The 487,587-nt window shown below is 44.7% G+C and overlaps 5 protein-coding genes, 2 long non-coding RNA genes and 1 pseudogene across 41 annotated transcripts; 4 read left to right on the forward strand and 4 right to left on the reverse strand.

Moving 5' to 3' along the window:
• The first annotated feature begins 39,728 nt into the window (after positions 1-39,728).
• On the forward strand, positions 39,729-40,630 carry LOC101084768 (annotated as a pseudogene).
• An 80,461-nt stretch (positions 40,631-121,091) lies between these two features.
• On the reverse strand, positions 121,092-192,346 carry HSD17B7 (hydroxysteroid 17-beta dehydrogenase 7). 22 transcript variants are annotated; one of them, XR_006591412.1, is made up of 13 exons: positions 192,200-192,345; positions 190,290-190,493; positions 186,021-186,113; positions 184,143-184,257; positions 180,439-180,633; positions 176,807-176,911; positions 176,038-176,094; positions 146,054-146,282; positions 145,192-145,312; positions 142,587-142,662; positions 137,565-137,608; positions 125,087-125,215; positions 121,092-122,176 (listed from the first exon to the last, which is right to left on the reverse strand). XR_006591412.1 is itself a non-coding variant. In XM_019822263.3 (10 exons), exons 1-10 carry the CDS (start codon positions 192,232-192,234, stop codon positions 169,827-169,829), a joined length of 1,038 nt encoding a protein of 345 aa, XP_019677822.3. In that variant the 5' UTR covers positions 192,235-192,345; the 3' UTR covers positions 168,530-169,826. The 22 variants fall into 22 exon arrangements, 10 of the variants coding, with proteins under 10 accessions (XP_023103206.2, XP_019677822.3, XP_044904348.1 ...); XR_006591408.1 differs by having other exon boundaries at positions 137,483-137,608; XR_006591417.1 differs by having other exon boundaries at positions 137,483-137,608; positions 176,754-176,911.
• On the forward strand, positions 134,531-143,135 carry CCDC190 (coiled-coil domain containing 190). Of its 2 annotated transcripts, none has more exons than XM_019822257.3 (5): positions 134,531-134,871; positions 135,646-136,111; positions 141,061-141,184; positions 141,455-142,022; positions 142,215-143,135. In XM_019822257.3, the coding sequence occupies exons 2-5, from the start codon at positions 135,925-135,927 to the stop codon at positions 142,329-142,331; spliced, it is 996 nt and encodes a 331-aa protein (XP_019677816.2). In that variant the 5' UTR covers positions 134,531-134,871; positions 135,646-135,924; the 3' UTR covers positions 142,332-143,135. The 2 variants fall into 2 exon arrangements, with proteins under 2 accessions (XP_019677816.2, XP_019677815.2); XM_019822256.3 differs by having other exon boundaries at positions 135,913-136,111.
• On the forward strand, positions 153,117-155,019 carry LOC123382694. The gene is made up of 2 exons (XR_006591419.1): positions 153,117-153,267; positions 154,483-155,019. It is a non-coding gene; the product is annotated as an uncharacterized LOC123382694 (long non-coding RNA).
• Positions 192,347-196,946: 4,600 nt separating the features above from the next.
• DDR2 (discoidin domain receptor tyrosine kinase 2) lies at positions 196,947-352,707 on the reverse strand. 6 transcript variants are annotated; one of them, XM_019822258.3, is made up of 18 exons: positions 352,685-352,705; positions 327,215-327,362; positions 259,952-260,060; positions 231,992-232,094; positions 230,356-230,587; positions 229,900-230,047; positions 229,414-229,519; positions 225,366-225,549; positions 220,631-220,874; positions 218,892-218,954; positions 217,911-218,041; positions 215,157-215,367; positions 213,320-213,543; positions 211,790-211,917; positions 209,319-209,510; positions 208,790-209,024; positions 205,895-206,044; positions 196,947-203,810 (listed from the first exon to the last, which is right to left on the reverse strand). In XM_019822258.3, the coding sequence occupies exons 2-18, from the start codon at positions 327,218-327,220 to the stop codon at positions 203,676-203,678; spliced, it is 2,601 nt and encodes an 866-aa protein (XP_019677817.1). In that variant the 5' UTR covers positions 327,221-327,362; positions 352,685-352,705; the 3' UTR covers positions 196,947-203,675. The 6 variants fall into 6 exon arrangements, with proteins under 6 accessions (XP_019677817.1, XP_006943056.1, XP_044904373.1 ...); XM_006942994.5 differs by lacking the exon at positions 352,685-352,705 and adding an exon at positions 352,158-352,445; XM_045048438.1 differs by lacking the exon at positions 327,215-327,362 and having other exon boundaries at positions 352,685-352,707.
• Positions 309,771-312,885, forward strand: LOC109495785. The gene is made up of 2 exons (XR_002151478.3): positions 309,771-310,193; positions 312,667-312,885. It is a non-coding gene; the product is annotated as an uncharacterized LOC109495785 (long non-coding RNA).
• A 25,151-nt stretch (positions 352,708-377,858) lies between the features above and the next one.
• On the reverse strand, positions 377,859-431,378 carry UAP1 (UDP-N-acetylglucosamine pyrophosphorylase 1). Of its 6 annotated transcripts, XR_006591445.1 has the most exons (13): positions 431,246-431,378; positions 422,902-423,231; positions 412,273-412,477; positions 409,790-409,965; positions 407,790-407,962; positions 403,106-403,299; positions 402,049-402,189; positions 400,803-400,991; positions 399,647-399,697; positions 395,084-395,150; positions 393,712-393,827; positions 391,536-391,617; positions 383,145-383,352 (listed from the first exon to the last, which is right to left on the reverse strand). XR_006591445.1 is itself a non-coding variant. In XM_045048441.1 (12 exons), exons 2-11 carry the CDS (start codon positions 423,179-423,181, stop codon positions 393,735-393,737), a joined length of 1,569 nt encoding a protein of 522 aa, XP_044904376.1. In that variant the 5' UTR covers positions 423,182-423,231; positions 431,246-431,378; the 3' UTR covers positions 389,657-391,617; positions 393,712-393,734. The 6 variants fall into 6 exon arrangements, 5 of the variants coding, with proteins under 5 accessions (XP_044904379.1, XP_044904376.1, XP_044904375.1 ...); XM_045048441.1 differs by lacking the exon at positions 383,145-383,352 and having other exon boundaries at positions 389,657-391,617; XM_045048440.1 differs by lacking the exons at positions 383,145-383,352; positions 391,536-391,617 and adding an exon at positions 393,249-393,502.
• A 1,170-nt stretch (positions 431,379-432,548) lies between these two features.
• On the reverse strand, positions 432,549-480,553 carry UHMK1 (U2AF homology motif kinase 1). 3 transcript variants are annotated; one of them, XR_006591446.1, is made up of 9 exons: positions 479,921-480,553; positions 478,219-478,511; positions 477,016-477,207; positions 474,897-474,991; positions 470,628-470,704; positions 470,379-470,477; positions 468,004-468,092; positions 438,286-438,408; positions 432,549-432,694 (listed from the first exon to the last, which is right to left on the reverse strand). XR_006591446.1 is itself a non-coding variant. In XM_023247657.2 (8 exons), the coding sequence occupies exons 1-8, from the start codon at positions 480,186-480,188 to the stop codon at positions 463,849-463,851; spliced, it is 1,260 nt and encodes a 419-aa protein (XP_023103425.1). In that variant the 5' UTR covers positions 480,189-480,385; the 3' UTR covers positions 457,077-463,848. The 3 variants fall into 3 exon arrangements, 2 of the variants coding, with proteins under 2 accessions (XP_023103425.1, XP_023103426.1); XM_023247657.2 differs by lacking the exons at positions 432,549-432,694; positions 438,286-438,408 and adding an exon at positions 457,077-463,995 and having other exon boundaries at positions 479,921-480,385; XM_023247658.2 differs by lacking the exons at positions 432,549-432,694; positions 438,286-438,408; positions 468,004-468,092 and adding an exon at positions 457,077-463,995 and having other exon boundaries at positions 479,921-480,551.
• Between the last annotated feature and the right edge of the window lie 7,034 nt (positions 480,554-487,587).

The raw sequence follows: 487,587 nt of genomic DNA on the forward strand, positions 1-487,587 counted from the left end.
TCTTTTTGCCAGAAGGTTAATCGGCGGTCTCTGCCCGCAGGAAATCAGGGCACTTCCCCCGGGAGCAGGATGGGAGCAGTGTGCTGGGATCCTTTCTGGGGCAAAACTAGGTCTGGTGCAGGGGTGAAGGGTAGGGCTCCAGGGTGTTCATGGAAAACAAACACTGGGACCCTGAAGGCTCAGGGACCAGCCTATCACTTTGTCCTTCAGCACAGGGCCAAATCAAGGCCGGCTGTGCCGCGACAGGTGGCTTTAGTGTCACTATTGATACAACCACCGCCTGTCACAAAGCTTCCACCCTGGCTCACCAGGGGCTTGCCCCTCAGGAGGCAACAGGAGTGAGGACCAAATTCTTACTGAGTCAGGACCAAAGAGAACGGTCACATGATCGCATTGAAAATCGAGGAATATTAAAGCGAGACCAAGAGATCAGAGACCTATGACATTGCTTTACTTATAAGGAAATGAAACCCAAGGAAGTCTTTCCACTCCCAGTCAACCTAGAAGTCATTCCTTCCGAAGCATAGGGAACAAGAGAAAAAAGGCAGCTGGACAAAATAGACAGATAGCAGTCCAATTATACTTAAAGGAAAATGGCAAGTTTCAGACGCACGGAAACAGCACGAGAAGCCATCCCAAGATAATGGCTAATCAATAACACTAATCCCACTGTGAAGGCACCACCCTGATGACATCATCTGAGCCTAATTACTCCACAGAAGCCCCACTTAATAGCATCACGTTGAAGGTTAGGATTTCAACATGTAATTTAGGGAGGCGGGGGAGGGGCACAAACATTCAGTCCATAACAAAAACTGAGTTGATTCAGGGCCATTTTATTCAAAATTGGAACTTCAGCTAAATTTGAGGTACAGGAATAAATAGTTATCTGCAGTGGATAGTATATAGATTTATTAAAAGAAACAGGTACCCCAGGGCCTCTGAGCAGTGGAAAATATGGTACAGGAATTTCTTCACACCAGCAACGTGACAAGGCAGGAACGCTTTCCACGTCCCCAATGGGCTGAGAGTTCTCAATAGATTTTAAAGCACTTCCCACTGTGTATTATTTATTTTTTTTAATTTTTTTTTCAACGTTTTTTATTTATTTTTGGGACAGAGAGAGACAGAGCATGAATGGGGGAGGGGCAGAGAGAGAGGGAGACACAGAATCGGAAGCAGGCTCCAGGCTCCGAGCCATCAGCCCAGAGCCTGATGCGGGGCTTGAACTCACGGACCGTGATGATCGTGACCTGGCTGAAGTCGGACGCTTAACTGACTGCGCCACCCAGGCACCCCTCCACTGTGTATTATTTAAACTTTGTCAGATATGGTTATACTTTACCAGAATGTCTTTTGTTGTCATACCACGGGGTGGGTTGGTCGTTTTCCATCATTTGCCATTTTTTTACCCATCGCCATCGCAAAACCAAGTCTACAAGCATCCCAGGCATTGTCATTACTGCATACGGCAACCAACCGGACCCTGCCTGAAAATTTCAAGTGACATTCTGGTGTGTTGACTGAGCAAACCAGGCGTGCCATAACCCCAACAGTCCATATCTCGGGCCGAGCTTATCATGACCAGAACATCCAATACATCGAACTTATAGCTGAAGTAAATCTAAGGTTTCAAGGTGAACAGCATATTCATCCAAAGGAATTCAAGAATTCCAGATGCCTTGAAGATTTTGGAATTTAGGACAATGCGAAATACTAAATGCAAAAAAAAAAAAGGGGGATCTAAATACCCAATGTGATGGTTTGAAAGACAAACCGAGGAGAGAACAGATTTTGAATAAGCTTACAAATAAGAAACTACAACAAAACATTTCACTAAATCCTCCTTAAAAACGTGGTTTGGGAGACTCGTCCTCTAGGCTCAGTACCTATAGTTAACTTAAGAATAATCAATACGTTTTTGGGGCGCCTGGGTGTCTCAGTTGGTTAAGCGTCCAACTTCGGCTCAGGTCACGATCTCGCGGTCCATGGGTTCGAGCCCCGCGTCGGGCTCTGGGCTGATGACCCGGAGCCTGGAGCCTGCTTCCGATTCTGTGTCTCCCTCTCTCTCTGCCCCTCCCCTGTTCATGCTCTGTCTCTCTCTGTCTCAAAAATAAATAAAACATTTAAAAAAAATTAAAAAAAAAAAAGAATAATCAATACGCTTTAAATGTCAAGCATCATTGTGGAGATGTATGAGTGTGGGTCTGTGTGTACTGTGTGACTGTGTGTGTCTGTGTATGCGTGTGTGAATTTATTTTTCAGAACGGAAAAAACAAGGGTGACCAGTGGGGGAGAAAAAATTGAGGGGCAGAACATTTTTAAGAGTTAACACATCTTTAAATTTTTTAATGTTTTATTTATTTTTTGAGAGAGAGAGAGAGAGAGAGAGAGAGAGAGAGAGAGAGAGAGAAAGTATGAGCAGGGGAGGGGCAGAGAGAGAGAGGGAGACACAGAATCCAAAGCAATCTCCAGGCTCCGAGCTGTCAGCACAGAGCCCAACACGAGGCTCGAATTCATGAACTGTGAGATCATGACCTGAGCTGAAGTCGGACTCAGTTGAAGTCTCAACCGACTGAGCCACCCAGGCACCCCAAGAGTTAACACATCTTTAAATAGGTAAACCGAACCTAGTGATCACATCTCCTCATTTTGCACATTTGATGATAAAATCAGTGTCATTTGATCCTAAACAAGATACAGTCACACTTCATTGGCCTCTCAGAAGAGACGATTGACATAGATCTATAGCAGGGTGGCAATGTTTTTTTCAGGGGGCACCAATATATTTCTTAGGAAGGCAACAGTCTTGGCTTAAAAAAATACTCTAACAAATATTTAAGGAAGAATGCTACAAATCTTTGGGCGTGGCTTTTAAAAGACAGAGATTCAAAGTATATCATTAAACTGTTCTTAAGATTAAATGAATAGGCTGTAGAGCAAAAAGTTCAGGGACAAGAGAAGTGACAAAAAGTCTGCAATCAAGTTGGTAGAAATGGCCAGTGGATTATTTTTCTTAATAATCAATAGATTTTATTGTTTGTAGCACATTTTTAGATTTACGGGATGATTGAACCGATGGCACACACAGTTCTATGTACCTACCTCCTTCCCCCCTCACCAACCCCAGCACACAGTTTCCCCTATTATATCTTATAGTAGAATAATTCCTGGAATGTGTAACACCTATCATTAATAAACCAGTATTGACCTGCTATTACTAACTATAGTTAATAACAGTTGTATAGAGAAAAATTTCACTGCCTCCAAATCCCTTGCTCTCCTGCTAGCCATTCCTTTATTCGTATGCTCTCTCCTGCCCCCTCCCAAATTCCTGGAGGGCTGGGAGTCGACATGGTGTCTTACTCGTCTTGGTATATCTAGCAGGCCTAGTGCTGTGCCTGGGATTTATAGTTTTCATTCATATGTCTTTAAAATGAATCGAACTCAACTAAATACAGACTTAAGGCAGGTCTGGAACAGTGACAGTGAACAACAAAAGAGGGAATTCGGACACCAAAGGGATCCGGGATGGCTCCAGATCAAGTCCTCTGGAAAGCAGATGTCAGAAAGAAGGTAAGAGAACACTGTATTGGAAGGCAATGCCATTGAATGCTAGGGGAGAGGGAGACTTAGACGAGGAAATCTTCACATCACGGTGCAGGTTCAATACCTGTGAAAATAAAGAGGGAAGGGCACCAGATCGGGCAGGAAGAACGCCAGACGGAAATACAGCTCTGAGATGTCAGCCAGCCCAACGTGGAGCTCCAGAGCAGATAGATACCCAGCAGAGGATTTCCCAGCTCCTCCGCCACGCTTAGGCTTTGGTTAGCGCAGCTGAGAGATAGTGTGTCAGTGCTGCAAAGGATCCAGGAGATAATGCAGCTGGAGGCCGTCAGCTGACTGCCCACTGGGCAGGTGAGATCTGAGAGGTGTCCCGCGTTGACTGTCAAGAGACAGATCAAGAGGGAACTCTATCCAAAGGCAATTCGTATTATAGTTCCAGTATGCTGTTGGAAAGACTGTGGATTTCCAATTTCTCAAAATTACATACTTTGAAAGTTGCATACAGAACTATGCTCCTAAGCTAAATATGGACGTACCTGTTGTTCTGAAATGATTTCCAACACATTTAAAAGAGAACATTAAGAGCTGGTCGCTTGCCACTCAATCGCCGGGCCAGGTTTCCCCCACCCACACGTACTTCAATCTACCCATTTTTCTGTTCCTCCTTTAGTTTTTATGTGTGGGAACTTTTCTTGGGTGTTCACTTCCTAAAAATGGAAATGCATAAATTTACTTGAAGGTTTTCAGCATTGAATATTTATGAAAATGTATCAGGGCACAACACGGATTATTAACAGGGTTAAAACGAAAATGATTCCACTTCTGTTGAATAGGTAACATCTCTTAAAGTTCCTAAACAAGGAGAAAAGAAATCATGGGGCCGGGGGGTTATTTTCCAAGGTAAGCACGTGGGTAGCGTATGCAATCAGGCAATCAGAGATAATCAGAAAGCATAATGCAACTCTTTTTCTTCTCTTTTAGCACCTTTTACATTTCTGTTTTCCTACCAGCCTTTTTAATGATGGATATACTCTATGACACATGCCTACCTTAAAGCATTTTCCTGCAGATGTTCTAACAGCTGTCATGGAAACAGCTGAGAACAATTCACTTTAAATTTTTTTATTTGTTTGTTTGTTTTATTTTTGAGATAGAGAGAGAGGGAGAGAGCACAAGCAGGGGAGAGGCAGAGAGGGAGACACAGAATCCGAAGCAGGCTCCAGGCTCTGAGCTGTCAGCACAGAGCCTGATGCAGGGCTTGCATCCACGAACCGTGAAATCATGACCTGAGCCAAAGTCAGACACTTAACCGATTGAGCCACCCAGACCCCACCGAGAACGATTCACTTTAAGGTTCTGGCGTTAATGATCATATGGAAGTCTGCTGCCCTAGAATCTCACAAGGTATTTTCCAATCATGCTACCAACATTTATGGCCTTTTAATAGAGTCATTTGGTTGAAACATTTATATAACACAGGACTCTAGCTCGTCATACATACTCAACAAATTATTAAATTACTATGAGCTCATTCCCACCAACTGATCTCAAAATACATATTAAAAAGTAATTTTCCAGAATGAGTTTTATAAAGGAGAAAAATAAGCTTGAGCTTTTATTCAAGCTAGTAGAATGTTTGTACCGTCTCTTGTTCAACACTTGTAAATAAAAGGCATTCTTAAAATTTAATTTTTTTTTACATTTTTAATGTTTATTTTTGCGAGAGAGAGACAGAGACAGAGTATGAGTCGGGGAGGGTCAGAGAGAGAGAGAGAGAGAGAGAGAGAGAGAGAGAGAGAGAGACAGAATCCAAAGCAGGCCCCAGGCTCTGAGCTGTCAGCACAGAGCCCGACACGGGGCTCAAACCCACGGGCCGCGAGATCGTGATTTGAGCCAAAGTTGGACGCTTAACCGACTGAGCCACCTAGTTGCCTCTAAAAGACATTCTTGATTAAAATGGCATTTTTATTATCCCTCGAGTAATTATTAATTAGATGAAAGTTGTATTTATTAATCTCTCCAAAACTTGGTTCTCTTCTAATGTTTTCTCTATCAGCCAATGACATCTCCATCAAGGGGTACCAAGTCCTATTAATTTTACCCACCGCATATATATTTTCTCTATACTCTCTCCCTCACTGCCACCACATCAGTCTAAAAATTTCTACCTCTTGCCTGGAATAGCGCAATTGCTTCCTGATTACTATCATGATCTCCTGCTATATGATTTCCATATAACAGTAAACGTTTTTAAAACACAAATTTATCATATCGTTAATGTGCTTACAACACTTCCATGGCGTTTGTCTATAGTTAGGATAAAATCTGAACTCTTGCTCTGATATGATGCCCTGCGGGGCCTCCTACATCACTTCCCACCTCTCATCGTGACCGCTAGTCTCCAGATGCGTACCCCACTCTTCCTCTCCTCGAGCCTTTGCCTACCCTACGTTCACTGCCTGAAATGCCCTTTCTTTTCTGTAACGACCGCTACTTGTTGCTGCGGTCTCCATTTAAGCGTTGCTTCTTCAAAAAGAAATTCTTCCCTGGCCTGGGAGATGGCCTTAGTGGACGCAATTCTCTTCCCTCCCTGCATCCATGTCCTTGTGTGTCCTCACTATGGGCAAAGAGCATTCCCCTGCCTTTGACCTTGGGCTTGGCTAGGTGACTTGTTTTGTGTAAAAGTGACAATGTGTCAGTTCTGAACCTTGGTCTTAAGAGGGCTCATTTACGTGTGTGTGTGTGTGTGTGTGTGTGTGTGTGTGTGTGTGTGTGTGTGTGATGTCTCAAGAACCCTGGCTGAAATCCCATTGAGATCTCTCTCTATATATATGGAGAGATAGAAAGGGAAGGAGAGAGAGGGAAATTTATTTTAAGGAATTGGCTACCGTCACTGGGGAGCCTGTCAAGTCCAAACTCTGCAGGGCAGGCCAACAGGCTAGAAACTCAGGCAGGATTTCTCTACTACAGTCTTGAAGCAGAACTCTTCAGAAAACCTCATTTTTTGCTTTTGTTTACACAGAATCGCACAATATGCGTTTTGTGTGTCTTTCTTTCACTCCGCTTTGTGTTTGTGGGAGTCGTCTACATCCCTGTGTATCCCCTGTTCACGCACCCTGCTTTTTAGTATTATAGCAACAGGTACTGGGTTAGTTTTCAGTTTTGACCTATTATGGTAACGCTGCTATGACCACTCCCATACACGTCTCTTTTGGCAAACACGTGTGCATTTCTGTCGGGCGCATACCCAGGGATAGAAATGCTGGATCGTAGAAGATACCTATTCACTGGTTCAGTAGGCACTTCCAGGAGTTTTTCAAAAGTGGCTGTACCCAATTTACACTTGTTCCTCCAGTGTACCGTTGGGCATAGGACTTCATGAGAACTTCCCGGATGTCTCATGTTCAGTCAAGTTTGAGAACCACATTTTTCAGAAAAGTCCCAGAAGCCATGATGCTTTATCCAGATTCTTTATTCTGTACTGTTTCTCAAGAAATTCCTTGAAAGCCTTCTCAACTCATGGAATTTCCAAGCAAGTCTGGTTGCTATACAGCCACTCGTTGACGATTGTCTCACACACACACACACACACGCACACACACACACACACCACTACCATCATCACTAGTAACAAGTAATGATATATTTTTTATAGCAGGAAATCATGTATATCCTGATATTAACATCTCTAAGGATCTACACCCCCATTCATATTTGATTATACCCACGCTCGTCTCATGGGCTTCCTGTCAAATCTGTACAGACTTAGGTCCACACACAGTGGAAAAACTCCAGTAGGTTCCAACTACCCCTCAGTGTGCCATCTAACGTTCCTCTTGGCTGCTCTGGGGTATGTCAACAGAGACCGATGGGCCCTCATTCAGATCTGCTGGAGAAAGATTTGTTTGTATTACATTTTAAAAGGGCACAGATACAAGAGTAGATAAACAATAATTGATCTTTTTGAAAACCGTATTAGGTCATGCTCTCCCTGTGGCTTAGCAACCAGACCACGCACACGTGGAAGGAATGGCACGTGGAGACCGTGGCTCCCGAGGGTTGGAGACTCAACTCATAGAAATGAGGAGAAAGGTCAGACACTGCTCAAACTCCATATAATGAAATCTTGTTATAATGGTTTCACTTCTAGGAATCACGTTCCTGTTTTGCCGCAGCCGGGGACCAATTTGTTTCTCCGAAGCAAATTAGCAAGCCAAACGCAGTGCTCTTCCCATAGCAAGAGGGAAGGGAAAATGATAAACAGAAGCCCCCACCCCCAAACTTTTTCCCTTCTAAGCTCTTTGAGGGAGAGAACAGATAACTTTTATTCCAGAGATACCTGGAATGCTGGGGCTAGCGTGGGGAGCATAAATTAATGGAATTGTGTAGAACCAAAGAGTACTGTTCTGAAGCCCATGCTCTTGATGGCAGTGCAAAAACATACAAAATGTATCCATATCCTCGTGATCCAGTTGTGAGATTTTAGTACAAACACTTCCGGCTTACAAACCCATCGCATTCAAGATCTTCCCCAGTCTGAATCCAGCCACCCATTCACACCCCATTCCCTCTATTCCTTCCATCCATGTGATCCCAACGTTTTCCCTGAACATGCAATAGCTTGTCATGACTTTGTGACTTTTCATGCTATTCCCTTCCATTGGGTGCCTTTCTCCTCTCTTCTCATACTCCGTTCTTCTTTCCCCAATCTCAACATTTCAGACCGGCTCAAATGCCACCTCTTCCGGGAAGTCCTCCTTAAATTTTCCCAGTGTTACAAGGCATCTGTTTCTCTCTGCACCAATAGTATTCCTTTCCACTTCTGTTTAGTGCTTACTACACTGGGCCTCCGTTTATGGTTAGCATATTTATAACTCCCTTCATGTATTGCATGGTAATCTTTTAGGGGGCAACATCCTGTCTTCTTTACTTAAACTTTATATTACCTCTAGCACCTGGACAATGTCTTGAATTAGATTTGTCCAAGAAAAAAGAGAAGGATTTATGGTATGAGGTTAATGATTGTAGAGAACTCCTTGCATTAAAAACAAAATAAAAAATGACTCCCTTTTATAATTACTCTCCTGCCCCCCTACAGTGGCCAGGGGATCCCCCAGGCAGTCTTCTCCCTCTCCAGCCTCAACTCCAGCCCTCACCAAGAACACCTCGCGGCTACGTGGCAGTTCCTGACTTTAAGAGAATAAGCTCTCCCTATGGCTGAACACAAAGAGTCGGGATGAACTGGCCTGGCCTCAGGAAGGGGGGATAGATGGGACAGTTCATGGGGAGAATCGATCAAATGTGTTTTAATGGGATTTAGATTGCGTTTGTCTTGATTAATCCCTGTAGGAAATAGGTTTCCATTTCTATAAAATAATGATTTTCTCTGCAGCAGCAGCTGCTAACCAGCAAACCCCACGTGCAAGGACTCTCACATGGACAATGGCCCAAACCTCCTTCGCCAGCCCTCCCCCAGCCCCGGGCGAGAGACCGGCACCCGAAGATTCCATGGCCTAAATCCATTCTATTTTATTCCAAAGAAGGATTAGGGTAATAGCCAGAAATTTTCCACTGCATCTGGGTAAGAATAACAGGAGAGAATTACAGGAGTCTGAGCCACTGTTCACTGGTTTATTTCCTTGAAGGCATATTTTAACGTCGCTTCTCATGTACCGAGGAGAGGGGCATTGTTCATTACAGGGGCGCCATCAAGTTTTGTTAAAAATGTTGGCTTATTTATTGGTGGGACGCTTCTTTATCTATTGGCCTGTGGCTTTATTTACTAAATGCTCCCCTTCTTCTGTGTCTGAATTGCACCCATGACACAAATTACTTTTCCTTCATGAAACCCTCTTGCCTGATTCTTAAAGGACTTAAAGGCAGATTTCTAGAATCTAGTCTTTCACTGAGCAAGTGAAACAGGTCTGTGTTCTATCTGACCTCTCTACTTGCCTCATTGATCTGCCTGTCCCTTAGAAACTTTAATAGGGACCGGCTGACTTAGACCAGTGGTTCTCAAAATCAAGGGCATCTGGGAACCACAGAGGGTGCCTACCCCCAGAGTTTCGGATTTGGCCAGTCTGGGGTGGGCTCTGAAAATCTGCCTTTTTCAAAAGTTCTCGTACGATGCTAACATTGCTGGCCCAGGGATTATCCCTGGAGAATCACTGATTCAGAGGAAACTTGTCACAGCACTGAAGTGTGTCAGTACAACTTCTCTTTCTAAATTACTCTCACAACTGCTACCCAGACCATAATATTCTGGGCAGATGTAAATCTTAACACAGCATACACAGTCCTTCCTCGTCTGGTCACTGCCTACCTTTGCCTTTCGGGGCACGTGGTTTGCCACCCTACCACATCCCACACCAAACATACCCTCTAGCGATGTTGTGCTTTTTTGTGGGTTTTGTGTGTGTGTGTGTGTGTGTGTGTGTGTGTGTGTGTGTGTGGTATCCACAAGGCTATTTCAACTCCTTTGCACACGGTGTTCCTCCTTCCTTGCCTGACAGCTTCTTTTTCAACCTTCAAGATTCAACTCCCACCCCATATCTCTCTGACCAACAGCCCCACTCTGTCTCCCTCTACCATGCTCCTTCTGACGGTCTCCACATTTGCGCGCGCGCGCACACACACACACACACACACACACAGTCAACTGATCTGTCCCCTAGCCGCCACGTGATGGAGGACCTGCTTCCATTTGTACTCACCACATTGTCCCTTCTTTATGTTGGCCTCCACGAACTGAGAACCGGATCTCTGGGGACTGAAATGACGTCTTCTCATTGTGGGGTCCACGGCCAATAAGTACGAACATGGACGCACATCTGAGGTGTGATACGTGTTTCACGTGGCTGTCGTGACGTAAGATGGGGTGGGAGGGAAGGCATCATGACGTGAATGGCTAAGAATATACTTGAAGGCGTGGGAATGAGGATGAGGGGAATGTGGATGCACACTTGAATGACGCCAGCGCTCATGGCTATCAAGGGTGCTAAAGACTGTGACAACAGTTAAGGGAAGTGCAAAATGCCTTGGGTGTACTGACAAGAGCAAGGTGTTAGCTCTGACTGCTCCATCGTGAGCAAGAGGCCCTGTGAACTGCATTTGACTTTCTCTGAAAGTCACCTTTCTTACTTCACGGATAGACTTTCCGTTGATGCAACGCAGTTGAAGGGAGGCTTGTGAAGTGCTTGAAAGAGTAGCCTCGTCTTGGCTCCAGTGGTCCACCGAGAGATGACCCAAAGATGGTAAAGGCGGGCAGTGTGCACAGCCTTACCAGACAAGAGATAGGACAAGGGAGATTTGTCTCTTTAGAGACATGAATTCCTAGGGCTCATTTGATGAGATTTGTTTCGAATTTTCGAAAAATTTTTATTCTTATTTTTGAGAGAAAGAGAGAGACAGAATGCGAGTGGGGCAGGGGCAGAGAGAGAGGGAGACACAGAATCCGAAGCAGGCTCCAGGCTCTGAGCTGTCAACAGAGAACCCAACACGGGGCTCGAACTCACAAACCATGAGATCATGACCTGGGCCGAGGTCGGATGCTTAATCGACTGAGCCACCCGGGTGTCCCAAAGAGATTTTTTTAAATGTTTATTTATTTATTTTGAGAGAGATAGTGCAAGTGGTGGGGGGGCAGAGAGAGAGAGAATCCCAAGCAGGCTCCACACTGTCAGCAGAGAGCCCAATGTGGGTTTGATCTCACAAACGGTGAGATCATGACCTGAGCTGAAATCGACAGTTGGACACTTAACCAATGGAGACACCCAGGTGCCCCCATTCAATGAGAATTTGAAAAGGATATTTCCAGCCTTTGGAAGATGTAGACCCTCCAAGTTGGCAATTTTCCTTTGGTGTGGAAGGTGCCAAGGAACTCACAATGTTTACCAGAGGTCCAAGAATGGTCCATCAGCATAAGACAACTGGTCAAAAAAGTCAACACAGTTCTTTGTGTCTTCTCACTAGTATTCTTGAAGAAAGAGTCCCCACAGCAGACTCTTGGTTTGGCTGTACTGCGCACGGGAAGCCTGGAAAGGGAAGGATTTGGGTGGGGTGGGGAGGATTTCCACGGAGGTACCCATGCCCAAATATGGATCTGCTGGGGCAGCAAGCTCCCCAGGACTGAAACAAGGTTGCATTCCAAAGCCCTCTGGGGGGGGGGGGGGGGAGTGGCCTTTCACAGCACGTGCTTTAATCTGAAGGAAATAATCCATGCAGGGAGGACCTGAGAGCAGATTTTAGACAAAACAGGGCAGAGAATGAGAGAATACAGGTTGGAGAGGAGGAAATACTATTTAGGAGAAAAATTGAACAAGAGATTGGGGGGGGGGTGGCTGGGGAAAATGTTATAACTGGTCCCAGGACTACAAAGGGGCCTTATCTTTTTTCTAACATTCTGACTCCCTATCTGAAAATTGACAACGATGACACCCTCTTGCCTTTTCGAGTCAGGGACGCCCATTTTCTTTCCACAGGGAGGGAGGCATACCCTCCGTTGTTGCTACCCTTTTCCTTCCAGCAACCCATTTCAACCCTTAAATTCTATAAATTCATGATTCTTCAAGAGAAAAGAAGAGGGGAGAAAGAAATATTAAGTATGTGCCAATTCCTTCTGACCAGTTGAATTTGGGGGGATGGTGAGAGTTTGTAGTTGGCTGCGTGAGGCACATGGGAGGGATATTTAGGTTCGTAGGATAGAACACGTGGGAAGGGTTTTAGCTCTGCTCCAATTCTCCACTTTCTATTTCATACTTGGTTGCAGAAAAGCCTGTGGCTGCACTTCCACTGGCCAAGAAATCTCTTGAACTCAGTCTCCTGGGAGATTTCCACTAGAACTTTTATTTCGTTCTGGTTTAGAGCATTCCAGAGCAGGATGGCTTTGGAGAATGGGGTGTGGGGCCTGTCTGTCCCACTTGGTGCGTTATGTCCAAACCCAGACTTGGTGTTACCTTCGTCACTCCCTGCCGTCTACTCCTAGAATGGATTGCCCTCGTGGTAGTTAACGGGAAGGTGACGTGACAGGTTTACCACTTCCTTTATTTTGGGAAAAGACCCTCTGGAACCCTCTCAGGCACCTAGAAGGTATTGGATCAGGAACGCGGCTGCCCCCAAATGCCTCGTGTGATAGCAGCAGAAGTGATTAATCTCTCTCCCCTCCCACCTTTGGGGCGTCGCATTGAGGCTGTCTAAAGATCGTGTGGTTCCCAAGTAGCTTGGAATTCTTGCTCGTCTCTCTCCCTTCCAACCTCTGGGCATCCCTGGAATCAAAGCTAGCTGTCCCAGGTGACTCTTCAGTCATGATACACCTCTTCCCTACCTGATTCGCCAAAACCCAGTGTCATGGAGGCGTGCTCTGCTGAGTCTGCTACATCCTTCTCCCTGCCGCGAATGGCAACCTGGCCTTGCAGGTAATGTAGCTCTGGGTGCTCACACACAGACTCAGACACATGCATCCCACCACTACGCGTGGCTCCCCCACTGCCCTGACCTTCCAGGGTCCCTTTACGAGCTCAGGAATAAATGGGTGTTGAGAGCTAATCACACTCACTGGAAGCTATGGCCAGGGGCCAGGAGCGAGCTCTCTAGAAGGTCTCAGGCTCTCTGCTCAGCAGCCAGGGTCGGCACTGTGGCCCAGGAGTAGAGACTGCCTGTTTCCTTCTTTATCCTCATGTCTCCACACAGGAACCTTTTCTCAAACCAGGGTTCTGCGGAGGGGGCCGGGGAACTGCGATACACGAAAATCTCAAGGGGTAGCAGGTGCTGCATTTGCCACATCAGAGGGAGGGCTCCTTGAAGCTCATTATCCTGGGGTGGTGCTGGTGCCTTCGAGAATCCACGGGAGGAAGAGGAGCAGAAGTCCCTCTGCACTCCACAGCTACTGAAGAGTTCTCTTTTCCTTGCCAGAGACAGGCCATGAGCACCTGGCTTACTCCTGAGGCTGCCAGCTTATTCGCCTCTGACTCACAGGATGACAGTGATTAAATTTCATTATCAGTCAGGTTCCATCTCTGGAAGCTTTTGGCTTCAGGTAGGCCACACGCTTCAGCTCTGCTAAAGGGTTTTTGACTAATGTGCAGCGGCGTTGAATCACAGTAGATTTTCGCATGTTCGTAATTACTCTTCTGAAGTAACACATATGCACCGTTCTCTCCGGATGAGGGGAACAGAGAGAACAACAATGTCATTTGACTCTTTTCTTCTAAGAGATGGAAGCAATTTGTGACCTAGTTTTTTTCTTGAGTACCCTGAACTCTCTTGAGCCCAAAGAAAAGAACACAGCCTTGAAGGGCCACTGGGAGGATGGAATGAGGAAATGAAATCACAGCCCCCACACTTGTGAGCAGAACAGCAGATACTCCCCAGAAGCACCCTTCTCATGTGTACACTTTTCTGGGGGTAGGATCCCAAGTTTTCCTCGGATGCTTAAAGGGATCCATGACCCAGAGAAAGCAGCCCTGGACAGTGGTTTATTCACTGTGTGAGGCCAGGCAATGTACATCCAAACACAAAGAATGATACCCAGGGGAGATTCGACTGAACCCTGTTGTTCTAGTGTTTTAGTTCGTTGTGAAACACGTCATTTGGTTTTTGATCTGCCCTGGGTCCCTGTTTAGGAGGATGTTTAACTTACATGTTAGTTTCAAATTATGCCTGCGCCCCCCCCCCCCCCCCACCAAATACAGGGTAACAGTGAAATTCATTTCCAGAGCATGCACAAACCCATTTAAGATTTTGGGCGAGGCGGGAGGGAGTTAAACAGCTCCTCCTAGATCCATGCTAAGCCAGGAATAAAAGAGACAGGAAAACGGCTGTCTCGATGAGTGATCAAAGAAGGCCAAATAAAGCTCTCTACACCCCATACCCAAACCATTCAATGTTCCCAACCACATTTGCATTTGAGTAATTGATTTGCCAAACATCTAAACGTAGCAGGGCATCCTAATCTGGGGCCCATATGCTCTTGCTTCCCTCCCTCACCCGCCCACCCACACTTCCTCCTTAGTGGTCTGCTTCTGTTGGTAGACCTGAGAGTTGTTGCTGTGTAGCTGGAAGTAGGGGGAGGAGTTTTGGGTAGGGAAAGAGGGTCAAGGTAAAGATGGAGACAAAGAGGGGGGTATGGCACCTTTTCCTGCATTTCTGCATCCAAAAGAATGAATACTCTGACCCCATCATCTCAATTACTAATATTTGCTGTTTTACGGTCAGGGATGTTACTACCTCTCAGGAGGTATTCTAGCAAGATGTATTCTTAGCTTTCCGCTCTGCAGAGCAAAAAAGAGGGAGTGACTCCATAAAGGTCACCAGCTCTTCAGCTGTGAAGCTGAAGTGGGAACAGTCGTCAGACTTCTGCTTCTGAGTCGTCCCCGGTCCAGCATCTTCCCTCCTAGGTATAGTTGCACCAGGAACAGGGATTCTCAGTGACCAGGAAGCCCTTCATGCTCCCCCCCAAAAAAATGAAATAAAAAATAAGCGAGTTCAATAAAGTGACAGAATAAGGGAGAGAGGTTTGTGTTCTGTCTATACCAGTACATCTAATGCGGTGCCTGTGAAGCCACAGCAAAGCACCCTGGAGCAGTTGGTTTGTCTCTGCCCCTCTCTTCACTCTGCCCCACCTCCACACGAGTAGCCTTGGTGTGGGTGGATGGCACATGCAGGTCGCTGTGGGTGTGGATGGGCCACAAAGCACTGGTGGCTGTGGTTGTGGATGGGCCACGTAGCGCTGGTGGCCATCTCTATGGGTGGCATGCTCACCACCCATTCTCTATTAAGCCTGATGAGCACCTCCCTTCTTTTACAGCCTGTACTCCGACAGGGGCATTAAGGAAGCGGGACCCAAGCCTGTGAATCAGGACCCTTCATACTCATGTTTAGGTAATAAAAGACGTCTATGAAACCAGAATCTCTGTGGCCTGGACTAGAAAACAGTGTCGTGATCCCCACAGATTCTATTAAATTGCATACAAAGTGAGCAGGGTGAAGGTTGGGGTAAAATGGCAAATGTTGCAGCCAACCGGGTTCTTCCTACTTGAGGATGGTCTCGCTGCTGCCTCTCCAAACCAAACCCGCTCAGTGCCAGTAAAGCTAATTTGGTCTGAGTTGCTATGGGAACAGAGAAAGGAGTTCCTGGAAATGTAATAATAATTGCTGTCATCTGAAAGGGCAGCTTTCTACTTCAATATCCTCCCATATGTCTGCGTGAAGCTGGTGTTAGCAAATGGGTGTCAAAAGTCATTCCCATGCACATCGGTAAGAGGGTAACTTGTGGTGTGAGGTGTTGCTCTACTGAGTTGATTCGCTGAAGGACACTTTTTCCATTGTGGTTTCTGGATTTGAATTATTTTTGCAGTCCTATGTGACTTGGCTGCCTAGGAGAGGATCCACACATTATGCCTCTCACCGAACACCAGACTCATGGTCCCGGTCAGGCTAGGAGCCACACATTTGCACGTGGTCAGAGTGTAGAGCTTGGCTTCAGATATTTGACAAACACTTGACCAATACTGGGAAACCCGTGGGCATCTTTATGCAATGAAATACTTGTATTTTAGAGGAGGTAGTGAGGAAAGAGGATGCTCATGCATACAGGGTTCAGAGAACCAATGGAATCAGAAGCACACATCTGAAAGATGGCCTTTGAGGGGGATCCAATGGTCCTTTGCTATTCAAAGTTCAGCCCAAGCACGGAAGCACTGCTGTGAGCTGGGAGGTGGTTAGAAATGCAGAATCTCAGTCCCCACCCCAGACTTGTTGAATCGGAATCTACATTTTAACAAGATCTCCAGGTGATTTGTTTGCACATCAAAATTTGAGAAACGCTAGTCTGGTCCCACTGGCTCATTTTACCAATAAGACGACTAAAGCCCTGAGGGAAGCAGTGACTTGCCCGAGGCCTCACTGAGGATCAGTAGTGGAACCAGAACAAAATGCCAGGATCTCTGAGGGTGACACTTCTGCCACTACTCCATGAAGCTTCTCAGAAGCTGTGGTTAGGGCTGGGTGTTGGGAGTGGCATCCGAGGATCTCTGGCTTTGTCCTTCGTCTTATGCCATCCCAGGCACTGTCCCTTGCAACCTTGAACTGGCAATATTGCTGGCCCCGGTGTGCCCAGATCGACCGGTCTGAATGCCAGTTTCGGGAGTGTCCCATGGGCCTCTGAAAGTAGCTGACAGAAATTCCGTTCAAGGTGAAAGCAGAGGTGACCAGTAGCCTCTGCCCTTCTTTCCCATCTCTTCAAAGGCCCCAACGGGGGGGCAACTGATGTCTTTGTAAATGACTCCAAAGGGTAATTCTCTCATTTTCTAAAAGCTGGAAGCAAGACCTTTCCCTGATAATTATGTGAACGAACAAGCGAAAATGACAGAGACATAAACAGACGTCAGATGCTTTCTGCCTTCTCAAGGATCACAAAGAAAAGCGCTCTCTAGACTAGAGCGAGTTTTGGTGGGTGTCCCATGTTTCATACATGAATCAGTTGGGTGTGGGTGAATGCATACTGTCACTGTTCTTGCCCCTCTCTTGGACACCCTCTACTTCACCTCACCCCAAAGATGAGCCTACTAGAATGTGACACACATCCTGTTTCCAGACACAAGAAATGCCTGGGAACATAATAATTTTCTGTAACTCTCAAAGCCTGGCATAAATTGCCCCACTTCCCACACAGATTTCTGTGTTGGCTGTTCTGGGCCAGTGGATCATCACATTATTTCCTGCACACAATTTTATAAGTTCCTTGTTCCTGCTTTGGTTGTAGTCATTTGTTTCTGATAACTATTGCCGCATAACAAATCACCCCCAAATTTAGTGGCTTGTTAACACAAGAAGAGTTTTGTTATCTCTCTTGATTTTATGGGTTCCCTGGATCTGCACCTGGGCATTTCTGCTGCACATCAACCCTGCTGAGACTGTAATCATCTGGCATTTTGACTGGTGGGAACATCCAAGATGGGTCATTCATATGCCTTGGCAAGGATGGATGGAGAGCTGGGATGTTGGTGGAGCTGGCCATCTCTCCCTTCTCTCTCCCTATTTGGTCCCTCCAAGTTTCCTTGCTGACAAGGGAGACTTTTTACATGGCATCTCAGGGCTCCCGCAACCACAAAAGTCAATGTTATCATGCCTTTTTAAGGCTTAGGTCTTGAACTGGCACAGCCTTATTTCTACCATATTGTGTTGGTTAAAGTGAATCATAGGGAAAGTGCAGACTCTATCAACCACAGGATTCTCACAAAGCCCTCTAGGGATTCCCTTTTTTTTTTTGTAAATGACTGTCTGTTACCTTCTTCAAACCACAAGTTTTTAACCTGGAAGTCTATAGTTGGATTTCAAGAGAGTCCATCAATAACCAGAAATGGTATTTTTACACAAATTTTGAGTCTTGATACATATGTACCCTTCTCACATGTTTGTTTTCTGGAGATAAGACCCAAGCTTTCACCAGATTCTCAGAGGGATTCATGATCCAAAGAAGGTGGCATCACAGGAGATGCGTACCCTGGACACCCTTCCAGGTGAGTCACACCTGATTCTACGTATCTGCTCAGTATTTATGTGTTGATGTGGGTCTCTGGAGGATATGTTGTATGTGTTCATAGTGTATCTCACTAACTAATTTTGAAATTCTACTAGGCAAGAGCCGTATCTCTTATTTATTTCCAGACTCCCTAGTTGTTAGCAGTCTTTTAAAATAATGGATGTGCCATAAGGGATGTAGGCTGATTTCCTAGGAAGGATTTATTGGATCTTGATTTAAGAAAGAACATACATATAACACTAACCACCACTAGCATTATAGCATTATATTTATCATATATTTGTGTCATTCTTTCCAGTATGAAAAGCTTCATTTGATTTGATACTTATCTGAATAGATTCTAGAAGTTCAGCAGAGCAGTTATTATAATACTATTTTGCACTAAGGAAACTGAGGCTTTCAGAATCTCTCTCAAGGAATTAGAGAAAAAAACAGAGCTAAAATCTGATTCTCCTACTGATTTCTACTCTCCCATTGTGTGGCATGAGCCTCGGTGATGAGGAAGAGGGGACCGGGTGGCACAATGTGAAAAGCGAGAAAAATAAGAATTCGGCGTATGGAGCCCAGACTTTGGAAGTTTGCAGGTAGAACATAGCTTAGTCTTACCAAGAAACCAGAGATGACATAACATGGGAAGAGAGCTGACTTCCCATCCCCTTTCCTCTGTTTCCTGCCAAGAGACCTTGGATATTACCTCTTTGTGCTCTGATTTTCTTAGCAGTCAAACCAGTGAGAAGAAATAGAACAGTGGTTCCCAAACTGACTGAGCTCCAGAATTACCCAAGTAACTTCTCAAAATTACACACCTCCATCTCCCATCTCAGAGATATGGAGTGTGATTCAGCAGCTGGTATTTCCAAAAGCCTCCGTAGATGATTCTGATGATCACCCAGGCTTGGGAGCCCTGAACTAGATAACTTATAAGATTCCCTCCATTCCACTGTCCCGACAGGTAGAAATCCTGATGCGGTGGAAAGTGACTAGCTGTAAACCAAGCCCATCTTTCTTTCTTTCTTTCTGGACACAAAGCTAGATTTTATTTCTGAGCCTCCCAGCCTCATCGGCCCTTAGATGTGGCCACATGACTGATTTCTGGCCAGGGAAATTTGGCCTAGCCCATAAAAGTCTCTTGGCCCACCCTCCACTCTCTCTTTCCCCAGTTGTCAGTGCCAGGTTAGTCCTGGAAGCCATGTGTTCAAGATGGCAGAGGTTGTGTCTTCATGGGTCCCTGATTGACTTCTAGAGTAGAGTTCCTCTGCAATCAGTTGAGACTTCAGGAGAATAATAAAAAAAAAAATCTTGATAAAATCAAATTTTCCTTAATAAATGGTGTTTCTAAGTCCTTCAATAAAGAAGGATTTAAAAATAGAAAGGTATAGGGGCACCAGGGTGGCTCCGTTGGTTAAGCGTCTGACTTTGGCTCAGGTCATGATCTCACTTATAGTGCACACCCTGCTTGGGATTCTCTCTCTCTCTCCCTTTCTCTCTCTTTCTCTCTCTGCCCCTCTCCTACTTGCTCACACATTCTCTCCCTCTCTCTCTCTCAAAATAATAAATAAATGAACTTAAAAATACTTTTAAAAATAAAAATAAAATAATAAAAATAGAAAGGAGTATAATGGGGGCTATGTCACCTTTGCTAGAGCCTGCGTGTTCACTGGGTTAGGTATGCCCCCAGCGCATCTGCCATTTCATGTTTTCCCACAATGCTTTGTGAACCTATTGTTTAACTTCTGCATGATCATCTGCATATGTGTCTATTTCTCCCACTACCTTAGTAGATGATAAATTCCTTTCCCCTGGTTTTATTAAGACATAATTAAAATTGACATATAATATTGTATAATTTAAAAAAAATTAAAAAGGGGGTGCCTGAGTGGCTCAGCCAGTTGAGCATCCAACTCTTGAGTTCAGCTCAGGTCATGGCCTCAGTCATGAGATGGAGCCCATGTCAGGCTCTGTGCTGAGCCTGGAGTCTGCTTACGATCCTCTCTCTCTCTCCCTCTGCCCCTCTTCCCTGCTAGTGCACACACTCTCTCTCTCTCTAAACAAACAAAATAAAAAAATATATTGTATAAGCTTAAAGTACACGGCATAATTATTTGATATATGTGTATATTGTGAAATGATCATCATAATGAGTTTAGCTACCACCCGCCACTTTTTCTTTTTTTCCTTGTGATAAACATTTTTTTCCTTGTGATAAAAACTGTCAAGGTCTACTCTCTTAACAACTTTTTTTTTTTAATTTTTTTTTCAACGTTTATTATTTTTGGGACAGAGAGAGACAGAGCATGAACGGGGGAGGGGCAGAGAGAGAGGGAGACACAGAATCTGAAACGGTCTCCAGGCTCTGGGCCATCAGCCCAGAGCCTGACGCGGGGCTCGAACTCCCGGACCGCGAAATCGTGACCTGGCTGAAGTTGGACGCTTAACTGACTGCGCCACCCAGGTGCCCCTCTCTTAATAACTTTTAATTAACAACATAGTATTGTTCATTATAGTCATCATGCTGTACATTATATACCATGTTTATCTGTATATCACACATATGCCATATATACACATAGTATGATATATATATAGTGTGATATATATATAGTGTGATATATATATAGTGTGATATATATATATAGATAGATAGATATAACTATCTATAACTATCCATCTCTCTATATAGATATATCTATATATCTATATATTTATCTATATCTATCTATCTAGCTAGCTATCTATCTATCTATACCACATTTTCTTAATCCATTCATCCACTGATGGACACTTAAGCTATTTCCGTGTCTTGACTGGCTTTGGAAATAATGCTGTAGTAAACATGGAGATGCAGATCTCTCTGATATTCTGTTTTCATTTCCTTCAGATATATACCCAGAAGTAGAATTGCTGGATGATATGGTAATCTTATTTTTAATTTTGGGGGGGACCTCCACACTGTTTTTTTTTTTAATGTTTTTATTTTTTATTTGTCAGACAGAGAGAGACAGAGCATGAGCAGGGGAGGGGCAGAGAGAGAAGGAGACCAGAATCCAAAGCAGGCTCCAGGCTCTGAGCCGTCAGCACAGATCCTGACACGGGGCTCGAACTCATGGACTGTGAGATCATGACCTGAGCTGAAGTCGGACGCCCAACCGACTGAGCCACCCAGGCGCCCCTCCACACTGTTTTCTATAATGGCTGCACCAATTTCCACTCCCACCAACAGTGGGAAAAGGGCTCCTTTTCTCCACATCCTCACCAGCATTTACCTTTTGTTTTTTCTTAATAGCCATTCTAACGAGTACAAGGTCACATCTCATCATGGTTTTGATTTGCATTTCCCCAATGATAAGTGATGTTGAGCACCTTTTCATGTACCTGTTGGTCATTTATACGTCTTCTTTGGAAAAAATCTTTATTTAAGTTCTTTGCCCACCTTTTAATTGGATCCTTTGTTTCTTTCCGGTTGAGTTGTTGGAGTTCCTTATGCACGTTGGCTATTACCCCCTTATTAGATATGGATTTGCAAATATTTTTTCCTGCTCCATAAGTTACCTCTTCGTTTTGTTGATCATTTCTTTTTCTGTGCATAAGCTTTCGAGTTTGATGTTGTCCCACTTGTTTATTTTTTGCTTTTGTTGCTTTAGGTATCATATCCCAAAACATCATTGCTAAGATGAATGTCACGGAGCTTTTTTCTAGGAGTTTTATAGTTTCACGTCCTATACTTAAGTCTTTAATCCATTTTGAATTAATTCTTGTGGGTAGTGTAAGAGGTGGCTGGAAACCTGTTCTCTAGGCCCTAACCCAATGTCTAAGTCTTGAAGTCTTTGCCCCTGCAGGATTCCCCTGCTCTCAAACCTTTAGCCACCAACTGGTTTTCTGAATTAACCCACATGGACCCTCAGTCAAAACCAAATGCCATTACCCACTAGAAGCTAGATGCTGAAATCTAGTATCTCACATGTCTTCTCAGATCAATCTGATTAGGAATCTGCATACTCCTGAATTTGGCCAAAGGTCACTAATGTTACTCCTTTGGACATTATAATTTGGAATGCTGGCCTCTCTTTAGGGATCACAACTTTCCACCATATAATGAGTCTTCTCTCTTGGGGTAGGATCTTTCTAGTGGGGATGTGGTCTAAGTCAGTGGTTCTCAAGCTTCCACATGCATGAGATTACTTGGCAGGCTTGTTAAAGATTCTAGGTCCCACCTTAAGACTTTCTGATTCGGCAGGTGGGGACTGCAAATTAGCATTTTTCATAAGTTCCTGGGTAGTTCCAGTGCTGCTGGTCTGGCCTAGGGACCATATTTTGAGAGACTCTCATCTAATCTATGGTCACATAGGATAATAAAAATTTCTCTGAGCCCGACAGTTTCTATTTATATTCTGTTCAGTGATGTCCAAGATATGATGGCCATCCGTTTCCATTTTGTACTTTTTACACCCAGAAGAGAGTGGGAACACTTCCCCAGCCTGAGCCAAACACATAAACACCCTTACATATGCCTGTCCCTCTTGAATGAAGAAAAGACTGCTGGCAATCAGATGCCACAATATCCTCCACTTTCCACTACTATTAGGAACTCACGACGGAAGAGTTAAGAAGGAGGGTCAATAAAGGAAAAGTCAATAGAATGGACCTTCTGGAATGTGTGAATGAGTGTAGGTGCTGCCCGCTCTGACAGGAAATGGTTGGCTGCATCAGAATTTGGGAATTATGCTCATATCAGATTATTTGGATCTTAGTAATAATTTGGAAGAATACATCAAGAACTAATTTCCTTCAATACTCAATTCAACTATACTTATTTGCCTGGAAGCTATTTTATTACCAATTTTGCAGAAGAGGTGGGTCCTCTTTTATTTCTTTTTTGTTTGTTTGTTTATTTACTTATTTTTAAGAGAGAGAGAGAGAGAGAGAGCAGGGGAGGGACAGAGAGAGAAGGAGAGACAGAATCTCAAACAGGCTCCGTACCACCAGCACAGAACCCAATGCGGGCTCAAACCCACAAACCATGAGATCATGACCTGAGCCAAGATCAAGAGTCGGATGCCTAATCAACTGAGCCACCCAGGCGCCCCCTCTTTTATTTCTTAATAAGTATATTTAGTGGCTCTCATCATCTTCCCAGAACTAGGACTTGCACAATCCTTGTCTTTGAATTCAAAAAATTTCCCAAGAATTTTGTTTGAGGATCATGGACTGACAGATTCGTCATGAATGAAAATGAGGAAGTGAAATGGGTCCAGTGACATGGCATTATGGAGCTTTTCTTCTTTAGCCTTAAGGTCACCTTGGAGTGCACAGAGTATACGTTGGGGCCAGTTTTTGTCCTTTGCCCCTTTAAGGGCTCAGACTATCATGACATTGTTGAAAGTATCTATCATTTGCATTGGGAAAGGTTAATGTATTCCTTCCAAATATAAGCTCCTGTTTATGCAAAAGCATGTCTCTTCTATTAGCCCTGCCAGAGCTCTAGTCCAAGCTTGTATCTGAAAGCTGATGGTTTCAGGTAGATATTAAAGGATTTCTAGGGCAGAACATGCTCTTGTTAATGACTAGAGAGGAGTTTTATGTAGTCAAAATCATCTGGAAATAAACTGGTCTTCATCAAATAGAACACTTAGAGGCCTATTAAATATTCCTGTGTGGTAGGGGAATAGCATTTCTGCCCGGTAGTGATGCAGGCAGTGACTCTTCCCCCTTTTACGAAGGGCATCTAAGATGGGGGGCATGGCCAGACATGCATGGTTGCTTGTTAAACAGAGCCGTCAGGCAGCTCAGGGTGATTTGTGGGTCTGCACTCCACAGGTCCAGCAATAGAAGAAAGAGGGGCAGGGGAGCCTGACATGTACATTTTCCAGAGGAGGAAACTGAGGCATGGTGGAAAAGAGATGGTTCCAAAGTTAAGAAAGAGCCAGTTCCCACAATTTCCATCCGTTGTCTCGGACAGTAAGAATTGGAGAATGTGGAACGTGTTCATGTTAAAGACATGTAGTGAAATGCGCCGACTTGGCAAAGTAGGAAACTAAGGGTCATGGAAATTAACTCATAGTACTTCAGATAAAAGCTAGTTAGAAGTAGAGGCTGGACTAGAGCGGGCTGCCTCGACTCCTAAGTCAGTGCTTTGTGCATGACTTCCTTTCCCTTGGACTGAAAAATCACCACGCGAAAGATCACCCTCAGTCATGAGAAAGATGTTGTAATTAAGCAAACACTTTGATGGTTTGACCTAAAGTAGTTCTGGTAAGACTTCTGCCACAAATATCTACCCTAATGCTCATCAGTTCACCACTAGAGTCTTACCCTCTGAGTCTTAAGGCCTTTTGTTCTGTTTCTGTGTGTCAAACCTCTGGGAAAGCTAACCTCTTATCACTTCTTTCCTTATATCTTTGTTAATCATCAGTTTAAGAACAAGACCCTGAAGGGGCACCTGGGTGGCTCAGTTGACTGAGCATCCGGCATCAGCTCAGGTCATGATCTCATGATTTGTGGGTTTGAGCCGCGCATCTGGTTCTGTACTGACAGCTCAGACCCTGGAGGCTGCTTTGGATTGTGTCTCCCTTTCTCTCTGCCCCTTCCCCGCTTATGCTCTCCCTCTCTCTCTCTCTGTAAAAAAAAAAAAAAAAAAAAAAAAAAAAAAAAAAAAAAAAAAAAAAAAAAAAAAAAAAAAAAAAAAAAAATTAAAAAAAATAAGTAAATAAGAAAAAGAACAAGACCCTGAAGAAACCAAACTGGGACCAGTGACGGGGCCCAATGAGACCCAAAGAAAAAGATCAGTTGGGTCAAAAGAGACACTCCCCCACCCCTGCCAAGGTCTGTAAGAACCGAATCAAGCCCAGGAACTTCATAGAATATGAGAACCCCTGAATAGAGCTTACTGTAGATACCTCTCTGTCCTCATATATTCTCACCTACCCTACTGGTTAAATCATTTTCAGGGAGATCAAAGGAAAACGTTTGATGCCCTTGACACTGAAGGCCAGCATGAGGTGTGTGTGAGAAAGAAGAAGGACTTTGCTTGGGGAGGTGGACAAGGTTTTATACTCTGAGAGTTTGTGTCGATTTTGTCCTATTTTACTGCCAATTAACTAAATCATCTTCTCCCCAGCTGGATGCCTCTCTGAATCCAGTTACAAAAGAATCCCATCAAGTCATGGATCAGAGCATCACCTCAACTGTCCGCGACCTGGATTTGCTTGGCTCATGCGTGCGCACATATTTCTGTGGGGTGGCTCAGGGTTTGCGGGGACACCTGCCCCTTTCTGATTAAGTCCCCATCCACTCTGAGCATGAAGATGATGGAGTCAGAGACACTGGCAAGTAATAATATCAGCCAGGAAGATGGACGTGGAGCCAAGTTCAGAATCTTCCACTTAGGAGCTGGGTGATCTCACTCATGGACCTTCCTTCGGACAACACTTACAAACACTCTATCAGAGTCCTTGTTCTCAGATATCGCCCCAAACTACAAATCTCTGTGTCCTATTGTATAAAATGGGAATCACTTATCCTTTGACTGCTACTTTGGCATACTACTTAGGAATTAAATGAAGTAACATGTGAGGTCTTGATCTCTAGCTGGCGTACAAGTGACACCTATTAGTTTGGTTGTGCACATAATTTCATCCCTAAAAGTCGGGGGGTGGGGGGGAGGCAGGGAAGGATGATGATAGTAGAGGGGATACTGTGGAATCTTCATCAAATTCTCTCCCATCCTCAGGTCGAAACATTTAATTTACCATGTTTGGTAAATCATTCAATAATTCTTTCTAGACCATTGCAGACCATTTTCTGTTCCATTTTTCCACATGTGATTAACCAGTCTGAAAGCCCAAGTTGAAGATCTCAATGGAATTTAACTCGCTGCCAGATCCCTTGGGTTCTTGAGAACTTTGTTTCTCAAAGTGGGAACCCAGCCTCCTCGCTTCCCATCAACTGCCTCTCCGGTTCTTACTTTAAGGAATGAAACTCTGTGGGGGAAACACCGGGCGATTCTGGTCCACGCAAATGCATCTGGCTGCTTCTTGCTTGGATCACTTTCTCAGCATCCGGTTTATTTCCGGAAGTACATCAACTCCAGGATGTTCAAGACTCTGGGACAGAGCATTCTCTCTCCTCGCCTGCTAAGGAGATTAAGCCCAACAAGTTCAGGCAGCCTCAGAACAACAAACACTCCAGCAGCCCTTCCTCTCACCACCCTGTTTATGTGCTTGCCAGCCTGAGAGGGATTTCTGCGATGAAGCAAGGCCACGCTCCTTTCCCTCGCCTCCCCCAATTCTGGCTTTCTAAGGAATATCTGTAACATTTCCTCCCCTACTGGTACGTTTTGCCACGAAGTAAGGCAGTTTTAGTGACAGTATTGTGGGCTAGCCTGGGCATCTGGATCCGATCCGCTGCTCTTCCAGCATTGGCACGGGGGGAAGGGGGGGGCGGGGAGCGGTGGGGGGGGCGGGCAGAGTTTATCACTGACTTTCATCTCTGGCACTTTTTATCTCAGGAAGAAGGTCAGAGATAGAGGGGGGATTAACTACCACTAATGGGCAGTGGAAACAATCCTTCTGGTATTTTCACAAGTAATCAGTGACTACTAAGTTTTTGCAACAGATCTAATGTCACGTAGATCCTAAGGGTGATATGCAAGCAACATGCAGCATGGAAATTGGCAAAAAGAGAAAGAAAATGAAGAAGCACAAAGCCTCAGAGAACAGGAGGATCCATGTGGATCACTTCTATGCCCTTTATTGGGCACCTTGTAGGAGATCTGGTAACAAGAGTGGCCAGGTGCTGTGATAGATCCCCCTAAGCCTGTACAGCGCCAATGTCAACCTCTGGCTGCCCCTAAGTGCTCCAGCTTGCTGAAGTCTCGTCTTCTAAAGCTGTAGTAAAACTTGGCTTGAATGTCTGTCTTAAGTGTATCAGGAAACTCAGAGCCCTTCTCAGCATCACCAAGGATTGTCGAGGTGCTCAGATTCTTTCCAAGCCTTCCTGGTTGTCAGTTCCTTTTTCTAAGTGATGTATGTGATGCTTTCTTGCGTTTTATTAGGAAAACCAGCAAAACATGTGCAAAAGAAAAGCGTGTAGCAAACCCTCACATTTCAATTACCCAGCTTCAACAATTCATGGTTGAATGTATTTCATCAATTTCCCCCCGCTTCCTACTATCACTGGGTCATTTTAGAGCACAGTCCAAACATAGTATTGTGACCAGAAATAATACTGTTTTCATATATATGTTATATTTTATTCAGTATGTGTGGCAAATAGACTCTAAGGTGGTCCCTATGATTCTCATCCTTTGGTGCTCATACCTTTGTGTAACCCCCTTCCCGTGAGTGTGGGCAGGACATGGGACTTACTTCTAACCAATAGAACATGGCAAAAGTGACAGAATGTACATGACTAAGTACCATAAAACTGGAATATCCATCTTTCTAGAAGACTGTCTCCTCTGCTGGCTCTGCAGAAGCAAGTTACCATGTCATGAGTTTTCCTATAGAAAGGTCCATATGGCAAGGAACTGAAGGTGGCCTCCAGCCGACAGCCCGCGAGAGACTGACTCTCAGTCAGGCAGCTTGTGAGGAACGAAATTCTTCCAATAATCACATAACCTTAGCAATGGACCCTTCCCCAGCAGAGCCTCAAATGAGCCCCCAGAACTGGTGGGCACCCTGACATTGCCTTGTAGAGAACCCAACTAAGCTGTGTTCAGATTTGACCTACAGAAACTGTGAGATCATAAGTGTGTGTTGTTTTAGGCCCTGAATGCATGGTAATTTGTTACATAGCACTAGTTAACTACATAGCACTAGTTAACTAATACTACGGAGCACTAGTTAACCAATACACTTTGTATCTCTAAAAGATAAAGACTTCTTTTTTTATATTGCCACATTGCTGCGTTGAAAGATAATTCTTACTGTCATCAAATATCTCATTTTTATCCAAGTTTCCCGAATTATGATTTTCTTTTACAGTTTGCTTATGCAGATCAGTATCTAAAATGTCCACACGTTCCTTTTGGTTGCAATGCTTCTTAAATCTCTTTTAGTTTTGAGATTACCTCTTTGTTTCTTTATTTTCTTTGCCTTTACTTTTTGAATCACTGGGCGTTTTGTCCTACAGAATCTCCCACTTTCTAAACCTCTAAGCCTATTTTATTTTATTGTAATGCATTTCAAATTCCAGTAGAGTTAACACACAGTGCAATGCTAGTTTCATGTGTACAATATAGTGATTCAACGCTCCCATGCATCACCCAGTGCTCATCACATCAAGTGCACACCTTAATCCCCATCACCTCTTTCCCCCATTCCCCCCCACCTGCCATCTAATAACCATCAATTTGTTCTCCATAGTTAAGAGTGTGTTCCTTGGGGCACCTGGTGGCTCGATCAGTTAAGCGTCGGACTCTTGATTTCGGCTCAGGTCACGATCTCATGGTTTGTGAGTTGGAGCCCCACGTCATGCTCTGCACTGACAGGGTGGAGCCTGCTTAGAATTTTCTCCTCCTCTCCCTGCCCCTCCCCGACTTGTGCTTGCTCGCTCGCTCTCTCTCACACACACACACTCTCTAAATAAATAAATAAATAAATAAATAAATAAATAAATAAATAAATAAATTTTTGAAAAGAGGCCCAGGGTTTTGATCTTCTCCTCACTCAAGATTCATCCCCTGTCACCTTTGCTGTAAAGGGGCAGGGGCCTAGAAAGACAAATGATTGTTAGTGGTAAAGGAACCTACACACCAGTAATTCCAGCCTCCGTTGTACTGAGCCTCATAGAGGAACCGCGACTTGTCCTTGGTTATGTACAGGGAATGCGGCAGAGCTGGGGACCAGACTCTGGCTTCCCGAAGCCCAGTGCGGCATTCTTGCTACAAATGCATTCCGGACCGCACTCTCCCTGTCTAATGCTTGGGAAAGAGAGGCTTCAGGCGGGCTGCTCTAAACGTGATTGGCCTCCAAGTTCCCAAAAGAGCCTCAGCATCTCCTCTTTCCGTGTTCCTCCAACGCCCCGTGAGATACACATACACACCATGGAGACTGCCAGCCGGCTACGTTCTGTCTTGCAAAGATTCTTATAGGGAGAGCTTCCTGATTAGGGAAACCAGTTCACACACGGAACACAAATTACAGGGCTCCACGTTATTATTATACTCTATCACACAGCAAGAGGAAGCCAGGAGCTGAGCTGAAGGCCAGGCACCGGGCGTCTTCCTTCCCTGCAGGCAGTACGGTAGTACGTGGTTAAGCACACGGGCTCTGGTCAGTAGAAACAAAATGCCCAGTTTCAAACCCCAGCACCGCCAGTTACTAGATGCGACCTTGGCACATAACTTAAGATCTCCATACTTCAGTTTCCCTGTAACGTAAAAACAATTTTTTTCTAAACAACTACTCACTTTCTGGAGCTGTTACGAGGATTAGATGACATAATCCACGAAAGGTACTATGTGCGGATTCTGGCATACAGCAAGCACTCAAATCAATAGAGTTTATTTCTCTCCGAATGAAAAAAAAATATGCACGGACAGCTTCTCTCCAATAAGGGCAAGAATCAAGACCGCATGTCTATGAAGTACCCTGTATCGCTTAGAGAAGGATGTCATGGCAATAGATTGAATAAATTTTATTTTACGGGAGGAAGTTATGTAGGAAAAAGAGATTTATCTTCCAGAGCTTAGTCCCAAAGCCCACATTTTCTTTGAGTAACCTCCAAAACATACTTATCGTACGAAGCAGCAATTGCCTGCTTCTGGATTCAGTGAGGTCATCCACCATTACCATGGTAACAACAAGGCCAATAACTTGAACTTAGGTCACAGCGGCTAAAAGGAAGAGCGATCAGTTTGGGAATAATTAAACGGAAATCTATAGCTACTTAAGACTCAACCAAGATATGTGGAGATAGTTTGTAACCAGCTTAAATCAGAATAAAGCCTCCAAAAGAATAGAGAATAAGAAACTTCAAACAAGAAAAAAATTAAATCACCTTATCTTGATGGTGCATTTACCATTCTGATGAGTCACAGAAAAATATTACCCAGAGTCTAGAAACAAAGACATGGGCAAGATTACTTTCTTTCAATGGATGAAATTAACTGGTAATGATTCTCAAACCTCTTTTTTCATTAAAACAAGGCAAATGCACCCAATTTTATGTTGAAAACATTGACCCTTTATATTTTCCCTTCTCTCATATGAAAGATTTCAGAAGTATAGCATTTTGAAATGAGAAGAAATCTTCCCACGTGATTTTATAGATTTTTAAAAAGCCAATATTCAGAGGGCTGATGTGATGTGACTGAGTCCCAGTACTCCTGAGGGATCCAGGGGAGATTAGAACTCCAAGATGCCAAGTCACATTTTTCTGCCTTTTCTCTTACCCTGGGCTACCTTTATTGAGAAGCTGACATTTCATCATGTTCTGCTTCAACAGAACTTTTCGATCTAGTGAGGGGGTGGAAGGTATTGAATCTCTTCCCAGCTGCCCCACATCCCGGGAAAAACAAATAGTGATGTGTGGGGGTTGACAGCAACTCAAAAGTTTCCAAAAATGCCTCTCATCTGAGGGAGGCTACAATCCTTATTTCCATTTTGCAATTATTCTCCTCTACCGTCTAACTCCCGCTGAAAAAGAGCCCTTTAGGATATCCCAGTTGCCTTCCAAACTTTCTCTTCTCTCCCAAGCATGTTTGCCGGCTCTGCCTGTTCTAGAGGTGGAGGGGCTCGTGCTCCACTCAGGGCTCCCCGGCCACGGTAATGAGTGCCCCCTGGGAACAAGAAGGTCCCCTGAAGCCTGCATTCTTCATGATGTTTCCAAACTACTTCTGCAACCTCCATGTGGTTAGCAGATCCCAAAGAGAACTTATTGGTGGCCTCTGTTCTGCACGAGAGTTACTAAATGGAATAAGCATGGGTAGGCAAAGAAGAGATCCAAATCTAACTTCCAGAGGCCTGCCCTGCCCCAACTCTGGCCTGGGTTCTGAATGCTTTGTTTGTCATCGTCACATCTATAACTGATGGCAGTATCTTCCCCGAACTCCCTACCTGCTGTCCCTTGTCGGTTCATCATCCCTTCATCCCTAATCAATCCATCTCACAGTCACTGAAATAGTCTTCTTCAAGCTTGACTCTTCATGGTCTCTGCCTTTGCTCAATAGCTACAATGTTCCACTACTCAGTGGGATAAAATCCAAACTCCTCCACCTCGGGATATACCACTCCACTCTGACCAAGCCTACTGGTTCATGTTCCTTCTTGCTTGGCTCACTACCAGACGCTCCTTTGCTCTTGTCATTCCACGGCTACAATGTCTTCCTATCACTCTACTTCCTGACCCCGGCCTCTCTCTCTGCGGTTGGGCTCCCTTTCCTTCTCATCAGAAAGGAGGCACCATGATGCTCAGAGTGAGGCAGACGGCAGTGCCCCACTTCTCCATCCTCCACTAAATCCTAGCAGCAGACTCTCAGACCCGGGCTGGCAGGGCTACCCATAGCTCACATCTTCCCACCTGCCATACTAGCCCTGTTCCTAAAAGTAGTCTTTTGTCTTGGTCCTTTCTGTTAGGTCCTGGTTGAGTTATCCTACTCACAAGATTAAGTCTGCCTTCATTTTTCCCTGTTCCTCAACTTCAGCCAATAGCTGGGGCTCCATTCTCTATAGACTGATGGCGAAGGCACCGAGTGCCTGCTCAGCCTGCAGACTCTCACCCACACAGTGCGCTTCACTAAAGGGGTTTGTTGCCAATAATAACAGCTTCCATCAGTTGTGTTTATTTACTAATTTCACATTTATTTTTAATTGTATTTATATTAGCTCTTTAACTTGAAGATGTTGTTCATGTTTTATTACATGCTTTTTATCAAGTATTTTATCAACATTATCAACACTGCATCTCACGATAGCCCTGATCAGAATGTATTAATGCTTGAATTTTTCATGCATTTCTTCTTCATGAAGAAATCAATGCTCAGAAAGGTTGGGTAACCTGCCCAAGGTCACATAGCGTATGAGTTATAATGACGTCTTTTTTCAAACTTGACCTAAAATCTGCCTCTTTCACGAAGGCTTTCCAGTTAATGCTTGCCCCTTGACTCACATTCTGTTTGCGCTGCAGCTCTGTGGCCCCGTTTCGTGGCTGCAACCATGTCTCGTCTCCTTACTGATCCTCAAGGACAAGGATCTCTTCACAAACAAAATAATGTTGATTCCTCCAAAGACAGAGAACACCATAGGATGTTGGCGTTGATGGACTCATTCCACCTTCAAGCACCCATGAGTGAACTGGGAGGCAGAATGATTGGTGTTTAGAAATACAGATTACCCCACCACCCCCGAGTGGCCTCTCCACTCAGTGACTCAAACTTCTTCATTGGATGGGCACAGTAAAGCCCGAGCCTGTGCCACCTCCTGTGGACAGGGGCTACCCCTCCAGGAAAGGACCTGCAATCTTACTCACCATGCATCCTGAGAGCAGCAGAGCACAGCCCTCAACCAGGGAAAGCACTAAGTTTTGCAGTGGACAGGCATAGCTGTCAACACTTCCAGAAGAGAAGATGGAAGTTCATAGCGTTTAAGTAATTTGTTCAAAATCATTCATTAAGAAAGAGGCAGGGGGCGCCTGGTCTCGATTTCAGCTCAGGTCATGATCTCATGGGCATGAGAACGAGCCTCATGTCGGGCTTTGTGCTGACAGCATGGAGGCTGCTTGGGATTCTCTTTCTCCCTCTCTCTCTCTCTGCCCCTCCTCCACATGTACATGCTTCCTCTCTGTCTCTCACTCTCTCTCTCAAAATAAATAAACTTGAAAGATAGATAGATAGATAGATAGATAGATAGATAGATAGATAGATAGAAAGAAAGAAAGAAAGAAAGAAAGAAAGAAAGAAAGAAAGAAGAGGCAGAATTGGTTCTCAAACCCCCAACCCCTTGCCTTACATCCAGTGCTCTCTGTTACCATAAACGTTTGGCTTTCCTTGCGTGAGAGAATTCAGTGATGCAGACTCCAGATAGAAGAGACAACGCAGCATAAGAAATTTCCATTTCTAAAGGTAAATAGATGCTAACAACTTACAAATTCCCTAGCTAAAAATACTCTGAAACGACTGTGACTGGACCACAGCCTAACGCAGCCTTGATGGAAAGATCACATTATTCTTCAGCCTCCCAAACTCTTTTGTTCCGTCTGGTGCACCTCTCTCTTTGCCTTATTTCCCCTGGGTCACAGGAATTACACAGGCGATGGCTGAATGACTGAGGGCACCAGGGATCTATGATAATTCCAATAAATGAACATAAAGCCTAATTTTAGACTTTCCAAGGAGAGTGGACATTCTGGGGATCTGAAGTGCTTCCGTTTTGGTTGCTTGGTCTATGGCCTCTTGTTAATCAGCAGAGTTGGCTTAAAGGTCACCCAGCACCGTCAGCCCCATCATCTGAAATGGAAGAAGGGCTGAGCAGTGAAAAGTCGCTGAAATTATGAATTGCATTTGGAAATTGCACCTTCACTAACAGGCAGAGGCTCTGTGTGTCTGCTATCTGAGCTCTGAAGCTCATTTGCGGACCATGTCAAGGACAAAGAAAACCTGTTCCTTAATTGCAGGAAGGCTGAGTCTCTGCTCACCTGTGGAGGGGCAGGCAGGCTACCCCCACCAAAAATATCTTTCTTGCCTTTACATTAGTCACTGGCATTCTACCTCTGGTCTTTATGACCTTTGAAAAAGGTCTCTCCGTGGACCCAAGGACAGCAGTGACCTTCATGTATTTTCACAGCGCTGTTACAACACAAGAAGACAGAATGGTAATAGTGGGCATGTCTCTATTAGCAGAGAAGGACCCCATCTATCCAATCCTTCCAAGGAAGGAGCCTACAGTGAACAGAAAAGAAGTCTCCACAACAGCCACCAGCCCAGTGACGTAGGTACGCTGTCCAGTGCCAAGGCAGGCTATGAGAAGCATCCATGTGACACATTGTGTTAAATCTCTATTGTGCCAGAAAGTGTACTGGCTGGTATGAAAGCAAAAAAGCATCAGTCGTGGTCTCCACCTTCATAGATGGCATCATCTAAGGGAAAACCAGACATATGCTTGAAAAACATATATTAAAATATAATTTATAAAATCTTTTGGAGGTCCAGAGGCAAGAGCAATCGATTCTACCTGGGGTTGGGGGGAGGAGTCAGAGAAGTCTTCATGGATAAGGGGGTTACTTGAATTTGGCATTGAAGGATGAAGACAAACTTGTTCCAGGCATGGAAGAACAAGGATGAGGCAGTCCAAACAGAGAAAAAGTATGAACAAAGAGATGCAAAAGTCCATATTTGGAGGATAATGGGCACTTTGGAAGAGCTTCGGTCAACAAAAGATTTTAAGCAGGAGAAGGCCTGGGTCAGCTTTGCATCTTGCAAAGGGGATTCTGACGGTAGCACGGGAATGGGGTAGAAGGAGGCGTCTGAGCCAAGGGCAGCAGTTTAGAAACTCGCTGATGTGGACTAGATAAGAGCAGAGGAAGGCCTGACTAAGCGCAGAGTCCATGGAGGTGGGAGGAGGGAGCTCCTGTCTGGCGTAGACACTAGATGCTTTGGATGGATTGTTTAAAGCCATATTTGAAAGATGAACTGAATGGGTGTGTGGTTTCAGAGTGTGCAAAAACCCCCGTCACCTTCATGATGCCAGTCATTCCCTAAACGCTTTGAAGGAGGCAGAGAAATCATCCAACGACCCTTATTTTATTTTATTTTTCATTTCATCCACAGTTTCAAGTTTATTTTCATAAACTTGAACAAAAGAGAGGTTTTGTCCTCTGTTCCTGGGTGCCCTTTGTCCTTGTTATGTCTTTTTTCCCCTTCTATTTCATTTTCAATTTAAGTACAGTCGACACGTAATGTCGTGTTACTTTGAGGTGTACGACAGAGTAACTCGGCGATTCTTCGCGTTATGCTACGTTCACCACAAGTACAGCCACCATCTGTCACCACACAGAGCTATTAAGTACCACTGGCTATATTCCCTATGCCGTGCCGCGCATCCCCATGCCTTAATTTACTGCATAACTGGAAGTTTGCACCTCTTCATGTCCTTCCCCTCTTTCTTCTACTCCCCTCCCTCCCGCCCCTCCAGCAACTGCCAGTTTCTTCTCTGTATTTACGGGTCTGTTTCTCTTTTTGTTGTTGTTTATTTGTTCATTTGTTTTTTAGATTCCACATGTAAGTAAAACCATATGTTGTTCTTCTCTGCCTGACTTATTTCACTTAGCATAACGCCCTCCAGGTCCGTTCGTGTTGTCACAAATGGCAAGATTTCGTTCTTTCTATGGCTCAACAGTATTCTGTTGTAGCTCTATACCACATCTTCTTTATCCATCAATCCACCAATGGACACTTAGGTTGCTCCCATATAATGATGCTATTTTAGAGACGGGTGCTCAGAAGAAACTGAAACAGGAGTGACTGGGTGGTTCAGTCAGTTAAGCATCCAATTCTTGATTTTTGGCTCAGGTTATGATCCTATGGTTCATGAGATTGAGCCCCGCATTGGGCTCTGTGCTGACCGCATGGAGCCTGCTTGGGATTCTCTCTCCCTCTCTCCCTGCCCCTCCTCAGCTTGCTCTCTCTCTCTCTCTCTCTCTCTCTCAAAATAAATAAATGAATAAACATGAAAAAAATATTTTTTAAAAAAGAAACTGAAACAAAAAAGTGGGGGGGGGGTGTTGTCCAAACCATGGGACATTACTCCAGGACACCCAGCCTAAGAAATACCAATGGGAGCAAGGATGCCTGAGGGTGAGGGGATGTGGCGGCATCAGGAGAGCAGAGAACAATCAGAAAGGAGGAGAGAGAAACTTCTCCTGGTCATTGCCATCAACACCCAAATGCGTGTCTGTGTTTCCAATCTGTAAACAAGGAGAAGAAAACCTGCCTTGACCCCACTGTCCTTATGTCTTACCAACTGGGTCCTCCAAAATATTGTCTACAGTTGCTGTCTCCAAAGCTTCTCTTTCCATTCTCCCTTGAACCCATTCTAAAAAGGCTTTCCTCAATTAACCCAATTCTGGTTAAAGGCGTGAAAAAATTCTCTCTTTCCAGACCTACGATCAATTCTCCATCTTCATTTCACCAGAACTACCTGCAGCTTTGAACACATCTGATCACTCCCATCCTTGGCTGCCCCCCTTCACAGGGCTCAGCGGGATGCCCACTGTCCTGGCTTCCTCTTGCCTCCTGGCTCCTTCTCCTCCATTTCTCATGGGTTCTTCCTCTTCTACCCACATCTCCATGTGGAGGTGGCCCAGGGCTCTGACCTAGTAATGCTCACTTGTTGGGTGATCTCAATCACACACTGGGCTTTAAATTTCCTCTACTTGCTGAAGACTGGCAAATTTAAACCTTTCTTCCTTCATCCTAGACCTCCTGCCTGAAGTTTAGCCCCATATATCAGCTTCCCACTCAACATCTCTTCATTTTTTTCTAATAAATATCCCAAACTCAACGTGTCAAAAAATTAAATTCTAATATTCACGTTCTTCAAAAACCTGTTTCACGCTCAACTGTCTCTCTTCTTCCAGCTGCTCAGCAAGATTTTTTGGAGTCATCTTTGGTTTTTCTTGTATACTTCCCATCTGATCTAGCAGCGGTTTCTGCTGGCTCTATCTTCAAAATGCATCCAGAATCTAACCGCTGCCCACCAGTTCTCCTGACACCACCCTATTCTGTCTACCATTTCTCACCTAGGTTACTGCATGTGAATGGTTGAATTTCGCCCCCTTAAAGGCCTAACCCCCGGTACCTCCAAATGTGACTATTTTGGAAATAGGGCCATGGCAGGTATAATCAAGGTAAGAAAAAGTCATTTGGGAGGGAGCTTACTTTAATTCAATAGGACTGGACAGACACACCCAGAGGGAAGATGAAGACACAGAAAGGACAGCCATGTGAAGACAGAGGCAGAGACCTGTGTTATGTTGCCATGAACCAAGGACCTGGAGCTACCAGGAGCTGGAAGACAAAGGAAGGATCCTACCCTAAGGCTGCAAAGAGAACATGGTCTGGCCGACACCTTGATTTTAGACCTCTAGCCTCCAGAACTGTGAGAGAATAAAATATCTGTTGTGTTAAGCCAGCCAGTTTGTGGTGCTTTGTTTCAGCAGCCACAGGAAACAAATACACAGCAAAAGCATTCTAACTGGTTTCCCTGCTTCCGCTCTTTCCCTAAATGTATTCCCAATAGAGAAGCCCAAATAATCCTCTAAATGTAAATCAGACCCCGTCATATCTCTACTCAAAACCCTCATCTGGCTCTCCAGCTTACTCAGAAGAATATCAAAGCCCTCATAACATAATGATCTATGTGACACCTCATGTCCCTTATACCTATGACCTTACCTTTTACTGTCTTCACTCTGATCCGGCCACTTTGCTGCTTTTCAAACACATCAGTCATTTTCACACATTAGCACCCATGCTCTAGCAGTTTCCTGTTCCTGGAAGATCATTTCCCTAGATAGTCACATCCTTCTAACCTTGGCATTCACATCAAGGAGACATTTAGTGTCTCCTTGAAGTGTCCCACCCTGGCCATCCTCTTTAATCCGAACGCCTTTCATTCTGATCTTCCTCTTTTTTCCCATAGCAGGTACTGTCTCCCATCTTACTTCATCATTCTCTTACCAACTGCATTTATCTTTATTGTCTACCTCTATGCCCTTGAGTGTAAGTTTCAAGAGGTACATATTTTTGTTTCTTTTGGTCGCTGTTTTATTCTAAGCATCTGGGACAGTACATAACACATATTAGAATTTAATAAATATTGGTTGAAGTATCAAATAAATGTTTTACCTCATTATTTTTCCTAGAGATAGTCCTAGATCAAACAGTGACAGAAACACGGTGCGTGTGTGTGTGTGTGTGTGTGTGTGTGTGTGTGTGTGTGTGTTGAGGAAAGGGTGCAATTTGGAATTGGGTTCAAATCCCAATCCTGCCAATTTCTAACTGTGTAACCTAAAGTGAGTCACATCAAATGCTTCAATTCCATCATCGTAGATTGGACACAATATATATGTATATACATATATATATTCCAATATGATTAATGATTCCTACATCAAACAGTTGGGAAGAATAATTTTAAAATACGTGAAAGTGTTCTGGTACATTAGAAAACACTAAGACTACTGTAACTGGTAGCATTTTCTGTGTACTGATTTTTTTTCTTTATAGTTCTATTTGTTGTCAACACTCTCTGGTTAACCTGGGAATTTAGTTCACCGGGAAGCCATGGTGTGGAAGAAATGGAATCTGGTTTGGCATTGGGTCTATGGTACGGCTTGTAGAGAGCAACATACAAAGCCCCTTGTCATAAGGGAGGGCTGGGAGGTGCCTGCGGAACAAGGTAACTAACTAGACAATGTCATATTGGTTTTGCTTCCTCTTGTTTTACCTCTGACGTGCACAGCGTGCTTATCTTTATCCTTCTATTTTTTTATAGCACTTTTGATTCACTGGGAATGAACCTAAGCCAACTATCCTCCTTGTGCTTTTTACTTAGCTCCAAATTCAGATGTTCAGTCTAAAGAAATCTTGGCTGAGGTGAAAAATTCCTTTAAACTCATGTGTTCTGAACATTCACTTGCTCAACGAGATTCTTGCCAGCCAAAGGAGAAAGTCATACCGATAAGGAGGAGAAGTGCCAAAGAGCTCCAGACCCAGAGGTAGGATTCTGGTACCAGTTCTCTTCCCATAAAGTTATGAAAACTTCAAATAGTTTGCCCTCTTAAATTAGGAATCTTTGATCTTATTTGTAAGGGGGGGGAAGCTATTTTCACTTTCTCTAAATCTTGAGATTGCCATGCTGACAGTAAAATCCATCTTTGGGTTTAGCGTCTTGGCAGATTCCGTACGTGTGTAGCTCAGGCATAGGGGTTGGGGAGAAGGAAATAGAGGAGTATGGTAGAGGCAACCAGTGTTGAGTGAGCATCCAGATTTGGTCCAGGGATCTCTGGGCTGGATGGTATCTTGCTCTAAAATATAGTTCTTTCTTCCGTAAAACAGAAAAATAACAACCACCCCATTATATGAGGATTAAGCCATGCCATATACATGACATATTCACTACAGGGCTTAGCACATAACAGAAGACCCCAGAATGGCAGTAATTATTGTCATTGAAATGTCACAAATATAATCCCCATTCACCAAAAGAGTCATATTAACCAAAAGAGATGGAGTAGTTAGGAAATTTTTTTATTTTTTTTTTAATGTTTACTTTTGAGAGGGAAACGGAATGTGAGCGGGGGAAAGGCAGAGAGAGAGGGAGACACAGAATCCGAAGCAGGCTCCAGTCTCTGAGCTGGCAGCACAGGGCCTGACACAGGTCTCGAACTCACAAACCATGAGATCACGACCTGAGCTGAAGTCGGATACTTAACCTACTGAGCCACCCAGGCGCCCCAGGAATTATTTTTTTTAAGAAGTGAGTCTTGTATTAGGCCTGAAGGCTGTATAGACTTTTCACAAGTAGAGATGGACACAACTGCATGAGGGGATTGTGCCTTCTGCCATGCTATGGAGCAAAGCTTGTTCCTTTCCCACTCAGCCATGCAGGTTGAATTGACTAAAGCAATGGTTAGGGAGAAGCCTAGACCCCTGTTGGGGGGCGGGAATTTGTGAGACCGTATTACACGCTGCTGAACCAGGCCCCAGACATGCTGCACAGATTTTATGGAAAGAACTCTTCTCATGTCCCTGGGGGATTGGATTCAAATGGAAAGTCAGCAGATGCCATCTATGGACAGAAGGAAATCCATAGGAAAGTGATGTCATAAAATTTTCAACTGCCACACTAAGATGTGCCATGTTGGTGCTCAAACCACTCTGAACGATGGTGTAGTGGTCCAGGTGATGGGGTTGCTTTCTAATAACAACCAGGCTCTGAGGAGATTCATGCAGACATTTGTCCTCGCTCCTGAGGGCTCTGATGCAGATAAGTTCTGCACTCAAAGTGCTATCTTCAGATACCAAGAGGTCTTCTGTGGCTTTGTCACTGGGCCTCAGGAGAAATCTGAGGAAGAGGTAGAGGACCTGAAGAAAGACAGCAGATACCTGAGGTGGCACCTGATGATTCTGGAACTTTTTATGATCGGACTTTCAGCAATGACTTGGAAGAACATTCAGAGGAACCTGTTGCTGAACCAGAGCCTGATCCTGTATCAGAAGCAGAGCAAGAACCTATGTCTAAAATCCAGGAGGAGAAGTACGAGCCAGTATTGGAAGAAATTGCTCCTAAGGATGTTCAGAAGAGTTCTTCCCCAGCACCTACGGACATAGCTCAGACCCTAGAGGAGGACCTGAGGACATTCTCTTGGGCATTTGTGACCAGAAAGATCCTTCCACCCAGTGGAGCTCTTGCAGCGACTGAGATCCCACCTTATGTTGTTAAAGTACCAGCTTCACATCCTCATCTTTGGCCTAAGCCTGAATCTCAGATTCCACCACAGAAGACTCAAAGGGATCAAAGAATGTGAGAACAATGAATAAATAGTCCTCCCCAAAGGGGACAGAGACCAGTCTGTGAGGCTGGTAAGGTGACACCGAACCCCAAAGAACTGCAAGACTCCCTGATGGTCACCAACTTTTCATTGGACATGAAGTGGACAAATCAGGGCTTAAAGATTTTTTTCCCAAGTTATGGGAATGTGCTGGGGCTATGCATTAACAGTGGCAGGAAGTTACCCAATTTTGGTTTTTTGTGTGTGATGATTCTGATCCTGTTCAGAAGACCCTCAGGGTGCCTGGGTGGCTCAGTGCGTAACACGTCGTACTCTTGCTTTCAGCTCAGGTCATGATCCCAGGCCCCTTGGGAGGGGGGCCCCTTGCCAGGCTCCCTGCTGAGCGTGGAGCCTGCTTGGGATTCATTCTCTCTCTCTCTCTCTCTCTCTCTCTCTCCCTCTCTCCCTCTACCCTTATCCCCCACTCACACACTCTCCCTCTCTCTCTCTAAAATAAATTAATTTTTTTTAATTTAAAAATTGTTTTAATGGTTATTTATTTTTGAGAGAGACAGACAGACAGACAGAGCATGACTGGGGGATGGGCAGAGAGAGAGGGAGACATAGAATCTGAAGCAGGCTCCAGGCTCTGAGCTGTCAGCACAGAGCCCGACATGGGGCTCAAACTCATGAACCGCAAGATCATGACCTGAGCCAAAGTCGGACACTTAACTGACCGAACCACCAAGGCGCCCCTAATTTTTTTTTCCATTAAAAAAAAAGAAAGCCCTTAGCAACAGGTCCATCGTGTTCAGAGGTGAGGTCCACCTGAATGGAAGAGAAGAAGACTTGAGTCCTCTTCTGGAAAGGGGACCACTGACATAACAGCCTGCAGGGACCTGGGGGCCCTTGAGGTGGGCCGGGTGGTGGACAAAGAGACCCTTCCTGTGGAAGCAGGAGTAAGAAAGAAATTATTCCAAGGCAGTGAATTGCTCCTCACTGATCTTCACACAGAAATACCAATCTAGCTCCTGCAGAGAGGTGAATTCCTTCCACCAGGGCTCAGTATCCCAAAGTATGACCCTAGTCTATTATAAATTGCTGACGTTTGTACAACTTTACTATTTCTGTTAATGCTGTGTGCTCCCTCTCCCTCCCCTCCCTCTCCTCACCATTCAGCCATTCACTTCCTTTTTATTTTATTTTTTTTTAATTTTTTTTTCAACGTTTATTTATTTTTGGGACAGAGAGAGCCAGAGCATGAACGGGGGAGGGGCAGAGAGAGAGGGAGACACAGAATCGGAAACAGGCTCCAGGCTCTGAGCCATCAGCCCAGAGCCTGACGCGGGGCTCGAACTCACAGACCGTGAGATCGTGACCTGGTTGAAGTCGGATGCTTAACCAACTGCGCCACCCAGGCGCCCCTCAGCCATTCACTTCCATTTTCATGGGATGGTATCTTAGGAAAAACAAATTTTCAAAGAAGAGAAAAAGACTAAATTTCCTTGCTTCACTTTTGCATATATACACTGGGCTTTTTGTAAATAGCCATTTCCCCAAAGGATTGTGCCTTGCTTATTGCTGACATTTGGTATGTTTCATTCATTAGAATATTTCTTGTTTTCTATGTGTTTAAATAGCCTGGGAGAAACACAAGATTTGATCAGTATTTTGAAGGCAGGGGGAAACAAAAAGAATTTTCACAAGTGGAAAGAAAGAAAAATGGCACGTTATGGGGGAGAACCATCACGAACAATACTGAGAAGGTAGAAAGGAGCATAGGGTCTTTGGGAACAAAAAGTAGAAAATCAAATGACTTGGGGGCAAATGATAGAATCGTGATTATCATCATAGAAGATAATCGGATAGTGAGGTAGATATTTGTTGCTACTGTCCTTCCAGCTGTCATCCCAACACCTTAGTCAAGTAGAAGAATCCTTCTTGGTTATGAATAACCCACCTCATACTGTTCAGGAAGGAATGACACCTCCCTCAAATCAAGCAGAAATTACAAAGTACAAAAATGAGCAATCAACTTGGACAAAACACGTGAAGAAACTAAAACCATTAAAAAAGTAAAAAGTTTCCCCAAATTAAGGAATTGAATACTCAAGGGGGCTGGATAAATAAAACAAGATGAAGCAATCATTAGAAAAAAATGCAAACATCTTCAGAACGATATGCAAGGATTTTATAGTCATAACAAATCAACTTCAAAGAAATTGGAGATTAGTTGTTTAAAAAGGAAGGAAAAAGGCTACATAGACGGACAGTTAAAGAGGGAATTTAGGAGGCTAGGTCATTAAGTGAGAAAAGTCTTTTGAAACACAGCACAAGACATATAACAGATGACTTAAAAGAGAGGATATCCACTAAATGAGGCAAATTTGAATGGAGCTTTTAAGAAAGAATTTCAGTGGGGTGCCTGGGTGGCTCAGTCCACTAAGCATCAACTTTGGCTCAGATCATGATCGCATGGTTCGTGGGTTAGAGCCCCACATCAGGCTCTGCTGACAGCTTGGAGCCTGGAGCCTGATTCAGATTCTGTGTCTCCCTGTCTCTGCCACTCTCCCTCTTGCACTCTGTCTCTCTCTCTCTCAAAAATAAATAAACACTTAAAAAATTTTAAAAAGATACTGGAGAACAGGCAAAGCAGACCTCGTATCTCTGCAAGACAGAACACAAACTAGAAGATTTTCCAGGTTGCCACACAGAAAGCAGAAACCCAAACAAAGAGCCAAAGGTGAGAGTTCATGAAGCCCAAGTCAATGAGATGTGATGGAATGAATATACAAAAGAGGAGAGATGCATGGAAAGAAAGTTTCGAGGATCTCTAGAAAAGTCCCCTTGCAACTCTGGCTGAGGACTGATCTACGCATGAGTGAAAGGAAACTTCCCAAGGTTAAGGAAAGAACAATGAATAAATAGTTGGCTGGACAATTTCCACACCTTACACAGGGCTGGGATCCGTTCAAATATCCAAAAGCAGAGTGAAATGACTTCATAATACAAGGAGGATCAGGCTAACACCTCAGAAGGTTGTGGCTTTAATAATGATGTTAAATTCTCCCTAGACCAAAGGGAACTCTGGGCATGCCTTAACAGAGATTCAAAGTAACTTCAGAAGGATTCAATGGATCCCAAGTAACTTCACCAAATGCCATAATGCCTTTCAATTCTGTATAATAAAGGAAACAAATGAAATTCAGCACGTTATGAAATAAAATTCCCCAGGTCCAGTAAAAACTTACCAGGCAGGAAAAGAGCAAGAAAATATCACCACAAGGAAATTAATCAATAGAAAAAAGAACTGAAATGACAGTCAATGGAATTAACAATCAAGGACATTAAAACAGCTGTTTTAAATATACTCTATATGCGAGTTGGCAAACTTTCTATAATGGGCTGGATAGTATATATTACTGGATTTGAAAACCAGATGGTCTCTGTCACAACCACTCAACTTGGCCACTGTACTGCAAAAGCAGCCATTGACAAGGCACAAATGTTCACACCAAAAACTGGAAAGAACCCAAAAAACCATCAGTTGGCGAATGGGTAACCAAACATGGTACATCCGCTTTGGGAACACTAGTCAACAAGAAAATGAATAAACCACTTCGATACACAATAAAAGGGATGAATCTGAAAAAGCATTATGCTAAGTGGAAAAAAAGACAGTCTCAAAATGTTTCATACTATATGATTGCCCTTATTAAAAATTCTACAAAAGGCAGACTGTAGTGACAAAAAAAAAAGCATTATCAGGGTTGCCAGGGATCAGGGATGGGAAGAGGAGACTGACTGCAAAGGGTGTGAGGGAACTTTCTGGAGTCATGACCACTTTCTGGAATCAGTCTAGATCATGATTGCAGGGATGGTAACACAACTCTTCACATTTTTCAAAACTCATTAACTGTACACTTTAAAGGGGTATATTTATAAAGTAGATTTAAAAAAAATCAACTATAGAGATGTTAGAAGTTGTCAATTTGAGAATAGAAGCATAAAGGTGGGCTTTGTAATTGACTGAAAAACACAACGGGTGCAACTGAAGAGTGAATCACCATGCTGGCAGGTAGCACCCTGGAATTTTCCCCCCAAAAGTGCATAACATTCAAAGAATGGAAAGTGTGGTATAGTTAGAAAATGTGCAGTATAGGGGCGCCTGGGTGGCTCAGTCGGTTAGGCGGCCGACTTGGGCTCAGGTCATGATCTCGCGGTCTGTGAGTTCGAGTCCCGCGTCGGGCTCTGTGCTGACAGCTCAGAGCCTGGAGCCTGTTTCGGATTCTGTGTCTCTCTCTCTGACCCTCCCCCGTTCATGCTCTGTCTCTCTCTGTCTCAAAAATAAATAAACGTTAAAAAAAAAAATTTAAAAAAAAAAGAAAATGTGCAGTATAGAGCTAAAAACTCCATTTTTTATTTTTTTTTTAATTTTTTTTTCAACGTTTATTTATTTTTGGGACAGAGAGAGACAGAGCATGAACGGGGGAGGGGCAGAGAGAGAGGGAGACACAGAATCGGAAACAGGCTCCAGGCTCCGAGCCATCAGCCCGGAGCCCGACGCGGGGCTCGAACCCACGGACCGCGAGATCGTGACCTGGCTGAAGTCGGACGCTTAACCGACTGCGCCACCCAGGCGCCCCAAAACTCCAATTTTTAAATGTGTGTGTAAATATATGCAAAGGAATGTTAGTGGAGGGGCAGCCTGGAGGGAGGTATGCTAAAACGTTCAAGGGGAGATGAGGAGCAGAGGGGAAAGGAGAGTTTTCACGTGTTGTTCTGTGTGCTAATTAGTCATTCTTGTCCCTATGCTATTCTAGAATTCACAGGAAACAACAGTGACAAAAATCAGAAACTCCAAATCATAGTTGTGATAACAGCCTGAAGCCCAAGGCCTAAAGACAGATTGAAAAGATCTCCTCCTCTTCCTGAGCCCATATCCAGATTTCCAGTTGGCCACAAGGATCGGAGGCCAAGAAATAGGAGTGCCTTGGAATATTGAAGGTATAAGAGAGAGGTCTCAATGCCAGGCTCTTGTCTTAGAGCTCTGGCTCTATGAAATAAATGTAAAGGGCATTTGGAAGGAGAAAATGAGAGAGAGAGAGAGAGAGAGACAGAGACACCTGGTCTTCAAGCTATGAGTGGCTGAGGTGGGGAAGGGTAGAAGCAGAGAAGACCTGACCCCATGGTGCCTCTTCCCAAGACTGAAGAGTGGTTCCCAGTCACCACCTTAGAATCAGACTAGTATGTTCTGCTTTGGGCGAGGCATAAGAAAGAAAACATGGCACTTTCCCTTGCATAAGAAGAATAGCTAAGAGCTTGTCCTTGCCCCCATTCTACATTCCCAGGCAGGCTACCTAGTCTGCAGAGCCCTATGCAAAGTGAAAATACAGGGCCTTTCATTCAAAACCTACTAAGAACTTCAAAATGGCAGCCGCAGAACATTGAACCCCACCCAGGGGCCTCTGAGTGCCAGGTTGCTTACCCACGAAGGTGGCCCTGCCCCTGTACAATAATCGTTCTCCTTGAAAACACTGTGCTTTCTAGGCAAGCCTTCGGCCAACAAGGAATGGCTAGAGGAGAGAGATTGAGACCATGGGGGAATCTTTCCCGACACTCACTTCTTCTATGTGTCTCTATCAGGCAAGATCTCCGCAGAAGCAGATGGCATCCTCGAAAAGGGGTGCTTTAAGAAAGTTTAATAAAGGGACTTCACATAAAAATGTGGCAGAATTCAGAAAGTGGAAAGCCATACCCTTCCTAGGGAAGAGAGCAAGGGGGAGGTGTGGCCCCTGGAACTCCGTGGGAGGAGCAAGGAAATGCCCTCGGCCTTCCGTGAAGGGATAAACAGGTCAAGCAAAGGCACTGGGGAGGTGGGTGAGGAGAAAAATACCCCAACCCTTCTCTCCTCCTGCCCCTGGATCTCCTACCGAGACTTCCCACTGTGGCAAGTAGAAGCCAGAGGGCAAGGGAACTGGACAATGCTGCCCGGAAGGTCTGCCTTCAGGGCACAGAGCAGAAGCTCTAGAAAAGGCTTCTGCAGGCACAGGTGGAAGGTTCACAGCCTGGAACCAAGGAGACAGGCGGCCGAAGACAGCCCACAGAGTCTCCTGAAAAGAGCTGGAAAAGAATATCAAGGTAACTTCCAGCCCACGCTAGTCACAAATATACAACGTATTCTCTTTCCTGTCTCCAGTTAGACCCAGTGTCCAACTCAGCTCACCATGAGGGTTACACAGTGAGCACCTAACAGCACCAGAGACCAAATAACATAACACCAGTGATGTAGAGGCCCCAGATTTAGACCCTGCAAACTCCCTTCCCGGAAATAAGAAAGTCAAAGCCTACATACAGTATAACGAGAGTATGACGAGGGGGAAAGGCGCCATAGGGACGATCGTCTGAGAAAGCGTGAGTATAGGGGATCTCCTGATGAGCATGGCCTCTTTAAGGAATATTTAAGATGTGATAACGGCAGAGATTCCCTGTAGGTGATTTCAGAGAAGAGCAGTCAATTAAGCAATTCCAGGGGCTTGAGATCATTCTGTATCCCATAAACACCGTCAGCGTTCCCCTATGCAGTAACAATCTGTGCCGAAAAATCTAAAGCAATTACTTCTGTCCTCTCAGCCTTCTGAGCACCTCCTTCAATCAAAGGAAAGGTTAAAGCAAGAGCTAAATATGCCCCTTTGTCACCATGAGGGCAGCGCCGAGCTTGATGGAAGCATTCGTGAGGCGATTCCTTCAAGCCTTTTGGGGGCCAGGTGAAAAAGGATGGCCAATCGGGACACTCAAAAACAGCAATTGCCCAAAGAACTGGGAACAGGAACATCTGAAATCAATATCCCTTGAAAACAAAAGTGCAGCTCATTGCGTTCCTATTATAATTTGGCTTTGCCTCTGCGTTAGCCCGGAAACAGGAATGACAGTCGAGCACCATTTATTTACTCATTCTTTCCCTCACGGCATTTTGTTTTGTTGCACGTATTTTGCTGCCTTTTCATCTCCAGCTCTATGTGGGACATTTTTATAATAAAAGTCAAGGAAAACATTTCACTGTAATGCCATCTTGTAGCTGTGCAACCTCAGGCCAGCCAATTCACAGAAAAATAGCCTTTAGAAGCTAAAAGTGAGTTTTGGCCCCATCTCCAAACACCCACTCTATGGCTGGGACGTATAGGGGCAGGGAATAGCGAGGTCTCCAAGAAAGTGAGCCTAAGAGCTTTATCCTCACTGTATCCTCTCTAGAATCACCCCTTCCTCAGCATCACACAAATATTTGTGGTTGCCTCTGGTTTTTCCCACTCGAAACTTCCGTGACCTCATCCTGAGCTCATCTGCCTCACACTACTGCTCAGTAAAGCCCATAAAGACACTCATGTCATTTCATGACCCCCGATGTGCGACAAATGGTAGGTATGAATTATTTTCATGAATTATTTAAACCTGCTCTTTGTGTCTCTAGATGTCAAGTGCAATATAAATAGGATAAAGTGGGTAAAGTGTTTGCAAAGTGCTTGGCCCATATGAGTATTTAATAAATGTTAGCTTAGGCTGTGGTGCTGTTATTGGTGATGGTGTGGGACGGTGGAGGCAGTCCACAGGGTCATATTTCTGATTCTTTTTTTAGGCTGCTGACCTCATCTATTGGAAAGAATGTTGGGGCAAGGGTCTTGAGATGGGAATTAGGATACTACCTGTAACACTCAATAATAATAACCAGTGTGAACCTCATATAGTCACTGAAAGTGCTCATGACTCCAGTAAGTCAGTGAGAGTATAGCACAGACACATGTACACACACACACACACACACACGCACACAATGGACACTCAAGAAATACTTGTCAAATGGACGAAGACCATGGAACTGAGTGTTGACAGGATTTTGACAAAGTAAGACGGTGCACCAGCTCAACAGAGAGGACAAGGCGTTCACTGTGACCAGGCCACTCTCTAATATAAATCACGAGTGTGGAAAATTCACAGGCAGAGATGGAAATAGATACCAAAACCTTGGAACAACACAGTGTCATGTTTATTTACCTCAGGAGTGCTGTTGGTAAACACGCATGAGGGGAATCAGAAACAATGTGGTTGAAGACAAGAGATTGTAGAAGAAATGATGCATTTTATGTACCCCATGGAAAACAATAACAGTTTGCTCTGTGATAGGTTCTTGCACGGGTAATATTTAGAAGGGGAAAATGACACAGGAAATACAATCATTCAGGGGGAAATTTTAAATGGTGATTACTATTTACAAAATTTAATGTAGTCGTATTCAGCCTCTTCTCTGCTATTTGAAATAAAATTCTCATAGGCGCACACACACACACACACACACACACACACACACACATGCGTGCATGCACAGCAGATGCCCCCCTAACTGAAAGGGTCCAGCAACACAATCCCAACTTCTTTCCTAGACTGAGAAATCAGACTTTTCCTCGAGAGACCAGACTACACCTGCTCCTCCGTTTCTCCCAAGTGTTCTTTCTCAGCCACTCACTACACCGCACATCCTGGTAGTCTCACCTCTTTCTAGAATGTCAACTATCATCCACCTGCTGATTGCTGGCAAATCGATCATTTCAGTCCAAACCTATCTCTTGAGCAGCACATCCAACTAATTGCCTCATGAACATTTTCGCTGATAACGCCCTGCAGTCATGCCAAACACACTGTTCCCGGTGCTGAGGAAGTCCGGTTTCTCCCCTCCTTTGTGCTCTGTAGCTGCTTGGGCAACACCATCTGCCTGGTTGCTCAAGTCTGAGTCATTTTTATCTAGTTCACCCCCTTTGCCAGGGTGGTTCCCTTACATGCCCACCAGGTCATTTCACTCCCAAGGGACATTTCTAGTAGATCACTTAATGCGTTGACCTATAATTATTCATTTGTATGGCTTTCTCCCGCACTAATGTATGAGCTTTTCAGAGATAGAAAGCTAAGCTTACAGCAAGCACTTAATGGGTGATTGCTAAATGCACCCCAGAATTTTACTGAGACTGAATTGACCCATGTAACCCCGACGTAGAGTGTTAGGATTGCCTGCAGGATATGTTCCTGCCACCACACTTTCATCTGTTTGGCTACAGATAGCAAAGTTATGGATCCTCCTTTCTAGGCTCAGTCGCTCACCAGAATCCAGGCACCTGTTAGACCAGCAGTGCCTAGCAAAAACATAAGAGCCGCGGGCAATTTGGCTGTATCCCAAATCCTAAGGAACATAAAACCTCAGGACCCCGAGACCTGAGGAGTGTTTTATCAATCCAGAGATGGTAGTGTTGGAAAGGGCACAGGTATACAGCTGATTTGTGAAATTCTGTTCTTCTTAAAAACAGATTTAGCTGAGTAATCGTAGAGACTGGCAGTTGATTTATATTCCTGTTACAATGCAAATATGTAATTTAGCCCAAGATATATAATCTCACTGTCTCCTCCCTCAGTATCACCGTCTAATAAAAGGAACGATCTGCATATTATGTAACCTAGTACTTCTCGTCGCTTAGTTGATTCATTTTCTTCTACAAGTTCAAGATCAAGATTAGCATCAACTCTGAAACAGATTCTGTGAGTGAGAAGCAGACACGGAAATGTTGAGAAAATGCTTATTTGCATCACAATATGTATATGCTAAGAATGTGTTCTCTAGCTTCACCGTGACAATCATTTCACAATCATGTGCATATATCAAAACATCACACTGCACATCTGAAATATATACAACTTTTATTTGTCAATTATACATCAATAAAGCCGGGGGGGGGGGGGGAGAAGCCAAAAATATGTATAACTTAGAAGCGCTTTCTTTTAAGGGAGAGGAATATATATTCTAATAAGAGAGATTTGATTAGGCCTAAGATCAACCTCCCAACTCAGATAATATGAAGCAAAGAAAAAACAGAATGCAAAATCGAATGTGTGTTATAATGCTATTTATGCAAAAAGTATCTATACCTTTAAGGAAACTTTGAAAGAAATCAGAGAGTAAAACAGGCTTTAAGAGTGTGGATAGTGGGATTATATATAGCTTAGTTTTCTTCCTAATGTCCTAAATGCTGACATTAGCATTTTTAGAGTGAAAGTATAATTTAAAATTTTTAATTCAAATGCCAGCATGCATCTCCTCAATGAAATTATTGTAGGTTTTCCAGGATATAAAACTACGTTGAATCCCAGCATCCAAACAATTCATAAAGTTGTTTTTCCCTTCACCCAGACTTTAGGGGTTCCCCGGGAGAATCTAAAGATCTTCAAGGGCCATCTGCTCTACAAACTCTGTAGGTATTGGAGATCAAGTATCATGAATGAAGTAAACACAATTCCGCATCCAATTCGTTGCAGCAGGGAGGGTGGCCAGGCATCTGGCTTGGATTATACGCATGCAAAACCAGGAAAGATGGAAAATCAGCCCAGGAGCCCTTACAGCAAAGATTGTTTCCTCTTGACCTCCCCCACCACCCCTTCCTCTTAGCCATCCCTGTGGAGAGGGAGCTCCCATAGAGCAGACACACTTCTTTCCGGAAGACTCCATAAGGACTGTCTGCCGATCTTTCTGCCATGCACTGAATATTCATGGAAATTTCCTGATGATTAATATTTATGACAATTCCCTGAAAATGTGTCTGCGGTGTGACTGTGAAAGAATTGTAGAAATTAATTATTTTCTTTGCGTTACCACCCATTGGATCACATCTGCATGCTGCAGGAAGCTGCTTGTAACCCCGCAGGTCTGATTCATCTTCCTTAAAGGCATACGTCTCTAAAATTTGGGTCAAGGAGAGCTCCCTTAGCCTCATTTGACCACTGCTTTATCAGCTAATTTCCCCTTGCGTCAAAGGGATAAGGAATCTGGCATGGTCACATCACTAGGACAAGGAGAAAAGAATCCAATGGGATGAGAGAGGATGGGGTTGGGGAGGGAAGTGTAGGACTGAGGCCTACCCAGTCAGCCTCAGAATTGCTGAACGTCCCTTCTATCATCTCCTGGTCTCTGCGTCTTTGCTCGCGCTACCCCTACCCCCCAAAAAGGTCAACCTCTTTATTCTTCTGCACCCACCCAAACCCCACCCTCTTCAGAGTCCGGGTCACATCCAGCATTCTCTCCGAGGTCCCTCTTGGGCGCTCTCATCTACACTGAATTCTTCATGCAGTCACAGCAAAGGGAGGAGCCCACCTACATGGAAAGACAAAGTTGTTTCTCGATTTCTACCTCTGGCCACTCAGACCTTAACAATTTGCCTTGTCTCTGAGGTCTTCTCCTGAATCTTGGTTCTTTTCCCCCAAACACTGTCTTGCTAAGTGTACCTAGCTGCAGTGTCTGTTCCCTACAGTATATGCTGATATTAGGTCTCAAGGAGTTTTCCTAAAATACTGCTTTGATCATGGAACTCCCTTCCTTAGGAAGCTTTCATGGCTCCTCAGGGCTGATAGAAAAACTTCCAGTTCCTTAACAGAGTAGCCTAGTCTCTCCACACTATGGCTCCAACCTTCCCTAATATCACTGACTTCCCTAAATATTGGAACCACTCTTCAACCCTGCACAGATCCCCACATGGTTCTTCCCCTGCTTGAACTGTCTTCTTTCCACGTCTCTTAACTGCATGCCCCTCGTAAGCCTTTTTTGGTCTACCCCAGCCCATGCAACAAATCTGTTCTACCTTAACACTTGTATTTAGTAACCAGAGCACTCATTCGGCAAGCACCTATTACCTACAGGGTTCTGGAATGAAAAACTCTTGTGATTCATGTCATCATAAGAAGTACAAAGTTGAACATATGATATTGACTTTTATCAGGTCAAAGATGGCCAAATACTGACAGTTTCACATGGTTCAACATGCAAAGGCAGTTATAAATGCAAATCTAATTCTATCCCCCCGCCCCCCATAGCCAGGGCTGCAGAATAGAATCCATGTTTCTTTCCAGAAATTTTTTGTTTTTTTAAGTCGGCTTCACATCCAGCATGGAGCCTAACAGTGGGGCTTGAATTCATAACCCTGAGAGCAAGACCTGAGATGAGATCAAGAGTCAGATGACCAAGGAGCAGCTGGGTGGCTCAGTTGGTTAAGCGTCTGACTGCGGCTCAGGTCATGATCTCGCAGTTCACGAGTTCGAGCCTTGCGTCGGGCTCTGTGCTGACAGCTCAGAGCCTGGAGCCTACTTTGGATTCTGTGTCTCCCTCTGTCTGCTCCTCCCCCGCTCATGCTCACTTGCTCCCTCTCTCTCAGAAATAAACTTTAAAACTAATAATAAAATTAAAAAAAAAGTCAGATGACCAAGCCACCCAGTGGCCCCTAGAATCTTTATTTTTTAAAAAATTCACCAAACAACTCTTGCAGTTTCTTTTTCTCACCAACCTGTGTTAATTCACTCAAAAAACATATGCCTATAGTATGCGTGAGTCCATCTAATCAACAATTATTCTTTGATTCTGAACTGGCCATAGATTTCTCTATTCCTGAGGGTCTCCAAAATAAACTTCTCAGAAAACTATAAAAAAAAAAAAAAGGCTACAGACTCGGTGACTTGTAAATTTATTTCTCACAGCTCTGAAAGCTAGGAAGTCCAAGATCAAGGTATCAGCATGGTCATATTCTGGTGTAGGCCCTCCTCCTGGTTCATAACTGGTGACTTCTCACAGTGCTCTCACAGGTGGAAGGGGTCCGAACTTTCTCTGGAGCTTCTTGGGTAAAGGCATTAATCTCATTCATAAGGGTTGCGTCCTCATGACCTGATCTCCTCTCAAAGGCCCCGCCTCCTATTACCTAAAAAGTGATTTTCCTTTTAAAAGACAATCATCATTTGCAATACTTTTAATTATCCATTTTTAAAATTTAAAATTTTCATTAAAAAATAAATCTGCTGATGGGGTGCCTGGGCGGCTCAGTCGGCTAAGCATCCAACTTTGGCTCAGGTCACAATCTCACAGTTGGTGAGTTCGAGCCCCGCGTCTGGCTCTGTGCTGACACTCGGAGCCTGGAGCCTGCTTCGGATTCTACATCTCCCTCTTTCTCTGCCCCTTCCCTGCTCATGCTCTCTCTCTCTCCCTCTGTCTCAAAAATAAACATTAACAATATAATAAAAAATAAATCTAGTGATCTGAAAATTATTAACCACAATTAAAGCTACTGTTTATTGAGCATTTACAATATGCCCAGCACTGTTCTAAATACTAGAATACATATTTATATGTTTAACCTTTCTGAGTCTGAGATTTAAGTGGCCAAATAATTAACTCAAGGTGCTACAACTATTATTACCAAAGCTGGGATTTGATTCCTTGCTTTAAGTGCAAAGACCCACCCTTAGCCACTAAACTACATTGGAATTCAGGCGTCCCAAGAACCCTGTTGGTCTGTTTGGTTGCAGAGCCAGTGTGTGAATTTGTGCAATTGTCCTGGCTTATGATACCGCTGGGGGTTATGATCTTCTGTTTCCCTTTGACAACAAAGAAAGCATAGGATTGGAAGGGACTGCTCTCGCAGCCACGCAGAGAACTAGTTGCAAATTGTCACGTCTGATGCCTTACATGTATTTTCTAGACTTCAGAATTAAGAGGGGGTGTGCTAGGGAATGCTGGGTATCATGGTGTCTCTCTCCAGTTTTAAATACATTTTAATTTTAAAACACAGATGTGTTTACTGGGAATGGAAACTTTACTGCAAATTTTTAGCAGAAGCCTGAAACTTCAAAGAGATGTCTTGTTCTTGACCTACTATCTTTCAATCCCCTGGGGTTTCCATTCCCTTCCCCTGCAGTTAAGAGACTGGAAAAGTTGGAGATATATCCTTTGATCTATTTTAAAGTCTCTGCCATTATGCAACACATTGGGCTCTAGTCATTTCTTTGAGGAAAAGAGTATTTATGAAAGAGGAGCCTCTGGGGGTCAATTGTGCACAATTAACACCTTTTCTGATGCTTTCACAAAGCTACAGCTGTGCCCTGTGCCGAAGAAAGTCACCATCCATTGTTTCCAGGATGGCCTGTTTAAATCCGGAAGCTCAGGCTGAAACATCTGATGCCCAGAACTTCTAAAGCCCAGGCAGGGAAATTAAAACGTCATCTCGTGTCTGCAGCACCTGAGACAAGAGTATGTCAGCAGTCACTTCTGGATCTTCTTTCCCGGTGCCCTGAACTGATGAGAATTCTCTGGACAGCTCTGCCCTCGTCACCAAGTGAGAGGGACAATGGTGAGAAGCAGCGTGGTATAGGGTAAAGTTCAGGGCTGAGGAGTCACACACACCTCGTGGGAATTCTGGCCGTGCCGCTTAACTGTTATTTGACCTTCAGGGAGTTACTTAAGCCTCTCTGAACCCCAGGCTCCTGCTCTGTAAAATGGGGATGATGATAATAATAGTTTGTAAAGTAATTGGGAATAGCCAAGAGATAAATATATGCAAAGCACCTAGATCGGCACTGGGCATATAGCCAATCTCCAAAACAATGCAACCATCGCCATCATCATGAATTAGGAGAGGTTAGCAATGCTGTCCCAGGCACTTCCCAGTTTCCAATCACTCTCCTTTCTTCTGCCTCATGCACAGAGTAAAACCATCTGTTAGCACCCCATCTTTTCACGTCACAACGCTGCCTGAGACCCGGCAGCATATTCTCAAAGCCAAGCATATCAAATCTAACACTTCAAACTGGACTTTAAACTTCCTCTCCCAATGCTTCAGCCTCTTTCCCTCCTTCTCTCTTTTGAAGCCTCTGTCTCATCTAATCAGTTTCTCTTTTTGTCTTTTGTATATGACATTTCTCCTCCCCTGGGCTAGTGCTCCCGAAAGTTCCCTCACCTGAAACTCCTGGCTGCCCCCTCTGCCACCTCTGTGGGAGCCCCGCACGTGGAGTGTAGACGGGGTTGCAGTCCGAGCTCCCATCCCTAACAGCTGTACCATGTTCCTGGTTTACTCCTCCTCTTTAAACTTCAGTTTCTTAGTTGCCAAAATGAGAGTTGAGATATTTAATTCCACAACATCAGGAGAACTCGAAGAGACAGCATGCGTGAAGTGAGCAGTAGGCACGTAACAGGCACTTGGGGAAAGTTATATGCACCTTCGTGACTATCAAAGCCCAGTGTAAAATCCTTCTCCTCCAGGACACATGTCCTCATTACTGCCCGTCACACCGGGGGTCTGCGGCCATCACGTACGTAACTCCAGGGTGCTGGAAGATCTCCGTGGATAACTGAAGTTTCCATTCAAGTTCCAGCACTAATTCACAGTGTGCAAACTTGGGTCAGTCCCTCAATGTCTCTGAACCTCGATTTCCATATCTATTTAAAAATTACAGTTCACCTACAGATGGTGTGAAAAACGAAAGAGCATGCATATATTGGGGTGCTCGGGTGGCTCAGTCTGTTGACCATCCAACTCTTGGTTTCAGCTCAGGTCATAATCTCACGGTTTTGTGGGTTCGACCCCATGTTGGGCTCTGTGCTGTCAGCAAGAAGCCTGATTCAGATTCCCTCTCCCTCTCTCTCTGCCCCTCCCCACTCACACTGTCTCTGTCACTCTCAAAATAAAGAAAAAACAAAAACAAAACTTTAAAGACCATGCATATAAGCACAACGTAGTATTTTATTTGAAGATAGTGCCTGCCAGATACGAGCTTGCACTTGGAATACTTTCGATGGCAGGTATATATTCCATCTCTACAGCTTGATCTTTTCAAGGGCATAGGTTTTTGTTTTATAATTTTTAGTATAACTTTAAGCTTTTTACAAGTTTTAAGGTCATTCTAAACGAATTAAGAGGATGCATTCCACTGGAAAGTCTTGTTGCAGATCTAGAACTAAGCAAGACATTAGAAGGATAGTAGAAGGGAGGGGTTATAGAACAGCCTAGACAATTGTTAGAAATAAGCCCATTGATCTACTCAAAGGCAGGACTCTGAGACTCGGAGCACAGTGAAGGGAGGCTTTAATCAATGTTCTTGAAAGAGGAGTATCTGATGGAACAGTTACAGCAGAGAGTTTATCTCCTAGCGTGCAAGTCCCTCCCCTGGTTCCTCATTGGCTGAGTACTACAGAGGTAAGCCCCTCCCCTGGTTCCTCATTGGCTGAGCACTACAGAGGTTACAGCCTGACCCGGAAGTCCCCTATGCCCACCTAAGGCAAGAAGTAGTCTGATTGGAACAAATGTACATTCCCTGTGGTGACCCAGAGACTTTCAGTCCCTCCTCCCTTGTTTTCTAGTGCATGCTCACTGCAAAGCCCACAAAAATAAGCCCACGAAAAGGAGAGGGAAAGAAGAACCAAGAAGTGAAGCGTTTTGGACTCCATTGTGGGGGGAGGTGGAGGAGGGTTCGTACATATTTTCAATAGGTTGTAAACCTATTGTTAATTAGACAGCACAGCTTTTATTTGGTATTTCTGAAAAGGAATCATCTCTCTTACTTCTCACAGCAATGGTCAGAGAAAAAGCAGAAGTAAAGAGAAAGTGGCCACCATCCATCTTGCTTTGCAGAAGGGATGGCTGAGGCTCTCTGTCCTCCGGTCCAGGGCTAGCTGCTCTCAGTGTCCTCCTATCAGAATCCATGACGAGACAGACTTTCCCCTCCAGTTCCATCCTTCTTCCAGCCCAGGCCTCCCAGCAGCCACAAAGGGGGCTCAGACAATTACAGACATTTCTGTGTGGGACTAATTGTGTTCACCAGAGACCTACACAAGCCTGCTCATGTCAGGAGGACTGAGAACGGGAGCTGGGCTGAGGAGCCCCCTGGGACAGAACCATCCAAGTCAGAATCCAAGAGCATAATTCAAGGCCTGGGCTGGAGGCGGGCAATGACCTCGCAGGACCATGAATGCAGCTGGTACATCACACAGCAAAGAGGGAGATTGTTTTTCTCTTTTTTCACCAGCATTTATTTCTTCAGGACCTCTGTTATCGAAAATGATAAATTGATCAATGAAAATATGAAGTCATAAGAAACTTCCATTCTAACAGCAGATCTAAATTCAGTCTAGCTGCTTCCCTTGAACTTGAGCATGTCCCTTAACTTTTCATGGATCTTAGCTTCCTCCTCTCCCAAGACCAGTCATCCAGCCATAGCTGGATAGCCTGCGGGTAACTACACAGTACAGACCCAGCTGATCCTGTTTGTGGAAACCATGGCCCCAGGGCTCTGTGAATTCATTATCTCCTTTGGTCTTCATCGTTTTCCTCCTCTCCTGCTCGGTGTCAGAGGCAGTGCCCTCTGCGGTTGCCACTACCGATGCCAAGAGTGACTACTAAATTGCCAGGACCCAGCGCTGTGCCTCTCTCCTGGGCTGCCAGTGACCCCTGCAATGACTCTGGCTAAACCACCTCCACTCGTGCTAAAGTCACGGGCAGCTCCTTGAGCTCCTGCTGCAACTCCAGGCACCAAGGCTCCTGATGCCTTGGGTTCCCAATGCACCACAGAGATTTCAGAAAACAGCCTTTTCCCATACTTTTTCTATGTCCTGTTCACTCTAAAGCTCAGACATGGTTCCTCACACATAACTTAGGCTGGATTACAGCCCGAGTCTGCCAGAATCACTCCTCTCCAAGCCTGTCCCTTCTGCCTTGAACCGGAACTGGGTCATACTACTCTCTGACCTTACAGTTCAGTTCTTTCTAACCTCTAGTTGTTGAAGCCTCCTGAGCCCCTTATAAGAATAGGACTGCTCCTCAGGCCTGCCCCACCATCACACTTGTCTAAATCGTAGGAAGATTACAAAGGAGATTCCAGCGGAGACCCCCTCTTGTGATTATAGGAGAGAATGGCCGGATGACCTCAGCATGGAAGCAAAAACTGTGCCGGGCTGGAGGCTTTTCAGTGTCCCGAAATGCTGACGGGCAGGAGAACTCCTCCGTGCACTGGACAGGCTGGGGTCACGGCCCATCTCTGTTAGGAGAGTTGCAAGGAGGAGAAGGAAGCAGGCAAGCTGGTCTTTTTCTTCTCTTCTGACATCCTATGGTATCCTTTCTCCACTTTTGTCCCTCCCCCGGGCTGGCTGGGGAATCACAGCCTACCTGTTAACAAATATCCCCTCCTGGAATTCTGGGATGTCATCATTTACTTTCTTAAGCATTCCTGAATATGAAAGCATACCAATTGGCATTTCATCACTGTTGCTACTACTGTGTAAGTCAAGGCCTCTATTTGTCCTGAGCTGCTAATCTCATTAGGATTCACCTCCTTGTGAGAAGCAAGTGTTGGTTGAGATCAAAGAGCCACTTGCCCGATTATTCTTCACTAATTAGCCCTCTCTTCCAGTATAAATTCCTGGCGCCCTCATCCCAGGAGTGATTCTCAGCCAAACTCTCACATTCTGGGCCTTTCTACTTCTCCACATTCACTTCTGCTTACTCCCAATAGCCCTCCAAAAGACCCCCCCCCCCACACACACACACGCACACGCACGCACATCATATGTGCATGTGCACATGCCCACAAATTACCAAGTGTGAAATTGCGGGGCACACCCTGTACTCAGTTTAGAGCTCAGAGAAGGGATGGGACACTGTGGTCTGGAATGATGGGAGAAGACGGGGAAAAATGTTCCAGGCCAGCGTATTCAAGACACATGTATTAGAGAGTATTATGCGAAGCGAAATCAGTCACAGAAAGACAAATACCATATAATTTCATTCATATGTGGAATTTAAGAAACAAAACAAACAAGCAAAGGGGGTAAAAAAAAAAAAGGGAGGGGGAGACAAACAAAGAATCAGACTGTGAACTCTAGGGAACAAAATGATGATCACCAGAAAGGGGGGTGAGGGGGATGGGGGAAATAGGTGATGGGAATGAAGGAAGGCGCTTGTCATGATGAGCATGGGGTGATGTACGGAAGTGTTGAGTCACTGCATTGTCACCTGAAACCAGTATGACACTCTATGCTAGTGAACTGGAACGGAAAGAAAGAAGGAAAGAGAGAGAGAGAGAGAGAGAGAGAAAGAAAGAAGAAAGAAATAAAAAAGAAATAGAAAAGAAAAGAAGAGAAAAGAAAAGAAAAGAAAAGAAAAGAAAAGAAAAGAAAAGAAAAGAAAAGAAAAGAAAAGACAAGACATGTGTTAGCAAAGAGAGTCCAGGCTGGAAAGCGGAAAGGAGGGGGCGAGGGGCCTTTATTGGTAGGATAATGGTTTGACCCAGGGAGCACACAGCACAATGGTTTTTGGGAGACTGACAGGAGCTGGCTGCATTCACATGGTCCTGGCATAAGGAGGGACTGAATTAGGGTTGCAGCAGGAGCAGGGGTGGGGGTGGGGGGGAACTGTTATACGTAAGCCACAAAACAGAAGGAACAGAAAGGGTACTATATATATATATATATATATATATATATATATATATATATATAGTGTATATATATATAGTATATGAGTATATATACTCGTGAATTTGAGCCCCACATTGGGCTCTGTACTGACTCTGCAGGGCCTGCTTGGGATTCTCTCTCCCTCCTTCTCTCTCTGCCACTCCCCTGCTCGTGCTCTCTCTGTCTCTCTCAAAATAAATAAATTAACTTCAAAACAAAACAAAACAATATAACGTTCCTTCAGAACAAAACCCAACCTACTTTTCTTGTTTTCATCAATGATGCTAATGGGAACTTGCCCTTATGTGGTGACCCAGATGGCTGCTGGCCTGGCCTGGCCTGGCCTGAGAGATCCAGATAATGTTGCTTTTATCCACAGTTCCCTTCCCAGAGTTCTATAAATACCTAGAAGATTATATTCATGCCATCTTTCTCTGTGCTTCCTGCCTTTTTCCCTACAGCTTCTGTCTGTTTCACTCTGCATCAGTCTAGACGTGACAGTCTCTGAACAAATTTATCTAAAAAAGGCCACTCACATCAGACATTCTTGGGTTTATCACCCTTTATTAAATATTTCTGAGGCATCCTAGGGAGAGCATCACATCATACGATGCAGTCTTTTCCTTTCTTTTATCTCTGTCATTTCTGTTCCCATCCTATCCTGGGTTTACCCTCTGAGCGCTCCAGATTCTCCTCTCTCTTCTGAAAAAAAAAAAAAAACCCAACTTTTTCCTTATTTGAACGTTGGCATTCACTGATTCCCTGAGGACCTGCTGTGGGGCTGAGGGTTTTGAGGGTTACCAACTACTAACACTTACCAAAATATTTTTCAAAATGAGATAGTGAGATCTCTAAGATAATTCCATACATAAAATCTCCTTGTTTTTAACACATTTGCTACTTCTTACCTTGATTTAAAACTTCATTGGTTTTGAAATGTTTTCTGTCTGTGAGACAGAACGTGTATTAACTAGGACGTAGATTCAGTAACACAAAGCAGAGACGTACAATCAGACTGGCTTAAAGGTTAGTTCCGTCACTCTAAAACGTCTGAGCAAGTATCCCCTCTGGGAGAAACAAGGGCTCAGGATTCCTCTTTCATGTATATGTGTACGTATATGTGTGTGTATATGTATGTATGGGGCCGGAGAATTCTTTGTCGCAGGGGCCAACCTGTGCCTTGTACCATATTTAGCAGCCTCACTGGCCTCTACCCACCGGCTATCAGTAGCCACTGCCCCCAGTTGGGACAATCAAAACTGTCCCCCAGGGGACAAAATTGCCCTCCACTGAAAACCACTGCTACTTAGATTTACAGTATCAACGTGGAGGTCATGGTCAAAAGTGGGAGTCAGTTCGGTTCTCTGGAGACGGGGGGGGGGGGGGGGGGGGAGGAAAGGACACCAGACTTCACCTTGGAGGGTTCCCAAGAGAAGAAACAGCTCGAAAAGATAGAATCTATATTACTTCGAGATATGTTTCCCAATAGTGTAAGATTATCCTATCTGGAGAAGAAAGAAAAGTTAGGGCAAGAGAGGCAAGAGGGCATCCATGATGAATAGAAGAGATAAAGGACAGGGGTATGTTCTGCCCGTATCTATCCCTCTCTCCTTCACATCTCGTGTGGCCTTTCCAGAACCCCCTCCGCCAAGCCCATGTGAGGTCTTCCTGCCATGTACTCAAATACTTTTCCCTCTAACGGGGAAACTATTCCACATTATGGCAACTGCTTATGGAATTGTCTCTGTCTAGATCCTTGAGAAGAGACAGTATGTCTGTATCACTTACCATTGTATACCTGACACCTAACACATGTCTGTATGTGGTGGGTTCTCACAAGATATTTGTGGAATGAATGAAGGCGCAAATCATTACACAGGCCGGTCTAATGAGATACATATCATCACCTCCATTTTATATGTAAGAAAACAAATTCCTACAGGTTAAGTGACTTTCTTACATAGGGTAAAGCCATACGACCAGTAAACAGCAAAGCCTGACTGAAATCCAGCCTTGTCCAATTCTAAATTCTATTTTCTTTCCATGATATGCCATATACGTCCTGTTTGTATATGGCTCTGTGAGCGTCTCCATGACCAACACGTCTCAGGAGATGCTGTAAATGGTGCCTCTGCAGACGCGCAGTGCAAGGACCTTGGGCCCCTCACTTCTAAAATCTCCCACACTCAGGGGGCACCTGGGTGGCTCAGTCGGTTAAGTATCTGACTGTTGGTTTCAGTGCAGGTCATGATCTCACAGTTCGTGAGTTTGAGCCCTGCCTCAGGTTCTGTGCTGACAGCGTGGAACCTGCTTAGGATTCTCTCGTTCCCTCTCTCTCTGCCCCTCCTCTGCTCTCTCTCTCTCTCTCACTCTCTCTCTCTTTCTCAGAGTAAACTTTGAAAAATAAAAATAAAAATAAAAATAAAATAAAATAAAATAAAATAAAATAAATCTCCAGCTCAGGTGTGATCTCTATTCCCAAGAACCTGGGTTATCGCAAGTTCTACTCTGATATCCAAATATGATTCACATTCCAGTTAAAAGTCTGTCTAGATACACAGCTGAGGTTTTTGGCAAATCCTCCTCTCTTAAACTACCTCCTGACTAAAAACTGGGTTGAGAGGTAACAAAAAGGAAGTACAAGCAGTCTCTGATTTACCTAGCAGGCTGTGTTCCCAAGGGTTATTTAAGTGGATTGTTTAGAATTTAGAATATACTTGTTCATTAAAACAAAAAAGTTCTGAAGAATGGCTAGGCTTCCAGGTTAGACCACTGGGGGACATTTAACACGTAGGGGAAATGAATTTCAATATAAGTAGCTTTTGTTCACACTCCTGGAAGTTGGAATAAAGTTTCCTAAGCCACAGGATAGAGTGACAAAAAGCCTTTAAAAAGATATTTGAAAACTTCCTAGTTTGTCCTATCCAGAGACTAGAATAAAGATTCTGTAATATGCCCTGTTATAAAGCTACTGTCAGAGAGATGCCTGGGTGGCTCAGTTGGTTAAGCGTCTTACTTCGGCTCAGGTCATGATCTCGTGGTTTTTGAGTTCAAGCCCCGCGTCAGGCTCTGTGCTGACAGCTCAGAGCCTGGAGCCTGCTTCAGATTCTGCGTCTCCCTCTCTCTCTCTCTCTCTCAGAAACAAATAAGCATTAAAAAAAAATTTTTTTAAGCTTACTGTCAGAAAGAATGGCTTACCAACAATTTCTTGAAGACCTAAATCGTAATTTTTTAAATATATTTTTTCAGTAAACTCCGCCCCCTACATGGGGTTTGAACTCAAAATCCTGAGATCAAGAGTCAAATTCTCTACCAACTGAGCCAGGCAGGTGCCCCTAAGAATGCACTTTTAAAAAAATTTTTCCCCAAATCCTAATTTTTGATAGAACTCTCTGAAATGTGCCTTATCCCCAAAGTTCTATGCTCATATCAATGTTTAATTATTTAGGATTATGGTTGGCAACAAATTTGACTTGAAGTGTCAAAATGATGGTACATTGATTCATGATTGTCTTTCTGCTGACTGCCATTTCACTTGTAGGCCTAAAGGACATAAAAAAACATAAGAAAGCCAAAACAAAACTCCACATTTCCTCCTTAAACCCCTACCCACCTTGGCCAACACATTCTTTTTTCTAAAATCCCCCCCCCCCCCACTTTTTTTTTGTCACAAAATGATGCATTATCCACTTTGGTTGCTCAGGCCAAAAATCTAGAATTCAGAATTAATTGCTCTTTTCTGTCACAACCCACTCTTCACATCCAAACCATAATAAGGTTTTATCTGCTCTGCCTTTAAAATCTGTCCTGAATCTGTCTGTCTTCACTTTCACTGTGTTACCAATACAGATACCACATCTCTCATCTACACCATTGCAAGGGGCTCTTAACTACCTTCCCTGGCCAATTCTTCCCCTACTGTCTGTCCTCCATAGATCAGATGTCTGGAAGAGGACAAGCTTTGAAGTAGAGATAACCAGCCTAGGATGCACTTCCCTTTACTCATAAAGGCTTTGCCAAGTCCTCTGAGCATTTCTCGTTGCCTCAGTCTGGCCCAGAGAGATGGATGGTCATTGGACCCTCCGCTTCATAAGGCAGTTAGATAGAGTGCTGGCCATTACTGAAAGGGACTGTCCCTCAGGTTCTAAGCTACCTGAGCACAAGCAATCTGTCGATCCTATTAAAATACGTGACTTAGGAGCTCCTGGTTGGCTCCGTTGGTAGAGCATGGGACTCTTGATCTCAGGGTTGTAAGTTCGAGGCCCATGTTGGGTATAGAGATCACTTCAAAATAAAATCTTTAAAAATAAAATGCATGACTTACGTTCAAGTGTACCATTACATTCCAAACACAGAATTATCTTCTAAATTCAAACTGCCCTATTATAGTCAAGTTTTATAAGTCTGGTTTTGAAGAGAAGCTCATGACCAAAAATGTTACCATGAAGTAGCATGGGATTAGATGGTCTCTGTCTCTACAGAGCAAACTGTCCTGGCAATCCTTCACCAAGGTAGCCTTCTAGTTCATTCTATAGTTCAAGAACTTGGCTCACATTGACCATTTTGCCTTTTTCACCCTGATCACTTCAGATAGGATGCTCAGACAGGGCTCTCCATGGCCCCAGGGACTGAACCCCTAGTTCTGGTTCACCTCTTTGCCCCACTTGCCCAACCCAACATGAGCAGTAAGAGAAAAACCATTTGATTAATTTTCACCAAATTAATTTCTCCAAGTTTGACCAAATGAATAAGCACTGCTGGCCCTTTAACTCCTTCCAGATACATTCACATTTGTTAAGATGATGATCTTTACAATTAGCTGGACCTTAGAAAACATGACAACCCTTCCGACCATGTATAGAAACCTGTCTGGCCAAAGAGACTAAGACCCAGACAGCTTAGCTCTGCTTAGAAGTCTGGCCCTGAAGTTAGATCTGCTGTGCTGTTTTCTGCTGTATCTTCTGAATCCAGAGTACATGATGCCTGTAATTCACTTCATCATAAGGTTTTGGGTGTGGATTAGTTTAAGCTGTAACTTTGGGCACAATCACTTGCCTTCCTTAGCTATTTACCTAATAGTGGTGAGGTAGTGTTTCATTTAAAAGGCTGAACTTCATAGAAAATTATTGCCGGTAGCTCGGCTATCATTATTGTCCATTAATGTCAGAAGTTCTGCTGATTAGTATAATAAATTCTAAAAAAATTTTAATGTTTACTTATTTTGAGAGAGAGAGACAGACAGAGAGAGAGAGCAAGGGAGGGGCAGAGAGAGAGGCAGACCCAGAATCCAAAGCAGGCTCCAGGCTCTGAGCTGTCAGTACAGAGCCTGACGTGGGGCTCGAACCCACGAACTGTGAGATCATGACCTGGCCTGAAGTCAGACGCTTAACTCACTGAGCCACCCAGGTGCCCCAGTGTAATAAATTCTAGAAACAGGTTTTAATTGGTGAAATATGAGATTTCAGTTAGCTTAACAGATGTTAGTAATAGGTTGCTATTGGTGAAAGTGGCGCTCCAAACATCTGGATTGTCTGTAATATTCTGAAGATACTCCCCCCTCACTTGTATGAAGTAAAATATAAGGATCTAGTGAGACCTGTAGCCTGTGTGCCCTAGACAGTCCTGTGTTGAGCTATTTGTTTGGAAAATTCTGGCTGCCTGATGCCAACTATAATCCTGCCTCCAGAATATTGTTGTTGTGGTCAAATCATCTGAAAGAACAGAGGCTGGATCTTGAATGGGATTACAGAGTAGGTTTTATGAACCACTGCACCTGCTTGCTAGTAGATGTTTACTTAATACAATAAACGTGTACATTCACAGTAGAATTTGGTCTACTTTTTCGCTTTCCTTATGATCTAGCAGCAAGATTATTGGGACAGAGGTAACCTCAACTCTCTCTAATGATGAATGCCCACTATTCATGACCCAATCGGCTTAGATGAGTAAGCAACATAGAAAGCTTGTGAATATTTGATGTGAGTCCTCACACCCCAGCCTCACGACAGCAAAGCACATCCGGGCAGCAGCAAGAGTTCAGGAAACACAGCCCACTCGTGGTAGTGGGCTGGAGGGTCATACGATAATTTGTTAGTCAGGGATTGTCATAAGGGGAGAAGTTAGTGAAGGGCGGGGAGAGGATGGGCTGGCTAAAGCTGATGGCAGAGCAGAGGCAGAAAGGAGGAAAATGTGGGGAATAAAGCTCGAGGTCGCCCTTTTTCTATACGTTCTGGGAACAGGGGCTGCTGCTCAGCTGGGGGGTTAAGTATATCAGAAGGATCTCGTTAAAAGGGTACATCCCAGTCACACACAGCACTTGTTCAATCAGCCATCCCTGAGGCAGGGGTCTCAATGACACCCATGCAGGCAGTGGCTGTTCCATTCAGAAAAGGAATAATATGGGATGTGTTGTGTTTTCCAAAGTGTAAAGAGCAGGTACAGATGTGCACATGCACGCACACACACACACACACTACTGATGCTGACATTGTCAGAGCATGTGCATGGGTCTGTGCAAGTAAAGTTTTTTGGAAGCCTGGAGACCCCTTCCCGCTGAAGACTTAAAACACAACAAAGAGCTTCACCAAGACCTTAAACTGATGAATCAATTCCATCTGCGTTCCCTGCCCCCGCCCCCGTCATAGCAAGATTCTCATATCCTGAGATATTCGAGAGGATAGAGCAGGGTTTTTGGTTAGCAGGTGCAATTATCCCTGTATTTCACCCTCCGCTACACAATCAGTCTCCACGGCAGCCTCGAATCAGAATCTCGTAGGGGTAAGGTGGGAAACGGGAATTCATAAAAACTCCCCCAAATGATTCAACACGATAAAGTTTAAGAGCTGGGGTTTCTGTGTATGCCTGGGGCCTGGTCTTGGGTTCTCTTCTGAAAGTCTTGGGGGTAGAGTCAATCAACCTTCTCTCTCTTAGGCCCTTCCCTCCACAGAGAGAAAACAGAGCTGTGCATGGGTTGCCGTGCTCATAGGAGCCCCGAGGGGTGTTTGCAGCCAGGTCCGTTCACTTGCTCTGGCAGAATCAGAGCAGCCACCGAGGAGCTCCTGCTGCCAGACAGATGAAAAGATGTGCCTTAGGGAAGAAGTACGAGAAAGGGTGTGAATGGAGTTTGGCAGGAGAGAGAAAAGAGAATCTGTGAAAAGCTGAAAACATTTCTGCTTCCATAAAGTGAGGAACCGAATCCACCTCTTATCGGCACTCTGTTCCTTTGTAGAGGAGAATAACCCAAAGGGGCCCTTTAGGTGTATGAGTTGAACTGGAAATGTGACTATATAGTAAGGATGATATCTGGAAAATACTGCTGACTATTAATGGCTGGGTTTTTTAGTGGATTCCAACATACATATTGGACATCAAGTATTTAGACAATGTTTTAAGCATGCAAAACTTAACTTCATATTTTATAAAATCAACCTCAAACATGCCCCAAGATTTCATCCCTGCTCAAGTGGAGGGTATTTTTTTATTTAAGTGGAAGGGAGAAGCATACAGATTTTGCATTAAGACCCATCGCTACTATAAGCTCCTCACAGTGTATTCCCCAGGCTTTCACAGATCAAGGTGGAATACACGGGAGAGAAACTCCTTAGTAATCGATCAGAGCTTCAGATGTGGTTAGAGATAATCTGTGTATTTCAAAATGGTCCCTACTGAAATCGGAAGATGAACGAGGCAGAACTTTAATGGGGAAGGGGGGGCGGCGTGAAGGGAAGAATAGGGAGGAGAAGGGGAGGGAGGAGAAAGAGGTCTCTTGGTGTCTTGATTACTAAAGTACAAAATTATAAATTGTAGACTAAATTAGAAAGTAACAGGACCAATCTGGAGAGTGTTGCACATCATACTCAGAAATCTGAATATTGCTGGGTGGAGGGGGGCGGTTATCAAAATGGTTTCAAATAGGGATATATGACAGATCAGATTTATGGTTTGGGTTGATCACGTGGCTTGCCATGTAGAGGACATCTCAATTCATGAGAAAAACATTTGGGTCATAAGAACTATTATAGTCTATTTACTGTTTAATTAATGACACAATTATGTGTGTATGCACACCCACGTGTGTGTGTTTGTAAAATTTACTGTGTCGTATAAGTACTTTGCGGTTTGTTAACATCGATTAGCACAAGGAGTCTGTGATGTAGGCAGGCCTTATTATCTCCATTTGACAGATAAGAAAACTAAACCTGAAGAGATTAACAACTTGCCAGAGATCACATAAACAACGAGGGCTGAAGTCAGGTCTCTAGACCAGATCTCTTCACTCCCCGTCTTGTATTTTTCTATGACTCTATATTTTCAAGAGTGCAGTCTTCCAATATGTTCTACTAAATCCTTTAAAATTTCACAGGATCAGAAGCATGATAGGGAATTGCTTTGTTTTATCACAGGGAAAAATATTTGGGAAACATATCAAGTTTTCCTGGCTACCTGGGCAGAATGAGCAGGGACCTCCAAACCTCCATGCTTTGAATGCGCTGTTCCTCTGCCTGGAACACCTTCCTTCCTCAATTCTTTTCCTGTCCTCCCTCCATTTCCACACCACACGGTCGTCCCTTCCTCTGGAAAGCCTTCCCAGATTCCCAATGCTGGGAACATGCTCTTCCTCTGCGTTCTAATACGATTCAAGGGTCACTATCACAGCGTGTACACCATATTGTAGTCTTATTCACTGCTTTGTCTTTCCCACTAGGACCGTGAGCTCCCAAACATAAGAAATGTTCCTCTTTCACTCCTGTATCTCCAATTCCTGGCACAAGGCCTTGACAGGCACACTCTTGGTACTCAAAAACCGGTTGTTGGTTTCAATTGGCTGAATAACATTTGCTGAAAGAGCCACATGCAACCCACCAAGGTTAGAAATAGAATCTATCCCCCCCCCCCACACACACACAATTCCCTGTGCCTTGCACCAATCCTATCTCTCCCAAGCTCTAATCTCCCCTGCACGATTTATCACCAGAGCAACTGTCTGAAAATGCTTTTTCCTTATCTCACAGGGCCATAATAAAAGCTCATTTACTTTAAGCAAATGACATTTTTTTTAACTCCTGTTTTTTTTTTTCTTGCTCTTTGATCCCCTTCTATTTACTTATCTCCTGGCGGCAAGAAAAGAAAAATGACTCTGATCTCTATTTAGATATTTGATATACAAGGTGTTTAGATAGGGATAGCTAAAAAATGCTAGCTAGGCACAGTGTGAATATCTCGAACCTGTTTGTTCTATTTTGGATTCCATGATGCCAGAGAAAAGAAGGGAAAACACACACACACACACACACACACACACACACACACACACACCACATAGGAGTAGACTTAAGGGTCCAAATGTTTATTATTTCCAAAGCAATGGGTGAGTTCCTGGTCAGCATCAACCACTGAAAGAAATGCGTCTTCCCCCCAAGAAAACTGGAAATCAGCAGCCATCTTCAGAATTCAACCTAATTAGCTTTGGTTGAGCACTCGTTCATCTCAGCCACTAAGTGGCTTTGCGAGCCTAGGCCAGCTGCTCTCTGTGCCTCAGTTTTGACACTTGTAGGAGGAGTTGGGTCTAAATAAGACCTTGAAAGATCTAATTCCATCGATTTCTCGCAGAATTCATCCCAGCATGTCTATACAGTCTGCTGTGTCATGACGTGATTTGCTGGAACCACACGTTGAGTGACCGGGCGCGTCCGATCTCTCTCTGCCAGAGACACATGTCCTCCTTACCTGGAAAGACTCTGTCACTGTTCCCAACATGAATGTGCCTGCTTCCATCTTTGCCTTTTTTTTTTTTCTTAATAAAGCTGGATATTGGCGTCTTATAAATAACCTAATCTATTCTGCCTCAACTACTTCCTAATCACAGAAGAGCACATCTTAAGAAATGCCTTTCCAGGGGCACCTGGGTGACTCGGTTGAGTGTCCAACGTCAGTCATGATTTAGTGGTTTGTGGGTTCAAGCCCCACGTCAGGCTCTGTGCTGATAGCTCAGAGCCTGGAGCCTGCTTCCGATTCTGTGTCTCCCTCTCTCTCTGCCCCTCCCCCGCTCATACTCTGCCTCTGTCTCTCAGAAGTGGATAAATGCTAAAAAACATTTTTTTAAAGAAATTCCTTTCCAAAGTTGTAAATCAAATTGGTTATTGCTTTAAAAAAATTCTTTGAAATAAGTCTCTCTCAGTGCATTTAAAACATTTGATTTTAAAAAGCTGTTTGACTTGAGACGTTTGGTTTTCACACTTCCGCAGAAACACAGGCGATGCAGTCTAACACTGAGTCCTCCAAGATTTCCGTTCCCAAAAGATAAATAGGTTCTGGAGAGCTGAACAGATATTAAGCAGTTCCAAAGCTTTTCTCCACGCCCTCACTTAGTCATTCAAAAACGTTCCTTGACCTTCCATTATCAGTAGAACGAAGGCCAACTCCTTAGCTCTCCTCTACCATCTGGCCTTAACTCACTTTCCAGATACATCTTCCTCCAATGCCTTCTCCTTCTAATTAACCCGTGTGCCTCAGTTTCTGTGCGTACTTGTTCCTTCCCATCTCCCATTTTGCTTACATACCGTTCCTGCCAGTCCCTGTCCCCAGTTCCGCAGACATAGAAATGACATAATGCGTATGCCCCATGTCATCCCAGTGATTCGGCTAACGTAAGAGGCTCTCAGCACGTGATGGGCCTGAATTCACATGTTCATTCATCCTTGATGCATTGATGCTTGGTTTGCCTACATTGTAGACCAAGCTGGGCCCCGGTTACACTAGGATAGATAAGAACAGAACTGACGGCATCAATTGTTACGCTGTTAAGAGTGAGGCCTTTGCTTTAAAATTATGAAGAATCTCAAGACAGGGACCGCAGTGTATTAGAAGCATAGGGTCCTTCCGAGTCTGGAGCCCTGTATGGCCAAACAGGTTGCAAACCCATAGGCTGGCCCTGAATAAGACACAGCCTCTTGGGGCACCTGGGTGGCTCAGTTGGTTAAGCGTCCAGCTCTTGGTTTCGGCTCGGATCATGGTCTCACAATCTGTGACTTGGAGCCCCATGTGGGGCTCTGTGTTGACAGCCTGCTAGGGATTCTCTCTCTCTCTCTCTCTCTCCCCCCTCTGTCTGCCCCTCCCCTGCACCCTCAGGCTCTCTCACTAATAAATAAATGGGCCTCTGGCCCCAAGAAGCTCATTAGGATAGAAAGTGACAGGTGACTAAAAACAATTCTATCTGATGGTAAGTGCTGTGAAATGCGGAAGCACTGAGGGCCGTGGTAGGGGGTGGAGCTCTCAACCCACACTAGCTAGGAGACGGAGAGTAAGTAGGAGGGGGTCAGGAAAGTCTTATGGAAAGAGGCAGTGCCTAGATGGAGTTTTGCAGCTCAAATCAGTGTTGGGAAGGCGAGAAAGAGAGGATAGTAACAGAAGAGTGGCTCAAGACATGAAAATAGCTCAGTGCAAAGGACAAAAAAACCATATTCAAATCCTACTCATCTCTTAAGGCAAGGACTTTCAGACTTCTTTTGACCATGAACCACAATAAGAAATGCATGTTTTGACCTAGTGCACGCATTGAAACAAAAATTCCAGAAAAGAATACTTAATTCTTTCTTACTAGGTACAGTTTCTTGTTTCTTTCCCATTCTTAATAAATTGACAACCCACAATCCGAAGGACTTGCGTTAAGGACTACCTCCAATGTTCCCTTCTTGGCAAAGCTCCCTAAGCCATCCAGCCCTGTGCCACCCGAACTCCTACACTGCTTCCCTTTGGCATTTTGCTTTCTCGTGCCTGTGATGTGCCCACATCTCCTGTTAGCCCATAACTTGAAGGCAACTTCAAATGCCTTGTGCCTAATGCATATTTGTTAAGGTCCAATAAATGCTTATTGAGTGACAATGCAAACAACCCATTCTCTTCCTCAGTCCTGACCTGACATCCTCCTTGGGACCGTCCGTGCTTTGTCTTGACCTCATTTCCCACCAGTTTAACTAACTTTTTCTTGCGCAAGAATGAAAGACGAGTCCCTGGGCTCAAGTCCTTGCTTGGTCCACTTGGTGATTGACATCAAACCTGTCTCATCTGTGCCTTCCATTGCTTTTTGGTTAATCTAATACCGAATCCCATCTATGGAATCCTGACTTCATGGTGCCCACACAGTCTCTGTGACAGGCCCTCTTTACTTCAAGAGTAATGGCTCTTGACTTGAGAGGTTTGTAACTATTCCAATGATGGTACAGAATTTAACCCTGATTTTTGGTAACCACCAAGTTCCATAAACTTTCACGTATATTTTATTATGAAATCCTTAAATCAACCTCTGAAAACAGTATCATTAGGAGTAGTTTCTATTTTACAAATTCACAGAGACGTAAGGGTTGATACCTTGTGTGGTCCAAAGACCACATTCTCTGCACGATGCTAATCAAATTAAAACAGTGACAAAGTTATCAACGGATTCACCTTTGGCCAACAAAACCAACTGGACACAGCAGCCAGAAGTGCGATTCCGGGCAGAACATAAATTTTCCAGAAGTCTGTGGCAAAACCACAGCTTCCTACTGTCTGTGTTCCGTGTGCGACACAACTTCCTGCCTTCCCCCCAGAGCTTCGCACTGGTGGCCTGGCCCTCCTGTGGGTCGTGAGCACCGGGCTCTTTCCAAGTCTACAGTGGTTCTGTCATGTCAGATTCTAAAGGTTAGCATTCTATTTCTGTCACCCCGGTCTGTTGCTTTGTGGAGTTGGTTTTCTTGTTGTTTTATTTCCCCTTTGGTGACAGGAGCAAAAAAGTACTGTACTTCCTTATTTTCCTACAAGGTATGCAGAGGATTTAACGTGAGTTACAGCTGAATCCGGGGTGCCTGGGGGGCTCAGTCGGTTGAGCCTCCAATTTCAGCTTAGGTCATGATCTCACAGTTCGTGGGTTCGAGCCCCGAGTCGGGTTCTGTGCTGACAGCTCGGAGCCTGGAGCCTGCTTCAGATTCTGTGTGTGTCTCTCTCTCAAAAATAAATAATAAAACATTAAAAATAAATAAATAAATAAGCATTTAAAAATTTAAAAAAATAATAAAGCAAGGGGGTGGTGCCTGGGTGGCTTAGTTGGTTGGGCATCTGGCCAGCTCAGGTCACGATCTCACACTCTGTGAGTTCGAACCCCGTGTCGGCTCTGTGCTGACAGCTCAGAGCCTGGGGCCTGCTTCAGATTCTGTGTCTCCCTCTCTCTCTGCCCCTCCCCTGCTCCTGCTCTCTGTCTCAAAAATAAATTTAAAAAAAATTAAAAAGAAGAAGAACAACAACAACAACAAAAACAACAGAGTCCAAATAACAACAACAACTGAGTCCAAATGTGCTCAGGGATGTCCCCTGGCGCACTGACTTACACCTGCTTCTAGGGAAAGGAGGATCACTTCCCATCCCAGAGGTCAAGTCACTCGCTGCCTGGGCCTGCAGAAGCAGGGACACCTCTTGGATGTCTCCGCCCCACCTAGACACTCGCAAAAGATGTATCCCAGAGAGTAAACCCAGCTCGAGAAACAATCCCAAGCTGGTTTGTGATTGGTAGTGAACCTCACTTCCCATCTGTAAATAAGGAAATCTGTGCCAGACGCAGCGTGGGGAAGTGGAAGGAGCCTGAACCGGAAGCAGAAGCCTGGTTTCAACAGCTACAGAATGAAGCATCATGTGTGAAGGTAACACCACCAGAATCATGGCTTCTTTTTGACTCTTGATACTGAAAGGTAACTGGGGGAATCATCTGGTTTGACTGTCTCTTTGGGAAGCTGGGACTAGGAGAAGGGTGCCCAGAGGGTCATAGGTGCCCAAGGCCAAGGCAGAATTGCAGCACAGACCTTCTGGGTAGGCTTCCCACGATGCCCATTGTCCGTTGCGCATTACTCACGCACAGCTCACATCTCCCAGGTCACATCCGTTGCTATTCAACTAAGGAACTCATGTTAAATTGAAAACTGCACTGAATTCAAGCCGCGGTACAGATATTTGGGACTCTAATCCTAAGAGAACTTGATGTTAGGGGCACCTGGGTGACTCAGCTGGTGAAGCGTCTCTTGATTCTGGTTCAGGTCATGGACTCACAGTTTGTGAGATTGAGCCCCACTTCGGGCTCTGTGCTGGGCATGGGGCCTGCTTAAGACTCTCTCCCTCTCCCTCTGCCCCTCTCCTCCACTCGTGTTCTCTCTCTCTCTCTCATTAGAGAGCTTGATGTTGGCAAGGTCATTCCCAAGCTCTCAGGTGAGAGTCATGTCTACCTCCTCTGTAGACAAAGGACCACAAAGACCCATGTGTTTTCTAGGCACCACAGAGTCCTCGGGTCCTCCCTGCCGATGCCCCATGATGCCAACAGCTCCATATCTCTTCCCAGTGCCCTGCCTCAGCAAATACCAGCTCCGGTGGGAAAAACCCCGGGATTATTCTCCGTGTTACAACCTACAGGATGACCAAAAGCAGCTTTTTTTCTTCCACAGTTAGTGCTTCCTCCACAGAATAACTGAAACTAAGCCAGGAGGATCCCAGTGGCAAACCTCACATGGAACCCAGGCGGGCTTCATGGACGCAACACCCGCACCCGCCCTCAGAGGACTCTGTGCCTGGCTTCATGCTCTGCTGATGCCATCGTGAAATCCTTGATACTTTTTCAACAAGGGGCCCTGCCTTTTCTTTTTGTGCCGGACTCCTCAAATTACATAGGTGGTCTTCGTGGAGCTGAGACTATAAAGTATTCTTTTTTTAAGGATTTAAGGATTTGAGAGAGAGAGAGAGGGAGAACAAGTGGGGGAGGGGGGAGAAAGAGGAAGAGAGAGAATCCCAGCCAGTCTCCACGCCATCAGCACAGAGCCTGAGGCGGGGCTCAAGTTCCAGAACCATGAGATCATGAGCTGAATGGAGATGAAGAGTCAGATGCTTAATCTACTGAGCCACCCAGGCGCCCCAGAAACAATCCTGTATTCCGAAAATGCCACACACACAACCTCTGGCTTCCCTCTGTTCCCCCATTGCCTGCATTTGCCTCCTGAAAACAACTTCATGCGTGTGGATTGAGGTGGGGGTGGAGATAACCACACGAAGCTCTCACATTCTTTCTTCCGTGTCTTGGGAACTTTCAGACAAATGAGCATCATTAATGGAAAATACGCAGAGAGGACACCAAGTATTCATCCTGGATTAAATATGAATTATTAATGTTGCATTTTCTAAATAATTCATTACATTCACTAACTCATGGATTGTAATTCAGACAGAGTGCACGAGTGTCCACTATCTGTCTGGTCTTTTGCATGAATTTCTTCTTCTCCAGAATTACTAAAGTTCCAGTTATAAACACCATTGCTTTAGTCATTCAACAATTACCAGTGCCGGGGATTTTTCTGGGTTTCTGCAGATATAGCAATGAACAAGAGGGACAAAATCATTAACAGATGTTATGTAAAGACCCTTATTAGGCATATAGGTACAAAATAAAAAAGATACAGCTTCTATCCTCAAGGAGGCACAGATTCTTACAGGTGAAACTGATGAAAATTATGTAAAATGTACAGATTCATAAGTACCCAAAGAGAGATGTAAATCAGAGATGACAAAGGGGGTGGGTTTCAGGGGAGAAAGATAGAAAGTCACTAACCTGTTTCTTATTGGATAGAAAAACAATCGATCCCTGCATAAATGTTTGATATTGAAAATCTCCACAACTGATACAGAAAGATGCCAATTAAAATGGGAGCCGGATCAAAGTTTCAGATATGGAATTTGCCATAAGCATTTGAATCATGAAAACACACCCTTACGGAAGTTTAGATTGGAAATGCTGCTCTCCAAAGACAATGTATGGGGTCCGTTAAACAGGTGGATAATTCAAGAGATGGCAATCCTGGGAACAGGCAAACAGAAAACACTGGATTATAAACAAGTTACCAGCCCTGTTTTGAGAAAACAACTCATCCGTACGAGTGAGATGTTGGAGATTTGACACTGGAAAGTGCGTGGAACTCAGATGTAAGTTTCATTTGTCTTGAGGCTGTACCACCTGGGTGTCCCACAATTCAACTCAATTTGGGCACTGCCTACCCACAGACAGCATCAGATTCCACAGGTTACGGGTTCAGATGCCACTTCAGATGCCAGTGACACCCCACGCTGTACGTTGTTCTTATAACTGACTGGCTGTAAATCAGAGGCTCCTACGACCTCTTCCAGTTCAGAAGTCCAGCTTGTACTCCTTACTTCTGACCAACTGGCTGGGCTCCAAAGACACCCCCACCCCACCTCGGGTTCAATTAATTTCTCAGGGTGGCTCACAGAACTCAGAGAAACATTTCCCTTACTCGATCGCTGGTTTATTACAAAAGCCTATACCTCAAGAATAGCCAGGTAGAAGAGACTCACGGGGCAAGGCATGGGGGAAGTGCGCCGAGCTTTCCTGCCCCCTCCAGGCAGGCCACCCTCCCTGCACCTCCACGTGTTCAACCTGGAAGCTTTTCTGACCTCGTCCTTTTGGGTTTTCTTGGAGCTTCCATCGCACAGTCATGATTGATTAAATCGTTGACCGTCATATCCTCAGCTGAAAAATGGGGAGGGAGATAATTAAGCCTTATTTCCAGGAGTTTGTGGGGAAATTTTAATTAGAGGATGTCTGTAAAGTGCTGAGCAGGAAGCAGGGAATTAGACAATCGGTCTTGGGAAGGCATGCTGCTCTGTCCTCGCTCTGGATGTGGCCAATTTGTTCTTCATTGGCACCTCGGTCTATACAAATGTGGTGTTCCCGAAGGAAAGAGAACACTTATTCTATGTGCAGTTGTTGGAAATTTATAAGTCACCATCGATTATTTATTCTCAGCTCCAACTGCTACCATTCTAAAGCTCAGGATCATGCAAATCAAGAACTTCTAGAAGATAATCTCCCAACAAAATATAATCTCAGAAATTGTCTACTGTAATTTTTTAGTTTTTGTGTCGGTTGGTTTCTGTTTTTATGACTTGGGCATGATTATAACAATCCATCTTTGAATGAGTGCTGAGTAAATTTCCCCTGAACAGAATTTTTTTTTTAAGTTTTTTTCTTTATTTATTTTGAGAGAGAGAGAGTGCGGGTGAGGGGCAATGAGAGGGAGAGAGAGAATCCCAAGCAGGCTCCACACTGTCAGCACGGAGTCCAACGCTCCCCTTATGTCAAGCAGTGATGTAGCTTCTCGAATTTATATCTGTAGACACAGACATGGGGTCTTTGATGGGATAAATCTGAGTGGCTTTCTTTAAAACATCATTAGAATGTTCTAGCAATAAGCAAACAAGAAGGGAAAGTAAGAACCCACGAACCCTGAGATCATGACCTGAGCCGAAATCAAGAGTCAGATGCTTAACCAACTGAGCCATCCAGGTGTCCCTCCCCTGAATAGGAATTTTAAACCTAACAACTCCTTGCTGTAGAGGAACCCAGAACTTTGGCTATTGAACACAGTTAAGTCCACTCAGGTAGTATTCAGAAATGCTCTGTAAACTCTAAAGTGTTTTATTACTATTAGTGTTATTAGTAGTAACCAAAATCTAGTCAAAAATGGTTTGGCAGGGTGCCTGGGTGGCTCAGTCGGTTGAGCAACTGACTTCGGCTCAGGTCATGATCTCACGGTTTGTGGGTTCAAGCCCCATGTCAGGCTCTGTACAGCTCAGAGCCTGGCACCTGCTTTGGATTCTGTGTATCCCTCTCTCTCCGCCCCTCCCCTTCTCATGCTCTCTCTCTCTCCAAAATAAATAAACGTTAAAAAAAATTTTTTTTAAATGGTTTGGCATGTCTTGAGGACATATGAGTAGATGAGAACACACACACACACACACACACACACAAACACACACACACACACACCCCAGAAAGAAATCACAGGGTAGAAGCATTTCTCAAAGAGAACAAGGAAAAAATGCAAGACTTCTTTCCAGAGGGTGAAGTTTGTGCAAGAGGGAATGACAGGAAATGTCAAAATAAAAGGGCAACACAGTGAGGAGGTCAGAGTGGGGTCGCAGGAAGATGGCTCATGGTCCACTTGGGGAACCTTCCGCTAGGATGGCACATGGACTCAGAAGCTATATCACATGGCGAGTGACAAAGACTTTACACAGGAGTTGATCCCTCATGAAAGAAAAGCTCCCTCTGGCAGCCAGAAGGCGCGACACTGGGACCGGTGTTGCTTGCAGACATGAGGGATGTCCTATGTGCCCTGGACTTGGAGGAGGAGGAAGGGCATCAAAGAGAGGAGGAGGTCACTAAAGGCCATGATTTGAATCAAAAGGAAGCATACAGTAAACCCAGAAGGAAGTCTTACTACTTTGAGGGGGTCTAAGTCGAAATGTCAGTGTCTTTCTGAACCAGGAACTGAAGCAAAAGTTTGTGGCATGGTCTTACTTTTTAACTGTTGTGTAGGTGCACACACACAATGCCAGCCTCGTGAAACAGTACTTGAAGCTGGTGCTATTGAATTACAAGGCCTTCTTTTCTTCATTCTCCCATTTACCTTCTGAGAGAGTCTGGCTTACCCACTGCGACCTACATGCCCATTACCCATGCCTTTTGCAGAAAAGAGGCTACATCCGTCCACTCTACTGGTGTCCATGGCATGAACTAAGCTAACCGCCACCTCCCTGCCTTCCATTAGGCCTTCAACAACCGCCACAAGTAAACAAACCCAAAATAATTCTACGGGCTTCGGCAGGCATTTTGTCACTGTCTTTTGTTGTACCTGGAACAGGGGCCCTTGTGCCGGGTCCTTCTGGGGCCTGTTCCTACTCAAGGTAGACACACAAAGAGGGCTGCTATAGAGAGCCAACCTGGAGAATTCTGTTTACAAATTCAATAGACGGTGTCCTGGGTTTATCCCATCAGTATATAGCCTAGAGCAAATAGCCTTTTCTTTAGACAGAATTTGAGTCATTGTATGTGCACCCAAGAGCCATAAAGGGGATTTGACCCAAGGAGACCAGAATTTAACTGCCTCTTGCTAAAAGACACATTTTCATTCTTTGTAAGCAGCTTCCTTCCTTCTTGTGAGTGAATCACAGTTATTTCAAAGAGAATTTGGCAGTTGGCCCAGTAACGATTTTGGATTGGCGCCCAGGACTTGGTTGCTCTCGCTTTCTGCCTAACCCACCTTGGGTAGGCACATCTTAAAAAAAAAAAAAAGTGATGTGGTCTATAGAAAAAATGGGGTCATCGTAACCAGATGGACTTAAGTCTGCCTTTCTCCACTGGCCAGTGGGTGCCTTTGGGCAAGTTACTTAATCTCTTGGCCTCAAGTTCTCATCTGTGAAATGGGGATGAAAGAAAAATGCAGCACTGTGATGGGTATTGCTTGCAGACACGAGGGAGGTCCTGTATGTCCTGACTTGGAGGGAAGTTAAGAACATCAAATAAGGGAAAAGGTTACTAAAGGATCTTTGGGAGGATTCTAAATAATCTAATTAAAGATACAGTGGCTAAGAATTTTAATCTGCCAGATGAAGAGTGTTTGAATGCAACTTTTTTCTATAATTCAATCTAAAATCTACAGATGCATCCCTAATCTGCAAAGAGGCAAAGACTTTAGCTCAATTTGGTGACCAGCATCCCCCCACCCCCACCAACCAATATCCTCAGGGTTTGATTTCCTGGGAGATAGTATATTGGGCTGAACAAGGGTCTAGGGGGGCAGATCAGTAGGTTCAAGGGGAAGTCAGAGGAGCATCTAGTCTGGGCTGCTACCCTTCTATACAGGCACCTGCCTCCTGGTTTTGTTCCTAACCAGTCTTTGGTTCCATGGGGGTCACTGCTGAATCACCCCTCATTCTCAACCCAAGATCCACTTTGTTGGTGTCCTCTCAGAGAGCTCCAATGTCCCACTCTGGGACTGATGTACTGCTGTTTCCATGTCACATGGGTTGCCCATCATCCTGCACCAAATACATGCTCCTCTCGGGCTTTTTGGCTCCCACATCACAATGAACAGTGCAGGCTGTTAGACCCTCCCAGGCCTAGCACACTAGACGTTCCATATACCTCCTTCTGTTCTGGAGTATCGCTGCCTCACTGGCACCCATCCAAGAAGAAAGGAACTGTGAGTCCTCTCTGCAGCTGGAGCTCCAAATTCATCTTATAAACCAGCATATCTACTTATTTCGAGCTTCTTCTGTGACGTTCACCTCCTTCATTCCAGCCCACTGCCCCATCTACTCCAGTAAACCTTAAATCTTTGGGGAAAATGAGAAACGGATCTGATTCATTTTGCATTTTCTGTTCTCTGTGTCTTCTCAGAGCCCAGGCTTCTGAAATTTCAAACCCCCTTTCTGCTTCTAGTGTGATGTGTGTTAAGGTACATGATCTAACTACCTAAATGAGGGAAGAATGCTAAGATGATTGGAAACACTGAGAGAAAAGAACACAGTATTTCAGAATACTATTCCATTGTATTACTTATTATAATAACAATATAACACTAATAATATTCATATTAATAATGCTCACCAGAATTCCTAAGAAGGAACAGTGTTTGGATGACTTCAGGCTCTGGCAAGAAGAGAATAAGAAATTGAGGGGGAGGGGGGGAATGTACAAACGTTAAATGGGAAAGATCTTAGAGATCATCGGTTGACACTTTGGTTCCAAACTTTTCATCACCAAGAATTCCTCAGAAGTCTTTTCTATGAAGTAGACACTTTGTTCTGAAAAGTCCTATCTGTCCAGTATTATGTGCTATCAGTTGCTTGATTTCCTCATTCTTGATTGATCAGAAAGTCTGTCTGGCCTATTGGTCTCTTGATTCATTGTGAGACAGCCTTTTAGGGCTAGACTCAGACCCCACATGAACGGGATACTAGTTGGGGTGCCTGGGTGGCTTAATCAGTTGAGTGTCTGACTTTTTTTTTTGTTTATTTATTTATTTTGAGAAAGAGAGAAAGAGCGTGAGTGGGAGAGGAGGAGGAGAGAGAGAGAGAGAATCCCAAGCATGCTCTACACTGTCTACAGATCCTGATGAGGGGCTCGATCTCACAAATCATGAGATGATGACCTGAGCCAAAACCAAGTCAGATGCTCAACCGAGTGAACCACTCAGGTGCCCCAAGGGTCCAACTCTTGATTTCAGTTCAGGTCATGATCCCAATGTCATGGGATTGAGCTGCATGCCGAATGTGGATTCTCTCTTTCTCTCTCTGTCCCTCCCTGAATCACGAGTGCTCTCTCTCAGGAAGGAAGGAAGGAAGGAAGGAAGGAAGGAAGGAAGGAAGGATAAAGAATACAAGTCAGAGCTGATGGTCTAAGAGAGACAGATGCTGTTCTCATCCCCACTCATGCCATACATGGCCCCATTTCCATATCAACTACTCTGTGCATCTTTGCAGATCCCTACCTGCCCAGCCCATCCAGCATTAGCATTGAGTTTTTCTGCTCTTTGGTGTATAGTTTGAGACCTTCCTCTGGCAGGTGCAGTAGATCTTCCTGTAAGCATCTTCGTGGCTGGGGCCCTATGCCCTCTCTTCCCTGACTAGCTGTCTTGGGCTGATTCACTCTTCTCTCTGGCCTGGGCCCCTGAGCCAAGGCACAGCTCCGTGTCTGTCTTCAACGAGAGTTGATACTTCAGTAGAACGTGGTAGGCGATTCTCAGCTTCAGAATAACTGGCTCACTTAATATCTCTCCAGTAATGCTGTACAGGTTCCCAGTTGTATAGCTTTGCTTCCTGCATCCAATTTTCTCAGAATCCTCTTACCTGTGCTCTCAACATCCTCCGTGAACTCTTGTACTTGAACTCGGTGTCTCTTGTACTCAGGAGATATTTTTGCCTTCCAATGAACTGTCACACCACCAAATGCCACTCACCTGGCACCTGTCGTTGAGTCTATCAGGAGGACTTATGGTGCAGGAGGGAGGGCGTGACTGTGGAGTCCAGCAAGTCTGCGTTCATGTGTCAAAGTCACCCCACCCTAGGACTGTGATTACCAGCAAGATACTGAACCACTCTGTATGGACATCTCTTTATCTGCAAAACGTTGATAATAACGCTTATTGCACAACGTCGTGGTGAGGAGAATTTGAGAATCTTGTCTGTCGTGGCCTCTCTGATGCTTGCTCTCTATAATGGAGACACTGTGACATTTTCAAAATTAGCTCTTTATTGGTGAGAACAGAACTGTATAGTGGCAAACCAAAGTCCTCTGCCCTCATCCGAGCTCTGCTTTAACTGGTTTTACTAACTTGGGTAAACCTTCCCTGTTAGAGGATTGGGTGGTAGTAAGACACTTCCCCCTCCACACACACATTCTTGATGTTTTTTTCTGGGTGCAGGGAGGGTAAGAGGCATAATCTTCTTGGCTTCCTTCCCACCCACTCGTTCATCCTTATCCATGGAGAGTGAAGGTTGGTCTGCCCATCCCTTTACTCTTCCATTCCTCCTTTTTAAAATTTTTTTTTTACTTTTTTTTTTTTACTTTCTTCATGTTTATTTATTTTTGAGAGAGAGAGAGAGAGAGACAAAGTGTGGGCGAGGGGCAGAGAGAGACTGCTGATAGCACAGAGCCCAACGTGGGGCTCGAACTCATGAACCACGAGATCTTGACCTGAGCCAAAGTTGGATGCTTAACCGACTGAGCCCCCCAGGCGCCCGTGCTCTTCCACTTGTTTTATGAGCTACTGTCCACAGGGAACATGTTCTGCTCTGCTCCTGTGCAGGGGGACTCTTCCCATGAGGACGGCTTCCTTCACTTCAGCGTAGCTGAGTGAATTGATCGACTTAAACACTGAGGTTCAGTATCGAGATTATTTGTTCACAGATAAAAACCACATGATCCAGGAACACGGCGTATCAGCAATATAGGTAATATTTAGGCTGTATCTAATTTATTGTCTTATTTTTTTTTTTTAATTGAGAGGGGTATAGAGTTCACTGGTGCCCCTGCATTCCAGCATCTTCACCTTTCTGGACCTCAGATTACTCATGCATAAATTGAGCCAGGTGCTTGCCATGGTCACTTCCAGTTCTGAAAATCTGCGATCTGGGGGAGATGACGGTATCTCCCACAATGTATGGCACATAGTAAGTTTGCAACAAATGGTAATGTTTTCAGCTTATGGGTAGCGATACAGAGATGAATTCAAGGCTAAAAGTCTTCTTTGCTTGTACAGAGGACGGATGCATGTGTGGTGCACGGCCTCTCAAACACCTCGGTCTGTGCAGAACTTCAAAAACCAGCGAAAGCGGTCTTTCTAGCCCACTCACATTGTCAGCATTTCCCAAGGTCCTAAAAGAGCAAGCCTCGGGAAAAAAAAGTAACCTAGTTACAGGATATTCCCCGTAAAGGCCATCGGGACTTTAATGAGATAGTTAACTAGGGAATAGTTATCTATATATATATATCCATATTTTATGAAGCTTTCAAAATAGCAACGTTTGGGGTGTGTATGTGGCAGGGAGAGGGGTGTCTTGTCCTGGCGAAGGTGACTACTAGCCTGGAAATCCCACAGATGCCTTTTGACTTCGGATGGGTGGCCACACTGGGGTTTTGATGGCTAAACAGCACTGCACTTAGCCCTCCCCTCCCCCACTTGCCACTGACGGCCAATGCATACAAGGGATTATAACAAGAGACAGAATAAAATACTGGCTTAGTTGACCTGGGAAGGGCTTAATATTCCAATGCAAACTTTTTTGGTCAAAGCTAGCGTAGAGCGTGTAGCTAGGAGACCTAAAGTGTCTTCCTTCGCCCCCACAAGACCTCTGCCTACTTTATTCCTGAGTCCCAGAGAGTGGTTCTAGACAGCATAGCTTAGAAATAGTAGAGCAAGGATTAGAACATGGGAACTCTGGCTGCAGAGTCCTTGAGTTTGACAACTTTTCAACAGAGGATGTTCTACGATATTCCAAATGATATAATATGAATTCCCACTTATTACTAAGGTCCAATATAGAAATTAGAATTCAAAATTGAAAAAAGTTAAAATTAAATTGACTTTCCTTCCCTGGGTAAAAAAAAAAAAATACTGATGGGGGCAGCTGTCTGGCTAAGCTGGTAGAGCATGGGACTCTTGGTCTCAGGGTTGTGAGTTCAAGCCCCACATTGGACACAGAGATATTTTAAAATGCTGATGGTATCTAAAAAAAAAAAATAAAGTCTAAAATTCTCCATTCAGGGGCACCTGGGTTGCTCAATCGGTTAAGCATCTGACTTCAACTCAGGTCACGATCTCATGGTTTCATGGGTTCAAGCCCATCGTCAGGCTCTGCACTGACAGCTCAGAGCCTGGAGCCTGCGTCAGATTCTGTGTCTCCCCCTCTCTCTGCCCCTCCCCTGCTCATCCTCTGTCTCTCTCCCAAAAATAAATAAAGATTTAAAAAAATTGTTTTAGATTCTCCATTCATTCATTTCTTATTCTGTTTGGTCTTAGCCACAACTGTATGAATTTCTCCTCTCTCCCCAGCCCTCCAAGTGTTTTTGCATTTCACTTTGACCTTCTTCCCTGTGGCCCTTTCTCCACTCTCCTCACTCCTCCAGCTCTGCTCTTCCTGGTGCGGACAATCCCATGTGCATTGCCCAAATCTTCAACGGAATGTATTTCAAATATGTAAAAATACAAATTGTGTGACACTACTAGCAAAAAGGAGTAGGAATGGAATGGAGCTATGTATAGTGTATACTGTCGTAATTAAATTGGTAAACTAGAATATGAGAAATTAAATTGTTCATGGAAATCCCAGGACAATCACTTAAGAAAACAACTCAAAATAAAAAATCAGTAAGACAAGTGACAAGGAAATTAAAATGGTACCTGAAAAAGCATCTATTTAACAGAAAAGAAGCCATAATGGAGGAATAGAGGAAGGAAAAAAAAGACATGTAGAAAACAATTGCATAATGGCAGAATGAGCCTTATTTTGCCAGGAATTACATTAAGCCATCATTCCGATGAAGAGACAGAGATTGGCATAACGGATTTTTTTTTTAAGCGTTTCAACTATATATTGTCTACAAAACACGCTTTAGACTCAAAGACACAAATGGATTGCAAGTTAAAGGCTGGAAAAAGATGTGCCATGCTAACAATAAGCGAGAGAGACTGGAGTGCAGCCACAAACACCAGACAAAACAGACTTTACGACAAAAATTGTTACTGGAGACAAAAGAGGACACCTGACTTGGGGGCAATTCAACAAGAGACAACAATTATAAACATATATGCAACATCAGAGGCCCAAAATACATGAAGCAAAAGCTGACTGAATTGAAGGGACAAACAGGAAATTCAACGATAATAATGAAGCTTTGACTACTCACTGTGAATAATGGAGAGAGCAAGTAGACATGAGATCAACAAGGAAAGAAAAGGCTCGAACAGCAATATAAACCAACGTCCAGCAACGGCAGAGTACATATCCTTCTCAAGTGTGCACGGAACATTATTCAGGGTGGCCCACGGACCATACGTATATTGGGCCATAAAACAAGTCTCAACAAACTTAAAAGTATTGAAATCATACGAAGCATCTTCTCTGGCCACACAGAATGAAATTATAAATCACGCGAGGCTTGGAAGTGTGTTTATTCCGAAAGACCATCCAGAGGTTACAGATTATGTTATCGCAGGGAATAAGGGGACAGATCTTGTGGGGACACGTCTCCATCTGTGCCAAATAGGGCTGTTGTGGGGAACACAGAGAACAATACAGGAGCAAGACTTTTGTCATTCATAAACCGTTACACAAAGTGAGTCATCGTTCTCGCTCCCTGGTCAGGTTGGTAGGGATGCCAGGCACCTCCAAGGCTGACTCAACCTGTCACTGAACAAACATTTAAAAAAAAAAATAGTTGTTTTATTGAATTCAGCATTTACTGGCCAAGACTGCAGACTCTCAGGGCAAGTACCGAGGAGTTTTTCTCCACAAAGTTGAATAGGGGATAGCTTCTTGCTGCCAATAAGCTACGCTGAAACCCAGGTCCTGTGGCCACTGGCTTCCTGGGAGCAGGGACTCAACCTATAACAGGTACCGTTGTGGGGACTGCCAAGCCCTTGGCAATGTGAATAGTCCCTAGATGCTTTTTCTCTCTGCTGACCTTATTCTTACTGAACACAGTCATGATTTCTGATTTCACTTTGTGTGAAAGAGAAGCAGGGACTACAGTGACGGAACTGAATGAACCCAAGTCCCCAGGCTCTTGAGTTGCAGAGATGGGAACATATCCTCAGGCTCTCATCTTAGACCCAGGCCATCAGACTTGAGTCAACTAGTGATAAAACACTCCTTTCTCCCCATGCTGGCATCCACCCATCTCTGTTCACAGAGGGGCTGAAACAACCTCATGGCAATATCACAGTCTAAAACACTTCCTGTATGTTGGAGAAGGGATACAAAATAAATATCGTGCTCCCTCCCAGAAGTATCCCATTCGGGCATTCTGTATCAAAATAAATCATAATACAGGGGTGCCTGGGTGGCTCAGTTGGTTGAACGTCCAACTTGAGCTCAGGTCATGATCTCACGGTTGAGTTCAGGCCCCTCATCAGACTTGCTGCTGTCAGCACAGAGCCTGCTTTGGATCCTCTCTCTCTCCCTCTCTCTGCCCCTCCCCGCGCATATTCTCTCTCTCTCTCACTCTCGCTCTCTCTCTGTATCAAAAATAAGTAAACATTTAGGGGAACTTGGGTGGCTCAGTTGGTTAAGCCTCTGACTTCAGCTCAGGTCATGATCTCACAGTTCATGGGTTCGAGCTCCGCCTCGGGCTCTGTGCTGACAGGTCACAGCCTGGAGCCTGCTTTGGATTCTGTGTCTCCTCTTCTCTCTGCCCCTTCCCTGCTCATGCCCTCCATCTCTCTCTCTCTCTCAAAAATTAATAAACAGGGGCGCCTGGGTGGCGCAGTCGGTTAAGCGTCCGACTTCAGCCAGGTCACGATCTCGCGGTCCGTGAGTTCGAGCCCCGCGTCAGGCTCTGGGCTGATGGCTCAGAGCCTGGAGCCTGCTTCCGATTCTGTGTCTCCCTCTCTCTCTGCCCCTCCCCCGTTCATGCTCTGTCTCTCTCTGTCTCAAAAATAAATAAATATTAAAAAAAAAAAAAAAAGAAAAAAAAAAGAAAAAAAATTAATAAACATTAAAAAAAATATTTTTTTAAAGATTCATGTTGAAATGCTTGAAAGTCTTGCCTAAAGACAGAATCATGGGGCACTCCCACCAGGGACTTGTGCTGATTATTTGGGAGAGAGCACATCTCATTCATCCATTTTGTTCACTAATGTGTCCCAAGTGCCTGGCACAGTGCTGAACACACGGTAGATACCACATGATTATTCTGGGGGTGATTAATATCTTTGAGGGATCTCATTTGTCAGATCTTTTTATTCCAGCCAATAATGTGTCTGATATCACAAAATAAAATATTTAATGAGAGCTCTCATTGATTACCTATCTTGTGCTGGGCATATAAATATATTTCAACTCTAAGAGATTGGGCGGCGGGGACATCTATCTTTTACAGAGAATGAAAATGGGTTCAGAGGATTAAGTAACTCACTCCAGGTTACATAATTAGGAGGAAGCCTGTCCAAAACAAATGCTTTCCACTAGACCTCACTGACTCCCACTCTGAGAAGGCACTGCTCTAGGGGCACCTGGGTGACTCCGTCGGTTCAGCATCCAACTCTTGATTTCAACTTACGTCATGATCTCACAGTTCATGAGATCGGACCTTGAGTCAGGCTCTATGCTGAAAGCACAGAGTCTGCTTGGGATTCTCTCTCTTCCTCTCATCTGCCCCTCCCCCATACACATGAGCTCGCTCGCTCTCACGCTCTCTCTCTCAAAATAAATAAACAGTAAAAAAGAAGAAGAAGAAGAAGGCTCCACTTTAAAGGCCAGTGACACAGAGATCCTTTGCCCATGTGAGATATATTGAGAATTATATACATGGCTTGATCCAAACTGGTTTTGGAATTTGGGTGGCTAATACCTGGTCTGGTCTCCCTGGGACTCATCCTTGGTTTCATTAATATCGTTCTACACTATCCAGTGCAGTAACCACTAACCCATGCATGGCTACAGAGTACCTAAAATGTGGCTAATCCCAATCGAGATATACTATAAATGTGAAACACCCATCAGATTTTTTGAAGACTTGGTATGAAACGCCAAATATCTCGATATATTTTATATCGATTACACGTGGAAATGACAATATATTATTAAAATCAGTTTTTTCACTGTTTCTTCTCCCTTGTTGTCATGTAGCTCCTAGAAAATTCAGAAAAGTTAGATGGGTGGCTTGCGTTATGTTTCCACTGGATAGCGCTGGTATGGCTTCCCAGATACAAACTGAACCACTTTGGGAGAGACTGAAGGAAAAGGCAGGTCACTGCCAACTCAAGGTGGCAGGTTTAATGAGCAAGGGAACCTCTGCAGGAGGCTTGTCTTGTGCGGAGGCAAACCCGAACGTGTCTGCACCCACCTGCCAAATCTCAAAAGTTTCTATAGAAGCCACAGCTGGGTCTCAGAATGTGTCAACACCAAGTCACTATCTCGAGGCTGTGTCCTTGGGGCAACTGCTGGGAGCAGGAAAGACAAGCAGAATGCACGTTCCAAGGACAGGGGAGGTGGGAGGAGCCTCACGGTTTCCACTGGCAGTCACGTTCCCTCGATGACGTCCCCCTGCAGACAGCTGGCTGTTCGGCTCAGTTCCCACCATGCTAGGCATGAGGAGTGCGTGAAAAATAGGTGAGCACAATCCCTGCTTCTCAGGAACCGGCTGTCAGGTCAGAGAAATGGGCACACACACACCCCCAGCAGTGACCAGGGAGGCCCCGGGAGCTGCCACCGCGAGATAGACCAGCGATGCCCTGAGAGCCCTGTCCCCTTCTCCGGTGAGCGCTCTCTCCCTTCGACACATGAAACAGCATCACTGGGACTCAGAGTGTGTGATTTAGAACCATAAAACCAGGATCCAAATCCTGGCCCCTACTCACTAGCTTGGTGGCTTTGGCTCAGTGGTTCTCAGATGTGATTTTAAAATACAAATAAAAATAACTGCTCTACCTACCTCACGGGGTTGTTACAAAGGTGGGATGGCCTAGGGGGACCAATCTCACAGGACCTGTTAAAGATTAAATGAGTTAACGCAGGTAAAGCCCTTAGCATGCGGCCTGGCACACAGGAGACACTGCTTCTAAACAAGTATTCCTGGGGGCACCTGGGGAGGCTCAGCACTTGAGCGTCTGACTTTCGCTCAAGTCATGATCTCACGGTTTATGAGTTCGAGCCCTGCTCAGGACCTGGAGCCTGCTTCCAATTCGGTGCCTCCTTCTCTCTCTATCCCTCCCCTACTTGTTCTCTCTCTCGCTCTCTCTCTCTCAAAAATAAACATTTTTTAAAAAAATTTTAATAAATAAGTATCCCAGTGTTTTTTTCCTAGGCGGAGTTTATCACAATCCCTTACTACCTCACATATTTACTTGCTACTTGTTTGTTGTTGATTTCCTCCCCACCCCCAGAAGGTAAGTTCCATAGAGATAAGGAACACCACGAAATTTTCTACACCTAGTCAAGAGTACACGCGGTAGCCTTTCAATAAATATTTGTTGAATGATTCATTGCCCTTAAAAGCTGTAAACACAGGATGGAGATTCTAACAAGGACAGAAAACGGCAAATTGAACACCAGAGTGAGTTTGAGATTTTAACAAAATCCTGTTTTTGCAGTAGTGGATTATCCACTGCCTGCCCCCAAGAAGAGAACTGTTTGGGGGATGATTATTTTGGCAAGTGGGGCTGGATTCTGCTTTGCTCTCTTTCTCTGAAGGCAGAGGTTCTAAACTGAATAGGTTAGAGGCAGTGGAGAAATTTCAAAAATGGAATGAGAGGGCGCCTGGGTGGCTCAGTCAGTTAGGTGTCTGCCTCTTGCTTTTTGGCTCAGGTCGAGTTCTCACGGTTCATGGGATCGACCCCCACATCAGGCCCCGCCCTGACATCAAGGAGCCTGCTTGGGATTCTTTCTCCCTCTCTCCCTCTCTCTCTGCCCCTCCCATGCTTGTGCTCAGTCTCTCGCTCTCTCTCTCTCTCAAAAGAAAGAAAGAAACTTTTAAAAAATGGGAGGAGACAGGTGTCATCCAGAAATGATTTGGGGCCCAAAGTAACATCTAAGCAGAATATTTAGAACAGTGCACAGGTAGATATTCTTTATAACATCCGACGTAGCTCCACTAAAGCCATGGTGAACTCATTCCTTGCTAATGCAGAATGGCTCGGGCTGTTTTAAAGAATATGATGAACCCCTGGGTCTATCCTCAAGATGGAAATGCAGTGGGGCAGGGTCCCACCGGACAACTGGGCGGGGGCTAAACTGGAATTTTCCCCTCATTGAGAGGACAAGGAGACGGCGTTCCTCAAATCAGACAAAAGGGAAAGAAACAGAGCCCCCGATGCCCATGAGGTAAAAGAGAGGGCACATAGGTGTCTCACTGGGGTGGAAGCAATATCCCAATAAGGGGGCAGAACAGTTACCGGGGATCCATCCGAGCAGCTGTGACCCTAATGAGCTGCCTGGTTGACAGTGAGGCTGCTGTCCCAACCAAAGACAGAGAACAAGATTGGATCCTGACCTAGGTCGTTAGGAAGATACACACAAGCCCAGGCCAGCTGGTTCAACAATGGAATTGGTGGGGGCTCAGGCAGAGATCACTGGGAGTTTCTTGCAAATACAGGTTAAAATTTGGCCAAAAGTGAGAATCTTGAACATCTCCCCAAAGTAACTCCTTTCCTCTAGGCTGAGGTTGGGCACGAGGTACAACATCAGACTACAGCAGGACCATAGGGTTTCAGGGCCTGCTTGCTGGGGTGGTCAGCTCACGCTGGAAAGAAAGGAGGTGACTATGGCCTCGCTGCTCTTGGCCACAAAGAAACAGTTGGTGTTTGCCCAACACACCAGGCTGTGGCTGCTTTATCCCTTCATGGCTTTGTACTTGCCTAAAATGTTCTTCTTGGGCTTGACCACCTGCCCTGACCTCCAGGGAGGCCTCACTCTCTGTCCTGCCATGCCCACGGTCTCCCTTAGCCTCTCTCCATTTTAGCCTCTGATACACCATTTGTCTCTTCTTTTTGAGTCTGTCTCTGCCAACATGGTGAGCCACTTGAGGACAGGGATGTGTCTCACCGTATTAAGAGCTCCTGGCCTAAGGCCTGACTCATATTTGTTAAACTTAACGAAATCATATTCAGAGTTGACGCAGCCTTTCCGGGAATATTCCGTGACTCCCATTTCTTCCCCTCATCGCTCCCTCCCCAAAAGCTCAGTTCCTGTACCTTCCCTTACACAGATATCAGGTATTTTGAGGAATCCCCAAGGCACAAGAACTTCTCTGAACTGAAAAGTTCCCAGTTGTAAGGTAATCAAGGGCCAGTAGAGAGAGCCCTGATGGAGGGTGACAGGAAAACTGGTTTCCAGTCCCCAGGCAGCCTTCATGGGCTGGGACACAGACAGTCACTTCACTCTCCTCTCAGAGTGAATACATTTCTGAATTTACTAAAGAATAAAAATCCACTTTCGATCACTGAGCCAAAAATTACCTCTACCATGCGCGTTAAGATGGTCTTGAGAAAAATATTCTTTGTGAGGGGCACCTGGGTGGCTCAGTCGGTTAAGCATCCAACTTCGGCTCAGGTCATGACCTCGTGGCTCATGACTTCAAGCCCCGTGTTGGGCTCTGTGCTGACAGTTTGGAGCCCAGAGCCCACTTCGGATTCTGGGTCTCCCTCTCTCTGCCCCTCCCCTGCTCACACTCTGTCTCTATATATCAAAATAAATTAATATTAAAAAAATTGTTAAAATACTTTTTGTGAATAAAATCTCAGTAAGCACAGAAATAACGAAACAACAAACGCCACGTCAGAGTAACTGTTTCCAGAGAAGAACAAAGAGGGAACTCATCTAAAAGGAAATATAAAAAGCAGGTGACAGCCCTTTGCATAGACCAGTGATGACAATTTCCGTAAATTAAGGTGTATCTACCCCTCTGCACATGAAGTCAAAAGGGGGGGGGGTGGTTATCGTGTATAAGAATTACTTGGGCCACATTGACTAAAGAAGGAACAGGCTGGGAGCAGGGATTGTGACGTGTGGGCAACAGGTGGGGTCAGGAAGGCACACAACTCATCTCCGGAAAATTACAGGATGAGGAACGTGAGGCACAAGGAAGGGAAAAGTCCCGCTCAGTCTATTCTATCGTCTCCAGACTATCGGTCCAGCCCCCTTTTCCCCAGTCCTTGCTAAAAGGCAAAAGGACCCTTCTAGAAAGCTTTCTCCGACTTTACATAATGAGACATTATGTAAAGGGTGAACTGAATTTAGACACTGGTTGACCACAACAAACAGCAATCGAGCAGAAATGATTAAAAACACGTCCATCACATTTATCCCGCAGAACTCACAGTGTGTACACAGCCTCTCGATCCGCTGTGTTACCCCAGCCACCAGACCCGCCAACGTGGCCTCTTGCTGTCGGAAAACAGCATAAGGCCTAAGGAGCCTCTGGATCTCTGAAGGAACTTCTGTCACCACACTACCACGTGCCCCCGAGATCTGTTCATTTTGCAGGTCATGAAAGAACGATAATGAACAATTACCCTGACATGCTTCTGCCGATGAGCCCTGCTCTGGACCGAAGTGTGTTCCCTGCCCCCCTCCCAAAATTCATAGATTGAGTCTCAGGCTCCAGTCCATCAGAATGTGACCAGATTTGGAAATGCCATTTGTGCAGATGGAATTCATTAAGATGAGGTCATACTGGAGTTGGGTGGGTTCCTAAGACAGTAAGACTAGTGTGCTTATGAAAAGGGGGGATTTGGACACACACACACACACACACACAGAAAGAACACCACATGAAGATAAAGGCTGAGGCTGGGGTGATGTTTCTACAGACCAGGGAACACCATAGATTATCAGAAGCTGGGGAAAGACGTGGAACGAATTCTCCCTCACAGCCTCTGAAGGAATCAACACAGACAGCACCTTGATCTCAGACCTCTAGCCTCCAGACTGTGACACTATACAATTCCGTGGTTTAAGCCACTTGCTTTGTGGTACTTTGTTGCAGAAGCCCTAGCAAACAAGCCCACGATTCAATGAATAAAAAATAACACGTGACACTGGCTGCAATGTATAATGACCAGAGCTTGGGCTCTCTGCTTAAGAACCAGGCTGTGTTTATTTCCCTTACCCCTGGAGACATGTCAAGTAAGAAGTTGCTGCGGCCAAGGTCATAGAGGTTTTTGCCTGCTTTCTCCTCCAGGATTTTGATGGCTTCCTGTCTTACATTGAGGTCTTTCATCCATTTTGAGTTTGTTTTTGTGTATTGTGTAAGAAAGTGGTCCAGGTTCATTCTTCTGCATGTCGCTGTCCAGTTTTCCCAGCACCACTTGCTGAAGAGACTGTCTTTATTCCACTGGATATTCTTTCCTGCTTTGTCAAAGATCAGTTGGCCATACGTTTGTGGGTCCATTTCTGGGTTCTCTATTCTGTTCTATTGATCTATGTGTTTTTGTGCCAGTACCATACTGTCTTGATGATTACAGCTTTGTAACAGCATAAAGTCTGGAATTGTGATGCCTCCAGCTTTGGTTTTCTTTCTCAACATGACTTCGGCTATTTGGGGTGTATCCTGGTTCCATACACATTTTAGGATTGTTTGTTCTAGCTCTGTGAAGAATGCTGGTGTTATTTTGATAGGGATTGCATTGAATGTGTAGATGGCTTTGGGCAGTATCGACATTTTAACAATATTTGTTCTTCCTATCCTTGAGCATGGAATGAGCACTGGGTGTCATACGTAAGAGATGAATCACTGTGTTCTACCCCTGAAGCCAAGACTACCCTGTATGTCAACTAACTTGAATTAAAAAAAAAAAAAAAAAAAAAAAAAGAACAAAGCTGGATCCATCACCTAGAAGCTATGAAGCCACAGGAATGCTGCTTGACCTTCAGACCAGTTTCCTCAATCATAAGATGGAAATAATAATAGTCCTACTTCATAGAATAAAATGAGCTAATACTCTTCTTAGCACAGTGTCTGGCATATAGTATGTCCTCAATGAATACTCACCACTATTATTAGTGTGCTGTAAATAACAAACACTTCCACATATTTCAATTCATCTTCCCTCAAATTCCATGAGGATAGCATTATGATTTACATTTTACTATTGGAGGTTCTTTTTTTTTTTTTTAACATTTATTTATTTTTGAGACAGAGAGAGACACAGCATGAACGGGGGAGGGGCAGAGTGAGAGGGAGACACAGAATCGGAAGCCGGCTCCAGGCTCTGAGCCATCAGCCCAGAGCCCGACGCGGGGCTCGAACTCGAGGACCGCAAGATCGTGACCTGAGCTGAAGTCGGACGCTTAACCGACTGAGCCACCCAGGCGCCCCTTACTATTGGAGGTTCTGATGCCCAGATGTTTTAATTAGACAATATGGGGCAGGTCTGGGGTACAGGTGGATCTGGGTTGGAATCCTAACTCTGCCAACCCCTTGCTATGTAACTTTGGGCACATTTTTTAATGTTAATTTTATTTATTTTTGAGAGAGAGAGAGAGAGAGAGAGAGGCAGGCAGAGAGAGAGAGAGGGAGGGAGAGAATCCCAAGTTAGTCTCCACACTGTCAGCACAGATCCCGACGCAGGGCTCAAACCCACGAAACGTGAGATCATGACCTGAGCTGAAATCAAGAGTCAGATGCTGAACCGACTGGGCAATTTTTTACCCCCCTTCAAATCTCAGTTTTTCAGATTTCAAAGGAAGAACTGTGTGAGAGAGAGATGCATGGCCAGTGCCTAGCTTATACTTGGCCTTAAAGAAGTTATTTTTGCTATTATTAAGTAACTCGTCCACCATCACAGAGATTATTGGTAGAGCCAGGACTTGAACAAACTTCAGATGTTTTCTGCTATACCTCACCACACCTCCCTGAGGGCAGAGTAAACATCAAAACTGGGGAAATGTGGCAAGATCTAAGGGAACAGGTTGTCTGCTGGGGAGAAGGGCAAGACGAGGTATAGGCAGTAAAGTGTAACATTGCAGAAGAGGAAGAGGAGGAAGAGGAGGAAGGGGAGGAAGGGGAGGAAGGGGAGGAGGGGGAGGAGGGGGAGGAAGGGGAGGAAGGGGGGAAGGGGGGGAAGGGGGGGAAGGGGGCAGGGGGGGAAGGGGGGGAAGGGGGCAGAGGGGGAAGGGGAGGAAGGGGGGAGGGGGGGAAGGGGAGGAAGGGAGAAGTCCACTGCAAATCAACTGGCCATCAAGGGATTCATTGGTTTCCTCAAGAAATGGTGCCACATCAGGGGCTCATCTTTGCTCTCAATTTTCTCCGGTCCTCTGCAACCCTTATAATTAAGTCCTGAACTTTATTCTCTGTTCTTTCTGTAACAAGGAAGATCCTCTGTCTTTCACAATTGACTTTAAATTGGTGATTGGTTGCCTTCAGCCTTTCAATCTTTCTCCCGTGCATTAAAGACACCCAAAGTAGTCAACTGATTCCATAGTGTTTATAATTACTATTTCTCCCCGAATCACTCAATAACCTGAAATCAGACCCCTCTCTGGGCATCATTCCCTGTCAAATGGTCTGATCAGGAACTCAGCTGCCCTTTCTAGACTGGCAGGTACCTTAGTGGAAAATGGGGCCTTATTCCTCCACAACTCCATATTCTCCCAAATCTTGCCTGAGAGATTCAATACTTGGTAAGTCTTCCTACTATATTTACATAGATGTTCTACCTAAAGCAAGATAGTGGGTCTAAGTACCTAGCCTGCTATTACCAAAAACATAAATCCCATTTTTCTAATGCATAGGTCATCTCTTATTTTCTTAATGATTTAGATGGTGTCCTTGTAAATTAAAGAATATTAGTTAGCTGTCATATGTGCTACAAATATTTTTCTCTTGGTCTGTGGTTTGACGTTTGACATTATTTGAAGCATTTCTTTTTGCCAGATAGATTTTTTTTAAATTTCTTTGGCAGTCAAATTTATCTCTCATTTTCTATGTGACTTCTGGATTTTCTCTCTTGATTAAAGGCATTCCAGGATTTCCAATTTATCAGCTGGCACTTTCATTTGCAAATTTTATGAGTTATTTTTATGTTTAAATCTTTAAACCATCCGTAATGCCAATTTTATTTTCCACAGGAAGAATAAGGGAGAATGTTGGAAAAGATTCTGAAAATATTTTGCATTTCATTACATCGGAAAGTACCAGATACACTTTCTACTTTTTCCATTTTTTACATAATATTTTCTTTTTTAAAGTTTACTTATTTATTTGTTTGTTTAGAGAGAGAGAAAGAGACAGCACATGTGTGTGCACGTGTTGGGGAGGGGCAGAGAGGGAGGGAGAGAGAGAACCCCAAGCAGGCCCTGCACTGTCAGCACAGAACCTGACATGGGACTTGAACCCACAAACCATAATAAGATCATGACCTGAGCCAAAATCAAAAGTTGGACACATCCAGGCTCCCTCATGATATTTTCTAATTAGAAAACAAACACATCTTTTGTGGTAGAAAACATGGAAAATGCAGAAAAGTAAAAGAAAGAAAATAAAAACATCAATAGTAAACCAGTAGTCACAGATCATCCTTGTCAGTATTTTGGTTTATTTATTTTAGGCATTTGAAGCACAGCCAACATTTTTATAAAACTGATCATACATTATAGACTTAGATCTATATAGATTTAGATTTGATTCCCGATTTTGAATTTAATATTGAACCATCAGATTTTAGCTCTGTATCATTAGATAGTCTTCAAAAACGTCATGAATGTGAAATTAACTAGTTGGAGACTTGTACATGCTAGAAATATTTTCCAGTGACTCTTCTGATAAGTAATACTGACTTCTACTTCTGCCCCCTGTGTTTAAGAGCACTCACCTTTGCACTGGATATTTTATTTGGAAGGTGACAGATGGTGTATTTGTTTATTTTTAAATGTTTATTTAATTTTGAGATAGAGACAGAACATGAATGGGGAGGGGCAGAGAGAGAGGGAGACACAGAATCCAAAGCAGGCTCCAGGCTCTGAACTGTCAGCACAGAGCCCGATGTAGGGCTGGAACCCATGAACTGTGAGATCATGACCTGAGCTGAAGTCAAACACTTAACCAACTGAGCCACCCAGGCTCCCCAGTGACAGATGGTTTATTGTTAGGGGCCTTTTATATACTATGTGACTTTCTGGAAATGCAGTCTGCACAGAAGGAATGTCCTAGGACAAATTAAAGGAGAGCCCTGAAAATCCTCAAGTCCTCACCTGTTCCAATTCTGAGGAATGTAAAACTTTCCTCCCAAATTCCCATGTGAACCCAGAACCCGAAGCAGGAAGTCACTGCCTCCCCTCTCGACAGGACTAAAGCCTCATCCAGCACAAAAGGCCCATCACTGGTTGGGCTGCTGGGACTCAGAGAAGTCAAATATTCCTTAGTCCTGTCTCCTGACTAGAGAACCTACCTTAGATCCAGACAAAGGTGGGATCTCCAGGGTAAATCAGGAGGAGAGGAAAGAATAAAAGGGAGGAAGAAAAGGAGAAGAAAATGTTTGCTGGGCCTCACCTCTGACTATCGTTTGTCCAGATACGTTTGTGGAAACCCAGTGGCAGAGGCTTGCCCTGGTCCCCACATGAAATCCTAAGGCATGGGGTCTCAGTAAGGGAGTGGCTGTTTGTCAAGGAGTCATATGGTGTCTCCACTGTGAATAGCAGCAAGGGAACAGCCATGAGGCTCAGTGGACGGGATAGAGGAGGGACACCAAGCCTGTTTCCAGGCCTTCCCAGTGAGTGCATTCTTGCTGTAAGCTGTTGGAGAAGCTACTGAGCATCGCCCGTCTCAGAGGCTTTCTTTGTAAGCAAACTGGAAGAGAGACAGGGGAAGGCAACAAAAACAGCATTTGACAATGACTTTGTTCAAAAAAAACAAGGGCTTTGTATACGTGAATCACTGTTCTCTTATTTGATCTTCACAACAACCCTATTGGATGTTTTTCATTCTCATTTTACGGTTGAAAAACCGAGGCACAGAGAAGTTCCAAACCCGAGGTGGTTACGCATCTGGGAAGTCAGTGGTAGAGCCAGGACTTCAATGCCAATGTCTGATTCCAGGGCACGTGCTCAGGCCACAGAATTCTGGCTCTATCCTGAGCAGAGCACTTGCCTTCTGAAAACCTGACCATCCTCTTTTTAATGTGGAAGAAGCAGAAGTAATCATGCAAAGTTATCAGAGGCAGGCACATCCTACCGTGACCTAAAACATACGAAGTTATCTGTAAATCTGATCACAGGGATGCTTATGTGTTTGCAGCCTCAACATGAGAGAGTCTGTGACTCAACATTTAATTTATTCCTACGATAACCTATTTATATCACAGGCAGTCAGCATGCTCTATAAATAGAGAGTAATGAAATCTTATTTTTAAAATTCATAAATTTAAATTTAATTATTGCCTACATATGCTCATGTCCCCATCAACGATCAACTATTTAGTTAAAAACTATGCAAGTCTGATCCAGCACCAGAGGTAGACCCACCGCAAAATTCTCACGAGGGCAAAGAAAGCTGACAGTGTCCCCCTTTGCTGTCTCTTTCCTCTTGCCATGTGTCCACTGAGCTCTTTATCTCTTTTCCTCTATTCCTCAAAACCCACTCTCAAGAGTCCTAGCATCAGGTACCTACAATTTAAGATAAACCTTAAGCATTGTGCTGCTGGGTATTTAAATTATTCATTGCTTAGCTTAGCTGCAGGAGGTACAGGAGCAGAGGAGAGGGGCAGGTGGGCAAGAGAGAGGACGTCAGGCTCAGTCCTTCATGCTGAGAGTGACACTGTCATCACATCAGCCCCCGGTACTGAGAAAGAGACGGAAAGAGGGGGGAAAGACAAGCATTTCTTCTCTCTCTACACAGTGATCACAGACATTGTGCAGTAATGTGGGCACAGGGTCACCTGGGTGGCTCAGTCGGTTAATCTTCCAACTCTTGATTTAGGCTCAGGTCATGATCTCACAGTTTCATGGGTTCGAGCCCCACATCGGGCTCTGTGCTGACAGCTCAGAGCCTGGAGCCTGCTTCGGATTCTGTGTTTCCCTCTTTCCTGCCCCTCCCCCCCACCCCCCCACGCTCTGTCTCTGTCTCTGAAAAGTGAATGAACCTTTAAAAAAAAGTTTTTTTAATTTATAAACAAGAAAAATGTGGATGGAAACAATGCATGAGATGGGAAAAACACTGGCCTTCAAGCCCTCAGGCCTGAGATTTAGCTTCCCTGCCACTCTCCAGCGTCAAACTTCAGGTGGATCGCTCTTCCTCTCTGGACCTCTATTTCTCCAACTACAAATTTAGAAGCTTGAAGTATCCACTTCTAAGGACCTTTTGACATTGAGTTTCTATGATGCTAATAGTTGAGCATTCTTGAAATCACAACATGCGGGTTAATGACCACCATGCTTAAAGTTTACAAATAAGCAGGTTTACACAAGAAGATTCTCATCCCCAAACTCCAAAAGCATACTTCCCCTCCCCTGGTACAGGGAATAAGTCCCCACATGCTGAGATCGAATCATCATTGGTTTTCACCCAAACTCCTATCAGCACGTGCCATTTCCACCACAACTTGGGACCACTCCTGCTGCCCACATGGCCCCCTTCCCCCCATCCCAGGACCACCCTCCCCTCTCCACTGAGCCCAGACCTCTTGGCCACCCTGTAGTGTGTGCTAATCCCCAGGCAAACCATGTAGGAAGAAATAAGCCTCCTTCAGGCTGAGAAACCCAAAGCATCACCCTCTTCGCAACACATGGTCACAAACAGTCCCTGCCAGCCCTCAAAGTGCCCTAACTCCTTCTGAGAAATCCCTCCTCTGAACCCCCTTCCTCCCCATACCCCCCCAGACCTCCCCTCTCTTTCTCCCCCACTCATTCTCCTCCCTGCCGTGTCCAGGATGCCCCCCACCACAGCTGGGAAAGTACAGGCTGCTGAGGACAGGGCACGACTTGGCTCCTCTCCCAAAGCAAACAATTAGGAAGCATTAACTTCCCTTAATGGGCAAAGCAACATTAAGCAGATGGAAGTCAGACCCGGGTCACTTTGCACGGAGCCCAGGCTGTGATGGGGCCGCCAGTGTTCGTCTGTGACCTCTAAATTGAAACTTAATCGGCCATTAATGGAATTCATCCAATTAAAAACACTTGTAATTAAGCATGAATAAGAAAAACAGCCTGAACTGGGGACTTGGAGAAAGCAGAACGACATTTGATATGGTCAATAAACCCATACTTAAGAGCATGTTCAATTGTTTCCTGTCTCCTCTCATGCAGTGCGTGATTATACCACGTAAGAAAGCCCACGATAGAGCCGTCCACTCCCTGGCTTCACCCCTCACAATCCAGAAACTTCAGGACAGTTGGCAATAGGAGGTGTGGTAGCTCTATGGTGTCCCCCAGCATGGAAGACAGGAACAACACGGAAAAACTTTAGAAACTGTAAGAAACTGCGGCAATACTTTGGAACAGATCAATGTGCCCCGTTTGGAACCCCAGAGTTTAAGAGGTCCTCCAAGATGAGAACAGAGTTTCACAAACTTATTTTTTGTGCATTTCAAAAATGCAAATAGAAATAGCACATTGACCTCCAAGGAGGAGGCAAACCGAAGAAAATAGATTCTCAGAGAGGTTAAGTCACTTGCCTGATGTCACAGAGCAGAACATGGCAGAGTGAAGGCTTTCTAGTCATCCTTCCTTCCCTCTCTCAGGGAAGGCTGGGTCATCAGAAGGCTGCAGTGAGGTTACATATGTGAAACCTATAACCTGTAAGTATCGGGTAGGGAGCTAGTAGGTCCAATTGGAAAGAAACAATGGCGGCCCAAGCCCATAACATCCCAATACAACCCCTGATGTGTACTCAGAACACTTAGCCCGGGGCATGTAGAACAAGGTCATCGGTAGCTCCTCTCCCAGCTCAAGCAGAGAGCCAAGATGCTCTCTGTGTAATCCCATGGGGGGGGGGGGGGGGGGAGAAGGCTCCAAAGCTGCCCCGGATGCCAGAACAAGCCATCTCTGCGCTGCTCTTCCTGCAACAGTGGCCACTCAAAGCCGGTTGCCTCGCGCTACCCCGGGCTGGCCTATCTGAACCACCCATTCCGTGCCTTGTGACATCGGGGGAGAGAAGACTGCTCCCTCCGGACCGCACCATCCCAAGCACAGCCCGAACTCACGGAACCGCATCCCCCCACTGGATGAGGGAAGCCATTCTGAGACCCCCAGTGAATGCCTGAAACTGTGGATGTACCAAACCCTGTATATACTAAGCTCTGTCCTACACACGCACACCTATGCTCGAGCTTAATTTATACTTTAGGCACCGTAAGAGATGAACAATGATAACTAACAACTAATAATAAAATAGAACGATTACAACAACACACTGGGATAGAAGTTATGTGAATGTGGTCTCTCTCTCTCTCTCTCTCTCAAAATACGTCACTATGCTGGACTCACCCTTCCTCTGGTGAGGACGGGAGATGATAAAATGCCCACGTCGTGAGACGAGAGCAGGGGAAGGACGAAGGCATCGTGACACAGCTTTAGGCTACTATTGATGCTACATCAGAAGGAGGAACCTCTGGGGCGCCTGGGTGGCTTAGTCGGTTAATCATCGGATTCTTGATTTCAGCTCAGATCCTGATCTCACAGTCATGGGATCGAGCCCTGCATCAGGCTCTGCTTCCAGATAGCGGTGGAGCACGAGTAACTGAAACCTTGGAAGGCAAACCCACAGATAAGAGGCACAACTATAACATAAGCTTAGACCTGTGTGAGAGTCCCTTAGTGGACTCAGCCTGTCTTTGTCAGCCTACCACGCGGTGGGAGCCAGTACAGGCTTCGTGATACCCTAGCATCCGGGTCTTGTCTACTTCTGGCCCAGATGGAGGCCTATTCCCATCTGAAGACTAAACCGTGCCAGGACCCAACTTCACCGGCATGTGACTGATGCAGAAGGGCTCCGTGCTTGGGGCTCTGTGGTGACCATCTTGAAATTCTTAATAATTTTATCTTTGAATTTATGTTATATATAGTGAAGTCCAACAGGACTATGGAGCATGTGCTGTGACCTCCCCAGCTCCATGGAACAGGCTCTTAGCCTCCCTCTCCTCACCCCTTGCCCCATGATTGCTATTGTCCTCTGCTCAGGATGACTGCTTCATCTGGATGGGGGTGGGGTGGTCCTGGGTATGATGTCATCTGAATGAGGGTGGGGTGGTCCGAATATGACATCATCTGGATGAGGGTGGGGTGGTCGTAGGTATGACATCATCTGGATGGGGGTGGGGTGGTCCTGGGTATGATGTCATCTGAATGAGGGTGGGGTGGTCCGAATATGACATCATCTGGATGAGGGTGGGGTGGTCGTAGGTATGACGTCATCTGGATGGGGGTGGGGTGGTCCTAGGTATGATGTCACCTGGATGGGGGTGGGGTGGTTGTAGGTATGACGTCATCTGGATGGGGGTGAGGGTGGTCCTGGGTACGACAGGAGAGTAGGGGCAGGTGTCCCAGCCAGGGCAATAGGCATCCCTCCACACCAGGCTGGCAGCACCAAAGAGCATTTGGCAGCAAAAAGGAGTGATAGGCAGGGCCTTGGTGGGGAGCTCTTGCCAAGTGTCTGCACCAATGTTGCGATCCCTTGACATCCTCCTGTCCGCCAGGGTTTGGGGCAGTGGGGGCCGTGGAAAGGGCAGACTGATTGCCCCATCCCTGCTCAGGGCCCACATTTTCATTCTGCACGGGTCAGCAAATTATGCCGTGAGCCCCAACACTTTGTAGGATGTTTGGCCATGTAATACCAATCACCTTTCTGGAAAACCCCATTTCTTCCAAAGAAATATGGTCAGACTCCATGACCCCAACAAGCCAGGGTTCTTAGATGTTATCTGTGATTACTTATAACAGATACCATGCCAATATGAAATCATGTTATACCACAGGATTTTGTGCATTATTAAATTCCAAAACATTGCCCTAAAGGTGTCCATCCTTTCAGGGCTCCTTTGGGATAATAATAATAACGGTAGGCAGACCTGAGACCCATGGACGGTCTTGATTCACTACACAATTGGAAGCAGTGAGAGGAAATATTTGTTCAGGAATGTTCTAATGAAAGCAAGGGCTGAGAATACCAAGGTAGGACTTGGTAATGTAACAAATCACACAGAGCCTTAGGAAAACAGGAGAATCATTTTCTAAACACAAAATTAACTTCATCAAAGCCAACTTAGGGAGTCATTTCTTTGGCCATAATGTGTCAGAAGCAGCCGGTAGAGCCACAGGGGCATCACCTGCATCACCTCCTATTCGGGAAAATAAACATGACTCAAGACCGTGTCTCATCGCACCTAACTCCCCAAAGCTCACCTGTAGATATTAAGGCTGCTGTTGCCACATAGGACACCTCCATCTAAAAATGTCCGTGGTGGGGGGCACCTGGGTGGCTCGGTCAGTTCAGCATCCCACTTTGGCTCAGGTCATGATCTCGTAGTTTGTGAGTTCAAGCCCCACATCAGGCTCTGTGCTGACAGAGCAGAACCTGCTTGGGATTCTCTCCCCGCCCCCCCCCCGCCCCTCCCCCACTTGTGCTCACTCTCTCTCTCTCTCTCTCAAAATAAGTAAATAAACTTAAAAAAAAAATGAAAATGTCTGTGAACAAAGGTAGCCGTCCCCAACAAGAGCGGACAATTGGAGAGGTTTCTAAGGAATCTTGTGCTTTCCTAAGAGAATTGTGACTCAAACCAGACCATCTCATCCCACTTGTTCCCACTCGCCCAAGAGGTAAATATTATTACTGGTTACGCAGAAGCAAATAACTCCCATGATGCTTGCAACGGTCTTTAATCTAGCTATCCCAGTGTTTATACGTTGTCCCTTTTACATAATTGTCAAGTCTTTGATGAGGTGAAGTGGCCAGCTGCATTATTTATCCACTTTTTCGGTAGCTTTTGGCCACCCCTGAATTTCCTACGGACCAACCATGTGACTCGGGCAGAAAGGCAATGGCTGAATGGTGAGAACGCTGTCAGGAGCTGGGACAAACAGCAAGGACATTGGTGAGTAGACCTAAATGGTGGCTCTTCCTGCTCTACCGTGGCCACCCCTCCAAAAAAAAGTTCCCAAATGCCACCTAGAAAGCAGCTGAGGTCCTAATCTTCCTCAAGAGATTGTGGTTCCGATCCACCTGTGGGCCCAACTATGTGCCCTTCAAGGGTAGGAAGTGCGTCTTGTCCACGTCTTCATCTCCAGGATGTGGCCCAGTGTTGACATACATTAGGTGCGGGGAACATGTGGAAGGAAGGAACGATCACACCAGCCATCACAAGATGGTAAAGAATGTGGGGTTTTTCCTCCACTAGTTGTGTGGAATCCTCTAGAAATGTATTGTGAGCACAGAGATAAGCATGGTAATAACTGGAAGCTGTGAACCTCTTCAGGTCCTGCATGTTTAGAATTTCACTGCTGAGTGTGGTGCCAGATATGTAGGGGGGTCAAGAATCACTTGTAAATTGAAAATGTGCCACTTTCTGTGACTGCACTGAGTCAGGTCAGGCCACCAGCCCCTCTTACTTTTTTACATATATAAACTTTTTTTAAGTTTATTAATATTTTTTGAGAGAGAGAGAGAGGGGAAGGGGCAGAGAGAGAGAATCCCAAGCAGGCTCCATACTGTCAGTGCAGAGTCTGACTTGGGGCTCGAACTTTGAACCATGAGATCATGACCTGAGCTGAAATCAAGAGTTGGATGCTTAACTGACTGAGCCACCTAGGCACCCCCCACCAGCCCCTCTTTTTTTTTTTTTTAATTTTTTTAACGTTTTATTTATTTTTGAGACAGAGAGAGACAGAGCATGAACGGGGGAGGGGCAGAGATAGAGGGAGACACAGAATCGGAAGCAGGCTCCAGGCTCTGAGCCATCAGCCCAGAGCCCGACGCGGGGCTCGAACTCACAGACCGAGAGATCGTGACCTGAGCTGAAGTCGGATGCCTAACCGACTGAGCCACCCAGGCGCCCCCCACCAGCCCCTCTTTATCACAACTGGACTTGTTTGTCCACAATTTTGGATGCAGGACAAAGACCAAATCACAGAGCTTTCATGAAGGTCAGAGACTGGGGGGCTCCGTCTGCCTACCCCATCGGGAACTCCACAGGGCTCCCCACGTTGGTGAACCTTGCAGACCCCTCCCCTTCTTGCCCGCTGAATGACAGCGAGAAGTGCTCACAAACCAGTCAGGACTCACCTGTGTGGAGCAGGGGCCAGAGAACCCAGCAATCTCCCTCAACCACTTACTTCCCACTCTCTCCTTGCCCTGGGGCCTGAATTACAAGGTCAGAGGAAGTTAAACAACATAATGATGTGCCGTGCACAGCATGAAGGACACCTGGCAACCGTTCATCTCTGCAAATCCCTAATCAGGAAAGGCTCTATTGATCAAGCTGGTTAGCTTGGCCCAGCGGATGCCTGTTTGCAGAAACTCTCCCGATCTGAACCCACGAAGGGCAGCTGCCTGGTAGAATTTCGTTCTGGCCTGTTGGAGAAAAACACAGAGCTGCCCCCCCCCCCCAACATTTGGGGCTGGATCATTCCTATCACCGGCAGGCCATGATTGGAAGATGGATACGATCAATCTGACCTGCTCTGCTTGCAAGAAATACCAAAATAGAAACAAGAAAAGAGCAGGGTCCAGGTGAACCCGAATCCCTCCCCCACACGATTCTGGCACCGGAACAGAACTGTTGTGGTTAAACTTCCATTAGACCCTGATGGATGGCTCCCTCCACCCACCACCACTGAGAGAGAAACACAGCTTCCACCCAGGAAAAATCCAGCCATAAAACATTTCAAGATTCCAGAAAACATAACAAGACATCTAGTTTTAGAAAATACGAACATTTTCCTCAGCACAGACGCATCATTGTTGTGTAAGGGGCAATAAACCAGGTGTTGGAAACACCAGCCTGGAACACCGACACTTGACAGATCTCTTGCCTCTAGGGGAAAATGCGCCCAAGATGGAAAAGCTCATTTCTAAGTTTTTCAACGTCATGTTTTTCCTTTAAGGGGCATGTGTACTTGTTACTGCCTCACGGATATAGAATAGGTAAGAGGTATGACTAATTGGTTTTGTTTTTGCAAAAATATTCACCAGGCAAAAGGCATAAGGATCAAAAGGCATCAATTCAAGGCAGGGCTCGTTCATCAACTTCTGATAACAACAATGTTAGAAACAACAAGGGCCATTGCTTTTGATGTACAGAGTAGCTCAGTGGTCCTCAAATTGTGGCCCCCAGATCACAATCAGTATCACCTGAGAGCTTGTTAGAAATGCAAATTGCTGGGGACACCCGGGTGGCTCAGCAGGTTAAGTGCCCCAGTCTTGATTTCAGCTCAGGTCACGGTCTCACAGTTTGAGTTCGAGCCCTGCATCGGACACTGCGCTGATGGCGTGCAGCCTGCTTGGGATATTCTCTCTCTCCTTCTCTCTCTGCCCCTCCTCTGCTCTCTCTCTCTCTCTCTCTCTCTCTCTCTCAAATATAAATAAACTTAAAAAAAAAGCAAATTTCTGGGCCTTGCCCCAAACCCACTGAATTAGAAATTCTGAGGGTGAGACTCAGCCATCCGTGTTTGAACAATCCCTCTAGGGGGATACCCCTAGGGATATTCAATTTAATTGGTATAGGCTGTGATGGGGAGTTTTAAAAACTCCCCAGGTGATCCCAATGTGTGGCAAAGTGTGGGAACCACCAAGCTAAAAGTCGAAAATCGATCCCTACCCAGTCTCTGAGAATTCCTCTGTGTCTGGCATTTACAGCCATTTCAGTTTTGAGAACTTTTCAAGGAGTTACTCGCCTTTCAAAACGTTGATGGAAAAACCTAGATAGGTAGGCTGCGACCAGGTGAGAGCACTTTCCCATGGTCCCACGTTCCTCGACAGCCTCACTTACTGAGTCTGGTGCGCCCCTGTGTTCAAATGCTGCAGTTAGGTTCCCGTGAACCTTTTTAAAAAATAAAAACACGTTTATCAAACCAGGTAAAATCAACAAAGATTAAGCACCCATCAGTTTTAAAAGCAATGGTTTAGAACAAAGTTTACAAGTGTTTGGTGTAACTTTCCCGCAGTATGCAACAGTAACTTTCCCGATGATATTTCACTCTTGTCAACTCATCCCATATCATTGTAGGATTGACAACTGTCTTAGTAATTTAACTTTAACTTCCAGGTAGCTCAGCCTGAAAGTGACCACCCTGTTGCTTGTTTCTAAGGATACTTGTATACCTGGCTTCGGTGAGAGGCAATCCAGTTCGTGGCTTATATGCCTTGAGTTCCAGAAGGGATGTCCTACTTGGGCATGGGTAGTGGCAAAATGGAAACCTCTAGGAGACACTGGACCCGGGAGTTAGATGGCCCCAGAGGAGTAGAGGGTCACGGGATGAGTGCAGAGGCAGAAGGCAACACAGAGCGAGTAAGTCTGGATCAGGATATGGGGAACCATGCAGGGCCAATCAGTGATATGAACCAGGGATCTAGATTATACACTAAATTGGAGAAAATGTAAACAGCAGATGGGAGCACAGGCATCCGCAGACAGAGTAACAGGAGTCAAGAACTTAGAAACAGGCCGAATCCAAACACCGAATGACAGCAAGACATAAATGTTTGTAGTATAAATGTCCCTGATCCTGATTCTGTTTGAAACCAGATGCGGCTTATACCAGGACAAGGAGATGGCAGGGAACCAAGTTCCAGAGCCCAGTCCACCAGGGTAGCAGAGGACCGCAAACAATAGATACTCAATCAGGTTTATCGAGTGAATAGAGTTGCAAACTCATTCCTGGTTGTATTTGCATAGTTTTCTCTACCAGTGACCGTGGTGTGCCTACCACAGCCTGCCCTCATTCTCTGTTAGAAACGAATCTATCAAGGGGCACCTGGGCAGCTCAGTAGGTTAAGTCCAACTCTTGATTTCAGCTCAGGTCATGATCTCACAGCAGTTCGTGATTTCGAGCCCCGGCATCGAGCTCTGCGTTGACAGCACAGAGCCTGCTTGGGATTCTGTCTCCTTCCCTCTCTACCCCTCCCCCTCTCGCTCTTGCTCTCTCTCTCTCTCTCTCTCAAAATAAACAAAAATAAACTTAAAAAAAAAAAAGAAATGAATCTATCATGGCAGAACATAAGTTTAGGTGTGCTTTGGGTAGAAAACACCAAGCTATGGGCTAGGAAATCTAGATTTGGATCCTAGCTCTGCTTCTAACTGTGTGGCTTCGGGCAAGTTCTTTTCTGCCTCTGCATCTCAGATCCCCTCGTAGACAATGAGGCAAGGAGGAAGGAAATATCTACTCCATGATCTCTAAAGCATGTCTCAATCCTCAAAACCTCTGGCCCCGCACAGCAGCGACATTCCTAAAAACCCATATCGAAGACTGATCTGCCAGGCCAGCTTACATAGGGCACCTGCCTCTTACTGGCTCCCCATGGCTGGCGATCTTCCGGACATTCTCAAGGCCTCCACAGTCAACGGGAAGTAAATCTGACCTTTCGGGGGTGTTCATGCGGCCAAAGGGCAACCCTGTGGATATACTGATGCCAGCCTTAGAGGGCTTTTCTTGGCTCCGTTTAACTGGAAGTTCTGCAGGGTTTCCCTGAGGAAAGCCCTTGTATTCAGGGCAGGGAAGCAGAAATCAGAGGCGCGGAACCAGACATCTGGTATTAGCTCTGGTCTTTGTGCGCTGGGGTCAGAGGTCGGGGTGGGAACCAGCAGGGCAGTGGAGAAAAGTATCCCAGACACATGGAGAGTGTTCTTCCCCCCTTCACGTCCTCCGGAGGGCCCGGCCCGCACCCGGGGCCGCTACGTGCTCCGCAGCACTCTTAGCCAGATGCGGGTTGGCCCGAAGGCCAGCCATCTGGACTGGAAAGCCAATTATAGCCATAACAGGCAGCTGATTCTAGTTATACACGACAGCCTCTCCCAGCCTGCATGTCTCAAGCTGGAAATCACACATTTAGGAAGCATCTGCTTGGGACACGAGACACCGCTCCCACAGGGACGGAGGGAGAAGAATGTGGGGCCATGGACACAGGCTCAAAGGCTGCTGGTAGAAGCAGGTTCTGAGCAAGGTCTACAGGCTCCTTCCTGCCATCCCAGCCCTGATCTGTTATCTTCTCTCACCTCCCTGGAAGGAGCACGTACGTCCAGGACTGTCCAGCAAAGAGCACTGGGAATAGTCACATCCACAGACCGTCCAAGCCTTAGACAAGAGGAGGCTCTGCTGTGGGGCTGCTGAGGCCCTCGGTGGGGGCCACCCAGAAAACCCGGTGCTTATCTCCACAATGCTTTCTCCACAAACCTCCGGAGGACCCCATGTGGTATCCAAAGGCTGATGGCCATTCAGAAGGTGGGACACACAACAGCAAATCCCACCTTCCTCTGCTCAGGTGCCCTGATGCCCTAATGTGCCTCCCTTCCCCAGGATGGGTCAGGGTCCCCCCTCAGCCCGTCAGCCTGATGTCCAAACTAAAAGACCAGAGCAGATGTCCTGAGAAGTCCTGAGAGCCCCAAGCCCCAGCCTCCCATGCCTGGCTGTGTCCCACCACAGCTAACTGGGCTTTTGTGAAGACCACCCCTCCCCCACCCTGTGTTCTCCTGCCTCCATGACCAGCACAGCCTGAGCTCTCTTTCTGGAATGTCGTCCTGCTCCACCCCACCTCTTCAACATACAGGAAGCAGAAGAGGGGGCAAGAACACCACCTCTGAGTGCCAGCTGTCCTGCGTTCAGAACCTAGCTGGGCCACCCTTAGTAGATGCCTCCCTGGCCTCTCTGTCCCTTACTTTCCTTTCCCGGAGCGTGAGGATGACGACTACCCAGTAGTTACTTCACATGGCTGCTTTGAGAATTAATCGAGCCAGGGCACCTGGCTGACTCAGTGGGTGGAGTGTGCGACTCGATCTCAGGGTTGTGAGTTCGAGTCCCACATTGGGTGTAGCGATTACTTAAAAAAATAAATCTTAAAAAAAAAACAGAATTAAATAAGCTAATACTTATAAAAGATTTTTTTAAGTTTATTTATTTTTGAGAGAGAGAGAGAGAGAGAGCACACGCTAGCAGAGGAGTGGCAGAGAGAGAGAGAGCAGGCTCCACATTGTCAGTGCAGAGTGCAATGCAGGGCTCAATCTCAGGAACTGTGAGATCATGACCTGAGCTGAAATCAAGAGCCGGACGTTTAGCCAACAGAACCACCCAGGCGCCCCCTGGGAAAGGTTTAAAACAACACCTGCTCCATAGGAAACACAGGATGGCTGCTGGTCTTTTTCCAGGAACACCCTCCTGACTCTCCCCATTCTCTCTCACCGCTTTCCCCAATGATTCCTAAGTAGAGCGCTCACACCGTTTCTCCATTATTAGTTCGGATGCCTATCTGCTGCTCTAGGAGTTTCTCAAGGAAAGTGATGGGGACTTATTTGTATTCCCATCTCCAGGACGAAGTGATGGGCATCAGGCAGGGATTTGAAAGGACGCGTCTTGAGTTAAATCGGATGGGAAACTACTAGTAATGCCTTTCATTCAATGGGCGGAACCCACACGCAGGACGTGTTGCTAAGAAGTTTATTTGTATTAATAAGTAGTTTCTTTCAATTCCATTTCTCAAGTTCTCAGAGCTCACAAGTTGGGCTTTAAGAAGCGTGACGACACATTGCTACTATAAACCAAAATTTGAGGACTTAAGGAAAAAGAACTGGAGAAGTAGAGATAAAGACATGGGGCACCCGGGTGGCTCAGTTGGTGAAGCAACTGACTTCAGCTCAGGTCATGATCTCCCAGTTTGTGAGTTCGAGTCCCGCGTTGGGCTCTGTGTTGACAGCTTGGAGACTGGAGCCTGCTTCGGATTCTGTGTCTCCCTCTCTCTGCCCCTCCCCCACTCACACTTTGTCTCAAAAATAAACATTAAAAAAATTAAAAAAAAAAAACAGACAGACACACAGTGACCTCTACGGAGAGAGATACAGCAGAACTGTCACCTTGGAGTCTTCAGCACAAAAAAGGAGATTCTCTGTGGCCAAATGAGCTCTCAGGAAAGCAGACTTAAGTCCAGAAAAAACAAATATATAATCAGACATATGTCTAAAAATATATAACAGAAAATTACATAGAAATAATTCAAAATAATAGAAAAATGGGGCACCTGGGTGGCTCAGTCGGTTAAGAGTCCGACTTCAGCTCAGGTCATGATCTCGTGGTCCATGAGTTTGAGCCTCACATCGGGCTCTGTGCTGACAGCTCAGAGCCTGGGAGCTGCTTCAGATTCTGTGTCTCCCTCTCTTTCTGCCCCTCCCCTGCTCATGTTGTCTCTCTCTGTCCCCAAAATAAATAAAAACAAAAACAAAACAAAACGATAGAAAAGTAAGTTCAGGGGATCCGCATAAAGCAAACCAAAGTAGATGAATGGGAGGTTCTCTATATTATACACACACACACACACACACACACACACATGTCCTTGTATATATTATATGCATGGCTATATATTATGTAATATACATTATATTAATTGTTGTAGTGCTACAGTAATATATATTATATAATCTTAATTATACCAATATGCTATGTACTAAATAGAAATAGAATGATATATTATACACACATAAAGTAATAATATAAAATAAGGAGCCACAAAATGGAAGTAGCTCAGTCTGCACCCACTGAGGGTGGCCTGGGGCTGTGAGGACAGGTGTCAGAGAGGCAAACTTCTGGAACGAACCGGGCAGGAGAAAAAGGCTTAGAGAACAAAGGAGATTCTTCTCTGAGGTGGAACAGGTGCTCGGCCAGTGTTCAGATGAACAGAAAAGAGGGAGCCGCCCCTTAGGAAGGGCGCTGTCTGGGTGGATGATGGGGACTGTGTGCATCCCTCTCCTGGGAGGACAAGCATCGGCCAGTTAGGAACTGGGGAAGAACTGATGACCAAAATAAGTGAAATGATAATAACAAAGTCCTCAGCGATGCAAAAGAACATAAACCTCTTGCCCGGGCAAAATTTTATAATGACAATCATCATTTTATGGTTTTTAAAAAGTCCTCTCTGCTATTTGATGAATTTAACTTCAAAATGGCTTAGGTGGTTCAGGATGAAGAGTTGATGTGGGTCTTTGGGCAGGGCCCTGCAGAAATAATTCTTGGACGCAGAAGAGTCGTCTTAATTTCACTCACACCAAAGACGGAATCAACTCACGTGGCATAGTTTTACCATTTAAAAAAAGGTATTTTGGGGGCGCCTGGGTGGCTCAGTCGGTTGAGCATCTGACTTCGGCTCAGGTCATGAGCATCCGACTTCGGCTCAGATCATGATCTCACCATTTTTGAGTTCGAGCCCCGCGTCAGGCTCTGTGCGGACAGCTCAGAGCCTGGAGCCTGCTTCAGATTCTGTGTCTCCCTCTCTCTCTGCCCCTTCCCTGCTCATACTCTGTCTCTCTCTGTCTCTCAAAAACGAGTAAATGTTAAAAAAATTTTTTTTAATAAATAAATAATTTAAAAAAGCATTTTTTAAATGTATCCCAAATTCTATCATGAAAAAAACATTGCCGCAGCACAAGTCCCATTAAAAGAATAATCCCCTCCCTGCCAAAAAAAAAAAATGAAAACCCCATTTCACAAAACGGGATCTGGAGGACTGGAAGACCAGCAAACGTTCAATGTGAGGAAGAGGCGGAGGGAGGGTCCCCTTGTTGGTGGAAACCCGGCTCAGCCCCGCTCTCACCTCCACCCCCCTCCCGCCTGCATTTCCCGCTCCCAGTGCAGCGCAGAGGCCTGGACGCCAAGCAAGTGGTTTAGCAGCGCCACCCCGTGCCAGAGTCACAAACCACAACAAGTTTTCACCTGAAAGGCTGTAACTGGAGGCCTCCTTCTGAAATTCGGCGCAGGCACAAACTTCTTGCCTGGGGTTATTTCTGGAGCCCAAGAAACCTAATTCCAGCACACTTTTAAGAGTTCTATACAGGAGAGGAGCCAAGATGGAGGAACATCATGGGAGTTTTTTGTGTGTCTCCCGTCCATGAAATGCAGCCAGACCGACACAAAACCATCCTACACACCTAGACAACTGATCGGAGGATGAAGACAACAATCTGCACAACCTGAACCACAGCATTCAGCAGGTACGCGGCGCAGAGAGGTGAATTTGGGGAGCGAGAAGCCGCTGGGGATAGGGAACCGCTTTTGCGGGTGGAGAGAGGACGGAGACTGGGGGGGGGGGAGAATTCGGGAAAAGCACCGCTCCCCAAAAGCAGGTGGAGAGAAAGTGGAAAATTGCAAACGGCCGCAGGGACTAAACTAAAAAGGGAGAAAGGAGAGGGTTTCAATTCCACTAAGACTGTAAACAAGGGGAGAGCAAAGGCTGCAACTCCGCAGCTCCCTACCTGGTGGTGCTCTGGTGGGAAGGGCGAATCCCCAGGAGCAGAGTGGAGGCCGGGAGGTTCTCGGGCCACAAGGGGAGAAGCGGTTCCACTGCCGGAGGGACATTTGGTGGAGACTGTTGAAGCCACCTGGTCCCGGCAGACCCCAGAAAACGGCCACATTCGCTGGTGCTGGAACAGGGTCGTTGGGGGTGGAGCCCGGTGCCAGATGTGTTGTGATTTCCCATCATCCCTGAAACGCTGCTGCTGCACTAGCTCGCGAAGTTTTTCTGGGCCGGGCTGGCACCTCGGCGCAGTCTCGGGCACCAGCAGCAGCAGGGTCCAGGGGCGTCCCTGGGTGCAGCCGACATTCGGCCATTGCTCATTTGGCCATTGCTCCGGGAGACCCTCCCGCAGAGGGGCGGAGCGGGTCAAGGCCGCAGTCCTTCAGAAGTAAGGGGCCGGGGAAAACAGCCGCGTCTGAGACAAAACTCGGGAGAGAGCTGCAGCCTGGGGCCTGGTCACGGAGAGTGAAGAAGCAGAGAGTGGACGAGAGCTGAAGACGGAGGACGGGTGCGCGACTGCTGATCTGGGAGAACAGACCGGGTGACGCCATTTTTACCGCTCCCACGCAGGCGCATACGCACCTATGAGCGCCGCAACACTCCACCCCAGTAGGCTAGCGGCGCCATCTAGTGGAGACGGGAGCCATTACACTGAGCCCCGCCCAACAGGGTCAACCTCGCTCTTCAAGGACACAAATCTTACCACCGGCTTAGTTTAGGGACTATAAAGAGCTTCATGATCTGACTTCTAGGGGAAAACGAAGTAATTTCAGTCGTATCTCAGTCTGTTAGCAGGTCCATCTATTCAATTTTCTTTCTTTTTTCTCTCTTTTACACTACTTTTTCTTGAATACAGAAAGAAAAAATTCATTTTTATTTTCAATTTTTATTAAAATATTTTTCGTTAATTTTTTACCATATTTTTACTTTTGTGTAAATTTTTTCAAACTCCATCCTACTTCCATCATTTTATTTTAGTCTACCTCACTGTACTCACCTTTTCAAATTTTCAAACGATTTCCTTTTTTTTCTTTTTTCTCTTTCTCATTTCTTTTCTTTTTCTTGAATGCAGAAAGAGAAAAACTTCATTTTTACTTTCAATTCCTATTAAAAATATTTTCTTTAATTTTTCTACTATATTTTTTGCTTTTGTATAAATTTTTTCAAATTCTATTTTACTTCCATCATTTTGTTAGTCTACTACAGTGTATTCACTTTTTCAAATTTTCAATTTCTTTTTTCTCTTTTTCCTCTTTTTTGTTTCTTTTCTTTTTCCTGAATACAGAAAGAGAAAAATTCATTTTTATTTTTAATTTTTATTAAAAATATTTTTCTTTAATTTTTCTACTATAGTCTTTACTTTTGTGTAAATTTTTTCAAATTCTATTTTACTCCCATCATCTCACTTTAGTCTACTTCAGTGTATTCATTTTTTCAAATCCTCAAACGATTTCCTTCCCCCCCTCCTTTTTTTGTCTAATCTGTCAAACCACTTTCAACACCCAGACCAAAACACACTTAGGATCTAGCATCATTTATTAGATTTTGTGTGTGTTGTGTGTAATTTTTAATTTTAATATTTTTTATTTTAATTTTTTTAAATTTTAATATTTCTACCTCATTAATTCCTTTTCTACCTTCAAAATGACAAAACAAATGAATTCAGCCCAAAAGAAAGACCACAAAGAAACGACAACCAGGGATTTAACCAACACAGATACAATCAAGATGTCTGAACCAGAAATTAGAATCACGATAATAAGAATACTAGCTGGATGGGGTGTCTGGGTGACTCAGTCGGTTGAGCGTCCGACTTCGGCTCAGGTCACGATCTCGCAGTCTGTGAGTTCGAGCCCCGCGTCAGGCTCTGGGCTGATGGCTCAGAGCCTGGAGCCTGCTTCCGATTCTGTGTCTCCCTCTCTCTCTGCCCCTCCCCCACTCATGCTCGCTCTCTCTCTCTCTCTCCCTCTCTTTCTCTGTCAAAAATAAATAAACATTAAAAAGAAGAATACTAGCTGGAGTCGAAAATAGATGAGAATCCCTTTCTGCAGAGATACAATAAGTAAAAAATAGAATGAAATTAAAAATGCTATGACTGAGCTGCAATCACGGATGGATGCAGCAGCGGCAAGGATGGATGGATGAGGCAGAACAGAGAATCAGCGATGTAGAGGACAAACTTATAGAGAATAATGGAGCAGAAAAAAAGAGGGAGATTAAGGCAAAAGAGCACAATTTAAGAATTAGAGAAATCAGTGACTTATTAAAAAGGAACATCAGAATCATAGGGGTCCCAGAGGAGGAAGAGAGAGAAATAGGGGTAGAAGGGTTATGTGAGCAAAGCATAGCGGAAAACTTTCCTAACCTGGGGAAAGACACAGACATCAAAATCCAGGAAGCACAGAGGACCCCCATTAGATTCAACAAAAACCGACCATCAACAAGGCATGTCATAGTCAAATTCACAAAATACTCAGGCAAGGAGAGAATCATGAAAGCAGCAAGGGGGAAAAAAATTCCCTAACCTACAAGGGAAGACAGATCAGGTCTGCAGCAGACCTATCCACAGAAACTTGGCAGCCCAGAAAGGAGTGGCAGGATATATTCAGTGTGCTGAATCAGAAAAATATGCAGCCAAGAATTATTTAGCCAGCAAGGCTGTCATTCAAAATAGAAGGAGAGATAAAAAGTTTCCCAGACCAACAAAAACTAAAGGAGTTTGTGACCACTAAACCAGCCCTGCAAGAAATTTTAAGGGGACTCTCTGAGGGGAGAAAAGATGAAATATATATATACCAAAAGCAACAACGATTAGAAAGGACCAGAAAACGCCACCAGAAACTCCAACTCTACAAGCATGATAATGGCAATAAATTCATATCTTTCAGTACTCACTCTAAATGTCAATGGACTCAGTGTTCCAATCAAAAGACATAGGGTAACAGAATGGATGAGAAAACAAGATCCATCTATATACTGTTTACAAGAGACCCACTTTAGACCTAAAGACACCTTCAGATTGAAAATAATGGGATGGAGAAACATCTATCATGCTAATGGTCAACAAAAGAAAGCCGGAGTAGCCATACTTATATCAGACAATCTAGACTTTAAAATAAAGACTGTATCAAGAGATGCAGAAGGGCATTATATCATAATCAAAGGGTCTATCCACCAAGAAGACCTAACAATTGTAAACATTTATGTGCCAAATGTGGAACAGCCAAGTATATAAATCAATTAATCACAAACATAAAGAAACTCATCGATAGTAATACCATAATAGTAGGAGACTTCAACACCCTGCTCATAGCAATGGACAGATCATCTAATCAAAAAATCAACGAGGAAACAATGGCTTTGAATGACACACTGGACCAGATGGACTTAACAGATATATTCAGAACATTTCATCCTAAAGCAGCAGAATATACATTCTTCTCCAGTGCACTTGGAACGTTCTCCAGAATAGACCATATACTGGGACACAAATCAGCCCTAAGTAAATACAAAAAGATCGAGATCATACCGTGCATATTTTCAGATCACAACACTATGAAACTCGAAATCAACCACAAGAAAAAAATTGGAAAAGTAACAAATACTTGGAGACTGAAGAACATCCTATTAAAGAATAAATGGGCTAACCAAGCAGTTAAAGAGGAAGTTAAAAAGTATATGGAAGTCAATGAAAATGATACCACAACCCAAAACCTCTGGGACACAGCAAAGGCGGTCATAAGAGGAAAGAATATAGCAATCCAGGCCTTCCTAAAGAAGGAAGAAACATCTCAGATACACAACCTAACCTTACACCTTAAGGAACTGGAAAAAGAACAGAAAATAAAACCCCAAACCAGCAGAAGACAGAAAATAATAAAGATTAGAGCAGAAAGTAATGCTATCAAAACAAAACAAACAAAACAAAACAGGAGAACAGATCAGTGAAACCAGAAGCTGGTTCTTTGAAAGTATTAACAAAATTGATAAACCACTAGCCAGTTTGATCAAAAAGAAAAAGCAAAGGACCCAAATAAATAAAATCAAAAATGGAAGAGAAGAGATCACAACCAACACAGCAGAAATAAAAACAATAATAGGAGAATATTATGAGCAATTATATGCCAATAAAATGGGCAATCTGGAAGAAATGGACAAACTCCTAGAAACATATACACTACCAAAACTGAAACAGGAAGAAATAGAAAATTTGAACAGACCCATAACCGGTAAGGAAATCGAATTAGTAATAAAAAATCTGCCAAAAAACAAGAGTCCAGGACCAGATGGCTTTCCAGGGGAATTCTACCAAATATTTAAGGGAAGAGTTAACACCTATTCTCTTGAAGCTGTTCCAAAAAATAGAAATGGAAGGAAAACTTCCAAACTCTTTCCATAGAGCCAACATTACCCTGATTCCAAAACAGACCCCACTAAAAAGGAGAACTATAGACCAATTTCCCTGATGAACATGGATGCAAAAATCCTCAACAAGATATTAGCCAACCGGATCCAATAATACATTAAAAAAAAGATTCACAACGACCAAGTGGGATTTATACCTGGGATGCAGGGCTGGTTGAATATCCGCAAAACAATCAATGTGATTCATCACATCAATAAAAGAAAGGACAAGAACCATATGATCCTCTCAATAGATGCAGAGAAAGCATTGGACAAAATACAGCATCCTTTCTTGATAAAAACCCTCCAGAAAGTAGGGATAGAAGGAGCATACCTCGAGATCATAAAAGCCATATATGAACAACCCAAAGCTAATATCATCCTCAATGGGGAAAAATTAAGAGCTTTCCCCCTAAGGTCAGGAACAAGACAGGGATGTCCACTCTCGCCACTGTTATTCAACACAGTATTGGAAGTCTTAGCCTCTGCAATCAGACAACACAAAGAAATAAAATGCATCCAAACCGGCCAGAAGGAGGTCACACTTTCACTCTTCGCAGATGACATGATACTCTATATGGAAAACCCAAAAGATTCCACCAAAAACCTGCTAGAATTGATTCATGAATTCAGCAAAGTTGCAGGATATAAAATCAATGCACAGAAATCAGTTGCATTCCTATACACCAACAATGAAGTGACAGAAAGAGAAATCAAGGAATCGATCCCATTTACAGTTGCACACACACACACACACACAAACTGTAAAATACCCAGGAATAAATCTAACCAAAGAGGTGAAAAATCTATACACTGAAAACTATAGAAAGCTTATGAAAGAAATTGAAGAAGACACACAAAAAACAAACAAAAAAAAAAAACGGAAAAAGATTCCATGCTTCTGGATAGGAAGAACAAATATTGTTAAAATGTCGATACTACCCAAAGCAATCTACATATTCAATGCAATCCCTATCAAAGTAACACCAGCATTCTTCACAGAGCTAAGACAAATCATCCTAAAATTTGTATGGAACCAGAAAAGACCCTGAATAGCCAAAGCGATCTTGAAAAAGAAAACCAAAGCAGGAGGCATCACAATCCCGGACTTCAAGCTGTATTACAAAGCTGTAATCATCAAGACAGTATGGTACTGGCACAAGAACAGACACTCAGATCAATGGAACAGAATAGAGAACCCAGAAATGGACCCACAAACGTATGGCCAACTAATCTTTGACAAAGCAGGAAAAGAATATCCAATGGAATAAAGACAGTCTCTTCAGCAAGTGGTGCTGGGAAAACTGGACAGCGACATGCAGAAGAATGAACCCGGACCACTTTCTTACACCAGACACAAAAATAAACTCAAAATGGATGAAAGACCTCAATGTAAGACAGGAAGCCATCAAAATCCTGGAGGAGAAAGCAGGCAAAAACCTCTTTGATCTTGGCCGCAGCAACTTCTTACTCAACACGTCTCCGGAGGCAAAAATGAATTACTGGGACCTCTTCAAAATAAAAAGCTTCTGCACAGCGAAGGAAACAATCAGCAAAACTAAAAGGCAACTGAAAGAATGGGAGAAGATATTTGTAAATGACATATCAGATAAAGGGTTAGTATTCAATATCTATAAAGAACTTATCAAACACAACACCCAAAAACAATACAGTGAAGAAATGGGAAAAAGACATGAATAGACACTTCTCCAAAGAAGACATCCAGATGGCCAACCAACACATGAAAAAATGCTCCACGTCACTCATCATCAGGGAAATACAAATCAAAACCACAAGGAGATACCGCCTCACACCTGTCAGAATGGCTAACATTAACAACTCAGGCAACAACAGATGTTGGCGAGGATTCGGAGAAAGAGGATCTCTTTTGCATTGTTGGTGGGAATGCAAGCTGGTGCAGCCACTCTGGAAAACAGTATGGAGGTTCTTCAGAAAACTAAAAATAGAACCGCCCTATGACTCAGCAATTGCACTACTAGGCTTTTATCCAAGGGATACAGGTGTGCTGTTTCGAAGGGGCACATGCACCCCAATGTTTATAGCAGCAGTATCAACAATAGCCAAAGTATGGAAAGAGCCCAAATGATGTCCATCGATGCATGAATGGATAAAGAAAATGTGGTACATATATATATATATATATATATATATATATATATATATGTATATATATACACACAATGGAGTATTACTGTGCAATCAAAAAGAATGAAATCTTGCCATTTGCAACTACGTGGATGGAACTGGAGGGTATTATGCTAAGTGAAATTAGAGAAAGACAAAAATCACATGACTTCACTCATATGAAGCCTTTAAGAGACAAAACAGATGAACATAAGGGAAGGGAAACAAAAATAATATAAAAACAGGAAGGGGGACAAAACAGAAGAGACTCATAAATCTGGAGAACAAACTGAGGGTTACGGGAGGGGTTGAGGAAGGGGAGTTGGGCTAAATGGGTAAGGGGCTCTAAGGAATCTACTCATGAAATCATTGTTGCACTATATGCTAACTAATTTGGATGTAAATTTAAAACAAGTTTAAAAAAAAAGAGTTCTATATAGGATGATTCACTCACTGTCTGAAGGCCAAATAGGGACCGGATATATATCATCACCATCATCATCAGTGATCACTAAGTACTCCCTTGACCATGAGGGCACGTGCCCTAAAGATTCAGGTGTTTCCAAGTGGAAGCCCTCTGCTTTGCTGAGTGTGTTAATGCCCTTGAGTCTCTTCTTCAAACCTCCCCACCTTTACACCCTACACCTGAGGGAATAACCAAGCCTCACCCCAAACCCTTCTTGTGTCTTGAAAATTCTGCCACCTGAGACATCAGTTCAATCTCCAAGATGTTCTTTTTGGTCCAAATTTTGCTGAATTGGAATCAGGAAAGGATGTGCCTTGGTTTTAGGGATGGAAAAAGGAAGTAGAAAATGGATTAGGGCATGTGGGTGGGCAGGTGGGCCAGCGCACGGGGCAGGTGGGACGGAGCCTGGAGAGAAAAACAGGTGCTTCAGCTTCAAGGCACCCCTCCATCGTATTTCCCCCCTAATTCACCTAAAATGTTAACACACTTGGTGCCTCAGAACTTAATTTTCTCCCAATGATCATATAGATCAACCTATACATTCCTTGTAAAAACAAAAAGTCCTTAGCTCTACTTGCAAGATAGTAACCCTGACCTCATTGTGTTAAAAGTAAATCTGACTTCTTCTTTTCTTGGTTTTAATTACAAATGGTCCCCACATTAACTCAGATGCTTCTGCTGATTCCAGAACAGATGGCCTTTTATTGAAGTCATTTCTCTCTGGTCATAATTTTCCCAAACATGTGACCTGTTTCTTTACAGACAATACCTTAAAAAGGGGAACAAACTCAATTTTGGAATCTCTTCATCTTTCTACCCACTAGTTCCCCTCAACCTGCTTTTCACTTCCTCGAAGCAAGAATTATTTTTACCTTCTCCACAGCTCTCCAACTACTGAGCACAGCGTAACTCTCAGTGCATGTGTGTGTTGAACTAACCCGCGAAGAATGACAGTTGGTGTGGAGGAAACTTCTTGATAGTGGCAGTGACAGAATTTCAGAATGGGCGGCCATGGGCAGGAACAGAATCCCTGGCTCTGGGGCTCCTTAAGAAGGGAGTGGATGTGAGGGCAAGAAGCTCCAAATCTCAAGAAAGGACTCTAGCTTCTCAAACAGTAACCTCTTTGGATAAATAACCCAGCCTGTGAACCGCCATCCAGTGCAAAGATGGAGGAAATGAGGAGTAGATGGAGTAGATGGGAGTAGAGGGAGAGACGTACAGGGAAGAGCCTGAAAGGAATGTCCGTCTTCTGCATGTGAGGAGACACTGATACTCTTCCGTGGTCGTTTCCACTCTCCTCCGGGAGCTTCCAGTTCAATTCTTTGCATCCGCGAAGCCATTCCCAGGTTTCTCTTCTTAATGAAGGGGAAGTCGGATGGATCTTGGAAGCCAAGGATGTCTTTAATTTGTCCATTTCAGGGACGAGGTCAGATGGGATCATACGAAGAGGGACATCAGCCTCTCTGCACAGGGTAGTTGAGTTCAAAGTGGAACTCGTCTTCCTAGAAGCAAGAAGGCAGGTCAGAATGCTCAGAGAGGCCTGTGGGTCTCCATGGAGAGTGGCCAGAACCTTCCTGTCTCGTGCTCTTGCCCCCCACTCTTGAAGATCTCCTCTGGGAAGGTTCCCCGGGTGCTGCTGGTTTGCAATCGCCTTACTTCCTTTCTCTCCAGCAGGTGGCGCAATGAGATTCAAGATGCTTTGGAAAATCCTCAAGACCCCAATTCCTCTGAAGCTTGGTTTGGGGAGAAGAAGCCTCAACTCAGCTCCTAGACATAAGAAAAGAACGTGTGGAAAACATTGAACATGGAATAAGCATGTATTGGCTAAGTTAAAATAGTCCGAGACTGAAGAGGTAGGGATAATAAGAGGGGTAAGGAGGTCTGTGGTGGCCTGGAGAGAGACTACACATTCATTAGACATTCATTAAACCACCCTCATTAGACACTCTTCCTCCTTAAAGACTAGACAGAAGCATTTCAAAATGTTAATAGGTTGATGAGCTCACAGAACGTTTTTCCACTATTTTACCGACAAAACTTTCCAAATTTTCTGCACAAAGTAGATCTTCATTTCATACCTACCAAGTATTAAATATTATTACAAAAATCTCTTTTATATCAATATTCAATATCTAAGTTATACTGGTTCTATTATCTCTGTTTGTAAGTAGTGAGTGACAAAATCTGACTTCTCTTGGATGATTGGGCATGTTGGAGATCATTGTGCTCGTTGCTGTGGATATTATGTGTCCTGATGCCATATTGGTAAGACATACAGAACATGAACCCTTCTATCACCCACGCTATAGAGTTGTTTCCATGTCAAGCTTCCAGTTCTCCCAAGTTAAAGCACTTCTCTCATTCATCAAAGACATATTCTAGAGAAGTTTTAAACAATGGGGTTACATGAGTACTAATCCAATGGTATGAGGAGAGACCAAGGTTGGGAAATCAGTTAGGAGTCCGTTATCATGGTTTAGGAGTCAAAAGCATGATGGCAGTGAGTATTAAGGAAGAAATGGAAGCAAGAGGTATTCTAACGGATGGGCACAGAGGGTTTAGTAATGGATAAGCAGTTCAAGGGGAAAAGAGGAATCAGTAATGGGGACAAGGCCAAGCAGCTGGAAACATAAGAGTACTGGTGACAGAAATAAGTAAGTCAAATGGCGAAGATGGTGCATTAAGACATGTCATGTTACTGGAAGTTTTGAAATAGACTGGGGTGCCTGGGTGGCTCAGTCGGTTAAGCGTCTGACTTCGGCTCAGGTTACGATCTCCTGGCTCAGGAGTTTGAGCCCCGCATCGGGCTCTGTGCTGACAGCTCAGAGCCTGGAGCCTGCTTAGGATTCTGTGTCTCCTCTCTCTGCCCCTCCCCTGCTTGTGCTCTGTCTCACTCTGTCTCTCAAAAATAAATAAATGTAAAAAAAATTTTTTTAATAGATTAATAGGATATGTTGGGTCATTAAAATAGCGTAACACCTATTAGTGAATATAGTAAATGTTAATATTACAGCAATTTTGGGGGGTGCCTTGGTGGCTCAGTCGGTTAAGCATCTGACTTTGGCTCAGGTCATGATCTCACGGCTCATGAGTTCAAGCCCTGCATCAGGCTCTGTGCTGACAGCTGGGAGGCTAGAGCCTGCTTTGGATTCTGTCGCCCTCTCTCTCTGCCCCTCCCTCGCTCACACTTTGTCTCTCTCTCCTTCAAAAATAAACATTAAACAAAAATTTTTTAATGACAGCAATGCCTTTATTTTAAAAACATACAGGGCACCTGGATGGCTCAGTTGGTTAAGCGTCTGACTCTTGATTTCAGCTCAGCTCATGATCTCACCATTCATGAGTTCGAGCCCCACATCAGGCTCTGCAGTGACAACACAGGTCCTGCTTGGGATTCTCTGTCTCTATCTCTCTCTCAAAAATAAATAAATAAACATTTTAAAACTATACATATACAAATTATCCATTTGCAAAAATTAGAACTAAAAAATTAAGGGAACCCAAAAGAAAGGGTTCCATAGGATTTCCCTGGTTCCTATGAATGTGATCTTACTTCAAAATAGGGTCTCTGCAGACATAATCAATTTAAAATGATGAGTTCAGGGGCGCCTGGGTAGCGCAGTCGGTTAGGCGTCCGACTTCAGCCAGGTCACGATCTCACGGTCCGGGAGTTCGAGCCCCGCGTCGGGCTCTGGGCTGATGGCTCGGAGCCTGGAGCCTGTTTCCGATTCTGTGTCTCCCTCTCTCTCTGCCCTTCCCCCGTTCATGCTCTGTCTCTCTCTGTCCCAAAAATAAATAAAAAACGTTGAAAAAAAAAATATTGAGTTCACACAGAATCAGGTGGGCCCTAATCCATTGTGGCCAGAGTCCTTTTAAGATAAGAAAAAACATCGGGGCACCGGGGTGGCTCAGTCAGTCAAGTGTCCGGCTTCGGCTCAGGTCGTGATCTCACACTCTGTGAGTTCGAGCCCCGGGTATAGGGCTCTGTGCTGACAGCTCGGAGCCTGGAGCCTGCTTCGGGTTCTGTGTCTCTCTCTCTCTCTCTGCCCCTGCCCTGCTCACGCTCTGTCTCTCTCTGTCTCAAAAATAAGTAGTCCTTTAAAAAAGAATACAAAAAGACAAGAACAGACATAAAAACAGACACAGAAGGGAGACAGCCAGGAGAGGATGGAGGCGGGGAGCAGCAGCATGATGCCACAAGTCAAGTCCAGAGCTACCGGAAGCTGGGAGACTCCTCCTCCAGAAGCATAGGAGACAACACGTCCTGTCTACACCTTGATTTCAGACTTGTAGCCTCCAGAGCTACGAGGGAATACATTTCTGTTGTTTTAAACTGCCCACTTTGCTATGGCAGGACTGGAGACTAATACAGTCCCTCTTGAACGCTCAGAGCACGCGAGGAAAGGTAGATGTTTAGTTTTGAAGGCGGGGTGGATATTACAGGATTATGTCACTATGGAGAGCCACACGCCATGTAAAGTTACCCATGAAACAGATGGGGAGATTAGGAGCGTGTTGGTCCCATAACTCTGTGTACTTTTTCCTTGATAAGGGTGACTGCTGCCCTTATCACTGTGTGATGAAGGCTGAAGCCTCGTCACCAGAAACAAAGAGGTGTTTGGCCAGCCCACTCTCCTAGCACACCCCATCCCCACCAAAGAAACATGGCCTAGGCACCTCAGTGTACCCCTTCCTCCCTGGTGAAGGCTGCTGGTGCTTGGAAGGCCAACAAGCTCACAGAATGTTCCAACATAACACGGGAAGACAAAAGACAAGAAGCTCATCTATAAATCGAGAATGAGCCAGCTGTGGAGACAAAAGGGGGAAAGGAGTCAAGTTTCAATAATATGGGATAACCATGGCAAGCACGGATGTGCCCCGTAGGCTACAGTCTTCCCCACTCGAAATGTTAGTAAGACATGTGGCATTCTCTTACAAAAAACTACTCTCCCCTTTTCAGTGTGGTAAGAGAAGCCCCAACATCCTCTTGGTTATTAATTAACAGGAAAATTTGAAGGTTGAGTTGTGTAAGTTTCCAGGGGAGATTATTTAACTTGCTGAGTATTTTTTTCCTAAGGAAGTTTTAATTCAGCAAACACGCATTGAACACTTACCTGCTGAAGAGACCAAGAACTTTTTTCAAGTCTCTGCTCTCAAGGAGTATGCACACCAGTGGGAGAGACAGACAAAGAAATAAATAGCTAGAGGATACTGACGTTTTAAAAAATTGCAGTGCAATAACGGTCCCTGTTGGGGGTTGTGATAATAATAACGATAGTGGTAATAATAACGTCGAATGTACTATATGTTTTACATACGTTAAGGGAGCAGAGAGAAAAGTGTGCCCAGCTCCCTCTGGGCTGATAAGGGTGCCCGTCTGTCCCATTGGCAAGCTCCTATTCCTCCAAAGAGCCAAGGGAGGGAGAAAAGGGCCAGCAAGAGACCTGGAGCCTTAGGAATTCATGCAGTCTTTGCAGAAATGCCAACAGCCCAGGAGAGATGTGGGAGAGCGGGACACGAGGCCGGGGCCGTATCTTGAAAATCTGTGTGTGAGCCTCATTCCCTGACCCAGGTGTTTCCAGACTGGTGTCCATAAACACATGGGGGGATTTTGAACTTCTCTGTAAGAACGCATGCATGCGTGTGATGGTGCCTTGTTTCAAATATCATCTAAAAAACATCATATTAACATATTCTGACCATCTGGATAAACCACCTTATAAGAGAGCACTGCCAGTGATTTTAGGCTTTGCATTTGCATTTAGAACAACGTTTGCCCCAAGCAGTGCTTATTTGATTGTAGCCTGTCACATACTAAGTGTGGTGAACATTCAGGAACTCTTAGCTGTCTGTGTCTGTGTACTAGTAAGATCTGGGGCAGAGACTACTGGTTGTCTCCTAATACAAGTTTCTCCTTTTTTCAAAGTCATGAAACCCCAAAGACTTAGGCAGGCACATAGCTGTCCAGAAAAAAACAAACAAACAAAAAAAACAAACAAAAAAAACCCCCAAAAAACCCAGACAAACAAAAGCCACATTGCCCAGTCTTTTTTGAAGCTAGCTCAAGTTCAAGTCAACAAGTCAGGTATAAGCAGAAGTACCTTGTGACAGCTTCCAGGAAATTTTCTTTAAAAAAAAAAAAAAAGATGTCTTTATGTGTTTATTTATTTTGAGACAGAGAGCGCGAGCCACTGGGGGAGGGGCAAAGAGAGAAGGAGAGAGAATCCCAGACAGGCTTTGCAGTGACAGCACAGAGCCTGACGTGGGGCTCAATCCCACGAACGAAGAGATCATGACCTGAGCCAAAATCAAGAGTCAGATGCTTTACTCACTGGGCCACCCAGGCACCCCAGGGAACCTTTCTTAACAGCAAGGTGACTTTCTCTATATGTTCATAAGGTGAAGTTTACCACTGTGTTGTTCAAATGCCCCACGTCCTTATTGATTCTTAACTGATTCTGTTAATTACTGATACAGGCGAATTAACCTTTTCCACTGTGATTCTGGGTGTCTGTTTTCTTCTTATACCTATTTCAATTTTCACCTTATAAGTATCAAGTTCATGTTCGGGTGAACAATATGAAAATATTTGGATCATGTCAGTAACCATCATTTAATAGAGAAATTTCACATGATTTCCTCATTTCCATTTGTAGATTTATAACCATTTCAGTGCCAGTAGTGTTCTTTAAAAAAAAACAAAAACAAAAACAAAACTCAGTCTTTTAATTAGAGCATTTAGTCATTTGTATACACAATTCCTGATATATGTTTGGACTTAAATTTCCACCTTATTTTATACATTCTTCTTTCCCCATCTTTCTCTCTCCCTTTTTAGACTGTTTTTTTCCACTGGCATTCTTACCCTGTACCGGTTTGTAAATCATACTCTCTTATTTAATCCTTTTAGTAGTTATCCCAGACATGGTAACATGAATCTTAGTTTACAGGTACGTAATGTTAATAAGTGTTTTTATTCTTCTCTTGGACGATGGAAGAAACTCAGGACATGTCACCACCCTCCTCCTTTGAAAGCCCCATACTTTACTACTGCGCATTACATATCTTATTTTCCAAATCTCCGGTTTATAGAGCCTGCATTCATTTAGAAGTACCCACATATTCATACTCTGCCCTTCATTCCTTCCTGAATCTTGGCCCTACATCTAGGAACATTTCCTTCTGCCTCAAGTACATCCTTTAGAATCTTATTTAGTGCAGAACAAATTCTCTGTTTTGTTCGTCTGAAAATATCTTTATTTTACTGTGTATAGAATTTTAGGCTGAGGGTGCCTGGGTGGCTCAGTTGTTAAGCATCTGACTTTGGCTCAGGTCATGTTCTCACAGTTGGTGAGTTTTGAGTCCCACATCGGGTGAGCACGATCCCCTCTTTGAGTAAAAACACGAGACCCAGGTGAGCCCCGCCTCTCTCTCTTTCTCTCTATCCCCAGCTCACTTGTGCCTCTCTCTTAAAAAAAAAAAAAAAAAAAAAAAAAAAAAAAAAAAAAAGAATTTCAGATTGATAATGTTCTCTTTCAGGATATTGAAGATATCCCACGGTTTTCTGATTTCCGTTATTGCTGTTTAAAACTCAGCTAAAAGTGTACCTATCACTCCTTTGAATATAGTAAGTCTTCCCCTCAATCTGGCTGCCTCAAAAAAAAAATTGTAGCTACTTGTTATGGAAATTTTAAAACATGTTCATAGTTAGAAAGACTCATCTAATAAACCCTTTCATGCCCACATCCCAGCTTCAATAATTATCAACATTTTTGCCACTTTTGTGTCAGCTCTTCCCACATATGCACACACTTAGGCACTAGTTTTAGGATTTTATTTTTACTGGTGTATTTTAGAACAGATACAAAATATTATCTCATGTCTTTTCATCTGTAAAGCCTTCAATATGCACCTCGAACTGATAAGGACTTTATTAACATAAGAGCCAAGCCATTATCACAACCAGTCAAATCAGCAAAACCCCTTAACTCTTGTAATACCCATTTTCTGTTCACATTTCCTGCTTGTCCCACAGGGGCTTTTCACAGCTGGTTGGTGGGAATCAGGATCTAAAGAAGTCCACACATCGCCTCGGTTGTATTTCCCTTAAGATGATTTTGTTAGAAGCGGCCCTTTCTTGATTTTTTTCTCCCCTTGCTATACGTTTGTCAGAAACACAAAACAAAACAGATAATTCTTTAGAAAGACCCACATTCTAGAGATTTGGTTTTCTCTAGTTGTTGGTTAATTTCTTCACATTGCTATGAATTGTCAGTCAGACCTAGAGGTTTGATTGGGTTTGAGTTCAGAATATTTGAGGCAAGTGAATTTTTTCAGCGTATTCATGATGAATAAAAGGTTTGCTTTTCCCTGTTTAGCGGCTCTAAGATTAAACAATGGTTTCAAAGTGTGTCAGCTGATGCCTCCATTATGAAGTCCCCCCTTGACCTTCCACCCAAGGTTTTAGAACCACTGAGGACTGTTGCCTAGATTTGTGACTTCAACAGAGACTTAAAAGCAATGGTTTTCTTACTGCTCCCATTCCTTCTGAGCAAGTAGCTGCAAACCTTCTAGAAAACCTCTCCTCCATCTACTCTTTCAGTGTCCTAAAAATACAGTTTGTACAGGAAAGACAGCATAGATGCTGGATCCTTTCCCTCTTAATTTTCAGGACAGAAAATTAAGGTGCCTAAGCCACCTCCAAACACAGTTGGTCCATAGAGCCTTTTCAGAAGGATTCTTGTGGCTTTCTTCTTCTTCTTCTTCTTCTTCTTCTTCTTCTTCTTCTTCTTCTTCTTCTTCTTCTTCTTCTTTTTGGAAAAATCAGCTTTACTTGAATGTTCATCCAATAAAATTCACCTATGTTGAGTATACAGTTTGAGGAGTTCTGATGAATGAAATATTTATGCAAACACATCACAGTCAGGATTAGAACATCTCGGGATGCTGGCGGTTAAGCATCTGACTCTTGATTTCGACTCAGGTCATGGTCTCACAGTTCGTGGGATCGAGCCCTGTGTCATGATCCATAGGGACAGCACAGAGGCTGCTTGGGATTCTCTTTCTCCCTCTCTCTCTGCCCCTCCCCCGCTCTCTCTCTTTTTCAATCAATCAATCAATCAATCAATCAATGTTTTTTTAAAGATTAGAACATCTCCAGGACCCCCCAAAAACTTTTCTCTTGTCCTTTCAAGTCAATCTGTGCTCCCCACCCTGGCTCCAAGCAGCCTCTGTCTGCTTTCTATCACATTGTCTACGTTTCCTAGAATGTTCTATAAGTGAAATCACCCAGATTTAGTCTTTTCTATGGGCATCTTTCTCTTAGCATAATGTTTTTGAGATTAATCTATGCTGTTTCATGTGTTGGTAGTTCTTTTTATATGAATATACCCCATTTTATTTATTAATCCACAGTTTTGTTGGACATTTTATCCTTGCATAAGTAGATCAATACTCTGCCAAAGACTCGAAGGGACCCCTCTGCAGATCTCTGGACCTCCTACCCCCTCCCGTGTATTTACGTCCTGTTTGGTACTCTGTTCTGTACCTTCACCCTCTGCAGCCTGCCCAACTCAACTCAACTCAAACTCAAAGGGACAGTTGGGCTCTGTCTTGGTTGCCCCTTCCTGCACCACAGCCTGAAAACTTCTTCTAGGCACTAATTTAGGGCAGTTACAGAGCTCACCTTGTTTGTATCTTATCTCAGGGGGATCACAAACATGCATTGTCTGTCCAATGTCTGAAAACAGTCACTTTATATATTTTGTTCAGTCTTCCAGGTTTTTAAGGGAGAAGGGCAATTCCCGTAGAATTCAATCCTTCATGGTGGAAGCAGAAGCCTCCTGAATCTTTTTGACAAGTTGAAATTCGTTATTTTTTCAATCAACTTTACTGAGGTATAATCTATATACTTTAAAATTCACAGTTGATGTCTCCAGGTTGTTGATTTTGACAAATGCATGCAACATATAATCACTTCTATCTCCCCCAGAAAGTTCCCTCATTCCTTTTTGCCATCAGTCTTCATCCACACCTCTCAACCTGGGCAACCACTTATCTACTCTCTGTCACTACAGAGTAATTGCATCTGTCCTGATATTTTAAATATATAGAATCATTTTGTCTTTTGTAACTGGCTTCCTTCACCAGTATCATGTCTGAAGATTTATTCACGTCATTGTATGTAACAATGTTTTGGCTTTTTTATTTCTGGGTACATGCTTTCATTCCTTTTGGTTAAATACCTAGGAGTAGAATTGCTGGGTCTTATGTAAGTATATGCTAAATTTTATGAGAAATTGCCAAACTCTTTTCCAAAATGGTTACACAATTTTACATTTCCAGCAGCAAGGCCTAAAAGTTTCAATTGCTCTGTATTATCACCAAGAATGGTTTTGCTGCTTTTTAAAACTTCAATTTAATCTAAATACTGAATATAAGTGGTGAAGGTAGACATCTTTGCTTGGTCTGTGATCTCATGAGAAAGAATTCAATCTTTCACAATTAAGCACGATTGCTAGCTATCAGCTTTTCATGGCTATCCTTTATGAGACTGAATAAGTTCCCTCTCAGTCTTGGTTTGCTAACAGATTTTACCAAGAAGGAATTTTGGATTTTGTCATCCTTTTTCTTTATCGAGGGAGCTAATTATATACTTTTCTTTATTCGTCTGTTAATATGATGATTCACATTGATTTATTTTCCAATGTTAATCACCCTTCCATTCTTGGGATAACCACATTTGGTCATAATGAATTATCCTTTTTATATATTTGATATATTTGATAAGATAGACCTTTACATTTAGCCACCTGGGTGGCTCAGTCAGTTAGGTGTCCAACTTCAGCTCAGGCCAGGATCTCACACTCCGTGAGTTCGAGCCCCACATCAGGCTCTGTGCTGACAGCTCGGAGCCTGGAGCCTGCTTCAGATTCTGTGTCTCCCTCTCTCTCTGCCCCTCCCCTGCTCATGCTCTGTGCCTCTCTCTCTCTCTCTCTCTCTCAAAAAAGGAATAAACAATTAAAAAAAATTTTTTTAAAGAATGTTGTTCTATACTGTTCATTTTTCTTGTAATGTCTTTTTCTGGTTGTGGTATCCAGGTTAGGCTAACCTCATAAAAATAATGCCTCCTTTTCAATTTTCTGGGAGAGTTTCTGTAAAATTGGTATTAGTTGCTCCTCAAATGTTTGGTAGAATTGCCCAGTTTACTGTGCGGGAAGGTTTAAACTACAAACTCTGTTTGTTTCATCTGTATGAGGGTATTTAGTTGATCAATGTCTTTGAATGATCTTTGGCATTTTATGTCTTTCAAGGAAGTTGTCTTTTTCATCTAGTTTGTCAGGTTGTTGGTGTAAACTTACTTATAATACTCTATTAGCTTTTTACTATCTATCGAGTCTGTAGTGATGTCCCCTCTGTTATTTCTGATATTGGTAAATGTTGTCTTCTCTCTTTCTTTATTACTTTTTTTTTTTTTTAGCAGTTAGATTTTGCATACTTTGGAGTCATTCTATTCGTGTTTCTTTTGCTTGGGATTCATTGAGCTTCTTGAATTTGGTACTCCTCCCTGCTGATCCTAGCTGCCTTGCTTTACTGGACTTCTAGCTCTGTCTCCTCAACTCAGGGAATCCACTGCCTGTCTGCCCATTCCTATGATGTGGCCTGTAAACTCTTTCCAGCAGTAAGCTTGGCAATAATAAAGATCCCTGGCTTGTTTCTGCTCTCTCAGGGACTGCCATCCTATCTGTCTGATGTCCAATGGAACAAAAAAATCATTTCATGAATTTTGTCTGATTTTTACATTGTTTCATATAGAAGAGTAAATCTAGTTCCTGCTACTCCATCTTTGCTGGAAACCAGGAACTAACTTCTACTGAATATCTACTATGCACAAACACTTTTCATTTCTTCTTTCATTCAATTCTATTAGAAGTCCTATGATGAACATAGACTATTAATCCTTTTCACAGATGAGGAAACCAGGGAATACGACAAATTAATGAACAAAGTCATACATCGTATTAAATGACAGAACTAGGGGCAACTGGATGCCTTGGTCAGTTAAGCATCTGACTCTTAATTTCAGTTCAGGTCATGATCTCACGATTCGTGTGACTGAGCCCCGTGTCAGACTCTGAGCTGACAGCACAGAGCCTGCTTGGAATTCTCTCTCTCCTTCTCTCTTGGCACCTCCCCTGCTTGTGCTTTCTCTCCCTCTCAAAATAAATAAACTTAAATAAGTAAATAAATAACAGAATCATTTGATCACAGATGTGTTTTACTACAAAAGGATGCTACCTCCACATAAAGCAGAGAGATAGAAAAGTGCACGAATGCAAATAAATAAAATCCACTCTGTAAAATTTATTTTAATCATAACTATTTAAATGATCAGTTGAAACTGCCCCCTTTTCTAGTGGTGACAGCAAGATGTGATCTGGGAACAACAATTTTACATTTCCAATGACTATCTTTGTTGATTTTCCTTTCTTGCCCTTTAATGGTATCATGGGCAGATTCTCCACATTTCTGGCCACTTTGGCTATAAAAGGTCCAGTCCACTTTGAAGTTCCCATCCCATATGCAATCTAAACCCTTCCCTCACTAGACTCCAAGGGACTTGGAGAGAATTTACCAGTCTTCCTTCTCCAACCCCTGGGGTGGCACGAGGAACATGGTCTTGTTTTGTATACTTCCCCTCCCTGTCTTCTCAATATCTGACCCCTCTGAGGTTGAGGAGTCAAAGGGGAACAGAAGAGGCAGAGCTCTTCCTGTATAACTGCTGCTTGGGTGGTGCTGGGGCACTACTAGTCTTTCCCTGACCTGTGACGTTCCTATTTTCCTGCTGTGCTCTGCTCTTAAGATGTATTTTCATGAGGAAGCTCACCTTCAGTCAGCTCTCTCTGTCCCTGCTCCTTTGGCCCTGCGTGTGGTTCTATACCCGCTCTGGTGAAGTATTACCTTATTTAACCTAGAGTCTTCCATGGTTTCTGCCTCCTTCTATAACCCCTCTGCCCCTTCACGTGGAGCCAGGAAGCTGCCGAGGCCCTCTTTGGCACTCTCAAAGGACCAAGGGGAGCTAGGATGGGTTTGGCCACCATTCCCTTCCACACTCACCACACTAAGGCTTAATTCTGTCCTCCACCCTTGGATTATCTCTCCAAGCCTCCCTTCTCAGCTCTCTCTCAAGATGACACGGGGTAACCAGCTTTTCTAAGAAATCCCTCACCATCATCAGCCCTGGCGGCAGCGAAGGGGAATATTTCTGAGGTTCTGTGGGTCATCGAGTCCCTCTGGGGAGCGAGCTGCCAGTCTCTTCCCCTGTTGGCACTCTAAGCTCTAGGTTGGTATTCTTGGAACCCCCCAGCGCCTTCATTTAAATTCTGGAGGGGAGAGAATTACCTCATGGGAAGGGATGGGAAGGGAATTACCTCCTGCTGAGAGAATAATGGCTTTCCCCTTTCCCTCCCCCGGTCCCCAGTAATCTCTTCATAATAGCTTGTTTGCTAGGTGATGACTGTGGGTAATAGGGCTGTTTTCCTTCTTCTCAGCAAGCTCTGGGGGGCGGGGTGGGGAGGGGGGGATGGACAGGTCCTAGGACTGGCAGTCCTCTTTAGACTGACACAGGAGTGCCTCTTGTTTTCAAGCGAAGCCCCCCCCCAACAGTAAAAATCCCACTTAGTATCCTGTTCTACAACCCGTAGTTCAACTGGCCTTCTGCCGCAGCTCTCCAAACTCTGATGACAAAAGTCAACTTCAAGTTCAGTTTGCCTAGTTCTGTGGTCACAGCTGAAAATCTCAAGAAGCTATGAAGTACACAAGATGGGTAGAAGCCCGAGAAAAGTCAGCAGGGTGTGCAACACAAGGCAGAATGAAACAATTCGCGACTCTCGCCACAAAATGTGCCCAATCTGACCAAGGCAAAAGCCAAAACCAAAACCAAAACCGGGTGCCTTCTCTGGGAGCGTGATTCCCAAGAGGCAGGAAGGAGTGTAGTGGGCGGGGGGGGGGGGGGGGGGGGGGGGGGAGAGGGTATGGCAAACCAGGAGGAAAAAGAGAGGGGGGGGCGGGGAAGGAGAAAGACTGTGAGTACAGCAAGACACTCTCTGCTTTCATTCTTGGTTCCCATGGACACAACCCAGAAGGAGCGCTGTGGGCCCCGCTCTGGGAGGGCTGGAAGCTGGCAGGCTTCCTTAACTCACAGAGCTATTTAGAGCACTGGGATTGGTGCCCGTGTCCAGGGAGTTAGCATGCCTGTGTAGGGGAGGTGGCATGGGAGAGAGCTTAAAGCGTATTCACACATTCTCCACCCCCCCCCCCACCCCGCCCGGCCTCTCCCTCCTCGCTCCTCAACACCAAACTCCTAAATTTTCTGAAGGAAAACAAGTCCATTAATCCAGTCTCAGCCTGACACCACAAAAGATACAAGCAGCATTCTCCCGGTGAGCAACCTGGCTTTGTAGGTAAGTGCCACTCACCTGTCCTTTGTTTAAAGTTCAGTCTACACTTAGACTATAAAGCGAGCTGTCTTAAAGCGTCTTTCCTGGGCCCTGGCCTTATCCTCCCTTTCAACGCCAAGCTTTCTCCTGCATTATTATCACCAAAGCTCCATCGATAGAGATGCATTTATATCCTGGGCACATATTGTGCTCTTAGCGCTGAATATGTATTGCAAAGGACTCCAAGGCCAGGAAGGTGTGTCCAGCCTGTGTGTGCGATAGAGTTCCCCAGAGGACGAAGCCAGCTTGGGCTTGGGGATCGGGGGACAAGAAGGGCAGAGACCACGGGGCTCTGAAAAGACGGGTGAGGGCGTCCCACCCAAGCTGTCTCACCAGTGCCGCCCAGACTGCTGGTCTGGGGTGCCTGCACCGTTTTGTGACCAGTAGGTCCCGACCCTTCCATATTCGAAATGTTGATTGTTCAGATTTGGTGTGGATCCTTGGATTCCACAGCCACAAGTCTGAAAGCCCCCTTGGGAGTAGACACTGTGACTCAGTCACCACCACCCTCAGCACTTAGCATAGCACCTAGCACCTGGTAGGCTAACAGGCTGCGTGGACCCATGCATGTGTGAATGCATGAACACAAGGGGCCCCAGAATGTCTCTGCCTAAGTCCCAGATCCTCTCTAGACCCCCGAGCAGGCTTTTTGGGGAGGCTTCAAGGAATAGAAGGATCTCTTTTATTAGGTGCATCATGCCTTAGAGATGTAAAGTGTTTTCTATTTTTTTCCCAAAGAGTTATTCGTATGCTTGATCTTCACGGCAGTGTGACTGGGGCCCTGGGGGACCCTATCATCTATCGCTATCTTATTGACAAGGACACTGAGCCTCAGAGCAATGATTTTGCCCTCCATCTGGGAATCCATTAGGATAGGGCAAAATTTCCCAATGGTGTGACTTCATCAAACGCTGAAACCTGATTGAAAGCCAGGGGTCTGGGTCCCCATCTTGCTCTATCGGGTGAATCGCGGGGCCTGGGAGAATCTTGTTTTACTGCCCCTAGATCGGGAGGAGGATGGAGAGGCACATGGTCGGGGGGCCTCTGTATAAGCACTTCGATTTGGAGAGGAAGAACGCCAGGCAGGCCGACGCCAGGCTCAGCCAAAGACTGCAGAGACTGGAGCGGGTCTGCCTCTACCACATGAAGTCCCTGACCCGCGAGCAGAGACAGCTCCAGAAAGAACTGCAGAGGCTGCAGGAAGGTGAGGCCTCCGGCTCTGGGGAAAGGCAGGGCGGCGAGCCATCGGGCTGAGGCCAGAGTGACACCGTCACCTCCTAGGAGGGCTCTCTCAGAGGCCTGAATCCCAAGGAAGCAAGACCCTGACCCGACCTGGATTTTGGGCTGCCCTCCCTTCCACAGCCCTCCTTCCTCATGTACACAGCTCGCTGGAGAGGCTCACACAACAAGCCTTTTTGAGCTAATACCTCTCAGGCTTCCAGTCACTTCTGTGTTTCAGATGAGCTCTGCCTCGCTTAAGTTCTTCGTTCCCTTCTTTCTTATGTCTCCTTCCGCTGTCCTTTCACTACATCTGGGTGGATTTGGTTTCACCTCATTTTTTTTTTTTTTTTTTTTTTTACACCTGGTCAACAACCATGGATTGAGCAACTGTTAATGCGCAAGCCGCCTTAGGAAAGGGAAGTGAAAACAGCCAAAAAAAGACCCCCGGGCTTAGCGACCACAGAGCAGTTATCCTCGAACTGATGGCCACCCTCCGAGAGGGCTGAGGACAGAGCATTCCGCCATTTTCAACACTCTCCAATGTTGGAGACACGGAGGGCCTCCTTGCCTTCTGGGCAAAAGAAACTTCTCAACCACCCTTCTTGGGCTTTAACGTGTGTTCCCACTAGAGCCTGCAGATCTGGCTTCGATTAGAAAATTTCAGATAAGCCATTGTGGTGTATTGGTACTGTGTTTTCTTTGACTCCATAAGCCAAAGGGCAAATATTTCTGTCATTTTCCCAAAGAGGCCTCTTTACCTATAAGCTGTGTGCTCCCATTCTTGATAACATTGCTCTTCCAAAACACCCCCAGTCTCCACAGAAAAACCCTTTCCAAATGTATACATCACTTAGAAGGCTATCTGGTTCCCAGAGACTATAGCGTTAAGTAGTGATAACAAAAATAATGTAACTAACTTCAAAAACTAGTTCCTAGTTCGTAGCTACTGGTCATCCCAGAACGAAGGACTACACAGTGGTGTCCAGAATCTCGGACTTTCCAAAGCTGTCTACACCATTCAGTAAAAATTGAGAAGGAGAACTCCCTTCTCAATGATCCCATTAAAACATGGTGGCTTGGGGCATCTGGGTGGCTCAGTCGGTTAAGCGTCTGACTCTTTATTTCAGCGTAGGTCACGATCTCACAGTTTGTGAGTTTGGGCCCCCCTTGGGCTCTGTGCTGACAGCACAGAGCCTGCTTGGGATTCTGTCTCCCTCTTTCTGCCCCTCCCCCTCTTGTTCTTTCTCTCTCTCTCAAAATCAATAAAAATAAACTTAAGAAAAAAACATGGTGGCTAAGAACATAGACTCTGGACCCAGACTGTCAGGGTTGAAACACTGACTCTGTCACTTACTAGCAGTGAGGCCTTGGGTGGCTTGCTGGACCTGTCTGTGCCTCAGTTTCCTCACATGTAAAATGGGAAAGACGTTCCTTACCTTGTGAAGTTATCTGAGGATTCAGCAAGCACTTGGAACAGCACCTAAACACACAATCAGTGTCATATAAGTGTTTTCTCCTAGGCCTTAATCAATCAGTCAATAAAAGATGATTACAGGATTAAACCTTGCTACTGCTTTGTTGAAAATTGCCACCGTTGTGTAGTTTATAGAAACCGCATCCATCCTTGAAATAATTAGGTTGTGATATTACTTCAAAATTCAGCATGCATGGGGGAGGGGAAGGAAAAAAAGAGTTAGAGAGGGAGGGAGCCAAACCATAAGAGACTCTTAAAAAAAACCTGAGAATAAACTGAAGGTTGATGGGGGGTGGGAGGGAGGGGAAAGGGGGTGATGGGCATTGAGGAGGGCACCTGTGGGGATGAGCCCTGGGGGTGGTATGGAAACCAATTTGACAATAAATTTCATTAAAAAAAAAAAAATTCAGCACGGAAAGGATCCACCCCAGCTCGGCAAAACTACGGCCCTTCTCACTGAAGGCAGGTGCCGGAACTCAGAAGCTCTGAAAATGCTGCAGCACGTTCCAGAGGAAAACCAGGCATCGTGAATCAATGTAAACGTGTTTAGGTCTACACAGCTAATATGTGGACACAGGAGTGAAGAGTCATGTCCAAACAGCTGGTCTGGGGATTATTTCTAACCCAGGTCGGGTCTGAAAGATGATTCAGAGCAAGTGGCTGAACTTCTCCGCTTTCCATTTCCCTGTCTTAAATGGTTACAACAAACTAGACTAAGAGCTCACACGCTGGCAAAGAATCTTCGAAGCCATCTGGCTGCATCCCACTTCCATTCTCAGAAAGGACACTGAAGGCCATATACCTGTTTTCAGGGAGGGGGCGCTGGTCATGCAAAAGGCCAGGCCCCGAGGTAGGTGGCTGTGCTGGGTGAGTAGAGAGTTTGCCCCAGCGGCAGGGGGTGTGGGGAAAATCTGGACCAGGAGGCAGAAAACTGATTCAGGGGCCTCCAACTCTACGTCCTTCAGAAAGTTATATCCTCTCTAACCCTCAGACTTTTAGACGGTAAAGTTAAGGGAAAGGGGAAGAAATAATATATATTAAGTCTCAGTATTTATCAGGCACTGTACTAGGCGGTGTTTTCCCATGATTCACTCACCAAAATTGTTACTGAGATTCAACTATATGCCAGTTGATGGACTGTCTAAAGTGTTTTCCCATGATTCACTCACCAAAATTGTTACTGAGATTCAACTATACGCCAGTTGATGGACTGTCTAAAGTGCATATTCCCAGCCCTCATCTGTAGAGATTTGGATCGGCAGGTTGGGAACCAGGCTCAAAAATCTACATTCGCAGCTGAGGTGGTAATAAGGCAGATTATTCTGGGACAGGTATTTCGTGGACCGGACTTTACAAAGCACTGTGACAGCTACTCCCATAGATGAAGGAATGTAAATGTGAAAAAAACAAAACAAAACAAAAAACCATGGTCTGTGCCCCCTTCGATGCTCACATTTGATTTGGAAGGTAGCAGAGCTTGTGAAAAAATTATGATACAAGATACTAATTACTAAATTAGAGTTATTTGCATAGTAGGGCACGAGTGTAAGAAGATTCCTGTGTCTATCAAAGGAACTGAAGTGAGATCTCCCCAAAGAGGCAGAGTGTAAGCAGAATCTTAGAGGAGGGGAAGAATGAAGGGGTGGGGGGGGTGGTTTGTCATGAGCACATGTGGAGTGAGGCCGCTCCTGCGAGAAGGAAGAGCACGTACAAACACATGTGCATGCGTGCACAAGGCTTGCTACAAACAGCCCGGTACCGAGGAGGCTAAGGGGCGAGGAGAAGATGAGGGAGGCGCTGTGTAGACGCAAAGCGGTGTAGACAGTGTCTCTGATCATGAAGAGGGTGATGGGTCTTCCAAAAGAGTTTAGATTTCACCCTATCGCGTCTGGGAGTGGGGAGATGACACATTCCCTCTGGCTGCAATGTTTAGGAGAATTCCAAAGCCCAGGCCTAAACTAGGGAATCGGCAAAGTGAGGAAAAGAAGTATTTTGCGATATCCAGAAAGTGGAATTGTCAGAGCTTTGTGATTAATTATGCGTCCAGGAGGAGCTAAAACCAGAGTCAAGAGTCTATTGCCTGGCACAGGGCAGGCATCCAAACAGCCTTGTGAGTTGGATAGCTGGATGCGTACAGGTGGCATGCCTCCACAGGAGAACCCTGGAGAAAGATCAAGTTTTGGAGAAAAGATACATTCATTTCTGAGCCTGTTGGCCCAAAAGGGCTAAACTGCAGACGAATGGCCTGGGAGGGAGAAGTAGCTTAAAATCTCCTGGCTTATAGGAAACAGATGAAGTTCTTACATGGTTCAGACCTATACACATACAGGCAGGCACGCACACACTCAAGCAGGTGACGGAGGAAGGAGGGCTCACAAAAGACTGTCTCTTGTCTCGACTACCTTCCAAGGCAATGATCAGATGAAACAGTGTTAGGAGATGAATGTGAATTCTAGTCCCCTCATCTGGACGTGTTCCCTCTGCCCGGTGCCTGCTAACCCCAGTGCAGGTTCAGGGAACCCACTCCCATTAAAGCAAACCGGTGCAAGACTTTCAACCCCAAGTGAGCGACTCATGAGGTGTCTTGAAAACTAACTGGGTCCTCCACAGCAACCATGACTACAAGGTGCCGAAACATTTACTCCAAGAGTGAAAAACCCACTTAATCATAGCCAGCAGTTGCCGCTCGTGGTTTGGGCAAGAAGGAGGTCACATAATTGAGGTGAATGAAACAATAGGGCGCCATCTCTGGGTATCGCTCACACCTATTTTGCCTTGAAAACACCAGGCTTGCCACATACAACATTCAAAAGCAAACCCTCCACGGGCCTCACAGCCGGTTTAAACCTCTGATCTCAGTGTTTCTAAATCCCTATTAACATGTTGTAGGTCACGCCACACTGGGGAATAGCTGTAAGGTTTTCTGTCTTCATCCATCATGGCAGATCAGCCTTATGTGTATGTGGTCAGAGGGTATTCACATGCTCCTTCTTTGCCCAGAGTCCAGCATCCTTTCCCTTCTTCTCTTACTAGATTAGTTTTTAGGGCTTCCATAAGAGAGAACCACTAACTGGGTGACTTATTTATTGTCACATGGTTCTGGAGGCTACAAGTCCAAGATCAAGGTGTCCGGAAGGTTGATTCCTTCTGAGGCTGTGTGGGAAGGACTTCTTCTAGGCCTCTCTCCTTACAGTGTCGATGGCTGTCTTTCCCCTACATCTCTTCACACTGTCTTCCCTCTGTCTGTGTCTGTGTCCAAATTTCCCCTTTTTATAAGGCTACCAGTCCTATGGATTAGGGCTCCCCCTAATGACCTCATCTTAACTTGACTATCTCTGCAAAGGCCCTATTTCCAAATAAGATCACATTCTGAGGTGCTGTGGGGATTAGGACTTCAACATGTGACATTTGGGGAAGACACAATCAACCCATAACACTTATTCATTAACTCAAAGCAGATATTGTCAAGAAAAAGCTCTCCTCTGATTTGCGGAATGGAATTCAGAAAAGACCAGAAGACGTCCTTGTGTCCTTACCACCAAGAGGGAAGAAGCATGGAGGTCCACACACTAATAACGTTAGGTAAGAAAATGCTTGCTAAACTCATGGAGATGTCATTGAATCCCTCTTCCCAACTGACCTCCCAAAGTCATCCTCTCCCTGAGAAAATGCTGCCTTTTCTCCTTAAGCAACAAGACACTTCCCCGTTCTGTGACCGCCCCCTTCTCAGCCACTTCATTACCTCAGCCGATACCAACTGAAGGGGACCATGGTCTGACAACTGGAAAACTCAAAATATGGGCCTTCTTGTTGTTTTTCACAGACCTTTCTTCTTTTTACCTCCTTCCCCAGAGTGCTGGCCACCAACATGACCCAAGAAATGTACAGAACTAAGTCTCAGATGCCTCTTTTCCATCACGCTGGCTTCAAAGACGCCACGAAAAGCAAAGAGCAGTCGCTATCTCAAAATTACAGAGCTTCTCACTTCGCAGCCGAGAAGCCACAAGCCCAAGAAAAAGATTTTATGAGCCCACCAAAAGGCAAAGACTCCAACAAGGGCATCTCTATTCTGTGTCAACATCAAGGCGTCTCCATCAACACCCTAGACCAAGGCCCTGGTTCCAGCCCAGTTTGTGAAAGTGGAACAGCACACGTGGATGAGACCAGACCAAAGGATGCCAGCCTAAAGCCAGACCCCAATGCTGGGAAACAAAGTCCCTTGAATCCCATGGAATGTGCAAGAAACTTGAAAGGCGAGTCCATAACACCTACCTTCTTAGAGCTGTTTGCTAAGGTCAGAAATGCCCACTACCTCCGGCACAGGGTCCCCCCGGAGTCTGAGAGATTGCTTAGCATTGGGGAGATATTCGGGCACAAGGAATCCTTACAGCCCAGAACAGGACAGGAGTGTAAGAACAGGGTGAGCATCTAATTTCCTTCCTCTCTAACCACCTAGTGTAACCTCACAATAACTTGCTAAAAAGATGTATTCCTCAAGTAATTGTGTATATACATACACATATATAGGTACACACACACACACACACACACATATACATATATGTCAATTTTATTTTAAACCCTCAGGTTTTTCTCTTTTTTCCTCTTACAGGGATATAATCTCTCACTGAATGAGCAATACAAGTATACAAAAAAGGAGGGGAGAGATGAATCTTCTGACAACACTTTAAGGGGTGTGCATATGTTGCGGATGTCATCAAAAATATGAATCTACATAGACGACTAGACTTTTTTCGAAAGGAAAAATATGAAGGGTCCTGCTTACGCTGGCCACCCTTTTCTTATAGGAAGTTCTTATGGTGCCACCTTCTGGCACAATGACATAGCTCTTCTCTTCCAGTTCACATCTAACATCCATGCGGGGAGAGGGACTCAGTTGGAAACAGTTACCATCACCCGGTCTATAATTAAAACCTGCTCTCTCCTGCCACAGCCCCGGGCTCATCGAAAGTCCTTGCCTCACCTCTTTCCTTTCCACGTGGCTCCATTTTAGCTTTCTCATTCTCGTGTCCACGTGCTCATATCACACTTTCTGGATCCTAATAACAGAATAATACACAATTTACAACATTTCCTCTAACATCTGATGTTTCTCTTGAGAAGCAAAGCAACAGAGGAAGGCGAGCCGGGGCGACAAAACCGATTCATGGATACTGAATGTATTCACACTGGCCCGTGACCACACTAGCAGCAACAGGGTCACATAGTTTACAGAACCCCTCTGCAAAGTGCCCCCAGCCCTTTCTTTTACGTCCTTCCTCCTTGTCTTCTGCTTAAACCCCATCTGTCTCCATTACAATCACCCTCCAAGGGTGAATTTCCAAAAATGATTTATCCTACTTCTACGTGAGCCTTTTCTCTGGCTCAGCCACCGGAGGACGGGCCATCACCAAGGCAGCCGGGAGGGTGGCCCCAGCCTGAGCCTCTGCCCCACACGCCATCAAATCCTCCACTCCAAGGACACCTCCGTCTTGTGAGCTCGACAAATAAACATTCTGCACACGCCTCCTCATAACTGTGCTTGTGTCTTCATAGACCTGACGGGCCCGGATCTGTCTGTGCTTCTAACGCCAGTATTTTGGACATGCTACTTTGAATGACATGTGATGCATTGCCACAAAATTGTGCATTTCCAGGGTGGCTCAGTCGGTTAAGCGTCCCACTTCGGCTCAGGTCATGATCTCACGATTTGTGAGTTCCAGCCCCACGTCGGGCTCTGTGCTGACAGCTCAGAGCCTGGAGCCCACTTCGGATTCTGTGTCTCCCTCTCTCTCTCTGACCCTCCCCTGCTTGTACTCTGTCTCTCTCTCTCTCTCTCTCTCTCAAAAGTAAATAAAAAACATTTTTAAAAAAGAAGGAGGAGGAGGAAGAGAAGGAGAAGAGCAGTTGAAATCCCTGGGCTTCACAAGGCATATCAAGCTCCAGGATGGCTTGTACCCAGTCATCCTGAAGTCACTCATTCATACCCTGGTCTCAGCTGGGGATACACGTGCTCCCCAAAAGACATTCGGCAGTGTCCAGAGACAATTCTAGTTGTCACAACCCAGGCAAGGGGTTTAAGAAACCCCAACCTATATACCGTTGCATTAAATCTTTGCAAAACCCTCTGAAGGGTAGGAAATCCGTGAGACGACTGCTTCTGTTTTACAGAAAAGAAAATCGAGCCTCATGATAAGCCAAGCGACTCTCTCCATTCCAGAGTGTGACTGAGGCACAAAGGTCAGGACGCTGCTTTCCTGTCCTAACTTCTCTCTCAAAAAGGGGGTGGCGGGGGGGGGGTCGTGGCACAGTTGTCCAATGGCTTGTGTCCTCGTTTTCACTTTGAAATACTTTCTCCCTATAAATAAAAATCTTAAACAATCAAATTAGAAAGAAATGGTGAAAAGGAAAACTGAGTACTTCAATTTTGAGGGAATATGACACTTTTTACTACATCCATTCATGTATTTAGAGATATATTGAGGAGAATGTCTTCTCCATTTAGCCCCCCCCCCGCCATGAGGAAAAGGGGGCTTTCACCTTGATACTTGAACCCATCCAATGGGCAGGGGAACCCATCCAATGGGCAGGGGATCCATGCAGAGGCACCTGGAAACCCTGAGGTGGTTGCTCAGCCTCTTACCCAGGGTCCCGAAGTTCTGGAGGCTGTTGAGAGGGACCCCAAAGGTTCCCACAACCTGCAGTGATTAGGTAAGTTGCTACCAGTAACTCTGGAGCAGCAGCCCCCCTGAGGGTGGAAGCCCCAAAGGCAAGGCGAAGGGAGGAGAACTTGGAGGGCGTCGCCCCCACACCGAGAACCCCAGGACAGCAGAGGCTCAGTCCAACCAAACAGAAGTCAACGGTCCCACATCACCAGCAACAGCCACCAGCATAGCAAGAACTGCTGAAAAACAAAGGAAAGCCAGGGCGCCTGGGTGGCTCAGTCGCTTGAGCATCTGACTCTTGATTTCGGTTCAGGTCATGATCCCGGGGTCGTTGGATCGAGCCCTGCCTCAGGCTCCACGCTGAGCATGGAGCTTGCTTGAGATTCTCCCTCTCCCCCACTCATGAGCTCTCTCTCTCTCTAAAATACATTTTTTAAAAAATTAAAAAACAAAGGGAAGCCAGGGATGTGTGAGCCAAGTCCTTCCCTCGCCCGACCCGACCTGACCCCAGCCCTGTGCAGGCGTTGGGACACTGAGGGCAGAAGGAGGGAGACAGAGGAGGTCCAACCTCACACTTGTGCTGAGCCCAAGCTGCACTGGGGTGGGGAAGAAAGACTTTAAACCGGACGAGGACCCAAAGTGATAATATCTAACGTGGCCGAAGAATGTCTACCAGAGATGAAACTTGTAAAACAGAAGTGACCGGAAGTTGTCAGATCAGACTGAGGTCGGATTAAGCCAAGCTGGTAGCAGTTACCGGGAGAAGAGCCCCCCACCCCACCCCATTCCATGGTTACACATCATCGAGCTGGGATTTCTCAGTCTACTCTACATGGAACAGCATCGTGCTGAGAAACATTCAGCAAGGAACACACGTGCTTATTACACAACCTCATCTCAGATGGGGCTGGGGATGTGGCTCACCTGAGACTTATAGGAGAAAATTTCCTTAATTAGATGTTGTATGAACTAGGCACCAGTCCTCCCATCGTCCTGCCCCTGCTGTGAACGTGCTCTGGGTCCCAACAGCTGCATCACTTAGAAACTGTGGATGAGATGTAATGTAATCAGTTCAATTACTTTGAATTGCTCAAGTTTAATTCCCTTCGAGTTGCACCACGAAGCTGGGCCAGGAACAACCCTTCCCAGGAAAAGGAAAACACGTGCAACTATACATATAAAGACTCCAAACACACTTAACACACGTTGTTTGGAATCAAACCCAATGTTAGCATGGGGCTTCTCAACTCAAAACTATTTGTAATAAAATATTATTCCAAAAGTGTGTGACAAAGAGAAAATGTAGGCAAGCTATCGATAAACATGTCTAATTCTGCAATTCACTGCTGGGAATCTTTTTTCATGTTTATTTAGTTTTGAGAGAGAGAGGAGGAGGAGGAGGGGCAGAGAGCAAGGAGGACAGAGGATCCGAAGAGAGACAACAGACAATATGTTCAAAAGCAAAGGATAAAAGCTAAGACTGCAGGAGGAGGTCTGACAGTGTGGGAGAAGCTACAGGAAGTGGGAAGTAGGCTCCTACATGGCCACCACTGGGGCCTCAGCCTATTCCCCACTTCGGGCCAAGCCCTAGCAAATAGGATGGTAGGAGCAGAACAATGAGCGATTCCAACAGTTGTCTTAACATCATTACATAAAACGTTAGGTAGAATGTTGTAGAATATGTGCAAGCATTCATATTTGAAAGATAATTTCCCTAAAGACTTTTCCTTCATTTTCTTAGGGGGTACGCACTCACACAAACACTCAGACACAACACTCTTCTAACCTGGCCGTGAAAGCCAGGTGCCCCATGGTCTCAGGGCACCTGGGCTGGTTCACTACAAATGCTCCCACTAACAACATGGCAGCTCTCGGCATGTGGGTGGGAGGTGGTGGTGTTTCAGGGAGCTTCATCCTCAGTTTCAGATATGAGATGTGAACAGTCGACCTAATACGCGTTTCACATTCTAGCAAATTTGGTAAAAATTTTCAGCAGTGTCTTCATCCAGGTCCATCTGGAAGTAAAAGCAAAAATAGATATAATTTGGTCTTAAATTAAAGGAAAATGAGATTAATAAAATTTGGATTAAAATGGGTGGTATTTAACATGTATAGGAAGGGTGGAAAGCTATAAATTGGAAAGAGACCAGCGAGTTGGGCTCCTCTAGGAATTACTGGCAAACTGAAGACATGTGATCTCATGGTCCCAACCCTGTCCCTTACCAGGTGAGCTGGGACCCTCAGGAGCAGAAAAGCTGACAGATCTGAGCTTTGCTGCCCGTAACGCCCTTGTTTTGGGGCAGAAGCTAACTACTGGTGCCATGACCCAAGAAGAGACAAGCCCCTATATTAAAAACACAACAGGGACCTCAATTCTGAACTCAAGACTCATTCATAATTATCTGAGCAACTATAAGTATAAACTTTTTTCCTATTACAACTGATTCTCAACAGACATTCCTTCAATATAGAAAATAAGCAATAATCGTTGGGGTACCTGGGTGGCTCAGTTGGTTCCGTGTCTGACTCTTGATTTTGGCTCAGGTCATGATCTCACTCTTGGATCTCATGGTTTGTGAGTTTGAGCCCCATGTCGGGCTCTGGGCTGACAGGGAGGGACTTGCTTGGGATTCTCTCTCTCCCCCTCTCTCTGCCCCTCCCCCACTCATCCCCCCCTCCTCAAAACAAATAAATAAACATTAAAAAACAGAGAACAAGCAATAATTGTTCAGCCATATCTACTATACTTTTGCCCCAGAGGCAGCCCAGCAGAGGCTGTAAATGATCCACACTCAGGAAATAATTTACACTCTCTGAAATCCGACTTAGAGTGATCAGAACCCCTAGGGTGAAGGGTTCTACAGCTCACCCCCACGTTACTGTTTAAACCTAAATATCACTAAAAAAAACAAAGAAAGAAAGAAAAGAAGCCTATGGTTGATAAAATAGAAATAACCATCTTATTTATACTCATCTTGGAGTTTTTCATAGGATATTGGGGTTGGGAAAGGCTTTGGGCATGAAGCAGTTCAAGCTCAGTCCCACGGCGTAAGATGACTTCTTCAAAACAAACAGAAAATGAAAATACTCGCCTTCAGTGACTCTCCCACCAATAACCTGGGTCTAGAGTTGTTCTAGAGTTTTGGCCTGGAGTCCGGTCTAGAGTCTAAAGAGTCTAGACTCCATGTACACCAATGACCTTCCCTCGTGAGGAAGATGGGAGGTCTGAGCACCTAACCTTGAGAACCAGGGGTTTAGTTATTAGACTGATATGATTCCCTAGAAGGCATTCCCCGAGATGTTGCCGAGTGCCAGGGGAAAAAAAAGGACCCTGGGCTAAAATAAGTCTGGGGGGACACGGGTTAAACAATAAAGACAAGAGTCTCTCTCCAAAGGGACCTAAGTCTCTAATGTGCTAACGTTATGATGAATGTCTGAGGGGAAATTATGTTCCCCTAAATGACACAATCATGAAATTTTTTGTGCATAAATCATCTTCGGGTGCTGTGGTAATTTGCTAGCCGCACTTTAGAAACATTGTCTTGGAATAAAAACTAGATTGGGAGAGGTTTTTTTTCCCCTCAGGTCAGTTTAAGAGTCAACCAAGAGCTTACAAATTCCAGATGACAGTAGCACGAATGACACTTTTTGTAGAGACTATTTTCCTTTCAGGTGTCCCTGCTTGTGCGCGCGTGCGCACACACACACGCGCACACACACACACACACACGCACACAAACGTGACAATGGCCTCACTCAAAAAATGTCTTCGGGCAAAATGACAAAAATGGTAAGAAGGCGAGGCAATGTTTGTGGTTGTTTCAGCCACTTTATATAGGTTACATGTGTTGGGCAGTAATCTTTGCTTCATTTCACAGGTGAGAAATCTGAATTCTGGATCCTGCATAGGCAGTAAATACAGAACCGGGATCAAGCCTCTTTCTGCCCACATTCCATAACCTTGCTTACTTCCACCCAAAAGCTCAACAATAATAATCGCTAACTCCAAGCACTGGGCTAAGGGCAACCAGCACAGGCGCTGGTCTCGTGGGGTTTGCCATTGAGGGGAATGAACAGACCCAAAGACAAATTCAGCTAAGATTGGCGTTGTAGTCGCTATTGGGCTCTGTTCTCTAACATCTATTCTACCCCAAAGGATCAAACAAAACCAATCGTGGTGACTCTATTCTGTCTGCCAGGAACTCTTTCAGGAAAGGGCATGTGACTCGATCCTTGCCAATCAGACATGAGGAGAAGTCAGCCAAGGGCTCTGGAACAGGTCTCCCCAGTCCCAAGAAAGCAACACGGAGACGCTGTCATACCTGCATGTGATTCCCTGAACGGCTGCAATCGTCCTGCTTGAGACTGAGGAGGAAGCCCAGGCAGTGAGGAGCAGAAGGCAGAGCTGGACAAGTGGGTGGGAGGCAGATCATAAAAGGCTTTATGTGTCGGGTGACTATATAATTCACCACCCCACCCAGAGCACTTCTGAGAGTGAGCTCGGGGACGCTACTAATAAATATGCTGAGCTAACAGGCACAAAAGGGACAGACCTTCTTGCATCCGATGCCAAGGAGTGTGGGCTTTGCCTGGGTCTGGGCACTTCACAGCTTTTAAGGAAAGGAAGGCAGCTTAGTTACACCTTGCTGGCCACAGTGGGGAGAAGAGGTTCATGGAACAGGCCAAGAATTGGGATAAGGTTGGAAGCATGGTCCATAGTAGAGAGGTGGAAGGACTGACCACGGGCATGTCGTCGAGATGAAAAGGATGAACAGTGTTTAGAAGGAAAATAACTAGGAGAACCTGGAGGCTGAGTAGCTCTGAAGGAAGAAGATGGGATTCTGAGGATGGAATCCAGTTCCTGGCATGGACGTCTACATGAAAGATGGTGTCACTTCCCAGGACTGGGGCCACATGAAGGCCACAGTCCTCACCTCACCCCGGGGAAGGCCTCGGTGACCAAACTCTGAAGACTGGGGTAGGCTGAGCTCCCCTGGACCCGCTGAAGAGGCTTGTGTGTGAGATGGCATCTTGAGGGGATTCGTAGAAAGTAAATTAGGGGTGGGGGGAGATTGTTTGTTCTCACAAAGATTAAGAATGAGAGAAAAATGTGAGGGACAAGAATCAGTTAGTGGCTCATCTATCAGACTGTCAACAAGAAAAGACTGAGGGCAACATATTGTGACATGTCTGAGGCCCAGGACACATCAAGGAGACAAACTCTCACTTCGTGCCTGGATTTTAGATCACATGCATGCTGTGACTCTGTCCAAATCATTCCCTTTCTCCCCTAAATCAATCTGTCTCTCCCTCATTTCCTCTCCTTGTTGTCTTATCAGTTTTACTACCACTAGGGGGCCCAACTTTTATTACGCATTCCAATGCCCGGCCGAGGCAATGTATGCAATGTGGTGTTACCGGCCGGGGGATAAAATGCCCACTGCCTTATTGCTTGGGAATTCATTAATTCATTCATTTAACAAATACCTCTACTGAACACCATTATGTGATAGGTCTGTCCTTTCATCACAGAGAACAGAAAACAAGGCATGATCAGTGCATGTCCGGCCAACTTCCAGGCTGTTTGTTCATGCCTGTAATCTAATCCAATAAGGACATCTGATAGGCTGGTGTTTGTCCAGAAAACACGCCGCTCTCTCTCCTCCCAATTTCCCTTCCAAATCGATGACCTTACGACGCACTCTACAAGAGCCACAGAGAAAAACATGAAGAGGCTAACTGAAGTTGGCCTTGAGTGTGACCACGATCAAATAATACACAGTTTCTGTAGGCCAACGATGAGTTTTCTCTTTTCCTATTATAGCTTATCTTGCAAAAAGACCCTTCGGAGCCTAAGAAGACCTTCCCTCTTTCTGTATTCTGTCGTCAGTGCCTTCAAAACCACAGCGTCTATCGCCAACTCTCATGGCCGGTGGTGCTCAAAGCGAGAGCGGCCTTAGGATGACTCAAAAATAGTTCACCTCTTAAGGGAAAACTCCTTTCAGTTAATGAGAGCTCTCCTATTTGGTCATTCATTCAACGTGTTTTCTATTGGCTACTCTCTATAAAGTCCCCGTCCCAGGTGCTGGGGACACAGAAAACACCCATAAATAACCCTCCCTCTTGGGGCTTTTACTCTGGCAGGGACATCAAACAGTAAGACAGTAATTATTCAATTAATGTTTTAATCACGATTATGATGAGTGCTAGGAAGGAGTACAGGGGCTAAGAAAGCCTGGAACAGGGGACCTGACCTCATCCGGAGAGATAAGGAAGACTTCCCGGAGGGAAAGGAGACGTCGCCAAGGGAAAAGGGGAGGTGAGTTTCTAGAAGGAAGATGAACCTGAGATAAGGGCCTTAGATGAGAAGAAGCATGGGGTTAGGGGGTCCCGAAGGAAGAGCAGTGTGGCTGGCGCTTAGAGAGAAGAAGCAGAGAAAGGTCTGGAAAAGTTGTAGAGGAGGCAGTTTTCAGTTAAACAGTGTTCACGTAACTTACAGTTGACCCTCGGACCACACAGGTTTGAACTGCGTAGGTCCGCCTGATAAGGGGATTTTCTGCGATAAATAAGGTACAGCACTGTACGTGGATTTTCTCTTCCTTATGATTTTCTTAACGTTTCCTTCTCTCTAGCTTGCTTTATTGTAGGAAGACAGCATGTAATACATATAACATACCAAATGTGTGTTAATCGACTGTTTATTTTATGGGTAGGGCTTCCGGCCAACAGTAGGCTATTAGTGGTTAAGTTTTGGGGGCAGTCTAAAGTTATATGTGGAATTTCAACTGCTTGAGGGGTCAATGCCCCAACCCCCGCGTCGTTGCTCAAGGGTCAACAGTACTTTGGGGGGATTCATACCACTGCTTCGAAGGCCTGCGATCATGGTGAGTGGACCAGGAGACTCAGACTTTTGCTGGAACGGGCACAACCAGAAAAGAAATAGGAATGTGTATGACTCATTCCTACCGAAGCCAAGGGAGGGAGTCTCTGGTGCTGCTCACCTAGTACCTGACAGTGAACAACCTCATAAGACCCTTATTCTTATATTTGTCATTTCTCTGGTGATTGCATGTACCTGGAAATTAAGCCAGAGGAAGGAAGTAGGACCAACTGATGAGCAGTGTCCTCGCAAGTTACTTCAGGGAAAAAAAGTCCCATCACGGCTGTCTCCTGCCCTCGGGCTTATGGGATATAACTTAGCACAGCCTGTGTCAACACAAGACACAAATCCCTAATCTCCTGGGACTTGAAAATGGGCTGGGAAGACATGGATCTAAACAGACCCCTCAACCATAACTAATTCAACATGTGTTATAGACACTGCTTGGCATAGAATTATTATTATGCTAGTTTTCCGAGTAAAAATGGAGACCAGTCACATCCAAAAGGCAGGTTAGACAGATAATAAAGGGCTAAGCCTTATGCCTACTGGAGCACCTCATCCTTTCCAAATTACCAGAGGACAGCAAACTACATCCCTAACACAAGCTCAAACGCCGATGTGAGTAGAGATATACATATGCACAAGCATGTACGTTTATACATATGGAAATAGACACATAAATATTCATTGCCATATTTCATCTGACCCAGGATACCATATTTTATGACATGAACCATTATTTTCTAGTAAGAAAGAAAAAAAATGCTGCCAATTAAACTGACATCCTGTTGACTGGAAGACCCATCACAATTTCCAAGAAGTTAAAACGTGAAAATGTAAGTGTTAGAATTGAAGAAATGAGGTCTCTCTGAGGGTGTATATTGGGTGCGTGGCACACACCTACTTTTTTTCATGTCTGTGAATCTGTCCACAACCAAACATCATGTTAGAACATAGTCTTGGGTGATTGTCTCCTGTTGCCCAAATCATAAGAGATCAGAAAAAGATCACATCGGCACATTTCGACTGTGCTGACATCCCTTTATTCCCGCTGAAGCCCCACCGGATGCATGAAGCCTTTCCCGACGGATCGCCCTTCCCATCACTGCTGGAAGACCTGCGTTCGTACTATGCGATCCCAAACTCGATATAGAAAGTCTGATTTTCACCTCTCACCATTTCTGTTTTCAGTGGTGTTCCGGCATCAGGAATAAAGGTTCTCGCAAGTGTGTGTGTGTGTGTGTGTGTGTGTGTGTGTGTGTGTGTGTGTGTTGTGTGTACGAGGGGGAGGGATTACTGGGGACCACACTTTCTATCTATCCCAGGGAGTTTTAGCAAGTACATCCGTAAATACCCATGTTCTTGACTTGTTCTCCCCCCAGCGCTCTAAAATGCAAAGTGTGAACACTCCCACTAGGTTGCTTATTAGTGTTACTGGCTCTTTTCAAAAAGAGAAAGCCTCATCAGAAAATCGATGCAAGATTTGTCACTCGGACGACAAATCTCCCTTTCGGTAAATCCTTTACTTGGTTTGAATCCAGCCACCAAGTATGTTTTTATTTATTTTTGAGACAGAGAGAGACAGAGCATGAGCAGGGGAGGGGCAGAGAGAGAGGGAGACAGAATCTGAAGCAGGCTCCGGGCTCCGAGCTGTCAGCCCAGAGCCCGACGTGGGGCTCGAACTCACGGACCGTGAGATGATGACCTGAGCCAAAGTCGGACGCTTAACCGACTGAGCCACCCGAGAGCCCCTCCAGCCACCAGCTATGAAGTATTAGTTAGGAGTAGGCACTACCGAGGTAGTGGCAGAGATGCAAAGAGAAGAGTGACACTGCTCTTGGACCCCCTCCCCGGGCCAGATGAGGGCTGGAGGCTGCTCACAGAGAGGCTGTTGGGGGGCAGACACCCCAACGTGCAAGCATAATGCCCTGTGATACAAGACACATATGTCACAATGCACGTGACCCAAGAAAGGTTTGGGCCATAATGGTAGCTGCTTCGGGGTGACGGTGCTGAAAAGGGTTCTGAGGCCCTAGAACTCACCCACCGATCAGTGCCACCGGAAGGCATGGCTGGGAAGGAATTCACAAACAGCACGGCTGAGCAAAGAGTGACAGGTCACTCATTAACAACTTGCAACATTTTGGTCGTTGGGCCAGGGTCACGGAGAGGCAACACGGTTACTACGCTAGCATGTTTCTTGCCAGTTTGTTTGTAAGCATCCTCAAAAAGCAGAAACATTACGACAACAATAAATATACAGGAAGGACAGCAGTCTCCAGAGTGTATTCACAGGGCATTCTCGCCACAAGATGCTCTCAAAAAGGGGATCTGCGATCAAATGCATTTGGGGTGCACCACATCGTGGGGTGGGGGGAGGGACCACCCTAACATGGGATTAGCATAACAAAGATCCTGGAGGTTTCGCGGTAAAGAATTCCCATGGAAATTGCCCTTTTTTTGTTACTGTCTACCTTCCCTCCTTCCTTCCTTCCTTCCTTCCTCCCTCCCTCCCTCCCTTCCTCCATCCCTTCCTTCCTTCCTTCTTTCCTTCCCTTCCTTCCTTCCTTCCTCCATCCCTTCCTTCCTTCCTTCTTTCCTTCCTCCATCCCTTCCTTCCTTCTTTCCTTCCTTCCTTCCTTCCTTCCTTCCTTCCTTCCTTCCTCCCTCCCTCCCTCCCTCCCTCCCTTCCTCCCTTCCTCCCTTCCTCCCTTCTTTCCTTCCTTCCTTCCTTCCTCCCTCCCTCCCTCCCTCCCTCCCTTCCTCCCTCCCTCCCTTCCTTCCTTCTTTCCTCCATCCCTTCCTCCCTCCCTCCCTCCCTTCCCTCCTTCCTTCCCTCCTTCCTTCTTCCCACCCTCTCCCTCTCCTCTCTCCTCTCCTTCCTTTCTTTCCGCCCTACTTGCTTTTATTACCAGCCAGCATTTTGCAGCAGAGTAACATTCCTACAGGACACGCTGGGGAAACAGTTTCTCCGTTGATGTTCCCCCATCCCCACATTTATATGTTCCCCCGAGCCAAGCAACCAACATGAGGGAAGCAGGCCGTTCTCCTAAGTGTTAAGTGCTCGCGATGGTAAATGCTAAGAGGCTCGCGCCGCGCCTGGAACGCTAGCTTGGAAAATCCTGCGTGGGCGGGACTAGACTGTCAGACAAAACCCTACTGGGCAGGACCCACTGGAATGGGTAGGAGAAAGGCAAAGTAAACTCTGAAAACTCTTAAAACTTTCAATTTACATAAATATCCGCTATCTTCATTTCCCAGACCTAAAATGCGTCTATGATCCACAGTGAATGCACTTTTATACGTAAAACATACTCCTTATTTGCCAACAGTATGATGGGCCCCAGCAGCAGCCGCATGAAAGGAAACAGGACTCCAAATGTGGACCCCTGCACCGCGGGAATAAAGGCCCTGAGGGCAGGGGGGCAGGCGCTGTGAGCATCTGGAGTCATCGGATACCCACTAAGTCATCAGTATCTGCAAGTTACCTCGGCCTCTCGGCTAAGATCAAGTGTAGGAAACGTTCTCTTAATTTTCTGTGAAACCGAACGTCGGGTTTGACCACCACGAACTGCGTGTCCACTCTGTGAAAGGAGGCTGCAATTTGAAAGAAAGGCTCTAATCCCCGGAATCTTCTAGTATGAAAACACTGGCAGCTATCCGGTGCCTTTACCTAGGAAATGGCTGGGGAATGGGCCGTGTCCCCAGAAGGGGGAACTTCTGGCCCCAGAGAAGCCTCAAAGTGAGACGCTTAGCCAAGGTCCCCTCACTCCAGAAAATTCTGTCCCTATAATGAACAGCATAGCATTTTGTGTGCATAGCCACTTACTGTATTTCATATAAAGGCTTGATCTTCAGTGATACCCACAGCCAAATTGCTCTACTGTTTTATCTAGTTTAATCGTGGGTGATTTATCTTCATTACTGATCATGTATCTTTGAAACTTATATACTATTTGTCACCTGGGTTTCCATTCATTTTAAACCTAAATTTTGATCTATTTTTCATAAGCACGATAATAATCCTGTTACATAATTACAGACCATATGATTATACATAATTATGTGATATGATTATAACTATCATATGTAACCTTACCGTAATTATTTTCAGTAACAAAGTATGCTAGTCCTCATCGTCTTAACCTTAATTCTTTTCCTTGAAGTGAGGAATAGAAAATGCTGACGTTTGTGAGCTAGCCCGTGTTTGGCCTCCGCCCCGAATAAAAGAAGTCCGAGGCCTTTCTTCTTCCCTAGTCAGCGGGACAGAAGTCTGTGATCCCTTAAAGCACAACCCCTATTGAGTTCCTTGGGTTGTTTTGTTTTTTTGTTTTTTGGGGTTTTTTTTTTTTTTGGCTTTCAGGCTATCACAATGTCCCCATCGGGGCAGAATTCATAAAGGAAATCTAGTTCCTTGTGTGGTTAAATGAGAAGCCCCTAATATCCTCTGGGGAAGGTCAGGTAAATAGCCTTAGACTCACCATCACGGCCCTTGGCAACTCATTATTTATTTTTTACTTATTTATTTTAATAAACACTAATATAGCAGTAGCTGCTGTATGCCAGATACTGTTCTAAGCATTTTATAAATACTGACCCAGAACTTCCCCCCAAAAGAGTAATGAGCCCCACCTCGAGGAGCGCTCAGAAGAGCTGAGAGAGCTATGTTGCCGTCTTATTTTTAGAACATGCACTAAGTCCCTCGGCAAGGAAATCTGGGAACAAAAACTCAGAGTCCCCAACACATAAATCAATATTAGAAAAAGAAGGAGAGCAGAAAGTCACAGCCTCGCGGGCCCCTCCCTCGTTACAAGTTCATTGCACCCGCTGTTCTGACCCCTTCCAGAACTTTCTGGGAGCAAAAGTTTACCTGATGAACCCAGGGGAAACACCAAGAAGCAGCAGTTGGTGCTGGAACAATGCTTCCTGAAGTGTGATCCAGGAAACTCGGGCAGAGGGCCCACGAGGTCAAAACTATTTCCACAGCAATACATTACTGCCTTTCCACTCTTTTCTCTCACAAGTATATATAGACCCAAAGTTTCCAAAAGCTCCATGACGTGTGGCTCCACGACATCGCCCAGAAGCTGCTGGACCTCCGGCCACCTCTGCCGGTCCGCCCTGTGGGATGACGGGTGACTCACACATGACAGGAAACAAAGGGAATGAGCAGACACGCTGAGCTCACCCAGAGCTGGCCTGCCCCCAGGCCGTGCAAATTCTCTTTCCTGCGCCCGTAAGGCAGGCTCTGCCACCAGAGCGGAGGCTGACGACATGCATCCGTGCAGGGTGATCTCAGTTCACAGAGAAAGGACTGGCAAAATCTACTTTGAGCCTCAGGCCCAGTTTGCCGGAAATAAAGCCTATCCGGTAATCCCTGTGTGCACGTGACTCAAATAGTGCACACGTGGGAAGGGAAAGGGTAGCAGTGGGTTATTTATTGACCTTAGGTAAGTAGAGTCTCCTCTGTACCTTAGTCACCCCCTCTGGAATATGGAGCTATCCCAGGTGCCTCGCAGGCTTGTGAGCTAATACAGATAGTCTGGTACAGTGCCAGAACAGATAGCCGTTGCTTTATTATCATTCGTTAGATACATGAGAGGCCCCAGCGAGCTTCAGAGTGTGCAAGAATGAGCTCCCTGTCAGTGGAAGGCCACGAACCCCCATTCACTGCTCTAGAATGTTCCCTCATGCCACCTAGCAACACTCGGGTTCTACCTCGTCCTCCCGGCGATCTTGCTCAAGTGGCTGCAACGTACTTTGTGAAACGATGGTGGTTATCTGGTGGTCAGTCTCATCATCAGGAATTAAATGGTAATAAAGAGACTCTTTTGCTGCGATTTCCACATCACCGAAACAGGCCTCCCCTGCGGGCTGAAGCCACACTCAGAAAGTCAGCGGAGTATATGGAGGAGCTGGAAGGTTCCTGGCCTATGCTGCACTGCCTGTCCTCAAGACTGAAATGAGATTTCGAGGCACCGCAGGATGACGACCAGATGAGCTGAGGTGGATGGTCAGAGTGACAAAGGGCACACAAGAAACACAACTTTTCTTTTAATGTTTATTTTTGAGAGAGAGAGACAGACAGACAGAGTGCAAGCAGGGGAAGGGCAGGGAGAGACGGGGACACAGATCTGAAGCAGGCTCCAGGCTGAGCTGTCAGCACAGAGCCCAATGCAGGACTCGAACTCACGAACCTGACCCGAAGGCAGATGCTTAACCTACTAAGCCATCCAGGTGCCCCCAGAACTGGACCTTGAAAACCAGCTCACTTTTGGACATGTTATGGTGATACTGTGATTAATAATAAGAAATCCACATTTGGTCTCCGTCCCCCATTCCTGGCACAGAGCTCCTAAAATCCTCGGAATTTCCTAAGTGAAAGGCAAGAAGAAACAACAGACACCAGAATCCAAAGACAGCTGTGGCTGTAGCTATAAGAGGGTGCCTGCTGAGGCTGTGGCCTTCAGTAAAACATAGCCTCTTCCCAACTTTGGCCCAGCAGGGAGGGACCCAAGGAAGTAAATACTCCAATCCTCCTTTTCTCCCATCTTGCCATCTCACCTCCTCCTTCCAATGGCTAAAACCAACTGGAAGCCAGATGGCGGGGGGCTCTGGTAGATCGTTTACAATGACAGCAACTCTAGCCACACAGCAGCGTGGACCAAGGGGCCGGGTGGGTCTGGAGGTGTATACAAAGAACAAGGACGAAGAACTGCACCCCAGAGAACCCCAACATTTAGACGTCAAAGGGAAAAGGAACTTGCGAAGGAATCACTGGCAAGGTAGAAGGACCATCAGGAAAGCACCGAGTCCTGGAAGCTAAGTGAGAAAGGGTTTCGCCAAAGTAGAAGTGATCCACGGAGTCAAACGCTGCGGAAGGCTCCAGAAGATAGACTCCATGCCAAGAAGCAGTGAAGGTCATTGTTGAGGTGGTTAAGAGCTGTTTGGGTAGAGGGGTGAAAGTGAAAGTCTGAAGTGGATTCAAGAGAGGAAGGGAGGAGAAGCATTGAAGACAGACATTCAAGACAGGTCTTCTGAATGTTGCTACAAGAAGAGCAAAACACTGGAGTAGTAAGTTGCCTGGGTGAATGGAGTAAAGAGGTTTTGGTTCGACTGATTTTTGTAAAGAAGGAAAACGCTGACACATTGATTCATTCATTCCAAGTATTACTAATTGCCTATTCCAGCCTGAAAAAAATCCAATTTTTGTAGTATCCCGAGACTTTGAATCCTATTAAAACATCCACGCCCAGCAGCATTTCTCATCATAGAAATGTTCCTTTCATAATATGCAATACCCATTCCTCCCCCATTCACCCTATTCCACCTCCCCTCGTGTTTTGCCACCACGATTTCGTACCTCAAGGACAAAACGAGGCAGAAAAGTGAAGACTTTCACTCCAAGGATACATCTAGACTATAGAAGTTACCTTGAAAAGAGGCCAGAGAAAAATGCTTTCCTGTCCAGCGGAGGATCAAGCGGGATTCCAGCATTTAGTTGCGCATAGTGTAATCTCCAAGTTGTAAACGGAGCACAAACGTGGTATTGTTAGCTGCAACTAGTAAGATTAGGCCCCTCCTCCCAAACAAGGGAAACGCACTATTCTTTTCCAAGGAAAAGAAGATAGAGGGTGTGGTGTCCAGTATCCCCAGGTTCAACTGTCTACCTTCTATGCAGATACATTTGCTCTATCTTGCGGAAGGGACCTCCCCTGAAGGGAAATTGCGTATAGCGTGCTGCCCTGAGAGATTTAATGTAGGAGTTAGAAGTACAGAATCTGGAAACTAGACTGGCCGGGGTGGAACCCTGACTCTATTGCTTACTAGCTCTATATCTTGGGCAAGTTACCCTCTGCCTCGTGTGTAATACGTGAATAATGAGGGTGCCTACCCCATAGCGTTAAAATCACCAGAAAAATACACATCGCATACTTAGAGCTGTACCCAGTACCTGGTTAATGTTATTTAATTGTTTAACATAGCTTTCTCCAAGACTGTCTCTGAGCTTATGGGCACCATTTAGGGGCCGCTGGGTGGAAGGCAGTGTTTCTTCCAGGAGGTTGGGGTGCCTGGAAGGCTGAGGATTCACTGGGTGTGGCCAAGGTGCTCTCAAGCACTAAAGAGCTGTTCTAGTTAATACAGAGTATAGGGAAATACTGTCAGTGCTGTGTAATTTTAATTAAACCCGTCAAATCTAGCACCAGCATAGACTGTAAGTGCCGGCTTCCAAAAATAACAAAATGTATCGGTTAATGTCTAAAGCCTTGCCTCTTAGTGGGCCTGCGCTGGAAAGGCAAATGAGCCAAACATCCAGAAACAGAGTCAACAGGATGAGGCACTGGAGTTCTGGTGGTCTTTGATCCCGTCCATATTCGAAAGGTAAATGATTCTTCCCTCCAATCGGTTAGTCGCCCAGCAAGAACTGACAGAAGCCAGCCAGTGCGCTCCACAAGCTCCCTCCCCCCAGTTCCTGTCCCACTTGATCATTAGATCTAAATAGAAGATAATCAGATCTTCTCTCCGCGGAGAGAAGGGTACACGGCACACAACTGGAAACCATCCCGGATCCCCGGATCCCCGGGGTGGTCCGAGGACCACCGGCTCCCGTTCTGAGCGGAGTCAGAGCTGGTCGTGCCCATCACGCCTGGATCACTGCTTGGATCTGCGTGGCGGCGGGACTCCGGTTGCTGCTGAATCTGGTTGATTCAACTGCACGTTCGCTGAGCCCTCTCCCCCCCACCCCCCGCGGGGCGCCATGGGGCTGGGGCGGGGGCGGGGACGGCGAGCTTAGGGGATCGGGTCGCCACCGCCCCGGGTGGAGCCGGCAGGTGCCTGCGGTGGGGTCCGCGGGAGGGCGCTCACCCGCTCGCCCCTTGACCAAGACCACCCTCCTCCTCCGCGCGGCGGGCAGAAGAGCGAGCACCCAGCGGGGGGACCACAGATTCCCAGAGTTGATTTCCACCCGCGACGACCCGTGCGACCCGGCCCACCGCGCAGCCCCGGGTCCTGGGCACGCTCGCTCTCCGTGCCCCGCGCCACTCCCGGCGGGAGGGCGACCCCTACTGGCCGAGACGCGCGGCGGGGCCCCTTGGGCCACCTGGCTCCCGGGCTGCACCTGTGTGTCCCGCCCCCCAACAGGCTCCAGCTGTTCCAGAGCTTCCCCACCTCCCCCCCGCGAGCTAACATTTTGAATCGTTGTTTCACTTGTTCTTTCGCTTCCTTTTGAATGTAAAAATCGAGCCAGTGTATCATTTTCGAGTTCACGTTCCAATCCCTCCATTGCCACGACACTCCTAATTTCAGTCGCCTTCCGGAAAACTCTCCATTTGTCTTTATTTCTTTGTTTCCAGGCGGAAGGGGCAAGTAATCTGGGTTTTGGTAAGGAATTATATGTCCTATGACAGGATATGTCATTTCATGATGTAGAAGAGGCGATCCCCTTCTACCGCCTGTGGTTAAAACTGAACGTCTATAAAATATTTCAATTTCTTCCCGTCACTTTTTCTCTGCTACTCAGGGCCGTCTTCCCAAATATCCACCCTCAGAGAGGTGGCAAGGGCCGTGTTGGATACCTGGGGACAGAGAAATCTGAGCCAACCATTTAATATCCTCGAGATTTTTTTTTTTCTTTTTGAGTAATACATGTTGGCAATTAAAGATAAAATATATAAACTACAAAGTCAGTGCAAGAGAAACGCAGAGAAAAGCCCGTCTAGTTCATCTTCCCAGAAAAACCAGTCACTGTCACAAAACCCTGGTTTCTTTCTGTCCTTCGAGATTCTGTGTGTGTGTGTGTGTGTGTGTGTATGTGTGTGTGTGTGTGTGCGCGCGCATGTAACACAAACGGAAGCAAAATATACACACTTCACAGCATCTTTTTATTCACTTCATAACATCAACCCATATATACCTCCTTACAGTCTTTTTACTTAAGGATTTTTAATAATTTTATTACTTTAAATATTTTCATTACATTTTTATGGCTATGACATCGTTCTTTACCCAGTACCCTCGTGGCTAGATAAAGATGTTTAAGTTGTTTCTCCTCTTTTGCTGTTACAGGACCAAAAAAAATATGCTGCAATGAATGTTCTTGTCTAAAATCCTTGTCTGCAATTCCGAAGCCCGAACAGCTTTAAAAAATGCAAGTCTCTTCAAATTTTTGGCACACTCATTTGGCAGCTAAACTATAGCTTGAACCAATGTAAGGCTATTTATACTCTTTATACTACTTAATGTGAATTCATATATCTTTTTGCTGACATGTTACTGGGTTTCATTACAGGTTGTTATCCCAACTCCCACTGGAGTTGTTGCAAAAAAAATACTGTGTTGTATGCACAGACTTATCTTTCTAAAATGCAGGCAATTTTAAGTTCTAACGCACATTCAGCACTAACAGTTTTAGAGCGGTGATGGTAGCCCTGTATAGATATCTTGGTACATACTTATGAGTTTGTATCTTCAGGATACATTTGCAAAAGTAGACTTGCTAATGATATGTGCATCTGAAATTTTGACAGACTGTCAAATTGCTCTTCAAAGGAGCAAACGATTTACATCACAAACAGGATTAAATAAAAATGCCTGTTCTTTCACCCCCATACAAAACCTTTCCGATATTTGCTAATGTGATCAGTGAAAAGATAGTAACTTGCATAGTTTTGAGTTCATTTTATTATGGGTGAGATTAAGCATCTTTAGAATTCACCCTGATTTTATGTACATTCTTTAAGTATTAGGTTAATTACACCATTGACTCTCAACCTGTGTGCCAAATATTTTTTTCCCAGTTTGTGTTTTCGTTTGGTTTTATGATAACTTATTGTACAGATGTAATTTATTTTGTAATTATATTTACTCATCACTGCTCCAACTGGAATTTAATTTGATGTAAGGAATTGTTTGCATGCCATAACAAATTGTCACAAAGTTAGCAGTTTAAAAAATGTATTGTCTCTCGATTGTGTAGACCAGAAGTCCAGCGTGGCTGATATTAGAATCAGCACAGCCTGGGGGCACCTGGGTGGCTCAGTCGGTTAGGCAACCAACTTCAGCTCAGGTTATGATCTTGCAGTTCGTGAGTTCGAGCCCTGCGTCGGGCTCTGTGCTGACAGCTCAAAGCCTGGAGCCTGCTTCAGATTCTGTGTCTCCCTCTCTCTCTCTCAAAAATAAATGAATATTTTTAAAAAATTTAAAAAAACCCAGCACAGCCTGATTCAGAGTCTCACTGGGCTAAAATCAAAGTATTGGCAGGCAGGATTCTAGCTCCTTGCACAGGAGGTCTGAAGTCCCTCTTTTCCTGGTGTTTGTCAGGTAGGGGACCAACCTCGGCTTCTACAGGACACCTATCCTCTCCGGTCACATGGCCCTTCCCACAAGATGATGGTTTGTTTCTTGAGCAGCCACAGACTCCCATCTACTCTAGCTTCGGTCTGACTTGAGCTCTATTTCTCTCCTGCTTATAAAGGCCCGTGTGTTTACATTGGGCCCACTTCAAAATTCTGGGATCATCTCCCTATCTGAAGGTCAACTGTGCCCAAAGACAACACAACCATGAGAGTCACTCTGGGCAAAGATCATGGGGCACGTTTTGAATTCTGCCTACCACAAGCAATGCAGAACTCCAAAACAACTCCAACTTCTTTCGATTGTTAGGCAGTTGTCCCCAGATTATCTTGAAGAAACCACCGACACCGATTTGTTTGGTTGTTCGAAATTCGGAGGCCTGGACAATTCAGGAATTCGATGATCTGAGTGGAACTCAGCCCATACCTTTCGGCCACCTCAACTCCTCTAGGAGCAAGAGATCAGTATTTGTCAATTCTAAAACTCCCGGAAGTCAGAATAGTCCCATTCTGGGGCCAGTCCCGCAGACTCCAGATGAAAGGTCCAGGGCTCAGTGGTGCCACGTGAGGGAAGAAAGAGTGGAAACTCAGGTGTGTGGCTGTTCCATGAAGAGCTCACCCCTGTAGAGATGAGGGAAGGGTCTGGATCTTGTAGGTTCAGTGCTCATTAGACTCTGGGAGTGACAGCCAGAGAAAATTGAGCCCCGGGGGCTTCAAGGCATTGTAGCACTGCTGGCAGTGCCCCCCCTCCACCCCCCGCCATCTACCCCCCACCCCGCACCCTGCGGGAAAGACCTAGTTGCTTGTATTTCCAGAGACTTGGCTTCAACCTCAACTTGGCCTCCACTGAAAAAGTGACCTTCAAGCGGCTGCAGACTTTGAACGGCTGAGCAGTTCAAAATGACAGAGAAGCCAGGACAGCATTTGGGAGGATCGCAATGCCATTTACTCAAGCTGTTAAATTGTTGCATTTTGTAAAGGATAGTTGTCATCACATCGTCCTTCTGTCCACATCTCCATGTGTGCTTCCAAGAACTCCAGTGCTCTAGGCTTGACTTTTGTTTTGTTGTTGTGGATAGTTTGGTTTCTGGACACTCGGCAGGACAGCCTGGTCGTGATAACCCTATTCCTGTACAGTCTTTGATCCAGTCCCTTACTAACAATCTGCCAGCTCGCTCCCTGGCTGGCTATTTGCTATTTTCCTCATCCATTTCTACTCTGAACTTTAAAATCCAGCTCTGATCCCCTCCTTGTGCCGGAATTGTCGTAGATGACCAAGAATGAAATGACTTGCCCTTAACTCGCTATAACAGATTTCTCTGTAAATCTCTCTGGAATGAGCCTGCCTCCAGTTGTAAGCAGGGAAAAAATAAGTACTGTCTTGAAATCAAATACTCCCTCCTTTCTTTTCCTTCCCTCCTATTCCTCGTAGCTATTCTTTTCAAATCCCCACGCATCCAGCCAGGCTCAGAACTAAAGCATGTGATGGGATTTTTTGTATTGTTTTTTATTTATTGGGTTTTTTAAAATGTCTTATAATCTTACTCATAGGCCACAAATAAAAAACCATTTTCCCTTTCTAAAAGTCTCAGAAATGAGAAAATACATGCTTGTGTATATGCTTCCTTTTCAATTACAGAATGTAAGTGTTACAAATGGAGATCCTTTTGTAATCAAAGACATAGAGAATATAGCATCAGTCCACTTGTTAAATAGAATGGGATAGAGTTACTTCCTAACCTAAGGAAGAAAGAAATCTGTGTATAGCCTATATCTAAAGTTGTACCTATGACACCTATCCACAGGTAAACTCATTTATGAATCACTAACAACAACAACAACAACAACAACAACAACAACAACAAATGTGGTTCTTAAACATCCAGTCTCTGGGACTTTTCTTTCCCACTACAAACCCTCTATAAAACTTCCCAGAATTTCCTGTCCTTGAAGCAGGAGTCAAACTGGATAGCAAGGAATAACCCCCAGGGAGACTGAGATGGGCCCTCTCTAATCCAGTATTCTACCGTCCATCATCAACAGACCCTTGTCTGTATTTCATAGCGATAAAAAACATGATTTATCAGATAATGGAAAGAACTCAGATTTTCAGGTGCCAGATAAGAAACATGCATTTTGGGGGGTAGGGGAGGTGGGGTGGAGTTTCATTACTAGGAATAGAGCTCGCTCTGCACTCAAGTTGTTCTTACTACTTTTTCTTTTCCACAAGAAGGAATCGTATCACACAAAGTGATTTTGAAGGTGGCAGTAACAGCAGAGAGAACCTCCGTAAATTCTGGCTTGGTACTCCCAACACCATTCCACAGTAAGAGAGTGAAACCAAGGAGCGCCTGGGTGGCTCAGGCAGTTAAACGTCTGATTCTTGATTTCGGCTCAGGTCATGATCTCGCGCCTGGTGGGATCGAGCCCCGTGTCAGGCTCCTTGCTGACAGCATGAAGCCCGCTTGGGATTCTCTCTCCCTCTCTCTGCCATTCCCCCACTCACGCTCTTTCACTCTCACTCAAAATAAATAAAAAAACATTTAAAAAATCTTTAAAGAAAAAAGAGTGTGAAATTGTCATATAGTTCGTTTCTTTTTTAATATGGCTACAATAAAACAGTTGATTAAGGCTATACCACAGAAATAGCAAGGAGCAGGATATTTTTATCCAAATAAATGTTTGTTTAATCCATTGTTTATATATTTACTTATGTGACAAATACTTATCAAGAGCCCACTATGTGCCAGGCACTATGTGCCAGGCACTATGTGCCAGGCACTGATTGGGGATACAACAAGGAACAAGAACAAAAAGTCCCCCAACCCTCCTGGAGCTTATACTTTGATAGGGTTAAAAGGCAACGAACAAGACAAATAAGTAAAATACATACGATAGGTAGTAATGAGTGGTAAAGAAGAAAAAAGGGGAAGGTGAGAAAACTTGGCAGGCGTGATGAGATTTCAGACGAGATCAGAAAGGAGTCCACTGAGAATCAGGGCAGAAAACAAAATGAGAAGCAAAACTCATGAACTAAGCACCCTAATTACCTCCCTCCCCCGCACAACCCCAAGGAAACAACTGCAGGAGAGGAGCACACACAATACACAACCTTGAACTATGTACATGTGCACACAATCTAGTTTAGGAAATATATAGACACCGATGCAAAACCCATGCTGTGCTCACTTTCAAAAGTAACCAGTATCCTTAACTTGATGTAACGTTCGCTTTCTACATATGAACGTGTTCTTAAACTATGAGTGGAACCAAACTGTATACATCCTTCCGAAGTTTGTCTTTATTCAATATTACATATTTGTAGATGTATCCCTATTGACACAAATATCTGCAGGTCATTAGCTTTAAAGTGCTCTGCAGAATAAAGTGCTCTGCAGAATTTTATCGTCTAACTACTCTCTTGCTCATAGTCATGTAACTTTCTGACGAGCAGGAATGCAAGTGGCTTTTTAAAAAAATTAATTCGTACCCCTCTTTTGTTGATCCTTTTCATTTCTACGTCGTCTGCAAAGATGTGGCTACTTTGCTTCTTGCCTTCTGATCCTTACACATTATTTCTTTGTCTTATTTTATACTCTGGCTCAAACTTCCAGTGCCGTGTTGAAAAGAAATGGGCAGAGTAGACATAGGTACTTTGTGCCTGTCTTTTAAAAAAATGCTCTCCATTATTTCATTGAACGTGGCATTATGGGTGCTTGCCATGTCCGGATGTGAAAGTTCCTTTCTTATTACTGATCTCTTCAGATGTTTTTATTATGCGTGAGTGTTGACATATTAAATCTATTTCTGCATCTACCAAGAGGAGCGTATTACTTTTCCTCCTTATTCTTTTAACGTCATAAATTATTAACTCCTCTGGTGCTCAGCTATCCTGTATTTTCGTGTAAAGACAACTTGGTCACATTGAGTTTTGTTTATTAATATATTGCCGTATTCAGTTACAACATCTTTGTAACCATGTTAAATGAATTCAGCCTACGATTTTCCTTCAAAGTATCGCCCTTGTCTGGGTTTAGTAAAGGTGTTCTGCTGGCTTCAGAAAATGGTCTTGGAAACAAAAGTTAAAGTGAACCACAATCTCTTCTTCTGAACGGTATCTTGAGTATCTGTAATCGACTCTTGCAGCTCGCCAATCTCTACCTAGACTTCTTTCCTCCTGAAACTAGCCAGTTTTATTATTGTTTGATAAAGTCGGTGTTTAAGGCTTTATCTACATGCTTGCAAATATCTTCACTCATGATTCCTTGGCGCATCTCACTTTTGCCTTGTGGGATTCAATTTTCTGCCTCAAATACACCTTTTAGGAATCTTTTCCAAAAACGGGATGTTAGAGGTAAAGGCTTTCGTGAAGGGTTAGAGATCAACTTGCAACTTTTGTCTTCAAATTTTATTTCAGCCTCACTCCTGAGTTACAGTTCAGATGGGTCTAATGCCACTCAGTGCTTACTATTTTCCTGTCTTCTTGAACATAACCCTGGAAGAAATCTGCTGTCAGTCTCATGAACTCTCATTGGTAATCTCTTTTCTCTGATGGGCAAGCCAGCTTCTCGGGGTCTCTCCGGTTTCCTGTGTCTAAGTTTGTTTGGGTTTGAGACTTGTCATTTCCCCCCAGTCTCCTGTGATCACGGCTGCCATGAATTCTGACGAATGCTCAGCTCTTCTCTCTTCAAGTATTGCCTTTTTCCCATTTCTCAATTCCTTCCGTTGGGAATACCTATTAAATGCATTTGGGAATCCCTATTCTATCGCCCACATGCTCACTTTACATCCTCAAAACCCAACAGGGCCTGGGGCAGAGCCAGCGCCCCAAACATACCTGCACCATGAATGAACTACTCATATTGAACCCGTCGTGGAAATCGGAATAAATGCACCAGTCCACAGAAATCTGATCAGCCATTTAGAAGAGGAAGCTCGGGCATCTCCTGGAGTCCAACTTCCCAGTAGTTGAATCTTCTCCAATCTAGTAGCCACGTTCAGATACAGACAGTGAAATCTGAGACGATTTAATGATAAGAACCAATTGTTGAGGTATGCCACTTGGGGTATGTACTTGGTGGGGGCCAGGGGAGCCGCGATTTGTTCTCTATTTCAAAGAAACCTGATAAAATGGCTCAGAAAATATGCAGAGCCCCAACCCACTGACGCATCATAAATGGCAGGATACCAGGATTTAGTTCATGTTTCAAGTCTCCTCTGGGGCACTTCCTGTAGAACAGAAATAAATAGTTTGTGCTGACTGTGCATCTACTAGGATATAGTCTCACAATCCTTCGAGGTTGCACTGGTAGCAATATTAAATATTTTGTAGTTAAATCCAGGTATAAATGGAAGAGATTTGCCCTAAGACGTTAAGTTAGTTAATGACTGAACCCAAATTTGATCCAGTGTCCGCCCAGCCCCAGAATCCACACTCTTCCCCTGGTACCATCCTGCTGGTCTGGATGCTGCCAACCAATTCTCAGTCAGATGGGACACGGACAGTCATCACGGCACGAGGCACCATTTGAACCAGGATGTTCCGGCCTGTTCATCTCTGATAAAAACTGTATGGTTGGGGGCGCCTGAGTGGCGCAGTCGATTAAGCGTCCGACTTCAGCCAGGTCACGATCTCGCGGTCCGTGAGTTCGAGCCCCGAGTCAGGCTCTAGGCTGATGGCTCAGAGCCTGGAGCCTGTTTCCGATTCTGTGTCTCCCTCTCTCTCTGCCCCTCCCCCGTTCATGCTCTGTCTCTCTCTGTCCCAAAAATAAATAAACGTTGAAAAAAAAAATTAAAAAAAAAAAAAAACAAAAAAAAAACTGTATGGTTGGGGCGCCCGGGTGGCTCGGTCGGTTGAGCATCCGACTCTTGATTCTGGCTCAGGTCATGACCTCACAGTTTGTGAGTTCGAGCCCCACGTGGAGGCTGCCTGGGATTCTCCCTCCCCTCTCCCCTTCTCCTCCACTCACATTCTTTCTCCGTCTCTCTCTCTCAAAATAAACATTAAAAAAAAAACATACTGTCACCATTCTCAAAAAATGCTCTTTATTCATTCCCATGTGTTATTGCATTTAATGTCCCTCCACACCCGTGACCACAGGAAGCAGAACGCTAACTACTCCACTTCCCTGATGTGGAACCCGAGATCCACAATAAAGTGCTTCCTGCAAACTTGCAGTGTGAGTGGCTGCGAGAGTTCAACCCAGCCTGCCCTCCACTCTCCAACCCCAAAGACACCGGGGGGCGGGCAGAACCATTCGGTCCTTCTCTTCACGCACAGAATGTTTAACGTCATCAATGGCATCTCTAGCAACAAAATTAGAGAAACCATAACCAAAATCCGTACTTAGAATGTATAGAAATGACATTTCTAGAACCTGTTTTGCTTTTATTAAGTCATTCAAACTTTTGCTCGCTTTATTACAATCCAGGTAGGGTGCTGGTTGTATTCGGGGCAAAACCATCTAGGCATCTCATAGCATTTTGTCTTCACATCACGCAAACTTGAGTCCTAACCACTTCCAGCTGCTGCTGACACCAGCAGATCACTCACCGGCAATTATTCAATTGGAAAATTTGAAACAACGTGAGTAAATCACGTTTTGCTGCAAGTGTGCCTATGTTAAAATATAATCACGAACACAGGTTGGTCAGTAATGAACCAATCTGCAAATGGTGCTAAGGGTCGGGCGCGGTATTAACACAGGCCACCTCAACATCAGTAAAAGACACTTTCAAAAGAAGACAGGATTCAAGTGGTGCAAACACAAAGACACTTCTGTTCCTGCGATGAACTACATGGGTATCTGTATTAGGACTGTTAGGATTCTAACGATGTCAGGATTTTTAGAAGCAGCATGTGGAGGAAGAAATCGGGTACAAGACCTAAGAAAACTGTTCACAAGAAAAGGGACAGAGCTCAGATTACCTCTCAGAGGGCGATCAGTACTTTCTCCTGCTCGAGCAGGCCAAGTGGAAGACCAGCGAGTGCCTGTGTCACGGCTACTCGGGTCCACACCTCATCCCACGCCGTGGGCCTTGGGCTCCAGTTGGCAGAACCAATGAGCACATACTTGGTTGGGTGACCCTCGCACAATTTTGCTGTGACACCATCCTGGAGACTATGTAACTGATATTTTACTTACCCATCTTTTTCTCATGGGTACACACACACGCACACACGCGCACACACACACGGTCTTAGAATCCTGAAAGGAAGGAAAAGAGACCCTTCTAGTTCATGGTCTCCCAAAAGTGCACATCATCCAACTCAACGGAAGTCCAGAATGCGCAGAAGGCACACAGTGTTTCAGAGGGGATAACGGTCAGCTCTGATGATTTCTTTTTTGAATGGTGGCCCTAACGTGCTTTTCCAGTTCCAGTAAGTTTTGGTAAAATTTTTCGGCGGTGTCTTCATCTAGGTCCATCTAGAAAAGAAGCGAAGACAGCGATGACCAGAGAGGAAAAATGAAACAAATGGGCTCTGTGTAAAAGGAAGGCCTTCAACATACATTAGAGAACCGGAAACAAGAGAACAGGGCCGGGAGGACAGGGCCGGGGTTTCCGACTCTGAGATCCCGAGGACGTGTTAAGACCAAACTCCAACACTCACCAAACCTACCGACGCTGCCCTTGCCCAGCAAGACTGAAAGGTCTGGTTTTTCTCTCCCCGCTAACCCCTGTGCATCCAGTAACAGAAGACATCGACCGACTGTCATATAAGGACAAAACAGAAAGATCAAAAGATTTTTTTTGAACTCAAACCGCCATCTACCTAATGTCCGCCTTCTTTCATACGGAGCCCGAGTTTCAGCTGGGTGCACTGCCCTCCAGATAAAAGCCCACATGTCCAGGCTCCATTGAAGACGCTGGGTGCCATGCATTCACGCTTTGGCCGGCGAGGTCTGAGTGGAAGCATGTCGTACTGCCCAGGAGTCTCCTTTACAGGCATGGGCATCCCTTCCTTTCTCCCTGCTTCTGTACTGCTCTCTTGAGCCATAAGAATGAGCGTCACACCTTATGGACGGTAGAGGGGTGACGGAAGGACCCTGGGGACCTGACAATTTGGGGGGGTGCCATACCGGCCCAACACTACCTCTCTCCAAAACTGCTTTTACGCACAAGAAATCTAAGCTTTCATCTTGTTTAACCTGCTGTTATTTCACACTCTTCTGTTTTAAGTGATACACTGTATGTAAAAGCAAGCTTTCACCCCCTATAAAATAAAGTGGTGTCTCTTTTCAAGTCAACACCGAGCCTAAACTTCGGAAAAAAACAGTCTCTTTCTTCCCAGAGCTGAGAGGCTGAAAATCAAAGAAAACTTAACATTCTGGAAATAACATTTACATTCATTTTAAACCCTGTCAAGCATTTTTCCATATTGGAACTGTTAGAGGTGTTTGAGATCTCCTTCAACCCCACCTCTGAACAGAGGAGAAAGCTGACTTCTCTGAATTAATCAACATTTAAAACACTTTCTTCAATGCATTTCAATGAAATGCCAGTAAAATATTTTGGTGTATGGAATTAAACATTTTCTCCCCGTTCATAAACAAGGCATTCCCTCTAAGGGCCTTTTTAAAAGGAAGCTTATTGGAGCGCCTGGGTGGCTCAGTCGGTTAAGCATCCAACTTCGGCTCAGGTCATGATCTCGTGGCTCGTGGGTTCGAGCCCCGTGTGGGGCACTGAAGCTGACAACTCAGAGCCTGGAGCCTGCTTTGGACTCTGTGTCTCCCTCTCTCTCTCTGCTCCTCCCCTGCTCACGTTCTGCCTCCCAAAACTGAACAAATGTTAAAGAAAACAAAAATTTGTAAACAAGAAAGCTTACTAACTTAAAATAGAATTCCCAAGGATTTCTTCTTCAGGATACTATGAAGTGTTACATAAAATTTGAAGGGAAAAACAAGTCATAGAGTCAGGAAACAGAAACAGCCGGATGAGACATCACACACACACACACACACACACACACACACACACACACACACACACACACACACGAACTGCAGCAACTTCTCAGAGCCTGTCCTGGGCCAGTGTGCATTGTGGAGGCCTCGGAAAAGGGGGAATAAAATACGAGGCATTTCTCAAACTTGGCTGACAAACTGCTTTTTGCAAATCTTCTCAAGGAACCAGAATCCCACAGGGCATATTTTGGAAAACGCTGGAGGTTCAGAGGTTCATTGTTAGTAAACAGACACCATGGGAAGCGAGAGCACAGTCCCCTCAGGCCTCACGTTCCTCACACAGACAAGACCACCGCCGATTATGCGACGTCGCTGGGGTAACTGGTCTGCCTCCATCTCATTTTATTTTATGCCAATGCCTCCCATGTAAATGAGGCAGTGGGAAATGGGAGGCTGAAATAAACCTTGCTAACAGGGACAAAAATACAACAAAAATAGTTCTGTAAGTTCAGAAGAAATTTCCCTATTTTCTTATATGTCACTCCATGTGTGACTTCTTTCTGGAAGACTATACGGAGTCTAAAAAAACAGCACTCTGGGTTTTTTCCCCACAGTTCATCCCCTGCCTCCTGAAAATACCAATGCACGGAAGCCAGTAACTGTCGCGAGCAGAACTGAACACCCAAAGGGAAGTTAACTTCACTCAGACGCTTCATGCTTCACCCAAGTTGCAGCACATCTATTGAGCACCTGTCACATGCGAGGCAACGTGCTCGAAAAGGGGGTATAATCCTCCTGCTCACAGAGCTTACAGTTGGCCAGAGAAGTCCGGCGTTGAATGAATCCTACACAGAAGAGGTATGAGATGTCAAGAGAGCCTAGGACGGAGGCACTGGACCTGGTCTACCGGGTCACACAGGGCTGAGGGACAAGCCGAGGTCTCAAGCGTAAGCAGAAATTGTCAGTCAGTTGAAAGAAAAGGTAGACATTCAGAGGACATGCAAAGGCCCGGAGGCAGGAGGCAGGAGGGAGCAGATGGAAAGGAAAACAGGCCAGTGTGATGCCAGTGACCAGAACGGGAAACGAGGGAAGGGAAGCCGAGACGCCATGAGGGCCAGTTCAGCAGCCGAGCCACAGTGTAAACACATTTACCTTCTGGGTCATTACGTAATTGCTTCCAAAGCCAGTGGTGGCGCTCAGGTATTTGGTCAGGGGATTGAGAGACTCGGGCTTTTGGTGGAAAAGCCATACCTAGGAAGGAAGAAGGTGTCCATGATTCTTTTCTTCTTCTGCCCGACATGAGTGAGGCTGGTGGGGATTGATAATCAGCACTTTACCAAGCTCCAAACAAACTCTAAACCTTCTCTTGAATATCATCAGCGAACTGTAACGTCTTCATGAACCACTACTGTACCCTGAAGGAAGCAGGGCAATCTGCTTAATGGTCCTCTTTGAAAATTTATTTAAAGCAAAGACCCCTTGTGTTTTAGCCATCTCTCCCCTTAATCCCAAACTGAAGTTCACAGCATAGAGACGGGCTTTTTCAGAGTTGATACTCAGCTCATGCCACGGTAAGTACACGATATATTGTTACGTTATTTCACGTTCTTAATAGGCCTGAACGTGAACACCATTCAGGAGGTGTACTGGTAAAAAGTAAGTCTCCCTACCTTCACAATTTTCCAGCCACCTAGCTCTCCCCTCTGGAAGCAAGCTAGTATCTTACATATTCCTCCAAAGAAAAGGTATTTGCTTAAAAGCTTGTATATTCTTTTCTCTTACTCAAATGGAAGCCAAATGTATACTATTCGATACTTTGCCATTTTCATTTGAACAACAGGCCCTTTGAGATATTTTCAACTCCGTAAATAGAGAGCTGTTTCATTCTTTTTTAAAGAAACAGTGTTCTAGCTCATGGATGGAAATTGACACAATTAATCCAGGATGTAATGTACACAATCAATTTCCAAAAGATGGACATACACGCGGTCTCCAGCCTCTGCTAGTACAAACCACGCTGTAGCGAATGATCTAAGTCTGAGAACATCTGTAAGATAAATACCAATGATGGAATTTCTGGGTCAAGGGGACGTGCGTGTGTTATTTTGAATGATCTTGCCCAACAGTCCTTGATCCAGGCTACGTCAGTCAACCCTCCCCCTGGCTAGATGGGAGAACGCTCTCTCTCTACGCCCCTGACAGGACAGTGCGGTACCAAACTTTCTAATCTTTGCTGATCAGAGTTGAGAAACCATCTCATTACAGCCTTAAGGGGGCTGCCTCCTAGTATGAGTAAGGTCGAGCACCTTTCCATGCGATTAAGACAGTTTAAGAACTCTCTGTTCACACCCTTTGCCCACTGTTCCAATAGGTTGTTGTTTCTCTGGACTGTTGAAGCTCCTTAACCAGGAAGAAACTTAACCTGTTACTGTGATATGAGTGCCAGGTACCTTTTCTTGGGCATCGTGGTTAGTCTTTGGAGTAGATTTACAGTGAGGATTTGGGTCACACAAAATTTAATTACTTTTATTTAATCAAAATGTTCAGTCTGTTCCTGGGAGTAAGGACGCCCCCACACTCTTAGACGATTTAGAAACGTCCCCCATATTTCCTTCTAGTCATTATATATTTTAACTCTGTCGTGTGTAAATCTTTGAATTTATCTAGAGTTTTATTTGGGTGTGAGGTATGAAGATCCTATTCTATTTTTTTGGCACAATTTGCAGAATAACCCCTCTCTCCCACTAATTTGGAAGGCCATCATTGTCATATACTAGATGCCTGTGTGCTGGGGGCCTGTCCTGAATTTCCTATTCTACTCCACTGACCTGTCCATGCACCTGCCAGAACTATACTGTTTTCATTAGGACAGTTTTCTTTGAAATCGTTAACGCTGAAACACACAAAACCCTTTATAGTAAAGCTTCCTCTCGTCCGTGCCTGGAATTCCTGTTTTGCAGATAATGATAAAAGCAAATGAAAACATGTGCCCCGGCGTTCGAAGCCAGAAACCAGAGACGTGGGATCTGAAGAGAATCCATAGAATTCCAGAGTCCACGCCCTCAACCACTGTGCTTTCGGCCACTCCGCCTTAGCCCACGTAAGGAGGTGAATCTCACCTGAGATCCTTCCTGCACGTGCGCTGTACCCAAGTCCCCATCCATCCACATCCACCAGCATCTACAACCATCACTAAATGGCAGTCAGGGGGATACTGACTCATCCATCGACATTTTAGGAAAAAACAGCAGGGTCACAACAGGTTTCTTTAAACTGTGACGTGGGTCACGCTGTCCTATCCAGAGCCAACTTATCCCTCAGAGCCCAGACCAAGGAAGCAAAGCCTGCTTCAACCAGCCCGGCTCCCACTGATCCCCCGGTGATTAGTCCGAGGACTTACCACCCGATGACAGAATGTCTTATTTTCTCGCCTATTTTTATTTTCGACATTCTCTTTTTTTCCAAATATGACTCTAAGCGCCTTAGTACCTGGACGTTTTGTCTTCTAAGTGTTCCTCGCACCGCCGACGCTCAGTATATACTTGACCGCCACACCTGATTTTCAGTATCTGGGATGTCAATGAGTAATCACATTGTCTCTAATGCTTTGGCAAATATATTAAGGACTCATTAGAAGTGGCTTAAAAGCACTTGCTTCTACAATCAATTTGTGTCCCTATAATAAATGCATTCATTTCTGCAACGTTTACCAAAACAGGAGTGGCAACCAATTTCTTTCATGTTTTCCTTGGTTAATTTCAACTCAGCCAAGATTTAAGAGGCTGCTAAGTACAAGCACTACAGTGACAGAGGACAGATAAGCTTCATCTCGTATGACAATTCGGATCCGTTAGCAGAGGGCATCCTTGGGCCCTGGGTTGACAAACCCTCAGGGACAGCACTTGCGTAATCATGTCTGCCACACGGGATCCACTTGTCACGTGTGATTTAAGGAAATGCACTGGTTTTCTAACAAAGCAACAAACCGATTCTCTAATATTTAAACAGAGGAAAGAGAATCTTCGTATAAGGAAACGGGAGTTGGACTGTGTCGCCTGTACTCTTGGCCTGCAAGATGACCTTCTCCGTGGAACCGAGGGCCCGGCGACTATCCTGCTCTGCCTGCCCCTATAGTATTCTGCTGCTCTGCTCTCTAGCTATTGGTGCACTTAGCTTCCACAGACGTGCTGTCCCTACAACCATGGTATCCAGGGCTATGGTGGATACTAAACTTAAACTTCACTCCTAATACTCTGCACTCGGCCTTATGGTCCCCCTTAGTCCAAAACAGGACGCTGATGATTTACACGGCCTATCGTTTCTGTTGAGATTGTTTCCACTATCAGTGAGCTGCAATTTATATCCGCTCTGGGGCACCCGAGTGGCTCAGTCGGTTGAACATCCGACTTTGGCTCAGGCCGCGATCTCACGGTGCGTGAGTTCGAGCCCCACATCGGGCTCTCTGCTGTCAGCACGGAACCCGCTTCGGATCCTCTGTCCCTCCTCTCTCTGCTCCTCCCCGGCTCGCACTCCTTCTCTCTTAAAAATAAGTAAACATTTAAAACACGTACGTAAATACATTTATATCTGCTTAGCGACCGTACAAGCTACTGCAACTCTAGCGACCTACCAGGGCTTCTGTTCCATTGTACGGTGTCAGAGTGAAAGCATTTGCAAAAAAGCGAAGCTGAGGAAAAGAAAACGACAGTCATTTTGTGGCGGTTTAGAAGAGTCACCAAAGCATTATTCATTCACATACTGAAAAAGGTTAACTTGCATTTCGTATCACTGAACACTTAAGTGTCACAAGTCTAGGAGAGAAATGTCACATAATCGCCATCACTCTGAGCCAGCCACTTTTAACACGGAGGCGTATTTCCTTCTCAGCTTTTCCCCTTGCCTGCCACAACAGAGGGACGTTTTCTGCCAGAGCTCCTCGCGAGAGAAACCTTTCCCGTAAGCAAGCATCTTCTAACGTGTGCTGTGGAAACTCTGGTCCCGCCACGTTGCCCAAAGCACAAAACAGAAACAAATGAGCAAAAACCTGGTTCCGTGGTCACACAATGCACAGCCACTCCCTTCTTGTGGGAACTTTCAATGCATCGACGGCTCAGAGAAATCCACTTTAACGTCACCTAACACAGATTTCCCCAAATTATGCCATCCTAGAACTCTTGGGAGCTACGATGCATGATCAAGGGCTCATTCCCTTAAAGAGAAGGGGCCATTCAGATGGCTGGTGCTGCGGGAGACGTAGAGGTTCCTTACTAAGGAACCTCCGACGAAGTGAAACCCTGCCACCTTCTGGTTCAACTGCTTAGATCATTTCCCAACCCTTAAACACACCTTTTGGGTCCCAAGTCGAAGAGAAAGTAGGAGCAGAAGCGTCTGTCACTCACCAGCCATATGATTGGCATCAGCAGTGTCCACACAAAGGGAGGGAGAATTCCACACGTCATATTGGTCACCATGGTACCCGGGCACACCACACTGGAATACAGACCCTGGGAGCAGAGACAGGAGCAGTCGTAAGACTCAAATTCCGTGCATACCAACGCAGCCCATCTACATGCTCCTGAATACAGGAGAGACGCCAATGAGCCAGGAAGCCAGGGCGAGGAGGGTTCGTGCTCTGAGCTGCCCTCGAAGGTGGGCAAGCCATTTCGGCGTAAGAATCACGTGCGGAGAGCTCGCCACGGAGAGGCACTTCTCTGCTCTCAAGAAACTCCCAGTACAAAGAACAGCCACACTAGAGGCTGGAAGAGAAAAGCGGGATCTGGTTACCCGAGTCTGCGACGTGTTATGTAATCGAAGGCCGGTTTATGGATCGTAGTAAGTCCTGAAGATGAAGAAGACATTTCCAGTACGGTGTCTGCCTTCAAGAAGTCTCTGATGTACACGTCACAGACAGCCAAACCTAAAAGCCTGGGTCTGCCCCCCGCAGGCACAGAAGAAGCACACCTCTAGCTCGAGGGGGGAGCTCGTGCCGTGAGAGGGGAGTGGAGGGTTGTGTGTGGCGCCACAAAGACACCCCTTGCGCAGCCAGCCCTCCATCGGCTCCCTAGCCCGGCACCTGTCATTTTAGAAAGATCTGCCCTAGGAAGAGAGCCCAGCTACCAGGAAGGGCCCTGTGCGGCCTTTACTAATCCCTGGAGCACTGGGATTCGTCTTGCTAGTTTATTCAGGTCAATTTTTACTACATTTTACCTCACGTAGCCGCTGACCATTTTAACTCCTACTTTTCTCGCTTGTAATTTTATGTTTTCTTTTAAAAGGAAATAGGACACATCAGTGTACCACCAACTGGTCAGTGGACAGAAAGCGCCCTGGGTAACAGAAGCTCGAGTTTTGCTTTCTTTATTCAGAGCTGCAGAGGTCTGATGGCGCCTGACACAGACAATCCAATGCCCGGGGATCCTGTGGTCCACCAAAGGTCCCCTGAAAACAGTTAAGAGCCTGGACTCCTCAGCGACCCCAAATTCTTCCCAGGAAAGTAACATAGCTCCCCCCCCCCCCCCCCTGCAGATAGCTGAGGAGGATTTCTTATTCTGGCAGCTAGCTAGGAAGTCAGGGCCTACTCAGTCCTAAGCGAAGAAACCTGTGAACTGAAACCCAAGGTCCCTGAGACACGTGATGTTCTAACGTTGAGCAACAAAAGAAACAAACAAGGAGGCAGCCTCGTCCAAGAACACGGTCCCCCCACACGTCACAGGGAATCAGCTGTGAGGACCTGAGTGGTTCGCAGACGCGTGTGACGGGTCATTAATGAACGATTAAACTCTACCAGGTAGCCTGCATGGACCTTCCAGCATTTCCAGTGCTACAAGCCTTTAAAAGGATGGAGTTCGCCCAGGGCGCCTGGGTGGCTCCGCCGGTCAAGCGTCCGACTTCGGCTCAGGTCATGATCCCGCAGTTCGTGGGTTCGAGCCCCGCGTCGGGCTCTGTGCTGATGGCTCGGAGCCTGGAGCCTGCTTCCGATTCTGTGTCTCCCCTCTCTCTGCCCCTCCCCCACTTATGCTCTCTCTCTGTCTCTCAACAATAAATAAATGTATATATAAAAAAAAAAAGGAAAACCAATCATACAGATGTTAGAAGGCAGCAGCATTAGCCAAAACTCCCTTTCTTGTAAAAGATGAAATCCCAAAGCTTACTGGACAATTAAAACATACGCAAAATCCCAGAGCTTTTTACGAAAAGAGCAGCTAATCCACTCTGACCTTGTCCCCAAAAGGGAGCTGCCAGAAACAAGCAGTTGTGACAACTTTTTAAACATCTCAAGGAACCTCAGAAGGAGGCCAACAACTAGACCAACACACGAACTCAAGAAATAACAATAACAATAATAATCCTGATGCTGATGGCCATACAAACACGTACCAGCACAGGTGCACACACATAGACCACACGCCTTCTGTACACCCGGGGCACCTCCACACATGCACACACCACCTACATGATCACATTCATATCTGCACACACCTGCAAACCCGACAGGTGCGTGTGGGCAGGCACACCCTCGTGTGCACACACGTACAGACGCGCGCACGCACAAGCGCATTCTGAGACCACGGCTGCGACTGCGTCACACCCGGCCCCTCTTCAACCCTCCTAACGAATCTGTGAAGCAGGCACTGTTTTTCAGATGAGGAAACTGAGGCACGGGGAGATGAGATAATTTGTCCAAGGATTCCAATCCAGTTCTAGGGGAATGTTCTCAGCTTCGACTCTTCACTGAGAGGCACGGTTCTAGGACCCAGACCACAGAAGAGAGAGCTCCACCTGACAAGGTGTCCATTCCAGAATAAACCAGGTCTAGACTATCACAGAAGGCCCAGACTATGGGGGCGCCTGGGTGGCTCAGTCGGTTAACTGGCTGACTCTTGATTTCGGCTCAGGTCACGATCTCAGAGTTCACGAGTTCGAGCCCTGCATCAGGCTCTGCGCTGACGGTGCGGGGCCTGCTTCGGATCCTGTCTCCCTCTCTCTGCCTCTCTCCTGCGTGTGCTCTCTCTCAGAAATAAATAAATTAAAACAAAAAAAAGTCTTAGACTATTTCTGACGTATCATCAGAGAAGGTCCGGCAAGGGCAGACAGCTCCTTGGTTATCTTTTTCTCTCTCCTTTCTCTGCAACCCTAAGCCTGGCCCAGTGCCCTACACGCGGTAGGTCTTTTGTAAATATTAGTGCAATTAAATTTCCCCACAGTCCCACACTCAAACAGCAGAGTCAAAGCAAACAAAGGAAAATGCCATGGGAAAGACTGGAGATTTTCAGTTAAGATTTTAGACCCGAACAAGAGAGACATTCAGAGCAGCAGTGAGTTCCAGACCACAGAGGCCACAAGGAGCCAGCGAGACTGACAAGGGCTGCCTTCTGCAAAGACACACCCCCTAAACCCAGCGTCTTCATAAAGACAGAGCTCTGGAGCGTCACCCAAGCCCACTGTGCAGAAGGCTTTGTCACCCCTGGCTGTCCTGTAGCACCTGATATGGCAGACACTGGGACACAGCATGGTTTAGTGGGAAAATTCCACCCTACAGTCACACGGCCCTGGGCTCAACTCTGAGCTCTACCATTAGTAACAAGTTGTGCGTGACGGCTGGGGGCAATCACCTAACCCTCATCTGAAGATGGGGATACTCAGACCTACTGTCCGCACTGTCCCTGGGACAGGAAAGGCATTGAATGACACACACAGGTAAAGATACAGCACCTGAAACGCAGCAGGTGCTTCATAGTAGGTACTCGCATCATTCGTGGGTCCCGTTCTGCTGCGGAAGCCAGAGCTGCTGAGTAGCTACGGGACGGCGAATGAATGCCCGTGTACCCAAGGCCAGGAGCTAATTATCTCTGCCCTAAAACTTTGACACGCACCACCTGTCACTCCTATTCATGTCTTCTCTTGTCTTCATGGTAATCCTGCTCAAGAAACAGTACCGCATCTTCTAACAGAAAGCCAAGGTAACCAGAAAATCAACTGTAGTTCAGAAATCGTCACCCTGCCATTTCTGCGTCACGGAGACAGGACTCACCCGCGAGTTGAAGTTCCTGTTCACAGCCACGCTGAGCAGGTCAACCGCGTACTTGGAGGAGCTGTAGGGCTCCTGGCCTCTGCTGTGTTGGATGTCCTCGAGGCAGAAATTCGATTTCCTCGCATTGCGAGACGATGTCCAGATAAGCTGGGAAGGACTGTCACTGTGACAGAGGAGAGGTGCCAGTTCCTGAATCTGAAGGAGATTTGAAAAAGAACAAAAAAGGAACAAAAAATGGATCAAAATCTACCGGAGGCATACAGGGTAACAACCGGGAAACTACTATAAACGTATGCTGCGACTGAACAGGTAGGTCGTTGCCGGGGGGCTCTTACAGACACGCGAGAGAGGAGGCCAGAATGATCCATGTGGAAATGAGTTTGAGACATCAGACGAACTGATGTTTAGCTTCATAAAGATACAGATGGTTACATATAAAAATATTTATAACATATACTATAACATCACTATAACATATACTAACATATACATGGGTTACTATGCACGGATTCTCTCCCTGCTCCGTCAGCCTAGAAGCTACTGATGCATCAATAGCAACGAGCCCTCGAATCTTGGTTTCTAATACCAGTGTCCAGCAAGAGGAACCAGATCTCCTTAGAGAAAAGGCGGATTCTAGGACCGGGGCAGGAAATGTACCGATGAGCCCACAGCATCGTGTAGTGCCAGAACGGGCATGCTCAAAACAAAAACGGGAAACCATGACAATGAGGCTACGTCAAAGACATGCAGGATCCAACAGAGAGCACCCCCAATGGCCCAAAGGGACACAACTTGAGCAAATCATTTTTTTTGCACAAAATACGGTATTTACAACTCAAAGTAGGAAATGAGTATCCGCAAGCCCACGTGAATATAATAAATGATTTTTTTTAGCTTTTTTGAGATCAAATCGACCAAGAAATGATTGAATAAAGAATTAAATGGGCGGGGGGGGGGGGTGCGCCTGGATGGCTCAGATGGTTAAGCATCCAACTTCAGCTCAGGTCATGATCTCATGATTCATGAGTTCAAGCCTCGCATCAGGCTCTGTGCTGACAGCTCAGAGCCTGGAGCCTGCTTCAAATTCTGTGTCTCCCTCTCTCTCTCTGCCCCGACCCTACTCACTCTCTCTCAAAACTAAATAAAAGTTAAAAAAAAAAATTAAAAAAAAAAAAGAATTAAATGGGGAACGGACAAATCTTTCTTGCAGAAAGCTTCCAGATAATTTAGGTAGCTAATCGACCCTTCAGGGGGTCAAACACAACCTCTTAAGTGTGAGCTACACACACTAACTTTCTTCCAAAGAGTACCATATGGAAAAGGAGAGAAAAACCAGAGAGGAACTTGACAATGAGAAACCTGACCGACACTACCTTGAGCCAGGGGATCGAAGAGAACATCAATGCTGATAAGCCACGTTGACAGTTCACACCCTTGATATTATGTGACGAGAATGGTACTTCACCTCTGTGGTCCTCCTCCCACACATGACTCAAGTCTAACCACGAGAAAAACTTCAGACAAATCCCAACTGAGGGCTGCCTACAAAATACCTCAGCAGTGATCCTCAAAACTGTCAAGGTCATCAAAACCAAGGGCAGTCTGAACAACTGTCACAACCAAGGAGAACCTAAGGGGACAGCTACTAAATGTACTGTGGTATCCAAGATGGGATTTTAGAAAATTGAAGAAATCTGAATGAAGTTTGGACTCCCGCTAATAACAAGGTTGGTTCTGAGATTGCAACAAATGTACTACATCAAGGAAAGGTGTTAAATGAGACAGAAAACTGGGGGTCCAGGAACTCTCTGTACTATATTTGCAGTAATTCTGTAAATCAAACTATTGGAAAACAAACAAAAAACTTACTAAAGAAAAACCTAGGAAAGTTTCCAGATGCACTCCATCCACATTTGTGATGAATAAATCAAATGCAAGCAAGAAAACTCAAAAACACGAGATTAAATCAAGTTAACTGGTACCACTCTGTGCTTGGAACTTCACGGAAATTACCTCTATACTTTGTAAACGATCCTAAAAGTTTGGTCATGTTGCATATGGATCAAACTTGGGATGGATCCATTTATAAAATGCACTGACACCTGGAACCTAGAATCCAAGTTTGTGTTCCATAGAAAGTGGTAAGATTCTTAAACCTATTTGAAGAGAGTGGGAAGCATCTAAGCCTCCTGATTATTTTATTAGACAAATCAATTCCCAAACTCCAGCTGCCTTGCCCACCTGTCAAAGGATCCACAGGCTGGGTGGTGTCACCAGGACACCTATGCTAACTCTGCCCGCAGCCACCACTCTCCTCTGCCATTCCCCTCACCCAGATGACCCCAATGCTTGATCTTCTGAACAACCTAATTTTTAAGCACTAGATTCAACAAAAAACTCACAGAGTCATAATAGCAATAATTATCTTCTATCATTATCGATTAATTTAATAATTCAAGAAGAGGGCAAAGAACGAGTATTATAAAAAGATACAGGAAATACTAGATAACTGATCTGTGGAAAGGTATAAAAACAAAGACCAGACAAGAATTCAATCCCGTTCTGACTTTACGTTTTAACGAACTTTTGCCATTGAAAAAGTAACACCACATCGCATTAAATAAATAGCACTAAAGGTTATAGACTAAAACATGAAACTCCCCCTCCTTGCTGACAGCCTGGTGACCAGTGCTCCCAGCTTCCTCTGTATCATTCTAGAAATATTATACACATTTATCTACACTCTGTGAGGATACATCTTCTCCTGTGTGTTTACATACACGAGACCACACTATACACATTATGCCTCGCTATTCCTTCTTTATGATAAAATGCTAGAAGCTGTCCCACAGAAGTGCAAAATATTTATCCTATGTCTTTGAACGGGTCCATACTGTTCCAGAGTTTGGCTACACCTTCATTTATTGCAAATACAGGCTGGTGCTGAAAGAGGTCCAATTTTAAGGGAAATTAGGCTTAAGGTGGAGACAGGTGGCGGCGAATAAAAAGGCGTCAGAAATACAGGTTCTGCGCTGGCCAACCCAGCATCAGAAGGAGTCCCTCCAACACCAAGGAATTACAGGCAACCAGCAAGGTGGTCTGGCATTACTTCACGCAGACAGTAAAGCTGTCCCATGGGGTCAAGCCTGAGGCAAGAGCCCTGAACAAGCCAGGCAAACTGCACATCTCCTGCTTAACTCCACGCGCGTGCCTGGAACTGTAACGCAGTATAGACACCCAAGAATCTGTAATCACACCCAAGAAACCAAATCAATAAAAGATCGGGTATGAATTCCCATTTAACAACGGCTTGCCCACCACCCCATCCTATCTGATGCCAAGCCCAGTGTCAAAGAACATTCAGAACAGGACTGGTATACTTTCTCACAGTTCTGCGCACACGTGCACGCACGCGCGCGCACACACACACACACACACACACACACACACACACACACACCGTGTGCCTCTTTCGCACTTTTCCCTCCACTCTCTAGAGCCAATGTCAAAAGAAAAAAATTAATGTATCAATACACTGCTTTAGGGAAGCAATGTTTTCAGAGAGTACAGCGATCATCCTATTTAAGTACTCAACGACTTAATGCCGGAATTTGTGAGCTGAACAAAGAGCCCTGGGCTGCAGCCATGTGAGCCTTCAAGGTTGCAACACTAATGTGAGCCGAATGAGCCTCAAGTCTTTTTACCAGGATGAAGTGGCCAAAGACGTTGGTCTCAAACACCTCCTGGAGCCCGTCGGCAGTGATTTGATCTTCCTGGGTCAGCAATCCTTCAGCTGTGGAGAACATATGAATCACTTTTCTGAAACAGGAGAAGACAATTGTATGACTTTTAAAAGCTTCTTTAACTGAAGATCCTGAAAAATGCTCCCTGCTGCCCCTCCCCTGCCCCAAAACTACATTTTCCTTGATCCTATAACATCAGGAATAAAAACGTGGGGTTCCTGGGTGGCTCCGCTGGTTAAGCAGCCGACTCGATCTCGGCCCCAGTCATGATCTCACGGTTCGTGAGTTCGAGCCCCGTGTCGGGCTCTGTGCTGACAGCGTGCGGGGCCTGCTTGGGATGCTCTCTCTCCTTCTCTCTCTGCCCCTCCCCCACTCTGTCTCTCACAAAATAAGTAAACATTTTTTTAAGTTTTTTTTTAATGTTTTATTTATTTTTGAGAGCAAGAGAGACAGAGCACAAGCTGGGGAGGGGCAGAGAGAGAGGGAGACACAGAATCCAAAGAGGCTCCAGGCTCTGAGCTGTCAGCACACAGAGCCCGACGCGGGGCTTGATCTCATGAACCGTGAGATGGTGACCTGAGCCAAAGTCGGAGGTTTAACCGACTGAGCCACCCAGGCGCCCTAAACGTTTTTTTAAAAAGAATAAAATGTCGATTTCTCAGACTGTGTCACTGTGAGTGCATAATAAGACACAAAAATGCTTCCTTTCTCCCAATTCAGAGACATATTTACATACCTCTAACTCCTACCACCAACGGGAACCTGACACAAAATACTTGCTGCTAAAATTCTCTTCACCATTTCCCACATTGGGGTGCAGGTGAACCTCTGTGGGGAAATAACAGCCATGCCAAGGGGAAAATGTCTCACCCCAGCACAAACTGATGTTTAACTGCGAAAGTTACACAGGTTAGTTTTCTACGGGAAATTCCTGAAGCACCCAACATATTAACACGGTGATTTGCCATGAGATCAACTTATTAGGTCAAGACCAGCGTGTGTGTGTGTGTGTGTGTGTGTGTGTGTGTGTGTGATGGAAGAGAAGTAAAATAAAAGTAGCAACGTAGTAAGGAGCGTGCAAAAAGAGTATGAATATCTATTTATAAGTACACGAGGTCACAAAATAAGGTATATTTCTTACTACAGGTCACGGTCAAACACTTCTGGAGCCACTGTGCTACTCCGTATGGAGAATCTCCCAGGGGCACTTTTAGCTGGGTGCGCTCCCCAGCTCACCGGGCAAAGCACCTGCCACAGAGCTGGGAGATACTTCCAAAGCAAGTCTCGTGGATACTGGAGTCTCGCAGACAATGCTGCCTGATTCTGAAATGTTCTTCCTGCTAATCACACCCAGGCAGACTAGAAATGCACCTTCTTTTTTTTTTTTTAATGTTTATTTATTTTTTGAGACAGAGAGAGACAGAGCATGAATGGGGGAGGGTCAGAGAGAAAGAGACACAGAATCTGAAACAGGCTCCAGGCTCTGAGCTGTCAGCACAGAGCCTGACGCGGGGCTCGAACTCACAGACCGTGAGATCATGACCTGAGCCGAAGTCGGCGGCTTAACTGACTGAGCCACCCAGGCGCCCCTAGAAATGTACCTTCTGAAACATCCAGCCGTTTGGAATGTCCTGGAGACCTAGAACACCCTGAGATCCAGGACTTCCAGCCTCTCCCACAAAAGATGGATGCTTTTCTTTCATGATGCAGCTGCAACACTTTCTGTCTCGACTCTTGGCCACCGCCCCTCAGCCCCCTAACTTAACCTGCCGAGGGCAAAACCAGGCAAAAAAAGGAATGGGTTCCTTCCACTTGGTTCATCTAGAAATTGAACATTACCTTGAAAAGAGGCCAGAGAAAAGCGCTTTGATATTCAGCTGTGGGTTGGGCATGATCCCAGCGTTCAGATAGACATAGTCTAATCTCTGAAACCTGCAAGGAAAACACCACAATAAGACGGTTCATTATCCTGAGCAACTGGAATAAAGAAAGCCTATGAGGGACAGAAAACACTTTCTGAACCAAAAAAAGCGGCCACAGCCAGTTGAAGGGAATGTACAACACATCATACATTACACCCACTTCTTTCTCAATGGTTTCTCTTTAGCCACAAGAAATATCTGAGTATTCTTTTTTTTTTTTTTTTGACGGTGGCTGCAAACAGAATTTGGGGAGCTAGGCTGGGTTTTGAAGTTACATCTCAGATCAACACTACTCCCACCTCCGTCATCCCAAGTAGGATCTGCACACGGCCACCCTCGGTCTACTAAACCAACTCTCCTTCTGGTCTTAGAAACATTTTGCCTTTTTTTTTTTTTTTTAAAGAGTCACGGGGGGGCCTGGGTGGCTCAGTCAGTTAAGCGTCCGACTTCGGCTCAGGTCATGATCTCACGGTCCATGAGTTCGAGCCCCGCGTCGGGCTCTGTGCTGACAGCTTGGAGCCTGGAGCCTGCTTCGGATTCTGTGTCTCTCTCTCTGCCCCTCCCCCGTTCATGCTCTGTCTCTCTCTGTCTCAAAAATAAATAAACATTAAAAAAAAAAAAGAAAAAAAAAGAGTCACATCTTCCCTGTTGATAGGTAAAATTTATATCATGTTGATAATCGCCCAATCTGATCCATTAATGCTGGAACCTGAATGCCAAGATATCTACTAAAGCAAAAGATGCATGTGGAAACCTGTCACTGTTCGTGGCCGGCTCCTCTGTATCACAAGATGAGGGGGGCTCATAAGAATACAAGGAGATTACGGAAGCTGAATGGGGGGAAGGCACATGTCGTGGAACCCGTCATGGAGAGAACAGTGAAATGTGGACTAGAGGGAGCACTTTCATATTGAAACCCCATGTAAGACTTAATGCAGTGTACTCCTCTTGAGCTAAGGGCAAGCCTGCCCTTGTGACACTCACAGACACCATGAATATCCCCTAGACTTCTGCGCATTACATGGTCTCCGTGCCCTCTTGTGTGCAGCCCAAGACAACACGGGCCGTAGCTACTAAAGCTGGGACCTTAAAATACATCCACACTCACCAATTCAGATCCCACACAAACATTTCTTGATCAGTCTACAAGTAATGAACAGCCAAATGACTCTAATTACTAAATTTACTGTTTAAAATACTGACGTGGAAGGGGTGCCTGGGTGGCTCAGTCGGTTGAGCATCCGACATCGGCTCAGGTCAGGACCTCACGGTTCGTGAGTTTGAGCCCCGTGTCGGGCTCTGTGCAGACAGCCCGGAGCCTGCTTCGGGTTCTGTGTCTCCCTCTCTCTCTCTGGCCCTTCCCTATTCACCCTCTGTCTGTCTCTCTCTCTCTCTCAAAAATAAAAAAGTTATAAAAAATTATTTTTTTTTAAATTTTTTTTTTCAACGTTTATTTATTTTTGGGACAGAGAGACAGAGCACGAACGGGGGAGGGGCAAAGAGAGAGGGAGACACAGAATCGGAAACAGGCTCCAGGCTCCGAGCCATCAGCCCAGAGCCTGACGCGGGGCTCGAACTCCCAGACCGCGAGATCGTGACCTGGCTGAAGTCGGACGCTTAACCGACTGCGCCACCCAGGCGCCCCTAAAAAATTATTTTTAAACATGCTGATGTGGATACTACTGGGCCATCCACATAAGCACCAGTCATCTGGGCCCATCTATTGTTGGATGTTCCGTTACCTAATTTGCAAACTTCCATCTAAGAACATGAACACATCTTGCTAGGAATGGAAAGGAAATGTTTAGCAAAGGGTGGAAATTGCACCAGAATGCCAGATTCAGGTCTGGCTTCAGTAAAATGGCATACTTACCACTCTCAAAGATTAAGTGACAGAACATTAAGTGCTCTAGTCTGGATAAAATGGAACTACAATTTCTTACTGGTTTTCCTCTGCACATAGCTTACAGAAGAGAGTCGTGCGGCCAGAAAACCCAGGTGTCAGGAATGGTGCTCAATTAGCCAACGGAAGGGACCTTCCCAAGCTCTCTTTGGCTCAAATTTACCTCGGGTCTACCATCGTGGACAACCATTTGGGGCCATTAAGTGCAGGAGATCCTTTTTTTTTTAAGGTTATTTATTTATTTTGAGAGAGAGACAGACAGATATGAGCAGGGTTGGGGCAGAGACAGGATCCCAAGTGGGCTCCACACTGTCAGCGCAGAGCCCAGTGTGGGGCTCGAACTCATGAACCGTGAGATCATGACCTGAGCTGAAGTCGGACACTCAACCGACTGAGCTCCCCAGGTGCCCCAGGAGATTCTTGACATAGTAATGGATATGTCTGGACACGAGCACACATCCCCAAATTTGTGACTCTTACTACAACTATCATTTCCTAACTTTGGGAGACCCACTCAGCTCAGCAAGAGCTGTTCTGCTGATGAAATAAATACATCAAAGCTGCACAAAATGCTGACGGCAGACACGTATTACCTTCCTGCTCCCTTCCACCTTACTGCCCTGAGGCCTCAAATCCCTGAGAAATCACTACAACTCACACTAAATGCTAAGTCACTAAGCTTGTGATAACTAAACATCTTGAAACTTTGAAGGCAACTGAGAAAAGTCAATACTATGAACGTTACAACTTAAAATCTCGAAAGTCAACTGTACTAGCACGGGCTACTCTTAACTGAGGACAAAGGCTCTTCTCTGCTAAGTGAGGAAACACCACGAAATCTCTACAAAACAGAAAAGACACGCTGGCTGAGAAGGTTTGGGGAAAACAATGCCTGAAACCTGATTTGAGCTCGAAACGTCTGTCCTGACGCTAGGGTTTTTAAATACCTTTATTGTGCGGTTTCGCAGACTTGGAAAGTCAAAGTTATGGAAGAGCAGGGGATAGGAAATGTAGATATTGTCAGTTTTTTAGAAGGATGATGTGGCAGAAAATTCCAGGAGCTCAGGACTAGTGAGAAGTGAGATTTCCCAACAGGGTGAGGCTGCACCCAGAAGAGCCGGGTGAAGAAGGCCGGCTTCCACCTTCACCCTGTCCCTTGTGTCTTTGGAACAGGGACAGGCAAATGGCCAGCAATTCCCACACGCAAAACACGAAGTTGCATTCTTCAGTAGATGCCTTTACCAAGAAGGCCTTCCTCGTTTTTACTGGACATCATTTTACTGTCCACAGAAACAAAGCGGCTTAAGGACCTCGAGGACAGGGGCGCCTGGGTGCCTCAGCCCATTGAGCGTCTGGCTTTGGCTCAGGTCATGATCTCACAGTTCGTGGGTTTGAGCCCCGCGTCGGGCTCTGTGCTGACAGCTCAGAGCCTGGATTCTGTGTGCCCCTCCCCCGCTACTGCTCTGTCTCTCTTTGTCCCTCAAAAATGAATAAATGTTTAAAAAAAAAACTTAAAAAAAAAAAAAGGACCTCAAGGACAAAAATGTTTGAAAATTAAGTATTCCACATATCTCCGGGGCTCAGTACGGACCAGTGCAGGGCTCCTGACCTTTGTGGATCATAAATTCTTCCTAGAATTTAAAATTTACAAAAAAAACAAACAACAAAAAAAAAGCATGCCTTCTTTCCCCAGAAAACAAATGCACTGTGCACCTGTATGCGATTTTGTGCACACTTTCTAGGGAGTTATACGTCCAAGGACCCTATTCCTTCATACACGAAATATTTCTCAGATACCTGTTATACACCAATTACTGTGTCGATGTGAACAAATCTTTATGAACCTGTGGGGGAAAAAATCTCCGAAGAAATAGGATGTAGACGTGGGCTCTAAGACCAACCCAACCGACAGGAAGTCCTACCACCTTCTCAGCCACATTCCTCTTATCTCTGCGTCTCAGGCTCTTCACCTGGTAAATGTCAACACCTGTCCAACCTACTTCATGCAGGTGTGACACAGAGGAGAGATACAAAAACTGCATTCAGAAAGGAATCACCTTGCTGTCCACGCAACTGACCACACATCAAGGCGTCCTCATAAATTCATCCCCGTGAGATAATCACGATTACGACTGAGCACGAAGGTGCGATGAGTCGCTCCATACGGATCTCCCCAGCACGACTACGGCTTGTGCCGCGCCTGTTTCTTTGTAGGTTTCCCTACCCTTTCATATTCTGTTCGCTGCTGTGTGGCGCAATCAGGTGAGATTGCAAGAGGCGTACCTTTGCCTGAGCTCCTGGGAAGCCCGGAACACCGACTGCAGGTCGCTGACATCCACCTGCACGATGCTGACCTCGGCGAGGGGGTGAGAGGCCAGCAGAGCCGCGCGGACCGCTTCCGCTTTGCTCCTGTTCCTGCAGGCCAGACACAGGTGCAGCTCGTGGTCCTCCTCCAGCAGTCGCTTGCAGAGGGCGAGGCCAACGCCGCTGGGGGTCAGTTCGGACACGGAACATGCGTTAATTCAGGCGGTGCCACAGAGGCCTTTCCCCCCCGTTCAGAGAGCCGACCTTGTCAACGTGAGCTCCGATGAGGGGCCCGGGCGGGGAGAAAAGACTCAAAAACTATGAAAAGAAAGGAACCCCCTCCCCCAACTGAACAGTCAGTCCCTCTCTCAGGCCGCTGTCCCGTTTGTTTCTCTCATTCTGCAAACGCTGTCACCCACAAATAACTGCACTGCAAATGAGAGCTGTCTTTCAATGCAGCGATTAACCTGCGGGCAGGGTTCCTTCTGTACTTGTTACGACACTCATGAACGTGATTCAGAGCATCGCCAGCAAGAGCTGAAAAGAGCATCATATGAGCTGTTTCCCGTGTGCATGTTTGACTTTGCTGTCTAGGTTGCTCAAGGGCAGGGGCTCCACGCCCCGTTGGTATGGTGGCCACTATCAGGGGCAAGAGCAGCTCCCGATAAGGACTGGATGGATCTTTCACTACCGTGGCAGGAGGCGGGTTCCTCTCAACTACTATGAGATCGAATAACCACTAGGAGAGAAAAAACTCAACGCGATAAAGTAGAAGGTAGGAAGAGGAAATACAAGATGGGCACCAGGAAAGAGGACGAGTCAAGGACAGATAAACTCCTTAGAAAAGGCATTTGAAACTGCACAGTGGGTGGGAACAGTACTCAAACCAGCCCGGCTGGGGGCGGCCGGAGCCTGGGCTTTGCCAACAGAGCATCAGGTGTATTTACACTTGTTCCTCCTCACTTGAGAATAGCAGCAGGTCTTTACGGTAATTATCCAATTGCATCCATCACAACGTATGCAAAAGAAGCAAACATACAAAATCAACTCTGGGTCACTTCAAGGACAGCTTGGGAAGCCCCGAATCCGTTGTTCATTCAGGGCACTGAGGAGAGGACACGCTAAACCAGGCCACTCACAGACACCTGCCACGCTGGCTTAGCTAATAGGGATGCGGCTAGGTAGCCCCGAGTGGACGGATTTTAGATGATATTGGACATATCCCCCGCCTTCATCCCTCCCCACTGCAACGGGCAGGAGAATGGCTGGGGCTGGGGGGGTGTCGCCTCCACACATTCTTCACATTAGTGAAAAGAGAAAGCAGAGGGGGCGGAGTCCACACGGGCAACCCTGGAATAACTAGAAACGGGCGGTGATGGTGCTGTGCGCGCCTCCCGGGACTTTGCAGAAGACGGTTAGTTTTGTAACAGTGTGTGCAGGCGTCCAGCTCTGTGCTGGATGGAATGACACACCCCACCCCCACCCCGTCCTCCTGCTCACGGGTGTCGACACATATCCGGGGTGCAGCGTCCTGCACAGACAGGACACCGGAACTACAAGACGGACCAGGTGCAGGAGGCGGGGGTCGGCGTGGAGAGCGCCCCTGTCCGGGACACCAACAGGACCCCCGCGACGCCCCAGGCTGCTTTTCCGCCGTCACGTTCAATTCCGGCACCGGCTACCGAGCCCCCTGCGCGGCCGGACGCCGGGACGTCGCGCGCCGGGGACCCGGGAACAGCGGGGCAGGTGCTCGCGCGAGGTTCCACCGCGCAAGGCCGGGGACGCGCGTTCCCGGGGGCGGTCGCCGGCGGTGGCCCGCCCCGTACTTCCTGCTCCCTGAGACCCCTGACCCGCCGCTGCCGCCGCCGCGACCGCCGAGGACGCCTCACCTGCTCGCCCCGGTGACCAACACCGCTTTCCGCATGGTCTCCCGCCCCGCCGCCCTGCCGCGGAGCCGGCACCCGCCACTGCCTCGCGAGCAGTGGAAACCAGAAGCCCTCCTCGGCCACGCCCACGCCGCTGCTGTCCAATCAGGACCCGACGGTGCTCCCCTCGCGTCATCGGCTCTTCTCCAATCGCGGCCGGCGGTGCGCTCTAGGCGCCGGGCCCCGGGTGGGGTGAGGTAGGCCGAGGGGCGGAGCCGCACCCGAGCCAATCCGGACGCTCGTCGTCCCTCCGTAGCTCAGGTGTCCCGCGGGACCCACCCGGCTCCTGCTGCACCTGCCCATTGCCGGGTCTGGCTTTCCCCCAGCAGAGCACTGGGGCGCGGGATGCGTGGCACGCACGGGATCTGTACCCTGGTGCCCCCGCCTGGCCTCTATTGCAGGAAAGCCTCAGGATGTTTGCACCAGAACTCCTTGTTTTAGAGAAAAGATTTGGGTCTAGGAGTTAAAGTTTGGGTATTGTCATCTACTTCGTTTTCTACTCCTTTTGGGATGTGTAGATCCAGGCACTGTGCCACTTTACAGACAAGCTTCTGGTCCCAGACCTGCTGTTCCTCTAAAAAAAAAAAAAATCCTCTTTGGAAAAATGAACATTGATTTCCTTAAAAATTTTTTATACAATCATGGATGAGTTGCCAGTTTTCAAAATTTGGAACATCTATGAACCTGAGAACCTAAGAACTTCATAGGACATTATCAGTGGTGTACTATAAACTCCTACTTCAGTGCTTCTCAAACTCTGTGATAAACAACCCCTTTTGTTTTTCTCAGCCATCCCAGATGGGTACTCCTGAAAAATACGAGAGCAATGAGTTATGAGAAAAATGAAATAAAAAGCAAAGGATGCAAAATTCAAGCCCAGATTTTTTTATTATTAGATTTAACACATAAAAGAGTCTTCTGCCCAAATGCTATAAAAGTTTCTAATGCTTAATCCAGGTTTCTATATTTATTGTGCATTGGTAACAAGGTGATCATCACTGGTCCAGGTTCACGCTAAGAAACTCCCCACATCATGTATCTAACTGTAGGGAACACGCTTTAATCTACTTCATGGCCTCTGTAACAGTTTCAATTATTTATACACAGCAATGATCCCCGAGCAATATGAGACTGATATAATCTATACTGTCTTTTGAAATCATAGAGGTCTTGATTAATTTGATATTGTAACAGCACTCCAACCGGTTGTAAGAGTTAAGTCGCTTCAAGTGTATGTGCCTCTGGCCTTAGGGAGTAAAGAACCAAACTTTCCCAGAAGATAAAACCGGACTACATTTGAAAACGGGTGCCACGGAGGCCAGCACGTCTGTGCAGGGTCATGTTGACACATAACTAACTGCCTGGGTGCCTGCTTCTCCTGCACACAGCCCCCCTCCCTTCTCCCATGCCTTCTCCTTTAAAACACTCCAGCTTCACCTGGATGGGGAGATGGTCTTTGAGAAGTTACTCTACTATCTTCCCAGGTCGCTGGCTTCCTTGAATAAAGCATCCTTTGTTTCCCACCATCACTTGTTTCTCGAGTGTTGATTTCGAGTGGGGAGCAGCTGAACCCGAGTTCAGAACTGGTTCTCTGTCCACTGATAATATCAGCTAGTTTAGAAATCCCTTATCTTATACCAATAAAATTATATTAAAAATAAATCCTATTATTTAAATATTGGATTCCTAAATAATCACAGTTTTTTCAATTTTTTAGAGGGGGGGGAAGAGGGGCAGAGAGAGAGAGAGAGAGAGAGAGAGAGAGAGAGAGAGAGAGAAAGTCATAGAATCCCAAGCAGGCTCCATGCTCAGTGCAGAGCCCAACTCGGTCCTTGACCCCATGACCCTATGATCCTGACCTGAGCCAAAATCAAGAGTTGGTTGCTTAACTGACTGAGCTGCCCAGGGCCCCAAAACTTCATTAGTGTTCTCTGGATGGAACTCAGCTCCTACCCTTACCCCATGTTTCAACCATTCTAAAGAAACCACCCTTTAACAATATTTTCTGGGAGTCCTAAGACTAAAGTTAACCCCAATCTTTACAGTCTAGACCCAAAGTCTCCTTTTAAAGTGTCCTAGGGCTCAGAAGTGACATGTAAAGGGAATACAACTCCATGTTTGTCCTGTGGCAAACTCATTCCTACGAGGGCAGGGGTGGGGGGGGGGCGCAGATTCTGGAGAGTCAGCATCACCACAATCTGGGGATGACAAGAGTACAGGACTATGAGTTAAGTGAAGGCAGGAAAAGTGGAGTGAGACGGGCAGTCTCCTACTGGCGTGATGTCCGTCCCATCCAAGGGGGGAAACCTTGGTCTCTGCTTCCTTCTTTCATTTGAAGTTGGGGCTTTCAAAGTTCTTTAACATTCACGGGATGGGCTGAACCACTAGAGGGGCCAGAGAGACTAAGAGAACAGAAATCTGTTGACAACACATGTCATTGAATTTTGTATTTTATTTATTTATTTATTTTTTTTAAATATATTTTTTTAACATTTTATTTATTTTTGGGACAGAGAGAGACAGAGCACAACGGGGGAGGGGCAGAGAGAGAGGGAGACACAGAATCGGAAGCAGGCTCCAGGCTCTGAGCCATCAGCCCAGAGCCCGACGCGGGGCTCGAACTCACGGACCGCGAGATGGTGACCTGAGCTGAAGTCGGATGCTTAACCGACTGAGCCACCCAGGCGCCCCTGAATTTTGCATTTTAAAAAATATTTTATCACGTGTAGGACACAGCTCAGTAAAAGTTATAATATATAGTTTACTGATAGGTGAGTTAGTATGACTTTCATCTTCCCAAACTAGTCATCTTGAGTTTGTATCGTTTGTGAGCTGTTTTCCCAGAAACCAGAAGACCCTGGTACACAACGACTGATCCCGTTTACCCCCGGCAAACCTTGGCCCCTTGATCAGAACAGTAAATTGACTACTGCCTTATAAAATAAATTTTGCTCCACCCTGAACCCTGAAACCGATCTTTGGTTTCTTTTATGGTACCTGAAACAGTCCTCAGGTAGACAAAGATCAGTAAAGTTACCTTTAGCACCCATGACAGAGCTCTATTCTGGGTCCTCAGAAACCTCTCCAGAACTAACTTGTCTCTGGTTTGCAAACAGGGTCAGAAAAAAACAAAACAAAACAAACAAACAAACAAACAAAACAGCTACCGTGGGGCCATGTAGCATTTCTTGTGGGTGTCTTTTATCTGTCTCCTCTTCCAATCACTGTACATCCAGCCTGGACCAAACCTGCTTTAAGAGTGGGATCTGACCCATTTCCTCAGGTAGCAAGAGGTAATATGTCTCTTATCCGTAAGGAGTTATTGTTCGGTGTGAGTCAAGGACCGGAAGATGAGTGTGTATACTTCTTTTTCAAATACGAAATGTATATAAAATTGTAAGTGGGGACAAATCAGTTTGTAGTGCTCAATACTAAGCAAAGTTGTTAGTACGTTAGTTAGTACTAAGCAAAGTCTCTAGTACATTTGGATGTGCCAGAGACCCAGACGCTTTCCTTCCCGTACACAGTCAAGGAATAGGAGACAGGCTTGCGCAAGAGACCCTCTACCGAAGTTGTTAGTTAAAACATAAAAGAGCTGGGCGCCTGGGTGGCTCAGTCGGTTGAGCGTCCGGCTTCGGCTCAGGTCATGATCTCATGGTCCGTGAGTTGGGGCCCCATGTCGGGCCCTGTGCTGACAGCTCGGAGCCTGGAGCCTGTTTCAGATTCTGTGTCTCCCTCTCTCTGCCCCTCCCCTGTTCATGCTCTGTCTCTCTCCATCTCAGAAATAAACATTAAAAAAATTTTTTTTAAATAAATGAAACATAAAAGAGCAGACTTAATATGTGTCCTCAGAACAAATTACATACTCAGACACATGCACAGCATATACCTATGCTGTATCACTCACACCCACCTTTAAAGCTTGGCGACAGGTGTTGACCATGGAATTGGACCTCTTTGAACATCTCTGCTCTGCCTGTTACTTTTTTTTCTCCTTTGCCTCCGACCCACTCCCACCACACAGATATTTGCATCCCCGGGCCTTTGGCACTGAAATCAAACTAGATACTTTGGGGGTCAGAGTGTGCGTTCCTGAATTATTATTGTCCTCTGAGAATTTTTATCCATTCTCTATCATGGCCATCGCTGAAAAAACATATAATTCTTCAGAAAATTCAAAGTATAAATTTATTCTTCAGAGACCAAGAAACATGTTGTGGGGGTGGCTGTGGGGGGAGGGGAGGTTCATCTTAATGTGTCGTATGAAGACTCGGTCTGTATTCTGTTTGTTCATAGTTTTTGTCGCTTTTTGTATGCGTGGTCTGTCTCGAGCCAGACGATCTTTGGATTTGGGAGGGATTTCTATGTATCAGGCAAGACAACTTTGTAATAACAATAAAGCATCCTCAATTAATTCCGGACTGGCCTCTCCGGAGCTGGACGAATGGGACGACACAAAACTCCAGGTCTCTAGTACGTTTGGATGTGCCAGAGACCCAGACGCTTTCCTTCCCGTACACGGTCAAGGAATAGGAGACAGGCTTGCGCAAGAGACCCTCTACCGACCCCGCGCACCCCGCGCACCCCTCCCCCCCCCCCCCCCGCACACCCTTGGCTCTGCCCCCTTGCCCCCTCACTACTCCAGAAAGACTGTAAGGAGTGAAGATCGCAAAGCCAGGAGCCGGCGCTATTTGCACAGAAGAAGGATCAGTCAGTAGCATATTTCTTTAATCATTGTTATTTACAATTTATCATCTGACAGACTTACAGAGAATAAATAAAGAAAATATACAATTGGTATCTTGTTTCCTTTTCTAATACAGAGAATTTTTACCTATTCTGTTTCGGAATGACTAGGATAGTTTTAAGCAGAAATCAATCAGTTTGCTCTTTGCCCCTTGACAAGACACATCATCCTCCAAAGCCCGCAAAATGAGGCTCAGATATTCCCTCCTCGTAGGAAGAGTGAGCCGTGTTGATTCAGAAACTCAACCCTTAGGAAGTTACCAGACAACAGGGTAGAAAAAATAGGATATCATGAGTAGCAAAGGGCATAAAATGAACAGGCTAGATTACAAACTCTTGGTGTGTTTGCAGGAATCCTCCCCAATTTCAACTATTTCCAAGCCTCTTTGCAAGAAAACAGGTTTTCACTCAAAGTAATTGCCTTATCACATTATGCTTTCCCAGTAAGTCTTTGTGCAAAGTCTCCCCTTATATGCAATTGTGAATGTGGGTAAGCACAGGCCTGCTTGGGACTTTGACCTTTCTCCTTTACAAGTTCTCGACCAGGTGTCTGCAGGAGAAACCAAAGAGCTTCAAATGGGCTGGGTTTGGGGCTCTTGCTGGGGTGCATTGCAGAGAACTGCCTTGAACTGCTGTCTAAACACCTCAAAGAATGAGGTATTTCCATAGATCAATGTCATCACTAGAAAATATACAAACGGAGAATGAACTCCACCAGGTACAAGTGTGGTCACTTTTTTCTCTCTCTTCGTTTGAAAATAAACCCTCTACGATATAGCAAAGCAATTCTCCCTAAATTCACCCCAGTTACGCTGAATGACAAGTTTCGGTTTCTATCTTTTATTCATTCAAAAAACAACACTCAGCAAATATTTGCTGAGTGCTCACTACATGCTTGGAACTTTACAGGACACAGGCTAAGCAGTGTGAACGCGGTTACCACCTTGTGACCCTTAAATAGGGCACGTTAAAGATGCCATCGCAAAACTCACAGCTGCGATCCGCAAACCCAGAGTTTCAACTGCCCCCAAAGTTGCTTCTGTGTTTACATTTGATTTGGTCCAATGTACCTGCCATTCCGTTTAAGAATTGGTATTTAGGCAAATTAAATGTCTGTACTACTCCGAAAATTGTGTTCATCACACGTTAGGGGACCCTATGCCACCGTACTCTGTTCCTTCCACAAGCCAGCCCTGGTGCCATCAACTGAGTGCCACCTAGCTCTTGACCAAAAGACCCGTTTACCCTAAGTCCCCTGCTTGCCACCATTACAAATCCTACCACTTGTAGGAACTGCAGGAACCATCTAGAACGTCCTACAAGTGATTCTCTAGCCAGCAAACTACGTGCGTGTCTCACTGTCTTTTGTGTTTCCAAATCCTTCTGAGTTGTTTTTTGGGTTGTTCCAGAGGCTAAGCAGCAAAACTAGTCAGAAAATGTGGAAGCGGTCTAGGCAGGATCTTTCTCATTGACAAAGGAACACATTAATTTGTTGTATTCTCTCTAGAATTTTGTAGGATTGTAGTGTGTTTCCTGCCGCATCCCACGTGGGGCCAGGTTACAAATCAGAAAGGGATAAAGTATGCAGAAACTAAATAAATACATGTAAAAAAAAAAACTGGTGACATCTGAGTGAGGTCTGCAGTTTAATGAATAGTATTTCAAATGTCAATTTTCTGGTTTTGAGAATAGACTACGGTCACATGTGATGTTATCAATGGGGAAAGCCTGGTGTTAGGGTAAGGCCGCTCTACTATTTTTATAACTTCTTGTGAGTCTTAAAGTATTTCAAAATAACACGTTTTTAAATAAAAGATACACCAAGTAAATAATTACCCACCACTTGTCTGCCATCAAGCAATGCAGCTAATCGTGCCAGAGAACTAAAAATGCCAGAAATCCAATCACCATTGACCATTCTGGTCTCTTTCCGTATTGATTCAGCATTCCAAGGCATTTACCAAGTGGAAAAGGCGTTCATCTGTTTCTATAAAAATGTTAACTTTCAACTCAAGAAGGACTTCCCAGCATAGATCAGAATCTGCAGTCAATATTCCAGAAATTTTTAGGGACCTACCGTATACACTGCCAAAGGTCAGAGATCTTACTGAAAAGGCCAAGACGGCAGGTACATAAATTCCAGTTAGGATCAAAGACTTATTAGCCATATGCTGGAAGTGATCTGGGCCCTGGCTGTAATTTTCTTCATTTTCTTTTCAGTTTTGGGCAAAACAAGATGCTGTTCTGCTTTGGAATATTTCCTTGGAATATCTTCATCTCTCCCTCTTGCAGACACTCCCCCTCTTCTGTTCCCCTTTACTCAAAACATATGGCTCAGCCCCACATCATGGCTTCCTCGTGGGAAGTCTGGATGGGACTAGAGAAACACTTGCTTCCAACGTGGCGTATACCTCTCTGCATAGATATCAAGTGAGATTTGGTCTTGCCTAACTTCGGCCTATTATTTCGGTGTTTCCCTGTGGCTTTTCTGGGCACAGCAGTGATGGGCATTATTTTAAATGGATTTGATCAACAGAAGCAAGGGCAGGGAAACAACGTCCCGTGAACTGCCATAAATCATTTCCAAAGCAGCACTTGGGAAACACAGTCCAGTTCAAGCAAAGGAACGATCTCTTCCCACCACCGTTATCCCCAGCGCCTGCGGGGTCCAGAATACACTTCGACGGGGCGCCCCCTCACCCGCCCCCGTCTGAAATTAGATCATTCCCTGATGGTTGCTTATGTGTTTTTATAAGGACCTTCCCTTTCCAAAAACTCTGAAAAGCCCCCTTCCTTTTCATACACCGCACCTGACTTTTCATTTTTTTAATAAATACTTTTATCATCTCTGTCATCCAGAATTTCTTTCCCTACACATATTTACCTTTTATCTCCAATAACACTTACATTTTCTGCCCTCTCTCGGATCTCTCTTCCGAGATTTGCTTTCATGCTTTGGCATGGATTCTCACCTGCCCCACCTGTTTCTGCCTTGCCGCCCTGACTCGCCCAGGGTCCTTCCCCTGCACTCTCCCTTACCTTTTTTTGTGTAGCCTTCTTTCTAGTCCCCACCCGCCTCCCCACTCAGGCACATGCACATTCATTTCTTCTTCTTCTTTGTTTGTTACTCCATTTCCATGTAATGCTCTTCCTCATACTGTCTCGTGTACTTGTACGTGATCTTTCCACAGCATCAAGACCACACTTTCCCCTCTGTGCCTCCTTCCGTTCCAGATCCCTTCTGATCACACAGGCGTCTGGACAGCGCATCCAGATTTGGACCTACTTAGCAGCACATTCACCAGCAAAAGTACAACGTGAAATCTGACGATCCCCAAACACAATCTGGATATGAAGTAGCTCATATCTATCACGAAGGGGATGACTCACTACGAAGGTTAACAAGGCCTCCGTGGTTCGCTGTCCCCTTTCCTATCTCCTCTTCTCAAAGCTCCCAGCTACGTTCTTCTCATCGAAGTTTGAGCTACTTTGAAATTCTACGTACTAAGCCTTCTTCACCATGTCCTGCTATTGGGTTTCTTTGGTCCGTGCAGCGAGGCTCTGCGGGCATGGCCGGGCTAGGAGCTAGAGCAGGGTCTCTAAGGTAGGAGTCTCAGTGCCAGAAAGCTTCCTCCTCCTTCTTCCTCCGTTCCTCCTGAACGGGCTTGGGAGCCACGTGAAACCAATTACTCTGTGGCTCAAGGCCAGGAAAATCCAGACACGTTCAGTTTATCTCCAATATGATTTTCTTTTTATACGGGGGATCATGGAATGCATGCGGTGGTTTGAGGCAGAAGTGTGAAAAGAAAGAAGTGGAGAGATTAGGCAAAGACGGGGAGATGATGTTATTCTCTCTGGCCACATAAGAAGCCGCGGGCGCGGGCTGCATGTGGGTCTACCAGAGGCAGGTGCAAAACGGAGGATAGGCCGTAGGCCTGGATTTCACCTACAGCGAGGTGATGAAATTTCCGTGTCAATGTGCCCAGACGAAACAGGGTTTCTGGGTGGCTCTGTGAGGGTGTTTCCAGAGGACTTCAGCATCTGAATTGGCGCACTGAGTGAAAAGGACTGCCCTCTCTGGTGTGAGCCACTCGGGAAAAGATGCAAAAGACAGAGGAAGGGAGTCTGCTCTCTCTGCCTGACTGCTGAACTTGAACGTCAGTCTTCTGTCCTCCGTTTTCCCGGAACTGGGCCCCCCACCCACTTCCCTGGGTTTGCAGCTGCAGGGGACAGCTTGTGAGACTTTTGAGCCTCCTAATCACATGGGCCAAATCCTTATAATAAATTTATGTGTGTGTGTGTGTGTGTGTGTGTGTGTGTGTGTGTGTATACATATATATCCTATTGGTTCTGTTTCTCTAGAGAGCTCTCGGATACATGAAGTTAACACTGGTCTTGAAAGCAGTGTGACAGGTCCTGGGACGTAGGAGAATGAGTCTGGCCCTGCACATGTCAGATGAGATAATGTCTATGGAAATGCCTGATGAACTTGAAAGTGCTGTACAAGTGGCCGCTGTTACTATGACTATGACAGTGTGTTCCCTGCATCATTGCTTTTGCTGACCGCGATCGGCAGAGCAGGACAACCACGTGACCAGATGACAGAATCTGCGTCAACTCTAGATGCAATTATCCAGCCAGCACGGAACCTATCAGAACTGGGCGAGGTTTCAAGGCCGTCTAACCCCATCCCCTCATTTGACGGCTAGGGAAAGTAAAGTCCAGAAAGGTGAAGTGATTCCAGAAAGTGTGAAGAATAACACACTTGGCTTGAGGCAGAAGTAGGATCAGAGCTCCAAGCCAACGCTCTCCTGACCCCCACGCCAATGATCTTGGCAGACTTAGCCCTGGCAGAGACTGGAGCCCAGAGTCGAAGGGCAGCTATGGGAGAAGGTGTCTGCTCGGGTCACAAGACCGTCGGGGGACTTGGGCACTTGGCTTCTGGGATAGCCTGGAGAGATGTTAAAGGCTGAACCAGGGAGGACAGTCAAGTCCCTGAGCGACTGTGCACAGGGGGCCGGGTGAGGGCTAGGGAAGCAGACCCAAGATCTCAAGACTATTTCTTACACTTGGGAAGCGTATTCTGTAACCTTTTCTTGTTGCTCCCTCGGAGGGAATGGAGGGGCCCCTTTTCCTGCCTCCCATTAAGTCTGAGGCCTCGTGGAGGAGAGAGCTCATCATCTGTTCCGAGGGGACTCTTACTAGATAGTGTATCAGTTTCCGTGGCTTCTGAACCCAGAACCCCAGGATTTCTTTCCTGCTGGCCGCACCATCCACCGGGGAAAGAGTCTCCACACGAAGCAGGAGCAGTGAGGGACTTCTCTCTCACGCTCACCCTGTGCCTCTCTGCAATCAAGGACTCGGAGGGTCAACCATCTCATACAACCATTTACCTTGGGTTTCAAAGCCTCTCCCTTTCCTGCCTGGCTCCTCAGCCTGCATCTGAAACTCTTTGGCAACAAAGGACTCCCCCTGACCTCTGGAGGTGACCTGTTCACCTTCGTGTGTTCTGCTGGTTATGCTCGCTCTAATAAGGAGTGGAAAGCTATCTCTTTGCGACTTTCCCTCGTTGGTCCTAGGTCAACATTTTGGAAACACTCAGAACAGACCTACTCCCTACTCCACAGGGCCTTCAGGTATTTGTGCCAGAGAAATTCACACACACACCCCAGCCCACGGGTCCCCTAGGGGATGCTCCTAATAAAAGAGCTGAAAGACTTGCAAAAGACAAACCAAAGGACCCATGGTCCGGATATCAAAACACCAGTCTCTACTGATTCAACACCAGGCTCTCACTGAAACACATGCCTGAAAATATCTGAGCAAGTGGGGGACCCTCAGCAGAAATCACAAGGGAATAGCCCACGTGTTACCTGCCCTCCATAGACTTCTTTTCCTATGTCCATTCTCTGTTTAGGAACCCTTCCACGCACAAGGTACTTTTTTGGCAAATGACGATTCCCCTTCCCACGGCCTTGCGGTACGCTCTCTCCTACACACACTCTCTGTATTTCCTATGCATCTAGACCTCCCCCTTGACCCCGCCCACAAAATGAACAAAACACCCATTCTGAGAACCTGGGGTTTTTCAAGCATGTATCATCCACTTTGACAGGAGAAGGAAAGGCAGAGGGTAGGACGTGTCCAGAGGCCACATTAGGAAACTCAGAAATCTCTGATCAGTTACCGAATACCAACCATCTCATCGGATTCTCCACGCTTACCGAGTGTCTTCCCTAAGCTTAATCCCACGTTTCCTAAGATATCAGTATTCTTCAAGTTTTTTCTTTCTGAAGATACATTTTGAAAGGTGACATGGAAAAAATATTGTAGCATCTGCACATTTATAAACATAGCATATTTAACCTTTATAAATTATCTAAATTGTCTAGCTTGCTATCCAACACTTTGGTATATTACGTAAGATTTCTTTACTAGATTTTATCTTTCCTAGGATTTTTTTTTTTCTTTTTGACTTCTTTAATGTAAAAAAAAAAAAAAGAGTATATATGGGTCAGGGGTAGAGAGTGGGGGAGCGGAGTGAAGGCAGGCCAGGGACAGAGACAGAGAAGTGAATAAGCCTCCGTCCCCCGGGGCCCATTCAACGTCCGGATGGAGTGGCTTAGGCGTGGGTGAGTGGTAGGTCTCGTGAGAAGGACCTGGGCCATCGGAATGTCGCCAGGCAGTGATAGCGTCACTCGTCCCCTTGCTGAAGGAGCAGAAGGTGGATCTCCTGGAACGAAGGACGATGCTTGGTGTCTCTTCTCCAGCAACTGAGCATCAGCTTGTACACAGAGTCAGGGCAGATGGCAGGCTGGGGGAGGTAGGTCTTTGAAAACAAAGGTGAACAGAAAACAAGGATGTTAAGAAGCGGGGGGGGGGGGGGGGGGGGGGGGTTGGGGAAGGAAGTGTGGTTGCATTATAGTTTTGTCTGCCTCCCTCCCTGCTTGAACTTGAAAACTAAAACAGGTGTGGTGTCTGTTCTTCCCGCTCACATCTCGGCCCCCGTCCCTTCGCTTGTCTTGCCTAGTTGTTTGCAGCAGCGTTTCCTGATGAACCATTCTGAGGTCCCCACTGTCATGCAAAAGGCGAAACTCTAGCCAAAAAGAGGTCTCAGACTGAAAAGCAACTTGTTAGAACACCAAGTCCTCTGGTTACGGCCCAAGTGTTGAGGTTTATCTTGGCAGAGCCCATCACGGCAGGGGCAGAAAGTGAATTAGGTGGTCTCAGCTCCTCTACCAGAATAGGACCCCAGCCGGATGCAGACACCGGAATGCTGGAAATATCCATGTTGCTCCTCCCATAATGTTCTCTGGGACCCCCTGCCCGGATTGGGCCACGCAGAGGAGTCTGCTGACCTCAGAGTCCACCTTGCAGCTGACAGTATTGAGAAACTGCTGTCCCTACACTCTAATGTCAAACTTAAAATTTGAATACGGACATTTTAGGAATAAAATTTAAAGTAATGAAATTTTGTAGACTACAATAAAGCTGAACTTTGACAAGTTATGTTTAGTGATTAAGGTGCTACATGTAATACATTTTTATCGAAAATTACAACTTTTGCTTATAGGGGAGAAGTTCACTGAGCATATAATGGTAATATCTGATTTTGACCTCAGCTTCATTCAATAACTTAACTTTGCTATTTGACCCCTTGGTAGTGGGTGAAAATACATTTGGCTCACTACTAGTAGTGAAGATGAACTGGGGGACCCTTTTAAGTTGAGTATTTAAAAATAAATAAGAAAAATAAAATCCTGGGCATTGTTAGAAATTAAAACTAGAATAGGTCAACCTCGTGTCATGATGTATTAGTCCAGTAGAAAAATCACTTTTTTCCTTGGTCCGCTCACTTGGCCTTGGTCCACTGCACACAGGGGTGAATTTGCCCTTTGTCATGGTGTGAACGCAATTATTTCACAACCAAGACAGGTCGTTTGGATCCCCTGCTCCCAAAAGATCTACAGAGCAGCAAGATAAAGTGAAATCCCAGGCCCTCTTCCTCTTGCTTTCAACCTGCACATTGTCTTATCTCTTCTTATCTTTTGCTTATCTTTCTTATCTTTTGCTTAATTCGATGTATTTAAGGATTTAAGTTCTTCTTTTCTTTTCTTTTCTTCCCCCACCCCCCCAATGTGGGGCTCGAACTCAGGAACCGAACCGTGAGACCGTGACCTGAGCTGAAGTCGGACCCTTAACCAACCAAGTCACCCAGGCGCCCCTACGTTTTCATTTTCTGCAGGCCTTCTCCCTCTCACTAGCTGGCTTCAACTGCCACCCTCCAGGGTGCTGTGGCCAGGCCACTTTGGGGAGGCTCAGTGCTCCAGCCACATCAGCAAGCTCCAAATCCGACAGGTCACGGGGTCTTTACAAACCGAGTCACTAAAGAAATGTTAGAGTATCCTGGCTGGGAACTGGGACCCTCGTCAGCGTGGGACCCCGCTGTTCCCCGAGTTCTGGACACATCTGCTCATCTCCCGGCACAACAGTCCAGAAACGTTGCTAAATATTTAGTCCAAACCAAGTTTTTAGGTACTGCCAATGAATCCCTTATTCATTTTTTAAACTTATATTTTTGTTCTTAGTGTTTCGACCAGGAAGATGAACCATAGGGTCCACAGCAAGAAATAGGGCAAACGTGAGAGAGCGGATTTGATTTCCTGCTGTCTTCGAGTCGCGGAGGCACCTGGCGGAACGGATCCCTGCCATGTGGATCAGGCAGAGTGTATGGCTGGCAGGGGTGGTGGGGGCGGACCTCAGTCTTTCACGTTCTCTGGATAATTAGTGACCAAAGACTGCCATCCACGTAGCCCATCTCCCGGCTCCGGCTATCCTGCTAAATCAGGACTTTCTTCTTCTCACCTTGTGGAGCACCCAGGTGCACACCCTCCCACCCCCAGCAGTTCTCACCTGCCTCCCTTGGTCCCGGAAGAACTCTCCAGTATTCTCAATGACCTGCTCATCAGACAGCTGGGAATAGGGCTGCTCCTGGCAAAAGGTGAACGTCTCCCACAGAGTCACCCCAAAGGCCCACACGTCACTCGCTGTCGTGAATTTGCCCTGTTCACGTAAGGAAGAGAAGAGGAAACCAGGATAGCCGGTGCGTGATATGCGCGGGTGAGATCTGCATGACCTGGTCACCCCCTTCCACTCCCCAGGGCAAGGAAGACTGGGACTGCCAAGATGTGCGTGGAGAATCTAAAATGACAAAATGGGGCGCCTGGGTAGCTCAGTCAGTTGAGCGGCCGACTCTTGGTTTCAGGTCAGGTCACGATCTCACAGTTCGCGACATGGAGCCCCGTGATGGGCTCTGCACTGATAGCGTGGAGCCTGCCTGGGATTCTCTCTCTCCCTCTCTCTCTGCCCCTCCCCCACTCGTGCACTTGCACACTCTCTCTCTCTCAAAATAAACAAATAAACTTAAAACAACAACAACAACAAAATGAAGTTGCTTGGGCCTCAAGTTGCAGATCATTATCTTGTCCCCTGTGGCCTCAGCGTAGACCTGCTTCTCTTGGGGATGGGATCCCAGGGCTGAAAGAGGTGCAGCTGTAAGCCACCTGACTCTCCCACCAAGTGTCAGAAGCTCAAACCTCAGGCGGTAGGGTAGCCTTGGGAAAATGCCCATGGGAATGGCAAAATTAGAATGGAAAGTCGCCTTAACGTTAGAGACAGAGAAATCTAGTTTAGGTGCCCGAAGTCCCTGGGAGAATGCAGGACCCTTGCTTCCCAGGTCAGTGAGAGTCCCAGTCTTGAAGGGTAGACTAACACGTGACAGCAATGGGATTCAGATGTAATCAGCATGCATTAAATACGTGCACATTTTCTATTCAATAAGTACAACCCTCAAGTAGATGAGGTTATTTACCCTTATTTATTTGGGTCAGAAAAGTGAGACAAGAGACGTTTACTAAAAATCTCCTAGATAGCAAGACCATTAGTCATGGAAAAACTGAGATTTGGAACAGGACCCTCTGAATCCCAGACTAATAATCTTTTACAACACTCTATAATACCTTCAAAGAGAGCACTGCTCAATAATCACATCAGAAATGGGAAAAATGTGTGTGTCACGTGTAGATGGTAAAGATCCTTGTAAGGACTTACGTAATCTGGTGTATACAGGCAGCATTCATAATAGTGGGAATCAGAAAAACACTGACATCTCAAATTACAGAGATATCATTAAATTATCGGCTATACACACACCATAGGGTATGATGCAGCCATTAAAATCACATTTTTGTAAATGTTTTATTTATTTTTGAGAGAGAGAGAGGCAGAGAGAGAAGGAGACAGAATGTGAAGGAGGCTCCGAGCTATCAGCACAGAGCCTGACCCAGGGCTCGAACTCGTGAACCGTGAGATCATGACCTGAGCCGAAGTTGGATGCTTAAGCGGCTGAGCCACCCAGGCGCCCCTAAAATCACATTTTTGAAGAACGTTTAATGACATAGGAAATGCTAACATTGTAGAGTTATATGTGCATCGGATCGTCCCAATTATGGAATGTAATTATCTGTACACAGGAGTTCCCCTTATCTGTAGTTGCACTTTCCACGATTTCAGCTGCCCACGGTCAACCGCGATCCAGAAGCCAAGAACGCTCTGCCCACGCTACGTGGTAGCTTAACGCCCCTTCACGACACCTACGCAATTCACCTACTTCATCTCCTCATGTAGGCATTGTATCATCCTACATCATCACAAGAGGAAGGGGGAGCACAGTACGATATTTTGGAGACAGAGAGAGAGAGAGAGACCATGTTTGCATAACTTTGATGACAGTATCTTGTTATAAACAGAATCTTGTTATACAATATAACAATATTATTATTGTTTTTACCCTGTTACTGTGCCAAATTTATACATTAGGCTTTATTATAGGTATGTACGTGTGGGGGGAAAACATAGTATATATAGTATATATAGTGGTTTCAGGCATCCACTGGAGGGTCTTGGAACATCTCCCCTGCAAATAAAGGGAGGCTACTGTGTATATATATACATATACGTACATATATACACGTATATATACACACACATACACACACACATCTATATATACACAGAAATGTGTGTACAGAAAACAACCCTCAAAGGAAATATGCCAAACTACTAATAATGGATATCTTGGTGAGAGAAAGGAAACAGCTATATATATTTTTTCATTTCAAATTTAATTAATGAATCCTTTAAGAATATGAAAAAGGAATAAACAGATTAACTATAAACAAGGAAAGCTAGATTGCTCCCAGGCTTTTCTCAGTGATATTAATTTAGCCAATTCAGACGAAATTACCTGTGTGCAGCATGGCAGGAAGTAAACGTTTAAAGTCTAAAAATTCCACAAATCAGCTAAGTGGTATAAAACCAACAATAAAATATCTCAAATATACACGGTCAGAAAATACACCTCCAAAAGAGACATTTGAAAAAACTATTCACTCACTCATGGTCCAGAATACCAAGCGTTGAATAAAAATTAGAAAGTGGAGGCACCTGGCTGGCTCGGTCGTTTGGGCATCCGACTCCTGGTCTGACTCAGGTCACGATCTTGCGGTTCGTGAGTTCAAGCCCTGACACGGGCTCTGTGCTCACAGTGTGGAGCCTGCTTGGGATTCTCTCTCTCTCTCTCTCTCTCTCTCTCTCTCTCTCTCTCTCTCTCTCCCCCTCTCCTGCTCATGTTCTCTCTCTTTCTCTTCCTCTCAAAATAAATAAACTTAAAAGTGGGTCCCTATGCGTCATATGCACCTGCCTCCATGTCAGTTGCTAAGGTAGGGCTTACAGACGTGAGGGACTCACCAGTAAGATGCTCTCCCAAGACATCCAGCGGATAGGGAGGACTGCCCGGCCCTGGATCCGGTAGTAGTCACCGCTGTATAGGTTTCTGCTCATCCCAAAGTCAGCTATCTTGATGGTATAGTTCTTACCCACCAAGCAGTTTCGTGTGGCCAGGTCTCGGTGGACAAAATTAAGAGAGGAAAGGTACTTCATACCAGAGGCTATCTGGGTAGCCATAAACTTCAGGTTGGCATAACTGAGGGAATAAAAAGGAAGAGAGAAAGTAGCCTGTGGAAAGAGGGAGCCGTGAAAGGCATGCGTTCCCTGGGTGCTTCCTACGAACTGGAGTTTCGACCTCAGCATCCCTTCTCTGCTCTCCGTGAATCTCCTTGCTTTCCCCCCGCAGGACAGTTGCTCCATTATTCCCTGCATACTAACCTCCCTGCCATCCCAGAACACCAAGGTACTTTCAGGTTCACCGCTCCGCTTCTTCAGAGCCCAGGTTCGTCTCAGGAACACACAGAAGGGACAGACGAGCTGGCTTGCTTACCTGACAGTGGGTGCGTTGCTGGAGGCAGAACTGGGGGGCTCGTGGCGGGAAAGAAACTGATTGAGATCTCCATTCTCCATGTACTCAGTGATCATGCACAGGGGGTCCTCGGTGATGCACACAGCTAAGAGGCGGATGATGTTTGGGTCCTTGAGCCGGGACATGATCTTTATCTCCTTAAGAAAATCGTTCCTTTGGAGGACACAGACACGGGTAAACCCAGAGGTTGCCAGGGTTAGAAACAGGAAGGGGAAGAAGACACGGCAAAGCCTGGTCCCGCCCATTATTCCAAGTCTTGTCTCCCTTTGGATAACCTTTGAGAGGACAGAGAAGTTGGCACCCGGAAACTGTCTCATTCTATTCACCCTGGAATCGGATGCACCCTCTTCAACTGAAATCTTTTGGAGAACATGAACCATGATCTGCTCACATTTGAATCCCTAGAACCTGACAGAAGGCCCACCACGTAGAAAATGATTACCATTTGCTGAATCGAATACACGCTGCTAACAACGAGTCTGCGAAATGAAACTTTTCACTGGTAATCGTATCTTAAGTGCCCTGGGGATTTACCTTTTTAAAAAGCCAGGGAGTCGCTCTATGAATAAACCAAAGAAATCTTTTATAAAGTGAATAATTATCCTCTGGTTTATCTGATCATTCTTTTATTTTTCCCCCCTCATACTGGCTTTTCCTGATACAGGGCACACCAGCAGTCAGTCACAACACACACTGAGTAGCCCGTTCAAAACAGAGCTGTTGAAAGCTCAGGGTGGTAATGTGGGGTCATTTCAAAAACAGCACTCACGTGGCCGAGACCGTTAACTGATTGAGTACTTAGTGACAACCACCCTTGAGTCACAAAATGGGCTATTACCTTCCCAGTAACAATAGCTGCGTTAGTGAGACCACTGGCCCACATTCTGGAAACTATCGGAGCAGAGGAGTCATCTCCAGTGAGTTTTCTAGGAACCTGGACTGGCAGTCATATCGTGTTAATATAACACCCTTGAAATCAATGTAGTCGTGATGTGAAACCTGCCCTCTTGGATTCCCCCTCCATTCCAAACCAGGGGTTTCCACGGCTTTGGGGGGCGGGGCAGAGTCTAGGTCACCCATCACTGCTAAAGTGCAGTGGGTACAGGAGGAGAAACACCAAACCTCGCCAACCAAAACAATGGGCAAAGGCTTTGTCACATCCTATGCTTCTTCCTCTTGCCACTCTCTCCAATCGTGTGCTAAGGCCAATATAAAGAATATTCCATCTCTCTAAGGGAGGCAGAGGATGTCATCAGTGCATACAGATGTCCTTAAGATTGAAATTCTCAGGGGCGCCTGGGTGGCTCAGTCAGTTGAGCATCTGACTTCGGCTCAGGTCATGATCTCACGGCTCGTGAATTCAAGCCGCGTGTGGGGTTCTGTGCTGACAGCTCAGAGCCTGGAGCCTGCTTTGGATTCTGTGTCTCCCTCTCTCTCTGTCCCTCCTCCGCTTGCTCTCTCTCTCTGTCTCTCTCAAGAATAAACATTAAAAAAAAAAAAAGATTGAAATTCTCACAGTTGAAATTCCAGTTCTGTTCCCTCACCTTTCTTCATTCCACATCCTGTCCATCGCAACACTTTTAGTGAAAGTCTACCACCACTCGTGGAATTGACAACAATTTGGGGAATAGGAATAGTAAGTTTTCTCTCACTGTGAGTATCAGTGAGACTAAGCGAGTCAACACAAATGGGAAAATACATACGTTACCCAGATGTGCAGACTTCTCTGAGACACAGACAAACAGCTTTCAACCAGCACGCCTCCCTGGGTGAGGATTAACTCACCATTACTGTAATGGAAAGGCTGTCAGACAACGGAGTATGGCTGGAAACTGCAATTTATGTGGCAAAGGATCCAAGAGACTATTAGCCAGTTTGGGAAACAGCTAAAAGGACTGTGGATCCTTTTGCTTTGAGGTCCATGGATACTTTTCCAAGTAGAGGTAGCTTCTCATTTGGGGGGTTGCTGGACACAGAAGAGAAGAAGCATAAAAGAGAAAAAAAAGGGATGAGAAAGTAAGTAGAGATGCGAAAAAAGGAGAACGGAAGAGACTCAGCAAGAGAGATGTGTGTGAACGTGGAAGTCTGCCAAGACGTGGTAATGACATTCAGGAGTATGTCTGTGCGTAACCATGGCAGGAGCAAATATTCAGGCTGTTGTGTGTGTTGGGAAGTACAGCTCTGTGCAGAAGGAGTTAGGAGGTAAATAGGTAGCTAATTCGATGGATGGTGGGCATTTGCGTCTGCCAGGGATGGAGGGGAGAGGAGACGAGGGCGACAGCCCATCAGAAAAATAAAGCATAACAGTGACAGGTGAGGCAGCTCACAGACCTTCCCATCTCAAAAGAAAAAATTGCTCAAAGGTTTCCAGGGGTGTTCCTGATCCCGAAGGTGAAATACATAAAGGAGAATTCAAAATGCAGACCACAGACCTGGCGTTCTTGTTGGCATCTGCTCGGAGCATTTTCACGGCCACCAGGACAGGCTGGTTGGCACTGACATCTAGGGCAAAATCTTTGTCTTTGAACTTTTCCATCCCCTCCACTTCACAGAGATGAACCTAGACAAAAGTCACCTACTTTCAGCATCATCGTTTCTCCTGAAGACGCCTCAGTGCTCTTGCTGGGCATTTCCTGGAGACAAGCTAACTCTTAACAACTCCAGTAAAAATCATCAAGAGACTGTTAAGATACGTGTGACACACCTTTAATTCAAATGGTTGACACACACAACGGTAAAGTACCCAGCTGATATGATACGTTACTGCTTTGTGAAAGAAACATACATTGATTGGAACATTAAATATGTCAACGAATCTACAACATGGTATTTTATTACAGCACAGTCCATTATAAAATGTCACTTGGCATCAATGCTCCAACTTTGACTCAAGGGAGTTTAGTTAGCGGATCATACAAAACACATGGCAATCTCCTCTCTAAGTCATCCTTTGGTATGGCGTCAGCAATGTAAGTAACCCCGATGTATTATCAACAGTGTAACGAGCCTGTGTTTTCAACCCAGGGGACAGAATGAGTACCTACAACATCACAAACAGATGCCATGGACCCTTCTACCCCCACCAACACCAAACCTACCCCAGGGTAGAGCGCCACCCATACTGAAAACCAATAACACATTCTTATATTTCATCTAGAGTTCAGATGGCACTGTTGAAGTGCCTATTGCCACTTAAATCATGGCTTGGAATTCTCAGAAGGTTCATGTGACCGATGGGAGAGTGCAAAGTCACTATTACGTGCATCACTCGGAGGGCAATTGGGAAGAGTGCTCCTCCTTATCTCAGTTGGCAGATCATTCCCTGGTGGCTGATTCTGGGACTAAAGTCAGGGGCGAGGTTGTTTTTGACCACTTTACACATAACTCCCATTGAAAGGAAGAAAACAAAGTGCCTATCAAGCAGCAAGATGTTCTTGGACAGTTTATAAAAGATGATCACATCTTATGGGTCCCCACCCTCTGTAACCTATCGTAAAAGTTGCTGAAAATATTGAATGTTTTTCAGGATATCTGAAGTCCAGTGACTTACTGGCTTAAAGAACAAACTGAGGGTTGATGGGGGGTGGGAGGGTGGGTGATGGGTACTGAGGAGGGCACCTATTGGGGTGAGCACTGGGTGTTGTATGGAAACCAATTTGAGAATAAATATCATATTTAAAAGATAATAAAATAAAATAAAATAAAATAAAATAAAATAAAATAAAATAAAATAAAAAACATTAAAAAAAAAAAACCTCCTACACAGAAATCAGAAGACCCAGGGTCTCTGTTATTTCGCAGAGATGAGGTTGACCCAACACCAGCCTTCTGGAAGACAAGGCGAGGAGAGATAAGTGAAGGAGACATTCTAGTATGAATCCACTTTGGAAAGGGGTCCTATGCTCTACTGGATAGTTTTGAGATACCAAGAACTGGAGACCCCAATGGAAGACTCAACTCACCTCCCCGAACTGGCCTTCTCCTAGCTTCTCCTTGAACGTTAGGAGTTTCCTGGGGAACTCTTCCACAGCCACGTCTTTTCCTGAAAGCAAGTCCATGGTAACAGCAGGCACTGAATAGGTGTTGCCTCCGGTTACCCCCTGCAGGTTCACAATGTCAGCCTCCGCGTAGTGGGGCGCCCCCTCGGGCCCGCTGGGCTGGGCCGGCTTTGCAACACCACTGCAGCCTGGGAAGACATGGGCGATCAGTCTTACTCCAAGGGGCATCTTGACAGGAAGACTGGGAGGCGCCCCCAAGATCACCCACCATACCCCATGCCATTGTCATTTGGAGAATGGCTCCTCTAGAGACTCTTTCTTAGGGCCTTTGGAATGTAGACCATCATTTTCTCTCTTATTCTTTTCAAACTGCATGATCACCAACAACCTCCTTGGCTAATCTTATGGGATTGTGGTGAAGCTATAGGCCACTTCATGCACTGTAAGGGCAGGAGTATTAAAGTTTGAAGATTTAATCACGTTTCTTTAATTTTAAGACACCATCATTGATTTAATAACCTATATTAGGGATTTAAAAAACTTTCTGATTATATGATCTAGTTTCGGATACATCCTTCCTTAAAAAATAAGCATTACAGGACACCTGGGTGGCTCAGTGGGTTGAGCGTCCGACTCTTGATTTTGGTTCAGACAGTGATCTCATGGTTCATGAGATCGAGCCTGTTAGGCTCCACACTGCTTGGAATGCTCTCTCTTTCCCTCTCTCTCCGCCTCTCCTTCTCACTCACTAGCTCATTCTCTCTCTCTCTCCCAAAATAAATAAACTTTAAAAAATTAAAAATAAACATTAAAACATGAGGGAGGAGATGTTTTAAGACTTTGGAAAATACATAAATTACTTTAGTTCAACCTAGGAAATAAATTCGTTTATATCCCTTATTCTTGCTATCTCTGTAAAATTGCCTGAGTTCGATGTGCTCCTTCAATGTTTGCTGTCTGCGGAATGATAAATACATGCTAGTTTCCTTCCTTCCTTTGAAAAGAGCCCTTGAAAAGCCTATGCACCCCAGTTAGTCCTGTCTACTTCTCTATCCAGCTCTTCCTGCCCCCCCCCCCAGTCCTTCTACTAACTTGGATCACTCTTCAGTTGCTGACCTTATGGAGAAGCTACTTTGAGCCCCAGCGATGACCCCAGAATCCCTTCTGATGTCACTCTGAAACACGTTAAAAAAAAAACCTGGATGTGAATCAATTGGCACAGTTTTACCAAAGCAATGCTTTTACTGAAGAAAGGCAAGAAATATTTGCTGTCATAAAAATTTTTTGTATTATTCTAATAAACTTTCACCAAAGATAAATCAACAAAAATTAGATAAACTCTATTATCTAGATGGCCAAAAAAATTGGGAATTCTAGGATGTCTTTAGCTTCATGTATTTGTTTTCTCCAGGGGAAGTGCTAGCCTTGAATTTACCACGAATGATGTTTAGTAGTGGGTGAGTACCCTATCTGGGCTTCCTCATCTTCTTCCTATGGAAAATGAGGAGATCAGACTAGTTGGACTGCTTTGAGTCTTCTGGTGTTAACACTTAGGGGACACCTTTCCTCTTCTGACCTGGGGGTCCCTTCAAACACCAGCTATGTGCAGTAGTGAAGGAGAGGCGCTCAGATTAGGGTAAGAGAAGCAGCAGATCAATCTAGAAAAAGGGTGTGAACTTCTCAGGAGAATGTGGACCTCTCTCGATCAAACCAAGATTTGGTTGAGTAGGAGCAAAGCATCACACCTTCATTATCCCTGTCAAGATGTCTCCCTCATTCTCTGCCACTGGGTCATCCTCACCTGACTCTTCCTCCCCCGGTGCAAATTCTGGGAGTTTTCGTATCAGCCTCGATGGCTCCTGGTAGTCAGGGCGAAGGGGAAAGATGCGATCATAAGTGGAATTGGACTCCTGCTCACTTGGCGATGAGGAGCGGTTGTTGTTGAACATGCTGGACTCACTGGGCAGGGACAGGCTGACTGTCATTTCATCATCCAGCATCCTTCTGGAAGCCTGAAGGAGAAGGATGGGGAAGGCAAGTTGGCAGAAGGGGGATCATCACTTCCTCCTCTCCTCAAACCCAGCTCTTTCACTCAGCTGAGATACCTCTCTGTTACTCTTAAACTCTGGAAGCACCACAGGTGACAGGATAAGGCACAGTCTGGTTCCACAAATGCCTGTGTCATAGAAATTTAGAATAATCCTTCATTGTGTCAAGGCAGAATCTGACATCCGAACTTCCATGCTGCCAACATTCATTAGCTTTCACTGAAGCACTTAGAAGCGTTATTTACGTGACACTAGAAGAACCCCTCAGTAGCCAATCAAAGATCTTCTCAATCTTGCAGAGTTTTTGATGTTCTATTAAATAATAGATTTTTGCAGACTTATCCTTCAACTGGTTTGATTTTGCGTAGACATACATTAAAATGCTCATTCAGTCAACAAACGTGCTGCAACATGATGGGTTTGCAGTCCACCTGATCACTCTGACCCTGTAGGTTAGGATAATATGTCCTCAGTCCTTCATTTTTACTAACCAAAAATAAAACGGCTACAGAATGGGAAAGAAAATCCCTGAGGATACTGAGGTGAATTACACCTGGTAAACAAAGAGGAAGATGAAAATAACAAATTGTTTAGGCATCCTATTCAATGTGACCTACCTGCTCCTTCCAAAGGAAAATGCCAGAATCTGAATTATGTGACTATTTGGATTTGACCATGTAAAATGTTCCACTCCACTCCAACAAACACACTTTGGTTGCTCAGGAGAAACTTAGATGTCTGCTTCATCCCCTAGACTGAAAAGTCCTTTGTTGCAGTAACGTCCTCGATACTGCATGGGATCTAGCACATAGTAGGTACTCAGTAAATATGGGTTAACTCTCTCAAAGAAAAAATGACACCATCAAAAGTATCCTACAAGTAATGCTTAGTCTAAAGCTATTTTGAGTAACGTTTCTTGGAATATATGTGCATGCTTAAGGGTTTTACACACACACACACACACACACACACACAAATTCTGTCCCCAGGAAGAAATCTTGGGTCATTCAAGAGCATCAAGAGTTATCTTACTAGGATATACAGGGTTAGAAAGGATTTCTTGAAGGACCAAGTTAAATATTCCAGGGCAAAATTTTTCCTCTCGCTTTTACTTAAAGACTCTCCAATCCGACAGTCATCTTCCAACCCATGAACATATTCCAATTAGACTCAGAAGAAAGACCCAGAGAAGTCCGGTAAATTCTGGTTCCAATAAAGAAAGAAATAGCTCATAGAGTATAGAACACAGACTCCCTCTTCCCAAAGAAAATGCAGTCATAACAAATTACTCAAGGACATACAGTAGCTTCCAGCTGTCCCATGAATCTCTAGTCCACCAGCTTCTACTACCACCAGTACTCTTTGCTGCCCCTCATCCTGAATCTAGACACCCAGTAGGTTCCAGCATTCTAGAAGAAAGAAGGTTTTAACATTGCCTTATCATGCCTCACAGCTCAGAACTTCTACAACATCTCACGGTCCACATCCCTTTGAACTCATTGATCAAGTGAAGACGTCCACGGCCAAATGTAGACATATGTAATCATCAGCAGACCCCAAGAGCATCAGATGCTTAGCAGGAGTGCCCAGAAAGCTGCTATATGGCCTTAGGAAACCAAAGAAAGTCATAGATATTCCATCTTTGGTGGAATGTACATATTTTGGAAGAAAAACGTCAACAAATTTCAAGATGGGAATGAGCACAGAAAATAGGATACCAGTTGTATGACCTTGAGCACGTCACATTTTCTCAACAGAAAAACAGTTCAATATAACTACTCTGCCCAGCTCACTGGAAGTATTCACTGAGGTTCAAGTAAAATAATACATGTGAAAAAAGTCCTTTCAGACTGTCAAGTATTAGACAAATGTATAAAAAATTACTCAGATAATTTAGACTGGACAAAACAAATCTGAGGAGGGACTCAGAAAGATGCGTCATCATAACCTCCAAGTACACAAAGAAGTAGAAATAAGATTACAAGAAACTTGGCTTGGATATTAATGAGGCTGAATGTTTTTCTGCACATACACACACACACATGCATGTGTGTGTGTGCATGCACACACACACGCACACACACACACACAAATGTAAACTGTAACGGAAGAGAAGGAATAGCATTATCAGAAGTTTCGGCTAGGTTTTTTTAATTCAAAAATTAAAAATATATATACAGATTCCTGCACTCCCCCCTGCCAAACCCAGTGAATCAAAACCTTCAAGGGAGATGCTTGAGTTGAGATTCAATGTATTAGGAAGAGTTTTCTGAGTTTTCTAGGGAGGTTCCAATCTCTCCATTCCAAATATGAGAAAATGGACTTAGCTTGTTCTTTTCTGACTCCTTTCAATAACAAGCTTCGCCACTCCCAGGCTTCTTAGTAGCCCCAGTTAATGCTCTAAGCATTTATAAGTTCTTATAGTTTGCCATTTTCTCCTAGGGAAACAGTGGCTTAGGCAAGGGTGGGGTAGGTTCCTATCCCATGACTGTTCTGCATTTCCTCACCTTCTCCAGCATCTTCTGCCAGAACTGCCTCCAGAGGATGATGACAATGATGGCCAGGAGGATGAAGATAATGGCCACCAAGCAGCCGATCAGGATCCGAGTGTTGCTGTCATCGACTTTAAGCATTGGATCTGGCATCAGGAAAAGAAAGATGGAGAACACCATCATCTTATGGGGCAAGGCAAGGCATGAAGGACTGGACCAGAGACAGGGAGGTAGAAACTCTTCCTTCAGGATAATTCTGCAAGATGCTACCTCAACACTTCTGCTTCGTTTGGGTTTTGCTACTCACGTAGTACTTCGCTTCTACACTGTACAGGCCTCCTCCTTGGGACAGTAGCCTTCTCCTCCTCACCTATCAGACTGGATAATGGAGAGGTTTTGCATTCATCCTCAAATTTTGTTCCTTTATTACCATTGCCTGGATCTACTGGCCCCCAATCATACCTTGTGAAAAACAGGTGAAGAGCCAGTTTCACCCTTCTCTTTCTGTGAAGCACGCCGAGGTAGCTGAGAGTTCCCTTTGGAGACTCTCAATCACCTGTATTTCCCAGATTGCTACTCATATGACCGGTGACCATCTGAGGCGCTGGACACGCTTTTGCATGTATCTCCAATTAGGGAGACTAGCATTTTGTTTAATGACTTCCATCCATTCACTGAGATCCCCACTATGGGTCTTACTCAGAAATGTCCCTTCCTGCGTTTCTGTTCCAAGCAACCTGAACTTTCATGAAGCAACTGGAGCAACTCCAGACTCTCCTTTAGCTGAAGAGTCACATGGAACGGCAGTGAGAAGAGTGAGTTGGGGGTCCTTTACTTTGGAGGTGGACTGGCCTACCTTCCCAGAGCTACTCTTCATCCAAAGCCACCTGGTATAAAGCCTCCTACGCAGACAGTTAGGCCCTTGCGAATCTCCGCCCATCTCTATCCTCTGAAGACACCCTCAGTTGACCTTTTGTAACTAGAGATCACACATACCATAGGTTGTGGGCGCCACAGGTGAGGTAGGCAGGGCTCCAGAGTTGTTGTACATGGCCGCATCTGTTACAAAAGAAGGGTGAGTCAGAGCAGGGGAGAAGACAGTGAAGTAGTGATTTTTCTGGAGGTAGATTGTGACCTAGCACATGGTGAAATCCATTTAGTGGGTTGCCACCGGGCTTTCTCAAAAATGAAATCATATAATATTCTAAATTTAAAAATCACCACTCATCTATATAGTAAGGACAACTCTTGTTTTGTGAAATGTTTGTTGCAGTGACACTGGCTGCCATGGTACAAAAAAGTTTAAGGAACAGTGGTTCAGAGGGCTGTAACCACACATTATCATAAAGCGCGCACAGGAATTGAGACCCAAATTCAGCAAAATGTGGAGAGAATACGGTGGGTGAGTGGGCATGGGGTAGACAGTGCTAAGAGGCTCTTTCCTTCAAGGAAACTGTTTGCAATTTATTAAACATATTGAACTTATAAAAATGCAACGAGTGCATAATGATACTAAAAAAAACAACTATGAAAAACAAAACAAAACTCATTAGACATTATTAGAAGTTGCTAGGGCATCAACTCTGAAAAGAGAAAAAATTAATCGTGCATCCTGTCCTTCCAATGTAAACTGTATTTCAGGGTAAGCAAGTTCATGAGGAACAGTTCTACTAATCGGAAGAAATTCAGCTAATAAATGCCGAAGGAATGCAAGAATTAGAATCCCTAATGAAATAAATAATTCAAGCAGTGGTCATCAGTTCATGGAGACAACCTGAGCCCAGAAATTAATCTTAGCACCACTAAAGGTGAGAGAATCTAATATTACATCCCCATGATGGGGTTGAACGTAAAGGACACAACCCTATCTATGACAAATTCTTGACAAAAAGAAATATTGAACTTGAATCAAATTAGCCTGTAGATATCACCTCCAGTCTATTGGAATGACAAAAGATAGAAGCTCTGGAAAATGACTTCAAAGAAAGCAATCAGTCAAACCAGAATGGATGTTTTTAAAAGGACTGTTTTATATTAAAAGAGACACTTAGGAACATAATAAAGAAAATCTTCCAAGAGGACCTTATTTGGATCCTAATTCAACCAAGCCAGCTGTAGTTGTAGACAACATTAGACGTATCTATGATTATCTATTAGATAATACTAACAAATTAGATTATATTAGATAATATTAAGGAATTACATACTAAGAAATGCTGTTAGATGTTATAATGCTCTAAGCTTACAAGGCATCATGTTTAAAAAGACGATGTTATTTTCTTTGACGTATTCTCAAATGTTTAGTAATGAAATCAAATAATGTCTCAGATTTGCTTAAAATATGACAGCAAAAGGGAGAGACAGATAAAACAAGCGTGGAAAAACATCAGTGGTTAGTATGGCTGAGTGACTGACCAGTGGGGTTCACTGTTCTCTTTACTTCTGTGTATATTTAGAAATTCTTACTTAAATGTTTTAAGAGTGTGCTTCCCCTTAGCTGGCTTGATTGATATAGCTTTAACACATTGGACTCTCACGTTTTAATGCTTTATTTTACATGCCTCTTGGACAATATGGGAGAGCCCAGTAAATATTCTAGTCACACAGAAGATTCTTCTGTCCGTCGACGAGGAGCCGCCGTGCAACCCTCTTTCTCAGAGACCCACCACCCTCCTCCGTCACCACCCGACCCCCATGTCCACAGGAGACCACCCCCCCCGCCACCAGCTCCCAACCTGATTGGAAGGTGATCTCACTGAACATCATCCAGGTGTCAGCAAAATGGTACTGGCACTTGATGGCGCTGGCCATGCGGTGGTGGAGGGGCACCGTGACAAAGCGAGCGCTGGGGTTGACGTCGTCCAGGACAAGGGGGAAGGACACGGCGTTAGGTTCCCACTCATTGGCTTCAGAGCGGAAGTAGCACTGCACCTCCTTGAAAATCTTCACACCTTTAGCAAACATGTTGTTGCAGTGCACCTGACAGAGAAAGAGGCCCGTGAGTGACAGGCTGGCTCCAATAAGTGGCATGGGAACAACCTAACCCAATAAAATCCTAGCCCCCCTGGTTTCTCTGAGCACTGCCCTTGGTGGATAGTTGGTGCTCTGCTATCTTTTGGATCTGCCCCTCCAGGAACTTCAGAGCGTGTGGCATATCGGTCTGCTCCTCCAAAACCACGGTGGCTCCCCAGTCACCTCTCTGCACCTGTGTGCCCCTGACCACCTCATTTCCTGTTGCCTCATCTGCTAAATGAGGGCTGGACCAGCCTCCCCTTGGGTCCTTCCTTGCCCTTAACACCCCCAAGTCTCTAATCCTCTCCAGCCCACTTGTCCACCCAGAATCAAGCTATTCTGAACTGAGGTGAGGGGAGCCCGCCCTCCTCCTTCCTCCCAGGTACACGCTAAAGCCAGTCCACTCCTTCTAACAGGTAGTCGAGAAAGAAATAAGATGCAGTGCGAAACAAGTTCAGCTTTCTCTTTAGAAATCTCATGTCAAGTGCCACGTATTTATTAGCAGTTTTCAGCCAGGGACACAAGACTTAATTATCTATTGTAATTAAATTCAGTTTAGGGAAAGCCATTCCGATGAGGGCATGGAACTTCCTCACAGATATTTCCTGAGACGAGAAAAGAAGGCCTTTTGGGAAGCAGCTTGTATCCTCTTGCCCGGCTGTCATGACTCTTTCACCGGGATATTTGTATGGCTTTCAAAAGGTCATAAACAAAGATCCCACAACAGTTCCTCTGGAACACCTTGCTGTGTCTAACATCCCTTAAAAATGGGATATGCATGTTTGTAACTAGGTCAGGTCTCTTGTGACAGTCCAGTGACATTTCCTCTGGCTCAGTCACACGTGGAAAATGGAGCCCTTCTGGTCACTGTCCCCTTAATTAAAAGACCTTATAGGTCAGGGGCGCCTGGGTGACTCAGTCAGTTAAGCGTCCAACTTCGGCTCAGGTCATGATCTCACGGCTTGAGTTCGAGCCCCACATCGGGCTCTGTGCTGACAGCTCAGAGCCTGGAGCCTGCTTCCGATTCTGTCTCCCTCTCTCTCTCCCCCTCCCCTGCTCGCACTCTGTCTGTCTCTCTCAAAACTAAATAAACATTACAAAAATAATAAAAAAATACAAGGCTTCATAGGTTGGAAAAGTATCATTGGCATTCTGGGAATATATTTGCTGTTTGCATTTTCATGTCTCGCTCAGGCCCCGAATTGCAACCCTTCAACTGCCTTTGACACCCTCCTCTGAATTCTGGGTGGCAAATACAGGACTGCCGTTCAGAGTTTATTTTCGGCTGAAGCAGCAGCAGCAATGATTATAGAAATTGTATGATTAAAGAAATGAGCAGAGATGCTCTGAAAGAACAGAATAGAATCACCTACTTGGACTTTTTATGTCCCAGTGAGCTAGGGCTCAGCTAGGTTTGAACTGCCAGTGGCCAGTCAACAACAGAACGGAGTCTAGAACCCTAAATGCCCCGTCCAGCGCTCTTGCCAATAGCATGTCACACAGCAATGGAACAAGGTGCCCCAACTTTTCCATTTGGACTTTCCCGCAAATGTTATGACGATGAAAACATCTGTTAGTACCTTCCTTGGGATGCATTAACCATTCCAGTTTATGGAGCACAAGTCAATGGAGCAAAACTAAGAAAAAAAATACCAACTACAGCTTGGATAGATTTTTCAGATCTTTTTTTTTTTTTTAAATCTGCAGAGTGTTAGGGGCACCTGGGTGGCTCAGTCGGTTAAGCGTCCGGCTTTGGCTCAGGTCCTGATCTCACAGTTGGTGGGTTCGAGCCCCATGTCGGGCCCTGTGCTGACAGCTCGGAGCCTGGAGTCTGCTTCGGATTCTGCATCTCTCTCTCCCTCTGCCTCTCTCTCTCTCAAAAATGAATAAACATTGAAATCTGCAAAGTGTTGGGTAAGAAGCCTGCAGGGGAGGTAATGATATATCCCACAGATGTTTGGGGAATTCTCCTAGAATGCCAACAAATAGTATAGAATTTCATTCCCCTACGGACTTACATATTTGTTTAATAAACACAAGACATTTTAAAAGTATATCAATATATGTCAATGGTATATCTTTTTTTTTTATTAAAAAAATTTTTTTTCAACGTTTTTATTTATTTTTGGGACAGAGAGAGACAGAGCATGAACGGGGGAGGGGCAGAGAGAGAGGGAGACACAGAATCGGAAACAGGCTCCAGGCTCCGAGCCATCAGCCCAGAGCCTGACGCGGGGCCCGAACTCACGGACCGCGAGATCGTGACCTGGCTGAAGTCGGAGGCTTAACCAACTGCGCCACCCAGGCGCCCCTGTCAATGGTATATCTTGACTACACTTCAGGGGTGGGGAAAATGAGCAGTAATTTGCCGAGAAAGCAGTAACTACTCTCTAGATGTTAGTGACCTGAAAGTCATCGTTTACATTTGATTTGTCTCAGAAAAATTAAAATATGCTAGAGACCTGTTTGGCCTAGACAGGACTGACCCTGTGTTAGCTCCTTAGAAGTTCCTGGCACCTGCTTACTGCAGAATACGCTTCTGAGTAATTTTGATGTGTGATAAATTAGTTACACAGGAGCTACGGGGGGCTCAGGAAGATCAAAGTCTATCGACTGAATATTATAACTTCATGGAGAGTTTAAAATACATTTTATTAATTGTGAGACAAAAAAACTATCCCAATGGTACATTTTTGTGAATTGATATGCATGTTCATAGGTGCATGTGGATATATCATTATTCAGCAATATAAATAAATTTTCCCTTGAGGTATATCTTTGTTACTGTGCATATGCACACCCCCCTCTCCCAGAAGAACCTGTGAAGAATAATGCGTTACACACAGTTGCACACGGTTGTGTTTTATAACCGCCAAGGAGCCATCCTTCGACAATATCCAGGCAGATGGGTGAATGTTGCTCCTTCTGTTCTCATCTTAAATGTTTGTTCATTTAACTAATGGCTAGTATTCCAGTTAGGAGACATTATCACATTAACATGTGAGAGTAAACATAATAGAGTAATATAATAGTAATATAATAGAGAGGAATATAATATAATTATATAATAGAATAGTAATAGAATAGTATTAGAATAGACGGTACATAATAGAGTAATATAATAGTAACATAAGGCATCCATTTTATTTTTATTTCTTTTTTATATAAATTCTATATCTTTTTGACTCCGAATTTGTGCCAAGAATAACACATTTTGATTTACTAGGGGCCCTTAATGATGACACAGATTTCCTTCTTCTGGGTCCCCATGTCGTCCTACATACCTCCTTTTGCAAATAAATAGTGCCTTCTCCCACTGAACTGCAAACCATCCCAAGGCCGGGACCACTTCTTATTCATCCGCTTACCCCCAGAACTTAGCACAGAGCTACGTATACTTCAAATACTGTTACTACATTATGAACAAAGAAGAATGAATGAATTTAGGAAACAAATATTGAAATAGAGGCAGAGTTACCAATTTGTTGGCCATTAATATTCTGTACCCAGCTATTAACAGGGGAAATAACAGACAAACAGACTCCATGTGTGAGGTCAAATTCACTTGCCCACTCTCTTTCTTGGGCCTCATACTGGAATTCCTCTAAGGCTCCTTCACAGACCAGTAAGAGTTACATGTGAACCACAAAAATTTCAGGGGTCTCTCTTACATTTAACAAAAGGATTTTCTACTGCTAAGCCCCGGTTTTACTCAAGCTTAGAGTTCAGGTCCAAGGAGCTTGAAATCTAGTAAGACAACCAGACAGATGTGTTGTTGCCACAGACAAGGAAACAAAGAACTCTGGAGACAGAAGAGAAAGGAGGCTTCTAGAAGGATTTCTCAGGGTTGCATGGGTAGAGGAAACAGAGTAGGGGTAGAAAATGATTCCAAAGACAAAGTACAAAATACTCAATTCTCCCATTGAGAATCAGAGCTGCAGTGAGCCAGCTTTACTGATAAAAGTATGTCTTGTCCCTGGGGAGCCCTAGGCAGAGCCATAAAATGATTTTCATGGGCTCTGGTTACTTTTGCTCTTGTGGGCCCTCCCTCCAGAAAAAAAATCAAAATCGTATTTTAAAACCGTGTTGTTAAGTAGATGCAAATAATTTTTGACCCTACAAGTTCTTTTTTTGCCCCTGATGTTAAAAGAAGTTAAAACATTTCCACGGGGCTTCAAAGTATTGTGGGCTCTAGACACTGGACCCACCGTGCCTAATGGTACCTAGACGCTGGAACAACGACACAAAACATTGAGAAACAGCGACCTAGTCTAAGCCCCCTTTTCACAAACGAAGCAGGAAGCCCCCAGAGATGAAGTGACCCGTGAAGCGCATGTAGCTGGTTGGTAGCAGAACACCTATTTGAATCCAGTTCTGCTGGCAACACCCAGGGATCTTTCTAGCGTGCCTTTTCTCACTGCCATTATTTTGGCTTCCACCACACCTAGCTCCACTGACCTTCATGGTGGTGAAATTCCTGATGCGGTCAAATTCAAACATGATCTCGATGTAACCACTGGGGGCACTCTCGTTCCTCCAGCCCACGTAGTCATAGCCGGGCCACACGTGGTACTCATGGGTCTGAGTGAAGTCGTCTAGGCCCGACACCCCATCTGTCAGCTGGCCCAACCCTTCGGTCATGCTGCTCAGGCCAGAGGAAGAGAAGGGAGAAGGGAGAAATGAGCCTGGAATTAATTACACATTCGTGGAAGAGCCTTTACCCAGCTTCTTCACCCCGGGGTTTTGTAAGAGTTGATTATCTTGAAGGTTCAAGGATTGTGAAAAGCCCAGTATATTTTCTAGTATTGACTCACTTATCCTGCATCAATGGAGAGCAAAGAATTTCGTATCAATGAATTTTACAAAATACTTAATGCTTACTCCTTCGTTAGGAAAGCTTTGAAACAGTATTTTATCATTTTCTAAGAAAAGCTTTCTGTACCTATTCTTGCATACTGAATATAAGTTTTTCTATAATAACTCCACATTATCAAATGCATTTGATTAATCCATTAACAAGTAAATGAGGGAATGGATGGATCAATGCATAGAGTGAACACTACAGTGGACGGTAGCATTTGACCATCACTAACCAGTCCCAGAGCTTGTTGGAAATTTTTCTGACTCTCCTTTGACTGTATGTTGTCATTTTTCAGTGGATCAATTCCAGATAAGCCAGTCACGCTCTCTTCTACCCCACATCCAACAACCCAATTTGAGTCCAACTAAAGGCGGCGGGGGGGGGGGGGGGAAGGCGATCAATCCCAAATTTAAATACTAATTTATATGTAATTTTAATTAAATTGGTAGAATACTAGACTCATGGAATAAAAGGCATTATTTACATGAGGGTCTCAGGCATTGGATTTAGTCTTGTTTTCTAGCTTGGCAGTCTTTCCACTTCTGACTGTAAGGCTTTGCTTGATTGGTACATGGGATGATTGTGTATTTATGTCAGATTGACTAGTTCAGGAACACAGAGACCTTCTTCCTTCTTTATGAAAGACAGAGCAAGGAACTTCTGGAACTTCTCTCTTCTCAAGCTCTGCCTTTCAAGATTTAAACGATGAATCAGGAGTCTCCCAAGTGAAGAAACTGGGATACTCACCCTCAAGTGATAATGCATGCACCCCTTGAGGTTATATAAAAGTTGTGAATTTACAAAAAAATAATTGAGTGATTGTGCCAGCCTTACAGATACGCTTTGTTTGTTCATTGAAAAATGTTTGGCAAATTATAAAATTTGACTGGCCTTATCCACAGTGACCAGAGCTTGGGTGTCCCTTCCAAGGATTTGCCATCTTTTTCTTCTCTCTACAGATCAGAAGGCTGGGAGAACATAAGTTTACTTGCAATAAATATATTTCCCATTGTCCCCAGAATAATAAATCCCCATGAAACTCTTATGAAAAGCAACACAAATTAAAAATTAATTTCTCGCAGTCAAAATTAAATGGGGATGGGATAAGCAGAGAAACTTTCCCTGCCATATCCTTTAGAATTGTTAGAATTCCTATAACAAGCATATACTACTTCTATAATTTTTTTAGTTTTTAAAAAAGGAACTTTTGCTCCTAAAACTATCTATTCTTGAGACTCTGAATTAGATGACTTTAATACCTCACCACTCAGGCACACTCCAAAGAGATACCTCACTACCTCAGTTATCAAGGGGAGGCAGTCTGTATCCAAATCTTATTCTTGATCTTTCCTTCTGTTACCAGTTACCTGTCTTATCTATTTGAATGTCTTGCCAGGCCCTTAAATTTGTGTCCCGAACTAACCCCATCATTGCCCTTTTTCTAAACTAAATCCATTTGCATTTCTGCCCATTCTACTTTTCCTTCACGCTCAGTGAAGGGGCCTGGTGTACCGGAAGCACCAAGATATACCTGTTGAATGAATAAATGCCACCCCCACTGTTTGATCTACTTCTCCTCACCCTACTGTCTCGCCCCTACACCCAATCAGATTGCAAACGGTCCCCACATGGATGGCTGCTCCTCTTCTGTTCCCACAGTCACCATTACAGCCCTGGGCCCACACGCTTTTTACCTGATAGTGTTTGCAATGAGAAAATGTCCCTCATCACCTCCTCTTTCCCGTCACATCTAACCTTTGCGACCTACTTGATTAATCTGTCTAAAGCACCGTGCCAATCGTGTCCTTCCCCAAGTTTAAAAATCTTCAGTGATGTGTTCTATCAATGATTATGCTGATGAAGAGAAAGTCAACGCCTCCTCCCCTTCCTCCTGGCCCTGACGTTCAAGTTCCTGCAAAATCTGATGTAATCTGCCTTATAGTGCTTCTCATCTACTATTTTGCTACAGAAATACGGCTGGTGGTTCACTAAACTATTGATCTTTACCAGGCATTCCCCTAAACTTTACAGGGTCGTCCTTTTGTCCCCATGCTATTGACTCTGTCTAAAATGCCATTTCAAGATTGTTTACCTGTGAAAGCTCCACCCATCCTTTGGAGCCTGCTTCAGATTTCATCTTATTCCATCATGTCTTTGGTTTCCCAATCAGATACAAACTTATATGTATTTAGCACTTTACCTTTACAGAATGCTTTTCTTATACATTTTTATCACTTAAGCAAACAGAGCTAACTTTTATTACGTGAATCCAGGCGTTTTCACTCCCAGTGCTGTGCTTTCTCCTACCTTGGCTTCCTCTTTCCCTTGATCCCCAGAGCACTCCTACAATCTCTTACTCCAGGGCTTATATCACAGCAATTTATATCCTGGCTTAGTCCCCATTCCTAACGGTGAGCTTCTTAAAGGTAGGATCAAGGACATCCTTATGTTTGAATACCTACAAGTCTGGCCAAATTCCTTGCAGGTAGTAACGGAGGATCAGCAAAGATTTATTGAACTAAACTGAATTCAACTGATCTCTGATTTCCTCTATGCCTCAAGCATATGCCAGTTGGGGTGTGGCTGAGTGAAATGATGCCCAGACAGTTTAAGCAAATGGGGAAGAACGGTGACTAAGCACATGGAAAGGATGTAGCTGGAAATCGAATACTGGATGAGTCAGGTCTTCACTCAGGGGATGGCAGCTGGTGGGGCAGGAATTTATTCTTCACACCTAAGACAATGGAAGTGCTATAATCCCTCACTCCCCTTCCTGAGATTAATCTCTCCCTCTCGCAACCACTAGAAACCTCCATCATCTGGTCTGGACCTAACCTCTCTCCCAGGCTCAATCTTTGCAGGCAAAGACCAAGCTAAGAGAGAGAAAAGTGTGGAAGTGGACTAGAAGAAAAATGGCAAGGCTCAGAGTGAAGTGAGATAGGGAGGAAGAGCTCTCATCCAACCCTAAATTCCCACTGTGTCTGATCATACTCTTCCACCATGGCCCTTCCTAGGTCCACTTCAGGACTACCCATTGGTCCCTCCTGCTGTTCCCGGATCAAGCTTCTGCTGCACTCAGGCCACTCTTGTCCTCAGCCCTGCTTTCTTTCCTCCGCTCCCTGCTACCTGCCTCCCCTGCTCTAATTATCATCTCATCACGGAAACTCTCCTTGTTTACTGTAAGTCTTACGGGTGTCCTTTTCATAATTTCTAAAGCATTTCTATTTATGGGGTTCATTCTCCCCAAACTTCTTGACCTGTCCAATTTATTATACTTATAACTTCAATTCTTCTGGCCCTTTGTCTCCATAAGTAGGCCATTATTTGTGTCAGACCACATGTCCTGTTTTAAGAGTCAAAAAAATATGGCTACCGTACCTAGAGCCATACTACAATTTTAGCCCTTGTTTTGTGTAATTTATTGTTTCCCTTGTCTTCCCAAAACAGGCATACGTTCCTTGCAGATAAAGACTCCATGTTTTACTTCATCTAAATTATCTCACAATGCCTAGTACAGGGCCTAAAAAAAAAAAAACACTAGTTGGTTGACCAGTTGATTGATTATTGATCCCAAGCCATAATAAAATATTATCTCTTCTAGTGGCCACTTTCCCATTCTGATGACCAAAGTTTCCCAGGATTTACCTGTATCCAACGGCTCCATCATAGACAGAATCATTCAGATAAATGATAGAGCCTCCAGGGAGTACAAATTGCTGTCCAGCTGGAGCATTATAAGACACCAAGCCATCTGTCAAAGGAAACACAGATGTGTCAGTGCCTTTGGGAAGGAAGTGTACCTATGGCTCAGACCAACCACCCCAGGGAGCTCCATGTGACTTCAAAGGTACACTTGTTCAGTGTATCCACATAGGACTCAATCTGGGTACACAGGGAGCACTGCTGAGGAGCACTCCTCACTAGCAGTCAGTGAAGTGACTCAGAATGCATTATTCCAGGAATGGAATGAAGCCTTGGGTGGAGGAACAATGTCCTTTCTTGACTCTAACCTACAGGGAATCACTTCACCCCAGAGATTACTAATCCCATACCTTTCTGACTTAATTGCCTTTATGTTCCAGGAGTTGGAGGTTTTAATAAGGTCCATACGCTCTGTCTCTAGAGACCTACCTAGCCAGACACAGCCATAAAGCTCCACTCGCATGCACACATTCATGGAGTGGTCAGTGACTGGAATGAAGCGGACAAATCTGGCCACAATGGGTGGCTCTAAGTCCTTTAGGAAAATGTCATAGGGGTTACTGTTCCCATCCAGCACCTGAGGAGACAGAAGAGAAATAGTGGGAAGATGCTGTGAGGTTATGCTGAGTCTTCTTCACAGCCTCTTTCATGGACCCTCTCTTTTTAATTGAAGGAGCAGAATGTATCCACTCAGCTTTCCCAGCAGCCTTGATATTCCTCCCGGTGCCCCCTCCCCACCCTCCCTCCTCCTCAGTCACACATTTACAAGGGCATGCCAGGTCTGTGGATGCACATACCTACAAGACAGCCTGTGTACTTCCTCTTCTAGCCTAAGTCAAAATATGGTCCTGGACATCTCAGGGTCTGGATGTCTCTTCTTCCTACCTGTTTTCCATGCCGGTTCCGCCAAGAGATCCAGCGAGTGCCATCCCGACTGTAATTGATCTTGTACATGGGGGCAAACTCAATGCCATGGCCCCCAGCATGGCGCCCTTGGGTCCCCACCAGAGTGATAAAGTGCAGGGTGTGCAAGTCAATCTGTAGGAACTCCTTCAGGTCATCAGGTTCCACTGGAATCTCAGGGCACCAGGCTCCGTCCCCTTCTTCTGAGTCCAGCCTTTTGACACAAGGGGTGGGAGACAGAGAGGAACCATGGAACTAGAGTTGTTTACCAATCCAGAGCAAGCAGCTGCTCTGCCCTGAGGGGAGAAAATGTATCCAACCCAAGACTCAGTCTAAAAAGTTGGGACCCCAGTCTAAAAAGACTCTTTGGGTCTCCCCTCAAGCCTGACAGTCTTCTGTCCCTGGGGCACCATGAAACCCAGATAGACCGTCACCACAAGGGCTAGAGTCCTTCAGATCAGATGTAGCCTTTATTTCTCACCCTGATTTAAAGACCACAAGGGACATGAAACTCTTTCTGCCCTCTACTCCCCCATGAGTCATTTTACCTCCCCGTTCCACTTTCAGTCCCAACATAACAAGGGTGGCCACCCCTTGCTTGGATATCAAGTTATAGGAAGGAGGAGGGAAGGATCATAAGATCTCCAGTGTGGGTTATGTAATGCAGTGGAATTTTAACCAACAGGATGGGCATGGCAGCCCAGCAAAACGCCATGGGAACCCATGATGAGAGTGAGGGGTAGGAGCATGTCAGGAGAGTAGTAAATAATCTGGTTTCATTTTATTACCTCCAAGCTAAGCTACCAGTGAGCAAAATTGTGAAATCAGAGGAAGGTTTCTTTTGGGAACATCTTACCACTTTCCCTCTTCCCTGGAATGTTCCTTTTCTCACAGATGTCAACCTACTCATTGCCGTTCTCTTCCAACCCCACCAACCATCACTCTCGTCTTTCACATACTCAGAAATTATGGAGAAGGTTTACTAAGGTTGCTTTTCTCGTGGGTGATTCCATTTGAACAGAAATCAATACTTTAGACAAAAAAATCAGATCCCAGGAGAAGGATTAGACCCTCACCAGCAGAGTAGCTTTTGACAAGGGAGTTCGTTGCTTTGGAGGACCCCTGGTACTAGGCCAGTAGGAACCCACCATACTCTTTGTGGGTGAGGATGGCCTTTCAATGAGAGAAGGGAAGACTTTTCTGGAGTCCTCAGTGTCTGCTCAAAGCCTTGATGCTTTGCACTGCGAATAATGTTTCACAGACACCCACTGACAAGAGGATGGGGTGTCCTCGCTTCCAGTATCCTACCCCATCTGCACCTTCCCCAGTCCACCACGGTAGTCAGCTTCCTGTAATTTCTCACACTGAGAAGGTGAAGTAAAGCAAACCCACTGCATATCCATGAACCCATCTGCTGTGGGCAGGGTGGCTTAAGGCCCTGTGATTGGGAAGGGGTGGCCAGACCAGCATATGCTGCCAAACCCTGAATTTTCTCCCCGAAAACATACAGGACAGGCCTCCCCCATGCCTACCAGCTCCCACCCTTCTTCCCGAGCCCCTTGAGCCAGAAAATGCATCCAGCCCGTGGCTTGGGCTTTCTTGGGGCATCTGTCCTCACCTTCCGTATTTGGCAGCTGTGGATTCTGACCACTGACTGGAAGCTGTGATGTCCTCATCTGGAATGTGGCCTCCTGACATACCCAGAGGATAGCGGCATATGGCTGGACCAAGAGACACCGAAGGGAAAAAGAGAGGAAATACTTTTCTTTTTATTTCCATGGATGCCCCACCCCCTTCTAGGAAGAATGTGATTGACTATTGGACAGGGAAACAGAGTGCTTACATCTTCCTAAGGCTTTCTATGACCCCAGTTTGATCACCTTGACTCTCTCAGCCTTTCTCCCTGGGTCTGCCTCCAAACTTAGTAGTGTTCAATCCCCCAAGCACGGACCTTCAGCCACATCTATCTTTCAGTCCCAGACCCAAGTAATGTAATGTGATGCAATGTGCTGATTTATTCTTTTGTTTGGTAATAAGCCCATGGCCCATCCCCATTACCTTATCAGCAGATATGTACTACTAACCAGTTTCCCAAAGGTGCTGAGTCATCCTCACGGCCACCAGGTACCACCTGATCCAAAGCATTCGTTTTTCTAGGTAGCTGATTGCACAAAACTACAGGGCAAAGCCAACTGTCCTATGAAAGTACTGGACACACAGCTTTGGCCCCCATCAGCACCATGTTTTCGCCTCTGGCTATAAACAATGGCCTCTGGGGAAGGACTGACTTCCACCTCCAGCCAAGATAGAGTAACAAGGACCAGATTGACTCTCCTGGGTGAAACAACCAAAGAATGGACAAAGTATTCAAAACATTGAGTTTCAAACAATGAATACCGGGTAACAAAGGCCAACAATCCCTGAGAGGGGACAAAGAAGATGAGTCCTACAGTGGCACCAGCTTACTGCTGTGGCAGAGTCCACAGTGAGTGAGAACAAGGCAGAGTTTGGAGGGCTCCCAATCAAGGAGACAAAGATAAGAGTCTGGAGAGGTCGGGGGAATCTAGGGTTGCCAGAGAAATACAGGATTCCTAGCTAAACTTAAATTTCAGATAAACAATGAAGAATTTTTTTAGTATAAATATGTACAACGATGGCAGGCATATAAAGAAGCAGAGAAATAGAACCTATAATGAGAAAAACAATCAGTCAATGGAATTGATTCAGAATATAGAAGAGGGGCGCCTGGGTGGCTCAGTTGGCTAAGCATCCAACTTCATCTCAGGTCATGATCTCACAGTTCGTGAGTTCCAGCCCTACATGGCCTTCTCTGCTGTCAATGCAGAGCCCGCTTCGGATCCACTGTCCCCCTCTTTTTCTGCCCTTCCTCCTCTTGTGCTGTCTCTCTCTCTCTCTCTCTCTCTCTCTCTCTCTCTCTCTCTCTCTCTCAAAAACAAAAACATTAAAAAAAAAGAATTTAAAAAGAACATTAAACCAATTATAATTATATTGTTATAAGGTCAGCCACTGTGGAAAACACTATGGAGTTTCCTCAAAAACATTTTTAAAAAGAATTACCATATGATCCAGTAATTCCACTATTGGGTATTTACTCAAAGAATACAAAAACAGTAATTTGAAGGGATCACTAAGTTTTTTTAAAAATTTTTTTAATGTTTATTTATTTTTGAGAGAGAGAGAGAGAGAGAGAGAGAGAAAGCAGAGGAGGGGCAGAGAGAGAGGGAGACCCAGAATCCGAAGTGGGCTCCAGGCTCTGAGCTGTCATCAGAGCCCAATGCAGGGCTCAGAGTCACGAACTGTGAGATCATGACCTGAGCCAAAGTCAGACGCTTAACCGACTGAGCCACCCAGGCATCCCTGTACCCCATGTTAATTGCAGCATTAATTATAATAGACAAGATATGGAAGCAATCCAAGTGTCCATCCATAAGACTTAATCCATAGGATCAAGGATATGTGGTATATATTGGAATATAATGGAATATTAGTCATAAAAAAGAATGAAATCTTGCCATTTACAACAATGTGGATGGACCTAGAGGGTATAATGCTAAGTGGAATAAGTCAGTCAGGGAAAGGCAAATATCATACGATTTCACTCATAAAATGCATTTAAGAAACAAAACAAATGAACAAATAAATCAAAACAAGAGATGACAAACCAAAAATCCAGTTGCTTAAATACAGAGAACTGCGGGTTGCCAGAGGGGAGGTAGGTAGGTGAGGAGGATGTGGGAAATAGACAAAGGGGAACAAAAGTACAGTTATCTTGATGAGCACTGAGAAATGTTGAATGTTGAATCATTATATTGTACACCTGAAACTAATATAACACTGTGTGATAATTATACTTTAATTAAAAAAAATAATAAATATATATAAGGAGAGCTAAGTGAGATAGGGAAGGATATAAATAAAATTTCTAGAGATGAAACTTGACTATATGAGAAAATACATTGAATAAGATTAAAGGAAGATTATACATTAAAGAAAAGATTGGTGAACTTAAAGACAGCAATAGAAATTATCCAAAATGAAACAATGACAGAAATTAATCAAATCACTCAATCAATCAAACAAAAAGATAGAACATAAGTTAAGTTGTGAAACAATTGCAAATATCCTATTATACATGTAAATGGATTCCTTAAGGAAGAACAGAGAGGAATCAAAAAATTATTTGAATAAAACATGGTGGAAATTCTTTTCGAATTTGATGAAATTATAAACCCAAGAGGCTCAGTGACTTGAACCATAAGAAACGTGAAGAAAACTATACTACAGTACATCATAATTCAACTGCTTAAAACAAGTGATAAGGAGAAAAGTTTTTAGGCAGCCAGAGAAAAAGGATACATTATGAACAGAGGAACAAAGATAAAAATGATTACAAATGTCCCTTTGGAAATGGTAATTACATAGTAAATATATAAGATGAGTTTTCATGTTATTTACATCTCTTTAAATGGTGATTGACTATTTAGATCAAGACGATTTTTCATGTTATTTAAATCTCTTTAAATGGTAATTGACTATTTATATAAAAACAGTAACAATATACCGTGGGGTTTATAATATGTACAGAACTAAAATGCATGAAAACAATAGCATGAGGGCTGAAAAGGGAAAAACGGAAGGCATCCTGTTCGAAGATTTTTTAAATGTTTATTTTTGAGAAAGAGAGAGAGTGCACAAGCAGGGGAGGGGCAGAGAGAGAGACACACACAGAATCTGAAGCAGGCTCCAGGTTCGAAGCTGTCAGCACAGAACCCAACACAGGGCCTGAACTCACGAACCGCAAGATCATGACCTGAGCCAAAGTTGGACACTTAACCGACTGAGCCACCCAGACATCCCTCTTGTCAGATTTTTATACTGTATGTGAAGTGATATACTATCACTTACAAGATAGACTTTATTTAATTAAAGATGTACATGAGAAACCCTAAAGCAAGCACTAAAATAATATTTTCAAAAAGGTTCATGGCTAATAAATCAACAAAAGATAAAACTGAATCATAAAAAGTTCAATTCACTGAAAGGAAAGCAGAAAACCACAGGTAAGCTTACACATAAAAGAAGGCGAAAAGATATACCACGAAAATGTAATTAAAAAAAAAAAAAAGCTGGAGTGGTTATATTAATACCAGACACAACAGATTTTAAGACAAGAAATAGCGATGGTATTTCACAATGATAAAGGGGTTAGCTCATCAAGAACACATGACAGTCCTAAATGTTTATTCACGTAACAGAGCTTTACAAAACAAAACAAAACAAAACAAAACAAAACAAAACAAAACAAGGCTGCAGGGAAAAATGAACAAAACCACATGTCGTTGAAGATTTCAATATTTACGTCTCAATAATTGGTAAAACAATCAGACAAAAAATCAGTAAGTATACGGAAGATGTGAACATTATCCACTGGTTTTGCCTAGCTTGACATTTATAGAATTCTACTGAAAAACATAGAGTATTCATTCTTTTGAAGTGCACCTGTGATATGTACCAAGATAGACCATATTCTGAATCATGAAACAAGTCCCAATAAATTTTAAATATTCAAGTCATACAATGTATGTTCTCTGTCATAATGCAATTACTAGTTAGAAAAAATACATAATAGAAAGAAATCTGGAAAATCCCCAAATATTTGCAAACTAGAATAACACTTTCCTAAATATGCCATGGGTCAAAGAAAAAAGGAAAATTAGAAGAAATTAGAAAACAAATTAGAAAGTATTAGAAAAGTATTAGTATTAGAAAGTATTCTGTACTGCAAGATAATGAAAATATAACAAAATGTGTGGATACCATTTGACAAGTACTTATGGAGAAAATCACCACAGTAAAATCCTCCATTAGAAAAGAGCAAAGATCTCTAAATAATAACTTCAGTCTTCACCTTAAGAAACTAGAAAAAGTAGAGCAAATAAAATACAAATTAATTACAAGAAAGGAAATAATAGATTATTAGTGGAAATCAGCGAAATAGAAAACAGAAAAACGATAGAGAAACTCTAAAAAACCAAAAGCTGGTTCTTTTTTTTTTTTTAATTTTTTTTTCAACGTTTATTTATTTTTGGGACAGAGAGAGACAGAGCATGAACGGGGGAGGGGCAGAGAGAGAGGGAGACACAGAATCGGAAACAGGCTCCAGGCTCTGAGCCATCAGCCCAGAGCCTGACGCGGGGCTCGAACTCACGGACCGCGAGATCGTGACCTGGCTGAAGTCGGACGCTTAACCGACTGCGCCACCCAGGCGCCCCAAAAGCTGGTTCTTTGACAAGACTTAAAAAAAAAAAAGGCAAAAAGAATCTCTAGCCAGATTGGGAGAGAAAAAAGAAAACACTACAAACATCAGGAATGAAGGAAGTTTCCTTGTTACAGAAATTAAAGATATTAAATGCATAATAAGAGAATCTTATAAACAATGTTATGCCAATAATTTCAACAACTTAGATAAAATAATCAAATTTTTGAAAGATACAAACCACTAAAGCTCATTTATAAAGAGATAGATAAAAACCTGAGTATCATTTATGTTCTAAAAAATTTAAATATATAGTCAACAACCTTCCTACAAAGAAAACCCCAGGACAAGATGGCTTTACTGTTGAATTCTGCCAAATGTTTCAGAAAGAAAAATTACCAAGCACTCACAAACTCTTCCAGAAAATTAAAGAAAAACCAAACAGGAAGCTTATAAGAAAACTATAGACCAATAACTCTCATGAACATAGATACGAAAACTCTAAACACAATTTTAGTAAACTGAATCAAAGAATATATAAAAAGAATAATACACCATGATCGAGTAGGATTTATTCTAGGAATGCAAGGTTGGTTTGACATTCAGAAATCATTCAATGTAATTCACCACAGATTTAGAAAGTGAAACTGTATCGTCACTTCAAAAGACACAGAAAAAGCATTTGCTGAAATCAAACATCATTTCCTGATAACAATTCTCGGCAAACTAGAAGTAGAAAGGAATTTTCTCAACATAAACAATTGTAACCGAATATTATGAAAACCTAAATGCCAACAAATTGGACAACTTAGGGGAAATGGATAAATTCCTAGAAACATAAACTACCAAAACTGAATCAGGAAGAAATAGAAAATTTGAAGAGACCAATCACCAGCAATGAAATTGACTCAGTAATCAAAAACCTCCCCAAAAACACAAGTCCAGGACCAGACAGCTTCACTGGCAAATTCTACCAAACATTTAAAGAAGAGTTAATACCTATTCTTCTCAAACTATTCCAAGAAATACAAGAGGAAGGAATCATCCTGATACCAAAACCAGATCAAGACACCACAAAACAAAAGAAGTACAGGCCAATATCTCTCCTGAATATAGATGCAAAAATCCTCAACAAAATATTAGCAAACTGAATCCAACAATATATTTAAAAAATCATGCACCACAATCAAATGGAATTTATTCCCAGGATGCAAGGGTAGTTCAATATTTGCAAAACAATCAACATGCTATGTCACATCAACAAGAGAAAGGATAAACACCATATGATCATTTCAATAGATGAAGAAAAAGCATTTGATAAAGCGCAACATGCATGATGTCATCTGATACTTCCAGGAACAGTACGATGAAACAAAACCAGACTCAGCCACTTTGGCAAGAATCATGGCCATATACACCACCGAAACACTTCCATGTTCCTGTCCCCTGCATTTTCCAAGTCAAGTTTAAATCAAGAGATGAACATGGGATCTAGTATCATTTTGCCTATTCTTGTCAAATGTATAACTTCTGCATCTGGGGTGACAGGTTCTACAAATAATCATTATGTTTGAATCTCGAGTGTAATTCTGGGCTGTTCAGGAATGAAGCATCAAGTTCTCAAATTCTAAACCCTCTGGAATGTGAAATTGAAGGGAGGAGTAAGGATGAGGAAATACTGATACAGAATGCCAATGGGGCCCAAATTACCAGTGAGTGAGGTCAATGAACATTTCAGAAATCACTCACAGGGTGCGCCCTCTCTTGTGCTCCACCCCTTTATGCAGTGGAGGCCATGCCCTGGCTCAAGGCCTCCTCCGGCCCCCTCCCAGATGCTTGTCCTGCATGTTTTTGGGTGTGCTAAACGTTTTCGCACTGCTGCTTAGTGTCCCTCAGTACCAGTGACTCAGTGGGCCAGGAGAAGCTTCTGGACACCTTTATCTCACAGGCTACACGCCCCAGTCCAGGTTACCAGAAGCCTTGCCTTGGCATTTGTGACCCAAGCCAGCTACTAATAAAGTAACTTTGCTTTCCCATTGTTACTGCTCTCTGCGTGTATATATCCCTCAACGATCTTCTGGGGAGGGGACCTGGTCGGCCAAGGTAGACGGTCCTTGCACCTTTGCCTATCATTCATGTCATGGTGCCCCCGGTTGCTATCTTGACTCCTAAAATACAGTTCATTCTTCACAGTTTTCAAAGTGCCGTCCCATTGTTTTCATCTTGTTTACCCTTATGATAACCCTGTGTGGTAGGCGGGGCATGTATTATTATTCTCAAATTACACATGAGAAAACCAGTTAGAGCCCCATGGCTGTGAAGGGGGCCTAATCCAAAGTTAGTCCAATGTACCAGACTGCCACTCTCTGCTCTAACCAAAGGAATGGCAAGATGTAAGCTGTTTCTCCCAACACGCCAGGCTGTAGGCAGAAGTATTGCAGATTCGTAAGAGAGCTGGCCTCTGGCACCTTCTTTCCCTTCAGAAACCAAAGCTTTATTCATGGACCCAGTCCTATCTCCACTCCCAGTGTGGTAATCAACTTATTGCTCTCCAAATCCATAGGGTTTTTAAGCTCCTATTTTTTATTAATTCATTCATTCAATGATTTTTTTTTGAGCCCCGTGGGAATATAGGCATAAACAGAACAAAGTACCCTTTGCCAGAGTTTACATTCTAGTATGGGGAAAAAGACAAGAGGCAAATAAATATATAAGATGAGAAAAAGTGGCAAGTGTTGTGAAGGAAAGAACACAGGGAAAGGAAATAGCTGCTCTTTCATGTCAAGAGACAAGGAAGGTCTCTCGGATAAGGTGTCTCTGAGCAGAGATCTGAGTGAAGGAAGACAGCCAGGTGACTCTTGGAGGGCGGAACGTTTCATGGAAAGGGAACAGAAGTCAAGAAAAAGAGCCTTAGTGACTTCGGGTACAGCAAGGAGGTTCGTACACCTGAAGTGGAAAGACTAGCTTAAGTTAGTATCTAGCACTGTCCCTTTGCAATGTAATGAACTTGGTTGCAACCAAAGCAAGTGTTTTTTAAAGAAGGAATAGTACCAATTTCGGTAAATTTCTCCTTACTCCGACGTCCGACATTTTTAGTATCTGTTTTATAGCCTTCGGTACATAGTGCTTTGTCATATAATTGTCTGTGTGTGAGTCTCATCTCTCCTACAGATGGCAAACTTTTGGGGGAAAAACGGTGTAGGCGGGGAGACTAGATCTTATTCAATTTTATTTCTCAGGGCACGTCTGGGGAGACAACAGGTGCTCAAAAATATTGACTGAAAACAGAGGTAGACATAGATTAGGAGTTAGAATAAAGTGCAGTTAAATATGTCACCCTGCAAACCTTACCCCCAGTCTGTTCCATTTCAACCAACTCCACTCTTCCAATTACTTGAGCCAAAAATCTTGAGGCCACCCTTGACTCCTTTCGTATTCCATATCCAGCCCAACAGCCGATGAGGAAATCCCATTAGCCACCCTAAAGAATTCCCATAACCCACCTCCTTTCCGCATATGCCACTACCATTCTAGGTCGATCCTGGAATAAAACAATAATCTCCTAACCAGACGTCCTTTTGTCCACCTTGTCCCATTTATCTATGAAAATGTAAGTCAGACCACGTAACTCTTTTGCTCAGCACCCTCCAGGGAGTTCCCACCTCACTCATGACAACATTGAAAACGCATGCGTGGTCTCCAGGGTCCTGCAGAGCTGATCCCGGGCTATCCTGGACCTCACGTCCAGCTCACTCCCCCCTCCAGTCACGCTGGCCTCCTGGCTGCTCCTCAAGCACACTAAGTATGCTTCTTCTTCAGACATTTAACTACTTAATTCAATAATGGTAGTAATCTGCGCTGGGTTGGGGAAAGAGAAGTGGAAGACTGTATCTCCCATTATTTTCCACACGCTAACATACCTGAAATCTGAACGCATTTCACAAGCAAATGGTGAGTCATAGCTTAACTGGCTGGGGTTTTTTCTTAGAGTAACACAGTAGAATCAGTAGAATCAGTACAGTAGAATCAGCAGGCTCTTCGATTTGGTGATATACTGTAATAATGGTAACCACTTATAAACAGCACTTATCAAATGTCAGACGATATGGTATTTTTGTCACTCATTACTTCCTGTTTCTCACCAATCCCCCATCTACAGGTAAGACATTAAATAACTGCCTAAGGCCATTCGTGGAGTAAATACTAACTCACTTTAGATTCGGACTCTAAAGACGGCTCTCTCTAAGCTACACAACCTCTGAAGGAAAAAAAAAAAAGAGATTTCAAATCCACTCCAGGATCTGAGCAAAGTTCACATCCTTTCTGGGTCTCAGTTTTCTCCTGTGGAAATCAGGGGAGCTGGATTAGATGTTTTCTAAGGCAGTGATTCCCAAAAGCCAGTCCATGGACCGACTGCTTTAGAATTGCTTGGGAAGGTTGTAGAATATAGGTTTGTGGGCCCTGTCTTAAGAGATTTTTCTTCGGTAGGTCTGAAACTGTGCCCAGGAACCTACATTTTTTTTTTTTTAATTTCCCATGTGATTCTGCTATGCAGCCACACTTGGAAACCATGCTTCCAGGTCCCTTCCAGCCTGGACACATGATCATTCTCTGGGGCCGTTCCAAAGTCCGGGGACATCCACATTCACAGTCCCACTGGGCTTGCATTCCTGGCTATCATGAATCTCTAGTCACTGGGCCATGAGTGTAACGAGAACTTCTGTTTCTCGGAACATCTAAAGTAAACCAGAAATGGGGAAAGAGGGTCGCATGGGGTGAGTCATGATATTGTTGCAAATAACTTCCCCACCAAGGCACTGCTTGTCCTGGGAACAGCAACCAGGGAGTTTTAACACAGCTGCCTTAGCTGCAGCTGCCTGTATGAAGCATGTTGATATTTCCTGGGCTTAGGAACCCTATCTATTTTGTGTTCCAATTATGCCTATATAGGTACTTTCCATATTTAACAAAGAAAGGGAGAGAAAAACCGAGAGAGAGACAGAGAGAGAGAGAGATCCCACCTAGGATACTCTATTTGGTGTCCAAGGAGGGCCAGTTGCCTGGCTGAGGCTCTTTGCTCCCCTTCATTACTGGGCTAAGGTTTTGATCCTCAAAGTGGTCTCCCAGGACCGGCAGCCCCCAACACTATCTGAGAACTTGTTAGACACGGAAGTTCTCTGACATGTCATTTGCCAATACCTTCCCCAATTCCATTGTGGGGGGAAGGGTGAAATGGGTGATGGGCATCACTTTTGGGGATGAGCACTGGGTGTCATACGTAAGAGATGAGTCACTCTGAGTTCTACTCCTGAAGCCAAGACTACACTGCCTGTTAACTAACTTGAATTTTTAAAAAAATTGGGGGGCGCCTGGGTGGCTCAGTCGGTTAAGCATCCGACTTCAGCTCTGGTCACATTTTGTGGGTTCGAGCCCCGCGTCGGGCTCTGCGCTGACAGCTCGGAGCCTGGAGCCTGCTTCCGATTCTGTGTCTCCCTCGCTCTCTGCCCCTCCCCCACTCGTGTTCTGTCTCTCTCTCAAAAATATATAAACATTGAAAAAATTGCTTTGATAAATAAATAAATAATAAAATAATTTTTTTTAAAAAGAAAAGAAATGCAAATTCTCAGTCCCCACCCTAGACCTACTGAATCACTCTGAAGGCAGAGCCCAGCCAACCAGGTTTTCACCAGCCCTCCAGGTGACTCTGCTGCTGCTCACGTTTGATAACTGAAGAACCGGGGGATGAAACGAGGCTGCAGTTTGTCCACATAAAAAAAGAAAATTCTAAATGTGTCAGTGCGCCCCTCCTCCTCATCCCCTCCAGTGCTTCCCTCGCACAGAAGGGTGTAAGCCAACCACGTGTGGACAGCTGTGGCAACACCATGTCGAGAACTGGAAGGCCTCCCTGAGCCGCGGCACACGTGGCCCTGAACCTGGACCAGTACAGGACTCTGGGACAGGAAGAGTTCTGGAATGACACGTGACACGTTCATTTCTGCTTTAGGAGCAGTGGAGGAGTGGGAAGTAAACCTGTCCTTCGGGAGTGAGCTGCTCTATTAGCAAAGCCTACCGCTCGTATGGATGGGGTTTTGGAGTGGTAGGGGTCCAGAGCTGATGGCCAAGAAAGAATTCTTGAGATGTCTTTGGTGCAAAAAGGTGACTTTATTAAAGCACAGGGACAGGACCCGTGGGCAGGAAGTGCTGCACTGGGCTTGTAAAGAGTGACTGCTTATGTACTATGGAGTTGGGGGAGGGAAAGGCCAAAGGGAAGCCTCCAGAAGGACTTTCATCTGCTAAAGAGGACTCATAGGATGCCACAGCCTTGCTAGGGTCAAGCTAAGGTTGTTTTCCCTCTAGGAGCCATTGACATTAAGACAGTAGGGGGTTCCTGGAGAAATGTTATACTTTGTATTTGCCTCAGGTATTTGCCAATGGGCTGCAGGTCACACGGAAATTTAATTTTACCTACCATTTTCTTCTTGCCTTTGTCCCCACATCACTATGGAGGGTGATGTTGGGGCTCCAGGAAACTGAGTCTATAGGTTTCTGGAGATCAGGCTATTGATAAAATTGCCTTTTTCTTATAATTTACTAAGACATTTGTAACCTGAAGGAGACTCATGTCCCGCATGACTGTGATCTCTATCACAGTTAACCATTTGTTTTCTTTCCTTTCCTTTGTTCTTGGGTGGCCAGGAGAGCCTGAGGAATGTCGCACAGATCCCACTTGGGTGGGGGAGGGGCGTGTGCTGGCTTGTGCTTTGCCCTCAGCTTGCCTTATGGTCCCTCATCACTACGTCCCGCAAATTTCTTGAGTCCAGCTGTCTCTCTCCTTCTCCACTCCTCCCATGCAGGGCCCAGCCTCTGCCACCTCACATCTGAATGACTATAATGCCTTCTAGCTCTTCCTCCGGTTCCTCTACCAGTCCTTCTCCACACAGCAGCCCAAGCGAGCTTCCTAGAATCTTATTCTGACATGAATCTTCTAACAGCTGTCCAGTCTTCCTGGGATAGTGTGGCCCATGATGTCTGCGGGATCGGGCCCAGCCTACCTCTCCGGCCTCACCTTGGGCTTTCTGCACATCTCTGCTGGCTCTCATCCTGACTTCGTAAGTGCACAAAGTACCTTCCAGCCTCAGGGTCTCCCTGCATGTCATGTTCCGTGTACCTGGAATGTTCTTCCCCTCCCCTCCCTTACCTGCTGACTCCTGCTCATCCTCCAGCTCTTAGAGAATTCCTCCGAGCCTTTGGGGAAATTAGGAATTTCTGTTACATGCTCTTACAGTGCGCTGCTTTCCTTCTTAGCACTTTTCACACTTGTAAAACAAATAATTGTTTGTTTCAATACAAATAATTGTTTCATTTTGGTCTCTCCACTAACTATTCAGTGTCATATGGCCAGAGATCTTGTCTATCTTTCTCTCCGTTGTTTGCCTCATTTCTAGTAGGGTGTCTGGGTATTAACTGAGTGTTCAATAAATATCTGTTGAAATGGTGATAAAAGAAGAGTTTTCTGTTGTTCCTAATTAGGAGGCTTAAAAACAAAGACCTGGGAAGTCAGGAAAGGGTAGCCCTGACTAATGATGCTTAACCAGGCAGCAGACATATAAGACTTCTTTGTAATTCTGGGGCATTACATATCTATTGCAACCCATCTTTTTGTTCATGTATTTATTTAACAAATATATTTACTTAACATTAATGTTAATTTATTTAATGCTTATGAATTTATCTAACAAATCAGTTCCTGCTGTGAAGATACAGTGGTGAATAGGACAGATAAAATGACTTAGCCCACGGATCCTACATTCTGGTAGAGGAGAAAGACAAGAGGCAATAGATTTTCGATTCTCAAATAGGCAATCAAATTGTCTGACAATAGCTATTATGAATTGTTACTATTTCAGATAGTATGACAAAACTACGGAAAACTCTAAAATATGATAGGGGGATAAAAGAGATGGGTGGGGGGTTCTTTTAGGTAACAACCTTCACCAGATATTTTTCTAGTTCACTCATGCTTGTTTACCTCCTTAGTGAAACTGTAAGCAATTTTGAGAATAGTAATCATGTCAGATTCTTCCTTTTCCCGCTGGGCATCTGCCAACACATGGTACCCATTAGATGCTCAATACACATTTGGCAAATAAATAAGTAAGCAAAAGGGTAGAAGGCAGGTGGATGGATGGATGAACCCAAGGCTGGATGAATGGAGAGTTCACCATGTGTTGAACTCTTGAGGGCAGGTTCTGTAATTGATTCATTTCTCTAGGATTGTTTCATTTCTCAGCAATCACCAAAGGACACCAAGTTTCAGGGATGTTCTTTGAAGGGCTTTGTGGGCATTTGCATGAGAGGAAGAGAAGCTTTAGCATGAATTGTAGTCAATGGACACTGGATAAAGGTCCAAGAAGCTGCACTAAGGAGGGGTCTCCAAGCTTTGGTGAGGGAAAGAGCTCGGAGTCTCACTCTATGCCTTGATGCAGATCTCCAGCTCAATGCCAGAGCAAGGCTCTGAGCCAGAGATATTACAAAGCTTCTTGAGACAATTGGAGTGGGTCTTGAGGTCTAGATGTTGGAACCAAAGATAATAAGGATGAGGATAGGGAATTCAGAGATAAGAGCCAGAAAAGCAGCCAGTAGGCGAAGTTTCTTGGTGAATCAATATTCCCAGGGGCCTCAGAGAAAGGGCAGAGGAAAAAAGACAAGCTGATCTTGGATGGCCTTCCTCATCCTAGTGGGTCTTTGGAACCAGGATAAGCCTTGGCCCAGGGCAACCAACGTGGCACTTTTCAGCGGTACCAGTGCGGTTTTCCTAGTGAATATGCCTATTTTTGGTAAACTCCTGTGGAAGGGACCCCAGCCAATAGCAAAGACTCAGAGTGCCAAATCCTAAATGTCAGGCCCCTGTGCTTTTCCCCAAGCCCACTTCATTTTTTTTTTTTTTATCAGATCCCATCCATCCATCTCTGAGCTCCACATTATGAAAGATCAGGAAGCATGGAAAGGCGGAGGACAGCAAGGGACAGCGAGGGACCCAGAGACCCAGCAGCAAAGAAGGGCGTCCTGATTTTGCTTGCTGAGTTGTTCTTGGTGGTTCTTGACACTTCCACTACCCACCAATCTCCTGGACAGAGAAGCCAATTCACTTTCCAGTTTCCCAGAGTGGAAAACTACCAGTGCCGGCCACCGCATGCCCAGGCAGAGCTCGATCTGTCCTGAGCTCTGGTAGGGCCTGGCAGGCAGGCAGAGGAGAAGCAGGCAGCTGCCACCAGGCTCCAGCTTCCCAAGAATTATTTTCATACTATGCTGCCAAGGTTGAGAGCCTGAAAGGGCAGCTTGTTCCGTGATGTTTACCATCTCCCTGCTAGTTCCAGACCACAAGCTTACCCATCAATGAGTGTCCTATATGCAGCTTCCAGGAAAACACACGCGTGGCACACGTGAGTCCTGAAGCATGGAGAGCTGACACCTGGGCCTCTCTGGGTACAAGGAAGACCAGACTGACCAGGAGGGGGGACACTGGGGTCAACCAGGGGACCCAAGACGGTCTCTGGTCTAAAAGAACATCTGCAATCATAAACTTCAGAGCCAAGAAGGGGCTTCAGAAAACCAACCCCTCCAATGGCTCCATATCAAATATCAGTTAGAACCTCTGAGCCCCCAAAAGGTGAAATGACTTAGTCAAGGACGCACAGCTGACGAGGACTGAAATTCCTGCACAGGACTGAGACTCACGTCTCCTGATCCCTGGTTCCTCTTTCTTCAACCCCAGGCTACCATGATCAAGTTCTTCCAATTCCAGAAAGGACAAGGTGGTCCCATTAGAGAAGCTGTCACTTGGGTCCCTGTTCCCCCAAGCTCCACATTGGCTGCTACTCCAGACTGGTTCATTATTCAGGTAAATATCTATACAGCGGGATGCTACTAGAGGCCAACGAAGATTATTTGGGTTCCTCTAGGCACATAGGGTGATTCTGCCAACACCCCTTTTGCCCAAGTTGAGATTCCCCTTGGGATTAGCCCTTTAGAATTGCAGCCTTCCTGGAAGCCCAAAATACTTTCCAGAAACAATTATTGCAGAGCTCTGGAAGAGGAGTCCCCAGGCTGTACTGGATTCCAGGGTATCAAAGTGAGGGTCAGTCAAGATACATTCTTCTTCCTGGCTGCCAAAGTCAGTGAAGGTTTCATAGTAGAATAGTATGTCCTTCCTTCCAATAAGAAGGTGAGTTGAAGGGATGCCTGGGTGACTCAGTCGGTTAAACATCCGACTTCAGCTCAGGTCATGATCTCACGGCTTGTGAGTTTGAGCCCCTCGTCGGGCTCTGTGCTGACAGCTTGGATGGAACCTGGAGCCTGCTTTGGATTCTGTGTCTCCCTCTCTCTCTACCCTCCCCCACTTGCATGCTCTCTCTCTCTCTCCCTTTCAAAAATAAATAATAAACTTTTTTTTTTAATTAAAAAAAAATGAAGGTGAGTTGAAGAGACAGCAGGTCAGGAACTGAGAAGAAAACTGGGGCCATGGTCTGGAAGCTTAAAACTGGATTCTGCCACTTCCAAATCATGGGACTTCGAGACAAGTTAGTAAACCTCTCTGAACCTGAATTTCCTCATCTTTAACAGTATTGCCAAGAGGGCTGTTGTGGAGATTTAACATAATGAATACAAAGAATTTAGCATGCTTCATGAAATATAATAGGGCTCCAGATATGACACTCAGAAGGAGGAAGAGAGAGGATTATTTGTTTTAAATGTTACATTCACTCTTTCTAAAGCAATTTGGAGGTTTTATGGTCTTGGGAAGGTTACTTAACTTTCAGCCTCTCAGCTTAATGGTAATAATAGTATTTGTTTATAAGAATGCTATCAGGAAGCATGAGTTAATATATATCAAGTACTTAGTGATGTTTAAAGCAGAATAATGCTTGGGGCGCCTGGGTGGCTCAGTCGGTTAAGTGTCCGACTTCGGCTCAGGTCCTGATTTTACGGTTTGTGAGTTCGAGCCCCACATCGGGCTCTGTGCTGATGGCTCAGAGCCTGGAGCCTGCTTCGGATTCTGTGTCACCTTCTCTCTCTGCCCCTCCCCCAACTTGTGCTCTGTCTCTCAAAAAGAAATAAATGTAAAAAAAAAAAATTTAAAGCAGAATAATGCTTAAAACCGGATAGATTTTATTTATATTTTAACTATTTTTACCCTGACTCATTCTAAAACAGAGATTGGAATTGGCTTCCCAAATGGTATAAAATAATTAATAAATGTATAAACGTATGTGTGTTCAGGGGAAAGAGAATAGGGGAAAAAAGGGTAAGCTAAAGAGCTAAGGTTGAAATCCAAAAGATACTGCATGTGGGTCTGGTGATGGGCCTCACATTTGGCTCTGAGCTTCCCGCTAGCCAATTCAAAAAGCAAGACACCATCAGTTAACATAATCTGGCAATAAGGTAAAAGTTAACTTTCTATTTCTGTTTCCAGGTGGGATGGAGTAGCTTACAGTAACCAGTGCTCCCCCCTGCATTTGAAAGATGCAGATAAAACTTATAAATCATCTATTTGAAAGCATCTGACTGCTCTGAGGTTTAAAAAAAAGTTAAAAACGGTCAAAACATCCAAATAGAAGTTTTTTTCTCCGAACAGATCGTTAGAACAGGGGACTAGAACTTCAAAGAAGGGAGAATCTGAGAGGGGATATACCTCCTGCAGCCCCTTTCAGCCGTTCCTCAGTTTGGAGCAGGGGCACGGGGCTGGCTCTGGGCTTTGCGCAGGTAGAGAAGCTTCGCTATGGGGCAAAACCTCAGAGCTTCTGAAGGAGACGGGTGATCGCTGTAGCCAGCAGCATCTTTCTCACTCTGCACATTTGCCAAATGCATAGTTATCAATCACAGCTGAGCGAGTTTCTCAGTAAGAAAGCTACTACAGAGTCCTGAATATTGGTCTAACCTACTAAAAGCAAATAAATTAAAATTATAGCTTTCCAAAGGTGGACTTACCCACCCCCTCCCCTCTTCTCCCCAAAGCTGGGGCTCCTCCTGTGCCAGGATGAATCATTTCTTGTTAGCTATGCTTGTATATATAGAGAAAATACACTTCATGGTTGGGCTTTTTTTTTGAGAGACAGAGCACAAGCAGGGGAGGGGCAGAGAGAGAGGGAGACACAGAATCGGAAGCAGGCTCCAGGCTCTGAGCTGTCAGCACAGAGCCCGACGCGGGACTCGAACCCACGGACTGCGAGATCGTGACCTGAGCCGAAGTCGGACACGCAACCCACTGAACCACCCAGGCGCCCCCAAAGGGTTGATATTCTTATGAACTCTTTCTCAGCTTCCTAACATCTTTGTGAGACCAAACCTCAAATGGCATAATTTAGATGCTTTTTTTGAAGAAAAATACAGAGAAGCCTGGGAGGCCCTTGACTCCCTTCCTTCCTGTCTTCTCCTTATTCCTCAGGCACTTATCGATTGTCTATATAAGACAGGTACTATCATAGGTATTGGCCATGAATACACAAGAGATCATTGCCACACGAAACAAGACAAAGACCAAAGTCATAAATGTCTGTGCAGCAGGGGGGAAAAGTTACATATTTTTTAACAACTCATCACCTCCTACTTAAGCCCCCCCAAAAACCTCACTGTTTTGAATGTCTTAACTTTTACTTTACTTCACTGTGTATGTGTCCAAACCACGAAAAATTCTGGGAGGCCTATCTTGCCACATCCATGCTCTTCAGAGGCCTGCCGGCTAGGACCAAAAGCTAAGCCAACAATCACACTGTTCTCCTCAGAAAAATACACTGCCATGGATAAGCTCGCCTGGGCACAGGGCCCTGCGTCCCCTTGGAGTTAGGATGGCCAGAGTTCAGGGTTGTTAGAAGCCCCCACTTCCCAAAGGTAACTTGAGTCTCTCTTGGAGACCACAAGGGACCATAATGGTCACTAATGAGCTCTTTTTCTCTTTCCTCCCCCACCGTCTGCTACATAGAAAGCATTGTTTTATGGTATTTGGTTTATTTTATTTTTCTCTTCTTCCAAAAGGAATAAATCACAACCCTCAATATTTGCATATCACTTTCGAAAGCCCACTGACTTCTGTTATCTCGTTTGGTCCCCCTATCATAGCCACGTGAGGTGCAGAGGGCAGAGTTCATTTTCCCCCGTCGTGTCAGTGAGCAAAGTGAGATACGGAGCTTTACCTAAAGTCACAAAGCTAGATGGTGACAGAGGTGGAACCAGGCTTGAGGTCTCTTGATTTCCATCACCTGGTCTCTTCACCAAACCACATTGGCATCACACGGTATGTCTGCACTCACTCTCCATGCTATAATGAGACCTCAGGGTCAAGAAGAACCACCGATTCAGGGAACAATCTGGACAGAGGACCCGGGAAGGCTTACTGCCTGTCTAATTTCTTGGAACATCTTCGTCTCAGATATGCTGAAATATGATAGCAAAAGGACATCCTGCATCCTGGTTACGGGATGTAAAATCAATACGCAAAAAAAAGGTTGCATTTCTTTTTTTTTTTTTTTAATTTTTTTTTCAACGTTTTTATTTATTTTTGGGACAGAGAGAGACAGAGCATGAACGGGGGAGGGGCAGAGAGAGAGGGAGACACAGAATCAGAAACAGGCTCCAGGCTCCGAGCCATCAGCCCAGAGCCTGACGCAGGGCTCGAACTCACGGACCGCGAGATCGTGACCTGGCTGAAGTCGGACGCTTAACCGACTGCGCCACCCAGGCGCCCCCAAAAAAGTTGCATTTCTATACGCTGATAATGAAGTATCAGAAAGAGAATTTTTTTAAAAATCCCGTTTTATAATTACATAAAAATAATAAAATACCCAGGAATACATTTAACCGAGGAGGTGAAAGACCTGCATATCAAAAAGCACAAAACATTAATACAAGAAACCAAAGAAGATACAAATAAATAGAAACCTATTCCATGCTGATGGATGAAAGAATCAATATTGTTAAAATGTCCATATTATCCAAAGAATCTACAGAGCCAAAGTAAGCTCGATCCAAATTCCAATGGTGTTTTTCTAATAATCCTAAACAAATGATAGAGATAGAACGAATAATCCTAAAATTGGTATGGAACCACAAAAAATTCTGAATAGCCAAACCAATCTTGAGAAAGAAGAACAAAGCTGGAGGCATCATGTCCCCCAATTACTAGATATATGACAAAGCTACAGTAATTAAAACAGTATGGTATTGGCATACAAAATAGAGACCCTAGAAATAGATCTACACGTACATGGTCAGTTAATTTATGACAAAGGAGCCAAGAACACACAATGGGAAAAGGACTATCTTCAATAAATGGTGCTGGGAAAATGGGAGAGCCACATGCAAAAGAATGAAACCTGACCACTACCTTATACCATGCACAAAAATTAATTCAAAATCAATTAAAGACATGAATGGGAGACCTGAAACCATAGAACTCCTAGAAGAAAACATAGGCAGTAAGGCTCCTGACATGGGTTTTGGCAACGATTTTTTGAATCTGACACCATAACCAAAAGCAACAAAAGAAAAACATAGAGAAGCGGAATACATCATTCTAAAAAGCTTGTGCACAGCAAAGGAAACCACCAACAAATAAAAAGGCAACCCGCTGAACGGGAGAAAATATTTGCAAATCATGTATCTGATAAGGGACTAATATCCAAAATATACACAGAACTCCTACAACTCAATAGCACAAAACCAAATGGTCCAATTAAAAAACAGGCAGAAGATGCAAACAGGCATTTTCCAAAGCAGACATACAGGTGATCGGCAGGTACATGAAAAAAAAGGTTCAGCATCACTCATCATCAGGGCAAGGCACATCACAACGATGAGATATCGCCTCAAACCTCTTAAAATGGCTACTGTCAAAAAGGCAAGAGATAATAAGTGTCGGCGAGGCTGTGGAGAAAAAGAAATCCTTCTGCACTTAGGGAAGACAGTGTGGGGTCTCTACAAGACATTAAAAATAGAACTGCCATGTGACCCAGCAGTCCCACTTTTGGGTGTTCATCTGAAGAAAATGAAACACTAACTCAAAAAGATATGTGCACACACACACACACACTCCCCTCCCCCCGTTCACTGCAGCATTATTTACAATAGGCAAGATACAGAAACAACCAAAGTGTCCACCAGTGGATGGATGGATAAGGAAATTGTGGTATATGTATACAGTAGAATATCGGTCATGAGAAAAAAGGAAATCCTGCCATTTGTGACAACGAATAAAACCTGAGGGCATTACACTAACTGAAATAAGTCAGACAGAGGTCTCTCTTATATGTGGGATCTAAAAATATATATATAAGGGATGCTTGGGTGATTCAGTCGGTTAAGTGTCTGACTTTGGCTCAGGTCATGACCTCATGGCTCAAACGGGCTCTGTGCTGACACCTCGGAGCCTGGAACCTGCTTCGGATTCTGTGTCTCCCTCTCTCTCTGCCCCTCCCCCACTCACGCTCTGTCTTTCCCTCTCAAAAATGAATAAAAACATTACATTTTTTTTTTTAAAGCTCACAGATACAGAGAACAGACTGGTGGTTACCTGAGGCAGGGGGTAGAGGGTGGAAAAAACGGGTGAAGGCGATTTAAATTTATTAAAAAGTAAAATATGGAATCTAACTGTGTGGGGGGGGGGGCAGTGGAAAGAACTCGCAACCTGGGAGGAAGGACATGGCATCCTATTTTGTTATCACCGGGTGAGGACAAAGCCTTTGATCGGAAAGTACCTGTCACATACTGGGGATCCCAAAGTTAGGTGGCTCCTGTTTCTGGTATGACCCTAACCTCACTGTTGCCCTCATGACCCCTCAGTGACAACCATCTCCACACTCTTACTTTCCTATTGGTGCCTCTGAGCCTTTTCTTAGCTCAAATGCTCTCCTTTTCTCTTTCCACCTCGCCTGGCAAATTCCTCCATGTCTGGCCCACATTCATACCCTCAGTATTTCAACCACTCAGACCCTGGGGAGCTGACCTGGTTGGGTAGTACGTGAGCATCCCGTGTGTCTGACAATCCAGGAGCACAGAGGTCAAGAGCATGCTTGCTGGTCAAGAGCGCCTCTTAGCTCCGTCACTTAGCTAGCTCTGCAACCTTGAGTGAGTTACCTAAGGTTTCTGGGCCTCAGTTTCTCCTGGGAAGCTGGAAAGACAATACTACCTACTTCATAAGATTACTGCAAAGATTAAATTTGCTGACGCTCACTTCGAATGGCACCAGGAATATATTAAGTGCTGGCTGAGTGTTAGTTGGTATTCCCCTTTGAACTCTGCATTCTCTTTTTCCCTATTTGGCACAACAGAGGGTGTTTAAGGGGCAGATGAGCTTCGGTTGTCCCCAGAGAAAGATCCTTTTATTGGCAGGAAGGATACCAAAGGCCACCCTCAGGCTAGACTTGACAAACAAACATATAAGCAAGAAAGAGCCAATCTGGGCAGCATCAGGCATTGCTTGCTTAAGAGAAATTCAAGCAGGGAGGTCCCTTCACAGCCTTTTTATCTCCCTCTGAGGGCCCTGCTCAGTCTGAATAAAGCAAACAAGCAATCTCTCTCTGTCTCTGTCTCTGTCTCTGTCTCTGTCTCTCTCTCTCTCACACACACACACACACACACACACAGAGAGAGAGAGAGAGAGAGAGAGAGAGAGCCCTAGCATCTCGGGTCTGGTTTCAGAAATCTGAAACCAGTGCCACATTCTCATTAGATGAAGCCCCACAAACCTTCTCACACGTCTCTGGGGACATGAAGGATGAGAGCCCAGGATTTTCCAATTTGGAAATGTGTGTAAGTAAAGTTACATGTACCAGCTTTGGCGGTACACAAGGGGGTGAGGAGAAGGGGACAACGCTGTGCAGAAGGGAACCAGGGTATCTCTGGAGCTTTGGTATCTTTGCGAGGCTGAGTCAGTACCAAAGGGCTTCCAGACCCTTGCTTGCTGGGCATGCTGATGAGACCAAGTTTCCCAGAGCGAGCTCTGCATGATCCTCTGAGTCTTTTCTATTCCTTTGCCTCAGGCCATCCCTCAAACCCCAATTACCTGTCACCCCCTTAAATGCACACCGGCGGTCACAGAAAACTAGCCATCAGGCTGCCCAGCTACTACATGATTATTGGAGAAAGGTCATTTCCTCACTGGCTCCCTGAGGGGCTGAGTGGTTTTGGTGGAATGACCTTGGAGCTGGGAGACGGGAGTCGTGGGCTCCTGTTTTACCATTCGCTAGATGTGTGCTCGTGGACAAACCTCTCACTCCCTTTGACATCACTTCCTTTACCTGTAAAATGGGGAAGAGGGACTTGGATATCGTTAAGGTTCATTGCAACTCAAATAGCCTAGGACACTAGTTGCCTAGGTCCAAAGAACCCACTGGGATGTAGGATTGATGCTGGAAACAACAAAACCACAGTGATGAACCTAAAACTACAGGAGTCTATAGGAGAAGAAATTCCTCCTCTCAGAATCCCAACCCTTTAATGTCTTTGTCCCTCCCCCGAAAGTAGGAACATTCTAGACACCAAAGGAGGACTCCCCCACCCCAGGGTTGTGAATTGCTAGTAAGCTCCCTGCCTCCTATGAAGGGAAAATGCGGAACGGAAACAGCAAGCCCCAACACTGCCCTGCCCTGGCTCTGTCCTGTGCATCCTGAATGCCTGGGTTGCCTGTTAGGGAAAAGAGCTGTTTCTCCCTCTTCCAAGTAAAAGCACTTCTCACAGGCCAAGCAGAGGGTGGGGCCAACTGCCTTTGTGCTCCTCACAGACGGCAACTGTCTGGTTGGTTGGATGAGTCTTCAGGACCTCAGACCCCTGGGCTTGGTGTCCAGGATAATCAGGTCACTTCTACTCGTCCTCCTCCCTCGAAATCCCTAAGATTCTGGGCCCTGACTGACCACTGAAGGAGAAGCCTGGAAGTGTCTAACCTGGCCAGGTGATCAAACCACTATTATAACCCAGACAATTCTTATACTTCATTGTGGCGCCTAGAGATGTCCCTTTGTCCTGGAGGTACTCTCAGGCTCTCCTGTTAAGTCCGGTCGCCCCACCCAAGGATCTACAAGAGGATGAAAAGGCTGCCCCTTTGGGTCTCTCACTCAGCACCCTCCACCAGGCAGCCCCCCCATGTTCCTCCCCGTCCCTTCTGGCCATTGCATACATGCTATTTCTTCTTCCTGAAAGGCTTCTTCTTAGACCCACCTCCAGAGGAAAAAAATTGCCCAACAAAAAGCTTCTTGTACTATGAAACTCCTACAGATTAGGCTGGGGCAGGCTTTGTGTACCCAACCTGTCGCTAGGGGGCATTTTAGGGTGCGTGTGTGTGTGTGTGTGTGTGTGTGTGTGTATACACACACACATATATATATATATATATATATATATATATATATATATATATATATCTCAGCTATCTTCTTTGTGCTTAACCTCAAAGGCAAGGTTCTTCCAAAGTTCAGATTTTAGAACCCCAAGCCTGAGAAGTGCCAGGGAGCTGGGGACAAGTGGATTTTCTTACAAAGAACAGCCATGCAAGATCAGGGACCCTGCTTCCAAGTCCAAAGCCCATCCATATCTTCCAGTATAGGTGGTAAAGCTCCCACACCATAAAATCACAGTAAGTTTGTGACAGAAAGGCTCTCACAGATCACCTAATCCAACATCACCTTACTACAGGTGAAAGGATTAAGGAAATACGAAGAGAAATACAATGGCAGGCGTAATGTCACATAACTAATTAAAGACCAAGCCAGGATCATAACCAGGTTTTTCCTCAGAATCACTTTCTAAGTGAGTTAAATACTATTTTCTTGTCTTTCTTTTTTCTTTTATTTGAGAGAGAGCATGAGCAGGGGAGGGGCAGAGGTAAAGGGAGAGAGAGAATGTTAAGCAGGCTCCACACCCAGCATGGAGCCCAATGCAGGCTCGATCCCACGACCGTGGGCTCATGACCTGAGCCAAAATCAAGAGTCAGATATTCAACCGATTAAGCCACCTGGGCACCCCAATGAGTTAAATACTATTTTCTAAGTAAACTGCAAATCATTCGGCAGAATATTCTAACAATGTCCACATCATTTGTTGATTTGTAGAAATGTTTTTCACAAATTGTTGGTATGGTCGTTTGATGGAGACTAGCTAACTGATCTCCTGAGCCATGATTGTGACAGAGGAAACTGCCTCAACCTCTTCCAATGACCTTCCATTGAATCGACAGTCACCCGGTCCCTGTCCCTGGTGCACGGTTACAATGGGAAGCTGGCGAGGCATGCTGCCCACACTTCAGAACTGTGTACATCCTCCTGCGTGTCAGTGTTTCCTGGGTGGACCCGTAGAGCCTACACTGCAGCCCCCAGTGACAACGCCACCTTGAAGCCTGCCATTACTGGAAATGCCACTACTCCTACCTGTCTCACTACCTGCTTGGCTGCCGCTGTCAAAGCTCTGGTGCTTTAGAGCAGGGAGCCAACGGCCTCCCTGCCATCGTGTCATGACCTACTACCTATATCACACTAGTACTACCCGGGAGCCTCCATGGCGTGACACCAGCAGCCATGATGAAATCTCCACAACGGGCTTAAACTAATGAGCTGGTTGTAGACTTTATATTAATTCAATTTAATGTTTAGCCCAGTTGCTATTTGCCAGCCAATATTTTATATCAAATACTCTATTAAAATATGTGTCGATATTTTAAGGTCTGTTTACAACCCAGTTCTCCCGACTTACATCCAAGATGGCATCTATTTATACCATGGGACCAACCTGTGGGGAAAACCTACCTGGCCAAGAATTTTCGTCTTTCAGTAGAAACCAATAAGGACTTCTGGAAAGTCATCCATAAATCAACATGCGTTTATTATGTATCTACTCTACATTCATCAGTGCGCAGGCCCTAGGACTCCACAAACCCCAAGATTTGTGCCTCGATCCTTTAACACTGATTACCGTTTCTCGTTGCTGGTCTCTAGCTTCACTTGGTAAAACAGAAGAAATGGTAGAGAGGAGGATTAGTCCTTCAACATACCTCAAATATTCTATGTTCTATAAAGATCTTTGCAAGTCAAGACATTTCTTCCTTTCTCCCTGGGAGAAAGAGGCAACAGAAGGGGCACTTGGGTGGCTCAGTTGGTTAAGTCTCTGACTTTTGATTTCGGCTGAGGTCATGATCTCACAGTTCACGAGTCCAAACCCTGCGTAGGGCTCTGCGCTGATGGTGTGGAGCATGCTTGGGATTCTCTCCTTCTCTCTCTCTCTCTCTCTCTCTCTCTCTCTCTCCCTTTCTCTCTGGTTCTCTCTCTCTCTCCCAAAATAAATCAAAAAACTTAAAAAAAAAAAAAAAGAGCCAACAGAAATGATTGGCACCAGGAATATGGGGAAAATGTTTTAATGATCACTGCTTTCTGTCTTCACACAGCTCATTTCCTGCTACAGGGCTATAACAATACTCTCGAACACAGAACACTAGCTCTTTTGGTTCATTCATCAAAATGTCCTCATATCATCCTAGTCTCTGTGAATGTGCCTGGAACCAAAACACGCTACCATTCTGTGCACACATAGTGACTCTTCCTTGGAGACCGAATCAGGGAGATGACCATTTGCTTGTTCAATGTAGCAGGAAGCAACCACACTTCAACGGGGTGGGAGGAATACAGAGGAGAGAAATGAAGGAATGGTGTTCAAGTTCAGATCTGAGGTGAACCAACTAAACTTATTACAAGAAAGTAATAAGGCACTGGGTTTATTAAAACAAGAAATCCTTGATTTTAAGGTGTTTTGATTATATTTCCTTTTCAGGTATAAAGAATATCCCACAGAGACAGAATTCTAGTTAGGAGAAGAGGGTGAGGATTTTCACAATGTACCCTCATGCTATATGAAGAGGACAAAAGAAAAAGGTCCTCAAAAATCCATATACAACTCGGAGCAACAGAACTTTCATACATTACCGTGGGATGGGCAAATTGGTAAAATCTCTTTGGAAAACTCTGGTAATGTGTAGAAAAACATACTGTACGTAACATATAACTCAGTAACTCCACTTCCAGGTATGCCCCCAAAAAGCTGAATACACACTTCTACCAAAAGACCTTTACAAGAATGATTATAGCAGGTTTATTCATGATGGGCCCAAACTGGAAACGATCCAAATTCCCATCCACAGTAGACTGGACAAATAAAATATTCAAACAAAGTAATATCACACAACAATGAAAACAAACAGTTGCCAGCTGCATGCAGAAGGGTGGATGAATATCATGAACAAAATACTGAATGAAAGAAGCCAGATGCGAAACAGTATTTATGCATCATCTGCTTCCATTTATATAAAGTATAAAAACAGGCAAAATTAATCTATATTGTTTTAAGCAGGATAATGATTACCCTTGGAGTGACGGTGAGAAGAAGTGACTGAAAAGAAGCATGAGGCGAGCTTCTGAAATCTGGTAAACCTCTGTTTCTTAATCTGGATGCTGCTTAGATGGATGTATTCAGTTTGTAAAATTCATCACATTGAGCACTTATACTAAGTATAAGGATATATGTATACTTTCCTATATTTATATTTGTGTCAACATGGAAAAAAAATGACTTCAATCCTTTACCCTTCCCTGTATTCAGGCCATCCCCATGTGATTTTTTTATGCCATCCCACTCTGACTCAGGGCTTGGCCATGTGATTTGCTTTGGCCAATGAGATCTCAGCGAATGTGACTAAAGCATTGGCTTGGAAAATGCTGCACATTTCTGCTTCTGCTATTGCTCCTGTGCAATTTCCATTAAAACATATCCATGCTAGTCTGCTAGAGGAGAGGACAGCCAAGTTGCCCAGTCGTCAGAGCCAAGGCCATCCTAGATGAACCAATAACCAGCTGACTCCCAGATAGGTGCATGAAACCAGAGATCAGAAGAATACTTCAACCAAGCCCAGAATGGATCACCAACTTTACGTAAGTTGTTAAGAGGCATTACTCTGCTAATAGACAAGTGATAAAATTGTGTACTTCAATTTAAAGTTAAAATACACATGCAGTTTTCCCCAATGTTTATATCAGCACTATCGACAATAGCCAAAGTATGGAAACGTCCCAAATGTCCACTGACGGATGAATGGATAAAGAAGGTGTGGCTTATAGATACAATGGAGTATTACTCGGCAATCAAAAAGAATGAAATCTTGCCATTTGCAACCACATGGATGGAACCGGAGGGCATTATGCTAAGTGAAATTAGTCAGAGAAAGACAAATATCATATGACTTCACTCATATGAGGAATTTAAGATACAAAACAGATGAACAGAAGGGAAGGGAAGCAAAGATGATATAAAAACAGGGAGGGGGACAAAACAGAAGAGACTCTTAAATATGGAGAATAAACAGAGGGTTGCTGGAGGGGGTGTGGGAGGGGGGATGGGCTAAATGGGTAAGGGGCATTAAGGAATCTTCTCCCGAAATCACTGTTGTACTATGTGCTAACTAACTTGGATGTAAATTTAAAAATTAAGTAATTAATTAATTTAAAAAATAAAAATAAAATAAAATATATAGAGAGAGACACACATACAATTGTTTTAAAAAGTTGGGGAGAACTAAAAGATTTCTCTGGACACATCTATATTTGAGTATGGCCACACCTGATAGGAAAGAAAGACTGCCTGAGATCCCATAAGACCAGGGTCCCAGAAGCACAACATGACATCCAAGTAAAACATAGGCCTAAGCCAGCCAAAAATAACTGGAAACCTGTGGAAGTTCTCCAAGTCATCTAAAAATTCTTTCCTGTTTCCAAGAAGATGCAGAAGTAAACAGATGCTTCCTCCGCCTCCCATTTTTTAAAATTCCCATTTACTCCACTCTAGTTTATATCAAGAGCCCTTTCACAACAGCCAAGATGTTATATAGACAGAGGATATTAGTTTCTGTTTCTGCTTTAGACAAGTTTCATCATGAAAGGGAAGGAAGGAAGGAAGGAAGGAAGGAAGGAAGGAAGGAAGAAGGAGAAGAAGGGAAGAAGAGAGGGAGGGAGGAAGGAAGGGGAGGGGGGGAGGGAGGGAGGGAGGGAGGGAGGGAGGGAGGAAGGAAGGGAGGAAGGAAAGAAGGAAGGAAGGAAGGGAGGGAGGGAGGGAGGGAGGGAGGGAGGAAGGAAGGAAGGAAGGAAGAAAGGAAGGAAGGAATAAGGGGAAAAGATGACCCTTTGGATACCCTTGGCAGGGCCTTTGCCAAGATGAACATTGATGGACTTGAGTGTTCGGCTGGTCTTCTAGCATGTGGCTGAGCAATGGCCGTGTTACCTGGATTAACCTGAGCTTTTGCAGAACTCAAAATGGACAGCAGCAGGAGTAGCATCAAGGGTATTCTGGGAATCGAAGTCATCTCAGAAGATGGTGTCGGAACTGGAGCCTGCAGCCCACCAAAATGCAAGCAAACGAGAAAGAGAAGGAGAGGAGAGGAGTGAGACAGATACTATCAAAATGAATGGATACAATTTGCACTATTATGTTTGGTTCTTACAGCCTTTATTTCTATATTTAGGACTTCAAGTCACAGACTTGGAGAGTCTTGTGGGACATTCAATAATCAGATAATGTAAGAATTTCCAAACTCAGATCATGAAATTACAATTACCAAAACTATAGGCAAGTAACAAAGTTTTACTAAGATTAATACTTACCCACATTGTGAATGGTGATAATCTAAAACTTACATTTATGAAGTCCTCACAATTTTGATATTGATTCCAATATTAAACCAAGAAAAAAAAATATATATATATAGGGAATATTTACAGATACATACATATATACAGGTTAGTATACACACATGCATCTCTTTGCTGTATCAGCTGAGAGGGCCTAAAAGCCAAACACCACAACAGCAACAAGTATGCCTAGTGCCCAGATCTTGGTTTTTAATACCATTCTCCAATAAAAGGAGTCAGAGTTCCTTGGAGAAGTGGCTGATCCCAGGCCTGGGGCAGGATGTATACAATATGAGCCTGGAGAATCTTTTAGTGGCAGAAATCAAGAAAGTATACATCCCCCCCAAGTGATGGGGATATATCAACGGGACACAGGAACCAACTGAAAGAGTTCTCAGTGGTCAAAGCTGGAAGAATTTGAGCAACAGAATAAATAAAGTAGTATTGGACTACAACCCAAGGAATAAAATAAATATCTACAAGTCCATGTTGATATAAATAAATGACTGAATAAGCAAAAGGGGGAGAACAGAAAATCTTCCCATTCAAAAGAATTCTAAATAATTTATGTAGATACTCTGCTTTTAAGGAGGTGGCACATAATCCCTCCCCTTAGGGTGAACTGCACGCAGTGACCTTCTCCCAAATAGTCCAGTATGGAAATGGAGGAAGTAGTTTTTCAGTGGAGGAACTTGACAAATGCTACCTCAAGCCAGGTGATGGAGGTTAACATCACCTTTGATAAGTCATACTGTTAATATATACCCTGGATATGATATGATGAGAATGGCACAGGATAGCCTCTGTGGTCTTCCTCCTAAAAACGCATTACCTCAGACTAATCATGAGAAAAACATCAGTTCAGTCCCATTTTAGGGACATTCTACAAAATTCCTATTGAATAATCCTCTAAGCTATCAAGATCACAAAAGACAAGAAAATCTAAGAAACTGTCACAGCTAAGGGAGCCTAAGGAGGCATGACAACTAACTGTAAAGTGTCATCCTGGATGATGATCCTGGAATAGATAAAGGACATAGGGGAAAACTGAGGAAATCTGAATGAAGTATAGACTTTAGTTCATTATAATGTATCAACATTGGTTCATTAACTATGACAAAGCTACTGTGCTAATGTAGGATGTTAATAATAGGGGAAACTGGGTATTGGGTAAACAGGAATTCTATGTACTATCTTTGCATTGACTCTGCAAGTATGAAACTGTTCTAGAATAAAAATTGTACTAAAAGTTTCTTACAGGTAACACTAATCATCAACCAAACCAACAATGGACCCATTGTTATAAATAATATGCAATACATAATTACAAAGGAAGACAAAATCCCATTAAGCTGGGGTGATTACAGAAGGCTTCATGGAGAAATCTGACCTGATCAGGCTCTTGAATGATGAGTAGGATTTTAATGGGCTAAAGGGGAATGGAGTAAATAAAGGGGGAACATAGCCAAGACACCTGTTGAGGAAGCAGAAACTTTCTATGATGTTTTCTAGGTGATAGAACTCTCACCTGCTCTCCTCAATAAACAAGTAGGAAAAGGAAGAAAAAAAGAAAGAAAGAAAGAAAGAAAGAAAGAAAGAAAGAAAGAAAGAAAGGAAGGAAGGAAGAAAGAGGGAAGGAAAGGCAGATATTCAAATGCTTGAAGAGGATGAAGCCAAAACGAATCAAGGACAAAAGACTAAAGTGGCCTTCTGGTGGGGGTCAGGGGTGGGTGATCCACAGACCACAAAATGGTGATAAGCGTGGTTTCATGGAATTGATTTGGATGGGGTAAAATATGTGTCTCAGTGTGCATAGTCACTGCCAGCAGCAGAAACATTGTGTTTTCATAAAGGAGTCCCCAAACTAATATGCCCAGAGAAAGGAAGACACGGGCAGATCTTGGAGACATTGGTCATAGCTATAATCTAGCACTAGCCATGACCATGGTCCAGGATGTCCTTCCACAAAGACCCAAGCTTCTTGTGCACAACCACTCAGCCTTGTCAGCACTGCCTTGACTAACCACTCTCTCCTTTGGTAGAAGAGTCCCACAATTCTCTCTTGGGGCACCTTTCTCATGAGTTGTTGGCCATAACCTCTCCCCTCTCTAACCTTCCCCAGCAGTTCCCTCTACAAGGAATGTCTTATACCTCATTCCCTTAACCAAAACACACGCTGATTTTGCCTCTATTAGATCCTCCATGGCATAGTTATAAAAAAAATCCATTTAGTCATTACCTTCAAAATGGCTCATTCTTGTATCTCCAAAAGAATACTTTCCATTTTGTACAAAGCATGCACTCAAAAATGGTTTTCAACTGAACTCCGCAGCACTTACTAGATGCTCAAAACTATCTGACTGACTTTCCTTTGGGAAACTGTTACTTGAGGGTTTCAGGCTGTGAATCTCCAAAACAAGTGATTATTTCTACTTTGCTGGCTTCAAATTAGGGTGTCAGCAGCTAACGAACACAGAAGAACCATTAACAAACTCAGAGGTATGGTAACTACGGCGTGTATATCTAACGTGAGCCAAAGACGCTCTCATGTAATATTCACAGTAACCCAATGAGGTTGTTTTTCATCAACAAGGTAACTGAGCGGGAAGAGAGTAAAACTGATCTGATTACACAGTTGACAGGTGCTCACGTGAACCCAGAGTTTGTATCACTTCAACATCCACATGGGTTTTGTTGTTACTGTTTGTTTTGTCTTTGTTTGTCATTATACTGCACTCCCCTTTGATCTGGCCTCGCCTACGAGACCCAAGCTATTCTCCTGCTTCTGCCTCACGGCCTCTGCCGGGATACTTCAGGCTCTCTTTGTCCAGATCAACCCTCTGTTCGACGGTCACTTCCTCTGTGGAAACCTCTCTGGCCCTCTTGTTACATGCTCTGAAAGCTTTTCATTATTTGTCTACATAGAAGTGATCCCAGTTTCTGATCATATATTCATTGCTGTAGGGTCTTCCCCATCCCCTCCATAAACTCGATGTTTATTTTACTCGCCATTGCGTTCTGAACACCCACCAGAGTGCTGGGTAAATATTTGCAGAGGAAATTAATGATTGCCTTGAGCCATATATTCAGTGATTACATCTGGCCACACTCAATTCCACACCCTAAACGGAAAGGTACCCAAGGCTTATTATAAGCCTACATCACCCTATTCTGCACCTTTGAATGAGTTTCTCCAAGGGTTCCGGATTTAAGCAATGTGACATGTGAACAGAACCCACAAACATACAGAGAAGAACTTCAAGGAGGTAGAAAGGCCCTTTCCTATCCATTTCTTTGGTTGACAGTACAAATTCCCCTGACAATTTATTCAATCTTTGAAAATAAAGCTCAAAATGCAAATATCTCTGGCCAAGCAGTATTCTTTCATTCGTTTTTTTCAGTAACTATTCTCTATGTGTCTACTAGGTGCGGTTCCACGTGCTGTAAAAGGCAGCTTGGAGCTGTCATCATGGAGCTGGTAATGCACAAGCAGACAAGTAAAGAAATAAGAAATCCAAAGAGATGTATGTGTCATGAAGAAGATAAAATGGGGTGATGCAACAGAGAGTGAATGCGGGCTATTTCAGGCAAGGTGGTCAGGAAAGGCCTCTCTGAGTATGGGATTGGCACAGAAACGTATAAGGAGAACAATGAAGAGAAGAGGCAACCCAGAAAAGACTCATATGAATGGGAACTTACTATTTTATAAAAGGGCACTTAAAATCAATGAAACAGGGGTGCCTGGGTAGCTCAGTCAGTTAAGTGTCCAACTTTGACTCAGGTCATGAACCCACAGTCTGTGAGTTCGAGTGCCGCGTCCAGCTCTATGCCAACAGCTCAGAGCCTGGAGCCTGCTGCAGATTCTGTGTCTCCCTCTCTCTCTGCCCCTTCCCTGCTCATGCTCTGTCTTTCTCTCTGTCTCTCAAAAATAAATGTTAAAAAAATTTCTTTTAATAAAATAAAATCAGTGAAACAGTTCATTTGTTTTCAAAAACAAATAAAAGTATATCCACAGCCTACACATGAAAAAAGAGAATTCCCAAAATGCAAAAAGAGAACTATCAAAGTATTTCAAGAAAATATAAGAGCATTTGCTAGGAGCTAAAGGTAAGGAAGGACTGCACAAGTGAGATGTAGAAAACAAAATCCAAAAATGATAAAATTTTCCATCAAAATTTTAAATGTCTTTGACACCAAAAGCATCAACAGATAAACAATAGGCTAAGATAAATTTTGGAGTTTTATAACAACATAGTTTCTGGTATAAATATAGATCTATAGATCATTTTTTGAAAACCACCATAAAAGTGGGCCAAGCAGGGCCACCTAGGTGGCTCAGTCAGTTAAGCATCAGACTTCGGCTCAGGTCATGATCTCCCAGTTGGTGAGTTTGAACCCCACGTCGGGCTTGCTACTATCAACACAGAGTCCACTTCTGATCCTCTGTCCCTCTCGCTCTCTGCCCCACCCCCCGCAGAAGTCAATAAACATTAAAAAATAAATAAAATAAAAAATTGTTTTAAAAAATGCATATACCTTATGATCCTTATATTTCCCTTATTATTAGTTACCCTAGAGAAAGACCTAGGTATCTGCCTAACGAGGTACACACAAAGAAGTGCTTTGCAATATTTCCTCAAATTGTAGTTTATTGGGGTAAGAACACTTCACAAAAGATCTACTCTCTTAACAAATTTTTAAGTATTCAATCCATTATTGTTGACTGTGGGTACAATGTTGGGCATCGAATTTCTAGAACTTATTCATCTTGCTCAACCTTAACTTTATTTCCCCCTCCCCTCATCCCCTGGCAACCACCATTGCACTCTTTCATTAGATAAATGTGACTATTTTAGGTACCTAATATAGTGGAATTAGGCAGTATTTGTCCTTCTGTGACTGGTTTATTTCGCTTACCATAATGTCCTCAAGGTTCCTCGATGTTGACTATTACAGAATGTCCTTCTTTTCAAAGGATGAATAATATTCCACTGTGTACATATACCACATTTTTCTATTCATTCACATATGTATGGATAGATATCTAGATTGCTTCCACATCTAGTGCTGCAATGAACATGGGAGAGCTAATTCCTCTTCAAGACCCTGATTTCAATTCTTTGGAGAAAATACCTAGAAGTGGATTATATGGTAGTCCTATTTTTAATTTTTTACTGAACCCCCATGCTATTTTCCGTAGAGGTTGTGGCTAACTTATCTTCGAAAAGGATGCCAAGAATACACAGAGGGGAAAGGATAGTCTCTTCAACAAATGGCATTGGGAAAACCGGACACCCATATGTCAAAGAATGGAATTGGACCATTATCTTACACCACACACAACGATCAACTCAAAATGGATTAAAGACTTGAATGTAAGACCTGAAACTTTAAGACTCCTCGAAGAAAACATACAGGAAAAGCTTCAGGACATTGGTCTTGGCAATGATTTCACAGATATGACAAATGCGCAGGGAACAACAACAGAAACAAACGAGCAGGATTACACCAAACTAAAAAGCTTCTGCACGGTAAAGGAAGCCATCAACAGAGTGAAAAGGCAACCTATACAATGGGAGAAAATATTTGTCAGCCATACATCTGATAAAGGATTCACATTCAAAATATATAAGAAACTACTACAACTCAATAACAAAAAACCAATAACCTGATTTTAAAATGGGTTAAGGACTTGAATAGACATTTCTCCAAAGAAGACATACAAATGGTCAACAGATATATGGGGTGCCGGGGGGGATGCTTAACATCACTAATCATCAGGGGAATGCAAATCAAAACCACAATGAGGTATCACTTCACACCTGTCAGGTGGCTATTATCAAAAAACAAAAACAAGGACAAGTGTTGGCAAGGATGTGAAGACACTGTTGGTGCTATATATTTTTTTTATTAACAAAAACTTGGGGAAATTTCTATGAATAGGAGAATGCTATAGATGATGGTATATTCCTACTGTGAAATACTATGCAAGACTTTAAAAGTCTGAGCTGGATAGGCGTCCATGACTACTTTTGGATGAACAAACAGGTTGTAAGATTTATGTAAAGCATGCTATGTATCTTTGTGGATAAGTGCGCACACACACACACACACACACACACACACACGCATACATGTATGTATACACAAAAGATTGAGAAGGGTAAATACCGTGCTAATAACAAGCTTAACTCTAGGGCTCGCTCTGGTGCTCAGATAAGAGGGTGTGTGGGGACAGAGCAAGGGGCTTCAGGAGACAAGGCTGGTAACAGTAGTTCCCTCAGAGATTGGACTGCTTGGCAGAGGAGACCAGGAATGGTGATCAAAAGGAAACTCTAGACTTGTTTGTTGTGTTGATTCTTAACAAGGAAAATATGTTCCTTGTTACTGCCTTTTACACTGGTTTTTCCGACAAAAACCAATTTCCTGGGGGCAGTCTATCAGAAGCTGGAGGATGCTTTCCAACCAACCGTGCATATCCCAGAGGTTAGAGGTACATGGAGAACTTGTCTTGTACCTGAAGAGTCACTTGTGGGACTGAGACATACTATCGGCTGGTACATCTTATACATGAATAAAGTAGGCAAACAACAACAACAACAACAGTAGCAGTTGAGAATTGCCGCTTAGACATTATTTTGTTGTTTTAGAACACTTGTACTTCAGTGGATGCTTATGGATGCATTATTAGTGGGCCTTACAACAATTCTAAGGAGAAAGATTACCACTGTCCTTTGCAAAGAAGGAAAGTAAGGACCTAAGTCACTTTACCCACAACCTACGTAGACCTACATGCTCCGAGTTGGCACGTTGACCCATCTGTCATGCCGGACCCTGAGTCATTTAAGGTCAAAATATATAAGTCATTTAAGGTCAAAGACCTTGTTTATCTCTATATCAAAATCAGGTTCACTCTGACTTGCCTGGGTCACAAAACTAGAAAGAGTTAAGAATCAATTCCAGTTGCTCTGACTCTAAGGCCAGTGTTTCTTCACTCACAACCCAATATTTTTCCAAGGAATATCAATGGACAGGTAGCCCAGAGAGAATGTGTCCCTTGTAATAAAAAACCCACACTTCCCTCTTCTCAGTGAAAAGCCCCTCCCCAGGCCAAGCTGGATGAACACTCCAAACTGACTGCAACAAGAGCCGTGGCTCAGGACTTGCCGGGCCTGCTAGGAGACGGGTAGCTGTCCATCTCAGGACCACCCACATCAGGATCTGGACAGGCTGTGGTTCAAAGCCATCAGGAAAACCAGCAAGTAAATGGGGGGCAGATGGGAGTGCGGCAGCCACAACTAGAAATAAGCAAGAATTTTAAAAAAACAAGAATCTAGAAGGCCAAATGTCTTACAAATTATCTGGGTAATTGAGCAAATTGAGGCTTCCTAAAGCCTCTTTCTGAAACGTAGTCCGGGCCACACCATGGTGGCAAAGCAAGTCGCACTCGCTGCCTGACACCATCCCATCCTGCGACGGTTCACACGCTGAGGGCTCACTCCTGGTCAGCCCCAAGTCTCCTGTGGCTCCAGGTCATACACACCTGAGGACGACCACACTCCCCTTCTCCAAATGCCTTGAATATCAGACTGTTTCCCTAGTAACAGGCTCTACTCTAGTGTCCAAATAGGATGGTAGGTGAAGGTGGAGTGTGGAAATGATTTGGGGGCTGCTGAGTGAGAAAGGGTGGGAGCAAGTTCAACTCTCTCCTTCCACACTGGTGGCACAACAGCCTTTCAGGGCTCCAGAGCACGAGCCCTACACCATGTCTCTTTTTTTACTACAGAAATGAAAACACATGATAGGTAGGTAGGTAGGTAGATAGATAGGTAGATAGATAGATAGATAGATGATTGATAGGTAGATAGATATATAGATGGATGATAGATAGATAATAGATAATAGATGATAGATAGATAGATAGATAGATAGATAGATAGATAATAGATAGATAGATAGATAGATAGATAGATGATAGATAGATGATAGATGATAGACATCAAAATTTAGATGACACATATTTAGATATAAACTGAAACACTTTTAGAAATGTAGCTATAATAGTTCACTGAATTTATTTGGGGGAAAAAGTACCATCATTTCCTGTGATGATATGGAAAGTACGCAGAGCAAGCATCCCTTGGGACCTCTTTCTCTAACTAGTTGGACGCTTCAAGTGCCTCTGGCGAGACCATCGCTCACAGAGAGTAGAGCTCTCTTTGTCCCCCAAGTCTGAATATGAACACAAACCATCTTTTTCTCTGATGCAGAACTAGAGGTACACCCCACTTTAAGAAATGCCTGTAGTTGCCAAACTCATACATTGTGAAATGTTCATCCGCATTACAGAAGAATTCTTTGCACCACCCCAAAGTGCCAGGTACCTTTGAATAACAAGTTTCCATGTGGCACGATTAAAATAACATTCAGCACACAGGAATGTTCCATCTACTTAACTGGACTCATAAATCACTGAGCAGGGGTCCACATCACAAACTAGTTCTTCACTTTATACAATGATCCAGTGCCCGGGTCCTTCGAGTAGCAAATCCCTCCGGGACATTCAAACTATGATTCGATATACTTGAATCCAGGTCATAATCAAGTGTTCAGGGATACGGCCTGAGCACAGAGCAAGAAGGGTCATTCTCCCCAGACAGTCCGTCCTCCCAGATCCCAAAGCTGGAGACAATCTGAGGTGACCGCCCCTCTGGCGAAAAATAAAAAGTCACAGATTTCCGGCAGACATCTTCACACTGAGTCCGAGACAGGGTCCAACAAGGAAGTGCCTGCCTTCCTGGAAAGTTATCTGCAGCCTCCAGCCTTGGCCCCTCTACCTAAAGACAGGCCTTCCCTTCCGGAAAGGGTGGGGGTCTGACAAGGCAGAGACAGGAATGGGAAGCGAGATAAAAGCACTCGGTCGAGTGGGAGCAGACACACGAGGCGCGGTGTGGGCCCAGCTGTGCTCGGTTCTTGCACCTGCGTGTGCTGAAGACCAGGGCCTGGCGGGGAGACGAAAACCCACTTGCTTTAGGGCCGTCCATTTTCACTCGGGGGCCCCTCAGGGCCCTGGGTCCTCCCTGCTGACTCGTTTTCATTTCAGATTCAACAAATGGAAAGAGCAATCTTCGCACTGTTTAATCCTCAGCAAACAAAGATGCAGAAATGAGCTTGGTTTTGGCAAGAGATGGGCCCCCAAACACATGCGTGCGAGCACACACGCACACGCGTACACACACACACACACACACACACACACACACACACACACACACCCTGGCCAACCTGGCGTTATCTGGCTCCCCAAGACTTGCTAGAGTCTTTCTCACTCCCACCCTTTCCTCTGGGAGTCCCCACCTCGTGCTTCTCCAAATGCATCCCCGCAGTGCTAAGCCAAAGGCCCCCCAGTGGCCCGATCCATGTGTACACACGGGACAGGCTCCAGATGACCCGAGGTAACCCTCACGGCTCGCAGGCCACGCTCCTGCCTTTGTTAGAAGAGCGCTGTGCTCCCCTCCAGCTCACTCCTTGGGTCGTAAAACAGAGACAACTTGAGTCTGTCATAGAGTAGAGGCGGAGGGGGAAAGGCCAGGTGGCCATCTCATCCTTTCTCCCCACCTCCCCCTACCCCCCTCCCCCTCACACCTGGGGAGAGGAGAGCTGCCAGGGACGGAGTGGGGCACAGGACACTGACGTGTGCCATCACTTGATGTCACTTTCTATATCATTAGCACGAGGGACGTCAGATCGAATGCCTTCACGCCATCAGCAGGAGGAAGGAGAGTAAATACAGAGTGAAGGCAAGGCATTTTCCAAACACAGAAAGACCCATGAGAGGCTCTAAAACCCTGTACCCCTGGGCCTGCTGAGTCCTTGGGCAGCTGGCCCAGCCTCTCTGAGCTCCAGCAATCCCTGGCTCTTCATTTAGATAGATCACGGGTACCCCCGGCTTCCATGGTCCTGCACTTGAACATCTTTCCCACCCAGCCTCCAATTCCTTCCCCAGCCCACCCTCCGTCCCAGGCTCCTCACGGCCCCAGCTCACGTGCCGGGGAGCAGAGGGCGGCCTGTACGCATTCCTGGGCACAGGAAAGTCGGCAGGAGGGACTCGGGTCACAGGGGGTTGGAAGTTATGAAAGAAAGGCACTAGTCCTCAAAATTACGCATGCACAACAGTGGAAGCTTAGGGGACCGGAGAGCTCACCCGTCTCAAACTCTCTGGTTAAAGGTGAGGAAAGTAAGGTAGTCTGAACAGCCGAGCAGCCTCATCACAGGCAAACGCTGGTCAGAGGCTGTGCCCGGGGCCCTGGCCCTCCACACTGGCTCTGTTCTGTCACACAGCCTCTCCTGGCCCTACGTCCTGTTTTTCCTTCCTAAAACTCTGAGCACACACACCTTCCGCAGGCCCGGTCTGTCCCAGATAACTGGTCTCCTTAAACCAGAGTGAAGTTACTGGGAAAATCTCTGCGGTGGCTTTGCCACCGTCTCCCAGTGAGGGCTGGTAGCTTATCTCCCATCTCTTGAACGGGCTCGGGCGAGTGTCTTGCCTCCAACAAAGTGAATGCAGGAAAAATGATAGTTATGGACCTTTGAGCTTGGTCCACAAAGGGGATACACCGCCACTTGGCTCCCTCTCTCTTAGAGCCCTTGCCCTGGGAAGCCCAGGCCACACGGAGAAGCCACAACCTTCTGGTATCCAGGCTGCCCGTCCTAGCTGAGGTCCCAGCAGACAGCAGGGTCAGCTCGTGGAGTGAGCGAGGAGGGCTGGCAGGTGACTCAAGCCCCAGCTACCATCTGCTGCAAACACAGGAGAGACCTGGAGCCAGAACAGCCCGGCTGAGCCTCGTCCCCTCAGGGGCACGAGCGATAATAACGATACCGTGGCGGTCCGTCTGAGCTGTGAGGTGACTATGCAGTAAGAAGTGACTAGAACAACCTCCCTGAGTAAGGCCTCGCCTCCCACAAACGTTAAGTACTGGTTTGGGAACGTGGCCTGGTTTTTACTTGTTACCCATCTTTCCATTGCCTCCCATGCCTACAGTGAAGAGTTGGGCCACATAGTAAAGGGGTCACATGGGGAATAACGGTAAACAAGAGATACATCCCTCTCCTTAATCCCAGAAGTCATGTTCAAGAGGTTAAAACCCTGGAGGGCTCAACGGTGAATCTGGGAGCAGCACCTGAGTCAGTGGGTCACCCCTTCCTGTGGCCCCTGGACCCCTGAGAACGCCCAGCTCTGCCTCCAAACTCCCTGGTGGCTCCTTCTGAGTCACCTTGTCAAGGCCACTCTTGCTGAGTCTACATCCTGTCTCCTCCTCCACCGGCTGTGTGGACCTGGCCCCACACCTGAGCCCTGGCACCCGTTTCCTCAGCTGCAAGATGAGGGTAAGTATGGCACCCACAGAGGGACGTGTGGATGGAATGAGTTATTGCCAAGAAGTGCGTAGAACAGGGCCCGGCTCCAAAATGTTCATGGTTATCTGTATTTCTGTCTTACTCTTGCTGTGCCTATGTATCATCTCCTCAATAAATCTGCAAGTTAGAGGCAGAAGCATGCCTCCCTCATCCACACCTTTATTTGGGGATCAACCAGCACCTGTGCAGCAGGTGCTCAGAGGACGCTGTAGGTTGACTGACGGGCCATCTCAATGGTAATAAAATAAAATAGGCAAGAACAACAACATGAAGTACTTGCTTTTGTTTTTTTTTTTTATCAAAAATTTCTAAATGTTTATTTATTATTGAGAGACAGAGAGACAGAGAATGAGTTGGGGAGGGGCAGAGAGAGAGGGAGACACAGAATCAGAAGCAGACTCCAGGCTCTGAGCTGCCAGCACAGAGACCGACGTGGGGCTTGAACTCACAAACTGTGAGATGGTGACCTGAGCCAAAGTCGACGCTCAACCGACTGAGCCACCCAGGCACCCCTATTCTATTCTATTTTAAAGTACGCTCTACACCCAGCAAGGGGCTTGAATTCACAAGCCCAAGATCAAGAATCATGTGCTCTACTGATGGAGCCAGCCAGGCACCCCAGGTCAGACCCTTTTAACAGACAGATACTAATTAATCCCTGGGCTGAAGGGCACTTTTCTAGATTAGGGAAGTGTGAGATGTGGGTAGAGGTGGAAAATGATGTCATTGTTATAACTCAACAAGATGGTGCCTATAAAGGGCTTACAGCAGGGTGCCTGGGAGACAGTGGGCACTTATTAGCATTTCGGTATTGTTTAGTGGTGGTTTTATGAATGGGATGGTGCATAAGAAGAACACAAGGTCAACAGTCAAGGTGACAAGTGTCCAGTGGGCATCTGGTGTGAGCCCGGCACAGGCTGGGTCACCTGGAGACGATACAACAGAAAGCATCGGTCTTGGTTCTTGGTGGGAGATGCACAGGACTGGCACATACAGACATTTGGAAAAACAAACAAGACAGCGGCTGAGCAGGTTCCCATCTTGCTCTGACTCCGGGGCTGGCAGGGCAAAGTGGAACGTTGGGTGTCACACAACTGCAGGTCCAGGGACATACAGACACCAAGGCTCACGGGCCCCGCCGCCTTGGACAAACACGGCCCAAGAGTTTCTGCCCTAATCGCAGAGCTCGAAAGCCTCATTCGGCAGCTGGGTTTGAACCAAGTGTCTGAGATTCCTTTCCGGGTCCCTACCCCTTCCTTCAAGCAAGTCACTTCCTCAGTACCTGCAGCTTCCGCCATCCCGGCCAAAACAGTAATGGCCTCCATCAAGAGAAATCAGCTTCTCACACTTTCCATTTCACACTTCCTTCACATTGCTGACTGGACCTTCCCTTCTCCGTTACTTTCACTGGCAGCCTCTGAAGCAAGTGGTGCAGAAAATACAAGTTTTTTTAAGGGTATGAGACATCTGCAGAGTCCATCTGCCTTCAGGAAGTTCCCCCATTGAGTCACCAGAGCCTGGCGCTCACCCCTGATGTCTGAAGAGTACCCTCCCCAGTCCGCCAGGCCCACTCACCGCCCCCAACTTCCCAGCCCAGGTCAAAGATACCACATCACCAGGGCCAAGTGTGGAACCAAGGACCTGCCCCATCCTGGCCTTGGAGATGCTTCAATCTCAGTCTCAGAACACTCTGATTTAGAGCAACTGACCCCACCCCTCCGGCAGAAGGCTCACACCCACCAGCTTCTTCCAACAGGAGCTCATGGCTTTGAGTTGCCCCCCCTTCACCAAGTAGATCCCTACTTTCTTTCAAACTGGTTCTGAACTTCCGACCCACCCCATCCCACTTTGGGCTCAGATGACTTGTTTCGGGACATAAGTAGATATGCATATAACATTTGTTAGCTGTAGTATTTCTCTATTTCTATCTGTGAATATATATCTATCTATATTTCTCTCGGCTAGGCTGTGAGCTCCTGGAGGGATGGACCTTGTCAAGGTCTTCTCCAAATTCCCAGTGCAGAGCAGAGTCTGGAGATACGTAGTGAAGGTGCTGGGGTGGTTGAATGGGTGACCTGAGGGGTCTGCAGTGTCCAGGAATGTCCAGGAGTCCCAGTTCGCCTGCTACCAGCTGAGAAGACGGAGCACCAGGCTTCTTCTCTTTGGCACTTCTTCTGAGCCTAAAGGAGTCTCCTCCTTCGACTCCATTGCACTGATACTCCTTAACTTAGCAGATGACAGGAAGGAGCTTCTACACTCCCTACCTGTGCTTGCATATGGTGTGAAAATCTTATCTCCTCAATAAGACTATGAGCTCCTGAAGGGCAGGAATGTTTTGCACCTCAGGGCTTATGACAGTATGATAAACATTTATGGAACACACATGAGATGCCGGAGCGTATGCTAAGTTTTACCTGAATCTTCTCACGTGGTCCTCAGAACACCTCTCTGAGGCTATCACTATTATATCCTCATTGTACAAACAAAAAGACTGAGAAGAGACAATTTGCCCAAGATCACACAGGTAGCAAGTGTGATGGCAATCCATCGATGGTCACTTATAGGACGGTTACGATGGTTCCAAAGCGGTGCCACGCCGCATCTTCCACAGCCACCCCTACTATCGGGCTAATGGGGCGCTCTCATCTGGCACAAAAGGTACGGCCGACTCCATTCTTGCAAGATTTCGGTCATACCGCCAGCATGTGACTCCGACTTTGGGAGGGAATCCCCACCTGACTCCAACATGGCACCTGCTGTCTCCCACTGACTGACCTGAGCCTCTCAGGCGCCTGACCCCGGAGCTGGGTTTGGCGTCGCGGCATCAGGACGGCTCAGTGCTCACACCTGCCCGTTCTGCTCACACCCAAACTCACACACACGGTCGATTCGGGGCAGTAGAAAGTTCTCGTCAGCGGTAGCCGTTTCTATGGCTCTTGAAGCTCAGACAATTTGAAAGGCCTACTTCGTTAAGAAATGGAACATAAACTTACAGACACGAAGTTAGGCTCAGGGCCTCAAAGGCTCTTCAACAAGTAAGGAGGGCAGAGGCAGAAGCTTCACCACCTGACCGCAAATCCGCCTCGGGATCTGAGTTCTAGTCCCTGCTCTGCTTCTCACCACCATCACCTGAGTGGCAATCCCTTTCCCTGATTGGGCTCAGCCTCCCCCTTGTTCAAGTGAGGGGCTGGGAAGGGTAAGAATGGAGTGTGGCTCCAAGGCCCCCCTCAGCCCTGACGCGCTGACTTCCATCAGGCCCGGGGCCAAACACGTCCCCAGGCTCACCACAACCGAACAGAACCGCCCGCTGATCCAGGGGGGATTCTGCCCCTCCCTCCAGCCCAGGCACATACTGTATTACAGTAATGAGAGCTTTGGTGGCTTTAAATATCACGAAACAAAAACAACGGGCAGCCTGCGTCCATCATCATTCCGGGTCCAGACCACAGAGGAGAGCGCCGCCAGACCAAGGCCAGAGCAGAGATGGCGACAGAAGCCCACGTCGTCCCTTTCAGGAATCCATTGGCTCGTATCTGGAATGAAAATCACCGACGGCAGGGGCCGTGAAGAGCCAGTCAGAGAGCGAGCCCGCGAGGTCACTCTGGGACAGAGAGGCCCTAGCCATAGCGAGATTGGAGACCTGGGTCCTGGATCCCCCAGAGACGAGTTGGTGCCAAGCCTGAGGCCGCAGGAACCGCCGCCTCTCACCTCTGGGAGAGGCAGAGAAGTCCAGCCAAAGGTCTCCACAGAAATGAGGCGAGCCTCCCCCTGGGTCCTGGGAGGCGCCCACAGAGCAGGACGCAAGCATTCACCAGCCGGGAGGGAGAGGGGGCACAGCGTGGGGAGGCCTGGAGCCCGACGCTCCGTCCCTCGGGACCCCCCCAAAGCCACAGGGCCAATCTACAGGGGATCCAGGTCGAGAGGCAAGAGCCATGCTGTTCAGCTCACCACAGAAGGGTCCCCAGGAAACTCATATTCTGTAAAATGACCTGCGCCTGTGCAGAGGCCTTATCACGCAGTATGTGGTGTTGGTCAGACCCGATCAGGACGAAGGGCGGGTACGCCGAGCGGTCCTCCACCATCCGGTGGACAGGGCCACGTGCGCCCTCATCCCGCAAACCTGGCCCCTCCGCCCCCTGCCTCTCTCTGGCTGTCCGGCCCCCCCGCCACTCCAAGGCAGTCCCTAGTGACGAGGGAAAGTGGCCGGCGTTTACGTCGGGACAGACAGGGGTTGGGGGCAGACGGCTGCTCTTTCTGCACCATGCCAGTCCAGGCCCTGCCCCCCTCGCACACGGTGCCCCCCCCCCAGAAAAGGAAGTTGAGAGGCGATTTGCCAAAAATGTGTGTTTGACAGTAAACACCCATGGGCTGCTCTTTCCCGAGCTTTAGGTTCTTTGCAGGATAAGTCTCTTCAACAGTCATGGCAGTCAGATATTTTAAAAGGGTCTCCGAAGCCAGATGAAGGACTGAGCTTCTGTGGCCAGGATCCCGGCCAGAAGTTACTGCAGGAATGTGCATCACCTATCTCGTGGGGATCCCTGCGTGCTTGCAGAGGATAGGACTAGGCCACAGGAAGTTAGAGAGTCTTCAGGAAAGGCTGGGGTTGGATGGGGGGTTGGGGTGGGGAGGAAGCTACTGTGAAATCCATTGAAGACGAAAACCAGGACCTGGGATGTCTGGTTCCTAACACATGGACTGGCCCGCACTTGAATTTAGGCTCCATGAAGGCAGAGACCTTTCCCTGTTGACCGTTGCTGAATCCCCAACACCAAACACAGCACCCGCCATGGAGCAGGTGCTCAGGACATATTTGTTGACTGACGTACAGTAGGTGTTCACTAAACCTTCGTTCCCTTTCCATCATTCCCAGTGTCTTCCAGGAGCTTAAGTGGACTGTGGGTTGGCGGCCCTTTTGCCACCTGTGGCTGGTACTGAATGGACAAGACTGTTCTAGAGCACCTGTTTCTCATTTTCCATCTGGCCTCCCTCCCGCCTCACGCTCGCCACCTTCCACCGAGAACAACGACACAATAGCAAGCTCTCCATCATCTTCCCTTCTCTGAACTCCTCACTGATGTTGATTATCTTCTGCCTTGATCTGCAAGTTAATTTTTTTCATATGATTCAGTCTTGTCTCTATTTTTATCCCACTTATATAGGGTCAACTATATTTATTTCATTATAAACTCATGGAGATCAGGGACTGACATATATGGCCTTCGTAGGCACCCTGGCACCCAGCACAAAGCTTTAGATGTTTCCAAACAAACTCCACAGTCTCCCAAGCCTTGACTTCCCTGGTTATACTGTATTCCCCATCACTCATTCCACTCCTTTTCCCTTAGATGCATTCCCCAATTTTTATTTATTTATTTTATTTATTTTGAGAGAGAGAGAGAGAGAGAATAAGCAGGGGAGGGCCAGAGAGAACAAGCAGGGGAGGGCCAGAGAGAGGAGGGGAGGGAGAGAGGGAGAGAGGGAGAGAGGGAGAGAGGGAGAGAGGGAGAGAGAGAGAGAGAGAGAGAGAGAGAGAGAGAGAATCCCAAGCAGGCTCCTCAGTGACGGCACAGAGCCTGATGAGGGGCTCAAACTCATGAACCATGAGATCATGACCTAAGCCAAAACCAAGAGTTGGACGCTTAACCGATGGAGCCACCCAGGTGCCCTGCATTCCCAACTTTTAAAAGGAAAAAAGGCTCTAAACATTCCCTAACCTACGTTTGACAACTTTATCAAATACCAGACAATGCACTAGGTGGGAAAGAGGAAAAGCTGTATACAGGCATACCTTACAGATACTGAGGGTTCCGTTCCAGACCACCACAAAAAAGCTAGTATCGTAATCAATGAATCAAATGAACTTGTTGGTTTCCCAGTGCATATAAAAGCTATATTTACGCTATACTGTAGTCTAGTAAGTGTACAACAGCATTGTGTCTTTAAAAAGCACATACCTTGGGGCACCTGCGTGGCTCAGTCGGTTAAGCGTCCAACTCTTGGTTTCAGCTCAGGTCAGGATCTCACGGTTTCGTGAATTCAAGCTCCACGTTGGGCTCTGTGCTGACAGTGCAGTGCCTACTTGGGATTCTCTCTCTCCCTCTCTCTCTGGCCCTCCCCCACTCGAGCTGTCTCTGTCTCTCTCAAAATAAACTCAGGGGCACCTGGGTGGCTCAGTTGGTTAGGCGTCCGACTTCAGCTCAGGTCATGATGTCTTGGTTTACGAGTTTGAGCCCCATGTTGGGCTCTCTGCTCACAGCTCAGAGCCTGGAGCCTGCTTCAGATTCTGTGTCTCCCTCTCTCTCTGAATGCCACCCCCCCACCCCGCTCACTCTCTGTCTCTGCCTCAAAAATAAATAAACATTAAAAAAAGGTTTTAAATGAAGGGGCGCCTGGGTGGCGCAGTCGGTTAAGCGTCCGACTTCAGCCAGGTCACGATCTTGCGGTCCGTGAGTTCGAGCCCCGCGTCAGGCTCTGGGCTGATGGCTCAGAGCCTGGAGCCTGCTTCTGATTCTGTGTCTCCCTCTCTCTCTGCCCCTCCCCCGTTCATGCTCTGTCTCTCTCTGTCCCAAAAATAAATAAACGTTGAAAAAAAAATTTAAAAAAAAGGTTTTAAATGAATAAACTTAAAAACATTTTTAAAAAGTACATACCTCAATTAAAACTAATTTATTCCTAAAAAATGCTAACCATCACCTGAGCTCTCAGTGAGTCATAACCACTGATCACAGACCAACATGACAAATATAATAACGATGGAAAAGTCTGGAATAATGTGAGAACTACCAAAATGTGGCACAGAGACACAAAGTGAGCAAAACCTATTGGAAGAATGGTGCCAACACTTGTCCCACACGGGTGTGCCACAGACCTTCAATCTGTAAAAAACGCACCTGCGAAGTATAATAAAGCAAAGCACAACAAAACAAGGTATGCCTGTGTGCACACACACGCACGCACGCACACACAATGTAAATCAGAGATGCCACAGTTTAAGTCTGTTCTCTACAAAAGCCAATAGAGTTAGCCAGCTGAGTGGTTCAGTGGCAATGGCGCCTGGCCCGCTGCTCAACTAATGGTGTAACCTTGGACGAGCCCCATACTCTCCCTGAGATTCTGTCTCTTAATCTGAAAAACAAAGGACATGCCAAGGACACGTCCTCTCTCATGTTCCGTGCCTTGTGGACAAGGAGCAGGACCAAAGTTCGTGCGATTACAATCTGTAGTAGAGAAGAAAAGAGGTGCAGCTCTGAGAGGAGGATGAGAGTCGTGAGGTTGAAATAGTTAGAAGGCAAAATCTAAACTGTGTGCAGAAGCAGCTACTTCGGAAACTGAGTTAGAGTCAACATACGGCAGCTGTCAGTTTCGGGTGTGCAACCTAATGACTCAACCCTTCTGCACCCTACTCAGTGCTCACCACGACAAGTGTCATCTCCACCTGCCAGCAGACAACATCATTACCCTATTGACTCTATTGCCTGTGCTGTACTTATCATCCCTGTGACTTATTTATCTTATAACTAGAAGTTTGCGGCTCCTCATCTTCTTCACCTATTACGCCTGTCCCCCCACCCACCTCCCCTCCGGCAACCACCAGTCTGTTCCATGTTTGAGAGTCTGGCTCTTCACTGGGTGTTGTACGGAAACCAATCTGACAATAAGTTTCATATTAAAAAAAAAGAGTCTGGCTTTTTTGTTCGTCTCTTTTTCTCCTTGTTCATTTGTTTCGTTTCTTAAATTCCACCCATGAGTGAATTCATATAGTTATTTATATTTCTCTGACTTACTTCACTTAGCACAATTCTCTCCAGTGCCATCCTTATTGTTGCAAATGGCAAGATTTCATTCTTTTATGGCTGAGAATATCCCATTACATATATATGCCACGTTTTCTTTATCCATTCATCTATCAAGGGTCACGGGATGCTTCCATATCTTGGCTATGTTTACAATAGCCAATTTATTTACAATAAAGCTGCAATAAACACAGGGGAGCATATATCTCTTTGAATTCATGTTTTTGTCTTCTCCGAGTGAATATCCAGGAGTAGAATTACTGGGTTATATGGTATTATTATTTTTAATTTTTTGAGGAACCTCCTTACCGTTTTCCACAGTGGCTGTGCACCAATCTGCATTCCCACCAACAGTGCACAAGGGTTCCTTTTTTCCCACATCCTCACCAACACTTGTTATTCCTTGTCTTTTTGATTCTAGCCATTCTGAAGGGTATTAGGTGATAGCTCACTGTGGTTTTGATTTGCATTTCCCTGATGATTAACAATATTGATCTTTTCATGTGTCTGTTGGCCATCTGGATGTCTTCTTTGGGAAAATGCCTATTCAGGCACTCTGCCCATTTTTTTAATCATATTATTTGTTTTTGTTGTTGTTGTTTTTTGGTTTTTTTTTTTTTTTTTTGGTGTGGAGTTGTATAAGTTCTTTACCTATTTTGGATACTAACCCCTCATTGGATATACCATTTGCAAATATATTCTCCCACTCAGCAGCTTGCCTTTTTGTTTTATTGATGGTTTCCTTTGCTATGCAAAAGCTTTTTATTTTGGTGTAGTCCCAATAGTTTATTTTTGCTTCTGTTTCCCTTGCCTGAGGAGACATATCTAAAAAAAAATGCTTCTATGGCTAGAAGCAGCTACTTTTAAGCCCACATCAACAAACTCCATACCCAGAGACTTCAGTACCGACAGACATTCAGTGAATATTCTATACGCAAAGTCACACTTGTGAATCCAGTTGGGTAGCCAACTTCTATGCAAAACAAGAGCGAATATAAGACTTTATATTGTTTTTGGTGTTTTTGAAATCATCGGTTCCATGGGCTGTTAATACAATCTGGTTTTATAGCTGGTGGAGAGAGAAAAGGACCTAACAGAGTATCTCTCTTTGTTCCTGCTGATGGGAGAGGTGAACATTTTTCAAAGGAAAATGGAAGAAATAATGCAACAAGGAAGCAGGGAAGAGTGCCAGTATTTACAAAGAAGCAAAAGTAAGGAATGTGATTCCGTACTTTGTGCACAATAATGTCTGCGGTGAGGATGCTGGGAAGAAAATAAGAAAAGAGGAGAAAGAGAACTCCAGATTGTACAGCTGGAACCATAAGAAGAATGAGACTTTCCTCAGGGAGGGTGTATTGGACCCTGTGATAAGGGCGTAGAATCTCCAGAGTCCACAGGTTCAAGTGGGAAGAGGGAAGTTGTTTCTCTATAAAGAAAACAAGAAGATTCGCTGGAGGACCTTGGAATGTTTTACCAGGCCAAAAAAATCAATCAATCAATCAATCAATCAATCAATAAATCAATAAGAAAGATTCCACTAGGAGTTGTTGGTCTTCAAAAATGTGATGCACTGTCCGAACATACAACGGAGCTTCAGAGTCATAACTAAGGAAATTGCAGAGAGGCAGATCTCAACCCAAAATAAGGGGGGAATGTCCTAAAAATTAGAGTCATCCAAAATGTGGGTGTGTTTCTTTGTGGATATATGAGGTCCCCATTCCTGGAAGCGTTCAAGGGGAGGCTGACTAATCATCTTATTTAGAAGACCAGGGAAGAGTCCTTCTCTGTGCAAGAGACTTGGCTAGCTAACTTCTAAAATCCCTTCCAGTATTAATAATCCATGTGTCTGTTCGTCACAGCCAAACACAGGGTAAGCTGACACCAGCCCAATACAGAGGACAGGGAGGCATATATGAGCTGAAAGATTCTTTTTTGTGCCGATGCAGATTTGAAGCTTCACACAATGATGACTTATGGCCCAAAAGCCATATGATTTGTAGACATAGGGACACTCACATGCTCACACCATGTACACGAGCAGACACAACTGCTCATTAGGCATATGCCATCTGGCCCAGATTCTGTGGCAAAGGTGACTTATCGGGACTTTGCTCTACTACAGCTAAATTACTTAAAGTAACTTTGAGCTTCAGTTAGAAGTGAGATCTGGAGAGTAGTATTGATCACTTTTCCAAGAAAATGTGGTCAACGTATTTAATGCCACCTAATAGTTGTAAAGAATGATTAGATCTACTGCGGTCAGTCATAAAATCCCAGTTAGTCAAGGGTTTGAATCTATAAACATACACTGGTAAATTACCTCTGTTTTTCAGTTCCTCCTCTCGTGTCCTGATCTCCCCACACCCTAAATTATTTATCAGCGTCTTAAATACCACTGAAATATAAGCCAGCACTGTTCAGTATTTCTCTTATTTCGTTTCACTACCACAACACACGTGGAAGACAGAATATGGGAAAGACAGCACTGGTTTGGACCACAAAGCATAGGGTTTCCTTTTCTGTCTCAGTAGCTCTAAGCAGTTCGGGGGCCTGGACTCTGCCGTGTCCCCATAGTGCCCTGCAGGTGATTAATGACTGAGCCACACCTCATACCTGCAGCTCCCCAGAACCATCTCCTCTAACGGCTTGTCATGGCCTCAAATCCCAAAATTAGAGTCCCAGGGCTTCCACATTTTTGCTTTGAATGCACATTTTAACAAACATACATATTTAATGTCCATTTAATAGAAGAATGACCCAACCCCAGCATACCAATCCTCTTACGCAAACACTTCCTCTGCGTAGAAGTCTGCATGTACACCAGGGTCCCAAGGCTGAAACACGTGATAAAAATTCTGAAAGTTCAACACCAGCCAGGTAATTTGGAGTCCCAGGGTCTCAGGCTGCCCAGGGACAAAACACTCCCCTGGGTACGAATCTCCAATATGGCGCTCAAATGAGTTGCAGGAGATCTTGGGCTTAGCTCCCTGAAAAGGAACACAACAGACAAAAGTATCTAGGTCATGGCCGCGGGCTCCATGAGAGCCCAAGAGGCATAGCATTCACGAGGCCCCAAGCCTGAGGGTCCCAAGCCTGATCCAGGGCTGATAAGAAGGGGCACATTCACTCAAAGTGGCAGAATATGGTCTTGCCAGGGGGGGAAGCCAGGGCAATGCTGCTGAACATCGGGTGAGCTAAGGCTGAAAACAGGAATACGAATCATCAGGTTAGAGTCCTACAATTCTGGAAACAAGAAATGTGCTGAGGGAGTCTCAGGGCAAAGTCAGGGTCACTGCGAATGTGCTGGACGCCCACCTCTGTGTGGCCCGTGGCAGTTTAAAGAAGCTCTCTCATGAGTAACAACATTGATTCAAAAACATGTAAGCTTACAGTCAGGGCGCGCGTGGGCTCTCACCTCCCCAACTAATTTAGCCACGTGTCTCTCGAGACAAGAGGGTAGATGAGAATAGAAGTTAATTAGGAAGAAGAGATCTTTCTGAGCATTATGTGAACGGTTTGTTTGCAAATCCAAAGATCCTGGCATTTATGCCTCAGAATGTTCCCAGGGAGCCTCGGCTTTTATTCTTATTTCCGGGGTGTCATAAGCTAAAACCGGGTTTTCACTTGGATAAAATTGACGGCATTTGTAGAAATAAGAAGTGCGAAAAAAAATAAAACAGAAAAAAAAAAAGAAAGGAGTGCGTCTTACAGAAAGGAAATGAAAACAAACTTAAACTGAATACATTGAGAGAGCCCACATTTTGCTTTTATTTTCGCATGCTTTGAACGAAGCAAACAAGAAACAGAGGATGGCACGAGAGCGTCCAGCCACCTGCAGGGCGGCTCGTGGGGACCAGATCACAGGACCACATCAGGCCGCAAACCATCGCTAACAGTGTTGCATGCCCTTCAAAACCAAAGCTTCTAAAAGGGAGCAGTCCCCAAATAGGGCAACTACCACAGTCAGGTTTTCAGAAAAATCTGGATGTGCAGTGGAGGACAGAGCAAATGAGTGATATTGGGAAAGTAGAAGTGTCCAGAACAAATGCAGAATGGGAACAACAGAATATAAAAGGAGGAGCGGGCACAGATCTTACAAAGGCAACCGTTGTTAACTCATTAATGGCCCAGCTAGGCCAGCACTTAGAATTCTAATGCCAGCAAGACACGTTTCAATTCAATTCAGCACTCACTTTCTGAGGCAGGCTTGAGAAATCCTCATGCCTAAAGGCAGTTCCCCAAATCTCCTTGCTCCCTCGCCCCGGCCACAGGCGTCACGGTGCAGTGACATAAGTTAACAGTCCAGGCCTGCCCTCTACGGCAGGTCCGGGGTAAATAAGGACGTGAAGAGCCCCCAGAGGCCATCCTCACAGCACAGAAAACCCCAAAAGGATTACAGATTGAAAACTCCTCACCCTGTTCACCAAACAGAGCAATTTCAGGCCTGGGTAAGCCTACTAATCTCTCCTCCTTTTCCTCTGAAAACCCCCAGGACAGCCTTTAAAAATAAAGCACATTCAGGGGGACTGGGTGGCTGAGTCGTTAAGCTTCTGGCTTCAGCTCAGGTCATGATCTCACAGTTTGTGAGTTTGAGCCCCGCATATGGTGAGCTCGAGCCCCGTTCCTCTCTCTCTCACTCTCTCTCTCTCTCTCTCTCTCTCTCTGTCCCTCTCTCAAAAAAAAAGAAAAAAAGAAAAGAAAGAAAAAGAAAGAGAAAAGAAATGAAGCACATTCTTAAGAGACCTTGAATTGTACGAGAAACCCTCTAAAGCTAGCAAAGGGACAAGTAGGGAGGAAACTCTAAACGACTCCTCAGAGTTTCCTTACGGCTCAAAAGGGAGCTGAGTGGGTCAGGGCGCCTGTGACCTTCCCAGGCATCAGCTTCAGCAGGTGGGAATGTTCCTGACCTCGACCTTCTCCCAGCCCTGAAGGAGCCGTGCCCACACAGCAGGAGGCAGGAGAGAGGCAGCCCTAATCATGGGGCTGGATCTCAACCCCGCTCAAGAGGTACCATCCCTCCCTATTTCCTGAAAAATAATCTCCATGGCACATCCAGAGTGTAAATAAAGGACCAGAAAGGGTGAATGAAACATATTCTCTGGGGTGCCTGGGTGGCTCAGTCAGTTAAGTGTTTGACTCTTAATCTTGGCTCAGATGAGTTGGAGCCCCATGTCAGGCTCTGTGCTAAGAGGGCGGAGCCTGCTTGGGATTCTCTCTCTCCCCCTCTCTCTGATCCTCCCCTGATCTCACTCTCTCAAAATACATAAATAAACTTAAAAAACAAAACCATATTCTCTGTACCAGGCAGGCCTAAAGGGGCAGCAGGATTAGGCATCTTGCATGAGTCTCAGACTGTGGCTCTCCTGATGCTTTGAACAAGCACGCCCACAAGCATGCCCACAGCAAGGGGCTGATGCCCTCTGGTAAGCAGAGCATCTACCTGGACAGCTTCTGAGACAAGGATCCCTGGCCTGCTGTGCGTGAACACAGCGCCCCACAGAGCTTGCAAATTTATCTGCTCTCCCTGTCTCTCAACTATCCCACCCACCTTCCCAGTTTCCCCCCCACGGTCAGCTGGCCCAGTGTTCAGTGTCGCTCAGCACAGCGTTCTAAGACATTTCGCATGTGGAAGGATGAGAAGATAACATCGCAAATATGAGGCACCAAGAAATTAGCAGGTTCTATATTCTCTATCACCGTCAGAGAGGGTTTACTTAATTGGCAGCTGTCTCTGTTATCAGTAAGTATAGATTCCTGGGGTTAGTAATGGATGACCCTGGTCCGATCAATGCTACAACCGCCGAAACCCGAGCGGGCTGCACAGCTCAGCAGGGAGCTCCAGAATGGGTGTCTTTATTTTTTTTAATTTTTGTTTTAATGTCTTATTTATTTTTGACAGAGAGAGAGACAGAGCATGAGCTGGGGAGGGGCAGAGAGACAGGGAGACACAGAATCCGAAGCAGGCTCCAAGCTCTGAACTGTCAGCCCAGAGCCCAACGCGGGGCTCGAACCCACGGACCGCGAGATCACGACCAGAGCCGAAGTCGGACGCTCAGCCGACTGAGCCACCCAGGCGCCCCAGAATGGGTGTCTTTAAATCTCAACACTGACCGTCACACTAGCTGTGTGATTTTAAGCGCGTTACATAGCACTCACGCCTCAGTGTCCCCATCTAAAAGATGGGTGCCAACAGCAGTCCTGCCCAAAATGATCATCACGAGGAATAAATGAGGTAACACTTAGAACAGGCCTTAGCCTCAAGTCTTTGCTATGATTATCACAACCAGGGGTGTGGAAACAACTGGAGTTTGTCTCATTTCGTAGTAAATATATTTGACTCCCCCTGGTACCCGGCTTGGGCTCATACATATTAAATAACCATGACACGACAACAAGTTGGCAGTGAAAACAAACATACCAGGAACAAACAGCCCCACCTCTTTTGTTCTAAAAAGAAGCGGTCCAGGTTCACGTGCAAAATTGTCAGATTCCACCTCCCCCTGGAATGTGTGTCTCCGAGTATGTCCTAATGCTCTAAATTATAGACTTCGGGGGGAAGGGGAATACTTCAGCTCCCAGCAAATGACTGCTTGAGATTCTGCAGTTTCCACTTCTCCTTGCCAGGGGGTTCTTAGGACCTGGATTTTACGACCTACCCAGGAGGCTACTTTGGCTCTGGTTGTTTGAGCTGCTCTGTGGTCCTTGGTTCTTGGTTCTTGGTCCTTGGTTCTTCTTAAAAACTATGTTGAGGGGCTCCTGGGTGGCTCAGTCGGTTCAGCGTCCAACTCTGACTCAGGTCATGATCTCACGGGTCGTGAGTTCGAGCCCCAAGTTGGGCTCTGCGCTGACAGCTCGGAGGCTGGAGCCTCATTTGGATTCTGTCTCCCTCTCTCTCTGCCCCTCCCCTGCTCACGCTCTGTGTCTCTCTCCTTCAAAAATAAATAAACATTAAAAGCAAAACGATCTTGAATTCCATCTCTTGCAAGAGGCACACACTCTAACCAATAATCCTGTTCCGTGAATTCCATGAAGTCAATGAACAAATGAACGGAGAAAGTCGCTCCTAGAGGGGTCCTTACTTCTCCAGTGCCCTCTGCCCCTAAGATGACAACCAGACTCCGGACGCATGTGTCTCCCCTCCCCCCAGGGGTGCCAGGAGGCTCTGCAAAAGCAGGAGCAGATGCCCAAGGAGCGGGCGCTGGTTCACTTGGAAACCTCAGCCGGGAAGTGGAGATTCTGGCCCGCTAAGTACAGGGACTCGAGATCCAGAGTTTGGGAAGGGAATTCTGGAACCTCAGACAAGTGGGGACTTTCCGTCAGAGGAGACTAGCGACGGGCAGAGGGCATGGCCGGGAAGAAGGCTGTGGGGCGCATGGCCCAGCTCTGATTTCAGCAGTAAGAGCAGGGCAAGCGGCAAGGGTGTGGGTGGGGAGCAGAGAGGAAAGGGGCCTCTCTTAATAAGGCAGTGGTTTGGGTCCCAACCAGGAGGGTGTCACTGTCCGTTTTATTTGGGGCTAGGGATTGGTGAGGTCCTCGTCCAGCAGTCGCCCCCACCAAATGTGCATCCAATCGGTGTCGTTTGGCAAACCCTGCCTCAGCTTTGGCCGGAGGATCAGTGATTAAAGCTGGAGGCTCAGGCTGAAACAGGCAGGGGCCTGGAGCTCTTGAAACACGACACCGACACCGAGAGAGGGAAACTGAAGGAAAAGAATCACAGCCAAACAAACCCGCCCTTGGCCAGAGCTGAGCCCGGGGGGCCAGAGAGGGAAGGAGCGCCAGCCTATTCTCTCCCTCACCCCCTCCAGGATCATAATTTCCCCAGAGGAGGGACCCTTTTTGTTCAAGGACTACATTTATCCACCCTGCCTACAATTTAAAGATCTTCTTGGGGTGCCTGGGTGGCTCAGTCGGTTAAAGCACCCGACTTCGGTTCAGGTCATGATCTCACAGTTCGTGGGTTTGAGCCCCGCGTCAGGCTCTGTAGGGACAGCTCGGAGCCTGGAGCCTGCTTCTGATTCTGTGTCTCCCTCTCTCTCTCTGCCCCTTCCCTGCTCATGCTCTGTCTCTGTCTAAAAAATAAATAAAACATTAAAAAATTAAAAAATATATAAATAAAATAAAGCTCTTTTATGAACCCTTGCTTAGTGAAGCTTATTTTGTGGTTACTGGATGAAAAAGGATGTTAAGAGTCTTCTGTAGGTCAGATGCCCACATTTGCATGGAATTTGCTATCCCGGCTCTCCTATCCTTTAACCAGTACTGGAACATAATGGGTAGATGATGCCATGGATAATCCACAGTAATAGGTACCCTAAGGTAAGATGCATTTAGCTCCAAAATTAGTCAGTTGGTTTATTGTCCAATATGGGAGGCAGTGCAGCCTTGATTAGAAAGAGGGAATGATAAAGGAAATTGAAGAAGACACAAAGAAATGGAAAGACATCCCATGTTGATGGACTGGAAGAACAAATATTGCTAAAATGTCTATTCTACCCAAAGCGATCTACACGTTCAATGTAATCCCTATCAAGATACCAACAGCATTTTTCACAGAACCAGAACAAAAAATTCTAAAATTTGTATGGAACCACAAAGACCCTGAGTAGCCAAAGCAATCTTGAAAAAGCAAAGCAAAGCTGGAGGTACCATAATCCTGACTTTAAATTATATTACAAAGCTCCAGTAATCAAAATAGTCTGGTACTGGCACAAAAATAGACACATCAATCAATAGAACAGAATAGAAAATCCAGAAATAAAACCACAATTAATCTTTGACAAAGCAGGAAGGACTATCCAGTGGGGGAAAAAGACAGTTTTCTTCAACAAATGGCTTTGGGAAAACTGGTCAGCTACACTCAAAAGAATGAAACTGGACCACTTTCTCACATCATACACACACATAAATTCAAAATGGATTAAAGACCTAAATATGAGACAGGAAACCATTAAAATGCTTGAAGAGAGCACAGGCAATAAGGTCTCTGACATGGGCCCTAGTAACATTTTTCTAGATAGGTCCCCCAAGGCAAGGGGAAAAAGCCAAAAATAAACTATTGGGACAACATCAAAATAAAAAGCCTCTGCACAGCAAAGGAAACAATTAACAAAACTAAAAGGCAGCCTACAGAATGGGAGACGATATTTGCAAATGACGTATCCAATAAAGGATTACTATCTAAAATATAGAAAGAACTTCTACAACTCAACACCAAAAAACAAACAGCCCAATTAAAAAATGGGCAGAAGATATGAACAGACCTTTCTCCAAAGGAGACATCCAGATGCCCAACAGACACCTGAAAAAAAATACTCAACATCACTCATCGTCTGGGAAATGCAAATCAAAACTACAATGAAATATACCTCATACCATGTAGAGAAAGGGAAAATCTCGTGCATTCTTTGTGGTAATGCAAACCGGTGCAGCCACTCTGGAAAACAGTGTGGAGTTTCCTCAAAAAGTTAAAAATAGAACTACCCTATGATCTAGTAGTCATGCTACAGGGCATTTACACAAAAAATACAAAAACACTAATTCAGAGGGATATATGCACCCCTATGTCTACAGCAGCATTATTGACAGTAGCCAAAATATGGGAGCAGCCCATTCATCGGTAGATGGACGCATAAAGAAGATGTGGTATATACATACAATGGAATATTATTCAGCTATAAAAAGAATTAAAATTGCCATTTGCAGCAACATGGATGGATCTAGAGAGTACAATGCTAACTAAAAGTCAGAGAAAGACAAATACCATATGATTTCACTCATGTGGAATTTAAGAAACAAACAAACAAAATGAGTGAAGGAAAAGAAGAAAGAGAGAGAGAGAGAGAGAGAGAGAGAGAGAGAGAGAGAGAGAGAAGCCAAGAAACAGACTCTTAACTATGGAGAACAAACTGATGGTTACCAGAGAGGAAGGGGTGGGGGGGAGTAGGTGAAACAGGTGATGGGGATGAAGGAGTGCACTTGTCATGATGAGCACTGGGTGATGCGTGGAACTGTTGAATCACTATATTGTACACCTGAAACTAATATAACATGCATGTGAACTATGCTGGAATTAATAAGATAAGTGAAATGAAATGAAATGAAATGAAAAAGGGAATGGGCTCAGAGCTCAATACTATCACAGATCTGCTGTGTGACCTAGGGCAAATCACTGAACCTGTCTGGGCTTTACTTCCTCATCTGCAAAATGGGGATATGATGGTTTTGATCCCATATGACTGCTATTAAAATTAAATAAGATTATCTATTTAAAGCAGTTACAGCGCCTGCCACCCAGCAAGGGCTCAATAGATAGGAGCTCTAGGTATACCTGATGCTCAAACATTTATAATTTTTCAAATCATCCTGTTGAAACCGTTTTTAAAAGTCAACTTGAGAGACTTTGGCACAGTGCCCCATGCCAGTTTCGAGTCCCTGCTCCAATCTCTTCTGATCCTCGTGCCAAGCAGGGATCAGTAACCTCCCGTCTCACCAGGGTACAAACCATCGGCATAAGAAGGGTTACCAGATCTTTCTTCCCGTGTCTCCCACTCTGTCATCATATTAAAAGCTTTCATTTCCATATGAAGGAGCCATGATAAATTGGAAAGAACATCCACTTAGCATGCCCCAAACCTGACAAAACGAATAAAGTTTAACTCTGATTTCTTTTTCTAGAAATTTAAGTTTCAACTCTAGAAATAAGTCACAATAATGATATCGCTCTGCTGCCTGAGCAAAACATTTGGATCTCTACATTTGGACATTTTCACAGATCCCAGGTTCTCTGAATGGATGTTTTACGTAGGACTGAGTGAAATAAGGTAACATTAAAATTTGCGGGATAATATTTATGTGTTGGAGAAATTATGGAACACAAAACAACCAGGCATAAGAATTTAAACCCAGCAGGCCTGGCTTTTTGTGAACCAATGAATATTGTTTTGAGCGTAAAACAGTTCCATTGGGTACCCATGAAAACATTACTAGACTCTTGTCATATCAGAGGGATCTAAGTCAACATGCATTCATTCATTTAATATTTTTTGTGCAATTTCTAAACGTCAGGAACTGTGGTAAGCACAGAGGCACAAACCACAGTTCCTTCCCACCTGAGTCTTTGAGTTTGGTGGGGAGCTCAGAAAAATCAACGGCCATCACAGAATGGCCTAAGACAGTGACAATGGGGAGACACCCCTGGGAGTGACACCTGACCGGGGTTAAAGGGCAGGAAAACCTTCCCAGAATCAACTACATCTAAGTTGAGACTTCTGGGATGTGCAAAGCCTAGAATGAGCAGGTGGGGAGAAGAAGGTTTGCTACGAGTAGGGGCACCCTCGTGGAGAAAGGCCCAGAGACCAGAGGGCTCAGAGGGAAGCTGAGGCATGTTGTCACTTTGGCGTGACCTGAGCATGGGACGTAAGGCACAAGCAGGAAGAAATGAGACCAGAGAGGACAGCAGAAGTCTTGTGGGGCATTTAATCTGAGCATAAAGGGGGCCCCTGTCAGAGGACAAAAAAATTTTAAAAAAGGGAAACTGCTTCCCAAAGAGACAACGACAGATGGAGAAAAAGTAGAAAGAGCATGGAGGTATCTAGGTATGGATCCAATGGATTGGCGATCTGGTTTGAATATGAGGGGGAAGGCGAGAGAGACAAGCCAAGAATGAGGCCTAAGTTTCTGGCATGGGAAGCTGGGGAATCCCACCACAGGACCTTTGCATGTACCGTTCTCTCTGCATGCGATGCTCTTTCCCAACATACCTGTTGGGCTCACTCTGTCACCTCATTCAGGTCCCTGCTCAAATGCTGCCTTATCAGAGAGACTTCTTCAACCACTCGATATAAAATGACACCTAATCAGTGCCCAAATCTTCACCCCAGCTCATGACTCCCTATCCTCCTACCCTCTATACTCGTTCATAGCACTCATCACCATCTCACATTTTATAGATTTGCCTTCCTCTCCCCACGGGAATGGGGGTTCCATGAGAGCCGCAAGTTTTTCCATTTTGTTTCCTGTTTTATCCTCAGTATCTAACATAGTTCCTGGCATACAGTCACTCTCAATATATTTTGTCTGAAGATTAAATTCATAAAAATAGAAAACGCTAAAAGAGAAAACACAAGAGTGGTCCAGAAAAACACACGCTGACCTCTATTTCTAACATTTTCATTCAGAAGCTCCTCTGTTTTTCGGTTAATGAAAATGTAAGATGAACAGGGAGGCAGACAACAAATCATACATGGTTAGCTCAGGGGATTATAACAAAACAAACACACTCCTCACCACTCAGGGCAAGAAAGAAAACACCATCAGAGGCTTCCAATGTGACCCTCCCACCCACCGCCCACCTTGCTCCTCCCCAGAGGTACCCTGGAAGCTGACTTCTAATCCCATAAATAGTTTTGCCTGGTTTTGAACCTTATATAAATGGAATAGTTCCATCTGTATTCTTTAGTGTCTGGCCCTTTTCATTCAATATTACATTTATGAGCGTCGTCTCTGTTATGGGGAGAAACACTTCATTGTTTTTTGGGGGCTGTATAGGATTCCACCCCACGAGTGGAATCACAACTTATTTTCTACTATTGATGAACATCTGGGTATTTCTTTTTTATTTCTTTTTATTTTTTTAACGTTTTTTTAAATTTATTTTTGAGAGACAGAGAGACAGAAAGAGCACGAGCAGGGGGGTAGGGGGTGCGGGGCAGAGAGAGAGGGAGACAGAATCTGAAGCAGGCTCCAGGTTCCAAGCTGTCGGCACAGAGCCCGACGTGGGGCTCAAACCCACAAACCACAAGACCATGACCTGGGAGGAAGTTGCACGCTCAATGGACAGAGTCACCCAGGCGCCCCTGGGTATTTCTAATTTGGAGCCATTATTACTGACACTGCTAGGATCATTCCAGGACATACCTGCAGGTGAACCACGTATGTGCTTTTGGGCTGTGTTTCTAGGAGAGTAATTACTGAGTCACAGTAATATTCTCAATTTTAGTAAATACCGCCAAAAACATTTTCGCAACGATTGTAGCAATTTCGACCCTCGCCTGCAACGTGTGTTACTTTCCATTGTTCCAAATCAGCAGTAGGGTGGTGGTGCAAGTCTGTTTAGTTTTGGCCATTGGGGTGGGTAGGCAGGGGTGTCTCACCTCCCGGGGACTGACTAGCACAGATAAGCATCTTTTTATCCATGCCACCTGGACACCTGCTCTGGTGAGTTCCTGCACAAGTCTCCCCTCCCCACTTCCGTCTTTCTCTTTCTGCCCCACGAGCTCTCTCTCTCTCTCTCTCTGTGTTCTCAGCGCAAGCCCTTGGGTGCTCATAAAAGCTGCAACTATGTTTTCTGACTCTGCTGTCTGCCTTTCACCTTCTAACAGTGACCTTGGATGCACATACATTCCTCACTTTGACGGGCCCCACTCGGTCCACCTTTTATCCCTTCTGGCGCGTGCTTTCTGTGATCCGGAAGAGCTGGTGAAGGGGCACGAGGAAGTAGGAAGACGGGGACCCAGGGCTTTCCAAACGCGGAGACTGGTGTGAACCGAGGCAAGGTTGCGTTCCCAAGACGGGGCTGGACCGGCTGGAGGTAAAGCTTGTGCGGGTCAACGCAGGAGAAAAGGTTAGCCCGCTAGAGGTGACCCGAGGACGTGAGAGACCTCCCGGTAGACCAAGGCACTTCCCCCTTGACCTGAAGACATGGGAGGTGCCCCCAAGGTCCCCAGCTCACCGTGTGGATGTGCCCACCACAAAACTGAATCACTCCCCCCCCCATGATGCCTTCCTGCCTTGTCTACACTCCACCTGTGCTCTCGTCCAGCCGCACTGTATTTTATCCACGTTGGAGTCGAAACTGACAACTTTTTGAAAACAGTGGCAGTAGACCATGGGACGAGCTTGCCTAGCCTGATGAGAGCTGTTAAAAGTTCGAGAATTCCGCAAGCCCGTTTGACACCATGTCGGTAGTTGGAAATCGACCGCGGTGAGAATATGGAAATCAGCAAACCTGTCACCCTCTCCCACACAGCCTGTTGTCAAACGGTTGGCCAGCACAGCATGAGACGCCGGGCTCCTTCATGTCAAATGACAGCACTGAGCCTAGTGCCTGCACTGATGTCCGTTGAATTAAGTTGCATTTTTCCTGCCCCTCCACCCCACCCCCACCCCCCCCCTCCCCCCCGCCCCCGGGCGGCTCAGTTAGTTGAGCGTCCGACTTCGGCTCAGGTCATGATCTCGCAGTTTTGTGAGTTCGAGCCCCGCATCGGGCTCTGTGCTGACAGCTCGGAGCCGGGAGCCTGCTTTGGATTCTGGGCCTCCTTTTCTCTCTGCCCCTCCCCGGTTCATGCTCTGTCTTTCTCTCTCTCAAAAATAAGTCAACATTTAAAAAAAATTTAAACTGCATTTTCCCCCACCTACCATTCCTTCTGGAACACGAGGAAGCAGATTCTTCCCGTTGTAACTGACACCATGCTAACTGAAACAAGCCAAACACAGGAAGGCAAGTACCGCATGATTCCGCTTATATGAGAAATCTCAAATAGTCAAATTCATAAAGTCAAAGGCTGGGATGATTTCCAGGGGGCTGGTGGGGGAAGAGGGAAAATGGGGAGTTACTGTCAATACGCATAAAGTTTCAGCTAAGATGAACACACTCCAGAGATCTGCTTCCAACATTGCCCCTACAGTCAACAACAACGTAGCCTACACTCAAAATGTGTTCAAGAGGATAGTTCTCATGTTACGTGTTCTTATCAAAATAAAAAAATTGAAGGGGGGAGTTGCACCTGGGTGGCTCAGTCAGTTGAGTGTCCGACTTCGGCTCAGGTCACGGTCTCGAGGTTCAGTTTGTGAGTTCGAGCCCAGCATGGGGCTTGCGGCTGTCAGCACAGAGCCTGCTTTGGACTCCCTGTTCCTCTCTCTCTCTCAAAAATAAATAAAACATTTAAAAAATTTTTTTTAATAAAATTAAAAAATGTTTAAAGAATCCTGTCCTCTACTCCTCCGACCAACCAGCACGTGGTGCTCATTTACTCAGCGTGGTGCCACCATCCCCGAGACCTTCTGCATCCAGAAAGCAACAAAACAACCCGGGGGCGAGAGCAGGGTCAAGGGCAAGGAGGTCGGTTTGAGAAGCCCAAGCCTCGGGGGGCATCGAGGAGCCAGTTGGTGTTCCTAAGAGCTCTGGGAAGCCTGGTTGCCCAGGCAAATCTCAATAAAAACAGCCCAGATGCTTCCCAGAGCCCAAAGCTCATGCAACTCACAGGGTCCCTGAATGAGGAGGGAACCCTGGGCCCCTATGTCAGCCACACGGACATGTCCCTTGTTGTTCCCTTCATAAACAGGATGAGGGAACGTCAGTTGGTGAACGAATTCATGACTCACAACAATGCCTGGTGGGGGTAAGGGGTTTTCAGTAAAAGGAATGAGCAAAGTTTTATTTGCCACACACACCCAGGAGCCACAAATTAGCAAAAGAATGAATACAAATTAAAAAGACAAAACCCAGGCATTTCAAAGCAATTAAAAGACCAACTGTAGGTCCCTTTGTTGTTGGATTGGAAACACCATCCCTAGGATTGTCAACGGAAGGACAGCCCAGGGCTGGGGGGGCCAATGCATCAGACTCACCCTCGGGGTATGGAGGAGGGCCAGTGTAATTCAAACAAAAATTACTCAATTTCATAATTGATTTAACTTATTTTTAGTCATGGTAATTCACTCGGAAATTTCAAAGAACACTAGGGAAGGAGGAACCGTTTTTACAGTTATAAAAAAAGGCATGTGTTTTCAAAGGGATGAGCAATGTTTTTAACATGTTTTAATTCTCCTCTTTTACAAACAAGAAAACGAAAATTCAACTGTAAGGCCCACCCCAGCACGGACCAGGTCTGTCTTACTCACCGGGACGTGCCCGGTGCCAACCATGCCCGGCACACGGTAGGTATGCAACGAGTAGTTGTTGAATGAATGAACGAGAACGAGAGAAAAGACGTGACTTGGCCGGCATTCTGCCCGTTGACATTTTGGCGGAGCCGGTGTGAGTGACCTAACCCCAAGCCCAGTGATCTTTCTACCCTGGAGTGGTGGTTAATTAAGAACATGGGGCTCTGGAGCCAGGCTGCCCGGATTCCTGGGCCAGGCCTACAGCTTACTAACGGTGTGACTATAAGCAGGTTATATAACATCCTCGAAACTCAATTTCCCCTTCCATAAAATGGGGATAATCATGGTCCACTTCCCAAGGGCAATTATGAGCATCAGGTGAGGAAATATACGTAAATCATTTAGAAAATGCCCAACTCACAGGATGTGTTCGGTATACAAGGCCATTATTCTTACACCACAGATAAGATGGGACTAAATGATGTTCGTTCCTAATGGTTCAGCATTGTCTTCTGTGCTCTTGGTAAGTGAGCCCTTTGAAGAATTAGCTTGAGACAAAACTTGAAGTATTACTTGTAAATGACACTTCACATTTTTTCCAGAAGTCCATCGACTTAAAGTAAACCCCCAAACTAGCAAAAACCTAAGTCGATGAGACAGTCGTGGAGGGAAGGTCCTACGTTATTCATCACTTTAACCCCTAGAAAGCCTAGCCTAGGAGAGGTGGGATGGCCTTGGCAGTCAAGAGCTCGGATGAGGGTCCTTAGTTGCAGAAGTTTCTATTCTACTTCCTCCACTTGTTTACCGGATGACCTGGGGCAAATGATTCACTCTCTGTGCCAACGTTTCTTCAATTTACAATGAGTTTAACAACCGCACCTCCGGACAGGGTTGTTTGTGGTGAGGGCTCTTCAGGCACTTGGACCGGCCATTGCCACGCGCAGTGGGCACGCATGTGGATTCATGTGCAAAGTCATGAATTCAGCTACATGACAGTGCATGATTATCTTTCCATTCACTGTCCTTGCAGCGGTTAACCACACTGCAACTGGCCCCAGAGCCACGGTCCCAGCCCACGGGGCAGCCCTGACGCCAGCCTGAAAAGATGCACAGAACAGCACACGAAGCCAGCACCGATGACTAGAACAAAGTCCAGTCCGTCGGACTGAATTTAAAAACCGAGGTCATGCAATAAAAGTGGGGGAGGGGGGGTGCAATTTTCTGGCAGCACATTGTGAGTGGACCCCGGGGTTTGGGTCTCCATCATCAGTGGACAGACACAAAGCCACCAGGGTATCAGTCACGGACAAGAGTCTGAGGAGAGCCAGCATCACCAAGCTGGTTCTCGGCCAGCACCAGCCGAATTTCGAGTGCTGGGTGCCAGGGATACTCTCAGCTTACCTTCTACCCCTTTGTCCTTCCCTGGACCTTCTCCAGCCGGGGTTCTGGAAGCCCCAGCATCTCAGGTCAAACCAGGACAGCTCTTGGATGATCGTCTCTACTGACGCACCGCCCCCCCCCCCGCCCCCGGACACCCCTCCTCCGTGAGTCAGGGCAGAGTCTTTCTTACAGACAGATTCATAACACACGCACAGCTCAGAACACATTGGTAGATTTTATAGAGACACCCCAGGGTTGTAGTTATGAGTCTAGATTCTAGAGCCAGGAGCTGCCTGAGTTCAAATCTTGACCGAAGCACTCATTTACCGTGGGTGAGACACTTAACCTGTCTGTGCCTTGGTTGCCTTATCAGTAAAAATATAACAACTGTACCTACTGCACACGGCTTTGGAGGGAACATGTGTGAAACAGTTAGGAAGTATCTGAGAAATTGTAGGTGCCACACACAGCTGGCTAGTATAGCATACCCCTCACACTAGGGCAGAAAGGTATCGGTGTAAAGGAGACAAAAGAAGACGCGAAGAAGTCTCGGGCTGAACAGGACAAAAGACTGTGCCCACTCGTGTGTGCTGGTGTTTGGACTGGAGAAATCTGCTGGTCTCCTGGTTTCCCTCTTGACCCCTGCTCAAGTAATCCCCTTGGTAAAAGTCACTTAGAATGAGTCCAAAGCAAAGGCTCTTTCAAGTGCCCCCATGGCTCTACTTGCATAACATTGAACTTGCCCCAACCAATCTCATTCAAATTTTCCAAAACAATCACCTTTGCACTGAGTCAGCCTGGAAAGTTTTAGTAAATATGGTTGCCGGTTCAAAAACTGTGAGGAAAACACCAGAGGCTCCCCTACATCATGCTTTGCTTCTCTGATCGCACCAAAATATGAAAGGGTACCCGCAAAAACGACCCACCCTACTACCTCATTAGTGCTTGGCATGTGTACCCCCAAATACGCATCGTTCACGATGCGATGAGGTGTGTAACTGCAATTTAGCCAGAATCGATGAGGTCGAGGTCTTAGAATTCAACCTCTCCCCATCCCCACCATGGCCCAGGCAGCGTCACCTCTTCAGTGCATGAGGCACTTGCTCCATCACCACCAGAAATCTGGGTCACGAGAGAACATGGGTCAGAGTATCATCATAGTATCACACTCAGTTAAAACCAGAACTGGGACAAGAACACCCAGGGCAACTGGCTGCTAGGATCAGAGCTCTTTTCCTGGGGTAGCTGCGAAAACATCTCTGATTATGTCCTTTCAACAGTACACAGAACTAACAACATGAAATAAAATGAGTAAAACAAAATTTAAGGAAAAATGCAAAACAAAGCAACATTGCTCTTCGACCATGATCACTCTCAGAAATCATAAGTGGGCTCTCACATTGTGAGGGAAAGTCTACATCATCAGCACCAAACTCACAGAGGCAGGGGAAAGGATAGCGAGCAGTGGTGCCATTTTATGGCCATGGTGGCCACACTTGTTCTTAGGCTTACGACAAGTGTGCTAGGTGCACGGGAAAGAGCAAACCCTTGTCAGTATTCCTGGTCTAGGTAGTGACCGGCTTCCGCTTCCTTCTACCATATTCAGGGCAGTTGGAGGGACATCAGAGAGGTGCAACTCTGTCTCATAGGAACCCAGCAAGACCACCTTACCAGTCATGAAATGAAGACAATGGCAGGCAGAAGAGAGGCCAGAAGAGCCCAGAGCGTGGCAGCCTCACTGCCTTCCTCGTGCTCTGGATTTTCCCACTTTCCACCCTGTCAGGATCCTTCCTGGGCCCTTAAGCAGAACCTTCCCCTTATGTGGATAACATTAACAAGAGAAAACGAAGCTTAACACCATCAGCTTTGCTACACTCTTCGCAACACAGGAGGCTGCAATCAATAGAAGTCAACATTTGTTGACTTCATCAGCAGCAGCAGCAGCATCATCAATAAGAATGATGTATGTTTACTGAGGACCTATACAAAGCTGTGTGGCAAACAAGACAGAGGACACAGTCTCTCCTCTTTAGTAGTTGTCTAGCACTGTCTGGTGATGAATTGAGGGTCCAGGATATAGATCCTATACCATATGGATAGGAAGCCCAGCTTTGCCACTAATAGCCACGTGACCGGAGGCAAATTGCAGCCTCTCTCTGCCTCAGTTTCCTTATCTGCAAAATAGGAATAATAACAAAGCTTTCTTCATAGGATGTTTCAAGGGTTAAATGGGTCAAAGGGTTAAAAAGAGTGGCTAAGAATTCCACAGTATTTATTTTGGTAAGACAGTCTCTTCACCTGTGGAGCACGCTGTCTCTTCAGATATAAGACCTGGAAAGGACTTCAGCGAGCATACAGTTCCACCTCCTCAGTGTGCAGGTAACTATGAGGCTGTGGGACACCAGTGGACTTGTCCGAAAACACACATCTTGTTAAAGGAGCCTTGGCCTTAGACCCAGGCCCCTCACCCAGATCTGCAAACTGACTCCCAGTCTAATAAGCTAGTTTATAAATAATTCTGCTGACCCTCCACATAACATATTTGTATTTTAGTGACTCAAATAAAGAAATGGAAAATGGTAGGAGTATTGTGGTAACCACACCATGATAAGATACACGGAGAAACGACTTTAAGGCAGTGGGCCCCCAATTGTCCCACTGCATTTGTACATTATATGAAAGACCACAACTATTTCTGCTTCACTCTATTCTAATGTATAGTTTGAGAAGGAAAAGTTCTGTGACCCAGTTCAAGGTTAGGTGTTATCAACATCATATATGCTTAAAAATGTTTTCCTCGGTTTTAACCATGAATATTTATGGTAATAATCACATAAGGTGGCATTAGTCTGTGTGTGTGTGTGCATGTGTGTGTGCATGCATGTGTGTATCTGTGTGTCTGTATTCCATGTATATGGCTTGCAAAGCTCCTGGTACCCACACCCCATGAATTTCCATAAAATCCTCTTCAAGTGGTTGGTTGTTGGTTGGTTGAATCATTTCAAGATTGTTCTGCCCACACAAGCAGAATCGGTCTACTGGGAAACATATCATCTCTCTCTGAACCTCTCTTAAACAACTATAAAATCTCTTATTCACAGATATTCTCAAGAGCTCACATAACCAAGTCTGGAACTTTGGGACTTAGAGAACCCTAAACATAGTTCCTCAAAAATGAGTCCTATTCCTTGTGCTTCTTAAGAAGTCCAAATGAAGAACTGATGGTGTTAGATGGGAAGAAAGAAACCACATTAACAACACATTACACTAATGTTCTTGGCATTTGGCTTCAGGTGCACAGAGTAGAGTTCTCATGGTGTGGAGGTGTATTATTGACAACAATCAAGGTAGCAAATCTTTCAGCTTGTAGAATTCTTTATACAAAAAATAGAAAGGTATTTTGTCATCCCTGGTCAAACAGAAGGCTATAAGGAAGAGACGGCAGGTTGTCCCCATTAAATAGAACAGGAAACTGAGACAGAAAAAGTTAAGTGATGTAGACCCAGAGAATCAAAGACTTATAACTGGAAGAAGTCATTCATTCAAGGGCATGCAGCAAGTGAATACTAGTCCTGCGACCTAAACTTGGGTCTCCTGAATCTGAGTCTAGAGCTTTTTCGCAAAATAAAGCCACACAGAGGCATTATCTCTATTGTGTTCTTTTGATCTATGTGCCTACTCTTCTGCCAGTAGCACGGATTACTGTGGTGATCTGTCAGGACAGTCTTGATTACTATATAAGTCTTCAAATAGGATAGACTGATTCCTCCCACTTTATTCTTTTTTTTTTTTTCAAAATTATTCTAGTTATTATAGTTCCTTGCCCTTTTCATCTAAATTTTAAGATAATCTAGTTTATATTCATTTTAAAAATTGCTAAAATTCTGGGCATCTGGGTGGCTCAGTCAGTTGAGCATTCAACTTTGGCTCAGGTGTCGATCTCATGGTTGGTGAGTTTGAGCCCCATATCTGGCTCTGTGCTGACAGCTAGCTCAGAGCCTGGAGCCTGCTTCAGATTCTGTGTGTCCTTGTCTCTCTCTCTGACTCTCCCCTGCTTGTGCTCTCTCTCTCTCTCTTTCAATAATAAATAAATATTAAAAATTTTTTAAAAATTGCTAAAATTCTGATAGAAGTTGTGTTAAACTTGTATATCATTTTGGGGAGAATTGGCATCTTTGCTACATCGAATTTTCTAATCCATGAACATAGTATGTCTCTCCATTTATTTAGTTCTTTTGATTCTTTCCTTGTGCTTTACAAATTTCAGCATATAAGTTCTTTTATATATAGTGTTTATTTTGAGAGAGAGAGAGAGAGACAGAGAAACAGAGCATGAGCAGGGGAGGGGCAGAGAGAGACAGAGACACAGAATCAGAAGCAGGCTCCAAGCTCTGAGCTATCAGAGAATGAGCCCCGATGCAGGGCTCTAACCCATGAAGTGGGAAATCATGACCTGAGCCAAAGTCAGACACTTAACCAACTGAGACACCTAGGTGTCCTCAGCATACAAGTTCTGTGCAAGTTTTATTAGATTTACACTTCAGTGTTTTTGAGTGATTATAAATGGCATCGTCTTGGGGAAAAAGCAGTTGGTCTTTCACAATTGAGTGTGCTATTAACTGTAGACTTTTTCTAAATGCTCGTTATCAAGTTGAGGTAACTCACTTCTATTGCTAACTTGCTTAGAGTGCTTATCATAGTGGGTTTTGGATTTTGTAAGTGCTATTTCCATATCAATTAATATGATCCTATGATTTTCCATACTGAACCATCTTTACATACCTGGAATAAATCCCACTTGGTCATAATATACAATTCTTTTTTACATTATTGTATTCTATTCGCTAATTTTTTGTTAAGGATTTTCACATCTATTAATACAGCCATTCCTGTTCTCTTTGGGTTAATATTTGCATAATATAACTTTTTTTCATCCTTTTTCTTTCAACATGGCTTTATCATTACATTTGAAGTGCGTTTCTGGCAAATAGCACATAGTTGAGCCATGTTTTTAGAGCACTCTGCTATCTTTGTTACGTTATAGATTCAAAACAGTTAAAACGTCAGTAATTACATGTGTTTCAATCTAATATATTAGTTTGTTTAATCCTTAACATGATAATAGTCCTACGCTTCACCAGCCTGGGCTAGTCAGCAAACAGGCCACCTAGTTCTGGTCCCTGGAGTTGTTTGTCACAGGCTGTACATATTCTAACAAGTCCACCTGCTCAGGGAGCCTTCCCCGCTAGGGAAAGGAGGAAAGTTCCAGGTCACTGGCTAGACCTTTGGTCTGATAGTTCTTGCAACCATGCATGCCACTCATAACTGACTGCTGCCGGGTTGGGGCAGACAGAGGGAAATATGCTCTCCTTATGATCCCCAAGGGTCTGAGCAGCAGGGGCCAAAATCACTGGCAGACCAAGTGCCTGGGGGAGAGTCCCTAGCCAATTAAAAAAGGAGAAGCATGCTTCAGCCTGAGCCAACAAAGCAGCAGTGTCCAGCTCAAGTGAGGTCCACCAAGATAAACATTGACCCTCCCCACCCTCTACCCTCACTGTGGATAAGACACAGGGCAGAACCTTGGGTCTGGTCCAAAGCAGACACACAGACACATCAGGGGCCTCATGAGGTTATAGCTCAAGGCTATTCTGAACATGGCAAGAGTCCCCTGAATGTTCCAAAGAGGACCCAAAATTAAATTTCCTCCCTTAAAAATGAAGCAGCTAATCAGATGACTCAGGGCAGAGAAGCAGAGTTCCGCACACAAGTCATGGCTCCCTTCAGCTGTGAACATCCCTGGGCTGGAAACGTTCACTCTCCTACCACCCCCACCATCCATGCAGGGTCTCCTGGGATCTAGGCGGGTTTGGATGGTTTGATTAATAAAAACAGAAGGACATAATGGTCTGCTAAGTACCCCTGTCACCATGGAGAGAAGAGGACCTGGGGAGCCAGCATAAAGAAAAACAACAAAGATTCTCAATCAACCCACAACTGTAAATTGGCATAAGTCAATCAACCAAACTGCAGCTGAAGACCATATAGATGAGATGTTTTCTCGCACGAGGCCCTGGAAACCTTTCGCCTTCGTCGAGGCTGGGCACAGTACACATTCAACAATATATGCGACCTCTGTGTGGCAGTAATCTATTTTATAAAGGCTAGAAAAGAGATCCAGAAAGGTTAAGACACTTTCTCCAGGTCATCCAACAAATGGGGAAGCAGAGCTCAGGCTTAAATTCTGGTTTCAATCCAGACCTTTTGGCTCCAGAGCATACTTTCTCCATTCTACCACACTCCATCGCAGAAGCGGATGCCAACCCTCAATGTAAGGATGCAGTGCTCTCCAGACTGACTTCCCTGAGAAAAGTCAGCAAGTCCCTGACTGAACCAAGAACAGGACTTGGGTTTTCTTAGAAATGTTTAGCTCTGTAGTTTCAATTTTATAAGACTTGGCGTTTATAGAAAAAAGACTGGAATGCGTTCAAGCTGATAGGATGTTGAGTAAAGCTCTCTCCCCCAGAAAGGAAACTTTCTCCAAGATTTGGTTGTCTTATTTTTACACTTTTTTTTCAAAGGAGTCCGGTTTTCCTGATGTCGCTCTAATTATGTCTGAGGCCAATGAACTGAGGCCTTCAGACAGAAAGAAAGAAAGAAAGAAAGAAAGAAAGAAAGAAAGAAAGAAAGAAAGAAAGAAAGAAAGAAAGAAAAAGAAAGAGAGAAAGAAGCTAGGAAGTGTTGCTCTTGTTAAGAACGTGCCTCAGCATTGCAGGAAGCATCATGACAACATTTTACCCAAGTCTTTGATTTAAAAATAAGATGTCCATCGTCGTCTTTGAGAATTTTTGTGTTTCTCATTCCATGTCAAATTGCCCCAAGTCCTCTCCTTTACCCATGGGTCTCCCAGTCTCTCAGACTCCACTGAGCTCCCCTCACCGAAACCAAGCTGGAGGCCAGCGGCTGGGCAGTTTCTTCACTTCACTGGGGTTTTTGAACATAACCTACCTCGTTATCTGAGAGACTCTAATAGAAATTGGAAGTGTACAAGTGGTTGTCGGGAGATGGATTTACAGGGAGACATGAGGTACACCTGGAGGGTGGCCAGCTTTGTGAGAAATGCGTCCTGGGCAGCAGACTGGGCGCTCTTTTCTCATGCCTCAGTCACTCACTCTGTGACCCGGGGCCTACATTTCCTCATCTACAAAAGAGATGTTTGGATCAGACAACCTCTAAGGTTCCTCCCACCCTAACCTTCTGCAGGCGTAGGTTCCTAATGCTAAATCCCAGAGGATTTATTTGACAAAGGTTGACACACCAGGTAGGACAGACCTTTAGCAACCAAGTATTAACAATAGCTTTTTAATGAGGGTTTACTATGTGTCATGTACTATTTTTAGTGTTCTATATCTATTGCTTCATTGAACGCTGACAGAGACCCTGTGAGGTTAGGAATTACGATCATCGCTAATTTACGTATGAGTAAATTAAGGCTCAAACAAGTTACTTAACCTACCCAAGGTCACACAACTAGTAGGTAGGAGAGTTGATTCTTGAACTCACTCACAGTTTGGATTCAGAGCCATGTTCTTTAGTGCCATCCTCTGTGGACAGATCTGTGCAGAACTCAGTGTCTCCCCAGAAGAGTGACCTTTACTGACTTCAGGTTTCACCAAATTCATGCCCTGCTTTCCCTACAAGTTGCCCAAAACTCTGTGACCTGGGGCCTACGAAGGAGGTGTCTGAGGATTTCCCGTCGATAGAAATGTTTTAAAAACAAACAACAACAACCACAAAACCTTTGCCAAAGCCCCGGCACATCAATAATATGAAATGAGAGAGGTGACAAACAGCGTATCTAGAGATCTGAGCCCAAAGCTGAGAGAATAAAAATAATATCCAGGAAGTGACTTCAGAAGTAGGATACCTTCCAGGAGCCCTGAAATCACTGACTTCCCCCAAATTCATACCCCCATGTTGGCTTCTGCCTGGTTCCCACAGCAGAAGGCTGCCTGGGAGGTGCCCTTCAGCCCCAAGACGCTAAATGGAAAGTCTGTGTGGATGAGTCATCCAAGCTGGAGAGTGTAGAAAAGTCAGGAAGGAAGGAAGTGGCTAGAAGACTTCCCTCGGATGCCCCCACCTGTCTCTGCTGTAAGCCCCTCTGTGCTTCCTCCGCCTCCCTAGGTTACCCCTGACAATGAGAAACCCACCTGGAAAAGAGCTGAGGAGACTGCAATGATGAACCGCGATTTATCCATGAATGGAGACTTGCAAAGAGTAACTAGCCAATGAGAACCCATCGACAAATAGAATATTAATAGAATACCAACCATATATGCGAGGCAATCTGGAGATAGAAACGCCTCATCCTTTTGTCTAAATCCACCAAAGCAACCAACACAGAGATGGAAACAGGAAACCCACAATAAATTTGAAGTCTTCAACCCAGTAACAGTAGAATTGGGAAGTGGCTCCCCAGGGGGTAGAAAACATCCTGTCCAGATCCTTGGGGAAGAAAAGAAAAAGGCAAACATTTGAGGGAAAGGGAATCTCTAGCCTCATCCCGCCGCCATGAGCTTGGATCTCAACTGAACGATTATCATTCTTCCTGCACTCCTGGGAACCGGCCCACAGCATCCAGAGCTGGCGCTAACCCAGACTGGCCATGTCTCTGGGATAATATTGTTTTTGGTTCCCTTTCTGTGATTGGCCAAACCTCCTTTTGAGCACAGAGGAAACACTGTTGCCCTTTGACCAAATTAAACCCTTTTATTCCTTACAGGAAAAGGAGCGACTTTTCCCATTGTGCGGGGAAGAGAGAGCTGAGGATAGGGCACCGCGGGGAACAGCAGGATGGAGAGCACACGAATTAAGGCCACAGGCTTTGGTTCCGGCTGTATCTATTTTCCAACTGTGATCTGGCAAGTTACTTCACCTTAGAGAGCCTACCTGTGTCATCTGTAGAAGGCACTTGATAATATTTACCTCCTAGGATTTTTGAACCTTGGGGGACTTTAAAAAACATCGTACATGAGAGAGGTCTGGAGGGCTCAGGTGGTTAAGCATCCGACTCTTGATTTCGGCTCAGGTCATGATCTCACGGTGGTGGGATCGAGCTCCGCATCAGGCTCTGCACTGAGTGGAACCTGCTTGATTCTCTCTCCCCAGCCCACCCCCCCACCCCCGCTCCTTCCCCTCCCCCACCCCACCCTACCGGCTCTCAAAATAAATAAATAAACATTTAAAAAAAAAAAAAACACTGCACATAATGTACCTGGCATTGTAATTAGCACGTAGTAGGTTCTTAAAAAATGGTAACCATTATTACTGTTGTTTTCTAAGTCCAGGAGGCAATAATGAGATTTTCTAAGTAACCAGCCAATTTTGACTAAATAAGTTACAAAACAGCTGCCTTTCCTTTAGTTTGTTAACAAACATTAGCTGAGAACCTACTACGTGCCCGAAAAGGCTTTGGGGACAGAAAGAGAAATGACACACTTTTCTGTCCTTAGGGATTTCACAGGCTAGCAAGGGGAAAGTATTACATAAACCCTTAAGAACAGTGGTGTGACAAGTGTTATAGAGCAAAGGGCTGTGTGAGCACAAGGAGGGAGCAGTTAATTAACTTGGCTGGAAGCGGCTTAGCGTGAGTCAGGACGGAATCACTGGTCTGAGCTGTTCTGCCCATTTCTGCATGTGACTTGGAGCATGTGATCGGAAGTAAGGCACAAGGATAACTTCATGAGCCTTCAGGCCAAATAAATGAGTCTTAGTAGAAAGCATTCCTCACCGCTCACTCGCATTTACGCATGTTTGTGCACATGCACACACACACGCTCCACTGCACTAACATATAGGGCATTCCAGTGCACGCTCACACACTCCAAATCACTTGCACGCACACACACACATCCCAACTTACTCCCCCAAACATACACATACATATTCCAACTCAAGTGCACACACACACACACACACACACACACTTCCCAACTTTCTCCAACACATGCATTCAACTTAATCGTGCTTACACGTTCCAATCAGTGCCCAGGTGGTGGCGTTTCACCTGCCTGTCTCTTCCTCTGCGCTGCTTAGAGAAATCCCCCGGGGCCACCTCTCCATGCCATCGCGGTCCCCAGCAAGGCACACAAGGCCCTCCATGATCTTGCCCCTCTCTCGAAGTCTCAAGCCCACCCCCCAGGCCATTGTGACCCACTCATTTATTTACTAAACATTAACTGAGTGCCTACTATGTGAAAGTCTTTGGGCCAGGCATATTCTCCTTGTACCTCCTGCTTCAGCGGGCCAAAGCGTGGCTCCCTGAAAGCCCCAGCCTTTCTCTAGCCTCCAGGCCTTTGCTCACGGGTTCGTTCTGCCAGGTAAACACCCCACCAACATGACATGACCACCAGCCTTCCCTTCCCACCATCATCGCCCCACAGAACTGACCGCACGCCTCTGTGATCCCATCCAACCTGTGGCAAGAGCGGCACAGCAAAGGCGTCCCTTTCTTCCAGTCGTCGTCTACCTGCCCCCGTCCGCTAGCCCCTGATCTCTGTACTACACACTTCTTCATGTGCGGCGTCCAGCACAGTCCCTGGACCACGAGGAGCTCTCGGGAAGGGTTTGCAGAGTGAAGCAGTGTTTCTGCTCAGTTCCCAATTGTGAAAATGTTTTGTACCATTTATCCCTCCCCATTAAAGTGCTTCTAGAAAGGACAACTCTACATGGGTCTCTGACATTGATATTCACTTTATTAACAATAATTACAAGGATGCCTGGGTGGCTCAGTCAGTTAAGCATCCGACTCTTGGTTTTGGCCCAGGTCATGATCTCACGGTTCGTGGAATCAGGCCCCGTGTCAGGCTCTGCACTGTTTGGGATCCTCTCTCTCAGTCTCTCTCTGCTCCTCCGCAGCTCACGCTCTCTCTCTCTCTCTCTCTCTCCCAAAAATAAATAAATAAACTTAAAAAAAAAAACAAAAGAACAATAATTACAATGTCATTAGCAGATGACAAATAAGTTTTGTACGGTGTTCTGCACCACTCACATTCAGACTCCTGACTGAACTGTGTGTTCACGGCAAAAGGGAAGAAGCATAACGTCATAAGCCTGGAGACCAAGTAGATGAGTCTTAGTAGAAAGCATTTTTGACAGAGACAGAAAGTACAATGACAGTAGCCAGGGGCTGGGCAGGAGAGGAAAAGGGGGGCTCCTGCCTAACGGGTGGAGAGTTTCGGTCTTACAAGACAAAAGCGCCGTGAGGAGAGAGGGCAGTAATGGTTGCATGTTACGAATACAGTTGCCCCTTGAGCATGAGTTTGAACTGCATGGGTCCACTTCTGTATGGATTTCTCCCCCATGAACACAGTACAATACTGCCAATGCATTTTCTCTTCCTTATGATTTTCTTAATGACATTTCCCTTTCTCTCGCTCATTTGGTTGTAGCCACACAGTATGCAATACATGTAACAAACAAAATCTGTGAATCAACTCTTTATGTCCTCACTAAGGCTTCCAGTCGACAGTGGGCTATTACTAGTTAAGATGGGGGGGCGTCAAAAGTTATGCACAGATCTTTGACCGTTCAGGGGGTCAATGTCTCACAACCCTGTGCTGTTCAAGGGTCCGCTGTATATTTAATGTAACAAAACTGTGTTCTTAAAAATGGTTAACACGGTATTCTTATGTTACATGTATTTTACCGTGATGAAAAAAAATTGGAGGAAAAAGGGGAGATTTGTTGGTGAGACAGTACATACAGCGAAGGGGTGGTCCACTCGCATCAAAAGATAAATGTCACACTTTGCCCTGTTCACTGATCACCTGTGAAAGAGGGTTAATCCTGCTCTGAGTTATTAACTCCTACCAGGGCACAGTCCCTGTTGCTGGTTCGTTCATTCTTCGGCGTCTGTCACTGAGTATCTAACGTGTTCCCGGTTCTGTGTTACGTGCTGGATACCCTATCAGCGAGTTAAGGGTCTACGTTATTGGGGTACGCTGAATCCTGTGACAGAAACGACCAGCCCACAGTGACTGAGAATGCGAAGGGTCTCTGCAGGTGGGGACACCTCCCCTGAGATGACTCCCAGACCTGAAGAATCAGAAGGAGCCACCAGGAGAAAGGTCTGGTGAAGCTCGGTACTGCATGCAAATAAAATAGCCTACAAGAAAGTCCTCAGCAGAAAAGGGTTTTGGCCCGTTCAAAACAAAAAGAACCCCGAGTGGCTGGGTTGGAGACGACCAGAGTGGGTGGAGAGCCCCGTGCCACAGAGAGCTTTACAGCCACGCCTCACAGTGACGTGCTGTGATCTGAATTGTCCCCCCTCCCTGCCAAATGCCTACCTTGGAGCCCTAACCTCTGCTGTGACTGTATAGGGAGACAGGGCCTATAGGGAGGTAATTAAGGCTAAATAAGGTCATAAGGGTGGGGGTGGATCCTATAAGATCCCATAGGATTAACATTCTTGTAAGAAGAGAAACCAGAGAGGCCACAGGCTCTCCCTCTGTGCCCTGTGGGGACCCGGCAAGAAGGTGGCCAGCGGTCTACAGCCAGGAAGGTGGCTCTCACCAAAAGCTGAACCTTTCCCAGTCTTAATCTTGGACCTGCTAGCCTCCAGAGCTATGAGGAAGTAAGTTTCAGTTGGGTAAGCCATGCAGTCTATGGCATTGTGTTATGGCAGCCCAAGCTGGTGAAGAGGTTTGAGTTTTATGCAAAGGAAATCAATGAGAAAGCTTAAACAAGGGAGTGACATCAACTAATATGTATATTTTTTAGGCCACTGGGTTTGCTGGCACTGGGAGGAAAGGTGGGGACAGACAAGCACTGGAGGTGGAAACAAAGAGCTACCATGGTCATGGTCACGAGGCAGGCCGTGATGGCAGCCAGAACCAGGGCAACGGCGGGAGCCCGGCAGACCTGCTTTGCTCTGGAGCGCAAAACACGGCTTGCTAGTGGCTCATGGGTGGAAAAAGGAACGATCAAGGATGACTGAGCGTTCTGGCCTGACTGGCTAAGTGCATGTGTCACCGCCGATTGAGTTTGGGAAGAAAAGAGCAAAGAGTTTAGAGGAAAAGCCAATTCGGTTTGGGACACACGAAGCTTCAAGTGCCTATGAGTCATCCGAGAGGAAATATCAAGAGCTCTGATTGTTATCTGTGTCCGGAACTAAGAGGAAAGGCCGGGGCTGGAGACAGGAAGTTGAGGGACAGAAGCATATAGACAGCACATGAAGTCGGAGACTGGCACAATCACGCAGTGTATTTGAGTAATGGAGACGAGAAAGGGGCCAGAACCCCGAGTGAGGTTCTTTCTACTCTACCACATTGCGTCTTTTTGCCTAGATTTATCAATGGGGGCAAGTAGGTAAGTACGTAGAATAAATAGAATAAAATGGGCATAGCATAAGCCACTGGTTAAAACTCGGGAGTTAGTCTTTTTTTTTTAAGAGTGCTATAGATGGAGGAAAAATGGAGACCTGACTTGTTGACAATACTTACAAAATGAATTCTAGTTTAATTAAGGTTTGCGGTGGTATCTTTTTAAAAGTAAAGCAACTTCTCTCCTTCCCTCTCTCTCTCTCTCTGATAATGATAGATATAGATAGATACATAGATAGATAGATAGATAGATAGATGATAGGTGATAGATGATAGACACATAAATACACAGATAAATATGATAAATAGATAATCTGCTGCCCATACATAAATAAAAATACAAATTTCATGAAACTAAAATGCCTCATATTTTCATCTTGAATAAGTCACGAGAGAAACAGAAAGCCAGAGCTGCCCTAACATGAGTTCTTTCCTCTCCCATGATTCAGTAAGCATTGGTGTCACCTTTAAATTTTCTAGTCAAGAAAAATTGTCTCTATATGAGTCAAAAGGGTTCTTCACTGTTCTGGACCCGGCATGATGCCTCCAACACGAAGCTGCGATGTGGAATCGGGCCCCTTGGGGGTCTATGGGGGACACAGGCAGGATAATGCCTCCATATCCCTCCTGAACCAGGGACCACTGGCTCCCAAAGGTGCCCTCTGCGAGGCTCCTTCCACGCACGAGCCTTTTAATGATGTATTAATGTTCTTTAAAAGGCAGAGTAGGGGAAAGAATCTGGAAGGACATTTGAGTTGACTACAATATCTACAAAATTAACGTCTTTATATCTAATTACAGAACTAAAATGGACAATTAGAGCCCATAATTAAAGGACGCACATAATGATGAATTACAGTGTGCAATGAGTCGGGAAAACTCCTAATTATACTCTGGGAACCTGAAGTCCCCAGCACTAGCTCGCATTGCTATTTTCATCACAGGAAAGTACCTCCATGAGCTCATCTCAGAAGTTTTCCGTGTCTCTGAGCGGGTCTGTTTCATAGGGACAGAGAGTCCCTGAGAACTTGCTCCTGAGAAACTTTTCCTGAGACCAGTCAGCACCGTCCACCCTTATCAGAAAGATGGGAACACTGGCAAATAGGCGAATCTCATCATTAGTGTGATGAAAAGCCAGCCTCTGGATAGTTTTGAAAAATGACTCTTTTACTGTCACACGATGGGTAGGGATTTGCCCAAGTAAGTCTTTTTAATTTAGAAGCATCATCAGAACAGTGAGTCCATTAATTAAAAAACAAAGAAGAGAGTATATGTGAATCTATATGTATATGTGTGTGTGTATATAGTCTACTGTATGTGCACAGGGGTGTATATATATATAGTCTTCAGCAGGATGTGAAGAAAGACAAATACATCATATATCCATGTAGGTCCAGCCACTAGTGCGTGGACTAGTTTGCAAACGATTCTGGCATATGACACACAATGAGAGTTAGAAAAACACTGAAGTCCAGGCATAAGAAAGAAAACGTGGAGGAACGTGGGGCCAGAGGATCTACCCGGATGGAATGCTCCCAGGACATCAGGCACTTTTACCAGGACTGCCTGTGCAGACTGACCCGTTTAAGCAGATCACAACTGTATGAGATGGGCATGACTCTTTTGCAGGGGACACAGCGCAGCACAGGGTGGGCAATCACTTGCCCAAGCTCACCCGGCTGGTTTAAGTGGCAGGGTCGGGCTTAGAAGCCCAGCGTCTGGCCGCAGAGCCCAGCAGTGATCCACTGAAGGCTTCCCAGTAAGAGTGACCCTGCCAGGTCTGTCAGGAACATGAGCTCTGGTAGCTCTGGAAAGGACGGACTAACACGGAGGGAAACCTGCCATATGGAGGTTGTCGGGAAAAGTGGCCCAGACGGGGTGACAAATAAAGAGAGAAGAGACTTGAGGGAACAGAAAGGGTGGGGCTAATGACCGGCAGGCGTGATAGGGAGGGTAGGTCAAAGATGACGAAGTTTTTGACCCAAATGGAAAAAATAATAATAAAGAAAAAAGAATCATGACAAACTTATCAGAGACAGGAAAGGGAAGGAAGAATATAATGGAAACGTTAAGTTCTTGCACAGATGCTGCGCCTTTGAAATGTCTACTAGAGGTTTCCACCAGGGGTTTTCCACCAGGCAGCTGGAGATTCAAGACAAGAGCTTGGGCAAAGGTCAGGCTGGAGAGACTCGCTGGACAGAGGTCTCTGAGGAGGGGAGGCCCAGGCCAGCGGAGACCCAGGCCGCCCAACACAGCCGAGGGAGGGGACTCACAGGACAGGAAAAGAGGGTCAGAAGAAGGGCGTGACTCCAGGCAGGAAAGGCATTAATAATCAATCATCTCCTTCCAGAGGCTCCCCGCCCCTAAGCCATACTAACCCCTGACGTCCCCATGCATAACCCACACCCTTGGGAACCGATAACCTTCAGGAAATACTAAAGCTATGACCATTCTTCCAGCTACAGAATGCGTAAGCTGCAGAGAGGAGAGGTGTAGCACCGGGACCACAAGGGCCCTGCCATAGCGCTGCATGGTGACAGCAGGCGGCCGCACTCGCGGTGGGCACGGCCGAGCGTGTAGAGGTCTCCAATCACTGTGCTGTGCACCAGAACCTGATGGAATGTTGTGTGCCGACTACTCTTCAATGAAAGCCACAAATAAAGACGTGATCGTTACTACTCATTGGAATTGCTCAACAGGAAGCTCGGGAGGGGACGAGGGGTAGGGACCGTCTTGCTCACCACTCAATCCTAAAAGCCTGCTTAGCCTGGCACTGTCCGTATCAGGACATGTTGACCATGGACCTCACCAGTGAGAAGTTAGCAGCAGGGGCTCATTCCCAGTCCAGTGCTGTTTCTACCACTCCCCGCCGCCCCCCCACCCCCAGACCGCCGCCTGTGGTCTCTCGGGACGGCCCCCATGTCACAGAGCATGTGTGTGTGCTGACAGCGTGCAGAGGCCAGACCACACCCCTAATTTACTGTGAACCTCCTGGCCCACGAATAAAAGATCCAGTCCAGAATTTCAACCACCATAACAAGCAGAGAATGTTTACTGGGGCCAACGCAAAAAGCATCCTCCTACCCTCTGGCCCCACAGAACTTGCACCAGAGTCAAATCTCCGAAATTAATGTTCCGGCTCCTCAGCTAACATAACCGCTCGCTTCTGGCAAATCAGAGAGGAGCCACTTATCCTTCCAGACCGTGTGAGCCTTTGGGTATCCGACCCGACACAGGCAGCTCACGGTCAGAGGCAGCAGCAGAGCCGAATTCAGTCAATATTGTCGGAAGTATTCAGGCTGATATTAGCTACGTGGTCGATGCCCGAGAGAAAACTAGAGGGCAACGGTTTCTTTAATCATGGGGGCCATAGTCTTGGGTCTGTCAACTACTAGGCTCTAGTCCCCAGCTATTCAAACACTAATCTAGGGGTTAGAGTCAACTTATTCTTATAGATGTGGCTAAAGTGCATCATCTGTTGATGTTATATAAGAGATCATCCTAGATAATCTGGATGGAACCGATTTGATCCGTTGAAAGGCCACAAAAGCAGAGCTGAGCCTTCCCTGCAGAAGAAGTTCCACTGGGGACAGCAGCTTCAGCCCAGCACCAAGATCCCCAGCCTGCCCTCCCTGGTGGCCTGCCCTGCGGGTTGCGCACGGGCCGAGGCAGCCCCCGCGGTCACCTACGCCAAGTCCTTGCAATAACCTCCCGGTAGTATATCTCCTACCGGTTCTGCTTCTCTGGTTGAACACTGAATGATGGCATCCGGGGTAGCCCTTGAAAAGATGCATCCAGTCAGTAAATATTCGTTGAGTGTCAGCCGGATGCCATGCCCTGTTCTAGATGGCAGAGATGCGAGAGAGTAGAGCAAAGACAGGTAGAGGGGCTGCTGTGGGCGCCTTGTGACGTACGAGTGCCAGAATGCCTGCTGTGCCGGGTGCTCCCCCTGTAGCAGTACGAACCCCCAGTTTTAGGGACACAGAGATATAGAGACACACACAGGGAAGAAGGCTATGTGACCACAGAGGCAGGGGTTGGAGTGACTGCAGGAGCCCTGGAAGTAGAAGAGGCAAGGAAGGACGCTTCCGTAGAGCCTCCAGAGGAACCCCGACCCTGCGGACACCTTGATTTTGGACTCCTAGCCTCCAGGACTGTGAGACAATAGATTTCTATTGTCTTAAGCCACCCAGTTTATGGCAATTTGTTAAGGCAGCTCCAGGCAACTAACAAAAATCGTCAAATTCATTCATTCTTTTTCCTCAGCAGTATTCGTCCCATAAATCGGAGATTGAGGTCTGATGTGTCTAACGTCCACGTGCTTAGCCAGGGTTTCCGTGTGTCAGAGAATTAGTGTGGAGGCCCCCTGCTGCTCAGCGCCCACTCCCAGGGGCTTTCCAACTCAACTTTGTTCCCAAACGGGGCGCCAGCCCATGGGTTAGTTTGCCAAATTGACTATTTTAATACTGTATTAAAATTGTACTCATCTTGGTCACCGGATCTTCTTTTTTTTTTAATTTTTAAAACTTCTTTTTTTAATGTTTATTTATTTTTGAGAGAGACACACACAGAGTGCCAGCAGGAGAGGGACAGAGAGAGAGGGAGACACAGAATCCACTTGGAGCTGTCAGCACAGAGCCCGATACGGGGCTCAAACTCACAACCCGTGAGATCATGACCCGAGCCGAAGTCGGATACTCAACCAACTAAGCCACCCAGGCGCCCCGGTCACGGGGTCTTCTCTACAGTTGTCCTTTACATTTGTCACCAGACGGAAGGGCCTCACTGTCTCAGCCCAGGCCCTGCCCTGTTCCCTACAGACTTTTCAAGTTCTTTGCATCAGTTTGCACTTTTCCAGGCTGAATTGTTCTCCTTCCGGCCAGCCTCTCTCCAATTCTATGAAATAATTCTTGGTCTCCAGTAACTGCCTATCAATGCAGCTGTTTTTATATCCTTTTAAAAATATTTTAATAAAAGCTGGTATTTCCTGCAGATAATTGAGGAAGATGTCCTAATGCCAATCTTAACGAGGCGCCCACAGGCCCCTTTTAGACACTGCCCTGGGGTAGGGTGGGGGGTCACTGTCATTGTTGGGGTGTCCTTTGTAATTCTCGGGCCACATGTAGCACCTAAGCCAGCCTCAGCACTGGGATATCATCTTGAGAACATTGCATAAGAGGGTCGTCTGGGTGGCTCAGTCGGTTGAGTGTCTGACTTCGGCCCCGGTCATGATCTCACAGTTCATGGGTTCGAGCCCCGCGTCGGGCTCTGTGCTGACAGCTCAGAGCCTGGAGGCTGCTTTGGATTCTGTGTCTCCCTCTCTCTCTGTTCCTCCCCCACTTGTGCTCTGTTTCTCTCTCTCTCTCCCTCTCTCAAAAATAAATAAACATTACTTGTGCTCTGTTTCTCTCCCTCTCAAAAATAAATAAACATTAAAAAAATTTTAATATATATTAAAAATTGTTTTAAGTAACTTAGAGATGATAGATGATAGGTAGGTGGGGAGATAGATAGATAATTGATAGACAGATGTGACTAGTTCCCTTTGGAAATGTGGGTATGTGTGCGTATAGGTAAGCCTGTGCAACTTTGGAAAAATATCAGGAAGAATAAGCGTAAAACCTTGAATGTTAAGGAAAGCAGTTATCTCTGGGGAATTAAAAGAAACGGCTGGAAAGGGAAACTTTACTTCTCATTTTATATGATTCTTAAATGCTGAGATTACTGAGTTATGTTTATTTGATGATTTTCAGGTTCCTTTAATTTTACAAATGTTTAAGGGGAAAAAAATGTTACATAAATGCCTACTCTTCAACTGCAACCCTATGCCAGACGATTTTACATACACGTTCCTGAAGGTACACATTTTCAATCACCAGCCACTTCACACACACACACACACACACACACACACACACACACACACACACACACAAACACACACACACACACACACATACACGCATGCACACTTTTTCAACAGCTGGGAAACTCAGCTGTGGGAACTCATCCCACAGTGATGAAGAGGCGTGCTCAAGGTTACATAACAAGTAAGTCAGAGCAAGGCCCCGTGGTCCACCCTGGCTATCACCCTGAGCTCTCTACAGTTCACACTGCCCCCAGGGCCATCAGAGTATGTCTGTCCTTTGTGTGTTCATTCATCCAGTCCACTAATACGAAGGCCTCCCCTCGGTTTAGCACCATACTTGGTTCTAGAAAGAGCTACAAAGATGAACAAGGCAAGTTTTCTGCCCTTAAGCAGCTCACAGTCTCTTGTGCTATTAATATGAAACAGAAGGAAACAGAATGCTCCATGGGCAGAGACAGAGTAAACAGCCGGGGACTGCCCAGCTGCCCTGGCTGTTCTTGTGAGGTTGAGTCAGAAGATGACTCTGATCCCCTTCGTCTTGAGTGGCCTTTGGGCTGGAACATGGCAATGATGCCCTCAACGTTCTGATACATCTCAGTTAGCTCAACCAACCTCTTCGTTTTGTCCCATGTGGACGTATGGGTAGTAGAGAGAGAGGAGGGGAGGTAGGTGTTTGTAGAAATCTGAAGGGAGAGAAGGGCTCTGGTCACGGTAGGAGCTACCCATGAGCTGAAGGTCAAACCAGTGATTGGCAGAAAGGTGGGCTGTGAAGTTCACATTTATGTGCTGGCTAAAAAAGAAAAAAAAATTCCTCTGACTCAAAATAAACAGACTTGCTATGAGGCCCATATGTGATTTTTCTTAGGATTTTGGGGAATATTGTAAATGATCTATATGCCCCTCTCCCCCAAAGTATGTGGGGATCACAAGCTGGGCTCTATTTGGACCATAAACAAAGGATCTAGAGAAGTATGCATTTCATCCCAGAAGCTCACTTAATTTGTTATTTTCCCTGTGGAGTTGAATTTTTATGCAGATGGGAGTATCTGTTATATCCTTGACCCGAGCCATGAGTCGGGTATGTACGTATGAGGGGCCAAAGGGCCAATACACATGTTGTCCATCGGAACCCCAAGGGACACGTCACGAAGGAAAAGGGACAAGAGCTAGGAAGTGCAGGATTTGATAGGTGGAGAGGGGAGGGACACTTAAGGGCAGCAGTTACAATGTGGGGCAAGGAACAGACAGCTGTCCTCTCCTGGGACACTGAGGTAACACGGCTCGCCCGGCTTTGAAGCTGCAAGGAAGCTTGGCAACCATCCACTACCTCCCTCATGTCACAGGTGCGCCACGTGAGAATCAGAGTGGTGAGATGGGCTGGCCAGGACCACACAGCACGACCAATCCCCTGGCCTGCTTGGCCGCGTTTTGTACTCGCTCTGTGAACATGCTGTTCCCTGAACAAGCAGAGGTTCAGAAATGGGAAGGTGGGGACACGTATAAGGAATAGCAAGTCTGAGAGGGAATTTGATCTGAGGAGAAAATACACATAGAAAATACACACAAACTGGAAAAGGCGAGTTGGGATTTGCTTCTGGAAGATGTTGAATAGGAGACCAAGGGGTTTGGATCTTTTTTCCATGTAGACGACAGAGACCTACTACGTGTGTCAGAGCAGAACTCAGGGAGCAAACTTTCTGTTTTCTGTCCCCAGGCACACATGAGGACATCCGATTGGGAGCGAGGAAAGACCTTCAGAGTCCCAGGGAAGGAAAGAGCCCACCTTGATTTTTCACATTTTCTCTCTGAAAACTACAATTACTCCTTCATAATATCATTCCCCTTCAAAAAAACTTACATAGCTTCTTTTCTTTCTTTTCTAATAGAGAAGCCATGCATGCTTATTTATGAACTTTCAATCTTATGAAGAACCAAAATGGCTCCTATGAGCTCCTCAGCTAATGAAAAATCAAACTCAGTTAATATTTTGACACATTTTCCTCAGAGTTTTTATTCTGTGGATTTTACATCATTATTTAATACCTTTATGTAACTTTGAAACTTCTAATTTCACTTAATATAAAACCATAAATTCTGAAATTATCTAAAGTTCTCAAAACGAGGGGCATCTGGGTGACTCAGTCAAACGTCCAACTTCGGCTCAGGTCATGATCTCACCGCTCGTGAGTTCGAGCCCCACATCAGGCTCTGTGCTAACAGCTCCAAGCCTGGAGCCTGCTTCAGATTCTGTGTCTCCCTCTCTCTCTGTCCCTCTTCTGTTCATGTGCTCTCTCTCTCTCTCTCAAAAATAAACATTAAAATTTTTTTTTTATTTCTCAAAACCATCATTCTAAAGGCTTATACCCTGCATATTTAACCATACCCTCAGTGCTAGGCCTTTAGATCATTTCTTTTTCCTACCTAATGCTACCTACCTTGTTGTGTGTAACCTTTGTCCCCTTCAGAGTATTTCCTTAGAATAGATTCATAAATGGGAAATTCCTACATCAAATAGTATAGACGGTTTTTAAGGTCATTCACACACCTCATCAAATTGATTTACAATGCTGGGGGCATTACGATACGTATAAATAACATGTAACTCTAAAAACCAGAGTTTTTATTGAATGAAAGTAGTTTCTTTGTTTTAATGACTTTTCTTTAATTTTGAAAATATTTCGTATCTTAGGGTGCCTGGGTGGCTCAGTCAGTCAAGCACCCAACTCTTTTTTGTGTTACTTTTTTCATGTTTATTTATTTATTTTTGAGAGAGACAGAGAGAGAGAGTGAGCAGAGAAGGGCAGAGAGAGAGGGAGACAGAATCCCAAGCAGGCTCTGAGCTGTCAGCACAGCGCCCAATGCAGGGCTCGAACCCATGAACCATGAGATCATGACCTGAGGTAAAACCAAGAATCGGATGCTTAACTGACTGAGCCACCCAGGTGCCCTTTAAGCATCCAACTCTTGATCTCGGCTCAGGTCATGATCTCACAGTTTGTGACTTGAAGCCCCATGCTGGGCTCTGTGCTGCTTGGAATTCTCTCTCCCTCTCTCTGCCTCTACCCCACTTGTGCTGTCTCTCTCTCTCTCAAAATAAATAAATTGGAAAAAAAAAATTTTTAATTTCATATTTGAAGAAAAAACTCTCCATAAAATTAGACTGGGGGTGGGGGATGGGGAGAGAAATACAGCTTCTATGAAATTCAAGGTCTACTCACCCTGGACCACTTTTGCTTTCCCCTGTCTTCTGACCAGTGCTCCGCCCCTGCCTTTCCTCACTACCCACCCCACCCCATCCTCTCCCAGCCTCTCCGATTCCAGGATGTTGTCTCTTCTGTGCTTATTAAGGGGGATTCCATCTTGTATTTCCTAGTAAAGGGCCCGAGTCCGCACACACAGGCTTCTGCACCCTCTCCCAGGGCTCTGGAGAGTAGTTTGCAACGAAAAGATTAATGGTGCTTTCCTGATCTTCATGGCCTGTGTGTTTCTCATCATCTCCCTCTGGATGCAGTCGCTGGCTCTCGTTCCAAAGCCACACATGGCTGGTCCTTGCTCCTCCCAGAGCAAGGAGACTTGCTAGGGCTGATGCTATGGAGCCAGCCAAGTCACCAGTCTCTTGCATAGTCAGAACCCCCCTCTTCTCTTTTCCTCCTGGTACAGCTCTGCTCAGACTCCTTCACTGCCCACCTGCCCTTTTGCTGGCCTCCTAACAAGCTTCCCCACGTCTGCCTCCTTCCCTTACAATCTTTCTTGTACACTGCAGCAAAATCGAGTCTTCCTGGGGCAAAATTTATATCGTCTCATAGCTCTGCTCAAGCATCTGCAGCAGATCTCTATTACGTGGGAAGCCCCATATCTTAGAGTGGACCAGTAAATATGTACCAGGTCCTTTTTAATGGGTACACATTAAGTGCCACAGAGGCTATACCATGAGCTCTGGGTCTAGTTTGGGGAACTAACCCAGACATGTGAAAAGTCACAAGGCTCCAGCCCCCACCTCCTTCCAGCTCTCCAGTCCTGCGTGTGTGACAGGCAGATCTCACACTCGACGTGTTTCAAACTGAATTTACTCTCTTCTCCCCAAATCTATGTTTTTTACATAATGGTTCCACTCTCCAGGCTCTCAAGACAAGATAGATGCACGTCACGAACATGGGGAGATTTGACGGGTGGAAGATTTTGGTCTTGTACTGTCCATCAAAATCCAACTGTCTAATTACTCACTTTCTTGGTTGTACTTAAGAACATAAAGGGACACAGAAACAAATAAGACATGCCCCCACTGCTGTGAGCGTATAATGTTCTGGGGGAGACACAGAGCTGCTTGTCCATTGTCAACTCATCCACCCAAGCTGTGCCTCACAAGCCTGGGTCTCCAGATCCAACCTCCCCCCAACCCCCTCAACCATTCACCTCAGGAAAAGTGGACTAGGACGTCTCCAGGTATTTTCATGATTCTCCAGTACTTGTCATCTACCAAATCCCAACTGATCCAGATAGCAGAATCACCATAATATCCAGGTGTATCGGGAGCTAAGGGTAAAAACTATTAACAGAGATCCCTGCCATGGATGACTTTAAAATGTGGGGAGGGAGGCTGACACCTGAACAGATGATTTCCCGATCATACTGTACGCGGCCAGACTATGGGGCTACAACAAACACAAAGAGAAGGGATCTTCTGGCCCGACCGAGATTCAGGGAGATGTGGGGAAAGTGGGGCGAGGAAGGAGGAAACCTGCCAACTGGAACAGGAGTGGGGAGTGGGGGGCTCACAGTGGAGAAACCAGAATTTGCACCCAGGTTTGTCTGACTCTCCAGTTCATGCTTTTCCCACCATCCTGTTACATGGTATGCTTTCAATGGATATCCACCCACTGGATGAAAGAAGAAATAACAATACAGGAGGCACCAATTCACTCCTACAACCTCTCAGAATAGTTTGGAGGTAAAATAAAGTCTGGAATTGAGAGGGGACTCCTCACTCTTGTCTACACCTCCTCGAAAAAACCCTGCTAGTGTCCCGGGCTATGCAGACAATGGGAGAAGAAACAAAGGAAGCCTAGAGCTCCAAGGGCTACAGCAAAGAAGCCCATAGAATCCCACGCTAAATCACGCTGGCCCCGGAAAACCCCTGGACAAGGAAAAGGGATCCTAATTCTCCTACACCCATCTCCTCTGAAATTTGGTTCTGGAAGGAGAGCCAGGGGATCAGAGCTGCGCGCCCACATCCTCGAGCGATTACATGGGGCTGCCTTCTCTCCGCCCACAACCCCCCTGCTCCACTGTGTTTGCAGAGCAGATGCCTCGGGCCAGCAGCCCCCCTTTCTGTACTTCCTGCTCCTTGGCCCCAGCCTCTGCCTTCCGTCTCTGTATGCTTGGCACACACGCAGCAAGCCTGGAGCTGGAGTGTGCCATCATTTCACAATTCACAAACCCCAAATAAGAGACAGGTGGTGGGATTCTCCCAGGGAATGGAAAGAAGGACTCCAAGCCCACACTGTCTGAGTCTGGCAGCCCAGGGAACAGCGCAGAGGTGGGCTGGGCTGAGGCTACTGTTTCAGGAGATTCTACCCAACCCTTTCCAGGCTGTTTGATTCCTTGGTCCCGGACATTTCTCCTCAGGATTTCCTCTTGGATCCTCCCAGTTCTTGGGGAAAGTCAAAACTCACATTGAACAGTTCATGGAATCGATTTGTGGAAGAAGGAGTCGGCTCAATAAAATTACAATCACTTCTTTAGGGGAGGTTGTTATAAAATGGGCCTTGGAAAGTCACAGACTCCTTGGTACTGATATCTGGATCGATTCAGGGCTCAAGACACTTCATTGCCCACTAGGGAATTGTTTTGCGATTTAGCTTCTCCGTGATAGATTAAGACGGGCTTGCAAATTTTGCCACTGGGGCAAAAGACTACAACTATTTCCTTTACTTCAAGGAAATATTTTGGGTTCATCTCATCAGCCACTACCGGCAAACTTTTTTTTAAATTTTCTGTAAAGGCCCAGATAGTGAGTATTTTAGGCTTTGTGGGCCACAAGGTCTCTGTCATAACTATTCACCTTGTCCTATGTAGCACAAAGGAAGCCATCGGCACTAGGCAAATAAATGAGCAGAGCTGTGTGCTAATAAAACTTTATTTACAAAAACAGGCAGCAGGCTGGATTTCGACCACGGGCTGTAGTGTGCCAAACCCTGACAAAAACCCTGTGTTCTGTGCAGGAGTATCAGTTTGAGGAGCGAATGATGTTCACTGACACCCTTAGGAAGGAAGTTGCTGCTTTGGTATGAGAAAACTTTGAGGTCTAGTTGTCTACTATTACCTAAGGAACCTAAAATAATATCAGAAGCTGCATGTTAACACAATTCTCAGGTGCTTTGTACACATTACATCTGGGGACCAGTGTGTCTCAAACACCGATCAAATTACAGGGGTGCCCAGGGGGCTCAGTCAGCTGAGCATCAGACTCTTGATTTCGGCTCAGGTCACAATCCCAGGATCATGGGACTGAGCCCCTCATTGGGCTCTGCATGGAGCGTGGAGCCTGCTTAAGATTCTCTTTCTCTCTCTCTCTCTCTCTCTCTGCCTCCCTCCCTCTGCCCCTCTCCCCCACTTACATGCTCTATATGTATATCCCCCCCAAAAAAACTAAAAACAAAAAAAATTACAGACTCTGAGGTCTAAGGCATGCAACTCTGTCTTCAACAAGCTCCTAGCTGAAACCAATGCTATCAGTGAATGAGGCTTCAATTAGCAAAGATCTGCTCTGGACCATCCTCTATAAAACCCAGTTCCAGGGTGAAACATGGGAGCAGATGGGTTCCAGCTGCCCACCACCACCAACCCTGTTTCTCAACCCCCAACAGATAATGCATGTCGAATACAACACTAGATGTTACACAAAAGCAAAACCACCTGACAAAAAGACTCAGACCTTGGCTAAGAGGTTCTCGCAGCCTTTTTTTTTTTTTTTGGTGGGGGAGGGGTGGGGGAGGAGGAGCTCATACACATAAAGAAATTAATCAGTATAAGAGGTCACATGAATGTCTAAGACAATAAGACAGCAGTGAAAAATCCTGACAAAGACTATGAATGTTTAGAAGGGATACCCCAACCCCTCTCATCCATCACAAGGGGAGGAACCCGAAGCCCCATGCCCCAGGAAGCAAGAATTTTGAATAGGTTCAAGCTCAGAAAGAAATTCAGGAAATGTTGCCAGCCAGGAACACTTAACATCATTCCTGCAGCCCACAATCTCAGGATAAAATAATTAATATAATATGAGAAATTATAAGGCAATGAAAATGGAAACAATGGAAATAAGATTCTTGCTAGCAGCCCTGGATGTACCCTGAGGGCGATGCAGTCTGTGGCTGACCCTCAAATCTCTTATAAGCCGTGAAGATCAAAGCAAAGCCAAGAGACTGACACCTTAGAACGTGCTGCCTCCACGTGTTTCACGCATATATATTCTTAGGCGTCTGAATATTTCCCCCCTAAATCTGGCTCAGAATTGCACCCCCACTCAGCAAGAGGGGCATCTGAAACTGGCATCCTCAAAAGCAAAGTCACTCCTAGGGCACGTCCCACGCAGATGCTGAATCCCTAAGATGGCGTCCAGATGTCACAGACCAGCCAGCAGTCAGAGCTCTCCCCAGTCTGGCAGCCACCCTCCTTTCCAGCTCTCTCTTCCACCACCCCTCGGTCCTAACCCTCTGCTCCCCACAGATTGCCATCTGCCCCCTCCCCTCCATTCCCACGTCCAGTGCCATCTTCGTCCACTGCTCACTCCTCGTCCTCACTGCTGAGGTCAGCCCCACCGCTAGTGACCAACCCATACCTCGCCCTCTGCATACTGCACCGCTGCCTGGCACCCCCGTGCTTGGCCCCAGCCCCACCCCTTCCACAGTCGGGGACCCCCCCAGCCACAAGTGCCATCCCCTACCATCACCACTCACCACCCTCTGGGCACCTCCTTGAGCACGGCTCTCTTTTTTGTTCCTTCCCTTTCTTGTTGGCCATGAGCACTTGGGCTGGAATGATCCCCCACTCCTATCCGTATGCTTTCAAATCACTTGCGGAGTCCCTCACACATCACAGGTGCCCGGTAACAGTTACTATTTTTGTAAGTAAAGCCGTTACCCAAAGTCCTTGGGTCCCACGCTGCTCTCCAGCCGCACGGTTCTTTGCACATCACCACCGTCCATTCGCAGTTCATGCCTTTCAGAACATTGTTGAGCCCATTTCATCTAGAAACGTCTAAGCCAGCTGCACACCTGGCCTCCCTTCCCCTGGGCAGGCATGTCCCTCAGTTTCTAACCAGTCTCTTCTCTCCTCGCCTCGTGGCACACCCACAATAGCTGTGGCTCTCTGATTAGTTAGACACCGATCCTGACCTTGTCCTTCCTGTAATGATCCTGGCACAGCCAAACTCCAAAATCTCAGACGCCTAGGTTTATGTAGGAATGTGGTCACGGCGCCTCATTTATCTCAACCGTAACGTGCTCTGTAACAAGCAGATGCCTCCCAGGTTTGTCCCAGTCACCGCTCCGAATGCCACCCGTCCCCACGCCACCCCCACGTGCAACCCCCCAGGCTGTGAGGTCGCCATGCCCTGGAAAACATGTCCTCCGGGACACCTGAAACCAGAACCTCCCACCCAAGACACTCATGAGAAACAGACCAGCCCTCGGCCACTTGCAATGGGAGAAAGACAGCTTCTAAGTCACGAGGGAGAATCAAGCTCTGGTTGGAAATACAAACTTTTCCTTTAAAGGAGAAGCTAACGTTGGCAGTACTACTCTTTTGAGCTGCTCTCCAACAAAGCTGGAAGAGCCATTTTGGGAGAGAGAGGGAAAGGAAGACAGTGTGAGTGACAAATGGAGAGAAGGAGACAAAAAAAGTGAGAGGAGGGAGGCGCGGAGGGGGGAGGAGGTGGGGGGGGCAGAGTGAAGGAATGAAGACCCAAAGGGGAAGGAGCAGAGGGGGAGGGCAGAGGAGGGGACAAAGAGGGAGGAAAAGGCAGAGAAGACAGGCTGTGCTATGCTGGCTCACAAACACGGGCCACCAGTTCTGTGGTGAGTTTGATGGTGTCCCCTAGGAGCTCTAACATTCACGAGGGGACAGGGTCTCCATGGGCTTGTATAACACTGGGCTGGGCTGGGTGGACCCCAGAGCCCCCTGGGGCCCAAAACAAACAACCAAACAGAACTGGAGGAGTTGATCTCCAAAGGCTATTGTTAACCTCTGCTCTCAGTATTTGCGACTGATGCCAGATCTTGACCGTACGTTGGGATCAGCCCCATGTTCCAGAGCATCTATTAATAACACTGCCTTTCCCTCGCAAGTGTTCCATTTAGATGTTACATTACTTGGTCCTCCTATTAATAGGAGACACAGGAAACTGAGACTGAAGTCTCTGGACAGAATGAAATACTTAATGTCGTCATTCTCAGAAAAGGAGGAAGCCGATGTTGGTCACCGGAAAAGACCAGAAGGATTCTGTCTTGGGGGAGCAGGACTTGAAATAGTTCTCAGTGTAACATGATGGTGGAGGTGGGGGGAGGCAGCCGGACGGGGCTTCACAAGACAAGGCTGTAGGTTGCACACGCCGTGGATACTGAAATAGTAATTTCTGGAAACAGTCACTTAAGATCGGGTGGCAGGGGAAGAAAAGTCCACAGTGATAGCTTCTGAAAGGTAAAGCGGAATGATCCACAGATGAATCATGTTTGAGGAATCTCGTGTAATAGAGAAAATCTGCAATAACTTCTGGTTAGTGGTTAAATGTAGCTATGAATTATTCATTCTCAACTGCACATCATGAAGGCTCCAGTGAAGACCTTTTAGCTCTTCCAGTATCAAGAGTCTACTTGAAGTCTATTGGAGGGAGGGAGGGAGGGAGGGAGGGAGGAAGGAAGGAAGGAAGGAAGGAAGGAAGGAAGGAAGGAAGGAAGGAAATACATTAGTTTCAAGGTGATCTGTGGGAAGAAATGGACCCAAGATATTTTCTCACCACAAGGAGGTGAAGGAGAAATGGGGAAGAGGTTTAGTCCTTACATAATAAATGGCAAGGAGTGTACAATCCAATGAGCATCCTGACAGTGAGAAGAAATCTCCTGGAAAATGTGAGAAAATACCACTTGTCCCTCCTGCCCTCATCCTTCACTCCCGAGGACTCACGGGTCCATATTATTTACTCAGCCATCCATTCATTCAGAGAGTTCTACAGAAGCCATATGGATGGAAGTCAGTAGGTTCTCCCCGAGCATCTTCTGTGAGCCAGACCCCATGCTGGAGGCCAGAGATGCCAGCGTGAAGGGAACATGGCTTGTGCCTTTGGTGAGCTCCAGGCTGAAAAGGTCTCAGACTCATGGAATTACTAGAATTTTAGATTCATTAATGGGATCTGAATCCGCTAAAGGATGAACTGAGAAGTCCCATGGAGACCAAGATTCACCCAGAGCAGACACCTTGAGGTGGGTGAATGCTTCCTAGTTTGCTCGTGGATGCTCTGAGATGTCCTACACATCTCTTTCTGCCTTGCATCCCAGGGCTAAGGGTTGCATTTATCTACAGTAAGTACCCCAGGCCGGCTTTTCTCATATATTTAGCTCCTCCAAAGCTTATTATAGGACTCTGAGTCAATGACCCCGATTTTAGTAGCTCTCTGAATTATTATTTTTCTCTAAGCCACCTCAAATTATTGCTGGAAGAAGGCAACTTACAAAAAAATAAATAAATGAATGTAATCGGAGTGTTGGGAGAGACACGGATCGACGTAGGAACCCTGAGATTCCAGTGGGTCCTGTCGGGACAGGGAAGACCAAGATACCCTGGGCCACTCAGAGTTGGGGAAGACACCCCAGGATCAGCCGCGAACCTGGCGCGAGCCACATCTGGATCAGCGAAGTCTGAGGAGTGAGCTGACATTCAACATCAGCTTTCCTATACAATCCAACACATGGTCTCCGCTGACACCAGCTCTCGGCACAGAACCCGCGTGCTCCACATTCCCTGTGACACCAGCCAGGTAAGTGAGGGGCTCCAGGGAGGCCACACTGGCAGCAGGTGGTTTCCCCTCCTACCCTCGCCCCCAGCCTCATGGGGTGACAGCTTCAGCAACTGGCCTTACTTACATCCATGGGGGCAGAACATTCTCTGAGGAACGGGGTCCTCGACGACAGCTGGCTTCTGTGTGTCTTCAGTTGTCACAACGTCTTTGCTTCAAGCCACAGGACTTGGAACTTTCTAGAGCACTGAACCCCAGACCACTTGTAGATATCCCTTTATGGGGGGGGGGGGAGGGAGAGCAATGTTGCATTACAAACTTTTTATTTATTTATTTGTTTTTAATCTTTATTTTTGAGAGAGAGAGACAGCGTGTGAGCAGGGGAAGAGCAGAGAGAGAGGGAGACACAGAATCCGAAGCAGGCTCCAGGCTCTGAGCTGTCAGCACAGAGCCCAACCCAGGGCTCAAACTCACGAACCGTGAGATCATGACCCGAGCCGAAGGTGGACACTCAACCGACTGAGCCACCCAGGCGCCCCAGCATTACAAACTTTTGCATCACTCACACTTTCTTTCCAATTTGACACCTCCCAAGTACCCCAGGCACTGAAGGGATCTCAAAGAGAGTCTGTTCAGGAGGGCTACACCTATTGATATCTATCAATCTAGAAACTTAAACAGAATGTTACATTTACTATTTATTTAAGATAATAATTACTCAATTTTATTATTAATGTTTAAGTTCTTAAAAATTATTGTTAAATTATTATGATTATGTGTTAACATAATTTTTTAAATAACAATAGCTGTTTTCAAAAAAAACTCTTAGTGAGAACAGTGGCATTAGTTTACATTAAAAAAAACTCTCATTGAGGGGCACCTGGAGGGCTCAGTCAGTTGAGCGTCCAACTCTTGATTTCGGCTCAGGTCATGATCACAGGGTTATGGGACTGAGTGCCGTGTCGGGCTCCACGCTGGGCGTGGAACCTGCTTGGGATTGTCTCTCTCTCCCTCTCTGTCTCTGTCTCTGTCTCTGTCTCTCTCCCCCTCTCTCTGCCCTCTCCCCACTCTCAAAATAAATAAAATCTCTTCAATATCTGGCTTAATTGAACACAGATTCTCATATCCACTTCTGAATTCAATTTGTTGCAATATCACATATCATGCATCCTCTCGAAAATTCCACCATATAATCGTGGGAGGAGAGCGAAACAAAGCCAAACATCCTGGGATTATTGTGGAAATAGTTTTGCTCTCACAGATCCCCTGGGAGTGTCTCCAGAGCTACCAGGGCTGTCCAGATAGCTTACAATCAAAGTAGGTCTCACTTCCCCTTCAGACTATCGCCCCCATTCTTCAACGCCGCTAGTTATCAGTTACCTGAGCAGTCTTCTAGAACTATCGACACATAAATGTAAATATATGGATGTACAGTTTTTGCTAATTTTTTTTAAATTAAGTATGAGCACACTCTACCTCTCACCTAGGGTTTTCTGTTCCACATGCTGGGGTGCTTGCATTCTAGCAAATGTCATTACGTCATTTCCGTCTTTTCTGCCGGTCTCTTTCCTCCATTAGATGGTAAAACAGTGTGTAACTCTGTGTGGTGCCACAGCGTCCACGTGGGTTGCTGAACCGCTACTCTAAGTTGCCACTGTCTCCAGCAAAGGACACGGAACTTAATGGGAATAAAGTGGCCACGCGGCAAGAACAGACGTCACCTATATTAGTCCAGCTCTCTTCTGCCTTCTAGTTCCCTAAGAAGGCAGGTAACTGAAGTATTCAACATTTGAGAAAAGATCAAATTTTCACTGTATTACTGGGGCTTACCAAGCATTATACTTGGGGTCTATTCACTGGGGCAAAAAGACTTGTACTGAGCTACCCAGGGGATTCTCTCTCTCTCTCTCTCTCTCTCTCTCTCTCTCTGTCTGTGCCCCTCACTTTCGCTCGCTCTCTCTCTCTCTCAAAATAAGATAAATAAAAATATATATTTTTTAAAGCTGGAAACAGGTAAACACGCTGAGCAGATGGAAACTTGGGTCTGCCATTCAAGGGAGTTTGGTGCAACAGATACCTATTGAAACATCAAATACATAAAAGCAGTAAGAGAAGTCTGAGGCGGCTGAAATGATCTGGAAATTTAAAAAATGATCTGGGAATAAGGAAAAGAAAGACAATGAAGACAAAGCCTTGGGGCCTGTCTGCCTTGAGTGGCTGGAGGAAGAACATCTCCAGGTAAGTCCCGGGACTTAAAAACTTCACTCAAAAATAGTTCCTCGTCACACAACACCTGCAGCCCTTAATCTAACCCAACTCCTTTATCTCGCAGAGGAAGAAAACCCAAGCCCAGAGGGCTGATTTATCGAAGGCCTCACAACTGCTTAGTAGCAAAACTGAAACGAGATGGTTAAGTGATCGCTGGGGATTAGCACTGACTTAGCCGCTTAACCTTGCAGGTGCACCGTATGATATGTTCACAGCAGCCTGAGAACAAACCAGAAACTTCATTGATCTCTGCTACATCAGTCCAGCACTGTAACTGTGCCCGACCACACAATCAGCTCAGGGTTCACACCATATCTTACTCATCTCGTCGTCACCGCCCCTCGGCCCCGAGGTCCCCCACCACTGTCTCTGCCACCCGACTTATTACAGAGTAGAAAAATCACAGCTGATGTTCTTTTTCTGAATGTGCACACGATTATAGATTCCTACGGTTGAAAGAACTTACGAGTACATCTACTATTAGTGTGACCTCTGTGGCAACAGACCCAGGGAAGTTCAGTGACCAGATAGCCGTTAGTAGGAGAATCAGACCAAAATTCCAGTCTCCTGTTTCTTTCCATTTCACTGCCAACCTTTAGTGCAGGAGTCTTATTCTAAAGACAAACTCCCTAGTCTCCAATTTCTCCAAATGAAGCCCTCTCCCCTTAAGACACTTCTTTATTTTCTGCCACGAAGCCCTCTCCCCTTAAGACACTTCTTTATTTTTTTTTAATTTTTCAATGTTTATTTATTATTGAGAGACAGAGACACAGAGCATGAGCAGGGGAGGGACGGTGGGGGGACACAGAATCGGAAGCAGGCTCGAGGCTCTGAGCCGTCAGCACAGAGCCCGACGCGGGGCTCAAACTCACAAACCGCGAGATCATGACCTGAGCCGAAGTCGGACGCTTGACGGACTGAGCCACCCAGGCGCCCCTCCCTAAGACACTTCTTTAAAAATGAGCTCCATGGTCCCGAAAGTTTGTGGAGTGCTATAAGCTACCCCTCTCTTGAACAGCTGAGATGCTTATGACCATATTAAAGACCTCGGCAACTCCTGCAACAAAGAAACCTGGGTCACTCTCTAAGAATATTTCTCAAACTTATTTGACCACGGAACGCAGGCTCTTGCCTTGCTCCTGCTGTTATCCATTCAAAACCCCGCAGGTTTCCAGGGATCACACTTTGGGAGACGCCACCTTTGTCTAATTAGCAAGATTTCCTTTGTCGGTCCCAAGCAGATGTGTCAAGACTGACAGGTCCTCAGTGTGGGAACCAGGTGGGGAAGCGACGAGAGCCAGAGAAGGAGAGAGAAACCACCAACAGTCCCAGTCTGAGAGCCATCTGCTCTGCCAGCCACAAAGGCTGAAACAGCTATTTGGGAAATTTGGGGTTCTGGCCACAAGCGTCAGACACTGATCTCCAACCAAGACTTCTTGTGGGAAAATGGGCTCTTTGGGTGCTCACGGCCACACGTCGCTAGCACCTGGCGTCACTGGGCTTTGGGCACCATTACCAGCCATGCTCTCTCCTCGTGTCCTTCCAGGGACTTCCATAGCTGCTCAGGCTTCTCCTGGCTCACTTCACCACTTTGGCCCAAACCCAACCACATCTGGAACACTGACCACAGCCTTCTAATAAGTCTCCTGACCCGACCCCCTCTCCCCTGCCATTTACCTTACCCCCTACAGGGACACTCATTTTCTTAAAACAATCCTTCACCTGCTTCAAGACACAAAAGAACATTCTGAACTCCACAGCATCCAAAGCTCCCCGTAACGTAAGAAAGCACAGCTATGCAACGTCCTTTCTCGGTGCTTCCCCGTGCTTCCTCGGTGCTTCCACCACGCCGGGCTCACGTCCTCTGTGTCAACTGAGCCGGCCGGCCATAAGCAGTCTGACTGCCAAGTCTCCACCTTTGCTGCTCTTTGCCTCTTGCCCATCCAATCCTGTCCGGGCTCACGCAGCTCCCAGCTCCAGACCCTGGCCGTGCAAACCCTTCCGCGAGTTCTCGCGCTTGTAGACACTGGCCACCTAGCCCCACGTGCATTTGCACAGCTTTACTGTTTCCTGAATTTTCTGCTGGGTAATAAACTCAGGAAGAAAAAACAACAACAACTATGCCTTACGACATTCAAGGCACTTAGGAAGCATTCAAAAAAAAACCCTCTTGCTGAATAAAGGAATTAATCCACATTTGACCTCAGAACTGTAAGTTAAGCAGAAAACTTCACGCCTATAACACGCTAGGGAAACTAACCTTATTCTGGCCCTCAAAGGCATTTAAGCTTTTCTAATTCGATTGATCTTGGTTTTCTTCAACCGGAAGAAGACGGATTGTGTCCCATCCCGGAGGACCCGGCGGGTTTTTGTTCTTTTTCTTCAAGACTTAGTTGTGCTTTCTGCTACCTTCTCGCAGGCTTCTTGCCACGGGCAGCCCCCAGAGGAGAGTCTAGACTGAGTATATTACATGATATTTAAGCACGTATCTCTAAATTTTCCAAAGGTCTGGCCAAAAGAGTGTTCTTCTCAAGAACGTATTTTCTGTCGACAATTGTTTCTTCATTCATTCTTTGAATTATTCAACACACGTTTAGCAAGCAAGTCCTTGAGATGCAGAGGTGGTTAGAAGCCATGAGGCACCCACAGTCGAACACACTTTTGCTCAAAATGCATCAAAGGTATACACCTGCAACAAAATCACCTGAGGGAAGTGATTTAAAAAAAAAAAATACAGGTTTCCCTGGACACTACAGAAAATTTCTTTAAAAAAATTTTTTTTAAGTTTATTCATTTTTGAGAGACAGAGAGAGAGCATGAGCGGGGGAGGGGCAGAGGGAGAGGGAGACACAGAATCCGAAGCAGGCTCCAGGCTCCGAGCTGTCGGCACAGAGCCCGACGCGGGGCTCGAACTCATGGACCGCGAGATTGTGACCTGAGCCGGTCAGACGCTTAACCGACTGAGCCACCCAGGCGCCCCGAAAATGTCTTATTCACTAAGTCTGTGGTGGAGCCTGGAATCTGCATTTTTAAAAAATCTCTCCAGGTGATTCTGACAGATACTCAAGTTTGAGACCCACTGGCCAGTGGAAAAGACAGGCTTAGAAGGAGCTCATTATAAACAGTGGTGCCTGCTTACGATGCGAGGGGAGTTCATGGTATGTAACGGAGGCGCACAGAGAGGAACAGAGTAGTGGTACAAAGTTAGGTGTGCTGATGAGAAAGACCTACATGCAAATTCTGACTCTGCCACCGACCTGCTGTGTGATTCACGCCGTGTGTCCTTCTATATAAAATAGGAAAAATACCCACCTCACACAGCTATCATTAGGTTTCAGTGAGATATTTATAAAAAGGGCTTCACATAAATCTTAGGACACAATAAACATCACTGAATTCATCACGACCGTTTAATTATATTTTCTCTATTTTTCTCTAAAGTTTATTTATTTAATTTGAGGAAGAGGGAGAAAAAGCAGGGGAGGGGAGGAGAGAGAGAAAGAGAGAGAGAGAGAGAGAGAGAGAGAGAGAGAGAGAGAGAGAGAGAGATTGAGAATCTCAAGCAGGCCCCGTGCTGTCAGCGCAGAGCCCAATGTGGGGCTCAAACTCACCAACTGTGAGATCATGACCTGAGCTGAAGTCAAGAGTCAGAGGAGCTCAACCGACTGAGCTACCCAGGCGCCCCCTGGTCATTTAATTATTAAAATATTTAAAAGAGAGCACTCTCCCTCTCTCTTCCTCCCAAAAATAAATAAATAAAAATAAATAAACATTTAAAAGAGAGAGGGCGGATGAGAAAGTCTTTCCCGAGAAAACTGGAGTCTGAACTTAGTTTTAAAGCAGTGTCTCCCAAGTGTAAGTGTTTTCTTGCAGCCCACAAGATTTGGAGAATTTTTAAAATTTTGTATCTACGATTCTATCATTTGAAACTCTTCATACGATACTCATGGGGACCCGATACTGCCATGCACTTTCAGTGGCTGCCTTTTGTGTCCCTGACTGCACGGATGCCAGATGGGAGCCAGATCAAGTCAAGAGCCGATCACAAATGGGACACGGTGGGAGAGCCGAGTCACGGAACGGCTTGGCCTGTTCAGTCCGCTCGCCACAGACGTCAGTGCCACGTTCGTGCTGCGAGCAGATGTGTGGAGCGGACTCTGACTCCCCACATCCCGACACCTACCGGTCCCTAAGCAGAAACCTGAGGCAGAAATACACAAAGCGGGATGGTTCTGTCTCTAACTCTGGTAGTAACTGCACGACATACTCATCTGGAGCTATTTCTTTTTTTATTTTTAAAAAAATTTTTTTTTCAACTTTTATTTATTTTTGGGACAGAGAGAGAGAGAGAGAGAGAGCATGAATGGGGGAGGGGCAGAGAGAGAGGGAGACACAGAATCGGAAGCAGGCTCCAGGCTCCGAGCCATCAGCCCAGAGCCTGACGCGGGGCTCGAACTCACGGACCGCGAGATCGTGACCTGGCTGAAGTCGGACGCTCAACCGACTGCGCCACCCAGGCGCCGCATCTGGAGCTATTTCAATGCCGCCGCAACACTAAACTTGATCTTCAAGTGAATAGACAAGTTAGCAAATTATCAAATGATACCTCATTAAAACTGACATTTGACCATTTCCTACTTGCCAAGTTTGGTGAAGTATGAGATTCGATTTTCCCGGACTTATAAACCTTTGAGGCTATTATTAACACTTTGTTTAACATACTTATACCAATGGGCATTTTCTGCGTGCATATTAATTACATTTAAATAACAGACCCAGATTAGGGGCGCCTGGGTGGCTCAGTTGGTGACTTTTGGTTTTGGCTCAGGTCATGATCTCACAGTTTTGTGAGTTCAAGCCTCCAATCGGGGGGCTCTGTCCTGACAGTGTGGGGCCTGCTTGGGATTCTCTCTTTCCCTCTTTCTCTGCCCCTCCCAAACTCGTGGGGTCTCTGTCTCTCTCAAAAATAAATAAACTTTAAAAAGTTAAATAGGAGTGCCTGGGTGGCTCAGTCAGTTAAGCGTCCACCTTCGGCTCAGGTCATGATCTCATGGTTTGTGAGTTGGAGCCCCACGTTGAGTTCTGTGCTGACAGCTCAGAGCCTAGGACCTGCTTCGGATTCTGTGCCTCCCTCTCTCTCTCTGCCCCTCCCCTGCTCACACTGTGCTTCTCTCTCTCTCTCAAAAATATATAAACATTTAAAAAAATTTTTTTATCAAATAAATAAATAAATAAATAACCCAGATTAAACATAGAGCAGGCCCTGAGGCCACCTGGTTCCACTCTATCTTTACCCACCCCCCCCACACTAGTGGTTAGTTTCAACCAACCACATCATTTGACACAGTAAAATAATGTTTTTAATTTATTTTGTTGAGTTTATACTTATGTGTGATTTCATTTCTAAATCTGGTTTGGCTTTACGGTTGCAAAAGAACTATAAGCGTAAGAAGCATAAACCTAGTTTTACGTTTGTACATATTTTAATGATGTCCATATAATCAATTACCCTGAGAGGCTGCAAAAACTTTTTTCCTATAAACTATGTCTATACACTGTTCAGGTTTGAGGAACATTGAATTGGATAATCCCAAGGGAAGACGTTTAGCGAGCTGAGTCTATCCATCAGCACCTGTCTCCCATGAGAAGCTTTTCCACTCCCCCTTTTTCACCAAGGGTAAGCCGCGGAGAATCCGTTCCTTCCGAAATCCATGACCAAAGCCACCCCCCCGCAGCATGTCTGTTCCGCACAGCCTCCTGTGCCATTTCGTTAACTTTCCAAAGCACCCTACATCAGCATCAGCAAAAGTACTATTCTGGGGGGGTGGCGGGAGCAGCCGAGGTGGGGGGCGCTAGAGAATATCTTCTTTGAACGTGGAACACCATTTACCTTATACTTGAAGCCATATCGCTGGCCCTAAGAACTGTGGCTGGTGGTGTGGCCGGGAATTGCTGAGATGTGATCAGAAGAAATGACGTGGGTCTAGACGGCACTGTGCCTTGTCACCACGCTCACCTAACCCCTCATTTAATAAGGAGAATGTGTTTTAACACCTCGTGACCCGTGGGGTGGATGCGTACCACTTCCCTAATGCGTATGCTGAATCACACAGTAGAAACTATAATAACCTCATCATAGGGATGGATTTGAATGTATTTCTGAATAGCATCACAGTACTTCTCCAACAGCCCCGAGGAACTGTGGCTGAATAAATTTGGGAACGAGTCGGCAATGACAATTATGATTTATGCTCCTACCAAGCACTGGAGCGAGACCTTTAGAGGCTCTGAGCACTGGAAGTATTGTAGCACCCTCCCCCTCTCACCCCACCAAGTACTTAGTGATAAAAAAGAAAAAACACCACTATAATATAGCAGTAAGTATAAGAACATTCAGTAAAGTTTCTTTTTTTTTCACTTGTGATTTTTTCAGTACTTCCTTGGAAAACCAAGTATCAGCTTATTTCCAAAAGAAACTGGAAATGCCCCTGCTCGTGCCTTCATCACCTCTGTGCAAAGCAACATCGTAAGTGTATCTAGAGTTTTCACAGGCACCATCTCACTTGAGACCAGGACTCGTGTGTTCCACACAGTCTGCAGATAACAAATATGGGGCCATTTGTAATGTGTCGAACTCTTTTTTTTTTTTTTCTATTTACCTGCCCAAGAACTTCACCAGACTTTTCCTTGCCCTGCCCAACTCAAATGAGGATTTATATCTTAAACACTGAAATCCCTTTCAGGATTCGTACTCTTTGGGAGGTTAGGCCTGGAAATGAGACCTTCGGCCTGTTTCAGCGTGCCTTCTGTCTCCCAGACTATTCTGCCCAAGGCCTGAAGCTCCGGGTGATAGGATCACCAGCGAGTGCAAAGTCTTTGCATCTCATTCATAGGATAACATTAGACTTTCGGAGTGTCTTTGATTGAATATGTTTCATAAATGCTGGCAACTATGTGATCAATTGGAAAATTAAAGTAGGGAGACCCGGGATCCTAGAACTGGAATTTTCTCCAACTAAGCATACAGCACAGCAGAGCGCCCCCCACCTTTTTCTGGAGGATGTGGGGTACCTGTGGAACCAGGAGAGGGGCCAAAGTTAGCACCATTGCTCATAAAAATGAGGAAGGCAAGTAAATATTGCAAAGTCATGAAGAGATAATAGTAAGACCATCAGTCACCTCCTATCCTGCAAAAACAAAGTTTGCCATCAAAAACACAGGAAAAGGATTAGAAAGTCACTTTTCACAGTCCTTTGGGGGATCCACGTAAGTCTAGGATTTACATCCTAACTTGACAGCCCTTTGGCAAGGAATGACTGAACAAAAGGTTTAAAAGTTTTTTCACCTCCAAACATGATGTTAAACAACAGTTAATTCGCTTTTTACATGACACTTAATGTTCAAATGAGAGGTTTTTTTTTTTTTTATGATTCTTCTTACATGAGAGGGGTCTCAGAGAAGAGTGAACACTCAGTGTCGGAGAGGAGGGTGAAAGGTAAGGACTTCTTGTCTCAGAGGTTTGAGCAAAGCCATGAGAGAAGAAGAGTGACCAGGAGAAAGACACCAGCTCTGCCCATCGTCAAACCAAGTTTGGGGTTATATCCTGATATCCAGATTGACTAGTCATCGGTCTCTGGGAATAACTATTCTCTACTTTCTGCTTTTTAAAAATTAGCCCTGCGTGTGTTTACATACCCAAAGCCCACCAAGTGTTCACGTGTGAGTTTACTCCTCTTCATTTGTATTCATGAAGACATTAGTTCCTTTCTTCAATGTTCACAGCTCATGAGAAGCAGGAACCGAGGCCAGTACTCCTCAGAGCAAGCCCAGTGCTTACACCATTTCTCGGTCACCTGACTCTCTGGACATCCTGATCTCACAGAATAACCAAGCAAGAGAAATTTATTGAACTCCCTTACGTCCTCAAAGACGATAGTATATGAGGCTTCAATGACAGCCCTCTGAGAATGTTCTCAGCACCAAACAACACTGTGCTAGGCATATAATAAGACCTTAATAGAATATATATTGACAGGTCAGCAAACACTAATGGGTTAGGCTACACAGTGAGTTATAGAGATCACCTAAGACATGGTCCTTGCTAGACGAGGTGATTATGACCCAAAACACCAGGGATTCCAAGAAGTAAGATCTGAGGTGGCCAGAGGATCTGACACTCAGGCTGGCCTTTAGAGACGGTGGCATTTAGCTAACATAAGAGGACAGACGAAGATATTCAGAGTACATGGGATGGGGTGAAAACTTCAGTGGACACTGTAGCGATTGAAGACTTAGCCATAAAAGTGAAAATGGTGTGAGTGCTGACATGGACCGTGACTAACATTAATTGGACTAGAAGATATAGAAAATTTATATTGCCCTGTATAGATGAGAAAACTGAAATGCAGACAGGTTTAAAAAAGACTTGCACAAAATTGAACTGCTAACAGGTGGCAAAATTAAAATTAAAAACTCAACACCCCAAAAATGAATAATCCAATTAAAAAATGGACAGAAGACATAAATAGACATTTCTCCAAAGAAGACATCCAGATGGCCAACAGACACATGAAAAGATGCTCCACATCACTCATCATCAGGAAAATACAAATCAAAACCACAATGAGATACCACCTCACACCTGTCAGAATAGCTAAAGTCACCAACACAAGAAACAACAGGTTTTGACAAGGATGTGGAGAAAGGGGAACGCTCTGGCACTGTTGGTGGGAGTGCAATCTGGTACAGCCGCTTTGAAGAACAATATGGAGGTTGCTCAAAAAGTTGAAAAGGGGTGCCTGGGTGGCTCAGTCAGTTAAGCATCTGACTCCAGCTCAGGCCATGATCTCATGGTTCGTGAGTTCGAGCCCCGCATCAGGCTCCGTACTGACAGTGTAGAGCCTGGAGCCTGCTTCAGATTCTGCGTCTCCCTCTCCCTCTGCCCCTCCCCTGCTCACACTCTGTCTCTCTCTCTCTCTGTCTCAAAAATAAACATTTTTTTTTAAAGTTAAAAAATAGAACTGCCCTATGACCCAGCAATCGCCCTTCTAAGTATTTACCCAAAGAATCCAAAAATGCTGATTCAAAGGGATACATGCACCCCAATGTTGATAGCAGCAATAGCCAGACTATGGAAACAGCCCAAGTCTCCATCAATTGATTAATGGATAAAGAAGATGTGGTATATATATTCAGTGGAATATTACTCAGCTATAAAAAAGAATGAAATCTTGCCCTTTGCAACAACATGGATGGAACTAGAACGTATTATGCTAAGTGAAATAAGCCAGTCAGAGAAAGACAAATACCACATGATTTCACTCCTACGTAGAATTTCAGAAACAACACAAATGAGCCAAGGGAAAAGAAGATAGAGAAAGAGAGAGAGAAACAAACCCAGAAACAGACTCAGCTATCGAAAACAAACTGATGGTTACCAGAAGGGAGGTAGGTGGGGGGTAGGTGAAATAGGTGATGGGGATGAAGGAGGGCACTTGTTGTGATGAGCACTAGGTGATGTATAGAAGTGTTCAATCACTATACTGCCACCCAAAACAGGTATTACACTGTATGTTAACTAACTGGACTTTAAATAAAAACGTAAAAATAAGAAGCTTACTCTTTTAACCCGGCCTATTCCACTCTTTCTACCATACTATGATTTTAAGTGAGAATATTTATATGTTGCGTTAATTAAAACAAATGACCAGGCGCCTAGGTGGCTCAGTCGGTTGAGCATCCCACTTCAGCTCAGGTCATGATCTCACAGTCCGTGAGTTCGAACCCCGCGTGGGGCTCTGTGCTGACAGCTCGGAGCCTGGATCCTGCTTCAGATTTTGTGTCTCCCTCTCTCTGACCTCACTCCCCCGTTCATGCTATGTCTCTCTCTGTCTCAAAAATAAACATTAAAAAAAATTTTTTTAAACAAACGACCAGAAAAACAAACAAAAACCATATGACTGTTATTTAAGGTGATAGCTATTACAATTTGAATGATGTGGCAAACAGATTTCCCAAATACCTGATATTAACCCATTAGTCTTTATCAATAGTTTCAACCATTGATAGCAAGGGTTTCACCTCCATTATCTTTATTAAATAAGATATTATTGAAGTTATGATGCAATAGCAATAGTTATCTGAAAAATACAATTAATAGCTTTTAAATAGAAACGTTCATCATTATAACTATAAAAAAAGGTCTGTCTTCAAATAAGAAAGTAGCCAGGAGGAAATCAGAGTGCTGGGAATTTGGGATTTGGGACTTTAGAACAGTTTTCAGTTCACGGAAAAACTGAGCAGAAGAAACTAGAGTGTTCTCCTGTATCAACCACCCTGGGCCCCCAACACACACCAAACCTCCGCCGCGTCAACATCCTACAGCACAGTGGTACATCTCTTACAATCAGCGTGCTTACACTGATGTATCACTCTCACCCAAAGTCCAGCGTTCACATTAGGGTTCGCTCTCGGGGTGGTACATTCGGATGAAGTTATAATGACACGTGTTTACCATTTGGTATCGTGCAGAATAGTTTCAGTGCCTTAAAAATCCTGTGCTCGGCATATTCATCTCTCCCTTCCCACTAACGCCCAGCAAACACCAATCTTGCTGCTGTCTCCAGACTTCTGCTCCTTTCCAGAATGTCAGAGTTGCAGACTGCAACCTTTTCAGATCAGCCGTCTTTCACTTAGTAACAGGCATTCAGTCGTCTCAGGGCCTGATAGCCAACGTCTTTTTACAGCAGCATAATATTCCATTGAGTGTGCCACAGTTTATCTGTTCACGTTATGCATTTGGCAATTACAAACAAAGCTGCTATAAACATCGCCAATACCTGAGGCAAGCTTCTGGATGGACATATGTTTTCAATTCATTTGGGCATTAAGGAGCATGAGTTTTTAATCATAGGGTAAGTGCATGTTTAGTTTTATTAAAAAACAAAAAAACAAAAAACAAAAAAACACCTACCAAACTATCTTCCAAACTGGCGGCACCATTTTGCATTCCCACCAGCAGCGAGTGAGAGTTCTTGTGGCTCCACCCACACCAGCATTTGGTGATGTAGGTGTTCTGGATTCTGGCCATTCTAACCGGTATGCAGTGGTAAAGCACTGCGATTTTCATGTGAGGTCTTCTAATGACGTATCATGTTGAACATCTTTTCATCTGCTTACTTGCTATGTGTGTTCTTCCTTGGGGGGAAGTCTGTTCAGGTCTTTGGCCCACTTTTTAATCAGACTGTTCCTTTTCTTATCATTGAATTTTAAGAGGTCTTGGCACATTTTGGATAACCATCCTCTATCAACTGAGTTTTTGCCCATAGTTTCTGCCTGTCTGTGGCTTGTATCCTCATTGTCTTGACATTGCCTTTCAAAGAGCAGGGGGTTCTCATTTTGATGAAGCCTAGCTTATCGATTCTTTCAAGAATCAGGTCTTTAATACGTGATGGGGATTAAGGAGTGAATTTGTTGTGAGGAGCACCAGGTGATGTATACAATTGTTGAATCACTATATTGCACACCTGAAACTAATATAACACTGCATGTTAACTACCTTGAATTAAATTAAAAAATTAAATTAAAAAAAAAAGAAAGTATCATATCCCTAGTGTTGTGTCTAACAAGTCATTGCTATACCTGAGGTCCCCTGAGGACACCTAGACTTTCTTCTAGATTATTGTTCTGAAGGCTCTGTGTCTTGATTTATTTGTTTTCTTTTTGCATAAGGATGTCCAGTTGTCCCAGCACCATTTATTGAAAAGACGGTCTTTTCTCCATTGTATCACCTTTGCTGCTTTGTCAAAGATCTGTTGACTGTATTAGTCTGGGCTCTCTATCCGGTCCCATTGGCCTATTTGTCTACACCTGCACCAACACCACACTGTCTGTGACTTTGGAGTAAGCCTTTGTCCTTCTTCTTCAATATTGGATTGGCTGTTCAGTGTCTCCCGCCTCTCCATATAAACTTTGGAATCATTTTGTCAGTATCTGAAAAATAACTTACTGGGATTTTCATTAGGATTAGGATTTCGTTTTGATTTCCTGTGATATCATCTTATCATTATTGTCTCCATTTTATTTTTTTTTATTATTTTTTTTTAATTTTTTTTCAATGTTTTTATTTATTTTGGGGACAGAGAGAGACAGAGCATGAATGGGGGAGGGGCAGAGAGAGAGGGAGACACAGAATCTGAAACAGGCTCCAGGCTCCGAGCCATCAGCCCCGGGCCCGACGCGGGGCTCGAACTCACGGACCGCGAGATCGTGACCTGAGCTGAAGTCGGCTGCTTAACCGACTGCGCCACCCAGGCATCCCTATTGTCTCCATTTTAAAACTCTACATAATGTAACCATTCTAAAAATTAGAACTACCTCTGTCCCAGGAACAATTAACGACTCTTGAGTGAATTTGTCCCTCGCTGCTCTCTTCTTCAGATCAGCTTGTTCCCCGGGTCTCAAGAGGCCACCTCCTCAAGGCCAAGTGCCAGCAGCCTTGGACCCTTCACCACTCCTCTTAAGCTTTGCGTGCCCCTGGGAAGTTACAGTCCTGCGAGATGCCCTGGCTGCACAGCCCCCGTGAGGGTTAAGGTGGTGCCCTTTTACCCGGCCTAAGTCCTTTTGCTCCTGGTGAGCAAAGGAATGGGCATGTATTGGGGTAGGGGCACTTTAAACCTACTACAATCAGACACATACACACACTTCTCTGGCCTTACTTTGGGGATGTGGAAGTTTGCTTTTTAATGTTTGGTATTCAGACACATAATGGTGGCCAGAATTATGACAATAATGTGAAGACCATGGCACCAAAGACAATGGTGACCAGAAGGTGAGGAAAACAATCCCAGTAAAGAAGCTGGGATGGTCACTGATTGCTTTACACCTTATTTGCCTATACCAATGTGTCCTTTACTGAGATCCAATACTATTTTCTCTACTTTTGAAACGTTATCTAGTCCCTGTCATATGTGTCAGCTGTTTCCCAAGTTCTTAAGGACAGTGATTATGTCTTCTACTTCTGGATCTTTCGTTCTAATTTTTTATATATTCGACAGATATTCACTGAATGTCTGCTATGTCCAGGCACTGTACTAAACCTTAACCCTGAATCAGGCAGGCACCAAGTGCACAAGAAAAAATTTTTAATGAACAAGAGCCTCCAAATTGTAGATATGCAACATTATAAACAATTTGAGGGGCGTCAATATGATTTATTCATTTCTACCCCCATAATAACTGGTGTGGAACATACAACGGATGTTTAATAAATACGTAGTGAGTAACTGATTAAAAAAAGAAATGTAGGGGCACCTGCGTGGCTCAGTCGGTTGAGCATCTGACTTCAGCTCAGGTCATGATCTTGCAGTCCATGAGTTCGAGCCTTTCATCGGGCTCTGTGCTGATGGCTCAGAGCCTGGAGCCTGCTTCGGATTCTGTGTCTCCCTCTCTCTCTGCCCCTCCCCCACTTGTGCTCTGTCTCTGTCTCTCTCTCTCTCTGTGAAAAATAAATAAACTTAAAAATTTTTTCAAAAGAAAAAGGAAATGTAATAAGGCACCTGGATGACTCAGTCAGTTAAGTATCTGACTTTGGCTCAGGTCATGATCTCACAGTTTGTGAGTTTGAGTCCTGCATCAGGTGTGAGCCCTGCCTCTCTCTCTCTCTCTCCCTCTCTCTCTGCCCCTCACTCACTTGAACCCTCCCTCTCAAAAAAAAAAAAAAAGAAAGAAAGAAACGTAATAATAATACAGGATGTTAATAGGGAAACTGTGTACAAAAGGAAAGCGAGTGTGTGGGAACTCTGGGCTTTCTTCTCAGTTTTCTGTGAAGCTAAAGCTGCTCTAGAACATAAGGTCTATTAATTTTTTAAAAAATAAATTATGAAGAATAAAATATTAAACTTTGGATCTTATTTTTTTGTATAACATCCGGCTCTGCTGACAATCACTGTGCAAGGACACTATTTTTGAATTCCTGTTCAAATTTAAAAAGCAAAGTCTGGGGGCACCTGGCTGGCTCAGTCAGCTGAGTGTCCAACTTCAACTCAGATCATGATCTCACGGTTCCTGAGTTCGAGCCCCACATCAGGCTCGCCGCTGTCACACAGAACCTGCTTCAGATCCTGTCCTTCCTCCCTCTACCCCTCGCCCACTTATGCGCGCTCTCTCTCTCTCCCCCTCTCTCTCAAAAATAAATATTCATTAAAAAATTAAAAAGTAAAATCGTATTAACCCAATCCTGGATACCAGTTTTCCAAACTGAACTTCGTCTGTCCCCAGAATGTAAAGTAGTGATTATCTAAAGTAATGAATGAATGGTCCAGGCAGTTAAGCGTCCGACGTTGGCTAAGGTCATGATCTTGCGGTTTGTGGGTTCGAGTCCCACGTCGGGCTCTGTGCTGCCAGTTCCGAGCCTGGAGCCTGCTTTGGATTCTGTGTCTCCCTCTCTCTCTGCCCCTCCCCTGCTCACATTCTGTCTCTCTTTCTCTCTCTCTCTCTCTCTTAAAAATAAATAAACATTAAAAAATAATAAAGTAATGAGTGATCATAAACATCCATCATCTTGTTGGTCTTTTTTTTCTAATTTTTTTAATGTTTACTTATTTTTGAGAGAGAGAGAGAGAGAGCACAAGTAGGGGAGGAGCAGAGAGAGAGGGAGACACAGAATCTGAAGCAGGCTCCAGGCTCCGAACTGTCAGCACAGAGCCTGACCTGGGGCTCAAACCCACGAACCGCGAGATCACACCTGAGCCGAAGCCGGACGCTCAACCGACGGAGCCATCCAGGCGTCCCTAGTCTTCTTGATCACTAACACCTAGAGAAGCACCTGACAGAGAGCGAGCACACGATAATTATTGGCTAAGAAATAAATAAATGAATTCAGAAAAAACAAAGTTATGACAGAGCTTTCCAGAATGCTATAAAATTCATAATGGATTAAAAATTTTGATTTTTTTTTTAAACCAGCACTATTGGTGTAAAGACATGAAATCAGGGAGAAACTACTTCTCTTGGACATGAGAGTTCACCAAGCCTTTAATTGTTTGATTTTTCTGAACTCCTACGGCGTTCAAAATTTTAAAAGAAAGAAATGAAAAAAAAAAAAACTAGCTTATTCGTCCTTCTTTTTAATCCATCTCCCAGCACAATGCATTTGTGGCTGCCTAAGCCCATAAGACCCTAAAGACAATCTTGTGTATGGTGAATTGTGCTGGATTGGCTCCCTGTGAAACGTGTCCGAAAGGGCACACAACCTACCTACCAACTTCATAGGCACGGCATGAGGACACTGAGGCCCAACGAGGATAAGAGACTTGTCTGAGGTTAAAAATCTTGAAAATGATGCGCTGGGACCAACACCTTACCACGCGTTCTTTTCCCTCACTGCCTTTTGCACACGAGGCTCTATGCTTCACACACCCTCCCCTCTGGCCCCCACACCATGGAGCAGGTGGCATTAACCTCTGAGCAGTAGGTCACTTCCTCCAACACTTCTTTGGTATCTCTCTAGGCACAAAACACAATCCCTCCCCCAAGGGAGCCACTGCAGACCACGCCCAGGGTCCCAGAGAATCCCAGCTGAACCCAGGGGCTTCGGATTGAGTCTAAGCCCTTTGCCTTTTCAGCGCATCTCCAGGCCTCAGTGATACTTGCGCTGGGCCAGACCCGACCTTTCTCAGTGCCGGGAGGCCAAGGTGAGATCCCAGCTAAAACGTATATACCCTACCAAATGCTGGGATTCGCCATTGCTTGGAGAATCACAGCAACTTGGAAACGTCAAAGAGTTCCACGTTAAACAGAAAGGAAAGCAAAAATGAGAAAGGAAATCAAAATAAGAAGAGAATTATTTTCAACCAAGTCATGTCTGAATAACACTGGCTCTATCATAACAAATTCAAATGTATGCAAGGGAGATGAAAAGAGACAGAGAAAGTTTAGGGAGACCGTCACTTGAGCCATTAGGTGATGGGTGTTCTGGTGAATGTTCCTGGAGAGACGACTGGACATCTTAATTCCTTTATTAAGCTACGGTTACTTAAGAATTTTGAACAGAGTGTCTTACACTAACAGGCAGTGAATAAATGCTTGCTGAATGGGATAAAACCAAATAAAATGGAACCCAGAACAACTAGAGATAAACAGATGGAAACTCCAGGGAAGTGTAGCAGGATGGGGAAGGGAGGTAGGGACTTGGGAGTGAGGAGGAGGACAGAAACACAGGTGAACGCGAACAAGGCGAGTCCAGTTTGCCCCCCGTCCTCCAGCTTGGAGGCTTTGGTGGGACCAGTCTGATATTGGAGGACTTATACAAAAGCGCAAAACTTGAATTTCTCTTTTATTAACTCAGGTCTCCCTTTCCTGAATGCATTTTACGTTCAGTTACAACAGCAGTAGTAATTGCCACTCATACTTCTCATCATAATGGGGCCGTCTTTTCGTTGTGATGGACCCTAAGTCTTGCCATTGTGGTGCGATTAGCCTGCCCAATGTACAACCTCTGGGATCCCTCCTTCCCTACCTGCCCCAAATTGCCATTCTTTTTCTCCTGGTGTTGTGCAGACCCCAAGCCAAGTAATCCACTCTTGTGATCAGTTCCCCGTGAAGAGATGGTAGAAGGCGCAAGTGTGTCTCAGGTAATAAGGGAAAGATTGGGTAAGGGTGCATGCGGTGGGGGAAGGAGGAGGTGAGGGGACCACATGACATGATAACTGTCTTTTCAAATCCCAAAGGGCCATTTTCCAACAAATCACATCCATGATCTAGTCAAAGATCCATCTATGGATCCAAAGATCCAAAGATCCAAAGATGGATCTAGTCAACATCCATCTCTGTTCAAATGAGAGGAATCAACCCAAGATATTAATCCCCAGGGTGCATACGTGGTAGGCTTTTAGACCATAAGGAATCAATGGTTCCCTCAGAAAACTGAGAGGGACACCATTTACTGGGCATTTATTTATTCAAAACATCTGCCATGTGTGAGGGTTTTTGCTGGCCCCCCTGCATATCTAATGGCACCCATTTCTCATAACAAACCTATGAGATGAGAAAAAGGAGATTCGAAGAGGTTAGGTATCTTATCCAAGGTCACACGGTTAATAAGTGGGGGCTGAGCCAGAATTTAAGCCCATGTCCTTTCCGCTGCGAGAGCGCTTTGGGTGGTATTCTCGGCAGAGGTGGCCTTGGGCAGGTGAATGTTGTTGCACTAAGAACCGGGCCGCGGGAAAACAGCTGGGCTGATGTTTTGTGCTTCAACAAGGGGACCAAGCAGCAACGCTGAACTAATAATAAAAATCATCCGCATCGACATCATCTATGAACTACACGAGCAACATCACGCTGAGTGCTCAGGGGTGGCGTTTGTGATGCGTGTTAGTTGGGGATTATAGACCTGATTTCGCAGGGTGGGAAACCAGGACTTAGGGGGGTTGAGCAGGTCGCCCCGGGTCCCAGAGCAGGTGAGCGCAGGCTGGGATTGGAACCCATGTCTGGCCGACTTCACACTGGAAGAGTCTGCGGCCTGCACAAGCTCCCACTTAAGGGGAAAAGGGAGGTCGTGCCCATCACGAGGAGGTCTGCACAAAGCTCAGAGAAGCCAACTAGAGGAGGGAGGTATGCCAACCAGAGAAGAGAGGCACTAAGAGTGCAATTCTTTACAGGACAACAGGAGAGGGGGAGGTAGCCTGGGCTGGTTTCTCTCCCCTGCCCGCCCTTCATCCATGCTAAGGAGAGGCTGAGGCAACAGACATGGACATTTACCGGCAAAGGTTCACAATAAAATCACTTGGGGAACACTTCAAAGTACTGGTTCCCAACCCCCACTGCAGATACTCTGATGTAATTGGTCTGGAGGTCCTTAAGTTCCACCGAGGTTTCTAATTTACTGGGGAACAGCCCTCACGGTGGATGGTTGCTGAATTCAGAGACGCTCGGATGCCTGGGGATGTTGGGCACATTTCTGGACTAAGTCGTCATTGCTGGGAGAGAGTCGATTCATATGGTGCACGGCTTCCAACAGGGGAAGGGGCATAAAGAACCCAGTGTGTCTGCACTGCAGATGGTCACCATTTATGTGAGGTGACACAGGACTTCAGCATGTCTGTGGAGGTCCGTCTTTAGACGGAGGTGAGCTATCTGGATGCCAGTGAGACGTGTGTTTGGGTTGCATGTTTGAGACGTGGGCGATGTAAAGTGCCTGAAGGTGGATCATATAAAGGGGAGATTGGGAAGCATGTCTGAGAGTTATTAACACTAATTTAGAGTGACGTGATAGTAACAAAAGGGGGTGGTCACTCTGATTTTTTAGCATGTCTATTAAAAATGCAATCAGAGGGAAAAGTCTGAACTACATCCCTTATGTGTGATAGGTCATTCATCCAACTTAAAGTCTGGGGAGTGACTCGATCAGAAGAGTAGAAGACAGGGGTGCCTGGGTGGCTCAATGACAGTTAAGCCTCTGACTTTGGCTCAGGTTATGATCTCATGGTTCATGAGTTCGAGCCCCACATCGGGCTCTGTGCTGACAGCTCAGAGCCTGGAGCCTGCTTCAGATTTGGTGTCTCCCTGCCTCTCCCCCACTCACACTCTCTCTGTCTCTCAAAAAATAAATAAATGTTAAAAAAAAAAATAAAAAAAAAAGAAGAGAAGAAGACAGTGACTTAACAAGCTAGAAGAGAGTGGCAGGTGATGAGGCTCCTTTGGGTGATGCTTCCACTCTGTGCTCAGACACTGTCTAGGAAAAACACTGTTTCCTCTCCTCACGCACTCCCAATATCTCTGACACCAGCTCTGTGGATTTTCCACAACCAGAAATTCTGACACTAAGTGCCTGAAGTTGGAGCAGACCCGACAGGTTGAGGGCTCAGTCCCACAAGACTATCCTCCTCCAGTGCAGACATCAATTGCAAATAGTAGGTCTGCAACTTCCAGCTGATGTGGCTACAAATCGGAGGTCCCCACGACCCCCTCCTCAGATTTGAGCTGCTCATCGAACAGCTCACAGGACTCAGGGAAACACGTTCACCAGTTTATTACATAAAGAAGGATATGTCAACAGATACAGAAGAACAGCCAGATGGAGAGATACATAGGGGTGGTCTGGGAGGGTCCCGAGGACACGAGCCTCTGTCCCTGTGGGATTGGGGTGTGCCTCCCTCCCGGTTCACGGCAGTGTTCGCCCTCCTGGAAGCTCCCCAAACCACATACTTTGGGGGTTCTCACGGCAGCTTCATCAGATAGGCATGATGGATCACTAGGTCACTCTCCAGCCTCTCTCCCCCTCCCGGAGGAGAGCAGGTGGGGCTGAAAATTCCAGGCTTCCAATCATGGCTCAGTCTTTCCGGTGACCAGTCCCCATCCAGGAGCTCACCAAGAGTCACCTCATTAGAACAAAAGGACATTCCCATCACCCGGGAAATTCTGAGGATTTTAGGAGCTCTGCATCAGGAACCAGAGTCAGAGACCAAGGACTGGAACAAAAATGCCCCAGTGCTCTTATCACTTAGGAAACTATGAGGACTTCAGGGGCTCTGTGCCAAGAACCAGGGGCAGAGACCGATACATATATTTCCTGTTATGCCACAGACACAGATACCGTTGGAAGTTTCAATCTGAAGACTCTTGGTAAAAGATTCTGAAACTGCCTTCCCCACTTCCTTTACCTTTGGTGTCTATAAAGCAAACAGACCTTAACCAGAAGCAGAGGCAGGGGCCTCCCCACGGGCCCGCTGGCCCTCCGGCCCCACCCCCGGGAGCAGCTGTAGTCCTGCTGACTCCAGGCACAGAAGGGGGAACATGAGGTAAGAGACAGGGTGAGATGCGCCTGTGCCAATGAGAAAAAATCTCGGGCCAGGGATCTATCCTCAGCTAGATACGAAGTTCCTCCAAAGCTGATCTCCTCTGAGGAGAAACCAATGAACTGACCCTGACTACACCCCTCGTGTTCAGAGGCAGTGCGGACAGAAGCAGGGGATGCTTGAACAACATGGTGTCCTTCCGCCCCCCACTGCCTTCTTTGGGTGAGGAGTCATGGCCAGCCCGGGCCGCCAGAGGGGAGTTCCAGCTAGAAAACCTGGAGGGATTGCTTCCACCCAGAAGAGATGGACGCTAAGGACTGAGGCCTTCCTTGCAGGGTTACACGGCCACATACAGCCACCCTCCTGCTGGCCCCAGCACTGGCTGCCACAACAGCACAGGGACTGCCTCACACTGGGTTCCAGTGTTGATAACGATTATCATTAGAAGAACGGGTATGGTCAAGCCCTTCATAGCCTTCCGAACACACGCGTGTCCAATAGCTCTGCCAACAACGATGCCGAAAAGTATGGCTGTTATTCCCATGGAGTAAGTACAGACGCCAAGGAAAAAGGAGAGCCAGAACCTGAACTTGGTTCTTCTGACTCTAAATCCCAGGCTCCTTGCATAACAAGGGTAAGTATTTACCAAGCGCACAGAAATTAGCCCATCAAAGATGCCCACTTGCAGCCCCCTTCCCGTGTCCAGATAAATATTCATCCACGTGCACAGAAATGGCCTCAGGAGAGGATCCGTACTGTCCCCGCAGCCTGGCACTTTCACTCGCACTCACAGAAGGAAATGGGGACTTCACCTCCAAAAATAACTAACTCTATGTGTGGAGGGGTAAGGGGTGCACTACACCCTAGGGACTTGGATTTTAGTTCCTATCCCAAGAAAACAGTTTGGGGTCACCCAGTGAGGAGACAGATGGCAGCTGGACTGACTGTGGTTCACTTCCTAACGCATACAAATATCCAGTCATTACAACCTCAATTAAAAGAAAATAAAATGTTGGGGCACCTGAGTGGCTCAGTCGGTTAAGCCTCCGACTCTTGATTTCAGGCTCAGGTCATGATCTTGCAGTTCGTGGGCTCGAGCCCCATGTCGGGCTCTATCCTGGTGGTGCGGAACCTGCTTGGGATTCTCTCTCTCTTTCTCTCTCTCTCTCTCTCTCTCTCTCTCTCTCTCTCTCTCTCTCTCTGCCCCGCCCTTACTTGTGCGCTCTTTTTCATAAAATGAACTTAAAAACATCAAAAAACAAAATGCGAATGATTTTTTTAAAAAAGCACAGGTTTTAGAGTCAGACCTACATGACTTTCAAACTCATTTGCTGCATTTCTTTGAGCAACTCCTTCCACTTTGCTAAGCCCTCATAGCCTTACCTATAAAATAGGAACCATGTCGTACAGAACTGTGAAAATCCATCAAATATTGCATAGAAAGCTCTGAACATGGAGTGTGGTGCACAGTCAACCCTCAGCGTTAGCTTCTTTATTTTCCACGCACACACACACCAAATAGAGTTGACCCTCGAAAAACAAGGATTCGAACCGCACAGATCTGCTTACGCAGACTTTTTTCAATAAATACAGTACAGTACTGCTCATGTATTTTCTCTTCCTTATGGTTTTCTCAATAAGAGTTTCTTTCCTCTCGCTTGCTTTATTGCATGAAGACAGTATATAATATATACACATATACATACGTATAACATACACAGTATGTGCTGATCGACTGTTACGGGTAAGGCTTCTGGCCAACAGTAGGCTATTCGTAGTTAAGTTTTGGGGGGAGCCCAAAGTTATACGTGAGTTTTCAATGCGCGGGGGGGGGGGGGGTCAATGCCCCGACCCTTGTTGTTCAAGGGGCAACCGTACAAGCACAGACACCACGAGCGGATGAACCACCGTTAGCATCCTCCCATCTGGTAACCAGGGTCCTTGTGGGGACTTGTTCATTAAAGTGCCTCCATCATCTCAGCCATGAAATGAAGAAGAAAGCAGAGGTAGGTGGCGGAAGGAGCCAGAGATCGGCAGCAAAGAAAGCCCCGACTTAATTTTCAGCCCCGCCGCTGGAGCCCCACCACCACAAGCCCTACGTCCCTGAACATGTCAGTTCCTTGCTACCATTTCCGACATCCGTGAGATGAGGGGCCGGGTGGATCTCCAAGGCTCTTTCCAGAGCTCCGACTCCGCGCTCCTCAAGGGAAAGGGTGCAGAAAACGGTAGGCAAGATGGTGCTGCCCCCCCCCCCCCACTGGCTTGAACGGTGCAAGCTCCCGCCTCAAACTGCTGGCAGGAGAGTTTCAGCCACTTGGAAAAATTCTCTTTCTCCCCGGATGGGACTCTGGAACCTCGGCCAGGACACAGAGGTCCCAGCTGCAAACAGTCCCAAGTCATTTGATAACAAAGGGAAAGGCACCCCCGGCCAGCCAGGTGGGGTGAAAAGTGTCCTCTGCGTGCAGGCCCCCCTCCCGGCCACCCCAAACTTCGCCCTGAAGACGCCCCTCTGCCCAAGTGGCCCTTCTCACGATGAAGTCAACAGTGCTGCTGAGAAAACGAAAGTACAAAAAGCTACCCTCTCCAAGGCTCGGGACTCTCAAGTCCACCACGAAATGCCTAAAACCTGGCTCCCCTGCTCCGCTTTCTCCCTGCCCGAACCAGCTCTGCGATCGGCCTGTCTTGCCTGCCAACAATTTCAACTCTGCTAATGCTGTTTATTGTACCCTGCAGCTCTATGGATTCCTTCCTTTTGCTCCTGTCGTCTTTGGTTTAGTGTTCCTTATTCTTCCCTCCGTAAATATAAATCCAGGAACCCCACCGCCACCAAAATGTGAGATCGTGGATTTCTCCAGTCTACGGTGCTCTATTCCTCTCCCTTCCCCGCCGGGCTTGAAACCCCCTCCTGCCTCCTTTTTACAACTTTTCCTGAGACATCAGAAGTACACTCTGAGCTTTCATTTTTAGAAAAGGGAAAAAAGGAAAGAAAAACAAAAAGACATAACTTACGTTCGTCCAGGAGGAGCACACAGATTTGGAAAGAAGAAAACAGAGTTATAATCCACCACGTTCCCCCAGCCCCCCCCAAAAACGAATCTGTTGTGAAACTCTTCTTTTTCCACTTTGCCGGCGAAGGAGCCCGGTGGCAGGCATACGTCCACAGGCTGATGCAAGATGCTTTGAGAGAAACCTCACATTCTGAGGATTCCTGGGAGAGCGCCAGGGATCCCAGCATCCAATATATTGCACATTTGGTTTCAATTAGGAAGGGGGTTGGGGAGGGAAAAAGGAAAGTCACCAATCAGAGCTGTTTTCTGTTTAGAGACTATGTCTTTTGACCCAAGGGACCGCGGGCAAAGCTATAATTTACAGCAAAACCCATTCATAGAAGAAAAAATATGTATAACCATAGGACAGAATTAAAGACACAGCTCCCTTCCGCCATGTCCCCTCCGCATGTGTCCCCAAGCCCTCCCCCACCACCTAAGACTTGGTCCCCACCCTGTGTCCTCCCCCCCCCACCTCATTTTTCTTACTTGGGCTGAAGTTATAAGCACAACTTAAGTTTTGGATTCTCTTCCAGTTGAAGTTTCCAGGACAGTTGGGTCACACACATGGAGTTGATCTTTGGTGTTTTATCCATGAAAGCCCAGAACTGAGCCCTCCCCCAAAAATATTTTATTTAAGCCCTCCCCCAATTCCCTCTCCCACCAAAAAAACTGGACAGTTCATAGTTCTAGGATGCCTATTTTTTTCCACTCAATTCCCAGTTGGTTGTTGCTTCTGTGGGTCTATTGCTGTCCTGGATTCATGCTGCTAAATGAAAACACAAGCGTTTTTTGTTGTTGTTTTTTTTTTCCTTTTTCCTCTTTTCTTTCCCTCCTATCCATGGCTGTGGCCAGAGACCATGTGAAAGGGGAGTGTAGGGGACACGGAAAAAGACCTTCCTCATTTCCCTGATACTTTTCTCCCATCCATCAAGGCCCCTGTCCTTAACCCTTCAGAGCGTGGATCATTCCTGACCAAGCACAGGCTTGGGCTGTCCCAGGGGTCCTGATTCTCCATGAGTACAGGGAAGGCAAGGCAAGCCGAGACCCTAGGTCAGGAGATCCGGGGAGGACAGTAGATGGCAACAGAGAGGTTATGAACACCTAACCCAGCCTTGAGAGATGGCCTCCTCCTAAAGAGACCCCCTTCCTCTGGGCCTGTGCTATCACTGTCTCTTCTCTGCTTGCATTTTGGCAGCCAACGGAGGATCGCACAGCCCCCAAGATGAGCAAGAAGAGACACAGGGCACACAGGAGAAGGGGACCATGGAAGGACATTCCCGTAGTAAGTCTGGAGCAGGAGATACTTCATAAGAGGACCAGGCGCCAAGGAGACCTCCAGCTGGAATGGCCATGAAGAGCCATGCTGTCGGTGTTATAGCCCCACAAGGCCCTTAAGCTCAGTCAGAAAGTGGCCTTTGGTGTCTATGCCTCATATAGAAGAGGACACAGAGAAGTTGGAGGCAGCTCAGAGGGCAGCCAGCCACAGAGAGGACCAAAGGTAGAAAACGAGACTAAGAAAAAACTAGAACCAGGGTTATTTTACAAAGAGAAGAGGCAAAACGCGTAAGAAAGCTCTTCAGTGAGAAAATCCGAAGTCAGGTCTGAGGCTGACTGAGGCCAGGACACTCGGCTTAAGGCGGTAAATGTATATTGAGCACTTGGAGGCCCTTGGCTGGGTGCTTGCCTGAGACAACTCCAGACATCTGGTCCTGGGAAGGGTCCTAGAATCGTCCCCAAATATTGCGGTCTAGAGTAGTTTACCTATTTGGCACCACCATAAAGAATGCACCCAGAGGATAATAATTTCACAGATTTGGTGAGACTACAGGTCACATGTGGGCAGCAGTGTAATAATTCCGTAAATCTAGAACCTAATAAAGAAGAGACACCTACAGGTATGTGTCTTCAATCACCAGTATTTAAGGTGGTTCTACTCCATAGGCTGCATCAAAAGTAAGGAGGAGCTCTAAGAAAAATACCTTGTCTCTCACTCAAGTTAGTCTCAGCCAAATTTGGAGTCTGACCTTGAACTCTTAAGAAGATGCTACCAAAAAAAAAAAGGGGGGGGGCAAGGAAAAGCCAAGGTGATGTTTTACCAAAATATGTGAGTGGGCATTTAAAGAATCAAGAGGAATGATCAGATTGGAGCCCCCGTTTTGGAAGACCATCCAGGTTGGGGGAGTGGGCTATGTTTTCTCATGCTTGACAACAGCCATTGCTACAGGAAGCCACGGCTGCAAGGAAAGAAAAAGCAAGTGCCACTTCAAAGCTGAGAGGAGTCATTCATGGAATACACAGAAAAAACTTCTTGGAGACTCTCAGAGCTGTTTGATAGAGTTTTGAGTAAGGCTGGAATTCCTACAATTGTGGGAACAGATGTGGAAAAATACCATTTTGTTACTCTTGTGTGAATAGATTTTGCCCCCTGGTTTGGCTTGGGAAACATGAGTCATTGCAATCAGAATGATTTATGTTGCATGGGAGGTAATACATCCTAATTATGAGGACTGTTTTACACTAAAAATGAGTTACTGACAAGAGTATAGAATTCCCCTACCTGGATTTTACTAAAAATAGGAAAGATCTGGAATGGACAAGATGCGGTATTCATTAGAAGTAAGGAGATGTTCAAGATGACTTTTCAAAATCTTTTCTAGTCTGCAAGCCAAAGTTCAAGTAAATACAAGTGTTAAAAATTGAAATAACTATGGTATTTCTGTCTCCAAATGGCCAGGGATTAGACACCTTTGTGATGCTTCAGGAAATAAAATACAAGATAGAAGTAAGGAGTGTAACTTGAACACACACACACACACACACACACACACACACACACACATCTTAAAGGACTATGAGTATTCACAGAAACCAAACCCAGTTGGTACATTTAAGCTTCACAAGGAATTAAAAGTACAAATTAGCCACTAGTAACCTAGTTCCTAGTTAACTGTCTTCTCTCCTCACTTCTGTTCTCTCTCTCTCCTCTCTCTCTCTCTCTCTCCCTCCTGTGTATCCCTAACACATCTTTTAACCTATTTTTCAGCAGATCAGACTTTTCTGCTTCTTTTCACATGCTATTGAAGATGGTTAGCCTAAAAAGACGCCTTAGCTCTCTCTCACTTTAAATGAACAGGAGAGAATGACTAGTTTTGTTGATGCCCCAGTTCTAGAACCCTGAGGGGAGGAATTTGATTGGTCGGGTGTGTTTCATGTTCTCATCCTCTATCTCTAAACTGGAGACCAATGGGCCATGTAATATGAATACAGCTCCATCCCACTCACAAGTGGGTCACTTCTTAGAAAAAGGGTGCCATACACTAGAAGACAGGTCACATTATCCACTGCATCAATAATTAACAACTTCTGATGATCCCTGGATTTTATAGAAATTATACCTCACCGGCCAAAACCAGAGAACACAGTACACGGTGCAGTCATATCGTGCACGTATTTAAATACCAATTTTAGAACCTAACCCTTAAAATAAGATGCCTAGTTATTGGTTAATCTGTCCACAACAGACAAATCCATTGACATATATTAAGGCATAAAAGCTAAATTTTTTAAAAATTTTTTTTAACGTTTATTTGTTTTTGAGACAGAGAGAGGCAGAGCATGAACAGGGGAGGGGCAAAGAGAGAGGGAGACACAGAATCCGAAACAGGCTCCAGGCTCTGCGCGGTCAGCACAGAGCCCGACACGGGGCTCGAACTCACGGACAGTGAGATCATGACCTGAGCCAAAGTCGGCCGCCCAACTGACTGAGCCACCCAGGCGCCCCAAAAGCCAAATTTTTTTAATCAATACAGAGGAAATCTTGTAGGCAATAGAAATACTTAGGTTTTCTTCACAGCAGAATGGTCTGAATGTCCAGACAGCTCTATAGAGACTTTCCTTTGGTTTTTTCTTGATTTTAGCTCATCATTCAGGAATCTTAGTGCGCTTAAGAATTATCATATGAAGGGGCACCTGGGTGGCTCAGTAAGTTAACCATCTGACTTCAGCTCAGGTCAGGATCTCACAGTCTGCGAGTTCGAGCCCCGCCTCAGGCTCTGTGCTGACAGCTCAGAGCCTGGAGCCTGCTTCAGATTCTGTGTCTCCCTCTCTCTCTGCCCCTCCCCTGCTCACACTCTGACTCTCTTGCTCTCAAAAATAAACATTAAAAAAGGTAAAAAAAAAAAAAAAAAAAAAAGGGGGGTGCACTTGGGTGTCTCAGTCAGTTAAGCATCCAACTTTGGCTCAGGTCATGATCTCACAGTCCATGAGTTCGAACCCCACGTCAGGCTCTGTGCTGACAGCTCAGAGCCCGGAGCCTGCTTCAGATTCTGTGTCTTCCCCTCTCTCTGCCCCTCCCCTCATGCTCTGTCTCTGTCTCAAAAATAAATAAAAACATTAAAAAGAAAAAAAAGAATTATCATATGAAGCTGTGTCCACAGAAGCATGAGTACTATCTTTGTGAGTGATTTAAAGGTCTTTTAAAGATCATCTTGACCCTAAGAAATGTTTCCCTTTATAGGCTGGGTCCAAACCCCAAAGGCTACTAGATGCTGTTCTTCTGTGACAGACATTCCTAAAAGGTGATCCAAGTTCAAACTCCTAGTGGGAGAGCCACCCTGGATAAGTCACTAACTTTCCTATCTATAACATGGGGGATGATACCAACTCACAATTCATAGACTTGGGAGAAGATGAAAACAGGAGAGAATAATTCATTGCGTTTTTACTACAAGCCAAGCACACTTCTAAGAACATTATACTTATTTCTCACGAGAACTTTATGGGGTGGGGCTATGACTTCCCCAGTGTCCATCCTAAGAAACTGATGTACAGAAAAGTTAGTGTGCCCAAGGTCATAGCTGATGGTGCTAGAATACATGTGCATATGGTATGTGCTTTGCTGACAATCAAGCGTGTGTGTTCATATGAAGAGGAAAGATGTTCAGAGGGTGGGAAAGAGTCAATCCTCAGGTTTTCAGGGATGGAAGTCTTATTATCCATATGGAGAATCATCTACGTCATTTTCCTTCCCATCCTTCCCCCCCCCCCCCCGAAACCCCTCTTTGTGTCACTGTTTCTTAGTACATCCACTAGAGAAAGAATGAGAAATTTTTAAAAAAAAAATTTTAACATTTATTTATTTTTGAGAGACAGAGAGAAACAGAGCATGAACGGGGAGGGGCGGAGAAAAAGAGAGAGAACCCGAAGCAGGCTCCAGCTCTGAGCTGTCGGCACGGAGCCCAACGTGGGGCTCGGACTCATGAACTCATGTGGGCTTGAACCCACAAACTGTGAGATCATAACCTGAGCCAAAGTCAGATGCTTAACCGACTGAACCACCCAGGCGCCCAAGAAATGAGAAATTTTTTAAAAATGAAAATCATTCTGGAGGCACCTGGGTGGCCCGGTGGGTTAAGCCTCCGACTCTTGATTTCCGCTCAGGTCATGACCTCACGATTCGAGGGATCAAGCCCCGCACTGGGCTCCATGCTGACAGCGTGGAGCCTGCTTAGGATTCATTCTCTCTCAAAGTAAATAAACTTTAAAGAACATTAGAATCCCTCCGCCTGTGACTCTTGCGTGGATGGGGCGAAAAGTCAGGCGAAGAGGAAGTCGAGGTTAATGGCCAAAACGAGGCTCTCACTCGCCTGTGTCTTTAGCAATGCCGCGTGTGCTGGTTCGCGGTTCGCGGAGTGCTTTCACAGACATGACTTCATCGGATCCTCACACAACACCAGTACGCGCTCGGTGCGGATATTAATAACCTCGTTTTGCAAATAAGGAAACCGAAGCCCAGGGGAGGAGCGATGGACTGCAGGGTGTTTGCTGGTGGACGTGTGTGCATTGTCCCTGCTCTTTCTGCCCATTTAACACTAGCACCAAACCCTCTCAGAGCCTCTAAGACTCCATCTACACCCGCTTCTAACGAACCAGGTGATCTGGTTTCCCTGCCTGCTTTCCTGTTCTTCCACGTCCTTCTAAACCGTGGAGAGAGAACAACACATCCTCACCTCGGCAGAAATTCTGAGATCAGGGTTGGGGGGGAGGGGTGCAAAACCAGACACGGCAACTCAGAAGCGCAGCTCGGCTCCCCGTCTCCCGACGAGAGGGAGGGCTACGAAAAGAGCTTTTAAAACAATGACTTTCACATCCTCCTCCCGGGAACACAACCCTTCTCCAGGCTCAAGGCTGGAAACCTAAACCGTCCGGGTCAGATAAGAAAGCAGCCTACTTTCCAGTGTCCCCAGGGAACAGGATCTCTCGACAGCCTGAGTGTTGATCAACGCCGGTGTCGAAAGTCCTGCTTTCCATCTGTCCTGAACCTCCCCTGCCCCCACTGGTGAGGGAGCCCCCCCGGCAGGCGCTCGCAGGGACTTAAACTGCCCCCACCAGCTCCTCAGGCACACCTGCACGCATTTCGGAGCAGAGTGGACTCAGAGAAGCCGTGTTTTTTCCACACTGGGGGCCCAGTTTGGGGCAATCACCTTCTACATGATGATAACCCTCTTCATGAAATCTGATGGCCCTCAGCTGTCTCGCTTCCGGGCTGGGGCCTTTTCCGGCGTCTGGGAGAGAAACAACATGATCCCCACCGACTGCGCTGTTAGAGATCCAAGAAGCTTGGGACATCAAGGGACGTTTAGTTCATTGGAGTCTTGCTTTTGAGGGATTCATCCTTCCTTCCTCATGTGCCTCGACGGCATCGGGAAGTCTGAGAGGTTCATATCTGTGAGCTCCTGTTGGGAAGGAGCCTCTCTATCATTATTAAATATATTTTATCCTCTAAAACATCTCCCTTTAGAGACTCTGATTGCTTCGTGTCCTATCATTCAGCTCTCAAAGCATAACTCCATCCCATCGCCCTGAGTTACACCATAAACACCACCTCTCTGTTTCTAATACACAACATATTTCAAAGCAGAAAGGAATTTATAGCGCCAATGTTATTTTTCCATGTACAATTCCAGTTTGGAATGTCCAGCAGGGCTCGAATTGCCTTTCAAGATAAAGACCAGATCCTGATTCTATGTAATCCTTGCGTGCTTCTGGGAAGGCTCAGATGTTCCTCTTATGGATGGAATATGCATTCTCCAGGGCCCATCATGCCCCCGAGAGGAACCATTTACACCAAGCCAGGGTCCGACAGAATTCTGCAGTGGCCTTTTGCCAACATTCTCACAACCAGAGAGGCAAGTTTCAGTCCTGGGACCCGTGCAACACAGAGCAAGGGCAAGTCCTTCTACCCTGACCTCGGGTGCACAGTATGCTGGAAGGAGCCTTGGAGGTCAACCAGCCTAGTCCCCTGGTTTCATGGCTGAGTCTCAGCACAGTAAAGTGACTTGTCCAAGGTCACACAATACAGGAAAGAAAAGCACAGCAAAACAAAACAAAACAAAACAAAAAACAAAACCATCTCTCTTAAGTCCCCATCCATTAGTCTTCCCAAAACATCATGCAATTGCACAAAATACTTCTTATTTCAAACATTTAAGAGATCTGAGCCAACAAAATAAACAGGAAAAAAATAGGTAAAGCATCCCTAGGCCAATGCGGGGTTCCAGGAGTGGCCGGATGGGAATGGAGTCTACAGGAGATCACCCCGTGGGATGGATGTCAGCAGTCTCTGAGAACACAGATCAAGTCCTGAGGGCTCTCGTTCTTTGCTTAGCCTGTGGGGAGCCCATTTCTTCAACAGAATGAAGATTAGAGGTAGAATTTTTTTTTTTCACAAGAATGCTGGAATATGCTTCAGAGACATCTGGCAGAAGAGAATGGAGACATGGGTTCTGAGTCTGCATCCTTCCCACCCCCTACTGTGGACGATCCCTGGATCCTCCCCTGCAGAGTCAGTCTTCCTCCCTTCCTCCACCTTGTTAGAACCACTCCCAGCCTGAAGTGAGAAGATCCGGCTCATCTGTCTGGGATTAAAGACTTAACATCTGGCCATGGCCCCGATTCCAAGTTTTATCAACGTTCCTGAGGCCCAGGATAGTAAATGCTTATAGGTCTGCTCAATCCACAGTGACCTCAGTGCTGGCCCTCCCTTATAGGGGCGTGCTACCAGACTCCGTGCTCATATTACGTAACCTCCACTTCCATGGCCATAATTGCAAATCCAATCTGGACTAGTTTCACGGAAGGAGGAGGTATTGACTTTACAACCGTAAGCGGTCATTTCTCTGCATAGCATGGACTGTCAAAGCAAAGACAGCTGGTGTGCAGGAAGAAAAGAATGAAGCCAACGTGCAGAAAATGCAAAAACAAGTCAGAATCCTAACAGGTTTCTAGTTTCCAGGCCCAAGGTCTTCCCAAGGTCAGTGTGCTCTTCCTATTGTTGGATCCCATAAGACACTCCGTAGCTATCAGATGCATTCTCATGTGTTCTTTAAATTATGTCAGGTGGGCTTCTGTAACTTGACATCATACCCCTTTCAGATTTCTGTAGAGGCACCTCTTCTGGCAAATTAACTAGAAGGTAGGTGTCCTTATTCCAGTTACAACAGACAAGGAAACCAGCTCAGAGACTCACACAGGCATGCCCAGTACCTGTCGCTCTCTGTTGACCAACTAATTTGCCTGGGTTCCTGAGCATTACCTTTCTCTCAAGTTCTGTCCTCTGAGGTCTACTCTTATATCCATGTAGGATCAAGTCAGGAAAACAGACCCCACACTAGGGATTTCAACAGAAAAGATTTAATAAAAGGAATTGATCACATACGTGATGGAGGGCTGACTAATCAGAAGAAATAACTGCAAAACGAGCTACCACCTGAAGGCTAGGGGATAAAACAAAAGGATCCTGTGACTGTAATTTGCAGAGAGCCAACTGCAACATCCCAGAGAAGAGTGCAGAAGAATGGATTAGGGCTAAGAGACAACAGGCAAATTGCCATGCCTATTTCTACGCACTCGTCGGAGACACTCTCTCCACTCACGACCAGCCTCTTTACATTGCCACCCATGTGTGTCCTTCTTCCTTAAATGCCAGCCTTGGCTGTGCCATTGAAACTTTCTTTCAATCGCTGTATCTGGTGCAGTGGACCAGGTCCCAGTTCAATGGTTCAGTGGTTCACCATTACTCTCCACAAGGTGTTTCTAGTCCCGTAATTGTCTTTCCTTGTGGTGTATCAGAGTATTGCTGACCTCATAAAATGAATTTGGAAGTGTTCTCTCCTATTCTATTTTTTGGAAGAGTTTGAGAAGGGTTGGCATTAATTCTTTAAATATTTAGTAGAATTCACCAGTGAAGCTATCTGGCCCCAGGCTTTTTTCTTTGTTGGGAGGTTTTGATTACTGATTCCATCTCCATACTTGTCATTGATCTGTTCAAACTTTTTTTTTTATTTTTTATGTTTATTTATTATTAAGAGACAGACACAGAGCGTGAGCAGGGGAGGGTTAGAGAGAGGGGGGAGACACAGAATCTGAAGCAGGCTCCAGGCTCTAAGCTGCCAGCACAGAGCCCGACGCAGGGCTCGAACCCACGAACTGTGAGATCATGACCTGAGCCGAAGTCAGTTGCCCAACCGACTGAGCCACCCAGGAGCCCCTCAAACTTTCTATATCTTCATGATTCAGTCTTGGTAGGTTGTATATTTCTGAGAATATATCCATTTCTTCTAGGTTGTCCAATTTGTTAGCAATATAATTGTTCACAGTAGTCTCTTATTTCTGTCTTTGCATTTCTTTAGTATCAGTTGGAATGTCTCAAATTTTATTTGAGTCTTTTCTTAGTCTAGCTAAAGGTTTATCAATCAATTTGTTTATCTTCTCAAAAAAACCAACTCTTAGTTTCATTCAAATTTTTAATTGTTCTCCTATTCATGATTTCACTTATCTCTGCTCTGATTTTTATGATCTCACCCCTCCTACTAACTTTGGGCTTAGTTTGTTCTTTTTTTTTCCTCCTAGGACTTTGAAGTGTAAAGTTTAGCTGTTTATTTGAGACCTTTCTTTTTTCTTAATGGAGGCATTTATTGCTATAAATCCCCCTCTTAGAACTGCTTTTGCTGCATCCCATAAATGTTGGTATATTTTCATTTTTGTTCTTCTTGGGGTATTTTTTATTTTCTTCTTGATTTCTTTTTTGAGCCATTCATTGTTCAAGAATATGTTGTTTAATTTCCACACGTTTGTGAATTTTCCAATTTTCCTCCTGTTATTGATTTCTCATTTCATACACTTCAGTCAGAGAAGATACTTAACACAACTTTAATCTTCTTAAATTTGTTAAGACTTGTTTTGTAGCCTAACATATGATCTATTCTGGACAACTGATCTGTGTGAGTTTAAGAAAAATGTATATTCTACTGTTGTTAGACAAAATGTCCTATATATGCCTGATAGGTCCTTTTGGTCTATGGTGTTGTTCAAGTCTGCTGTTTCCATATTGATTTTCTGTCTGGATGGTTTATCCATTATTGAAAGTGACAGTTTTTTTTACTTAAAGTCTATTTTGTATAATACAACTATAGTCACCCAGGCTCTTTTTTGGTTACTATTTGCATAAAATACCTTTTATGTCCTTTCTATGTGATAAGTTGTTGTTCTCTGGCTGCTTTCAAAATTCTCTTTGTCTTTGACTTTTGCCAATTTAGTTTTAAAATATCTCAATGAAGACTTCTTCATGTGCACTCTATCTGGGGTTCTTTGGGCATCAGGAACCTGAATGTTCATTTCCCTCTGCAAATCTGGGAAGCTTTTCTTTCTTTCTTTCTTTCTTTCTTTTCTTTCTTTCTTTCTTTCTTTCTATTGAAGAATGGTTGACATACAATGTTGCATTAGTTTCAGGTGTACAACATAGTGATTCAACATGTCTTTACATTATGTTATGCTCACCACAAATGTAGCTACCATCTGTCACCATATAATGCTATGACAATAACATTGGCTATGTTCCCTGTGCTGTACCTTTCATACCTGTGACTTATTCATTTCATAACTGGGAGCCTGTACCTCCTACACCTTTCACCCATTTTGACCATTCCCTCAATCTCTCTCCTCTGGCAACCATAGTTTGCTCTCTGTTTTTATGGGTCGGCTTCCACTTTTTTTGTTTGTTTTGTTTTTTTTAATTCCACATATAAGCGAAATCATATAGCATTTGTCTTTCTCTAACTTATTTCACTTAGCATAATAACCTCTAGGTCAATCCATGTTGTCACAAATTACATGATCTCATTCTTTTTTTTTTTTTTTAAGGCTGAATAATATTCCGTCATATATGTACCACATCTTCTTTATCCATTCGTCTATCAGTGGACACTTGGATTCCTTCCATATCTTGACTATTCTAAATAATTATGTGATAAACATAGGGGTGCATATATATTTTCCAATTAGTGTTTTTGTTTTCTCTGGGTAAATAGCTAGTAGTGGAATTACTACATCATGTGGTATTGCTATTTTTAATTTTTCGAGGAACCTCCATTCTGTTTTCCACAGTGGCTGCACCAATTTATATTTCCACCGACAGTGCATCAGAGTTCCTTTGACCTCTACATCCTTGTCAACACTTGTTATTTCTTTGACATTATTTCTTTAAATAAGCTTTCTGTCCCTTTCTCATTCTCTGCTCCTTCTGGGATTCCCATAATGCATAGATTAGTTCTTTTGCTGCTGTCCCACAAGTCATGTAGACTTTCTTCTCTTTCCTATTCTTTTTGTTCCTCTAATTGGATAATTTCAAATAACTTGCCTTCCAGTTTGCTGATTCTTTCTTCTGCATGATTAAGTCTGCTGTTGAAACTCTCTATTGAAGTCGTTGCATTCTTCAGCTCCAGAACTTGTTTGGTTCTCTTTTATGATTTCCATTTCTTTGTTAAACTTTTCATTTTGCCCATGTATTGATCTACTGATTTCATGTAGTTGTCTGTATTCTCTTGTTGCTCACTGAGCTTCTTTATTATGAATTCTTTGGTAGCCATTTATGGCTATTTCTTTAAGGTTGCTTACTGGAGCTTTATTAGTCTCCTTGGGTGGTATCATGTGTGACTAATTCTTTCTTTTCTTTTCTTTTTCTTTTCTGAGAGAGAGAGCAGGCAAGGGAGGGGCAGAGAGAGAGGGAGAGAGAAAGAATCCCAAGTAGGGTCCACACTGTCAGTGCAGAGCCAGACGTGAGGCTCAAACCCACGAACCATGAGATTATGACCTGAGCTGAAATCAAGAGCCAGATGCTTAACTGACTGACCCACCCAGATGCCCCACATTTACCTAATTCTTAATGACCCATGTAGTCTCGCATTGATGCCTGTGCCTTTGAAAGGCAGACACCTCTTCCAGTCTTCACAGACTAGTTTTGGCAGATCTTTTCCTGCTGGGTCCCTGGGCTGATGAGATTACCTCCAGAATTATGGGCAAGCAGAGCTGGAGCCAGGTCTTGTACCTGTTGTGGGGTGTGTAGTCAAGTCTGCAGCTGGCAGGTCTTTTATGGGGGGCGAAGTTGGGCATGGCTCCCACCTACGCATGCACCCATCAGATGGCTGGACTGGTCTCTGAGGATTACAGGGTTTAAATCCAAGGTCTGCCATTTTGCCCCAATCTTTATTGAGGTATAATTGACAAATTTCAAAAAATGTATATATTTAAGGTACATGTCGTATGTTTTGACATACATGCATCAGAAAATGCCACAATCAAGCTAATTAACATATCCATCACCTCACACAGTTACTTGTGTGTGTGTGCGTGTGTGTGGTGAGGACACTTAAGATACACCCCTTAGCAAATATGAAGTATACAATACAGTATCGTTAACAACATTCACATTACCATACATTAGATTTCCAGAACTCACATATCTTACGCAATTGAAACTTTGTTCCCCTTGACCTATTGCCTCCTACCTATTCTGCCACATATTAACTATGACATTTGGGCAAGACTTTTACCAAAATTCTTACAATGAGCAAAGCGAGTTTCCATTCTAGGGTCCCATGCAACATAACTTAAGAAGAAGCCATTCTACCCGTGACCTAGACTTTTGATGCCTCAGTTCTGTCATCTGTAAAATGGAAATATTAATAGTATCTATCCTGTGGAAACGTTAATAGGAATGTTATGAGTTAGTACATGTCAAGAGTTTATAATGGTGCCAGCATTCCTCAGCATTAGCCATTATGATCATTATAATTATACCATTATATGTTATCTTTATAATTATTATTCCTAAGTGCAAGCTTGACCAGCTCCCTTAATGGTCCATCTGTTCACTTCAGGCTCCCATCTTCCATTTATTTCAATCCTACACAAATCTAAGTTCATCAGAGTGTCTTAATTCTCCCTCAACTGTTAACTGCTTCTACCTGGAAACTATTAAACAATTACTTTCCTAAATAATTCCAATAAGCCTCAAGAGCCTCCTCCAGAAAATTTCCCAAGAAAGAAAAGAAAGTTGTTCTACACAGTTACAGAGGATGATGACTAACTGGAATCTACTAGCTTCTCCGGGAAACCCTCCCACAGAGGTACACTGGCAGTGAACCTTGTTCCAGTGCCCCTGACTAACATAGTTCCTGCCCCGCTCCTCCCACCTCTGCTTTGAATAGTCAAGCAAGTATCTCATCCACCAGCCTCAAAACCTCTCAAAAGTTGGTGTTATGTCCTATCCAGCTTTATATCCCCAGCAACTTCAGCTCACAGAGAATGATCTGTGTGAGATTGAGAAGAATCTATATTCTGCTGCTGTTGTATACAATGTTCTGTATACGCCAATTTACAAAAAAAGGTTTCATAGGAATGCTCTCAGATGGTGGAGGTTACATGTACATAGAAAAAGGTAGGCTATCAAGAAAATCAGGAAAAGTCAAAAGCACTGCACAATTAAGGCTTATATTGCATAACCATAAATATTTCTCTTTTGAGTCATACTTGAACCTCATTGAGCCCAGCTTCTCCCCACACATACTCTGTTCTGTTCTATAGAAGAGGAAATCTGTGGCTTGGAAAGAATGAGTAATCTGGCCTCAGGTCGTTCTGGTCAATAACAAGACAGAATTAGGACCCAGGTATCTAGATTCCCAATCCAGTGGAAAGAAACCGTCTCATTAAAAAAAAAAAAAATGCTGTAAAGATGACCCAACCATTTGATCAAAATCTGAAGTGATTTATCAAAAGAATAAGTGGGGCACACAGAGAAGAGGTGAAGCTTACTGAGGACCAACTACACTGAACTAGACTATCTCTCAATCTTAATTCTTCAGCAGTTTTATTTCTATTTTGAAATTGGTTTAAAAGACATTGTCTCTAGAAACAACTGACAAAATATCCCAATCTGAAACACAATATTATATAATTATAATCATATCCTAAAATGTACATTTGGAAATCATGTCACAAAGAAAAGGAAAAGTTTTAAAAAGCAACCACACACACACACACACACACACACACACACACACACACAACTCACTGTGGGGTTATAAAAATAAAATATTAGTTAAGCTTTTAATTTTCCACTTTCAAATTTCACCAAATGATATGATACAATTTCAGTGTGTCCTTTGTTGTACTAACATCTCTGTTACCTATGGAAAGCTAGATAAGTATGTTTCAGTCAGAGATTGAGATATATCTTTCTCAGATATATTAGACAAAATTTGGTAACCCAATAGGTCAGATTATGTTTCTGATTAAACAGCTTGCTGGTTAAATATAGGACTTAAACCAGCAGCAGATTACCCGTGGTTTGCTATTGTTTGTTTCTTCACAAAGAAGCAATTATTTGAGAAACCAGGGATGGAAAAAAGAAAGGAAGACTGTTTTTAGAATAATATAAAGGGAGTTAATTTGTAGTTTTCACAGAAAAGAAGAATCAAATCAAAATAAAATTGGTGCTCTGGGTTTGGGGACCTAAACAGCTCAATACAAAGAAAGAAAGGGAATACAGAAATGTGAAACTATCATCATAACTCCAGTTGTACATTTGAAAAAAGTAAGGAAAAATGTCTAAAAAAGAACTTTTATTTGGCCTCCCAACTGAAAAATGATATTTTCATTATGCTTTCAGTCAAAGGTTGATTTGTAAATACTAGGTAGAGTTTTGCTCCATGAGTTAAACAGCTTTTTCCCATGGAGAATCTTCTGGAGAGTATAGGAAGAAAAAGAATCTCTTGGGAAATTTTTAAATGATGGCAGAGATAGAGGGCCCTGGGTCTCATCTCTTGCATTTCTACAGGATGAAGCAAAGTTCTACTTCCAACTTCACCACTCATTAAATCCTTTTTGGTTCGTCCACCTAAGTCAAGGAAGATGAACAGAGGCTCAAAGAATCATGGTCCTTAGCTAACCACTGGTTATAAATTATTCTGGTCTGAACCACAAAATTTGATACTTCAGCTTTACCAATAAAAATAGTACCCTATAAGAACAATGCCTGGATATGTTTAAGGAAACTGTCAAGGCAGAAATTTATTTGTATCTGCTAAATGGTAACCTTTAAACATAAGATATATGGATGTGTCACCATCCACCGGTTTCTAGTCTCTCCAAAAATCAAAGTCACTGGGATCACTCATGAGATCTTTTTTTATGTGTGCTTTTTTATGCTAAAACTCCAGGTTTTGAGATTAGGTTCATAAGCCTTGAGACATGATTATAAAAGCACTTGCTTGTGTGGGATGTGTTGTGATGTGTTATGACCAGGAGGAATACTAATGTGGCAATCCAACATTTCAAAAACCAATTTAGACATTTCAAGGTGATATATTTACATGCATTTCCATGCCTTTCCACCTGAGTTTGCATCCGAATGTTAGAAAAAGGAGAAGCTCTTTCAGAATGGTGGAGTAAGCATGCCTCCCAAAATCTGCTCCTCCAGAAGAGCAAAAGAGCACTGGGAAAAGGGTCAAAATGAACTTTCTCAAAACTCGGGAAATTAACCAAAGGCTTATACCCATCTGAGGAGCATTTATTTGAAGAAAAAATAGCTGAATCTAGGTAAGAAACTAGGTGAGGTTTGGGGAGTTTTAACTTACTCTATTCTCAACCTCTTCTGCCCAGCTCTGCAGTAGCCTTTAAGACAAGCAGCCTCAAAACCATGTTGTCAATTGTCAAAAACAGTCAATGGCGGGGCACCTGGGTGGCTCAGTCGGTTGGGCGTCCGACTTCGGCTCAGGTCATGATCTCACGGTCTGTGAGTTCGAGCCCTGCGTCGGGCTCTGTGCTGACAGCTTGAAACCTGGAACCTGCTTTGGATTCTGTGTCTCCCTCTCTCTCTGCCCCTCCCCCACTCACGCTCTGCCTCTCTCTGTCAAAAATAAATAAACATTAAAAATTTTTTTTCTTTTAAAAAACAGCCAATGGCAATGGTTTAATGTTGCAGTGATGTAAGGCAGCAATACCAGTTGGGGCAAAAAAAGAGGCTGGCCAAAAAAAAAAAATTAAAAGGAAAATGTGGGTGTGCTGTGACCTTGGAAGACTTTGCAAAGTCCCAATGTATTTCTGGCGATGTAGGAGGCCCCATACATATGTCTGTAGGCATACTCGGAAAAAATCTGAAAAAGATTTCAGCTCTCACCTCTGGCCAACCTTGAAGTTCTGTGCAAGTAGGAAGTGAAGACTAGGAAGTCTTGTGAACTGCTGGCCAATGCATTGAAGGTGGGCTCCAAGACAAAACCCCTCCATACAGGTGGGAGACTTCCTGGTTCAAAGTATTTTTTAAAAATCCCTCTCTAATCATTGACCACTAAGTTAATATAGCAGAGACTCCAGTGGCCACACACACAAAGAATACAGGCTGTAGAATTAGTCAGGAAAAGTCACTAAACAAACAAACTGCAACAACAAAAAACTACAACAAACCCTTGGGAGGGAGGGACGCTGATTGCTATATTGCCACAATGTATTATGTGATTTGTACAATTTAAAAAATAAAAAGACACATGCATACAACCAGGAAAGGGGAGCCCACACAAGGAAAAAAAGCAGTCAACAAAAACTATCCCTGAGAAAAACTATGTGTTGAACTTACTAGTCAAAGACCTTAAATCAGCTACTATAAATATTTTCTAATAACTACAGGAAATCATACCCAAAGAATTAAAAATATGAAAACAATGTCTGACCGAAGAGATAATATAAATAAAGGGGTAGAAGCTATTAAAAAAAAAAAAGAACTAAGAAGAAATTCTGGAGTTAAAAAGTGCAACAACTGAAATAAAAAATTCACGAGAAGGGCTAAACAGAAGACTTGAGCTGCCAGAAGTAAGAATCAGTGAACTTGAAAATAGATCAATTGTGATTACCCAGTCTGGGAAACATAAAAAAAAAGAAAAAAAGAAAAAGCAACCAAGCCTCAGACCTGCGGCACACTACCGAGTGTACTAGCGTATGCATGATGGCAGCCATGGAAGAAAAGGATGGAGGAAAGAGAAAAAAAGAAGATATGAACAGGGGTGCCTATGTGGCTCAGTCAGTTGAACATCCAACTCTTAATCTCAGCTCAGGTCTTTATCTCAGGGTCATGAGTTCAAGCCCCACATCAGGCTCCACACTGGGCATGGAGCCTACTTAAAAAAAAAAAAAAAAAAAAAAAAATATATATATATATATATATATATACACACACACACACACACACACACACACACACACATATATATGAACAAATAATACCCAAGAACATACATTTAATGACAAACATTAATCTACACAGCCAAGATCAAAGAACTCCAAGGAGAATAAATCTATATGTATCTATACCTAGATACATCATAGTAATACTGTAGAATGCCCAAGTCTTTTAAAACAGAATTTGAAAGCATCAACAGAATAATGACCCACCATAACAAGAGATCTAAATTAAGATTACATGTTGATTCCTCATTTGATACCATGGATGGCAGAAGGCAGGGAGATAACATATTTAATGTGCTGAAACAAGAGATTGCAACCAAGAATTTTATGTCCTGCAAAACTATCCTTCAAAAAATGAAGGAAAAACTAAGACACTGCCAGATTTTTTTTTAACTGAAAAAAATCATTGCTAGCAGATGTTCTCTGTAGGAAATACTAACAGGAGTCCTTCACGCTCAACTGAAAGGACTCTACATAGAAACTTGAATCCTTATGAAGAAATAAAAAGCATTGGTAAAAGTAACTACACAAGTATATAGGAAAACAGTATAAATGTATTTTTTTAAACACCTTTCTTTTCCTGATTCAGACAACAACTGCATAAAGCAAGAGTTATAAAAATGTGTTGAGAGGTTTATATTTTATTAAGATATAACTTGGGTAGATAAGACAGCAGAAAGGAGTGGGCAAGGAGATGAAAAGAAAGCTTTTATAAATTAAAAATATATTTCAGTAGAAGAACTCTACAGATGAGAAAGTTAAAGAAACTGTGAACACAGAGCTAAAAGTCAAAGAGATATAAAATAAATAAATACTTAAGTCAAAGTCCAGAAAAGGAAAACATCTAACCAAAAGGTGGTCCTGGGGCACCTGCAGTGGCTCAGTCAGTTAAGCATCAGACTCTTGATTTTGGCTCAGGTCATGATCTCCTGGTTCATGAGATCGAGCCCCACATGGGGCTCTGTCCTAACAGCATGCAGCCTGCTTGGGATTCTCTTTCTCCTTCTCTCTGCCCTTTCCCCACCTGTGCTTTCTCTCTCTCAAAATGAATAAATAAATAAAAAGTGAATGAATGAATGAATGAATGAATGAATGAATGAATAGCCATCCAGAAAGAGCAAGGAAATCTAGAGGAGGTGGATGGTAATTAGGTTCCACTTCCTGGAGGAGAAAATATCTACATATTTTACTTGAAATTCTTCTCTAAGAAAGATTGTCTCTTCTTCTCTGTTTATTTAATTTCTTATTTACTTACATACTTATGTATATATACATATATATATATAATTTTTTTTTTTTTAGAGAGAGAGAGAGAGAGAAAGTGGGCAAGAGGAGCAGAGGGAGAGAGAATCCCAAGCAGACTCCTCGCCCAGTGTACAGCCTGACATGGGGCTCCATCCCACAACCCTGGGATCATGACCTCAGCTGAAATCAAGAGTCAGACGTTCAACCAACTGAGCCACCCAGGTGCCCCACATACATACTCATTTATTCATATCAGTATGAACTCATGTATAGTTACTTCACACTGTAGGTTATAGTCCTATGCCGCATTATTTAGTTACTCCAATTATTCCAGCTTTGACCATTAAGAGCTCTTTCAAGGTGACTCCTGTGTTGCTTTGGCATGCCCCGTCCTTTTGGTTGCTTGTGCACTTCCTTACTTCGTGGTACTACAAGATGCCCCAGGCTCATCTGTGGTTTCTCTGCCCCAGCCATAGCATCAGCTGTTTCTCCAAGGAACCCTTGGGAATGGTATTTGGAAACCGAGATCTGGATACTGGGTACGCTTATTGCTACTGGGTCTACCGTACTTTTGTAAGTTTCATGTATCCACATTTTGTGCTTTCTTTTATAGCTATAAAAAGACTCTAATCTTTGCCTCAATCCTAGGACTACTCAAGATCTTATAGCAACCTCAATCTCTGCAGTTGCTACTGAGAAGGTATTTTTTAGTACCTTTCCCATGAGTATAAATATTAAGTTTTCTTCTCAAATGTTATTACTAGCACACTACTCCTTAAAATTTATCTCTACAAAGGAATTTTGTTTGTACTTTGAATTTTTTTTCTTAGAAAGTTGGCATATGACATTCTTCATTTATCATTCACTCCTGGGGTGCCTGGGTGGCTCAGTCAGTTGGGTGGCTCAGTCAGTTGGGTGTCCGACTTTGGCTCAGGTCATGATCTCACGGTTTGTGGGTTTGAGACCCCCATTGGGGTCTGTGCTGACAGCTCGGAGCCTGGAGCCTGCTTCAGATTCTGTGTCTCCCTCTCTCTCTCTCTCTCTCTCTCTCTCTCTCTCTCTCTCTGCCCCTCCCCTGCTCATGCTCTCTGTCTCTCTCTCTCTCCAAAAATAAATAAGCATTAAAAAAAATTATAATTCACTTCTAATTCCTCTCTGGGTCAAACTGCCCTCACTCATTCATCTGGTTTCTCTAAAAAGACATTCCTTTTCCTTCTAAACTACTAAGAGGCAGCAAACAAAAAGGTTTTATTTTGTCTTGTTTTGTTTTCAATAAAGATTTCTTTAGAGACTCCCAACACCCAAATCTCTATTTCTGAAAATACACAATTAAGAAATTCTTTCTCTGACTTAAAGTTCTGTCCACTGCTAAGATATAAACACAATCAATACTTGCTCACTAAATGTGGTGGATTGACCACATAGGAAAGGAGGCACAGTGAACAGGGATTTCCACAAACTTTAGGAAGATAAATTAGATTGGGGATTGTTAACTCTCTTAGCAGAGCAGAAGTTTCATTAAAATTCAAGTGCCTGCACAGGGAGAGATGGATGAGAAGTGGGCCACGTGGTCCCCCTGGGGCCTTTGAGACGTGGGGCCGCTGAGCCCTGCAGGGCCAAGCAGGCAGGGAGGAGCAGCAGGGCTCACAGGAGAGTTAGACTCTCCTCCACGACACACAGAACCTTCAAGATAAAGTTTGTCAGTACTGGGGCATCTGGGTGGCTCAGTCAGTTAAGAGTCTGACTGCAGCTCAGGTCATGATCTCCCAGTTCGTGGGTTCAAGCCCTGCACTGGGCTCTGTGCTGACAGCTTAGAGCCTGGAGCCTGCTTTGGATTCTGTGTCTCCCTCTCTCTCTGCTCCTCCCCCACTCGAGCTCTGTCTGTCTCTCAAAAATAAACAAACGTTTAAAAAACATTTTTTTAAAAAAGATTATACCCAGCAAACGATCTAGCAAGTGTGGCATTAAATTAAAATACTTTAAAGTATGCCAGGACTCAACAAATTTATGTGTCACGCGCCCTTATTTCAGAAGGTACTGGAGTATGCACTCCATCACCACAGAGGAGTAAGCCAACGAAGCCGACATTCAGAGAATCCAACATAGAAAAGGCGCCAAAGGGAAAACCTGACGAAAGCCGTGGAGCAGGCTTACAGAACACCCAGTTCAAGTGGGAGTACAGAGAAAAGTGGAAGGGAAGGGATGTCTGCTGTGTTTGAACATTTTGAAAATGCAATTGCTTTGCAGTTGATAGATCTTTTGGGTCGTTTGCATCGAACAGCAGTAGGTTAATAGACAGCTAAGCAAGTAGGCAAAAGGAAGAAATTATTAACTGTAAGCGAAACAAAAAGTTGTATATATACAGAAAGCATAATCATAGTATACTATCTCAAGCAATTGTGGGATGCATTTGTATACTCGAATACTGCAAATGCTAATATTGACTTGATCGATTAGTGTGCTATAATCATACACAGAGGCTATTAGCAGGATGAAGGAAGACAGTAAGAGAAGGTACTAGAAAGCTAAGCCCTCATCCACCATACAGAAACTTAATAATGCCTAAAACTGACAAAGAAATCATAGGATATGCATATGAAAATATGGAAACACGTACATAAAATATACACATATATAATATATATGAAAATATGGAAATAAATACCAGAAGAAAAAGCTACGAGAATAATATAAAGTGATTACTTCTAGGCAACAGGACTGGGAGGAGGTTGAGTATGAGTGGGGCAGGGGATTAGTATTTTTTAAATGATCCTTTTGGGATTTAATTTTCTAAATACATCAAGAGAGGTAACAAAATTAAATCTGTCAAGTAACATTTTAGTACTAATGAATTTATCAGACCCTTTTTTTCAAAAGGACTTTGTTGGAGTGAAATCCAGCACTAATTTCTTTTTAAGTTCTGAGAGAGAGAGAGAGAGAGAGAGAGAGAGAGAGAGAGAGAGAGAGAGAGAGAGAGAGAGAGAGAGAGAGAGAGAGAGAGAGAGAGAGAGAGAGAGAGAGAGAATCCAAAACAGGCTCCACACTGTCAGCACAGAGCCCAACTCAGGGCTCAATCTCAGGAACCATGAGATCACGACCTGAGCCAAAATCAAGACTCAGATGTTTAACTGACTGAGCCACCCAGGCGCCCTGGAAGTTTCACTAATTTCTATAATCCATACTGTTGGCAGTCTTTCTCGGACTCCGTCCTGGGCCCTGTCTTACCCTGCCCATTCTTATCTTATTCTACAGTTTCTCTCATCCACACCAAGACCTTTCATTACTCTTAATAAATCAGTGGCCCCTAAATTCTAACTCCAGCTCAGATCCAGAATCTAGTGTGAATTTTGTCACTAACTAGAATTGTGACCTTCAGGCAGTCACTTTTCTTTGGCCCTCGGCTGCCTCTCCTGTAAAATGAAATGCTCGGACAAAGTGATCTCTGAGGCCTTCTGCACACGGGAGTGGTGACAATGAAGAGAGACACATGCATGTGGGCCAAGCTGGGGCGGGACCCCTCCTGAAATGTTGATGTACAGTGGAAAGTGGGCTCATGGCGCAATCGTGCTGGCATTCTGGGATAAGCAGACAGAGCCCAACATTCTAGAACCTCCGGTTCCCAGTTTTGTCCTAATGCATGAGCATTTGAAACTGCTGCCCTCTACTGCACAGAAATAAGCCTACCAGGAAGGCTAGAGGGGCCTCCAGCGACTACAGCCAGCCTGGACGAGGCCCCCAGGGAGGCGGCTAACTCACAGGAAGCAGCTATAACACACGCAGAGAAGAAGTGAGAAATCCAGCCATAAAAATCTGCTTAAGCAAATACATTCTGTTCCGGGGCTTCAGCTACGACCTCATTGCTATCAAGTGTCTCTGCCTCCAGCCCCACTTACAGCGGGGCAGACTAAGGTGGGACAGGCAGGGCCAAGAGCCACTGCCACGTGCCAAAGTACTGGGACAGCTTCAGAAACAAGTCCCCCAGAGGGCCACTGTCGGACGGCCTCCGAAATATGGATGCAAGGATAGAAGGGTGAGGCGAAAACAGGTTTTCCTAATAGATGCTGGTCCACAGAGGGGTCTTTAATTGGGTCATCATTTGGATATTCTCATCTCTCTGAGACTAGACCCCTACACAAAGCTTAGTCTTACAACTTTATTCTCTGCAGTGGTGAAGTTTTCAACTTTCACCTGCAACCCAAGTCACAGATTGTAGGCTGTGTCTTTTTCTTTTCAATCCCCAGCAGCATATTATCAAGATTCCCATCCCATTTCCCAACAACTCAATAAATGGGACTGAACAGAATTTAGTGTCCTCGGGCCCTTTGCTCTGGGACTGACGAGGGCCAAGTGCAGCCTGCCAAGTGCACTGCCCCTCAGTATGTCTTTTATGAGCAGTGGACAGATGTGCGCTGAGAATACAATGAAGGGAGGGAGACAAGTATGAGAAAAACTTTTCCACTGAAACAATTATGCTTATCTAAATATAGCCCGATTCTACTCTCAGATGTTGATTAGTTATTCCCAGAACTGCTCTTTGGTGTTCCCTGCAACCACACACACACACACACGCACACACGCACGCACGCACGCACGCACACTTTCCTATAAATAAGAGAAAATGTAGCAAAGGCTCATGAACAGTAACTGACTTGGGGCTGGTGCTGCATAACCTCGTCGTGATTCCCCTTATTTCACAGTAACCTGAGCATGGCTCTCGTGGCAGCCATCTGGTGCCGACATCATCTGGTCTCTCTCTTGGGGTGCTTATGACCCTTCCTGCTTTGAGACTGCAGACCAAACCAATCTCCTACCAAGTTGCCTTTCACTTGAAGCTCTGCCTGCTTCAGTTTCCATTCCCCCTCGACCTTGAGAGCAACACACAACTATTTCTTTCCCTTTCTCTTTCAAAATCTGTGCTTGGTGGATCCAGCATTTTTCAGAATGATGTTGGGCTCGGGAGGAGGGGTACCAGGAAGCAGACAACAGAGTAATTAAAAGCCCAGATTTTTAGAGTCAGATTGACTTGGGATTTTAACCCCTACTGGACCATCCACTAAGTTATGGAATTATGGAATTGTAGGTAAGTTGTTGAAACTTTCTCTTTGATCACTGGATTGTTTTTAAGTGTGTTTTAAAACTTCAAAATACACAGGAGAGCAGAGTCCCTATTTTTCTTCTGAGGCATAATTTCAAAAGTAAGGGGCGCCTGGGTGGCTCAGTCAATTAAGCATCTGACTCTTGATTTCGGCTCAGACCATTATCTTAACATTCCTGAGTTTGAGCCCCATGTCGGGCTCTGCGCAGATAGTGCAGATCCTGCTTGGATTCTCTCACTCTTCTCTCTTTGCCACTCCCCCATTCACTCGCTCTCTCTCAAAATAAACATTTTTTTTTTAAATGAACAAATCTTAAGCATTCAGCTTAAATTTTAACAAATACATGCACATCTGTAACCACCACTCATCAAAATGTAGAGTATTTCCAGCACTCACCAAGCTCCGTAACTCAGTAGATATCCCTTCCGTAGATATTACTATTCTGACCTTTTTCAGCAGACTCCTTTTGCTAATTCTTGATCATCATATATAAATGGAATAGTATAGTGTGCACCTTTGTGTCTGATTTTTTTTATTACTTAAAAAAAAATTTTTAATGTTTATTTTTCAGAGCGAGAGACAGAGCACGAGCAGGGGAGGGGCAGAGAGAGAGGGAGACACACACAATCTGAAGCAGGCTCCAGGCTCCAAGCTGTCAGCACAGAGCCTGACACAGGGCTAGAACTCACAAACTGTGAGATCATGACCCGAGCCAAGGTCGGAGGCTTAACCGACTGAGCCATCCATGCACCCCATGTCTGACTTCTTGCTTCCAACATTATTGCTAGGCAACATGGTCGATTTATGTGTAACTTTTGAAGAACCTTCTAAACTATTTTTCAACATGGCGGCACCATTTCATACTGGCACCAGTCAACATATAAGAGTTCCACATCCCTGCCAACTTTTGCTGTGGTCAGTTCTTTTAATTCTATTAGATGTGACCTGGTGCCTCATTGTTCGGTTTTCATTTCCATTCCTGTAATAACTTAATGATGCTCAGCATCTTTTCATGGACTTTTCTGCTATCAATATACCTTCAATACATCTTCCTTTGTGACGTATCTGCTCTAACTGTCCATTTTAAAAAATAGGTTGTTTTCTTTTTATTGAGTTTTGAGAGTTCTTTATGTATTCTGGAAACAAGTTGTTTACCAGATATGTGATTTGCAAACATTCTCTAACAGCCTATGGCTTATCTTTTCATGCTCTTAACTGCCTGGCAATGAACAGAAGTTCTTGGTTTTAATACATTTTTGGTGTTTTCTTCTATGGATTATACTTCGGTGCTATATAAGACATTTTGGTCTAACCACAGGTCACAAGACGTTCACCTGTTTTCTTCTAGAAGTTTTATAGTTTTAGATGTTACATTTAGGTCTATGATCCATTTTGAGTTAATTTTTACGTGTAGGACAAAGAATAGATACAAGTTTACTTTTTTTTGCCTATGGATATCTAATTGATATCCAGGATATCAAATTATTCTGGATCAAATTATCCAGGATAATTTGTTAAAACGACTATTCTTTCTCCACTGAAATGCCTCAGCACCTTGTTGAAACTCTTTTGACTATCTACATGAGGGTCTATTTCTAGACTCTATTCTCTTATTGATCTATTTGTCTACTTGTCATTATTACCATACTATCTTGATTACTGTAGCTTTATAATAAGTCTTAAGATCAGGCACACGTTCTCCATCTTTGTTATTCTTCAAAGTCGTTGAGGCTTTACATTTCCATATGCACTTGAGAATATTGTTAATTTCTGCAAAAAAAAAAAAAAAGTAAATTAAAGGCTGCCAGGATAGATATTAATTGGGATTAAGTTGAACCTATAGATCTTTTCATGTGTCTGTTAGCCATCTGGATGTCTTCTTTGGAAAAGTGTCTATTCGTGTCTTTTGCCCATTTCTTCACTGGATTATTTTTTTTTTGGGGGGGGTGCTGAGTTTGATAAGTTTTTTATAGATTTTAGATACTAACCCTTTGTCTGATATGTCATTTGCAAATATCTTCTCCCATTCCATCAGTTTTACTGACTGTTTCCTTCACTGTACAGAAGCTTTTTATCTTGATCAGGTCCCAATAGTCCATTTTTGCTTTTATTTCCCTTGCCTCTGGAAACATGTCAAGAAGTTGCTGTGGCCTAGGTCAAAGAGGTTGTTGCCTGTTTTCTCCTCTAGTATTTTGACGGCTTCCTGTCTTACATTTAGGTCTTTCATTCATTTTGAGTTTATTTTCATGTATGGTGTAAGAAAGTGGTCCAGTTTTCCCAGCACCATTTGCTGAATAGGCTATCTTTTTTCCATTGGATATTCTTTCCTGCTTTGTCAAAGATTAGTTGCCTATACGTCTGTGGGACCATTTCTGGGTTTTCTAATCTGCTCCATTAATCTATGTCTGTTTTTGTGCCAGTCTTGATGATTACAGCTTTGTAATAATACAGCTTGAAGTCCGGAATTGTGATGCCTCCAGCTTTGTTTTTTTCAGGATTGATTTGGCTATGTGGTGTCTTTTCTGGTTCCATACAAATTTTAGACTGATTTTTCTAGCCCTGTGAACAATACTGGTGTTATTTGTCATTTAAATATTTTAACAATATTTGTTCTTCCAATCCATGAGCATGGAATGTTTTTCCATTTCTTTGTGTCTTCTTCAATTTATTTTATAAGCTTTCTATAGTTTTCTTTTATCTCTTTGGTTAGGTTTATTCCTAGATGTCTTATAGTTTTGGGTGCTATTGTAAGTAGGATCGATTCCTTGATTCTTCTCTCTGCTGCTTTATTACTGGTGTATAGAAATGCCACAGATTTCTGTACATTGATTTCATATCCTGAGACTTTGCTGAATTCATATATCAGTTCTAGAAGTTTTTTGGTGGAGCCTTTTGGGTTTTCCATGTTGAGTATCATTTCATCTTCGAAGGGTGAAAAGTTTGACATCTTCCTTGCCAATTTGGATGCCTTTCATTTCTTTGTGTTGTCTGATTGCTGACACTAGGACTTCCAGTACTATTCTGAACAACAGTGGTGAGAGTGAGCATCTCTGTCGTGTTCTGACCTTAGGGGGAAAGCTCTGAGTTTTTCCCCATTGAGGATATTAGCTGTGGGTCTTTCAATATGGCCTTTATGATGATGTTGAGGAATGTTCCTTCTACTTTCTTGAGGGTTTTTTGTTTTGTTTTGTTTTGTTTTGTTTTGTTTTGTTTTTATCAAGAATGGATGCTGTATTTTGTCAAATGGTTTTTCTGCATCTATTGACAGATCATATGCTTCTTAACCTTTCTTTTATTAATGTGGTATATCACATTTGTTGATCTGTGGATATTGAACCAGCCCTGTAACCCACTTGATCATGTGAATAATTCTTTTAATGCACTGTTGAATTCGATTTGCTAGTATCTTGTTGAGAATTTTTGCATTCAGTTTCGTTAGGGATGTTGGCTTGTAATTCTCCATTTTAGTGGGGTCTTTAGTTTTGGAATCAAGGTAATGCTGGCTTCATAGAATGAGTTTGGAAGTTTTCCTTCCATTTCTATTTTTTTGAACAGTTTGAGAAGAATAGGTATTAACTCTTCTTTAAATGTCTGATAGAATTCTCCTGGGAAATCATCTGGCCCAGGACTTTTGTTTGTTGGGAGATTTTTGATTACTGACTCAACTTCTTTGCTGGTTATGGGTATGTTCAAATTTTCCAGTTCTTCCTGTTTTAGGTTTGGTAGTGTGTGAGTTTCTAGGAATTTGTCCATTTCTTCCAGATTGCTCATTTTGTAGCATATAATTTTTCATAGTACTCTCATAATTGTTTGTATTTCTGTGGTGTTTGTTGTGACCTCTCCTCTTCCATTCGTGTTTTTATCTATTTGGTTCCTCTCTTCTTTTTGATAAGTCTGGGTAGGATTTTATCAATTTTGTTTATTCTTCCAAAGAACCAGCATTTAATTTCATTGTTCTGTTCTACTGGGATTTTTTTGTTCGTTTCTATACCGTTTATTTCTGCTGTAATTTTTATTATTTCCCTTCTTCTGCTGGCTTTGGGCGTTATTTGCTGCTCCTTTTCTAGCTCCTTCAGGTGTAAGGTTAGGTTGTATATTTGGGACCTTTCTTGCTTCTTGAGATAGGCCTGAATTGCAATGTATTTTCCTCTTAGGACTGCCTTTGCTGCAATCCATAGGTTTTGGACTGTCACATTTTCATTTGCTTCCATGTATTTTTTTTTTCATTTCTTCAATTCCTGGGTTAATCCATTCATTCTTTAGTAGGACATTCTTTCATGTATTTGAGGGTTTTCCAAAATTTTTCTTATGGTTGATTTCAAGTTTCATAATGTTGTGATCTGAAAATATGCATGCTATAATCTCCATATTTTTGTACCTGTTGAGGGCTGATTTGTGACCCAGTATGTGATCTGTTCTGGAGAATGTTCTATGTGCACTCAAGAAGAATGTGTATTCTGCTGCTTTAGAATGAAATGTTCTGAATATATCTGTTAAGTCCATCTAGTCCAGTGTGTCATTCAAAGTCATTGTTTCCTTGTTGATTTTCTGCTTAGCTGATCTGTCCATTGCTGTAAGTTGGGTATTAAAGTCTCCTACTATTATGGTATTATTATAAATGAGTTTATGTTTGTTATTGATTTATATATTTGGGTGCCTCCAAGTTGGGGGCATAAATATTTACAATTGTTAGATCTTGATGGATGATAGACCCCTTAATTATGATAAAATGCCCTTCTTCATCTCTTGCTGCAGTCCTTTTTCTAATTTATTTATTTTAAGAGAGAGAGAGAGTGGGGAAGGGGAAGGACAGAGAGAGAGGGAGAGGGAGAATCCAAAGCAGGCTCCATGCTTTCAGTGCAGAGCCAGATGCAAGGCTCAAGTTCATAAACTGTGAGACCAAAACCTGAGCAGAAATCAAGAGTTGGACACTTAACTGACTGAGCCACCCAGATGCCCCACAGTCTTTATTTTAAAATCTAGTTTTACTGATGGGCAGCCTGGGTGGTTCAGTTGGTTAAGCATCTGGCTTTGGCTCAGGTCATGATCTCATGAGTTCGTAAGTTCAAGCCCCATGTCAGGCTCTACACTGACAGCTCAGAGCCTGGAGCCTGCTTAGATTCTGTGTTTCCCTCTCTCTTTGCCCCTCCCTCGCTCATGCGCTGTCTCTCTCTCTCTCTCTAACACTGAAAAAAAAATAACATTTAAAATCTAGTTTGTCTAATGTAAGTATAGCTACAGCAGCTTCCTTTTGACATCCATTAGCATGACAGATAGCTCTCCATCCCCTCACTTTCAATCTGCAGGTGTCCTTAGGTCTCAAATAAGTCTCTTGTAGGCAGCATATAGATGGATCTCTCTCTCTTTTTTAATCCATTCTGATACCCTATGTCTTTTGATTGGAGCATTTAGTCCATTTACATTCAGTGATTATTGAAAGATATGAATTTAGCACCATTGTATTACCTGTATAATTGGTGTTTCTAATGATGTTCTCTGGTCCTTTGTAGTCTTTGTTGTTTTAGTCTTTTCTCTTTTCCTCCATTCAGAGTCCCCCTTAAAATTTCTTGCAGGGCTGGTTTAGTGGTCACAAACTCCTTTAGTTTCTTTTTGTCTGGGAAACTCCTTATCTCTCCTTCTACACGGATTAATTTTCAAATGTTAAGTCAACCATGCAACTCTAGGATAAACTCCACTTTGTTGTGGTACATCATCCATTTTATAGATCACTGGATTTGACTTGCTAAAAATTTGTAAAGACTTTTATACCTATGTTTGTGGTAGCCAGCCTTTAAGATGATCAGCCCAATTACCTCTGCTTCTCTTGAGTTGACCAATACAATAATGTAGAAGAGTTGCTATATCACTTCTGACACATTAGCTTATAAAAGACACGGTGGCTTCTATCTTGCTTGCTCTCTCTCTCTCTCTCGCTTGGGTCACTCACGCTGAGAAAATCCAGCTTCCATGTCATGAGCTGCCCTATGCAGAGGCCCACGTGGCAAATGAACTAATAAGGCCTTTTGCCAACAGCCAAATGAGTGAGTTTAGCATCAGATTCTCCAGCCCTAGTCAAGCCTACAAATGACTGACACCTTGGCTGACTGACTGCAACCTCATGAGAACCTGGGCCAGAACCATCCAGCTAAGCCATTCCATGGATTCCTAATCCCCAGAAACTGTAAAAAAAACTAAGGGGGCTGTTTTCAGCAATTTAAAAATAATAACAATGCAGACACCATTACACAGGAAGTTTGATCCTTTCAGGTCTTGCTTTTAAGCTTTGTTAGGTTGGACAGGAACTGCATTTAATCTAGGTAGACCCTTTCTTAGTACTCTACCCAACACCCTGTGAATTACAAGGCTTTCCACTCCACATGCTATTCTATTTTTTTCAAACGGTTTTTCCTCAGCCTCAAGTGTTTTGTTTTTTACCATTAAGAAACTTTTTTCTTATTGAAGTACAGTTGATAGACAATATCCCATTTTTAGGTGCACAATATAGTGATTCAACAATTCAGACAGAAAAAGACAAATGCCACATGATTTCACTTATATGTGGAATCAAATAGTTTCTTTCCACACATGTATGCTGATCACACTCAACTGAACATTCAAAGGGGTGCTTTTACAGATCTCCAGCCTTTTCTCTGTGCACCCTCTCTGTTCTCTAGTATGCTACCCTATGACCTCTAAGCCACCTTGGCTTCCCCAAGCTCCTACCTCCATCCTCTCAACGCAGGGAGACTGCCAGATATTTCCTGGTTCCTCTGTGTTATGGTATGGCCTGAAAATTCTCTCCAGGCAGCAAATTGGGACAACCATAGGGCTTGTTCCATTTGTGCCCTGTCTTCCAGGGATCACAGACCTTCATTGCCTTATGTCCAATGTCTTTTGTGCCATTGTTTCATTTATTTTTTTCTGGTTTATCAGTTGGGAGGGGCAAATCCAGCCTCTGTTTATTCTGTCTTCGTGAGAAGTGGAAGTTACAGTAAGTTTCCCTTAAATTCCAGAGAAACAGAACCAACAGGATGTGAGTATATAGAGATAAAATTATTTTAAGGTATTAGCTCATGGGATTTAAGTCAAAAATCTGCAGGGTAGGCTGGCAGGCTGAACATTCAGGGAAGAGCCAGTGTTGCAATTCAAGTTCAAAGGCCATCAGCTAAGAGAAATCCTTCTTGCCCGGGAAAGGTCAGTCTTCGTTCTGCTAAGGCCTTCAACTGATTTGATAAGGCCCACCTACATAGTGAAGGCCAATCTGTTTTATTCTAAGTCACACAATTTAAATGTTAGTTATCCAAAACACCCTCAGAGAAACATCCAGAATAACATTTGACCAAATATCTGGGCACCATGGCCCAGCCAAGTTGACACACAAAATTAACCATCACAGTTATATTTTTAAAATAAATAATTACATTGTTAGGAACCAAGATTTTCAGCTTAAAAGAGACACAAACAAAATCAAAGTAGTACCTTATTTTTAAAAATTGGAATTATCAGTTTATACTGATGTCGTTTTTGGTTTTTTTTTGTTTGTTTTCAAAACAAAATGGGGCACCTGGGTGGCTCAGTTGGTTAAGTGTCCAACTCTTGATTTTGGCTCAGGACATGGTCTCATGGTTGAGATCAAGCCTGTCAGGCTCCACGTTAAGTGTGGAGCCTGCTGAAGATTCTCTCTCTCTCTCACTCTCTGCCCCTCTCTCCTATTCATGCTCTCTCCCTCTAAAAAAAAAAAAAAAAAAAAAAAAAAAAAATGTTTAATATATTTTTTAGCTTGGTCCTGTAAAAAGGTCTAAAACCTCTGGCAATAAATATTCCTAGTGCCCACGTTATAATATCTAAATACCATATCCTATTAAAAGGAACCAAAGCTTCTTGGAGAAATGGCTTCCTTTGGCAAGTTGGACTCTTTCCAGTGTGGGCACTACTGAGTACTTCTCTCATTTAAAGGTGACCCCTGTGGCGTGTGTTAAGAATCATCCACACTTAACTTGCATGAGGTTGAGTCACAGACTCTGGGAGCACAGAGACAGGAGTGTGAGGACCACAGTTCCTAGAAACGGACGCCTGGCACATCCCCTAACTACAGTCATTATTTACACTCTCATCCCAGAGCAGACTGGATCTTTCTAGAATGTAGTCTCAGTCCTTCAGTGCAAGAGTGTAGGCTTGATTTCACAAGTAAATTTGGATTTACAAATCTAAATTTTCATTGCAAGGTTTCCCCTAAAGTCAGAAAAGTAAAATGTGTCACAATAAATTAGTTCATAAATGTATTTTATAAAACATCTAAATCGGTATTCAAAAAAACAAGTATATGTCTAGAGTAGGGCTGGAAATGTTTAAGTTGATCCTGAAACATAAAGAAGCTACAAAAAAATATTGGAGTTATGTCAGGACACAGGAGCCAATTCAAAGGGCTCACTGGCCCAAACTAATAATGACTGTAACGCATGGAAACACATCAACCATCAAAAATCACTGAGCTCATAATAATATTCAGGATTAGGGAGGGCTTCACTAGCCACCTTCGGAGAGAGCTGGGGCAGAGCTCACTATTCTGGAAACTGGTAAAGATTCAAGGATTTATACTGTTTTTTGCTGTACTAGGTAAACAAACAATTGATGGAAATGTTTCTTTATAAAGAATTCTTGCTAATCAGTACAAAAGAAGTGGTAGGAAAATCTCATTTTTCAGCCCCTAATGAAATAATGGATCTTGGAAACAAGACTCAGTAGCTGCTAAGACATTAGATGAAAGGTTAGTGGGGGCTTTAAAATGGCTGGATCGGGCTGACAATACCTACAGAGGCAGAACAAACAATCCTTAAGAAAGCTAATTAGGGGTGCCTGGGTGGCTCAGTCGTTTAAGCGTCCCAACTCTACCTCAGCTCAGCTCATGATCTCATGGTGGTTTGTGGATTCAAACCCCATGTCGGACTGTCAGCAGGGAGCCTGCTTGGGATTCTCTCTTTCCTTCTCTCTCTGCCCCTCCCCAACTCACATCTGCACTTTCTCACTCTCTCTCTCAAATAAACATTTTTTTTAATTAAAAAAAAAAAGCCAATCTTCACATCACAGACACACGCCTTCTAGTGAGATTCAATAGGAAATACACAGAACCATCTAGAAAGTGTTTTTTATGGGGAAAAAAATGAATCTGAATCTGATCAAGCCTCAGACACAACTAATTTTCAAGAAATATGGAAGATAGAGGAAAATGTTAACATGGAAATGAAATCCAAAATCTACAAGACTGGAAAAATTACCAGTTTTTCCCAAAGAAATAAATATTAAAAAAAAAAGGACATGCACAAGTTAAAACCATGTAAGAAACATCACAAAAGCAGTTAAGTGGACTTTAAACCCTGATCCAAATAAATCCATACTAAAAAGGCATTTATGTGATACTTGGGGCCATTTGAACACTCGTGGGATCATATCAGATGACATCTTCATCCATTCAGGCTGATATAACAAAAATGTCACAGACTGAGGGACTTCAAAACAGAACTTTATTTCACACGGTACTGGAGGCTGGAAAGTCCAAGATCACGGCACTGGAAGATTTGGTGTCTGGTGAGTTTCTGCTTCTTGATTCACAGATGGATGGTGGTCATCTTGCCATATCCTCCAAAGGTGGAAGCGGTAAAGGACCTCTCGTGGTCTCTTTTATAAGGACACTGATTCTATTTATGAGGACTCCACCTTTGTGACCTAATCACCTCCCAACCCACCTCCTAATATTATCACATTGGGTTAGCATTCAACATAGGAACTGGAGGCGGGGGTGGGGGGACCACAAACATTCAATGCATGGCAGATGACAAAAGGAATCATTATTAATTATTAAGGTTTTTAAGTTGTGTGGATACACACAGACACACACACACACCTAGCTCTTAGATGTATACTGCAGTATTACATCCAACACGTTGAACTGATTATGAAATAATTCCATGGGGGCATTGGAGGTGGGAATTAAATGAAACAGGATTAGCCAAAGTTAATTGTTAGAAACTAAGTAACAGAGGGCTGTTATTCTGTTCTCTATTATTGTGTATATTTAAAAATTTTAAATAAAAAAAAAATGAAAAAGTAAGTCTCTGGATTCAGGCATTGGGTTCAATTTCCAGCCCTGCTTCTTACTAGTTTATGGACTGGACAATAGAAGCTCACACTTCATAGGAAAGTAGTAAGGATTCAATGAGACTATGTAGATAAAGTGCTTCAAGCAATGCCCAGCACACGGTTAAGGGCCATCGTAAGGTATTAGCCATGGCTATCTTTACTTGATACTCACTATGTTACGTTCAGGAGATTTCATGTCTTTGTCACAATCCCCATGAAAATACCACCAGCATCTTTCACAGAGTGAGAACAAACAATCCTAAAATTTGTATGGAACCACAAAAGACCCCAAATAGCCAAAGCAATCCTGAAACAGAAAAGCAAAGCTGGGGGGCATCACAATTACGGATTCCAAGCTGCATTACAAAGCTGTAATCATCAGACAATATGATACTGGCACAACCACAGACACATAGATCAATGGAACAGACTACAAAACCCAGAAATGGACCCACAACTATATGGTCGACTAATCTTTGACAAAGCAAGAAAGAACACCCAATGGAAAAGAGACAGTCTCTTCAAATGGTGTTGGGAAAACTGGACAGCAACATGTACAAGAATGAAACTGGACCACTTTCTTACACCATACACAAAAATAAATTCAAAATGGATCAAAGTCCTAAAGATGAGACAGGAAACCATCAAAATCCTAGAGGAGAACACAGGCAGTAACCTCTGTGACCTCAGCCATAGCAACTTACTAGACACATCTCCAGAGGCAAGGGAAACAAAAGCAAAAATGAACTATTGGGACTTCACCAAGATAAAAGCTTTTGCACACTGAAGGAAACAATCAACAAAACTAAAAGGCAGCCTGTGGAATGGCAGAAGATATTTGCAAGCGACATCTCAAGTAAAGGGTTGACATCCAAAATCTATAAAGAATTTATCAAACTCATCACCCAAAAAACAATTAATCCAGTGGAGAAATGGGCAGAAGATATGAATAGACACTTTTCCAAAGAAGACATCCAGATGGCTAACAGACACATGAAAAAAAATGTTCAACATCACTCATCAGGGAAATACAAATCAAAACCACAATGAGATACCGCCTCACACCTGTAAGAATGGCTAAAATTAACAACACCAGAAACAACAGGTGTTGGCGAGGATGCAGAGAAAAGGAAACCTTCTTGCATTGTTGGAATGAAAACTGGTGCAGCCACACCAGAAAACAATATGGAGGTCCCTCAAAAAGTTAAAAGTATAATTACCCTATGATCTAGCTATTGCACTACTAGATATTTACCCAAAGAATATAAAAATACAGATTCGAAGCAGTACATGCAACCCAATGTTTATAGCCACACTATCAACAATAGCCAAACTATGGAGAGAGCCCAAATGTCCGTCAACTGATGAATGGATAAAGAAGGCATGGTACGTATGTGTATGTACACACACACACACACACACACACACACACACACACACACACAAATGGAATATAACTCAGCCATCAAAAGGAATGAAATCTTGCCATTTGCAACAATGTGGATGGAGCTAGAGTATATTATGCTAAGGAAAATAAGTGAGTCAGAGAAAGACAAATATCATATGATTTCACTCATATGTGGAATTTAACAAAAAAACAGATGAACATATGGGAAAGGGAAAAAGAAGAAGACAGAGGGAAACAAATCCTAAGAGACTCTTAAATACAGAGAACAAACTTCAGCGTTGCTGAAGGGAAGGTGGGTGGGGGATGAGCTCAACGGGTGATGGGTACTAAGGAGGGCACTTGTGATGAGCACCAGGTATCACATGTAAGTGATGAATCACTGAATTCTCCTCCTGAAACCAATATCGCACTGTATGTTAACTAACTAGAATTTCAGTAAAAATTTTAAAAAATGATAGTAATAATCTCTTTGTCAAATTTCAGACCTCTTAGAAGTACATAAATTAGGAGAAATTTTAAACTTTAAAAGGAAATTTATCAAGTCCCATTTCGATCTCATACACATCACCTACGTTAGTCTCTATTTTGCTGTATAGAATATGTACGAGTTCTACACATCATTCTGTACAACAAAACTAAACAAAACAAAAAAATGTGCCCACTAGAAAAAAATCTAAGAAGGAACACTTTCTGAGAAGTAGAATTACTGAGATAGAAATGAGAGAGCTGATGTGGAAACAGTGAGTCACACAACTATAATAATAGACTTTCTGTTCTTACGTTGTCTTCTAACTCGGTTCAGAAGTTTGAAAACACTATGTCTATATAAACATATTTGGTGTCACCACTGACTCACTGAGCTTCTGGCAAGCCTCTTAGCCTCTCATCTTTAAGAGGGAGTAAGCAGACACTGAATTCGTATATTCCACCAGAGGACTCCTGTTCAGCCTCGCAGAAAGGCTTTCGTACCAGACCTTTGCTTCACACATCCCTCCAAATTAAGACATTATCATGCATCGCAAAGGAGGAAGCTCCAGGTAATGGCCAAGGTCACAGATAACAGCATACAAAGACCACGGTGCCTTACACTCCAATGTGCACTGTCCACACTCCGTTATCTGAAGGTACGTCTACACTCTGCGGACCTCATCACAGCCAATGTTACCTCTGAGTTCTCTCACAGAAGCACCTAACTGGTCAATGTGAATACCCTTGGTTTATTCATCCTTTGAGACTTTATAAAGGATAAAACTTTTTATCATAAAATTACTAAGAATGCATCATCCAAAAATTTATGAAATACAGAGGAAAAACCCACCCATGATGCCATCACCTTACCACACTTTTTATTTCTCATTCAGACTAAACTATTTTTATTTATTTTTTATTTTAGAGAGGGTGAGCGAGCGGGGTAGAGGAGAAGAGGGAGAGAGAATCTCAAGCAGGTTCCACAATCAGTGTGAGCCCAATGTGGACGCCATCCCACGATTGTGACATCGTGAATGGGGCCAAAATCAAGAGCCAGACGCTCAACTGACTGAGCCACCTAGGCGCCCCTGAAACTCTTATTTTTAAACCAAATTATTCCTTAACTTTGTTTCCCCTACTACCCTCACTCTAGTTGGAGGAAACGCTCTGAATTGGAGAGGGATAAAATTTAGGAAGAGCCCAGTGTTGGGTGGCTCCTTCTAGCAATCTGAGGCGTTTGCAAAGTGGAATCGTCCCCAGGATGCATGTTCCCTGGCCCTGCCCACCTGTTTGTGCTTCTGTTTGCGCTCTTCCTCTCAAATGATATGTTCTTCATCTTTGGCCTCCCTTGTCTGATTTTTCAAAGCCAGAACACATCCAGACTCTTGTTCCCCTCACCCTTCGCGAAGTCTCTACCCGCAAGTCAGTGATTCTCACTCCTAAATGCTTGCTAGAATCATCCAGTGCTTTTTTACAAATTAGGTACCCAGGCCTTCCACCAGACTGAGAATCACAATCTCTAGAACTGGAGTTGTTTTTGGTTTTTTTGTTTTTTTTTAAATCTCTCCAAGCAATCCAGAGAATCCAAGGGTTTAGAAACCATTGTCCTTCACAATTACAAGCGTCCAGGTCAGGTCTCTCTAGCTCCGTCTTCTACTCTCACCACCACCGCCACCATTCCCTCTGTCTTTTAAAGAATAAAGCTCACCTAAGCCAGATCTATTTGGTGTCTGGCTTCCCCTATTCTTGCTCTACACACACGGGCCTGTTTCCCCTAGGGTATGTTCTTTTTGGTACTGCCCCTGACCTTTTGGTTAGCCTTCTTACAGCAATGGTTCCCAAACTTTGGGATACATCGGAATCACCTGGAGGGCGTGTCAGAATAGAAGTTTCTAGGCCCCACCCACGAATGCATAACGGAGTGATTCTGAGAATGTGTGTTTCTAACAAGTTTCCAGGTGACACGGATGTACCCAGTCAGGGGACCACACTTGGAAAAATCACCGTTACAGGTCTGCTCATTAACCCTACAATTTGGACAGCACCTGGCAACTGGATGCGGCTAAGTAACCCCTCCTCCCCACAATCACCAACTCCCATTAATAATCCATATCTGAATCACAATACACGTTTGATTTTAAGGCAACTAAATCCAATAGAATCAGAGCCAAATTATTTGAGAGCTTACTATGAGCGAAACATGGTTCTGATGAGTAAAAACCTCACTGGTTTTTCATAAGACATGGTAGAACTATTAAGGTATGTCTTCTTGTTGGAACAGAAACTTCTGACCCTAACATCCCCTCTCTCAAGATAACAGGGTTTGTCGTGGAGATGTTCTGCCGTACCAAACTCCAGTCCATAACGATGACCCTTGTTCACCTCCCACTGACCTTGCTTCCTTGCATTTTAGTACTAAATCATCCTTGCGTTATTTAAGGGGGTTACTTTTTTCCCCGGAACCAGAACGCAAGCCGTGTAAGGAGAGGGCTCTGTGCTTTTATCCCAGGGAGTGCTGGGCATGTGACAGGCACTCAGACCTCTTTGGCTGACTCACTCCATCACTTCCCAGCATGCCTTTCCCAAACTGGGGCTCTCTGGAGGGCCATGAACTGCAAAAGCATCAGTCTCATCTAGTAGGAAACCACACTTCCAAGTCGACTGAATGGCTTGTGTTTTAGTCTCTCTCTTGGATTATGTGTTTGTCCTCGCCTCGTTTTACCTAGATAACTGAGATCTGACTGTGCCGTGATGAGTCACCAAGAGGAAACACTGCAGATAGTAAGCTGCGGTTAGCAATGAACCCACGCTGTTACCAATAACAATTCAAACTGGGGAAAAGAAGGGCTAGATTGAACATAAAATTATTTTTGTTCATCTTTCTGTAGATATCCCTAGTAATTCCTTTTTAGATACCAAAACTGCATCAATTTCAAGAAGCAAGAGGGAAATTGAGGAATAAAAATCAAATATTCAAATAACACAGCCTATTTGGCTTATATGTTCATCTGTGACTATCAGTAAAGTTATTAACATACTTGCAAGGGTGATTTCAATGACACTCAAAGTGATTATTAACTGTCATATAAATTCTACCACACTGTTGCCAAATGAGTCTAGTTCATGTTTTTATAACCATTTTACCCAATTCTGTATTTTCTGAATTAGAACAATTATTTACCAAGGACTTGTAAAGGTGTATAATGTAGCCACCTCGTAACGTCACGGCTCAGTGGCTCCCAGACCCTTTGCTCTCACTGCACCCAGTGTCCCTCAGCCACCGCTCCTCTCCAGTAACACCACTGCCCCCATCCTGCCCATCCTCCCCTTCCTGAAATTAGCCATAGGAGCCTAAAGATGGGGAGAGAGGAAACCGCAGATGAAGGTCCAGGAAAAAGGAAATGAAGCGTACCATTCAGGTGCTAACACTGAGCAGTTCTGTCCTCACAATCCACTCGGAGCTCGTTCTGACGGAGAACTCAAACCTCACAAATCTGAGAAACGGAATGGATAACAATAGCAAAACTGGGCTGTTATTGAAAGGAAAGAGAAAATATGCTGGACACACTATCTAGACCTTAGCACAAAAAATAAATTTAGATAGATATAAATATCACATACTTTATAGGGCACCTGGGTTGGCTCAGTCGGTTAAGCGTCCGACTTCGGCTCAGGTCACAATCTCACAGTTTGTGAGTTCGAGCCCCGCATCGGGCTCTGTGCTGACAGCTCAGAGCCTGGAGCCTGCTTCAGATTCTTGTCTCCCTCTGTCTCTGACCCTCCCTTACTCACTGTCTCTTTCTCAAAAATAAACAAACATTAAAAAAATATGTATTACATACTTTCTTTAAAAAAGTAATTCTTAAAATTTCTCCTTTTAGAGAAAAGCCCCACCTATAATATTCTATCTTGTGACCACTTGTCAGTAAAAGATAAAATTTACTAATTTCTTCTCTAGACCTAATTTTTAGAATTTTTCATTTATCCAGATGTTAAATTTTATGCTTTGGTCAAGACTTAAATGCTCTATAAAATGCATTTATAGAGCTCAATATTTTCATGCAAACTCCATCTTAGACCTAGAGAACGCTTCCTTTTTTTTTTAATGTTTATTTTTGAGAAACAGAGTGAGAGAGCGAGCGAGGTGGGGGGAAGGGGCAGAGAGAGAGGAAAACAGAGAATCAGAAGCAGGCTCCACGCTGCCAGCACAGAGCCCAACGCGGGGCTCAAACTCATGAACTGTGAGATGGTGACCTGAGCCAAAGTCAGACACTTAACCGACTGAGCCACCCAGGCGCCCCGAGAACCCTTCCTAATGGCCACTGAACTATGCCCCATATCTTAAGGACCCACCTCTGTTTGCTCATCCTCTAGATGGAAAGAAAAAAAAAAAAAAAACCTGCATGCTAGTGATTAACTCGTCTGGGGAAACACCAGAACAGTGTTCTTCTGAATTCCTGAGAGCTACCAAGTATGTGGGTAAAAGAGAACAAACCAATGACGTGAAACAAGGTTTCCCCGCCTTCACAGTACTGACATCGTGGGCCAGATCACCCTTGGGTGCAGGAGGCCGCCCTGTGCGCTGCGAGTCTAGCGGCATCCCTGGTCCCTCTCGCTCACTCCTCGCCGGTGTCACCCCCCCACCCTCCCAGTGGTGACACTGCCGAAGGCCTTCCCAAGCAGCAAATCGTCTCTGGTTCAGAGTCGTTGTTATAAAGTGACAGGAGGATGAAGTCCAAAGACAAACACTCATCTAAAAACTGCTGCTGTGGGGATACCTGGGCGGCTCAGTCGTAAGTGTCGGACTCTTGATTTTCCACTCAGGTCACGATCTCATGGGCTCGTGAGTCTGAGCCCCGTGTCAGGCTCTATGCTGACACACCGGAGCCTGCTTGGGATCCTCTCTCTCCCCTTCTCTCTGCCCCTCCCTTGCTCGCTTGCTCTCAAAATCAATAAACTCAAAAATAAATAAATAGATAGATAGATAGATAGATAGATAGATAGATAAATACCACAAGGCTGCAATTTCCTGGAATTGCCAATTTGGTTTTCTGCATTATGGCCAAGTTTCTCCCAAGTTTCATGTTTTTCTAGCAGAATAATTTCCTCAAGGTACAAATGCCACTCCAGAGACAGGAAGAAAAGTTTATTTGACTGTCCAATTATTTTCTTAAAAAAATTTAATTTCTGATAAAATAAAACACACTTTTAGTACCGTAGAAAGCTTTTGACACATACGAGGCCATATTATTACTATGTACAACTTCAAAAACAAATGTTTCCAGCTCCAAGTACAGTGATGTTGAACACCCTGACTATGCCCCAGCTGTAGGAAATATTCTGGTTGGCCAACGTCTTCCTTGGCTCGGAAAACAAAGTCTACAATTGAAAAATAGAAGTAAGACCTTCAGTGAGTTGAGAATCATAAAAATGCTTTCTGGAGTTCAGTCATCTGGATCCTGGGGAACACACGGGAGTCATAAGAGTTCAACAAGCGAAAGGAAACCCCGTGGATATTCACGGGTGAGTATTCCAGGAGAGGCCCTGAGGTTCACAGTTGCTCTCTCAAAAGTAAAAGCTATTCTTACTGTGGTGGAACTTAGTCTCCAGTTCACAGGCCGTTCTTCACCAGCTCATGGACTCCGTTCTCATCAATGATTAAAGGCGCGTGGAATTCTTTATCTGCCACGTAACTTTCTATTCCCTGAAAGAAGGGTTGGAATGAAACACAGAAAACCGGCAGGCACTAGTCATACGATGCAGGACGCCGTGACTATACCAAAGATTTAAAGCATGGATGCCAAAAAGTGGGGTTGAGATGCAGAATTTAAAAGTCGGTAAAAATCTACTTAGTATACTTTTTAAACTGAGCTTACTGACCGATTTACAGAAGCATAAAACAAATAACAATGAAAGGAAAATTACTCTGATTATAATTCTTGAAGTAAGTAAGGTGTTAATCATTCTTCCTATCATCATCAACCAACAGAGTCAACTTTCTCAGCAACGTGGCTGTCTCTGATGCTGGAGCTAAGCAATCTGACAAGGGTCTCCAGGAAAAATATCACCTATTAGAAGAGTAGGAACCCCTAAATCCCCCAGTCCTGAAAGTGAGAGTACCAAGTATACGAACAAAACCACCCTTTGGGAGAAAAAAGTGCACTGCATTTTAAAAAGCCAGATAGCCCCCAAATCCAGAGAACAATCTGACAGTGGCCAGAGGGGAGGGGGCTGGGGGGGGGGGAGCAAAATGGGTGAAGGGGAGTGGCAGGTGGAGGCTTCCAGCTATGGAAGAAGTAGGTCATGGGATGAAAGGTCCAGCAGAGGGAGCACAGCCAAGGGCACGGCGGTAGTGCCCTATGGTGACAGACGGCAGCTACACCTGTGAGCACAGCAGAACGTACAGACCTGCTGACTCACAAGCTGTGCACCTGAAAACAATGCAACACTGGGTGTCAGCTATATTTCAATTAAAAAACAAAAGAGCTGGAAAACTTATCTTAAAAAAAAAGCCAACTGTTTTCAAAGACCACCGCATTTCAATGTGTAAATGAAATGGACTATTAAACATTCTGTTGGTGGCAACTAACCCCATTGTGGGACAGACGCAAAGCCGTAACAGGAATTCTCAAAGAGAAGAATTTGGAACAAATGCAACCTCTTTTCTCATTCCCAGGATGAGCAGGGCAGAACACTTAAACATAAAATAGTATCAGAATCAGGGACGCCTGGGCGGCTCAGCTGGTTAAGCATCCGACTTCAAGTCAGGTCATGACCTCGCGGTTCTTGAGTTTGAGCCCCCCTTCAGATCTTCTGTCCCCCTCTCTCTCTGCACCTCCCCGACTCACGCACATGCTCTCGTTCTGAACAATAAACATGTTTAGTTAAAAAAAAATAAATAAAAACAGTATCAGAATCCTACTTCTCAAAGAATAAGAAGAAAAGGAAAATCAGACTTACTTCTCCAGCATAGGAGATAAGAGGAGAGATTTCACACTGAATTGGTACATCATTGGCATCCTTCAAGCTAAGAAAAAAAAGCAGACAAGTTGAAGGTTCTGCTTCTCATGTTACTGCCAGAGTGAAAGTACAGACCACCCCTTCCCTCTGAGAAGCTTGCAGATAACCGAACTCTCCCAGTTAAGCAAACAGAACAGCCGCTATCCTGATGGCCACCAGATTCCCTGAGGATTAAGGTAACGTGAACTTGTCATGGTCCAGAAGACGCTATGGGGGGCGAAGGTCAGTAATTACCAGCAGATCTTCAAAGCACTTCACCTGCATCGTTACACGTATCCCTCTAACGCACATCTCATCTTTTACCATGGTTAAGTTTGAATGTCATAAAGAAGGGACTATTTATGGACTATATACTATAGAATATATACTACGGTCCAGGCCCGCTAAGTACTCTGAATCCTTCATATTTCACCTTAATCCTGACCACGACCTTGAGAGTTAAGTACTCTCAAGTAAGTACTAATATGGACAAACATTCTAAAGCTGTACCGTCCAACATACATTGGCCACCTGCCACATGCAGTTCCTTAAATTTAAATTTTTGAAATTAACTAAAATTCTAAAATTCAGTTCCTTGGTCACAAAACCCACATTTCAAGTGCTCAGTAGCTGTGAATGGCTAATGACTGCCCAATCAGATGGCACAGACATAGAACATTTCCTTCACTACAGAAAGTTCTACTGGACAGCGCTGTTCTAAAGGTTATTTCCCGGTATACATTTTCCGTGCAATCCAAACCTCCTGGATTAGCTGAACTGATTCATTTGATGTTTCAAAGTGCTTCTCTGCTACTTTCACCAAAGTCTCTTTTCCAAGAGCTAAGGCAGAATGCAACCCAAGCAAAGACAAGGCCAAAGTCACCATCTGCTTCCCCTAGGTCACATTCTAACATATATAGCCACTCGATCCTGAGTTTCTAAAAGTTTCTAAAGTTTTTAATGTAAAAGTCAATAAGCAATGTTTTTAATATGCTTAAAGGCATGAGACCTCTCTCTAGGTTTTTCCACCGGTAGGACTGAGAGCACACAAAAACTAGTCTTTCACAACCTCAAACGGCAGCTTTCCTTTGTTTTACCAAATATGTATCCGAAGCTTTGGCGGAGTCAAAATCACAGGGCGATGCCCAAGCTTCCTTTTCTACACAGAACCATGTGGGGGCACCTGGGTGGCTCAGTCAGTTGAGTGGACATCCATCTTCAGCTCAGGTCATGATCTCACAGTCCGTGACTTTGGGCCCCACCTTGGGCTCACTGCTGTCAGCCTGTCAGCCTGCTTGGAATCCTCTGTCCCCCCACCCCCTGCCCCTTCCCTACTTGTGACCTCTCAAAAACAAATAAATATTAAAAATAAAGAAACAGAACCATGTGGCTTGAGTTCAAGGTGTTCTAGATCCTTCTCCAGCTTGCCCTGCTACTTTTCACTCAAACCAGCCAGCTGCACACACTTTGGATTATTCCAAGTCATTCTCAACCATGTCAAATAAAAATCTGGACTATCCAAATTATACCCATCCTCCAAGATTCAGCACAAGCCCCAACCTTCCCTTGACCACTGCATCTCGTAATGATTGCTCTCATTTATTTATACCAAAAAAATATATATATATATGAGAGACATCTGCTAAGTCACTGCCTCCTAAATAATAATAATTACTTATGTCATACATTTAACACATTAACACACACTGCCTGATGATGTTACTTAATTCTTATGCATCTTGACCTCCCAGGAGGCTTAAGAAAGGACTCTTTTCTCTTGTGAAAACTACTGCAGTAATGAAGGTCTGTGAGCAGGCCTACAAAGGTTTGCTGGCTGAACGAATAAATGAAGTACGGAGGTAGATGGCTGACAGACTAATTTGGAGAAAAGACGAATTTAAAAAATGGGGCACACATCTATCCAGACCTGTGTCAGATTCTATCAAAAGAGCTCAAGAAATCTGGTCCCGACCCTCTGGGGCAGCTCGGAGTCATATTAAACCATATGGGAAAAACAAGGACCGTCTCACCGATGAGAGGCACACAACAGCCCCGTCCCACCAGAACCCGTGAGGAATTTGACGTCTGCCACGATCAGAAGGTGGTTTTGGACCCAAGGAACACATAGCTGACCTAAATGTAACTTCTCTTCACGTACCACAAAGAAAAGAAAGCCACTTTGAATAAAGCTGGATGCCCAGAAGGAGGAAAGACAGAAGCTCCCATCACCAAATGCAAAATCGCAGGAGATCGGCAACTTAAACCAGTGACAGTACTGTTCCCTAAAGTCTTTGGCCAAGAGTACTTTTGGTAACTAACTGCTCCATAGGGGTTAAGATGAAAACTAGAACTAATGTCACCTGGTCAAAACTCAGCACCTTGTTTCCATTCTTTCAGAGTATCTCCCAGCTGGTTTCCTTTATACAAAATACCTCATCACCCCTCACTTACAAGTAATCTTTTTCTACTCACTTGAGGACACCCTTTAGAGAGAAGAATTTCAGCAGGAACAATTTTATTTCTAAGTCCGCGATCTCATTGGGGGCTCAACTTTGATTTCAGTTTAATTATTCTACAAATGGCTAAAAGGACATCATTGGGGAGACAAGTACTATATAAAAGAACCCAAACAAGAAATAGTGTTTAAAACATTTGTATCTCAACGGAGGTAGCTGGCTGCTGATTTCAGCTCTGTCATTAAGAAACTATTTCACTTTTTGAGGTTAAAAGCTGTGGCTCGGGGCACCTGGGTGGCTCAATCGGTTAAGCCTCTAACTTTGGGACAGGTCATGATCTCTCAGGTCATGAACTCAGCTCATGAGTTCAAGCCCCACGTCGGGCTCTCCACTCTCCGCACAGAGACTACTTCAACGCCTCTGCCGCCTTCACTCTCTGCCCCTCTTGTGTGTGTGTGCTCTTTCTCGCTCCCTCAAAAAATATACATTAAAAAAAAAAAAAAAAAGGCTGTGGCTCAGTGAGAAAGATATTTTGGGTCAAAAATCTATTTCTTAAATTATAAAAGCACCTTGCTCCTGCAGCGCCTGGATGGTTCAGCTGGTTAAGCGAGCGACTTCGGCTCAGGTCATGATCTCACAGTTTGTGAGTTCGAGCCCCACATCAGGCTCTGCACTGACAGCTCAGAGCCTGGAGCCTGCTTTGGATTCCGTGTCTCCCTCTCTCTCTGCCCCTCCCCTGCTTGTCTGTCTCAAAAATAAATAAACGTTTAAAACAAATAAAATAAAATAAATAAATAAAATAAAAGCACCTTGCTTCCATATTTTAAAAATGATGGATGGGGCAGAAAATAACACAGTGTTCTGCATCTTGGTTCCCAAAGGCATGAAGGGCAATAGTCACCTTTGGTTCCTATAAGAAACTAGCCAGATCTGTGATCCCACTTCCTTGTCTCCGGACAAGAAGACACCGACACTGACAGGGACCCATCTCCATAGGGAAAAGGTGAGTGACACAGGCAGAAAAAAAAGGAAAAACAACCACAAGGACGAAAAAGATATCACATCCCTGTGGCTACTTCTTTTTAAAAAAAATTTTTTTAATGTTTATTTATTTTTGAGACAGAGAGAAACAGAGCATGAACAGGGGAGGGTCAGAGAGAGGAAGACACAGAATCTGAGCAGACTCCGAGCTATCAGCACAGAGCCCAATGTGGGGCTCGAACTCACGGACTGTGAGATCATGACCTGAGCCGAAGCCAGGCGCTCAACCAACTGAGCCACCCAGGCATCCTCCCCCACTCGTGGCTACTTCTCAGATAACTCTCATCTCCAGATCCTCCACCCTGTACGTTTCCCAAATTATCTTCAACGCTTAAAACTTCTAACTAAATAATTTTTCAGACGTAGCAAGAACACCAGACTGCCTCTTTAGCTATAAGGATAATGGCTTTTGCAAATGCTATCAATACCCCGATGAGAGAGGATATGTGTTACTTCTAGCTGCAAATTATCTGCCATTCAGACAAAAAGCTTCTTCCTTTGGGCGCAGGATAAGAACTGACTAAAATTAACACACAAAATTAACACACGGAAGGGAGCTGTTAGTATGAGAAAACACTAAAAGAACAGTTTTCTCTATGTTAAGAGCCATCAGATACATCAGAGGCCGCCAGCTTTATACTGAGAGCACATCTCCAATTCAGTGAGACACCTCTTCAGAATGCTCTTCTTATCTAGCTGATGCTGGGGTCTCAACTTGCTCTCCCGGCCTGGAACTTGCCCAAGGCCTTACCCATCACTAGTGGATCTGTCACTACAGACTCAAACATCCACGTCAGATTCTCTAGTAGAGCATGCTCCCCACAGCCAGCATGCACGGAGACTCTGAGTTAGTGTCATCCCGACAGATACCGGCCACCAAGTAAGCGCAGGACACCCCCACCAAAGCTTCAACCATCCACCCGCCCCGGACCACCAAAGGGCAGAGCACTAAAGCTACAAACGCCAGTTAGTATGGAGGGAAGCACAGCCCCGTCACCATGCGCTGCGGGCAGGCTGGGATATTTACTTGAGATTGACATCAGTTGTGATGGTCTCTGACTTCCCATTTGTAGCACTGCTATGTAGGAATAAATAAGCATTAATGGGAATGGAAAACAAATCAAACAATAATAATGAAGTGGAAATGCAAAATATACTTGACTGAAAGGCATGTCGATGTATGGTAAATTATAAACTTGGCAAAGGAAATCGGAAGGGGTAAAAAAAAACTCAACGGCCAGCGACGAAGCATGAAGGACAACTGACGGGCCACAGAGCAAACCTGTTGACGAGACAGAGCCTGAACGTGGCTCTGGGCTGCGACACAGCCCAGCCCTGGCCCTGCTGGTAAAAACACGCTCATGGACCAGTCAGCTGGCGGATGTTCTAACGTTCCCCAAGGCATTCTAGCGCTTTTGAGCATGCAGCCGGCCATTTTATCCGTTACGAACATAAATTACACGGCAGCCTGTTTTGTACATAAGTGCACAAATATCAAATGAGTTTGAAGGGGGTAATTCTAGGTGCCAGTGAGGGTTTGATCATAAAATTCAAGAGTTAGCTTAAAATTGCTTTCTCTTAGACTTAAATAGCTAAAAGTGCCTTCTTTTTTCTAACTTTTAAATCCCAAAACATTTCTCAAGTTTGAGTATCAGTGAATGCCAGTGCCACCCCCTTCCTTTCCCGGCGCCTCCCCCAGTGACCGTGAAGGAGCCGCGGTCGGAGGGGCAGCGAGCCGACATCTCATAGGTCGCATGTGGGTGGCGGGTCTCTGGCGGGAAGTGGCAGGTGGGGAGTCTCACAGATGGCACAAGTAGTAAGGCCACGGGCACGTGAGTGGCAACAACCAGCGCTCTCACTCTGCGGTGCAGTGTGCCCCCGGCGGGCTTTACCCATATGGCATGCCAACAGGATTCCCTCCTGACCGCCCTTCAGCAAGAGTCATACACGGACATGGTGGACGCATATCCAAAACGAGAGATTCAGAAGTGATTCCTCTTTAATGGGAAGAAAAGCTATCACTCTCTTTGTAACGGGCAAAAGCCACCATACACTGGGAACTGCCCACGTCAATACTATGCTTTTTGAAAAAACAGCTAGGAACAGTCAGAGGGAGAGGAGAAAGGTCCGAAGAGACAAAGTCCAGGAAGCGTCCACACACACGAGATCAGACACTGACTTACCGAGGAATGGCTGGGAGGCGAGAGCCGTTTTCGTCTATGAAGTGGCCCCCCGCGTTGAGGACCCAGCAGTGATGAAGGGACAGCAGGGCATGTCGCGCGGTAGTAGGATTGTCCTTCCCGTTCTGACTGTCCGCGTTCTTCAGCGGGGAAAACTCATCTTCACGTAGTACTTCATACACCACAAACTTCCTGGAGTGGAGCCATATAGGAACCACTTTATCATAAAGTTTAAAACTGCAAACACAGCTGTGATCCATCTACACAGCTAAGCCCTGGTCCTCAACAGCTGGTCTTAACCTGATTCCAGACGAACACTGAAAGAAATCCTGCTCGTCCCTAGACTAAAGCTGGAATTCTTTTCTCCAATGCAAAAATGAGAAATTATTTTCACCCCAAACTACAAAACACTTCATCTTAAGTCAGAAAGGTCAGAAATCTTAATGCAAAACCCATGAGTATCTGTTCTGGGGGTGGGGAAAGGGGAGGCAAAAAAAGATGCCTTAGAAGCCCACAGGGGAAGATGAATCTTACACAGCTAATTCGTCTTCTGCATTTGTACACTGGCCAAATTCGGAGCCACATACCTCAGCCTCGAATGTGATCTCTGATGGAGAGCTGTAGAATCTAAAGTCATGTTCTCCGAAACATGTACTTATAGGTCAGTAAGACAGCCTACGCACAAACTGGGCCAATTCCCTAGCTCAACCTTTTAGTCTCTTAGCCAAAGTAAGTGACAATTTTAACAAAATTTAACAATTTTGCAGGAGAGTCAGACAACGGACTAACGGGTGTAAAGAAAACATACAGGTTGGGGCGCCTGGGTGGCCCAGTCGGCTGAGCATCCGGCTTCAGCTCAGGTCATGATCTCACGGTTTGCGAGTTCGAGCCCCGCGTGGGGCTCTGTGCTGACGGCTCGGAGCCTGCAGTCTGTTCTTCAGATTCTGTGTCTCCCTCTCTCTCTGACCCTCCCCCGCTCGTGCTCTCTCTCTCTCTCAAAAATAAATAAACATTAAAATTAAAAAAAAAAAAAAGAAAGAAAGAAAACATACAGGCAACTCAAATCATACTCCCAGGTTGGCGCTTTGAGAGAATGATAACGAGTCTCGACAGGACAATCACAGCCACAACGCCACACCTCACATACATGCTCCCGACTGTTTGCTGAAAACAGCGTCCTGGCCTAACGGAGTGAAAAGCAACATTTCAAGACCTGTAGCTAATCTTACTGGTGCTGCTGAAAACATACTTTGCAAACTGGAAGATGTCAAAGACGAATTTTTCCATCTTTATTCCATTTGGTTTGTCTGGCTTAATTAACTGCCCCTGGGAATCCACGTAGGGAATCTTCTTTTGAGCCACATGGTGCTGCAACTGAGGTTCATAAATACTGAGTAGGGGAAAAAAAAAAAAAAAAAGACATAATATCACTTTCCAAAGTTAAAATGCCAGAAAATCCGATAATCACACTCAGGCACAAATGCACCCACAACCTTGCTAAGACTGTCAAAGTGAAGCGCATCTGGGAAGTTTCGGTTCATGTTTAAATATGAAGTGAACAGATTTCCCTATCCACCTCCTTAGTTTTAAAAGAATCCAGTAACGATCTCCACGTTAAAGAGCACACACCACAGCTCACACCAATGTCTCTCCTAGTTTCCATGTCTTCCAAAAAAGGTTCTGTTCTTTGCCCCAACTTTCCCAACCGAGAGCCCCTGAAGTGTGGAATGGGAAGATGAGGATCGACAGTTGTTACGGACAAATCAACTAACACAGCTACAAAGCGCAGAGTGGAATGGAGATATTGTGGAACTGGAGTCGATACCCTACAGTAAAGCTCAGGAACTTTTTGAGAAGTAAACCATCATCATGAATGTCTAAAAGCTATCACATGAAGCAGACAGTGAGAAGGTCCTTCCCTTAACAGACCGATGGATTAAAGAAGCTTCTGATGTTATGCTTTTATCCCACCACGCTGATTTCCACCCAGGTCTCTGGTTCTTTTCCCTACTGGTTCCTGAATGCTAGTCTGGGAGCCAGCTAAAATTGGGCGGGCAGCTTTTCAACACTAGATGACCTGCGTCCACCGGCAGGAATTCTGGGGCCCTAGACGCAGGGCAGACAGGCTCCTAGAGATGTGCACCCTATCATGTGAAAACAACAACAATGTGAGATAAATTTCCACTTGATGAGGGTGATCTTCAGGGGAGAAGATGGATTCCACAGAATAAGGACTTGGGGTGTCTTCCTCCTTCTCAAGTGACTTAGTTCCTGAGTAATGACAGAAAAATCTATCTTGCTCATACTTGACAACATCTCTCAGAAACGGGACAGTGAAGAAGTGGTTGGCAATGTTCCCCGCGTTGAACAGTAGTCGCCCGTCCGAGCTTCGTTTCTGAGCTGTGGCCAGGGAGATCTCACTATATTCCACCACCTGGTAGACCCCGTCCACTCGGCAAACCACTCCCACAGGCTCCGTAGGGTTCGTTTTCTCTACCACCTGCCAAAGGAAGACAGCAGCAGGAAAAGAAATATAATCAACTGCGACATTGGAGATTTGCCATTTTCAGAAGCCACACGTACAGTTTTACTTATATTGTCTTTAAGGCATTAAGTCAAAAGGAATCTCTAACTGCAGACCACCACCCACCCATCTTTATATTCTTTGACAGACTACTGTCCAACTGGAAATGAAGTAAATTATCTCCTTCCTGTTTATCACCTAACTAAACCATGGAATAGAAATGCCGTCACACACACAGAGCCCAGAGGAAATCACATTTGACTGGGAATAATTAAATGAGGAGTCTACTTCCCCGCAAATACCTTATTTTAATTAATTTACCCTTAACGACACTCAACGGTTGAGAATAAATGAAATTTCTCTGGGATTCATTAATACAAACGTAAGGCATTTGGTCTCTCATTTTGTATTGCCTGAATCATTATTTCATTTGAAAATGGTGCTTCTTTTGTTTTCATTCATGAATACAGCATGTTCCTTGTTGTTCCAGGAGTTGGCGAGGAGGTAGGGGGCGTCAAGGCAGGCAGGTCACTGGGATCTGGCTCCAACTTCAATCAGAAAAGCCTGCCCAATACTTATCTGTTTTGCATGTTAGACTTTGTCTGAAGTTGATTCTATGCTTTAAAGAAAGTTTGAAAACCAGTGACTTGATCATCTATCAATGGCTCTAGGCTGGGGGGAGCTGAGAGAAAGGTGTATACCTAAATCACAGGGAAATGTAGAATATGTAATTTAAGAAGAAAAAAAAAAAAACCCTCACAAGTGATTCTGATACCCCACCACCCTAATCCAACACATCACTGACCTAAATGAAATGTTCAGAAGAAAATTACGTTAAGCACTGTGTGAGATGCGCTAAAATAAAATCAAGATTCAGATGAGATGAATACCCGACAGAAGATTCAAACAACGGGAAGGTTTTAAAGATACTGCTGTCTGCCCTGTTCAACTAGCAATCCAGCATGCTTTGGAGTAGTTTGAAAAATCTGTCCCCAAACTAAAAAGTCTATCCTAAGCATACATGAAATCCACATCAATAAAGTTAAAACTTTTCCTCCGCAATTGATTTCTTAAAATAAACCCGGCCAGCGGCAGTCTCCTCCAGACAACTAAAGCCACCATTGAGGACTTCGTTTACACAGCAATTACAGCGACAGGCGCAGAGTCTAGCTCGGTGAGGCAGGGCTACCGGGCACGGAAGTCCGCTGTGTGGTTTCACTGTTTGCCACCCTGAAAGGAGCACACTGTTCAATTTTCTACCAAGGAAGTGGATTACACTGGGGGGAAACATACAACAAAATGATTTCCATCAATCACAGGCCTATGTGCAATTTTAATCTATCAACCCCTCACCCTCACCACCTCCACAGTTGGGGGTCTCACTAGACATGGAATTTGGAATAGAGTCCTCTCGCTCCCATTTAAACCTACACACACACACACACACACACACACACTAAATTTTCCAGTCACCTCTGTGTGCCCCTACTCCGACCAGCCATAGAGAACCTGAGCACATTCACACTTTACGGTTCCCAAGCGTTATGTCAGTGAAAGATGTACTTCTATGACAACTCTTGACCCTCCAAATATTACAAAAGTCTAGATTACAGAAGAATGCATTTGCAAACTGCGTAAACGGAAGGTTAGTTTCCATTACACAGAAAGTTATACAGCACAAAATTAAGAAGTTTGCTTGAGTTTCTCCAAGGGAAATCCTGAAAAGCTGAGTTTGAAGTACCACTCCAAGCTCCAAGTTCAAGGTCAAAGCTCAAGCAACTGCTCTACAGAGTGATGACCTCCAGTTAACAATGGTTCCTGCCCTGTTAGTGCTGGGCTTCTGCAAACCACCGCTCTGAGTCTTTTCTCAAGGTTCTCACTCCATGAAAAATACTGAATTCCTGAATTCACAAAGACGGGAGCCTTTTAAAGAAGTAATGAAAAGAATTCCACTACCACACTATGAATAACTCCCTAATTCAGATGTTCGTAAAAATATATCTCGACATCTTGGTTTTCAATTAAAACAAAAAGGGTGGGAGGGCAGATTACATAAAGGCTTTCTGCCATTTCTAAAAGTTTTTAACATACACCCAGTCTTATCGCAATTTGACAACAGAGCAGTCCATCTGACTACGTAGTCACTCACTGAGTGACTTCTGCATTATGTTCCAGACACAGAACTAAGCAGGAGGACTGAGAGTCCTGGAGAACCCACAGGTGGTGGTGAAGAGGGACAGGTTACACCTGTATCTCTGTGTGACCAGTATACTCACAAATCGTAGCACATCTAATTTCAAGGTTTTTAAGCTGTCGGCAAAAACGTAATCACGCCAAAGAGTTTGGTTTTATAATGTGATAGCATACTACAACTAGGAGTTAGCGAATGTGAATTCTAATCCTGTTTCTGTGAATGGGGATGAATGACCTTGAGCCTGGAGCTCACTTAGAACTGGGCCTCAGAGTGCTCGTTTCTGAGATCAAAGGGGCTGATGAGATGATCTCTGAGGTTCTTTCCAGGTTCACCACTCGGATCGTATAGAATTTAAATTGACCTGAAGCCCAGAGCAGCAAAATTAAAGTTTCTGTTTTAGAAGGAAGAGTGACACCAAGCGGAGCAAAGTCAGAAATACAGTCTAGTTATTTTTTTTTTCTTAAGGCTCAGCTACTTAAAATGCCCTGTTTCTATTATAACTTAATAACCATTTACAATACAGTGCAGATACTCATACAGTATTAAAACAGAGAGAGGTCTTAAATAACAGAACCAACTTTCTATTTTCAGAGTCTAGAAGAGTCTTACTGGGGTCTACCAGTTTAATTTCTCTAAACCCGCACTGGTAAATTTAAAACTTCAGCTTTTATGGCTTTGCATTAGATTTACAGATTAATTTTAAGAGAAATGACATCTTTATAATAGAAAATCTCAAACCAAGGCTATGATATGCTTTTTATGGTATGCTTTTTAAATCCAAATATTTCAAATTTATATCTAGTCTAATCTGTTTGTGTCAGAAGCCTGTATTATATAGCTTTTGCTTTTGGCAGAAAGGTCTTCCCTTCGTGTCAGTATTTTTTTCTTCTAACATTTTTATGGGTTTTTTTTATATTTAACTTTGTAATCCATTTGAAACTGATCTGGTATGAGCTTTGAGGATGAGATTTTACTTTATTTTCAGCCAGTTATCTCATTCGTTTCCCCCACCGATCTGAAGTGCCATGTGTTTACATACAGCGTTCTTACGTGTACGTGGATTGATTTCTGACTGCTCTATTCTGTTCCATCAATCCGTCATTCTACTCTGGTTTCAGGACTCTTTTTTTTATGTACAACCCATTTTAATATCTGGTAGACTGTCTCCAACCCTCCTCCCTCCTTCTCACCTTCTCTCAGCATTTTCCTGGCCATATTTACATGTTTTTTCTAAAGTTTACGATCATTTTGTTAAGTGTCCCCCAAACAGTCTCACTGGGACTTTGACCAAAATTGTGTTATACTTTAATTTGGTGAGAACTGATACTTTTACAGATTTCCAGAAAACAAGTATTGGTATTAATATTTTTAAATCTTTCACAGTGTTTTCATGTTCTCTATTTTTTCCTAGAAACACGACACGTTTTGTTCACTGCCACATAGGCATGCCTCCTATATCATCATCTGTGCAACTAAAACAATGTTGAAAAGAAAATGGCAAGACCAGTCTTATCACATGGCAATACAGACTTCCCGCTTTTTCCCACCCACCCCGTCTATCTTAATATTAGTGTGTTATGTTGATGGCTGTCAAGCAGTTAACAATCTCCTTCATTGCCCTTCTCTGCACATTTCCATCTTAATCATAAGATTACCACGAGGTAGCTTGTCAAATGCCTTGCTGAAATCTACATCTGCTATTCCCACCATACTTCCCTTCCTCCTACTCCAGCAACTTTGTCACTGGAAGAAAGTAGGTTAATCTGATCAAATACAACTTGATATTTTTTTAACTTTTTTTAATGTTTATTTCTGAGAGAGAGAGAGAGAGAAGGTGCAAGTAGGGGAGGGGCAGAGAGAGAGGGAGACAAAGAATCAGAAGCAGGCTCCAGGCTCCGAGCTGGCAGCACAGAGCCCAACACGGGGCTCAAACCCACGAAGTGCAAGATCATGACCTGAGCCGAAGTTGGACACTTAACCGACGCCACCCAGGCGCCCCAAACACAGCTTGATATTAACGAATCCATCCCAGGCCTAGTGATGATCATTCACTTTCCCAGTACTTAACAAATCATCCACACACAAGCACAGAACATTATTTCTAGAATCAAAAGCTGCCAATTTAAGAGAAAAAGTAGGTGGGGGATAATTTAGTTACTGGAGAGAGAGAAAATATTCCAATCACCCTAATAATTCTAGTTTGAGTCCTGGAATGTACATTCTGACAGAGCAAATCCACCTAGAGCCTCGCTACGGTTGGGAAAGGTATTACCTTTGCACCACAATCTGCTCCTTTCTGGATGCAGAAGCCAATGAACCGGGGGTCTGCCACTTTCACTAGGATGTTGTCAACACAGTAGACGTGAATGCTCCAAATGCCTCTCTGTTCCATGTCCTCCACGATATTCTGGGCTGCAAGCGCCCGATAAAGACCACCATTCCCATCTGGGAAATAAAAGAGCCCATTAGTAGCACACCAAAACCCATTCAGAAGGTACCCCCAAACTGTTACCTGGGTTAATGCTGTCAAACTGGGGTGAAGAGCTCTGGAAAGCAGTTTTATATCACAGTGTCAAGAAAAGTAAGTATCCGTAAGGAAGAATGGGGGTGTCAAAATATTAGACTACATGACTGTGAAAGTAATTTAGCAGAACTGAGATAATAACATTAATGCAGGGCCAGGCAACCCAAAGACCATACTTCTCTTTTTAACTCAGCCCTTTTAACCATTTAGCCCATAATACATTGGGAAATATAAAATTATTTATCAAGTAATGATTATTTCATAACATTTCAAGCGTTGCTAATATTTGTACGATTCAAGTTAGCTCTGTGTTTACAGCGCCATCACTGACAATTTCCCCCATCTCAAAAATAAAAATACATGAGCATATTATACCAAATAACTCATTAGGAAACCAGGTTAATATGAAGGTCAGATTTAAAATAAATATAGGTAAAAGCCTCTTCTTTCACATCTATTTTTAGTGCTGCTTTAATGTACTTCTTCCATCAACACTCGCAGCCTCAGCTTGAAAAACTGGACAACTTTGGGGCACCTGGGTGGTTCAGTCAGTTAAGCGTCCAACTTCGGCTCAGGTCATGATCTCGTGGTTTGTGGGTTCGAGCCCCGCGTCAGGCTCTGTGCTGACCGCTCAGAGCCTGGAGCCTGCTCTGGATTCTATGTCTCCCTCTCTCTCTGCCCCTCCCCTGCTCTTTCTCTCTCTCTCTCTCAAAAATAAATAAACATTAAAAAAAATTTTTTTTAATTGGACTTCACAAAAATAAAGCTAAAAATAAAGTGTTCCATAACTAAGAAGGAAAGAAAGCATTAAGATGACACAAAAGCCTATAACTGGAGACTACCACCGTTAACACTATTATTTGTCCCCTTTCAGCCTTTCCTCCAAGCAAAGATTCACATAGATATGAATCTGTCCACACGGTTATTTTTCTAGTGGGGATCACAGTCAGGGTCGCTGCATGTGTCTACACTGGCAGCGTGCCAACGGGTCTAGGATCCTCTAGCAGGCTGCAGCGGGCACACGCCACCTGCAGGCGCTCAGAGCGATGGCCCAGCCATACTGGACGTGCAGCGTCACGCTTCCCATCGAAAGTTAACCTGAAACTACTTCTCTGTGTCATTTAGGTCTCCACAGTTGTTTTAGGACAGTTTGAGAACCATTACTATCGATAAACTACAATTTAACCTCTTATTTATGAAATAGCAAACGGTTCCCAATCTTTCACTATGATAAGTAATGTAGCCACGAACCCTGCTGATGTAAAACACTGGGTAAAGACACCGAGTACCCCGCACGCTGCCCAAGTTGCTCTCGCGGGCAGACATTCACACTGTGAAAGTGTACCATGTCACCCGCTGGTATTTTCAGTTTTTTTAAATCATTACCAAATGGGGATACAATTTTAAATATGAATTAAACATTGATTTTTTAAATCCAAATCACTGGGGTGCCTGGGTGGCTCAGTCGGTTAAGCATCCGACTTCAGCTCAGGTCATGATTTCATGGTCCATGGGTTCGAGCCCCACATCAGGCTCTGTGCTGACAGCGTGGAGCGTGGAGCCTGCTTCAGATTCTGTGTCTCCCTCTCTCTCTGCCCCTCCCCCACTCATGCTCACATGCGCGCGCACTCTCTCTCTCTCAAAAATGAATACACATTTTAAAAAATTTTTTTAAAAGAAGAAAACCAAATGGAACGACTTATGTTACTACCATTTCCAGTCACCCTTAAGTAAGCATGCTTACAAACCTGGAGCCATAGAAACCTTGTTCTTGTCTTCCAAAATAATCTTCCCATCAAAACTCATAGCAGGGAGCATTCCCTGCTGAAAAAAGATTACATTCTCTTTTTTCAAACCAAAGTACTTGTGCTTTGTGAAGAATTCCTTTGTAGATTCCATTGTTCTGCCACTGGTCATTATATACCTTGCAAGAGAAAAGTAGACCTTCTAAGCCATAGGGTCATGTGAATCAGGGCACAATTCAATCTTGTCTATTTTCTAAGCTAAAAAAAAAAAAAAAAAAAAAAAAAATCACTGAGCACACTGCCTCTTTGCTCTGACCTCCTTCATCCTCTTCCTGGATAAGGGAGCATTAGCGGCTACCCTTGGGGAATTTCTTCCAGTAATTTCATCAACCTTTACATGTAAAATACGTCTGTGTGACAATATGACACGTACCTCCTGCAACAGAGAGCCTGTAACTGGTTTAAATAAACATTTTAGAACTCTGTGAAAGGTGTACTCTAAATTTAAAACTCCTATTGTAAATAAATAGGGAGAAAAGGGTAAATGTAATACAGTGTAATGATCTCTTTTGGTTCTTTTTACTAAAGTTTTGAAATGTAATCTGGGATCTGCTCATCCTCCATTTAAAATCATAAGTGTAATTATACTCTCTGTTTTCACAAAAATCCAACCCCCGCTAGTATGGCAAAGGAGAAAAAAACCCTATCTAAAACCACAATTAGTGACTATAGTAGCTCCTGCCCTTACTAGAATGTAAACCACATACATATAAGGAGGGATTTTTGTCCGTTTTGGTTGCTGATCTATCCCCAGTACCTAGAAGGAGGTATGCAGTATCTGTTGAATGAATAAAGAAAATGGTATAATTTCCCACCATACTAGGTATCTGTCTACTTAACAAATTATCCTGGGTATTTTGAACTTTGACTACAAAGAGGTGGCTAAATCACTCTGCAGCAGAAAAGCACAGAGATCCTGAGCTGTGAGGAAGAAGAGGGAAGAAAATCCAACATGATGGCGGGAACCAGGGCCTTAAACAGAATACTGGCCACTCAGAACACAGACGTCCCGCAAAACCCCCCGAAGGAATCAAGATGAAATAAACAGTTTATGGCCAATACTCATCTTGAGAAGAGCTAGCAAAGCTGGGAAATTTACCAACAGCCAATTTTTAAAGGCATCACAGAGCTACAGAAGCAACATGGATGGGAACTAAAATTCCAGACAGTGAGAATCTTTGCAAGAGGGGCTAAGGATACGCAGCTGCTGCCTTTTCCTGGGGGTATTTGCCGACTTGGGATACAGGCTAGTGGTAGGAACTCCAGCTTGGACCAGGCGGAAGGAGAGAGAAACCAACAGAGCTTTGGTTGGGTCACATGGGGCTAAAATAACAAGATCAGGGACTTGAGGGATCTCAAACACACAGCCGGTTTCCCCCTCAAAATGTATTTCCAAAGCTGCTCTGGGAAAGAGATTTAAGAGCCAAATCAAAAACTTTTACAAAGCAGAGGAGAATTTCCCATAGTCTCTTGGTGCTCAGGACACCGACACTGGCCAGGGTGAGCCCTAGAGCACAGCTCGACAGCAGGCCCTGGGGATCCAGCATGGCCCCCAGCAGAGAAATCAGTGGGGCTTTCAGCTGGTGTTGTGTGGGAAGGGTGGGCTGTGGGGAGAGCAAGATATAGCCTGGTACTTAAGGATAGGGGTTTCTAGACTGTGAGAACTCCTGGAGTGCCCAGAGCAGCAACTAAAAATAGACTTGTATCACATCATCATGAAATTTCAGATGCCATAGATAAGAAGAGACCTTAGATGCTGGCCGGGGGTGTGTGCAGGGAGAGACCGGGAAACAGAATGGCAATGGACCTGTCAACAACAATGATGGAAACAACAGAGCAAGACCTTCAAATTTCAGAGGGAAACGGATTTTCAATTAGAAATTTATACATAGCGGGGCACCTGAGTGGCTCAGTCATTTAAGCATCTGACTTTGGGTCAGGTCACGATCTTACGGTTCGTGGGTTTGAGCCCCGCATCGGGCTCTGTGCTGGCAGCTCAGAGCCTGGAGCCTGCTTCCGATTCTGTGTCTCCCTCTCTCTCTGCCCCTCCCTTGCTCGTGCTCGCTCTCTCTTGCTCTCTCTCACACACACAAAATAAATTAAAAAAAAATTTTCTTTAAAGAAATTTATAGTCAAACTACCAATCAGTATCAAGTTTCTTTTTCTACACTGAGAAAACCCAATGAGTCCCCAGAGGTACTCAGGTAGGGATGTAAAAGTCGGAGGCAAATATATGCTATGCATTAAGGCTACAATGATCATCTATCTAGTTATACTACAGATTACTTTTAGACAGTAAATTACAGCTCCTGGGAAAACCATTAGTAACAGGAAACATGTCTGCTTATAAATAAAGTCTACATGTATTTTGAATATCATAGACCGATATATGTTCACACACTCTCCCTTAATGAGGCATATCTTACCATGGAATGATACATTTGCTGCCATGGTATTTTTCAGCTAACTGTTGAAGCTTCAGGATACGCTCCGCCTGAATCTGAAAAAGCGTCTTGTGAGACGGCAAACCAACATCATACATTCCCTTGGGATATGCAACACCAAGTCTCGTCCCCTGCCCGCCAGCTAGAAGGAGAACTGCCACTTTGTTCTGAGAAATCTGGAAAAGTCCTGGAAAAGAAAACACTTGTATCACGAAACCTCCATAATTCAGCATTTAGGATTTCTCATATAAAAAGTACCAGCAAAGAATCACCCTATTTGCCTAAGGCAAAAAGAACAAGAAATAATCATCAATAACTACAGCTATCTTATTAATGAAAACATTTTTACTATTAAAAAATTGTATAACTCAGGGGGCACCTGGGTGGCTCAGGTCATGATCTCACAGTTCATGAGTTCAAGCCCCGCGTCAGGCTCTGTACTGACAGCTCAGAGCCTGGAGCCTGCTTCGGATTCCGTGTCTCCCTCTTCTCTGCCCCTCCCCCACTCACACTCTGTCTCTCTCAAAAATAAATATACATCAAAAAAAAAATTTTTTTTTAATTATAGAACTCAACCAGACACCAAATAATGAATAATATGCTTTAATGAGTTAAAAACTTTTTTTCCAGTAACATCACAAGGCAAAGCCCAACGGAAGGTCTTACAAGTACCTGACCGCTTATTAGATGTGGCAAGTCAAGAAAAAGGATGAAAGAAGATACCCAGGCTTCAGGATAAATGATGATGGTACTAAATTACCTCCAGCCCTATAAATCGATCAGTAATAAACAATTAACTCATCAATGAGCATGCAAACTTACCAGACACACCAACCTCCAGTAAATGTACAGAAAAGAAACCCGCAGGAAAGCAAGGCAGTATGGTGGTCAAGAAGGCACGACACCTAGGTTTGCAACCGAACTCAACTGAAAAAGCTTAGAGGATCTGGCTGCAAAAAGGCAGCAGGAGACTCTGGGGGGTGATGGAAATGTTCTATATCTTGACTGGGGTGGAGGTTACATGAGTGTATAAATACGGCAAAAGCTCCTACAACTAGTGCATTTGATTGTATGTAATTATTCATTGACAGAATGGATTAAGATGCACCCGTGTTGAAGGATTTTTAAGGGCCATCTACACCAGCTCACAAGAATGTGAAACTCAGAGTCTTTCTGTTGACGATTTAGCTCTGTTGCCTGCAAGCCTGTCGGTCTTCATCAGCTGAATACTCAGCAGTAGGTAAGAACCAAACATAACGCCTGGATAAGAGTATTATTCTCTGAATTAAAGTAATTCAAGATGGATTTAAGATCCAAATGCAAACACGTAAAACCGTAAATGTTACTAACCACAGAGGCTCTCGGTTTGAATTTAAAACAAAAAAACCAAAAACAAAATCTTGCCCTCTGTGGTTTCTAAGAGCCATCTCATTATGCGAAGCCCGGACCAGGTCAGCATCACAAGGCAAAGGAGCTTGTGGGGAGAGGCAACACAGAAGCTGGGTCTCTGGGAAGCGAGGAAAGCCGGAAAATGCCAGATGAGATAAAGCAATGGTTGATGGGTTTTGCTCTTGTTTTCTGAATCTCACACTTGCCTTAAAATCTTCAGACCTGTGCACGAAGCTCGTCACTACCCAGAACTGCACACCGGCCCAGAGAGAGCAGTGGCAGCCAGCATCCATTATTATTATTTTTATATCCCTAGTGACGCAGGTTTGTCTGATTCACCAACTTTGTCTTTAGGTTTTTGATGTATTAATGAGGACTTCCGAAAGCTAATATGCTAGTATATCAAGAACGTAAAGAAATATTCTAAACAAATCCACTGTAAAATCCAAACTTTCCCCAGTCCTAATTCTACAACCTATCTTCAGTAGGAAATACGTACAACCCAAGGATAGGATACAGCAACTATCCAGCTATCAAAAAACTTAAAAGGACATTGGATATCCCCATAATTTTCACTTCTGATGTGAAGCTAACCTCAGCTACCCGAGAGCTAATTTTCTCTCTTGCTTCCTTGCCCAGAGACAGAACTGTCTTTTTTTTTTTAATGTTTACTTTTGAGAGAGAGGGAGACAGAGCACAAACAGGGGAGGGGCAGAGAGAGAGGGAGACACAGAATCTGAAGCAGGCTCCAAGCTGTCAGCACAGAGCCAGATGCGGGGCTCCAACTCACGAACCTGGAGATCATGACCTGAACCAAAGTCGGAGGGGCCGACTAAGCCACCCAGGTGCCCCCAGAACTGTCTTTTTATACTCTCCATGGCATTTCATCGTACCCTATCAGAGTCTGATAATAAGATCTGGAGTAACATGAGACCCTAACTAGTAACCGTAATCGAAGAGGTAGGTCTAATTTCCCCCACGTCAGAGATAACAGGCTCAGAAAAATTAAAGGTCTTGCCCAAGGCCACAACACTAGGAAAGCTGAATAAGGCTTGGAACCTCACCCCAGGCCTATTCGCCACGCACTACACTGCCCCCAGCCTCTCTCTTCACACCCAAACACTGAACAGATAGATACATTACAGCGCCATAATTTTTAGGGTGTAAACTTCCCTTCCTATCTCTTTCTCGCCCTTTCTTCTCTTTTCCACTGAATTCATGAGAAGTGCTACTTTTTTTTTTAATCTCTCTTACCCACCACCCCACAAGGAAAAGCCACGGGGTCGAGCCCACATTCTCCAAAATTTGCCAAACACTGACATCTCTAACAGCATCCCACATCTGTGTCCCCCTGAAGCAAGCACCACAGCCCCCAATGTAACAAAGACTGAGATGAAGTGAAGCATTCCGAAGGGAGCAGGGACAACACAAGGGAGGTTTGAAAACAGTTTTACATTTGGTTATTCCCTGAGCTATCAAAGAAACCACGGTTTCTAGGGAAGAAATTTAATTCTGCTGTCACTGACCCAAAAAGCATCATTTTAATGAAATACAGGGCCATAATCCCTTACACCTAATTCCGTGGGTCAGATTTGCTGACTCTTGACTTCAGCTCAGATCATGATCCCACGTTTCAAGGGTTTGAGCCCCGCATCAGGCTCTGCACTGGAGCCTGCTTGGGATTCTCTTTCCCTCCCTGACACGTGTGCATGCTCTCTCTCTCAAAAAAAAAAAAATAAACTTTATTAAAAAAAAAAAAAAAGATCTGCTTCACAAGGCAGAACTCTTCAAACTGTAGAAAATGAAATATAGTACATACACAACATTCTATGTTACCTCCAGCAAATCTGAGACTGGACCCTGTAATCCCATCAAGTGGGATAAATAAAGTTCATCAATAGTTTTGTGTCTGTTCGGGGCACCTGGGTGGCTCAGTCAGTTAAGCGTCCGACTTTGGCTCAGGTCATGATCTCACGGTTCGTGGGTTCAAGCTCTGCATCGGGCTCTATGCTGACAGCTCAGAGCCCAGGGCCTCCTTCAGATTCTGTGTCTCCATTTCTCTCTGCCCCACCCCTGCTCACACTCTGTCTCTGTCTGTCTCTCAAAAATAAATGTTGAAAAAAAAAGTTTCATGTCTGTTCAAGTTTGGTTTTGCTGCAAACCAGGCTTTGCACCATTTCAGAGCTGCAGATAAATAACTTTGGTCTGTCGGAACCCTCACATACCTCCAAAGGTGTCAGAATCAGAAATATTTCTAAACATCTTCAAAAAAAAGTCCCAGATAAATATTGTGGACACAGAGGCCTTTGTTCTCTTTGTCGTATTTATTTTCTTCACGGAGCACATGTGTTTTAAGTTGTTTCATTGTTAACGTGGCTCTAGTCCTCCTTTCTGATGTCTTTCTTTTATCTTCAGTCCCAAGGTCAATTATCTCCCTCAGCCACCTTGCCCATGAATGGTAAGAGACTGCTCCCGGAGCCAGCCCCCAGTCCCAGCCCCATGTCCCAGCTCAGGTCACCTGATGACCACCCAACACCAACCAGTGCTTTCCACAGGCTCTAACCAGTTATCACAGTATCACGGTCTACACTTTTCTCTTCCCTGGATGAGTTCCCTAAAGCACTGCTTCATTCCAGTTCTCCAAAGTTTTCAGTTTTACAGCTCTCTACCCAGCAGCTCACAATGGCCTCCTTCTTTATTCAAATACATGCTTCCTAAGTCCCAGCCTGCCATGCTTTCTTCAATCTTTTTCCCGTCTGCGGACCTGATTACCCATCCCATCACTGTGACTGAAGAGCAGCACTGAGATTATGCCCACGGGGTGTACGACTGAGGGCGGATCCACGTTCAAGTCTCATCTCCGTGGGACCACAGCTATTCCAATGAGTTACAACACAATCCACACGTATTTACAATAAACAGGTTTCTGCCTTAACCTCTTCCTGCTTATGCATCTCACTGATGAGCAGAGAAAAACGTGAGGACAGAAAGAAGCCTGTAGACCAGCTGCATTTCAAGAACCAAACGCAGCTACAGATGCTGAGAGCAGTATCAGACCGTGCGTTCGCTGGCTGAAGCCCTCCTCCACCTCAGCTGCGTCACTGCAATAAAAGTGCAATGTTTAAAAAGTGTGTATGGGCTGCCTGGGTGGCTCGGTCGGTTAAGCATCCAACTTCGGCTCAGGGCATGATCTCGTGGTTCGTGAGTTCGAGCCCCGCGTCAGGCTCCGTGCTGACAGCTCAGAGCCTGGAGCCTGCTTCTGATTCTGTGTCTCCTCATCTCTCTGCCCCTCCCCTGCTCATGCTCTGTCTCTCTCTGACTCTCAATAATAAATAAACGTTAAAAAAAATTTTTTTAAGTGTGTAACACATAAATTAGTATCTGTCTTACAATGACAGATAAAATACTGCTTGAAATTAAATGGGCCAATAAAATTAGGTAAGCTGTTTAGTTACGTGGCAAGAATACTTGATTTCCAAATGTTTTTGTCACAGCATAAATTTTACGTGGGCACCGCTGCACCTATCGGAAAAATGTTAATTATTAATGTACTTAACCCATGTGACGATTAGGAAATTATGAGCTTCTATCCCCAAACTTCTTCTGCAGAAATATAGAAAAAAAAGGAGAAAGTACAGCCCTATATCATCTTTCCATCCTTCTATTGCAGGGCATTTAATGACTTTCCCACAGAGGGGACCTATTACAGACCAAATCAGAGGTTTAAAAAAAAGAAAATCAAGCCTGAACGAGCAGTTTCCAGGGCTGGAGGACATCTCTCTCCTTGGAGAGTCAGGTGTCATAGGCCCAACGGCCGGAGAACTTTTCCTGATAACATTTATAAGAAACAAAGAGCAGGGTGTACAGCGGCCTGAAATAGGTCAAACGCTTCCTGGATAACTTCCGGCTTGGACTCGTTCCTCTCACACACTCTGACTTGGGCACGCGCCCGAAACAAGGAGGACAGCACAGGTGCAGGCGAGGCACAGCACCTGCCAGAACTTTCCATCTAAACTGTCAGCACTCCCGGGACGATGAGTCAGGTAAACAGGCTATTCGACAAGTAGAAATAAAGGAAGACTATCCAAGAAAGTTACTCGAAAAGATATTTTAAGTCTTTAACCTTTCAGAATAGTAAAACTATTACTTGGGAGATTAACCATTTCCCAAAAATGTCAAGTACAAAAAGCAGACTAATAAGGGAAACCGCTATTTGAACCAGTTTTAGGTACTGGAGGATTATTGTGAATCTCATTAGGAATAATAATAGCATCGTGAGTAGTAGAATATCCATATACACAGAGATGAATACTGAACTCAATTAGGGTAAAAATAACATGATGTTTGAGATTTCTCTTAAAGTATTACAGCAAAGAAAAAGAAAAGGAGAGACAGATGGAGGAAGAGTAGCAAAATTTTGGTATAAACAAGGTGATACATATGTGAGAGTTCATCATACTGTTTTCATCTCTAAATACTTGTTTCAAAATATGCTTGAAACTTTTCATGACAAATTCATAAACAAGCCTCAAAATTACACACAAACCATAATCCCATTGTGTGTGTGTATATAAGAAAATACAATCAAATAATACTAGTGAGTATTTATCTCTGACTTGTGGGATGGCAGAGATTTGTATTTTTTCCTTTATAATTTTTAGTTATTTTTCCAATTTCTCTAAAATAAGCATGTTGCTTTTAGTCTTTTTAATGTTTATTTATTTGTTTTGAGAGAAAAAGAGTGCAAAAGCTGGGGAGGAACAGAGAGAGAATCCCAAGCAGGCTCCATGCTGCCAGGGCAGAGCCCTACGTGGGGCTTGATCTCGTGAACCGTGAGATTACGACCTGAGATGAAATCACGAGTCAGCCGCTTAACTGACTGAACGACCCAGGTACCCCGGTACGTGTTACTTTTAAAATAAAACAGATCTACCAATAATATCACTGCACTAGATTCCAGAAAACATAGGAGGTAATGTTATGAATATATTTTTCTGAACACAGTGCTACAGTAGAGAAGCACCATTCAGATTAATTTTATAAATGTCTCACAGGCAAAAGAGGCTAATACTAGATATTAACAGGCTATTATAAAAGTGGAAGACTGTTTTGTGCTTGATATAAGCACACATTTCTTTGATAAAGATGATTCTTTTAATCAAGCAAACATATTTTCTCAATGTATCTTTACTAAAATGACATTCTCATAGAAGTTTCTAATTACTTCTCTCTCCAGATCTCAGCTTTGTAAAACAGAAATTTTTCCGTTACTCCTCTACATTCCATTTTCTACAACTGGCCAGAACGCCTTAAGAATTAAATTAAAGGGGGGCACCTGGATGGTTCAGTCAGTTGAGTGTCTGACTTCAGCTCAGGTCATGACCTCATGGCTCATGAGTGCTGGGCTCACTGCTGTCAGCTCACAGCCTGCTTCAGATCCTTCGTCCCCCACCCCCCGTTCCTCCCCTGCTCACATGCTCTCTCTCAAAAATGAATAAACATTAAAAAAAAAAAAAAAGAATTAAAGGGGTGCCTGGCTGGCTCAGTCAGTAGAGCATGCGACTCTTTTTTTTTTTTTTTAATGTTTATTTTTGAGGGGGGGGGGAATGAGCAGGGGAGAGGCAGAGAGAGAGGGAGACCCAAAATCCAAAGCAGGCTCCAGGCTCTGAGCTGTCAGCACAGAGCCCGACGCGGGGCTCGAACCCACAATCTGCAAGATCGTGACCCGAGCCGAAGTCGGACGCTTAACGGACTGAGCCACCCAGGCACTCCTGGAGCATGCCACTCTTGGTCTCAGGATTGTAAGTTCGAACCTCACACTGGGTGTAGAGATAATTTAAAAATAAAATCCTAAAAAAAAAAAAAAAAAAAAGAATTAAATTAGAATCTGATCTCTCTTCAACAAAAAGCACAGTGGTCACTTATGTATCGATCCTTCAGAAATAATTTTCCACCCTAGGTGTGAAAATGTCCATTTTCGTGTCAGTAACCACCAGACATTCTGAAAACACTGTACAATACTTTAATCTCCCCCATCCTAAGGAGGGGAAGCAGGGGGCACTGTCTTTGACACAACTGCCAGGATCTTCCTCCTATCTGAAATATAATGATTAGAATCTCCCCAATGGCAACCAATCTCTTCCCCTTGATAACTTATTGCAAAAACTTTACTTTGTGATCAATTTGCACACACGTGGAAGTTTCCGGCTAGTGAATGAAGAGCGACAAAGTCTCCTTCTTCACCCCTACTGTTTAAACCACAAATAAGTATCGTTCCCTTGACAGTCAGCCAAAAGGCAGTTTGTTTTGTACTTGCTTGTAGTGTAGTTGGTTGCAATAGTTCCAGATTTCAGTTTAAATGGAAAGTCATACGTGTAGACTACTAGTCCCACGGATTCCGGCAAAAAGATCATAAAGAAGACTCCAGTTATAGGAGGCTTTGATCGCTGCCCATGGTCCCCATTACATAAAGTCAAAGCTCTGGCTTTTCCATAAAAGTTACTTGGAAGACTTCATCCGCGTAAAATCACAAGGAGAAATCTAGGCAGCTGGGATACTTGAGGGTATAAAGAGCCCCGCGTGACTTCTGCTCCGTTGTAGTAGCCTTTTTGAAACCCGGGGATGGAAGCAGAGGATTAATGAGCCCAGGGTTGGTAAGGGCCAGAGGATCACTACAGCTCCCCATTCAGAAGGATCCACCAGGAAGTCACTCTCTCACAGCTTAGTGGCAGAGCCCTATTCTAAGAAGAGAGGTTAGCCAACACCGAGCACTTCAGATCTAAAAGGGCACCTCCTAGAGATCACCCATTTTCAGTATTTTTTAAATAAAACTTCGTGTAAAGATCAAATACATAAAACATGTCAAAGCAGAACTGCTCTTAGTGGGGAGATGAAGGCGTTAGAGACCAAGCTGCTTAGTATCCATTCCCCGCCGCTCCCCCCCCCCCCCCCCGCCACATGAGAAGTCTCCCCAGCAGTGGAACCCCTTCCAAACCCAGTTTGGAAATCAGTGAATGTGTATGCCCAGAGAAAGATATGGAGAGGTATACAGAGGTTGATGATGGCAATCATCTTTCTTTTTTGTGGGGGCAGGGAATGCCAAAGAACGCAAGACAAAATAGGTATGCCTGGGTGGCTCAGTCAGTTAAGCGTCCAACGGCAGCTCAGGTCAGGATCTCGCGGTTCGTGAGTTCGAGCCCCGAGTCAGGCTCTGTGCTGACAGCTCGGAGCCTGGAGCCTGGAGCCTGCTTCAGATTCTATGTCTCCCTCTCTCTCTGCCTCTCCCCTGCTTGCTCTCTCTCTCTCTCTCTCTCTCTCTCTCTCGATCTCTCTCAAAAAAAAATAAACATTAAAAAAAAATTTTTTTTAATAGCAACAGTATGGTACAAGTACAGACTACAAGACTGTATCTACAATATTATTCCACATCTATAAAAGTAAATATACATATAATCAAGTACTAGGTGGCAATGTGAGCAAATAAAAATAGATTTGATAAGATTTAGGGCAATTTCTCTGCAGTGTTTCTGTTATTTTCATATTTTTTTGCAATAAAGTAACATTTTTTAAAAAGGAAAAAAAAGTATCAGCCCCATCTGTTCATTCCAGAGTTGAGGAAATGAGGTTTGACAAGGAGCACGTACAAACACTCGAGGGCCGAGCTGTACCGTGTCATCAACTCTTACTCACAGAGGGGCAGCGGCCTACAAAAACCACAGCTCTTAACTCCACCAAAAATGGCACACTTCGGCTATTCTGCCATTCTGGAAGGCAGAAGTAGAACTAGCTATGGGGACAGACGTTATGATACACTTTAGGAGAAGAAACACTGAGACGATGCAACAAACATTTATCAACCAACGTGGGACTGCGAAACCCCGTTCTAAATGCGGTGCGACGTACACGGGCAAGGAGGACACGGGCTGTTCTTTAGGAGTCTACTATGTAACGTCGAAGACAGACATAAACAGCTCGTAATCTAAGAAAGAACGGAAGCGAAGCGAAACACGAACAAGGAACTCCAACATGGCTCGCTGAAGAAGTCATGATCAAGGAACCTTAAAGAATGAGGACACGTTGTCCACACGGCAGAGCCACCACACTGCACAGCACAGCTCGGGGAGATGGCCTTTCAAGGTGATCCAGCCACACAGAGAAGGGGCAGAGGCCGGTCCAAGGTGCTTCTTTTTAGAAGCGCAAGCAAAGAGCAGGAAAGACATAACGTTCAGGGAGAGATGAATTATTTGGTCCAGCTAAGATGTGTGGGACAGGAGGCCAGGCTGGAAACACGGGCTAGGGAAGGTTTTTAGAGTAAGCCAGCATAAACTGAAACATTTAACTTGTGCTTCAGGATGGGAAATGTAGAAGAAGAAGTATGGAAATGAGCAAACAGACTAGAGGCACATCAACACTTGAACGAGAAGACCGGGGAACAGCAATGAGAAGGGGGGTGGGGATGACGCTGCAGAAGTCTGGGCAACATCATCTGTCACTTTCTGATCAGTCACCTGGTTGAAGGGAAGAAGAGAGTCCAATTAATAATTACACGATCCAGGATGTGAGGGCGATCTGGCTGCGACATCTGTCACCCCATTGATCGCCAGGGTTGATTCGGCTGATCTGGCTGGCTAGGCGGGTGTCCCCTTCCTCCCTCACCGCTCCATGTGCGTCCCTCCCGAAGCTGCGCGCTCGGTTGAAGAGGACGACCTTCCCCGATAGAGGAGGACCGTTCTTCGGTCAAGGGTATACGAGTAGCTGCGCTCCCCTGCTAGAACCTCCAAACAAGCTCTCAAGGTCCATTTGTAGGAGAACGTAGGGTAGTCAAGCTTCCAAGACTCCAGACACATCCAAATGAGGCGCTGCACGTGGCAGTCTGCCTTTCTTTTAAAAAAAAAAATAAATAAATAAATAAAAATAATTACATGATCTGGCTACTTTAATACCGCTGGTGTAGCTCATTACAAACTTAATGTATTTATTTATGTTTATTTATGTTTATTTATGTTTGAGAGAGAAAGACAGCAGGAGAGGGCAGAGAGAGAGGGACAGAGAGAAAATCCCAAGCAGGCTCCATGCTGCCAGCACAGAGCTCCACGAGGGGTTCGAACTCACAAACCGTGAGATCACAACCTGAGCTGAAATCAAGAGTCGGACGCTTAACCAACTGAGCCCCCCCAGTCGCCCCTCATTACAAACTCTAAAATGAACATTCCATGCCCATACCTTCACTCTCCCAGGCTTGCAGCCGATCTTGGTCCCTGGTGGCACTGCCCAACACCTCTCGAGGGACAGGCTCCATGCGGGCATCCATTTTCTCTTGCTGAGACGACTGGTTAAATCCTTCAATGGCCTTCTGGAAAAAGAAGTTCAGCTCCTCAAAGTTCATGGCCTGGAGCTCTGCATAAAGTTCTACCTGTTGGGCTTCATCCAGCTCATTCCAGAACTGTAGCAGGTGTTCCTGTCCAGCTTTGGACAACCTGACTTTGAGATCATTAACATTCATAATGCTCTGGTGGTGGTGAAGACAGAAGTATAATCTCTGGGCCTGTAAACCTACAAGAAAAGAGGAATCAACAGCAGGTCAAAGTCCAACCTCAAAACCAGAGCTTTTCCTACTACAAATAAGTACATTAAAGAACACTTGATATTAAAGAAGTTAACTTCTGCCTCTCCCTCACAAGATTTGTGACAGACCCAGCTTGTAAAGAGGTAAACATTTCTCCAAAGAAGACATCCCGATGGCCAAGAGACACGCGAAAAGATGCTCGGCAGCACTCAACATCAGGGAAACGCAAATCAAAAGTACAGTGAGATATCACCTCACACCAGTCACAATGGCTAAAACAGAAAATACAAGAAACACAAGTGTTGGCGAGGGTGAGGGGAACCCTTCCTTGTGCACTGTCGGTGGGAATGCAAACTGGTGCAGCCACTGTGGAAACAGTATGGAGGTTCCTCAAAAAGATAAAATACAACTACCCTATGGCCCAATAATCATACTTCTGGGTTTTTACCCAAAAAATACAAAGCCACTAATTCAAAGGGATACACGCACCCTTATGTTTACTGTAGCATTACCTACAACAGCCAAATTATGGAAGCAGCTCAAGCGTCCATCCACAGATGAATGGATAAAGGTGTGGTGGGGCGTGTGTGTATACATAAGTATATATAGTGAAACGTTTTTCAGCCATTTGCAACAACATGGATGAAGCTAGACAGTGTAACACTAAGCCAAGTCAGTCAGGCAGAGAAAAACAAATATCATATGATCTCATTCGTATGTGCAATTTAAGAAACAAAACAAACAAGCAAAGGGGAAAAAAAGAGAGAGACACACACAAACCAAGAAACAGGCTCTTTCTTAACTGAAGAGAACAAACTGATGGTTACCAGAGGGGAGGGGGTGAGGGGATGGGTGAAATAGGTGATGGGGATTAAGGAGGGCACTCATTGTGGGACCCTGGGTGGCTCAGTCGGTTAAGCATGTGACTTCGGCTCAGGTCATGATCTCGTGGCTCATGAGTTTGAATCCCTCAGTGGGTCTCTACTGTCAGCTAGAGCCCACTTCAGATCCTCTGTCCCCCTCTCTCTCTGCTCCTCCCCTGTTCGTTCTACCTCTTTCAAAATAAATAAATAAACGTAAGGGGGAAAAAAAGGAGTGAACTTGTCATGATGAGCACATGGTGAGTACAGAATTATTGAATCATATCGTATGCCTGAAACTAATATAACACTGAATGTTAACTATACTGGAATTAAAATTTGTTTAAATAAAAATAAATGAAAAACTTGGAAGACAATAATCATTAGTATTACATACCAAGTACTGCACTAAGAATTTTACCTATGTGGTCTCATTTGATTTTTGCCAGCTATACAACACAGGTACTGTTATCTTGATTACTTTACCAGGAAGGAGACTGAGGCACAGAGAGGCAACACAACAGGGCCAACAGGCAGAGCAGGGATATGAGCCCAGGCGGTCTAATTCCAGGGTACACACTCTGACTAGCCCACTCAGTTGCCCCTGACCATGAGCTCCCACTGAAAGAACCCTTGACTTCTTAATACACCAACTGTTCTCCTTTTTGCACTAATGATGGAAATGATTCTGTTGTATTCAGAATATAACAAAATTCAAGATGGGACTACCTATAATCATGAAAAATACGTTTTATTTCAATAACAACTTCTAGAGAATTTCTCTACTAAGAATTGAACCCTAAAGGGACAAGCAATGCACACATATCAACAGATAAGACCATGTAATATATATAGCAAAATGTTAAAGTGCGTAGTACTAAACAAAACCAGAGGAAGAGGAAATATTTAGTCTACTTGCCTACTACAGATAAATGCAAGAGAAGGCAGGCATTGTCTAGAAAGAGTTCACAAAGGACGCAAGATCAGCTGTATCTCAAGGGCTCGAGCAGATTACAGATAAGATGAGAAAGCGAGCAGGACAGGCATGTGTGACAGAGCAGTAAAGAAGCTGGAGCTTTCTGCAGAATGATGGGAAGTGATGGAGGGCAGGGCTAAACCACGAAAGCCTCAACCCAAGCAAAGGGATTTAGACCTAACAGTAACAAGATGCCGACAACGGATTACTCAAAGGGCAGTGTCGCCATACTTTAGAGAAAGAGCAATAGCATAAAATAGATGGTAAGGAGAGACAACGAGAAGCAGGAGAACAAGTTCAAAGACAATCACAGGGACAGAAGGCCAAAGATCTGAACCAGACTAGTTGGCAAAGGAAGTGGAAAGGGGAAAACTTTGAGGGTCGCTGTAAAGAATCATCACCCCCTTACAACTGCTTAGAAGTGAAGGACGGGAAAGACAGGTACCGAAGAAACAGCCCGCTATCTTCTACCTTTAGAACAGTGGTAGGTAATGTACATGGTAGTTCAGAGCGATATTCTGGAGTTCCGCTCAGTTACTTAATGTCCCTGGGCCTCACCTGGGTTAATGACGGAATCTATCTCATCAGGACTCTTAAACCAAACACCATTTACAAACTCAGATGAAGACAACCTCCAGTAGGGTTCCCTGAGGTGGCGATCACACCGCCTACCGCTCGCAGAGCGCTTATGACGGTACAATACTAATTGCTTTACAGATGCTTATGCAGTTAACCCTCAAAACAATGCTAAGGTACAGCTACTGGGATTACTTTACAGAGGAAGTACTGTGCCACAGAGATAACTTGCCTGAGGTCCCAAACTAGTGAAGTGATTGAGCCCGGATTCAAACCCTAACAACCTGATTCTTAAATTCACTCTTAACCGTTATGCTATATGGCCTCTCAGGAGAAAGACTGTGAACGTGAGCGTGTGTGTGCGCGCGCGCGCGTGTGTGTGTAAAAGAGGGGAATAGTGAGAGAGAGAGTACATTATTTGTATTTTATTCAGAAATACAGACACAACTGATGTTCTGACATCTCACTTTGCAGAAAAGAGTTCACAAATCAACAGCGTGGAGAAAGAAAATGCACAGGACAGGGAGATGAGGAACTTCACAGGATGAGTAAAGACGTCAATTTAAAAAGCATTATTACATAAAAAGTCATTGGTGTTGGCAATCGGTATTGAGCACGTTAACCCAAACCAGAAAATTCTCAGCAGCCAGTGCCCACTCCAGAATAAATTCAGGAAAGGTATTATCATCCCAAAGAAGACAGGCACATAGCCTCTATAATTTTTTCTTTAAATAAGGTGCCCTCTCAAAGTGAACCGAAAGACTGGCTTCCTGATTCTTCTTATAAAATCAACTTCAAATTAGACTAGCACATAAGATTGAGTGACTTATATTCCCCACTTTTATTTGGGGTTTGTTATTTAGATTTACTTCAGGGATGTAATGTTTCAAGGGTGAAATGAATGGCACTACTTACGAAATGCACTCTATGAGTTACCAACAATTCCTAACGAAATTAAGGCTTCCATATGAAACAAAAATGAAACCTTATTATCAGGGTAGGACACAATTCTACCTGCTGTCACCTAAGACCCTCATCCTTACCTCCAAGTACTTCCTTTAGACTCTCCTATGTACCGAAATCTCACTCATCCTTAAAGGCCTGCCTCACATACTCTAGCTTCATTCAAGCGAATCTTTATTGATTAAGGAATCAAACAGAACTGACTTTTATTCCTCTACTGCTTGGGCCAAGTCATAGATAGCTTCGACTCTGTTATCTGCATCTGCAAAATGGGAATAATAGAGTTTTCTTCACCAGGTTCGGAGGCATAACTGAAATTACAAGCAATGAGAAAATGAGACTCAAAGAGATTAAGTAATTTGCCCAAGGCTACTTACCCAGTAGGTAGAAAATCAGGAATTTTAACCCAGATAAACCTGACTCCGATGCCTATGATCTTTCCATCAGACAATAATAACTTCCATACACAGAGGAAAGACAAAGAATTCAACCCAAGGTCTCATTTAAGAGGGTCAGTGTAACTGGTAGAAACCGGGCTCAGTCAGCAGGGCTGAGTTCAGACCCCCGCGCCGCTATTTCCTAATTCTGTGACCTTGAGCAAGTTACTTAACTTCTCTGTGCCTCAATTTTTCTCGTCTGTAAAATGAGGATAAAAACAGTGCTCACCTCTAAGGTTGAGAGGATTCCTGAATTCAAATGAAAAGCATTTAACACGTAAAAAAGCCCTCTGTGAATGTCATCAGCTACTATTATAAAAGCGAAACTGCGCTCCAGACCACCGACTACAGCCTCCAGAACTGGAGGAGAGCTGCTGAGTCGGGCACTGTGGGAGAAAAAGAAGTCTGCCAAAAGTGCAAGCGGTAGAAGAAACTCCAGCCAGTGGGAAGGGCACGAAAAACGGCTCTGGTAAACAACCGTATTCAAGGAACAAGGCACAGTGTTGGGAAATGGGTGGAAGAGGCTGAACTTGTCTCAGTGCTACTTCCACTGAGACACATGACGAGCCTACCCTCCAACAAACAGGCTGCTGCTGAAAGTTTCCTTTTCACATGCAAAGATACATCAGTAGACAGTTTATGGAGGAACATTATTTCACGGTCACGTGCCATTGTTAATTCCCTGAATAGTTAACGAGCACTCACGGTCTGCCAGGCGCTCATGTAGGTGACACAGACACGGCAATGCACAAGGTGACAATGCGCATGCCGCGTTCCAGTACGAGGGACAGGCAAAAAACGTCAGGCAGACGTGGGCTAAGGGGTGAAAGCCCAACAAGGTGACGGGGGGTATTTTAAATGGGGTAGTTGGGGAGGACCTCTGGGACATGTGACGGTCCGTACGAATGAAGAGAGAGCAAGCAAGTCAGAATCCTGGAGAGGAACATTCTAGGGACAGGAAGCTGTAACTGCAGCAGTTGAAAACAGCAACGTGTGACATGTACATGGAACAGCAAGGTCAACGCAGCAGGAGCAGAGTGAGCCCCAGTGACGGAGGCAGACGGACACTGAGCAGATCAAGTAGGCCCTTGGGGTCAAAGTAAAAACTTTGGGTTTGAGGAAGCCACTGGAGAACGTGGAGCAGGGGAGCATCACGGTCTGACTGAGGCCTCAGAAGGATCACTCCATTCCTAGGTGGGGGGGAAAAGACTAACAGACGGCAAAAGTAGAAGCAAGCAGATGGTTGGTGTCTCAAACAGCCGGGCGTCTGATTCCGGCTTAGGTCATGATCTTGCTGTTTGTGAGTTCGAGCCCCACATCAGGCTCTTATGCTGACAGCTCAGAGCCTGGAGTCAGCTTCAGGGAGATTCTGTATCTCCCTTGCTCTCTGCCCCTCCTCCCACTCATCTCTGTCTTTCTCTCTCTCTCTAAAATAAATAAATATAAAAAAATTTTTTAAAGAAACTTCCACAACAGTCTAGATGAGATGACACTGGCTTAGAGCAGTGATGAAATGTGGATTCTAATCCTACAGGATTCGGTAATGGATGGAATGTGGAGACAGAGAGAAAGCTAGGAATCCAGCAAAGAGGACTCTCGAGTGGTGGTGCCATTTGCTGAAGTGGGGAACGGTAGGAGGGGAGCAGGTTTAGGACTAGGTGCCTAGAGTGGGGGAATCAATACTTCACTTTTGGTCACGTTAAGTTCAAGATGCCTATTAGACATCCAAATAGAAATGCCGAGGAGACAGCAGAATGTAGTAGTCTAAAGTTCAGAGGTACTACTGGAGCTAAAGATAAAACTTCCAAGGCCATCACCATACATGATATTAAGTTATCAAACGAAAGAGATCCCTGGCAAGTGTAGACGGATTAAAAAAAAAAAAAAGAAGACTGAGCCTTGGCCACGCATTAGGATATTAAACGGCATTTCTGTTGATAAAAGGTTTCAAGAGACAGAACACCATTATTTTTTAATTAAAAAAATACATCATGTAGATGGCACTGGGTGGCTCAGTCGGTTAAGCTCAGGTCATCTCATGGTTCAAGAGTTCGAGCCCCAGCTGAGGCCCTGCAGTGACCATGCCAGAGCCTGCTTGGGATTCTCTCTCTGCCCATCGCCCACTCGCTCGCTCTCTCTGCCCATCCCCCACTCACTTGCTCTCTCTCTCTCTCTCTCAAAATAAACAAATTTTAAAACTTAAAAAAAATACATCAAGTAAACAAACAAACAAAAAAAAACCAGACAGTTGAGAGAGTTTTACATCAAACCATTTTCCAAGGAATGGGGGCCTTGGTTGCATCTATACTACGGTATTTAAAGGAGCTCCAGATTTAAAGGAACATACTGTAGTGGGAAGATCAGGGAACCATGTAACTGAGGACCTGGGAGTCTCAGTTCTTGGTCCCTCCCCATCATTTGATCCTGTGTAAATCGTTCCACCTCCCTGGGTACACATTTCCTCATGAAGGCGATAAAACCAGCCTTCCTCACACACCCTCAAAGGAGAGGCAACACTGTAGAGACCTCTACCTATTAAAACACATATGTAAACATAATATAACATTTTAAGATATAAATCAATCTGTTCCTAAAAAAGTCACTAGACAGCCATCCACCTTCAGATGCCTGGGAAAAATGGATCCATGCAAATAAGACAACTATAGGTTACATTTTCCCCCCTATAGGTTAAACTGTGATCCCTGGCCTTAGACCACTGGTGGTCTGCAAAGGTTGACAAGATCACAAGTGCCAAGTTATATAACTGTGTAAATGCTCCCGACAGAACAATCATACTTGGGTTTTGAGTAAGAATAATTTATCCATGGGTTTTTTGGAAGCAAAAAAATAATCACAAAAATAGTAGCATTTTCCCCAATAATTCTGGTAAGAGAGAAGTGTGGATGTGTGTGTGATGGTAAGCAGTCGTAAATACAAGAGTTAGACCAGGATTTTTATTTTGACAAGCAAAGTCTGAAAAAGTTAAGGATCTGCTGTAGAAATTATGACAGACTTTGGTGTATGCCCATAGCCTAATACATCTGCATCAAAAACAATGACAAATTTGGTAAAACTCTGCCATTATCAAATATACCTTTATTAGAATTTACATGCCACTGTGAAAGAAATTCCTCTCCTTCCTGCGGGAAATTCCTCCAGGTCTCCTTCCTGCCCCTATCTCCGCTGCTATATTTTGCCCCCCAAAATTGATAAGTAAACTTCTTAGAACTTTAGAAAAACAGCCTTGGACTTGAGCCATAACCACTGAATCCTATAAATGCTTGGCGGCACACCCTACGGAGTCTTTCTTAATCCCAGCTAAGTGAGCCAACTCACCAACAGTCAGGGTACAGAAACTGCCTTCAGCTTCCTGTAAACCCCTGGTCCACACCTAAAAATTTCACCTTAAAAGTCCTTAAACGAAAAGCACTGCAGAATGACATCCTATTACCATCATCGCTGCTACCTGATTTCACGTTTCACAAACGGGGCACAAATAAACATAGAAGAGCATCAGGCCAACCTCAATAAAATCTTCAGGAAGCCATATGTTCAGCACATGTGTGCTCTCAGCCCTCCAATCCCCACCCTCCTGCCTGGCCAAGCCCGGGGAAAGCCCGCAATCTCCACCCTCTCCCACTACCAGCATTCAAACCAGCCAACCAACCAACCAACCAAAAGGGGCAAGCAGGCTTTGTCCCCCGCTGACGTCCCCCCGCAGGTGTCTCCACTCCTCCCGTCAACGCCCTCAGAATTCTCCCCCTCTCATATGCCAGCCAGCCCGCCCCCTTCCCAGCGGACAGTTCCAACGACCGCTTGTCCCCACCCCGCGGTCCCCGAGCTCGCCGAACCTGTCCGCAAGGCCCCGGCCGGAGAACCTCAAGGCTCCCGCCCCCCATCCAGGTGAGGCCCACTCCCCGCAGCTCGACAAACCCCCGACCGCAAGCACTGCCCCATCCGGGTCCCCCCCACCAAAGCCGGGGGAGGGGCGCCCTCCCCAGCGGGGTCTCCGAGCTCGGGAAGCGCCTGCAGGGCGCGCGGGGCGGACTCCTCCGCCAGGGCCAGGTTCGGGCGCCGAGCACCGACGTGGCCCCGGGAGCGTGCGCGTGGTGGGGCCGGGCCCCCGGCGTCCCCTCCAGGCTGGCGGGTGGCGGGGGAAGGAGACCCGACTGGGCGGGGAGCCGCTCACCTCCCTCAGCGTGACCGCGGCTCCGCCCGGCTCCGGCTCCGTGCGGCCACTCCTCGGCGTCCCGCGCCAGCTCCGAATATATACCCTCATCCGGGGGGCCGGGGCGGCGGGGCGGGCCGCGAGCTGGCCCCGGGGAGCGCGGCCCCGGCCACCCCGCCCCTCTCTCGCAGCGACGAGTGGCTGCCGGCGCCGGGAGGAGCCGCCACCGCCCGCCGGGACACGTCAGCGCCGCGAGCGCCGGCGTTGACGCCGGCGCCGGGGGGCGGGGCCTGGCCGGAGGCGGGGCCCTCGCGTCAGCATTCCCTGGCCCAATGGGGACAGCGCTGGGAACCCGGTCCGCAGGCAGCCTCGCCCCTCGGCGCGCAGCTGGCGGGGAGAGGTGTGCGCAGCGTCAGCTGTGGGACGTGACCGGAGCCCCGGGGCTGTCGCTCACGCCCTGCTCTGAGCGCCCTGGCGTCACCGGCTGGTCCCGCGAGGTAACAGCCCGCGGCTCCTGGTCCTCGCCTGGCCCTGGCTCGGCCGCACCCCGTAAGCACAAGCGGATCGCGGAGTTGGGCGGAGAGCGGTGTCATCCAGCAGCTGGTGGATTTCCGACCGCCCGTGCGGCGGGTTGCGAAATGCGGACGTCGCTCCGCACGGACCCTGGAGGGCGGACCTGGGGCACCCTCCGACCTTGGGCTGGCCTTGTTTCGTCTCGGGTTCGCCGGATGCCCGGAAGGGCCCCGACTGGCCTTCTGCTTTATGGCATTTTAGGTCCCCAGCGCGGGAAGCCAGGCCCGCTTACTTTTACACAGTCACGAAAAGAGAGGACTTAGGTAATGAAAAGCGCGCTAGTGAGAATGAGCCCAGGCGTCCGTTTTGTGTGATGGTGCACTTAACCTCCTCAGTATTCGACACGAAACTGTTGGTTGCTGGATGACCTTCATGACCGTTGCACGGCCGCCGTTTATAATTGCCTGTTGCATACCGTCAGTCCTGTTACATACCTGATGTGGGTGTACACATGGCAGTTTATATGCTCAGCCCTGGGCTCCTAAAAGCTGCGTTTACATTTTGAGCTGCATTGCGCTTTGCACGGTGTTGCAAGAAGTCCAAATGTTGAGAATAAAAAAACAAAACAAAAAAACAGATTTAACATAGCACCTTACATAAAGAATATCAGGCATTCGGGTGCCTTTCTTCTACCTTATCAAGTACCAGGGTCTTTTAATTAACTTTGTCGTTTGCACAATCACCCACCGCTTTAAGTAACTGAAAAAAGTAATGCCGGTAGATTCATATTTAGAAGCTAGAATATTCTCCATTTTTCATGATCCCAGAATGTCATCCATTTATTTGAAAGATTTATAGTATAGTCGTTAAGAGCAGGGGATCCGAAGACAGAATTCCAGCTTTTTTATTGAGTGTGATCTTTGGCAAGTTCATTAACTCATGCATCAATTTTCTCACCTATAAAATAGAAACAATAATAGAAATGCCCTTAGGGTTGTTGTAAGGATTGAACCAGTGAATACAAGCAAAGAGTATAGAACAGAGCGAATGAACACTAATAAACATCAGTGATTGTTATTTGAGTGCTTACTCTATGTCAGTTGCTAGTTCTAGGTCCTGGATACCTTTCCATAGTATCACCATTGCATCTTGTTATTTGGATTCCCAGTACCATAAGGAACATTTCTCTCAAATCCTTCATAACTGAGAAGAACAAATTCACTCCCATTAATATGCTCAGGTTCCACTTAGAGAGACCTAGAAGCCTGCCCACAATGACGTAACTGAATATAGATAGCATTGTGACCTTAAATGAAAGGAAGAAAATTTGCACAGTTGCTTTCTAAAAATATACTAATTGTCAGGCGCCTGGGTGGCTCAGTGTTTTGAGCATCAGACTTCGGCTCAGGTCATGATCTAGTGGGTGGTGAGTTCAAACCCCACGTCAGGCTCTGTGCTGACAGCTCAAATATAAATAAACATTAAAAAAACATTAAACATTAAAAAAATTAAAAAATATACTAATTGTTACTCTCCCATGTTTCTACTCCCTGACAAATATGGGAGAGTTTAGAAAACTGCAAACTGGGAGATGCAGATTCAAAATCACAGTTCAGGGGTGTCTGGGTGGCTCTGTTGGTTAAACATCCGACTTCAGCTTGGGTCATGATCTCACGGTCTCACGGTCCGTGAATTCGAGCCCCGAGTCAGGCTCTATGCTGACAGCTTAGAGCCTGGATCCCGCTTGGGATCCTGTGTCTCCCTATCTCTCTGCCCCTCCCCAGTTCGCACTCTGTCTCTCACTCTCAAAAATAAATAAACATTTAATATATATATATATATATATATCTCACATATATATATATCATATATATATATATCACACAACCTCAGAAGCTATGTGTCAGCTTAGAAACTCTTAACCTCAATTTTCTGCTTATAAAATGAGGGTAATACCTACTTCGCATGGGTGTAGTACAAATTAAATGAGAAAGAATCTAAGAGTGTCTGGAGTATGACAGGCATTCTATACATCTCATCTCGCCAGATAAACATCCAGAAACTTGTTACTCTGAAGAGCTATTTCTGTCCTTTAAGGTGTTTTTTATATACAGCTGATCCTTGAACAAAGAGGTGGTAAGGGGCACCAACATCTCAGGCAGCTGAAATCCTCATATAACTGACTCCCCAGAAACTTAACTAATTCAAGGTTCAACTGTACATGGTCATTTAGGAGACAATAGCACCCAAATTAAAAAATTCAGAAGGGCATACAAAAGCAGGTCTTATGTTTGGGTCTTTTAGGGACAATGGGATTATAGTACTTTTTATATTCTTTTGAATGCTTTTTTTTTCTAAAATGTTCCCCAAATTTCTAAATTTTTTCTAACTTTTTTTTAAACCTCTAAAGTGAAAAGTATTTGATAATTAGAAGAGTATATATTTCTTTTAATTTCAGAAAAGCAGGTATGCTGGGGCTCCTGGGTGGCTCAGTCGGTTAAGTGTCCGACTTCAGCTCAGGTCATGATCTTGCGGTTTGTGGGATCGAGCCCCGTGTCGGGCTCCGTGCTGACAGCTCAGAGCCTGGAGCCTGCCTCAGATTCTGTGTCTCCCAGTTTCTCTGCCCCTCCCCTGCTCACACTCTGTCTCTCTCTGTCTCTCGATAATAAATAAACGTTAAAAAAAAATTTTTTTTAAAGAAAAAAGAAAAGCAGGTATGCTACTTAACAACTAAAAGAACCTTCTTGTTTTTCACGCAATTGTGTGGGACATGAGCCCACCTGTCCACACTTTCCTGTGTTGTACAACCAAGGACGAGCCACCCAGATTTTTCAAACAGTGGACTGGGTTGGTGGGGCACCTCCAAAGGTGTCCTCCCTTCATTGCCCTGAATGCGAGGGCCTCAGCTAGGTCACTGAACTTCCAAAAGGACCCGGGTTCCTTCTCAGAAGTACATCCAATCACCAGGAGAGTCTGGCTCAAAGAAAAGTTCCATAAAGTAGGTCTGAGCATTCATGAGATCACTGTTTCCAAGAGACAAACACATGGGCGGTGGAGGGATTAGGGCTTTGACTTTCCTGTTGACAGCTTCCTAGGACGTGAGTACTTGTTCCCCCAGGAGATCATCCCGACTTACTCAGCTCACCACTCCTCCCAAGCCCTAACTTTTCTGTAGCACAGGGTGTGCTTCAAAATACTGTGAAATAACAGTTACAGCCTGTTCGATGACTTTTTTTTTTTTTACTGAAAGTACAGCCCCTCAAAACCGACTGCAATCGAGGAAGTACGAAAATAACAGTGGAATGAGCTGGGGAGAAAGTAAACAAGAGGGTGTTGGTGTGCAATTAAGTATGGAGACGTACAGCCTCAGTATTCCACCTTAAGAAGGTCTGTATGATGCAGGAGAGTGGACTTGACATTCCATTGCGGTGCTGTTGGCTAGAGATTATCCGGTCCACCTCCCTTAATTCACAGATAAGGAAACCAAATCTCCCAAAAGTGAAGTGGTTTCCCTAAGGACAGAATAGAATAAATAGGTAATTAAGAAGCAGAAGCAAGATTAGAAGTCAGCCGTCTATTGCTATGTAACGATACAAATGTCTCACTACCATTAGGGACCCTGGGTCAAATATTTAATGCCTACTTTGGGGGGGCCCATTGGAGTGGATCTTTCTAATGCACAGTTGTACTGTCCCCAGGGGAAATCCCTCAGAAACTTAGCCCGAAGTGGCTTCTGACCTACACTGAAACCAGAACCTTAACATAGTTTGTTCCAAATCTGCCCCCCACCCCACCTATGGCTGCATGACCTTTAACACCACGGTTTCTCAGTTGTGAAGGATTTTTTCAAAATGTGGCTTCTCAGCTCTACTGGTAAGGACTGCATGTTTGGATCTACTGTGCATTTTGTCTCCCAGGTTTCTCAACTCACTATGCAGGACCCACAAAGGTCTATCACAAGTCATTAGTGTTGGCGATGTCTCCGATCACCTATTCTTTCTTTAGGAATCAACAACAGATGAAATTTGCTTTATATTTTCCAGGTAAATAAGGAAAAGATAAAATGAGACATCGCCTCCAAGAAATCGCAGGCACAGCAACAAGTCCCTCCCCATTTTTTTTTCTTTTTTTTGAGGCTCCACAACTCCATTTGGCTTGTGTTACTTTGTGTTAATAGAAGAGAGACCCCGTATCTCAGTGAAAGTCTCTGAAAGTGCCAAATGGCTTGGTTTAGAAATGGAGTTACAAAAATATAGACTCAAAATTTACTTGGGTGGCACCTGGGTGGCTCAGTCGGTTGAGCGTCCGACTTCGGCTCAGGTCATGATCTCACGGTCCGTGAGTTCAAGCCCCGCATCCGGCTCTGTGCTGACAGCTCAGAGCCTGGAGCCTGCTTCGAGTTCTGTGTGTGTGACTCTCTCTCTCTCTCTGCCCCTCCCCGACTCGTGCTCTCTCTCTCTCAAAAATAAGTAAACATTAAAAAAAAAGTTAAAAAAAAAAAAAACTTGCTTGGGTTCTCTGACCTGCTGGGTAATTATTTCCTGTGTCATTGATTCACTGACTTTGTTTTTGACTTAACATAATAGAGAAGAGTATGGACTTGGAAGGCAGAGAGCATGAGTCTGAGTCCCGGCTCTGTAGTTACTTAGCTGAGAGGCCTTAGAGGCGTTCATTGATATCTCTGTCCAGTCTCCTCCCATAATGCAGATAATAGCTGGGCCTACCTACTAGGGTTGCTGTGGGGATTAATATTTTTAAAGTGCTTAGAATAGTTTCTGACTCAGAATAAAAACTCTTAAGTTTAAAAAAAAAAAAAACTATTTCCTGGGGTGCTTGGGTACCTCCGTCACGTAAGCATCTGACTCTTGATTTGGTCTTGGGTAACGATCTCACAGTCATGAGATAGAACCCCATATCAAACTCCATGATGGGCTTGGAACCTGCTTGGGATTCTCTGTCTCTCGCTCTCTCTGCCTTTCTGCGCCTCCCAGCTCACTCCCTCTCTCAAAAAGATAATTAATAAATAAATAAATAAATAAATAAATAAATACTGTTTCCTAAGTTTGGCTTACTGGGTATCAGGTATTGAGAATTGGATGGTGTGGCAGACAGACTCTAAGGTGACACCCATGATTCCTGCCTCCTGGATTGTATAATCCCTTCCCCTTGAGCATGGGAAGGACCTGTAACTTGCTTCTAACTAAGGAGAAGGTGATGGATGTCACTCCCGTGAATACATTATGCTATATGACAAAAGTAATGAGTCCCATAACTGGGTTACATTAAGACTTCTTGCTACAGGACTCACTTTCACTCTTTGGCTGGGCCTTAATGAAACAAAATGTCATGAAGCGAACTGGCTACAGAGAGGCCCATGTGGCAGGAAACTTCACACATCTTCCAGGGCTGACAGTGGCCTTAAACTGGCAAAAATAGAGGCAAACAAATAACCCCCCTGGAGTTTTCAGTCCTACAAGGAAATAAATTCTGCCACGACCTGAGTGTTGGAAGTGGATTCCATCCCAATCTAGCCTCCGGATGAGAATGCGGCCCAGCTGATACCTTGAGTGCAGTCCCATGAGTCCTGGACGCAGAAAACCCACCTAAGCCCCGGCTGGTATTCTGACTGCAGCTTTTTGAGAGACCCTGAGCCAGAATAGGTTGGAGAAAAATGTGCGACCATTCTGACTGGTCTCACTTTAAATTCATAACCACTATGCCAATACTAGACATTATCTGCCCTTGTCCACTCGTGTTGCCTTTCTTCTAGGTGACTATTTCACACACGTTGTCTCTCAGAACTCTCTGATTACCTTGTACCCCACATTCACTCTTAGCTCTGATATCCTTGCTTCTCCTCATTGAGAAAACAAAGAACTTGCACAAGCCCTTGCCACCCCATCCATTCATCTCCCTCTACTATGCCCATATTTTTATTTTATCTCCAAGTATTGGGAATAAACAGTCCGTGGTCCCATCCCCCACCTATGAGCCACAGCCCATCTCCTCCTGCCGACCCAAGGATATCACTCCAGGATGTGTCTTGCTAATAGGTATCTCAAAATTAACATGTCTAACTCAACTTCTGCTCTATTCCTATTATTCCTACACCACTCCCTCTCCCCCCAAAAAACCCAATTTCTTTCAGTCTTCCTTATCACTATAGTAATTCCATGGTCATGGTTGCTCGGGCCAAAAATCTGAGATTCATCCTTGGCACTTTCTCTCATCTGGGATCTGATCCACATAGATCCTATGGGCTCTGTCTTCAGCGTGGACACAGAATCCCACCAGTTCTGCCCATCACCTTCTCCCATTCTGGACCAGTCACCATCACTGCTTACCTGGATCGTGGCAGTAGCCACCTCCCAGCAGGCCTCTTTGCTTCTACCCTTGCCCCTCTTCAGGCCGTTCTCAATGGAGTAGCCAGAATGATCTCTGCTCAAAGCCCTCCCATGGCTTCCCATGTCAGTTGGAATAAAACGCAACATGGTCAAACATCCCACAAAGTCTGACAGGGTCTCCCCTACACACACTTTTCTCCTGACCTTTTCCCTTTGTGTTCTCCATATCCTGCCCTGGTTTCCCAGACTCTAGTCACACTGGAGCTTAGAATCGGTCCCGAGAGTGGTGGGAAGTTTCTGATGAGTTCTCTAAGCCATCTTCTCTGCCTGTAGAGTGGGGCAAGAGATAGAAGCTGTCAAAGGCCTGCGCACCAGGCTCTTATGTTATACAGTTGTTGTGATGAGCCTTGCTGACCCCCCAGCAAGGGCACAAAGGACCCCTTTGCACAGCTGGTATTGCTTGAAACTCCTTTCTTATTTTCCTTTTTGTAGTGAAAAAAAAAAAAAGTAAAAGCAGAAAATTCAAATACTAGAAATTTTTAGTATTTTTAGAAGTCTTTCTTTTTTTAAATTTTTTAAATGTTTATTTACTTGAGAGAGAAAGAGAGTGCACGCAAGTGAGGGAGGGGCTGGGAGAGAGAGAGAGGAAGACACAGAATGGGAAACAGTCTCCAGGCTCTGAGCTGTCAGCACAGAGCCTGACACAGGACTCGAACTCAGAAATGGCAAGATCATGACCCAGGCCAAAGTCAGACGCTTAACTGACTGAGGCACCCAGGCGCCCCCAGAAACTTTTTCTTAATTTTATTACACAAGTATTGCAAACATTAAAATTCAGAATGCATAAAAGAGAGAAGGCAGGAGGGGAGGGAGGAAAGTCAGGAGGAAGGAAAGCAGCGGAGGGAAGAGGGAGAGACAGAGAGGAAGGAAGGAAGACAAAGGTAGAGAGAAAAGGAAATGAAAATTATCCCAAGGGCCTGCCACATAAAACAGTTCCTATTCACAATTATGGTTCTAAGTACTATTTATTTGTTTATTTATTTATTTATTCATTTAGCGTGCATCAGTGGGGGAGGGGCAGAGAGAGAGGGAGAGTCCCAAGCAGGCCCCGTGCTGTCAGTGCAGAGCCTGACTCAGGGCTTGATCCCACAAACCATGAGATCATGGGTCGGTTACTGACGCCCCTATGGTTCTCAGTACTTCTTAAACTACCACCACCCTCACCAGGGCCCAGGAGACTGGGAGGGGCAGCACCTTCTCAGAAAGTCGGATTTCACGTGGCCCGTCACACCCCGCCCTAGCTGAGCTCATGTCTCACCGCCAAGTTTTAGAACAGACACCCTGGAGTTTGCTTACAAACCCATGACTCTTGTGGCATTTCACTGGAGTAACTTCTGACTAGCGTGTCTTGGCCATAAGGCTGCCATTAAAAGAGATTCTTTTCTTGATAGGAAGAGTAAACACAGTTGTGCTGTATTTTCTGCAGTCATAATGAATAAGCGATAAAATATAAACAGGTCACCCAAGAATAGAACGAATCCTTTCCACTCTTCCACTCGCAAACATCCATCGTTAAATGACATCGTGATACGATTCTACTGATATCCGTGTGTTTTTATTTTTAAGTTTATTTTTTTTTTGAGAGGGAGAGTGTGTGTGCAAGCGTGCACAAGTGGGGAGGGGCAGAGAGAGAATCCCAAGCAGGCTCTGCACTGTCAGCACAGAGCCCGATGCGGGGCTCGAACTCACAAACGGTGAGATCATAACCTGAGCAGAAATCAAGAGTCCAACGCTCAACCGACTGAGTCACCCAGGCAACCCCCGTTTGTGTTTTTTAAAGGCTGGTGTGTCCTTTTATTTACGTGTCACTGAATATACTTTTCTATTCATATTAGGTTTTATCAGGTTCTGTTATCACTATTATTTTTTAAAGTTGTGATATTTTGTCTGGAGCTCCCTTTTTATTAAATAACTGTTTAAAGACTGTTGTTTATTGTTAGCTACAAAAGACAGGTTTAGGCCACAATTGAGTACACAGAAATAGTAATTTGCTAAAAAGTAATTTAGAAAAATGAAAATATAAATGGAACTTAGCAAATGGCAGTTGGTGAGTCACATGATTATAGCTGGTTTCCATTGTTTTTAGGATGAAGAAAGCAAGCATCAAATTAACACAACAATGTAAATTATTTCCAATTATGCACTTGAAGGTGTTCTGACCACAAAAAATTAAGAGCATTTTCTGATAATTATTTTGGCCATTTTTTTTTCATCACCCATTTTCTTCACAGTCCAATAAAAGCATCTATGAACTATGTGCTAAACACGATTTACTGTTATAAGATGGGCAGATTTCCAGGGGCGCCGGGGTTGGTCGGTTAAGCGTCCGACTTTAGCTCAGGTCGTGATCTCACGGTTCGTGGGTTCGAGCCCCGCATCGGGCTCAGTGCTGACAGCGTGGAGCCTGGAGCTGCTTCGGATTCTGTGTTTCCCTCTCTCTCTGCCCCTCCCTCACTCACGCTGTCTCTGTCTCTCTTTCTCTCTCTCTCTGTCTTTGTCTCTTTCTCAAAGATAAACATTAAAAAAAAAAAAAGAAGGGCAGATTTCCAGAATTTCAATATTAAACAAATGGACTTGACATTTGCTAAGCACAGTGAAGGACATTTTGGACAAATTAAGTCCAAAATTTGCTTAAATGATGTATGCAAATCCTTTAGTAATTTATAAACTATAGATAAATTTCCATTATTTCTTAGGTGCTTAGAAACATGAAGTGACTTTTTCCTGTGAATTCTCCTACCCCACATCACCTCCTTACAGCCTGAAGTACGTCTTTTCTACCTCTTGAAGCAGGCCAGCTAGCAACAGTTTCTCTAAGACTTTTTTTTTTTAACTGGGAATATGTTTATGTTTTTGCTTTTATTTTTTTTTAATGTTTATTTATTTTTGAGAGAGAGCAAGAGCGAGCACACGTGGAGGAGGGGCAGAGAGAGATGGAGAGAGAAGGAGAGAGAATTCCAGGCAAGCTCTGCACCACCAGCATATAGTCCCACGCGGGGCTGGAACCCGTGGGTTGTGAGATCATGACCTGAGCCAAAGCTAAGAGTCGGTCGCTCACCCGACTGAGCCACCCAGGTGCCCCTATCTGGGGATATTTTTTTTTTAATATGAAATTTATTGTCGACTCGGTTTCCATACCACACCCAGTGCTCATCCCCACAGGTGCCCTCCTCCATGCGCATCACCCACTTTCCCCTTTCCCCCACCCCCCATCAACCCTCAGTTTTTTCTCAGTTTTTAAGAATTTCCTACTATAGATGCTGAAGAGGATGTGGAGAAACGGGAACCCTCTTGCACTGTTGGTGGGAATGCAAATTGGTGCAGCCACTCTGGAAAACAGTGTGGAGGTTCCTCAAAAAATTAAAAATAGACCTACCCTAGGACCCAGCAATAGCACTGTTAGGAATTTACCCAAGGGATACAGGAGTGCTGATGCACAGGGGCACTTGTACCCCAGTGTTTATAGCAGCACTCTCAACAATAGCCAAATTATGGAAAGAGCCTAAATGTCCATCAACTGATGAATGGATAAAGAAATTGTGGTTTATATACACAATGGAATACTACGTGGCAATGAGAAAGAATGAAATATGGCCTTTTGTAGCAACGTGGATGGAACTGGAGAGTGTGATGCTAAGTGAAATAAGCCATACAGAGAAAGACAGATACCGTAAGTGTTCACTCTTATGTGGATCCTGAGAAACTTAACAGAAACCCATGGGGGAGGGGAAGGAAAAAAAAAAAAGAGGTTAGAGTGGGAGAGAGCCAAAGCATAAGAGACTCTGAAAAACTGAGAACAAACTGAGGGTAGATGGGGGGAGGGAGGGAGGGGAGGGTGGGTGATGGGTATTGAGGAGGGCACCTTTTGGGATGAGCACTGGGTGTTGTATGGAAACCAATTTGACAATAAATTTCATATATTGGAGAAAAAAAAAGAGTCTCCTATGGTTTGGCTCTCTCCCTCTCCAACTTTTTTTTTTCTCCTTCCCCTCCCCCATGGGTTTCTGTTAAGTTTCTCAAGATCCACATAAGAGTGAAACCATATGGTATCTGTCTTTCTCTGTATGACTTATTTCTCTTAGCATCACACTCTCCAGTTCCATCCACGTTGCTACAAAAGGCCATATTTCATTCTTTCTCATTGCCACGTAGTACTCCATTGTGTATATAAACCATAATTTCTTTTTTTTTTAGATTTTTTTTAATGTTTATTTACTTTTGAGAGAGAGAGAGAGAGAGAGAGAGAGAGAGAGAGAGAGAGAGCACGAGTTGAGGAGGGGTAGAGAGAGAGAGGGAGACACAGAATCTGAAGCAGGCTCCAGGCTCTGAGCTGTCAGCACAGAGCCCGACGCAGGGCTCGAACTCATGAACCGTGAGATCGTGACCTGAGCGAAGTTGGACGCTTAACCAACTGAGCCACCCAGGCGCCCAAAACCACAATTTCTTTTTCCATTCATCAGTTGATGGACATTTAGGCTCTTTCCATAATTTGGCTATTGTTGAGAGTGCTGCTATAAACACTGGGGTACAAGTGCCCCTATGCATCAGCACTCCTGTATCCCTTGGGTAAATTCCTAGCAGTGCTATTGCTGGGTCCTAGGGTAGGTCTATTTTTAATTTTTTGAGGAACCACCACACTATTTTCCAGAGTGGCTGCACCAGCCAGGCTTCTCAAAAAGAAAAGGGAGATGACCCAAATAGATAAAATCATGAATGAAAACGGGATTATTACAACCAATCCCTCAGAAATACAAGCAATTACCAGGGAATACAATGAAAAATTATATGCCAACAAACTGGACAACCTGGAAGAAATGGACAAATTCCCAAACACCCACACACTTCCAAAACTTAAACAGGAAGAAATAGAAAACTTGAACAGACCCATAACCAGGGAAGAAATTGAATCAGTTATCAAAAATCTCCCAACAAATAAGAGTCCAGGACCAGATGGCTTCCCTGGGGAATTCTACCAGACATTTAAAGCAGAGATAATACTTATCCTTCTCAAGCTGTTCCAAAAAATAGAAGGGGAAGGAAAACTTCCAGACTCATTCTATGAAGCCAGCATTAATTTGCTTCCTAAACCAGACAGAGACTCAGCAAAAAAAGAGAACTACAGGCCAATATCCCTGATGAATATGGATGCAAAAATTCTCAATAAGATACTAGCAAATTGAATTCAATGGCATATAAAAAGAATTATACACCATGATCAGGTGGGATTCATGCCTGGGCTGCAAGGTTGGTTCAACATTTGCAAATCAATGAATGTGATACATCACATTAATAAAAGAAAAGAACCATATGATCCCGTCAATCGATGCAGAAAAAGCATTTGACAAAATTCAGCATTCTTTCTTAATTAAAACCCTCGAGAAAGTCGGTATAAAAGGAACATACTTAAACATCGTATCTGGGAATATTCTTAACATGCCTTCATTTTTTGAGGTATAACTCTTGCAGCATAAGAAGGCCACCCATTTATGTCTGAACAAACCTGCTAATTGTAGGGATAATGCCATTGGATGTGGGTTTCTCGCTTTCCACCCAAAACGAAGCAGCTCCCTCCAGCCCTAAGGCTTTCATAGCCACCCCGTCTCAGTCACTGCAGAATCAGGAGGGCTGGGAGGGGAAGCACCACCCCCCCAAGAACACGGCAGACGCACACTGCGTGTGCAGAAGCTCAGCAGAGTCTCCTAAATAAATGCTTCTTAATTTGTTTTTTTTTTCTTCACTCTTTTCCCAGAACCCTGAAATAATTGTGTTTCAAAATTATTGTCTACTTTTAAAGTTGTTGTTTGGGGGGGGGGGGGGAAGGATTTGCTGCTTGAAATGCTGCTCTCTGAATAATACAGAATAGATTCTCAAAGGGTGTAACTCTTAGAACAGCCACTGATTTATAATTTTGGCTGCTCAGGGCAGCAATGGAGATGCTCCCATCCTATCAAAGAAGGTTATTGCTCTAGAATGCTCATTTTTACTTGGTTTTTCTTGCCGGAAGTTCCTTTTTTATCAGAGATAATAGGGGGCTTACATTTACTGAGCAAATACCAGGTTACTGGCATGATACATTCTCCCACGTACAATTTCTCTTTGAAATAATGATTTTAGGGGTGCCTGGGTGGCTCCGTCGGTTGGGCGTCCAACTTCAGCTCAGGTCATGATCTCACGATTTGTGAGTTCGAGCCTCGCGTCAGACTCTATGCTGACAGCTCAGAGCCTGGAGCCTGCTTCAGATTCTGTGTCTCCCTCTCTCTGCCCTTCCCATGCTCATGCTCTGTCTCTGTCTCAAAAATAAATAAAACGTTAAAAAATTTTAAATAAATAAAAATAATGATTTTAAGCTTTTTATAACATATAAATGCAATATGTACTTTTTTTTTTTAATGTTTATTTACTTATTTTGAGAAAGAGTGCATGTGAGCAGGGTAGGGGCAGAGAGAAAGGGAGAGAGAGAGTCCCAAACAGGCTTCTGCACTGCCAGCACAGAGCTCGACATGCGGCTGAATCTCACAGGCATGAGATCATGCCTGGAGCAAAAACCAAGAATCAGGTGCTTAACCGACTGAGCCACCCAGGCATCCCAATATGTACTTTTTTTTTTTTTAATGCTTATTATTTATTTTTTGAGATAGAGAGACAGAGCGCAACTGGGGGAGGGACAGAGAGAGAGGGAGACACAGAATCTGAAGTAGGTTCCAGGCTCTGAGCTGTCAGCACAGAGCCCGATGTGGGGCTCAAACCCACAAACCGTGAGATCATGACCTAAGCCGAAGTCGGACGTTTACCCGGCTGAGTCACCCAGGTGCCCCTCCCTGGTAAGAAGTTTTTTTTTTGCTGGTAAGAATTCTTGTTCTTAAGGCGTGTACCTAGGATCATAGTCATCCCATCTAGAATACATATATTTTTAAATTTGGTGGCCCTTTTTATTACAAACAATGTCTTCGGATGGGAAATATCCAAATGGGAAATACAACTTTCATATATCATCCGAATTCGCTGGACTAGAAAGCAAGGGGTTCTGCTAGCCAGCAGGCTCAGGCAGGACGTGCCGCTGGGTTGCTAACTCAGCGTCACCAGCCCAACCTGCCCTCTTCTACCGATGGCCTTGGAGCATTCATCGGGTTGTTAAGTTACTGGACTTACCCTTTACTGAGAAGTTTATTTTTCCATAAAAAGGCTGTGGTTTCAAGTTGCTACGGAACTTGGGAAGGGCAGAACACCAAGGGGTGCGGGAGTAATGAGGGGCCCATGAACCCGGGCCACCACGAGGTTGAGGCGCGTCACAGTCAGATCCAATTCATGCCCGTCATTCCCAGCCTCTTGCTTTCCCTTGGAAACTAGAAAATTAATGTCCCGGATCATGTTCCTGGAACTCGAAGAAATACCATGAGTAATGAGCATGCGTGAATTTTATCAAAGAAATGTAGTCAATCTACGTGGAGCATACGGACGTGGGGCACACACAGGAAATCGTTCAGTTTCATTGAAGCCGGTTGTGAAAAGCATAATTACAGAGAGACTTAGGGTTTGAAATTCAGGCCACCCTGGGGACAGACTGAATGAGGCCACAGAATTTTACTCCTGACATATTAAACAGCTTCAGAACCATTTGGCCCCCACAGGGTTAGGGATAGGGTTAGGGTTAGGGTTAGGGTTTTAGGGTTAGGGTTAGGGTTAGGGTTTATGGTGAGGGTTAGGGTTTTAGGGTTAGGGTTAGGGTTTTAAGGTTAGGGTTAGGGTTTTTCGATTAGGGTTAGAGTTTTACGGTTAGCATTAGGGTTTTAGGATTAGGGTTAGGGTTTTAAGGTTAGCGTTTTAGGGGTAGGTTTAGGGTCAGCATTTTAGGATTAGGGTTAGGGTTAGGGTTAGCCCACACCTACATCAACAGTGAAATATTCCTTGTCAAGTAATCATAGCCCACTTACTGAGTTTTTCATTTGTAGTGATAGTCTTCTTTGATCTTTTCACAGAACTTTACGTTATAATGAAAATGAAGGGTTCATTGTGTTGGAAGGAAAAAATATTCTTACAATCCCAAGCCAGAATCTCGTCACATCCACACTTAATACTGACAGTCAAATTGTATTCATGAGGTTAACCATAATATATACTCATTTTCCTCCCTAATAAAATGTTGACGGGTGCCATATTTATTTTTGTCAACAACCTGAAAGAGTCAACGATATATAATTTATATTTTAATTATTGTTTGACAGGCTTGAAAGTTTAGTGAAAAGATTTAAAACAGCAATAACAGTCAGAACGAAGCACAGAGATTTTACAACCGTGTTTCCAGATCCATTGTAGTTGACACATTTTCCACAATTGCAAATAGAAATGGTGTTTTTTTTTTAACGTTTATTTACTTTTGAGACAGAGAGAGACAGAGCATGAATGGGGGAGGGTCAGAGAGAGAGAGGGAGACACAGAATCCAAAACAGGCTCCAGGCTCTGAGCTGTCAGCATAGAGCCCGATGCGGGGCTCGAACTCTTTAACTGTGAGATCATGACCTGAGCTGAAGTCGGACACTTAACCGACTGAGCCACCCAGGCACCCCAGAAATGGTTTTTTTTTAATGTAATGTTGTTAGAAATGGAAAGTATGGGGGCGCTTGGATGGCTTAGTCTACTAAGCGAGTCTCGATTTCGGCTCAGATCATGATCTCACAGTTGGTGGGATCAAGCCCTGTGTGGGGCTTCTCGATGCCCTCATGGAGCCTGCTTAGGATTCTCTCTCTCACCCTCTCTCTCTCTCTCACTGCCCCTCCTATGCTTTCTCTCTCTCTCTCTCTCAAAAATAAATAAACATTAAAAATTATAATAAAAAGTATGGATTTGCTAAAATTCCCTGCTCTTTGGGATTTTCCTTCTATCAAATGTGGTCAGGGTGACCTGTGTAATCAAACCAAAATGGTCAAACAAATAGAGCTAGCACTGTAGGGAAAAAGTTCTATAAAGATCAACTTGCAGCCAGAAAGGATCAGAGTAACTTGGGGGATGAGGAGAACGAGGCAAAGAGGGAAGAAAACCCACCTCGCTCCAGTGTCCCATGTGAACTGGCACATTCGGTCAGCACAGTGTCGGGGCACGAATGCAATTATTATCTCTTAAACAAGGAGACCAAGTCTTTCAGTCTTTAAGCAGCTGTGATGGGGTCTCTCCTTCAAAATGACAGATGAGTCATAGGGTCCCTTTAGCACTCGAATGTGCCTTACTGTCTTCACTTCTTAGTCACTTCCTCAGTTCTGTCAGTCTGTCTGTCTCACTCACACACACACACACACACACACACACACACACACACACGTTTGGCATCTGATCATTTCTGTCTTTCACCCTAGTAACTTGGTCTTTGTAGGTCAGCAAATGGCCCTAATGCCCTGTCCAAAAAGACATTGCGGTGGAGGGGGGGGGGGCAGGGGAATAGCATTAAAAAGAACAGGCATTAAAATTGAAAAGAACCTTCCGTTCCTTCCTTCATCCTTGACCATCTACATCCACTTGTGATGCTAACCAATGTTGTGCAGGCGACCAGCCCTTGCCAGACCTTCCTTATTGCCTAACGATTAGCCAGTTAGCTGACTTCCCTGCCCTCTCCTTTGGAGAGGAAGACGAAGATAGTCGTGTCATGTGCATGAACAGATACCCGAATAATGGATGGAAGCCATTGCGAGGGGCAGAATTACAATTCGCCAAAGCCACAGAAGTGACCCTCAAAACACCACGTTGGAACAGCCTAGGTCAGGGACTATACACGTTACCCATCATCAAAGCACCGACGTCTAAGTTCTCTTTCTTGACTATAATCTGAAAGTCAGATCCTGTCCTTGAGGGGTACACAGCAATGATAAGACAGTGTTTTGTTTTGTTTTTCACTTTTTTTAAGTTTACTTATTTATTCTGAGAGAGACAGAGAGCGCGAGCAGGGGAGGGGCAGAGAGAGAGGGAGAGAGAGGATCCCAAGCAGGCTCAGCACCGCCGGCACGGAGCCCAGTGCAGGGCTCGAACTCCCGAACTTCGAGATCATGACCTGAGCCGAAACCAAGAGTCAGTTGCCCAACGGGCTGAGCCACCCAGGCGCCCCGAGACAGTGTCTCACCACGAGCCGGGAGCCGCCTCTGATTCCAAGTGTTGAGGGGGAACGCTCGTCCCCACTCCCCATGCTCTGTGTGGAAGGCGCTCCTTTAATTTCATCTTGCTGCTCCTCACACCCCCCTGCTCATTTCTGGAGGAACAGCAGTGAACTGACTGGTCAACCGGGGAGGGGTGTGCCTAACTCTCAGTCCTGCAGATGTCAACCATCGGGTAAGCTTAGCAGCAGGTGCCCTGCACCTGTCTGGGGGAGGGGGGCTGCCACTGCGTGTTAGGTCTGTGAAAGTCTCTGGTGCAACACCAGGAAGCTTGCTGTAGCCACGCACCGAACCTACACTCTCCAGCTGTGCTCTCAGCAAACAGGAGCCATTTGGTCTCCACTGGCCTGACGACTTCATACCAGGAAGCTCAAGACGCGGCTCAGAGGGGAGGGGTATCTCTTTTGGGTTTCTTCGTTTTCTTAGCTCCCTCATCCCCTGGCAGAAATTATTATAGCATTCTCATTATAACAGATGTCCTTTTCTCTACAAGATGAGTAAGACACAGTCACTGCTCTTGAAGTTCTCACACTAGGAAGGGGAAGAAACAGAGAAACATTATTTAGTGTGAAGAAATTCTGATGGAGGCAGAGCACAAGAGTGGACTAGGCATGAACGAAGGAGTGGTTGACCGGGCCGGGCAACCACCAGGTTACAAAGATCGCGGTAGGCGGGCTGATTCTGAAAGGGCGAGCGGTTGTTGGCCAAGCAGTGACGCGCAGAAACAGGGAGCACTCTCGGCGGATCCTGGAACACACGGCCTCCCGCCCAGGGCAGAGCTGGGGAGGAGTGGGCAGGGCATACGGACAAGAGGTTGGCAAGCATGGGAAGCAACTGGCACGCATGTTAAAAACATAGACGACCGGGGCGCCCTGGTGGCTCAGTCGGTTAAGCGTCCGACTCTTGGTTTTGTTGCATCCACACGACTCCTGAAACAGAATGCTACGGGCACCAGTGACAGTCACAACAAAGTTTATTACAACGAGAGGCAAGGCCGACCGATCGGGACCAACACTCTTGATAAGAGTGAGGCCCCAAACAGCTGGGGTACAGAGTTTTTAAAGCCGACCACATCGTTTTATCATTACCTGGGAACAGAACAGAGAAACAGTTCCCAGATGAGTTAGAAACAGTTGCCAGATGAGTCAGAAACAGTTATCGAATGAGGTGATTATTTCAGACTTTCTGCCGCTAAGTTGCAACCAGTGGATCTCCTTGACCTTGTCTCTGATGCTCTTTTTCTGAGCTTTTGTTTCCTTCATTGGTAAAGCCTGATTCACAAGAGTATGAAGTATGATTTACAAGAGTAAAAGCAAGGCTGTTATCTTTTGACCTTCAGTGTCAGAACAAAGTTGTTATTTTTCAAGCTAAGCGTTAAGCCCTACACTGTAATTTAACCCTTACAGTTTCGGCTCAGGTCACGATCTCGAGGTTCTTGAGTTCGAGCCCTGCATCAGGCTCCACGCTGACAGTGCAGAGGCTGCTTGGGATTCTCTCTCTCTCTCTCTTTCTGCCCCGCCCCTGCTCATGCTCTCTCTTTCTCAAAAATAAACACACACACACACACACAACCAAAGGGCACCTGGGTGGCCCAGTCGGTTAAACATCTGACTCTTGATTTTGGCTCACATCATGATCTCACAGTCATGAGATCAAGTCCCTCATCGAGCTCTGCACTGGGCACGGAGCCTGCTTAAGATTCTCTCTCTTTTTCCCTCTCTCTCTGCCCTTACGCTGCTCACATATGGGGTCTCTCTATATATAAAAAAACAAGACAGAACAAAACCACAGATGACCAGGCCCTACCACAAATTTACAATTCCAGAAGGAGTAACCGGGAATGTGTGTTTTTAATCAGCACCCCAGATAATCTTTTGATCCAGAAAGTTTGGGAATCACTGCCTACATTGGAGGCACTGAAGAGCTTCAAGACACGGAGGAATCCGATCAGAACAGAATTGTTAACTCTGTTGGCACAGCGGAGCTTGAAGGCAGGAAGTGCTCTGTAATAGTTTAAACAAGAGACAGTGAGGGTCCAAAACACGCTGCTGACAATGGGTACGAAGTTCAACGACAAAATTTAAGAGATATTTAAGGTGTTAGGGGCGCTGGGTGGCTCATCCGGCTAAGCATGAGACTCTTCATTTCAGCTCAGGTCACAATTTCACGGTTGGTGGGATCGAGTCCCAGGTCAGGCTCTGGGCTGACAACACGGAGCCTGCGTGGGATTCTCTCTTCCTCTCTATCTGCCCCTGCCTCACTCTCACTCTTTCTCAAAATAAATAAATAAACTTAACAAAAAATTTTAAAAGATATTTAAGGTGTTGCCTGGGCAGCACTTAGCTGACTGCATGCTGACAGTGAAGGAGACACAGAGGTCGCCTACGTTTCTGATGCAGGGCGCTAGGTGAATGGGCTATTACCAGGAGAGAGTACAGTCGACGTAAGTTTTGAGTTAGATATCTCCCTGGCTAAGGGGCAATTGTCTCTTCTGTGAGCACCATTCCCTCTCCAAAGGAAGAGTCCACAATAATCTTTGCAGAGTGTAGTTCAATATCTGGTCATAGCTTATTGATCTAGAGTGGACACTTAAAAACCCTGTGCCAATTAAATACTGTCTTCTGGTAATTTGCGACCGGACTTACAGAAAGCCAGAGTTTTTAACTGCGGCTGGAATTTTAACTGTGGGTGGGCAACCGCACTCCATCAGTGGATGGAGAAGCAGAGGGAAGAGAGCAGTATAGTAATAGAATTAGCAGGAAGAGGAGGGGGAGGAGGAGAATAACGCAGGCACACCCCCAAAAGAGCAGAGAGGAAGAAACGAATCAGAGAGCGCCCCGGCACCTTCCCAGTTGCTGGTTCCTACCCCTGCGTGAGACCTGGCTGCACTGTGACCTTTGTCCTCCGTAAACTCAACTGTGGCCTTATATAAATGCTTTGGGTTTTGATATATTCAACTCTGCTAGTAGTCGGCAACAACTATGGTTCTTTGCCCCACAGGCATAAAGACAGCATTTGGGGTTGGGTCCTATCGAGATTTTAGGGGTCCACAAGTCATTCGAATGGAATCATCCAGTAAGATGTTTGACATGTCAGTCATGGGATGAAATAATCTTTTGCCTGTGCTTGGCATAAAAGTTGAAGCTGAGGGGCGCCTGGGTGGTGCAGTCGGTTAAGCGTCCGACTTCAGCCAGGTCACGATCTCGCGGTCCGTGAGTTCAAGCCCTGCGTCAGGCTCTGGGCTGATGGCTCGGAGCCTGGAACCTGTTTCCGATTCTGTGTCTCCCTCTCTCTCTGCCCCTCCCCCGTTCATGCTCTGTCTCTCTCTGTCCCAAAAATAAATAAACGTTGAAAAAAAAAAATTTAAAAAGTTGAAGCTGAATGAGAAGGACTATGGTCACCTAGATCATAAGAAAGAGCATGAGGAAAGAGATAAAAAATAGAAGCTATCTAGACACTACAACGATTGTAGAGGAAAGTTAAAGACTTGTTATTCCTGACGGAGAAAGAAATGGCCCTTTGGCTATTGTGGCTAAAAACAGAATTTTCCCCAGCTCTTAGAATTGCTGAGTATGATCAAGGTCCATACACATTATGATTAATCGAATAATACTAGAAGTAATGAGTAATGACAGACATCATTAGAGAGAAACCTCCACATTCACTGTGACAGACTCATCTTATTCCAGGCGAGCAACAGCTATGCTCATGCCCTCCTTTCCTTCCGGGAACAACCATCCCCGAGTGGGCCACTTTGATGACCCCACCACCGACTTCCCAGAAGGCAGAGACGCAGGATGTAAGACAACAAATGGGGACCAGAATGCCTCATGGAGTCAAAAACTTTCCCGCACCTCATAAATCAGCGGCGGTCCTGGGGTTTTGTCTGGGATGCTTTCCAAACATGTGGTAAGTATTATTTGTCATGGAACTCTGTGTACCAGAAAGTTCATTTTGTTATTAATGATCACTAGGACATTTGTCAATTATGATGGTTCGTTGGATCCTACTTTCTCCTTCCTTTTCCTCTTAAGGTCACACATTCCAATTAAACTATCTTTTTAGAAGTTTGGGCCCTGAAACATATACCATTCCTCTGCCCCAAGATCCATACTTAGTGACACAGTGAAAAGACAGGAAGGGGACACCAGGGTGGCTCAGCCGGTTAAGCGTCTGACTCTTAGTTTCGGCTCAGGTCACGATCTCACAGTTCGCAGGTTTGAGCCCCTGCTTGGAATTCTCTCTCTCTGGCCCCTACTCCACTCGTGCTCTCTCTCTCTTTCAAAATAAATAAATAAACTTAAAAATGTAATCTTACAAAAAAAAAAAAAAGACAGGAAGGAAAATACCATTTTTTCCAAATTTTCTTTGAGCATGGAACTTGTAAGAAAAAATGTAATTAGAAACAGCATTTTTAAAAAATCTATCATGGGTCTGTCTGTACATGGTTAACAATGAACGTATTAAATTTTCAGTGCATCGTCATGAAATGAGTTGGTTAACTTTTTGTATATTTACTATTTTGTCAGGCATGTTCAGGTACTTAGTAACCATACATCTGCTTTCGTCTGGGGCGCCTGGGTGGCTCAGTCAGTTAAGCATCCGACTTCGGCTCAGGTCGCGATCTCAAGGTTCGTGGGTTTGAGCCCGCATCGAGCTCTGTGCTGACAGCTTGGAGCCTGGACCTTGTTTCAGATTCTGTGTCTCCCTCTCTCTCTCTGCCCCTCCCCTGCTCATGTTCTGTCTCTCTCTCTCTGTCAAAAATAAACATTAAAAAAAAACTTAAAAAAAAATAAATCTGCTTTGGTCTGCAATCATAACTGGGAGATGCAAATGACAATGTATACAGTCAATACTGTCTCCCCTAAGAAAACACCTTTTTAAAGAAGAGCTAGACTTATTAAATTGCAAGAATAGGGACCTTTAGTTATACAATCCAAACTAGGTTTTCCCAAAGTATTCTACAGAACACTAACATCCCACAAATTTTAAATAGACGTTACATACAAAAGAGTCTTGGGGCACCTGGGTGGCGCAGTCGGTTAAGCGTCCGACTTCAGTCAGGTCATGATCTCGCGGTCCGTGAGTTCGAGCCCCGCGTCGGGCTCTGGGCTGATGGCTCAGAGCCTGGAGCCTGTTTCTGATTCTGTGTCTCCCTCTCTCTCTGCCCCTCCCCCGTTCATACTCTGTCTCTCTCTGTCCCAAAAATAAATAAACGTTGAAAAAAAAATTAAAAAAAAAAAAAGAGTCTTGCCTGGGTCCCAGGTAGGGGAAAAAGGTTATAAAAGATTGAGACAATGGGGAAAAAAGGAATACAAAGTGGGCACTGGGTATTTCTGTATCGATGCTAAATTCTGAGGCTGTGACAAGGTATCACGGTTCACAGAGGGCAACGTCTACCGGCAGGAGAGGCATACTGAACTATTTGACGTGGGGGTCAAATGTCGGGATACTGGCAACTTTCAAACAGTTCAGGGAAAAAAGGGTTACATTTACCTATGGACATAAACGGGAAAGAGCAAGAGATAAAACAAATGTGGCAAAACGTTAACAATAGGGGAATCTAGGTGAAGGGTATTTGGAGTCCATTGGCACTATCCTTCCAACTCTTCGTTTAAATAGGCGCTCTGATGGGGCGCAGGGGTGCCTCAGTGGGCTAAGCATCCGGCTTTGATGTTGGTTCAGGTCATGATCTCATGGGTTTGTGAGTTCAAGCCCCACATCAGGCTCCACTAAGATAGAGAAGCCTACTTAAGATTCTCTCTCCCTCCCTCTCTCTCTCTCTGTCCTCCTCTGCTCATACTTTCTTTCTCAATCCATCAATCCCCCGCAATTCTTAAAACTTCATCTTCGACAGGTTATTACAAAATCTCAACTTTATCGGGGCGCCTGGGTGGCTCGGTCAGTTGGGCGCCCGACTTTGGCCCAGGTCGTGATCTCACAGTTCGTGAGTTTGAGCCCCGCATCAGGCTCCGTGCTGACAGCTCAGGGCCTGGAGCCTGATTCAGATTCTGTGTCTCCCACTCTCTCTGCCCCTCCCCAGCTCACACTTGCACTATCTCTGTCAAAAATAAATAAACTTAAAAAAAAAAATTCAAAATCTCAACTTTATTTTCCTCAATGTGTCACTGATCTCTCTTTAAAGGATCATGGTCTTAAAAATGTAGATGTTCTAATTGTAAAGTAGCTATCTTTTGCTTCTGGTCTGGTATTTTCCAACGGGAAAAATCACTACGCTCCCCCTGCTTTACAAGTTCAATTGAACAGCTTTGTTTAGAGGTCCGTGTCCCAGAGCCGGTGGCCTGATCTTCGTAACTCTGGGAGACATCTGATTTAGCTGGTATTTAAATGTGCAGCCTTCATCACTTACTTTCCTTTGAACTGATCTGAGTATTACTTTTATTTCATATGTAAATGAAGATATTAAAACATAACAGATATTATATGTAATTTCTAAAACACAGGCAGATATAATTTATTAATGTAATACTAGGTATAGTACATGGAAAATGGACCTTTGAAAATGGGTTAATAATTATGTGTTGCAAATCCCCTCACATTCCAACCTGTAAGTCGAGAAGTCTTATTAAAAATTGCAGAATGGTGGAGAAAACTAGAAATTACAATAAAACACTGCATGTTTTTAATTTTTTTTTGTGATGTTTGTTTATTTTTGAGAGAGGGAGAGAGAAAGTGAGAGTGCGGGTGGGGGAGGGGCAGAGACAGGAAGATACGAATCTGAAGCGGGCTCCAGGCTCCACACTGTCAGCACAGAGTCAGATGTGGGGTTTGAACCCACGAACTGCGAGATCATGACCTGAGCCAAAGTCAGACGCCCAACCGACTGAGACACCCAGGTGCCTCAACACTGCATGTGTTTCAACTGGAAAGTTGCTTAGCAAATTCACTATACTCATATTAAGAAGGGACTCAAGGATTTCGATTGTTCAGATATGCAATGTTTTTTAATGTTTATTTTTGAGAGAGAGACAGAGACGGAGTGCGTGTGGGGGAGGGACAGAGAGAGGGAGAGAGAGGATCCAAAGCAGGCTCTGAGCTGTCCGCACAGAGCCCGAGGAGGGGCTCGAACCCCTGAGCCGTGAGATCCATGACCTGAGCTGAAGTCAGATGCTCAACCGACTGAGCCACCCAGGAGCCCCAGATACGGAAGTTCAAGCAGATGGGAATGTAAACAGTGACAACCGAGCAGTTTTAAAAGATTAACCTGATTTCATCACACAGACCACCGGCAGGGACACAGAGCCGAATGGCATTTTACTAAGAGGCTGTATGTATGGCAAAGAGCATGGGGCTTGCAGAAGTACGGGTCATCCGGTATAGACGAAGGGTAGAGTAGAAGTAGGGACAGAGACGGGAGACGCAGGATTTCTAGGTGCAGCCCGATTGTGAAGCCTCATGTGCCAACCTGAGGGGAACGAGGGGTGACTCTGAGGGCGAACGTGAGTGGCACGATCAGGCTTTCTTCATCGTGAAGACGGTCAGCTCTACGAAGGAGGGACTGGAGGACACCAGGCCGGACCTGGGGAGCCTGTAAGAAGCCACGGCAAGGAGGACAGATCAAGAACTAGCCTAAGTGGTAGGAGAGGAAGGGAAAGACGATCTGAGAGGAGTCGCCAGGTTGAGTGGAAGGTGATCCGACAGGGGGAGGTACGACCAACCCCAGGAAGCAAGAGAATCTAAACGGTTCCCCAACCGCAAAATGGAAGCAACACTGGGTACCCTCCTCACGATTGTTGCGACGACCAAGGCGGGGCGAGGGGTGGGGGTGGCAACACGCTAAAACCATTTAGTACAGACCCTGGCAGGAAGTTAAGTGCTCAGTTACCACCATTGCCGCAGCCATCAGGGAGAAGGGGGATGGAGAACGAGTCCCAGGCGGCGCTGGGGTCTGGCCTACTTGACAAAAGTCCTACAACCGAGGCCGTGGTCTCCACACCAGCAGCAGCAGCCACTGTGTCACCTGGGGATTTGTTAGAAACGCACATTCTCGGGCCCCCCGAGAACTACGGTCGTCATCTAGGGCTGGGGTCCGGCAATCCGTAATCCAACAAGCCCTCCCAGGTGACTCGTTCCACGGGTCAAGGGTGCAGTTGCGGATTTAAACGTTCATTTTCTCTGGTCCGTCTGGGCTCTTAAACTTCTAGTAGGGTGTGCCTCTCGATAGCACCCTTCACCCGAACTGCCCGTCCAGACCGGACCAGTCTGGAGACTTCCTGAAAGGGCAGACCAGGGTGTGACCGCAGCTCCTAAATCTTAGGAGAAACTCGGCGAGTTTGCGTAACCTCGGGGGGGCCCTGAGGCTCCATCTATAAACTACCTAAAACAGCACCATCGTCTAGGAGACGCGCCTAACTGATGACGGGATTACTGTTGAACCTACTATTTCATTTGATCCCAGTATAAAAATAATGGCAAGAAAATACTGCTACTGTCAGAAATTAAGTCACCTGTCACTCGATTAAAGCCGTCCGACTTGAGAAAAGAACCAAGATTAGAACACCAATCTTCCAACTAAGAATTCTGGTTCCTTCCAGGAGAGAAGCCTGTTTCTACGGTATCAAGAACATGTATTCCAAAATGAAAAGTTACATTTCAGCACCGTCACGCTACTTCTGTAAGTGAAAAACCATCTTCTTCAGAAATGGTTGAGGCTACATGGAAATTTCTCAATGGTAGCTCCTAGTAAAAATGAAACCCCCAAAGAAGCGTATTTACCTATTATCTAAACTGGACTATTTACACTAAATGCAGGAATAGTTGAAATGAAAACACAACTCCTTTATTTTTAAGCTTTATTTTATCACCCTTATCAAACACACATCAGAAAGCATATCAACAGTGCATCTTACGGTAAGTCAGTTTACAACAAAACTGAACAAGGCAATTGTGTTTACAGAAAAAGTTTTCGGCAAAAAACTGTACGCAACACGGTCCATTGAAACGCAGTGTCCATACTTTTTAGGTATATAGGAAAGTGAAAAATAAAAGTTCTTTGCTACTCAGCAAGAAAAAACAAGTTTAAAAGACTTGAGTAGGAATCAGGAATTTAGGGATTCCAGAAAAGGACTTCTTGGTACTGATACACATCTACATTTATAGTCCCGTTTAGTTATTAAAAGAAAAAAAAAAAAACCAAAAACAAAACCCAACCAACAAAAACTCACAAATAATAAGACATCACCAAGGACAGGGAACCACAGTGCCAAGAAATGCCAAGACCGATATGCTACTGAAAACCTGGTAGAAATGTTACAGACTGTTCACTGTGTACTGTAATATCCTTGTAGATCCGAGGTGGAGGTAAACCAACAGGAGAGAATACTCCTTTTAACTGGCTTTGGTTTGAGTGATCTTTCACATTCTGTCCCACCAAACCTTCTTATCCAAAACCCGGCAAGTGCAGATTTCTGAGGGAAAAGAGTAGCAGATGATAACCTTCACAACCAACCGCTCCAGTGCCGACAGAGGAAGCCATCAACTGTTAAAATCTATTGATCGTGACTGGATTCCGAAGAGTGACCAATGGGTAACAAAGACGGAGCCCTTTTTGGGAAAAAATATCCCTTCTGCCCCACATGTGACACTGGTAAGAGGATATAAAGGAATGTTAAACCATTGAAGATTTTCTCAGTAAAGACTTAAGCGTGAGAGAGTCAATCCTGCTGGAAAAGACAGAACAGCTTCACTCTGCAGAGTAAGTATTCTACAGAGATGCAGCTGAACTTTTTTTTTTAATTATAATAAATAATCATGACTTACTTCCATAAGGTGCTAGAACGTTGCGGCTGGTGCATACTAATACCCCCTGTACCCAGTGTGCAAAGGGAAATGCAGAGATGCTTAATCCCCGGTTTCTTTCCGATCCTTGGTCTGCACGACTGTTGATGTATATCAAAAACACAAAAACTGGAGTTTAAATATTTGTTTTTAAAAATTAAGCCAAACTGAATATGGATATTTAATCTGGGTTTATAAACTCTAAAAATAATTTTCTGGGGAGACAACGATGAGGAATGTGTAGGAAAGGCAATGTTCTGTTCTATGCTACAAGCACCACACCTGGATTTTTCAAAATAAATGATCACTTTTAGATCATAAGCTATATGGGAGATTACTAATACCAGTAAGGAAGCCATTTTCCTCCCCTCACCTCTTTTATTCCTTTTCTTTCTCTTCTTGACTCTTAAATTTGGCAGATTTCTGACAACCCACGCTAACAAAATCACACAGCGATACAGAATTCCAATAACCGAAGAGATTCTGCGTCCGTACGCATGATTTACAACACCTCACCACGTCTGCTTTTAACACAGTCCTGACTTTGTGAGTACCAGTAAGAGGGGAGCCTGGAAGGGCAGGCAGCTGCAAACTGGGAGACAGTGACCAGATATAATTCTCTTGCTGACAGTCGAGAGTCTAACAAAATAAGCTCTCTTCTGCACAACAAGGATTGATGGTCGGGTAAGGCAAGTAAGATAGAATGCTTCTCTTTGCCTCTAAATGAAAGTACTGGGAACCTAGGTCATAAAACACACACCAGTTTCCTTTAGGGTACTGTGGAAGTTACTCTGTTGAATAGGAAATAACACCCGGGCAGTCATCTGATCAGTTTCCCATGAATCCCAGCATTTATGGGGATATAAACGTAACCGCATGATTACGACAACTCTCTGAAAAGCACAAACACAGCGAATTTAAAACATTAATCCTCATAAGCAATATAAGGGACAACGAAAGTGCTGAGCTGTATTTAGGAAGATGAATAAAAACTTTACATCAGGAAAACAAAAGTTGCATAAACTCTCTATCTTCTATCCTGAAGATCACCTTAATTACCACCTATAAAATATACAATTTCCTAAATGCTCTCTGGTTTATAGATATTTCTTTTATAGCCCATTTCTCCTATAAAATTGCAGCAAAAATAGTTACAACTGTTTATCTCCTTCTTAAATACCCACAGTACCTGTTGATTACATGCCACTGTGTCAATCTACTGATCATCCTACAATTAAAAACAACAGTGAAAAACAGAGGTGGGAGAGGTGGCTAAGGGAACAAAACACAACGTCCTGCAGGATCAGGCAGAGAAGCAGCTAACCTTAAACAAAACAAATTCTTCAAATTTCTGGATACTCTAAAAATGGAAATATGCATGTTCCCCTGTAACTAAGAAAATGTAACTTATCCAAATACACCACAAGAGGTTCAGAAGAGTCCCACGTTATAGAGACTCAACATCTTCCCACTCATGGTGAAAGCTTACTAGTAACACTCACTTGGAAAGACTACCATCTCAAGTAAAGGTGCCTTACTGAGCACCTGAAGAAGAAGTGGAAATTCCTTTGAGCTAATCACGACCAAAAGCTGGTCGGCGTGTGACCATACCCGCCAGGAAATAAATTCTATCAGAGAGCGAGAGCAGCAGGATTTGAAGAAGGAACCTAGCGTTAAAAATGGAACGAGGTCCCAGGAAGAATTAGATTCTGCCAGCTAACTCTGGCTTTCCATCATATGCAATATTGGGGGGAAAAATCAAATATGAATAGTTTCACACATACATAAAAAGGTAAACCAAGGACATTCTGGACTTTTATACTATGTGACTCCATCCAAAAGTTCTTCCAAGGAAAAGGCAGAGGTGCAAGAAATTAGCATCATCTGGGAGCTTTCACCCAAATGAGTTTTAGTATTTTCCAGGAAACACAAGGCACTTGCTTAATTCTTTGACTGTCTACACACCCACCAGACTAAAATTTAGTCGTGATACGATTCCATCTGTACCCTAATCTGAATAAAGCCACCTAGCATGGACCCTTGCATAAAACTCTAGGGGAAACACACAGTGAGAGTGTCTCTCCCACGCCCTCACCCAGTAACTATGTTATTGTAATTACCATCAGTTCCTCTGGCGCTGATTTTCATAATAAATTACACCAACTGAAATGTCATGCTGCGGAGGAAAACGGACGGTAGAAATGATGTACGATACGCCTAATGAAGTCAGAACACAAGACCTGAGAAGAAAATGATGACGAAATGGGAGTTCCCTGCGTCTGATGAACACACCCAAAGGAGCCAGGACTGTTTCGGTTGTTCCAGAAGGGTAGCTGATGCCCTGAGCAGGGGGTAAGCCCAGCCTGATAAAACCGAAACAAACCTCGTGGCCATAGTCTCTCTTCGACTTCCTCCACCTGGCAGCACGGTTTCTGGCAGCCAGCACTCCCTATCGCAAATCTGCTCAGAGGTTAAAATATCAGCAGAAGGAACGTGAATCTAGAAGGCAAGTTAAGAATTCAAGGGTATTTGTTTCCTTTAAAGGTTAATTTAACGCATCGCTGCACGCTTTAGCAGCTGGGTACCAAACGGAAGGCAATGCTTGTCTCAGTGAAGACAAGGGAAGGAGGAGCAAAACTCTATTTTACGGTTTTTGTTCTAAAAGCAGCCAGTGTGGGCTCAGGGCGGAACAGAGAGGGAATGTCTCTACAGAGTTGCCACACGGACGGCCACAGAAAAGGGGAGACATCCAGTGGCAATAAGGGCAATCTCTTCCTGCAAGAGGGCAACTTTAAAATGCAGCCAATCATCTTTTAACGAGGTGTGTCTGACTCCACCTGCTCTCCTGGAAAGAGAGCATTCAAGTTTTCAAAGCGGCTAGCTGGCCACCTCCCCCAAATGTTTCCAAAGGACCAAAGATTTCCTCCAGAATAATCCGTTCATATGTCTTTTCTGGGCCAAGAGTGTATCGTGACGATACCACAGAGTGAGGAACCAGCAAGGCAAGAGGGAAGGAAGCAGAGACACTAACTTAGGGAAAGAAAAACTACCTGAGATAAAATTTGTCCGAAAGAGTAAGGTTTAAGTGACAAAAAGCCGCACCTCTTTACCCTACCTCTCAAAAAGAAAATTCCTAGGTTTTTAATAACTTCGAGGAATCAAAATGTGTGTATATATTTCACCCTAAAAGAATCATAAAAATCGCATCTTTTGATAATATTTGGTTCAGGTTTGAGAAAGACAGTAAGATTAAACTTCTTACAGTATCGGGGGAGGGAGGGAGAATCTGCAAACGTCATCTTTGGTAGTAATGGGCTAAAAGCTATAAAATCACAATTTACATCACAGGAGGCATCTTTTTTCAATTTGGTGGCTTTAATATAAAATATTTAATTCAATGCACGGTACTCAGGCTCATCAATTAGTCCCTTGGCCCCCTGAAAATCTAGTTAGAATCTTCTGTAATAAAATTCTACAGTGTCAAACACTACATATAGGTATGAATATATCGGCAATAAGAAGACGAATGCCGTGACATTCAGCATCACGACGCTAGCAGCACGTGGCATCACTAAGCTTAGAAGCCTCCCTGCAGTTTATTTGTGAGGGTTTCTTCTCTGTGGGGGTGGAGGCGGATGAGAGAGGTACAGGTGCCGACCTGGGATGCCTGCTCTTAAAAGAATTCACTTGTATTCCATGTTCATCGGTATGCACAGAAGGACCTGGCGTTTTTAATCACCACGGAAGCTGCTACCCACATAAACATTTATGTTTTAGGAAAGTTTACGTTTCCGGAGTACTGGTTATACTCTCTTGAACTTGTATTTGAAAACAAACCAGCTAATCAATTTCTGAGACGGCCAGAATGAAAAACAACACATCTTCCTTCTAAGGGCACTTACGATTTAATCTTCCCTTGGGGACGATGCCACAAGGCCTTCAGGCAATTCATAAATCCGCCTCTTTATACCAAATTCGGCTTCATAATAAACATTAAGGGAGAGTCCTGAATAATTATGGTAACTGTAAATAACTCAAATGTCAAATAGCAAGTGTTTGAATAGGGTAAAAGAATCCATCCTCTAAAATGTAAATTCTTAGCTGGGCTCTCGTTAACACACACAGACTGTACGAAGCGGCTTCCAGCAGGGAAAGATATTAAAGGCTTTTTCCTTAGGAAAAAACATTTTTAATTTCATTTAGATAAGGAAACAAGAAAAAAATTCATAGCCTGTATCCTTTTTTTTTTTTTTTGTATAATCAGTGCTTTAAAAAGGTTCCCAAGTTTTAAACCTTTAAAGGCAACCTACCATAACGTGGGAGGAATCCATGATTACCACTCCTAAAACCATGTAATCAACCCATGTCCACGAAAGCGTGCACACGAGCATCCTGTGCTCAGGGACACAATGGATTGCTGTAAATCCTTTCATGAATTCTTGATGAGTTTTTCTTCCTTTCTCCCTCCATCTTATGAGAGCTACACCTTTCCTAACTTCCCTGCAGTCAGAAGCCAGACGGTCTGGGATGCCACCCCTCTGGCTTTTCTTCGACCACGAAGGCAGGCAAAGAATGGGTGAAAAGGAAAAGTAGTAGAGGGAGGGCGATGGCAGAGAAAGAGAGGAAGGAAAACAAGAATCCCGGATTATCCACTTTCTCTTTGCCTAGTTTTTTTCTCTTTCCCTTTCCCTTCACTGAACATCTAATTCTTTCTTTTTGACCCACTTCAATTTCCATCATAGTAAACAGAACTCGATCTTGAGAAATCTTACAATGATCACAGGAGATTCAGTACAGAAAAGATGAGCTAATACAGGTTCTAAAGGAGCCTGGAGGATGGGACAAGATACGCGTAGCAAAACTTTTGCTTCGTTCCAACCAATTTAAGAGTTTCAGTTTAACCCAGTCTAGACTCATTTGTTCTGAGCCTCTCAGGAATGAACTATTTTCTCATTTACATTCTATGAGACCAACTCTCAAAAGACATATATCCTAAGTCTTACAGACATGAAACAGCTAGGAAAGAGACAGGTACAGACTGTATGGGCTCACAAGACTCACACTAGAAAGCACGCCAACTCAAATCTCCTCTAGTCTTTCATTCCCGCACACTCACTCAAACATACAAACTAGACATAAAAATTGTGCAAGATCAAGCATCAGCTTTCTATTTTAAAAGCCTTAATTAAAAAAAAAAAAAGTAGATAGGCTCACTGCAGTTTCTTTAAAGGAATATTCAGGACTACAGTACTCCTTTAAAAAAATTCGTAACTCAGTGTTAAGAACACAGTAGGTAATTGCTGCTGGACAATCACTTAACAATTACTGGGAACATCCAGTGCCAGCTATGAGTATCAGTGATAAGGAAGAACCACCTGACAACATAAAGGAATAATCTGGAAGTGATGTCACCGACTCTAACAAACTTGTTAATGTTCACTATGACATGATATTATTCATCCTTGCTTCATGATCATGTGAAATAATTAGTATCTTTTTAGGTTACATACTGAAGAGCAGCACTTGGCCTACTGCACAAAACAAAAGGTTGCCCATATGGATGCTCTAAAACCCCTCAATGTATAGCTGAGAGGTCTTGTCCTACTCAGTGCCAAATGTTTGCAAGGCAGTCATTGCTTGAGCACGTTAGTAGGATTAAATAAATGTACAAAGTATTCCCTTAAAATGGTAAGGGGGTACTTCTGCATTCAGATGTAGAATACAATAACCCAGGAAATGGAGGAGAAACAGGAAAGAGTCCTCAGGTTACTGATTAAAGCAAAGTTTGGTACAGATATCCCCTCTTGTAGGCACTCAGCGGGTAGAATGTGGCCACAACAAACTTCCCATCAAACATCCTTCCAGTCAGTAATTTCTGAGCAGCTTTGGAATCACCGGCATTGGCATACTCCACAAAGACCTGTAAGAGGACACAGAAAAGTGGCTTCATTCCCATCAAGACTGCTTTACAACAGGGCTTCTTCAACTCTAGGGAACACGCACGGATCATTTAGGGCACACAAAGGGATCACACCTTGTTACAATGCAGATGTGGTTTCTGGAGCTCTAAGGTGGGCCTGAGTCTCTACAACAGACTCCCAGGGGCGCCTGGGTGGCTCAGTGGGTTAAGCATCCAACTCTTGATTTCAGTTCAGTTCAGGTTTTTGTGAGTTCAAGCCCCACACTGGGCTCTGTACTGACAGTGCAGCGCCTGCTTGGGATTCTCTCTCTCTCCCCCTCTCTCTGCCCCTCCCCCATGCACTCTCTCTCTCAAAATAAATAAATAAAGGGGCGCCTGGGTGGCTCAGTTGGTTAAGCATCCGACAGGTCATGATCTCATGCCCCGTGAATTTGAGCCCCACATCAGGCTCTGTGCTGAGAGCTCAGAGGCTGGAGCCTGCTTTGGTTTCTGTCTCCATTTCTCTCTGCCCTTCCCCTACTTGATCACTGTCACTCTCTCTCTCTCTCAAAACACTTAAAAAAAATCTTAAAAATAAATACATAAAATAAACTTTAAATAAATAGACTCCCAGGTGATGCCAATGCTGCTGGTCCACAGACCACATTTTTGAGCACGGTTTAGAGTATTTCCCTAACTCAGTTCCATTCGGAAAAATCCACAGAAGACAAGTTGGGTGAAAAGTGTACATCCGTTTGCCATGTTCAGAGGCCAAAGAGAGGGCCGAACAGCCCGGAGACCAGGTGTGCTCCCGCGGCGTCTCAAAGACAACCTACGCGTTCAGAAGCGGCGGGGGGGAAAACCTGGTCACGATACCTACAAGACTCGTAGGAACCGTGACTACAATAAGGAAGAGTTTAAAACTAGGTAATTTCCTTTTCCAGAGCCACAGATTTCCTGAGACAGGTAGAGGATACAGCCTAATAACTTATGTTCTTTTTGATGACCCAAAGTAAAAGTTACTGGGAGACGAAATAATTTGAAATGACATGTCCTCAATTACCCATGAATTTGTGAACCAGAAAAAGAACAGCCTCATCCTCCTCAGTTACTCGCTCATTTGTTAAGTCAACAGTCTTCAAACTGGGGTGCGAGCATCCTAGACACTCAGACTCTCAAAGGGAAACCAAAAATAGGCCATCTGAAGGAAATCAATTTCCAGAGTCTCAGCATTCTCTTATACCTGCTCCTAAAATTGGATCCACCAAGAAGTTCAAGGCAGATTCTCCTTTTCCATTTCCCCTTTCCGCTTGACAAAGTTGCTTCGGAAGGGTACAGAAACCTCCAGGGCATGAAAAGAGACAATTCCAAATACAGTACTTTTGAACTGAATCTTCCTCCATGGGTAAACAAAGCACTATGCCCAGCCTGTGACTGCTCACTCCCCCCCCCCCAATTTTTTATGTTTATTTTACTTGTGAGAGACAGACAGACAGACAGACACCCAAGCAGGCTCCATGCTGTCGGCACAGAGCCCACTGTGGGGCTCGAACTCATGAAGCCATGAGATCATAACCTGAGCCGAAACCAAGAGTCAGACACTTAATGGACTGAGCCACCCAGGCACCCGAGTACCAGTTAGCTCTAGTGACATAGGCCTTTTCATTGAACAGAAAAGAAAGTTAAAAGATGACGTCCACTGACAATGCAGCTCTTTCTGATTTTTTTTAACCTGATTCTCAGTAACTTCCAAGTCCACACACCAGCGTTCAGTGAGCAGACGTGCACTTCCAGAAGGAGAGCATGCTCTCTGTGATGCTCCTGGCTTCACAGATAACCGACCTCCAGTTTTATACATTGCAACATTTCAAACTAAAGAGGAAAAACATTTTTATAATTTACTATGAAATTAAATAATTATATCAATTTAATCTTGACTACTCTTTCTAATTACAAGACGCATTCCATAGTTTAGATTTTAGTGACTTTTATAACATTCTTTAAAAAAACAAACAGTATTGTTAGTTTGAATCGATTATTTGAATGAAGACTGACTTTGCCAACCAGGTAACAGACGTATCAATAACCTACAGAAGTCCCACCCGAGATTCCACGAGTCTATCGGCTGTTTTCATTCTCCTCTAAATGTCAGTGAGAGCTTGTTAACACAGCGTATTTCCTCTCGCTGACGAAGATCTGTTTTTCCGTATCATCTGAAGGCTGGATACTTCTTACCCAAAAACATTCCTCCTGTTTCTCTATTCTGTGCCTTCCATCTCATACCGACTGCTGAGGTTCATGTCAGGTCAGATCATGTTAGCCCTTAATTCAAAATCTCCAAAGACCTTCCCCACTGGTTTAGAGTAAAGGTGTCTGGAGTCCCACGAGGCTCACTGCCCCTGATCTGCCCCTCCATTAAGGCAGACGTGCTGTAATGCCCCCTCTTTCTCTCTCTGCTGGAGCTACACCAACCTCCTCAAACCTGCCAGGCAAGTTCAGGGCCTTGAAACTTGCTGTTCCCTCTATCTGGAACTCTTTTCCTCATCCCCTTTGTCTTTCAACTCAAATGTAACTTCAGCTTGCCCCTCCCTACCACCCAACAGAAAACTGCACCCCCCGACACACACACACACACACACACACACACACACACACACACACACACAGCACTCCTTTAACCTCTTCTCCATAGACCTTTTCTCCACAGCACTTATTGCTACATATCCTTGTGTCTGGTTGTGTCACTATTGTATCCCCCAGCCTAGAACATAATAATACGTGCTCAATAAATACTCCTTGACTACACAAACAGCAATGATGCATTTAGTATGCGCCTGACCCTGAAAGAGATAAATGTTGTTACTACTACCTTGGCAATGATTTTTCACTAAGATCAGAGCGAAATGTCTTTCATTTCTTTTTTCAGTTGCCAAGAATTTTCATATAATATTGAGCCAAAACATAAAAATAATAATCCAGGAGCGCCTGGGTGGCTCAGTTGGTTAAGCATCCGACTTAGGCTCAGGTCATGATCTCACAGTTCATGAGTTCGAGCCCCACGTCGGGCTCTGTGCTGACAGCTCAGAGCCTGGAGCCTCCTTCGGATTCTGTGTCTCCCTCTCTCTCTCTGCCCCTCCCGTGCTCGCACTCGGTCTCTCTCTCTCAAAGATAAGTAAAAACATTAAAAAAGAAATTAAAAAAAAAATCCACAACCAGAGGTGACTTCACCCAGCAGGGGACACGTGGCAGTGCTGAGAGACACTTCTGATTGCCACAGCTGCAAAGGGGGGTGGGAGGAAGGCATCTGTTGGGCAGAGGGTTGGGACGCTGCTAAATACCTATAGTGCACGTGACAGCTCGCCCAACGAAGGACCATGCAGCTCAAGCGTCAATGGCGTCGAGGCTGAGAAACCCTGAATAAAATAATCCTCTGTTCCAGAAAAGCAGAAATACTACAGGTAGAAGAAAGATCTTCAAAAGACTTCTCTAATAATCTTAGTCAAAAATTTTTGAATCGTAGTTTTAGCCTGTACATTTCATAGATGAGAAAACTAAGGATCATCGTCACAAAGCTGGTCACACGGAGACTGGAACTCAGGTTTCAGGACTCTCGGGCGGTGAACTTTCCTTCTTTAAATTGGCACCAATAATTCCATTATAATGAGACCCTAACCTAAATGGTTTCCTCACCCTACCTAATCGGAACAAAGTAGGCCACGGTATTTCTGTAGCTGACCGTGGCCTAAATTAGCCTATGGTACAGCTCGTGTCACTGGTGCTCACAACGGCTCGAAAGTAGATTTTATACTTTTGAAGAGAAAAGTTGTAACTGATTAAAAACAAAATGCACGCCTAGTGCAGAACCTTTGGAAAAAAGCAAAAAGTATAAGAAAATAAGAACATCCGTAATGCAAAACTCATAATTTCTAGCAACGTTTCTGGGTACATCTTTCGACACAACTAAACAACATTTGTTCAGAATTTTAGTAATCTCTGAGTAATTCTGAAATTATGAAAATGTCCACTTACTTGTCCCCTGCCAGGATTTTCCTTTGGAACAAGGAGAGAGACCACTGGTCCATATTTTTGACACTCCTCTTTTACATCTTCTACAACATCTGATTATGAAAACACATTACAGTAACCACATTGCTGAATTACTAAGCACTCATTATTTAAAAACTTTAAATCATCAAAGAATTCAGGAATCCGTATCTAAGTAATGAGGTCATTTTCTACACCTTCTAAAATTAAGCTTAAGGATAATATAAACTCAAAGCATTTAATACGTCCCACTTTTCCAATTGCTTTTTTCTTCCCCTTCCTGAAGACAACAAAAATTATCAGTTTCTTCTGTATCCTTCCCTAAATATTAAGCTTATACAAGCAAATATGATCATATATGCTTTTTTTCTAAGTAAAAAATTCCAATCTTGCTTTTTTTTTTTTTTTTGAAGTTCATTTTGAGAGAGAGAGTGAACAAACAGGGAAGGAGCAGACAGAGAGACAGAGAATCCCAAGCAGGCTCCACACCGGCAGCATGGAGCCCGATGTGGGGCTCAAACTCACAAACCGTGAGATCATGACCTGAGTCGAAATCAGAAGCTTACTGACTGAGCCGCCCAGGTGCCCTCACTGTGTGGTTTTAATGAGCATTTCAGTAGATGAGAATGAAATATAGGAGACTGACTCACATACCCTTTACTATAGTATCCAACTATATCCTTTACCCACTATTTACTGGGCCGACTTGTAAGAGCTCTGTGTTAAGAGCTATTAAGTTAAATAATTTTTCCCTTTATTCTCTTGATGTGGAATCTCGATCTTAATCCTGATTTGGAATTTATTTTGGTCTAAAGGGGAAGGTTTAAATCCAACGTCCTGTCCCACCCCCACCCAGATTCCAAGACAGTTGTCCCAATACATAGGATTTCTAGCTAAGCAAATTCATCTAACACTAGTGAGCGTTCCTGATGACGACCTTACTAATCAGAGCTAACAAAGGTATTTAATGCTACTATGTTGTCTGTGACACTTTAGTTCATGAGATTCTTAAACACTAAGATTTAATAGCAACGTGTAAACACTCGATGTATTTACGTGCAGGAATAAAGCGTTATACAACAAAATACAAAGAAAAGAGGAGGCGTAATATGCCCAAGATATATTCAAGAAAGCCCAAGCCTGAGTTTTACAAACAAAATTAGGAGACGGAAGTAGGTGCTGAAGACAGTAAGTAGATCGGCACGAAGGACATAAGTGGTATTACCAAGAGATTATTTAGAGCCCCTGGTGCATCATGACCTGATTAAAACAATGTTGAAGGCAAGACTATTCTTTCCGATTAACAGGCATCCTGGAAAGCTGAGGCTGCAGATTCTCACAACTATTACAGATTCAAACAAATTACGCTTGTGTCATTCGTCAAATAATGACATAGAGCCCAGGGACATTAAATAATTTACCCTTAAAGGCACAGTGTGATCAAGTTAGCTTTATCTGTAACGGTTTTAATTTTCCACAAAGAAAATGTTTACTATGAAACAACTGGTATTTTTAAATTGGGTCCTGCTTGAGCCCATTCACCGCTCTGCTTCCAGAACACTCTTTCTAAAACAGAAGTCTGACTATATCACTCCCCTATTTTAACTTTTTCATGGCTCTTTATTGTATTCAACCAAGCACAAATATTTACTGAGTACTTATTTCATAAGCCAGGGACTGTTCTATCCCTGAGGTATAGGTTCTCTTGTGTCATATTCCAGTGTTACTGTCTCTGGGATAAAATCCAAATTCTTTAACACAGCAAATGAGTTTGTTATAGATCTGTATTCCCGGCTATTTCTTCGGCCTTGATTGACCGCTCCCCAATCAACATCCTAAGATACAACCACACCAAACAGTTTGTTATTCTCAGAACATGCCACGTTTTCTCTCATCTCTCACCTTTATGCCATTTCCTCATCAATCCCTCAACTCTTAGCCAAGCAAGTCCGGTTACTACTAACAAGGCTCAGCCATCACCTCCATAGAGACACCCTCACGGGTCACTCAACCTGGGTTAAGTACCTCTCCTCTCTGCCTCTGTACATTACCCTACTTTCCGATTTATCAAAACTGTAAGCATTTGTTGACATAAATGTCTCTTGCAGGGGTGCCCGGAGGGCTCAGTCGGCTGGGCATCTGACCCTTTATTTTGGCTCTGGTTATATCTCATGGTTCGTGGGTTCAAGCCCTGCATCAGCCTCTGTGCTCACAGCGCAGAGCCTGCTGGGGATTCTCTCTCTCTGCTCCTCCCCCATTCGTGCGTGCTCTCTCTCTCTCAAAATAAACAAATAAATATGCTTTATAAGGAGTTAAAAAAGATACGAAAAAAATTAAAATGTAATTTAGGAAGCAGTTACCTTCATACTCCTCTTCATTCTCGAGATAATCATCATCCAGCACATTCAGTAGCCTTAGCACTGGAGTTGGAAGCATCACCAGATCTTCAATATGAGGGGCTGTTGAGGTTCATACAACATGGTTAAGTGTAAACTCCCCCAAATGAATGGATGAACACTAGGCAAAGGAGCATGGGAACAGAATGTAAGTGAGTTCTGATGTCTGACCGTCAAATGACCAAGGAAGAAACAAAGCCGCAGGCAGCTTACCGAAAGGAATGCTGAAGAAGGGGCTGCACAGTGCCATCTCAGCAGGGATTCTTCTGCCTGGGTCGTCGTGAAGCATGCTAAACACACAGACAGGGATCTTTGTGACTATCGTCAAGTCTTATGAAAACGGAACCACTGAAGACAATTAAAATGTCTAATGTTCACCGCAACATTAACTATGTCAGCATGGCTTCCTGGAGCATTCATCTACAAAATACACGAATGCTGTTTGCAAGTAAGTGGTTCAATAACTCATGATACATCCCTAGGACACAATACTGTATTTCGATTTTTTATTATTTTTTGAGAGAGAGCGCACACCCGCAAGTGAGGAAGAAGTAGAGAGGGAAACAGAGAATCCCACTAGCAGACTCTGCCCCTTAGCGCAGACCCTGACACAGGGCTCGAACTCACGAACCGTGAGATCACGACCTGAGCCAAAATCAAGAATCAGACGCTTAACCAACTGAGTCACCCAGTCACCCCCAGATACAACTATTTTTCAAATGGGGGAAGAATGGGAAAAGCATATGCAAAAATAACCATTTTTAGTAATCTTCCTAGAGTATTATTATCCTGAGACTGTTTTAATATAAGGTGGAATAAAACAAATGAGCAATTATAAAATATTCTAACATTCCCCTTGTCCTTAAGAACCAGAATTCCTGACATAGAAAGAGAAAGAGATGTGAAATAAAAGTTATATAAAAACTCTGTGGTCTTGAATTTGAATGGGGAATATTCATATGAACTCTGTCCACTTAAAAGGCCTAGAAACAATGACCATCCCAGTAGCAATGAGTATTCCCACATAATTTCTTTTAATGTTTATTTACTTATTTTGAGAGAGAGAGAGAGAGAGAGAGAGAGAGAGAGAGAGAGAGAGAGAACCAGCAGGAGAGGGGCAGAGAGGGAGGGGGACAGAAGATCCAAAGCCGGTTGTGCATCGTTTCTCGGCCTTTTGGCTAAGATCAAGCACAAACGGGGCTCTACACTGACAGCAGAGAGCCAGATGCGGGACTGGAACTCACGAACTGCGAGATCATGACCTAAGCAGAAGTTGGACGCTTAACCAACTGAATCTCCCAGGCACCCCTAGCAATGAGTATTCCCAAAACTCAGATTGTGGTTTTCAAATACTACTTCCTACTAAAAGAAATCAGGCTTCTCGGAGAAATGGCTATTTCCAGGTCTGGGGCAGGAAATGTATAAGATGAATTGGGAACATCTTGTTACACCAGATAGCAAGGAAGCTATAAAAGATAATAAGGTCAGGGACACCTCAGTGGCTCAGTTGGTTAAGTTTCCAACTTTGGCTTAGGTCATGATCTCACAGCTTATGAGTTCGAGCCCCACATTGGGCTCTGTACTGACAGCTCAGAGCCTTGAGCCTGCATCAGATTCTGTCTCCGTCTCTCTCTGCCCTTCCCCTGCTCATGCATTCTCTATCTCTCAAATATAAACATTTCTAAAAAATTGAAAAAAAAAAAAAAGATAATGTCTGCAAAATCCAACTTACACATGCTGACATTCATCAAAGATGGGCAATTTTAGCTTCAATTAGGATAAGAACTGCAATGGGTTGCCGTTACCAAATAATGATACTTTGAACTTTCAAAAGGGAATGATCCCCTTTGGAGGATGACAGAGAATCAACGCATTATGAAAACCAGTAAATAGAGAATCAAGCATTTACTTTGTCTTTGGTTAACCAAATGAAGCACGAAGGACAGAATAAGAACATCACCATTCTACAAACCCTAAGAAAGTAATGGATCTGAGCACTGAATGGTAACAGTTTCTAATAGCTACGTTATGCGCCTCCTTAATGAAAAAACACAATACTATCTGTAGTCTTGCTCCCCCCTACACACCAAAATCAACCCTCTAGATACAACTACCAATTTACAAGAAATAAACAGATATTCATTAAACTATACCAGGGTAACACTGTCAGCAAAATGCAGACTGTGGACAGCTATAGCAAGCCAACAACCCAATAAATAAGGGAACAACAGGGGCGCCTGGGTGGCGCAGTTGGTTAAGCGTATGACTTCAGCCAGGTCACGATCTCGCGGTCCGTGAGTTCGAGGCCCGCGTCGGGCTCTGGGCTGATGGCTCGGAGCCTGGAGCCTGTTTCCGATTCTGTGTCTCCCTCTCTCTCTGCCCCTCCCCCGTTCATGCTCTGTCTCTCTCTGTCCCAAAAATAAATAAACGTTGAAAAAAAAAATAATAAGGGAACAACAAGTAAATAAGGAGAAAGTGGGGTAGGAAATGGAAAAGGACCTTTCAGATTAAAAGAAACTTAAAAAGGATTTTTTTAGAAGAGCAGCACTAAACCGTAGTGTTTAAAGATGCATAGTATAACGAAAACAAGGAAGTAATTACCATAATAGTCAGGGTAGTAGCTGCTTTTAAGGAGGAAGAAGGGTTTAAGACTAGAATGGGGACAGAGGATTTCTGGGGTAGCTAGCAAAGTTCTATTTCTTGACCTCAATGATAGATACAACAGTATTCCTAAGGATTCATTAAGTTACACATTTGTTTTCAGTATCTGTGTTTCATTCTACAATAAAAAAGGTTCAAACAATTTGCATGCATACATAGCAAAATATGTGGAAAAATACCGAAAAGAAATATACCAAGTGCTAACACTAGAAAGTAGGTTTATAATTTTTATTTTGCTGATCACAATTCTCTGTAGCTTCAAAATTTAGTATTTGCTTGTTGTACAATCAAGGGGAAAAAAAATCCCAAAGTCAATACCAGAACTTACATGATCTGATCTGACTTCCAAGTTACAACCTATTACACAGTCTCACAATGCCATCTTTTCTATGAAAAATGCAACTTGTAAATCTAATACCAATCAGATAGTAACAGCTATTTAAAACCAATTTGTAAAACACACACACACACACACACACACACACACACACACAAATAAGTGCAAGTAAAATTGTAAGTCCTTATCTGGGTAAATTCTGTGGACTGTAATGTTAATTTCCTGGTTTTGATATTGCACTATAGTTATGTAAGATGTTACCACTGGGGGAAACTGGGTGAAGAGTACACAGACCTCTTTGTAACATTTTTGCAACTTCCTTTGAATCTGTAATTATTTCAAAATAAGAAGCTGTAAAAAAAAAAAAAAAAAAAAAAAAAAAAAAAAAACAACAACCAACCAAAAACCCAAAACCTACTTGGAAGGTGGTAGGGTTAATATTCCAAAGAAAGAATACTAACTTGATCAAAAGATCTACTCTTTTGCAACACCGTAATTATCTTGTTCGTTTCTGGCCCATAATGAGAGAAACGTGAAAAACCAACTACCTGATAATACACATGATGTCTTATTTTAAAATATCTAGGGGTGCCTGGGTGGCTCAGTCGGTTGACTGTCCGACTTCGGCTCAGGGCATGATCTCGCAGTCCGTGGGTTCGAGCCCTGCGTCGGGCTCTGTGCTGACAGCTCAGAGCCTGGAGCCTGTTTCAGATTCTGTGTCTCCCTCTTTCTCTGACCCTCCCCTGTTCATGCTCTCTCTCTGTCTCAAAAATAAATAAATGTTAAAAAATTTAAAAAAATAATAATAAATAAATAAAATAAAATATCTAATGTTTTGGACCTACTCAGGAAACAAAACCATTATTTCTATCCCCACAGTTTTCCACGGTAATTATTTAAAGTATAATGCATAGCTACCTTATTTTAAACGCTTTTTGGTTTAAAAGCGTTTTGGTCCAAAAGCAAACTCAGTCTTTACTTAATAAACACTCTCTTTAAAAACCTACTTTCGGGGGGCGCCTGGGTGGCTCAGTCGGTTGAGCGTCCGACTTCAGCTCAGGTCATGATCTCGTGGTCCGTGAGTTCGAGCCCCGCGTCGGGCTCTGGGCTGACAGCTCAGAGCCTGGAGCCTGTTTCCGATTCTGTGTCTCCCTCTCTCTCTCTGACCCTCCCCCGTTCATGCTCTGTCTCTCTCTGTCTCAAAAATAAATAAACGTTAAAAAAAAAAATTTTTTTAACCCTACTTTCAAAAAGACCCTACAAGAAACAAACAAAAAACAAACAAAACCCTAATTTCCATCAAGTATACAGGAGTGCCAGAGCTACAAGAGGACCGACGTACGGCTGCCGAGAAGAGCCTCGACGCGATCACCAGAAATAATGTAAATCCTGTCAGTAAAAGCAAACAAGCAAACAAACAAAAAAACCCCACATTCATGTAGTACATGTACACACTTAAGAACTTTAAAGTGCACATAACGTACCTTTTGATAAGGTCTCTTAGGTGATAGGCTGGAATTGCGGCATTCACCACGGCTTTACTGGCAAATATGTGATCGATAATAGCAGAACTGTTTGCCTAAAAAAAGAGACAGAAGTCTTCCTTTAGTTATTCCGCTCAGTCTGTATTTACTGAGTACCAGGCACACAGCACAGTACTATTTGGTAGGTAAAACGCAACAGAAAACACTTCTGAGAGCTTACCACCTGAATGTGCGTAACTCTGAGCTTCTAGAGGAGGAACTTTTTTTTCTCTGTTCTCAGCACCCAGCATAGTACCTGGCACTCTCTATGAATATTACTAGATGAACAAACACGAACAAATGCCAAAGCAACCACATAAGAACATAGTTTAATACAAAGCGAGACAATGAATGTGTGACAGTTGGGCTGGAGTGTCTTAGTGAGGAGTCTTTAACTGGTTTTCAGATACAAATAAACTATGAAAAGAAAGCAACGTAGTATTTAAAATCTGGATCTGCCATATTCATAGTTTAAATCCTGGGGAACGTTATGAGTTCTCAGAAGGTGGAAGTGTAGACACGAGTAAAAAGGCCCGATAACATCCTTATCACTAAAATTTTCTGAATACTTACTAAAGGCAACATGCTATGCTGAGAAGTGGTATCATTTATTTTTTAACCTCAACACTTCTGTGAGAAAAATACTATTATCCTCGATTTACAGAAAGTACACGGTGGTTCGGTTACCCTAAACAACTTAGAAAGCAGCGGAGGCAAGATACGAATAGTTTGACTTCAGAGCCCAGACTCATACTCGTTTGGCAATTTTGCCTCCACAGAAGGTGATTAAAATACAAAATACTGTTTTTATTTAGGAAGGGTGAACACGGGATTTTATTAACGCACATCATGCCTCCAACTTGCATACAAAATGCCTGAATGTGACCTAGTTCTGATCAGCTCTGGACCAAGCAGATACAGCCTAACGGTCTGAAAGACAGTCAAAACTAACACAAGGAATTGATCTGGATCTGGGATAGCACCGAACAAAGACTGCTGAGCCTCTTGATTGTCTGAAAGTACCAACGTGCAACAATGACTCTGGTTTTACTTGCATGGCAGCATTTTTTGCCAAAAGTAAGCATTAGGTACACCCGCGAGACCATGAAAGCATTCCTTCCAGGGATACTTCCGGAAATAGAAGACTAGGGGTTGAGAAGAAATAAACCCTATGTGGTACAAGAGCCATTCACAAACTATGTATTACAAGATACTCAAAAACACTTGTTGCATAATATCAGAACCAATGATTCCTAAACATGGTATTATTTACCAAACCTCTAGCCTAAAGGGGAATGATACCCTCACAACACTGCAGCCCCACAGTACGTTTGAAAACACAGTTAATTCCTAAGTTACGAACATACATAAAGTTCATTCTTATGTCCAGGATTTGGAATTTAGAACTCATGTTCCCACAACAACAATGCTCTAAGCAGCACTCACTTTACCGGCATAGCTCATATATGGAACAAAAGTAAATCTAAAACACTGTGGAACTGAGCACGTTCAGAACACTCAACTGTGCCTAGGAAGAAGAGTATGGGGCCCAGGTCTGAACATCCAGGTGTACGATCTGCCCCAAGTGGCTTACATGTCTGTGCCTCCAGTTTGTCATTTGCAAAAGAATGACCAATATGCTCTCTGATGATCCACACAGAACTGCGAGGAAATTCAGCGAGGCTGTGCATTAAAATACTATGAGGCATTAACTACAAACCTTTACGTAAACATCATTTCACTTATGTACTGTTGCATTAGTAATAGTTTAGGATGTAATATAACTAAATTACTCAACAAAAATCCCTTCTGCCTTTTTGGAAAAATGCACGTATTCGTTTTATCGAGCACTTTCCTGGTAGTCTAGGCACCGGGCCCCAGGCTGAGGTCAGCAGGCGTGCAATACTCACGAGCACATCTGTGTCTATGAGAATAAATAGTAGCACTTAAGGCACCGAAAACGCAGGCAGAGGAGGACGTGAGAGATGAAGTAAAGAGAGGCCCCGGTGAGACTCATTATAAACTGCGTGCTTTTAAATTGGAATTAAGGATTCCGGACGAAAGCGCTGGTGCAGTTTACCTTCCATTCCTGAGATCTGACTGTATGTTTCAGTTTCATTCCTGAGAACATTTCCAGTAAAATGATTCCTAGGCTCCAGAGATCCACGGCTGAGGTGCACTCCGTGTCACTCTGCAGGCCGGCCTGGGCCAAGCAGTTCTGCAGCTCTGCTTCCGGAGCCCGGTACCCGTCTGTCTGAATATACTTCACATCCTGAAGAAGAAGAGGAAGTATGGCGACCAATAAGAGACTGTTCACTTTCCCGCCATCTCGACCACGCATTTACTTCTCTAATCGTGTCACAGACCACCGCCAAACCGAATGCCAACAAATTTGTAGTCCTTGCCGACCCTAGTTATTTGGTTCACTAACCGAGCAGTGCTCACAGGCAAACTGCACGTTTCTACACAGCTGCCCATTTCTTTAGATAATCTCTTGCCTGTTGGGCACTGCTGACAAATAAGGACGCTCTGGGGGCGCCTGGCTGGCGCAGTCGGTTAAGCGTCCGACTTCAGCCAGGTCACGATCTCGCGGTCCGGGAGTTCGAGCCCCGCGTCGGGCTCTGGGCTGATGGCTCAGAGCCTGGAGCCTGTTTCCGATTCTGTGTCTCCCTCTCTCTCTGCCCCTCCCCCGTTCATGCTCTGTCTCTCTCTCTGTCCCAAAAATAAATAAAAACGTTGGAAAAAAAAAAAATTAAAATAAAAAAAAATAAGGACGCTCTGCAAAGAGCTGACAAGCCGTGGAGAACGGAGGGTCTGCCAGAACTGTCACGTGCGTTCTGCCATGAGCCCCAACACGGGGGACGCCAGTAATAGTAATGACCTGTTCATTACCCCACCTCACCCAAATACACGTCCTTTTTTTTCACATGGGGGCAACGAAATTCTTTTTATTTGCGTGACCCCAAGCCACTTCAGTATTTTAGAAATATCTCTAAGAGTCAGGGCGCCTGGTTGGCTCAGTTGGTTAAGCTTCTGACTCTCGGTTTCGGCTCAGGTCACGATCTCACGGTGGCGTGGATTCGAGACCCCTGTGGGGCTCTGCGCTGACAGTGCAGAGCCTGCTTGCGATTCTCTCTCTCCCCCCCTCTCTCTCTTTACCCCTTCCTCCCTCCCTCCCCCCACTCTCTCAAAATAAATAAACTTAAATAAAATTTAAAAAAAAAGAAAAAAGAAATACCCTAAGTGTCCACCAAAGCACTCCTATTATTAAAGTATTTCTTACCTGATTGCCTTCTTTGAAGCTAAGTCCAAAGTCAATGAGTTTAAAACATTCATTCTCTGCACTCCACAATATGTTCCGTGGTTTGAGGTCTGCATGGACATAACCCTCATGGTGAAGAAACGCAAGGGCCTCCAGAACATCCCTGGCACAATGCTGTATCATCCACATAGAACAACCCTGATGACTGGAATATAAAAGCAATTCCGAAACACTGACATCCAGGAGTTCAAGCAACAGACAGCGTGATGGCACATTCGGAGAGAAATGGATTGTAAAAACTCCATACAAAGTCACTAAAGAAAAGAAACAAATTATAATGCTTTCAAAACCAGACTCAGAATAAGTTGCAACACAGATAACTGCAGAACAAATTTGGGATACCCTAGATAAGGAGAACTCTGATGAGCAATCGAGCTTCCACTGTAATTTCTTTTTCCCAAGTAAGATTTTTTTTGGCAACTGGATTATTTTAAAATGAGAAAATCTTCAACAGCTCATTACTGTTCAAAGATATTAAAGACGGCACACTAATTCAAACTGTATCACTAAGCATTCAGTGATGGGTGAATATGCACTCAGGGTACCAAGCAAAAATGATTAAAAGTAAAATCCAAATATTATGGACTCTTAAGACAGATGTGACACCAGGTGAAAACAAAGTTGCAGATTGGTTCTTGATCCAAAACAGCACTCTGGGGGGTACAGGTCAAGGGTAAAGCATTTGATCGCAATAGAGTACTCTATAATCTAAATATTAAAAACAGAATAAACAAATAACATTTAAAAGAGATTTAAAAGACTTTCAAGATGACAACTTAACCTAATCTTGCAAAGACGCAACAAGTCCTTAAGCTTGCAAAAACTGCAAAATAATTTCCCTCTCAAATACCGGGGTTATATACATCATCTAGCAAGCTTTAAAAAGGGGGGGGGGGCAACACTAGTGGTGAAGAAATTCTTCTCCAAAATGGTACTATGAAAAAGGTCACTCTTCAAATTACGTATCGATTATGCTTGCCGGGAAGTAAGACATTTATTTATTAGCCAAAGCTCTAACTAACTATATACACTCTGTTAACGTAAGGACAGCCAAGGCTGTTTTCACAGATCGATCATCAGTAATCATTACCTATCTTACCTATCTGATATTCTGAATACCTAAATCGTGCAACATAGACTTACCAGGGTCGAAGTATAACGTGTTCCTAATTCTCTACTTCCATAAGGGATCCTATGTTAATACTGAGTCACTTCTCCCAAATCCATGCTAAATATGTACCAGGTAACATCTGTATGAGTTAACAGCATTTATCACAAGCCCTAGAAGTATTTCTCATCTTGCACTGGTATGCGAAGATTCAAAAATTTCCATACAAGACATGAGACATCTAGCAAAGATGGGCCTCCTTCCACTAGGAAAGATAACTCTATGCTGATAAGTGCAGCATTTTCTGATGAGACCCGAAGCAAAGCAGAACTTAACTGAGCATCTATTACGTGACACTGGGCTAGGCAGACCACCAACTCCACCCTCCTGCAGACAGAGTGAAGGGGGATGGGAAAAGGGCCAGGATCGGGGGACGAGAGGGCCAGGCCCACGCCTCCCGCCTTAAGGACAGAAGACGGAACGCCAGGCTGAGAGAGGGGGTGTACCACCGGGCTGGGACCTGGGCAAGAAGGGAAGGGAGGCGGCGGCAATTACCGATGTTCCTGTGACCCTGCAATTGCTCCAGCGCCGCCCTCTCTTTGCGGAAACCATACTCGGCGGCCGAGGCCGCAGCGCCGGTGGTTCCCGGCGGTAAGAACTGCTTGAGGGCGCCGGGGGGCGAGCCGGGAGTGCCGCAGCAGCGCACCCGATACACCGAGGCCGAGGAGCCGCTCCCCAGGCGGCTCTGTACCTGCCACAGCCGCCCGAAGGCTTCCAGAAACCGCGGCGGCTCCGCGCCCCACGCGCAGCCGGACCCCGCCATCGGTGCGGACGGAGGGCGCTGGCACGGGAGCTGAGGCGACGCCCGGGGCAGGCCGGCAGGGCCCGCGGTCACATCCCCGCCTGCCGGACCAGCGGCTCCGCAGGGAGGGGCCTGCAGCCGCCTCGCCGACTGCCGAGACCTCAAGCCGCCATGACACCGGAAGCCGAGAGCGCCGGGCTCCAGAAACCGGAAATGGAGGAAGAGCCAATCGTGCAGGCCCGAGGAGGCGGGCCCAGAAGGGGCGGGTCTAGAGCTGAGCGGAGGAATTAGGTTTTGGAGAAAAGTCTGGAGCCTGAGCTGCTAAACTCTGCGGGGTGCTCCCTGCTTCTCAGGCCGACGCTAAGTGCCTTCACGAACGTTTCCTGAAACTGAGACTGGTCCTTTTTCTTGCGGAGGCGCGCCCCTCACCACTGGGACCCTAAGGAGAATAAAGCCCAGCCTACGTTTCTCCTAGACGGCAGCCCAAGGGAAATAGCCCGGTTACTGCAGGAAGGGGTTTGTCACGGCCCCCCACCCCCTTGCCTGTGATCGGAGCAGCCACAGTTCTGGAAGCCCAGCCTCCGTGCTCCTTAGTCCACCTTGCCTGCGACTGCCTCATCAAAATGCATCTGCCCTGGGCGAGGCTGGACCTTGTACAAATGTTTACGTTTTATGTATTCATTCTCTTGCTCATTAAATAAACGTCTTCTAAGTAACATTTAGCAAATATCAGGAGTATCAATCCACAAACTGAGGTGTGCAATGAATGTAGCCTTCCCTATTTTTCTGTCGTTCAACTTTCCCTATTTCAAGCTCCATTCAGATGGGGTGGCAGAATTGAGTTTCAGACAATTTGCCCCCATCTCCTTTTGCTCAGGTGTTGTCTAAGTTCCCAGGCGGGTCGGGTGGCTTATGTGGTGCTGCAAAGTGGAGAGGCTGAGGACCCATCTGCTCTTTGGTAACCTGGGTCATCACCTTGTCTGCTTGCTGCTGAGATGGGCCTTATTTCTGTCTACACGGCCCTTTTGGGGTCTGGAGTAGGGAGAACTCTGCATTCTCCTGCGATTTCTAACAAGCATTTTCCTCTATGTGTAAAGTCCATACTAATCTTGGGCTCTTGAAATACAAAAAAAAAAAAAAAAAAAAAACCAACTCACAGGCTTCTTCTAAGGCAATGAGCACAGCTGTTTATCTGCTCGTATAAAGGGAAGAGAAGGGTACCTCGGTGGCTCAGTCTGTTAAGCACCGGACTCTTGATTTCGGCTGGGGTCATCATCTCACTGTGGGTTCAGCCCTACATCAGGCTCTGCACTGGGAGCCCACTTGGGATTCTCTCTCTCTCTCTCTCTCTCTCTCTCTCTCTCTGCCCTCCTCCCCGCCCCCGCTCACGTGCCCTCTCTCTCTCTCTCAAATTCTCTTACACTGTGATGTCTTCTCATTGCTCCTTTGCTGACATACAAGGTAAAGGAACTAAATTGTATGATTGAGCCACATTCAAAAGGGGTACCCACCAACAGAGCCACCCAGGCACCCCCTATTTACTGCTGTTTTAAATTGCTAAGTTTTGGAGTAATTTTTTAGTAATAAAAGACTATAAACTAGAAAGGAATAAATACTTAATGTCTGCAAAACTTAATCTTATTACAGATTTTTTTTGTAGACAAGTTGCATACATTTATGCTCTAATTAGCAAAGAGTACATCATTTGCAATACCCATATCAGTATAAGGCATTATTATTAAAATTTTGTCTTTTTAATTTTGTAAGCAAGAAATATTTTGATGCAATTCTGTGGTTCTTATTAGAGTATATCTTTTTCTTTTTCTTTTTTTAAAAATTTTTTAGTGCTTTTATTTATTTTTTAGACAGAGAGAGACAGAGCATGAGCAAGGGAGGGGCAGAGAGAGAGGGAGACGCAGAATCTGAAGCAGTCTCCAGGCTCTGAGCTGTCAGCACAGAGCCCGACGCGGGGCTTGAACTCACAGACTGTGAGATCATGACCTGAGCTGAAGTCAGACACTTAACTGACTGAGCCACCCAGGCGCCCTGAGTATATCTTTTTCATACTTTTACTAAATATTTTTATTTTGTCTCCTGTAAATTTTCTTGCAGGATCCACCTGGTATATTTCCTTTTTCCCCGTTAGTTTCCCTCACTCCTGTTGTCTTTCTGCTTAGATTCTCTTCTTTCCATGAGGTTGGAAAACACCAGAGAATCACTTGGAATTCTAGCCTGTAACTGAAGAGAATCCACTGCCCCTCTCCAACCCATTCTTTCTTCTCTTATGAACAGTATCTCTTTGCAATGTGCTATGTATGGATTGAATATTTGTGTGACCTCCCCCCCCCAAAAAAAAATTCTTATGTTGAAACTCTAATCCCTAATGCGATCATATTTGGAGATGAGGGTTGGGGAGGTAATTAGACCATTAGAGTAGAACTCTCATAATGGGATTAGTCCCTTTATAAAAAAAGATACCAGAAATCATGTTTCTACTCTCTGCTCTCCACTGATGTGGGAAACAGAAGCAGGAGGAAATGGTAGATAAAATTAAATTTCCTTCTAATCTGAAGCCCATTGACAAATACTTGAGGCCTGCAAAGTAGGACATTCTTCCTGGAACTCGAAAGTGTCTAATGTCAATCCCTTGCTAGAGGGAAAAACAACCTTGGCTTGACAATAGCAGAGGCCTGCATGATCCTCGGAGCCTTCTTTAGCATATGAAAGCCCTTGTGGAAGCTTCCCTTGCCTTTACCTCCCCGCAGATCCCAAGTATATAATCAATTACTCCTCACAATCCCTGAGTAGCTCTTTCTGCCCATGGGTCCCATCCTGGTGCTTTAATAGAACCACCTTTCCGCACCAAAGATGTCCCAAGAATTCTTTCTTGGCCAGCAGCTCTGAACCGCACCACTTCAAACCACGTGCTCCACCATTGAAGACACTATGAGAAAAGGGCTCATCTGTAAATCAAGAAGAGAAACTTCACCAAGAACCCAGCTGTGCTGGTGATGTGGTTTGGAGTGTTGGGGCTCGGAGCTGATGGCCAAGAAAAGGGTGGTTTTATTAAAGCATGGGGACAGGACCCACAGGCAGAAAGAGCTAGCTGCCCTGGGGTTGTGAGTGATGAGGTCTTGGGGTGACGGTGGGGTGGTCCGGAGCTAATGGCCAAGAAAGAATTCTTGAAGACATCGGGGCCTTTCCTGGCCACTCTAACACAAATCAGCAATTCCTTATGTCCCTGGATTTCCCTGTTATCCTTACATTGCTTTCCTATTTACCTATAGCATTTTTATTTAGCACAGTATATATTTCCTTCCTTCCTTCCTTCCTTCCTTCCTTCCTTCCTTCCTTCCTTTCTTTCATTCTTATTAGTAGATTTCTCTGCCTAAAATGTAAGTTTGATGAGGACAGCTTGGTGTGTGTTCACAGCTGTATTTCCAGTGCCTACAACAGCGTCTGGCACATAATAGGCACTTAGGAAATATTTTTTATTTAATTTAATTTAATTTTAATTTTAAAAAAATGTTAAGGTTTATTTTGAGAGAGGCAGGCAGACAGAGCACGAGCAGGGGAGGGGCAGAGAGAAAGGTAGACACAGAATCAGAAGCAGTTTCCAGGCTCCACGCTGTCAGCACAGAGCCTGACACGGGGCTCGAACCCACGAGAGTAAACGGCCTGTCGTTGGGGTTGCGAAAGAACAAATAAGATTCCCAAGGAAAAGTTCGGTCTGCTCCTGGGACTTTATTTCATCTCATCCCGCCCCGTGCTGATTGAGGTGAGAACTTCCTGCACAAGGGATTCTCACGTGACAGACACTGGAGGGCTGGGTGACAGTGGGGGTGCAGTTTCCATCCGGAGCCTTGGCTCCAAGGGAAGCCCTAAGTCCCCTCTGGAACACCAGTCTGTCCCTTTCTGTATTCAAGGGACGGGTCAAGTGTAGGACTGTGCTGTGGGGCGAAGTCTTTCCTGGCGTACCAGGGCGATGAACTGTCTTTTTTCTTTGTACCTCCACCCTCCTGGTTTGCTACTTTGCTGTCGAGCAGATCAAGCAGAAGCGTCTGTAACATCTGAAGGGAGGACCCGGGCCCACGGCCACCCCCTGCAGGACCCTGGCCCTGGAGCCTTCTCCAGGCAAGGAAGGCCACAGGTTTTCTCATCCTCAATCCTGGACCGTGACTCTTCCCTCAAGGACTGAAGGACACGGCAGGACGAAATGGAAAGGCAGATGGGGAAGCGAAGGTGATTGGGAAAGAGGAGGCCGAAGAAAAGAGGACCGGGCAGATCAGGCCACTCATTTCATTCTCTTCCTTCCTTCCCTTTCTCTCCCAGCACCGAGGAATCCCACAAAAGCCACATTTACAGACAACGCCTTCTGCTCTATTCTCTCTGCTCTATTCTCCACTTTCTGGCAGGAGTGTTAATAAACAGAAGAGATGACCAGCAAAACCAAGGAAAATCCTTGATAATCCGGAAACTGCACAACCATTCCATGCAATTAAGAGGTGTCTCGGATGCCTGAGTGGGGCAGTCGCTGAAGCATCTGACTCTTGATCTTGGCTCAGGTCATGATCTCACGTCATGTGAGCTCAAGTCCCACATCGGGCTCTGAGCTGAGCTGAGAGTGCCCAGCCTGCTTGGGATTCTCTGTCCCTCTCTCTCTCTCTCTGCCCTACCCATCTCACAGTAAATAAATAAACTTAAAAAAAAAAAAAAAAAAAGGATTGTCTCTATCTCTAGATTCAAAAGTGTTGTGTTTTTTATTTTTAAGTTTATTTATTTGAGAGAGTGCATGAGCACAAGTGGGGGAGGGGCAGAGAGAGAAGCCAAGCAGGTTCCACACACTGTCAGCCCAGAGCCCGACTTGGGGCTCGAGCTCACCGTGAGATCACGACCTGAGCTGAAGTCAAGAGCCAGACACTTAACCAACTGAGTCACCCAGGCGTCCCCAAAGTGTTGTGTTTTTATTCCTGATCTTGAAATAGTGAAAGTTCACAAAAGAGATGTATAAACTCGGATTCTTTCAAGTCATCATCTGTCACTGTTTCACTTGGTGTCACAGACTAACTGCCTTAATTAGTAATTTGCACTAAGAGCTGCAATGTTATTATTTCAAGCAGTTTTCCCCTAAAAATTTAAGATTCTACTTATGAATTATCATTCTGGTTCTTATAGCCTGAGCAAGTTTCCATTAAATCCTTTCTGCTTCATTGGCACAGGTATGATGTTAAGGTCCTAATCCTGACGATGTTAGTATGTCCTAATATAATATGAGTACTATATATTTTAATACTGTATCTTTAAAAAAAAGTTTTTTTAAGTTTGTTTATTTATTTTGAGAGAGAGAGAGCAGGGGAGGGGCAGAGAGGCAAGAAAAGAGAGAATCCCAAGCAGGGTCTGGGCTGTCAGCGCAGAGCCTGATATGGGGCTATGATCCCACAAACCATGAGATCATGACATGAGCCCACATCAAGAGTCAGACATGTAACTGAGCCACCCAGGCACCCCAGCACTCTATCGTTTTTTTTTTAATGTTTATTTATTTTTGAAGGAGAGAGAGAGAGCGTGAATGGGGGAAGTGGAGAGAGAGAGGGAGACACAGAATCCGAAGGGCCTCCAGGCTCTGAGCTGTCAGCACAGAGCCCGACGCGGGGCTTGAACTCATGAACCGCGAGATCATGCATGACCTGAGCCAAAGCCGGTCGCTTCACCGACTGACTAAGCCACCTGGGCGCCCCTGTGCTCTTTCAATAGATTTTTATATTGTATTAATTCTTTGGGGGGGAGGGATGGATGCAGAGAGAGATTAGCAGGTTGAGGGGTTTTAGTGTCTGTTTGGGTCGCTCTGGAGCTGTGTAATAATATAAAGTATTGATGGGAGGCAAAGAAACCCCACCCACCACCTGCCAGTTCTCACGAGAAACAGCGGTGACAATTGTCGTCTGCAGCCTGACTTCCCTTATTACTTAAAACACAAAACCCTTTGATTCGTTTCCTTCCCTCCTGACATATTTGTGCTAACTTTTTACTTCTTTTTGCCTCTTGAGTCAAGATTTAATATTCCTAATGAATATCACAGATTTTGCCTTATTTCATAGCGATAGAATAGATTATTCCTCTCTGAATATTTTTGCATATATTAAGCACTCTTTATAGTCTCTTTTTGAGCATTTAACGCATAGCTGAGCTAATCTTGATTTTGAAGGTATCATCTGTATGCAACAGATTTGTGGTAAGACTTGCATAATTTAAAAGTCCTATGAGTTGAAACTCATTTTCCCACAGAAGCAAAAGTAAAGTGGGAATATACACATTTAGGGGACATAAATCCACAACTCTCACCATGTGATTTTGTATTAAGGCTGCTTTGTCTGTCATCATCATTCTCTCCAGAATTTAGTAGAGTCCTTTCTTCCAAGTTAACAGTATTTTTGTCACATCGAGTGGGCATGCCCGTATTATTTCATCTTCACTCATGTCTTCCCCACAGTGGCTAGTGTTTCAGGATCCCTTTACTCTAGTGCAAATTACTGAAGTGTTAGAAGATCTTAAAAATATTTTAAACTATGCATTAGTAAATGCTGACATAAAATCATAGGAATAAGCATGCATCGTAAAGAATGATGTCAGATCAAGAAACAGGAACTCTGAATGATTATGGATTAAGGAAGAAAAAAATATATGGTATTTTATTATAAATAGTTTTGTAAAGATGGCTGCTGACGCTGATTCAGTTACTCAACTGCAGTGGCAAGCTCCTGGGCTCTTTCCGTTTTCCCCGGGGCATTTTCAGTGGGTCAGTTTTCGCCCTTGGGCTTGTTCTTTCCTCAGTGCAAAAGTCTGTTCCCTCTCCGGGCACCTCTTTCCCAGAGAGCATTCAGAAGCAGGCAGCAGGGATGTGGCCAGGGTAGTCAGAGACCACTCTTGCACAATTCTCTCCTCTTTTATCGGGGAATAAAATATTTTTAACTAAACGGCCCAAACGAACTTATGAACCAATCACCAGTGAAGGAAAAATACTACTGTCCTTGATGTAGCGCAGGTATGATTCATCCCCTGGAACTTGCATAATGCTTACGGGAATAAAATCGGGTTTCTATTAGAAAGGAAAAGGAGGAGGATAGTACTTGGGCAGGCAACAAATAGCGTATGCGACCTCCGTGTACCATGTACCATAGAGCTTCACATCATATTTCAATTATTTATTGCTTCCTAACCTAACACTTTAAGAGGTAGGGGCTTAAAACAGGAGTGTACTCTTACTTCTCCTGGTTCTGAGGGTTGACGAGTAGTTCTTGCCTGGGGGTCCCTCCTATGGTTGCAATGAGAGAGCAGGTGAGTCTGACACCTCAGATGTTGGGAACAGCTGGAGCTAGGAGCATCTGTCTCCAAGTGTCACAGATGGGCTGCCTCCCGGTCT

The sequence above is a fragment of the Felis catus genome, chromosome F1 (assembly GCF_018350175.1).
Source record: "Felis catus isolate Fca126 chromosome F1, F.catus_Fca126_mat1.0, whole genome shotgun sequence".
NCBI classification, from domain to species: domain Eukaryota; kingdom Metazoa; phylum Chordata; class Mammalia; order Carnivora; family Felidae; genus Felis; species Felis catus.

What these genes read in the sequence shown, in the direction of transcription:
- CCDC190 (XM_019822257.3), top strand. Translation starts at nt 135,925, where the DNA reads ATGGAGAGGCACATGGTCGGGGGGCCTCTGTATAAGCACTTCGATTTG. An exon ending in ACTGCAGAGGCTGCAGGAAG is followed by an intron (nt 136,112 to 141,060) that starts GTGAGGCCTCCG and finishes AACTCAAAGCAG; the next exon opens with ATATTGTCAAGAAAAAGCTC. An exon ending in CCACACACTAATAACGTTAG is followed by an intron (nt 141,185 to 141,454) that starts GTAAGAAAATGC and finishes CTCCTTCCCCAG; the next exon opens with AGTGCTGGCCACCAACATGA.
- HSD17B7 (XM_023247438.2), bottom strand. Translation starts at nt 156,426, where the DNA reads ATGTCGTCAGCCTCCGCTCTGGTGGCAGAGCCTGCCTTACGGGCGCAG. An exon ending in GTTTCCCCTGGGTTCATCAG is followed by an intron (nt 122,177 to 156,020) that starts GTAAACTTTTGC and finishes TCTTATGTCTAG; the next exon opens with GAGCTGAGTTGAGGCTTCTT.
- DDR2 (XM_019822258.3), bottom strand. An exon ending in ACAGCTGCCAAATACGGAAG is followed by an intron (nt 230,588 to 231,991) that starts GTGAGGACAGAT and finishes TTGTGTCAAAAG; the next exon opens with GCTGGACTCAGAAGAAGGGG. An exon ending in TTATGGCTGTGTCTGGCTAG is followed by an intron (nt 229,520 to 229,899) that starts GTAGGTCTCTAG and finishes TTCCTTTGACAG; the next exon opens with ATGGCTTGGTGTCTTATAAT.
- UAP1 (XM_045048441.1), bottom strand. Translation starts at nt 423,181, where the DNA reads ATGAATGTTAATGATCTCAAAGTCAGGTTGTCCAAAGCTGGACAGGAA. An exon ending in GCAAGCCTGGGAGAGTGAAG is followed by an intron (nt 412,478 to 422,901) that starts GTATGGGCATGG and finishes TTTCTTTTCCAG; the next exon opens with GACTTTTCCAGATTTCTCAG. An exon ending in ACAACTGATGTCAATCTCAA is followed by an intron (nt 395,151 to 399,646) that starts GTAAATATCCCA and finishes TTTTTTTCTTAG; the next exon opens with CTTGAAGGATGCCAATGATG.
- UHMK1 (XM_023247657.2), bottom strand. Translation starts at nt 480,188, where the DNA reads ATGGCGGGGTCCGGCTGCGCGTGGGGCGCGGAGCCGCCGCGGTTTCTG. An exon ending in CTAAGAGACCTTATCAAAAG is followed by an intron (nt 470,705 to 474,896) that starts GTACGTTATGTG and finishes CTGTGTGTTTAG; the next exon opens with CATGCTTCACGACGACCCAG. An exon ending in CTTCTTCAGCATTCCTTTCG is followed by an intron (nt 470,478 to 470,627) that starts GTAAGCTGCCTG and finishes GAACCTCAACAG; the next exon opens with CCCCTCATATTGAAGATCTG.